Source organism: Cydia amplana, chromosome 3, assembly GCF_948474715.1.
Source record: "Cydia amplana chromosome 3, ilCydAmpl1.1, whole genome shotgun sequence".
In the NCBI taxonomy this organism is placed as follows: Eukaryota; Metazoa; Arthropoda; class Insecta; order Lepidoptera; family Tortricidae; genus Cydia; species Cydia amplana.
Genome location: NC_086071.1, coordinates 5,571,180 through 6,147,895, shown reverse-complemented (window position 1 = coordinate 6,147,895; position 576,716 = coordinate 5,571,180). Strand labels below are relative to the sequence as shown.

The 576,716-nt window shown below is 37.1% G+C and overlaps 19 protein-coding genes and 2 long non-coding RNA genes across 26 annotated transcripts in view; 12 read left to right on the top strand and 9 right to left on the bottom strand.

The window, feature by feature from the left end:
* Nucleotides 1–3,086, top strand: part of LOC134662442 (transaldolase) — a 7,236-nt gene extending 4,150 nt beyond the window's left edge. Inside the window, exons 6-8 of the mRNA XM_063518668.1 lie at nucleotides 546–651; nucleotides 1,765–1,884; nucleotides 2,859–3,086. Of these exons, the coding sequence (XP_063374738.1) occupies nucleotides 546–651; nucleotides 1,765–1,884; nucleotides 2,859–3,044 (412 nt within the window). The 3' untranslated portion in view covers nucleotides 3,045–3,086. The remainder of the gene's footprint in view (nucleotides 1–545; nucleotides 652–1,764; nucleotides 1,885–2,858) is intronic.
* A 64,915-nt stretch (nucleotides 3,087–68,001) lies between these two features.
* On the top strand, nucleotides 68,002–91,668 carry LOC134662601 (sodium- and chloride-dependent glycine transporter 1-like). Its single transcript, XM_063518873.1, has 13 exons — nucleotides 68,002–68,079; nucleotides 74,366–74,525; nucleotides 76,705–76,992; nucleotides 77,578–77,731; nucleotides 83,529–83,661; nucleotides 85,389–85,523; nucleotides 86,621–86,724; nucleotides 88,718–88,955; nucleotides 89,042–89,170; nucleotides 89,381–89,590; nucleotides 90,400–90,573; nucleotides 90,940–91,122; nucleotides 91,528–91,668. The coding sequence occupies exons 1-12, from the start codon at nucleotides 68,002–68,004 to the stop codon at nucleotides 91,084–91,086; spliced, it is 1,950 nt and encodes a 649-aa protein (XP_063374943.1). The 3' UTR covers nucleotides 91,087–91,122; nucleotides 91,528–91,668.
* Nucleotides 91,669–102,797: 11,129 nt separating this feature from the next.
* LOC134662427 (uncharacterized) lies at nucleotides 102,798–172,483 on the top strand. Of its 3 annotated transcripts, XR_010098070.1 has the most exons (14): nucleotides 102,798–103,027; nucleotides 121,018–121,234; nucleotides 131,043–131,151; nucleotides 134,296–134,320; nucleotides 134,507–134,662; nucleotides 135,707–135,851; nucleotides 140,150–140,373; nucleotides 141,090–141,582; nucleotides 141,827–142,024; nucleotides 170,446–170,517; nucleotides 170,578–170,823; nucleotides 171,279–171,800; nucleotides 171,887–172,116; nucleotides 172,410–172,483. XR_010098070.1 is itself a non-coding variant. In XM_063518646.1 (13 exons), the coding sequence occupies exons 2-13, from the start codon at nucleotides 121,025–121,027 to the stop codon at nucleotides 172,037–172,039; spliced, it is 2,553 nt and encodes an 850-aa protein (XP_063374716.1). In that variant the 5' UTR covers nucleotides 102,798–103,027; nucleotides 121,018–121,024; the 3' UTR covers nucleotides 172,040–172,298. The 3 variants fall into 3 exon arrangements, 2 of the variants coding, with proteins under 2 accessions (XP_063374716.1, XP_063374717.1); XM_063518646.1 differs by lacking the exon at nucleotides 172,410–172,483 and having other exon boundaries at nucleotides 171,887–172,298; XM_063518647.1 differs by lacking the exon at nucleotides 171,887–172,116 and having other exon boundaries at nucleotides 102,799–103,027.
* A 4,423-nt stretch (nucleotides 172,484–176,906) lies between these two features.
* Nucleotides 176,907–178,832, top strand: LOC134662447 (uncharacterized). Of its 2 annotated transcripts, none has more exons than XM_063518675.1 (3): nucleotides 176,907–177,102; nucleotides 177,925–178,154; nucleotides 178,445–178,832. In XM_063518675.1, the coding sequence occupies exons 1-3, from the start codon at nucleotides 176,982–176,984 to the stop codon at nucleotides 178,823–178,825; spliced, it is 732 nt and encodes a 243-aa protein (XP_063374745.1). In that variant the 5' UTR covers nucleotides 176,907–176,981; the 3' UTR covers nucleotides 178,826–178,832. The 2 variants fall into 2 exon arrangements, with proteins under 2 accessions (XP_063374745.1, XP_063374744.1); XM_063518674.1 differs by having other exon boundaries at nucleotides 178,433–178,832.
* Nucleotides 178,833–180,755: 1,923 nt separating this feature from the next.
* LOC134662417 (uncharacterized) lies at nucleotides 180,756–183,571 on the top strand. Its single transcript, XM_063518632.1, has 3 exons — nucleotides 180,756–182,470; nucleotides 183,113–183,333; nucleotides 183,469–183,571. Exons 1-3 carry the CDS (start codon nucleotides 180,856–180,858, stop codon nucleotides 183,562–183,564), a joined length of 1,932 nt encoding a protein of 643 aa, XP_063374702.1. The 5' UTR covers nucleotides 180,756–180,855; the 3' UTR covers nucleotides 183,565–183,571.
* Nucleotides 183,572–186,086: 2,515 nt separating this feature from the next.
* On the top strand, nucleotides 186,087–210,749 carry LOC134662449 (chromatin-remodeling complex ATPase chain Iswi). The gene is made up of 17 exons (XM_063518678.1): nucleotides 186,087–186,277; nucleotides 186,385–186,608; nucleotides 186,768–187,025; nucleotides 187,215–187,338; nucleotides 187,590–187,877; nucleotides 188,394–188,607; nucleotides 189,195–189,466; nucleotides 191,121–191,348; nucleotides 192,537–192,782; nucleotides 193,359–193,464; nucleotides 195,795–195,940; nucleotides 200,954–201,060; nucleotides 201,996–202,129; nucleotides 202,512–202,627; nucleotides 203,526–203,746; nucleotides 206,323–206,463; nucleotides 210,506–210,749. The coding sequence occupies exons 1-17, from the start codon at nucleotides 186,227–186,229 to the stop codon at nucleotides 210,696–210,698; spliced, it is 3,069 nt and encodes a 1,022-aa protein (XP_063374748.1). The 5' UTR covers nucleotides 186,087–186,226; the 3' UTR covers nucleotides 210,699–210,749.
* A 2,977-nt stretch (nucleotides 210,750–213,726) lies between these two features.
* LOC134662437 (uncharacterized) lies at nucleotides 213,727–547,019 on the bottom strand. The gene is made up of 2 exons (XM_063518662.1): nucleotides 545,721–547,019; nucleotides 213,727–213,864 (listed from the first exon to the last, which is right to left on the bottom strand). Exons 1-2 carry the CDS (start codon nucleotides 546,972–546,974, stop codon nucleotides 213,856–213,858), a joined length of 1,263 nt encoding a protein of 420 aa, XP_063374732.1. The 5' UTR covers nucleotides 546,975–547,019; the 3' UTR covers nucleotides 213,727–213,855.
* On the bottom strand, nucleotides 214,076–222,579 carry LOC134662446 (CCR4-NOT transcription complex subunit 7-like). Its single transcript, XM_063518673.1, has 7 exons — nucleotides 222,039–222,579; nucleotides 221,452–221,561; nucleotides 217,654–217,767; nucleotides 216,798–216,916; nucleotides 216,144–216,301; nucleotides 215,012–215,152; nucleotides 214,076–214,215 (listed from the first exon to the last, which is right to left on the bottom strand). The coding sequence occupies exons 1-7, from the start codon at nucleotides 222,156–222,158 to the stop codon at nucleotides 214,120–214,122; spliced, it is 858 nt and encodes a 285-aa protein (XP_063374743.1). The 5' UTR covers nucleotides 222,159–222,579; the 3' UTR covers nucleotides 214,076–214,119.
* On the bottom strand, nucleotides 225,617–226,687 carry LOC134662905 (uncharacterized). The gene is made up of 2 exons (XM_063519210.1): nucleotides 226,510–226,687; nucleotides 225,617–226,180 (listed from the first exon to the last, which is right to left on the bottom strand). The coding sequence occupies exons 1-2, from the start codon at nucleotides 226,543–226,545 to the stop codon at nucleotides 225,647–225,649; spliced, it is 570 nt and encodes a 189-aa protein (XP_063375280.1). The 5' UTR covers nucleotides 226,546–226,687; the 3' UTR covers nucleotides 225,617–225,646.
* Nucleotides 237,964–238,848, top strand: LOC134662904 (uncharacterized). The gene is made up of 2 exons (XM_063519208.1): nucleotides 237,964–238,034; nucleotides 238,235–238,848. The coding sequence occupies exons 1-2, from the start codon at nucleotides 238,002–238,004 to the stop codon at nucleotides 238,814–238,816; spliced, it is 615 nt and encodes a 204-aa protein (XP_063375278.1). The 5' UTR covers nucleotides 237,964–238,001; the 3' UTR covers nucleotides 238,817–238,848.
* On the top strand, nucleotides 240,066–240,888 carry LOC134662416 (uncharacterized). Its single transcript, XM_063518630.1, has 2 exons — nucleotides 240,066–240,113; nucleotides 240,262–240,888. Exons 1-2 carry the CDS (start codon nucleotides 240,081–240,083, stop codon nucleotides 240,865–240,867), a joined length of 639 nt encoding a protein of 212 aa, XP_063374700.1. The 5' UTR covers nucleotides 240,066–240,080; the 3' UTR covers nucleotides 240,868–240,888.
* Nucleotides 261,056–289,852, top strand: LOC134662426 (uncharacterized). Of its 2 annotated transcripts, none has more exons than XM_063518644.1 (4): nucleotides 261,056–261,533; nucleotides 285,166–288,211; nucleotides 288,388–288,473; nucleotides 289,651–289,852. In XM_063518644.1, the coding sequence occupies exons 1-4, from the start codon at nucleotides 261,519–261,521 to the stop codon at nucleotides 289,735–289,737; spliced, it is 3,234 nt and encodes a 1,077-aa protein (XP_063374714.1). In that variant the 5' UTR covers nucleotides 261,056–261,518; the 3' UTR covers nucleotides 289,738–289,852. The 2 variants fall into 2 exon arrangements, with proteins under 2 accessions (XP_063374714.1, XP_063374715.1); XM_063518645.1 differs by having other exon boundaries at nucleotides 288,388–288,441; nucleotides 289,651–289,836.
* On the bottom strand, nucleotides 290,478–297,413 carry LOC134662415 (monocarboxylate transporter 9-like). The gene is made up of 6 exons (XM_063518629.1): nucleotides 297,200–297,413; nucleotides 295,496–295,766; nucleotides 294,436–294,759; nucleotides 293,738–294,346; nucleotides 291,751–291,942; nucleotides 290,478–290,663 (listed from the first exon to the last, which is right to left on the bottom strand). Exons 1-6 carry the CDS (start codon nucleotides 297,278–297,280, stop codon nucleotides 290,512–290,514), a joined length of 1,629 nt encoding a protein of 542 aa, XP_063374699.1. The 5' UTR covers nucleotides 297,281–297,413; the 3' UTR covers nucleotides 290,478–290,511.
* LOC134662428 (uncharacterized) lies at nucleotides 303,564–328,588 on the bottom strand. The gene is made up of 6 exons (XM_063518648.1): nucleotides 328,349–328,588; nucleotides 315,114–315,240; nucleotides 313,172–313,315; nucleotides 307,046–308,539; nucleotides 306,030–306,221; nucleotides 303,564–303,732 (listed from the first exon to the last, which is right to left on the bottom strand). Exons 1-6 carry the CDS (start codon nucleotides 328,454–328,456, stop codon nucleotides 303,581–303,583), a joined length of 2,217 nt encoding a protein of 738 aa, XP_063374718.1. The 5' UTR covers nucleotides 328,457–328,588; the 3' UTR covers nucleotides 303,564–303,580.
* LOC134662451 (uncharacterized) lies at nucleotides 338,885–371,403 on the top strand. The gene is made up of 9 exons (XM_063518680.1): nucleotides 338,885–339,189; nucleotides 354,627–354,767; nucleotides 355,985–356,255; nucleotides 359,684–359,967; nucleotides 361,342–361,553; nucleotides 363,534–363,678; nucleotides 365,854–366,223; nucleotides 367,959–368,150; nucleotides 371,244–371,403. Exons 2-9 carry the CDS (start codon nucleotides 354,651–354,653, stop codon nucleotides 371,378–371,380), a joined length of 1,728 nt encoding a protein of 575 aa, XP_063374750.1. The 5' UTR covers nucleotides 338,885–339,189; nucleotides 354,627–354,650; the 3' UTR covers nucleotides 371,381–371,403.
* On the bottom strand, nucleotides 345,371–512,933 carry LOC134662453 (uncharacterized). Of its 2 annotated transcripts, none has more exons than XR_010098072.1 (3): nucleotides 512,892–512,933; nucleotides 504,384–504,546; nucleotides 345,371–345,730 (listed from the first exon to the last, which is right to left on the bottom strand). It is a non-coding gene; the product is annotated as an uncharacterized LOC134662453 (long non-coding RNA). The 2 variants fall into 2 exon arrangements; XR_010098071.1 differs by lacking the exon at nucleotides 345,371–345,730 and adding an exon at nucleotides 365,257–365,502.
* Nucleotides 383,232–403,436, top strand: LOC134662903 (monocarboxylate transporter 9-like). Its single transcript, XM_063519207.1, has 9 exons — nucleotides 383,232–383,621; nucleotides 391,649–391,772; nucleotides 394,986–395,129; nucleotides 396,193–396,465; nucleotides 397,026–397,170; nucleotides 397,897–398,044; nucleotides 398,835–398,979; nucleotides 400,256–400,447; nucleotides 403,247–403,436. The coding sequence occupies exons 1-9, from the start codon at nucleotides 383,505–383,507 to the stop codon at nucleotides 403,366–403,368; spliced, it is 1,410 nt and encodes a 469-aa protein (XP_063375277.1). The 5' UTR covers nucleotides 383,232–383,504; the 3' UTR covers nucleotides 403,369–403,436.
* Nucleotides 407,198–413,375, bottom strand: LOC134662431 (cytochrome P450 4g15-like). The gene is made up of 10 exons (XM_063518652.1): nucleotides 413,139–413,375; nucleotides 411,405–411,602; nucleotides 410,610–410,792; nucleotides 410,128–410,197; nucleotides 409,683–409,809; nucleotides 409,408–409,597; nucleotides 409,101–409,213; nucleotides 408,780–409,017; nucleotides 407,951–408,136; nucleotides 407,198–407,383 (listed from the first exon to the last, which is right to left on the bottom strand). The coding sequence occupies exons 1-10, from the start codon at nucleotides 413,344–413,346 to the stop codon at nucleotides 407,205–407,207; spliced, it is 1,692 nt and encodes a 563-aa protein (XP_063374722.1). The 5' UTR covers nucleotides 413,347–413,375; the 3' UTR covers nucleotides 407,198–407,204.
* On the bottom strand, nucleotides 414,227–420,115 carry LOC134662902 (uncharacterized). Its single transcript, XR_010098105.1, has 2 exons — nucleotides 420,068–420,115; nucleotides 414,227–414,538 (listed from the first exon to the last, which is right to left on the bottom strand). It is a non-coding gene; the product is annotated as an uncharacterized LOC134662902 (long non-coding RNA).
* LOC134662414 (facilitated trehalose transporter Tret1-like) lies at nucleotides 420,538–431,876 on the top strand. The gene is made up of 3 exons (XM_063518628.1): nucleotides 420,538–420,717; nucleotides 428,909–429,050; nucleotides 430,572–431,876. Exons 1-3 carry the CDS (start codon nucleotides 420,598–420,600, stop codon nucleotides 431,825–431,827), a joined length of 1,518 nt encoding a protein of 505 aa, XP_063374698.1. The 5' UTR covers nucleotides 420,538–420,597; the 3' UTR covers nucleotides 431,828–431,876.
* Nucleotides 451,053–452,297, bottom strand: LOC134662900 (achaete-scute complex protein T8-like). The gene has a single exon (XM_063519206.1). The coding sequence runs from the start codon at nucleotides 452,256–452,258 to the stop codon at nucleotides 451,056–451,058; it is 1,203 nt and encodes a 400-aa protein (XP_063375276.1). The 5' UTR covers nucleotides 452,259–452,297; the 3' UTR covers nucleotides 451,053–451,055.
* Nucleotides 547,020–576,716: the final 29,697 nt, after the last annotated feature.

Sequence of the window (576,716 nt, the reverse complement as noted above, 5' to 3'; positions counted from 1 at the left end):
AAGACGGCCGTCTTTTGCGGCCGCTATATGATGGCCGCTATATGACGGCACCGCTTTCGGAGAAATCCAAAGCTTTACCAACCTGTACCATGACTATATTTTTACCGTTTCAGCGCCATCTATTGAACGGAAGTTTGAGTTATTTTGACCAGATATCAGCATGTAACAGAATGGATGGAACTGAAAACTGCTTTAAAATAACCCAATGTCGTTTCAATAGATGGCGTTGAATATTTAAAAGAAGTTTATTTACTTCAATCATCTCAGGGAAATGTATAATAACTTTTTCCATTATAAATTATATACTTAAGAAAACCAGCGTCAAAGTAGCCAGTTTCAAAATCGATTTTCTATAAATCGCACGATTCCTCGAATCTTAACAAAAGAGGTATAAGTTTGAATAATTTTACGGTTTAGACTCACTTGTTTTAAGTCACTCGCGCGACACTTAAAACAAGTGAGTCTAAACCGTAAAATTATTCAATGTTAGTATGTCTCACAACAGTTTAAATTCGAGGTATAAGTTGATTTTCTTGCCTGCTCAGGCACGTGGAGCATACAAAGAAAACGTACGAGGCCAAGGAGGACCCCGGCGTGCTGTCCGTCACCCGCATCTTCAACTACTACAAGAAGTTCGGCTACAACACACAGGTAACATTTTTTTTTTTTTTGCATTGCATTTTAACTGTTTCAAACTTAACCGGACTAAAGGCTTCGTCACACAGGCGCGTTTTCCGGGCGGCGCATGAGCGGGGCGCGCCGCTTTTACATATAAAACGCTCACGCCCCGCTCACGCACCGCCCGGAATACGCGCCTGTGCGACGAAGCCTAAGAAAGAAGAAAGCTGGTTGGAGTAAAAAAAAAATTGAATTGTCAAATGTCAATAGGGTTGGCAACTGTTTATAAATGGCGCCAGCGTAGATTTCCTTTAACTACGGTCATGCGGGTCATAAAATAAAAATAAATAACGAGAAATTGTTACTATAGGTAGGATCAAAAGACCTAGTACATATTGCTATTGGTGCAATCTTTAAAAACCTTCCACCGGTCAACCGCATTATTGCCGGTTCGATTATAAAAAAAACAAGTTATATCCACCAAAAAATGTAATAATTATTTATAGTCTGTCAAACAACTTTGTCAGTAGAAAAAGGCGCGAAATTAAAATTTTCTATAGTTCGTTTTTTTAGCATTAGAATAAAGGTAAACAATCTTGATGTGTCTTTTAATTGAAAAACATGTTTTAAAAATAAGTCACGGCAAATATGTAACAATTATGAATATAATACGATCATTTATATTCTTCTGCTTTCATAAGTATAAGTTACTAATTTTTAAAAAGCGTTTTTCAATTAAAAGACATGTCAAGATCGCTTACCTTCTTTCTAATGCTAAAAAAAACGAACTATATCCTTCGCACTGACATTTTTTTAATTCGCTGCTTTTTTCTGCTGACGGAAATGGCTTAACAACCTATAATCATCTATTCTATTTCTCATTTGGCTTGTCAATCAATCAATCATTTATTGCACCATGGTTACAACAAGAGATGTTACAACATTTATACAAGTAAGTACCTCATGGACCCTAAAAGAGTATGACAAACATTTCCTTAAGCACATATGTCATGCAATAAAGAACAAAAAGTAGCATCGTATTAAATTATATAAATATAACTAATAAATTACATATAAAAGCTATCTGCGAAGAAATCATTAATAGAATAATACACTTTTGTTGTTTTATGTTAACCGTGTAATCAGGTGATGGGCGCGTCGTTCCGCAACACGGGCGAGATCCGCGAGCTGGCGGGCTGCGACCTGCTCACCATCAGCCCCAAGCTGCTGCAGGAGCTCGCCGCCAGCGACCGGCCGCTGCCAAAGGTATGCCACTGCTGTGCCACGTCGTACATTGTCACAGAATAAATAATAGTACCAAGTACAGAAGGAGTGTATATCATAGTTTCGGACACGTACTCTCGGAGTATCCTGCTGTCGAATGTTCGTTGATTCGACTGTCGCTGGATCGAATGTTCGCTGGGTCGAAAAGCGTAGAAATAATCAATTGTAGAATGGAATTTGAGGTTTCGATTGTCATCCCATAGAAGATCTCGGATCATCCTTTTCTGACAAAAAATAAGCTGTCAAACACATGTTGGGCCATGCCAGACGAGACGATGAGCTTTACAACAATACATACATACAATTCTAGATTACGATTTTTCTATTATGCATAATTCGGCCACAAGTATTTCGACCCAGCGAACATTCGATCCAGCAACATTCGAATCAACGAACATTCGACAGCAGGATACTCCGAGAGTACGTGTCCGAAACTATGATATACACTCGTACAGAAGACTCACTCTCTAACAAACGCGTCTGTTACGATCAACACAGATATGGCCGCTAGGTGGCGACAGCGCCACGCGCGGCTTATGGCTTTCCCCAAAATTGGGGCCGAACGGATGTACTTTTAGCTACCTGTAGCAAAGCGAAGAAATCGCGGAGTGAGACACGCCTGACATTGTTAGTATGACAAGTGGCATTGATATTAACTTCTTTGACTGTACATATGTATTGTCTCATATTATTAGTTGCTTGTATCGACCAGTTTCTGCAATTTTTTAGTTTTACGTAGGTAAAGGTGAACTTTGATTTTGTAGGCATCATGTGTATAAATAATATTCGGCATAAGGTATATGCATATCACGCGTATGTATATTCAGGTATACGTAATCGTATGTATGAATATAATTATGTCTTGGCCGATTAAGTTGCGGTTTTCTGCTCGCCAGATGGCGCTGTTATAATTTTGGGTTACACTTTACCTCTACTAACTTTTAACTTTTTTACAGGTGCTTGACTCAAAAACGGCGGCAAAGAGCGATATAGAGAAGGTATCGCTAACGGAGGCCCAGTTCCGCTGGCAGATGAACGAGGACCAGATGGCCACGGACAAGCTCTCGGACGGGATCAGGAAGTTCGCCGCCGACACAAGGAAACTAGAGACCCTCATCCGGAGTCTGCTAGCCAAGAAGTGAAACACCACTAGGCAGTGAATATGTAATAAGTATCATTTTCGTTACAAGGGTGAATCAACTTTTTCTTGTCACTCGTCGCCATGGTTGTGTTCTCCTGGGTCACTCTTTAAAACCTGATTTTTAGGCATTTAAATCCACCAAACACGCTTTTTTGGTGATACTTGTAAACCCCTTCCATTGAGGGTCGTCTACCAAACGTGTCAGAAGGTGGTGTACAATGTCTTCTAACACTATGCTACTATTGTCTCTTGACTGACCGGACAGAATAACAACAATAAATAGTTGATCCACCCATAAGGACTCTAAGGGGTGCCTTCTACAATCACTGTTTTTTTTTTGCAGCTATAATCAGTGAATTTGACGCAAGGCTCAAAGTTGGGTTGTATTAGTATATATTTTATAAACTAGCAAGGCGGTCTCAGTGTCTTCCTTTGTTAATTATAATTATCTAAGAGGTCTTCTATTTTCTTTTAATTACGAAACAATACGAACGGATGCTTACTTATTATTTTATTCACTCCATTAAAACTACTCGTTGTTTAAAATCGATATTGATAAATATATAGTGAAGGAATATTATTATCAATGTTTTTTTGAAAATTGTTTAAATATTTTGGATTAATTTTATATGTTTGTTGATTTACCTAAGCGTAAATGTCTATTTAGAGTTTAATTGTGAAATGACTATTAAACAAAGTGCAAAATCGGGACCATACATCTACAAAAACGGTACATTCCTATATTTTACATAATTGTTGTAACAAAATAAATCAGGTGATTTGTAACTATTTTTATCTTTTATTTTTCACATACCTATTTAACAACTTACAATACATTATAATGAAATGATTAATGATCAGAATGAAGTAGGTATACAACATATGACATTTTTTTTCTACGAATGTGTTTCATGAGTGTTGATACAAGGATCTCTAATCTTGTTGAGATATCGACTCGAGTGATAGTCATCATCAGGTTTACTTTACCAAATTGGTGATTTTTGAAAGAAAACGGCTTACAAAATGTGTTCAAAGTTCAAAACTCATAAAACAGTATAAAGCTTTGGATTCCTCCGAAAACGGTGCCGTCATATGACGGCCGTCTTATAGCGGCCGCAAAAGACGGCCGTCTTTACGGTGGCGACATGTGGAAAGTACCACGGCGTCATAACACGCCGTCATCCACCAAGGTCAAAGCGGCAAATTTGAAAAACGTAGGCGCGATGGGATAACGTCCAGGGTTGGGCAAAATACTGGCTTCCACGTATTTGAAATACAAATTACAAAATACATTTTTAAAAGTATTTGAAATACAAAATACAAACTACTTTGGTGACGGGTATTTGAAATACAAAATACAAATTACAGTGTTTAAAATAATGTATTTCAATTACAAAATATACCTTTATTTATTTTTTTTGTTTAGCATTTAGTTTTAACGTTAACGAATATCCTTTCATATAAACTTATAGGGTCATTGCGCTAGTTTTCGTCCAGCTCTAGTTTACGTCCACTTGACGAAATTTGAATATATACCTACATTCCTGCACAAATTTGGACTGATTTCAATCCTTATGTCTAAGGCGTCTAAGCAATATATCTGTCTACATATAACAATGATATTTGGCAAAAAGGAAGCGCTGGTGGCCTAGCGGTAAGAGCGTGCGACTTGCAATCCGGAGGTCGCGAGTTCGAACCCCGGCTCGAACCAATGAGTTTTTCGGAACTATGTACGAAATATCATTTGATATTTACCAGTCGCTTTTCGGTTAAGGAAAACATCGTGAGGAAACCGGACTAATTCCAATTACGGCCCTAGTTTACCCTCTGGGTTGGAAGGTCAGATGGCAGTCGCTATCGTAAAAACTAGTGCCAACGCCAATTACTGGGATTAGTTTCCAAGCGGACCCCAGGCTCCCATGAGCCGTGGCAAAATGCCGGGACAACGCGAGGAAGATGAAGATTTCGCAAAAAGTAGTAAATTAAAAATGAAATATATATTTGATAATCCGTCAAGTCGTCGAAAACTAGTGCATGGACGGAAACTACTGCAATGACCCTATCCCCTAGATTTAAACGAAAAGTTCCACGCAGAAGTTGACCTAATATAGATCCAGTATCCAGCCAATGAAAATTGTATCTCGGCTGGATCGGAGGTTCGCGGTCGGCTCACAGCTTGTGCGAGAGATTAGACATTTTAGGATTATAGAATTTAATAAAATGTATTTATAGAAATGTATTTTGAAGCTTGAAGTATTTGAAATACAAAATACTAAATACATGTGAGTGCAGTATTTGAAATACCAAATACAAAATACTTTTGAGGTAGTATTTGAAATACAAATACAAAATACTAATTTGTATTTCAAATACGTATTTCAAATACATGTAATTGAAATACTGCCCAACCCTGAATTAACGTCCCATAGAAAATTTGAATTTCGCGCCTTTTCCTACTGACAAGATTTGCTTGATCATCTATAATTTACTTGGATGATGAAATATCATCAGAAGAGGAAAATAATCGTAGTACGGAATCATTTATTCAAATCTCGTGTTATTTATTCAAAATGGCGTCACCGCTATCTAATAAAACGTTCACGAAACTATCGACAAGGTCATGACGGCCGTCATCTTACGTTACGTTGACAATCAACGTAACGTAACGCCGTCTAGGAAACCGCGCCATCTTGTTTACATAGACAACGTTCTAGTGACGTCAGTCAACGCTATATAGCGGCCGTAATATGACGGCACCGTTTTCGGAGGAATCCAAAGCTTTACGTTACGTTGACAGTCAACGTAACGTAACGCTGTCTAGGAAACCGCGCCATCTTGTTTACATAGACAACGTTCTAGTGACGTCATTCAACGCTATATAGCGGCCGTCATATTACGGCACCGTTTTCGGAGGAATCCAAAGCTTAAGTAGAATAAATATAGAGTACAGTCGCCATCAGATATATCGGAGCGGCCAAGGTGCTCACAAATATCTGAGCACCCCTCTTATTGTTAAGGCGTTAGAGTGCTTGTTCAGATATATTGTGAACACCTTGGTCAACTTGGTCAATTTCAGTCAACGAGATATTAATCAAACGTTAATTTCCCGTTGACTAATTTAGTTTTTGCACTTGTAACGGTAAAACTGTTTTAATTTTAATTTTAATCACTTTTAGGCGCTACGCCAATGTGTTTACGTAGCACTGTGCTACAAATGACTTAACTAGTAGTTCGCCCCGAACTGAGAACTCGCGGTTCGCCAAAATGTTAGATCATTATTTTAAAATTGTACATTTAAAAACTATATAATAAATGTGTAAGCCGAGCACTTTCGTTTGATACCAAACTCGACCATACTTTCTTGCTAAAAAATGACCAGAATAGCAAGACCCCCTCACAAATAGCTTTTAGCCTTCTAAGCTCTTCTAGCTCAATAACCCCTTGATCGAGCCTGCTCATAATTTAATGACTAAAATACAATACCCTCAACTACACGTTTACCCAATTTCATTTAAATTAGAACCAATTTACTTAAGTTATTGTGTATCAAACTATCCTCTGATAGTTCAGCTTCAAAACATCGAAATGCCAGGACGTGCCCCTAGCCAGCCGTGTGCTCCAAGTTGAATGTAAAAACTTCACTTCGCTTCGCTCGCTCGTTCGACTAGCCAGCCGTGTGCTCCAAGTTGAATGTAAAAACTTCACTTCGCTTCGCTCGCTCGTTCGATTACCTACCTAGTTAAGGTATTAAGTTTGTTTTTGTACTATTATATTCGTCGTTTATTCTTTAATTTAGATAACAGTCGTGTATCTAAGCGGTATTGAAAGATTTATGTTGCGATAGCCATGCTATTGCTGAGATACAGGGGGCCGACTTTTGAAATTCGACCGTTCGATTTCGTGTATTTCGTTCAGTAATATCTCCACTACTAGGCATGTAAATTCTACTAATAAAATTCAAAACAAGTAGTCAATACCACTAGATTCACGATTTCTATCGCTCGAAAAAATCAGCATTTCGCCGTTTTCCACCGATTTTCGAGTGACAAAATCGAGCGATTGAAATTAAAAAATCGGCCCCCAGGGCTTTTCAGTAGTTGAATAATTGAGTAAACGCATCCACTGCTAGCAACCCGCTAGGCGTGCTCTCTGCTCGTGGTAGCTTTTCGCTACATACGGTTTTTCCCATGTCATCGGCTACCTACGCTCGTAGCGCGTAGCGCGTAGCTTGCGCTGGCGTTGAATGTGTTCAATAATCTTTCATAGAAATTATAAATATATATACCCACATACAAACATGAACCCTGAAAACCATACTCTTTTTTGGGCAGTCGTGTAAAAACCAACTTAAAAAACCAGTTTGCGTAGGTATGTAAGGTGTATTCGGGTATATCCGAATGAACAAAAGTGGCGGATAATTCCGAAAGCTGACTCTTACTAGAACGGAATATGAGTGATTTTACAATGATTTTCGGGATTACCCGATTTCCGGAATTACCCGAATAAACATCAAGGTTGATCGAGTTTGTCGGGCGTTCTCACAGCTGAGGGGATATGGGACACTTTTTCTGTTGGGGTGGAAAAGCGAGCTCGTGATTCAGTGTAGAAAAAACAAAAAGATAAAATCACAGAATATTTCTCATTTCAGAATGTAGCATTTTTTTTCAACAGAAATGGTCAAATTAGTTGTTTATGTGACCGCTACATAATGAATGGCATTAGAATACGATTGTGTGAATTTGTTAAACGAGCTGAAAGCGAGTTACATATAAAATCAACACAAGGGTGTACGTTTTAATGCCTAATTATGTACAGTTACATAATACACTGCTTAATTGTGTAGTGTACACACATAAGTACCTACTTATTATAAGCTCTCTATGATGTGTCCAAGAATCGCATGTTACATTCTGAAAGGGGATAGGCACATACACAAGTTACCTACATACCTATGAGGTAAGTAAATAATACATTTTACATGTAAAGTTTAGAAGGAAATTACAACTAGGCAACAACAGGCGATCTACCTTTTACCTTCCTATTATAAAATATTTTAAAGAAGAAATAGTCCTTCTCATCCACTACGAGTACCTACTTACCTAGTATCCTCGCAATCGGAAATCTACACGTCAAATACAGTCCCGCCGCCAGCAGCATGGTTTCCAACGAATTGAAAACTTATTTTCCGATGAAAAGGTTAACATGGCATGCAAGGTATTCTGGTATATTTCTCAAATATATAATTTTGTTAACACGTAGATATGTTTATTAGTTAGGTACCTACTTTGCACAGCTTGAGCGAGTGCGGTTTTATTTTCTTCCAAATGTTAAGTAGGTACCGTCAACCGGGGTGAATAGGAACAAAACTTATTTGTGATTTACCCGACAATGTCTTAAAAAGTACCTACTCAAATAATATCATTCGATTGAAAATAATAGTAGATTTTGTATGATAAAATTTGTTTGGGTAGTTATTAATCACATTTTAAGTTTTGTCCCTATTCACCCCGGTTGACGGTAGGTATATAATTTTCCGATAGTCAATTTACTACATTGTAACTAACTTATATATGAAGGAGGCCCTATACGACTACGTGTCTAACCGCGGTACTCGGAAAACAAGATCCGTTCTAGACTAGAGAACGATACGATATGTACTAGATACATTGTAGTTTACATTTCAACTAGTTCTCTTTTGCAGCTCAATTCGGGCAAAAATGTCACTTTTACGTTAAAATAAAGTCCGTCAACCAAATCTTGTCAGTAGTAAAAGGCGGCAAATTTGAAAAATCGCGGGTTAGCAACACTGTGTTCAAATAATTCCAAAACGCGTGTTATCTGTGTTTTATCTGTGAAATGTGGATCGTGAATGACAGCCGTCACCTTATTTGTTTTCATTTGGTTTTCATTCTGAATCGTTTCTGTTTCAAGAGATATTTCTGCTGTCACCATTAAATACCAATACATTAAATAAGAATAAGCAAAGCTAAGGGGCCTACAATGTACAATCATGCTCGTTGATGGTAAACATTACTAAAAATTGAGGTTATGACAAGTACTGGAAGAACTCTTTCGAACTTTTAAGATTATGTTCAGTTTTTTTGTTTTAGGGTTAAAAGGCATAAATAAAATGAAAACGTATGCCTAAATCTATCCAACAAGACCATAAATTGTGTCCTGGAAACCGTCCATAGGCCCACATGTCTAATATTTTCAGCAATCAGTTGTGACTATTTACAAAGGTAAACCTTTTAAACAGTATTAAGAGCCTTGATTATATCGCCGTTCTTTCGCAATATCTACCTAATCCATACATGGTTGTTGCAGGATTAAATCTTGCCCAATATAAGGCGTTCGTAGTAGAAAGTATCTCTTCAGACAATACTTACCTATGGCGGTTTATATACGTGTACAACGCAACCAAGTCGAAAAGTGTCCCTTATCTTATTTACCTTTAAATTAAATAAACACCCAAATATCAGTTGTTTTATTTTTAATATGTATATTGTACAATATATACCAATCCAAAAAATTACACAGGTATGTCATATTCATCCAGAACAGTACACTAATTTACATTAACAAGTGGCATATTATATTGTAAATAACAAATATATGCACTATCTAATTATCTGCATTTTGATATGATTTTATTTTAGTAAACTTAGAAGACATAGGGAACAAAGAGAATATAAGCACTACGATAGGGAGTTGTTTTTGATATCTTCAAATTTGTTCATCATTTTGATTAACATTGTTTTAACATCGCTTTTAAATTGTCCGTCCATGTTTCAATTTTTTTCAATAAACCGCGAGTGACAATTTGAATTGACGTACGCAGGGCGCGCTCAGCGGAAAAAAAAATCTTATGGTTCGATGTACATTGCTGCCTTTCTTAGCGCAATACTGATCTTTGAGTGTTGCCCTACTTTAGTTTGCTTTACATTGCTACTGACAAGATTTGGTTGACGGACTATATCATAATAATATCTTGTGGAAATCGTTCAAGAGTATCTTCAGAATCGCGGAAATGTCAAATTTGACAGGCTAGATCTTAAAATTTTCGTTATCGTATCTTGGTGATGTCTAATAGATGTCTAGTTCAAAATCCGAATCGGGCCCATAGGATAGGTAATTACCTATGTTAACACTAGCTGTTGCCCGCGACTTCGTACGCGTGGATTTGTATATTGGTGGTTATAAATTCTACATTAGCTTAGAACATTATATAGCAAAAGATAGCAGTAGGGACGGTTAATCATTTGTTAATTATTATACAACGCATGAGATTTGTCTTTCACAACCTGGCTACGAAGTTTCAAGCCCCTAACTGAATAAAATTGTTCTCGATAATCTCGATATAATCTCTCTCAACCCCCAGAAGATTTTCAAGTCCACTATTTAATAAAACCTACTACCTAACTACCTATTTACGAAGTTTGAAGTTCCTAGCTTTAAATAAAATTTGAACCCTCTACCAACTCTCAACCCCTGTTTAAACTTTTAGGGGATGAATTTTTAATAACGCTGAAATTACTTTTCTTGTATTGTAATAATATGCCTTTATACAACGATTCAAGTCCCCCACTCTGGTAAATATTTGGGTTCCATACAAATTTTCGACCCCCTTCACCACCTTGGGGGATGAATTATCAAAAACTCTGAAATTAGTTTTCTTTTCTCTTAATAAAATACCTTTTTACGAAGCTTCAAGTTCCTAGCTTTAAATAAAATTATAACTTATACAATCTTTCAACCCCTTTTTAACCCTGTTATGGGATGAATTTTTAAAAACGCTGAAATAAGTTTTTTTGTGTTCTAATACTATGGCTTTATACAAAGATTTAAGTCTCGCACTCTCAAAAATATTTGATCTCCATACAAACTTTCAACCCCTTTTTCACCTCCTCGGGGAATGAATTTTTAAAAACGCTGAATAGGTTTTTTGTTTTTTAATAAAATACCTTTTTACGAAGTTTCAAGTTTCTAGCTTTAAATAAAATTTGAACCCTTTACAAACTTTCAACCCCTTTTTCACCAACTCGGGGGATGAATTTTTAAAAACACTGAAATTTGTTTTGTTGTTTTTTAATTTAATACCTTTTTGCGAAGTTTCAAGGTCTTAGCTTAAAATAAAATTTGCACCCGAAGACAAAGTTTCATCCCTTTTTTTACCCCCTTAGGGGTTGAATTTCCTAAAACGTCGCAATTCCTTTTTTTTTGCAATCGGCTATTATGCCTTTCTAAAAAGTTTCAAATCATTTGTAATGGATTCAAACTTTCAACCACTTTTTAACCCTGTTAGGGGATGAATTTTTAAAAACGCTGAAATTACTTTTCCTGTCTTATAATAATATACTCATATACAAAGTTTAAAGTCACACACTCACAAAAATATTTGATCTCCATACAAACTTTCAACCCCTTTTTCACCACCTTGGGGGATGAATTTTCGAAAACGCTGAAATTAGTTTTCTTATTTTTTAATATAATACATTTTTACAGAGTTTCAAATTCCTAGCTTAAAATAAATCTTGAACCCCATACAACTTTTCATCCCCTTTTTAACCCTTTTAAGGGATGAATTTTTAAAAACGCTGAAATTACTTTTCTTGTGTTTTAATAATATTGCTTTATACAAAGACTCAAGTCCCGCACTCAATAATATTTGATCTCCGTGCAAACTTTCAACCCCTTTTTCACCACCCCGGGGGATGAATTTTTAAAAACGCTGAAATTAGTTTTGTTGTTTTTTAATTTAATACCTTTTTGCAAAGTTTCAAGGTCCTAGCTTAAAATAAAATTTGCACCCCAAGACAAAGTTTCATACCCTTTTTTACCCCCTGAGGGGTTGAATTTTCTAAAACGTCGCAATTACTTTTTTTTGTAATCGGCTATTATGCCTTTCTAAGAAGTTTCAAAGAATTTGTAATGGATTCAAACTTTCAACCCCTTTTTAGGGTTCCGTAGCCAAATGGCAAAAAACGGAACCCTTATAGATTCGTCATGTCTGTCTGTCTGTCTGTCCGTCTGTCCGTCTGTCTGTCCGTCCGTATGTCACAGCCACTTTTCTCCGAAACTATAAGAACTATACTGTTGAAACTTGGTAAGTAGATGTATTCTGTGAACCGCATTAAGATTTTCACACAAAAATAGAAAACAAACAATACATTTTTGGGGTTCCCCATACTTCGAACTGAAACTCAAAAATTTTTTTTTCATCAAACCCATACGTGTGGGGTATCTATGGATAGGTCTTCAAAAATGATATTGAGGTTTCTAATATCATTTTTTTCTAAACTGGATAGTTTGCGCGAGAGACACTTCCAAAGTGGTAAAATGTGTGTCCCCCCCCCTGTAACTTCTAAAATAAGAGAATGATAAAACTAAAAAAAATATATGATGTACATTACCATGTAAACTTCCACCGAAAATTGGTTTGAACGAGATCTAGTAAGTAGTTTTTTTTTATACGTCATAAATCGCCTAAATACGGAACCCTTCATGGGCGAGTCCGACTCGCACTTGGCCGCTTTTTAACCCTGTTAGGGGATGAATTTTCAAAAACGCTGCAATTTATTTTCCTGTCTTATAATAATATACCCATATACAAAGTTTATAGTCACACGCTCACAAAAATATTTGATCTCCATACAAACTTTCAACCCCTTTTTCACCACCTTGGGGGATGAATTTTCGACAACGCTGAAATTAGTTTTCTTGTTTTTTAATAAAATACATTTTCACAAAGTTTCAAATTTCTAGCTTAAACTAAAACTTGAACCCCATACAACCTTTCACCCCCTTTTTAACCCTTTTAAGGTGTGAATTTTTAAAAACGCTGAAATCACTTTTCTTGAGTTTTAATAATATGGCTTTATACAAAGACTCAAGTCCCGTACTCTCAATAATATTTGATCTCCGTACAAACTTTCAACCCCTTTTTCACCACCTCGGGGGATGAATTTTTAAAAACGCTGAAATTAGTTTTCTTGTTTTTTAATTTAATACCTTTTTGCAAAGTTTCAAGGTCCTAGCTTAAAATAAAATTTGCACCCCAAGACAAAGTTTCATCCCCTTTTTTACCCCCTTAGGGGTTGAATTTCCTAAAACGTCGCAATTACTTTTTTTGCAATCGGCTATTATGCCTTTCTAAGAAGTTTCAAAGCATTTGTAATGGATTCAAACTTTCAACCCCTTTTTAACCCTGTTAGGGGATGAATTTTCAAAAACGCTGAAATTACTTTTCCTGTCTTATAATAATATACCCATATACAAAGTTTAAAGTTACACACTCACAAAAATATTTGATCTCCATACAAACTTTCAACCCCTTTTTCACCACCTTGGGGGATGAATTTTCGAAAACGCTGAAATTAGTTTTCTTGTTTTTTAATAAAATATATTTTCACAAAGTTTCAAATTTCTAGCTTAAACTAAAACTTGAACCCCATACAACCTTTCATCCCCTTTTTAACCCCCTTAGGGGTTGAATTTTTCAAAATCGCTTCTTATCTCTTGTACACTTTACAAATGCAACCTAGTGTGCAAATTTCAACTTTCTAGCTTTTGTAGTTTCGGCTCTGCGTTGATGAATCAGTCAGTCAGTCAGTCAGTCAGGACACTTGCGTTTATATATATAGATAATGGGTAGAGTCAGCATACAAAGTAGGGGATGAAATTGAAACAACGAGCCAAACGTAAAATATACTAGCGACCCGCCCCAGCTTCGCACGGGTTAACAAATTATACATAAACCTTCCTCTTCAATCACTCTATCTATTAAAAAAACCGCATTCAAATCCGTTGCGTAGGTAGTTTTAAAGATCTAAGCATACATACAGACAGACAGCGGGAAGCGACTTTGTTTTATACTATGTAGTGATAACTACAATTGCGTTAAAATGTAGCAGTTACAGCCTAATTGTAGTAATTGTGCTATATTTTAATAGAGACATATTTTTTTGTCAAGCTGTTAGAAAATACTTTTGACACCGCGGGCTCAGCACGGTTCCATTTTTATCGACTATCACTATGCCCGTCACTTTCGCACTTACATACTTGTTAGAACGTGACAGGCATGGTGATAAACGATAAAAATGCTACCGTGCTAATAGGGCTGATCCACTACTTTTGATGCTGTTAAACGAAATTAATTTGTATTGCATCAACAAGGAATATATATTTATGTTTTTTAAAGCTTATTAAAGTACCTACATACGAGGGGTGTTCAAAATATTCTCGGTATGAGAATGAAAACAAACAAGTACGAAAAGTTTGATATTTTTATTTTTCAATATACTCCCCCCCTATGTTCATACACTTAAAAGATCGATCAATTATTTTTTTTAATCCCTCGTAAAAATATTTTTTATCTTTCGTGTAAAAATGCTCCTCCACTGCCGCCTTCAATGCTTCATCGTCAGAAAATTTATTTCCACGCAGATCCTTTTTAAGATTGGGGAGCAAAAAGAAGTCGCTGAGGGCTAAGTCCGGACTATACGGTGGGTGAGTAACAGTTTTAAACCCACATTCAACAATAGCTGCCTTGGCAATATGAGCAGTATGGACGGGGGCGTTGTCATGCAGAAGCAGAATACCTTTGGTTAACTTTCCTCGCCTCTTTTCTTTAATTACATCCTTTAATTGACGTAGAATGTTAGCGTAGTACTGTCCTGTGATATTTACACCTTTTTCTTTATAATCGATTAGTAATACTCCTTCACAATCCCAAAATATCGTGGCCATGACCTTGCCAGCTGAAGGGATGACCTTGAACTTCTTGGGATGAGCTGAACCCTTAATGTGCCACTGCATGGACTCTTGTTTACTCTCTGGGTCATAATGATGAACCCAGGTTTCATCTCCAGTAACTATTCTTTGCAGCACCTCATCAGGATTTTCACCGCACAGGTCAATAAAATCGGAACAACAAGCTACACGCATGTCTTTTTGAAGCCGAGTCAGCATTCGCGGAACCCATCTTGCACTTACTTTTGACATATTAAGATGGTCATGTATAATATCATGTACGGTACCAATAGAGAGATTGGTTACTTGTGCTATAGATTTTACCTTCACTCGACCATCTTCCAATATAAGTTTTTCCACTTTATCAATATTTTCTTGTGAAGTAGCTACTACAGGCCGGCCAGGTCTAGGGTCATCTTCAATACTCTCCCTTCCGCGTTTAAACTCGCTTGACCACTTTTGACTGGTAGTCAATAGTCAATAGTCAAAATATACTTTATTCATGTAGGCCTAGCAACAAGCACTTATGAATCGTAACATACTTATAAATTATCTTAAGCTAATTATCAGAGCAATTTATTGATGTTATTATTCCATAAGAATATTGGATTATTATACAAATCAAATTAAATTAAAGGTAGATAAAGAAGGAGCAGACTCACGGTAAACACAATCCATTTCCTCTTTTATGGTTTTTTGATTTTTACCCTGTTTTGTCAAGAATTTTATCACGCATCGATGTTCTAATTTAGTTAACATTGTCAATTCGCACATGATGTTCATGTTTGTTCAGCAATTGCAGAAAAACAAAAGACCATCTCGGTTCGAATTATACTTTTTTTTAATGTCAATGAATAAACCTTAGCGGCCAGTAACGAAAGAAATTTTAGAAGAGGTCGTAAGATATCAATACCGAGAATATTTTGAACGCCCCTCGTACATAGGTATTATGTATTTCGGCGTACTCCAATACGCCAATAGGTACGAGTATACCGCGCACAAGCTTTCAAGCAACCGATTAACGTAGAAAAGGCATATGAAACAGGTAATACTCACTCATATCATGACGTTTTTAGGTCAGCAAATACGGATCTTGGATCTCCCGCAGCTCCCACACAACACAGCTACGTGTAGGAAGTAAGTACCTACTGCAGGGATGTTGCGGATGCCGATTTTTTGACATCCGCGGATGCGGATGCGGATTTTTAGAGGCTCACATCCGCGGATGCGGATGCGGATGTCAAGATAGTACCATAAAAAACGTCAAATATTACATTTTAGTAATTTTTATTTAAAAAAACCGGCCAAGGGCGAGTCGGACTCGCGTTCCAAGGGTTCCGTACATTAAGTCCCACTCACGCTTGACTGCTCATTTCTAATAGTTTTTTTGGTTAATGACTAAATTACCTAGCCGTAGCATCGGCGTAAGTGCTAGACTTACGCCGATGCTAAGACGTTCCTGTACCGACCTGTTCCACATCCGCATCCGCATTAAATCCGCATCGATTTGATGCGGATGCGGATGCGGATGTTGAAAATAATGCGAAAGTTCCGCGGTTGCGGATGCGGATACGGATATTCGCAACATCCCTGGTACCTAGTTATAGTTTGGTAGTTGCATTCTACGAATGTACATTGTTTGACGTCTGACATAGATTATTTTTTAAAGATTCCGCATGATATACAGTTCTACAAACGTAGGCGCTCTTATTGTTAAAAGTACTTATAAAGTAAATGATTTTAAATCCGGTTGTGTGCTGTAGGTACCTACCTACTTCTCGTACTCAGACAGCCTGGATTCTTGTTCAACTCATTCACTTAATTCGTCTGTGGAATGCTCTTCCTCTGCCTATCAGACAAGGAGGCGTATTCTGATTGTAATAACAGGTTACGAATTTGATCTGGATTTTTTATGGATATGATCTGTCTAAAATGTTAAAAGTGAAGTTTCATATCCGTAACAAATCCCGATCAAATTCGTAACCTGTTATTACAATCAGAATACGCCTCCTTGTCTGATAGGCAGAGGAAGAGCATTCCACAGACGAATCGCCTGGCAAGTGAATGAGTTAACAAGAATCCAGGCTGTCAGTACGAGAAGCTGTTATGTTATAACCAGGGATGTTACGAACATCCGCATCCGCATCCGCAACCGCGGAACTTCCGCATTATTTTCAACATCCGCATCTGCATCCGCATCCGCATAAAATCGATGCGGAGCTTGTGCGGATGCGGATGTCGAACAAGTCGGTACAGGAACGTCTTAGCGGCGGCGTAAGTGCTAGGTAATTTCGTCATTACCTATAACGAAATCGTCTAGATCCAGAAAAGTCGGCCAAGTTACTGTTTACTAAATATAACTCAGCCTCCTTGCGGATCATCCGTGGTCCAAAAGGAGCCGGTCACAAGCCCGGATAAATGAGGAGTGCACTGGTCGCGTTGTCATCTTGGGGGAAACTCCATCATGGCAACGCGCCCCAAAACCCCCAGGGTCAAGGTGGGAGGACGTGCCGAGGGCCCTCACAGCCGGCTGTGGGCAGCGGGGGGTTGGTGCTGATTGGGCTCGCAAGCGGAGGAGGGGAGGGGAGGCAGGGTCTGTGGTGTGTCTGGTGGAAGGGGAGGGGTGACTGTCGGGGAACCTCGGGGTGTCCTTGCGATGCCCTTGGGGTGAACCACTTTTGCTCTGAAGCGGAAACTGGAGTGGTGGGAGATATGCACAAGTGTTAGCCCCGGGAGGTCAAGAGAGATCTCCTTGGGGTAAACCGCGTGCATTCCCATCACAAATAAGCAACACAGGAGCTGTCTTCCCATGCCTGCGAGCTCACTCAGCACAATCGCTGTCGTTAGCGACTATGCGTAGGGGAGTGGCGTCACTACGTAGGGGTAAATGTTGCTGGGTATAGGCAAGGGAGCACTGCCGACCACCCTAATTTTAGTTCTTCCCATAAAATTAAATAGTGTATGGAGACTTCAAAAGATAAAAAAACAAAAACCAACACCGCGCAAGCGGCGAAGCGACCCGTCAGGGTATTAGCATGTAAGGGAGGGAGATCAGCTAGTGAACCCCCGACCGAAGCACGGGAGGGGGGGAAACCAGAGGATGGACCCCCGAACATTAAAGAGAGTGGAACTCTGAGCTCCGACGAGGAGACCGGAGGAGCACGACAAGGAGCAAGGCAGGGTACTCCGGATGTCCTACAACTGGGGGGCCTCACGCTGAATGAAGAAGAGCTGCTGCGTTCGCCAAAGGCGAGGGAAACCGAAAGGGAAGCTACACCGGTGGTGAACGAGCCGTTCCATAAGTATGAGTCCAAGGCGCAGAAGAGGAAAGCCAAGGAACTAAGGAGAAAGGCTGCGATTGCTGGGGAAAGGGGTGGCGTTCCAGGGGGTAATACCGGGGGGGATGCCAAACCTGGCACGAGCAAACGTGGCCTAAAGATAAAAAGGCAGAGTACTGATGAGGGTCGCTCGGAGCGTCCTCCGGCGAAGCGCCAGAACCAGGGCAAGGCGGCTGCAGAGGGACCACGGAACGTCGCGAAGGCGAACCGAGGTCTGGCTGTAGCAGTGTGTCGTGAGGATGGCGTTTCGGTGGACGAGGCTCTGGCGAAGCTCATCAGGAAGAAGCTTACGCAGCTGATCGAGGTGGTCGTCCTTAAGGTAGTAAGGGGGGAGCCTGGTTTAGTAGCACCCAGATTCGCTACGTCGGGGTTGGTGTCGGAAGGATTCTTCCTTGTGACACCAAAATCGACGGAGTCGAGGGAGTGGCTGCTAAGTCAGGACTTCGGTGTGCTGGACGGGCACAAGATCAGCGTGCGTAAGCTGGAGCAGACCAGGGTGCAGGTCTGGGTTCCGGGCGATGCGGATACTGAGTACGTAAAGGAGTTCCTTTACGCTCAGAATCCTGATCGACCGGAACTCAAAATCCTGGACTGGAAAGCAGCAGGGAGAGAGGCTCTGGAGTTAGGAACCCGACTGACCTATATGGTTCCAGACGGGGTCGAGGAGAGCTGGGGGCAAGAGAAGACCAAGATACTGGACTTCTCGGCCACCAGCGTAAGAGTCCGGATTCTGAGGGCAAATCCAAATCCACAACCCTCAGAATCCAAACAAGAGGGACCGGAAGGAGCACCCGAGCTGATGCAGGAGAGTGCTGAACCCGTCGATGTCCATACGGGAGGAGAGGAGAGTATGGATGTCGTCGGCAGTGAACTCTCCGGGTAGCAGCTCGGGGACAACAACACTACACACAAGAAATGAAAAGAAAGGGAGACACACAGGGAACACTACACAAACACACACACACCAACACACACACGAACATATGTCAAGTAAACCTCCAACATTGCAAGGATGCAATGTCCGAGCTGGGACAATATGTTGGGAGGGCAGAAGTTGATATAGCACTGCTGCAAGAACCTTATGCATGGAAGAATCGGGTGGCAGGCCTGGGACATCTGGGGGGAGCTCTCTATTATGAAGGGAATGGTGAGCTGTCTCCTAGAGCATGCATCTATGTGAGCAATAAAATAAGAAATATGGGTTGTGTCATGACCTTATGTTACAGAGACCTCGTTGTGGTGGAGACTCACTTCATGAAGGAGGAGGGGAAGAGATACAAGGTGGCGCTAGCGTCCTGCTACTTGCCGGGCGATGGAGTGGCACCTACGAAGGAATTAGAAGAAATGGTACTGTGGTACAGAGGTAAGGGGATTCCCCTGATTATTGGCTGCGATGCTAACGCACACCACGAGGTGTGGGGTAGCACCGACACTAATGAAAGGGGCGAATCATTGATAGAATTCATAATTAGCAACGACCTAGAAATTATGAACACAGGTAACACACCAACGTTTGTAACAAGGGCCAGGAAAGAAGTACTTGACATTACCATGGCAACGAAGGAGGTGAGCGACAAGGTAAAGAGCTGGAGGGTGGATGTGGAGGACAGCATGTCTGACCACCGCAGACTACTCTACAGTATCGATGGTCGCGTAGAGAAGATGAAGGTAAGAAATCCACGTAAAACCGACTGGACAAAGTACGAAGAGGAGCTAGGGGAACTGGCTGTCTCGGGAGCCAGGTATGAGAATGTGAACGACCTAGAAAATGGGGCTCGCAGACTGAAAGAAATCATAATAGGAGCATACCACAAGGCGTGCCCGGAGAAGCTGCTACAATCAGGCAAAGGGCAGCCATGGTGGAACAGAGAACTACAAAAGGTAAGAAAGAAGGTGCGCAGGGCAATGAGAGTGGCGACAAAGAGGGACGACTCTCAGAGCTGGGACGCGTACAGAGAGGTCAGGAATAAATACACCAGACTTAGAGAGAAGGCTAGACTAGAGGGCTGGAGGAGGTTCACAGGAGATTTAAACAGCTATTCAGAGGGGGCACGAGTGGTGAAACTGCTTGCAGGGGATCGATCGTGCCAACTGGGTAGTCTGAGAGTAAATGGAGACTTAGTCACGGAACCAGAGGAGGTACTAAGCGTCATGCTGAAATCACACTTTCCGGACTGCAAAGAGGTGACAGAAATGGAGGAACAGGATGGTCGGGAGGAGTCTGACTGGGCGGCGGCATTGGAGGTGGTTGAGGAGAAGAAGGTAGAATGGGCGATCAGCTCCTTTGCGCCCTTCAAGGCCGCGGGCCCTGACGGAGTCCTGCCGGCACTACTGCAGAAAGGATATAGATACATAAAAGAGGACTTAGTGGAACTATATAGGGCAAGTATTGCACTAAGATACATTCCAAGGGTATGGAGAGAGGTGAGGGCGGTTTTCCTGCCGAAACCGGGTAAGAAATCATACCAAGAAGCGAAGTCATTCAGGAGCATAAGTCTGTCGTCTTTCGTACTGAAGACTTTAGAAAAAGTGATAGATAAACATATAAGAGAAAAAGTGGAAAGCAGCGGAGACCCGCTACACGGGAATCAGCATGCTTACATGGCAGGAAAGTCAACGGAGACAGCTCTACACAACCTAACGGTAAGGGTGGAAAGGGCACTAGAAACGAAACAGTATGCATTAGGCTGCTTCTTCGACGTGGAGGGGGCTTTTGACAAAGCAACCTTCGAGGCCGTAGAGGAAAGTCTGAAGAGAGAGGGCATCCGACCGACAATAGCGGAATGGATAGGGAGAATGTTAAAGGGCAGATCCATTACGGCGGAGCTGGGAGGAGTAACAAAGTCGATTAGTCCAAGAAGAGGGTTCCCACAAGGGGGATGTCTGTCCCCCCTGATGTGGTGCCTACTTCTAGACTCAATGGTAAAAGAGCTCAACAGAGGAGGTATGTACATGCAGGCTTACTCTGATGACGGAGTGCTGCTAGTGAGAGGAATGGTTCTTACCGTGATGAGAGACATAATGATAAGAGGCCTCAGACAGGTATTGGGGTGGTGTAGAGAGAGAGGGTTGGATCTCAATCCATCAAAAACAAAGCTAGTGTTATTCACTAACAGAAGAGTAAAAGAGATGAAACCTATAAAGGTACAAGGTATAGAACTAGACATGGTAGATGAGTTGAAATATCTGGGCGTTATTTTAGACAGTACGCTTAGGTACAAAACTCACATCAAGGAGCAGACGGCAAAAGCTATAAGAACACTGTTCCAATGCAAAAGGGCAGTCGGTAAGAACTGGGGACTGAAGCCAGGAATGATTCACTGGATCTACAAGGCGATAATACTACCCAGGGTGCTATATGGAGCTGTAACATGGTGGCATAGAGCACATATTAAAGAAAACCAAAGAGACCTAACCAAAGTCCAGAGACTAGCGTGCCTCATGATGACGGGGGCTATGAGAACGACCCCGACACACGCAATGGAGGTAATGCTAGGTTTGAAGCCACTCTGGATTGAGGTTGAGAAAAGAGCCACAGAACAGTGGTACAGAATGAAAGCATGCAAGGAATGGAGAGGAAGCTGCGTGGACAAGAGACATGCGCGGATACAAAGAGAGGCACTATCAAAACTTGAGATGTTGATGGCCAATAATGACCTTATAAAGAGGCAGGAGATATTTGACAAGAAATATAGAATACACATAGGAGACAGAGACAACTGGAAGGTGGAAGTCGGTCACCCGACGACCATTTGCTTCACGGATGGCTCAAGAAGAAGCTCGACTAAACTGGCAGGAGCGGGCATAGTGATCCCCAAACTAGGGGAGAAAATATCAGTACCACTGGGCAGATATGCTAGCGTGTTCCAAGCAGAGGTATGTGCAATAGCGCGCTGCGCAAGCATAATCAAGAAGAGTGTAAAGCAAGAGGGCGCTGTCGTAATATACACAGACAGCCAGGCAGCACTAAAGGCACTAAAGAAAATATCAGTCACCTCCTCTCTCGTGAGAGAATGTCGAGAGGAGCTCAACTTGATAGGCAAGCAAAGAAGTGTCACGGTGGCATGGGTGCCAGGACACCAGGGAGTAATGGGAAATGAGAAAGCAGACGAGCTGGCGAGGATAGGGGCGGAGACGGAATATATAGGTCCGGAACCGGCTCTGCCTATGTCAGCGGATGTCACGAAGGGAGTAATAAAGAAGGTAAAAGAGATGGAAGCACAGAGAGAATGGGAAGAAGAGACTGGGTGTAGACAGTCGAAGATGATGATCAAAGGGTTAGACCACAGGAGAACCAGGTATCTTTTGAAACTAGGTAAGAGCAGTCTGAGACTACTGACAGGTATCATTACGGGTCACAATACTCTCAACAGACACCTTAAGATAATGGAAATTAATAGAGACGCCTCCTGCCCACACTGTGGTAAGGAGGAGACTAGCTTACATTTACTAGCAGAATGTACTATGTACGCGGCACCGATACATTCGGTAGAGACACACTGAAAGAACACGAACTAAAGGACGTCGAACTCAAAGATGTCCTTCTGTTCTGCAGGAAAACAAGAAGATTCGAGGAGAATAGTGTGGGAATGCCGCCGGGACAGTAACCTGCAGCTCCAACTCCAGGGAACAGGGCTGAATGAACGCGACACGCGATCGACAGCCCGCCTGCATCCGGCCGGGCGTCCCTACACTACATCTACATCTACATCTACAAATATAACGCACCTATATTCTTGCTCAAATACTAAACTTTTCGTTTTTTTTAATAAAAAAATACTAAAAATGTAATATTTGACGTTTTCTAAGTACCTAATCTTGACATCCGCATCCGCATCCGCATCCGCGGATGTGAGCCTTTAAATATCCGCATCCGCATCCGCATCCGCGGATGTCAAAAAATCTGCATCCGCAACATCCCTGGTTATAACCATCAGAATACGCCTCAAGCTCACGGCAAACCTTCGTTGAAAACATTCGCGATTGAATGTCTGCGTGTGATATATGTTTCATCTCACACTAAGTACGATTTATTATATACCTAATATTAATTTGTAGTATGGAAATCTATATTACTTATTATAAGTAATAGTCTTAACTTGTGTCCACAGTGTCTAGACACTCTACAATCCTGTACCAAATTGTGTCGTGGTAGAGAATCCCTTAGAATAGAATAGAATATCTTTATTTGCATAAAATAAGTACATATTTTGTGTCCACAGGTGTAATTTTGCCAATTTAAGGCTTTAAGTCTGCCATTTGTCCTCTAATTTATCAAATTCTGTAATAAAGTTTAAATAAATAATTAATAAATAATTACTGGAAGGTATTTTAAACTGTTTCGTAAAATCGGTTTCAGATCATGATGAACACTGCTGTATAGGCATCAGGTATCAATTTGCTCGTTATGCCAGTTGTAACATGCCAGAATCTATCTATCATGTTATCATTATATGTAAACATAGTATTATTCTATTTTTAAATCGGCTAAATTTAATTCTTGTTTCTCACGGTAATTGGAGCAGCTATTTTTCGTCTCATATCTTAAATAAGCCGAAGTGACTGAAATTCTAGATAAAGTTTTGAAGGGCCTGGTGATTTATAGTAAACCAATTTATTAAGATACTTGTTTATAAAATAATTTGAACTTTATTTCAATGTCATAAAGCTTTTGCATTATAAAACATTGCCTAAAAATTAGATTGGTTCTCTTAGCTCAAGTACTAGGTTCAAATTTCGACTAACACTTCGCACGTCATCATAAAAATGAATGAGATATGTTTGTTTTGGTTAAAATATTCTATGCAAAACTGAACCATATTATAAAGAATTAAGAAAGGGCGGAGCTCTACAATAAATGGCTCATATAGAAAAACAAAGACGATTAGAATAGAACGGCCATATGCGGGTCGGGTTTGCGTTCCGGGGTTCCGTACATTGCGCGGTTTTTGGCAATCTATTTTTTATATTAAACGTGAGTGAAATATCTAAGCTATTTATCCTAAAATTATAAAAAAAGGAATATATTTAAGATTCTTGCAATGAACTCTTTTGTTTGATATGCAATGCGATATAGTTTGAAGATATTTAATTTGAAATTTTCTTATTTACTCCCCAAAAACGGCATCTATATTTGGAATTCATTTGTTTACAATACATGTTTGACTTTGAGTCACAAACTTACATATGTGAGCCAAATTTGAACTTAAATAATCCAGTAGTTTCTGAGAAGGTAGATTTTGACGGACGGATAGACGGACGCACGGGTGGTCCTATGGGGTTTCCGTTTTTGCCTTACTCAGTACGGAACTCTAAAACAAACTGAGGTGTCAACCCACAGCCGTCAAAATAATATTTTAAACCACACCCATTAAGTAGGTCAAGTTGGACCTTATTTTAATTAGTAAATAAGGTATAATTTGTATGCGATTATGAAGTTCAGCATTGGTTTGAGGTATACCAATGAGGGCAAAGGAACTGGGAATAGCGGGGAAGCGTCGTGGCATGGTAGGGATGTTTATAAGGAATTGCACAAGCATTTTCGAGGCCTTCAGCAGTCCGTTGGAACTGGTTCAATAGTGTAGGTCGTTAGGTTAATCTAGGTTACCTATGTTGTGTCCTGGCCTGGACTTTGCTAGAATCTTATGATGCTGGTAGAGTTTGGGTTGGAGCATAATATAACGTAACTTGTTGTGGGGTTTTATTTGATAGTTTTAGAAAAATTCATTTAATTGTGTTAATTGTGAGGGTTTTATTGTTTATTGGTTTGTGGATTAGACAAGCGCTAGTATTTAAATTGTACTAAGTGAAGTCTAAACTATTGATCAATAGACTTATTAAGATTGTAAAGTTTGTTTTGTTCATAGTGCCATTCATAGTGAATTTAAATTATTTTATTTGTTTATTGATTTGTGCTCAGACAAGCGCTAATGTATGTGAATATATTGGTGAAGTTTAGGTTACAAATCAATAGTATTAACGTTTTTAAAGTCTTGTTTAGTTTTCAGTGTAATTTATTAATTTGTGATTTAATTGTGTTTAATATATTTAGTGTTTTAATTTGGATTATTTTAGTGATATTTAACACTGAAATGATCTTGGTTGGAGGACTTTATATATTAATCTAAAGTAGTTTTGTGACATATTTCATAGCTTTCTTATATAAATTATGGGGTAGACAGAACAAGTTCCAATTCAGCACAGTGCTGGGTGGTTAGAGAGATAGGGCGGGTAACCAAACGGTGTCAACTACAGCCCTAGTTCACTAATTGCGGATTTTTGATAAATACCAGGTGGGACCTGGCAGTTCCTGCGTTTATTAAGACAGGTTTTACCCCTGGAATCTGGACGATTTGGGTTGTCAACTAGACTTCTTAAAAAAGCCAGGTTCTAGTCCAAATATCCCGTATCTATGTATTTATATATTCACTTTTATATTACCCTTTTCCGGCTATATATCCGCTGTCCCAACCCCCTGTGTGGATATATTGGCCAGCACACGAGGAATAGGATCTAGACTAAATCGAGCTTCCTCACTCGTCTTAGTTAGCTGTAGACTAGAGATTACTCATTGCACATCGAGTAATTACGCGAGTAAATTAAATGTGTATCCCGGGATACTAGTTTGCAAATATATCGGTAGATTAGTTGGTTAGTTTAGCTGTTAGGGCTAGGTTTTATATTTGTTTGGCTTATGGAATGTAGGATTAATCTAGGTTTATAATTTTAATTTAACAAAGCCATTAGATATTCTCAGTAGATAGCTAGGTTCCCTTTCGATTCGATACATATGGCTATTTTTATTGTATATTACGATGATAATTATGGGTTTATGGGTTAATTTCAAAAATAGCTATAGCTAGGATGTAGTGTGGGGTTAGGGAATATTAGGATTTATTACATATACTTATTTATGACTTGTTGACAAACTTGACATATTTACTTATGACTTTAAATATATCTTGGTCCTTTGCAACGCTACTGGTAGAAATATATTGTGGGAAAAACTAAAGTTAATAACCACAATATACTGTAGTATTGTAGAGTCACTTTGCTTATGAAAGAAATATTTATTTTGCCTGTTCCTTGGCAGTCTGTATGACGATTTCATTCTGTTTTCTACAGATCTGTAATTTTCACACTTGGCCTTAAAAATACAAGGTCATATTATTATTGAAATATATCAATGAGTGGTTTGTCTGGGCTAGGTCGAGGCAGATGCAAGACCGTAGTTTATTTTGGTCCGAAAGTGTGATTCAGAATGACTACAACAACGGTCTGGATAATATCATTTCATTGAATATTAAAATACCTATACTACAAAATTACAGTATTCTGGGGATTTAGAGTGGATCAAATATAGCTGCTCTACTACCAGTATTTTGTTATGTTAAATTGTCCCTTTGATGTCCTCTCAATGTTGACGAAAAATGTCACAAAATAATGACTTGGTCAAATGGTGAAGTAGGCCAGTCATTATAAAAGATGTCCCTTCTGGACCACAAAATAGTTCCTTCCGAACTGGGGCGGGGATTCTGACCTGCAACTGGATGATGATCACGGGTGTCGCGGAGGCGGAGCGACATCTATACCCCAAAAACAAAAATGTTTGTAATTGTGACATTTATTAGAATTCATTCTGACATTGACCAACTGACTATTACATTTAACAGACTTTACTTACTTTGACATATTTTACTGACAATTAACAATGACATTTTACAGACTTACTTAATTACGACATTTTACTATTGACATATTGATTACTTCTGATTACAGACATAGTCTAAGTCAAACATTACTATGACTTGCAATGATCTTTCTTATATCTCGGACATGTTTTACTTTGATATAGTTCACGGGTTAATCATTATTTGACATTATTAGGATTCATAACTCTTTCCTTATATGCGAAAAGGATTTCGGTTACTATTAGCGGTTACGACGAAGGGTACTACATAAACACTAGACGATCATTTGGCCAATTTACTGATCCAATTCAAGATATTAACTTATTTAATTAGCTTTTTAGGTTATTTACATTACTTTTATATTTATTAATAAAGGTATTTACGAATTGCGGTATTTTAAAGGTTTTTTAGAATTTTAGATTTTCTTATTGGAATTTTTAGTATTTTAGGCTAGTCTAGGTCTAGCTAGGTAGGGTAAAGTAGGGTTAGTTGAGGAGAGAGGTGGGAGAGTGTTACAGTTTCACGAACAAATGTTTTTCAATGTCGTGCGTGGTCTGGCGAGTCATTCATTTAGTGTATGTAAGTGATCTGTAAGCGTGCATCAAGTGCATTTTAGAGGTAAAACGGCGCAGCCTACCCTACAGAATCAATACGCTGTTCCACTTTCAACGGCCTTCCTTCGCACTGGAGGGCCGGGGCCATTTCTAGACCACATTTTACAAGGTGTCGGACCGACTGTCAGTATATGAAGGAGTATGGCCCATTCGCATAAGACTGGTCACAGAAGGCCAATGACAAGCAAAACTGTCTGATTCTGGAGGAGGCCTTCACCCGAAGGGCGCCTGTACACGGCGGCACCATGTACACGCGCCCGAAGAGGGGTCTCTACAAAATATTAGTATTTTTTTAATTTTTTATGTTATATTGTAGAGAATAAATAAAGGCTTTTTTTATTTATTTTATTTATTTATTTAATGGTCCATTAACTGATTTTAAACCATACATTTCGACATGCGATGATAACCTACGGGCCTAGGAGGCCGCGTGTTCGTAGGTAACAATGATTTTTGCGGAACTTGTGTAAATGTGTAGGTACACGAACCCGCGTAAAAGTACCTACTTTAACTACGAAACATCATTTCGGTGAAGCAAGACATCGCGAGGAAACCGAAAAAATACTAATGAGGCTTATTATTATTATTGGGGTGCTTTGGGCCTTTGGAGTGCCACTTCAACCAAGTAGTGATCTATTGTTTCGGCCCTTTAAATTTCACTACTAATGCCCGTTGAATCCAGGAAGTTCCAGATTCTTTGGGCCGTAATGCTTCTTTTTTTATTATTAGTGGTCCACAGGAGCAGAGAATGTGCATAGCAGTCTCCTCAGACTCCTGCATGGCAGAACCTGCATGTCGCATCTTGTTTCTTACCGATTTGAAACATGTGTTTGTTCAACTTACAGTGTCCAGTCAATATTCTAGTCACTGCGCAGGTTTTGTGTCTTTTGAGCCCTAGAAGCTCCTTAGCAGTTCTAATGAGGGTTAGTTACCCCTGGAGGCTAAAGTAAGCCGTGGCAAAATGCCGGGATAACAACGCTAGGAGGATTATACATGATGCCTGATTTATGTCTAATCCATGAAGAAAATCCTAAGCTTGAGATATAGGTATGTATATTATACCTACGGCCAGATGTGTCTCTTGCGGACAAATCGAGGCTGGAATTATGTAGGTACTGATAAGTATACAAACCCCATAATCAATGTTGCAATGCATTGAAAACAAGGGTTGGCAAAACTATCTACCTTTTGTTTGGAAACCTAACTTCACCGTTTGTATGGCGGCGGTGACGCGAGGCAGGGACAAAATACACCCTTATTTTCAATAAACTACAACATTGTAGTAAATGTATAGTACCTAGTACTTACACATACCTAATTAATGTCATTAACGGGTCTAACACGATTAAATTAGCTAGTGCAACCTGGCTGAAACGTCGGAAAAAGGTAAAATAATGAAATATAATCACGTTCGACCCGTTATTAATGATATTAATTATGTGTACATGCAAAATGCGAGAGTTAAGGGCGCTGACACACTGGCGCCTTGCTAGCGAGTTGAAAGCGAGGCGAGCGCGCAACGATATCGCCGCGAGCACGCAACTAGTTCGCTCCCATCCCAGTATGACAGTACGCAGCGAAATCGCTACGTTCTAGCGGCGATATGGTTGCGCATTCGCGGCGAACTCGCTCGCAAATCGCCAGTGTGCCAGCGCCCTAAAGTGTTATATTGTGTAGCAGTAGTAAAACTTTATTGTACAAAAACACATATTAAAAGTACATCAAACATCAAACATCAACATTTATTCAGCAAATAGGCCACAAGGGCACTTTTACACGTCAACATGGAATTTACATACAGCAAAAAAAAAACACATCTACAATTATAAAGTACAACTTTCTAAGCCGCAAATATAAAATCAAACTAAGGTATTACATAGAGATGTATAAAGTCTCTAAATGTCGAATTACAAAAAAAAAAACGCTATAACAATAGTATTGAAAAAAAAGAACACAAAGATACAAAACTATAATCTAAAATTATTTAGAGATGTAAATGTCTCTAAGTGTCATCATAACTAAAAGATTACAAATATATAGTAGTTAATCAAATTATCCTTAGAGATGTATAGGGTCTCCAAGAGTCAAAATCCTGTATACCTAATTAAAACATTCATTAAGTAAGAAAATGACAATAAAAATAAAATAGCATACGAGAACCGAATGATGTGTGTCTGTGTCCATGTAATTATCCTCAAAAATAGAGTAACTAAATATAATAGCTCGTGTTAGCTTAAATAGACCAGTCTCCACAAACAGCACCCGTTCACGAATATGACGCGTATCTCAGCCATCGCCTCTCTCAACCTTCATTCGGGAAAGTGGCGACCCGATCAACAACGCCACCGTAAGCAAAGACTTTTAAGCGAGCATGACATATTCAAGCTGCCGGGCCATGGCCAGGGTACCTAACTCTTCTCGGGGCAGAGGTGTACAGAGGTCATAGACTAGGAATCCTCTAGACTGAGCATAGTAACGCTACCCCCTCTGCCACTTATACGGTAGTTTTACTCCATCTTCGAGTCAATCCCGTGCCGTGATTGGTCCGTGTCTTTGAACGGACCAGTCACGGCACGGGATTCGCTCACCTCGTCCCCCCGCACCCCCGTATTTTTGGCAGCATCGGTTTCATGAAATAATTGCTCTAAACTCAGTCTAGATGATTCCTAGTCTATGACAGAGGTGTAGGGTTGGAGCCGGTCTACCTAGCTTTAATTGACGTTCATAAGCGCATTGTAATTATGCCTACTTGAATAAACTATCTTTTATCTTTATCTTTAAAATACAATACAATGAGGAAAGTAAGAACAACGGTGAATGAACTTGTGGCGCCACTGTGCCAGCGCCGCACTTGTTAGTTTTTATCTCATTTATTTATCTTGTTTCAAGTCATCACCTAATTGTACCCATTCTTTACGCAATTTGTTCTTATCTGTGCAAACTTCGATTCGCGGGACCAATCAGGGCCTGGCTTCCTACAGAAGCCACCCCTGATCGGCCGCGCGATCCACTACTACCAACTTAGACACCATTTTCTCCAATTTTGTAACTGAACTGCTCTTCCTTCTGCTCCTGTCGCTCCTGACCACCGTCACGAAAACACGGTGACATTATTTGTAAGACCGACTCTTTGTGTCCTCGAAGAAAATAAATATCTTCACCACTGCATCAGCGTTTCCGTCGATAGCCCTCACCAATACCCCACGGGCAGGGTCTTACAAACTTATCCCTTTAAGGGATCTCTTCCAGTTAACATTTGAGTAGATGAGAGGAGGAAGTTAGAAGAGGGTGAGGAGAAAGATATAAATACATTGATAATGAGGTTTGCTAAATAAAATAGATACTTACTTACACACTGGCTCGCAGATATCACTATGAAATTGTCAGTCAGTCAAAGGTCAATTTGACAATTGAATTTCTTATCAAATTGGTAATAGAGTTCTGTCGTTCTCGAGAACGTTTTAGTTTTATTATGGAAACTATTCACAAGCGAGAACGTTCCCCATACAAAACGGAGAACGTTCTCGAGAACGGCACAGCACAACTCTAATTCGAAATATCTGGACGCCCACTTACCTACAGGCACCGATCGAGCTCCTAATCCGATATTTGATGAAACTCCTGAACTTAATAGGAAGATTTCAAAATCTTCATCTTGATTGATGGGCGTTTTCTAAAATAAATATTGAAAACCCGTTTCTCCCAGATCCTGGTGTTTTTGGGTTCTTTCAACTCAGAATCACTAGCATATTCAATCCGGGTGATAAAAAAGTTGTCCCAAAATTTTGTATGAAAATTGTACATTCCACTACGTCACGTTACATACAAGTGTAAATTTTTCTCATACTAAAAACGTGACGTAATGGAATGAACATTTTGGGACATCTTTAATGGTCATCTTTAATTTTTAATGGTAGGATGGAGAGTGCTGTCGATTCTGTGTAGATTGAGCCCAAGAATGTCCAGATTTGAAAGAATCGGGTTTTCGATATTTATTTTAGAAAAAGCCCTGATACAGTTTATTTACATCGTTCCCGAGGAATTATTATTCCTTTCCTGAGAACTATTGGGTAGGTACCTATACTCATTGCAGTAATTTAAAGTAGGTACCTACCTTATTAAATTGTACAACGGGACTTAATCGCGTATCTAAGTTTTAAGATTTACCTCCGACGTTTCGAGGACGGCGTTGTCCCCGTGGTCTCGGAGAAGACTGGCTAAAGTTGACATCAGCATCTTCTAACCGCACGAGTTTTTCGAACTACGCGCACTTGTCTTGTTTATCAGCTTGAACGCCTACCTATCGGCTGAAATAAAAATACGTGTCTACTGTAATAAACGGGCGATATCAATTTTAGCGATAAAATTCCCGTGAGGCTGGAAAATATTAAAATATCATAAACAAGTTACTGACGTTATTTTAATAGGATTACCGCCCGACGATATTTCGACTAAAATTACGCGAGTAATCTGTTTATATAATATTTAATTTGAGCATGGTTGATTTAAATGATTGCAGGTGAAGGTTACGAGTAACGGGATTATAGAATATTAAATGAATATATATTCATTATTATTACCTATTCTTATACATAGGTTTAAAAATATACCTCAAAACTTAATGACACTTTCAATAGTGGTGGGACATTCTAACCTTATTTGTAAATGTAACAAAACGGCCAGGTGCGGTGCGCGTGAAGCTGACGCACAATAGAGGGCTCTCTACCTTCATCCGATATACTTAAGTAAACAACCATACTAGCAAAAAGGGCGCGGTACTTACGTCATTTTAATATGAAGAGAAGCTTTCTGGAATAAACTCATTAATGTTTCAGTAAATCATGTTCAAATAATTTTCTTGGAAAGTATTTGTTAAGGTTACCTATTTTTTGTACGTCTGGTACAAATTTAGAGGGGTCAAATTATTTCAGACTTTCGAAGCGATTATTTTCAAAAATATTTGCTTAGTCAAAAACTTTATTAAAAACCGTAATAGTAGATTGTTAATCAAGGGATGAAAGGCACTCATTTCTACCGAGGTAAAACACTCTACTTTTCATTTCGAATATGAGGAAAGTAAAATGCATGCGTTTTATTAAAAACATGACTACCTAAGTATAATTTTTTTTATAGTAAATCGAGAGGGTACTTTCAATTAACAATTTAGACAAAAGTATCGTTATTTATAAAATGAGGAGATCAGAATGGACATTATATAACAAATCCATTTAAATCCAAATTTCAGTTGCTTATCGTAAAAAACTTCATAAAATTGTACTTGGAGCGTACGATTAAATTGCTCTAGTGTAGAAACGTATAATGATCTGCACATCTTTTAGAACAACAATGATCCTCTTTCAGAGCATGAGAAATGAAAAATTACTTTTAAAGACCTACAGAATGACGTACCATAACGATGTTCATTAAAATCAATAAAATAATCATGATGAATAGGTACTATTACCTATAACCGATAATATGTCAAAATTTGTGCAGAGTACGTACTCTACACTACGTACAATACAATTAAAAATTCAGATAGTATTACAAAAAATTTAATAGGGTCTCTATTGTTTCCCAAATAGTTTTAAGCCATAATAATGTATTGTTTGCCCGAATTTTCGTTAGTCATAATTCATTTGGTTAAGAAACGCGTCACTTTTCAGGACTCCCATAAAACAAACCTAACCTAACCTATCGAGGATTTTCGTTAGGATAACCTACAAGAACACAAGAACGTGGCTCCTCAGCGCCCCCGCCAGCCCTCATCTGCCCAGGTGGCTCCCCGCGCCATCCAGCCTGACCCCCCCAGCCAGCTCGACCGCGCCACTACATGCCCACAGGGCTCGCAACCGTCTGGAGACACCCTCAGGAGCCTCAGCACCCTTAAAACTTCAGTACGGGTACTTCGTCACATACCCCGGGGAGCGAGAAACCTAGCCGCCGAAAAACTATGCAACGTTATTAGTAAGTGCATTGAGACCAATGAAACTGCCGATTGGTGTGCGCTACTTACTTTTGCATATACGGCGCTAAGAGCACCTGACGTTGAGGCCCCGGGAAATCTCACATCTAAAGTGAAGTACAACATAATTGACGCCGGATATTTGTCTACTTCGCTTGAAAATGTAAGTGCCGCAGAAGTTTCCTCCCGTATGCCCTCTATACTAAAAATAATAGAATATAAAGTCTTCGAAGGTGATGTAAGGGGCGCCGCTCGCGTTTTAATGTCAGACGACTCTATAGCACCTCCGGGCCCTGAGACTCTTGCCTACCTACAGACAAAACACCCGCCTCCGTCCCGCCCTTTAGTTTTCCCCCGGGAACCAGATAGGACTACTCAAGCCTTGACCGTTAACCTAGAGGAAGTGGTTCAAGCGCTAGGGACTTTTCATAATGGGTCAGCCGCGGGCTTGGACGGAATCCGACCAGCTCATTTAAAAGAGTTGACGTCGACCTCGGCTGGCGATAATGGGCAACGGTTGCTCGAGTGTCTTGTTAAACTCTGTAATTTTTTACTCAGCGGACAATTAAACCTCGAAGTTTGCCCGTATTTGTATGGAGCCTCTCTGTGTGCTTTAACTAAAAAGGAGGGGGGCGTACGGCCAATTGCCGTGGGAAGCACCTTTAGGCGTTTAGTAGCAAAACTTGGGTGTCGTGCGGTAAGGGAACGGATGGCTAGGTATCTCCAGCCACATCAGTTAGGCTTTGGCACACAAAGAGGATGTGAAGCCGCTATCCATGCCACTCGCACATTTGTAGCAAACCCAGCAAACACAGACTGCGTTGTCGTCAAGTTAGACGTTAAAAATGCGTTCAATTCCGTGGAGAGAGACGTTCTCTTGAGCGAAATAGAACAACTTTCACCGTCTCTATATCCTTTTCTGTACCAAGTTTATCATTCCCCGTCTAACCTATTCTACAACGACTCTTTGATCCTTTCCCAGGTGGGTGCGCAACAGGGAGATCCACTCGGACCGCTCACCTTCAGCCTCGCCATACATAAAATAATACCGCTTTTAAAATCACCTCTTAACACATGGTATTTGGACGACGGGACCTTGGGAGGGAGACCTGATACCGTAAAGCAAGACTTGGATTTTCTTCTTCCCCGTCTTAAGGAAATGGGTCTGGAGGTGAACGCGACAAAATGTGAATTTTTCTGCTGCAGCCCAACTTCTTCTTCTTCCTTGTATTCTTTTCAGACTCTGCTTCCTGGTCTCAAAGAACTTTCACGTACCACGTTTTACCTTCTGGGCTGTCCAATATTCCCAGACGCCATCCCGGATGCAATAGAGACCAGGAGACGGCTCCTTCTGCGCGCCCGAGAGCGCCTCAATAATATAGGTACCCACGTCGCCCTTGTTCTGCTTAGAATGTGTTTTGCGGTTCCAAAAATAACGTACCTTTTAAGAACCACCCCGACGTGGTTGTGTCCTGATGAGGTGTCTTCTTTTGACGACACCTTAAAGGATACAACAGAAACCATTTTAAATGTGTCCCTTTCTGATGACCAGTGGACCCAAGCTTCTCTGCCTGTACGTCATGGTGGCCTGGGATTACGGCGCGCGGGGGACGTAGGCCTGCCAGCCTTCCTAGCGTCAGCGCATGGGGTCGTTGACCTTGTCTCTAAAATGTTACATTCCCATGGAGACAGGGCTACAATTCCCTTTGTTAGCGATGCGCTGGCAATATGGTCAGTTCGTTACCCAACTGCGACTGTGCCTGAGGCTCCGCAAGTGCAGAGAGCCTGGGATGACACGGGAGCCAGAAACACACTTGCCCGTCTCTTGAGTGCTGCTACGGGTGTGGATTTGGCAAGACTCCGGTCGGTGTCAAAGGTAGAAGCGGGAGCGTGGTTACAGGCATTGCCTTCCCCTCATCTGGGAACACTCCTTGACAGTGATTCAATGCGTGTGGCTGTAGCTCTCCGCCTGGGCTGCGATGTTTGTATACCTCACCAATGCATCTGCGGCGCCACGGTGGAAGCTAATGGCCATCACGCTTTGAGCTGCTGTCGCTGTTCAGGGAGATTTCCCAGACACCACGCGCTTAACGACATCGTCCGGAGGGCCCTTATATCCGCGAATATACCGTGCGTTCTGGAACCACCTGGCCTCTGTCGCACCGATGGCAAACGGCCGGACGGCTTAACTTTGGTGCCGTGGCAGAAGGGAAAGTGCCTACTGTGGGACGCGACGTGCGTCAGCACTTTCGCCGCCTCACACCTTAACCGGACGGTGCAGACAGCAGGCGCTGCGGCAAAGCTGGCAGCGTTAAGAAAGAGGATAAAATATTCCGACCTTGAGGCGAATTATTATTTTGTACCACTCGCCTTCGAGGTAACGGGGTGTTGGGGGTCTGACGCCATAACTTTTATAAGGGAGGTGGGACGTAGAATTAGGGAGAGGACCTCTGATGCTCGCGCGGGTTCGTACCTGGTGCAAAGGCTGGCCATCGCTATCCAACGTGGCAACGCGGCAAGTGTCATGGGCACCTTTGCACCCGGTACAACTCGCGGAGGTCTTTTTGATTAAAATATTTTAATATAGTCCGTCAACCAAATCTTGTCAGTAGCAATGTAAAGCAAACTAAAGTAGGGCAACACTCAAAGAGCAGTATTGCGCTAAGAATAGCAGCAATGTACATCGAACCAAAAGATTTTTTTTTTCCGCTGAGCGCGCCCTGCGTACGTTAATTCAAATTGTCACTCGCGGTTTATTGAAAAAATTTGAAACATGGACGGACAATTTAAAAGCGATGTTAAAACAATGTTAATCAAAATGATGAACAAATTTGAAGATATCAAAAACAACTGCCTATCGTAGTGCTTATATTCTCTTTGTTCCCTATCTATGTCTTCTATGTTTACTAAAATAAAATCATAACAAAATGCAGATAATTAGATAGTGCATATATTTGTTATTTACAATATAATATGCCACTTGTTAATGTAAATTAGTGTACTCTTCTGGATGAATATGACATACCTGTGTAATTTTTTTGATTGGTATATATTGTACAATAGGATTACATATTAAAAATAAAACAACTGATATTTGGGTGTTTATTTAATTTAAAGGTAAGTAAATAAGATAAGGGTCACTTTAGCTTACACTATAATTCAGGTCATTAATTGAAAAAATATAATGAAGTTAGCAATGTTACCGGGTCACTTCAACCAAGCATAATACTCTGTAGTATTATTGCATCTTTGTAAATAGTCACAACTGATTGCTGAAAATATTAGACATGTGGGCCTATGGACGGTTTCCAGGACACAATTTATGGTCTTGTTGGATAGATTTAGGCATACGTTTTAATTTTATTTATGCCTTTTAACCCTAAAACAAAAAAACTGAACATAATCTTAAAAGTTCGAAAGAGTTCTTCCAGTATGTACTTGTCATAACCTCATTTTTTAGTAATGTTTACCATCAACGAGCAAGATTGTACATTGTAGGCCCCTTAGCTTTGCTTATTCTTATTTAATGTATTGGTATTTAATGGTGACAGCAGAAATATCTCTTGAAACAGAAACGATTCAGAATGAAAACCAAATGAAAACAAATAAGGTGACGGCTGTCGTTCACGATCCACATTCCACAGATAAAACACAGATGACACGCATTTTGGAATTATTCGAACACAGTGTTGCTAACCCGCGATTTTTCAAATTTGCCGCCTTTTACTACTGACAAGATTTGGTTGACGGACTTTATTTAGATTTATTTAAGTTATTTTTGTATGATTTTTTATATACCATTAACCTTTTGTATAATACAATAAAGACTTTATCTCTATTTCACAATCAGCAGTACACAAATAAGTGAATTTGGTCATAATTAGTAGGTAAACAACAAACAAACAATATGCTGCGGGAATTTTATTATTGGATGAAGACCTATGAATAGAAGCGTTTCTAATGAATAGTACTTATTTTACATTACAATCATAAAACTGGAAATGTAAAATGAATGAAAGATCCATCATACCTTAGTCCTCAAGGCAGGGTATTAGGTTGCAGGTATAATTTTATTACGCTCGAGTCTGCAGGTCTGCAGCCTTTATATGCTTTCCTATTCATGGAAATTTATTTACTGGGCCGGTTTATGCTTATTGGTTTTGGCATTGCGTTACTAGGTATTTTTCACTCTGCTCGTGACCTTTTCAGCACGTTTCAAACTAATTGGACTTGATATCCTGCAAATGGGTATTTTGACTCTGCTTTTGTGTAGGTACGCTATGGGAATTTCCCGTTTAATTAAATGAAGCTGATCAACTTTGGCAGTTGCTGTTACTGGACTGTAGCCACTGTAGGCAGGCATTTACCGTATTTTCCTTCATGGAAAATACGTATTTATTTGCCGTGTGCACATTTAGTTTAAAAACCTTACATGGTAACACATATAAGAATGGCTACCAAATGACTTTTAAGCCATAATTCATTTGACTAATCAGTCGCACCCGTTATTAACTGAGATATCTGCAAGTTTATAATTTATAAGTGTATGTGTGTAAATAGTGTAATTACTATAACCATGCGTATTACAAAAAGTGTGGGTATATACTTAGTACTTATAGTTTGTAGCTTTCTAGTAGAGCCCGACGGCTAATCCTTGTCTATTGTTAAGTAAAACCGCACGTGCTACTTACCCGCAAAAAAGGGTCTTAATTATTATATTTGGCACCAGAGCGCGGGCTAGTCCAACGCTCAAAAAACCAGTGTAGGTGCGCTCTCCGATAACGCGCCTTTATTCTTCTTCTTCTTCTTCTTTTATTTGATGGCGGTCTGGCCAAACAAGTTGGCAGAAATTTGCCAATGTCAAGTATAAAATACTGCGATCTGCACCTGAGAACAGACGACAACACAAACATACACCAACGCCCACACAGAACATGAAAGCACTACACGTTTTGTTATAACTAAGTAAAACAAAGGTGAGTGATTAGTTCAGATGCAGACGACACACAAATTATATAGTTATTACGAGGGGTGTTCAAAATATTCTCGGTATGAGAATGAAAACAAACAAGTACGAAAAGTTTGATATTTTTATTTTTCAATATACTCCCCCCCTATGTTCATACACTTAAAAGATCGATCAATTATTTTTTTTAATCCTGCATAAAAATATTTTTTATCTTTGGTGTAAAAATGCTCCTCCACTGCCGCCTTCAATGCTTCATCATCGGAAAATTTATTTCCACGCAGATCCTTTTTAAGATTGGGGAACAAAAAGAAGTCGCTGGGGGCTAAGTCCGGACTATACGGTGGGTGAGTAACAGTTTCAAACCCACATTCAACAATAGCTGCCTTGGCAATATGAGCAGTATGGACGGGGGCGTTGTCATGCAGAAGCATAACACCTTTGGTTAACTTTCCTCGCCTCTTTTCTTTGATTGCATCCTTTAATTGACGTAGAATGTTAGCGTAGTACTGTCCTGTGATATTTACACCTTTTTCTTTATAATCGATCAGTAATACTCCTTCACAATCCCAAAATATCGTGGCCATGACCTTGCCAGCTGAAGGGATGACCTTGAACTTCTTGGGATGAGCTGAACCCTTAATGTGCCACTGCATGGACTCTTGTTTACTCTCTGGGTCATAATGATGAACCCAGGTTTCATCTCCAGTAACTATTCTTTGCAGCACCTCATCAGGATTTTCACCGCACAGGTCAATAAAATCGGAACAACAAGCTACACGCATGTCTTTTTGAAGCCGAGTCAGCATTCGCGGAACCCATCTTGCACTTACTTTTGACATATTAAGATGGTCATGGATAATATCATGTACGGTACCAATAGAGAGATTGGTTACTTGTGCTATAGATTTTACCTTCACTCGACCATCTTCCAATATAAGTTTTTCCACTTTATCAATATTTTCTTGTGAAGTCGCTACTACAGGCCGGCCAGGTCTAGGGTCGTCTTCAACACTCTCCCTTCCACGTTTAAACTCGCTTGACCACTTTTGAATGGTAGATAAAGAAGGAGCAGACTCACGGTAAACACAATCCATTTCTTCTTTTATGGTTTTTTGATTTTTACCCTGTTTTGTCAAGAATTTTATCATGCATCGATGTTCTAATTTAGTTAACATTGTCAATTCCCACATGATGTTCATGTTTGTTCAGCAATTGCAGAAAAACAAAAGAACATCTCGGTTCGAATTATACTTTTTTTTAATGTCAATGAATAAACCTTAGCGGCCAGTAACGAAAGAAATTTTAGAAGAGGTTGTAAGATATCAATACCGAGAATATTTTGAACGCCCCTCGTAGTTATACTATACTACACGGTTACTATAGTACGATGTTATTTTTACGCGCCTTTGTTACGCATCTCGATGACACATTTTAGACTGGTTCTGTAGCGTTCGACTTGCCGGCACTCAGTATTTCGGTTACTAATTGAACGGACCACACATATCCTAACAAAATATTTATCCATTAGTCCATTTTGAATCTTATTGCAATTTCCATAGGAGTTGTAATACAATTACCTGGGTAAAGTGAACGAACGATTTTTTATGCAGGTTGTTGTGGCACGTGGCAGGAGTGGTTTTACTTAACAATAGACAATACGATTATCCGTCGGGCTCTACTAGAAAGCTACAAACTATACCTACATAAGCGGATAGAAAAGATATACGTTTCCAGTATAAATAGGTACCTGGTAAACTTGTTTTAGTCTTGACTTATTAAATTGCAATTATTATTTTGACAGTTTGGCCGTGAATATTAAAGGTACCACTTATTATCATATATGTAATATAAAAGTACCCATCCATATTTATTTAGTACCTAGATGTCTTTGTCTCCCAATCTTAACTAATTTTAACCGCAAGTAAGTAAAGTCCCATCAGGTAGTACGCATGAAACCTGGCGCGAGGCAAGCTTTTACGAATACAACAAAAAATAAAAGTAGGTATGTATTATACATAGGGTAAAGGCACCAGTAGTCAGCCTTATAACGACTTTTTTAAGTTTGAACGTTCGGCATTTCTACAGGATTAGTCGGATAATTAAACAAATGACATGGTTAGATCAATTGTTTATCATAGTTTTAAAACAAAATATTTAAAAAATTACAATCCTCTTTATAATATCTCTAATTAATTTTAAACAAAAAGTGGCAGTTTTCTCCAGTAGTCAGCCTCCAAAATCCAGTAAGCAGCCTCTGTGTACCCAGTACTCAGCCTATACAGTTTATATAAACTATTCATAATAATTAGATCAAAATCACTAATATTTATATAAAAATCAACGATATTATAATATTAATTTATTCTTTATAATTTTTGTTATCGTTATTGTAGTTAGTTGTAGTTTTTAATTTTAGTTTATATTTTTTTTGCATATATGTATCACTTACCTACTTGTTTACTTATTTAATAAAAAAAAATTCTTATGACACAAAACTTGTTGGCCATAGGTACTATTATATAATTAACGAACACTATTCTTGCAAAAAAAGAATCGCAATATTTATTTTCTAATAATTAATCCGTCAAAAATTAATGAGGTAAATCAGGTAATATATAATTATGTTCCTAGTAGGTATTCGGTAAAAAATAATTAATCGAGTATATGCAGATCTAATTATCATTCATAAACAAAGTCATATAACGACCAGGAAAAAGCAAAATGATAGTTATGTATAGTTAACGTCAAAAATATGCATACACTTTTGAACCTTATTTCAATGAGATAGGGTTTTAAAATGTGGACATATTTTTGGCGGCGACGTACCAAGCAAGGTCAATGGCCGAGTACTGGATCTGCGAAACCCAGTGCTCAGCCGCATTAAAACGTTATTTCAAATGCGGCTGACTACTGGGTTTTACTTTAAATTGACTAGGGCATTCCTAACTAAATTTGAAAATGTAAATTTAACGGTCCTAACGGTCACATTGGCTCGAAAATAATAAAATGAACGAATAACCCAAAGGTCAGCCGTGGGGGGCTGGGCACTGGATTCTTTGGAAAAAAGTGTTATCCAGTGGCCAGCCCCCTCAATTTATAAGTGAAATATTGATATTTTCATTCAAATATAATGCAACTTAATAGATAAACTAATAAATAAGCCAATCATTAACAAAAACAATAACTTTTAACATTAAAACATAGTTTTTCTTGCCTGTTAAGAGAACACCACGTGCAGTAAAAAATATGGCGAACATGACACTATTGCACTCGTCAACAAACAGCACCTGTATGAACGAGTATATTTCTTCCTCCCGTTCCCTCAACGCACCGGTCGTGTGACGTATTAACCAATAAGGAATCAAAGCTCCTATTTGAGTACTCGCGATTTGTTTAAACGAATATACCAGATATTTATGACCAATAAACGACTCAAAAGGCTGACCACTGGTACCTGGCTGGCCACTGGTGCTGTTACCCTATGTAGGTAAAAACAAGTCACGTTTTCCCTCCCGTGGATATGTTTTCTCTCCTCTCCTACTTTTGTGCGCTGCTGCAAATTTTAAATATTTTTCTATGAGTTTGTTATAGTTATTTGAGTAAACTGCGAGAAACTCTTGAATTACGGTACTTTATTCCAATTATCAAGTATCTGTCTACATGCCATTTAGATCAGCCGTGAAAATTCATGGCGAAAGAAGAAAGAAAAAAAATCTCACAAAGTGCTTGTCGGATTCGCGCTTCAAGGGTTCCGTGTACCTACATCACACAATTTTTAACATTTTTTTTTTATTATGTTACTCACGCTGGGCTCGTACCTAATCTAATAGATTTTTCTGTCATCTACATATAGATAGGCTAAGAATTATTCTGTACCTTTTTTTTTCAAAATTGTAGACCCAGTAGTTTTCGAGATATTAACGGGGACTGGTATGATTATATTTTTTAAATAAAGTCCGTCAACCAAATCTTGTCAGTAGTAAAAGGCGGCAAATTTGAAAAATCGCGGGTTAGCAACACTGTGTTCGAATAATTCCAAAATGCGTGTCATCTGTGTTTTATCTGTGGAATGCGGATCGTGATGGGATCGTGAATGACAGCCGTCACCTTATTTGTTTTCATTTGGTTTTCATTCTGAATCGTTTCTGTTTCAAGAGATATTTCTGCTGTCACCATTAAATACCAATACATTAAATAAGAATAAGCAAAGCTAAGGGGCCTACAATGTACAATCATGCTCGTTGATGGTAAACATTACTAAAAATTGAGGTTATGACAAGTACATACTGGAAGAACTCTTTCGAACTTTTAAGATTATGTTCAGTTTTTTTGTTTTAGGGTTAAAAGGCATAAATAAAATTAAAACGTATGCCTAAATCTATCCAACAAGACCATAAATTGTGTCCTGGAAACCGTCCATAGGCCCACATGTCTAATATTTTCAGCAATCAGCTGTGACTACAAAGATGCAATAGAATACTACAGAGTATTATGCTTGGTTGAAGTGACCCGGTAACATTGGTAACTTCATTATATTTTTTCAATTAATGACCTGAATTATAGTGTAAGCTAAAGTGACCCTTATCTTATTTACCTTTAAATTAAATAAACACCCAAATATCAGTTGTTTTCTTTTTAATATGTAATCCTATTGTACAATATAGCTGGTCAACCAAATCTTGTCAGTAAAAAAAGGCGCGAAATTCAAATTTTCTATGGGATGATACCCTTCGCGCCTACATTTTTCAAATTTGCCGCCTTTTTCTACTGTCAAGATCTGGTTGACCAAGTATATATACCAACCAAAAAAATTACACAGGTAAGTATGTCATATTCATCCAGAAGAGTACACTAATTTACATTAACAAGTGGCATATTATATTGTAAATAACAAATGATGATTAACATTGTTTTAACATCGCTTTTAAATTGTCCGTCCATGTTTCAAATTTTTTCAATAAACCGCGAGTGACAATTTGAATTGACGTACGCAGGGCGCGCTCAGCGGAAAAAAAAATCTTTTGGTTCGATGTACATTGCTGCTTTTCTTAGCGCAATACTGCTCTTTGAGTGTTGCCCTACTTTAGTTTGCTTTACATTGCTACTGACAAGATTTGGTTGACGGACTATAACTTCTAAACTATTATCATAAATTAGGAACTGAAATAGATGTTATATATTAAAGAAAAAGTGACGAAGCCCTTCAGTGGTGAAGGCCGGATTCGAACGCCCGGCGTCTTTAGCAATCCGGGCTTGCCACCCCTTGGCCACCCCGCCACGCGGTATTAAAAAATAATTTGATTTGTTCCCAAAGTTGTCTATTAACATAATAAAAAAAAATTGAGCCCTTTTGTTTGATAGATATAGCTGGTCAACCAAATCTTGTCAGTAAAAAAAAGGCGCGAAATTCAAATTTTCTATGGGACGATATCCCTTCGCGCCTACATTTTTCAAAATTGCCGCCTTTTTCTACTGTCAAGATCTGGTTGACCAAGTATAGTTAACACGATATATTATTATGTAGTTTGCAAAACTTTTTTTTCATTTCGTGTTTTACCTCCCAAACTTAGCGCCTATGTATAAAATTCATTATTCACGTTACATGACCGTCTTTTTCGGAGCAAATTTCGGTTCCGTTTTTTCCTTTTCAGGTACGGATCCCTAAAAAACTCACACTATTTTAAGCGCGATGACAGCAGCAGGATGTCGTTGGTGCTGTTATGTCACTAATTGGCGTGTTAGTCCCTGGCGCACACGACAAAAAAGTGCGATTTACGGCAAATGATGATGATGGAATTTCCTTTTGCAGAGTTGCTCCTTTTGATTCACAGATTGATTTAGGAAGGGGAGCCAATCGAATTTTTGATGCAAAATTTTGACTTCAAGGGGGGTGCCCCCCGAAATTTGTAAAAAATAAAGTTTTACTATTTGGTCAAGTTTGGTATCATTTTCGTGTAACTTAAGGACGCTAAATTCATTTCTGATATTTAATTTATATGGTTTTATATAAATAATACGAAATAAATTAAAAATAAAATTTTGCTATTTGATTTTTTCCGAATAAATGCACATATTTTTCTTATTTTAATATATACACAAAAAATAAAAATTTCATGAAATAGCCCTACTATTCCTCGTTATAAAAAGTATACACATGGCATATTTATTTCTAAAAAAATGTGAAGAAAAAAAATAAAATGTAGACCTACTTTCGACCACAAGCTCACCGAATAGTATACAACGATGTGTGTTACAGCTATTAGAATTACGGCGTTTGATGATGATGAGATACCTTTTAGCATAATGAGTCCTTAGAACCCTTAGATCATTTTAGGAAGGAGAGCCACCTTGATTTTTGGTGCGGTATGGATGAAAGGGTGGGGTGTGATTTGTCCCATACAATCATAAAGTTATGAAAGCACCTGTTTAGGTTTCTGCATTAAGTTTGGTGTCATTATCGAGAAAATTAAAAGAAAAAAAGGGAAATGGACTAATAATTACATTATTTCGTATTCTAAAGATTTTACTACCTATATATTTGTTTACACTCTTTAACATTGCTTATGCTCGGTGCACAACCTAATCCGATTGAAGGGACGTAGCTATACGGAGGAAATAATGTAAATATTAGTCAATATTTACATTATTTTGTATTTAGAAGATTTAATCACCTAAATGATTTCTTCCTTTTGATTTACTCAAGAATGTCACCAAACTTATTGCAGAAACCTAAACAGGTGCTTGCATAAATTTATGATTGTATGGGACAAATCACCCAATCCTTTTCATCCCGACCGTACCAAAAATCAAGGTGGCTCTCCTTCCTAAAATGATTTAAGGCTTCTAAGGACTCATTATGCTAAAAGGTATCTCATCATCATCAAACGCCGTAATTATAATAGCTGTAACATACATCGTTGTATACTTGTGGTCGAAAGTAGGTCTACATTTTATTATTTTTCTTCACATTTTTTAGAAATAAATATTCCATGTGTATACTTTTTATAACGAGGAATAGTAGGGCTATTTCATGAATTTTTTATTTTTTGTGTATATATTAAAATAAGGAAAATTTTGGCATTCTTTCCGAAAAAAATAAAATAGCAAATTATTATTTTTCATTTTTTTCAAATTATTTATATAAAACCATATAAATTAAATATCAGAAATTAATTGAGCATCCTTGAGTTACACGAAAATGATACCAAACTTGACCAAATAGCAGGACTTTATTTTTTACAAATTTCGGGGGGCACCCCCCCTGAAGACAAAATTTTGCAACAAAAATTCGATTGGCTCCCCTTCCTAAATAAATCTGTGAGTCAAAAGGAGCAACTCTGCAAAAGGAAATTCCATCATCATCATTTGCCGTATAATTAAGTCTGCACCAGGGACTATGTGCACATCTTTCCTTACCACAGTGTGATCGTCAAGGTTGCTTCGTAACAAGGTAAAGCCTTAACAAAGTTTAATTTGTATCTTAAGTTTAGAAACGAGCTGATACTAAGCATCTAATGATGAAGCCTGATGATGATGATGAAGGTGGTCAAGGATACCAATCAACCATGTAGTAACATGATTAGGCTCGTTTGATTCGTCTCAACAAGATCTTTGGCACTAGGTGACACTCAGGGTCTGATAATGGAGCTGGAAGGTGGCCACTGGTACCAGTCAACTATGCAATTAAACCACTTCGTGTTTGAGCTCGTTTGATTCGTCTCAACAAGATCTTTGGCACTAGGTGATACTCAGGGTCTGATGATGGAGCTGGAAGGTGGTCACCGGTACCATTCAACCATGCAACTAAACCACTTCGTGTTTGGGCTCGTTTGATTCATTTCAACAAGATCTTTGACACAAGATATGACTCAGGGTCTGATGATGGAGCTGGAAGGTGGTCACCGGTACCAGTCAACCATGCAACTAAATTACTTCGTGTTTGAGCTCGTTTGATTCGTCTCAACAAGATCTTGGACACTAGGTGATATTCAGGGTCTGATGATGGAGCTGGAAGGTGGTCACCGATACCAGTAAACCATGCAACTAAACCACTTCATGTTTGGGCTCGTTTTATTCATTTCAACAAGATCTTTGACACAAGATAGGACTCAGGGTCTGATGATGAAGCTGGTAGGTGGTCACCGGTACCAGTCAACCATGCAACTAAACCACTTCGTGTTTGAGCTCGTTTGATTCGTGTCAACAAGATCTTTGACACTAGGTGATACTCAGGGTCTGATGATGGAACTGGAAGGTGGTCACCGGTACCAGTCAACCATGCAACTAAACCACTTCGTGTTTGTGCTCGTTTGATTCGTCTCAACAAGATCTTGGACACTAGGTGATACTCAGGGTCTGATGATGGAGCTGAATGGTGGTCACCGGTACCAGTCAACCATGCAACTAAACCACTTCGTGTCTGGGATGACAACCTTCCAGCTGCACATCAGACCCTGTGAGTACTATGTTGTGTCAAAGATCTTGTTGAGACAAATCAAACGAGCCCAAACACGAAGTGGTTTAGTTGCATGATTGACTGGTACCAGTGACCACCTTCCAGCTCCATCATCAGACCCTCAGTACTATCTTGTGTCAAAGATCTCGTTGAGAGGAATCAAACGAGCCCAAACACGAAGTGGTTTAGTTGCATGGTTGACTGGTACTGGTGACCACCGTCCAGCTCCATCATCAGATCCTAAGTACTATCTTGTGTCAAAGATCTTGTTGAGACGAATCAAACGAGCCCAAACACAAAGTGGTTTAGGTGCATGGTTGACTGGTACCGTTGACCACGTTCCAGCTTCATCGTCAGACCCTGAGTTCTATCTTGTGTCAAAGATCTCGTTGAGAGGAATAAAACGAGCCCAAACACGAAGTGGTTCAGTTGCGTGGTTGACTGGTACCGGTGACCACCTTCCAGCTCCATCATCAGACCCTCAGTACTATCTTGTGTCAAAGATCTTGTTGAGACGAATCAAACGAGCCGAAACACGAAGTGGTTTAGTTGCATGGTTGACTGGTACCGTTGACCACCTTCCAGCTTCATCATCAGATCCTGAGTTCTATCTTGTGTCAAAGATCTCGTTGAGAGGAATCAAACGAGCCCAAACACGAAGTGGTTTAGTTGCGTGGTTGACTGGTGCCGGTGACCACCTTCCAGCTCCATCATCAGACCCTGAGTCCTATCTTGTGTCAAAGATCTTGTTGAGACGAATCAAACGAGCCGAAACACGAAGTGGTTTAGTTGCATGGTTGACTGGTACCGTTGACCACCTTCCAGCCCCATCATCAGACCCTGAGTTCTATCTTGTGTCAAAGATCTCGTTGAGAGGAATCAAACGAGCCCAAACACGAAGTGGTTTAGTTGCATGGTTGACTGGTACTGGTGACCACCGTCCAGCTCCATCATCAGACCCTCAGTACTATCTTGTGTCAAAGATCTTGTTGAGACGAATCAAACGAGCCCAAACACGAAGTGGTTTAGGTGCATGGTTGACTGGTACCGTTGACCACGTTCCAGCTTCATCGTCAAACCCCGAGTTCTATCTTGTGTCAAAGATCTCGTTGAGAGGAATAAAACGAGCCCAAACACGAAGTGGTTTAGTTGCGTGGTTGACTGGTACCGGTGCCAACCTTCCAGCTCCATGATCAGACCCTCAGTACTATCTTGTGTCAAAGATCTTGTTGAGACGAATCAAACGAGTCGAAACACGAAGTGGTTTAGTTGCATGGTTGACTGGTACCGTTGACCACCTTCCAGCTTCATCATCAGACCCTGAGTTCTATCTTGTGTCAAAGATCTCGTTGAGAGGAATCAAACGAGCCCAAACACGAAGTGGTTTAGTTGCGTGGTTGACTGGTACCGGTGACCACCTTCCAGCTCCATCATCAGACCCTGAGTCCTATCTTGTGTCAAAGATCTTGTTGAGACGAATCAAACGACCCGAAACACGAAGTGGTTTAGTTGCATGGTTGACTGGTACCGTTGACCACCTTCCAGCTCCATCATCAGACCCTGAGTTCTATCTTGTGTCAAAGATCTCGTTGAGAGGAATCAAACGAGCCCAAACACGAAGTGGTTTAGTTGCGTGGTTGACTGGTACCGATGACCACCTTCCAGCTCCATCATCAGACCCTCAGTACTATCTTGTGTCAAATATCTTGTTGAGACAAATCAAACGAGCCCAAACACGAAGTGGTTTAGTTGCATGGTTGACTGGTACTGGTGACCACCTTCCAACTCCATCATCAGACCCTCAGTACTATCTTGTGTCAAAGATCTCGTTGAGAGGAATCAAACGATCCCAAACACGAAGTGGTTTAGTTGCATGGTTGACTGGTACTGGTGACCACCTTCCAGCTTCATCATCAGACCCTGAGTTCTATCTTGTGTCAAAGATCTCGTTGAGAGGAATCAAACGAGCCCCAACACGAAGTGGTTTAGTTGCATGGTTGACTGGTACTGGTGACCACCTTCCAGCTCCATCATCAGACCCTCAGTACTATCTTGTGTCAAAGATCTCGTTGAGAGGAATAAAACGAGCCCAAACACGAAGTGGTTTAGTTGCGTGGTTGACTGGTACCGGTGCCAACCTTCCAGCTCCATCATCAGACCCTCAGTACTATCTTGTGTCAAAGATCTTGTTGAGACGAATCAAACGAGTCGAAACACGAAGTGGTTTAGTTGCATGGTTGACTGGTACCGTTGACCACCTTCCAGCTTCATCATCAGACCCTGAGTTCTATCTTGTGTCAAAGATCTCGTTGAGAGGAATCAAACGAGCCCAAACACGAAGTGGTTTAGTGGCGTGGTTGACTGGTACCGGTGACCACCTTCCAGCTCCATCATCAGACCCTGAGTCCTATCTTGTGTCAAAGATCTTGTTGAGACGAATCAAACGAGCCCAAACACGAAGTGGTTTAGTTGCGTGGTTGACTGGTACCGGTGACCACCTTCCAGCTTCATCATCAGACCCTGAGTCCTATCTTGTGTCAAAGATCTTGTTGAGACGAATCAAACGAGCCGAAACACGAAGTGGTTTAGTTGCATGGTTGATTGGTACCGGTGACCACCTCCCAGCTCCATCATCAGACCTATATATTCTGATTCTGACATGTCATCAAAAGCATTTTTATTCAGCCATTTTTTAATTTAGTACCTATAAAATATCAGATCATTTCAAATATCGTTTTTCTACTCCAGCACTTAAATGTGTCAATTAAATGACTGACAGTGATATCTAAAGCAATGTCATTTGAATGCTTTGTCTATAGGCTCATAAGATGACTGCTAGCAGTCATCTTATGAGTATAATACAACTGCTTTATTTTTTTTAAAGATACAAGTTCCGATCATCTTGATTGAAAGAGGTATGTTTTCATTTACAATAATAACTCTTTTTTTTTTTTAAATAATAACTTTTTTTTTTTAAATAATAACTCAATTTTTTTTAAATATAACTCTTTTTTTAATAATAACTCTTTTTTTTTAATAATAACTCTTTTTTTTAATAATAACTTTTTTTTTTTTTTTTTTTTTTTTTTTTTTTTTTTTTTTTTTTTTTTTTTTTTTGCTGCAGCTGTCATAGAAAAAGTAATGTATGCAACAGCTCATAATTGGTTCTTAAAATTCTCGGGTCTTTTTTTACAAAACTCGACTACGTCTCGTTTTGTAACTTCGACCCTTGAATTTTAAGAACCCTTATTATATCACTGTTGCATAAACTACTATAATGCTGTCCGGTAGTTACTATAAAACCAAATACACAGTACTAGGATCAAAGTTTCTCAGTCGCCGTTTACACGCACTGTCACGCACACAGTATAGCATTTTACACGGCGCCTGCCGCACACAATGATAAAAAACCTCGTCGTCACCGTTGAAAACGTGCGGAGCCGACCGACACACGTTCTACCTCTACAAGCTCTGCCGCGGCACTGAGCTCACGACCGCGCGTCATCGGTAATATTAGAGTCGTTTTCAAAAAATTGCCAAAAAATTATAGTAGAATTTCATAAACACTAATGTATACCATCAGTATAAGCAAACGCTGCAGATTGCTTGAGTATGAAAATGACTTCGATATTAAGTAGAATTTCGTAGGAATTGACACTTGTTTCGGAGAGAAAATTGAGTTTGTTTTTCTTCGATTTTCTCTTTCTCAAAGGTATTTAGGAAAAATGTCAAAAGTAATTCCTAATGTACAGGGTATTAGTAATACAAAATAGCCAGCTTTACCAGAGTAAACTTCTCAACATTTACAAATACGAGCTCACAATTTAGTGCTTCACGTGGTTTTTCGGAAACAACCATCAGAAAAAAAATCATTACTAATTTAATAAGCCCTTTTTCCAATATTTAAAAAGTAATTCCTAAAGATAAGAAGACGCTTTTACCGTAACAAGTACTCATTGTTTCTAATAATGACCCTAAAGTACTGAATGTTATCGAGGAATATCATCAATTTTGCATTATTTTGACTTTTCTTGTTGGAGCGCTCTTAAGTAAATTTTCTTTTGTAGGTAGTTTTAATAGATTGAAATAAATATTATGACCAATACCATAATGCATTATCATGAAGGTGGCAGTTTATTCGCAATAGGTACATTAACAATAGGTAACTATAGCGTGTCAAAGGACTGTCTTATTTCAAACATAGACAGAGAGAGTCATACTATCTTTGTCTTACACTAGTACTAGCACCCAAAAGAAAAGGATGAGTATATATATGTAGTTTTTTTTGTTCCTATTTACTGACAAATTGGTTTGACCACTTGTTTGACATATGTGGTCAATGACACTGTACATATGTACATCCCCTCTCCCCTTTACAAGTTTACACCTACATAAGACAACTGATAGTACCCCTCCCACTTCCGCGTAAATATTACCGTGTCTAGGTTGTATGAAATTAGGACACTACCTACGAAGTTACTGCGATTGCGTCTGGATTGTCATGCAGTCGGTACTGCGTAATTTTAATAGGTCGCTTTGCACTTGCAGCGATGACAGTGAGAGTTAGGCAGCCGCCCGGTGTGCACACACTCGGAGGCACTGGGAAGTTTTCACGTGAAATTTGTCGGAGAGCGCTTTCCCCGAAGGGTCCCGCAGGGGCGCGGGGCGGGAGATGGCTTGATATTGACCTAGATGTTCATTCAGTGTTCGGTCGATCAAAGAGAATATAATCACTACGTTTTAAGAGACGGAACTTCATACATTTGTGCGAAAAAATGAATAGTACGAGATTTATTTCGTAATGCTACCAACATAAGGAAATTGAGTGTTACCATCACTAAACGTCACTGACACATGACAGGTGTCAACGACAGTGATGTGAAAATTCGATAATAGTGATGTCCATAACTTAAAATGCTTGTAATCGATATCGATGAAATTATTGCACCGCCGCGTAGCCTTCGTTAATTCAGGATTTCAGGTTTTAGGAGTTCGATAACTAAGTGAGAGCTGAGAAATACCTTATCTGTTGACTTCGTATATGAGTGACATGTCATTACATTATATTGTACCCAATAAATAAAAAATTATACAAGTCATTAAAACAGACACGATTACATGTACCTTGAGCTCTCGCTTATTTATCCACATTTATGAAATAATAGAACACTTTTTCTTTAATACTTTCATCTTTAATCGTTTACATTGATTATTTTTTCCAAAAATAATAGTTATAGGGGTAAAAAAACATTCAATTCGAAAATTAGCCGGATACAAATAAAAAGGGGTGAATATAACAATTTAAACTAATGCAAAACTCTGCTCAGTTTCCTCATGCTCAAAAGGACGTTTATAAATGAAAAATATTCAACAACTGTATGTCTTCCACTTTTAAATACACCTTTTTATGATTATACTTCAGCGGAATTTGTTTTTGAGTTTATAAAACATTATATTCTATTATAAAATTGCTAGGTACATTACATATTTAAAATTGCTACATTCCAACTTGCATTAAATATGGAGCGGTTTGTTTTAATGTGACAAAATGCTTTTGTCAAAGCCCTGAAGTGAAAAACCATGCATGTTGCTTATGTAGACAAGAAAAAAATCGAAGTGGAAACAATTTGTCAATGGGCATTTCCATTCTTTCAGCTTGTGTTCAATTTCGCTATTAGATTTTCATTGTTATTAGTAAAACAGTTGATGTTACAACAAAAATGCCAATACACATAACTTAAAAACTTTAAGTCCTAACAACATACTTTGTAAAAATGTTTTGTTTACTGGTAAGTAGGTAGTTTTGTTGTTTTTTCTATCGTTTTTATAAAAACATCGAAAAACTACAAAATGGTGAACAAAACTGGAATAGGGAGGGTAACACCCACTTGACAAGATGTTTCCACTTTTTTTCTCTACATAAGCTACATGCATACCCAGTTTCATGTTTTGAAATTTATAAAAGAAATGAACCGAACCATTACAAAATGCAAATTGCACCCAAACAGTTGATTGCACATACACGTGGAGTCTCAATTAAAGACAGCTGAGTATTTTTATCATATTTAACACGTTATTTTTCTAATTCAAGCTTCCTAGCAGTTCTGACCCTAGCTAGCACGACTTGATGCTCGATTTTTTAGCTTAGTGGGCTGCTAGGTGATTGGTAATATTGGCTGTTAGTAATAAAGTTACGTTATGTAGGTAGTTGAGTTTTGGAATAAAAAATCCATAAAAAAATATTATAAATCCTTAATCACTGCCTGTCTGTCTGTTAATAGCTGAACCGATTTAGAAGAAATGTTTATGAATAGTTTAAGTCAAGGGAAATCATCATTGAAGCTCTTCAATGAATTTCCGCTGTAGTGCAATTTACTATGGAATGGTATATTGAAATACTAATTCTACGCAAACGAAGTCGCGGAGCGAAGCTAGAACTTTATATACCGGGTGCTTCCTGTAACAGGAGCAATAAATTAAACTAAAGAAACATTTGTTCAGCAACTTTTAAAATGTATGAATCCTTTAGACTTCCTCTTTTTCATACAAAATAAATATTGCCTTCAATGTACGCTGACATCAGTGTGTTTGACGTTGCTTGTCACGCTTTAAACATTACAAACTTTGCAATACATTGCGTCTTAGAATAAACTTTAAAGAAGCACTCTGTATAACATCTTTAATTACTTATACAAATTACAAATTATTCTGTAACATCTTACCAACCACCTCAGTTAAACGGCAGACCAATAAATCTACATATGTTTATATACATAAAATTGCATCTACTTAGCAATGCCTTGTTGCTGTGCCATTTTAACTTTGTCTGCAATTTCTTCTTCTTGTGCTGATATTTTTTGGTTTATTCTTTGACATTGCCTACGTACTAAAAGGACAGCCAGGCGGGAGGACATATCTTGAATCATTTTGTTGCGATGCAATTCGCATTTTATGAATGTCGAGTCCGTAGTTGCCATATATATGGTTATTATTGATTGTGTAATATTATCGCGGTGAAGCACAGGCATGATGTCTTTTTCAAAAATATTTACACACTTTTGGACGAAGTTGCACAGTGAAATACTGGGATAGGTCAGTGAGGTCTTGTCTGCCCACCATTCTCGTAATTTTATGTAACAAAATACATCGTTATTTTCTGGATTTTCTTCTATTAAATTCTTCTTACACTCATTACATGCTTGTAATTTTGACTTCAATACCCGCATAGCCAACCACCCACTAATGTAAACAATGGGTTGACCTTCAATGTTTACAAGGTTCGTTTCCACTTCGTCTGCCTCATCTTCGGGTATACTCAGCATCACACCGACCTCAGCATCCAAATTTTCATTGTTTTTATTTTCAACGGATTCTTTTTCGTTTTCGCTTGCTTCCGTTTCCTCCTCTTGACCAAAAACAAATTTTTGGAGGTCCGTGAGTAGCACGCCGGTATCCTGTTCACAGTTGAACCCTCTGCTGTGTGGAGCGCTCATTCCCGTTATTATCGTCGACTTCACGGCAGCCATAAAAGATGAAACGGTGGGGTTTCTGTTGGTTGGGCTATGCTGCCGTATGACCCCGAAGAAGTTTTCCAAGGCGTCTTGGTTAAGTTGCCTCAGGTTTAAATAGTTAAACCCGAGGCGTTTCATCTCCTCCCATAAATCCCTAAGGGAGCAAAGGGTAGTGAGGAATCCCTGAACACACCTTACATTTTTCGCGCGCGTGCCGTTTGGTTTGAAAAATGTAAGTGTTTCAATTTTTTTTCTGTACTCGGTCCACACTTTTAAGTGCTCTGTTTTCAGGGATACATTTTCCCTCTGACCTTTTATTATGTCCTTAGGTCCAGAAGGGCCATTCGTGAAATCAAAGAGGCGATCCAGATCGTGGATGACCTCTCCATTCTCAGTCAGCTGTTGTTGTTGTTCTTTCGTGTATTCCAAACACCGCCCCATGAGCTTGAGTACAGACGAAACTGTGTTGCTTAAGGCCTGAGCAGCATATTTTACTTTCATTTTTGCTCTATATTTCGGTTGGACATGATTCTCAGTCACTCTGCTCAGATACACCAAGCTCTTGTTGTGTTGGTGTACCTGCATTAAGTGTTCCCATTTAGCCCTTTTTTCGCCGAAACAAATGATCCCATTATTAAGGAAATTATTCCTGATGGACTTAAATAAATGTGGGACATCAAATAATATAAATATTTTTCGTCCGTCTACGACAAAATCGTTTTTTATTTGGGAGCCGTGTTCGGTAGGCGATGCGTCTTTTAATATTTTCAGAGCGCCCACATTTGTTGGACCCTGATCACAAACCGTAGCAATCACTTTGAACCCTGTTTTATTTACAGCTGTGATAATTTCTTTTATGATTGTTGCCAATTTGGCAGAAGAAACGGTACCCTTTACAAAATAAAAAGCCAACGGCTGTTTAAATTTTTTTCTTATGCCTTGCAGCATAAAAACTAGGGCATGATTTGCCAACTCGGGTGTTCTTTGATTAGTGCCCATGTCAACATATCCCTCTACTTGATCACTGCCGACACTGTAATTTAATCTGGGCTTTATTGCCATCTCGTCGAACAGTAGACAGCAATATCTGTCGCCGCCGTATGATGGTGCTATTTTCTTCAAATGATGTAACACTTTTTGATTGATTCCGGTGTCCATGGGAACCTTTCTCAAAATATTTTGCAGAGTTTTAACACTCGGTAGCGGCACCAAGTGCCGCAAATAACCGTAGGCCTTGGGTGATCTCTTTAATATCGATAGACACGCTATCTTGTATTTCTTCGTCCAGCGACGACCTTTGGGTTTACGTTTTTTAATTTTTTAACGCCAATTCCACAATTTCCTTGACCATTGGCGATTCGAGGCGGTCTATAAGGTTTGCACTGCGTTTCAGAGACCTAACGGTAGATTTAACTTTTTGCAGTTGTCGAATCAATTTTTCTTTAGACTTATCCCAATCTGCAACAAAGAAAAATATCATATTTATAAAACGGAACGAAGTTATAATAAGATATAGCTGAACTAGTCCAGTACGGATATCATGGTCGCATTTTTATCACCTGTCATGTCATGCGTCACTTTCGCACTTTCATACTTGTTAGAACGTTACAGGCATGGTGGCACTGGCAGATGATAGCCCTACTGGGACGGAAAACTTTTCATAATTGCAGTTTTGCATATTGCAGTATTAAGGTTGCAAAACCGTTTCATCTAAAAACCTTATCGTGATGCTGATGATTCATTAAACTGAAAATTCCACGTTAATGTTAATTAGGTATCCTGACCCTTCCCATATTAAGAGGAAATGGGACGGCCGCTTCTTCATACAAACGTAGTCCTCATTTTCCTCTCTGGATATTCATATTATGGAAAATACTTATATCATTTGAACCATAGCTATGCCCTTACGTTTGACTTTTTAGATTTTTTGATTATTGTATAAATGAGGTGCGACAAAGAGATTTCATACAATTTTTTAAGACGCGCAAAGACTGAAGGCCGAGCTACGCGTAGAGCTGAAAGCTCGGAGAGTCCGACGGATTCGCGCTTCCCATAACTTCCGCAAGTGTTTTAAAAGCGAAGGTCGAAAAGAGATAATACCTATAGTGCTTAAACACGTAACAATAGTACAAGTACCTAATCAATCAATAGTACAAGTTTTTGTCTTCAGACCGACTCACGCTTGAACCTAAAGGCACGCCCTTCGGGACGCTTCGGGCCTTCGGCTTTATGCGGATATCGGCCTAGGGCCTTCGCAATAGCTGTTTACACAACGTTTCACTTAAACCAGCGGTCGGCAACCTTTTAGCAGCCAAGGGCCACATAGTAGTTAACGAAGTAGTCGCGGGACGCACTTTGTTAATATTTATGACTTTATCAGACATTGACGTTTGTCAATATTGCATACAAACAAAATAGCCAGGGAGGCTCACGGGCCGCGAGTGAGAGGTTCGCGCCGCATGTTGCCGACCGCTGACTTAAACCACAGATTATATAATAGTGCCGCTCCCCGCACCGCGCGCACCGGCACTACGCTAGGGTTACTGACGCTTAGAAATGAATGATAAATAAATACCTTCTTAAACAGCGGAGTGAAATAAAAGGAAATCTAAATATTGAATTATACCTAATAATCCGTTTATGCGTCAGTGTTTGCGAAATACTCATTTTAAAAGGTCATATGTCTCTGAAGTAAACGCAGTGTTTACGCCGTTTTATAAACCGCACAACAATCCCAGCAATAATTAGTTTTAAAACTTCGTCTAATTTAAAACCACATTAATGTTATACAATTAAGAAAAATAATAGAGAACCCATGAATACAGGTAAAAGGTGAATTATAAGTTAACCAGAACAAAGTTAACTTACGGTCGTTTAAATAAACATTTACCAAAATAAATTAAAAAATTGCTACCTATTTCAAATAGATATCTAACTATACATTTGTCGTAATAAACACTACATGTTTAATTAAAGAAATTCAATAGTACCTATGTAGCTTGTAACTATCGTAAAAATTGACAGTGCGGCGCGCGGTGACGTGCGTGCGTAAGCTCGTGTGGCAACCAACTGGTTTGCTTTTCTACCGTGAAAGGTAACAGATTCGTAGGTATCCCAGCTCGTGCGGAGAGTTCCATAGGCCTGCCATTGCGGCTATTCAATTAATTAATTCAATGTTCTATGTCCCGAAAAAAGCCTTCCAGCATTTTTGTTCTTAAATCCGACTCACGCTTGACTGTAGATTTCTAATAGGTTTTCCTGTCATCTTTCGGTAAAGAACTATTTTGTGTATTTTTTCAAAATTTTAATCCCAGTAGTTTTGGAGATAGAGGGGGGGGGGGGGATGGTCATTATTTGACAATTTTCTTGAATACTTCTAAATTGTTTATCCTAAAATTAAAAAAAAAAATTGATATTCTCAAATATATTTCCCTCTCAGTTTCGTTTGATATATAGCACGACATAGTTTGCAAAACATTGTTTTTTTTTCTCATTTACCCCCCAAAAATAGCCCCACTGTTTCAAGTTTATTTGTTGACGTTACATTACCTTACGTTACGTCTTTGGGTCACAGACTTACATATGTGTAGCAAATTTCAACTTAATTGCTCCAGTAGTTTTGGAGCATTTGCTGCGACAGTCGGACAGACGGATAGACAGACAGACGCACCAGTGATCCTATAAGGGTTCCGTTTTTTCCTTTTGAGTTACGGAACCCTAACAAACGTCGGGACGTACAAACGTATTTTTAGTATTTGCCACCTTTTTAGGGATCCAATAGCGAGTATTACTGCAATGTTCTGCCGCCAGAGTGCAGCACTAATTTGTTTAGTAAACCATAGATAGAGTAGGTAACTTATACACACTAGGCCTTATAGTCTGACAAAAAAGAGTAGAAATTAAAGAGTGGCAATATTACTCTAGTGTAGTCCCTTTCAAATCAATCTAAGGAAACGGGACGACACTACAGTATTGCCACTTTTTAATTTCTACTCTTTTTTGTCAGACTATAAACAGTTTTTTGAAAAGTTTTCACTTTGGTTTTCACTATGACATTGATGCACCAAGGCGGTTTGTTTACAGGTGGTCTACCGCGAAACGCGAAAATCTAAATTTCTTTATCTGCCTCTCTATCGATCGAATAAGCAAGAGTGATAGAGAGGCAGAAATCGAACTTTCGATTGTCATGTTTCACGGTACGCCATGTAATTGACCTAGTGACGCATGACGTGTCATTGATAATGTCAAGTTTACTGTATGTGCTAATGGTGCCACCTACTCAAGAGCTTTGCCTAAGATTCCCTATTAAGTTGAAATTTGGTACATATATGTAAATTCGTGACTCACAGACGGACGTCTTACGTAAACAAATGAATTTTAAACATGGAGGCCACTTTTGGGGGTAAATGAGATAGTTAAAATAATGTTTTTTAAACTATATCGTGTTACATATCAAATGAAAGAGCTCATTTTGAGAATCTCAATTTTTTTTTTGTAATTTTAAAATAAATAGTTTAGAAGTTATTTAAGAAAATAGCTAAATAATGACCATGGGCCCCCTTTATCTCCGAAACTACTGGGTCTAAAATTTGGAAAAAAATATACAAAATATTTAATTCCCTATAGATGACAGGAAAACCTATTAGAAAATGCAATCAAGCGTGAGTCGGACTAATTACTTAGTTTTTAATCCAACCTCTACGGGTTTTTTAAAGGTAATTCACTCGCGATTCACATATAAAAAATACATTGTTAAAATTGGGTAATGTACAGAACCCTTAGAATCTGAACGCGAGTCCGACTCGCACTTGGCCGGTTTTTCTACTTGGCTTTAGTAGAGTAGGTATAGTTCTTACCCATTATTGTTTGCGTGGTGGTTGACGCAGAATCTGACGCAGACACATGGGTCTGTTGCTTTGGCTGGCTGTTTCTTCATCGGATTGGGCGACGGAGCTGAAATTGAGAAATTACAGTATAATAATTAATTATAATTTGGTTTAGTTTGAAAGGAAAGAGAATGAGGAGAATACTACAAATAATGTAAGCATGAACCTTTAGTAAATGTTTTTGGCAAAAAAATCTCTATTGGTACAAGCTTTTATTGGTGTTTGTACCACAGAATAAGTAATAGTACTACAGTAATACAGAAAATTCACTCCTTCACAAAAGTCAGATTTAGGTATAAAATTATACCTATACTCGCCGCCTGCAAGCAAAATTGAAACTTATATATACCTACGTAACCGCGCACGAATCGTGAATCTTCTTTGCGCGCCGCAGTTTTATGACCGAGCTGTGAGTGTCGGCACGGGGTTGTCACTTGACAAGTTTTTGTATCTACTGATTTATTATTTTTAAGATAAATATGTAGGAAACACAAACGTTGATTCTGTAAACATTTTTTTTTTCCGGAGATAGTATGTCTGATTCTCACGGAAGTAGATATGCCACAGCCGTATTCCTTTGAAAATATCGGCGCGATTCGGGAAATGAATTAGAGATTCACTAGATATGAAATATCTATCATCATGTCTAGTGAATCTCTAATTCATTTCCCGAATCACGCCGTATGTCGGTCAGTTCCTAATATTGTTTCTGGGCAACCAATACTCTCAATAAGATTTGTTAGCTGTACGTCCAATACGCAGTTCGTCCAAATGATATTTCAATTCGCATTTCGTCCAACACGTATTTGGTCCAACATGCATTTCGTCCAACGCGTATTACGTCAACACGTATTTCGGCCAACATGTATTGTTTCAGAATCAAGTCTTAGGACTCACAGGCTTCTTAGGATATCGAACCGGAGATCGTATATAAGGCAAAATTACTTACATATTATAATTTTCAGATACGTAGGTATCTGTAGGTCGTATTTCATGCACATGAATTGATACACTTTTGCAGGTTGAGTTTAGTATGATGTGGTATACTTACTTATGACAATCTCAATTTTCTCATCTTTTTACGAGCTTTTATTGATTTAACTTGCCCTGTTAGTATGTATGTTAGTTATTGTGGGTCAAATCTAGGAAGCTAAGTTCAGCTCAATCAGTAATGGGAAAGTTGGTCAAACTTTCCCATTACTGATTGAGCTGAAATTTTGCATAGATATATTATGTAAAATTAATGGAATGACATGGAGCTGATTTGATAATGGAGAGGAGACAGGAGGTGGCCATGGGAATTCTGTGATAAAACAACGCTAACTAATTGGCTTTGAGGTTGTTAAAATTGTCTTGGTGAGTATTAGTTGCTCGTGGAAAGAAAAGTACAGACAGAGGGGTGTCACTACGCAGTTTAGGTACATTTGGCCGGTGTGCCTCCCGGGTAGGCGCATGGCAGTAGACTGCCACTCGGATAAAATGCGTGTTGGACTAAATCCATGTTGGACGACATGCTGTTGGCCGAAATACGTGTTGACGTAATACGCGTTGGACGAAATGCTGTTGGACGAAATGCATGTTGGACCAAATACGTGTTGGACGAAATGCGAATTGAAATATCATTTGGACGGACTGCGTATTGGACGTACAGCTAACAAATCATCTAAATAAGCCCTATTTTCATTGTGAAAGGTCGATAACAGAAGCTTTCGTTAAAATTCGTGCCTGCGCCAATTTTTGGAATTAAAATGCATTTGTAATGTAACACACTAAGATGATGAAGATTAGTAGTCTAGTATAGGTAAACAAGACACATCTTCTTGAAAAAAATGCAAATACTTACCAATTACATTTTGCTTTGTGGATGTCGCAAGAGGCGTTTTGCTACCTGAAGGTAGTACTGGCGCCACTTCCTCTATGCGGCTTGGCGCTGAAGCTGAAATACATCAAAACAAGCATTTAATAAATATATAATTACTCGAAGTACATACTCAGATATTTGTTCTCGAGTTATGGATATTTTTCTAGATTTACATACTTATCTATCGATATATGATGTTATACCTACTAGCGACCTCCCCCGGCTTTGCACGGGTAATTTTAGGGTAGTAGTAAAGTGTATTTTTTATATGCCTATTTTTTTTCATTAGCATAAAGCCGGAACCCTACTGCTGGGCGCAGTGGAAATACGCATGTGGCGTGGGTACAAAAACGCTTCTTACCAAAAAGTAGGTAGGTAAATACTTCCATAGCAGAGCACGCGTGGCCTGTTCCGAAGTGCCGCCCACCCACGCACACGCTAGCGCGCGTGGCACTGGCAGGCGAAGCCCCACTGCGGCGCACGCAGAGCACGCCACGGACAAATGCCGTACATGGTGGGGGAGCGGGGGACATGAGAGCTGTGCGCCTTGTTTGTAGTTATTAAAATTATGGTGGCTGCTTGCTTACCATTAGGCGGGCCGTATGCTTGTTTGCCAGATTGCCACCGACGTGGTATTAAAAATCATAGGCTACGGTGACTGCTTTCCATCACGCGGGCCGCATACTTGTTTGCCACCGATGTGGTATAAAAAAACCGGCCAAGTGCGAGTCGGACTCGCGCACGGAGGGTTCCGCACCATCAACAAAAAATAGAGCAAAACAAAGCAAAAAACGGTCACCATCCAAGTACTGACCCCGCCCGACGTTGCTTAACTTCGGTCAAAAATCACGTTTGTTGTATGGGAGCCCCACTTAAATCTTTATTTTATTATGTTTTTAGTATTTGTTGTTATAGCAGCAACAGAAATACATCATCTGTGAAAATTTCAACTGTCTAGCTATCACGGTTCGTGAGATACAGCCTGGTGACAGACGGACGGACGGACGGACGGACGGACGGACAGCGGAGTCTTAGTAATAGGGTCCCGTTTTTACCCTTTGGGTACGGAACCCTAAAAAACAGGCTACGGCGACTGCTTATCATCTGGCGGGCGTATGCTTGTTTGCCACCGACTTGGTATAAAAAAACATAGGCTACGGTGACTTCTTATTAACAGGCAGGCCATATGCTTGTTTGCCACCGACGTGATATTAAAAAATATTGGCTACGGTGACTGATTACCAACAGGCGGATCGTATGCTTATTTGCCACCGACGTGGTATTTGTAAAAGTACACTATTTATTTATTTTGCAATTTTTGCATATACCCATTATCAATATGTATAAAATTTTAATTCTGATTTTAATGTTTGTGTTGTTAGTTAGATACTTTTCTCTTGTTTATTTTTATACTAGCTGATCTCGCGTGGGATATGATCCGTGCCGTTTTCTCAGTTATCTACTTATCTGTCTCGTTAAATACGTTCCAACATACTGATACCTAAATGAGTGCCGAATTTGGTAGATAATTAAAATGTGCATGCACATATGTATCCTTTCCCTTCCGAACTATTGGGCGAATTTTTCAAAAAAATGGGTGTAACGGTAACCGTGAAAACGTAATACACAGAAGGATAGAGGTACTTTCGCAAGTTTCGCTTTAGCTAGTATGGGTAAAATGTATACAAGTAGTAGCTCATTTTGAGCAATATTCTATCAAGTAATTACCTTCGACATCGACTATTGCCAGCGGCGTTGTGCTACACGCAGGTAGCACAGGTGCAGCAGGGACCTCTTCTTCCATGGGAATTGGGTCTGAAGCTGAATGATTATAAAAACATGAAATACGGTACACTTTATAGTTCAAGCAAAGACAATTTTTATTTTGGATATTGAACGTCATTGCAGAAAAATACTGGCCTATTTATTATTCTTGCATTTGTAATGCAAGAATAATAAATAGGCCAGTATTTTGATAAAATCTATGTACTTTTTTTCATATTTTATATTGCTTACAAGCTTTACAAACTAGATGTATGTACTTAAGACTTCTATGAGTTGTATGGAGTCCTACTTTGAAATGAAGATTATCATGTCATAAGTAAACAATGAAAACCATTACAAACTTCCACTACTTCTGAAATATTGATAATAAATAGTGCCAGCGCTAGGCAAAATATGTCCTTCTTTCGTCTCCATCTGGCAGCATTTAAAAAAACCGGACAAACTAATTTTTACAGATCTATAGCTTTTAGATTTTTCCCTGTACTTGTAGTAAAAGACGATGTTCTAATAGTTCTAGATCAGCGGTCGGCAACAAGCGGCCCGCGAACCTCTCACTTGCGGCCCGGGAGCCCCCTGGCTATTTTGTATGTAATAATGTCAAACAACAATGTCTGATAAAGTCACTCATATTAACAAAAGTGCGGCCCGCGTCATCTTCCTTAACTACTATGTGGCCCTTGGCTGCTAAAAGGTTGCCGACCGCTGTTCTAGACCAACGGAGAGTACCCTTTAAATTTTGAATCCCTTGAGCGTGACGAAATATTAATTGCCACACAAACAAATGTGGCATAAACAGCCATACCTTTTTTGTACGTTAACTTAGAAGTTTGATTTTTTTCATAGCTTTAAGGGACTGTAGACCTGAGTATATGGTTTTTACTTCAACTAAAGGGTCTTGACAGACAGACAGATGAACAGACGGACGACCTGTTGCCTCCTATATATGGGTGATCCTAAGGGTTCCGTTTTTTCCATTTGAGGTACGGAACCCTAAAAATGTGAGGCCACCAGAGGCACAAGACCGTAAGTAGGTGCTAATGTCTACCTCAATATATTTATTTCAAAATGATCAACTTACTCATTATATTTTGGGTTGTGGCCGCCATATTCTGCATTTTGGATGATGATGCAATTGCAGCTGTTGCAATTCTGTCATCCATGGGTGTAGGAGCCAAAGCTGAAATATTTATAAAAAGATTACAATGAATACTTTCAATAAATTCATTTAAGAAAAAACAGGCACAAAAAGTAAAAGTTAAAACAAGCTTTTGCTCTCTAATCAAGGTTAGATTTAAAAGGATGATTAGTTAAATTCTTACACCTTTAAATGAGCAATTCTTGTATATTTATTTATTTATTTCGGGGATCTCGGAAATGGCTCTAACGATTTTGATGAAATTTGCTATATGGGGGATTTCGGGGGCGAAAAATCGATCTAGCTAGGTCTTATCTCTGGGAAAACGCGCATTTTTGTAGTTTTTGTATGGCTCCCAGATATTATTTATTCATTATAAAAAAAGTTTTTTTAACTGATTGATTAGTGATTACACATACCTTTGCTTGCAACATGTTGAGGAAAATCTTTTAGTTGATGGTCACTCAATGGTTGTGCAGAGAGGTGCAGCTTAGGGTAAGCCCTTTTTTTCAGGCGATTGCCTTTTTTGTTGAAGTCTTTTGCTTTGAAGTGATCTCCACAAACAAAACGTACTTGGTGAAGCTTTTCAATTGGTATATGCACTAGATCTTCTTTACCAACAATTTGAACCCAAGTTCTACACCTGCAAAAGTCACAATTCTAATTATTATATCAAGTCAAGCCCTAAATTGTTACAAAGTTAATGGTCTCTAAAGACTATGATTTCAAACTGAATTAGATAGATAATAGGGGCATTTCACGTCAAGCGGACAAGGAAAAAAAAGTGAGGTCTTGGATTTTGTTTATATTTCGGTCAATTATAGTTCTAGTAAGCATAAGATAAGATAAAAGATAGTTTATTCAAGTAGGCATAATTACAATGCGCTTATGAACGTCAAATAAAGCTAGGTAGACCGGCTCCAACCCTACACCTCTGCCCCGAGAAGATTTCAACCCCCCCTCAATTGGAGGAGGGTATCCCAATATGGGACCGGCAACAAACTCGGCGGGACACATCTTTAAAAAAAAAAAAAGTAATTCTTAAGAGCTGGAAAGGGTAATCTTAAAGCATCCTCAGGTAACTTGTTATAAAAATGAATGCATTGCCCAACGAATGACTTTTGTACTTTACGGACACGAATCTTTCTGATAGCAAGCTTATTTTTATTTCTAGTGTTAAAGTTATGGACATCAGAATTCTTAGTGAAGGAGTCTAGATTCTTAATAACATAAATAATACTATCATATATGTATTGGGAAGCTACAGTTAAAATATTAATTTCTTTGAAAAGTTCTCTTAATGATTCACGCGCTCTTAAGTTATATATAGAACGAATGGCTCTCTTTTGTAAGACAAATATAGTCTGTATGTCAGCTGCTTTGCATAAATATGTACACACATTTTTTTCTCCTGTCACTCTTTATTGCCTAGTTATGGGCTATTGAAGAATTCATCATGTTTGAGGAAAGACCTTTTTTAACGTTTTACTGAGAATCTGTGGTATTTTTATAAAATACAAATGACATTGTTTCAAATAGAAAAAAGGATGTTTTTTTAATGATTTGAAAATAAAAATGTTTTTTATTTTTTGTCGTAGAAAACCGGAAGTAAAGTTTTTTTAATATATTAACTTCAAATTAAAGCCTTAAGTTTATTAATAATGCACAAAAAAAAATACAACGTGATCACAACAGGTTTAGAAGTTACATCAAGTAGAGTAGTCGACGATCGAGTAGAATACTAGAATTTTTACAAGTTTAGCGTAAATCGACCGCCCTGAAAAGCGTTCCGTGCGACGCCCCGGTAATCTATACCCACAAAATGACCAGATGTTAAAACGTTAGCTTTCCTATCAAATGGTCCAAATATTTATATTTATGAGAAAGATGGCACTGCTACCAATTAAACTATGAAACAAATATTAATTTTTTTACTACATTTATTATTGAGCTCGGGAACAAATAACTGTACAATGTACTTGGCTTGGAAATCTATCTGTAATTAACAAAATGAAAAATATGATACTATTTTATTGCCAATTTGCTAACGTTGCCTTAACCCTAAAAGCTTTTAAAACTATGGGAATTCCTGAAATACGGGAAATATGACATCTGGACATTTTGACACCATGACTATTTAACATAAGGGAAATATGACGTGGACTTTTTTACATTTTGGATATTGTGACACCTAGACATTCTGACATTAGGGTATTATAACATCCGGACTTATAGATAAATGGGTATTTTACATCTGGACTTTCCGTCATCAGGCCATTATTACATTCGCACTAATTGACGATGGACATTACAACACCTAGCCTTTCTGACACTTGAACATATATGCCCCTAAACGATTTGAATAGATCAATCAATTTGTGAATACATACTTGTGGAAATAATCAATCTAAAAGTGAAGAACTTTTGAACAGGGGGAAATGAATTGAGGAATATAAATATGTAAAATCAATATGATAAAAGTAGATACATAATTTAACAAAAAATATTCACAATCAGTTGAGCCGTTTTTGTGTTTTCAATAAAAATAATATTTTCTTGTGGTTATTACAGATGGCAGACTAGAGCAAGCCAGGCGCAGAGGGCCCTAGCCCACTCAACTAGAGTTAGACCAAAGCTAACTTCACTGTGATTTTTATAGCCATGACGGTGCACATTTATTTAAATGTCAATCTCATAAAAGTTTTATGTTTAAAATAACATTTTCACCGCCTGGGCTATCACAATCACTACCAATTTAGCCTGGGCTAACTCTATCAGTACACTCCTGAGATAGCTCAGTTATATGAGATAGATACTTTCCAACAGTGCACCAATTAAGTGCAAGCAAGCAACTGATACTTGTGAAATTTGGTGAATAGATTAAAAAATTACAAAGTTTTTTTTATTATTGTCATCGGCCGTCTACAGCTCATATTTTATTTATTATTAGGTACTTGTAAAGCAGGCAGACAATTCCAATAAGTGATAAATGTATGATACTCAGAGTCGAATTTAATTTTACTTATATTCTTTTATATCCTGTGGAGTATATGTGCTTCTAGTGATTTACGCATGCATGATAGATGACGCATCGTCATAAATGCCATGAACGAAGATTAGGAAAATGAAAAACAAATTTTAGATAAGAATATTACAGACAAACTATGACTGAAAGTCAAACCCGAGAACTCAATATATTTAATAAGATCTGTAAATCTTATAATGACAAACGTACCTTTGTTCATCAATCGGGAAATTGGCAAAGAATCCTGGCCTGTGTCGTTCTCTAACGCCACAAATTTCACAAATTCTGCTCTTTCCACCCATAATGAGTCTCTATCTCAGTAATCTTACTCAAAAACAGCGGACGGAGGAGCACTGCCTCGACGTCTTTTGTTTGTGAATAGGAAAATATCACACAACTGAAACACTACGGAGGAACTTAATTGCTCAACTCAACGCACTGCACTGTTCAGATGGAGAAAACCGAATGAATAATAGAAAACAAGTAAAACACCACGGAATCACAATATTTTCTTTTCATCACGGTTTAGTTTTGAAAGTTGACGTACATATTTGACAATTCTGCCTTCGTGTTGCCAGTTTATTATTTATCTTGTTAGGTTGGCTGAACTGAAACGAGATCCCCATACATTATTTCTTTATATAGGAGTTTCCTAAGACTGCGGTCGATGGGAACTTGACATCGGCGCGATCCTTCGCTATGTGTTTCCCAATCTAATGTATATTTAAATGTTTTTCTAATTTTTTTTCCTGAGTAATTGTCAGGAATCGCTCGCTGACTTTACTAAATTATGCCAATTTTTTTGGAACTTTTTAAAGAAGCCAGTTTAACTGTTGGACTTGATAGTGATTTTTAAAAGTGAGTAGATGTTATGAGTCGCGAGATGCTTGGAGCCCGAGAGACCAGACCTGCGATGTCTTCGAGCACCTTGCTGCAGCTGGCACTCAAATAGCGTACGTCAGACGACAGCGCGATGGCGAATGCCTCCAATCCATCTCTACCAGATGCGAACAAAACATTAGCAGTCATGGATGTTGTTCCATATTCCGACGTGAGTACTTCTTCTCTTTTATAAGTTTCAGTGTTTTTCAATACAACTATATCGCCTGCAAGCCCAACCAGAAAACACAAATTACTTAGATACTGTGTTAGAACCGCATTTAAAATATTTTCGTAACTTAAAACACCCGGATTTTGAACCTGAAACTCTAGTGAGACTCCTGTTTATTTACTTACTTAAAACTCTAATTATAATTCATTCGATTACTAATAATAATGGCTTAAACACGTTCCAGAAACTTTTTTTTTATCACGTAAATAACTCTCGTAACCCAAGTCCAAGTGTTTTATACAAGTTGATTTTACTACCTACTATCGTTTCGGGAACTCTTCGCTTACGTAACACCGTCATTTAATTTGTATTAAGTGAGTGAGTGAACATGGCGTTTTCCATGATGATGGCATGGCTTCGTAACTTTTCACATGCACTTAGCAAGAAGGTATGAAGATTAGCGCTGCAAAACATGTTGTCTTAGTCGTCTTAGGAAGATACCAGTGTAAATTGTATGTACCTAGTAATTACGAGTTAGAACTGCATCACGACAACATGGTAAGTAAATCATGACAAGGTTTGAGGTCCAACTAAAATAATTATAAAATTAAGTATACGTAAATAGGTATCTACAGAGATACCTGTAACATGCTCATAATAGAGTGTGACATAGTTTTGTAGTTTAGTTTTTCTCATAATTGATAACAAATAAGGTATTGGTGTATCATATTGAATTAATTTAATGTGATCGGGAAAACCAGCGTCGTTTAGAAATTGTGTTTTTAACATGTATGTAATTGGCCTAAGACAGAATTGTTAGAACTCATATATCGAAATTGGCTAAATCTTGCGACGCTGCATGGACTTCGTAAGTTTTGTAACAACTGCGGTGCAGCAATGTAGAGAGATCTGTACCTGAAATTAAAGATTAATGAGGGTTAATATTAAGTAATAATTAATAGTCCTAGAAACCTAGAAATTGTTTTTAGAGATTCCGTTAATTCATAACATACATTCTGTCCCGCTTTTTTATACCTAAGTTGCTATTTTATATTATATTGTTAGGAGTTACATCTAGGTCTGTGCATCTACGTCTACCGTTACCAATAGTTGCCGTTGAAATGCTGATCGTTTTTTAATTTGTTACTTAATTTGGCTAATAATAAAAAAAAATCACGATTTCAGCAAGATGCAAGCAAACAAGGCAGGTAAACTTCGTAAGAAATTTGAAGTGCATCGGCGGAAAGATTACATCAGATCTTACGATTACAATTTCTGACCTTAGGCCCTCAACTCACCTGACCAATAATTTCATGCGATTTGCGTTACATTTCAACATTTGATCGATCGATTGAATACGTTGCATCTACTTAGCCGCCAATCATCTAAAATCGTTTGCAATAATCTTAAAAGTTTGGGGATATTGTAATAAAAGCCTCGCAACGGGGACGAATTTAAAAGCAAAAAATTGCGCAGTTTGCAAACCGATTTGTTTGATTGGTTAAACTAAAAGCTTGGAACATGCATTTATTGATATACATGTATAGGTATGCTGTATAGGTGTATGTTATTGATCCGATTGATTGGGTGCCTAAGTGCTCGAATAAACAAAGGCTTTGATTCTCCATTTTCCTATGAACAAGCTTTTATGAATATTGCATGAGTTAAAGCTTTTAAAGTGCATTTATTTTTGTGAAGTTTACAAGTACTTACTTACGTACAATATTGTAGTGCACTTAGGCGAAATGAAGCAGAAAAGTGAGTTAATAGCAGTCAAGGACTTTATTAAAATAAGCTAAATTACAAAATACAGGGTGCCATTTGACTCGTGATCAGTAATATGTTTTCTACCTCCATAAACAACGAGCAATTAGCTAAGGCTAAAGTAACAATTAGCGTTGTATTTATTACTTAATCAAGCCATCGAAAAAAATATTCTTAATATACCGCAGACTTAATTCAGTCGGCCATAAGTGGCGTTCCATGCCTGAAGGGCCCTTTTATGCACCCTTCTCTAATGGAAAGCCATATAACATAATCTAGCGCGGTCTGGGCACGAATAAGCAAAGATCAGTTGATTTGATGTGTAAAGTCTAAGACAAATTCGTGATTCCGGTTAACTAATGTTCAACAATTCAGTCAGGTATCGCGAAACCCATGGCGCTGTACAGTGCCATGCTGTCGAATTTAAAGGCACGACTTTTATTAGTTTTAAGTAAGTACTTATTAGACTTTGGGACGAACACGCGGAGATGAGACCGGAGTGGCGTCGTAACCTGCGGGAAGGCATGGCAAAGCACGACGAGCTCTGGTTGGACTACCTTAAGCAGAAACGAATTCGCAGAGCTGCTGGACCACCCCAGGAGTCGAGACACATCTGTGATCGCTGCGGCAAGAAATGCCGATCGGCCATTAAATACTTATAGTCATAGCAGTCGATGTAGGCTCTATACTACCTCTCAAAATACCTCTTTAGTAGCTGCAACTATCATCTGCAAAGATGCTGTGGCTAATGATGATTAGAATTCACATGTCTTACAAAAACAATGAATCTCTTATGGTTATTTCTTCGTTCCGTTTGCATTCCTATGTTCTACAATACTGACAATAAATAGCAATGTCATTATTTAGAAGTAGGTAAATAATGCTGGGAGAAATTAGTCTGCATTTTTTTTAAATTATATTTATATAATAGTTTAAAGTTGATGTTCTTTGCAATCTACCAAAACTCTCAGTTCAGGGCAGGGTACCTAGCTAACTCTGCACAGAATTTGCAGTGACTAAGAGAGATTCCTGTAAAAATATAACGTTTATAATTTATAATAGTGGCTACACAATTTTTCACTGCAAAGTCGATGCCGGACTTTGATGGTCTGTTATTGGCAGACTTGAAATTGCTCGCTTGACGAGTTCCGACAGAATGCCTGTAGCCCTGCGTGTGCTGCTTTTTGAGGTAAAAAATGTTTTCAAACCTAAATCGAAATCAAAATACTTACATACATTACATATACAGTGTGTGGCCTGTAACACGGGCGAAAAATTAAAACGTAGATTCTACTCCTCAAACTAGACAATGTTTGTTCAGCGACTTTTAAAAATAACTTGTGGTTTGGATTTTAAAACACTTTAAAATTTATTCGAACACGCAATGTATTACGAAATTGATTATGCCTGTACGGTGACAAGGCTGACAGGTAATGTCTATTAGACGGAATTTAAAGTACATTGAAAATATTATTTAGTTTGTTTGAAAAAGGGACAATCTTAAGACTACATAATTTCAAAAAGTTGTTGAACAAAAGTTTTATTGTTTGAGGAGTAGAATCTACGTTTTAATTATTCGCCCGTGTTACAGGCCACACACTGTATAGATCACAAAAAATATAGGTTAATTTTTTTATTTTGTTAGATAATGATAGAGCATCGATTACTAAATTAATTTAATGAAATTCGTGTTCGAACGGAACGATATTTGATTCTATAAATTGTTAAGATGGAAGAATAGCTACTGACAATAGGCAAATTTTTCATACAATTTCCATTTCGGGAGAAAACTGTTTTCACTAACTAAATCTTAACAAATCACTTTGATTTTGATGTCAATCGTTTCAGCATAATATATATTCTAGGTTTATAGCTTTTCGTTCATAGCGTTTCGGTTTAATTTTTTTTATTTTTGTATTGCAAATATTGAAATAAGGAAAACCTATAGACCTAGTTTTTCATTGTGACAAATAACATAGGTACTAAAAAATGTTTAGTTAAGTGGAAAAAGTTTTCTCTTTTTGTATGGATGAGTACAAGCTATATTTCCCTCCTAAGGATTTGAACTTGTAATGCGACCTTGATTGTTGATCACGCTAATGTACGCCTAGCACATGATTGGCGCGACAGTATCTGGCCGCGAGACGAGATAGACTACCCGTCTTTTTCTAACTGTATTAATTAAAGAGGGACGGGAGTCTATCCCGCGGCGAAATACTGTCGCGCCAATCATGTGCTAGCCTGGCTGATTGTTGATTTGTTGCGCGCGTGATGCACAGGAAATCGGGTCAAGGTCGTCCTACAACGCTCTCTCGTTGCATAATTATGTTATCCTGATATATTAATTAGGTTTTACTATTCGATTAGCGTTTGTCGATAAACTATATTGTCTCTCACTACGGCCCTAAGAAATACCTATGTAGGTACCTACGCTCCTGAATTACGTTAGACATTTTAACGGTTAACCGAAAGGAGGAGCTTATAAATTTCATACAAATTAAAACCGGTTTACATTCCCTAGTAGGTAATAGGTAGGTATGTAGGTACTTAAGGGGTCAAGAGACCATTCATTTTTCAGGACACTTTCTGTGGATTTGGGTACATTTTACTAGAGCTTTAATCGTACATCTTTAAAGAAATAGAATGTTTGTTGCCTACAGATTTATATTATACCTAAGGATTCGGTAAAAAAATTAACCATTCAATGCCGTTTATTTAATGACTAGCGACCCGCCCTGGCTTCGCACGGGTTAACAAATTATACATAAACTTTCCTCTGGAATCACTCTATCTATTTAAATAAAACTGCATCAAAATCCGTTACGTAGTTTTAGAGATACAGACAGACAGACAGCGGGAAGCGACTTTGTTTTATACTATGTAGTGATAAGTATTATTTATCCGCAGGAAAAACGCATAAACTTAACTCACTAAATTTTTTGACTTAGGTATTTCTTCTCTTAAAAATGACAATGAATAACATAATTATGACTGTATGGAATCAGAACAATGTCCTTTGCCGAATATCGAACTGTCCTGTCGTATAATAGGAATGATGACACATGTTGAATCTTATAACAAAATCTTGTAAACTAGATAGCAAACGAGCAATTTATCACAATAATGTGGATATTAAAATAAAATATGGAAATGTTACAAAAATACAGGACCTGAAAGTTTCAAAATTTAAGTTTTTTTTTAACTTACAAAAATTATAAAAGTAAGGGTACCATTCGATTCCTTACATTTAATCCAAAAAAATATTGTACAGCAACTATATACATAAACGCAATATATCACCGACAAAAACGCAATTTTCTTGTTTTGTCCATACTACAAGAAGTACAAGATGGACACCTAGAGACCTTGACGTCACGTTCCCTTGTCGTTTTGTATAGGGCGTTTCGCGAGCGAAGTGCGACTGTCGGCCTTTGACTACAATTTCTGACTTTTGTGTTACTTTAATGCAATGAGTCCCATATAGACATTTGATCCTAAAAACAAACCCGATCGATTGATACCATAAATGAAAATTAGTCATGTAGCCTATTTATTATTATGTAGGTAATATGTACCTATAGCTCGTTTTTTTAGCATTAGAAAGAACTTGCAAGAAGGTAAGCGATCTTGACATGTCTTTTAATTCAAGAACGCTTTTTAAAAATCAAAAACTATTACTTATGAAAGCAGAAGAATATAAATGCTCGTATTAGATTCATAATTGTTACATATTTGCCGTAACTTATTTTTAAAATGTGTTTTTCAATTAAAAGACACATCAAGATTGTTTACCTTTTTATAATGCTAAAAAAAACGAACTATAGAAGCGCTGGTGGCCTAATAGCGGTAAGTGCGTGCGACTTGCAATAGTTGCAATCCGGAGGTCGTGGGCTCAAACCTCGGCTCGTACCAATGGGTTTTTCGGAACTTATGTACCTACCTACCAGTCGTTTTTCGGTGAAGGAAAACATCGTGAGGAAACGGGATTAATCCCAATAAAACCTAGTTTACCCTCTGGGTTGGAAGGTCAGATGGCAGTCGCTTTCGTAAAAACTAGTGTCCACGCCAATTCTGGGATTAGTTGCCAAGCGGACCCCAGGCTAATGAGCTGTGGCAAGATGCCGGGATAACGCGAGGGAGATGAAGATGATGTAGGTGTGATGTAGGTAATACAGGGCTTTTTCTAAAATAAATATCGAAAACCCGATTCTTTCAAATCTGGACGTTCTTGGGCTCATTCTACTTAGAATCGACAGCACTCTCCATCCTACCATTAAAAAAAGATGTCCCAAAATTACTACGTCACGTTACATACAAGTTTTTCTCATACTAAAAACGTGACGTAATGGAATGGACATTTTGGGACATTTTTTTTAATGGTATGATGGAGAGTGCTGTCGATTCTGAGTAGAATGAGCCCAAGAACGTCCAGATTTGAAAGAATCGGGCTTTCGATATTTATTTTAGAAAAAGCCCACCTACTGTCGTTCAATTTACCGTAACCAATTTGTTTTGTGCGCAGAGTAAAGAAGAGTCGGATGTGGAGGCTCCGGCGGAGGACGCGGAGCCCGAGCGGGGGAACTGGACGGGCCGGTTCGACTTCCTGCTGTCGCTGCTGGGCTACAGCGTCGGGCTCGGCAACGTTTGGCGCTTCCCTTATCTGTGCTACAACAACGGGGGAGGTGAGTTCGAGGGGCCTGCCGCGTCTGCCTTTATATCTAACACTCTTGCATATAATTCAGAAGAAAATAAATGAACTAACGTCTTCTTATTGTCATTGCTGAGCTACCTAGAGTCGGTCTCTGCATTCGTTTGGCGCGTCTGTTTTTTTAACTTTGTTTCTTAATGCGTTAATATCTGGGAGACCGAGCTTTGCTCGGAATACATATAAAATCTCAAAAATTAGCGTTTTCTCAAAGATCAGACCTAGCTAGATCGAAATTTCGCCCCCGAAAACCCCCCATATACCAAATTTCATCGAAATCGTTAGAGCCGTTTCCGAGATCCCCGAAATATATATATAAATAAATAAATAAATAGATAAATAAATATACAAGAATTGCTCGTTTAAAGGTATTAGATTAGATAGATAAATTAATGCTTTAATCCATGTAAAGTCTTAAAACCACTGACGGGTTTTTTTTAAATCGATTATGAACGTTAGATAAACGTCATAACGATGATGGCAACCACATTCGCACCTCACTGCATGCGAAGTAGGTTTAATTACGAGTTACAATTCTTGCAATTCTTTCAAAATAAAATGTTTACCTACTTAATTTAAGGAGCTATTTAATCATCCTTTAAATGTGACATTAGGAAATTATATACCTAGTTCAAATATATGTATGCCGATGTAAGTAAGTTTGTGTACAATCTAATTATTTAATTAGTACACCTTTGATCATAAACGCCTTGTCATTAAATGTCAGCACAAGGCAATAGGGTAAACCCACCCTCAACGCCGTGTTTAGATTAGACCGCTTAGCAAGACTTGCGGTCAGTTATCGCATTCACTGCCAGGGGGCGTGGCCTAGGAACAAACATGTGCGTCGGTGGCAGTGAATGTGTTGAGTAAGTATCAAGCAAGTTGCATACCATAAATTTAGGGTTTTGTTTCGAAGCCAAATAACAAAAACGGAACCCTTGTACATACATATGATGGTGTTTTTAGGGTTCCGTAGCCAAATGGCAAAAAACGGAACCCTTATAGATTCGTCATGTCTGTCTGTCTGTCCGTCTGTCTGTCCGTCTGTCTGTCCGTCCGTATGTCACAGCCACTTTTCTCCGAAACTATAAGAACTATACTGTTGAAACTTGGTAAGTAGATGTATTCTGTGAACCGCATTAAGATTTTCACACAAAAATAGAAAAAAAACAATAAATTTTTGGGGTTCCCCATACTTCGAACTGAAACTCAAAAATTTTTTTTTCATCAAACCCATACGTGTGGGGTATCTATGGATAGGTCTTCAAAAATGATATTGAGGTTTCTAATATCATTTTTTTCTAAACTGAATAGTTTGCGCGAGAGACACTTCCAAAGTGGTAAAATGTGTGTCCCCCCCCCCGTAACTTCTAAAATAACAGAATGATAAAACTAAAAAAAATATATGATGTACATTACCATGTAAACTTCCACCGAAAATTGGTTTGAACGAGATCTAGTAAGTAGTTTTTTTTTTATACGTCATAAATCGCCCAAATACGGAACCCTTCATGGGCGAGTCCGACTCGCACTTGGCCGCTTTTTACACATCCACAAACGGTTAATGTTCGATTTATTTTAGACAGGAAAGGGGGTCAAGACGAGAGGGGGGAAAATTACTACCTGTAGAGGAGAACATTCGGACATACGAAAGCATTTTTGGCCAAGTTGAAATGGACACCTCGCAAACGCTCGGTCAATTAGGTACAAAATCTTACATTGAAGTCCGATAATTATTCTGTCAAATGGTCATTCCATTCGTTGTGAAATCAAAGAATAATTAAATTTAGGCTTTCTCAGTTAGTTTACACGCTTTAGCTAGGCCTTCTCCCTCTCCTACGCGATCTCGCCCGCGCGTCTTTTATCATTGGATTACGAGTAAAACATACTTTTATCCGATCCGCAATGGATCCGCACAATTATATGTGTACATATTTTTTCATTTATCATTTTGACATCAAAATGTACATAAGTTTGACTTGGCCTCAAAGTAGTAACTAAGTAATATAAGTACGTTGTGTATGTGAATATTTTTATTTTTTCTAAAGATTTACATAAGTATAGGGGTCGATCGTGATTTAATTTTGGAAAATTGTTTATTTTAGTATCGGCCAGGCCCTTCTTTGCAAATTAACATTGACTTTTATTTTCAGGTGCATTCCTTATCCCGTTCACCGTGATGCTCATTATAGCGGGTCTCCCGCTCATGTTCATGGAGCTCTCTTTTGGACAATTCGCCGCCCTAGGCCCCATGGCTGTATACAACCAATTTTGTCCGCTCTTCCGTGGGCTTGGATACGGCATGGTCATCGTATCCTCCATTGTTATGCTGTATTACAACCTTATAATAGCCTGGACTATACACTACATGGCTGTCTCAATCACCAGCATCTTTTATGAACTACCGTGGCAGAATTGTGACCCCGAGTGGAGTACTGAACGTAAGTAGAGTCATTTTATAAGTTTCAGTATACCAAGTCAAGGAATGATGCATAAGCACGCCTCTCTCTTATTTTCTTCACCGGTCACGACATTGTCTTAACGAGTTATTTACTAAAATACTCCACTATTGTACCGTGACGTCCGTGACGTGTAGGACACGTGAAGGACTTAGAAAACTCTGCACAATCTTAGATATATTTCTGATAAATACCGTTATATGTATATACAAACTGTTTATGAGTAATCTTAAAACCTTGATTATTGAACTACCGATTGATTAGGCACATAGTAAATAAAAAAGAAATGTTAAGTGTTGTAAAACATTAGGTATATTAGGAGGTACCTAATTACCTGTTAAGAAAATAAAATTTCTGATGTCTTGTTTAAGTATGTATGTACCTTGATTAAAATGATTAACCATGGTACAGTTGGCGGGCTTGCCAGCCGCTTAGGCCGCAACGTGACATTAGTCCGCCATGGAAAAAACAACCGAAAGTGCTAATTGTTTCTTTGTAATTATTGTAACGGCACTTGTAGAAAAAATGGTACCTATAATTTATATAATGATACCTTCCTTATTTTAGATTGTTATTCATATGTGGAAGCGGACTTATGTGAAGCACAGAATGGAACGTATTATCTAAGAAATTGCTTCAACCAGACTTACACCATTGCGCATAATATCAGTGCATTAGCAGACTCGGCCCTGAGGCGACCACCAGCGGAGGAGTACTTTACGTAAGTTACCAGGAAACCCAAAAACCGCAGGCAAGGTTTAAGTTACGTTAAGTTTAGTTTAAGTTACCTACATCAAGTTCAAAGGCAAAGGAAGCTATTATAGTGCTTATACCTAATACTAGCCCTATTCCAGATATTTTGAATTGTCTGAAATGACTGCGTACAATATAGCTACTTAAGAGGCAACAGGAGTGGTCATTTCTCCATACAAACATACTCGACTGTTTCCTCCCTAGGTTTTGAAGCTAGAGCAATGATTGTTTCAACACAGATTAATATTGTCAATATCTGTGTCGGACCGTTTTGCTTTTTTTGATATGTTTGTTTTTTAAGGCGCTAGAGCCCTTTAAAAATGGCCAAAATGGCCTAATTGACTATGCCGCAATGAGAGGCGTGGTATGAAGGTTCAGGCGGAGTATGTCACTTTCTTAGGACGTCACATTCTGAGTTCGTCACTTTCTGACTTTGTCACTTTCTGAGATCGTCACATTCTGAGTTCGTCACTTTCTGATTTTGTCACTTTCTGAGATCGTCACATTCTGAGTACGACACTTTCTGAGGACGTCACTTTCTGAGAACGCCACTTTCTGAGGACGTCACTTTCTGAGTTCGTCACTTTCTGAGTTCGTCACTTTTTTAGCATAGGTACGATTTAACAGTATAATATACCTGCACGAAAGATGTATACTGCCAGCAACCAGATTAATAGCTGTTTGACATACGGTCGCTTTTATATCCTACATACCAATACCAATCTCTGTTTGCCTTACGCCTGACTCGTAGAGAATTCCATTTGGCAAAACGTCCTATGTTTCGTGCAATAAAGTGAAAATAGAGAAATAAATAATAATAATAAAACAATCTAATTATGTTTCAATCAGAGTATTTAATTCAGAATAAGTACTTAGAAACTACAAGCACCAAAACATTTAGCCACAGATTGGAGTTAGGCCGGCAACAGCTTCGATTCAATACACATGTTTCGCACAGTAGGAACCATGATTTTATCATTCGCCGCTGTGATTAGCTCGTGAAGGTATCACGGCAAGCTCGCTGACACCAGTAGAAGGTCATTCCAACATATTTACATTTAAACGGACTGCCGCTCCTTTCGTGACAACATATTCTTCAGCATCTTCTGTCATGTCTCCATAAACTCAAACGTATTTTTTTCTGATGGTAGTGTAAATTTTGGATACCTATCTGCGTATAAAATCAGCATTGCAGTTTTGTTTCAGACAATATTTCTTCTCGTGTCATCTGTGGAGAATAGGCGTCAATGGATTTTTTCTTCAAAGCGTTGTCGAATTTCAGAATATATGTTCAGCCTCAGCCATCAATCACTTCTGCGTATGGAGTGATCCATACTCTCATAGTTCTCATGTTCTTTATTTGTTTGTTTTCTTCCTATATGTGTAGGTTACACGATTAATTTTTAAATTATTATTACATTATACTTTTAGCCTGACAATAAAAATCTAGCATGTCGCCGATTTGACATCGCTGATTTTTTTTCTATTTAAAATGCGAAACTACAAAAAGGTTATATATAAGTAGTTTGTCAAAGAACTCTCTCATTTCAAACATAGACAGAGATAATCATACTATCTTTGTCTTACTCTAGTACTAGCACCCAAAAGAAAAGGATGAGTACAGTTTGTATTGTTCTTATTTAATGACAAATTGGTTTGACCAACTATACTTACAGTCCGTTAACTCTCAGAATGAAATTCGTTTTTCGGGTAAAATCGGACGTAATCGCGTAATAGATAATAGAAAATATCTTTTTTAATGTTGATCCTAGCGAAAAAAAGTAGCATTTATTTTATAAGAAATCTCAAATAGATTATTTACGTAAAAGATAATTTTTTGCTGTGGGCTACCGTTTACGAGTTATTTACGAAAAACTAAAAATAACAACCTTAGAATAAATTATACGTGACTTTCCCACTTTAATATATTTTTAAACATTGATCCTAGCGAAAAAGTGTACTGAATTTTTTTTGTAGGAAATTTTATATGGATTACATATGTAGTAGAATATTTTTTGCTACGGGCCACCGTTCAAGAGTTATTTACGAAAAACTCTAAAAAGGGACCTTAACACCATAATAACATCATAATTGGACAGAGTCGCCGGTCAAAGGAACCGAGGTGGAAAGTTCCCAAATTAGTAATATGATAGCCCACGTAGTGAAGAATCTAAAAAACATTTTTGGACATCGAGGTTTGTACCACCTTGTATAGAGTAGTTAATACCACCATAACTAGTAGGTAAGTAAATATTTAAATTCATATTAAAATATGTGACTTTTAAGTACTTACTGTATATTTATAAATTAAATTTAAAATTATTGTTTTAATTTATTCTTTTATTTTAAAGTAAATTTGAATTAAAACTAGAGATAAAATAAAAAACACAAACTATAAAATATACTTACTTACCTACAAAAAAAATGTGACTGTTATTACCACTCTATATAATTTCAGCCAGAAGTAGTAAATGACGGTGTGACGTTCTGCTTTCAAATTCTGATTCTATTTTATATAGAATATGACAAAAAGTCAAATAGCAATATAGTCATCAACCAAATATTAAGCATAACGTCATTAAATTAGGGCTTATTTTACATTGAGACAATAGGTATCCCTAACTTTTTGCGGTAAGTTTAAAACTTTTTGTGAGTGAGTAAGAAAGCAGAATAGCAGTATCACCTTCGCGTGTTACCGCCGATACCCGATGTAAGTATCTTTCTAAAATCCGAAGGTCATTAGAGTTAACGGACTGTAGATAATATGTTGCGCTAGCTTCGACCCGCGACTTCATCTGCGTGGAAATATAATGATGATGATGATGATTTATAAACAATAATTAGGTCCTTCGCGTCGTAGCGCAAAAACAATCAAATTTTCGTTCCCCTTTGAAACCCCTAAGTAATATTTAAAAAACACGAAAAAAAAAGAAAGAAAAATGTTTATAGGGTTGTATCTTCTAAACCGAGCGCAAAAATATTAAAATGTTCATTCCTCTGTACAAAACCCCTAATTAATATTTAAAAATAAAACACAAAAAAAAACGAAATAAAAACTTTATAATGCTGTATCTCCTAAACCGTGCGTCGTAGCGCAAAAATAATAACATTTTCGTTCCCCTTTGAAACCCCTAAGTGATGTTTAAAAAACACGAAAAGCAAAAAAAAAAAGAAAGAAAAAGGTTTATGGGTTGTATCTCCTAAACCGTGCGTCGTAGCGCAAAAATAATAAAATGTTCATTCCTCTGTAAGAAACCCCTAATTAATATATAAAAAAAGGAATTAAAAAAAAACAAAAAAAAACTTTATAATGCTGTATCTCCTAAACCGTACGTCGTAGCGCAAAAATAATCAAATTTTCGTTCCCCAATATTTGAGGCACGGGGAAGGACATATACTTGGTCAACCAGATCTTGACAGTAGAAAAAGGCGGCAAATTTTAAAAATGTAGGCGCGAAGAGATATCGTTCCATAGAAAATTTGAATTTCGCGCCTTTTTTTACTGACAAGATTTGGTTGACCAGCTATAATTATTATCATCATATTTCCACGCAGATGAAGTCGCGGGTCGAAGCTAGCGCACCATATTATCTAATTATAGTTGGTTAAACCAATTTGTCATTAAATAAGAACAATACAAACTGTACTCATCCTTTTCTTTTGGGTGCTAGTACTAGAGTAAGACAAAGATAGTATGATTATCTCTGTCTATGTTTGAAATGAGACAGTCCTCAAACTATATATGTATAACCTTTTTGTAGTTTCTCATTTTAAATAGAAAAAAAATCAGCGTTGTCAAATCGGCGACATGCTAGATTTCTATTGTCAGGCTAAAAGTATAATGTAATAATAATTTAAAAATTCATCGTGTAACCTATATAGGAAGAAAACAAACAAATAAAGAACATGAGAACTATGAGAGTATGGATCACTCCATACGCAGAAGTGATTGATGGCTGGACATATATTCTGAAATTCGGCAACGCTTTGAAGAAAAAATCCATTGACGCCTATTCTCCACAGATGACATGAGAAGAAATATTGTCTGAAACAAAACTGCAATGCTGATTTTATACGCAGATAGGTATCCAAAATTTACACTATCATCAGAAAAAAAGACGTTTGAGTTTATGGAGACATGACAGAAGACGCGGTATGCTGAAGAAAATGTTGTCACGAAAGGAGCGGCAGTCCGTTTAAATGTAAATATGTTGGAATTATAACCTTCTACTGGTGTCAGCGAGCTTGCCGTGATACCTTCACGAGGTAATCACAGCGGAGAATGATAAAATCATGGTTCCTACTGTGCGATACATTTATGTGTATTGAATCGAAGCTGTTGCCGGCCTAACTCCAATTTGTGGTTAAATGTTTTGGTGCTTGTAGTTTCTAAGTACTTATTCTGAATTAAATACTCTGATTGAAACATAATTAAATTGTTTTTTATTATTATTTATTTCTCTATTTTCACTTTATTGCACGACACATAGGACGTTTTGCCAAATGGAATTCTCTACGAGTCAGGCGTAAGGCAAACAGAGATTGGTATTGGTATGTAGGATATAAAAGCGACCGTATGTCAAACAGCTATTAATCTGGTTGCTGGCAGTATACATCTTTCGTGCAGGTATATTATACTGTTAAATCGTACCTATGCTAAAAAAGTGACGAACTCAGAAAGTGACGAACTCAGAAAGTGACGTCCTCAGAAAGTGGCGTTCTCAGAAAGTGACGTCCTCAGAAAGTGTCGTACTCAGAATGTGACGATCTCAGAAAGTGACAAAATCAGAAAGTGACGAACTCAGAATGTGACGATCTCAGAAAGTGACAAAATCAGAAAGTGACGAACTCAGAATGTGACGTCCTAAGAAAGTGACATACTCCGCCTGAACCTTCAAAACTGATATCAATTAGCCAAAAAATCGAAACGGTCCGATACAGATAATTTCATAATAATTTAGATTTCTAAATTTGGTTACGATTGGTTAAGTTTTGGAGGAGGAAACAGTCGAGTACGAAACCTCGATTTCTGAGATTTTTACGCAAGATTTTTCGCCTTGTCCTTATCGCACTAGTTTTAGGAGCCGCTTCCGTTAGCGAGACGGGTATATTTACCTAAAATATTTAAATCTCAGCTCCTGTTTCGTCTTAATAGTTAATTGTCAACCAAAGGATGAAAGTCACAAATGGGTGCTTTCATCCCAGTTAAACACTCTACTTTTTATTTCGAATACGAGGAAAGTAAAACACATGTGTATTGTGTATTTTACAAAACCTGACTAAGTACCTATCTACTTATTTATTATGGGATCGGGCGTTAACTATTAGAATGGAAATTACAAGACAAATCCTTTATGAATACAATTGACTTTGAAAACCTTAAAAAATAAAAATATTTGGAAACTACAACGTAAGTTACGTACCACATTCACTTTATTAGATAAACAATAAGTGACGTTCAGAGTATGAGATATGAAAATAATTCTAACTTGACGGTCCAGTCACAGGATCTCAGTTCACATTCAGGCTAACTTGTGTGGGATATTTTTAAAGCATTAACTGCATTTTGGTTTCTACGTTACTTTTATTTTCACGGCGTACTACGGCTTCAATATACATAATAATATGTTTAATTGTAACTAAATTAGTCAGCTTATATTTCAAAGCAACAATATGACAATAATTTGACACGGAGCGGGGACAGCACGAGCACGATGTAGCATGAGTTTCTGATTAAGCAAGTTATATAATTACCTTTATTGCAGTAACAAGGTGCTCGGGCTTTCATCAGGCATAGAAGAGATAGGCCACATAAGATTGGGCATGGCGGCGTGCTTGTTTGCTGCTTGGCTTATTGTTTTCCTTTGCTTGTGCAAAGGGGTGCAGTCATCTGGAAAGGTATCAGAAAAAAAATCTGTTGTAGACTAGGGGGTTAGACAAAGTTACTTCGATATGTTTCGAATTAACTAATATATTACAGTGAAACCTGGTTAAGTGGGACCTGGATAAGTGACAAACCTCTATAGCTGGGACTCATGGTGCGGTCCCGACACTTTAGCACTGAATTACCTCTGTTAGTGAGATAAAACGAACCTCTATAACTGGGATTAGCTGTTGTGATTTGATAGTCACATTTACCTCTATAAGTCAGACAGAGAGTGTATTTTACCTCTTTTACTGAGACTATATTTATAAGATTACATTTTCCTAATTGTTTTTTTAGAATTGTGTAGGAATTGACCTCTGTATCTGAGATAACGTCAATCTATGACCTCTCTAACTTGGACTTTATTGATCAATTTCCGTATTCTTACTAACTCTTAGTCTATGCACAAATTCCGCATTTGCTTAATTGTGTCTAAACGACTTCAAGTTTCATTTAGTTACTTTATGTAGTTAAAACTATCGAAACGAAAGCTGAAATTTTGATAAGTAACACGAATAAACAGATTTTCATTTAATACATTTCTAAGACGCCATAAAGTCCGTATCAAATTTAATTGAAAAAAATCTCTCCTTTGGAGAATCATTCAAAATAAATTCAAAGAAATATTTAAACAGACTTAAAACATATTTAGGGACAAGGATTATTTTACCTTATTTATTTTTAAAGATAATTACAAAATACCTTATTAACTACCTCTATAACTGAAATATATCCTCTATTCTCACCTCTATTAATGGGACCCTCTGTAAATGAGACAGACATTTATTTGTACCTGGCTAACTGAGAGCCTGGGTAAGTGAAATACCTCTTTAAGAGACAAATCTGCTCGTCCCTTGAAGTCTCACTTATCCAGGTTTCACTGTAATTAGTTATTTGTTTTATAAGGGGGTAAAGTTTTCAGTAAAAAGAAGCTCGTTGATGTCTTTTGTTCTATCGTTTGGTTTTGTCCTCGTGATTGCTCAAATTCAGTATAGTTCACTAAAGCGTTTCGTAATGAAGTCATTATATTTGAAAGAGTACCGTAAAATGGGGTGAGTAGGGTTCGCGGGAAGAGTTGGGTTATGAATGGGGAGAGAAGGGAAGAAAGAGGGGGTGAGACGGAATTTTAAGGCTACTGCTACAAAAATAATGTATTCCAATTTAAAATGAAGCTATAGTAATACTCATAATAATAAAAAATCGATCCAACAATCTTCCAAAATCACCTTTGTATGAAATCCCATCTCACCCCAATTACGAGGGACTACGGGGTGAGGTGGGATTTCCTGTTTATCGTCAAAGTTATGAAATGGAAGTACCCAAAATAAAATAAAAACTAAAATACAAACGTCCGGAACACTTATTATATATGTCACCGTAAAATTGTAAACACTCGTCATATTATAATCTCACTAGTTACATTATAAACTGACGCTAGGGAGATTATAATCTAACCTAACCTACGTTAGATTATAAACTAACGGGTTCACAATCTTACGTTGTCATATACACCATTCAGTATGCATATGTAAAAATAAAATGTTATCGAGGTTTGAATGTCAGTTTTGACCCTACTCACCCCATTTTACGGTACGCGATTATAGTTTGGTCTTAATTCATGCATTAAAGTCGACGAGTAGAATAAAAATCCTGAAGTCTTTCAAATTTCAAGAATGCTGTAATGTTGATAAATTTGCAGGTCGTTTATTTCACTGCACTGTTTCCCTACGTAGTGCTGGTGATTTTGTTCTTCCGTGGAGTGACATTGCCAGGCGCTTGGACCGGCATCCAGTTTTACCTCACACCGGATTTTAGTCGACTAGCAAACGCTCAAGTATGTAATAGTTATTTGTACAACAAGAGATCAAAGTTTGATATTTCTTCGAGTGCTTATTTTGAGTCCCGTGCAAGCGAAAGATTCTATACTAATCTAATTTAGAATCTTGAGCGTAGTAAGGGACTCAAAAGCGCACGAGATGTAAATAACTTTGATCTCGTGTAGTTCACAAAACTTTTCACCTCAGCAGTGAGAACATATTAGAGAACCCGAAAAATGTATTCCTTCTTCATCACTTACCTATTCACCCATGTTTTCTTAAGATATACCAACAATTAAGTTGTCACCTCAGCAGCTCGAACAAGGCTGCTGAGGTGAAAAGTTAATTTAAGTGTCGAAGTATAAGTCAATCTGTGTAAGAATGTCCTATAATATTTATTCATATTTATTTTATAAGTATTTTTTTGCTAAGTACCTACAAATACAATGTGCCCGTGAGGAACTTTAAATATGGTCAGGAACAAGCTGTTAAAATATTTCGCATTCCTCGCGGCCACGATGTATTGCCTAAGTAGGTACATATATTATCTACACACGTATCATAGATCCTCTATGATGCGTTCAAAAACCGCAAATTACGACCAGCATAAAAATTAACTGTTTTATTACAACTTACAACAAATTTCTTATCTGTGAAAAATTGAAAATGTTTTTTTACAACATAATCAATTTTCTAATTCCATTAACCTTTTCAACGCTAAGAGCCACTAAAGTGGTCGAGTGCTGTCGTGCCCATGACGCCAACAGCCACTAAAAAGGCTATGACGGACGCTGTCAAAGCAATTTTCCTGCTGACAGATAAGGTTTATTTTCGCTCTTCATATTGCAACCATTTGGCGTATAAGCCACATTTTAGCATGGGACGAAAAGCGTTGAAAAAGTTAAAATTTCGGCATTTTTTGTTTTGTTTTAGTTTTATTTTAATTCAATTTTATTAACAGTGCACGTCACTTATTCATTTGGGGTCATTCCAATATAACTATCATCAATGCTATGAGTGCTACGACTCTTTTTATTTCTTGAACTGAGCCGTTTCTAATTTTAATAAAAATGGTGAGAACATTCTATAAGTAATGAATACGGCGATATTTCAGGTCTGGGGTGACGCTGCCGTGCAAATATTTTTCGCCCTTAGTCCGGCATGGGGTGGACTAATCACTTTATCGTCTTACAATAAATTTTCAAACAACTGCTACAAGTAAGTGAAATCAATACAAATTTTTTTACGCCCAGTTTTTTCGCATTTCCTAAGATATTAATTACCTATTAGGTACTTACACGTAGTAGAACAAATTAAATTATTTTCAGATAATAATTTAATTTGTTTTTATTTCAAGTATATAAATTATAACTATTTATAATTTAACTAATTATAACTAATTATAATTAAACTACTATATAAATGATAAACTGAAATAAATGTCATATATGTACTAAGAAAGAGTGACCCAGCCCTCCAGTGCTGGAATCGAACCAGCGTCGTTTCTTACTTTTCTTAGCATATGACATTTATTTCAACATATTATTTATGTATTTACTTATTTCATTTATGTAAAGGGAGATAATTTGTATAAGCAGGTACTATTTATCGGAGACATTCGTGGTGAACCAGTTCAGATTTTTTTTGCCACGATCCTTACGAGCGAGTTAAACTATGCAGTTTATTAGTTGTTGTTTTTTAGGCTGAACTTCGCCTCAGCAGAAAGATAACCAATCCGTCACAAAAGACTGTAATAAACTTTACCTGAGCTAACCTTTTTTTTTACACCCACATTTTTAAGTGGCATAGCGCCATAGTGCCATTGGTCATTACTTTTTTGTTATTATATCGCCTGACCGCCTGCAAGACGTTTAGAAGATTTTCGCTCTTGAGGTGGTTCACCGCGAATGTCCCCGATTGTACAGGAGTTTACACGTTCAACGAAATCGGCTAAGTCCTTTGAGTATATAGCCTAAGGAGATGTGATACACGGGCGACCCCCTCCGGCAAAGTACATTGGTCAACTGTTCAAACACGTTATATAAAACTACTTGAAGTCGCTTCACCGCCATTTTGCATCGTTCCGTGTCGCGAGACGTTTCTCTTAAAAAATGGTGACTTGTTCAGTATTATCGTGTAAAAGGTGATCTGATAGCTTAAATTCGCAACAAGATTGCGTTTCCTATCATAAATAAGTATTTATACTAACTATTAAATGTATATTGAAGTACAATCTCCATTTAAAGAAAAAACCGTTGCGATACATAAACGACAGAAAAATGTAAACATGAATACAGTGGTACGGGGACGAATCGGTCTTAAGGGATGTGACAAAGTCAAAAAAGCGACTCAACATTTGAATGATTGAATGAATCATTCATTCATTCAATCACTGCAGTTTGTTTAATATAGCTGATCAAGCAAATAATGTCAGTAAAAAAAAGGCGCGAAATTCAAATCTATATATATAAACGTGAAAGACCTGACTGACTGACTTAAATCAACGCCCAGCCCAAACCGCTGGGACTAGAAAGTCCAAATTTGGCAAGTAGGTTCCTTATAAGGTCTAGGGGTCCACTAAGAAAGGATTTTTCAAAATTCATCCTCTAAAGGGGTGAAATGGGGGTCCAAAATTTAAAAAAAACTCTCCTGCGCGTGCGAAGCCGCGGGCAAAAGCTAGTTTTCTATAAACCCGGAAAACCCGCGGGCGACAGTTCATTCCACAGTTTAGCTGTGCGTGCGGGCTAAGACACAAAGACACATAAATACAGACAACCATACATACAAACAATCATTTTATTGGCTACCTAATATCTTCAATGTACAGAATTTTCACTTTTACAATTTTATAATAAATAGTATAAGACAATTCAGTTCATTCATCAAACTGATTTGACTCATTCTTCAGATGTGACCCATCACTATTATGTTCGTATGTATGCTGCATAGTTATGTGAAAACTCTGTCTGTGTGCGTGTAATTTTTGATGTGTTGAATTTTATTGTAGTGTGCGTTTGTCGCAACAGCAAAATCTGTGTCTGTTGAGTTACTTATCTTTTGGTGGTGTGCTGTAGGTGTTTACCTTGCCCCCCGCTAAAAGTGGTGAAAAAATTTGTTCGAAGAGTTTACGTTATCACATCTCCTTAGGCTATATACTCAAAGGCTAAGTCACGATGTCAATATTTTTTTTTAAATCCTTTTTTCTTCACAGAGACTCGTTGATAGTAGCGGCCTCCAACATATTGACGTCATTTTTCGCCGGACTGGTAATTTTCTCAGTGATTGGATTCCTGGCCCATGAACTGGACGTGGAAGTGGACAAAGTTGTTGACCAAGGAGCTGGTCTGGCATTCATTGTGTATCCTGAAGTAGTGACGAGGCTGCCTGCCGCGCCACTTTGGTCAATCCTCTTCTTCTTAATGCTGCTGACCCTTGGACTCGATTCTCAGGTACTTTGCCGACATTTAGCTATCTATTTTTTATATGTACAGGGAGTAAAAATATATATTTTAAATGTATTTATTTCCTTTTCAAGTTTGCTCTTATGGAGACCGTAACAACTGCTATCATGGATAGATTTCCTAACTTGAGACAGAAGAAAGTGTGGGTTGTACTGGCAGTTGCTGTCTTCGGCTATTTAGGCGGACTTATCTTCACTACTAACGTAAGTTATCTATCTCTATCGGACTGCTCAAATATTGGCTCAAATATTACACACACATTCACGTTTGTATATTTGTATGTTTGTATATTTACAATGTTTGTTACTGATCCCACATAATGCATATGCCGAGGTATCGTTAATTTTTTTTAGCTTTAGAGTCAGAAAACGGGACTTCACAACACTTTCGCCTAATAATAACAATAATTGCAGAGTGGGATGTACTGGCTACAATTAATGGATAAATACGCGGCCAATTGGTCGGTGTTGATCATCGCAATCAGCGAATGCATTCTAATCGCCTGGATCTACGGCGCCCAGAAGTTCTGTCGCGACATCCAGTGCATGATCGGCGAGCAGACCTTGATGTGGGTCATCTTCTGGTGCTCCATGTGGACATGTATCACTCCTTCTACTTTGGTGGTTTGTAGCCCTTACAAATTGATTACCTAATCATAGTCTTAATTCTAGGTATAGTATGTAATATCTGGGGGCACGGCCGCCAAGTCGAGCAAAACAAAGAGGCACGGCCGTACCATCCTTTTCTCGAAGCGGTTCAGGCCATTTTCGACGTCCTGTAATTTTGTGCTGGCTGAAGCTAGAACCCTGAATTTTCAGTGACATATAGGGCTAACGTGCTTTAGATATATTGTCAAAAACATTAAATCTGAACTTGTAGTTTAAGAGTTACTGTACGTCAAAGTTCCTTAGTTTCGACACTGACACACTTACTCACTCACTCACCTACGATCATCATAATTCTAAGGTACTAGCATTCAACAAGCTTCAAATTTTAAACATAAGTAGTTTTCAGCTTAAAATCAACCCATAGAAAACCTAAAAATATTGCAATATCAGTCACGTTTTAAAGATCTAAGAACTGCATAAGTAAGTTTGTAATCCCATATAAATATATGCTATTACAAAGTTACTGTTGCAGTTACTTTAAATAGTAGGTAAAGTAAAATGCACACTACGATGTACGATGTGAGTATGAATGAAGGTGTGTTTAGTTATGATATGTGTATACATAGAAAAGAAGGACTGCCTACAAAAAGAGATGAGATCTCATCAAAAACATTACATTTTTGTAGTAGAACTTTTTTGTAGTAGAAGCGTTGCGAGACTTGCATCTTTTTTTTGATGAGAGAATACTTACCTATATATGTAAGAATTATCCATTTTAGATTTCCTGCTAATAACAGTGACATGTTTCCATGTTTTGACTGCAGTTCATTCTCGTGTTCAACTGGATCGAGTACAAGCCGGCGTCGTATGGCCGCTACGTTTACCCGAGGTGGGCGGACGGCGCTGGCTTGATGCTGGGCGTGATGCCCGTGTTCGTCGTCGTGATCATGGCCATCGAACAAATCTGCAGCGGCACTGACGACCTAACTATCATGGAGGTTTATAGCTTTTTCCATAGTTAATTAATTCGTATTTACTTAAAAAATAATGGGTAATAGCAAAGCATAACAACGCCAAGGAACCATGATGGCTAATCAAGACTAATTTTAAAGATAAATAAAACTGTTAAAAAACAAGATATTGGATCTATATAGATTTTTTTTTTGTCTCGCAATATATTTGAGTTTAAGCACGGAATGAGAAGACAGTGATCATATATACCTATATATCCATCTTTGTAAAAACTTAAGCCACCTGGCTTAAGTTTTTTCACAAGTATCTATTTTTAGACTACCTACTTAAGGTACAGGTCGCCAAATAAACTGTGTCTGTGGATATAAATAAAGCTCTATTGATATTTACAGAAAGCTCGAGTACTATCTCGCCCGACTGACGGATGGGGCCCGCCGGTCAAACCAGCGGTGTGCGCAATTGCGCAGCGCTCCGAGCCCGAGGTGCCGCAAGTTCTGCTGCTGCACGGCCGCCCTGTACTGCGCGAGCGCGGTGCTTGACCCCCACATGCACACCCTCTGATCGCCATGCGCAAGGTATCATATACAATAACACACTAACATTTTGGTCGCAAAATGGGCCAGTAATGGTTGACTGAGCAACACTTTTGACAAATGTTGATACGTAAAAATGACACACACACACGGGTGTGTTTGTCATGAACCAATGAAACATTTCATTTACCTATCATCGCTCAGCGCGGCTCTAGTGGAAACAGCTCAGTGGAGCGAGGTTTTTGTACATACAAAACTAGGGAAGGATGTGTGCGAGGAATGTGATGTGAGGGATGTTTGTCCCGCCTCACCGCATCTCGCTCGCTTATTTGAAAAGAGTCCGCTACACACCCTCGCATCACTCAGCTACCTCGCACATCTCTGGTGGAATCTAACTACTACTAGCAGTTAGGTTTAATACCTACGCCAAATATGTTTTTGTTACAGTTGTCTCAGGATGGCAGCGACAACACATCCATTACGAGCAGCATTGATAATGAAATCAAGAAGTCTGGTCCAGGTATTTTAAAATCCACTAAAAACTCTAATAGGAAAAAAGTGCAGAAGCAGTTCAGCAATGAAAGTGACGACACCGTAAATGAACCCTTGCTACATAAGAGTAAAGAGAAAAGTGAAATTGAAAAACAAAGTGCCAAAATGTTATTGTCAAAGACTGATTTTGCAAGTGCGAAAGACAAAAATAACTTACTAGCAGATGATAAAAAGCCTTCAGTTACTGATTTAACAGAAATAACTGCTGCTTATATTGGTGATGGCATAAAGGATCTTAAACAAGCCAAGGGTCAATCTGTATCGGCTGCGTCTGTTCATAATCATATGAATACGAATGTGCTTAATACCTCAGATGGAACAAAAAATACAACCACAGCTAAAACTCAAATACTAGTGGAGGTGGATACAAGTAAACCCTCAGGATATAGTCAGAGTCCGGTGATTTTTACTACAGCTAAAATACACACTGACAGCAAAATAAAGCAAATGGAACCGGTGCAAGTTACCCCAGTTCCTATTTTGTCAACCATCGAAGGTGGGATTGTGAAATCAGGCACAGACGAAGTAATATCTCCGGTGTCGCGAGTAACTCCAGTTTCTAACATATCTGAAACACTTGATAAAAAACTCAACGTATCGTTAAATGACATCGATACGGCTAATGTATCATTAAAATGTTCACGAAACAAAGACAATGACAATAAAATTAAAGTAAGTACACCATTCGGTACAACAACAGCACAAATACCAAACACTAGTAAAAATACTACAACAATAAATGCTCTCCCAACTGAACCAATTAAAAAAGATAAGTTGGCAGAATTTCCAATAAAAACACAAGCATCACGACGAGTATCTAACTTAAGTGAAGATATAACCAAAAACGTCCAGCCAGAACCTAAAAACGTTTCTAAAAAAACATCGGAAGACAAAGAAGCTGAGCAGAAACTCATGCCACAACCATCCAGCAATATTTCTAGTTTGAAAGACTCTAGCTCTAGTTCTAAACAAGTGAAAACGACCACGTATTTTGTAAAAAAAATAAAGGACACCAAGTCGGGTAATAGTCAAGACGGTAAAATTACGACATCTAAGGTTAAGTCACCTGTCAAAGAACCAGAAAAAATATCTTCTAACATATCTTCAACAACTGCAGGCCATGTTGGTTTAAAACCCAAATCCAATAATGTGGCAACAGTAGTGTCATCGATTTCTAAAACGAAAAATACACCATCTGATACCAAATCATCACCGAGTTCCTCAACTATCATGATGAAATCAATTCCAACTACAACACATTTAACATCTCCTTCAACAGTTAAGACAGTATCATCAGTACAGTCAGCTAAATCCGCAGTTGTTAGTAGTGTGCCTCGTGATGAGAAAAGTACCAAGGGGATCTCGGCTCCAGTAACTAAACCATCGTCATCAATAAGCAAATCTAGTACAACAACAAAGGAACCAATGGCAGCTAAAGGAACCACTAGTAAGGTTGTAGTGGCTCGTAGTTCTCATGCTACAGCAACTACTTCGGTGAAGTCTGCCACAGAATCTTCGTTGAAAAGTGAAGTCAAACATCGTGAAGATACTAAGAATAGCAGTAAAAATTCAAAAACAATAAACAAAAACTAAAATATTAAAATAATATAAATACTCAGTGAATTTACTGCTCATCGCTCAAAGCCAAGTGGTTATTATATGAAATATTTTACGTTCATTCATTACATAAATAAGAGCTGAACAACTGATTTGTAAAATGAAATTTATACTCAATTTTTCTGGGTGTTAGTGTCTCAACTTGGTAATGCCACCACATATAAGTAAACTAGTTTGAATTCTTGTAGTCAGATCACACACTTAATATATGTCAATTTATGATAAATAAGTAAGTAAGTAGGTTATTACAGAATGTTGTGCCAGATTGGCTTCTGGACAAAATGTCTTGAAAACAAACATCTATATCAAAATATGTGTATATAATACCTATAAAAGAAAAAAAGAAAAAAAATATTTGTTCTATCTGCATCTGTTTACTTGAGTTGTATATTTAGTGAAATAGACAACCAAGTACTGTGAAAAGCACTAATAAAATCCTAGAACTATAATACTAGTATAGTACCTATACACGAAGGGATGGTGTTGTGGGTACCTAATTATAATAACTAGGGTCGGTGAATTGTTTTGCTCATAAGTCTTATAGCTAAACAAATGAATTCAAAAGGAAATTGAATAATTTGTAAAAGGCTGCCAAGGACGTAACGCTCGCATTAGATACTCGTAAATAGTAGGTGAGTCAAAATTCTAGTCGTTGTCTAATTTTTAAAATAAGGTCTACAGCGCATAATAATATCTACAGCGAGAAAGACCTACAATGGCACATTTATTTTGTATAGTAAAACATAAGATACAATTAAAACCGTAAAGGCGGGATTCCACTAGTGTGCGGCCCTCTGCGGCCGCACAAGCATTGTTGTACTGAATAATTACTTGTGCCGATGCCGTACTGTGGCGCTCACTAGTGGAATGGAATACAGAGTGAGAAACGAAAACAATTTTGACTCAGGTGATACAAAATGGTTTCACAAAATATTACTTATCATGGGGAATGCTATTGGGTGTATATGCTAATGAGCTTTAAGGTGTGTACTGTGGTAGATAAAAAACATTATATATTATTACGTTTGTAATTAATCGTTCCGTAGAACGTATTATACGCCTCCCCTTTTGAACTGTCTACTTTTTTTATGTTCGGGTTCCGGCGCAATTAATCCCTGGAGTAGAAAGAGGCTGACTCCAGCAGCGGTAGCACGGGCGCATTCTTATCGCTTGTCACTATGTCTGTCACGTTCTAACAAGTACGAAAGTGACGGACAGGCAATAAAAATGGAACCATGCTGCGCCCGCAGGATCCGGCGCTCTGTCGTTAGCGCTACCATAGCGTAACCGCTTAAAACAATTGCAGCCTAACGGGAAATGCCTTCTTCCTTTAGTTTGCATCTCTAGTCGATCAGCATCCCTTAATTAATTTAATCTCAACATGCAAGAGGAACGTAGGTTGCCTACTTAAATCTTTTGTACTGTATCTTCTTGAAACAAATAAATAAGTAGATACATGGATACCTACTTGGTAGGTATACATTATATTATGTGTTACTTTGTAGGTTAGTGGTGCTATAAAAGAAGTAAATATTTTGTGTCGACAATATTGTAAAATTACATTTTTTGAAACCGTTTAGAGAAACCATTTCGGTTCATCTCATAGTGTCAATTTAACAAAAATGTTTTTATATAATGTTGATATAATACTTCCTGTTGGGCTTTGATTTATTCACCGATTAACAATTTAATCGATCAGACTTTGTAATATTTCGATTGACGCATTGTAGCAATTTTGTAGCGCACCAAACAAAGTAAGTAGGTACATAATTGATTTGATACACTATATATATGTAGGGTTAGTTGTTGATCAATGAAACACTAAAAGTTCAAGCCTTCCTATCTCTGGTGTTTTTAAAGTTATGAGTGTGATATTTCGTATGAAGATAAACAATTTATTTGGCTATCATATGGCGTTCTTGGTTTCTACTTATTTTTAACAGTTTCTGTATTATAAAGCTTTTTTGAAAAATGAGTTTTGTTTCATTGTGTATTTGTGCATGTTTTCAATGAAACACTCTAATTTTTACAGTGAAACAGATGTAATATATATAGTCTACCATGAAACATCCTTAATAAACATTGAAACGTTGTAATAAATAAGTTACATTAATACATACATTCTTTCAATCAATTAATGAGAAAGGAAAGGAGAACATAGTGGTAGGCTGAAATTTGTTGAATGTTGTTGTTTTGAAAAGGTTTCCGAAATATGGAATCGTTATAAAATTGCTGAAATATCTAAAAGCGAAAGACTTGTTTCATTGTACACACACCTAAGTTTCATTGTGAATCGAAAATCTGGTCGGCACTTACGGCATGCTGCGAGAAAGGCGCCTTTTATGACCACGGAGCATGATTGCCAACTAGGTGGACGCGGGAGGGTTTTAAGCATCTCCATGCTTGATATCATACACTTTCTTGCAACATAGTGTTTATAAACGACTGTTTCAATGTTAGACATGTGACCTTAACCTTGCCATCAATGAAACATTCAACATATAAACTATCCTATCTCAGCCATTTCTAAAGTTAAGTATCTTATATTTTGTCATATGATAGACAAATTATTATTAATTTTGATGGTATTTTAGTTTCACAAATTTAGGACATAGTCCTAAAAAATAAAAAAAATAATGAGTTTGTTTCCTTGTGTACTAATACTGGTGTTCAGTGATCATCATGTTTCATTGTTTACTAGGTACATAAAAATGTTTCATTGTGAGACTAGCCCTAGTAGCACGGTCGCATTTTTATCATTTATCACCATGCCTGTCACGTTCTAACAAGTATGTAAGTGCGAAAGTGACGGGCTTAGTGATAGTGGATAAAAATGGATCCGTGCTGAGCCCGTAGGGGGTGTTTTTTGAATCAATTAAAAAAAACTGCACCAAAGAGTGAAAGAAATTTAAAAATATTTAGCTCCAAAGTAACTTTAATACACATAGAACACAACAAAAAATTGAATAACGCCAAACTAGACTCTATATCTTGGTAAAAAATTGCGAAACATAAATGAAAAATATTACTTTTGTCGCACGAATTCACAATAACGCTCGTAGCAACGTGCTCCTTCTCCGAGGCGCGCTCGCATATTGGGGAAGTGCTGGGGGTCCCTGAGCCTGCCCTTGCTTGACAGACGGCACTAGCTGATAACACCTAGTTTCCGAGATATCGCAAAGTTTCACTGTGTACGATTGTTTCAATGTCCGACAAGTGACCCTATATATATCTGGTATTATATTATTATATATGCGTTATAAATAAAACTTATAAAGGCGTATAATACCAGAAAAGAAAGAAAACTAATGTATTGAAATGCGTAAGTAACTCAATAATATTTACAAAATATTTTGTAGAAAATACCTATATTTAATAAAAGAAAGACGCCATGTTAATGTAGATGAATTAAAATATAAATTGTAGAACCTAAATTTATTTTCTTTAAAACGAGAGAATCACATGTAATGTGACACTTGTAACAGGGTAGCAAAAGTAATCCACTTAATTAGTGAAGTTTTCATGTAAGTACGAAACTTAAAATATATTTTTATGAAATATAATAAAATTCAAATTTCTATTTACGAATATTGCATTAAAAATTAAAGTGAGAATTGAGTGTCTCTCATATCACATTGCTTGTATGTAAATTCAATGTTGACGTGTAAAAGTGCCCTTGTGGCCTATTTGCTGAATACATGTTGAAAATTAAAATTCAAGATCAAACAACAAGCTGTTTTGTACCTCACTGTATAACTTTGAGTTTAAGTTCCCTTCCCTTTTTAAAATGTTTTCTCGTCTTGTTTTCCTTGAATTAACTGCTGATCTAGCTCTATCTCGATCTAGCTAGCGTGAAAATGCGAGTAGTAGGTATTTGAACTTGCAAAAAGTAATTCACGATCCGTTTAAAACTAAAATTAAGTACCTACATTAAAATATTCGTTAACGCGTTTAATTCCGACGAGTATAATATTTAAAAAGCGGCCAAGTGCGAGTCGGACTCGCCCATGAAGGGTTCCGTATTTAGGCGATTTATGACGTATAAAAAAAAACTACTTACTAGATCTCGTTCAAAACAATTTTCGGTGGAAGTTTACATGGTAATGTACATCATATATTTTTTTTAGTTTTATCATTCTCTTATTTTAGAAGTTACAGGGGGGGGGGGGGACACACATTTTACCACTTTGGAAGTGTCTCTCGCGCAAACTATTCAGTTTAGAAAAAAATGATATTAGAAACCTCAATATCATTTTTGAAGACCTATCCATAGATACCCCACACGTATGGGTTTGATGAAAAAAAAATTTTTGAGTTTCAGTTCGAAGTATGGGGAACCCCAAAAATTTATTGTTTTTTTTCTATTTTTGTGTGAAAATCTTAATGCGGTTCACAGAATACATCTACTTACCAAGTTTCAACAGTATAGTTCTTATAGTTTCGGAGAAAAGTGGCTGTGACATACGGACGGACAGACAGACGGACAGACGGACAGACGGACAGACAGACAGACAGACAGACATGACGAATCTATAAGGGTTCCGTTTTTTGCCATTTGGCTACGGAACCCTAAAAAGCGGCCAAGTGCGAGTCGGACTCGCCCATGAAGGGTTCCGTAGCAGCAAGTAGGTAATTGAATGAAAGGTAAATTGCGGTTTACGATTTATGACGTATGAAAAAAAAAAAACTACTTACTAGATCTTATTCAAACCAATTTTCGGTGGAAGTTTCCATGGTAATGTACATCATATATTTTTTTTAGTTTTATCATTCTCTTATTTTAGAAGTTACAGGGGGGGGGGGGGACACACATTATACCACTTTGGAAGATTCTCTCGCGCAAACTATTCAGTTTAGGAAAAAATCATATTAGAAACCTCAATATCATTTTTGAAGACCTATCCATAGATTACCCAGTACCCACACGTATGGGTTTGATGAAAATATATTTTTTGAGTTTCAGTTCTAAGTATGGGGGAAAAAAACTACTTACTAGATCTCGTTCAAACCAATTTTCGGTGGAAGTTTGCATAGTAATGTACATCATATATTTTTTTTAGTTTTATCATTCTCTTATTTTAGAAGTTACAGGGGGGGGGGGGGGACACTTTTTACCACTTTGGAAGTGTCTCTCGCGCAAACTATTCAGTTTAGAAAAAAATGATATAAGAAACCTCAACATCATTTTTGAAGACCTATCCATAGATATCCCACACGTATGGGTTCGAGGAAATTTTTTTTTTTGAGTTTCAGTTCTAAGTATGGGGAACCCCAAAAATTTATTGTTTTTTTTTTCTATTTTTGTGTGAAATTCACAGAATACATCTACTTACCAAGTTTCAACAGTATAGTTCTTATAGTTTCGGAAAAAAGTGGCTGTGACATACGGACGGACAGACAGACAGACATGACGAATCCATAAGGGTTCCGTTTTTTGCCATTTGGCTACGGAACCCTAAAAAGGGCATATAATATATCTTTGCAGCCGCCATGGTTTTACGCCCTTTTAATAAATCACACAATGCACTGTGCTAAACTTTGTCGAAACTATTATCAAGTGTTATGATAAAAGCTAGATAGGGATTTATGATACATTTCAAAGACAAATTAGACATAAATAACTTGATGGTTTTATGGGGCGAAGTCATTTTTGCCGTCCATCAGTGAGCGCGAATGACATTCTACCCTACCGGCTTTTTAGGGTTCCGTACCCAAAGGGTAAAAACGGGACCCTATTACTAAGACTCCGCTGCCCGTCCGTCCGTCCGTCCGTCCGTCTGTCACCAGGCTGTATCTCACGAACCGTGATAGCTAGACAGTTGAAATTTTCACAGATGATGTATTTCTGTTGCCGCTATAACAACAAATACTAAAAACAGAATAAAATAAAGATTTAAGTGGGGCTCCCATACAACAAACGTGATTTTTGACCGAAGTTAAGCAACGTCGGGCGGGGTCAGTACTTGGATGGGTGACCGTGTTTTTGCTTGTTTTTTACTTGTTTTGCTCTATTTTTTGTTGATGGTGCGGAACCCTCCGTGCGCGAGTCCGACTCGCACTTGGCCGGTTTTTGCACCTTCTATAAGATGCGCGACGTGTGACGTGTAGTGTAGGTAAAATACCCGAGGTCGCGCGGAGAGTTCAATAGGCCGGCTAAGCCTACTGATTTGCTTGAATGTGTTTCTTGGATCAATTCATCACTTTTAATGCCAAAACTGATACTAGTGATATTTATGTACCAAGATAATTTTATTGACTTTAAAATATATTGGTAAATGTTTGCACTGTGGAGCACAATATACACGAATGTCTGGTTAGTAGTTACAATAAAGTTTAAGTAAATCAATTGATCACGTTTCCTATAGTTCTGGAAGTTCTGGACGTCCACTATTCATATAGATCCTAATCCGTCTATTTATAATACTATTTAAGTTGGATCCTTGCTCAATTGTACCTAATATCCTATAAGTAACATATTTTATCTACTCTTTAGTATTTACTTAAGGACATGTAAAAACCTGTAAACTTACAATACTTATTCTGAGATTTCTTGGTTTTACCTACATGCGCATGTATTTATACATATTATAGGCAGCAACAAAAGTAGCGGATCAGACTATATATGCGTCAAAATAATCAAAAGAGATATGTCTCTATACATAGGACAGACAATTAAATAGTTAGGCTGTAACGCATACTATCGAATGCAGATTACCTCTATTTGAAAAAGATATCAAGGGTGGCAGATAGTTTTGGCGCGTTGTTTCATGCGCTACATTTAACGGTGACGGTACTTACTGGTTATAAAACTTATAAAGTTTATGAAGCTCACATAAGGCCAAGCAGGAGTTGAAAGAGTATTTGATCCAAGTATAAAGTTAGGTACCTATCAACAATAGTTGATTAGGTATAGTCTTATAATATATGTCAGAACTTCTTAGAACTTAAAATAATTACATATTAATCTACCGTTCCCAAGGATACTGGATTGCAATGGCCGTATCCAACCTACAAATCCCAAGTGTTTAATCATAAATTAGCCATGTTATTATAATAAGATTAGCAATTAGAATTGACGTTTAGATATTTCACTTAAATTGTATGTTAATATATAGAAATAAGAACTTTGATGTTACTGTTTGGATTAGTTCTTTGTTTCGATAAGTTTATTTTGATAATCGTGTTTAATCAGTTTAAATTTTTAGAACTGATCTTGCCTAGTAGGTAACTTTTTACAACTTTTGGAAATTTATTGTTTATTTGACATTAGGAAAACAGTTAAGAATATAAGTAACACGAAATTTTCCGAAAATTACCTAGTGACTTAAATAGTTGGATGTGAGTAATGTTGATAAAAAGTTTGAGAGTAGGTGCCTAGACACAGCACACATCATGTCAGAAACAATGGTAACATAATAGAATAACTGCGAGAGGTGTAGTCCGATCCGGTCGGTTCGAGTCGCGAGCAACACACGTCAACGCGGCGATTACAGGGCAATAACAATGACGGATAATGATGAGGGTATTTGAGTTATTCATTATCAAAGTGGCAACTAAATCGTCTAATTAAATGGCTATAATGTTGTTGAAATCGATGTATTTTAGATGATTATTGATTAAATCGATGTTACATAGATGTTTACTATACCTAAATGATTTACTGGAAAGCAAAGAATATATTGAGATGTTTTAGAGCGTTTCGTATTATATAGAGGACTGTATTTTTGGTATTGACTGTATTTGAGGACGAGAAAAGGAAGCCACTACTATATCTAAAGTAAAATGTATCCTCACATGCACCCGAGCACAGGATTTATAAGGGATGAAGAACATAGAAAGCTGGTAATGATGTGATAAATTAACTTAATAGAATTAGTGTTGTTGTGCTATTAATAAAATATGTTTTTATGTGGTTTTTGATTGTTTTATTTCCCTGTATTCTTCATTAACTCACAAGTACCTAAACAAATAGGACAACCTAAACATTGGACGCAAAATGTATGAACACTGAGGTACATATATGTACATTAGGTAGGTAACATAATACAAGATCAGTGGCTGTGCAAAAATATGAAATACCCCGCGTTACTAACTATTATGGAGACAGAACATTAAGAAAAAGGTTGCCGTATTTTTTAAATAGTCTGCCTGAAAATATCAGGCTCGAGCCCAATAAAATTAAATTTAAAAAAGCACTAATGATGCACTTACTGAAAACACTTGGGTGACAATTGTATGCCTGTGCTTGCAAATGTCACTCAAGTGAAGTTAGTTATAGCTACGATGTTAGTTCTAATTTTTAATATGTTAATTACGTTGATTATGTAAGTACTTACAACAGAGACTCGCGCCTGCAGTCAAACTGTGCAAACAGTTTTGCAGGGAACTGTATTAGATTATAAGTATTCATGTATTAATAATAACAAATAAATAAATAAATAAAATAAATTATATATGAGATAAATATTAGGTAATAATAGTCCGCCAAACTAATTTCAACAGTAACGGTAAAATAAAAAAAACTATACTCATCTCTTTTTTTCGGGTACGTATAATATTATCATAGGAAAAAAGACAAAATATAATAGACAAAATTGTACCTATTTGTAATACCACGTTGTTTAAAAACAGTAAGGATAAATACAATTAAAAAATAAAATCAATCCCTTTAACATGATTGTAAACTTTCTTTACCTCCTAATTTCGTTACCCCTTGACCATTTCTGCCCATCTTAGAACTTAAAAGATATAATTATCTGAAATATAATCTTACCAAGTTTCATAAAGATCAGAGAAACTTTACTAAAGTTATCGCGGAACAAACTAACAAAAAATTCAAAATGCACCCGTCCGGTGAGGTGAGATGTGAGATCCAAGTTTTGTTGACGTGTAAAAGTGCCCTTGTAGCCTATTGCCATAGAGAAAAAAATACATAGAGTGCTCACTCCATACAACAGCTGTTTTAGTACCAAAAAGACTATTAGCATCTAGCATCGAGTAGCGGAACTATCAGTACTGCTACTTGACAATAGATGTAGCACCGACCGGAAAGTCTTATGCTGTTGAGATGAGACTTTCCGGTCGGTGCTACATCTATTGTCAAATAGCAGTACTGATAGTTCCGCTACTCGATGCTAGATGTAGACACTGAAATTAATAGTCTGAACTGATGTATGGAGTGAGCACTCTTGTCTTACTATATTTCTCTATGCTATTGCTGAATAAATGTTGAAGTTGAACTTCGGTTCGCTTGCTCATTTGAAAATATTATTTTACTTTTTATTTAAAAATATGTTTAAATTACAATTGAATACTGTTCCTGATAAGTGCTTTTATTTATGCTCCCAAACTATCCAACAATAATCCGTACTGCTCAATAACTTTTTAACTCGATCACAGAAGAACTAGTCACACGTCACACGTCCGTCATGCGTACACGCGTGACACTGGCTAGCTTTGAATTAAACCAGCCTGGGGTTCTATAGCCGTGCTGTGACGTACTACTTTCTTCGACTGTTTTTATTTTTCCATTCGCGTCGGGTGCCCGCGCAGAGCGCACGCACGCCCTGTTACTGCCAGTTCGAATCGTGCTTAAATTCTATAACTTTGTGTAAACTAATCCTGGCATGTCACCCTTTGAACATTTCCAAGTTTTAAGTGAATCGAGTGGTTGGTGAAAACTTTGGTGGAATGAAATGTTGATAAACAGATTTTATTGGCTTGTACAACTTATGATGGACACCATTGGAACAATTTATTAATTGTGGTTTTCTAAAAGGTACGTAGGTAGGGTAATTTACATAATATAAGTACGGTATGTATGTAACAATATATCTAGTTTAATCCTTGAGTTACGTTTCTCTAATTAGGTACTATAATTGACGTATATAGTTTCAACTCGTTTCTACATTTTGGACCTCCACCTCCATGCGTTGATGTCTTTTTCTTGTGATACTGTGATAGTGATATCTACCGTAAAATAAAAGGCGTTTCGAAATTGACGTAACGAGGTATCAATACATTACATTACTATACTTTTCACACGTTTTATAAAACGGTCTGGGGGCAGATTTTTGAAATTCGACCGCTCGATTTCGGGTATTTCGTTCAGTAATATCTCCACTACTATGCATGTAAATTCTACTAATAGAATTGAAAACGAATGGGCAATACCACTAGATTCCCAATTTCTATCGCTCGTATTTCAAAAATTAGCATTACGCCGTTTTCCACCGATTTTCGAGTGACGAAATCGAGCGATCGAAATTCAAAAATCGGCCCCCAGGTGTTGTCAAACCGGTGGTAGGTCAAACCAATTTGTCAGTCGGTAAGAACCAGGAAAACTATACTCATCTTTTTCTTTTGGGTGCTAGTACTAGTGTAAGACAAATATACTTATATGTATGCGAAGTGTACATTCCAAGTAGGGCTAAGCAGGCAGGTACAAATTCTCAAAATCATGTCAATATCCGGGAAAATAATTAATAATAAATATACAAGGAATTACAAAATGTAACTTACCTACATCTTTAATAAGATAAATTTGAAATAACATTACCTACTTTTTTTAAAGAGATTTGTATGGGGTGGTCAGGTGGTGAATGCACTAAGTATAGGTACTTACTCGTAAATTAGGTTTTGATGTGTGAACCGGCACCGCACTATTATTTAGAATTAGTACAGTATTGGTCATGCCAAAAATAATTGATAGACCGGTAGGTACTGAATAATTTAAACGCATTAATGAAACTGACCGTTTGTTTCTTGATTCACAATAAAAAAAAATGTTTATTCTCTAATTTGTATCTATCTTTTACTGTGAAAACCACAGAACATATTAAAGAGGTTAGAACGGCTATCGCGCGCAGTTAGTATCGGAATCGGTGTCGCCGCTCGTTCCTCTCCACATTTCCACATTTCTCGCGCAACGGTAGTAAAAATTTGTGTGCCTGGTGAATGGATACGCCTCCTTTAGACAGATTTGATGTCTGGCTTCGCGCTAGACGCTGTTTTTGGCCGAAAACTCTAACATTCTAGAGTCTATATCTTCTTAACGGTTCAACAAAAAAATATGAAAAAAAAATATATGATTTTACGTTTTATGTACAACATTTCTAACGTTTGACTTGTTCCCTATGACTTATAGTTTTTCCAAAAAAGGAACATTACGACAGGCCGTTTTGCGACTAACTTTGCCTATTTCTAGTAAACGGTTTATTCGATTAAAGTTATTTTTAGACTAGAATAATTGTTTTAACAGATACTACAAATGCAACGTAGAATAATGTTAATAAATATTTTTTTTTTAAGAAATCGAATATTTTTCAACATTTTGTGCGTATGTAGCTCGAAAAAGGCGTGGCCGGCAGTCGTGTGCTAGCTTTGAGACGAGGAGGCTGTGTCGCTCGTCGCTCCGTGCCGTCCTTGTATTCTGCATGCTTGTTCTGAGCCGAGGTGCTATAAAATTGGAGTTATTGTGGCCAAAGATTAAATAACTGCAGAATGTTGATTTGGTTGTGACGCGCTTTAGCGCGCGCAACACGGTGTTTCGCAGCCTATTATTACGAACGTAATGACAATATTTCCACTTATGTTTCAGAAAGCTTCATTTGAAATATATAAAAAATGTTTTCGAACATGCACCGACATATTGCCATTAAAATTCAACGTTTTTAATAAAGTTCAATTTCTAAAAAAATTGATCAACATTGGCAATTTATGTTGTAGGTATATACTATATAGTTTGATTCAGAAACCATTACATTTTTAGGATTGTTACCCATTAAAATGATGTTAGTTTATTAAGTAAATCTGGGGGCACTGCCCCCGCCAAATCGAGCAAAAAAAGAGGCACGGCCGTACCATCCTTTTCTCGAAGCGATTCAGGCCATTTTCGACGTCCTGTAATTTTGTGCTGGCTGAAGCTAAAATCCTGAATTTTCAGTAATATATAGGGCTAAACATGCTTAAGATATATTCTCAAAAACATTCAATTTGAACTAGTAGTTTAAGAATTATTGTACGTCAAAGTTCCTTATTTTCGACACTGACACACTCACTCACTCACTCACTCACTCACCTACGATCATCATAATTCTAAGGTACTTCTAGTATATCCACAAGCTTCAAATTTTAAACATAAGTAGTTTTCAGCTTATCAAGCCATAGAAAACCTAAAAATATTGCAATATCAGTCACGTTTTAAAGATCTAAGAACTGCATAAGTAAGTTTGTAATCCCATATAAATATTTGCTATTACAAAGTTACTGTTGCAGTTCCTACAAATAGTAGGTAGTAAAGTAAAGGTACACTACGATGTACGATGATGAAGACGTGTTTCTTTATGATATATGTATACATAGTATGAGTACCCGAAAAGAAGGACTGCCTACAAAAAGAGATGAGATCCCATCAAAAACATTACATGTAAAAAGGTGCAAGTTTCGCAACGCTTCTACTACAAAAAAGTTTTGAGATGTAATGTGAAACCAAGTCGGTTATTTTAATCAGTGCCAGGGGGTGTTAAAACTGTATCAAATATATATCTTTAATTTGTAATACATATAATGACTTGGCAATCGCACATAATGCTTTACTCGTACCGTACTCGTAAATATGTGTAATGCTCGAACTGCAATTAGCGCTAGCGTTATGTTCAATTAAAAATATTTTTAATAGGTGACGATGATCCTTATGTCATTATGCAGCCGTGCGATGGCCAAGTCATTATACGTATTACAAATTAAAGATATATATTTGATACAGTTCTAACACCCCCTGGCACTGATTAAAATAACCGACTTGGTTTCACATTACATCTCAAAACTTTTTTGTAGTAGAAGCGTTGCGAGACTTGCACCTTTTTACATGTAATGTTTTTGATGGGATTAAGTTTTCTCAAACATGCGTGGAAATTTCTCAAACATGCGTTGAAATATTACCATAATGTCCCGTCCTTATTTGAACTTTTATAGGTATATATATCCTCGCATTTTTTGAGAGAAGTAAGTACCTATACATACCTACATATTATTTCAATCGCGATAACATTTACCGGCCCTACGTTCATAAATAGTACATTACTGCAGAGGCCGTGAAGTAAGGGATTGTAGAACGAGATTGCGGTAGACGGCCGAGTCGTAGACGAGGCCGGATAAAGCGAGTCTTGCAATCCCTGTTCCGGCCAAGCATTGTATAGTGCTTTTCTCAAACAATGTAAGAAAATAAAAATGTAAATTGCCGCCTTTTTTTATTTTTTTAACTTGACATTAGAAAAAGCTATTCGAGCACCATGTCTAACCGCTTATAAATATAGTACCATAGATTTGTTTTCTTTTTTTTTTTAATTTTAATGTCGCAAGTATGCCCCAACAAATCTGTAATATGCACCTACTAGACACATCACATATAGCCCGTATTTCTAGGGAGGACCGATTGACTCACCAAATGATACATAATAATAATAATAAAATATATGTCGCAAGTATGCTTACAGCTTACAGATAGTGGTCGTTGGCTGTATGTAATATTTCCTTTGTCAGTCTAATCTTAGTGAGCAAATTTAAAAGATATTTTAAATATTAGACAAAACAAAAAACCTAAGGTAGGTAATAAACACATTAAAAAATGTTGGCTGACGGCGTATTGCATAAAGTATCATTCTATGGAACTAACTATGTCAACAAAAGTCACTAGTAAATTCATTCATCAATTTTGATTACTTACATAGTTAGCAAGTTCCATCGAATGACACTACCAATTCAATACGACGGTTATGTCAATTACACAAACGTGCAGCATGGTGCGTAACGGGATGGGTAAGTAATATATAATAATAATATAATTTTATACGGCGTTTTAAACAGGACGCGAGTCGTATTAACCGTGAAATGTAATTTACGACCTCCACTAAATGCATTATCTACTCATACTCAAACAACAAAATATCTGCAAACAAAAGGTATACGAGTATAGCGCCAACTGCACGCCTCTGGGCTGTATCTTATTCTTTGAACCTCGTGGCGGTGCAGCGATACAAAATTCACGTACGATCGCAGCGAGCGGGGTAAGCGGGTGGTGCGGGTACAGAGCGCTTAGCTCCGCCCTGACGCTCAAGGGCATTGGGCCTTCCAATCGTCTTAATCTGAACGTTATTGTGGCGCAAAAGGCATGTTTACGTTTTTCGATCAGCGCGGGCGAGTACTAGCATGCGAGCGTTTGCTCATAACCGGCGGCGACACGTACCCTGCTCGCATCGCCATTCTACTTGTTCTGTGGTGAAAACATTATACATTTTTCCATCCGCTTAAACCATTTGGAAAATACCGACGACCACTCTTCTTTAGACACCTCCTAAATTTCACTTTCTATTACCCTGTTTCGAATGCCATGGAAATTAACACAAGGGGAATAGAAAATTGTATGTTTCTTCTCAACTGCACTAAAACTGTTATGATTAAGTACAATAATGACAATTAAATCAACCAATGCGAGCATTCATGTAGTTTTCTATTGGCTAAACTGTATGTACGTATATAGTGCAAAACAAAGTTTTAAACAAAATTCAGGGTAATGAAAACCGTATTTATCGCGGTGTCCTCACCCAGCGCTACTGAAGCTTGTTAGGTGGGGCGGGTGCAATTTGCCAAAAGACCCTGATATAAAGCTTAATTAAATATGTTAATGAAAATAAAAATAGTTTTCCCCACACCGACTCTTAAAGGCTCTCTTGATTGTTCAAAAACTGATAGCAATGTTGCATTTTATTCACATGTGAGCAAAAATAATCAAATGCAAATTTTGAGTTGTTTTCTTATGTTTGCTGGTAGGATTGACTTTTAAATGATGATTTTGAATGATAAATATTTAATCACATTCATTTGGATTTGATTTTGTTTGATATCTTACAGTTACTTAATATTTTCTTCGGGTTGGTGCGGTGAACAATTTTGTGTTTCACTCGGGGGCAAATTTTGTTTAAACCTCGTGCTTTGAAACCCTCGCAACGCTCAAGATTCCATTTTGGAATCTAACGCTTGCTCGGGCTCGGGTATCAATATTACACGGGTACATCGGGTAACAGCCCCCTTGTAAAACAAATAACTATTGTAGGAAGGTATACGACCCATCGCTGGTGTATCACATATAGTGATGGGTAGGATATCAATTTAAAATGAGTTTGTATGAGTACCTCATTTTCTAAAATGAGGTGTTACAATGTCTTACTTCAAATGAGGTGAGGTACTAGCATATTTTCAGCGTCGACTATTCCATTAATTCCAACGGCGATAAAAATATTTAATGTATATACATATTTATGTATTCATAACTTCCTTTATAAATAAATAAATAGTAACATTTAATTGGAGTGCAATTCTGGAGGTTAAGAATAGAACTTTTAGGAGAAAGATAATTTTAGAATCAAATAAAATGAATAGAGGAGTGAAGTAAGACATTTTTGCGGTACGAAGTACTGCGACAAATTAACAAAATGAGTGGTACAAATGAGGTGCCTCACGAGTGAGCGACTCGACACTAATCACATAGTTAATCTTTACCTACAGAACCCACCCTAAATGTATAGATGCATACTGCACACGACGCCTTCCTTTCCGTGGTTTGTTCCTGGTTCGTGGTATTCCTGTTTCGTGGTATTCCTGTTTCGTCGGATTCCTGATTCGTCGTATTCTTGTTTCGTGGGAATTATATATACATATAATTAGATTTGTCGTGCAGTAAACCAGTATTTACTACCTAAATATGAAGATTTAATGTAACAGGGATCGGATACCGGTATTTTTTGTATGGGAACGGAAACGGTATTTTTTCGTTCTTTGCTAATTACTTCATTTCTAATTTGGCAATCTAATAATACGAAGTCGTAACCTAAAAACACAACTGAGTCCTACATTTCGAGTATAAAATAATTCGAAAAATATGGTTACTTCTAAGTTTTTGCTAAAAACCGGTTCCGATCCCTGTAATGTAATCACCAGTGATCGTACTTTTTCTAGCATTTTTAGCACATTTCGACGAATCAGGAATCCGACGAAACAGGAATACGACGAACCAGGAACAAACCCTTTTCTGGCAAGGGAAATGGACTGTCATCGTCTTCTCCGAATCGACATTCGAATTTCGATATTTATTTCCGAAATAAATAAGAACTGGCAATCGAATCCGCTTCGCAGTTCACGTTTCGTATCATGACTATATGAGAGTGTAGTAGTGTACATCGATATGGTAAATAAATACTCTTTGATTCTCTCCTCTCATCTACTCAAAGGTTAACTGGCATATATCCCTCAAAGGGATAAGTTCGCCTTTGTACTTCTTATATGTTATTCTTAATATGTATTTTTGTACAATAAAGAGTTTTCTACTACTACTACTACTAAATCATTAAATTATATTAATATTTTTATTTATTAAATTAATACGTACATAAAAATTATAATTATTAGATACGCGCTCATATTTATGTGTATTGTATATCAATGTGTTGGAATGTCATCATAAATGTCTTTCGTACGTAAACGTCATATACTCATAAATTTATAGAACAAAGTGTGGGGACACTTCGTTGTATTAAAATCGGTGCAGAGATTGCTAAGACGACCTCTAGCTCTAAAAGCATTCAGAGGGCAACGATTGCTCAGCTAGTATTTAATTACTGCAATCAGATGCTTCCCTTCCCCCGCTACAGGATAATGACAGTTAGGCAGTACGTAGAAACGAGACTGTCAAGAAAACCAGTCTCGTATCCTGCCAGTGCCAGCCCGACGCTCACCTTCAAAGTACGGTGTTTATCTCTGGTTACTGCATTTATTCACCGGATACATTTTCTTAATTGAATCTCTCTCCCGTGATTGATGTTTAATTTATAAAATTGGCCAATTTATCCCAGCAGCCTCGTATCGTATCTCAAAGAGCAGTTTATACTATTAAATGGGTGAATCTTTTGTCACTTGTTGCCATGGTTACATTCTCATGAATCATGCAGTAGTAGGGTAGTGTCATCAATAAATGAACAATTATAAGACTACCCTAACTTTAGTTTTTTTGTTTGTATATTTATGTTAGGACGCGATTCCAGTAACTTTTTTGTTTTATATGACGCAACAAATAATGGTTTGGATTAAACTACTCCGAACCCTGTTATTATTATTCTGTATTTTTTATAAAATATTATAAGCGCCGGAATGGGTCAATTTGCCAAGAAGACAAACAATGTGTACTAATTTTGAATAATTTATTTTAGTCCTATAGTTGAAACAGTATGAATTATAGTCTCCAGTATAAATGTAAATAATGAATACTATAAAACGGTCTTATAGTATTCGAAAAACAGCTTTTCATAGAAACGAATGATTTAAATTGCCTAAATCAAGCAATAAACCACAAACATGACCCAATAAAAACTTCTTAGTTCAAGTTTTGGTCTCAAGGATGATGAAATAAATTAATTTAAGGCATCAACACTGTATCTGCCCTTTTCCGGAGAGTTTAAAAAAGGAGAAAACTAGGCCTTGCCTAAAAGTTGAACGTCGTTCATCTAGTGATACGCTCATCTAGGATTCTTTATCTTAATAATTAAACGTACGTGGCGAGCGCTTACGAACGCATACGTGAATTGTTTTAGAACTGAAATGTAAGCCTCGGTTCCAGTTTTAAGCAAAAAATACTCCTAAGGGTAAAGTATACCCGTCAGGATGTAATTATTTCTACATTAAAGCCAAACGTTCAACTAGTAGGGCTTGTTCATCCTTAGGGGCCATTACCCTATATAGGATTTTAAAACAGAGCTTAGGCAGTATAGTGCAGTAATTTGTAGCGATTAATTAAATAGTCAATGTATTAAGAAAAATCAGTAGTGGGTATGGGAGCGTGTGAACGACTCGAGAAACTACTGCAACAACCATCTTGCTCTCGACTAATCAGCTCACTTTCCATCCATTCATGGAGTTTCCAGCTTTTTTCTATCGATTTCTTTTGGGGCCTTTCTATGCTTTACGACGCACCTGTTTAATTATACTATAGCTCACCCGATCTTACTACATACAAGTAAGTAATACGTATTCAATACTTTCTCAGTGAAGATAAAGCTATAAGTGAGTATGGTGTATTGATTGATCTTCATTAAACTCTGTGACCGTTTTGTGGAGAAAGTTTCACGTTTGCGGAAATTTATTTTAGTGTTTATATAAAACGTTTTAAAGTAGGCATATTTGGTTGCTTCATTATGGGTCTCAGTCGTGCACAGACACGTTCCCCACATGTTAAAAGTGTGAATAGAGTTTGAACCGCGTATAGGTTCTTATTGCGTTCTGAAACAGCCATTGACGTATACTTCTTATTGCCCGTAAGGCCAGTTCTAAGATATACGTCAATGGAAACAGCTATGGCGTCGCCCGCGGCCCGCAGGTGCAAGATGTGTGCGATTGTGCAAGAGATGCGGTCTCCGCTTCGTTTTCTATTACAAAAGCTTGATTTCTGCCTTGTAGCACAGATTATATAATAGGTAGTTCTTACTTGTAGCTGGGAACCGCACTGGGATAAACGGTGCATTGTTATCCCATGGTATTGCTTGTGTTGATAAGTCATTATGTGTGCAATTTTGTCAAGCCTGATAAGAAAACTAGCACACTGACGTAGCAGTCAGCGTTGGAAAAAAGTGTAGGTACACTCTGCATCTTATGGCGAAAAATGGTCATACTATTTAACTCATTCCGTAAGTGATCCTGATCTTCGGCAGAACCGTACGAGTAAATATCTAAAGGGGTTATAGCTGATATTAATCCACAGGAAGTAATGGAATTTCCAGTCGCAAAATCGCATTTGCTCAGTTTTCTAACATTCCAAAAGAAACACTCATGAAGAGGAAATACATATATCTAAACTAAGTACATAATATATAAAACAGTTGATTGATATAAATAAGCAAACGCATAGCATACCTAAACCATTACCCCTTTAACCAATATTTTTTTCAAATAAATAATTTAGAACAATTGCCTAAAGAAAGAAACTACAATTACATACCTGCAAATGCTATGAATCATGGTCTACTACTGTGTTTATATGAATATTGGTAACGTGCATCTGCATAGTACTATTTTATTATCCGAAACGGGTTAAGTATCTAATCTAGGTAGTTGTTCAAATTGGCTATTACTATTCTAGGCTACTGAAATTTAACTTGATTTTAAGATAATAAATGACACAAGTTAACTGACACAACAAAGTAATTATGTAGAAGTAAAGTTACTAGTTGGGCCACAAAGCCGGACCAGGTGTCTCTGGTCAGCATTCTAGGATAACTTGGTATCTATGAATAGTATCGGACACGGGCAGGTATACGGCAGGGCCGAGTCCAACCAAAGAGGCTCTAAAATTTAAATATTTTCTCACTAGCTGTAGCCCGCACTTGTACGCGTGGATTTATATATCGGATGTGGATATTATGGCGTTTTCAACCAAACGGATAGTTATTGTCGGTTGACAATAACAAGCGCATTTTTGAGTTTTTACTATGTTTTCAGAGCAAAGCCAAGATATTAAAAGTTAATTGGCTATTACTTTCCTACTAGTCAAATCAGCTTCTTTTTTAGAACTGTCAAAACTATTTGCTAATATGGAATTTATATGAAAACGTGTGTAGTGACGTCACAGTCAACTCACCATACTTTTTATACTTCCACCCGATTTATTAAATAGAAATTGTGTTTAAAAATAACTGCTATCTATGTTTTTCTAATAATTATCTGGTGCTTTATTTCGTGAACGGTGTGAAATAATTTATTTTAAGTATAGGAAAGTACCCAATTGTATTTTAAAAGTAAATTGCTTAATTATTTAGATATCTAAGGACCGTTAAATGAATGAGGTATTATAGTCGCTTTAATCTGGCTATTTCAAATATCGCCTGGTAGTTTTCGTAGCATGAAGTGTGAGTGCAGGTATGTTTTATGGCTCCTCTACACGATGGGCCAACGCCGGCCACTCCAAGGGACGCATTTATGCGTTAAAGGGAGCAAGTGATATTGCTATCTCATTCTACCGCATGGCTGCGTCCCTTGGAGTGGCCGGCGTTGGCCCATCGTGTAGAGGAGCCATTAGATCTCTTTTCATCGGGGTAGGGGTAGGTGGCGGTTAATTGGCGGCTCGATCGGCCGGTTTGTCCGCCATCATTATTTTACGGCATACATTTGTTCGCTCGTACCTACTTCTACAATCTGCCGAGTAATCAAGCGGAGAAAATTACAAATAATACCTATAGCTTTACTGACCTCAAGAGGAACATGTTAAGTAGGTAATAGCCGTAATAGGTATACATTTTATTATATATAGGTACTAGGTGTATTTAACCCCTTCCCTTACTGCATGTAATAAAAATTATTTGTTTAAATTTGAACTTTAATAGTTGTCAATAGAGTTTGAATATTATATCCGCCATATATGTACAGTGGAAACTGGATAAGTGGAATCGCAAGGGACCGGCTGTTTAGTTCCGCTTATCCAGGTTTTCCATTTATCCAGTTTTCCACTTAACCAGGTTCAAATAAAACGTTTTCTCACTTACAGAGGCTCTCGCTAACAGAGGTTGTGGATGCTAGTAATGTCGCTTATAGAGGGCACGTCACGTATTATGGTCAAATAAAAGATCAAGACTTAAATAAACATCTTTTATTAAATATGTATGTATGTACCTATTAACAAAAAATAGGTATGAAATCCTGACTTTAAAAAAAGCAATACTGTAAATAATCCACAGTACTCATATACAATTATCAAAATTTCAAAAACAAAATCACTCCTAATATTTATTTATGCAAGAGAAACCAGTATGGTTAAATAAATCAATGTACCGATTGTACTTTAATGAAAAAAATCCGTCATTTTGGTTTGTTGACCTGAGTTACATTCTACCACACGGCTAAAAGAACCAAACTGAACGATGTCTGATCTCATACAAAATACGTAGTTAAAACACGAACCATAATGTTAACGAAACAAACTACCCTCCTTGTGACGGTTTATTAAAAATACAAATTTTATAACGCCGAGCTATTCCACTCATAGAGGTTTCGGAGACGGCTGCTTCCAGTTACAGAGGTAAAAATAAGAAATTTTCGAAAAAATTGATTCCGCTTATCGAGGTCCCAAAATTCCACTTAAAGAGAACTTGGGTCCACTTAAAGAGGTTTTCCACTAACCCAGGTTCCACTTATCCAGTTTCCACTGTATATGGCTTCGTATGCGGTAAACGGTTAAGGCGAATTTTAACAGTAAAATTAACTAATTCAAAAAATTGTCTACTAAATTTAAAGAAAAACGTCGAATTGCCATAAATAAGTAGTTACTAAAACATATACGAGTATGAGTATAGAGTACGAGTATACATTAAGAAGATCCGTCTGTAATTAAGTAATTAATTTTCTCTCTTTGCCTTTGCCGCATTAAACAGCTAAGTTCTTGCACCGCAGTTCAATCTAACAGGTACAGTCAGTCAGCCTAGTTTCGACATTTTAGGCTTTACTCTGACGCAGTAACGAAACAGTGTGGTAGTTGGACCGTGTCAAAGTGTAACGTACCTACCAAAATGAACTGTAATTTTTTGGTTGACCGCATACTAAGTACACATGTCCCTTAACTGCATGAAATTCCCAAGGACAAAATTTAAAGGTACCGACTATGAAGTATGAAAGACAACTCTGCGTACAGTTTTAAGAAATGATTGGATCGATAGTATCAGGTTTACTGGTTTTTATAGTTTTATTGGCTTCAGTAGGGGAATGTTGTAACCGAATCCCTTATATACCTCCTTAAGGTAGGAACCTTGGGTATACCTACGTGCATGGTACTCGGCTTCCCGGTTTTAAGCGGAAATGAATCCCCTATTTCCCTCAACCCAACAAACAGGCGCCCTCGTCGTTTTGGTTTCCGTTTCCTAGCAATATGTATTGATCCATCACGTCGACATTGTGATGAAGTAATATCCTAAATGCATTGTGTTTAATTGCATCCTTGCTATATTCCAAGCTAAGTAAAAACGCTTTACGTTTACATCCTAGTCCTACCTACGTTACGTTCCTTATCTCCGAGCAATACCTACGTACCGGCAAACTAGAATGTTTCCTCGAAACTCAGAACAGGTCTTTTTATTGCTATCGCCGCGATGAACAAGACTAGAACGATTGTCAAAAAGAGTGATTTTCGCATTTTAAGCTGTTTGAGTGAGGCCATTGCTCTCGACTAGACCGAGAAAAAAAACAGGGGAACAGTTGTTAGTTGGGGCCGCGGGATTCACGGTCGAGCGCCCGCGCCACCTGCGCCGGCGCCGCGCTGGAGCTACGCCACCCGCCCGATAGGTATCGCACACTACCTGTCCCAATTGCTACAGTTTCTACCTAAGTATTTAATTTGATTCCGTTGTGGAACTTTTTTAATCAATAGGTACAGGCACTTCCCGCTGACTAGCTAAACATCATGCTATCAAAAATATTTTTTTACATCCTTGAACATGTGTTCAGTTTGGTTTGCACATACGTAGTTACATCAATCATATCAAGTTGATCTCATAGATTCCGGCAACTATGACCTCAGAAACTGTGACACCTCTAGGTTGCCAAAAACACAAAGAACAATGGCGACGTTCATCTGTTTTAAAATCTAGTTCAATGCAGCCGTTTTCCATTAGTTATGCAAACTTGCGAACTAATCTACCTCTTAGATTCCTCAGTCAAGATTTGAAGCAACCGTTCTCGTGTCACGTTTCAGGAATAGTTAGGGAATAACAACTTACGTATTGTACTTGGCGTTGCGTAACAAAGTTTGTATTAGAAGGCTACTTTTAACCAACAAGTTTATTACTTTCACTTCCACTCCGTATATACGTACGTACTCCAAATTATGCATATTTATATATGCGTCTTTGTAATATGGTAAAATTACAGTTCATTCAATTATTGAATTAATAGCATTGCGGTATCTTTTGAGGCTAACCGGTATTTATGTAACAGAAGATTGGGTAGAAAGGTTTAGTCGGTCGTTTGTGCTTAATCTTGCGCGTGTTGTCGGAGGCGAGCGAGGTAATAGCTAATGTCGTTGTTTAGCGACGTGTCAATGAGCGTGGTGTACGGAACGGTATGCATTGGTAGCGGCGAGTTGCCGGGAGGCTGTGCACCGAGGTCGTTGCACCGGCGAGGAGGCTGCACTACAGCCCTGCCCCCTCCCCGGCCCGACCTGACATCCTTGCACCTTTGACAAACGACGAACAAAACAGCATAAATAGTTACACTGGATTTGCTAGTCTGCATTCGTTGTTCTTGTTGCTTCGTGCACAATAGGTACTTCAATAGTGTCAATACTTCGAAATTATTATTTTATCTCGCAATTTTCATTACAAATATACTATCACATTTACTCAGCTTTAATTGAATACTCCGCTCTAAGTTATTTTTAACAACTTTAAACTTATTCATTACGGGAACCGGCTTAGAACAGAAATGTACCTTAGCATTTAAAACGACCTTTGCTTTGCACACCGCCTTCTTGTAATACTATTGGAGTACCTAGGTATAATGTCAAGGAAAATAACGAATAGCTTCTTCAAGATTTGCTTCGCTAGATTCTTAGTAAAGGCTCGTCACACGAGGCGGGTTCTTGTTACGCTTTTATCTTTGCATTTTGCATGCTTTCATTTCACTACCACATCAACGATATTTTATTTAGCGTATTATACTCTAATTAGGGTGTAGGGTAGGGTAGGTAAGTTGGTAAGGAGGATAACGTTCAAATCTGTTATTTCAAACGTAATAAAAATAGTAGTCGTTTTATGTAGAGATACAGCGAGCTGCAAAAGTAGATACCCACTTTATTAATGGAATCTATATAATGTGGGTATTGTACGGTAATGCCTATTATAATAGGTTTTCGAATTTCGATAACAATAACTGTCGGAAATAAAACAGTATAGGTATAGCTAGCACGGTTCCATTTTTATCGACTATCACTATGCCCGTCACTTTCGCACTTACATACTTGTTAGAACGTGACAGGCATGGTGACAAATGATAAAAATGCGACCGTGCTACTAGGGCAGGCGTCCGGTTTTATATCCCATAATAGTCCATAATTTTCACCCACAAGTACTACTCGTAGGCTATTACGAGTAGTACTTACATTTAAGACTCCATCAACTGTCAACAGTCCAGGATACACCCTGGCGGGTGCTGCTTTACGAGTGTCTCATTCTCATGAGTCGTGACACGAGCAAGGGCAGTGTCAAAAGGGTCTCTTCGTATTGGCTTCGCTTCCGCGCATGCCTCCCAAATGTCTGGGAACTCAGGGACACCATTATTCTGTGATGGATAAAGTAATTGGCACTGAATCATGTCTCAAAATGTAACGGTATTAGTGAAAACACTGCAGATTTTGCTTTTGCATTTATTGTTGGTCCGACCAGGAAACCACAAACGATTTACCTACAGCTGTACGCCGCGGTGCTTAGTATTTTGTCAATGGCATTAAGCGGCACGTGAGCAATTTCACAGTCGGCCATTTCCACGGCTTCTTGTTTTAGGTTAATCCGGATAAATACCTCTTTATCTACGATACGATACAGCGTTAATAGGAAAATGGACGACCGCGTCTTCATAGAAACGTATTCCTCTTTTTAGGGTTCCGTAGTTAACTAGGAACCCTTATAGTTTCGCCATGTCCGTCTGTCTGATGTCTGGCTGTCTGTCTATCCGAGGCTTTGCTCCGTGAGTCTTAGTGGTAGAAAGCTGCAATTTAGCATGGATATATTATTTAATAAATCCGATAAAGTCGTACAATAAATAAAAAAAAAAAAAAATTAGGGTAAGGGTACCTGTGCCCTACACGTAAAGTGGGGTGTAATTTTTTTTCGCTTTAACCCTACAGTATGGGGTATCGTTGCATAGGGCTTTCAAAATGGGGCTAGGTATATGGATAAGGGTTAAATAAGAAAATTAACAGGAAAAACGTGAACATAGTTTTGTGTTTGACTCAACCACATCGAGTTTGAGCTTATTAGAAAAGTTTCGAGTAGGAATCTATACCTAAGACGAAATAGCAAAAGTTCTTCAACGCTGCCGCCGTCAATATTTTATTGAAAAACTGCAGTTTGCCGATCATGGACATATTGGCCTCATAAGTAGTAAAAGCCTCACGGTAAGTACTAGACGTGCAAAGGGCAATGAGCGATAACTTTTTAACTTTTATGATAGGCACTCGGTACACCCTTATGGCCCTTTGATGTCTGATTTAGTTCTATTGGTGTACTTATGTATCAATGTTTTTATTTTATTTGTATCTCCTTTTTTGGGATCACGGGTCTATAAATCCCGGTCTTTTGATAGGCTTGCGTGGGGATATAGATCCAACACGTAGAGGCCCTTTGGAGAGCTTTATTTTATTTATTATTAGGGTTCCGTAGCCAAATGGCAAAAAACGGAACCCTTATAGATTCGTCATGTCTGTCTGTCTGTCTGTCCGTCTGTCCGTCTGTCCGTCTGTCTGTCCGTCCGTATGTCACAGCCACTTTTCCCCGAAACTATAAGAACTATACTGTTGAAACTTGGTAAGTGGATGTATTCTGTGAACCGCATTAAGATTTTCACACAAAAATAGAAAAAAAACAATAAATTTTTGGGGTTCCCCATACTTCGAACTGAAACTCAAAAAAAAATTTTTCATCAAACCCATACGTGTGGGGTATCTATGGATAGGTCTTCAAAAATGATATTGAGGTTTCTAATACCATTTTTTTCTAAACTGAATAGTTTGCGCGAGAGACACTTCCAAAGTGGTAAAATGTGTGTCCCCCCCCCCTGTAACTTCTAAAATAAGAGAATGATAAAACTAAAAAAAATATATGTATGATGTACATTACCATGTAAACTTCCACCAAAAATTGGTTTGAACGAGATCTAGTAAGTAGTTTTTTTTTATACGTCATAAAATCGCCTAAATACGGAACCCTTCATGGGCGAGTCTGACTCGCACTTGGCCGCTTTTTTTTTATATAATTTTGATCCATGCTCTTTCACTGATATGTGTTAAAATTGTTAAGAGCCCATCAACGTGCACACACTGCACACTAATAGCGCCACTGCTAAATAATCGTGATTATTTCAATTTAACGAAAGATATTTAAAAAAGGGGGGCCGCTACGTACTGTATCTTGTATTAAAGTACCTTTTGAATAGGTACCTACATCAAACTAGTTTCTATGTTGCTGGATTCGTCAATCTAAAACTCGAAAAACAAAAACGGCCGTTTTAACTTTGGACGCATTGATTGACGAATCCAGCAACATAAAAATTAGTTTGATGTATTCAAAAGGTACTTTAACGCAAGATACAGTAAGTAGCGGCCCGCTTTTTAAATATATTTAGTTAAATTTAAATAATTACGATTATTTAGCAGTGGCGCTAGTGTGCATGTGCACGTTGATGGGCTTTTAAATATCAAACGGTGTTGTCAACGCCATCTAGCCGAGTATAGGCCAAAGGTGTGGCGCCATCTATTCGAGAATAACTTTTTAGGGTTCCGTACCCAAAGGGTAAAAAACGGGACCCTATTACTAAGACTTCACTGTCCGTCCGTCCGTCCGTCCGTCTGTCACCAGGCTGTATCTCATGAACCGCGATAGCTAAAGTCTATTTTTTTATTCGGTAGACTGAAATGACAGTTAATAGTATGAAATGACATTTCATGTTCATACTATTAACTGTCATTTCAGTCTACCGAATAAAAAAATAGACAGTTGAAATTTTCACAAATGATGTATCTCTGTTGCATACAACAAACACGATTTTTTTGCTCTATTTTTTGTTGATGGTGCGGAACCCTCCGTGCGCGAGTCCGACTCGCACTTGGTCGGTTTTTTCTTACCAAAGCACGTTTTTTCCTTAGACTACCAATCTTATAAATCTTTGGTGTACGGATTCTATCATACGGGGTAAAGCCTAATATTAGAAAATCTTCCGCTTATAAAATCCACCAGCCACTGCGATGCTTCCTTGAACATTCATCTCAAGGCAAAGTAGTATAGCCAATGCTGAATTTGTTATCAATAGATAGCTATGGATATACAACGTAATGATTCAGTTTTATCATTTGATCTTTTCTTACTTTATCTCAATGTCGAACCAAAATTAAGTGTACCTACTTGAACGATGGATGTATTGTTGCAATGAAACGTAATATCGAGTAAATAAATACGCTTATCTCAATTTCTTAATTTCAATGAAACTGTGAATATATTTCTAACATTATGTTTCCGTTTTTTCCTGGAAACTTCACTGGTATACTAACTGGCAAATGGAAACTAATATTTTCAATGTCGAGGGACTCCAATCGGTAAGTCGATTATAAGATTCTCAAGACGGGTAAATCTAACTACTAGAACAAAACATTTATAATAAACAACAAATAATGTACCTACAGTAAAATGTGCCTACTCCGACCTAAAGTATACCATTACTACCATCAAGTTGTAAACACTGAGGTACCTAAATGAAGTTTTGAAAGGTCTAAAAACTGTTGGAGCACATGGGGTGCACAATTACCCAGTGGGGAGCAAAGTAAGCATATAATTGTTGTGTCTAACTTTGCACATCCATCTATTAACCTGTTTGTCCTTCAAGCCGTTGTTATCATGGAGTTTAGATAGTTGTTTGACGCTCTTGTCGTGCAATCCACTATTGCTCACGTCAATTCCTGGAAATCTCTTCCAGATCCAACATGTACGGGACGTCAACGGCGTCGACGACGTCGGGCTCCCGCGGGGCGAGCGTGGCCGTGGACCGGCGCGTGCGCGTGGTGCGCCTGATGCGCGCGCGCCGCGCCGCGCCCGCCTTTGGTTTCTCGCTGCGCGGGGGCCGGGAATACGCCACGGGCTTCTTCGTCTCGAAAGTGGAATTCAACTCCGAAGCTCATCTGCAAGGACTCAAGGTATTCTTTATTTATTTATTTATTATTCGGAGAACCAACAGCTATCAATTGTACAATAGTTAGGTATATATGTAAATAACAGAAAGCCAATTATAGGTTCCCATCCCACCAATAGTAACAGGTTAACAAACAAATGGTGGTTAGCACTAAATTTTATACATTGATTCTATTCCATTGATTTCAATGAATTATAAACAATACAATCCTTTTTTGGGTAGACGTGTAATTAAAACAACGAATACCTACATTTCATTCATTCATGAATGAATAATAAATGTATCGCTTGAGTAGGTAAATTACCTATAGTCTATTTTTTTATTGGGTAGACTAAAATGACATTTCATAGTATGAAATTACATTTTATGTTCATACTATGAAATGTGATTTTAGTCTACCGAATTAAAAAAAATAGACTTTACACATCTCTACAGTAAAATTATTTGTAGGTACCTACCTACTATGATGTTGTGCAAAAGCAGTTTTACTCGTACCTACAAATCCACGGACGATTATCCCGAGATCTGCTTCATTAAATAGCCAGCTCATGAACCTATAGCCAGCTGTCTTTATTGCGTCACTGCATCCACACACTCATTAAATGTTCAATTGTTGTAATAAATTCTTTAGTTTCGTTTTCCCATTATAGACAGTCACTTTTGTCATATTGTCTTACAAAGTTCTTGGTGTGGTTTTTGTACGGACTTTGGGCAATGTAGCATTATGTCATTGTTTGATTTCTGTGTTTGTTATGTCCATTCACATCGCTAAAGGGAGAGATTAAGTCTGTTGACACTTTTTGTCGTCTCAACTGATTCCCACGAGCCAGGTTTCACGGATACTCGTACAGACGTCTGCGAACACCTTGCACAGCACTTTGTCTCACTACCCAGCAACGTTGGGTAAACTCGGGTTATTTCGAGAGAGTAACAGTTTCTAAAGAAAGCTTTTATTTAATTAAACAACCTCCCTAGCGCAGGCGGTAGTGTAGTGACCCTGCCTACGAAGCAGGAGGTCCCGGGTTCGAATCCTGGTAAGGGTATCTTTTTGTGTGTTCATCACTGTTATTTGTTCCTGAGTTATGCATGTTTTCTACGTATTTAACTTATTTAAGTATCTTATCTATTATATATACATATATCGTCGTTTAGTACCCACAACACAACCCTTATTGCTCCATAGCTTACTGTAGGGTAGGGGTAGATAACCACAATATTTATTTATTATGTTTTTGATTTTTCTTTATCAATCTAGTCGCGTTATTAATAGTTGCCTCCCAAAAGGAATTGACGAAATTTCACACATATGCGATAACTTATTTAAATTCATTAGCCCTTAATGCTTTAACACACGCAAATATTAAAATAGGAAAATATATACTCAGTCAACATTAATCTGTCACATAACTATCACAGAACCTAGAATTTGCAAAACTTGCCGACGGAAATGTTCTAATAATCCAATATTATTATGGAATAATAACATCAATAAATTGCTCTGATAATTAGCTTAAGATAATATGTATGTTACGATTCATAAGTGCTTGTTGCTAGGCCTACATGAATAAAGTATATTTTGACTTTGACTTTGAATTTGTTCAAATGTTGCAAAATTTTCCTCATAGATATAAATTTCGGAGTCATCGGAGTCATCTCAAATATTTGTACACAGTACGAAACGTTCCTTTTTCACAATTGAAACTTCCTTTAATTAAAGTGTAATTTTCTACAACTTTTCGTGAACTTTTGCAACTTGCACATAGGTACCTATTATTCTATAGGTAATAAATTACATATTTTACAACAAGAGTCACAGGCTTCCCCTGTTTACTCTGCAAACTGTACCACCATACAAGTTACCCACATCCGAATTGCTTGTCGCAAGACGCATTCCATTCTTTCCGCGCTCACGTAACTAGCGCAGTTTCCTTTAGCAGCACTCAATCTACAACGAAATGAGTACCTGCTTGAGCAGCGTTGTCATCATCTAGGTCAAATACTTCATTAGTCATTGTGAAGTGCCAAGTTGCGAGCCGTTGGTGAACTGGTGATTTATTAGGTAACCCATTGTATCACGGGTGTTGTTTGTACTTTAGTGATTATTAGTTAATGAAACCTCACGTTAAAATATGGTTGAATGTTAATGGTAACAAGGTCAATAGTTGGTAGCTAGCTCTTATTTAATTATGATTATTATATGTAGTGACTTCAATATATATTTTTTTAATTTATTTATCACAAAATCTTAAATGATATTTACATAATTATATTCCGCCAGACTGAACTGATATTAGCATGTTAAGATTTTACATACTTACATATAAATAATGTAAGGTTTATTCGGGTAATTCCGGAAATCGGGTAGGCAATCCCGAAAATCATTTTGGATTTTGAACGAAGCATCCAGGGTAGGTATATCTATCTATCTACCTATTTAATACCTTTACACGAGCAATTCTTGTTTATTTATTTATATGTATATATTTATTTATAAGTATATGTATATATTTCGGGGATCTCGGAAACGGCTCAAACGATTTCGATGAAATTTGCTTTCGGGGCTGTTTTCGGGGGCGATAAATCGATATAGCTAGGTCTTATCACTGGGAAAACGCGCATATTTGAGTTTATATATGTTTTCCGAGCAAAGCTCGGTCTCCCAGATATTTAGTACCTACTAAAACTTTCATAGTGAAATTGTGAACCAAAAGACTTACGAGTGATTGTTTAAATTAATGGTCACAGCTATATATGCGTAATTAGATAATTTTTAAACAAAATTCTTAGTCTGAATTGAATTTCACACGATTACTTCCTCAACAAAGAAGTTACGAAAAATTCACGAGTACATCCGCCGTTGTTTCAACTTAACAATGGGGTGTTTTGAGACAATTGTCGAGAATCCTGGGAAATACCTATGTGTAGGTACAGTTCGGGCAAACTGTATGCCTAGTCCTAGTGTATCGTCGAACTATCGTCAACACTTCATATATCTTAATCACTACTTAATTCAACGTTGAATCCAAATTGGACAGTTGATGATTACGAGTATAAAAAACTACAAACTACTAATGCCTTAACTAATACGTCTTACAATTTGGCTTGGCCTTCAAATCGAACGCCTTAACATAGGTAATTATGTGTGTAGTTTGCAAAGAAAAGATGACTTACCTTGGGCTCAATGCCTAGCCAGACAGACAGAGGAAACTTATAAATAGATACCTACCCTAATTTACCCTTATCTTCATTCAAGTCTCGGAACCCGCTCACTCGCTGAAAGCTATTAATCAATCAATCATGGCAGCTATGCTAACTGCAAAAATACCAAGTACCCATGTTAAAATACCTATACGCATAAGTATGATAATTAGAAATAGAAGTAGCCCATGTTCCCGTGCAGCGGACCCATATGTCGCAGTCGGATTGTATAATCCGCCGTATTACATTACGGCTAGCCGTTTTACAAAACAGGGGCGTTTTGAAATGCGGCGGTTCGACGATTAGCCGGATTGTCATTGCGATACGTTCTTCAATAAGGCGGCCTACGTTTAGCCGTATCGTATCTACTATTTAGATTGTAGAGTGACCAGTTCTTTCGGTCGCCTACGTAACAGGAGTTTGACAATGTTTGCAATTTAATTTATTTTTACCATGGTCCCACCGCACTACATGTGTTTATTTTCCAAAAACAGGGGGCAGCGAGCTTCGCGGGGCTCCTATTTCTGGGCGGTTTGCCCTTCGGGCATCTGAAGCTACCTAACGAACCTAACCTACTTACCTACCTACGCTTTTTTCCCCAAAGTGTAATGTTTTCACGGACGTCTCACTAAATCAATAGGTAGGTAGGTTAGGTTCGTTAGGTAGCTTCAGATGCCCGAAGGGCAAACCGCTCAGAAATAGGAGCCCCGCAAAGCGGGGCTCCGTCTAGTTAAGTTGCGAAGGAAATGTTTTTTGAAAAGAAACAGTCCGACGAACTCCAGATTTGATGGACACCCCAGCGTTTTTCATAGTTTGTTGTTGTTATGACAGGCAGCGCCACGAGTGTTAAAAATGGGAACTAAAAACTGTCAAAGCGGCGGCTAATGACTCGCTGTATTACATTACGGCTAGCCGTGTTGAAGAACGTATGGCGCCGAATACATTCCGGCGGATTTTCATTTAGCCGCATTCAATCCGGCTAATCGTCGAACCGCCGCATTTCAAAACGCCCCTGTTTTGTAAAACGGCTAGCCGTAATGTAATACGGCGGATTATACAATCCGACTGCGACACATACACATCCGCGTGTGTGCGTGAGTCATTTTAATTGCAACCCACTCTCTTTCTACTATTTAGGGCCTTTCAATAATGTAAGTAATTTAATATTTATACTGATAATAGTATGGTTGCTTTAACGATTTCACTATTGGAGAAGATAAGAGGATACAAAGGCAAATACCGAACTCCTCTTTTCTACTCGGTTACTTTCTACAAGTGCGCCTGCGTGCGAGTCTTTCAGTTCATCTAAGTAACACTTACGACTATTGTGTAACATTCGCTAAAATAGAAAAGCGTTAAATGCTGTCCTTCGTTTAGTCAACAAGCTAAAACTTTTGTTCAATCAGATGAGAAGAAGGTTACGTAAGCAATCATTACTTAATGTGATTGTACTAGTATGTTTTTAGGCAGAGTTTTATCAGAGATATTAATTGAATTTTGTACTTGTAACACCGATGTTATCAAATCGCTCCTGCTATAAAAGGAGTTCCGAAATAAGTATTCAATTTGGAAAGCGTGCTATCTACCTAGCAGAAACAATTTTGGCTAAGTTGTATGATCGAATTGTACCTAGAAATATAAATTTCACGTTATAGATGATACACACAGAAGATAATGATTAATGACTGTAAGTACTTAAAAAAATACATACCTAGTCTTAATTTCAATTTATAATAAGTATACAATATTAAGTATTAAAGTCGGTCTTTCAGTAAATACTACAATTATTACAGTAGGTACCTATACTGTGTACTCGTGAACGAGCCGAGCAATGAGTCACCTAGTTTCAGCAATTGACGAAGAGAACGAATGCAATAAACTACGGTTTTAACAAAACCTTATTATCGCAGCGTGAGTCACTCGCATCGGCAGGTGATTGTTACCTGCATGGAACAATAAAACTGTTACACGAGTATACACAGCTGTCACAGCCATAGATGAAACTTACGCAAGTCATGTACAATCCTTCAGCAACTGATGAAAACAAACTTAATAACAAGATATTTCACGCCCATTATTTAATCCGTTAAATCGACCTTTCGGACACGGTCATTTCGGTACATTAACTTGTTCATTATTTTGAGTAGGTATGCGTGAAAATTCGCTTCTATAGGTATATGATATAAAGTACCACACAAGATGTTATAATGAAAGTAAATTTCGAGGGCCCGGCGACGACGAGTCTGGTGGTCCTCGAGTGTCTCGCAAAAAAGGCAAATTTTAACGAAAGTCTGATCGAAAGTTGTCCGATATGTGGGCCACGAGGCGACCTGTCCGGCTTCTTTTACCGCGACCGAGACGAACGTGAAGAAAGTGCTATTCGTCACAACGCAGGCGCGAGCCGAGAAGCGTGTGCAACATGCGTGCACAGTGACGTCACTTTCAATAACTGCTTAACCAATCCCATTAATAAATGCCACAACAAAAACTCTTTCAACAAAAACTATTTAGAGGCGATAACAGATCGATTTGAAGGTAAATATCAACCTTCAACGGTAACAGTTTCGCAAGCCGCTAGAAGTAAGCACTGGACTGGAGTGAAACCAACCGGTCTGTGGAATGAAATTAATGACCGGTACCTTACTATAATCCCTTTGAGAAAACTGCGACTTGTCGATCACTGACGATCGAGGAAAGTAGGCCACGCTATGCATGTTTTCCAAAGCCGTGACGTGCAAAAACTACGCGTGACAATATAGTGACGTGGTTTGTAACGGGTATTGAAAGGCCATTTCATCAGTTTTAACAGATATGAGTTGAGTTGTAGGTTGTCCATCGCGGTTCAGCGTGGCAACGCGGCGAGCGTGATGGGCTCCTTTGCATCTGGAGGGATTCGCGAATTTTATGAATAGTTTTTGCTCTGTTAGTTGCTAGTTTAGGTTAAGACATTAGTAATTTTTAGATTTGTATTGTAGTTGATCACATTTAATTTATTTTGTACTTGCTTCTGTCGCGACGTAGTCTGCATAGAAGCTATCGTAGTTTTTCCCTGAAACTCAAAATACTTATCTCTATATAATACTGAATTTAAGAGGTAACAGACGTACAAACAGAGTTACATTTATAATATTAGTACTTTACTACTAATTTAGTAGGAATAGATAGGTACTTAATTAGGACGTTGTAATAGTTATTTGTTTCAGTTTGATTGTAAGTAAACTTATTCACTAATGCTAACCTACCATCTGCCTACCTATAGGTACTATTAGGCAAATCTTAAAGTGCTCTGAAATATAAAAAAGCGGCCAAGTGCGAGTCGGACTCGCCCATGAAGGGTTCCGTAAATAGGCGATTTATGACGTATTAAAAAAAAACTACTTGCTAGATCTCGTTCAAACCAATTTTCGGTGGAAGTTTACATGGTAATGTACATCATATATTTTTTTTAGTTTTATCATTCTCTTATTTTAGAAGTTAGGGGGGGGGGGGGGGGACACACATTTTACCACTTTGGAAGTGTCTCTCGCGCAAACTATTCAGTTTAGAAAAAAATGATATTAGGAACCTCAATATCATTTTTGAAGACCTACCCATAGATACCCCACACGTATGGGTTTGATGAAAAAAAAAATTTTGAGTTTCAGTTCGAAGTATGGGGAACCCCAAAAATTAATTGTTTTTTTTTCTATTTTTGTGTGAAAATCTTAATGCGGTTCACAGAATACATCTACTTACCAAGTTTCAACAGTATAGTTCTTATAGTTTCGGAGAAAAGTGGCTGTGACATACGGACGGACAGACAGACGGACAGACAGACGGACAGACAGACAGACATGACGAATCTATAAGGGTTCCGTTTTTTGCCATTTGGCTACGGAACCCTAAAAATCGGCGGGATTGATTTGCGGTGTGTTGGCTTGTAGCAAGCGAAGTGCGAACTGCCTCTGTGTTGCAACTGTGGCCCAACTAATAACTTTATGCTCCATTGTTATTTCGACATCTGAGAAATACATTATTTATATTATTCTGGTACAACCTTTGAGCATTCGCGTTTCCGACTGGCTTGATTTATTTATTAGTGCCGCAGGAATGCGGATTTGATAGTTAATCGTGCTGATTAATTACAATTCGATACATCTATGATTTGAAGTTTTAGCGTTCATGAAGAAAAAACCGGCCAAGTGTGAGTCGTTCCCAGGGATTCTGTATTTTTAGTGATCCGTAGCCAAAACAGAAAAAAGGAACCCTTATAGTCTGTCCGACCGTCCATCAACTATCATCATTATCATCATCATCATGGCCGTATGTCACAGATATTTTACTGAAACCTGTGTACTCGTACCTATACCTTCAAATTTGTATGCCTATCGGCAAAACATATTAGCGTTCTCAAATACTTTTTGTACCTATCCAGCACTGTTACCTATGTTTACAATAGTACATTATTGTCGAGGTTCGGAAGTAGCTACTTGCAGGCTGAGGATTCGTTTTAAACGGACGACCTTGGGAGTCCGTTTAATTGAATCCGAAGCCAGCAAGTAGCCTTCCAGCCGAGTCATATATAGTGCTTTTCTCAAAAATGGTGCAAGAAATAGAAATATTTTACAGAACTTACAGAAGCAACGTTCTAATTATCACAGAAAAAAATACAACTATTAAAAAAATTTGCTTGCCGCCTTAAAAAAAAAAGAAGTGTATTTTTCTGCTGAAAATACGCTAACCTATTTGAGACACCTAAATAGTCGCGGTACCAACATTAAGCCTGTAACAGACTATCGCACCGCACCGCGACCTTGGAGCGTCGCACCCATAAGTGAGAGCGAGAAAGAGATATCTGTTTCTCGCTCTCACTTATGGGTGCGACGCTCCAAGGTCGCGGTGCGGTGCGATAGTCTGTTATAGGCTTTATAATAATAAGTGCTGATCATCTGTTTGGCTGTTTAAGGGACCTATGCCTTCATTTGATACGGCCATTTAAAGTTTTAAAAAGTTTGGAACTCGTTAAATAATGGAATTTGTATGCGACATTGCAGTCCCGAAATCGAGACTGCAATGTTTTTAACTTTTTAATTTTTTGAATGACCATAAACTACGCACTTCGCGACCTATTTTTTAACCGGCAACGTCGACTTTGCCGTCCATTTTTGAGAAAATAAATATGTAATTTGTCTTGTCTTGTCAAAAACTATAAGCTAGGTATATTTTAATAAAATTTGTAACATAGGTGTATATAGGTGTATTTTGTGAGCCTTTACTTAGTTAAAAAAAAAGGATTTTGGAGGACACTCCATACATGTAACTGAGAGTGAAAAAAAAGTGTTAAAATCAACGTGTGACACAAACTGTAAGATGCAGGGGGGCTACCGCGAAAACCGATTTTCGCAAATTGCGGGGATCTTTCTCTTTTACTCTCATTAAGACGTAATTAGAGTGACAGAGAAAAATGCCCGCAATTGACGAATTTCGATTTTCGCGGTTATAGCCCTGCATAGGAGCCCCCTGTTTATTGGCTCGAAGTATAAATGTGACGTTCCACGGCAAAAGGTACCTTATGGCACTTGGCGCTTACGTCGCATAGCGCCGCAATAATAATAGCGCGCGGCGGCGGAGCGGCGTTAATAACAGCGTAAGCGCCAAAGGCCATAAGGTACCTTTATCCGTGGGACGTCACAAATATCAAATTTAAGCTTCCAATGTAGCCCACAAGATGGCAGAACCTACAATGCATGAGAAAACGTACGTAAACTGTTGTTGGCGTGAAGTGTCTATTTACAGTTTATGTTTCCGATTCAGGCGACAAGATGGCAGATCCTCCAACGCGCACGGCCTCCTCGACATTTCAAAATACCTAAATACTGTTTACTTGGAGGATACAACTAAACGGAGTAGCCATTAACAGGCTTTCCCCTCTGTCGAAAATAGGCGGCCAACGGTCATACACAATGTATGGACTGACGTTTATCTGACATGGCTATTTTTACGTTACGCATACATTTGACGTTCCCCTCCCCCGCAAAAATCGGCAGACTGTTTTGTACAGAAAATTACAGACATGGCGTCTCCGTTTGATTATATCCTCCAAGACTGTTTACGCTTGTAAAGTCCAAAATAATGACCCTTAATAATTTGATCCTTTCAGTATGAGTTCGATAAATCAATTATTAATTACTATTTAAAAATATATAAATAAACTTGTAGTTTTCTCTCCTAGTACCACTTCAACGTATGTCAAAATGCCAGTTCTTACGTCAACGTCACCGTCACTGCGTACACCTTGGAGGATATAATCAAACGGAGACGCCATGTCTGTAATTTTCTGTACAAAACAGTCTGCCGATTTTTGCGGGGGAGGGGAACGTCAAATGTATGCGTAACGTAAAAATAGCCATGTCAGATAAACGTCAGTCCATACATTGTGTATGACCGTTGGCCGCGCCTATTTTCGACAGAGGGGAAAGCCTGTTAATGGCTACTCCGTTTAGTTGTATCCTCCAAGGCGTACACTAAACGCCGCACAAAGTTCCATGATTATAACATTTATAACGTAATAATCGCAGCTGACATCGAAATCGGCAAGTTACAATATTGAACTTGTGTCTATTCTGTGTCCACAGGTGGGCGACCAACTGGTGAGCGTGAACGGCTACCGAGTGGACGACGCGGTGCACGGCGAGCTGGTTCACTACCTCGCGTCACAGTCACGCCTCAAGATCAAAGTCAGACGTGAGTCCCTTCACTACTTTCCCTTCGGACCCACCGCGGATTACTGTGATGCAATCAATGATGATGTCCATTCTTTAAAACGTAATCGAGCTATGAACTGTTTGCTACAGCCGTATTATACTTATACTCTGACTCCGCTTAGTATGAAGTGGCGTTTGTTTGCCACCGTGGTGTAAGAAAAAACATAAAAACCGGCCAAGTGCGAGTCGGACTCGCGTTCCAAGGGTTCCGTACATTACACAATTTTAACAATATGTTTTTTTTACTGAAAAGTGAGTAAAATATCTTTAAAAAAACCATCAAAAACTGCACATTTCTAATAGGTTTTCCTGTCATCTTTAGATAAAGAACTATTTAGTGTATTTTTTTCAAAATTTTAGACTCAGGTAGTTTCAGAGATAAAAGGGGGGGGGGGGGGATGATCATTTTTTTGCTTATTTTCTTGAATAACTGCTAAACTATTTATCTTAAAATTATAAAAAATATATATTTGAGATTCTCAAAATGAGCTCTTTCATTTGATATGTAACACGATATAGTTTGAAATGCTAATGTTAATTTGCTCTTTTACCCCCCAAAAGTGGCCTCGATATTTAAAATTCATTTTTTTACGTTACATGTATTTTTACATGTATTTGTAAAGTGTGTAAAATGTCTTAGAAAACCCATAGGAGTCGGATCAAAAACTAAGTACTTAAGTCCGATTCACGCTTGACTGCACATTTCTAATAGGTTTTCCTGTCATCTATAGGTAAAGAACTATTTGAAGGGTGCACGGAAAGAACATGCTTGTCACTTCAGTAACATTTTGAGTAATCGCGCTTTTAAAATTTAGAACAATGTCAAAACGTATGGTAATTCCGTGACCAGGTATTATTTAACTAAAAAAAATTTGTGTCACATTTATTATACAGTGGTAGCAAAAGATATAACCAATAGTTCATTAAGAGCTCTTCATTTAGAGATAATAATCTCGTTTTCCAAAAAAAGGGACTAGACATGTTCTTTCCGTGTACCCTTCATTTAGTGTATTTTTTCAAAATTTTAGACCCAGTAGTTTCAGAGATAAAGGGGGGAATGGTAATTTTTTGCCTATTTTCTTGAATAACTGCTAAACTATTTATCATAAAATTATAAATAAAATATATTTGAGATTCTCAAAATGAGCTCTTTCGTTTGATATGTTAGATATGTAACACGATATAGGTAGTTTGAACAACTTTATTTTTTAATTTGCTCTTTTACCTAAAAAACTCTTTTAAAAATACCTAGTTAAAATGAGAGGGCAGTGCACCGAAATCACTTAATTACGGTCTTGTCTATTATGTACCTAACCATTAAAAATGAATTTGTAAGCAATTTAAAAATCTTTTTACGTTAAGATTAGTAGTTAAGTTTAGTATGTAATACAATGTCTTTTTACTGAAATAAACAGTTTAATTTTTTTTTACCCCCAAAAAGTGGCCACCATATTTAAAATTAAATTTTTTACGTTACATGTATTTTTAACAATATGTTTTTTTTTTATGAAAAGTGAGTTAAATGTCTTTAAACAACCCGTAGGGGTCGGATCAAAAACTAAGTACTTAAGTCCGACTCACGCTTGACTGCACATTTCTAATAGGTTTTCCTGTCATCTATAGGTAAAGAACTATTATGTGTATTTTCTTCAAAATTTTAGACCCAGTAGTTTCAGAGATAAAGGGGGAGGAATGGTCATTTTTTGCCTATTTTCTGGAATAACTGCTAAACTATTTATCTTAAAATTATAAATAAAATATATTTGAGATTCTCAAAATGAGCTCTTTCATTTGATATGCAACACGATATAGTTTGAAAAACTTTATTTTTTAATTTGCTCTTTTACTCCCCAAAAGTGGCCTCCATATTTAAAATTCATTTGTTTACGTTACATTTCCATCTTTGGGTCACAAACTTACATATGTGTGCCAAATTTCAACTTAATTGGTCCAGTAGTTTCGGAGGAAATAGGCTGTGACAGACGGACGGACGGACAGACAGACAGACGCACGAGTGATCCTATAAGGGTTCCGTTTTTTCCTTTTGAGGTACGGAACCCTAAAAAGTAAATTATACTTATGTAATCCTCATTGATTTATGTATCTCAATGGATACGTTACACGTGCGATAATGGAATGAATATCATTCACTTTGTAACTCATCAATAATCAGTTAACGCTCGAACGACACACGGCTTTTTGCAGGCGCTATATCTGTTGATCAAACATTGTTAGCGATAATGATACATGTATCTCGCTAAACGGCATTAATTGTTATGCAACTGACACCCGACTCTATTATTTTTAGGGTTCCGTACCCAAAGGGTAAAAACGGGACCCTATTACTAAGACTCCGCTGTCCGTCCGTCCGTCCGTCCGTCCGTCTGTCACCAGAGGGCCTACCGCGAACCACGTTCGACGTGTTGCCTCCCTGTCACACTTACGTACGAACTTACAAGTGCGACAGAGAGGCAACACGTCGAACGTGTTTCGCGGTAAGCCCTCTGGCTGTATCTCACCAACCGTGATAGCTAGACAGTTGAAATTTTCACAGATGATGTATTTCTGTTGCCGCTATAACAACAAATACTAAAAACAGAATAAAATAAAGATTTAAGTGGGGCTCCCATACATACAACAAACGTGATTTTTGACCGAAGTTAAGCAACGTCGGGCGGGGTCAGTACTTGGATGGGTGACCGTTTTTTTTGTTGTTTTGCTCTATTTTTTGTTGATGGTGCGGAACCCTCCGTGCGCGAGTCCGACTCGCACTTGGCCGGTTTTTTTACTAACAATGAAGGTACAAATACCAATATGCTAATTAATCAAATTTCACAGCCGTTACGCCGTCTCGGAGGTGGGTGTGATTCTGGCACAGATTTTTGTTTGTAAATTAATCGTGAAAGTGCGTGGGCAAATTCAGCTTCCAAACCGCTTGTTCGATTACGCAAATTTCCAGTCGTTTAAAATCTAGACGTAGACCACATTCCAACCATTTTTTATCAGATATACCCTACTTATGTACAGTCATTATCTTTGCAAACACTACACCCGTGCTTGTTTTGTTATATCCATGTTTTATCTGTTTAAGTGGTCTTGATAAATGGCCTTGTTGTTGTTACAGATGTGGGAATGCTACCAATAAAAGAGTAAGTGTCTCCTGATATTATTATTAATTTATTACATATTTCGCACTCGATTGCGAAAGTCTAATCGGTGACATTTTTTTTCCTGTTACTCAATGTACCTAAACCACTTTTGTATTTGCAAATAATTTGAATAATTATAAAACATATCCGATTTGACAAGGTTAACACGGTTTAAATATGTCCCAGCAAAGCCCACGAGTCGCTGTCGTGGCAATACGTGTCAGACCGCGCGTCGCTGGGGTCCGACGTGTCGTCGTCGCCGACGCTGTGCCACGACACGGAGCGGATGGCCGACCTGCGACTGTCCATCCTGGTTCCGCCCAGGGCCAAACTAGGTTGCGGGTGAGACACGCTACGTAATCTACTTATTTTATCTCCGGGAGAACAAATAGAAAAGTTTTGATTGGCGTTTTCTATCATCGATTGTCATCTTGGCTACGGCCCCTGGTAATACCCACGACACGAGTCGCTGTCGCGGTAGTATATGTCAGGCCGTGCGTTGCTTGGCTCCGCAGCGGCAGGCTACGAGTCGTCGTAGTGGACGCTGTGCTGTGCCACGACACAGAGCACATGTCCGACCTGCGACTGTCCATCCTGGTCAGTCCAGGGCCAGACGGGGCTGCGGGTAAGGCAATCACTACGTACTATAATATTATCTGACCCAGCAATACCTGGCATGGCAGTAGGTACACGTCAGAACGCTTAATTGTAACGGAGCTCCATACATACAATTGCTTATTCATTTTACCTACAACGTATGGTACATGCAGTCAACATAGTTATCATTATCAACGATCAGTGGCGGGAGCATTCATGATTTCATGCCAAATATGAAACAATTAAGCACCCTTACCCTACAGACTTCGAAAAAGCATACAGGCGAGTACGAAGAAAATGCGCCGGGCGTGCCCCTCCATAATTTACTCGCCTGTTAAATGTCGCATAAGTACAGTTTAGAAGTATAAACTTTGTTAACTTTAAAATACAATATCTGGGAGACCGAGCTTTGGTCGGAAAACATATAAAAACTCATCAAGGCACGTTTTCCCAGAGATAAGACCTAGCTAGATCGATTTCTCGGCCCCGAAAACTCCCATATAGCAAGTTTTATCGAAATCGTTAGAGCCGTTTCCGTGATCCCCGAAATGTACTAAGAGTAAATATATATACAAGAATTGCTCGTTTAAAGGTGTTAGATAATTTAAAATACATAGATATCATTGAAAAATTTATTATTTCTCTCTACCTGTGATACAGTAAGGTGTTACTACCTAGGTTAATTCAAATGACCTACTGATATTTGTATAATACATGTTCTCCTATCCTATTTTAGACTTTTAATCTTTTTTATCCAAATCGATTGTAAACATTCTTAATGATGTGCAGGATCTGCAAGGGGCCCGAGTGGAAGCCTGGCATCTTCGTGCAGTTCGTGCGCGAGAACGGGATCGCGCGAGAGGCGGGCTTGAGGCCGGGGGACCAGATACTAGCGTGCAACGGACAGGATTTTGCCAACGTTTCTTTTAATGATGTAAGTTGCAATTATAAAGGTATTAAGGTACCTACCAGTGGCGGCGCGTCCATAAAAGTCGACTCCCACCGGCTTCCCTGTTTTTGGACGTTTGAGCAGGAGTTTTAAAGGAAATAATTATGTAAGCCAAATTAGCCCCGGCTTGCCTATGCAAATGCATATGTTTGACGCGCCGCCACTGGTACCTACCTATATTAGTTAATAAATAAATAGTAGCAGCATTATTTAAATAGGTATGTAGTATTTGAATTCCGGTTAATAGTAGGTACCTACACTTTGAACCCGACTAATGGGTTCAAGTATGATTTCTGAGTTAAAACATTTACATAATCCGTCTACGGGTAGGGTTATGCTGAGGTTAAAATTTCAGCTACCTATGTATGTATGTTTGTGTGATCGTATCATAATTACGAATGGATTTTGATGAATGAGGAGTCAATGGGTCAATTTCACCAAACGAGCATTTTTGTCTAATTCCCATGGAATTTTGAAATACTAACATTACACAAAAACAATTATGCTGATAATTTGATAAAAAATATAATAAACATTAATTTTCTTATGGGGTAAAAATATTCATAAAACTATAAAAGTTATTTCAATTTAAAATTTTGGTCAGGGCACGGGAATTAGTGTGTCCATGGGAATTAGATTTTACTAGCACGGAAATTAGAACATGGCACAGGAATTGTTTTCTTAACTTATTTTGGTAGTTAAAACTATTATTTATGTATATTTTAATCTACAATAATGGACTTTAACCATACTGAAGCGGCATCGAACATATTTACCTTCTTTAATTTTAGTTTCGGACGACAAATCTACGAAAGTATGATACACTAAAAACTACGTATTTGACTAATCGTTTCCTTGATTTTAATGGCAACTAATCTCTCTTTCTTAGTAAAATGTACATATTTCAATTTGAAATTTTCAAAACAATACCTACTTACATACATACATACATACAAAACTATTCATTAAATTAAAAAGTGTCATGATGTATCTGCATGTAGATAGGTACAAGGTGTATGATCTGGTATATGGCCGTATAGGAAATGATACTAAGAAATAAGTAAATAGGGGCACAGTGAGAAGAAGTTATTGTGTAAGTTAATCTGAAGAAATCGAATATGCTGCCTTCATAAATTCATAACACAAAAAATTGTTTGACCACATATGAGGCTTGGTAGGGTAAGACTATCACAGACAGACAGACATGACGAATCCATAAGGGTTCCGTTTTTTGCCATTTGGCTACGGAACCCTAATAAGGTATCTAATAGTATTACGATTTTAATACCCCCTGGCACTGACTAAAATAACCGACTTGGTTTCCAATTACATCTCAAAACTTTTTTGTAGTAGAAGAACTGCGTTGCGAGACTTGCATCTTTTTACATGTAATGTTTTTGATAGGATCCCATCTCTTTTTGTAGGCTGTCCTTCTTTTCAGGTAATCATACCCATACCATACTGATACTATGTATACACATCTTTATTCATACTCACATCGTACGTCGTAGTGTACCTTTACTTTCCCTACTAATTGTAAGAACTAAAAGGTAACGTTGTTATCGCATATATTTCTATGGGATTACAAACTTATTTATGCAGTTATTAGATCTTTAGAACGTGACTAATATTGCAGTATTATTAGATTTTTATTGGCTTAAAAAGCTAAAACCAAATTACGTTTCAAATTTGGGTATGCTAGAAGTACCTTAAAATAATGATGATCGTGAGTGATTGTGTCAGTGACAAAACTAAGGGATTGTAAAGTGCATTAAATGTTATTTTGATAGAATGTTATTGAGATTTGATGGTACGGCCGTGCCACTTTGTTTTGCTCGACTTGGCGGCGGCACTGCCGTGCCCCCAAATCCTTTGTCCTTCCCCGGGTCTCAAACTATCTCCATGCCAAATATCATCAAGATGATATTGGTTCAGCGGTTTAAGCGTAACGAGATAACAGACAGACAGACAGAGATACTTTCGCATTTATAATATAGTAAGAATAGGATATATATTTATTTTTTCTTGTATTAGAAAAGCTAATTTATAACAACTAATCTATTAAACGAGCAATTCTTGTATATATTTCGGGGATCTCGGAAACGGCTCTAACGATTTCGAATGAAATTTGATCATATATGAGGGTTTTTTGGGGTGAAAAATCGATCTAGCTAGGTGTTATCTCTGGGAAAACGCGCATTTTTGAGTTTTTAGGTAGGTATATGTTTTCCAAGCAAAGCTCGGTCTCCCAGATATTTAAACTTTATACGGTATACGCTGTCAGCTGTCAAATTTACAAAAAAAAAACATTGCAAATTTGATTCATTTTGTTTCATGTAACCTTAGGTACAGGTATTATAATATGTAATAATTCCAGAAATAGTTTTATGTTTATATAATATTTTAATTTTATAATATGATCAATGAATAAGGTAAGGTGGGGCAAGACTAACAGTACAAGGATTCCATACAAGTGATAGTCTTACCCCGGTGTCGTCTTACCCCACCTTACCTTACGTATTAAAATTGCCCGGGTTATTCGGGTCCACCCTGTATGTACTATAGTACTTATACTAAAAAACCGTTCACAAATTTTTGTGCATTCTTTAAGATTTCCTTAAATGCAAAATAGAAAGATATACGTCATATTATTATTACATATAATATATATTCAATGCCAATATACATAAATGTAATAATAATATGACGTAAACATTGCCAATTAACTTAAAGTGCCCCCAATAAAAGATTTGTTGACAATAAATGTAATACTTTCTAATTCCCGTGCCACTTAATCAGCTATTTTAGGTAAATTTGCTATGGGAATTAGGGCACGGAAATTAGAATTCGTAATAAAAAAATTCGCCAAAAATTTAAATCGTGTTTGACCAAACTGTTATGTTATCGCTTACATAAAGATACATAAAGGGCTCCTAAATATGACAATTGTTATTGAAAAGCTATGTGGAAAATAAAATTTATAAGGGGCATCGAAATTAGAAAAAAATTGTCGCCCACCCGGATTCCGAAATACTTACGCGATTTGCTCAAACACGCCACGGCTTGACGTACATCCGTTTGCTTTGAAAGACAGCCGAATACTGCCAGTACAGGTGAGGCGGGACACGAGGCGGTTCAAATACAGACTTCGGCTGTCAGAGCCCTGTGAGTTTTGCCGACGAAATTGTACTCGCGCGCTCGGACAAAATTTAAATATCGATCACGAGTTATTTACCACAATGAAGTTAATAGTGTATGTGCTCAGTGATACTAAATATCATCTAGTTTAAGTATTTGACACTAAATTAGTGATACTAATGTAGAATTTTTCGTAGGATTTTTCATTATGCTCAAAAGTAGATTCCGGACAGGGCACGGGAGCAGTAATTTGAGCCTTTAGGTATTTTTAAGTGTACTCTAAAAACCAATTAATCAGTGAATTCATATGGAACTCGGTGTGAAAGTGTGACTTCTTTATGTAAAAAAAAAAATGGTAAGTATTATCTGATGCTAACCCGCGATTTTCATCACGGACAGAAAAAAAATCGTGTTCAGAAATTGACCCCAATAGACATTTTGATGGCCTGGTTTATAAGATAAGGACAAGGACATAAGCAAAACAATAAGCTTGTCATACCCAATAAATGAGTAAAATATCCAGGCTGCGTTCCCAACAGAGATGTGCGAGGGATGTGTTTAAGAACCAATAGAATATATTGTCTCCTAGAGCGTTAGAGACCGACAAATCACAAACATAAAAGTAGAGGTCACACAATCGACGGTCTTATTGCTAAAGAGCGATCTCTTCCACACAACTATTGGGTAACCCAATATACATCCATGCCAGGGATGTTGCGAATATCCGCATCCGCAACCGCGGAACTTCAGCATGATTTTCAACATCGCATCCGCATAAAATCGATGCGGATTTAATGCGGATGCGGATTTGGAACAGGTCGGTACAGGAACGTCTTAGCATTGGCTTAAGTGCTAGACTGCTAGGTAATTTAGTCATTAACCAAAAAAACCTATTAGAAATGAGCAGTCAAGCGTGAGTGGGACTTAATGTACGGAACCCTTGGAACGCGAGTCCGACTCGCACTTGGCCGGTTTTTTGAAATAAAAATTACTAAAATGTAATATTTGACGTTTTTTATGGTACTATCTTGACATCCGCATCCGCGGATGTGAGCCTTTAAAAATCGGCATCCGCATCCGCATCCGCGGATGTCAAAAAATCGGCATCCGCAACATCCCTGATCCATGCATCTCACATTTTTCAGGCTATATCAGCCATGAAGGCATCGGGCCGCCTGGAGCTGCTTATCCGCGAAGGAGCCGGCACTGAGCTGGTGTCCCCGGAGAGTTCCGGCTACAACAGTTCGGCGTCATCGGCCGCAGGGGAGCGGAGCCCCGCGCCGGTCGCCCACGTCCCGCTGGCCCCGCCGGCGGCGCTGAGGAGGCGGCTCGCCAGTGTGGCGGAGGAGGCTGCTGATCGTGCTGATAGGTTAGTATACATTACAAATATGTATACACGGCGAAGAATCCTATACATTAACGTATTTAATGCGTATTTTGGCACATTGTCCGTCTCGATTTTCAAAACCTTGACTGTACTAACCAGCAGGGCCGGATCTAGGGTAGAGCGAGTGGAGCGGCCGCTCTCGGCGCCGGATTGCAAGGGGGGCGCCAAAACGGCATATGAGAAAAAAAAAAGACGCGAGTGTGGCGAGGGGGGCGGGGGGTGGAAAATACCCTTGACAACTTCAACGAAGGGCGCCAAAATCCGATTTCGCTCTACCCTGATCAAGGGCTCGGGCCGGCACTGCTAACCAGTAGGTACTAACTCAGCACAGGATGTGCCCCCGTCATTACAAACGACCCTTGTAATAGGTACCTTGGTACCTATTGCTAGTGTTTTGAAGGACGCTACGGATCATGCAAAAATGGCGGTATACATTTGAGGAGGAAACCGCTGAAGCAGATAGGCCAGAAAATAATTATAGAAATACCCAATCAGACTGTATTAGTGAGCTGACCAGCGCATTATTCATACAATATTTGAACCCCCTTGCTGGCTGTGCACGTCTCAGTTCCCTTATTGTACGATAAATATGTATAATAAGTATACAGAAATAAAGTAGTGAAAATATGAGTTGCCATAAAGTAAATATTTTAAACTTAAAAGATACCTAACAATTATAAAACGTATCTTTGTTACAGACTGAATATGAATCGACTGAAGCGTCGGACATGGGATAGTTTAGATTTCGACTGGAAGAATATGGACATTCACAACTTCGACGCACCATCAGATATAGAACCTGATTACGATTGCCCTAGTATACCAAATAACCCCCACACCTACGAAAATAAAAGTAATATTAGGAAAAATAATATTAATAAGAAAGAAATAATTAGCAGCCCATCAAATAGAACTATAATTAATTTAACTGAAGACGGTGCCACGATACAATGTAGTTACGACAATCAATCTTCTAGGAAAAGTACATTTTCTGCTAATCAGTCGAATAGGGACAATGACAAAAAAACCATAGTGGTCGAGGTGCATCACACGAGCGCTCCAGCGTGTGGAAAGCCACACTGCAACTACCCGCCTCCAATGAAGAAAGACCTAAGCTCTGACACTACAAGCATTTCTAGTTGCGGGACGCTATCGAGTGCTATCGCCGAAGAGATACAGAAACGAAAATTGGTGAGAATGTTGAAATTACCCAATTCATTCTACGTCTGACTTTAAGGTTATCATAACTTCATAACACATTGTGCTCGGGAGAAACCGCAATTTGAAGTTACTTACTTTGACGAGTATCCGCATATTTATAGTACCTACCTACAAAAAAAATTACATATCAAAGGTATAAACAATCAAACCGTTATTCACACTGAATTCCGATGTTATTTTAAACACCTACCTAATTAGTTTTTCTTTCACCTAGAACAAGAAGAATTCGAATCCAGAGAACAGCCTACCTTTGAGTCTCATAAAGAAGGCGAGCTTACCGATCCCGACCGACGACAAGAAGAAGCAGCACGATGCCCTGATGGACGAGTTCAAGAAGGTCCACCGGAAGATGTTCGCGGGGCAGGATCCCGGCGAAGCCACGAACCCTGAGAACAATGATGTTGACAGTTTGGTAAGTTTTTTCAGAGGGTAGTACTTGAGGAGCCATGGGCAGTTAAATTAGCATACGTACCTATCGGTCTACCACTTATCAATTGACCATTTGACGTCATACTGAGCGCCTCAATTGTACAGTAGACCTATTCTAAGTCTCAGACACGGGTGAGATAATTGCATGTACCCTCATCTTCTAGATGTATTTGATACTAACGTTACCCATTGCACCCTCTTATATTGGGATACGAGATCGCTCTTATACGAGATAGAGTACACCATCTGTCCGTTTCCAGGTTGTACATTGTAAGTGAGTTATCGAAATCCGTTTAGCCGTTTTTGCGTGAAGGAGGAACAAACGTCCAAAATTACAAACTTTCGCACTTTTAATTAGTAGGATTAGTGTATGTATTCAAAACGCGGTCATAGAATAGTTGATTTATTTATAAGTAGAGACATATTGGATTTCAGTTGGGTACTGTAGGTGTCAGTATCGTTACATTCATTTTCATTAGGTACTCTAAATATCCTTAAAAAACTACCTAAGTAATACGAATATAAGGTTAAGGGCGGTAAACTTTTCTGTGTTTTTAATCTGTCCCGTCATCCGGGGAACACTAGTGGCACAATTTGTTATCAGAAGACATTTCTTCTCCCATATCCCATTCTACGTGAGCGTACTAACATGCGTAGTAGAATAGAAAACCCATTACCGAAATGGCTTACGACTAATGGCTTCAACTTCCATATGCATACCAAATTGGTAAATTTAAAATACCATAAAATACTTATAGGATTATAAGATTCGGATTAAGGATTTCTTCACTTTCTTCAAAAAGTGTATCGTAACTACTTTTAAGTTATTTCGCTTTTACTGTACTGAAGTGTAAACGCGGTGGGCGCGGTAAGTTATGTTAAAGGGCAGAGTTTTATTATAAGTACTTTTACGATACCTTATTAAAATAGGTACCTAAATAATTAAGACTTTCATCGTTATTGTGCTAGTTTAACCTTCAGCTAATTGGAACCTTGATAATGGCGTAATTGCGATTTTCATATAAAGCTAAAAATAATAAATGTTTCGTTTAGATAAGCGTATTTTTATTACAAATCATATTTAATTGGACCTATAAATAGCATTATTCCGTCTACTAAGAATAAAGTTATTTGAAAGTCGGTAAAATTACGGATTTTGGTGTAAAAAATGTTACTCGACGTCATAGACTAGGAATCCTCGACGTACCGTATGTGAATCTTAGTCACCCTAGTGTACATTTTGGGATTTTGAGTTACCAAAACGTCCCGCTTGGCGCGCTGTTCAAAATCCTATACAAAATGAGACTTAACGCAAACGCGTACGTCCGTCGCGTTATCGAATGAAATTTACATTAGGGGTACAGCATTCTCGGTAAAATATTATAATGAGTGAAATTCGTTGCGGAGATGGTTAAAGCGTAGGTTGTTGCCTCGGCTGGTCGCATACTTAACATGTAAATGAGGAGACGCCTAGGCCGACTACCATATAGGTAAACGACTTGATGATGACAAAATAACCATTGAATTAAAACCGACCAAGAGTATGTCGAGCCTTGGTTGAGCCGTGCTCAGTGTAGGGTTGTCCGTACCGTACCGTAGTTGCCCGTCCGTCACAATCTCACAATATGCAAACGATAAAGGGGGCTTTTTGTAGATACCAAAGAGAATAGATAAAAACTAGATAGATTTTAGTTAAAAGCTTTTTTATTTTAGTTAAATATGTACAATTGTACATCCATGTATGGAGTGCCCCCCTAAACCTACGTTCCAGATTTCGATAATAAATAGGTATCTTATAATATAGCTTCCGAGCATTCCGAGTAAAGGGTAAAATGGCTATGACAAACCACAGATAGATGGACGGAGAGGCGGACAGACAAAACTATAAGGGTTCCGTTTTTGCCATTTTGGCCAAGGAACCTTAAAAACCATATAGATGTATATGTGGAGCCATGGTTAACGAGGACGGTCACCATGGTCTTAGTTGTCACTTGTATTTGAGGTAGTTCGCAGGGCTTTGGTCTCAACCAATGTTCCCTGTCTCCTGGAGCCTCCGGGACTGTGCCGTTCTGATGGCAAAAGGCCAGATGGTCTTACATTGGTTCCTTGGCAGAAGGATCGCTGCCTTTTATGGGACGTAACGTGTGTTAGCACCTTTGCTCCGTCCCATCTGAGCCACACCATCAGTGCTGCTGGTGCAGCTGTATACAGCTCTGCCTTGTGCCACTATTACTCTGCCTTGGAACCAATGTATGATCTTATACCATTTGGAGACTGCAGGACCTTGGGGTGCGGCGACTAAAGAGTTTGTGATCCTCGCTCCGGATCGACCCTGGTCTAACAGATATCCTTGGTAATTGAACGGGGCAACGCTGCCAGTGTCATGGGGACGTTTGGGCCGGCTATGGTGCGGGGTGGCACCAGCATAGGCTAGTTTAATATAGTTTGACAAAGCCTGTTGCGCATTACATCATTTGGAAATAGATGACGAAGCCTGTAGCTGATTTGCTTTTGTCTCCACTTGACGAAGACTACGTTGCTGATCACGAACTATATATTTACTGCTTTATATTGCTTACCTTAATAAATTATTTATTTTTTACCTTAAAAATATATTTATATTTAGACAGATTAGACAGCCTATAAAAGTCTTAGTAACTTACGAAATTTTGCTAGCACAGTAATTTACGTAACTAAACAATTAATTATAATAATTACGTACCTACTTGAGATGAAGTAGGCATCGACACGAACACGTTACCTTTGTAGAATAGAAAGGTTATATAATGGGTGATGGTCATGAAAAACAGATTTCATTTATAAAGGGTATAGCCGGGTAAGCATGGCCAAACTGCCCTTAGCGAAAAAAACAATTTCCTTTTACTGGATTATTAACCTATGTATATGTAGTGCTTTCACCAAATATTAAGCCTGAAATGCTTCAGATTAAAAAAAAAATGCAAAAAAAGAAAAATCATTTTTATTTTATTACAGCCAAAGTACTAATCCGATTTCTTTGTAATTTGGGTATGTTGTATATACAATTAAGGTCGCTTTCTGAAAAAAATAATATTGAATTATCTCTTAAAATAATAGTAAAAAATTAAGATGAAATTTTTCAGAAAAATAAAAAAAATACGTGCGAGATAGCGACAGTTACTAAATTTACATATTTTATGTAGAATTTAATAATGTTTAACATATATTTTTTTCAAAAATTAAAATCGGGATTAACAGTGTGAAAAACTCGAATTTGTAACATCCCATAATACTCTCTCTTCATACAAGCAAAGCTAAGTAGTCATAAACGAATGAAGTATATTGTGAACGCAGTCTTTACGAATTTGAATTTAGAATGTGACGTATTTTATTCATCAAAGGAACAGACATTTTTCAATCGTTAACGCTCTGTATAAAATTCGTGCCTATTTTCCTGTTCCCGCGCTTTTTTTAGGGTTCCGTAGCCAAATGACAAAAAACGGAACCCTTATAGATTCGTCATGTCTGTCTGTCTGTCCGTCTGTCTCTCCGTCCGTATGTCACAGCCACTTTTCTCCGAAACTATAAGAACTATACTGTTGAAACTTGGTAAGTAGATGTATTCTGTGAACCGCATTAAGATTTTCACACAAAAATAAAAAAAAAACAATAAATTTTTGGGGTTCCCCATACTTCGAACGGAAACTCAAAAATTTTTTTTTCATCAAACCGTATGGGTTTTGTGTGGGGTATCTATGGATAGGTCTTCAAAAATGATATTGAGGTTTCTAATATCATTTTTTTCTAAACTGAATAGTTTGCGCGAGAGACACTTCCAAAGTGGTAAAATGTGTGTCCCCCCCCCCTGTAACTTCTAAAATAAGAGAATGATAAAACTAAAAAAAATATATGATGTACATTACCATGTAAACTTCCACCGAAAATTGGTTTGAACGAGATATAGTAAGTAGTTTTTTTTTATACGTCATAAATCGCCTAAATACGGAACCCTTCATGGGCGAGTCCGACTCGCACTTGGCCGCTTTTTAAATCTCTGAATGCCGTTCGCCCTAGCCGCATACAGCCACGGAGTTTAAGGTCCGCGCTCAGCGAAATAAGTCGCGTTCTAAATTCAAATTGCGTTGGGAATATAACTTTCTAGTATAACGTACAAGTTATTTTGTATGAAGAGAAGGTATTATGGGATGTTACAAATTCGAGTTTTTAACACTGTTAATCCCGATTTTAATTTTTGAAAAAAATATATGTTAAACAACATTAAATTCTACATGAAATATGTAAATTTGATAACTGTCGCTATCTCGCATGTATTTTTTTTATTTTTCTGAAAATTTTCATCTAAATTTTTTACTATTATTTTAAGAGATAATTCAATATTATTTTTTTCAGAAAGCGACCTTAATTGTATATACAACATACCCAAATTACAAAGAAATCGGATTAGTACTTTGGCTGTAATAAAATAAAAATGATTTTTCTTTTTTTGCATTTTTTTTAAAAATCTGAAGCATTTGAGGCTTAATATTTGGTAAAAGCACTACATATACATAGGTTAATAATCCAGTAAAAGGAAATTGTTTTTTTCGCTAAGGGCAGTTTGGCCATGCTTACCCGGCTATACCCTTTCAAAAACAGTTCAAAATTGATTGAGTTCGGAGGTGTTTGGAGTAATGTCAGTAAAAATTGTTTGGTTGTTTGTTTGACACTTACTTACAGTTTGTACAAAAGCTAACAGTTGGGTTCAAAAAATAAATATCAATACACCGAAATTTAATCAACAGTACCTATTGGCAATTCAGCACTGCATTTGAATTGAATTTATGTTGTAGGCATTCGATTTTGCACTCATAAAGTTTTCCAAACTAAAAACTGTTGCCAGGTTGACACCTTGCCAAATTGTATACCTACCTACTGTTTTTATTGTAAATTGCATCAAACTATGTACAGTCAGCAGCAATAGTTGTTAAGTGGGCGAGGTGTTCAAAATTACCTTGACTTGAAACTACCTTACTCTTATTCTCTTAACAATAAAGTCGCGTCAAGATAATTTTGAACACCTCGCCAGCTTAGCAACTATTGCTGCTGACTGTACACACTGCAGCCGGTTTAGAGACTTTAGAGACCCATTTACAGATCAATAAATAGTAGGTACCTATAGGTGCTTTTAATTGCTCAACTTAATAAAGAAAATAGCACGGAAAAACTTTAAAAAAAGAAAACCGTCTTCTCGTCGACTCAAAATGCTGAGTCGGAACATTTCGTGATGCGCACTTAATGTTCCGTTTATCTGTTTTTGTTGTCTGTACATGTTTGTGGCTGTTACGAATAAATGTCTCTTATCTCTTTTTAGGGTTCCGTAGCCAAATGGCAAAAAACGGAACCCTTATAGATTCGTCATGTCTGTCTGTCTGTCCGTCTGTCCGTCTGTCCGTCTGTCTGTCCGTCCGTATATCACAGCCACTTTTCTCCGAAACTATAAGAACTATACTGTTGAAACTTGGTAAGTAGATGTATTCTGTGAACCGCATTAAGATTTTCACACAAAAATAGAAAAAAAACAATAAATTTTTGGGGTTCCCCATACTTAGAACTGAAACTCAAAATTTTTTTTTTCATCAAACCCATACGTGTGGGGTATCTATGGATAGGTTTTCAAAAATGATATTGAGGTTTCTAATATCATTTTTTTCTAAACTGAATAGTTTGCGCGAGAGACACTTCCAAAGTGGTAAAATGTGTGTCCCCCCCCCTGTAACTTCTAAAATAAGAGAATGATAAAACTAAAAAAAATATATGATGTACATTACCATGTAAACTTCCACCGAAAATTGGTTTGAACGAGATCTAGTAAGTAGTTTTTTTTTATACGTCATAAATCGCCTAAATACGGAACCCTTCATGGGCGAGTCCGACTCGCACTTGGCCGCTTTTTTAAAGCATATAACAGTAATAATCTAATAATACTCCCGACTAATCCCGGAAACCGGACTAATCCCGATAAGGCCTAGTTTACCCTCTGGATTGAAATGAAAGGTCAGATGGCAGTCGCTTATGTAAAAACTAGTGAGTACGCCAATTCTTGGGATTACCTCTATTATTCATATCATTTATTGCATACATGTGTTGATGTTGACAGCGGGCTCAGCACGGTTCCATTTTTATCGACTATCACTATGCCCGTCATTTTCGCACTTACATACTTGTTAGAACGTGATAGTCATGGTGATAAACGATAAAAATGCGACCGTGCTACTAGGGCTGTAGGTCTTATTTATATCTTAGGTTACAACATGCACCCTTAAGAGCATAGCAATATTGTTACTTAAATAATACTTAATCTAAATTATATCTTAACATCTATACATTATTCATCGGCTTAAATTGTATTAAATTATAATTTTCAAGCGGACCCCAGGCTCTTATGAGCCGTGGCAAAAATGCCGGGATAACGCGAGGAAGAAGAAGGAGGATAGTAATTATCCCTCTTATATGCGCTAGCAACGGATATATTTCAGGTTGACTGGCACCAAGCCAAATATTAAAACGTCAACATACTAAGTATCGAACCAAATGCCAACCTGCGGTTCGATAAGAAATGAATAAATTTGCCCATTAGTTGTTTGGGGATATTATTTTCCGGTATTATTTATTTATCTTTGCATTGACATCGAACATATCAGTTGCTAGCACATATAAAACGTCTATTATACTTAATTTTATTTATCATTTTTGAATTGTACAACGGGACTTAATCGCGTATCTAAATTTTTTAAGATTTACCTCCGACGTTTCGAGGACGGCGTTCTTCTCCGAGACCACGGGGACAACGCCGTCCTCAAAACGTCGGAGGTAAATCTTAAAAAAATTTAGATACGCGATTAAGTCCCGTTGTACAATTTAATAATGTGTAAAAATCGTGAAAGTTTAAATCAGTGTTATCATTTTTGAAGTCGATAATTTTTAAGGTTTTAATATGTATTCCATTTTGTTTTTTTTTGCATTCTGCAGGACTCGTTCTTACCTGACCAAACAGTCATGTCAGTGAAAAGTTTCAAGGTCTGGATCTGAAGTTATCAAGATTTGAGGAGTTCCCTCAATTCCCCATGGAACCCAACATCTGATCTGAACTTTGACAAAATGTTCCTTAAAAACCTTACTTGCATAACAAACTTAACGAAAAAGACAAATCGACAAACGTGGAATACGTGTCGTTGAAGAGTTCCGTTCTGGTCTATTAGCTACAATCTGAATGCCATTTCTTGATTTGTTGATGCAAATATAAAAATCGGTATTTGTACCTTGTCTCTATGATTTGAGGAGTCCCACTCTTGACAAAAACCGGCCAAGTGCGAGTCGGACTCGCGTTCCAAGGGTTCCGTACATTAAGTCCGACTCATGCTTGACTGCACATTTCCAATAGGTTTTCCTGTCATCTATAGGTATAGAACTATTTTGTGTATTTTTTTCAAAATTTTAGACCCAGTAGTTTCGGAGATAAGGGGGGGAATGGTCATTTTTTGTCTATTTTCTTGGATAACTGCTAAACTATTTATCCTAAAATCATAAAAAAATATATATTTGAGATTCTTACATTGAGCTCTTTCATTTGATATATAACACGATAATATAGTTTGAAAAACATTATTTTTAAATTTTCTCATTTACCCCTCAAAAATGGCCTCCATATTTAAAATTCATTTATTTTCGTTACGTACGTCCGTCTTTAGGTCACAAACTTACATCATCATCTTCCTCGCGTTGTCCCGGCATTTTGCCACGGCTCATGGGAGCCTGGGGTCCGCTTGGCAACTAATCCCAGTAATTGGCGTGGGCGTAGTTTTACGAAAGCGACTGCCATCTGACCTTCCAACCCAGAGGGTAAACTAGGCCCGTATTGGGATTAGTCCGGTTTCCTCACGATGTTTTCCTTCACCGAAAAGCGACTGGTAAATATCAAATGATATTTCGTACATAAGTTCCGAAAAACTCATTGGTACGAGCCGGGGTTCGAACCCGCGACCTCCGGATTGCAAGTCGCACGCTCTTACCGCTAGGCCACCAGCACTTAAGGTCACAAACTTACATATGTGTGCCAAATTTCAACTTAATTGGTCCAGTAGTTTCGGAGAAAATAAGCTGTGACAGACGGACGGACAGACAGACACACGAGTGATCCTATTAGGGTTCCGTTTTTTCCTTTTGAGGTACGGAACCCTAAAAATTTAAGCAATCTGGAAGTACATGCTTTTAAACAATAAATATTTTTTCAAAGCGGTTCAGAAATGACGGAGTTCTAAAGGTGGGATCAGACGGTTCATTTTTTGTTCATTTTCTAGTTTCATTATTCATCTTTCACTCAAAGTGATACGTCTGAACACAAAATGAACCAAAAGTGAAAAATGAATTCATTAGTGAAACAATCCAACAATGTTGGATATTTTCATTCGGCATCTTTCACTCGCACTCCGAATGAACAAAAAATGAACAGTGTGAACACAGAAATGAACGTTTATTCGGATTATGCATATTTATCTCGAATTCTGTGGGTATACCACAATCTAGCTAGACAAAGACTACAATTTGGAGTTTTATTCGGCTAGGTGTACTGTCTCTCATTAAAGTATTTTCTTTCGCTATTAACGGACCTACTTATAGTAGAAGTTCTTGAAAATTATATTTAGTCATCCGCAAATGATTGCAATACGATTACGGATCTTCATCGGCTATTAGTTCTCTCTGAAATGTTTTCAAGGCTCCAAATAAATTTCTTCTTGCGATCCAAGATAGCACACACCACCGACGACGCTTTCGCACAACTTCATTCGACGCAATAGTAAACGAAAATAAAAAAAATAATAATCATTCAAGCAGTCGTGTGAACGTGAAATGAAAGGAAAATGAAACATTCATTCAATTGAACATTCATCCGAGTGAACCGTAACATACGAATTGATAACCTTCTCCTTGTTTTGAAGTATAGGTTTATAAGATTGCGGACTGGCAACATACAGACCATGTTGTCGGGTGGTTATACTTATGGTAGATTAAACATTTATTTAGTTTAATGTTATAAAAGTTAGGCACTTAGTTGCGTTATTCATTTTTGCAACGTTACAGCCGTTACAGTTAGTTACCGTATGAGTAATTGCCAACTAAATATGTTGACCCCTTATTATGTAATACCAATTGTGCTATTTATTATGTTGTAATCATAATAACGCGGTGGTTATTCACAATTATCTTTTATTGAATTAGGTATTGCTTTACAAATATAGAACGTCACTATACTATGCTATTGACAAATGGCATATTGACATTGACTGTAATGACGTAAAGGGGCGTTTTTTTTTAAGTTGTCCCCTACACTTTTTTTTCAAATTTGGGATTTTTTATGTTATTTCTACTCAGAATCACGAGCTCTTTCTATCCTAATAGGAGAAAAAAGTGTCCTAAGGTTTTTATTTCCATTCCGTCACCATTTTTCATAGACTTTGTATGGCGGTCGCGGAATGGAAAGATCGAAAAATGTATGGAAATTTTGGGACACTTTTTTCTCCTATTAGGATAGAAAGAGCTCGTGATTCTGAGTAGAAATAACATAAAAAATCCCAAATTTGAAAAAAAAAAAGTGTAGGGGACAACTTAAAAAAAAACGCCCAAAGTTGTTTGCAATCATCAATATTTCAATTAGTTGGTAGTTCGCCCCGAACTGAGTAAGATCTCGCGTTTAAAAAGAATAGTAAAATTTTGTTAGCTTAATATCTCTGAATATAGGTACATAAAGCCTAAGTTTAATGCTTGAGTAAGTACCTACATTTTATACTCAGTCACTTCAGTATTGAAAAAATTAAACAATGGTGAAGAAATTATAAATGGCGAGAGAGAATAAATATATGTGACGTTCCACGGCAAAAGGTACCTTATGGCACTTGGCGCTTACGTCGCATAGCGCCGCATTAATAATAGCGCGCGGCGGCGGAGCGGCGTTAATAATAGCGTAAGCGCCAACGGCCATAAGGTACCTTCACCCGTGGGACGTCACATATCCTCTCATCATTATCGTTAAAATCTAAAATCACGGGGCACTGCACTTTTGTTGATATTTAAAACGAAGCAAAACATCACAAAGGATAAGCCAGTTTTAATACTTAGTTTATTTAATTGCGTGCTTAAAAATAAGAATCCCACGTTCCTCCGTAATAGCACCAGTTCACAGCTCGGTATGCCTAATATGCCTTTAATCGGTCCGCGACTACTCTAGCTATGTGAGGTAACCATACAAGGTGCGCTATTAGGCAGCGAATTAGCGGCCTTATTAAATTAATTAATGTTATGTTGGTTTTAATTTCGTCCACGTATATATATTTGAACGACATATAGAAAAGTTGCAGCAAATTCAAAGTGATTTGCAATACAGACGCCTACTGTGAACATAGCTTGCCAAGTTTATTTTAGCGTGGCAGTTTTTAACGGGTTTAGTGAAATAGCAAGGATTTACCTAACGATGTCCTTGTATTTATTTACTTAGTATGTATATACGTATGTGTGTACCTACTAAAATATTAAATTAAATTCTTCCAGAGATTGGCAGACCACACCGCTTAGGTGGTTTGGGGTGATTGCAAAGTATTTTGGCTTAGTTAATTCGACGGGTATATTTTATTGATTTAAAATCTAATCTCTAAGCGCCACTTGCACCATTCCTCTAACCCAGCGTTAACCTGTTAAACCTGGAGTTACCATGGTCACCAGTACAGTTTGACACTGGGTTAATGGTTTAACCGCTTAACCCCGGATCAGTGAGATGGTGCAAGTGGCCCTAACTAATCTAATGTAATCTTTAACTTCTTCGACGTCTTCGAAGACAGCAATTTTGAAGTATATTTGAGTTGTTGAAGCTCACGTGTGAAGGCGTTTGTGCCTGATGCCATTTAAAATTTCAACTGTTGACATAAACATGATATAAGAAAGAAAAAATTAGCATGACTTAATTTTACGGACAAAACAATAATAAAAACGTGTGTTACCCTACTACGGAACTTTCAGACCGCCCTGCGCTTTTTTGTGAGTACGTATGTACGTACATACAATAATTTACATAGATATATGTAGCTCGAAATTGGTTCCATTTTTGTCAAATTCAGTTCTGATAGTGGCATCCATGAGGAATTGAAGAAACTCCTCAAATCTTATAGGCATGCATACTTATAGCGATTTTTGTATTTTCATGAACCACAGATATAGGAAGGAAGGAGATCGGGCATGCCCGGCGATTTGTATTGAATACGCCTGTCGCAAGTTCTCGAACACACACAAAGCACCAGTAATTATAAAGACATCGCACGCACTCACCTAAAGTACGCACACTTGTAGATGGACGCTCCTATTGCACAATACACGCGCATCATTTCAATGTCTGTGTACATGCGAACGACCAGCGAGTCGTGTCATAACGCACGCACACAACGATAATTACGGGAACTGAGCCGGGACACCGTGATATCGATATTTGATCGACTGTCGGAAAAGACTGTGTGTCGATAACTTCATGAACACTATTCAAATATAAATATTCGGAATCATTGTTCTTAATTGCCTATTTATGGAATAAATTTCCTTGTTAAAACAAGACATTTGATTTAAGTAGATATTAGTAGTTTATCAAAAAATAAGGAATGTACAGTTACATAAACTTTACGTAACTGTAAATTATTATGCTTAAATTGCTTAATAATGTACAGTTGCATATATTACTTTATCTACACACATATTAAAAAATGTCATATGATGTGTTCAGAAAAATGCCATTCGAAATTTGATTGCAATAATAACATCGAATTTTTGATTATTAATTTGTTATAGAGCAATAAAAAACAATAATTTTCTTATCTGTGTTTCTTAAATGCACGTATATTACGTTTAATATTTATAGTCAATTACTGCCCAGTAAAATGAACCCGAGACCTCGTGCACAGTAGGCAGACACTGTAGCAATCTGTGGCATCACTCAAGGAGAGGCTTAAAAAATTGTGGCTTTCCGATACATAAGTAATTCGGTTTTCCTCGATTAGTACTTCTTTAGTTTCCTTTACTTTTCTGGTTCGAGCTCATATCTATTTATTTATGATATATATTGAGTATTTATTTATTTTATTTAGGTTATATTTATATATACTTATACGCTTTATTTTATTTATTTAAGTATTTCTATTTATGTTTATATATATTATTTGTAGCAATGTGTATTCAAAACTTGCATTTCATTAATTTTAGTGATTGTACACTATTGTTTTTGTTTGTCATTCATCGTTACTTTTGTTTATTCGTTTCCTCAAAGGTTAACTGGAAGAGACCCCATACAGGGATAAGTTCGCCTTTGTTGTATTTAATTTACTCTGTAACTATGTTTCTCGTTTTTATTTCCATGTGCAATAAAGTATATACATACATACATACATACATACCATTAGGTAACCAATTACACAAAATTTATACTAAATAATATTATAATAATATATTATATTAAAGACAGTAACCTTGTAAAAGTAATATTGAAATTTTTAAATTATTTTTAGCGTCAACTAACCCTGGGCTGGTTTTATCGATACGTGTTATAGGTGCCGCACAGCACTATCCAAGCGGAGCACATCGCTGCTGCACTATGAGAAAATTTCTCATTGAGTGAATCGTTTTGTACCCAGTTCATTGCGGCGTAAACACTGTACTTTGCAATCATGTTACTTGTACAGCAGCAATGTATAATGAAACATATTAAATGACAAGCAAGTGTAAGCTTACATGGATACAAGTCGGAATATTACGTTGAATTCGTGGTTTTATTTGAAATAAGTAGTGAAACCTGTGAAAAGTGATCCCATTGGTCTGGAAATTAATCAAATCACTGCGATGTTTACAAGTAATTATTGCACAACTCGGCATTTTGGTAAAAAACAGAAGTTTTTCGGTGAACAGCGCGCGTGCATACTCGGTAACAACGGACGGCGAACTGGCGGCACTGTATGCTCAATGAGCTAACAACTGCGACACGGCCGCCGGCGGCTTGTCCGCTCTCTAGTATTATATGCTCTGAGTCATGAACAAACCAAGCATAACATTTGCATTCAAAAAAGTGCCATTTGATGTAGTAGAACTAGGCGATTTGTCTTCTTAGTTCAGTTTGTTAAGCAAATAAGATTTTTAAGGAACTTTTACGTCAAGGTCCAGTCCTGATGATCGGTTCCATGAGGAATTGAGGGATCTATATTTTTGCTAGTTAATTTTCTTGTTTTCTGTATTTAGTTATTTATGTTATTATACTGTACGTACATTGAGATTTCACGTCGTGTTCACTAAGCTTCGTGGCAACAAGCAAATAGGTAGGTAGGTACGTCAGTTACAAAAGCATCCGAAATCTTGATAAAAATGACAATAGCTTTTGTACTGTTGGATCTCAAGCGGCGGAGACTTTTCTAATTACCTGCGCCGCGTAAGCCGGGATTGATAAAGAATTTTAATTACAATAACGAAACAGTTAGATCACTCTGCTATTCGTGGTTTAGATCGCAATCGCTGCAACAATATGCTATATCCCGACATAACTTCCGCAAGTTCGTATGACGCTCGACGTGTATGCTTGAAATCTCGACCTAAATAACATGAATACAAGACAGATTTAAGATAGGCCGGTTACTAAACTTTAAATTGTTCGAGAGCATCACATTATATCCTACAGTATATTTGTGTTTGGAATATAATTGATGATCAAACGAACTTCTTGAAGTGAAGTTCGATCGAAATTATATGAGTCACTTCATTTGAAGATATAATTATATATTAACCATGTAGTTTCCCTATTGTACAGGTAGCATCGCACACATTTAAGAGTAACTGTTTTGATTAAAACTGTCAAAACAACTTCCGCCCACATCCGGTTACCGCTCACAGGCGTGCAGCGGCCGGCGCTCTTCATTATTTTTAGAGAAGGCAGAAACCAAAACTTATATCAGGGTTCTAGGGCGGGAGGGACCTTATATTATATCTTCAAATGAAGTGACTCATATAATTTCGATCGAACTTCACTTCAAGAAGTTCGTTTGATCATCAATTATATTTCGTCACTTCATTTTTCAGATATAATTATATATTAACCATGTAGATGTTTAGAGATATAAGTTTTGGTTGAAAAAAGATAAAAGTGTTGGTTGTCTTTTTCTTTTTTTTTTTTTTTTTTTTTTTTAAGTTAGGAGATTCCTCCTGACTCCTGGGCGCCGGGGCGTCCCGAATGAATTTGTTTTTTCCTCAGTTTATATTCCACTGAACGCAGTATTTTTATTTAAACACAGTACACACAGTACACAGTACACAGTAGTAGTAGTAGTTTTACAGTATTTACTGTACGTATTAACGCACTGGCATTAGAAATATATTATTAAAAGTATAGTGAAACAGGTCCTAGGTTTATTTTATTAATAACAGAGGTTATTTATTTATTTATTATTTATATTATTATTTATTATAACGAGTCATTCAGGTGGAATTTATTTGTTAACCGTGGTGCTAAACCGGAACGCCAATTCTTATTTGGCCCAAGTGTACGCAATATATTAGGTTGCTACTCATAAATAGTGTCATTGGTATGAGATAATTTATACCTATTATATTTCAAAACATTCGTTTGTAAATTAATCGCCGTACGTGTAGAACAATGACTTTTTTTTTTTTTATATTGTTGTATCTATTTTGGATGTTATGTTTTTAACATAGTGTCCCAAATACTATACCACATGTGCCACCAAGTAAGTTATATGATTTAAAACCGTACTTATTTTAGTAGTCGTTTAACTTTAAGTTGAAATAATACGATCTGATGATCCTTTTTTATGAAAACCCATGATACTACTTTTTCTGATTTATTTACTGCTATCCTGAAGGAATCCAGAAGCATGAGAAACTAAACTAAACCAAAATTAAATCAATGCTTTAGCAAACAACTGTGTTAACGGGTTGTGTTCTTAACTTTTTAGGCAATCAAGTACCCAAGTTATTATCTAAATATTTATCTATTACTATAATATCGAACGCTGTGTATTGCACACCAAGCTCAGGACATAATATGTGTACATTATACACAAGTTTACTGTGCAAATTGAGTCATAAAGCGTTGTTAAAAAGCACAAAGGAAGTTTAGTGACGCAGGTTCAACAAAGGTCCATATTAGGTATAGCTAGGTTTTTTTTTTTTTTTTTACCACATTACGATGTTAGAACAAATCCTAATAATCCCGTTTCAATTAGTTGATAAAACATAGGTAGGTAATTGATAAGAATTCTACTTATACAATTTGTGGTCAACTTTACATTTAATTTTATTTTATTTGAAAAAGTGTTATAAACTCTTAAAATGTCCTTTTGTGAAAAAAGGTTTTAAAGTTCACTAGCGGTCCTCGTCCGCGATGTGGAATTAGAGGCTCCGAGCGGTACTACTTGATATGAAAATACAGGCTCGTCTAAGAGTCATAACGTAATTTAGGCTAACGATACAACCCAGCGTTACCTCATCCCATACAGGGCGGGATACGCTGTGGCTGTGATATCGTTCCCCGCGTCGACCGTGTGATGTCTTATAGCAGCTCCTGCTGAACAAATTGTGACACAACGGACATCCTAAAGACTCGCGCGGCCTAGCGCGTTTCAAGACTCAACTTCAACTATTAAGTCTGTTTTTTTTTTTTTTTTTGCGTATATAACGTGTCTAATATCGTTAGGTCCTCTGGATCTATCCAAGAAGATATATATTTTGATTTTAACAAAATTTCAATATCCATCATGTTCGCGAACTATAACAAATACCTATATGAAAGTGCATAATTATGCTTTCTGTTCAATCATGCGCTATAACATGTGTAGCATTACCAAAAGTATATTAAACAAAAATCATTTATAAGACTACTGCTACTCAACTTTCGTAGTAATCTTCTAAATAATTTGCTCAAACTCGAATGGTTATTATTGCACTCATATTACATACCTACATATAAAAGATGATCCAAGGGCCAAGGTCGATTAATGGCACCAGAATAAGTATATTTCTGATTCAATTTTATAAACCTAATTTATACTATTCGAGCTACTGAATGTGCAATTGTGCATAGTACCTAATAACCAGTTAAAACCCGAGTAGGTAAAGTCAGCGTACAACAAACACCATTTGTAATTAGCTTACTGTACATTTGTACATAACTCCATGTGACGAGTCTTTACATTTGAATAAAGATATAGGATAAAGGGGATGAACCTCTGTTTATCATGTTATAATATTATTGACAACAAGGAATGAATGGCCATCTTTGCATAGATATCGGTGTTGCAGCTTCTATTCCCGCAGCGCGAACTAGACACCTATTTACAGCAATCAACCACGATAGCAATCCGTAGAATTTACCTGAAATTCTAAGCGACAAAACTCAAACTTATGCTTTCTATTTTTATCCAAATATTCGCTCTGTCGGGAACGTCACTGTTACTGTTAGACGTAATGTTTTTTCTTATTTTTTTTTTTTTATAAAATAAAATATTCTTGGCTTTAAAAATATTGTATTTGCTTTATTGCTACTGTGGTTGTATTGTGAGTTTAGAAAACAAATATTATGTTTAGTGATTTCATCTTGATGTCATGACATATGCTGTATTAATAACATATAGTGGTATGGTTAGATAGCAAAAGAAGTATAAGTGGTGTATGGATCCCACCAACTACGGATAATACATTTATGATATGTAGGTAGGTACCTACATACATTTTAAACTTGGCAATAGCGTATTGCATAGTAGGTACCATCGTATTGTCAACATGGTATTGACAATGGCTGAAGGGGTACCGCGACCGACACATGTAACTTGAACCATACCATACATTCATTTATTTATGTTTTACGGTTTCTATTATAATTTTAAGGGCATAATCTGAGGGTAATCCTTTAAAAGATAATCGTTTTGATGTTTTGATAAAATTGAATATATATATGAATAGGTATTTACCTAGTTAACCCATTATTTAAAACAATAAATATCTGTGACATATGTGAAGAAATATCTTCATAAGTGCAAGTCGCCAGAATGTACAGAAAACCGCTTTTATTATTATTCTCAGATGGATGGTACTCCAAATGATGCTTGACACTTTGTCAGCTTCGACATGAACTGATGTACCAATGATGAAAAAGGCGTAAAAAATGTTTTGTATTCAGTACTCACAAATTGTTTAAGTGGGTTTATTAGATAAATTATGATGAATAAACTCATGTGCCTCTAATTCAATTGAATTAGGTGTACTCCTTATAGTTGGATGAATCAAATGAATAAATCATTTTCTTTCACTCTAAAACAATATCTCAATCAGACAATAAGTAATACTTATTTACTGACTTCGCCTAATAAGCGATCTTGATATTATAAATATATATTTATGTAAGTACTCATTTGGTTGACTCTTTTTTATGAAGTTTAATATAAGAGTAAACCGAAGTTGTTAAAGTTTCATCGTCACCAAAATGTATGCACCACTGTCAGGGCACCACTTCGTTTATTTTATTTCATTTGTTTAATTGCAAATTGTATGTCAGAAAAAAAACAACTTTAAAGTAATAATGTGACGTGATGTAGGTACACCTAGCAATTCCCACTTTTAGAGACAAGTTATAACTACCCCTGTATTAATATTATTTATGTGGGTAGTATAAAAGCAATGTACTATTCTGTTAATTATAGAATATGTGAGATAGTCTCTATTGTTGATTCACATTAGATCTCTGGTTTTTTAAATACCGTTCTATGGGTTAGGTGTGAGTAAAATTTATTATGTCAAACATAATTGGATATTAGAAATTCAAGTATATTTTTATATGTTGGGCCATCTAAACCCAAGTAAAAAGAAAGCCTCCCTCGGCTCTATAACAAAACATTTTACACATAATATAATTCGTAATTCTTTATTGCAACCATGGTACCCTGGGTACCTACTAAGAAAAATGTGGCAATATGAATATCTAGACCCTCTGTTTCGTTGTGCGATCTTATGCCTTCGTGTTGGTTCACGACCAACCCCCAGGCGAAATCGGTGTTCGAAATACGAACAGACTTTCCTTCGTGTTGGTTCACGATTCACGACCAACCCCCAGGCGAAATTTGTGTTCGAAATACGAACAGACTTTCCTTCGTGTTGGTTCACGACCAACCCCCAGGCGAAATTTGTGTTCGAAATACGAACAGACTTTCCTTCGTGTTGGTTCACGACCAACCCCCAGGCGAAATTTGTGTTCGAAATACGAACAGACTTTCCTTCGTGTTGGTTCACGACCAACCCCCAGGATGATTTATTCCTTCGTGTTAGTTCTCGACTAACTCCCAGGATTTATGTATGTCCTTCAAGTTGAAGAATTGCCCATTGATTTTAATAACAAATAGATATTTTTTATATTGCACAACGAATAAAATGTAATCTCACAGCTAACACCATAGTACAAAACGAAGATCGTTATTAAAAAAGCAATGTGGTCTTGTGCCGAATATTTCGGCAACTAGACCGACGTGTGGACGCTACCACGCACAAATAAAGAATGAAGAGCGCCGGCCGCTGCACGCCTGTGAGCGGTAACCGGATGTGGGCGGAAGTTGTTTTGACAGTTTTAATCAAAACAGTTACTCTTAAATGTGTGCGATGCTACCTGTAAAATAGGGAAACTACATGGTTAATATATAATTATATCTGAAAAATGAAGTGACGAAATATAATAGAACACTATTTTGTGAATGTATGTGTAAAGTTATCTCTAAAAAATATATTGAGATTTTTGGAAAAAAAAATTTAAAAATTTAGTTTTTAAAAAGATGTAAACATCAAATTCTACAGTAGCGATTTTTTGTTCAAAAGGCATAACTAAATATTTTACACTGTAAGTAAAATATGCACCACTTTTTTAGTGGTGCATACGTCACGAGCAATAAAAATGTTTGAAATAAATAATTACAATACAACATTAATTAAACACTTGGTGATTTTCCACTATATTGTTACGCCAATTATTCTACTCAATCTAATAAAATAAAAAACCAGGGGATTTAATTTTTACTATTTTTTAAACAATTATAACGTATTTTACCCCACGCGCATTAATTCTACAGTATATTTTTATAATGCACCATACAGCCTGTAATTAATGTTATCACAACGTCAAAGAATCTCCTATTAATACAATGAGCTTTTGTCACAATTGTAAAATTGGCTATCGTTAAATTATTTAAATGATCGGCGCGGGGCGGGAGGGGAAGCGATGGCGATACCTCGAGGCCGCACGGCCGCAAAGCAACGGATTGGATAGGATGAAGGTATCTTAGGGCGGTTACAAAGTAGCGTTTTATACGAGCGTACGCGTACAGTCACCAGCAATTAAATGTCTGCTAGTGCACGAAAATACTAACGACCTTTTTTCCTACGTCCAGTTCACCTAAGTTTAAAATGTATAAATTGCGAAACTTGTAACGACATGTGTCCCACGTTTAGCTGACCTAAGTTTAAAAAGTCTACCGTACCGCGAAGAAATTCAAAGGTGTTTGCCCAATCCGCATTGGGCTAGCGTGGGGACTACCGTACGAAACTGATAATTTTATTTAACATCACGATTTTTGGTCGTTCATGAACTGTCAAAAGTGACGTTTCTTCAAATAAAAACGTCACTTTTGACACTTGTATGGATGGGATATGTCAGTGTCAAACAAGTGACTAAAGTGACGTTTTTGAAGAAACGTCACTCTTGACACTTGTATGGATGGGATATGTCAGGGTAAAACAAGTGAGAAAAGTGACGTTTGTTTTTAAGAAACGTCACTTTTGACACTTGTATGGATGGGATATGTCGGTGTCAAACAAGTGACAAAAGTGTGTTTTTTTAAAGAAACGTCACTTTTGACATGTAAGGATGGGATATGTCAGTGTCAAACAAGTGACAAAAGTGACTGTTTTATTTAAAGAAACGTCACTTTTGACATGTATGGATGGGCTATGTCAGTGTTAAACAAGTGACAAAAGTGACGTTTTTGAAGAAACGTCACTCTTGACACTTGTATGGATGGGATATGTCAGGGTCAAACAAGTGAGAAAAGTGACGTTTGTTTTTAAGAAACGTCACTTTTGACATTTGTATGGATGGGATATGTCGGTGTCAAACAAGTGACAAAAGTGACGTTTTTTATGAAACGCCACTATTGACACTTGTATGGCTGGGATATATCAGTGTCAAACAAGTGACAAAAGTGACTTTTTTTTAAAGAAACGTTTACTTTTGACTTGTATGGATGGGCTATGTCAGTATCAAACAAATAACAAAAGTGACGTTTTTTAAGAAACGTCACTCTTGACACTTGTATGGATCGGATATGTCGGTGTCAAACAAGTGACAAAAGTGACGTTTTTTATGAAACGTCACTGGGATATGTCAGGTCAGGGTCAATAAAGTGACAAAAGTGACGTTTTTGAAGAAACGTCACTTGACACTTGTATGGATGGGATATGTCAGGGTCAAACAAGTGAGAAAAGTGACGTTTTTTAAGAAACGTCACTTTTGACACTTGTATGGATGGGATATGTCGGTGTCAAACAAGTGACAAAATTGACGTTTTTTATGAAACGTCACTATTGAGACTTGTATGGATGGGATATGTCAGGGTCAAACAAGTGACAAAAGTGACGTTTTTTATGAAACGTCACTATTGACACTTGTATGGATGGGATATGTCAGTGTCAAACAAGTGACTAAAGTGACGTTTTTTTTAGAAACGTTACTCTTGACACTTGTATGGATGGGCTATGTCAGTGTCAAACAAGTGACAAAAGTGACGTTTTTGTAGGAACGTCACTCTTGGCACTTGTATGGATGGGATATGTCAGTGACAAAAGTGACTTTTTTTTAAAGAAACGTCACTTTTGATATATATGGATGGGCTATGTCAGTGTCAAACAAGTGACAAGAGTGACGTTTTTGAAGAAACGTCTCTCTTGACACTTGTATGGATGGGATATGTCAGGGTCAAACAAGTGAGAAAGGTGACGTTTTTTTTATAAATATTGACTTTCAAAGTATTGTCATTAGGCTTTTTGAACGTAGCTATTTTGAGCGTAGCAATTTTAAAAGTATTGGTCTCAAATTATTTGTTATTTATTTTGATTTCTCGCAAAGCACTTGTTATTATTCCAATATTTTTTTGATAACACGTGTTAAATAAACAGATAATTGTAGAAATATAAAATTTTCGAGTGTAGGATGAATAAACATATTTTTTAAGCATAAAATAAAAAATAAAAAATCATAATAAATAGATCTCACGGTATCCGAGTGGTGCAAATTTCCATATCAATTGAGATTAATATTATGATCTAATCATCAAATTTTCGAATTGTGTAGGAATTTTTAAGTTACATTTATATCGATTATTTAAAAAAAAACTATAGATTGAGCTTACTGTACACAGCTCACAGGAAACTCTCGGGATTTCTTTGTTATTAATCATGAACTAACTTAAGATATATAATTGATACATTATCCCGACTGTATGACTTAGTCTGTATAGTGTTCTAGATATTGACCCTAGGGTCATTAATTTCATGAAGAGCTCAATTACGGTACTGGAGATAATCGTATCGTGGGTATCTGTAAACCCTAAATATTGATTAGAAAAAGCTTTCGAAACTGTACGAATTAATGCAAGCAAAATTTTTTCTTCCCCCGCCTAAGAGTGAATTATGTAGTAAGATACCAGTTTGTGGTCGGCTAATCGTCGATATTCATCTGATGACTTTACCTGTAACGGCGGTTTTCCTGCTTATTCTAAGTGGGTAACCCAACTGGTTAAGTGTCATTCTAGTGCCTTGCTGTACAGAATGCAATGGCGCCGAGGGTGCAGCAATTCTTGACCTTAAAGAAAACGAGTACTTCTCTACTTGTAGAAATTGATAATAAATAATAACGGTCACTGGTGTAGGTTAGGTTAGGTTAGTAGTAGGTTAGTTATGGTAGTAGGAACAGTAGGTATTATATACATAGAAATAGAAAAAATAAAGATTTTGGTTTAAAACTATTAAATGTAAAGAAATTGGCACCACCGTTATAGTTTGTATTTAGAATAATACAAACTTTACGGTGGCACAGATTAATAAATAGTTACTACGTAACAGATGCATCATTCCCATACAAAAGCGAAAATACCTACGCTATAATAGCCTACAAAATCTTAATAATAATACCTGCTGCTCAGGACGAGAAGAAATGTACCATAAGTACGCGCACAATGAGTCGAGACTGTGTTGCCCGCCGTGCGAGTCACGTGCCAACGCGTCATCGTAAGAATGCGCTAGGGTTGTAGGTACCTATTGTACCTAATACGATGATTATTGTAATAAAACGAATGTTGCGAATCAACCATATTTTTTATTAGTCAGTGAAATATGTTTTACTTTTATATAATGATTTATAATATTTTTCCTTCTCGGAATTCTCTGTTATTAAATTTTATAGTTGAAAATATCCTAAATCGCGTAAATAATTTTAATAAATACTCATACGGAAAACAGGAGCAAAGCGAAGTTTTTTAAAAGTTGTAATACGGTGCTACCAGGCCGATTCATTATGACGTTGCCAAAATTATTTAAAAATTACGTGGTTTGGTGGTGGTGGTTTACAATAATTACGTGTTTTCGGCATTTCGAAGCGTAAGCGCGGGAAACGTGCGGCTCAATGCGGCGCGAGCGCTCAGGCGGGCGTTCGCCGGCCCTCTGTCGGTTGTATCGTCGACGATACGCCGAGCGGTAGGCATATAGCGCGTGGCCGTGAGCGAGTGACGGGGGCCTGACGGTGCGGTGGTGCCAATTTCTTCAAACCGCGGCTTGCGAGCCGCATGCACTCTTTGAAGGTTCCATAGCGGCTCTTTGAGCTACATATTATTGGTATTTTTTGCTGTATTTGGCTCTTTTTTTCTAAAAAGTTTCCCGACCTCTGAGCTGGAGTTAGACCAAGCTAAGTTGGCAGCGATTTTGATAGCCCAGACGGCGCAACGCAAGTAGTACCTATTTTAAACGTCAAACTTAGATACTCGCGGCTCCTTCTAAAAATATTAGAAATTGTTTTATCTTGAGCATTTTGAACAATCTTGATTCTGTTTCAAACGTGTTTGACTGTTAAATTTCACAGGCGACATGTTCAATGTATGTAGTTATACTCATACTTAGTCATCATCATAAAGCCAGATCGTAGACGTTATAATCTGTCACATTAAATGAAGATGGATAATTATCAACGATTTATCGGTTCGTAACATCGAGCGCCGAGATTTCGCATTGATTCCGCCTTGCACTGATAACAACAAGACCGAGACCGAAGCGCCCACAGCCAGAGGCGTGCTGTGTACCTACTTCACGGCAGTCGCTCGCGCTCACCGCACACCGCCGCCCGCACTTCGCACAAATCACAACTCGCGAAAAACAATCGGAAAACTACTTCGACCTTCACGCAATCATACAATTTTATTTACCGTTTTTAACCATAGCAAACGGATTAGTTCGAACGCATTCCGAGTTACTTAATGCGTACCGCGTAAAGTGCATCGTTTGAAATTCGATCGTTCCATGAACTATTTGCCATGGTCTGACTTCATAGTAAACATTGGAAGTGTTGGTTTCAACATGAAAAATAATAAACCTAAGCCGCTCTTCGTCATTCAATGCTATGAAGTAAGTTCAGATACTTAGTGCTCCTATTGTAGGTAACTAGAGCGAAACAATACCTGATTAGTGTTATTAGACTAACATGGAGAGTACGAGTATCGTGACAAGTGCACACCATTATCTAGACAAAATCACTAGGTAGCCATAAAAATTGTCCAACATATGATTTGGTCGATGATACATCGCCGTGCCTAACCCATTATCAGTATAAATTAGATCGTATCTAATCAAAATCGATATTATCTGTACGGAGAAATATTTTTGCGAAAGCGTAAATAAATCTGTAGGCTGTAAAACCTACCTGTAGCAGTGAATAACTAAGTACCAAAGTACGAGTATATAGTAAATAAGTTTGATTATTGTTTTCGTTATGTAACTTATTGTATATATGCATGTTTATGTCAACATTTTTCCAATGCCCGGCGTACCGCACTGATAGCTACTACAATACAGCAAACTTCAAACAAAAATCTCAAAACAATTTTTTTATCAGCGATGGTTTGGACATTTGATAATAACAACTTAGTTTAATGGAAATGTTGACATAAACCGATACATATTTGATACCTTTAAACTATTTTCCAAATAGAGATGTGACGTTCCACAAGTAACATTTTAGTCCTATAATTTTAGTTTTTATCGCTAAAAGCTTGTATAGACGTCGTATTAAGGTTTCAGAGGTGACCACCTGTTGTATAAAAGCGTTTGACAACACTTTTTTGCTCTATAGGCTTATACAGCTAATATATTTTATAAGAAATTGATGTAAAGGTTTACTTCACCATTTTATAGAGCCGTTATAGGCGTGTACTATAGTAGGTTCAAATATAGCCACTATAGAGCAATATTACTGTATAATAGTATTTGGAATCACTTTTATGCAACTATTCTATAAGCAACTGATGTAAAGGTTTACATCATCATTTTATAGAGCCGTTATAGGCATGTACTATAGTAGGTTCAAATATAGCTACTATAGAGCAATATTACTGTATAGTGGTACTTAGAATCACTTTTATGCAACTAATTTGCGCTATTAAGGTTCCCTGCAAGCCGCTATAATTTTGTGTTTTAACAGTGACAAAAAACCCAACTATACAACAATTTTAGGATATAGTGGCTTTAGAGATCACTGCTATAGTACATAATACTTTAGTAGTGATACGAACACTATTATAGAACTGTTTTGCTCTATAGTAGCGTTTTTGGGACATATTTATAGCGTTAAAAAGCGCTATAGTAGTTTTTAAATCCCTATTATATCTCATCGCTATAAACGTCACAATGACTCTTTTATATCACAAAACCGTTGTATAGTGGTTTTGGTTTTTCTTTTAAAAGATAACAGCGTTATAGCTGAGTTTTTATGTCTTTTATAAACCCATTTAGATACATAAAGGTAGAAAACGACTACTTTTAAATGATAAACTTGACCTGTAATGGCTACTTATATCTTGCTTATATCAGTTCAGGCCTAAGCCACATAATGTGGTTCCGTACAAAATATTTTTTATATAAATGAATTGATAAAAAAGTTCCCAGTGATATTAGTCATTATAGTTTAGATTTATCAAGCAATGACAAATCACAAATACAACAATACAACAACACAAAACGACGATACAAGCAGAAAATCGTGACAGTTTAGATATTTATCGACATCCACTATTAGCACATTTTTTTACCAATGACACTGAAAAAGAAAACAACAGTAATGACTACATCTAAATTAAATAAATATCCTATGTCTTTCTAAAGAATTTGTAGGTGTAGCTGGGTCACGGCAAAATTCTTTTGGAACCCTAATTTTATTCATGATGGCGGTGAATACTTCGTCGTAAGTTCTATAGTTAGCGTATAAGAGTGTATGTTTTACTTATTGGCTCCATAATTGTAACTATGGTGCCATTCATTTTATTTTATTGAATTATATTTAATTATTTTATTAAAAACATATATAAATCCAGGGCGCATTTAAAATACTTCATTAATCTAATACTATTCTAACGGTAAAACTTCCGTCCCATACACATTTTTGCAGTAAAGATGAATTTAATCGACATCTAAATAATGCATATTATAAACTCTTTACTTACCACTTATTATACAATTCCAAGTTTCCTTGTGTTGAACCGTTTTTGTTTATCTTTACTGACGAATTGCTGCGTTGTAAAGGAACTATAAATTCTATTATAGCATAAAAAGGTGATATAATGGAATCACAAATGCTACTATAGTATAAATTAACACTATAATGGCGTTACTGACAACAAATTAGCACAAGAGTCATTATTACATCACTTTTATAGACCTAAAACGTCACGACTGACACTGCTACAGGTCTGCTATGTCACTGAATGGCACATAAGATGCGCCATTTCGGCTTTATAGGGCCTTCTTAGGTCTTTTATAGGGCCAGTAGGTGGTATTGAAAACGTTCTCTTGACTACTATAGTACCACAAATTGTTACTTGGTACCCGACCGAAAAATACATGAAAGTTACTTGTAATTATACCTACACATTATACAGATTATACAGAGTTGGATATTATACTACATAATTCTGTAAATATAATTTCCACTCGATGACGCGATCGTGTAAACAACCAAAGTTCAATGTCGGCGACGTCGTTTTTTGCACGACTACGTTGACTACGACTGCCCAAAAATAAGGAGTGTAATTTCTTTTTGTTTGTATGTATGTAAATACATATTATATGTTTCTTTATTCTAACTCCTAACTTACCTATTCGTAACTCTGATCTCGTTAGCATCCTTACGTCATCCCTAGTGACATAGGCTATGTGACATCGATCATAATTTTGAGTTCGTTTGTTAAGTCAGTATGTACTTATATACTTACCGACTTTTACAGGAGAAAGTGACGTGTCATTATAAATGTCGTATTTTCATTGCTATTTCACATTTATTTTTACATATATTTCAAATTTGACATTTATTACTTTATTGGTTATGACATTTCCACACTTTTTTGTTGTAAAGTCTGTGCTGTGTTAGCTTGAGCCAACTTTATTCGCGTTCTAGGGATTCTCTTACTTCATAATAAATATGATGTTAATCAGAAACTCCTACAAGTATGCCATCAAATATGCCGTAGACATTGGCACGCTAAGTTTAATAAATAAGGAGTCAGTCATGATCTTGACGCGGCTTTATTGTTAAGAGAATAAGAGCGCGTCAAAGTAATTTTGAACACCTCGCCCGCTTAGCAACTTCTGCTGCTGACTCTATGTAGATATACTTAGGTATGTATAGGTACTGTAATAATGCCCGCATCTCCACCCTCGAGGAAATCGGTCTATGTCATTTCCCATCTCTTCCTTATAATATATCCTATGTAATACAATTTTACGGTGGCCTAAGGAATTGGCCGACGACGGTACAGCTTCATTCATACGTAACAGATGAAGAGCTAAGCTGGCACGAGACTTACCCTCAACTGTAAACATTTTTATTTCATTCACATTCGGCGTCAGCATTGTGACTCAATGATCTACTAGCTCTTTGATTTTACCCTACCATATGCCTTTCACGCTTGGTTTGGAACCCTAATAATTTCCAAGGAGCTTGTAACGTTTTGTGGGTTTTTATACACGGCTCGATGTATGTTGATGAATTCCCCCAAGGTTAGAAAGAATGCATTTTTTTCCTCTTTAATGCGATAGGTACCTACGTAGATGTTTATGTGGATGTGAATCGCGTAAACAAACAATCATAGTGATTTGTTTTACAAGGCCGCAAAGATGTTGTTTAAAAACTTCCTCGTGCTAACATTGATACCCGAGCAAGCGAAAGATTTCAAGATTCTAAAGGCACGAAAAGTGGAATCTTGAGCATTGCGCGGGTTCAAGACACGACGGTTAAACGCACGTTGCTACCAAACGAAATACAATTTTTTTACCACTACAATTATTTTAAATGCTTTTGGAATTTTAGACGATTTAATTTAATCACTTGCCTATTTGTCGAACCTATAAATCTCAAAACTAAAATAGATCCGAAAATTGTTAGTTAAGTCATGTTCGTAGTTAAATTATTTAATGGTGGGTTTAGGAGCCTTAAATTTTCAGACAAAAAAGCACCCAAGTACTTATTTTTAACTAAAATGTAATAAAATGCAGTGAATACATATTGAACAGATATACCTAAGTATGTTTGTATTTTTGATCTCTGCTCGGATATGTATGATTGATTTCAAAAGAGAGACTTTCGTTTTTGTTGACTAGTTTAACTAAGTATAATAGAGGTTTTCTCCGTGCTGCAATATTCTCATTAGAATTACTTTTTATTACTTAGCTGGTTGCATGAATGCGAATACTGAAACCTAGGTACCTACAGCCGAGGTTATGTACCATAAGGTCCATAAGTATAATGTAGTTAGTTATCTAAGCAATCGCAAACAAAATGAAATTTACAATTGCAACTAATACTTTTTTTGAATACCGTATGCATAAATACCTATAATAAAAACTGCAAGTCTAGTTTAAGATTTTATTCTATTGTAATTGGAAATATAGTTCTCCTCCCCCTTTCTATTTGCACGTTAATGCAAACTCACTAACATATACTTGTTTATATAAACACATTTATACTCAATTCGCATTTATATTTAGGATCGCCAGCAAACGCTACCGCTGAGGAAGATAGAAGCTCAGTCGGAAATCTTTACCAACGGGCACCAGCAGGCGAAACGAGAAGTGACCAACGGAGCTCAGTCGGAAATCTTTACCAACGGGCACCAGCAGGCGAAACGAGAAGTGACCAACGGACATACGCAGCAAATACGCGAAACTTACAACGGGCATGTTGAACAAAAACGCGATGCAGCGAACGGGCATGTAAGCCAAGCTTTGAACGGGCACATTCTACAAAAACGTGACGACTTGAATGGGTTTCAGCAAAAGCGAGAAGTGGCGAATGGACAACCGCATTCTAATGGGCATCTGCAGCAAAAACGAGAAGCCGCGGACAACCCTCCTCCACCACCGCCGGTAAGAATTTTCTGGATAATTTTAGTAGGTACCTTTACAAATGCCATAATATTTGTAAGTTCAAGAGTCAGCGAATTTGCTATGCGTGTCTCACCGGACATTGACGAATTTTTCGATTCGATAATGTAGCATCCTTAAGAGTAGCGGATATGTTACAAGTGGAAATTAAATAGGTATATACATAACTGTTTCACAATTGAGGAAATTTATGAAATGTTTCAGAAATTAACCATCGCTAATCGAGAGTTATTTTACCATCCACCTCATTAAAATGTAGGATTTGTTCATTCATTGCTGGAATGTGTTGTTGAACAGCAATTAGGCATTTCATTGGCAGAGCAAATCGCTAAGAATTTTTAACTTTGCATCATAATTTACTTTTGGTTAATTGGCCAATTGATAAATCGGTTGAGAAATCTGGCCTTGATAACTAAGCTGTATTAACTTCCTTTCAGATGCCAGCGGTGAATGGTCAACAGAACGGAGAACATAAAAAACTAGACATATCGAAATCGATTCCAAAAACACTTAACACAGATCTGGTTAACTCTTTGAACCAAAGAAATGGTTCGTTGGCACGAACGCCGACGCCCGACTACAATAGCAAGACAGATTTTAAGACACAATTTAAATTGAAGAGCGTGAAAGATGACAAGGCCGAACTGGACTCGCTAGAGTCGTATACATTAAAAAATCCCGCTAACGTGCACCCAAAGCCGCCATCGAATTATTTTGTAAAAGCGCCGAACGGTACAGCTACGATGAAGAAACACCTGAGACCGGTGTCTGTCACGATAGGGGAGTACGCCGGGGGCGGGAACAGCCGGCGCGAACCTTCCAAGCTGGAGTTCCTCAATGGTGACAAACCTGACGGGCCTATGCCGGCAGACGAGGATGAACATATTTCCAATAGACTTCAGTCCGAGTTAGCGCTCACACTTTCTAGGTCCAATTTACGCAAAAAGACTGACGCATTGGTAAGTACAAAAAAATAATCGTAGCCGAGGCGTTCCCAGTAAAATGTAAATGTAATAAAGTAATATCTACATTGATTCTCTTTCAGGGTTATCAGATAGGTCCAGATATCCGGAGAGTAGATAACAACGAAGATAGTGATTGGTCTATTGACAAAAATTTTCACGCCAGATATGGAAACAATCTATTGCCTCTACCACCGAGTATAACAATACCCAAAGTATCAAAAGTAAACCATTGAGAGGCGTTACAAATATCTTCAAATTTTGTTATTGCGTCATTATCCATTGTCTTTTACACAATGATGATTTATTATATGTAAGAATGACTCAATCTTATACCTAACAAAACAACTAAGTCCTATTTAACACAAGTCTTCATCTACCAATACCTATCAATATCACGAGCACAATCAATTTCGATATGCACGAGTGAAATTAAAAAAGAAACACTAGAGTGGTGTGAAATTTCTAATCGAAGTAAGTAGGGAAGGGATAGAGGTACTATAAGGTGGTGGTGCTGAGGTTAATAGAGGAATGTTAGTTTTCAAGATAATTAAAAGTTAGTCTTCACAGAACCTAACTTAATTTATTATTTATATTTTGTTTCAGGCCGACGCAGGTCGATGATTTGAAGATCACTGTGATTTGTGATTACAATTAGTTTAATTAGTGTGTTTTATGTCGCGTATCACATATTTTTAATGAAGAAAAGTATGTATAAATCTTAGTATATCTGTAGATAAAATAACATGCGTTTTAATACTAAATTAATAATTCAAAATCTCCGAAGAAGAAATTGCCATTAACGGTTTTCAAAACGCGTTTTTAATAAATCAAATAAATTTAATTTATTGCTGCTTTAGAACATGCATAAGCACTGAACAGTGCATTGCCAAAGTTATTCTCATAATTAGAGTCAAGTTAAAACTATATTATGGATACAGACTAGGTTCAGTCAATGTTATATAGTTATTGGTTTTACAATGGGCAAAGTTGTTTTGTAACCGCTCGTGCTAATATTGATACCCGAGCAAGCGAAATATTCCAAAATTGAACCACGAGCGTGTAGTTCCAAAGGGGGATTTTGAGTATTGCGAGATTTGCGAGGGTTTCGAGGCAAGAGGGTTAGTTAACAAATTTTGGCATCGAATGAAACACAACATTTTTCACCGCACCAACGAAAAGAAAATACTGAGTGTAATACATCAAACAAAATCAAATTCAAATTAACGTTATTAAATATTTAAATCATTCAAAATTATCATTTAATAGTCAATTCCATCAGCCAACATAAGGACATAACTCAAAATGTGCATCAAATTACTTTGCCACTCTTGTGGATAAAATACAACATCAGTTTTAGAACAATCAAAAGAGCCTTTACTAGCTGGTGTGGTGAAAAATATGTTGTCGCCTTACATCAGCGGTCGGCAACCTTTTAGCAGCCAAGGGCCACATAGTAGTTAACGAAGTTGACGCGGGCCGTACTTTGTTAATATTTATGACTTTATCAGACATTGTCGTTTGTCAATTATTACACAGGTTCACGGGCCGCATCGTGGGCCGCAGGTTGCCGACCGCTGCCTTACATCAATACAATAAGTAGTTAAGAGGTGTATTCGGGTATTTCCGAATGAAGAATAGTGGCGGATAATTCCGAAAGCTGACTCTTACTACAACGGAATATGAGTGATTTTACAATGATTTTCGGGATTACCCGATTTCCGGAATTACCCGAATAAACCTTATGTAACATTCAATTCGACGAGACACCTACGAGAACGTGTTACTATATATCTATGTTTTAAATAACCTGCCTTCTTCCGAATTTCATGTCGAGTTTTAAGTAGGCACCTAGGTACATCACCTACTAACTTTAGGTTCCTACGAGTATTTTCACTAAGAATTTTCATTTCAATTGATAATAATAATTGCTCATGTATGTAAAATGCCTACTTACAAGAACTTTATTTTATACGTCAGTCTTTGGTACCTATAATAAGTATGAAATAGGGCCACGTTCATTTTTATTGTGAAATGTTTAGTTAAATAAAACACATGTCCAGCTTAGTTTACGTGTACCTAACCTACCTAAGTAATGTGTGTCTAGTTTAAATATGTACTCGTAGTTGTCAAATGTTTTAGTGCGAATTACTGTCTAATTATACGAATTACCTAAGTCATAATTGTAGATAATAATAAACAATTGAATATTTATGGACTTGGAGCGTTTTTTTTACCATAACTAGTAATGATCTATATATGATGAATCCTCATGTAGCTATAGCTCATAACACGCTTACCTACCTATAAAAGGTAAAGGTACTATGGTCTACGTTAGGTAAGAACCAAAGGTAAGAACGCAGCATAATTATGAAGTTTCGTAGAACGATATCGGGTTAAAGAATTTTTTATTTTCTCAAAAAGACATTTACATTTCACTTATATGAGAAACATTTTTTCATAACATTTGATGAATAGGTACATAAAATTTTATATTATTTATAAATTGCGTAGATAAAGATTTTAAATTTTACAATATTTAATGTTTGCTTCGACAAACATGCATTATTATAATACGATAATTGAAAACAATAATTATTATAATTCTATTTCTAAGTACTAATACTATTTCTAAGCATGCAGTATCACTAGAATTACATGTTTTGTAATTCACGGAATTATCATACATAGGTAACTATAAGATCAAGAGATGCAGAAATTATGTAACATTAAAAACCGGCCAAGTGCGAGTAGGACTCGCGCACGGAGGGTTCCGCACCATCAACAAAAAATAGAGCAAAACAAGCAAAAAAAACGGTCACCCATCCAAGTACTGACCCCGCCCGACGTTGCTTAACTTCGGTCAAAAATCACGTTTGTTTTGTTATATGGGAGCCCCACTTAAATCTTTATTTTATTCTGTTTTTAGTATTTGTTGTTATAGCGGCAACAGAAATACATCATCTGTGAAAATTTCAACTGTCTAGCTATCACGGTTCGTGAGATACAGCCTGGTGACAGACGGACGGACGGACGGACAGCGGAGTCTTAGTAATAGGGTCCCGTTTTTACCCTTTACCAAGTTGCACAAACAAGGTGTACATAGTGGAACAGTAAGACAGTAGGTCAGTTATTAATCAGAAGGCTTTCGTCATTTAGGATATGGTGTTTTAAGTTATTAATCTACAATAGAGTTAGACCAAGCTATAAGTTGGCAGCTATTTTGACAGCCCAGACTGTGCAAGTGGTACTTGAAACGTCAAACTTCTATAAAATTATGACGTTTAAATAACACTTGCAGTGTGTGTTATGAAAATCGCTGCCAACTTAACTTGGTCTCACTCTACTTCACTAATCTTTAGAAACATTAGAAATGATTACTGTGACTTTACAAAATGGGTTAATAGGTACTTTCCTTACAATGTAAACATCTTTATTAACTAGTGTGGCTACCTTCCTGAGGGCCTATCAGTGGCGGCGCGTCCATAAAAGCCGATTACCACCGGCTTGCCTGTGTTTGGACATTTGAGCAGAGTTATAAAGGAAATACATATGTTGTATTTGACGACTGGTCTGGCCTAGTGGGTAGTGACCCTGCCTGTTAAGCCGCGCTCCTGGGTTCGAATCCTGGTAAGGGCATTTATTTGCTTGATTAACGCAGATATGTACTTGTTCCTGAGTCTTGGGTGTTTTCTATGTATTTATGTATTTGTATATTATATAATATCGCTGTCTGAGTACCCACAACACAAGCCTTCTTGAGCTTACTGTGGGACTTAATCAATCTGTGTAAGAATGTCCTATAATATTTATTTATTTATATGTAAGTAAGCCAAATTAGCGGCTTGCCTATGGATATGTTTGACGCGCCGCCACTGGTGCACATAAACGCTAATCCGTGCCAGACGGGTGGACAGCCGAACAGCAAGTGAGATCATTACGTAACCATGCATAATTACCTTCTTATCTACGGCGTTGGTTCATGCATTGAACGTGTTGAAGTAAGTATTATTAGGTACTTAGAATAATAACTCAGTGGTTCCATATGAGTTATTGGCGTTATTGCAATGGTAAGTGTTGGTACTTACCACAAAGTTGGAATATTAATGTCATCGTTGTTTCCGTTCATAGACTAGGAATCCTCTAGACGGAGTTTAGAGCAATTATTTCATGAAACCGATGCTGCTAAAAATACGAGGGTGCGGGGGGACGAGGTGAGCGAATCCCGTGCCGTGATTGGCCCGTTCAAAGACACGGACCAATCACAGCACGGGATTGACTCGAAGATGGAGTAAAACTACCGTATAAGTGGCAGAGGGGGTAGCGTTACTATGCTCAGTCTAGAGGATGTCTTGTCTGTGTTTCCGTTGATCGCAGGCAGGAGGTCCACTTGAAGAGGTAGAACAAGGGGAAAACAGAATATTTTCACTAATTCTAATATGTAGGTAGAACAATAGGTACATAATATTATTATATTTATTACTCTTTTATGTAGAATAAAATAACGTTGAATTGATATGGAATTGATAGACAATGTCTTAAGGTAAAAAAGGTGAATAATATTTTATCGATCCATATTTTTCTATGGTTTTCATATGACTGCATAGGTTGATAGTATTTGACATAGAGAAATAAGTTATTAAGCTTACCTTTTCTCTATGCAATAAGTCAATAATGACATGATAGAGACGTTTCATCATAATTTGCCATAGAAGGTAGCATCCTATAGAAGTGGTCTACGCGTGCCTCCGTGAGGGACAAAACATATAAATTCGACCAATCATAGCGTCGCATTATGGTGGGCAACAAATGAATTCGACCAATCACGGTGGTCAATTTACGGTGGGGAATAAAACAAGATGTGAGACTGTGACAAGGACAAACAATAATAGCGCTTTCTCTGCTACTCCTACTGAAAGATACATAAGACTATCCCGTTCTGTCAGTTATCCCCACCACTCATGCCCAATCCAGTTATACTAGATTCATGTAATTTGCTATTCTGCTATCATAAGAAATGAAAACATAGATTAGAATATGTATTATATTACCTATTAATTAAATCGCTAAAAGCTTAGATACGTTTTTGGCCCTTCAATAATTAAGTATTTATGTAACTAAACAGTATATAACTCATCTGGGATTTGTTTATTTCATGGTTTTTTGGTTCTTTGCGAAATGTACGGAATGATCAAATTATTGCTCAAAAAGGAGTGCAATGTTGAAGACACAGTGTTAATAGAAAGCCCCTTTAAGGAAGAAACGCGTTTGGGAGTTTATTGTGATAAAGTGATACTAGGTAGAGTATGTGTTCATGTGACGATATTAATAAATAAATAATAATAAATAAATAAATATTAATGGACATTTTTACACAAATTGACTAAGCCCCACGGTAAGTTCAAGAAGGCTTGTGTTGTGGGTACTCAGACAACGATATATATATAATATAATATACAAATACTTATATACATAGAAAACAACCATGACTCAGGAACAAATATCTGTGCTCATCACACAAATAAATGCCCTTACTGGGATTCGAACCCAGGACCGCGGCTTCACAGGCAGGGTCACTACCCACTAGGCCAGACCGGTCGTCGAAATAGGTAGGTACCTATTAATATCGTCACATGAACACATACTCTACCTACCTAGGTAGGTGTAAGTTGGGATATCAGGTAGGTAGGTAAAGTCAGCAGCAGCAGGTGTTCAAAATGATCTTGACGCGACTTTATATTGTTATAAAGAATAAAGCATGTCAAGGTAGGTAATTTTGACCACCTCGCCCGCTTAGCACCTTTCTGCTGCTGACTGTAGGTACCTATAAAAATGTGTGCGAACTCATGAAAATAATTTCTCTTGTTTTTTTTTTAATTACTGCTCTATTCAAATCAAAATTGATCGAAGTTCCTGTACCCAACAGTCACGTGCACAAAATTCGTATGTCGCTCACAGAGGGGCTTCCACCAAAACCGAAATTCGCAAATTGCGGGGATCTTTCTCTTTTACTACAATGAGGGCGTAATTAGAGTGACAGAGAAAAATGCCCGCAATTTGAGAACTTCGACTTTCGCGGTTATATTAAGTAGCTCTGATTACTCATATACTTATTTTCTAGCCATAACTCCAAATAAATTTGTGATTGCTGCTGAGAAAAACGCCGAATGCAAAAAGGAACGGTTTACAGAAAACGACCCAAACATCGAAAATGTCTCACTCGTCTCCATTTATCCTTTGACTTCCATACAAATAGCTGTATTCAAGCGCACACATAGACAGTCGTTGAAGGTGGTTTTCAATGGATTGATTACTAGATACTTTGAACTGGGAAGGTTTGACAGAAGAAAAGTAAGTTTATTTCGTGTTTTGTGTTTTTTATAGTATCGATAATGTGTGCAATTGGCCATGTGCGTAAGTTGTACAGCCTAGTGTGACAGACACTTTAAGGTAGGTATAAGGTATTAATAAAACTCTGCTCGAATTCACCTTTGACGCACAAAGTGGTAGAAATTTTACTTGTATCAGTTAAATATTAAAAATACCTAGTTACTCCAAAGTTTCACTTAAATGTCTCATGATTGGTGCCGTTACCATACTAAAATAAATCTTAATTACTTAACCGACAGATATTTTGGCAGCTTTGGTGTCATCATGTTAAGGAGATAAGAAGGAATTCACCGAGATGGCCTTACGAAATGACCAAGTCTGCCATAGCACGGGCCCAGAATACTCAAAGATGGACCGACAAAGATTTATATCTGGGATCAAAAAGGCAAATTGAAGATCAGGATCGGCCAATCCCAATCCCAGGGATAGGCCGCACAGAAGACAAACTGTATTACTTGAAACCGCAATGTTGTGGATGCTGTGATAGTTATAGTACCGAGCATTGGGCACAATGTAGTGAAGAAGTACACACGACGCGTGACTACGAAAACTTTGCGTATACCGATGATCCGAATTCTAACATAACTTACACCTCCTTAATGACAACAGTTGGTATAATAGGCCAATTTTAAAAGGGTAAGAGATTTAAAAGGATGATAACGATAATATTTCCCACTGTTAAATTAAAGTTTCGTCGTAACTATGCGAACACCTGCAAAAACGTTTCTTTTCATGTCGTAGTTATAGTTACCTACGTATACCTACAAATATATTGATGTTAGACGAAAGAAAGACCCGCGGGAAATCGCCTTTTCATACAAACGTAGGTAATACTTAGTCCTCATTTTCATCTCTGGATATTAACATTATTGAAAATATTTTGATACAATTTGTTGTAAATATATCGACTAAAGCCCTGCGTTTGATATTTTCGAATTTTTTATCATTTTAAGAGTTAAAATCTGTTTTTCGCTCCTCATTTTTAGGCTATGGTTAACATACTTACCTACATCAGATTATGGAATAGTTATTTGTTTTACAAGGGGGCAAAGTTGTTGTTTAACCGCTCGTGCTAATATTGATACCCGAGCAAGCGAAAGATTCCGGAATTGAACTACGAGCGTAGCGAGTGGTTCGAATAATGGAATCTTGAGCGTTGCGAGAGTTTCAAAGCACGAGGGTTAAACAAAATTTGCCCCCGAGTGAAACACAAAATTTTTCACCACACCAACCCGAAGCAAATATTAAAATGTAAAATATCAAACCAAATCAATTCCAAATTAATGTTATTAAATATTTATCATCCAAAATCATCATTTAAAAGTCAATTCTACCAGCAAACATAAGAAAACCACTTAAAATTTGCATTTGATTACTTTGCCTCACATGTGAATAAAATGCAACTTTGCTATCGGTTTTTGAAGTGCAAAGTAAGCCTTTCCGAGCTGGTGTGGTGAAAAAATATTTTTCATAATGTCAATATCCAGAGAGGAAAATGGGGACTACGTTTGTATGGAGAAATGGCTGTCCCCTTTCCTTTTATAGTTGGTCAAACCAATTTATCAGTCAGTAAGGCCCCATTTGCACGGCAGCTTTTTCAACGCGCGTTAAAAACATTTTAAAAAAGCGTTTGAATGACACAAATGGATACAGTCATGTGTATTTATTCACACGACAGCGGTGGCGCTTTTTATCAAGCGTTGTTGGATTTTCTTCTTTAAGCCTTGGTCGTTAAATCGAATTTAGAGTCTGGACAGATTCAAGCGCTTTTTTAACGCGTGTTGAAAAAGCTGCCGTGCGAATGGGGGCTAAGAACCATGAAAACTATACTCATCCTTTTCTTTTGGGTGCTAGTACTAGTGTAAGACAAAGATATTATGATTCTCTCTGTCTATGTTTGTATGTTTGAAATGAGATAGTCCTTTGACAAACTATACGTAAAATATTAACGAAAATAACAAAAGTTTATGATCTTCATGAGAAAACCGTTTGCCACTTTGCACTTTGCTGCCTGGGCTAAAACCGCGAAAAATCTAATTTCGCAAATTGCGGTCATTTTTTTCTGCCACTATAATTACGCCTGCATTGGAGTAAAAGAGAAAGATCCCCGCAATTTGCGAATTTCGGTTTTCGCGGTAGCCTCTCTGAGAACATCAAATATTATTGTACCTATGTACCTATAGTCAGCTGCAGACAAAAGGTACCAGCCCTGCATAGAAGTTTGTTTGTATGCAGGGGTGGTGCCTTTTCTCTGCAGCGGACTGTACCATGTTCAGGGTAAATAGGACTTATTGTAAATAGCCTTTATTGACGGACGTACCGGACCGTGACCTTGGTCCTCTTTCTCGCTCTCACGTATAGCTGCTTCCTACGGACGTACGGTGCGGCGGGCCACATACTAATGTATTGCAAATTGTATGCGATTATCGATGATGTTTGTAGAGGCCATTCGCTTTAAGCAGTCGTTTTATTAAATATCTCAAACATGGTGAGATATGTCATGGATATGTCATATGAGTGACACTGACAATAGTGACAATCTATTTTACTCACGCGGATGGGAAATATATTTTATGTGGAATTTATAGAATGTTGTCTGTACTTTTCTGCTAAACAGACATAAAAAGATATTTGACTAGAAGTTTATGGTAAAAAAATCACAATGAATTCAGTATGTAAACTTGCACGAACCTTAAAGTACATACAATGTCTGAATCCGGTGTCACGATCACTTAAAAATAGTTTAAGAAATGATAGCAAACAGGTGCACACTTCTAAAATAATGGGAATTAAAATGTTTATGGAGCACGAAAATCTATATGCGTATAGCGTAATGGAAAGCAATGGATACGCAGCAAAATTAAAATGGGAAGTTCAAACGGTCCCAGTGGCAAAAGACCAATTTAACCATTTGATTCAGCAAGATTGGTGTAAAAAGTCTCCCCAGGAACTTTTCGCTCTCTTGCCCTCTCTGGCAACATATTGCTCGGAACATGGTTTATGCATATCCAATAAAATATTTGATAGTTACATAGATAACCTAACTGACAATATTAAGCATGCAACTGACGAGGAATTGAAAGGATTATTTCATTCACTAGCAAAATGGCCAGAAACGGAATCTATCAGAACTAGAAACTACATAGAAGTATGGGCAGCACTTGACGATGAGTGTTTGAAGAGGCATAGAGATTGGTCTGTTGATCAAATGATTTCTTTTTTGTCTTTATTTTATTTATTAAATGTGACAAGAGCTAGTGACTATTGTACTAAAAGTTTACAAAGGATTACAAATAAGGTGCAGCAGTTAACCCCACAACAGCTGGTGCAAGCTATGTTCTATATAAGTGCAAATCGTAAATCACCTCATGATATGCACAACTTAGAAGTATATTTGGAAAACAACTTTTCCAAGTTCTCAATAGATGAACTGGCCATTATGTCAATGGGGTTTTTCAAAAGTAAAACCCCTATAAGAACTATGGCACTGATAGAAAGAATAATAGACAAAATTATAGAACAATCTTCTGATGTGCATGAAGTGTCACTAGCAGCGCTTCTGAAGGTGATTCGTTATTCAATGAAATCTGACGAAAACAACAAAATTTATGAGTTGCTGGAAGCTCTGCAGCATGAAACTCCCAGACTCTCCGTCATGTGCAAAGTGCACATAGCCTTAGTTGGTACAGCAACACTCACACTACACAAACAATGTTTATCAAAAATTGCAGAATTAGTTATTAATTCTATGTCAGAAGCCAGGATAAAGGATTTAGAAAGACTGGTTTTCACTTTTGGTACATTTAACCACAGGCCTGACACAAAGGAGTGCTTTTTTAAAAAGGTTATGGATGAATTGAGAAAAGTGGAGCGTGGGGCGGAGGTAAACAGATTTGGCAGATCATTTGCTTGTACTATTTCATTCCTAGGAATGTTCAACATTTACCCTGTTGACCTCATGGATAAAGTGTTAAGTCCAGAATTTCTATTAAATACCTATGGAAAGTATTGTCACAATTATGGCAAAGAAATTTTAACAATCCAGAATGCAAGGGACATTCATTGTACAAATGAAACACAAATGAATTCTCTATCTACAAAACAAATAACAATTTTGGCAAAAAAATACACGGATTACTGTCCAAGTGAAAATTTTCCTAAACAATACAATGTCTCCGAAAAGCTGTTCTTGGATGTCATGAGGATATTAAAAGAGACAAGAGGTGGTGATGATTATGTGATTGGCGATCATGTCTTGACCCATCATCAAAGAGGAGGTAAGGGGGATAACTTAATAGGGTCATTGCGCTAGTTTAATTCCGTCCATGCTCTAGTTTTCGTCCACTTGACAGATTAGCGAATAATACATTTGATTTTTAATTTGCTACTGGCCAAATATCATTTTTATGTAGATAGGTATATTATTTAGACCAGCCATTCCGCAAGAATTTAGAATAATTTAGAATAATAAAATAAGCATAATTATTATGCTTATGAATAAAAAAATATACTTCTAAAAACGATTGTTTTATTGTAGGGTTCCATCAAGTATTTCGCTTTCCAAAAGGGTTCCGTCAAAAAAAAGATTGAGAACCGCTGATTTAGACATTATTAAGGATTGTAATATAGGTGCAGCAATATAGGTTTATATTCAAATTTCGTCAAGTGGACGAAAACTAGAGCTGGACGAAAACTAACGCACCTACCCTATGTATACTAAATATACATCATCATACAAGATACCACATTATGCAATTATCATCAAAGGTATTACTGTTAATTAGAAAACAGTACTTATTATGGAAATAAAACTTGTGGTACCTTTTCCCACAAAACATAATTAAACAGATTCTGAACTTAGAATTAAACAAATGGCTATTTCAGTTGTGTATAAAATATTTCTGTTTTTAATCTTTCAGATATAATAATTTGCGATAGTCATGATGGCACACCATTGCCAATTGCAAATGCTTTCAGCACTGCAAGCTTTGGCATTTTGCGGAAACTCCCAGATAACAATAGATGGACAGTTATTGTAATTACTGGAAGAAATGGTGAAATAAAAAATACCGGATCACCGACTGGGCCATTTCTTTCTAAACTCAGAGATCTTCATGCCCTTGGATATTATGCTGCATTGGTAATTCTAATTTGTTATTTTAATCTGATTTTGATGCCTCTTATTTAATCTTTAGTCTAAATTTTGTTGGATTTGGTTTGCCTGTCATATCATGCTTATGTGCATATTAAGCTTAATTTTCTATTTTATTTACAGGTGTCGTGGAAAAAATATTCAAAACTACAGTCAGCTAGAGAAAAGTGTGATTATTTACATGAATTAATCCATAATGCTTTAAATAATAAAGTTTAAGACTAAATTATATCCATATTATGTATAGTCTGGCCATCCATTTCATTTGTATAGTATGAAACCTGAATAAGAGATCACCGCTAGTAATTTGTTATTTTCCTCTCAGCAGAAAGTGTCAGGCAACCGGAAAAATGTAATATATAAATCACTAATAGGGAGCGTGCATGAACTGTAGGGGGCAACGCAGGAGCCGCTTGTTTATTGGCCAGATGAGTTTAAGTTTCTGATTTAGACCTCAAGGTAGCAGAACCTATAACGCGCAAGGGAGGGAGCAGCATCTACTTTGGCTTGTAAAGACATCAAGTTTAAGTTTCCGGTTTAGGCCCCAAGATGGAGGGTCTAACATTTTATAAACTCCCAAGGCCCATAACTCACTACCGCACCGCACCGCGACCATGGTGCGTCGGACCCATAATTGAGAGCGAGAAACCTCTCGCTCTCACTTATCGATGCGGCTAGCTACATATTAATAATCTGTGCGGCGCACCTTGACCTTGGTACGGTGCGATAGTGTGTAATAGCTATAAAAGACAGATGTTCGATCGTGTGATGCCAATGACGTATAAAAGAGTGGACTCGGCATATTGTTCTATACATGCAATCAGTTATATAAATACCAAGCATTTCGATGCAGAATAAGTAAAAATTATGTTGTCACTTTCTAACCAATATATTTTCTCTTATGTGGAAAAGGATAACAATACTTCAGTGCGTTCTGCTATGGCAACATTTTTCATTTGATGGTCACGTGACATGCCTACTGTGGCCGGTCCGCCATATTCAGTTCACGTTTTCCATGGTACATGAAGCGTCAAAGTGTTCTGTTATTAAAATAAAATATTGGATATTCGGAAATTTTGCGAATATTTCTGTTTAATAATGTGGTGTAGTGGTTAAGGACAAGAAAGGACATAATCCCTAAGTGCAGTTTTGTTGGATGTGGCTCAAGAAAAAAGGAAAACCGGAAAAGTTTGTCGTTGCACCGGTATGTTTACATTTTAACTGAAATATTTGTTATTTCATAGATGACTGCCTTCTTGTGGTGTGTATTTAGTTAATAACTAGCCAATAAATACTATTTGCGATATATTGGAATAAATTAAGGATTTATTTTCGATATTTTCGTACTATAGAAATTAGTACATTTGACAGCTAGTGATGTGCTTTTATATCGAATTTAAGAAAAGTTTGGGGAAGAATCTTAACATGTATTTGAAAGATTTTGTATGTAAATTTATATTTTCAATTAATTAGCAAAAATTGGACCAATCTCATTTTACGACGGACGATATCCCTTCGCGCCTACATTTTTCAAATTTGCCGCCTTTTTCTACTGAAAAGATCTGTTTGACCAAGTATATATGTATATACTTAAAACCTGTATCCTGAAAGCGGTTGTACTGAGGGAAAGTAAGTAATCATATATTATATAATATTTTTGTTTTTTCAGGTTACCGAAATCTGAACTGAATGTACGAGAAAAAATGGTTAGAAACCATTGGAACAGAAAATATAAGGCAAAACACAAACTCTTGCTGATGAAAAGTGTAAGTAATACAAACTTACCTTGATGTACGTTTCCAATATTATAGAAAAAACAAACGGAAAAAGAATCTTTCTGGAACTACCTGAACAAAGTTGTATTATTCCGAATCAGAAATGAATAAAGAATATTTTTGTGTATGAATGTTGTTTTATTCTACATAGGAAGAATAATCTTCTTATGTTATATTTAACTAATAACGGTACCCTAGTTCACAATACCGCTAATTATAAATGGTCAAGCAGATCTCGTCAGTAAAAAAAGGCGGCAAATTTCAAAAATGTAGGCGCGAAGGGATATCGTCCCATAGAAAATTTGAATTTTGCGCCTTTTTCTACCGACAAGACTTGCCTGACCATCTATGCATTTATATTAATAATTAAATTGCAACTTTGTGATATCTGCACTATCGTCTTAATTAATCGTAATTAGTACGATTATGAACTAGAGTAGGTATCGATAATGCAAACGGCCGTCATAAAGACTCCTAAGCCAACAAATAGCGTTCTCTCAATTATATGTTATCTTAAGTTACAGGCCAACATCAACATTTTTTCTGCTTTGCCTTAAGGCAGGCTTAGGGCTTAAGGTGGACTGGTAGAGAATGTCATAAGACGTATAAACTCCGCCTTTTGTACACTATGTTTTTCTTCTCTTTAAGTGGATCTAATAGGTTTATGTGTTTAAAATGATGACAACTTAGTTTATCGATATCCTTGTCAAATATCAACTTGTCTTCGCAGCACTACAGACCGCCATGTTCAGTTCTCGGCAATATGGCGTCGGCCACACTTTTTTTGTAGGTATGTCGCTTCCATATTATTCTTTTTTCATTGTGTGATGCGCTTTGAAAGTCATAGACAAGAAACAGCAGTGAGTTTGTTTCTTTTCGACGACCAATGACAATGACATTACCCTTCCCCGCTTTTTCGCGGCATTGCAGTGCGGTTGTGGTTTATGGTGTGCTCTTGTCTTGTCTCCATCCATAGCTTGTCTGTGACTGTGACCGGCGCAGGTCCAACGACGTTTGTATCGTGAACATAATGCTAATTATTTTCTCGAATTAAGTGTGGAATAATTCGTGATTTTGTACTTATTTAACCATTCAATTTGGGCACCATGTCACAAACCGAAGAACCCATGGAAGTAGCAGATGTTGGGGAGAATTCCGTAAGCATTTTTTTTAATTTACGCTTTGCTTTTGTGCTGACATCAATACTATTTTTCATTATTTCGTGTGAGTATTATTAAGTTTTGTAAATGAATTCTTATTGTAGAATGGCTCTTCAAGCGACACCACTTCGTCGAGAGGTAAAGAAGGCGACTTCGAAAGTAAGATTGAAACTGACCGTTCAAAGCGATTCGACTTTTTGTTGAAACAAACTGAAATTTTCTCGCATTTTATGACAAACACACCAAAATCTGGAAGCAGTCCTCCAAAAGCGAAAGCAGGAAGACCAAAGAAAAACAAAGATCTTGATACGTCTGGGTCTGCGGGCGAGTAAGTGAACACCAAATTATAGATTAACATTTATAAACAATACCATTAGTTAATAAAATCTGCAAGACAATAAACGTGATGATCACAAATCACAGTAGTTGTAAAATAAGTTTGTACAATTATTATAAGCACAGTACATTCAATATAAGTTTCTTTCAGTCATCGCCACCGCAAAACAGAACAAGAGGAAGATGAGGAGCTGCTTGCAGAGACTAACACAAAGGTTAAGAGCATCTTTAGATTTGAGTCCTCTCCGCCATACATTAAGAATGGAGAGATGCGAGATTACCAAGTTCGTGGCCTCAATTGGATGATATCACTTTATGAAAACGGAATTAATGGGATTCTTGCTGATGAGATGGGCCTTGGAAAAACTTTACAGACAATATCACTGCTTGGTTATATGAAAAGTTTTAAGTAAGTTTTCTTATATAATTCATCAATATTTCAAGCAAAAATTATTGTTAAGTTGCCAAGATGCTTTATGTAGGGTAATATGTGCTAAATGTGCGTCTAGGAAATTTAATAGACAATAAGCCCTAAAGTAATACCGGTCAGGGCAAAAATGAGAGAAAAATACGGTATAGATTTTCTTTTGTATTTTAGAAACATTCCTGGACCACATATTGTGATTGTGCCAAAATCAACACTTACAAATTGGATGAATGAGTTCAAGAAATGGTGTCCTTCCTTGAAAGCTGTATGTTTAATTGGAGACCAAGATACAAGGGTAAGGTTTGCACATGTTTACTGTTATATTGATCGATTTACGAACCGAGGCTGCCTCGCCATGGCAAATGTGGTGCGGCAAATATCTGAGGCTGGCTCAGTATGCGGCTTTTGGTCAACAAAAAAATTTTTTTTTATAATGACAATACATGTCTTACAAGAAGTGACCAAGACTACTTATAATAATACAAATCAAAATATTCTCATTTGTTTCCTAGTTGGAAGTCTAATTGTGATACAATTATTTTATAGAACACATTCATCCGCGAAACCCTAATGCCAGGCAACTGGGATGTCTGTATCACATCATATGAAATGATCATCAGAGAACGCTCAGTATTCAAAAAGTTCACATGGCGCTACATGGTGATTGACGAAGCCCACAGAATCAAGAACGAGAAGTCCAAGCTGTCGGAGTTGCTCCGGGAGTTTAAGAGTATGAACAGACTGCTGTTAACTGGTACTCCGCTACAGAACAATCTTCACGAACTGTGGGCTCTGCTCAACTTCTTGTTGCCTGATGTCTTTAATAGTTCTGATGTAAGTTTTTCTTTTATAACTCATTATTTGGCACTCATCTTTTTTACATTCATAATCATAATCATAATATTTATTGATAATATAAATTACATGTCACATTTTATACAGTGTATAAAGATTATATTTTAAGTATGAATTTTCACTACATAATGTAGGTTGTATTTAACATAGTACATCTACCTAAGTTCCTAAATTTTAAAGAACTCTTTATGGTCGTAGAACGCTTGCATTAGTAATTTCCTAGTTTCTAGTAACTTACACTGGCTTTATTTTCCTAGTAATACCTACTAGACACAAGTTGTTTTGTAATAAATTGGCAGCTTAGCGGTAAGGTGTGCAACTTCCAAACCGATTTGTGAGTCATTCAAATGAGGTATTTGCTTACAATTTATATAATGGGAATATGGATATATTATTTGATAGTTTTGGGACTATGTGTATAGATGGATGTTCCAGAAATGTAGTATTATCCTAGTATCAATATGAAATGTTGCATAATAATAATTAATTCCATAGGACTTTGACTCGTGGTTCAACACAAACGCAGCACTCGGTGACAATCAGCTAGTGTCTCGGCTGCATGCTGTGCTGAGGCCGTTCTTGCTCAGACGTCTTAAAGCGGAAGTGGAGAAGAAACTGAAACCTAAGAAGGAGCTGAAAGTATACGTGGGTCTGAGCAAAATGCAGAGAGATTGGTACACAAAGGTTCTAATGAAGGATATTGATGTTGGTGAGTTTGTTTTGTAGTAGGTAATTAAATAAATTTCGCGATGTCTATAATTGTGAGTTAATGTTTGTAGTAGAAGTTAGCCAAGTCGAATTTAAACTAGTAAGTCATACTAACATTAAACTAATTATACTGTTTAACTCACATGTTTTTAGTCACTAGCACAACATGTTTCTTGTTTAAAGTTAGTCAAGGATTTTTTTATAATGGACCTAACAACAGTGAGAAATTAAGAGAGGAGCAGTGGCCTGTTGCATAAATATTTACAACTTGTGTAGCAAGCATCCTTTTGTATTTTGAAATTCAATGCTGTTAATTACACTGTAGATCTTTAAGCCTGGCTTCTTCTCCTCGAATCTCCATTTCTTGAATTTTACAAGCCTACATTATTTTTGTGTTAAGTTCATCTGCCTGCACCCCTAGTACATGATTGGCGCGACAGTATCTCGAGGCGAGATAGACCACCCGTCTTTTTGTAAAAGAGGGACGGGTAGTCTATCCCGCCGCGAGATACTGTCGCGCCAATCATGTGATAGCTCGGCTGCCTATGTAAAAGACTCGCCTTTTAACTTGCATTTAAATATTTCAAGTGAACGGTGCCGGTAAGGTGGAGAAGATGCGACTGCAGAACATTCTAATGCAGCTCCGCAAGTGCTGCAACCACCCGTACCTGTTCGACGGCGCGGAGCCCGGCCCGCCCTACACCACGGACGAGCACCTCGTGTACAACTGCGGCAAGCTCGCCATCCTCGACAAGCTGCTGCCCAAAATGCAGGAGCAGGGCTCCAGGGTGCTCATCTTCTCGCAGATGACCAGGATGCTGGATATACTGGAGGATTATTGCCATTGGAGACAGTATAAGGTAAGGTTTTTTTGGACCTAGCTAATTCGGCGGCTCCAGATGCTCTTCTCTATATTTGATAGAATCACGACCCTGCGCCCCAAACAAACATCTAAACATTAAAAATGCGAGATGCCTTGGATGCGATTTGATGTCCTTGGGGACAATACCTGTTCAGTAAATCGCCATTCATATCTTCTAGTGCAGGCGGACTTGGGACTTGGCAAGTCCTGATTATCTACTAGAATAGGTATATTGATGTTTGGGTAAAAATACTAAAAATAAGCGACGTAAAAACAGTTCGATCTAGAACTGTGACTGATATTAATAAAATTAGGGCGTTTTTCTAGCTTGGAAGGGGCGGATATTTTTTTTCAGCCTTAAATCATTACAGTTTTTTGTAATATCCGAAATGCCAAGAAGGAAATAAAAATATAAGGTGTATTCGGGTAAAATTTGAGAATATCGGGTAGTTCCAAAAACGGATCCTAATGTGATGGAGTTACCGGTGATGTTCGAAATTAGCGGACATTTTGAAAGAGTCTGATGTGTTCCGCCAGGCAACGTTCAATCTCCTGTCATTTTCAGTTCAAGGGTCAGTCCTCTTATTTGTTGTCGGTGCAGCTGGACGTAGCGGAAATCATAAGCCCTCACAATAACCAGACGGCTAACATAGACATATACATTTTCTCAAAAATGGACGGCAAAGTCGACGTTGCCGGTTAAAAAATAGGTCGCGAAGTGCGTAGTTTATGGTCATTCAAAAAATTAAAAAGTTAAAAACATTGCAGTCTCGATTTCGGGACTGCAATGTCCTTGGAGGATACAACTAAACGGAGTAGCCATTAACAGGCTTTCCCCTCTGTCGAAAATAGGCGGCCAACGGTCATACACAATGTATGGACTGACGTTTATCTGACATGGCTATTTTTACGTTACGCATACATTTGACGTTCCCCTCCCCCGCAAAAATCGGCAGACTGTTTTGTACAGAAAATTACAGACATGGCGTCTCCGTTTGATTATATCCTCCAAGGCAATGTCGCATACAAATTCCATTATTTAACGAGTTCCAAACTTTTTAAAACTTTAAATGGCCATATCAAATGAAGGCATAGGTCCCTTAAACAGCCAAACAGATGATCAGCACTTATTATTATAAAGCCTATAACAGACTATGGCACCGCACCGCGACCTTGGAGCGTCGCACCCATAAGTGAGAGCGAGAAACAGATATCTCTTTCTCCCTCTCACTTATGGGTGAAACAGATATCTCTTTCTCGCTCTCACTTATGGGTGCGACGCTCCAAAGTCGCGGTGCGGTGCGATAGTCTGTTACAGGCTTAATGTTGGTACCGCGACTATTTAGGTGTCTCAAATAGGTTGGCGTATTTTCAGCAGAAAAATACACTTCTTTTTTTTTTAAAGGCGGCAAGCAAATTTTTTTAATGGTTGTATTTTTTTCTGTGAAAATTAGAACGTTGCTTCTGTAAGTTCTGTAAAATATTTCTATTTCTTGCACCATTTTTGAGAAAAGCACTATATATGACTCGGCTGGAAGGCTACTTGCTGGCTTCGGATTCAATTAAACGGACTCCCAAGGTCGTCCGTTTAAAACGAATCCTCAGCCTGCAAGTAGCTACTTCCGAACCTCGACAATAATGTACTATTCCAGTACTGCAGGCTGGACGGGCAGACGCCGCACGAGGATCGCAACCGGCAGATCGAGGAGTACAACGCGGAAGGCAGCGACAAGTTCGTGTTCATGCTGTCCACGCGCGCGGGCGGGCTCGGCATCAACCTCACCTCCGCGGATGTCGTCATCATCTACGACTCCGACTGGAACCCGCAGATGGACCTGCAGGCCATGGACCGAGCGCACAGGATTGGACAGAAGAAGCAGGTAAGGTTTTGTCACGAATTAATTGCAGGTTTATTGAAGGGTGGGTTTCTGTGGCATCAACCTCACCTCCGCGGATGTCGTCATCATCTACGACTCCGACTGGAACCCGCAGATGGACCTGCAGGCCATGGACCGAGCGCACAGGATTGGACAGAAGAAGCAGGTAAGGCTTTGTCACTAATTAATTACAGGTTTATTGAAGGGTGGGTTTCTGTGGCATCAACCTCACCTCCGCGGATGTCGTCATCATCTACGACTCCGACTGGAACCCGCAGATGGACCTGCAGGCCATGGACCGAGCGCACAGGATTGGACAGAAGAAGCAGGTAAGGTTTTGTCACTTTAATTAATTACAGGTTTATTGGAGGGTGGGTTTCTGTGGTATCAACCTCACCTCCGCGGATGTCGTCATCATCTACGACTCCGACTGGAACCCGCAGATGGACATGCAGGCCATGGACCGAGCGCACAGGATTGGACAGAAGAAGCAGGTAAGGTTTTGTCACTTCAATTAATGGCAGGTTTATTGAAGGGTACGATTTTCAACGGGTTCGAAGTCTTCGAAGGGTTCAAAATACTTTATTATTAAGGATTTTGAAAAAAGTTCAAGACACAGTCATTTGTTTTTAATTAGTAAAGGAGGCATACTTCTTACTTGGCTGGCACGATGACCCAAAATGAGTCTTGGCCACCAACACAAGAGCACGCCACTTTGCTCGGTCCAGAGCGGTATCACGCCAGCTTTCGCCTACGCCGAGCTCATAAAAGTAAAGGAGGCATACAATGTGTTTTACGTCACCCTAGGCCAAGGTAAGCCAGGAAGTGAGAGGAGATAATCTCACTTCCTGGCCAAGGCAAGACGTAAAACTAGACAAACCCCGGGCGGTAATTCGTAAAACCCCAGATCGCGATCTGGAGCATTCACGAATTCACCTCCCTAGGTATGTAATGTACTATTCTGTCACTATTTAAAATGTCAAAATTATATTATTTCACTGTTTTAGAAAAAAAAAATATATGCAGTTGTACATATGTACATAATTACTATAATTAGGGCTAAACACGACTGCCTTAATACGAGCTAAGCAAGTTTCATAATCGGATTACACAAGAGTGAGAGATTCAATGATTTAGGTCAAGAGGAGTCTGTCAATACCCAAGTAACGTCACATTGCCTTAAATGTCCAGGTGCGAGTGTTCCGTCTCATCACGGAGAATACAGTCGAGGAGAAAATCGTGGAGCGCGCCGAAGTGAAGCTACGGCTCGACAAGTTGGTCATCCAGTCCGGCCGCCTGGTCGACCAGAAGAACCAGCTCAACAAGGACGAGATGCTGAACATGATCCGCCACGGCGCCAACCATGTCTTCTCCTCCAAGGACTCGGAGATCACTGATGAGGATATCGACTCCATTCTGGCTAAAGGGGAAACTAAGGTGAGTTTTAAATTGACAGTTATAAATTAACTTTACAGTCAGAAACGCTATATTTTAACGCCATCCCTATACACATTTGTATGCCTATGCGTGCTAAGCTTGCAAGCACAAAATTAAAATATACCTTAGTATAACCATAGAGAAAAAAATACATAGAGTGCTCACTCCATACATCAGTTCAGACTATTAATTTCAGTGTCTACATCTAGCATCGAATAGCGGAACTATCAGTACTGTTACTTGACAATAGATGTAGCACCGACCGGAAAGTCTTATCTCAACAGCATAAGACTTTCCGGTCAGTGCTACATCTATTGTCAAGTAGCAGTACTGATAGTTCCGCTACTCGATGCTAGATGCTAATAGTCTTTTTGGTACTAAAACTGATGTATGGAGTGAGCACTCTATGTATTTTTTTCTCTATGGTATAACCTACCTTAGTAGTAGGTAGCTTTAAATTTCACTTCTATTCTGTCCTTACGTCATGTTTTGGTATCGCCGGAAGTATTAAAATAATTATACCAAGTATGTATTTCACAGTGACAATTCGCGACTTCTGAGTAAATTTATTTTCAGACCGAAGAGTTGAAGCAAAAGTTGGAGAGCCTCGGCGAGTCTTCACTAAGGGCTTTCTCCATGGACACTCCGGGCGCCACGACAGATTCTGTTTATCAGTTTGAAGGTGTTGTATAAAATCTTCAGCTTTCCAGCAAAAAGTGCTGGTGGCCTAGCGGTAAGAGCGTGCGACTTGCAATCCGGAGGTCGCGGGTTCGAACCCCGGCTCGTACCAATGAGTTTTTCGGAACTTATGTACGATATATCATTTGATATTTACCAGTCGCTTTTCGGTGAAGGAAAGCATAGTGAGGAAACCGGACTAATCCCAATACGGGCCTAGTTTACCCTCTGGGTTGGAAGGTCAGATGGCAATCGTTTTCGTAAAAACTAGTGCCCACGCCAATTACTGGGATTAGTTGCCAAGCGGACCCCAGGCTCCCATGAGCCGTGGCAAAATGCCCATAGAATTAAATTTTGATTCTCTTCGCTAACTCGATGTCCGTCTCCAATCGTTTAGCGTCTGTCGCACCGAACCGTTCGCTAAATTGTATCGTACGGGAAATCTCAATTCACTGCCGATCGTCGTCGATCGAATCGAATTACGCTCTCATTTTATAACGACATGCTGGAATGACACGAAACTTGGCATAAACATTGAAGTAACATATATCTACGCCTGAAATTAGTTTTCTTTGTTAGAATTGTTAGAAATCGCAACACACAAATAATAAAATATAATTAATCATTAATTATCTTCAATGTTTATGTTATTTTAGCATGTCGTTATAAAACAAGAGTGTAACTACGTTTATGTGGCGGCGGTTCTGTACGGGCGACTATTAACCTGTCCGATCCCAAGGGCCCAAATATGTGGGCGTAAATAAAATTTCCAGATCTCCCGGGACCTTGAAAACGGCTCAAATGTATTCCCGCGATTTCGTACACCTATATTTCGAATGGCTGAAATTTGTGCCGGAATATCTTATTCCGTTTGAAACCTTATTTGTGAAAATACAGTGAAACCTGGTTAATTGACACCTGGATAAATGCAAAACCTTAATAATTGCAACCAAAGATCCGGTCCCGGTCCCTTGAGACCAAAAGGCCTCTATAATTGAAATTTTGGAACCTCTATAATTGCAATTTAGATTTAATTGCCTTTCGGAATTTTGCCTCTGTAATTGACCACATTGCAACTAAGACCTCTATAATTGACACTGTGCTAAAAAAAATATTTTAGCTCTTCTCATTACCTCTATTATTGAAACAAGTCTTACTTATTACCTCTATAATTGAAAGAATGTAGACTTGTAGAGAGCAGAAACAATATTTTAATAGCAATGATAATTTTATTTTAAATCTTCATCCGGAAGTCAATTTATTTATTGGCTATCTATCACAGAGTAGTAGGTGAAATAGTTTTGATTAAATCAAAAACATAGTATGCTTTTTACATATCAAGGGATTAAAAAAAAACCCAAATGACTATAAGAAATTAAAGTAGTAATTAATGTAGTGTAAAAGTGCAAGTTACATAATATATAGACCAGAAACCCATAACGTAAGCTTGTAAATCTTCTTTCAATTGTTATTTGCACCTCCATAACAGCAATTTGTCAGAACGCAACCTCTATTAATGAGAACCTCTATAATTGACACAACGATTTTTTGAACCTCGTTAATTGGCACGACCTGCTTAATTGAAAAACCTGGTTAATTGACAAAAAATTGCCGGTCCCTTGAGATTGCAATTATCCAGGTTTCGCTGTATACTAATTTACATTCGATTTCTAATAAAGTTCCTTGCAGAATGATACCAATCATTCTATCACTCACAACAGGAACAGAACACGTTACGACCAGTCAAAGTTGAAAGTGTTTAACCTGCCCGATCCCGCGACCCGAAAACTAATTTTTCACCTCAGCAGCTCGAACAAATCGCATTTTGCTCACTGAGTGGGACAAAATGAGCAAAATGCGATTTTGCTCACTGTTTTTAAGTAGCAAAGTACCCTTGTTCGAGCTGCTAAGGTGAAAATTTAAAATTTTAAAAATCTTAAGAAAACATGAGTGAATAGAGGTAAGTGATGAAGAAGGAATACATTTTTCGGGTTCTCTAATATGTTCTCACTGCTGAGGTGAAAAATGTTGTGTACTACACGAGATCAAAGTTATTTACATCTCGTGCGCTTTTGAGTCCCTTACTACGCTCAAGATTCTATTATAGAATCTTTCGCTTGCACGGGACTCAAAATAAGCACTCGAAGAAATATCAAACTTTGATCTCTTGTTGTACAAATAACTATTGTTGTTGTCTCCCAGTATGGCTCCCATTTGAGCCACTGGGAGTTGAAGTGGGAGGTTTTGAAAATCGTGGGAAATCTGGAAAATTTATTTACGGCTCATATTTGAGCTATGGGGATATGACAGGTTAATTTGTGTGTGTGTCGGCAGGCGAGGACTACCGCGAGAAGCAGAAGGTGCTGCCGATGGGCAGCTGGATCGAGCCGCCCAAGCGCGAGCGCAAGGCCAACTACGCCGTGGACGCGTACTTCCGCGAGGCGCTGCGCGTCTCCGAGCCCAAGGCGCCCAAGGTGCAGGTGAGGACGCATCCTTCTATATACATATCCACAGAATAAGTAATAGTATTATCATACAGAACGGACACGCACCGCCCCGCCCCGATTCGGATTACCTCGCCCGCGACATGAATGTGTGCGTAAGTCGCTCTACTGAGAGCACATACAGAACGGACACGCACCGCCCCGCCCCGATTCGGATTACCTCGCCCGCGACATGAATGTGTGCGTAAGTCGCTCTACTGAGAGCATGTCAGGATTCCGTCAGAAACTCAATGACGCGTCGCCCAAGCGCGAGCGCAAGGCCAACTACGCCGTGGACGCGTACTTCCGCGAGGCGCTGCGCGTCTCCGAGCCTAAGGCGCCCAAGGTGCAGGTATGGACGCCGTCTTCTTGTATACATATCCACAGAATAAGTAATAGTATTATCATACAGAACGGACACGCACCGCCCCGCCCCGATTCGGATTACCTCGCCCGCGACATGAATGTGTGCGTAAGTCGCTCTACTGAGAGCACATACAGAACGGACATGCACCGCCCCGCCCCGATTCGGATTACCTCGCCCGCGACATGAATGTGTGCGTAAGTCGCTCTACTGAGAGCACATACAGAACGGACATGCACCGCCCCGCCCCGATTCGGATTACGTCGCCCGCGACATGAATGTGTGCGTAAGTCGCTCTACTGAGAGCATGTCAGGATTCCGTCAGAAACTCAATGACGCGTCGCCCAAGCGCGAGCGCAAGGCCAACTACGCCGTGGACGCGTACTTCCGCGAGGCGCTGCGCGTCTCCGAGCCAAAGGCGCCCAAGGTGCAGGTGAGGACGCATCCTTCTATATACATATCCACAGAATAAGTAATAGGGTGGATCAACTTTTTCTTGTTATTCTGTCCGGTCAGCCAAGAGACAATAGTAGCTTAGTTTGTTAGAAGACATTGTACACCACCTTCTTCTGACACGCTTGGTATGAACCTCAATGGAAAGGGTTTATATAAGTAGCACAAAAAAGCGTGTTTGGTGAGTTGAAATGCCTAAAAATCAGGTTTTTAAGGGTGACCCAGGAGAACGTAACCATGGCAGTGACAAGAAAAAGTTGATTCACCCAATAGTATTAGCATACAGACACGCACCGCCCCGCCCCGATTCGGATTACCTCGCCCGGGACAGGCCGCGACATGAATGTGTGCGTAAGTCGCTCTACTGAGAGCATGTCAGGATTCCGTCAGAACCTTAATGACGCGTGTGCAGACGTGCCGCGCACACATAAACGCAAATCATTTTTGATGTATGGCGTGTCCTCCCTGTGACATATCGTTCTTACTGTACTCGGCTGAACTAGGCCATGCTCAGTGTAGGGTTCCGTAGTCACCCGTCCGTCACAAATAGACCTTGAACGGGTGCTATTAGTAATCATGTAAATACATAACCAGCCAAAGGTAGTGTGCCCCCCTCTTTATCACACGACGGTCTTCTATGTACATATGACATATCGTTCTTACTGTACTCGGCTGAACCGATTTATCAGTATTAACACATTTAGTGCCGAAAACCCGACTATCGGGTATTTTATGATTTCATTCCCAGGCCGGACGACCCGATAGTCGGGATCGTGGTACTACTCTTTTATATGAAGAAATGTTTGTGACCTGGCGCGGATGTCTTGTTTGGCTGGATGGCAATAAATCGGCCGAGAGCATGTCGGGCCATGCTAAGTGTAGGCTTCCGTAGTCACCCGTCCGTCAAAAATAGACCTTGAACGGGTGCTATTAGCACAGAACATATTAAAGAGGTTAGAACGGCTATCGCGCGCAGTTAGTATCGGAACCGGTGTCGCCGCTCGTTCCTCTCCACATTTCCACATTTCTCGCGCAACGGTAGTAAAAACTTGTGTGCCTGGTGAATGGATACGCCTCCTTTAGACAGATTTGATGTCTGGCTTCTTAATCTGAACGTGAAGACAACATGGAATATTATAAATAGGGAAGCTGGTAAATGTAAATCACGCGATTGTCAAGTCAACATTGTCTCGGATAAACAACTTACCATGTCAAACAACGATGTTGCCTCGGCATTCGAAGATTATTTTTCTAAAATAGCTATTAATACCACGAAATGTCTACATTCATCTTCGTCTCGAGCTCATTCCTTACTTTGCGCTAATGTTAAGAAATGTAATATTAACTTTGAGTTTAGTCAAGTAGATTCAGCAAATATTGTTAAAACATTCAAGTCACTCAATTTAAAGAAAACGGAAGATTTATGGGGAACATCAGTTCGAGTCATTAGTCATGTCATAGACGTAATAGCGCCTTACTTAGCCGTAATTTATAATATTTCAATTTCACAAGGCGTCTTTCCAGATCTTATGAAATATAGTAAAGTCATTCCTCTTTTTAAATCTGGTGACTCGAGTAATATGGCTAATTTCCGACCAATATCAATACTTCCTGTACTAAGTAAAGTTTTTGAAAAATTAATGTTAAATGATCTACTGGGTCACTTCAACAGACATACTTTACTTACAAGCAATCAGTTTGGTTTCACAAAGGGCCGTTCCACGACCGATGCTGCTTCGGTACATATTTATAATATTTGGGAAAATTCTTGTGATGCAATTGGCATATTTTGTGATCTTTCTAAAGCATTTGATTGTGTGGATCATGGAACGCTCATTTTGAAATTAGAACACTATGGTCTGTCAGAAAATGCCCTAAACTTTATGTCTTCTTACCTTAGCAATAGAACACAAACAGTTGTTGTAAACAAAACCCAGTCTAGCGGAGCTGTAGTCCAATTAGGAGTGCCGCAAGGTTCTATTTTGGGTCCATTCCTGTTTTTGGTTTATATAAATGATTTGCCATGTATAGTAGAAAATCTTTGTGAAATAGTTCTTTTTGCTGATGACACATCATTACTTTTTAAGGTTGATCGGAAATCTACCGATTATAGTGTAATTAACAGCACACTCGTTAATGTACTTAACTGGTTTACTATGAACAATTTGCTTCTTAATGCTAAGAAAACCAAATGTATTAGATTTTCTTTGCCGAATGTTAAACCAGTCGATACTAAAATACTTTTGAATAATGAATGCTTAGAGATGGTAGATAAAGCTCTGTTTCTTGGTTTAACATTGGACAAAAATCTACAATGGAGTCCTCATATCGGAACACTAGCTAACAAATTAAGTTCGGCCGCTTACGCCGTGAGGAGAATTAGACAACTGACTAATGTTGAAACAGCTCGCCTTGTTTATTATAGTTATTTTCATAGTGTAATGTCATATGGTATTCTGGTTTGGGGCAAAGCAGCTGACATACAGACTATATTTGTCTTACAAAAGAGAGCCATTCGTTCTATATATAACTTAAGAGCGCGTGAATCATTAAGAGAACTTTTCAAAGAAATTAATATTTTAACTGTAGCTTCCCAATACATATATGATAGTATTATTTATGTTATTAAGAATCTAGACTCCTTCACTAAGAATTCTGATGTCCATAACTTTAACACTAGAAATAGAAATAAGCTTGCTATCAGAAAGTTTCGTGTCCGTAAAGTACAAAAGTCATTCGTTGGGCAATGCATTCATTTTTATAACAAGTTACCTGAGGATGCTTTAAGATTACCCTTTCCAGCTCTTAAGAATTACTTAAAAAAGTCATTGATGTTAAAAGCTTATTACAGAGTCGAGGACTACTTGACAGACAAACATGCATGGTCCAAACCAGAAACTAACTAATAAAAAGTAGTAGCAATTAAAAACATTGTATTATGTATAGAGTTATAGGTGACACAGCTCAGGTAAGCAGGAAAGCACATCAAATATTATATGTTGGTAATTAATAATAATCAATCAGATTTATATAATATGTTTTCCCATTTCTTTTAATAACTTTATTTTCTTTTCCTTTTGTAAGAATTTGATATGTTTTCTGAAAGAGCTACGATTTTGTATGATTCCATGTACATATGTATATTTTCTAAATCAAATTTCTATTACACCTTATGTGTATAATTGCATGAATTCTATAGTAATTTAAATTGTATTTTTTCCCTTATTTTCTCGTAATGCATGTTAATTATAAGATGTAATTATTTTTGAAAAGATGTGTCCCGCCGAGTTTGTTGCCGGTCCCATATTGGGATACCCTCCTCCAATTGAGGGGGGATTTAAATCTTCTCGGGGCAGAGGTGTAGGGTTGGAGCCGGTCTACCTAGCTTTATTTGACGTTCATAAGCGCATTGTAATTATGCCTACTTGAATAAACTATCTTTTATCTTTATCTTATCTTTAACGTTATTGTGGCGCAAAAGGCATGTTTACGTTTTTCGGTCAGCGCGGGCGAGTACTAGCATGCGAGCGTTTGCTCATAACCGGCGGCGACACGTACCCTGCTCGCATCGCCATTCTACTTGTTCTGTGGCTATTAGTAATCATGTACATACATAACTTTCACAGCGCTATACCTACGTATTTTTTACAATGAAGGGAAGAATTTTTGCTATAACTCAAAAACGGCGTAAAGGTCGTCCAGAAATAATGTGATCAGACTTTTGAAAAGTCCTAAATGCCAGTTAATACGGCCGATGGGCCTTCACCCCCTTGGCGACTATCTTGCTAGCGGCTGTAAACTGTCTGTGGTATAGTTTGTAGCTTTCTAATAGACCCCGAAGGCTAATCCTATTGTCTATTGTTAAGAAAAACCGCTCGTGCCACGTGCCACAACCACCTGCATAAAAATCGGTACTTCGGTTACTGAGTGCCGGCGAGTCGAACGCTACAGAACCAGTCTAAAATGTGTCATCGAGATGCGTAACAAAGGCGCGTTATCGGAGAGCGCACCTACACTGGTTTTTTGAGCGTTGGACTAGCCCGCGCTCAGGTGCCAAATAGAATAATTAGGACCCTTTTTTGCAGGTAAGTAGCACGTGCGGTTTTACTGAACAATAGACAATAGCATTAGCCTTCGGGGTCTATTAGAAAGCTACAAACTATATATATATCGGTTTGTGTGTATGTGTGCAGGCGCCGCGGCCGCCGAAGCAGCCCATCGTGCAGGACTTCCAGTTCTTCCCGCCCAGGCTGTTCGAGCTACTCGACCAGGAGATCTACCACTACAGGAAGACGTTGGGGTAAGTTCCTACGATATTACTAGACTAGAAATGGAAGAAAATGTAGAACCACCTATTGAATTAACCTTGAAGCGTTTCAAGATTCATCTGTATAATTTCATCAATTTCTGAATGACGCATTTAATATTGAATCATAAAGCTCTCCATACAAAATAATACATGTATACGTGTTACATTTAAGGCGTGTGTGTAATAATACGTGTTACATTGTAGTATACAGATCCTTATGAGAGACGGCACACCGCTTGCGTGACGTGTGCGTGTGCGGCTCCAACATTTTAGCGCACGCGCACGTGCACATCACGCACACGCAAGCCGGTGTGCACAGGCCTTTATTTTTATAATAAGCAAAATTTTCAAAAACTTTAACCCGACTACGGTTGTTTTCGTAAAATAGACCCTCCCCCTCGCGCTAGACCGTTTGCGTAATTAAATATGTGTACAAAACGCGAAATATGTAGACCCTCCCCCGTTTTTTGACGAGCGACAGCGAAGGTCTCCATTTCAGCTTGGGCAAAAATGCTTACGTTGCCACAACCCTTACCGTAATCGGGTAAAAATAAGAAATGTTGTTTTCACACACTCGCAGAAAGCAATCCAATAATTGTTATCATTTGTTTGGAGGTAAGCCCAAAATTACCCCATGGTTCCCCCCATTTCCACTCGGCATAGACTAGGAATCCTCTTGACGGAGTTTAGAGCAATTATTTCATGAAACCGATGCTGCCAAAAATACTGGGGTTCGGGGGACGAGGTGAGCGAGTCCCGTGCCGTGATTGGTCCGTTCAAAGACACGGACGTCACACAAAGACACTTTGATTCGAAGATGGAGTAAAACTACTTACCGTATATTTGTGGCAGAGGGGGTAGCGCTACTATGCTCAGTCTAGAGGATGGCTTGTCTGCGCCACTCTGTGAGGCACATGTTGTTCTAGCTACAAAGTGCCTCGCAACCCGGAGCTGGGTCCGGACGCGGCCAAGATCCAGCGCGAGGAGCAACGCAAGATCGACGACGCGGAGGCGCTCTCTGAAGAGGAGGTCCAGGAAAAAGAACAACTACTCACACAAGGTACCCACACTCACTTTGCCCCGTGTGGCTACCACCAGTCTGGCACTGACGTAAACGCTATCGATAACGTATCTTACTTTCTATGTTTCTCGCTCGTACTCGCATATTAGTGCGAGGTATAATCAATGAATCTGCGTTTTTTTTTTAATAGGTTTGCATATGTGTACGGACACAACAGGTCATGTAATGACAGCATATTATTTTTTCGTCTTGATAGCAAGTTCAACCGCAAACTAATACAAGATTGACTGTAAGTTTGTTGCCTAAATCGTTGTGGTCTGCATCGAAAACTTAAACTTTACTCTCACTTCGCGCCCTTACACAGAGGACCCTTATGCTACCCCTTACCTACAGTTAATGTTTTTTAATTTCTGATACCTAGGTTTCACTACTTGGACCAAACGGGATTTCAATCAATTCATTAAGGCTAATGAAAAATATGGCAGAGACGACATCGATAACATCGCTAAAGATGTCGAAGGCAAGACTCCTGAGGAGGTATGTTTATTTTGATATGTATTCTTTAATTTTTAACTAATTTTTACACAAAAAACGACCTGACGACTGAGTAGAGACTTAAGGGGTTGCCTTTTGACGCACTGTCAGCGTGAGTACGCGCTACGAGCGTAGCCGATAATACAGGAAAAACCATATGTAGCGAAAAACGCCTATGAACAGAGACAGACGCCTGGCGGGTCGCTGGCAGTGATAAAATCACTCTTTGGGCGATTATGTACGTGTAGGTACAAAACGTCAGAATATTGTGGTTAAATAATCATACAGAATTGAGTCCCGTTTCTTTAAAATACTGTATGAACACAGTCACAATTGACTTAAAACCCAATGACGGCTTCAAGCAATCCACTTAATAGGACATCTATATTCATACACCTTTTGTTTAAAATAAAACAAAATATAGTGCGTCAAGCAAATCTTGTCAGTAGCAATGTACTGCAAATTAAAGTAGGGTAACACCATGTAACACTCAAAGAGCAGAATTGCGCTAAGAAAAGCAGCAATGTACATCGAACCAAAACGTGTTTATTTTTCCGCCCTTCATACGTCAGTTCGAGTGAATTATCATAACCTCAAATTTTAGTAATGTTTACCGTCAACGAGCATGATTGTACATTGTAGGCACCTTAGCTTTGCTTGAGGTCATGCTTAATCTTGGTATTTAATGGTGACAGCAGAAATTTCTCTTGAAATAGAACCGATTCAGAATGTAAACAATAAGATGATGGCTGTCATTCACGATCCACATTCCACAGATAACACACAGATGACACGCGATTTTGGAATTATTCGAACACAGTGTTGCTAACCCGTGATTTTTCAAATTTGCCGCCTTTTACTACTGACAAGATTTGGTTGATCCAGTATAATCTTTATTTAGGTTATGGAGTACTCGGCAGTATTCTGGGAGAGATGCCATGAGCTGCAAGACATTGACCGTATAATGGGACAGATAGAGAGGGGAGAAGCGAAGATACAACGAAGGGCCTCCATCAAGAAAGCACTGGACGCCAAAATGGCTCGCTACAGAGCTCCCTTCCACCAGCTCAGGATTTCGTACGGCACGAACAAAGGCAAAAACTATGTTGAAGAAGAGGACAGGTAATTCATGTTTACATTATATTTTAGTGCCGTATAAGTATGCTTCGCCTCATTAGGGTTCCGTACATCAAAAGAAAAAAACCGGCCAAGTGCGAGTCGGACTCGCGCACGGAGGGTTCCGTACCATCAACAAAAAATAGAGCAAAACAAGCAAAAAAAACGGTCACCCATCCAAGTACTGACCCCGCCCGACGTTGCTTAACTTCGGTCAAAAATCGCGTTTGTTGTATGGGAGCCCCACTTAAATCTTTATCTTATTCTGTTTTTAGTATTTGTTGTTATAGCGGCAACAGAAATACATCATCTGTGAAAATTTCAACTGTCTAGGTATCACGGTTCGTGAGATACAGCCTGGTGACGGACGGACGGACGGACGGACGGACAGCGGAGTATTAGTAATAGGCTCCCGTTTTTACCCTTTGGGTACGGAACCCTAAAAACGGAACCCTAATAGGATCACTCGTGCGTCTGTCTGTCTGTCCGTCCGTCTGTCACAGCCTATTTTCTCCGAAACTACTGGGCCAATTAAGTTGAAATTTGGCACACATATGTAAGTTTATGGCCCAAAGATGGACGTGTAACGTAAATAAATGGAGGCCATTTTTGGGGGGTAAATGAGAAAATTAAAAAATAAAGTATTTCAGACTATATCGTGTTACATATCAAATGAAAGAGCTCATTGTAAGAATCTCAAATATATTTTTTTTTATAATTTTAGGATTAATAGTTTAGCAGTTATTCAAGAAAATAGGCAAAAAATGACCATTTCCCCCCCCTTATCTCTGAAACTACTGGGTCTAAAATTTTGAAAAAAATACACAAAATAGGTCTTTACCTATAGATGAGAGGAAAACCTATTAGAAATGTGCAGTCAAGCGTGAGCCGGGCTTAATGTACGGAACCCTTGGAACGCGAGTCCGACTCGCACTTGGCCGGTTTTTTATGATATCATGTTACTCTTTCCGAGGACGTTTTGTACAAAGTCAAAGAATCTAATTTCTGTACCATTTCGTACAGTCATTTGTCACAGTGACAATCAATATGAAAGTCGCTAGGGACCTCATGCTAACAACACTGTGCCATGACAAGGTACGAAATGGCATTTAAATTAATTTTCATGACCATACACTACAAATAAATCAGAAATAGGTAATAAAAACAGAGAGAAACGTAGAACTAGAAACTACTATTATATATGTGCACTGTGCAGAACAGTGGCGCCGGCCTAACGGCCGTTTTACATTAGTTATTTAACGAACCATGTCACATGGTAAAAACTAGAACTACTTTTGTACGCTCCTCTTGTCGAAAGTGTATGCATTTAGAGTCAGGGTAGCCATTTCATTCAGACAAACACTGTAAATTACAAATATGAAGAATGAAGCTTTTGGGCATTTAGAGTCAGGGTAGCCATTTCATTCAGACACAAACACTGTAAATTACAAATATGAAGAATGAAGCTTTTGGGCATTTAGAGTCAGGGTAGCCATTTCATTCAGACACAAACACTGTAAATTACAAATATGAAGAATGAAGCTTTTGGGCATTTAGAGTCAGGGTAGCCATTTCATTCAGACACAAACACTGTAAATTACAAATATGAAGAATGAAGCTTTTGGGCTGTTATAGTGTAAAATTGTGTAGTATTACAACTTAGTTGTGCTGCTCAAATCGTAGCATTTTACATGTAAAATTGCACCTATCATTGATGAACCCGTACTCTTTGTAAACGCTTCATAATGCGGTATCTGTGTGTGTAGTGTATGGTGTGGTGTGCTAGGTGTGGTTTGATGTGTTGCAGGCATGAACCTAGTATTTTAACTGGACCAGGCATGAGGGGTGGGGGGAAATGACCGAACGGGATAGTCTTATGTATCTTTCAGTAGGAGTAGCAGCGAAAGCGCTCTTATTGTTTGTCCTTGTCTCACATTATTTTTATTCCCCACCATAAATTAGTATGGATTATGGTGGGCAACAAATAAATTCGTCCAATCATAGTGTCGCATTGCGTATGTTTTGTCTAGAGATGCACCGGATATCCGGTTACTATCCGGTATCCGGCCTATCCGGCCGTTATTTTAGTATCCGGCCGGATACCGGATAGTGACCTACTATACGGCCGGATACCGGATAGTAAAATTAACACATTTTGGGGTAAAAAATGCAATCTAAAAAAAGTTACGGTCATAATGCTAACGACACAGTAGATAGAAATGAATACGTAACCAATGTCACACAATACACTTGTTTCCACAAAAATACGCGCGCGCACTTGTAACTATAAACGAACATACTACGTAATGACATGATAAAACTCGTTACTATCCTAGAAATGTGTCCGCGCGAACGTTCACTACGAAACAGGTCGAAACCTGCCGACGCGCACCTGCAAAACTCAAAATATAGGTATAGTTCCGCCGGCCGAATATCCGGCAGCCGGATACCGGATATTCGGCCAGTGTCCAGGCCGGATATCCGGTATCCGGCCAAACAACTATCCGTTGCATCTCTAGTTTTGTCCCTCACGGAGGCACGCGTATACCACCTGTACCGGATCCTACCTTGTATGGTTGCAGGTTCCTGGTGTGCATGCTGCACAAGCTGGGCTTCGACAAGGAGAACGTGTACGAGGAGCTGCGCGCGGCCGTGCACGCGGCGCCGCAGTTCCGCTTCGACTGGTTCCTCAAGTCGCGCACCGCCGTCGAGCTGCAGCGCAGGTGCGTCTACTCAGCGGCTTAAGCCGGCCACACACACTAGGTTATAACCGATGGTTATGCCTGCACCTCAGATCATAGAAGTAAGGAGATTTATAACGAAGCATAATTTCAACGAGACTCGGTGTCTCCAACTGTGCCCCACCACATCACTAAGGGCGTGGCCAGACAACCAACTCACGCGCTGTGATTGGCCGAACCGCGTGGGGTAAAGGACAAGAGCGGCGACGCTAGAGAGTAGGACAAGTCGATAAATTTACAACAGCTATCGATATTTTGTATTATGTTCTAAACATGACTTTATTGTTTTGGCATTAAAATGTTTTAAGTAAGTAATAATTGCCATTGACTTAATTTATATACCTACCTTTAAACATTTGACCTTATTTGCGAGCTAAGATTTTTAAGGTACGATTAAGGTAAGTACCTATATTATTCAATCCATAAAGTTCTGTCACAAAGGTTTCTACTGTAAGGTAAAAAAATAGCAATGATTCGAAAGATTGTTATATATTTATCAAAACGTACCTAACGTAATTGGTATAAAATTTAGTGACGATTTTATTTACTGTTTGTTTATATTGTTTACTTTGGGATTGTCGTTAGACGCGAGTAGGATTTTCACGACGGATCCGATATGTATGAGAAGATCCGCGGATCCGGATAATTTCATACTTACATTTCGGATCCGGATTGCAAACCCTACTTATAGGTATAAACTACAATGTAATAAATAATATTTAAAACAGTTTTTTTCTTTGACGTACCTACCTACTGAATTTTTATTAACAATTAATAGGTATACTACTACAAAATAATAGTAAAATTTTAATTGAAAAATAATTACTTCCATACACACTATATCCAGATATTTTTATCGATAACGCTTAAACCTCAATTATGCACGAGCGCCACTCTAGTTCCTTGCGGAAAGAAGGGAACCGGCTAGCGGCCGTACTAAGAAACAATAATGCCGTTGTGGATATCGTTAGCGGCTTAATGCATTGCGCAGTTACCTAGCACACTACAAATAGTTTTCCATGCTAAGCCGTCAATGTAGAATGCATATTCAAATTGCCACGCGTTTGTTTGGCAAAATGGTCCGACTGAGTAAAATCATACGTCACTGGATTTATTTGTTAAAATGTGTTGTTTTATTGACTAATACGTAAAAAAAAATGTACTCACATGTGGTATGTAACTCCATGATCCCTATAGTTTTTGCTAGCACTCCTATTTCTACACGAAACAACGCTACAAACCGGCATTTTACGTAAATTGACGAGCACATTTTTCTACGACAGCTAAATTGCGACTGTCTTACCGGTCTTACGGCGGAAAGAAAAATGGTCAGCCTGACCATGTTGCGGCGACACGCGCCACGCCTCCGTCAGATATCTAGTACCTTCTATGATCTGAGGCCTGCACAGTTTACTTGTGCAGGCATAACTGAACGTGTGTATGACATGACTCCTTGCCTGCGCAAGCAAACTCCTTGCCTGAGAAAGCAAACTCCTTGCCTGCGCAAGCAAAATTGAAAATATCAAAATTTATATTTTTTGCCTGTCGGTTGTGCTTGCGCACTTCGCTTGCGCAGGCATAACTGAACGTGTGTGGCTGGCAGGCTTGATAGGCTTCAGTTATCCAGTGATTGCCGAGGGGATAGGTCGCAAGTCACTGTGCAACAATGTCGTCTCGCAAACGAAATGCAATTGTAGAGGATTTTTAGGGTTCCGTAACCAAAGGGTAAAACGGGACCCTATTACTAAGACTCCACTGTCCGTCCGTCCGTCTGTCACTAGGCTGTATCTCATGAACTATGCTAGTTAGACTGTTGAAATGTTCACAGATGATCTATTTCTGTTGCCTCTAGTACAACAAATACTACCGGCCAAGTGCGAGTCGGAGTGGGGCTCCCATGATTTTTTTTCCGTTTTTATAGATAATGCTACGGTACCCTTCGTGCGCGAGTCCCACTCGCACTTGGCCAGTTTTATTATTTTTTAAGGCCCACTTGCATCATTCCACTAACCCGGGGTTACCCGGTTAAACCTGGAGTAACCATGGTTACCAATATAATTTGACACTAGGTTAACGGTTTAACCACTTAACCCCGGGTTAGAGGAATGGTGCAAGTGGGCCTAAGTGTGGAGTGGATTCATGGTTTGTATGCGTGTATGGCTGACGAAATATAAACTTAATAGCGCTATTGCGTCGACGTCAACCACCGCTACCGGTGCCATGATGGTTTGAACTGAGAGTTTGTGCAGGTTTGTCGTTACGTGTGTGTGCCCAATGGAACTCGGTCGTGCCTGTTAGTTTTGCTTGCACAAGCAAAACCGACACGCAAAACCTAGTGTGTGTGGCCAGCTTTAAGCTTTGGATTCCTCCGAAAACGGTGCCGTCATATTACGGCCGCTATATAGCGTTGACTGACGTCACTAGAACGTTGTCTATGTAAACAAGATGGCGCGGTTTCCTAGACGGCGTTACGTTACGTTGATTGTCAACGTAACGTAAGATGACGGCCGTCATGACCTTGTCGATAGTTTCGTGAACGTTTTATTAGATAGCGGTGACGCCATTTTGAATAAATGACACGAGATTTGAATAAATGATTCCGTACTACGATTATTTTCCTCTTCTGATGATATTTCATCCTCCAAGTAAATTATAGATGATCAAGCAAATCTTGTCAGTAGGAAAAGGCGCGAAATTCAAATTTTCTATGGGACGTTCGTTATCCCATCGCGCCTACATTTTTCAAATTTGCCGCTTTGACCTTGGTGGATGACGGTGTGTTATGACGCCGTGGTACTTTCCACATGTCGCCACCGTAAAGACGGCCGTCTTTTGCTGCCGCTATATGACGGCCGTCATATGACGGCACCGTTTTCGGAGGAATCCAAAGCTTTAAGGGCTTTATAGTTTGTAGCTTTCTAGTAGAGCCCGAAGGCTTATCCTATTGTCTATTGTTCAGTAAAACCGCACGTGCTACTTACCTGCAAAAAAGGGTCCTAATTATTCTATTTGGCACCTGAGCGCGGGCTAGTCCAACGCTCAAAAAACCAGTGTAGGTGCGCTCTCCGATAACGCGCCTTTGTTACGCATCTCGATGACACATTTTAGACTGGTTCTGTAGCGTTCGACTCGCCGGCACTCAGTAACCGAAGTACCGATTTTTTATGCAGGTGGTTGTGGCACGTGGCACGAGCGGTTTTACTTAACAATATACAATAGGATTAGCCTTCGGGCTCTATTAGAAAGCTACAAACTATACACACATTTATTAGTGTTTAGTGCTAGATTATACGAAAAAAAACCAACGGGTTGCACTCCGGGAGTGCCGACAGAAGTGAAAACTCAATGACTAGTCCAAAATGTCTGCAGCACTATAGCTGGTCAACCAAATCATGTCAGTAAAAAAAGGCGCGAAATTCAAATTTTCTATGGGACGATATCCTTTCGCGCCTACAGTTTTCAAATTTGCCGCCTTTTTCTACTGTCAAGATCTGGTTGACCAAGTATATGTATAATTGACCCATCCTCCTTTCTATTGAAAAACTTAAGTTCCGAAATTGCTGGTCAGTGAGCTTGTTTAAAATTCGAAATTCAAATTTGTAGCGTTAATTGTTTAAAATTCGAATAGAAATTGTAAAGTTACCTTGCAGACCTCGCATCTAAATATATTTGGTCATGCTATTTTGTGTTTTATTCACCAGTACTAGAGTTCACTTTTATTAGAGATTTCATCAAGATGTAGCTTTATTGAATTATATTTGAGTGATATAAAGTTAGAATGTAACTGTGAGATCCTCGTATTTCAGCCCGTACAAGATTAGAACCTTTTTCATGTAATGTCATTGAGTTTTTCTTTATTGATCTAAATGCCATCTAAATGAGTGGCCATCTAAATCCTACGGTCACGTGATCGCCTTACGCCGTCTCGAGTTTATCATTTTTTCCCCGCCTCAAAAAGTGCCCAGCGCCGCTAAAGTATTCACTTCAAAAAAACTCACAATAGTTATTTGCATTTTTTTTTCAGATGTAATACGCTAATCACGCTAATCGAAAGAGAAAACCAAGAGCTAGAGGAGAAGGAACGGGCGGAAAAGAAGAAAAAGGGCGGTCCCGCCAACCAGAACACCCCCAGCGGAACCTCCAAGGGCGCCGCCAATAAGCGCAAGGCCGACAACACGCCCGACAACGCGCAGAAACACAAGAAGAAGAGGAAATGAGCCGCGGCCGGCCGACTCCGAGCCGGACACGCCCACACACGGTCTACCTTACATTAACTTCCTTATGACACTTTACAAGACTCAATGGGTTATTCCCACTAGTTACCACCAAGTTGTTACCAGTGGTAACTACTGGGACTTTTTTCCCACCTTTTACCACTGGTAACTACTGGGAAAAATTATTCCCAGTAGTTACCACCATCTCGGTTTAGTGGTAACTACTGGGAATTTTTATTCCCAGTAGTTACCACCAAAATTTTGTTAGAGTTAAATACTAATAAAAACAGTATAAAAATAGTCTAGTATAAATATATAGTGATTTTGAATTACCTAATAAAATCACTTGAAAAATAATCTAAATGGATTATTAAATTTATCTTACATATTTTATAGTTTTTGTACTAGTACCGGTTAAACTGTTCAATCGTCATCGGTCAATATTCTTGGTCACGTTTGTCACGTCAAGGCAGTTTACTAAAACTCACAGACAAGACATCCTCTAGACTGAGCATAGTAACGCTACCCCCTCTGCCACTTATACGGTAGTTTTACTCCATCTTCGAGTCAATCCCGTGCCGTGATTGGTCCGTGTCTTTGAACGGACCAATCACGGCACAGGATTCGCTCACCTCGTCCCCCCGCACCCCCGTATTTTTGGCAGCATCGGTTTCATGAAATAATTGCTCTAAACTCCGTCTAGAGGATTCCTAGTCTATGCTAAAACTAATCGACTTATAATTGTTTATTAAATCACTCTATATTTATACTATACTATTTTATACTGTTTTTATTAGTATTTAACTCTAACAACATTTTGGTGGTAACTGCTGGGAATAATTTTTCCCAGTAGTGGTAAAAGGTGGGGAAAAAAATCCCAGTAGTTACCACTGGTAACAACTTGGTGGTAACTAGTGGGAATAACCCGTGGTTCATTTATGTTTTATCCCTTTCTTACAAATACATAAGTCGAAATGACAGATTAAGACAAACGATTAATTAATGGGTAATTGAGGCTTGTAGTGCGTTTATGAATAACACACCGCGTCTCAAAGTACGAACACCGTACTGGCGCTGCGAAGTAGCAATACGCAGTACAGTCGCCATCAGATATATGGGAACGGCCAAGGTGCTCACTAATATCTGAACAAGCCTCTATTGTTAAGGCGTTAGAGTGCGTGCTCTGATATTTATGAGCACCTCACCTTGGTCGCTCCGATATATCTGATGGCGACATGCTGTACGAATAATAAATGTTAGTCCCGACGTTTAAATTTACTTTTTATTTTTTACGTCTCTTTGTTCCACATCTGGTTTGTGACGGCAGTTATAGTTAAGAATTTTCTTCTTATCGAGATAGTGTGTGTGTTGAATGAGTATTGTAATAAATTGTGTGTGATTTCGATTCCTATCGATGTAGCTTTGAATTCCAGTATTTTGTAAGCCCCTAATTTATTTTCTGTCAGTTCTGCATGTTTTAAATTGAATAAAAGCTGAGCCTGAAATATTATATATATCAATCTGATGCTGTCAATATCAGGAAGGGTGTTAATGTTAATATTAATTTTGATCAGATTATACATGACCATGAAATCTAATTGCCTCAATGCAAATAAGGCGTGAAAAACAGTACAATAATTTTATTATAAAGATTACTTGACATATTCAAATTTTTTAAATAATGGTCATTTGTGATACCCTTCCTACCCTCTACTATCCAGTGAGATTACCCAAAATGACGAGCGTGTGATATAAAGATATTTGTGAAACAATTAGTATCAAGTGATATTTTTACCTATAAAGCGTTAATAACAGGTCATGAGATTTTACATTTATTACAATAAAGTGATACTCAATCCGTTCCATTTGTTTTATTTTTACTCATTAATAACAAGCTCAATAATAATAATACATTTGGTTGTTGATTATAAATTATACTCAGATTTTTATTACTTGTAGTAAATACATAAATAGGAGAATGGCAATTTGAATAATTATTGGTTCTAGTTTGCCGTTGCCCATTTCAGGAACACTCATTGGCGTTCGCTAAACCGTCCAGACAGGACCAACGAAGGCGTTTCGTTCGCGTTCGTTGGCTTGGTGTGTACGCGGCGTATTGCCAGCGAAAGTATCTTTACCCCACTATGGCAAATCAAAAGGAGGGTAATGATTAATTTTAATAAATATATTAGAGACTGCTAGGTGCATTACAAGAGCGACATTAGAACTTTAGTAAAACGACAGCTTACTCGCAACTAATAAAAAATCTGAGTGGCAAAAATTGTAGTGGCATCGCAAAAACCATGATATCTGCTTGGACTGTTCAGCTAGCGCTTAAAACTATTTCAGTTTATATATTTTAATTTGATATATTTTTGAATTCCCAACATCAAGAACGTTATTCGTTTCTTGACAGCCACCATGTCACACTGACTCGCAGTTATTAACAAAAACTCTTATTTTGTAAAATTACATAATTATTATATGATAATTTTGCAGATCAACCTTCGACCACAGAGTAAAAGCTAGGTACATAAAATGGCGCCTGCTGGTGATTCGTGTGGACATGATGGTTGTCATATCAAAGTTGAATAACGCTCCAGGCTCATTCGTTGCTACCATTTTTATCTCATGAGCACTTTGTATGATCTTAACACGAGGTCATTAGTTTATTCATATTGTGAATTAGGCTCACTTCAGTTCGACGCGAATACCAGGTCAGTGAAACATATGAACTACATAGGTATATTATGGAGACTGCACATCGCATTAAATAAATGTAGCTAAACGCGATGTATACGCTTCATTTTATTTTATACTCTCCGTTGCGGATATCGGAGTCGGACTGAATTAAACCTAAGCATAGAGAACAATAAGTAAGCATCGAGTGCTCACTCCATTCATGGCTAAAAAAACATATAAAACTAAAAATAATGAGTTTTAAGTCAGCTTTCTTAAAACTTATTATTAATAATATATGATATGAGCTTCAATTTCATAATATCATATCTCCCGTAGAACCGACTATTAATTAACTTTTTCGACGCCGTGTCAAACACAAAAGCTGTCACGCTGTCGCCACGTCACCGAAGTGTCAAAACTGAAATTGAACTTTATGCATATACACGTAGGTCTATGTTGCTCTGTGGTCTGTGACCGATTAATCGGTCTTTGGCGTTGAACCTACGGTGCGGATATATCGGTCATTGGCGTCCAAAAGGTTAATAATATCATATCTCCCGTACAAACTAGCAAACTACTATTAATGGTTAGTAAGAGATGTCTTGAATGGGGCGATCAGTATGCTCACTTATTTCTCTATGGTCCCTAAGGCATATATTCATTGAATTATTAATATTCTAGACTAAATAGGATATTACACATGATAACGATAAGTATATTGCAAACGTCCATGGGTTCAGGTTCACGGCGAGGAGCCTGCGTCGTCAGTGGAGCCCGCCGGCGCGCCCAGCCCGTACAGGTGTCCGCTAGTGCTTTCGATATTGCCGTCGAAGAATATCTGACCAACATACTACACATTACAGCTTATGTCGGTATACATAATATTTTGTCAAATCTAACAAACCTAACATTTGTTTACGTTACATGTCCGTCTTTTGGTCTCAAATTTACATATGTGTGCCAAATTTCAACTTAACCCTTAACCCTCCATTCATCCCTCATTTTTTGAAACTGTATGACAGCGTTGTCCGTTTTTTAGGACACCCTTGGGAGCAATCAATATCAATCTATAAGGTTCATGGCAATGTCCGTTTTAACGGACATCCTAAAAACCCTACTTTCAGAATTTTGTAATTTTTTTTTCGCAAATTTTAGTACTTTTTAACTCATTACTATCCCTAAAAACATTCCATGAGATAGGTGGATACATTATTTCATGTCTTGTCGTGTTAAGGGTTAACTGGTCCAGTAGTTTTAAGTTTTTTTCCTTTTGAGGTAAGGAAACGCTAAAAATGACAGATTCTAACAAAATCTGTGATATTTTTTGTTGTCACTGCTGTAAGCAGTGTTAAAACGTGTTTTAAATATGTTTAAATTTCATAGACAACGACCTCACGTGGTCGCGACCCTCAGTCATGAGGAATCGAGGAAGAAGAAATTTCATAGAATTGCATATGCTGCCCTCACAAGCGCACGCATATATATGGCATGCTTAGGGTTTGCACGACGGATCCTAAATGTATGGGAATATCCGCGGATCCGGATCCAGATCCGGATAATTCCATACATTTCGGATCCGGATTGCAAACCCTAGGCATGCTTTTAGGTTTAGTCTGTGGTTTTAGCGTAGGTACCTCTTTGATCTTGAAGAAGGCCATGCCGGTGAGGTGCGAGTCGGAGCCGGCCTGGTGCTGCGGGCCCACGCGCCGGAGCTCCAGCTGATCTGCCACCTCTTGGAGCCCCCCTTTCAGGTTCTTGCATAATTTCATTAAGTACTGAAATATAAATAGGTACTATGAGAAATTACTCCATTTAAGTCATAGCAAGCAGCATAGACAAACCAATATCGATTGATTTTAGGGTTCCGTACCCAAAGGGTAAAAACGGGACCCTATTACTAAGACCGCTGTCCGTCCGTCCGTCTGTCACCAGGCTGTATCTCACGAACCGTGATAGCTAGACCGTTGAAATTTTCACAGATGATGTATTTCTGTTGCCGCTATAACAACAAATACTAAAAACAGAATAAAATAAAGATTTAAGTGGGGGCTCCCATACAACAAACGTGATTTTTGACCGAAGTTAGCAACGTCGAGCGGGGTCAGTACTTGGATGGGTGACCGTTTTTTGCTTGTTTTGCTCTATTTTTTGTTGATGGTGCGGAACCCTCCGTGCGCGAGTCCGACTCGCATTTGGCCGGTTTTTTTTCTCAAACCGATAAGTTCACTGGTGCCCAAACCGATAAGTTCACGTCACGTGATATTTAGCTCTACGAATTTAATATTTGCTATCACTTTTATTATTTCATCGAGATGAAAACTGTTAGCATTTGACCCACTCATGTAATTTTACAAATATTAGCCTATATGTATAGGTATTAAATTAATGCGGGTAAGTGAGGTGTATTCAGGTAATTCGACTATGTACTTCAAAATGTCGGCTAACTGAGAAAATCACCCTTAATACCATAATATTAGAGTCCATTTTTGGAAATACCCATAAAAGTGATAGCAAATATTTGTGGAGCTAAATATCACGTGAACTTGTTCGGAATTACCAAATACACTTTACAAATGTATGGTACCAATAATTTTACTGAGGTGACAGACGCCATTGTAGAAGCCCAAAACAAATATTATTATTCATACAACAGTAACACACACTAAACTGTAAATGTTGAAGAAATATTAGTCTTCAAAATAGTAGTTTCACTAGATGGCGTTGCATGCTACTAGTAAGTATAAAAAGAAAAAGAAAACAACTTACTTTGACATCATAAACAGTTGGAAAATACAACCGTAGACTTTCAAAGAAATCATTCTCTTCCTGAGGCAAATTTTGATCTGTCAGCAGTTTTAGTAGGTATCCGAAATCGTAGCCTGAGTGAAAGCTCAACCAGTTAATGTTGTCCATTAATACTATGCCTGAAATGATGAAATATATCTATTAAAAAAATCATTATACACTTGGTCAACCAGATCTTGTCAGTAGAAAAAGGCGGCAAATTTGAAAAATGTAGGCGCGAAGGGATATCGTCCCATAGAAAATTTGAATTTCGCGCCTTTTTCTACTGACAAGATTTGGTTGACCATCTATATCTATACCATCGATGACTCTGCAAAATGAACATTCGTGATCATTAGTACAACATAAGGTCAAAGTGGGGGATTCTGGCCCACGCAACTTTATAGCGATGACTTATAATACAAACCACATTAATGTTTGAAGTTAGAACAAAATATTTGTAAATTGTAGAATTGTACATGTGACATATGTAAAATTATTGTGGTACGTATTTCTGTTTACAATTTAACAATATTGTCGAATTGTACACTTGTAAAGTTTCGTGGTATAGGCCCCAGGGGTTCCCAATCTTTTTCAGTTATATTCTATCAGTTAGTGTCAAAGGAAACAACTAACCTGAAGACATGAGCAGTTCTGCAAACTCCAATGGTTCAATGCCATGTTCCTCGTGCTCTCTAAACTGAAGCCCAGAGTTCTGCAGTAAATCAATGGAGTCCTGTGCATACATATCCTCCCTACAAAAAGTAAATATAAACGCTAAGTAATATCAAAAACCTTTTTACTATGCAGGTGTTTTTACGAATTCCCGATATTTAGGCACAGAACGAAAAATTTATACTTAAAGTTTTTGGCAAAAAATTCATTTTTGGTACAAGCTTTTATTGCTGACTGTACTTTTCTTACGACAGACAACTAATACTCATCGAGACAATTCTAAAAACCCCTAACACAATTAGGTTGCATTGTTTCATCACAGAGTTCCTATGGCCACCTCCTGTCTCCATCATCAGATCAGCTCGATGGTACCATAATATTGCATTGTCACCCGACTTACATGTGTATGCAAAGTTTCAGATCAATCGGAAACCGGGAAGTGGATTAAATTTAACTTGCAAGATTCCATTACATAGTTACATACAGGTCAACCTAATAAAAGCTTGTTAAAAATACAATTAGATTTCTTAAAGACAACAATTTTTTATTGAGAACTGAACTTTTTTTTTGCTACTTATTAAGGCGATTCTAACAAGCCCAAAATCAGAATCTTGTGAGAAGTGTCTTTAAATCCTATTTAAATATAACTATCTCGAAGTTCTCGAACATAATATATGAAATGGAACATCTGGACACCCACTAAGGATTGTTTTGTAAGGAGAAAAATACATCAAAGCAAATTTTGTCGCTTGAATATAAATTAATATTTTTTATCTCTAATCTTATCTCCAATAAGATAAAGAAATGAAGGTCTTACTGCAAATTGAACTTGAAGTTGAACTGCCATGTGGTGCAGCCCGGAGGCGTCTTTCCATTCTCATCCATGAATGTTAGCCCCAGCTGAATTATCCGAAGCAGATCTACATTACACCTAGAATACAAAATAGAATGAATGACTTACCTATTTTAAATATTCGCTTTTTAGGGTTCCGTACCCAAAGGGTAAAAACGGGACCCTATTACTAAGACTCCGCTATCCGTCCGTCCGTCTGTCACCAGGCTGTATCTCACGAACCGTGATAGCTAGACAGTTGAAATTTTCACAGATGATGTATTTCTGTTGCCGCTATAACAACAAATACTAAAAACCGGCCAAGTGCGAGTCGGACTTGTTGTTATAGCCAGGGTTGGGCAGTATTTCAATTACATGTATTTGAAATACGTATTTGAAATACAAATTAGTATTTAGTATTTGTATTTCAAATACTACCTCAAAAGTATTTTGTATTTGGTATTTCAAATACTGCACTCACATGTATTTAGTATTTTGTATTTCAAATACTTCAAGCTTCAAAATACATTTCTATAAATACATTTTATTAAATTCTATAATCCTAAAATGTCTAATCTCTCGCACAAGCTGTGAGCCGACCGCGAACCTCCGATCCAGCCGAGATACAATTTTCATTAGCTGGATACTGGATCTATATTAGGTCAACTTCTGCGTGGAACTTTTCGTTTAAATCTAGGGGATAGGGTCATTGCAGTAGTTTCCGTCCATGCACTAGTTTTCGACGACTTGACGGATTATCAAATATATATTTTATTTTTAATTTACTACTTTTTGCGAAATCTTCATCTTTCTCGCGTTGTCCCGGCATTTTGCCACGGCTCATGGGAGCCTGGGGTCCGCTTGGAAACTAATCCCAGTAATTGGCGTTGGCACTAGTTTTTACGATAGCGACTGCCATCTGACCTTCCAACCCAGAGGGTAAACGAGGGCCGTAATTGGAATTAGTCCGGTTTCCTCACGATGTTTTCCTTCACCGAAAAGCGACTGGTAAATATCAAATGATATTTCGTACATAGTTCCGAAAAACTCATTGGTTCGAGCCGGGGTTCGAACTCGCGACCTCCGGATTGCAAGTCGCACGCTCTTACCGCTAGGCCACCAGCGCTTCCTTTTTGCGAAATATCATTGTTATATGTAGACAGATATATTGCTTAGACGCCTTAGACATAAGGATTGAAATCAGTCCAAATTTGTGCAGGAATGTAGGTATACTATATTCAAATTTCGTCAAGTGGACGTAAACTAGAGCTGGACGAAAACTAGCGCAATGACCCTATAAGTTTATATGAAAGGATATTCGTTAACGTTAAAACTAAATGCTAAACAAAAAAATAAATAAAGGTATATTTTGTAATTGAAATACATTATTTTAAACACTGTAATTTGTATTTTGTATTTCAAATACCCATCACCAAAGTAGTTTGTATTTTGTATTTCAAATACTTTTAAAAATGTATTTTGTAATTTGTATTTCAAATACGTGGAAGCCAGTATTTTGCCCAACCCTGGTTATAGCGGCAACAGAAATACATCATCTGTGAAAATTTCAACTGTCTAGCTATCACGGTTCGTGAGATACAGCCTGGTGACAGACGGACGGACGGACAGACGGACGGAGAGCGGAGTCTTAGTAATAGGGTCCCGTTTTTACCCTTTGGGTACGGAACCCTAAAAACAGAATAAAATAAAGATTTAAGTGGGGCTCCCATACAACAAACGTGACTTTTGACCGAAGTTAAGCAACGGCGGGCGGGGTCAGTACTTGGATGGGTGACTTGCTTGTTTTGCTCTATTTTTTGTTGATGGTGCGGAACCCTCCGTGCGCGAGTCCGACTCGCACTTGGCCGGTTTTTTTATTTTCCATATCTTTTATAATCCGTTTTATAACTGTTGATGTTACAAATACCCTTTATTATTCAATAAATGTGGCCATGCTGTACTGTACCCTGAATAAACCCGACTTAGTTATTTATGTATAATAAAATATTTGAAATAAGGAATATTTCACCTCCTGACACTGTGCTAACGTCACTATAATTGCCCCTTAAGCTTTGGATTCCTCCGAAAGCGGTGCCGTCATATAGCGGCCGTCATATAGCGTCCGCAAAAGACGGCCGTCTTTACGGTGACGACATGTGGAAAGTACCACGGTGTCATAACACACCGTCACCGTTAGCCACCAAGGTCAAAGCGGCATATTTGAAAAATGTAGTCGCGAAGGGATAACGTGCCATAGAAAATTTGAATTTCGCGCCTTTTTCTACTGACAAGATTTTCTTGACCATCTATAATTTACTTGGAGGATGAAATATCATCAGAAGAGGAAAATAATCGTAGTACGGAATCATTTATTCAAATCTCGTGTCATTTATTCAAAATGGCGTCACCGCTATCTAATAAAACGTTCACGAAACTATCGACACCGTCATGACGGCCGTCTTCCAAATGACGGCACCGCTTTTTTACGTTACGTTGACAATCAACGCCGTCTAGGAAACCGCGCCATCTTGTTTACATAGACAACGTTCTAGTGACGTCATTCAACGCTATATAGCGGCCGTCATATTACGGCACCGTTTTCGGAGGAATCCAAAGCTTTAGGCACACCATAGATCTAACAATGAAAAAATCAATATGGTGGAAATATGAGGCATTATCTATGAAAAGGGGCCTTATTGTCGATGGCGCTTACGCCGCACAGTGTCGCGCGGCATTGTATTTATATTGGAGCATCGTTAATAATGGCATAACCGCATCGACAATAAGGTCCCTTTTCATAGATAACGTCACATATTTGCTGTAGGCAGGTAAGTCTCTGTATCTTAGTTGCTACAGCAGTAGACTGGTATACTTGAGACAATGCATATCGATTTGTGGCTTTGTGACCCTTCTCTGATGGAAAGCCAAATTTGTTTTAAAATTATAAATAAATATTTTTTGTAAATATACTATTCTATTTTATATAAGTCAAAGTCAAAAATATCTTTATTCATGTAGGCCTAGCAACAAGCACTTATGAATCGTAACATACTTATAAATTATCTTAAGCTAATTATCAGAGCAATTTATTGATGTTATTATTCCATAATAATATTGGATTATTATACAAATCAAATTTAACACAAATTTAAGAATTTCACAAAAGGATCGTCAAACATGATAAAAAAATTGTATAAAAAATACTAGTCTAGAATGTTTCTAGAATAAAATCTAAATGTCAAATAAATAAATAAAAAACACAATATTTCAATGGCATTGCACAAAATAGAAATACTATATTATACATACTAAAATTACTTAATGCATAATTACATTTTATACCAGCCAGCTCAATTCAACCAGCTATAAGGAACAAACAGACACAATACAAATGGTGCAATGTAAAAAGTGTATATTAATGTAATACACAGAATATGCAAAGGTCATCCTAATTTCCATTGTTGTTGTAAACAAAAAATCATAGACTAGGAATCCTCTAGACGGAGTTTAGAGCAATTATTTCATGAAACTGATGCTGCCAGAAATACTGGGGTGCGGGGGATGAGGTGAGTGAATCCCGTGCCGTGACTGGTCCGTTCAAAGACACGGACCAATCATGGCATGGGATTCTGACACTTTGACTGCAAGATGGAGTAAAAGTATCGTATATTTGTGGCTACCCGTTACTATGCTCAGTCTAGAGGATGTCTTGTCTGTGTAAAAAATGCACTTTACAAGCTTATAATAAAATTAGTTACATAAGTAAATTAATATAATAGTCACCTGAGTAGTTGGTACTGATAATCTGCTGTGGATCTGAATTCACCAATAGGCCTCGCTACCACTCCTGGGAACTCTGTGTCCATTGCCACCCAGTGATACTTTTGCACAATCTGAAGAACACCCATTTTTTTAATATATCACAATGAAACTGTGCTTACAAATGCTCCTCAACCTCCTAAACCCAAACCGGGGGTTGTAAAACCACAGCTTGTGAACTGCATGTGGCTATTTAGACATATTGGTATTATTCTTTCAATATACCAAAAAAATTATAGGTACTTAGAGTATTTACCACCAATCAAATATACATGTGTACCTTTTGAGATTATGAAAGGGCTGATGATAAACCCAAAGCAAATATTTCTATTAGTATCTGAGTAATTGTTTATAGAGTCTGTTCGGAAATAGAAGAGTCGTGGAATGTATTGGGCCCCACAACTCTTCTCTTTCCACACAGACTACCAAAGAATGTTTTTTTTTTTATGTATGCATGTTTTATATGTCCAATATTTTTTACACACCACTGGTGATGATTTACAACTATAGTATATCACAAGGATTTATTCGTAATAAAAAAAAATGTTTACCTTTCGAATAACATGAAATTCCTGATGGAGATTGTGGTTCCAAACATTTTTGATTGAACAGTCATCTTTCATTGAATTCATATTTACGCCGAAACTAGCGGTTGGCATCTGTAGAATCATAGCTTTTGGCACGTTAGCGTAATAGCGGATATAAGCACAATATTGCGATGAGTAAAGTTGAAAATGAATGAATTTCACTATGTTCCTTTGTATAAATAGTCCTCGGAAGGGCAAAACTGCAGTTTTCCTTTTTGAAAATTTTGACTGCAATTAAATTAGCCAAGGGCACCTGCGCAGATTTATTAAAATCAATAAATAAGCCGGGAATAAAAGCGTTTGATTATTTATGTTTACGAGGCTATGCCGACCTTATTTGAGGCAAAAGTACTTTGTTTCTTAATATATTTCTTTTTTAAATTTCAACACTGTTACTGTATATGTATATTACACAATAAACTAGCGTTATTTGAGATTTAAATATCTTAATTCACATTTGCCATTGCAGTTGCATTCTTACTTTCTCACTGCTATGTTGACGTTAGTTTGACAGTGACAGATAGGAGAATACATTTTTTAAGGGGTCTATACATGTAATGGGCTCTACAATCCCCACTGAATGATTAAATTGTGTAGGTACGTGTGGACGCTAGATGAGATTGGCGCCAATTATTTTCCTGATCAAATCGGTCGATTTGCCTAACTCGTCTGGATACGGCTTTTAACGAACTCGCACTTGACCGTTTTTAACCGCCTTCAAAAAAAAAAGGAGGTTCTCAGTTTGACCCGTATGTATGTATGTATGTATGTATGTATATTTGTTCGCGATTATCTCGCGGTTGGCTGAACCGATTTTGATGCGGTTTTCAGAAAAGTGTTTCTTACATTTTGGAGAAGGTTTTAGTATACATAGATCTGAGCTGATGCTGAACCCTGGCTGTACCTAGTGGAACTCAGGTTTGGTGCAACATAGGCTCACGCTGTTTTGGTCATCCGACACGCCTTGATGAGCACTTGGGAGAGCAGTACCCAAGATAGAGCTGATGCCGAACCCTGGATGTACCTAGTGGAACTCGGGATGTACCTAGTGGAACTCAGGTTTGGTGCAACATAGGCCCACGCTATTTTGGTCATCCGTCTCATCTTGATGAGCACTTGGGAGAGCAGTACCCAAGATAGAGCTGATGCTGAACCCTGGCTGTACCTAGTGGAACTCAGGTTTGGTGCAACATAGGCCAACGCTATTTTGGCCATCCGTCACATCTTGATGAGCACTTGGGAGAGCAGTACCCAAGATAGAGCTGATGCACCAAACCACCCTGGCTGGCAGGGTTCACTCTGGCTGTACCTAGTGGAACTCAGGTTTGGTGCAACATAGGCCCACGCTATTTTGATCATCCGTCACATCTTGATGAGCACTTGGGAGAGCAGTACCCAAGATAGAGCTGATGCTGAACCCTGGCTGTACTTAGTGGAACTCAGGTTTGGTGCAACATAGGCCCACGCTATTTTGATCATCCATCACATCATGATCAGCACTTGGGAGAGCAGTACCCAAGATTGAGCTGATGCTGAACCCTGGCTATACCTAGTGGAACTCAGGTTTGGTGCAACATAGGCCAACGCTATTTTGGCCATCCGTCACATCTTGATGAGCACTTGGGAGAGCAGTACCCAAGATAGAGCTGATGCTGAACCCTTGCTGTACCTAGTGGAACTTAGGTTTGGGACAACATAGGCACACTTTGTTTTGTTTAACCGACTTGTCGTCGTGTGCCTATGTTGCAGAGTTCCACTAGGTGGGTCGATGAACTTTTTTCTGCCTTTAAAAAAAGGACGTTCGCAGTTTGACCCGTATGTATGTATGTACGTATGTATGTGTGTATGTTTATTCGTGATTATCTCGCGTTTGGCTGAACCGATTTTGATGCGGTTTTCAGAAAAGTGTTTGTTACATTCTGGAGAAGGTTTTAGTGTACAGTACATGGATGGTTTGAAAAACCAATTGGACCCGGTAGGTGGCCATGCTATCGGTATACCTACCAACAAATTTATGTTGCTGAAACCGATTTAGATAAAATAGTGGGATTGGGAGTCGGACTCGGACTGGGAATGGGAGTGGGAGTGGGAGTGGGAGCAATATACATACAAATCGTTTAGCACCAAAACGTCATATTATGTTGTGTCGCGATATCTTATCATCGAGTTAGGCCATCACCAACATTAGTAGGTAGTTGCTAGCCCAAAACCTAAAATAAATGAAGTACCTACCTATCACTAAAAAGTAAAAAATAAAATAAATAAAAAATAATTAAAAAATTAAAAATAAACAAAAATAAAACCAAAATAAAATAACTTAATATAATATCTTTTTTTAAAAAAGGGAACCGCCTTCAAAAAACTAACCCACTGAAAAGTACAAAATAATTTTTATATGGCACCCCTTTACGTGTCCAGTCCCTATCCCGTCGTAAAGCAAATTTTTGCCAAAAAGTAATTAATACCTAATAATAAGAAAATTAATAATCATCCGGGTAATTACTTAGTTTTTGAAGGCGGTGCCAGACCAACAAAAACAGTCTTTACTACCAATCAGAAAAAAATACGAGTACGTAGTACCTACAAGATCTAAATTAATGAGTAAACTAAGTATGTCTTTATAATTCAAATAAGTGCAGCGTTATTCGTTGTCTAAAATATTGGTTCTCAAAATTTTTGGTTTGGCACCGACTTTAAAACTAAGTCATTACCCGGATGATTATTAATTTTCTTATTATTAGGTATTAATTACTTTTTGGCAAAAATTTGCTTTACGACGGGATAGGGACTGGACACGTAAAGGGGTGCCATATAAAAATTATTTTGTACTTTTCAGTGGGTTAGCTTTTTGAAGGTGGTTCCCTTTTTTTAAAAAAGATATTATATAGATGGTCAAGCAGATCTTGTCAGTAGAAAAAGGCGGCAAATTTGAAAAATGTAGGCGCGAAGGGACATGGTCCCATAGAAAATTTGAATTGCGCGCCTTTTTCTACTGACAAGATCTGCTTGACCAGCTTTATTAAGTTATTTTATTTTAGTTTTATTTTTAATTTTTTAATTTTTTTTTTATTTTGTTGTCGTTTTTTTATTTTTCTCAGATTTTGGTAAATTTTGGTGGATAGATAGAGTTCCTTATTCTGTACAACATAAGCGCAATTTCACTGTACCTATGTCCTACAAAACCTTCCATTGAGTTACGGAAAACGTATGGAATTTTCCGTAAGTCAATGGGAATATTCATACATTTTTTTGGCCCGAATTTGGATTTCGTGTTTATTTCGATCAGAATAAGAAGGTTTTCAACCCTGCTAATTTTTATCAAAATCTGACAAAAAAATAAAAGGTACAAAAATAAAAAATAGCCCAGTTATAATGGTAATAGGACGACTCAAATAAGTAAGATGCATAAAGGCCTTACATTAAGATCATAAGGCCTTAATTTATTGGTATAATATTATAACTTCTTTAATACCCCTACTAAAGTAAAATGTTTTGGTGTTAAGTATTCGTTTTTGAAGGAGGTGAACGTACAACAAAAACAATTATTATATGAAGACTCAAATATAATTTATTCATACAGCTAGAGCTAGACCAACCATCAAATAAACAAGTAAAGCATACTTATAGCACAGATTAACTGCGTTATTTGTAGAGGTATTACTGGATTCCTGACTCGGCATAGCATCAAGAACGTTCGGTTTTCCATCGTTTTCAATGTCACAGGTAAACACCGTGCTGTTGACACAAGCACCTTCTACAGGACTATACAGAGTGTCTGCGGGGCATTGTATTAGTCTGGCGGTAGCGAGTTGGTTGAGCCCTTGCACGCAAGCAACGTACATGGTGCAATTTTTGTCTTTGCTTCCCTCAAAGTTACCTACGCTAATGCAATTGTACTCCGGATAGCACTGGTAGCTGGTCACGTTCGTACACTGGTGGTCTACGTGGCTGTAGACAAAGTTATCTGGACAGCTGAGGTCTATCTGCGTGTAAACGCCTGGAGCGCCTTGAAGACACATAGTGTATCCTTGGCAGTTGGGCACGTTCTCGTTAGGAAAGCGTCCGCGGGCCGAGCAGCCGGCTTCACTGACGTCGCTGAATAAGCCCTGCAATCGAAACGTTAATCCTTTATCTGCTCAACAGTTTAGGTAATTGGCCCATAAGTCTAGGTACACGTACCGTAAAACGATCTAAATCATTTGATTACAAGAAAGAAAACAACGTAGGTACTTAAATGTTCTTGACGTGTTAAACACATACGACTCATCGATAGGTACCTAATATAATAATACTATAGGCTAGGCTAAACCATCAGCACTAAAATAAACGCAATGAAAAACGAAATCTAAAAACTGTCAATGTTTTCTTAAATTTAATAATAATTATTAATTTATATTGAGATTTTAAGATTTTACTATAAGAACAAAAGACTTACTATCATAAACACTGTAAAAATCCAAACTCGTGTCATTTTGAAAATAAAAGACTTAAATTTATCCCAAACCCGTACTGAACCTTGGAAGACAATACTTAGTTTAACGGCAGCTTAACTTTTTAAAATAAAGTAATTAACGAGTAACACTTCCATTTATCTCGTATGAGATAAAACAAGTAGGTACCTACACTACCTACTGAGAGAGCCTCTTTAGTACTGTCTCAGCCTTTTAACTTTGTTACTTTTGGTGAATTTGTTATCGATACATTTGTATTCAGAAATAGGAGGCTTACATTTTGAAATAAGTATTTAACATAGATTTCAAAGTAAGTAATATCCGGATCATTTGTTTTTGTAAAAAATGAGAAAAAAAGTGTTCTTTGTATTTGAGTTTAGTCGCATACCTACTTAAGTATTCAGCGGCTGACCCAGCACCAGCAGCCCTAAGCGTGAGGCTAAGGTGGGACGGTCCAAATGTGTCCAAGTGACACACGTGGCGTCCCATAAGCATACACCGACCCTTTTGCGATGGAAGCAGTGTGAGTCCGTTCGGCCTTTTGCCATCAGTGCAAGACAATCCTGGAGGCTCTAAAACACGACCGCATCATTGATTGTAGGTATGATGCCTTGAAAAACGGCCTGCGCAAATAAAATTAATTAATGTTAGTGACATAGTTACACATAACACATTATTTGTATACGAAACTTAGCTAAACCCTTAATTTGGCGCAAAACGTGGAAGGTCGGGAGTTCAAGCATCTTCGAAACTCAATAGTGCTAAGGTTTTTTTTGCAAAGCAAATATGTAAAAAAACCGTCAAAGGTAGTGTCCCTCCTAGGCTCCGTGGCCAATTTAAGAGGAAGAGAGGACTTCAAAGTTACACGCACGTTAAACACGTCAAGACTTGAGTGAGGGGCTCGAATAAACTAAAATTAAGAATTGATAGGACTAATTTAACTATTATTTTAAACAGGAGAATGAGAACATCGACCATTGCACAACACTATGTTAGTACTAGCGAGATAGCAGATACAGATGTTGAGATACAACTAAGCTTCGCCTAGATTCCATACAACAATAAACTAAAATAATAAGATAAGATACGTATACGCGGTATACGTAAATTACTTATATCTGAACTGCTCATGAAGCCTCTGCGTCACGAATGTGTGCTCTTCAGATTAAAAATCGACATATACCACTAAGTTCACTCAAGGAAAATAAGGTAAACGTACCAATGGTTAACACTTTTAGACGGAAGATCAAGGTTTCATTATAAAAATACCAAATTATCAATATTTACGTACCTATATGCGAAAGTGAATTTACCTACCTAAATATATGAAACGATTTAATCCGAATCGTGTCCTAAAAATTATAATTATAACATTAGAATGATTTTTAAGGTATATTAACTTTTACCGCATCTCTTAACTTTAACCCAATGTACGAGGATGACCTACTTTTTTTTCCTTATATCCTATATGTAGGTACCTATTCGAATACGATAATGCGAGGCCACGCAGGCTATTACGTTCAAAAACACCTATAGTTAGATATCTTCTGGCTGAAAAAAAAGCCACTCAGGTAGTCACTTTTTACTCTGGTCCTTTAAATGTGATCAAAATAATTTTATAGAAAAGCTATCTAGTTTACACAGTAGGTAACCTGTCTAAACTCTAAATGTCGAATGTAGATAACATAAATGGTATATTATATATATATATACAGGGTGGTCCAAACCTTGACGTCCAAAAATTTTTTTTAGATTCCTCTAGTCGTGGGCTATCAGAATATACCCCATGTATATTAGCCGATTTTTTGTAGTTTTCGAGTTATGAATTTTTGAAGTTTTTTTTGGTGAAAATTTTAGGGGTGAAGTAATTTACTCATTAAAAAAAACTATTAGATTTTTTTAAAATGTTTCTTCTTGTAACATACTCCTTAATAAATGACGTAATTATTAAAAAAAAAAATCAGCGACCTCACGTTGATACAAGTTGTAAAAAAACATGACAGAAATAATTTTTTTACGCTCAGGCATGTCAAGCTTAGATTTTGCGCTTAAATAAAAAAAAATACAAGCTGTTACAAGGACTTCTGCTGATTTTAAAAACTGATAGACCCTAAGTGTTTTACAAAAAGGTAAAAAAAAGTGACACTTAATAGTCGAAATTTGACAGAATCGGCACTCAAAGGAGCTGAGGTCGAAAGTTCCCAAATTAGTGAATCACAAAAAAATACGGTTTTATTATTCCTAACTTTAATAAAACACAGAAATTACCACGATGAGTCAATGTTGTGACATGCGATAAGCGAATCATCATTTGGGTAAGCTTAATCATTATCTTAACTGGACCCGTGTCGCGGCGGGTTGTTATCTACAAAGGGTTCATTTTTACCTGCTCCCACCCCGCCGACTACTGTCTCCATACACACTATTGTTTAATAAGTTCACCTCTTTACACACCCACACACACACACACACACACACACACACACACACACACCCACACACAGACACACACACACACACGCACACACACACACACACGCACACACACACACACACACACGTGCACGCATTAAAGTGTGTGTGTGTGTGTGTGTGTGCACGTGCGTGCGTGCGTGTGTGCGAGCGTGCGTGTGTGCGTGCGTGCGGGTGTGTGTGTGTGTGTGTGTGTGTGTGTGTGTGTGTGTGTGTGGGTGTGTGTGTGGGTGTGGGTGTGGGTGTGGGTGTGTGTGGGTGTGTAAAGATGTGAACTTATTAAACAATAGTGTGTATGGAGACAGTAGTCGGCGGGGTGGGAGTAGGTAAAAATGAACCCTTTGTAGTGTAAGGATACTGTGTGGTTTATATAGATTTTTAGTACTTATAAAACATTTTTCTAGATTAAATAAGCTAAGTGACTTTTAAAAGTATTTGTAATGATCGATCACGTGAATGGTCACGTGATCGATCCCTCCATCTTGAATATTGAACGATCATTCGTGGGGTGACGTTCGAACGATAAGGTCGATCAATATTAAAAATGGTAGAAGGTATTTGAATTGTGAGCAGGTCAGTTCGTTTTGTTTTGTGAGAACCCGAGATAATAATTATAGTATGTGTCTAAGTGTATACCTACTGTCGCGTGCGTGTGGTTAATCAGGCTCAAAGAGATTATATTCATTGTGCCAAATAAATGTATTTTTATCACACATACCGTTGTTTTAATAAAATGATTAGACCTCTTATATCTCAGAAGTGAGGATAGGCGAGTATTTTTACAAATCACTCGTTTATCCCGCCTGCAAAAGTTAATTAATCGGCCCTGGCACAATGAATACAATAATGACACATAACAATTAAATGATATTGTTTTTGTTGACCACTTATTTTGACTAAATATTTTTTTAGTGTGAGGTTCGTGCTCACACTTAAATAATGATAGCTTAATACAACTAGGAAAGTAAACGAAATAATAAAATAATGTAATGTAATAACAATTTGAGTCGTTTTGATTTCGTGATCTCAAATTTGTTTACGTGATAAATATATTATGAAATGAGTGCATGCATACGTTAAAACGTATTGTCCTGTTCTGAGCTGTTTTGACAAAAAACAACAGTTACAAGTTTTACACTACAAAGATAATTATAATTTCCAATACCTAAGGTTGGGTGTTGCATTCTATTAAATACCTATTTACTTTATTACCTATACAATGTATTTCAATTGCGACGGTCAGATTTAATAATGTTTTGATTGGTTCGCAATTAAGTGTTTATTCTTATCTTAGTGTAGGTACTTGTAAATATAATTATATTTTCAAGTTTTGCCTAAAACTAGATGCGTGATGATATGCTAATAAGGCAATGCAATATAACTTCCCATTCTCTTTCCCATTTCGTTTTTCTTTTATTCTTCGAATTACATTGAGTTTGAGTATGCACGTGTTACATTCATGTGAACAAGTCTATATTTATAATAGTTGTTTATTCAAATAATGACCAGATTATAAGTATAAAGAAACTAAACGATATGGTAAATGAAGAAATAAATCCTTATAATAGATTCATGCTTAAATACTTCGTAAATGGTACGGATAATTAAATTTTAATGTAACCATGATGAGGAGAATTTAAAATCATTTTTATAAAATAAATAATGAACCCGTTTCGACGCGCCCTGCGACGCGACGTTGCTTCAGGCTGCTGAAAAACACTGATAATTGATGAAAATTTAGAATTTTTGATACAGTGAAGATAATTATTAGAATCGGCCTGAAATATGTCTGGTTGATGAAAATAACTGAAATTTGTAAAAGTTTCAATTCTACATTAATGTAGAGCCTCATTCAAAACGGCCTGAAACGATATTTCAGCCTGCTGAAAGTGACTGAACTTGTGAATATTTCAAATGTTTTGATATTGTGTAGAGCTTCATTAGAAACGACCTGAAACGATATTTCAGGCTTCTGAAAGCAGCTGAAACTTGTTATAACTACAAATCAATCAATCAATCAATCATTTATTTATTGCACCATGGTTACAACAAGAGATGTTACAACATTTATACAAGTAAGTACCTCATGGACCCTAAAAGGGTATGACAAACATTTCCTTAAACTAAGATTTATAATATTTACATATGTCATGCAATAAAGCACAAAAAGTAGCATCGTATTAAATTATATAAATAGAACTAATAAATTACATATTAAAGCTATCTGCGAAGAAATCATTAATAGAATAATACACTTTTCTCGCAAGGAACCATTTCAATCTTTTTGCGTATGTTGTATCCCTTTCCTCTGCCTTTATAAAGTCTGGAATATGATTGTAGCATTTAGCTGCTACATAAAGAGGGCTTTTTCCTATATATTTGTAATTTAGGCGCGGGTAGCTCAAGTTTGTATTTTAGCCTTCGATTTGGCAGCTGTTTGAACAAGTGTATGTTTTTTTTGACATAAATACATAATTCTAAAATATAAAGACATGGCAGCGTAAGTATGCCATGCTCAAAAAATGTGGCTTGCAGCTATCGGGTTCTTGGATACCCACCAATGCACGAACGCATTTCTTTTGATATTGTGTAGAACTTCATTAGAAACAACCTGTAAAGATCTTTCAGGCCCCTGAAAACTCCCTGAACTTAGTGAAAATTTAATAAATTGGCAGGGATGATAATATTTCGGGTTGTTAGAACCTGTTGGAAATGCTGATATTACGGGTTTAAATCGTGTTAGACATCAAGGTACTTAACTGACATCAAGGTACTTTGTCAGCTGATAGAGCTCTTTTAAAAAAACAACGTGTACTATTCTAATCATATTTTTAACCATATAGTGCAAGATGACGCTACAACACTCGTAATGTTTGTAAGGACGGTTAAAAATTGGAAGGAGCGGCGATAATTAACCGTACAAATATAAGTTTGGCTTATTATTAACGGGGCAACTGAAATATTAAACAGGAACTTTCATTGGGCATACAATAATATTATTTGGCTGTGCATTAATAGTTTAGAGCCAATAAGTTTATATTAGTCTCAAATATAAGCATGATAATTATTAAAAAAAAAAACTGGCAGCAAAATCAAGCCACCAAAAAAAACATATAGGGAACTTGAAGTGATAGGTTGGCGTCTAAAATAATAACTAAAATATTGCAAAGCGATATACTTATAGTCGAAATCCCTAATCATGAAACACCTAATGGCCATTGTACCATTAGGTTTTTAAATTTTTAATTACTTATTTCAATAGTTACCACTGTATTCTGCCAGAGTAGGTGCGACGACGAGCGAGGCGAGGAGGAGCATGTTAGGTTGACTGTGTAGTCAGTGTAAAGGTAGTAACCAAACAAAATATTTTAAAAGAACTTCATTTTTGAATTAATAGATAGCCATTTTCTTTTTAAAATGTGCTTCATAAAATGGTCTCCAGATGCCAAATAAATAATTGGTACCTGTCTAAAAGTAAACAAAAAGCTGTAACAGTAATAAAATACAACTCGTATTGATATATTTTAAGGCTCCCTTTTTGTTGCCAATCTATTAATTTAGTACCCATTTCTATTTTTTAAACTACCCAAATTTGATTAATTAGATGACCGGTTAAATACGTGCCCATAAGTTTCAGTGATGGACGTAATCATAATCATAATCGTTTATTGCAGCCATGGTATTAAAAAAATGTTCTTATTTAGTCAGTACGTACATGGACAGTAAATGACGATAAGGTCAGCGATGGTGGGTGCAGAGAGATCTTCTTCTTCTGTTGTCATGCCCTAGCGGGCGTCGGTGGCCACCTTTGCAAAGTCGTTTCTATTCTTGGCCAGTCTTGTTAGCGTGGCCGCGTCTTTGATGTTTGTCCATTTTTTAATGGCAGGCATAAAGATGCGAAGTTCAGATCTTAATGTCACAGAAGTGGACGTTAACGAATGTGAGATTCGGGAACGTCCGACGCGTAAGTCATCTGGCATGCCAAGTGAGGGAGCGGAAGGGAGCCTAAAAGGTAGGCAAAGCCGCAAACACTTGCTGCATGCGATGCCAAGTGAGGGAGCGGAAGGGAGCCTGAAAGGAAGGCAAAGCCGCAAACACTTGCTGCATATGATCGCGATTTACGGCTTGAGAGAGATTCATGTTCGCGAACACGAAATTTGGGCGGCTACAATGGTAGTGCCTCTTGGCGCCGCCGCTCGCGCGGGGAATCTGTTAGAGATTGCCACGGTGGACCGTCAAGCCACATTCCGCGCAGTAGAAGCACGTCACCATATGTGGACGCACGAGCCCGACGGAAATTGCGGAGGTCGCGGAATTCCTCTTATGAAGACAACGAGGATAATTATATATAAGCACCCACGACATCATGTGAGTCCCAAGACGGTATGGACGCATGGAGAGAAATAGGCAATATATTTATAATAACAGTTCTGATGATGACTATCGCATAACCTCTGGACATAAAAGGTTATATATACTCTCACTCTCCGAGCGTCGATCGGTTCAAAAAATTCCCAAACATAGTCTTAATTAACGGCGTGATCGCTAGTGTTGAGTCGCTCACTCGTGAGGCACCTCATTTGTACCACTCATTTTGTTAATTTGTCGCAGTACTTCGTACCGCAAAAATGTCTTACTTCACTCCTCTATTCATTTTACTTGATTCTAAAATTATCTTTCTCCTAAAAGTTCTATTCTTAACCTTCAGAATTGCACTTCAATTAAATGTTACTATTTATTTATTTATAAAGGAAGTGATGAATACATAAATATGTATATACATTAAATATTTTTGTCGCCGTTGGAATTAATGGAATAGTCGACGCTGAAAATATGCTAGTACCTCACCTCATTTGAAGTAAGACATTGTAACACCTCATTTTAGAAAATGAGGTACTCATACAAACTCATTTTAAATTGATGTCCTACCCATCACTAGTGATAGCGTAAGTAAACTACCCGAATTTGGTGAAAATGTTATAAGTAAATTTTTGAACACCATAAAAGATATGAAAGGCAGTTTATCTTCTAAATTGTCGTTAAATAATGTTCACGAGTCCGATCCAATGTAGAAAGATTAAACCATTCTTACATGGCTTACAAAGTAGAGGAGTGCTGAGATTTACGGGTGGACAGAGAAAGAGATTATACATTTTACGCTTCCGAAACTTACAGGCCCTGCTAAATCTTTGTACCAGGATCCCAGCACTGTCCTCTACACGTGGTCGGAGTAGAAAAAGAAACTTGTAGAATCTTTCCCATGTTGTGATGATTACGCGGAACTTTTAACAACTATGCTCTCCAAGAAAGCTAAATATGGAGATTCACTTGAGCACTATTATATGACAAAGTTATATTTATTAAACAGATTTTGTATTAAGGGTTGGAAAGCTGTTGTTGACTGCTTGTTAGATGGTATAGAGGACCGTGCTTTTGTGAACCTGAAGAGGGTCTTAAGTATTTAGAAACAGTTAAGGTGGGGCTTAACAGAGAAATAGGTCAAAAATTTGATAAGCAGGGACAAGATAGGAAATAGTTAGATAACCCTACTATAAAACAATCGGATTAACCCTCTAATGAAATTGTTTGTCATAATTGTAACGAGGAAGAACACAAAAGTTTCCTGGGTAAAAGAGACAGCGGACCTGTGGGAAGCTAGGTCATCTTCCAGTGTTCTGTAGGTAGTAGTAGAGAAACAATTCCAAATATAACTATTATCGATATCCTGATAAAAAAAAATACATACAAATCTTTTGTGTTTTGTCAATATGGGTATTGGGTAGTGCGTTAACTCTAAATAGAAAACCGACGGGAATAAATTGAATTAAATTTTGACACTAGCAACCTGCCTGTAACGGTAGGTGTAGCTGGCCGCGTAAAGCGATAATTAGGTAAGACAAAAGCTAACGTGACCGTACAGGAATAAAAAAAAAAAGTTGATGTTATGATTACCTATATTATTATATATTTTATTAATCAAGCAACATGGCTCAAAAGGCTGGGAAACATAAAAAAAAATTAAAATTACAACTTAAATTAAAAATACAGAATAGATTAAATTAAGATGTTACCTACTAAAATACGTAAGATTTAGATTTAAGGGAAACATGTCATAAAAATAAAATAATAAAAATAATAACAATTAAGATATATGGGGAAGAGGATCTTTATTGAACAAAATTATAATTATAAATACAGAGGTTACACTAAAAATTAAGATTGAATACAAGGAAATTATGGCTACTTATGAAAGATTATAATATATTGTACAAGTCAATATAACGATAGGTGGATTGACTCTAAAGCTATTTATAGGCTTGGCAAGCTTCTTTAGCAGGTTTGTACGTGACTTAGCTGTGATACGCAGACCACTGACAGACATGCTGAAGAAAGGCAATGAATGGAAGTGACCAGAATCAGTGACCAGGATGATGCATTCAACTCATTAAAGGGAAAACTAATATCTAGATCTATTCCCAATATTTATGACCCGAAACGTAAGACTCAGTTGCTTTTCCAAAAAAAAAAGTGACGAAGGCCCTTTTAAGCCAGTCTCGTACTTTAGCCGGAAAACTAAACCAGATAAGCAACGTTCGCATTCATTTGAACTAGAGACCCTCACGGTGATTACCTCCTTGTTATAAATGACAGCTTTTCTAAATTCATTAACATCTAGCCTGTTCGAAATACAAAGACCTCAACAACGGTGAAGGTCTTCCGCGACTACATTGAGCTATTTTGGAACACCCGTTAGATTAATCACGGACCTAGTGAGCGTTAGGAGAGAAGTGCCGAGTGGTGGTAAATCAAAATTGGGTAGCAAATACCAGGGACCGTATAGGATTATTAGATGCCTTCCTAACGACCGCTAAGTAGTCGAAGATACACCACTAACACGGAAAAGGGCAACCATCGTTATGAAAACATAAGTGTGATAAATAAATTAAAATCTTGGTTGTGTTTGATAACAAGCATGGTAAAGTAAGTAAGTAGTTCCGAATTTGGCAGTGACGACACCGAAGTCCAAATGGGTCTGAGTAATCATCATGGCTAATTTGCATGGCTGTTAGTCTAGGATCTAGGACATAGGTAATTTAGATAAATTGATAATTTTTTAATTAATATTGCACTATTGTAAGTTCGAATTTTCAATTGTATCTGTATCTGTAATTAGGTAGAGGTGTGTGTGTACTAATAGAAATCCTAAAATATAATAACATTATGTTGTTTGATTATTATGTGTTATATAAGTGCTATTGATTAGGCTTTCTTGACGTTGTTCAATGAGTTCATTAAAAATAATTAAATGAATGCTAATAAATAAAGTGATCATATAAATTCGTATAACTTAGTTAAAATATACTTTATTTTGTAATATACTGTTATAAAACCAGTATATCTAACATTTAATCGAATGGTAATTGTAGATGAGCAAAGGGACTTGCTCTAGCAGGATGGCCGAGCTGTAAGGATACTGTGTGGTTTATATAGATTTTTAGTACTTATAAAACATTTTTCTAGATTAAATAAGCTAAGTGACTTTTAAAAGTATTTGTAATGATCGATCACGTGAATGGTCACGTGATCGATCCCTCCATCTTGAATATTGAACGATCATTCGTGGGGTGACGTTCGAACGATAAGGTCGATCAATATTAAAAATGGTAGAAGGTATTTGAATTGTGAGCAGGTCAGTTCGTTTTGTTTTGTGAGAACCCGAGATAATAATTATAGTATGTGTCTAAGTGTATACCTACTGTCGCGTGCGTGTGGTTAATCAGGCTCAAAGAGATTATATTCATTGTGCCAAATAAATGTATTTTTATCACACATACCGTTGTTTTAATAAAATGATTAGACCTCTTATAGTAGATAACAACCCGCCGCGACACGGGTCCAGTTAAGATAATGATTAAGCTTACCCAAATGATGATTCGCTTATCGCATGTCACAACATTGACTCATGGTGGTCATTTCTGTGTTTTATTAAAGTTAGGAATAATAAAACCGTATTTTTTTGTGATTCACTAATTTGGGAACTTTCGACCTCAGCTCCTTTGAGTGCCGATTCTGACAAATTTCGACTATTAAGTGTCACTTTTTTTTACCTTTTTGTAAAACACTTAGGGTCTATCAGTTTTTAAAATCAGCAGAAGTCCTTGTAACAGCTTGTATTTTTTTTTATTTAAGCGCAAAATCTAAGCTTGACATGCCTGAGCGTAAAAAAATTATTTCTGTCATGTTTTTTTACAACTTGTATCAACGTGAGGACGCTGATTTTTTTTTTAATAATTACGTCATTTATTAAGGAGTATGCTACAAGAAGAAACATTTAAAAAAAATCTAATAGTTTTTTTTTATGAGTAAATTACTTCACCCCCAAAATTTTCACCAAAAAAAACTTCAAAAATTCATAACTCGAAAACTACAAAAAATCGGCTAATATACATGGGGTATATTCTGATAGCCCACGACTAGAGGAATCTAAAAAAAATTTTTGGACGTCAAGGTTTGGACCACCCTGTATATACATTTTTGCAATAAGCCGTAGAAAAGTTGGCTTTTCTACGCTGTCCCAAATGTCCCAATGTTTGGACTTTTGGACATTGGGACATTTGGGACAGCGACGAAGGCTGGTACATCTACCTACTTACTATAGTCAAAAAGTAATTAGACCTCAATAGGTATGAACAAATACGAGCGAAATGCACGAGATGATAACAAAATTACATCATTTCGATGTATCGTTTCGACTTCAAAAAGTTGGAATTGGTCACAGTGTGTCACAGCTAAACTGATTGATATACCAATCCTCTTCACGCCGCACATGTAGGTACCTATTAGGTGACAATGTTTGGTGAAGGATTTGTATTAGAATTGATTATCTCAATGGATCGTTATTAACAATAGCCTTTTATTAGCTTGTAGTATTTGCACTTTCTTGGATACGTACAAATAAAGTATAAATGCACCGTTACTTCTAAGATTATTGAATAACGACAACATGGGCGGCAGGATACTAGTTGCAGTCGTTTTTGTAAGTTCTATTTGATTCCAATACCGTGTTTAAAGATGTACAACTTCGTACGCTTTCCCGTTATAATTATAATAATACTAATAGCTTGTGCCCGCGACTTTGTCTGCGTGGAAATAATTCCATGTTATCATCTGATTATTAGTGAATTTGGAAAAATGGAAATGCAACAACTCAGGAAGATTTTTATAATGCGGTTTCAGGTGTTATGCGGCGCGTGGCAAGTGCAGGCGGCAGTAGCCAACTGTACAGCTACAGGCCGCTTCGCTGACACCAGCGACCCCACCTGTCAGAACTTCACCCTCTGCGTTTACAACCCCCTACGCGGCAACTACCTCGCCTACTACAACCGTTGCCCGACAACCTCTCTATTCAATCCCAATACGCAAAGATGCACTACCAACTACGTATGCAACAATACTTCGAGCAACACGCCTGCATCATGTATAGATGAGGGTTTCTTCGAAGATGAAAACTCGACAGACTGTACATCTTTTATTGCTTGCGTAACGCTTGGCGGGAGCTTCATAGAAACAAAATACACTTGTCCGACAGGGTCGTACTTTGACCCGATTTTGGAGGATTGCTCGTTCAACTATCTGTGTCCTACCGTGTGTACCGCAGCGGGAAGGTTCGCCAACACGGCCGACAAAACATGTGCAACTTTCTACAATTGTGTTGCTGCGCCCGGTGGTAGCTTCGTGCTGGCTCAATATACATGCCCCTCGCCGTCTTTGTTTAATCCTAAAACTAAGCTATGCTCTACTAGGTACAAGTGTATATAAAAAACAAAGAATACACCAATGGAATACTTTTTCGCACGCGTACATATGTATAAGCCCTGAGAAACTTAAGGTAAGTATAAGCCAGGATTCCAAGTTCCAACCCACAACCGCTTCCTTGCTAGCGCTCACATAATTTGGTTTTTCCATCATATTAAGTTAGATAGCCACCGATTTTGAAATATACCTATTTCATTAACTTGGAATTGAACGATGTAATAGAGGTACTTACACACTTTTTTTTAGGTATATCCAAACCTTTATAACCAGCATAAAGGTACTGTTACACATGCTCTAAAATAGCATGCTAAAAAGCGTGCTATTGAGTATGCTCAATACGAGCATGCTTATGAGCAGTTTACATTTGCTAGCAATACGCATGCTAGTTTTAAGTATGCTCCTGAATAAGCATACTCAAAGCAAACACTCCAAATACACATGCTATTTTATAGCGTGCTCTCTCGCTCTCTGTCAGTTCAAACAAAGCTATGGACAATCAAACAGCTATCCGTATGGAGCTGAATAAGATCATCCTTTTGCTGGCGATGCAATGCATCCAGAAACTTATATCAGCTCGGCAAAAAAAGAAAAGAAAGAGAAAGATTTGGGTCCGACTGATCGATACTAGCATGCTCAATAAGCAAACCTGTTCACACACGCTAAAAGCACGCCCCCCTCCACCCGCGCTGCAGGTAGCATGCCCAAAAATCGCACGACCGTTGATTTTTGAGCAAACTCAAAACGAGCATGCTCATTATTAGCAATGTTTCGACACACATGCTACTAAGTAGCAATTGCTCAATAGTGGCATGCTTTCGTGCTAGAAATCAGCATGTGTAACAGTAGCTTAACCCACCTGCGTTATCTAGTCATACCGAATCGAATTAATTAATATAAATACAAATGGTATAATTATAAATTAGGTACTATTTAACTACCATAAAACTTGCTTACTCGTACCATCATTGATATTCTCTTTGCCATAACAATAAGTATATTTGGCCTAATACAATAGATATATATCTAATACTTAAGTTATGGTATCTACTTAATTACCTACTAAATTATTAGCGTCAGAACAAACAAAAAATGCCTTTATGGCATAATTATGTCCACGGCGATTTACCGCGTAATTGCTGAAGGATTACAAACATTGCTATCATTCTGAGGAGAGATTTTGGCAATCGTCTAATTGACCCGTATTAAGTTTACAATCAGCGATGCTATATAATGCGGCGTTTTGTAGGACTTTATTGACAACAGCGAAATGGACAGCAGGTTCGGAGTTGCAGTATTCCTCGTAAGTGTTTTCTTGAATATATGATCCAGTGAAATTTATCTCCAAGGATATTTTTCTATTTCTATAACATCAAACAAACTTTAATATAGGTATTAGTTATATTCGGTATACATAATAAGCTGTTATTAATGTTACATTGATATCCTAGGTGCTTTGCTGCGTGTGGCAAGCCCACGCCGCGGTCAACTGCACGTCGGCCGGTCGGTTCGCGGACCCCGACGACACGACCTGCCAGAACTACACCCTCTGCGTCTACGACAGCTCCACCGGCACCTACCTCTCCTACAACTACGTCTGCCCCACCACCTCCGTCTTCAACCCGAACACGGCTCAGTGCACGGCTTCCACCAACTACGTCTGCAACGTAACAACAACTAACACGACCACATCAGTGTGCACAGAAGATGGCTACATAGCCGATCCTGATTCGACAAACTGCACTACTTACATACAATGCGTCGAGATCAACGGTACCTTCGTGGAAACAACGTACACCTGTCCGGATGACACGTATTACAACCCGAACACTACATTGTGTGAATCCGACTACAACTGTACCACCACCTCCACGTTCACCTGCACGGCAGCAGGAAGGTACGCGAACACTACGGACACTACGTGCCAAACTTATATTTATTGCGTATTGGCGTCCGATGGTACTTACCTCGAATATGACTATACTTGCCCTTCCACGTCCGTATTTAATCCCAACACTGCACAATGTACCACAAGCTACACTTGCACAACTTCTTAACAAATTCTGATCCCATGCGAAATAATGTGGAACACCTATTTATGAAAATTAATTAGTGGGTTGTAACGAGTTTATAGTAAATAATAATAATATTTTATTACCTTAATTTGTTTAAAATTATTATTTTGTTATTATTGGTTAATTATATTGTAGCCATGATAGTTACGTTGTTTATTTTTATTTAGACACGACACCCATCACCCTGTGGCATTGCAAATTTAACATGTGATAATGATAACGTAACTTAAAAGAAAGTAAACAGAAAATAGTATAACAATGGTTTACTGCGCAGATCCCTTGACTTACTGTAAACAAGTTCTTAACAATGTCTGTGTTTATATCTAGATACGCGTCGTCCAAATTTTCTGACTCCTCGTTTCTTTTGCATTTTGATACCAATGTCCTCTTCTTTATGCCTGGTGTTGATGTTCTCCGATATCAATAAAGAGACGAGCCTTTTAACAGTTTCCTGGTTCTGTTTGAAGCTAGTTTCGTCTGACTCAACTCTGGTAGGAAATTCCGTAATTAAATTTTCATTTTTCTTTGGTAATAGAATCGAGTTATTGGTTTTTGTTGTAGTTTCGTAAAAATGTTTGAAATACATTGCTCTTGCCCTTTTTATATATGATGATGGTATTCTTGCTTTTTTCTTCTTTTCGCTAATACTTACAGTGGTTGGTCTGTTATGTTCCTTAGATATATAATATTTTTTGGTGAGATGAAGAGTGTTTTCAGCTTCTTTAGGGTATATATAATTTCTGTATATGTTGTAGTTGACGTCGGGAACATTAGTCACTAAGAAAGTAGACTTATTGATGCGTCGCACTTGATATGTATCAATACAAATAGCAAATTTGTTCAAACTGAAAATTGTATACTTTATCATTATAAAATAAATGTTTACTAAATTTACTTTCATGGACATTAAACACGACGTAAAGTTTCTTGAAATGTATTTATTACATCATTATCAAAGAGCATATCACTAATCATTATTATATGCCATTTTGTCTCTGGCATAGACTTGGCTTAGCTTTTCGTTTTTATAGGTACCCTGTAAAAGTTTGAATGCGTTGGAATACCAAAATATAATACGATAGATTTAAAGTACCGAACTAGTTACAACAGCATTACTGCTGCAGTATTGCAGTGCGACATTACTGCCGACTGCATTGCTGCCGCAAATGTCAAAGGTACATTGATTTTGACATTTGCGGCAGTAAATGCAGTCGGCAGTAATGTTGCGGTGGAATTCCTACTGCTGCAGTCGAGTCTTAAGATACTAGCCTGATAACCTGCCGAGTAGTTAACTATACCTAGAGTCTGTGCGGAAAGAGATGAGTCGTGGAATGTATGGGGCCCAATACATTCCACGACTCTTCTCTTTCCGAACAGACTCTTCTTGAGGTTTGATCTAACGCCCATCAGTGGCAAAACCTTTCTTCTTGAAGCTAGACGACCTTCCCGCGTTGCTCTAAACTTTCTAAAAAAGTATGAATTTTCCTCGAATTTTCTATGGTTTACCTTATGTTTGATTGGTTTGATTAGACATGGATTAGACAAATCTGACAACTGCAGTCAAATTCTGACCGCGGTATGCGAGGGCATGGCATGAGTGGTGGGGATAACTGACAGAACGGGATAGTCTTATGTATCTTTCACTAGGAGTAGCAGAGAAAGCGCTATTATTGTTTGTCTTTGTCACAGTCTCATATTTTTTTATTCCCCACCGTAGTTTATGGTGGGATACAAACAATGCGTAAACGTCAAATTGGTGTGAAACATATGAACAGTGCAAAGATTATCAGGAAAAATATTGAAATCAGTGTTTCGTGTGCATGTGGTAGTACTTAACAATTCAACAAATATGGTGAATTGCTCAGTTTTGCGCTGTACAAGTGACTGCCGGCAAAAACAGGACAACGTAACATTTCACAGGTAAATACAGTATTTTATACTTCGGTCACATTATCATGCTTAGTAGCAGCATCCTACAATCTATATAAATTAAAATCGGAGTAGAAAAAGCATTTACAGTAAATAATAACTCGGGTAAAAAAATTAACCTATAAATATTTCCTGATAAATTAACCGACCAAATTACGTACGCATATTGACAGTAAGCCGTCACCCTTTTAATAACGTGTATTCAATTTAGTCGCATTGCTATTAATCGAGGGATACCAGCCCGTGATGCATACAATTACCCCAAAATTCGGGTATTTTGTATTTTAATAACATTTTTATAAATAATTTTGCTGTAGAACTTGACATATACGAACAATAAAATTGAACTGTGTTTAAATTAGAATGTAAATTATATAATTATATTATGTAATTATATTATGTATTTAAGCATTACGGATTCTTTCTAACGTTATAGGGGGTTTTGCCACGACTCATAGTCTGGCGTTAAATTAAACACAAGTCGTCTCCTTCACGATTTTCGTAGACATCTCTTCTAAATACCTAAAACTGGTATGGATGTGTTCCTCGTGGTCTCTAGAATATGAATTGACCGGTTTTAGTTTATGGAGAGGGGGACGTGTCGATAAAAAGGGGGGGAATGTGGGCGGCCGACCAGCATTGATATTTGTTCACATCTTGAGTCCTATGGGACCGATCGGTTCGTTTCAGGTGTCGTTTGAAAGAGTATTAAACGTGCTATTATTGCTTCATAATAACTGTAGTCATAACTGTAGTCGTTTAGAAAATATTTTAAAATATATGATTTTTTACCGTGCATGGATGGCATAAGTACTGACAAAACATGCGTCTAACTCAATAAATTATAACTTTACCGCAATTAATGTTATTACAAAATATACGAGAAATTTCATTAGCTTTCTAAAAACATAAGGTTTATTGGTGTATTGTATTATATAACCATGTAATGATGAATTTTGTTCAGCATGGGTCACTACGCACCGTCACGTAAATGGCGGGCGACCGACCACAACTGTTCATTGTTTCTCGGGTTCTATTTTACTGATCAATTGGTGATGGATACCATTAGAAAGAATGTTAAATGTACAATAATTGGTTTCTAATAACCGTAGTCATAACTGTAGTCATTTACAAAATAATTGAAAATATATGATTTTTACCGTGCATGGACATAAGTACTGGTAAAACATGCTTCTAACTCAATAGATTATAACATTACCGCAATAAATATTTTCAAAATATACGGGAAATTTTATGAGCTATCCAAAAATATAAGTTTTATTGCTTTATAATGTTGTATAACTAAGTAATCATGAATTTTGTTCAGCATGGGTACTGTGCACCGTCACGTAAATGGAGCCCGGCCATCGTTGAGTTTTCATTATATTTCAGGTTCTATTTTTCTGATACATGGTGGATACCATTTGCAAGCATATTAAATTTTCTGTGAATACTCGATTGTTTGAAATCTGAGGCCCAAAATAACCATTTTAAAAATATTAAAGAAAATGTTTAATTTTTACCTTAGAGGTTTGCTTAGTGACTGAAATAATTTGAGAAAGAGATAATGTAGTAAATATAGCGTGAAATTTTTAGAGTAAAATCAGCAAACTATTTATTAACTTTCCAAAAATATTGTTTAGTTACCGTACAACTATAAACATATATGTAGGTATGCCAGGACCAATTTCGCCAAGCAAGCAAACACACGGCGCGGCGAGCGCCTGGTAGACCAGCAGCATTCTATTATTGTTTGACAGTACATTTTATAATGTAGGTATCCAAAATGATAAAATATCGATATAAATGATGGTTTGTTTGTTTTGTTTTTTTATCACAGGAAACTTAAGTATAGTTTGACTCTTTTGACAAAAGCCCAGTTCTAGGTTCATAACATCGTTAAGTTCGTAGCTTTCATGATTGCAAAACCACTGCATATGAAGTACTTAATATCTGTGTTGTTATTTGACTCACGCGTCTACACGTAAAACGTTTTCAACCCCACTCCGTAGTTAATAATTTAAAATCACCTTTTTAGTGAGATCTGAGGCTTGTGGCGTTAAAGAGATATTTGTCGCCGCACGCTCCAGGATGCAAAATAAGTGACTACTATTTGAGTAGCAGCGTATGTCCACATAATAACTATCCGTGAAGTCCGGTTTTAAGTATAGTAATAGTAAGATAAGGTCAATATTGAGTAAACTATCTATATTATATTTATTTACTATTTTATTTTACGGTCTAATTTATAGTTTTTGCTTACCTATTGATTCATTGGCGTTTGGCATTGTAGTTTTAGCTTGTAAGTATGACTCTATTGACAGTTATAAGATGTACTACGGTATTTAAATAACGCTCGTCTGTAACTACATGATCTTAGATCTATAATAGCGACTCATAACTTCTCTGTTCGACTGTAAGTCATACAAGAGAGTTAAGTAGCGATTGCGATATAAAAAGCTATAAGTAGAAGGCTTTATCACACGTTTAGAACCTTAAGTGCAAATTGCAGATTATTACTCATATAGATGTTAAGGTTGTTCAATTCACTTTGAGCTATAAGCTATAATACTAGCAGCTTAACATGCAATATAGCCAAAACAGCTACTGTAGATCTTAAATCTTTAGATGAACCTTTTAAACACTTTTATCTCACCAGAGCCTGTAAACTCTAAACAAAGACTATAGATGTAGCTATTCTAGAGCCAGGCTGTCTTTAGGTAAGAAAATAGGTGCTAAGTGTCGCCTAATTGTTTGTTGGGATTTATATGACGGTGCGCAGTGACCCATGCTGAACAAAATTCATTATTACTTGGTTATATAATATCTTACACCAATAAATCTTATGTTTTTGGAAAGCTAATGAAATGTCTCGTATATTTTGTAAATACATTAATTTCGATAAAGTTATAATTTATTAAGTTAGAACCATGTTTTAGCAGTACTTATGTGCATGCACGGTAAAAAATCATGTTTTCAATTATTTTGAAAATGACTAAAGTTATGACTACAGTTATTGAAAACCAATTATAGTACGTTTAATATTCTTTCAAATGGTATCTATCACGAACTGATCAATAAAATAAAACCCGAGAAATAATGAAAAGTTGACGCCGATCGCCTGCCATTTACGTGACGGCGCTTAGTGACCCATGCTGAACAAAATTCGTAATTACTTGGTTATATAATATCATACACCAATAAAACTTATATTTTTGGAAAGCTAATGAAATTTCAAGTACATTTTGTAAGAATATTATTGGAGTAAAGTTATAATTTATTGAGTTAGACGCATATTTTATCAGTACTTATGCCATCCATGCACGGTAAAAAAATCAAATATTTTAAAATATTTTGTAAATTACTAAAGTTATGACTACGGCTATTAGAAACCATTTATTGTACGTTTAATAACCTTTCAAATGGTACCTATCAGCAATTGATCAATAAAATAGAACCCGAGAAATAATGAAAAGTTTACGTCGGTCGCCCGCCATTTACGTAACGGTGCGTAGTGACCCATGCTGAACAAAATTCGTTATTAATTGGTTATATAATATCATACGCCAATAAAACTTATGTTTTTGGTAAGCTAATGAAATGTCTCGTATATTTTGTAATAAAATAATTGCGGTATTGTTGTAATTTATTGAGTTAGGCGCATATTTAATCAGTACTTATGCCATCCATGCACGGTATAAAATCAAATATTTTAAAATATTTTGTAAACGACTACAGTTATGACTACGGTTATTATGAAACAATAATAGCACGTTTAATACTCTTTCAAACGACACCTCACACGAACCGATCGGTCCCATAGGACTCAAGATGTGAACAAATATCAATGATGGTCGGCCGCCATCTTTGCCCCCCTTTTTTTCGACCCGTCCCCCACTCCATAAACTAAAACCGGTCATTTCGTATTCTAGAGATCACGAGGAACACATCCATACCAGTTTTAGGTATTTAGAAGAGATGTCGACGACTTTTCTCGAAACAGGCCGATTTCCACCTGTCTATCAGAGAATCTAATTGATATGCTGCAGGCACTAATTCTTAATTTTGCAATAAGAGTGACAGATTACAAAATGAATATTTCGTTTATTACCTCCAGATTTCCACAAGATGCAGGCACGCGTGCTAAATGGATTTTAGCAACCGGAAGGAGAAACTGGGCACCGACGCAAAACTGCCGGATATGCTCAAAGCATATTTACGAAAACCTACCTTTTCTATTTCTTCCTGTGGCACACAGTATGCTAAAAATTCTTTCTTTAGGCGTACTTGTAATATGTATAATGAATCGCTTAATGATATAGACATTTTTGTTCATAGTTTGTCCGTTTTCAAGAACAAAGTTCGGCATATTTTGTTTACTAGTAATTGAAAAATTGTTTCAAGTAAATATTTTGCATTGTTTTCTTACTTTATTTGCGTGTTGTACTCACAACTATTGAACTATACCTACGGGTAATTTAAGTAACCTATTTACTTTTCATTGTAATAGTCAACTTAGTAACGTATGAAACTTTAGGCCTATTTTTAGTCATTTCTGTAAGACTTATTTGTAAAAGGCTGTTTGTTTTCTAAATAAAAAAATTGGCCCATTGATATTTTATTTATCGCTGCGTCTTACGTAGGCGAACAACTCGCGAACGTGATTAAAATTACCCCAATATTTGATAATATTGGGGTAATTTTTAATTATATGGTATCCCCGGGTTTGTGACGTCATCTATGTCTATCCCTTACGGGGGCACGCGGTAGGCCACATCTATAGAAATACTACCATCTATGGCGGTATGGCACTGAATTGTTAAGGTGCATGTGAGGTGCATCAATATGTATAAATATTAGTGTGTCAAGACGTGTGTTTCATTCTTAAACACTGTGACCTAAAAATATAGGTATATAGGTGACTTAGTGTGTGAAGTGATATAATTATGTCTCTATGGCAAATTCAAAAGCATTTATTGTGAACATGTTATTTACATAGGGTGCATACATAAGACATAACATATTACGTACATACATAACATAACATGTGTGGTCCCCAGTGAAATATTTTTAAGCTAGAAGTAGGCAAGGAAAGGTAATTAATTCACTCCTTGGAAACGAAATAGTTGTTTGTAATACAAGGGGGCAAAGTTGTTGTTTATCTTCTCGTGCTGAAATTGATACCCGAGCAAGCGAACGGTTCCAAAATTTTACCACGGGCAAGTAGTTCGAAAAGTGTAATCTTGAGCCTGGCCAGGGTTTCTGTGCCATCGTATCAGCGAAATGTACTCAGAGAAATTTAGGGCACCTTTATTTAAAACTAGCTTTTGCCCGCGACTTCGTCTGCGAAGAATCAGCAATATTGGCAAGAGTAAGTATAGCGCCCGGATAAAATGTAATAGCAATCATTAAATTTGAGCATTGCTTACATCACTTAACAGGCAATTCATTAATTTTATCATTTCCACCCCCCTTTTCACCTTGTTTAGGGATGACTTCCGACGTAAAAACTATCATATGTCCTTCCCCGGGACTCAAACTATCTCTATGCCTTTAAACTAAATCCGTTCAGTGGTTTAAGCGTGAAGAGACAGACAGACAGAAAGACAGACAGACAGACACACTTTCGCATTTATAATATTAGTATGGTCAGTATGGATCGGAATCATGAGTTTATGAAGAATAAAGAGAGCCTAATTTACGAGCTGGTGATGTGGTGAAAAATCATTTGTGCTTCAAAATTCAACTTTTGACAAATCGAACAACGGTGCCAGTGCTATGGAGTGTTATTTTGATGGATATTAATTTTAATGGTATTAAGTACATGGCGGTCTTTAGCTTGTAGAAAAAAACTACTGTGTAATTTGACGAAAATGCAAACGTCAAAAATGTATAAGGAGGTAAGTGTTAATATTTCCCAGGTCTGGCCCTGGCAAGCCAACTTTGTTAGTAGTAAGAGGCGCGAAATTCAAATTTTTCGATCTCTCTCACCTACATTTCTTAAAATTTGGCGTTTTTTGCTACTGACAAAGCTGGCATGCCAGAGTATAGACCACCTAAGATGCCGCTTCTCCATACAAACCTAGTTCCCATTTTTCTCTCTGGATATTGACATTATGGAAATATTTTTTACATAATTTGATGTATATTAACCATAGCTACGAGTATGCCCCTACGTTTGACTTTTTTCGTTTTTTTTAATTATCGTAAAAAATAGGAGCGAAAAACAGATTTCGTACAATTTTTTAAATGGTTCTAACTCTTATAATCATTAAAAAATCGAAAAAAATCAAACGTAGGGGCATAGCTGTGGTGTATAAACGACAAATTGCGTCAAAACATTTTCAATAATGTTAATATCCAGAGAGGAAAATGAGGACTATTTACGTTTGTATGAAATTTCGCGCGGGTTCTCCACTTTCGTCTTAAAGCAATAGAGTAACAGTTTATGTGAAATATAACCGAACGAAAACGTCACCGTCACGCAATTACCTACATACATCCATCCTACATTGATTTGAGTAAGTACCTACGCCAAAAATCCTTTTCACCACACCAGCTCGGAAAGGCTTACTTTGCACTTCAAAAACGGATAGCAAAGTTGTACTTTGCTATCAGTAATTCACATGTAATCAAATGCAAATTTTGAGTTGTTTTCTTATGTTTGCTGGTAGAATTGACTTTTAAATGATGATTTTGGATGATAAATAGTATTTAATAACATTCATTTGAATTTGATTTGGTTTGATTTTGTTTGATATTTTACGTTTAATATTTGCTTCGGGTTGGTGTGGTGAAAAATTTTGTGTTTCACTCGGGGGCAAATCGTCGCTATATACCTACTTACTCAATCTCGTATCTGCAACACTCATTTGATGACAAAAACACCCGTATTCCGAATGAAAGAAAAGCGACATTGAGTAAGTATAGCGACGAAATTTTGTTTAACCCTCGTGCTTTGAAACCCTCGCAACATTCAAGATTCCAAGTTTCGGATTCCAATTTTAGAATCTTTCGCTTGCTCGGGTATATCAATATTAGCACGAGCGGTTGAACAACAACTTTGCCCCCTTGTAAAACAAATAACTATTATCGGAAGGAGTAGGTATATCATTTTACTACATTTCACGTTGTTATATTCATTCACTATGACGATAGTATCGCGCACCTTTGAAAAAAGTGAATGAAGACCATACAATGAATCTCGAGAGTCAGCGCGGAATCAGGGTCAAATTTGTCTAGCAAATCATCCAAATACACTAAGGAGATTCCACAGAAGTATACAAAGGAAAATAGACCTTATTAAATGGATAGAAGGGGTAGTGTGGCAGATAAATATAGAAGGTACTTACGTCGCTGTGAGGAAAGAGCCTGAGAGTGTTCCCGGTGTCGGTATTGTTTTCAATGCCACTGAGAACACGCTTCTTAATTGCTACTTCCGTTACTGAACATATGAAGGCATAGAGCGGTATTCCAAATTATTTGTAAAATTTTGAGAGTCTGGCCCTTGTCGGTAGATTTATTGCCATATCAATGGAACTTCACTAACATCATGAATTTATTAATTCTGATTGCGCGAGAATTGCTGAAAACGTGTAGTTTAGGTACCGATAGATAGACCTATTCAGATCATGGAATATTCTTTCGTATCTAAGCAAATAAGACGCGGGCGCCGGCTACAGGGTGAACTCTCTTGTTCACTTGCACCCCTCAATTTGTGACATTCTATAGGATAAGTTGGCACTTTTTGTAAATTCAGAAGCCTCGAACCTCCCTGAAAGTTTTTAATCCTGGCGGCGCCACTAGAGTAAGACGAAGAAAAGCATGAAGTCATACCTATATCCTTCCTCCCTAATGGCCTTGCAAAGTGCAACTTATTATTTAGTTACCTACCTATGTTTAAGTTATCCAGTAAAGGCAATAAATTAAATTTAATAGCTAGTACCTAAGATATGAGCGCCGATAGGCATTTAGCCGGCGGCGGCGCGCCGGTCAAAATTGGTCGGCGGCGGCGGCGAATCGGCGGCGTGGCCTTGAAACACCTTCGATTAATGAAAAAAACCGGCCAAGTGCGAGTCGGACTCGCGCACGGAGGGTTCCGCACCATCAACAAAAAATAGAGCAAAACAAGCAAAAAAACGGTCACCCATCCAAGTACTGACCCCGCCCGACGTTGCTTAACTTCGGTCAAAAATCACGTTTAATGTATGGGAGCCCCACTTAAATCTTTATTTTATTCAGCTTTTAGTATTTGTTGTTATAGCGGCAATAGAAATACAACATCTGTGAAAATTTCAACTGTCTAGCTATCACGGTTCGTGAGATACAGCCTGGTGACAGACGGACGGACGGACGGACGGACGGACGGACGGACGGACGGACGGACGGACGGACAGCGGAGTCTTAGTAATAGGGTCCCGTTTTTACCCTTTGGGTACGGAACCCTAAAAAGGATTCAAACCAAAATTATACCGAAAAAAACATGTTTTTGCTGTAATAAAGTTATAAAATAAATGCTTTTTTTTCTTTTTACAAGGATAATTTATTGAATAATGGTACGAAAAGTTTTATATCGTATAAACTGAATAAGCGTATCGCGCTGCATCAGAGGCGGTCTTAATCTTGGCGAGGTTCTGGCTGGAAGATCTTAGCGAGGCCCTTATCTTTTGTGATAAGTTAAAAATAGCGGATATATTTACTGTATCAGGGAAACGTTTTGTCGACAGTCCAAAGAAAATCGAGCTCCGTCATTAACCAATATCGACCCAACAAAACCGATTTATGTCAAAAAGTGAGGCCCCAAGCCCAAGGCCGAGCTCCATGTAACACCAAAGACTTGATTTCGACGCCTCCCAATGCGAGGCCAGAGGATGAGCTGCAGGTAAGCATACAGCTAAGAATCGAACGCCAAGTGTGAGCTTGGCTGTCGGCCGAACGCCTGGAGCGCTGATTGCGGCGCGCTTCTGTGCGAGGCCGAGCTACAAGAGAGCAGAGCCAGGGCAAAGGCCGATAAAGACCGAAGCCATAGTGTTAAAGATCTGGAACTTTCCTGCGGGCGCATTCGTGCGACGCCAAAGGCCGAGCTTCAATGGAGCTAAGATCAGACAAGGATCAATGCTCAAGCGTTTTAAAAGAGGCCGAAAGTTGAGCTCCAGACAGGGCCAAAAACTTGCAGGTTCAGATAGCGGCTTACTTCCATGCAAGCGATGCAAGGCCAAAGATTGAGCTGCGAGAGAGCAAAGCTTGAAACTTGAACAGTGGCTAAGTTTAAATAAGACCCGATTCCGACGTCCTTCCTTGCGAAACCAACGGCCGGATATTTGGACGTGAAAACCATTAATACCTCAAAATTAACCCCTTTTTATACCTTTTAAAGACGTTTAATCATGCTTGCAATGGTTATATTTTCGGTAAATGACGGATGTAACCATCCGCTACATCCGTCAGGACTAATTTTGCCGCTAGCTAGCAAAATTAGTTATGCATTGGGTCGATAATCCAAAGATGTGTGTTCGAGTCTCACGTTAGCCAGAGTTGATCACAGGTAATTTTTTAATTGTGATTTAAATGTCTAGTGTATATACAATCTATAAATTGTAATGTAGAACGTTCCACAATAAAAATGGAAGGAAATCAGTATGTTTATTACGAGCATATTGATGTTTAAATTGATATTAAATAATTTCGTTTCCCCAAGACTAGTAGCACGGTTACTAGACAGATAAATTTGCATTTACCTTCGATATTTTTGAATTATATGGGCCTAAAATACCTTTTGAATGCCTATAAACTATTCGAAGTGGCGCCGTTAAAGATCTAAACTCGATTGAATATATATTATCTGGTTCTGAAACCTCTGAAAGTAGTAGTAACTACCAAGGTCACGCCGATGCCACGCCGATAGGGCAGCGTCGGCGGCGGCGGCGCGAAAATTTCGTCGGCGGCGGCGGCGCGCCGGCGCGGCGCTCATATCTAGTACCTAATGCACCTATTATGCAAAGGTTACCTACTTTACTCGAACAGCTGAAAATGAATACCTACACACATTTCATTAACAAGCTTTTAATATGCTATGGCTTCTAGAACAGTAAGTTTTTAATCATAATTCATATGAAATAAGTACTTATGAAAAAATAATATCTACTCCACGGCATTTGCTTTAGCACTTTATGCTAGCAGTTCGTCGTGCGATATACCATATACGCTTTCATTCGCGTGTCTTGGGTAACCCCGATCGATTTTAAATCCAACACAGAACAGATAAACAAGTATTCATTAATAATAAATTCAGGCGGTGTAAATCATTAGATAAAATATTATGCTTACTTATAGGGGAAAAAATAAAAGATCCATATTCGTTGTGGAATAGCAATAAAAGATTGCGTTGTGATATGTATACATATGTACCTAGTGATTTAAAATAATATAAAAAAAAATGTAGATCTCCACAAATAATCTATAAAAAATAAGGTGAATTATCAAATATTTCACAACAAATATTTAATTAATTAAGTTAAATTTAAAAGTAAATTTACATATAAAAAAAGCGGCCAAGTGCGAGTCGGACTCGCCCATGAAGGGTTCCGTATTTAGGAGATTTATGACGTATAAAAAAAACTACTTACTAGATCTCGTTCAAACCAATTTTTGGTGGAAGTTTACATGGTAATGTACATCATATATTTTTTTTAGTTTTATCATTCTCTTATTTTAGAAGTTACAGGGGGCGGGGACACACATTTTACCACTTTGGAAGTGTCTCTCGCGCAAACTATTCAGTTTAGAAAAAAATGATATTAGAAACCTCAATATCATTTTTGAAGACCTATCCATAGATACCCCACACGTATGGGTTTGATGAAAAAAAAATTTTGAGTTTCAGTTCGAAGTATGGGGAACCCCAAAAATTTATTGTTTTTTTTTTCTATTTTTGTGTGAAAATCTTAATGCGGTTTACAGAATACATCTACTTACCAAGTTTCAACAGTATAGTTCTTATAGTTTCGGAGAAAAGTGGCTGTGACATACGGACGGACAGACAGACGGACAGACGGACAGACAGACAGACAGACATGACGAATCTATAAGGGTTCCGTTTTTTGCCATTTGGCTACGGAACCCTAAAAACGATTTTTTTTTAATAGGGCTTCCTAATATTTCTGATAAGTATCTTAAACAAAACTATTTTTTTAGGTGATGTCCGTCTGTGTGACTGTCTGTCCGTCCATGGCTTACCTCACTGACCTATATTCCTGGAAAACTGCAATTTGGCATGGGTATATAAATCAATCAGACCGAAAAACGGTAAAATAAAAAGGCATCTCTCATCTCTCCTACAAATACAGGGATGTTTTTTTTTTGCTTTATACCCTGTAGTGTGGGATGTCATTTGATAGGTCTTTCAAAATAAATAGGGCTCTTCATAATTAATAATGGCACGTAACCGGTCAACTAATTAATCGAATTTGGGTAGTTTAACAAAATAGAAATGGATACTAAAACTAATAGTTTGGCAACAAAAACGGAGCCTTAAAATATATCAATATGATTTGTATTTTAATGCCGTTACAGCTTTTGATTATTTTTAAGCAGGTACCAAGTATTTATTTGGCAACTGAATTATTATATTGGAGACTATTTATGAAGCACATTTTAAAAAGAAAACGGCTATCTATTAATTCAAAAATGAAGTTCTTTTAAAATATTTTGTTTGGTCACTACACGGTCAACCTAACACGCTCGTCCTCGCTTCGCTCGTCGTCGCACCTATCTTTTGACTCTGGCAGAACACAGTGGTAACTATTGAAAATGGTAATTAAAAATTGAAAGATCTAATGGTATAATGGGCAATGGCCATTAGGTGTTACATGATTAGGAATTTCGACTATAAGTATACCTTTGCACACTGGTAAATTATTTTGAGGTGTTTTGTGTAAAAAGTGACCAATAGACATTAAATTTAACTGCTTTTGTATTAAAATACATACTACCTGAAACGATATGCTCAAGATGATTAGGTACTTATGTACGTATGAGCAACTAGATGACAACCAAATTTTATGATCGCTTTACAAAATTAGTTGCCAACTTATTATTTTAGACGCCAACTTATACTTCAAGTTCCCTATAATTTTTTTAGGTGGCTTGATTTTGCTGCCAGATTTTTTAATAATATGATGCTTATATTTGAGGCTAATATAAATTTATTGGCGCTAAAATATTAATGCACAGCCAAATCAGATTATTGTATGCCCAATGAAAGTTCCTGTTTAATATTTTAGTTGGCCGGTTAATAATAAGCCATTAATAATATAGGTATAGGGTACACTATTTATCCATTGTAGCTTAATAAACAGTTAATTTCAAAGTGTTTTTGTCGCAGGGAAATGATCAAAACAGAGATTTGAACAAATCTCTAAGGGATATGATCAAATCACGCAGGATGTTAAAATGGCGAATCCATATCATCATTTCCCTAGAAAAATTCAGTCATTTGACCAAATCACTGACTCTGTTTAGTGAAAAGACAAAATCGGCCAATAAACGCGAAACGCTTTTTCATTTCACTAGATTTGTTTAGGAATTTGACAAAATCCCTAACCACGACAGTAAGTTGACGAAACGAAGTCAACTAGTTTTATCATTTCGCTAAACAGGTTTAGTGAAATGATAAAGTCTCAACTGGAAGATGGTATATATGGTGATTTGATTAAATCTCTGAAAGGTTTAGTGAAATGACGAAAGCAAGTAGAGAATACAACAGTTTACTCTACAGTTAAGCGATTTGATCAAATCTCTGATTATTAAGTGAAAATTTTTGAAATTATGATGCCGACAGATGTACCGATTTGGTACAGATAATTTTTAATACCTATTTAAAACAATCCCCGGTACATTACTTCCATCTAATGGACCTCTGTCTACCTTAGGGACGTCCACCAACACGCTTGATTTGATTAGCAACTCTTTAAATTTGTGCAGAGAAGTCTCTTTTATTTTTTCAGCCGATATTTTCAAAAATTTTCACTTAATCTAGAGATTTGATCAAATCGCTTAACTGTAGAGTAAACTGTTGTATTCTGTACTTGCTTTCGTCATTTCACTAAACCGTTCAGAAATTTAATCAAATCACCATATACCATCTTCCAGTTGAGACTTTATCATTTCACTAAACCTGTTTAGCGAAATGATAAAACTAGTTGACTTTTTAAGTTCGTTTCGTCAACTTACTGTCGTGGTTAGGGATTTTGTCAAATTCCTAAACAAATCTAGTGAAATGAAAAAGCGTTTCGCGTTTATTGGCCGATTTTGTCTTTTCACTAAACAGAGTCAGTGATTTGGTCAAATGACTGAATTTTTCTAGGGAAATGATGATATGGATTCGCCATTTTAACATCCTGCGTGATTTGATCATATCCCTTAGAGATTTGTTCAAATCTCTGTTTTGATCATTTCCCTGCGACATTTTCATCGCTTAGTGTTTGTAGAGATTGCGGAGCTTTCCGCTACTCTATTAATAAACATGCCATGTCTCAAAAGTTGAAAACCATTTTCATCATGACCACTGCACCTGGCGATTGCATAGACTACAGAGCAAAGTGGACTTCTACGTGATGTAGGCTGCATTAATAATGAGATGTAGACTTATTGTTCTCACGTAGCCGATAACTTCCGTGTAGGTTGTAATTTAAAAACAACGTTATTAAAATTACAGTGTGAAGTTTCTCGCGCCTTTCTCATGAGGTCGATAAAGTTGAGGGGGGAAAATGTTGATTGGTAAAAGAGTAAAAGTTTAATCCTCTCATCGGCCATGATTCCCGTGTAGCGAGTATTTTTAATAATTCTAACCAAATGCGCATGGTCAAAACTAACCAGATCGGTGGAGTAAGCTGGAGGTTCTAGATTCGAATCTCGATAAGGAGATTTCATTGTGTAGGTAATAAAACTATTTATCCCTTAGTACCTATGTTTTTTTTGTACCTACAAAGTATGTATACCGTTCCTACTTATAGAACTCACTCCCCAAATACGTAAGTTACAATATTTGTAATATTTTGGCGTTACGTCGATCGTATAACATCGTTTCCAAATACATCATTGTTTTTTTTTATGTCGTTAATTTGCCAAAACGCTGACCACTAGTTTACATTATTTAGATTTTTTTCAATGGTTAACTCAAATACATAATTTTATAAAAATTTTAGCTAGAAACTAGTATTTACCCACATCAAATACCTACTCTAGTTTGCCTAGTGAAAGATACGCGCAAATCGCACGTAGTTGCGAAAGCAGACTGTTTAGTAAGACGCATGCGCCCCATTCGAAATTTAACAATTTCTCTGAATAACAGACAGGACAGGCCATGGAATACTAACCGATGAGTTTCACAACTGGGTGATGCAATGTCTCTTGAAATAAGTACCTACGAATTGCTAAATAAGGATATTCAAAAACTATTTACTTGGTAATGTTGGTTTTCTCTGTAAATTGTCAGTGCACAAGTGTGTACCTAGGTAGTTACCTTATCCACTTATGTAATGGTAATGTACTCGTAGTATTGCTATTAATTAAGTTAATAGTTGGCACCAAGTGTTTGAGGAATACGTGGAATAAATTAGGTACCATATACATATATATATATTCAATATTCATAATATATAATTGCTGCGTATTGATTTTGCGACACTTTTTATGACTTACAGTTAATTAATCTTATTGTCATGGATTAACTCTATAATTTTGGAAATAGTGTTTATTATATAGAGGTATAGGTAATCGGAAATTTGTTTGCTTATTATTTAATTTTATAGGCGGAAACTAGGTAGGTTTCTAGGTAGGTAGGTATGTTTGGTTAGTAAGTCACGAAACTTTAAATTCAGGTCATATTAAAGCCCAAAAGCACAGGAGTCTCTGTAAGGTGGAAATTCTATCTTACTCTGTGTAGATATGTAGTGTTGTCTCCTTGACGTTGAGTAAGGTTCCCAGAGCACCCAAGGATGTATGTACACCTCTGAGGCAGGCCTCACGATACCTAATCTACTTAAAGGGTGTGAAACTGACACCATTGGTGTTCTAAAAAAAATATCTTTATCTAAGCGTATAAAGGGTGTTTTAACCGTGGTACCACAGCTTTTGTACCACAGGGGGACCACGGGTAATTTTTTCCCCGTAGACCCACTGCTCCAGTTTTAAGTTATCTTTTTGAATACGAAACTTTCCGTGGGCCCACGGGTCATTCCTCAGATAATTTATTTCCCCATAGACCCACTTCAATTTAAGCGTAGGTAGGTAGGTACGAGTCGGTAGGTTAGGTTCGTTAGGTAGCTTCAGAAGCCCGAAGGGCAAACCGCTCAGAAATAGGAGCCCTGCGAAGCGGGGCTCCGTCTAGTTACGTTGTGAAGCAAATGTTTTTGGAGAAGAAACACTAAATTTGCAATTTGCTTTCGGCAATTTACTTAACGTTTCCCGTTTCTAAAATGACGACGCCGTTTGTAATAATTAAATGTAAGAAAATGTAATAATTAATCCTACCTATATAACCTTCCAAATATGACAACGGTGGTCCATGGGTAAAAGACAGTTATTTTCAATTACCCGTAGTCCCATTTTGGTGCAGTGAGTCTACGGGGAAAAGAAATTACCCGTGGTCCCCTGTGGTACAAAAGCCGTGGTACCACGGTTAAAACACGGTATAAAGGGGCCCACTGATTAACAGTCCGCCGGACGATATCGGCCTGTCAGTTGTTCGGAACTGTCAACTTTTCTAACTGACAGGCCGATATCGTCCGGCGCACTGTTAATCAGTGGGCCCCTTAAGATATTATGCTGCTATACGTACTCGTACCTACATCAGACTTGCCACGTGTTTGCCAGCAACGTCGAATAAAAAATATGACGACAGCATGCAATAACGTATCGCATGAAAACAAAAAGAGTTAATATGCCCGAGCAGTTAGCGTGTTAGTAACGCTTCCGCGATGTACGGAAGCAACACCGTACATAGTTGAAATGAGACATTGCATTTCATTATGACGAATGGTAATGTCTGATATTTACACTTAATGGGCTGCAATAATGCACCATGACGGAATTATGATTGATATCATCGAGGTAATTATCAATTAGATTCAGTTTGGGCTGTAATGTTATCTCCTTATCTTTTATAGTGTTTGTTGTTTTTAACCGACTTCAATATAGGTACAGTAAAATAAACTCTACTCATTATTAAAAATAGCCATGAATCGAGCCATGTTAGGCATCTTCCGTAGGTACGTGTTATTGATCGTATCCCAAACAGTAAAATCCAACGCCTTACGCAAGTATCGGATGTTGGCAAAATAATAACAAAGATAAAGAGGCGGGCAGGAATCTTGGCGAGGAGGAACATCGACAGGTTACCGAATGGTAGCTATGGTGACCACCTACCTACCAAAGATCAGCGTTTAGAATATCGACTCAGAGTTTGATTTTGTTTGATAGATTTGGTGGTACTGACTGTACTGTACTTTACATAGGCTTCATTCAATGATTCTAAGAAGTAGATCTAATAGGTAGTTGTTTCAAACACCGTGTTTGTAATTTACCTAAATGTTGACCTAAAACAAATTGAATAAGATACATACCTACCCTAAAAAGATTGTTTTGAGTGCACTCAGTCCATTCAAACTTCGTTGAAACTTTAAAAAAATCGTACCTAAGGCTTATGTTTCGGGTTTCCCCGGATCAAGGATAATAGCCTTGATACGATACGGCATGCATGGTGTTACAAAAAATCGAGTTATAAACAGGTGCCAATGCCATTCTGATCGCTTGTCCAGTGTAGGCTGATTTCCTCCTCAGACGAACCAACATAAAAGCTCTCAAGAAAGCGCTTCGGCGGCGCCAGCTCATCCGCCTTAGTCATTCAGACTAAATTATTTGGTTTATGCCATTGATCCATAAACGGTTAGTGCAAATAAAATAATGACAATAATAATAAAACAAGCCATAACTAATATTGCTTAATTCTATGGGGGCCCATTTTGCAGAGCGCCCTCTTCTCTGCCACCTGGAAAATATAAAGTCGAATATAGTTTTTAAGGTACAAGTCAGGTTTTTCTACCATTAGCCTAGTACTTTAGCCTAAATACTTTAGTCCATATGTTTCACCCATTAACGAAAAATTACTAGATTCAATTAATTCTAAAGTTTGTACATCCTGGCGGGTGCTGGTTCTCCGTGCAATGTGACAAGGCTGACATTTCATTAAGTGGTCGAAAGGACCTCCATAGTGTTTTTGGCTACGCGCACGTCTCCAAAATGGAATTTAATTTAATTTCATAGGCCTGTTGCAGTGGCCACAGAGGGGCATGCATTGGGTGCGTAGCCAACGTGCCAATCGTTGATGCACCGTAGCGAACAAAAAGCAACTGGCTCTGTCACACTAATATGGAGGAGTGATAGAGAGAGATGACTCCGCTACGCCACGGAGCGTTAACGATTGGCACGTTGGCTAGGCACCCAGGAGTTCGATTCGCCCGCGCTCGCGCCAGCGATGAGAACCACACAGACTGCAGTTTTGTTGCATTCTTAGACCATGAGAGGACCCGTCGCATCTAAATAACAACCGATGACAAAAAAAATAGAAGAAAAGCTTTAATAGTCATTTCGGGGAAAGGATAACATTTATTAAGGTCTTATTATAAGGAAGAATAAAAATAAAAATAGGGAAGATGAGGACGTAGACTACGTAGAGTAGGTACTTATAGCTATAATATACTCTATACTTATATGTATTATAAACACTTAGATATACACTTATATTATAAGTGTATACTTTATTTACGTTACATACATATACACGTTAATATACGTTATATAGGTATTGTAAGTAGGTATTTATAATTTTATATAATGTCTTACACAATGGAACGCGCAAATATATCTGGAACAATCTTATTTATATGTACATAGAACCTTAATAGGGTGTATCACATGCGTAAATATATGTTCGCGCAAAATATTAATAGATATTAAATTATACTATTTCAGGTGCTATAGGTACCCACAATAAATTGCGAGACATGACAACCATCTAGAACCAAGTTTATTAATGTAAAAGTCAACCCTTTAGGCCATCATCTGATCAAATCTACAGCCACTAAGTACAGCAAGTTATTGTATTACTCATAGTTTCAAAATACAATATTTAAACAAATAGTTCGTCCGTGTTCTTATGATTGTATCAGAATTACTTGACAAAATCGGACGTAGCCACTGCGATTCCGACTGTTAAGCCAATACCGAATGAGGATCGTCGGGGATCAATGGGCTTAGAATTCCAATTATCGGTGGTGGAAGCAGTTGAAATGGGTCAGCAGGTATCGGGCGCCCCCGCCCCATCGCCGCGCGCGCTTCGCGCCACACTCATTCTGTTTTTGCTCACCTTTCGACTCGCGCGCAGCCTCTGTCATTGTACGTGAACGAGCATTTCTTTCACGTGAGAACGATTGACTCTTTTGTGCTTTACTTTACCCGCTATTCCCCGGCCGCTATAGGACCGACCGCACGTAATGAGATGACTTTATAAGTGTAATTGTGATCAGGATAAACTGTTTTGTGAAAATATGGCCAAGTTGAGGTGATGCCGGGTTTCCTAGTGAAAGTTGAGTGATGATAGAACAAACAGAGTGATCGGGATCCTTCCTGTTAGATAAGCGGATACCATGGCGGTCGCACCGGTGAGTTAACGTTTCCTGCGGTCTCAGCATGGTTCCATTTTTATCGACTATCACTATGCCCGTCACTTTCGCACTTACATACTTGTTAGAACGTGACAGGCATGGTGACAAATGATAAAAATGCGACCGTGCTACTAGGGCTGTACACTTTATAACTTTTTGACAATTTTAACGAGACCTATATCACTGAGCCCCGTGATGATACCAAGTAATTGATTTGAAGCCGGTTCATACTAAATTGCTTTATAATGCAGATGAGTATGGAAATGAAGCTTTGAATTATTTTATTACAACAGATTGAGCCTTGATGCTCGAGGGAGTTAATGAACTTATTAACTGCATTTTTTGAAGCAATAAAACGGTTTAAGTGCAGTGTTGTTATGGTGCTTTACAATGTTTTTATAGAATCTTTGAACATTTTATTTCTCATGGGAATAAATAATTGAATGACGTTAGTTTATTTCGATTAAATGCCTAGGTATATGTATTATATTAGAATATTGTATTGTATCACAATTAGTTATGTACTTAATTATTAGATGTAGTTATGGATATATATTAAGAACTCCATTTGTTAAAAGTTGTAATTTTCGGTGTAGGCATCTAAACCGGCAACATCGATGCCATTGACACTATTTGGCCAAATAATTGTCGACCTTTTGACTGCATTGATCTACGACGAACACTACGAAGTGGGCCACACAGTGTGTTCACTCGGCATTATATGAAAGGGCATATGGGGTTAAAGTTATTCAGATCCTTAATTTCTATGTTCACAGAATATCGGATTTTATTCCATGACCAATGTGACCATAGAGTTTCCGGCTCCGAATTTCTACAAAAAATCAGCTCATGTGTAATGTGCCTATACTTGTAAAATTGTAACTTGTAGCCAGTACAAAACCAGTGCCCTGTTTATCAAAAGCCGTCAAAAAGGGACTTCCACTTGTATTACAAGTTACAAGCTTTTGATAAACAGGGCACAAGTCCAGTCCAGGTATCACACATACGTCATTATTATCAATTAAGACCTTCAAGCTACTTTGTACACATTGACTTCGACGGCAGCTGACAGAAGTTTACAGTTGGTTTATCGCAGCTTTTATGGTGTGGTCTGTGGTCTCAATAACGAAATAGAATTTGATATTTTGTGATCGCATTTAATTGTTGGACATTTTCTAAACAATTAATTGATATGAATAAAAATCTAATTCAACATTTAGTAAACGAATTGATTTATTTCAATTAAATTTAAATTATACCTACCTCATAGTAGTCACAATCAAGAGCTTTTATCAATAGAAAGGTAGTACAGTCAGCGTCAAATACGAATACCGTATAAAGATTTATTATTGTATTGATTCGTTTAACAATTACCTATTTGCTAGTTATGTTCCTTCCCTTTAAATTGAGTCACTCAAAAAGTTCCCAAAAAGTTTTTGTAAGAAAATAAATAACAGGAGACCGAGGCGTAAAAAGCGATAATGCATTTTTGTAAACGAGTGTTCACTGCTCTTCTAACGAGCCACTTCCTAATGTAAACATTTTCAACCCTTTTTTGTTGACAACGAGGTTTCTAAAAGCCTGATAAAAAACTACCTTAAATTTAGGTGACAGTTGTCGGAAACGTAACTTTAAATGGTATATGTACCTAATAAAACATTAGTGCTACTCACGTTCGATCCGTAAACTCGTTAAAAGTTTGGTAACAGTTAGGGTTATCGGTAGGATTGATTCGAAGCTTTGAATATGACTGTATTAACATATCGCTGGGTGAGAATACGTTTGTGCCATACGCCACTTACATTGGTTAGAGCGAAAAGAAGCAAAAAAAAAAATTCTCGAAAAGTTTTTTACATTTAGGAAATATTTAACTGATTTATCATTTAGGCGCATATGTTTACTATTTATAGTACTAATTAAATATTGTGAATATAGTGGTAATCATGAAATAAAAGCACTTTTATTATTGCCATATCCGTTTTTGATGAGCCAATGTTAAACCTACAATGTATGATATGACACAAAAGTTTTGGATATGTCACATTTTTGTGATAATTTTCTGTTAACAGAGTGTAATTATCCTATAGTAAAATGCAGATTAGCACAACATTTTTGAAAAATATGTTTTTTCAAAAACCGATTAGTGTCAATTATAGCATATTTTTTGTAATTTTAGAAATCATTAAAAAACGATTTTGTTCAAAAATGGATATGGCACAAACGTATTCTCAGCCGGCGATATAAGTATGTAAATTAATTCGTTAGATTTTATCCTGTCTAGAATCTAGGCTTTTAACACTAAAAAACATTAAATCGAGGAATCGTAAAGTAATCGTCATGTAATCATACGAGTGAAACTTAAGAAAAACGTTTGTCGTGGATGACTATTTCACGACCGGCTCGTGAGTATCGTCGAGTACACTCTCGAAGAAAGTGTTAAGATAATACAGTGTCAAGTCAAAATGCTGCATCATTGGTAAACATTATGCTGTAACCAAAAACCAATACTCACCAGATTCATGTGCAGAACTGCAGAATCAATATCGACGTTCTGAATGCAGCAATGCTGCTCAGCAACGCGGATGCAGTTATGCTGGTGCAGTGTAAATCCGAACGTAACCTGCCCCAATGATATTATATAACCATAGATAGGTTATACTCATACTTGAGGAGCACAAAAAATACTTCCATATTTATTTCTGTGCCTACGAAGAAATCTGTTATTTTTGATTAATTTTCTCATTCCATCCAACTTAGTCACACTCGTTGTTAAACATAAGGTCGTCTCTTTCTCTTTCGGTGTGCGGGAGCTCGTTAGCACGTGCACATTACTCGCTTGTCCAGCCGCGTCTAAAGGCAACTTGTCCAATTTGTCACAAATTACATATGTCAATTAAAATAGCAAAAAACCGGCCAAGTGCGAGTCGGACTCGCGCACGGAGGGTTCCGCACCATTAACAAAAAATAGAGCAAAACAAGCAAAAAAACGGTCACCCATCCAAGTACTGACCCCGCCCGACGTTGCTTAACTTCGGTCAAAAATCACGTTTGTTGTATGGGAGCTCCACTTAAATCTTTATTTTATTCTGTTTTTAGTATTTGTTGTTATAGCGGCAACAGAAATACATCATCTGTGAAAATTTCAACTGTCTAGCTATCACGGTTCGTGAGATACAGCCTGGTGACAGACAGACGGACGGACGGACTGACGGACAGCGGAGTCTTAGTAATAGGGTCCCGTTTTTACCCTTTGGGTACGGAACCCTAAAAAAGGCAGGCAAGAAATGTTGGTAAGAGTAAACATTCCTATCTGCTCTCCGCCGCGACTGTCCACTCGAGCAAACAACTGATGGGGCAAACGTGCTAGGCTTTGTGATTTGTAAGCTCAAATTATTTATAAAGCACACGACTCGATATGTGATATGAAGGTTTAAAAAATAAATCAGTACTGATCAAGTTACCAACGACAAAACCAAATTGAATGTGTAAACAAACATTCTTTCAGGACCGTTGTGTTTAATCAATTAAAATAGCAAAAAAATTTGTGAAGGTTAATCGGTGTGCTGATTTTAGCTCGTAAAAGTTCTCTTTACTCTTCAAAAATTTATGAGAAAGTTGCATTTTGTCCACAAATGTGGCAAAGTTTGAGTTGTTTTCTCATGTTAGAAGGTGGAATTGACTTTTACTATTAAATATTTAGGTAATCATTCTTTTGGATTTGAATATGTTTTACAGTTAGTATTTTTCTCCCGTTGGTGTGGTGAAGAATATTGTGATTCACTTGTTAGCAAAGTTTTTAGAACCCTCGTGCCTCTAAACCCTCGCAATGCTCAAGACTCCACTTTTTGTACAAATTAATAACGGTCGTGGTTCAATTCGCTCGCTTAGGTATCAATATTAGCACGAGAAGTTAAACAATAACTTTGCCCTCTGTAAAACAAGTAACTATTGAAGTCGCCCGATGACATTCCAAAAAAACTTTAACTTATATTGGCGAGAATTATCCGTTTTCTAACAAATTTACCTTTTCCGTCATTAAAAAACATAAATAGACATACGTACTTTATCATTATCATATTCTTTCTGTATTTATGTAGGTACATATTTAAATGAAAGGCGTAACGCACTGGATCATTTCTATCTGCTACGTGAATGCTTACACTATACTTTACTAGGTATACGCACTTTCCATTTCGGTGCGCCCAGCGTTTACCCGCTCTATCACGTTACGATGCATTTTTTCAAGGGTTCCGGTCTTTTGGCAGACAAGTGTTGCACAAACACTTTGTTGTTTATTAGTTTATGCATATGAGGATTACGTCCACACGCCACAGTAAATAATATTATGCAAATTTCCACTGCATTTCCGAATTTCGGTTAACTACCTATAGTTTCCGAAATGAAATGAGCTGAGACGAAATGGAAATTACATACGCAATAAGGAAGTGTAAGTACTAGTAAGCAGTACCGTAAACCGGGGTGACTTTCAAATGCAGGGGCGACTTCGATATTTCAGTTTTTCAGCCGTTACATATTTTTATTCAGATTTTTTAGTAGTAGGTAAACAAGTATGTATAATAATCTAACTTGTTACACGAACAGTTCGAGAAAATAATGAATAATGATAATTTAGTGGCAGTTTTAAAACTATCAAAGTATCCCCAAAATTTCCTAAAGTCACCTCGTTTTACGGTAATGTGTTACGGGGCCCACTGATTACCAGTCCGCCGGACGATATCGGCCTGTCAGTTGTTCGGATTCGGAACTGTCAACTTTTTGTTCTAACTGACAGGCCGATATCGTCCGGCGGACTGTCAATCAGTGGGCCCATTTATACGCTAGTATATGAGTAGTTTTTCGCATGTTATTAGAGCTCTATACAAATTATGTCATAAAAATGATTTTTGATAAAAGTCAGTTGGAAATTGCAAAAATAGACAACAATCATAATGCTGATAATAGTCGAGAGTGGAAGCCCTAAACGACGGCGTTGCATGAACAAGAGATTTCCTTTGGCATGCAGGATTAGTCCTTAGGACCCAAGGAACAGAGTAAATAATAGTACTAAGTAACAGAAGACTCACTCTCTAACAAAACGCGTCTGTTACGATCGCACAGATATGGCCGCTAGGTGGCGACAGCGACACGCGCGGCTAATGGCTTTCCCCAAAATTGGGGCCGAACGGATGTACTTTTAGCTACCTGTAGCAAAGCGACGAAATCTCGGAGTGAGACAAGCCTGCCCAAGGATGAATTTAAGAAGTGGAGCCACCGAGATTTTTGATGTAAATTTTTAGGGAGGAGCTCTCAACTTTATCTTGATATCTACATCATTTTAGTTACTAGGACAAGTTTGGTATCGTTTTCGTATATATCGGGGATCCGAATTCATTTATGACATCATAATGACACCATGCCGAAGTAAAAAAACATAAAATACGAAAAAAATTTTTTTTTATTCCTCTTCACGCTTAAACTGCTGAACCAATTTAGTTGAAATTTGGTATATAGACGGTTTGAGTCCCAGGGAAGAACATAGGATACTTTTAATCTCAAAAATAATCCCTTAAGGGTGTGAAAAGGGAGGTGGAAATTTGTATGGGAATTCAATAACCGCTAAACCGATTTTGATAAAATTTGGTATAGAGATAGTTTGAGTCCCGGGGAAGAATATAGGATAGTTTTTATTCAAAAAAAATCCCCTAAAAATTAAAGGTAAGGTGTAGGTTTGTATGGGGAATCAATATATAAACGCTGAACCGATTTGGATGAAATCTATGTCTAATGTTTGATTAGGTTGAAAATGATACTAAACTTGACTTAGAATCTAAACTTAAAGAATTATTAACCGCAGACGTCGCAGCCCCACAAAAACCCCCCCACCCCCCACCTGCATCAAAAATCTGGGTGGCTCCACTTCTTAAATCCATCCTTGGGTCCTAAGGACCAATCCTGCCAAAGGAAATCCCTTGTTCATGCAACGCCGTCGTTGACTTTTTTGGTCTCTGAGCACACTCGACTATAAAAGTTTATAAGTGTAAAAAACAATATGATTTTATTGACTGAAATTATTGATGTATAAAATTGTATAAGTATGTTGTTGTAAGGTTTAGTATTCTTTATTACAGAACCCAAACAAAATTATACGGTTGCAATTCGCACTTCACGAATGTGCCAAAAACAGCATGAAACACAATGGACGGAAATAATAACATTAAAAACATGTGCTCGGAACGGAACACACTTTTATAGCAATTGTATTTATAAAAGGGAAATATACTATGATTTTTTATAGGTAGGTAAAAATATATAGTAAGAATATCTATGTATCTAAGTATATAAATAAATAAAAAAAAAACTATATTTACTTAATGTTACTAAAATTAGTGCATGTCCATAAGTAGATATGTACAATGTAAATCAACAGACTTAGTTTTATAGTTTTTTACATGTTACGTTTACGATAGTACAGTTTTTAGATACCGATTAAAACGAGTGTTATTCCATTTCATTGACGAATTTTGGTTCAGGGGGCCGATTTTTGAATTTCGACCACTCGATTTCGTGTATTTCGTTAATTAATATCTCCACTACTAGGCATTTAAATTCTACTAATAGAATTGAAATCGAGTGGTCAATACCAATAGATTCCAAATTTCGATCGCTCGTATTTCAAAAATTAGCATTTCGCCGTTTTCCACCGATTTTCGAGTGACGAAATCGAGCGATCGAAATTCAAAAATCGGCCCCCTGGACACTTTATCGAACAGTTATCTACCGACGGTAAATCACGTCCACTCTGCTCTGTATCATGGCTAAGTAACGACACTAACGACTATGCATAAATTAATTTCAAAGCGAATTGCAATGTCACAGTCAATCACCGGGCTAAGATGCAATCTCCATGGCTAAATAATGCAATGGGCAAATTATCCATATCTCGCGTCACATTCCGTTAAGGTCAGCCAAGTGCTCGGAGCATTGTTCGTCATCGTGGCTGGGAACCCGGCTCATCGCGAACCTCGTGAAAGCGCATTTTCCCAACCAGTAATATCGTAGTAGAGAACTACTTAATGCTAAACTGTTTAAAAAATATAGCATTCCCACGAACAACATGCGTCTCTCGATTGTTGTAAAAACGTTAGGTCATACTTTGCAATGGCTATAATTACCTAAAGTAATTATTACTGCATGTTTATGTGCGTGAATAATAAGTCATTTAGATTCTTAAACGATGGAAATCGCGAGTGTTAAGTGGTTGTTTATCTATCTAATACCTTTAAACGAGCAATTCTTGTTTATTTATTTATTTATTTATTTATATATATATATATATATTTCGGGGATCTCGGAAACGGCTCTAACGATTTCGATGAAATTTGCTATACGGGGGTTTTCGGGGGCGAAAAATCGATCTAGCTAGGTCTTATCTCTGGGAAAACGCGCATTTTCGGGTTTTTATATGTTTTCCGAGCGAAGCTCGGTCATCCAGATATTAATATTTATAAGGGCTCATTTATTAGACGGCCCGCGAACTCGCATGCGAGTTTAGTAGGATTTTAGTTACATTGCGGACCATTGAGGTTACAACAATTCAGCCGACCGATCAAAATAAACGCAATGTTCATTACGAGTTCTCGCACCGTCTAAATGAGCCCTAAATTACCGCGTTACTTTCAACAAAAAGTCACAGGACATAAGTCCGTCTATCGAATTGCTTCTTCGATTACAGCGCTGTCGTAACTCAATGTAATATGGAACTTAAAAACAAAGTGCGGAAACGCGCGTTCATCTGTGGCACGCGCATGCGCGGGCGAGCAACAACCGTCTAATCGTTATACAATTAGCGAACTGCAACGTCCGTGACATACCTGCCTCATTTCTTTCAAACAGTTTGTATGGAGTTACCTATAATCGATAACATGATTATAACTATTATTTATAAGCATGATATTATATATATATATTTTATTATTTAATCACGGACAAAGGCCACACGCACAACAACAGTTGTGTAAGTACCTATTCAAACTTTTTTTTTGTGTAAAAAAATACTATAGGTACGTCAATTAATCCACTAATACCTACGTCTTATTAGAATTACTTACAGAAAAACTAAACTGATGTCCAATATAGTCTTTTATATAAGTAATGGAGAGCCTTGCAGTCGCGTACCGTGTTTAGGCCATTAAGCTTTCTGAGTGGCCTAAGAAGGTACGAGATTGAAAAGCGATTACATCACTATTAATCGTAACAACACTTTTTCCACTATTAACGTAAATAATTAAACAGATGTAGGTATCTCATTAGATAAAAGGATAGAACAAAAGACATCAACTATAGCTTCTTTTTCATTAAAAAGAAGCTAGTTGATATATTTTGTGTTATTCTTTGGTACTGTCCTCTTAATCGAGGCGAGACGTGATTGGTCAAATTCATCACTAAAGCATTTGTCATCAGTAATTAAGTCATTATAGTTGAGTTGTGTAGGGAGACTGGGAGCCCATAGTGAAAAGTATATTAAAGTCAACGGGTAGAAATATTTGAACTATTAAAGTACCTAAGTTTAAAATAGGTTCCTGTGGCATATACCGAAGATGCTGGCAGCATTAATTACCCGGCTGCGGTATGGTGAGATATGCTTTGAACGATGAAAATTACAAAACATCATCATAATCATTCATCAATTACAAATTCATTCATTAAAATTAGAATACATATTTCATCTCTATACTTTTGCTCGTATGTACCTACTTAATCATAATTTGCTTCTCCCTTAATTTCAAATCTATACCTAATTGTTATTGTTGTTGAACTGGTTTCTTTAAAACAAGCAACAACGGTTGCACTCCGGGAGTGCCGATAGAAGTGAAAACTCACGTCACTATGTTACCGACGCCCGGTAACACGATACATACGTTTAGCGGAGGTATTCTATTTATTTATTATATATTATTATCATTCTCAAATAAGATCACACTTTTTCATTGACATGTTTATTTACATACTGCCATGACAACGTCAAATTATTTGGACATATATAGGTAAAGAGTCTTGAAAAGGAGTCCGCAACATAAATGTCAAATAACATTGAGTTTTTCTTTATTGATTTAAATGCCATTTAAATTATGAGTGGCCACCTTACGCCTTACGGTGACATGATCGCCTTACGCCCTTTACGGTCACGTGATCTTTCGCCTTACGCTGTCTCGAGTTTATCGTTTTTTCCCCACCTCAAAACGTGCTCAGCGCCGCTAAAGAAGTTTTCACTTCAAAAACTGATGCGATTGCAATTAGCGATGACTTTTATCGGTATAATGTTTAACGCAGCTTTCAAATACAGACTTAAATGGCTTGATTTGAAAACTGCTTAAAAAGTAGTCCCATATTAATCCTTTATTTTAATAATTACGCATGATTGCACAATATGCGAATGTTAATAGTTGTTCATTAATATTGTCTTTTAACTTTCCGTTTCATTAAGGCGTGAATGAATTACCGTAATACTCGGAATATTTGTAACTCTCGTAATTCGTGACGTTACGGACTACGAAATATTAGTCGCTGTCATGGACCTTTCACCCTGACATAATTCGAAAATCACCCATTCATGTGGCGTTAATGTGTTCCCATTTACTTTAGACGCCATGAACATGAATACATAAGTTTGCCCATCAACATGGCTTGTCATTTGGGAAATCGACTAATTTATCGAGTTATACGAAGTTCACGAGGACCTGCGGATTGCGACTGCAGTGCAGTCACTGTCACATAAGATGGTACTCACAATTTCCTTGATAAAATGCGTTGCAGTCTCGATAAGAACAGAATGTTCAACCCTTCAGTCCGTGACTCATTTGATCTAGGAGTGATATCGCCCGTTTCCCGCTGCGGCAATGCTGCAGCAGCTAAGCTATTGCAGTTGCAAACAGAATGTAACCTTATAAAAAAAATTATAGGAAAGTTGAAAAAAATCCGTTGTACTTAACCTACCTAATTTAAAAAAAAAAACCGTTTGATCGAAATTTAACCTACAATTACACATATTAATATTAACCACGCCTTTGCGTCTTCACTTACTTTTATTCATTTAGATTATTTTTTTAAATTCAATGCTAGCTAACCGAATCGGCATCAATACCTATCAAAGGTCAGATAGACATGCCCGCCCGACTTGTTGATCAGAAAAAAGAACAGGTTTTTATTTTACATATCAACGCAACGTTCAGTTCCAGTAAGGGACACCCACTGCGAGACACAAGAGTGGAATTCACTTTCAATCTCATGGGAATGACTTCACAACACTGTAATCAACTTTTGATATATTGTATCGCCATTATCTCAAGTGTAGAGTCAAAACTGGTCAAGTGTAAACTTTGTTTTTATTTTGTGACTACATATTTTTTAACGACCTTGTCTTTATAGCTAGCTACGAGGTCTAACTTGTCCCATTACGGTTGAACAATGCATTTTTTCAGATAGATAAAAGTTAGATAATTTTTTCTCTCAAGTTAACTTTCATCGTCTTCCTGGCGTTGCCCCGGATTTGTGCCACGGCTCAATGGGAGCCTGGGGTCCGCTTCGTAACTAATCCCAAGAATTGGTGTAGCGTAGCGTGTAGTATTTTTGTAAGCGACTGCCATCTTAACTTCCACCCCATCGGAGATACTAGGCCTTACTGAAATTAGTCCGGTTTCCTCACGATAACCAGCCGGCCTAGCCAAGCTGACAATCGCTATCGCTTCGACAACGAAACGCTTTGTGTCTCTCTATCACTCTTCCATGTTAGTGCGACAGTGACAGTTACGTTTCGATCGCTACGGAGCGTGAGCGATTGGCACGTTGGCTACGCGGCCAGTATCGATACCACGATAATCCAGAAAATGTAATCTTTTTCTTCGTTCTCTCGTTAATAATATCCAAAATTAAATGAAAAACCATAAACCTAACCGACCCCTAAAACCGATTGCGTTCTCAAAGGTGCTCCGAATCCGACCTAATGACGTACGAGCACATGCACGTACATAATAGTATCTGGAAACACGGTAGTGTATCCAGCCAAGTTATTTATAAGAACAACAAACAATAACAGATGCGGTCAAACTTTCTCACCCGTGCATTTTTTTAGTCAGAGTAAACTGAGTAAGTACCTAATACTGCTCATTAACCTTTTCGACGCCGTGTCAAGCACAAAAGCTGTCACGCTGACGCCACGTCACCGAAGTGTCAAAACTGAAATTGAACTTTATGCATATGCACGTAGGTCTGTAATGCTCTGTGGCCTGTGACTGATTATTCGGTCTTTGTTTTTTTTTTTTTTTTATTAAAAATGGGCTTACTCATGGCCACAGACTAGCCGAGGCGAAGACGTGGCCTACGATGGAGCGAGTCTGCCCAGAAAGTGCCTGTTCACCCTTGATTTAAAGGTTGCCGGGTTATATGAGCTCGGAAATATAGACGCCGGCAAGGAATTCCATTCCTTGGCAGTGCGCATAAGGAAAGAGGAAGCAAAGCGCTTCGTGCGGATTCGTGGAATATCTACCAAGTAAGGATGGAAACCGGCCGTGCGTCTAAAAGTCCGATGGCAGAATGGGGACGGTGGAATAAGCTCGTGTAGCTCTTGAGCACACTCCCCGAAGTGCAATCTGTAGAACACCGATAGACTGGCGACTTTCCGCCGATGGGCCAAAGACTGAAGCTTACCCGTTAGCTTCTTGTCACCAATCATCCTCCTGGCTCTGCGCTCCACTGAGTCTAAAGCGGCGAGTTGATATTTAGCTGAGCCGTCCCACAGGTGGCTGCAATACTCCATACACGATCGGACTTGAGCTTTATAAAGTGTTAGAAGCTGTCCAGGTGAGAAGTATCGCTTCACCTTATTTAGGACGCCCAGCTTTCTGGCCGCAGTCTGTGCTTTAGATTCAATGAAGGTGCCGAAGTTGAGGACTGAACTCAACTCCACGCCGAGGAGTTCCAAGCTGTCAGTAATAGGTACAGATGCACCTCGGAAAGAAGGAGTCAGTTCGAATGGACTCCGTTTTGCGGAAAACAGACACGCCTGCGTTTTGGAGGAATTGAACGCGACCAGATTGTCGTCTCCCCACTGGGAAACGAGACTAAGGGTCAGGTTCATTCGCTCAACCATGGCCTCTCTCTGTGACCGTATCTCGTCCCTGCTGTCCCCTGAACTAGCCAAATATCTCTCAACAACCGTACTGTCGTCTGCATAACCTACAATGCTGGGTTGCAGCATGTCGTTAATGTGGAGCAGGAAAAGGGTTGCGGAGAGAACAGACCCCTGAGGAACACCGGCGTCAATGGCCATGAGGTCAGAAGAGCAGCCATCAATGACTACTCTGATCGACCGTTCACTCAAGAAGTCAGATAGCCAGCTACAAAAGTCAGCAGGGATGCCATATGCAGGAAGCTTGCTAAGGAGACTTGCGTGCCAAACCCTGTCAAAGGCCTTCGAGATGTCCAGTGAAACAGCAAGCGCTTCACCGTTTCTCTCGATGGCCTCGCCGCAGCAGTGTGTGACATACGCTAAAAGATCCCCAGTAGACCGACCCCGGCGAAAGCCATATTGACGGTCACTGAGCAGATCTTTTTCTTCGAGGTATGTCAGCAACTTGCCATTAAGTACCCTTTCCATGACTTTACAGAGCATGGAGGTAATGGCGATTGGTCGGTAATTGCAAGGATCAGCACGACTACCCTTCTTGGGTACTGGCTGCACGTTTGCAAGCTTCCAGGATTTCGGCACTGTTTTAGTTTGGAGAGAGAGGCGGTACAGGCGTGTCAGTACAGGGGACAACTCAGGCGCACACTGCTTTAGTACACGTGCAGGTATACCGTCTGGTCCATTAGCCTTATTCACGTCAAGATTCTGCAAAGTTCGGCGTACCTCTTTTTGATGTATAGCAATTCCTTGCATAGAGGAACTGCATTGAGGTAGCGTAGGTGGAAGTTTTAAGCCTGCGTCTAGACGTGAATTGCTCGCAAACAGAGAAGCAAACAAGTTTGCTTTCTCCGTCGCGGAGTGGGCCAACGTACCATCAGGTTTCTGCAGAGGTGGCAGTGTGGGTCGGCAGAAGTTGGATTCGACCGCTTTCGACAGGGACCAGAACCGCTTACTACCAGGAGGGTAGGAGGCGAGTTTGGCCCCTATACGACTGACGTGGTCGAATCGAGCCTTTCGAAGCACCCGTTTGCAGGACTTGGCAGCTGAGTTAAAGGCTTTCTTCTTCGCGCGAACCTCCCGTGCTCCAGCTTTAGTCCCGCGGGCCAGTGCCCAAGCCTGGTATGCAGACTGCTTACGGGCCTCGGCCCGAGCACATTCTGAATCGTACCATGCCTGGGCCCTGTGACCGAGTGATAGGTCGGAGAACGGAATAAAATATTCCATTCCCCGCCGAATCACATCCGCAACAGCCTCAGCAGAACACGAGGGGTCACCCGAAGAAAAACAGACCTGCTGCCAGGGGAAAGACGCAAAGAAATGCCGCATCTCATCCCAGTCCGCTGACTCGTATCGCCATACTCTCCTCGTGCCCCTAGGGCAGAGATCGGGAGGAGAGTGGATCGACACGGATTTCACCAGACAGTGGTCAGATGATCCCAGCGGAGCTGCGACTGCGTTGAACCTATGGTGCGGATAATATCGGTCATTGACGTCCAAAAGGTTAAAAAGGTATAATTATAATCATAGGTATTTGTTAGACACTGATTTAAACTTTCACGATTTTAACACATTATTAAATTGTACACGGGACTTAATCGCGTATCTAAATTTTAAGATTTACCTCCGACGTTTCGAGGACGACGTTGTCCCCGTGGTCTCGGAGAAGACTCAATAAATCACCCTAAATCTTAAAATTTAGATACGCGATTAAGTCCCGTTGTACAATTGAATAATGGTATTTGTTAGAGTTAGGCCAAGATAAGTCTGCAACGTTTTTGATAGCACATACGCATTGAAAGTGTTATTTATACCTCATAATTGTATAGAAGTTTGACGTTTAAAATAACACTTGCGTGTGCTATCAAAATCGTTGCAGATTTGTCTTGCTCTGACTCTAGCAACATTTGTAAATCCAAGGAAATAATAAATATTTATAATATAATATATATTTTGCAACAAACTATGGCATTCAACTATTAGGTAATATCTCTCCTGTCGATTTGTAACAGCTTTGTGAAGTATGTATTGTATGAATGAGGTATTGAAAATGACTAGAAATACGGCAATCAAATAACACTTAGGTCATGTGTAATAACCATAGATGTAAGTAAAAAAGGTCATTGGTAATAACAGTAGGTGTGTCATAATGTTTGGTGTCATTAACAAATAAGATAGGTACTTACCTAAAGTATACCTAAATTATATTACACCTCAAATTACTATAAGTCGTTCAAAACTGTTCGAAAATAGGTTTCGCTATTAGTGCCTAGATATTCTAAAAGCAATTCAAAATCTTTAAGATTAGGTAGGTATATTAATGTTTATTATCCCAATCTTAAATCTTGTATGTTGATCATGTTAGTGTTGAAGTTTAAAATCCTGTTCTCTTTCCAATATTTTGGTGGCAAGTGAGAACTTGGCTTATTTTTACATTGATGGGATACTGTACAAGTACATGTTTTTTTAATTAATTTCAAGAATGAGAAATAGACCTATTAATTACTTACATAGATAATGTATTTATTTGATTACCAATTAATTCACAAGCCAAATAAATTAATGTTAGATATATGCACCTATATCGATCAAATCAGTAATCTTATCATTCGGATCTTTTACAATCATAAATAATCATAATAGGTACCTATTTCGTTCGTTGCATGTTCATTCGCATGTCGGACATCATATTATTTTTCACTAGGTGAATATGTACTGACATACCATAATAAATACAAACTGTACCTAAAATAAACAACTTAGGTCGGCATGAAACGCCTAATGTATGCAAACTTTTCTAAACACATGGTTAGAAATTACTGGGCAAATAGAAAATAGATTATATATTCGGACACTTGTATAAATACATAATTTTTACTTTTAGACGCGTATATATTGTTAAACTACGAAATTTTAAGTAAATAAAACACAATGGTGTTTAATGTACAATGGTACATTCGATTTGGCGTAACAAGTTTGTTGTGTAGGTACTACCTATTTTTAAAGTTGCTCTTAACTTGAGTGTAGGTAGGTACTGCGAATGAGTATTTGGTAGGTAAATACGTTGTACAGTACCTACTAATACCTAGATACTATGATATGTTATCCACATATTTACTTAAATATTCCTAATCTTGGTGGGGATTGAGACTCCATCAGAATAACGCTGTAAGTAACTGCAACTGTATACCGGCACATCTTACAGCAGTACGTATAAGTACATTTAGGTAATGTCATTGGACATAACCTTGTGTAAGCAATAAATAAACATTATAGTTATAGCATTCAGAATTCCTTCTTATTGCCCTCAGATAGTCTAGATATGAGCGCCTATGGCCTATAGGCATATAGCCGGCGGCGGCGCGCCGGTCAAAATTGGTCGGCGGCGGCGGCGAATCGGCGGCGTGGCCTTGAAACACCTTCGATTAATGAAAAAAGAATTCAAATCAAAATTTTACCGAAAAAACATGTTTTTTCTGTAAGAAAGTTATGAAATAAATGAATTTTTTATTTTCAAGGATAATTTATTGAATAATGGTACGAAAAAAATTGATATCGTATAAACTGTGGATAAGCGGTATTGCGCGGCATCAGAGGCGGTCTTAATTATGGCGAGGCTTTGGCCGGAAGATCTTAGCGAGGCCCTTATCTTTTGTGCTAAGTTAAAAATTGCGGATTGACTGTATCAGGGAAACGTCTTGTCGACAGTCCAAAAAAAACGAGCTCCGTCATTAACCAATATCGACCCAACAAAACCGATTTATGTCAAAAAGTGAAGCCCAACGCCGAGCTCCATGTAACACCGAAGACTTGATTTCGACGCCTCCCAAAGCGAGGCCAGAGGATGAGCTGCAGGTAAGCATACAGCTAAGAGTCGAACGCCAAATGTAAGCTTGGCTGACGGCTGAACGCCTGGAGCCACGATTGCGGCGCGCTTCTGTGCGAGGCCGAGCTGCAAGAGAGCAGAGCGAGGGTGCAGGCCGATAAAGACTGAAGCCATAGTGTTAAAGATCTGGAGCTTTCCTGCGGGCGCATTCGTGCGACGCCAAAGGCCGAGCCGAAATGGAGCTAAGATCGGATAAGGACCAATGCTCAAGCGTTTTAAAACAGGCCGAAAGTTGAGCTCCAAACAGGGCCAAAAACTTGCAGGTTCAGATAGCGGCTTAATTCCATGCGAGCGATGCAAGGCCAAAGATTGAGCTGCGAGAGAGCAAAGCTTGAAATTTCAACAGTGGCCAAGTTGAGACCCGATTCCGACGCCCTTCCGTGCGAAGCCAACGGCCGGACATTTGGACGTGGAAACAGACAAAGATCTGATTTGGTTTTTACAGCACATTTATAACTTCCGTAACTATGCCAGCCTTACTCTGCGTGGTACAATTACTGTCGGTGGCGACACGAGCACGCTCGATCAAAAATTGCTGGCGGTTAAAAGGTTAATATCTCAAAATTAACCCCATTTTAATACTTTTTAAAGACGTTTAACCATGCTTGCAATGGTTAAATTCGCGGTAAATGACGGCTGGTTAGCTGGCAAAATTAGTTATGCATTGGATCGGTAATCCAAAGATGTGGGTTCGAGTCTCACGTTAGCCAGAGTATCAACTCACAGTAAATTTTTTCATTGTGATTGACATGTCTAGTGTATATATACAATCTATAAATTGTAATGTGGAACGTTCCACAATAAACATGGAAGGAAATCAGTATGTTTATTACAAGCATATTGATGTTAAAGATATTAAATAATTTCGTTTCCCCAAGACTAGTAGCGCGGTTACTAGACAGATAAGTATGCATTTGCCTTCGATATTTTTGAATTATATGGGCCTAAAATACTTTTTGAATGCCTATAAACTATTCGAAGTGGCGCCGTTAATGATCTAAACTCGATTAAAAATATATTATCTGATTCTGAAAGTAGTAGTAACTACCAAGGTCACGCCGATGCCCAGGGCCGGATTAAGCATGTCGGGGCCCATAGGCAGTGCAATGCTCGGGGCCCCCTTACAGTTAATTCTGCATACATAAATTAAGTTCAGTTGTTCAGTACAGGGAAGTAAGTTTGCGGTTGCGTAATGAGAACTTCAGGTGTCGGTTGAGCCGATCCGAACATGCCGAACGATGTCTTTTTCGCTCTTGCGTGGACATAAAGGTTTTTTATATTAGTTTTTGCCGATTCCTCCTTGCGTCCAGTGTGGGGAGAGCTCTTTTTTTCTCAATAAGTAGTTAAATATTTTGCGAGGCTGAACAGCGATTGTCCGACCATACGAGCCACATGATTAAAATTAACCTAATAATAAATATTTTACATGTGTTTAAATGATTATTCATTAACCAGTCAAAGTAGCATGTAAGTACAGGGTAAATCGGAAAAGCAATAAAAATCGCGAGCGCTGCGAGCGCGAAATTTTTTCTGAAAAAATTGTGAAAGCGTGTTAAAAAAGCCTAAAAATACCCAGTGAGGCGAGCTTTCATGCGAGGTCAAAGCCGTGCTTCAGGATAAGCTCAGCTAGATAACAGCGTCAACCAATGTCCATTATTGTCCATTGTATTAAAAAGCGAGACCGCAGCCGAGCTTGGCGCAGCGAGGCCAAAGGCTAAGCTGAAGAAGAGATTTGGTAGAGAAACCAAAAATTGAGGTAAAAAGTGAGGCTGAAGGTCGAGCTCAGCAATCTCCACATACTTAACAAGCCCGAAGCGTACTTATAACCAGCGAGGTGAGCTTTCATGAGAGGCAAAAGGCTAAGCTTCTGAAATCAATGTTTATATTTGTTAAAAAGCTACGCCGAAGGTCGAACTGTAAGAAAGCAGCGCTCTGATACGAACCAGTCGTCAAATGTTACTCAACAATAATATATGTGTCATACAAGAGTTACTCGGAGGGCCGAAGTTTCATTAATGAGTTTTTAGGTCCTCGGGAGCCTGAAATTCGAGCTCGATTTACAGACTTTAAAAGCTATAAAATAACATAATTTACATAATCATTTGATGATTGTGTGTCTGAGAAACTGATATTGGACATTAGGTATAAGTAGGTACTATAAAAAAATATTTATGAATTTTGGCCATATGAAACATTTTTTTTTGGCGCGCGCTGGGCCGCCGGGGCCCCTAGCCGAGGCGGGGCCCATAGGCAGTTGCCTACTCTGCCTTAGGGTTAATCCGGCCCTGCCGATGCCACGCCGATAGCGCAGCGTCGGCGGCGGCGGCGCGAATATTTTGTCGGCGGCGGCGGCGCGCCGGCGCGGCGCTCATATCTAAGATAGACTAATAACTTAACATGAGTCATATTTCATAGGTCCTAAATGTCTAGTGAAAATACATCGGTAGGATAATAAATTTACTGATGTCCTTATTTACCTTTTCTGTAGTTTAGTGTCCTTGCTACATCGTCGTTTCAATAGCATATGAATTTAAAGCCCTTCTTAGGTGTTTGTATTCTGTGTGATTCTGTGTGTAGCGCGATTTTACTTTCTAGATACAAATTTTAATAGATATGTATGTATAGTGAATAGTTAACTGGCTTATCAAAATAGTTTTGGTTCGTATTGAACGTATCGAAGCTAGCAGTTAATTTGCAAAATAACCAGTGTTGCTGTTTATTATCTGTTTTAAATTAAGCGCGTCTATTCATACTTTGTTAACCTTTTAACCGCCAGCAATTTTTGATCGAGCGTGCTCGTGTCGCCACCGACAGTAATTGTACCACGAAGAGTAAGGTTGGCATAGTTGTTGGCATAGTTACGGGAGTTATAAATGTGCTGTAAAAACCAAATCAGATCTTTGTCTTATTTATCAGACTGTGGCGAAATGAGCTGGATATGTAATGTCTTATATATCAGACTCTGGCGGTTAAAGGGTTAATGTTAGCTGATCAAAATCGACGGCGATTCATCTGGATAGATATATTCCAATTTATCTCCCGGTTTCGTAACTTTAAACTAACTTATTTACAGGATCGTACACAATCGTACAGGAAAGGTAGTTTCTTTCATGATGGAACTAAAAATCTCAAATGCTATTAAATACGTACCTACATTAATATGCACTCTTAGAAAGATTAATAGGCGGGATATTTTCGTCTGAGCTTGCTGTTTCAGTCACGAAGAGGCTTTCTCCGGACGTTCCCACCCCATTTGTCGTCGACTAAAGCGATGAGCCTCCATTGTTTACTAACACTTCAATATCGCCCACTAAAGGACGTAATAGCTTGTCAGTCATGAGCCCGATTGTTTTCTTTATCAGCCTTTGTCAAATTTCCGTATCGTGATGGGACGTTTGCGTAAGATAGATCGAGTTTAATATTTATTTCGTTTTAAGTATTACCACAGAATAAATAATAGTACTAAGTACAGAAGACTCACTCTCTAATAAAACGCGTCTATTACGATCAGCACAGATATGGCCGCTAGGTGGCGACAGCGCCACGCGCGGCTTATGGCTTTCCCCAAAATTGGGGCCGGAACGTCTGTACTTTTAGCTACCTGTAGCAAAGCGACGAAATCGCGGAGTGAGCCACGCCTGGTATTATCATCGTAGTCAGCATTTTTATTTGGTGGGATAGGCGCTTAAATTCAGCGAATTTTAAAGTTATACACTTTTTTAGTTAAAAATATTTATGCGTAGTTGAATTTTTAGCATTTTATTGACCCAGGGTTAGTGAAGGTGTCTGTTTTAGTTAGGGCAAAAATGTTTTCGTATGTCCGGATATTCTCCTCTACAGGCACAGAATAATAATAGTAAGTACTAAGTACAGAAGACTCACTCTCTAACAAAACGCGTCTATTACGATCAGCACAGATATGGCCGCTAGGTGGCAACAGCGCCACGCGCGGCTTATGGCTTTCCCCAAAATTGGGGCCGGAACGGATGTACTTTTAGCTACCTGTAGCAAAGCGACGAAATCGCGGAGTGAGCCACGCCTGGTATTATCATCGTAGTCAGCATTTTTATTTGGTGGGATAGGCGCTTAAATTCGCGAATTTTAAAGTTATACATTTTTTTAGTTAAATTTATTTATGTGTAGTTGAATTTTTAGCATTTTATTGACCCAGGGTTAGCGAAGGTCTCTGTTTGGTCGCAATTCTCAACCGATTCTTGCGAAATGTTGTTGTGAGTTCGATGAATACTTAAGTGTATTTTTTTTGTCGATTCAGTTTTTGGAAATTTTCCAAAATGGTGGAACCATGGGTGGAACCATACATTATTCAGTTTTATGTTATGTTCGCGAGTTTCAGTGACGTTTTGAACAGTCTGCTGTTACTAGAGTTCCCTTTGGTATTCCGCTTCACTTCGTAAGCATAGCATATAGTATGTGTGTGTGTGTGTATGTGTGTAATATGGATACGCTGTCCGAAATAAACGCATTTTAATTTTTTTTATAGCTTTATAGGTTTTGTAACCAACTACAAATCTCCGTCAATGCAAAACATACGTTTTCAGATTGTAACTTTAACTACAGTTACCTATAAGCCTATAATATACATTATAAACTTAGTATTTTATTAATCGTAATGCTGGATTCCGTTGACTTAACAACACTTGTAGGTATAGTTAGGTACAGTACAAGCTTGATCTCTGCCCCTTTCTAGACATTAGACAACTATCCTACCATCTCTCGTCGTTTTATGGTGCCACTGACCTTTACATCTAGCGAAGGAATAGAATAGAGATGCTGTTTGTTGATGAATGCCATTCGTAATGTAGGTTTTTTGGTGTTCATTATTATTTTACTTAGACGAAACATACATACATTAAATTTAAACAAAAAAAAAAAATATATATAATACTAGCGATCCGCCCTGGCTTCGCACAGGTAAACCTTAATAAATTATACACTTGAACCTTCCTCGAGAATCACTCTATTGATAGGTGAAAACCGCATGAAAATCCGTTCAGTAGTTTTTGAGTTTATCGCGAACAGACAAACAGACAAAGGCGGCGGGGGACTGTGTTTTATAAGGTGTAAGGTCATGTGGGGTAAGAGAAACATAGTCTATTTTCCTCAGAGCAGGAGGAACAGTATGCCGTCATTCCCTACAAGTGTCTCTTTTACATAACAAAGATAATTGAACAACTATACATAACAAAGATATGAGGGGGGCTAAATGGTAATCACAATCATAGCATGTAGCGTGTAGTATTGCAGACGCCACGAGTAATAGCGAGGTAAATTCAATGATCAAATTTCCGTACTTTCACTTCGCAAATGACCAACGAATCGCTTAACATTTCCAAGGTTCATTCAGGGTTAATCAACGTAGGTGATCATCTGATCGCTTATTGAATATGACCATTGTTTGTTTCTCAATAGGAACGTTTTCTATGAGAATAGAATACTTTTTCTATTGACTATTGCAAAATCCGTAGCCACTGTACAGTCACCTTCAATAATGTTATACAACGAAGGCCGCAAAAATATCTGACACGATCCTATTTGTAGAGCCATAAGAGCGTGTCATACATGTTTTTGCGGCCTTCGAAGAGTAACATATTATTGCAGGTATTCAGAAATGTAAGTAGGTACATACTTCTAAGCATATTGGCAAGTTATAAACAAAAGAAGCTAGTAAATAAACGTCAATAGATTTGTAAAGTTCACGATTGTCAAGATTTAAGTCACGATATGATGATGGTACGAAACACGAAGTCATTTGACTTGATTGTTATTCTCCAATACCTAAACAACGACCAGGTACAATAGTTCAGTTCAGTTGTTGGCTGTGTATGGAAGTAGGTACCTATTCGAAGTTCAGTATTATGAGACAATCTTACTCAAATTGACCTAGTCCCACTCAAGAAAATTTTAATAAGGTATGTGTTTGTGCTTTACAAGTAGCAGGTAGCTATTTCAAAATGCACGAAGCATATTATGTCACGACACAATATGTTTTATAGAAAGCTAATATTGGTGTGTTGATTACGGTCTACCTGTCTATATTTTTATTTTGGAACGTTTTAGAACTTCTTATTATAGGTACATACATTTAACAGCACACGCATTTCCAAACAAAACATTATTATCCTGCACGTGCAGACGCGGTTAATAGCGGATTCTTCAGCAATCTTATCAATCCTTTTCTCATTCAGAATCAGTGCTAAGCTTAACCCAGTTTTCACTTTCGTGTTTTCGTCATGAGAGAAGGCGCCTTATGTTATGAGAGCATTGCGTTTTGTCAGGCAATTAAGTAAAAGTTCTCTATTTTAAGATCGTGTGAACTGTGGAAGGCTAATGTTCTGCGTAGTCGGATGACCTTTAGCTAAGAACGCTTACTCAGAATTGCTGTAATAATTTATTTTGATAACTTTTTTCAAACATTGCTACTGTTGGAGCATGACCTAACGTCAATCTGAATCGATGTTATCTGACCGGAGGTGTAATTATGGAAATTGTTCTTCCGCGATACTGTGTGACCAATAGAATTAGCAAACAATTTCACTTTTCTTCACGTATTTATTTAAATGATGCACCCAGATGTAGTACCTACGTGGACAGACAGCAGTTTCGAAATTCGGGCGCGGACGAGGCTTGAATGGGTCATAGCTGTTTGTCTCGCTGCCAAATCATGTGCATGTTCGTGCTGCAGGTTTTAATGGGTGTTTTTGTTTCAATCCAATTCGATACATTTCGTAATCAAGTGTTGAATTTACATGATGTATCTAGAACCAATGGACACTGCGAATTTTATTATATTTTATTTAATTTGCAGAGTTTAGAGCGGCAGTTAGAACATTTACAAAATATATTTTCTTTTTTGAAAATCAAAGTGATTCAGATATTTTTCGGCAGGTTTTTTTCGTCTGTTTTCATTGGGAACGAATGGTAACAGAAGAGAAAAAAAACCAGTCTGTTGATAACCAGATATTTTACAACTCGTTCATAGCTCTCGGATAAAATAGAGCACGTGCATTTGATATAGGAAAGCATCATGTATTAAAGTCAAACTGATTAAAACCATAGAATGATGGCACTTTAACTGTTTAGCGATGTCATCGGTTTTTTTTTGTTCAAAGTTATAATAGTTGACGAACTTTTGTAGCGATTCAGAACCATCGGTGCACGAGTATTACTCGCAATTAATGATTTAATTTAAGGGTAACTTTTGTATTTAGCAGATTATAAGGAAATAAAATGTACTTATGACTATATTAGATTACTTACACATTTTCCTCTGTAAATAAATCTAGTTTATAATTGAATTCAAAAACGTAGAGTCTTAATTCTGATTGCATCCATTGGCGGCATATTATGAGAAAAGAGAAAAGTGCAAAGAATGGCAGCTCGTGGGACCGACTCCACAATGCCTCTGATATGTCACGCCTAGTGTTTCACTGTATTTTCTAAAAGTTGTTCATGTCAATCGATGATGATAAAGAGGATGATATGTAACATTGATAACTTCATCATTGAATATCGAACTTAACGACAATATTTTTTTTCTTTTCCAGATACTCCCGTTCATCCTACTATCTCTGGTCTCAAGAAGTATATGCGAATCCTCGACTGGATACAATTACAACAGCGGGAACGGGGGGACATTTGGGGAGTTATTAAAGCCACCACCGCCACCACTGTCCCAAATCAAACCGGTGCCGTTTCACGGAGGCGCCAGCAGATCGCAACGGCAGAATGTTGACCCGGGGTATCATTACCAACCTCCACCGCCGCCTCCACCTCAGGCGCTATCATCTGACTTCAAATTCCCGGCTCCTTTTTACAAACAATACAATTTTAATTTTGTACCTCCTCCTCAACCTTTCACAACTCCGTCTTCTTCGCTATTCCAAAAAGTCTCCGGTTGGTTATTCCCTTCTCAAGAAACAGAAGCAGTATCTGCGTATAACAACAATAACAATATAGCGCCTATAAAAAAAGATTGCAATCCCTGCAATCTAGTGCCATGGATTCCAGTAATAAGATACGATTTGGGAGGTAAAAGTTTGCAGCAAAGTTTGATACCGACTTATGGACCTCCGAGTCCCACCGCACAAAACGTGGTCCAATTTAGACCACGGCCGTTTTATTCACAAAATCAGGAAGTACCACACATATCAACTGGGATACCGCATGCAAATTATGGTCCACCTTCTCTAGATAACAACAACGGCTTCTTAAGCTCCACATATGGGCCACCGAGTCCAACTCATACTGTAGCAAATCCGACTAGCTCTACGTTTATACCAAGTTCATCATTTGGATCCAGTTCATCTTATAACTCCGTCAGTAATTCGTACGATGCTCAAAGTTCGACTTACGGACAACCCAGTTCGTTATACAATATTCCGAGTTCTACATATGGGGCACCTAGTTCATCGTATGGATTGCCAAGTTCAACTTATGGTCCCTCTATTTCTACTTACTCTACACCTACGCCATTATATGATTCACCGAGGCCTTTAACATCGACTTACTTACCTGTGACTCCCAGTTATGAGCCAGGAGTAATAAATAATGACCTCCCTCAAGATAATCAAATAGATATTATACAGAACACTCTTCCTTCAGAAGACTTACAATTACCAAAAGTTTCCGCTCCTTTAGGGTTTAAAAATTCATACGGGGAGCCAATTCCAAGCACCTATGGAGTGGATATACCTATCCCAGTATCGGCTACTGCAGCAGAGTCATCTAAAATAAGGACTGAAGTTTTACCTCTTGACGGGACTAAAGGATTAAATCCCAATCATTCATTAGCTCTGGCAAAACCAGCCCCATTTACTTTGAATAGAGGACGAAACATACATACGTTACAACCAGTTGCTTTACCGAACTTGAGCGTATCTCCATTACCACCAATATTTAATGCTCGACCATTCCGGCCGCTACCTAACTTGCCCTTAAATCATGCCCTCGGAATAAAACAAGTGCAACCGCCTTCAAATAATGTTAATATACAACAAAGCTTGCCAATTGCAGAATACACTCATTCTATAGATTATCCTATATCTATAGTGCAATCTCCAGTTATCGACATCGATGTAGGAAAAATATCAAATCAATCGAAGGCTTACAGAAATATTCCTAATGGATTTATAGTAGATAGTTTTAGGGATATTTCTTCCCAAGCATCTGAAGATCACATTGAAGCTACAAAATCAAATCAAGATTCTAGTTTTGAAAGTACTGGAGTTGAGGTTGGCAATGATTTATATGAGCCGAATATACCTTCTGATTTAAAATATAAATCTGGTAATCACCCTTCTAACCACAAGAACTTTGCTGATTTAAGAGGAGTTAAGGACGAAGATGTTGATAAATATCGTACAGAGAGTAATTTACAGAATATAGATTCACCATTATTGTATCTAAAACCTGGAGCTCCGCATAAAGAGTATACTAACTTCGTGTTTTCTACAAGTGGTCCATTAAATGTAGACGATTATGAAATTTACGATGATATTTCTACAACAGTGGCACCAAAGCAATCGACTTTTTCTAGTAGCGCTTGGGATGAAAGTAGAACCGATTATAGTGATGCGTTTTCACAACCAACAGCAGCTCAGGAAGATTCAAATAAACCTAAAATTGTTCAAATTATCATACCATACACAACTGGGCAACAGAATAAGCAAACAAATGAATACGAACAGAGCCAAGAGGAATGGATATCGACTCCTGAAGATGACTACCTAGCTAGGAAAGTGCCAACGAATACAGAAAATTATTACACTGTTGATTCTAGTACGGATAGTTACACTACGCCTAGTACAACAACAGAGGAGCCAACTCCCACAGAAAATGATAATTACGAATCGGAGAGATTGAATACCCATTCTATACTAAACGACTTGTATGATGTAAAAGAACCTCCCTTTGATATTATAAAACTTCAACAAAATATCGATGATTGGACCGAACAAGAGTTTTCTAAACGTTTTAAAACTCAATCTCAACGAAATCGTAATAACGGTAAATATGCTAAACAAATTCCAGACGAATATTTTACTACAATTAGTCCGGTTACTAATTCTGTGACGCCTAGCATTTATAATTATGATTTTTATGATCACGAAGGATCAAGTAGTTTACGACATTCTGTAACTGAGGATGAAAGTTTAAATACAAAATCACACAAAGATAATAATAATATAGATAGTACCAGGTCTAAACTGAAAGATAAAAATAAAGAAAATTATGAAGATTTGCAAAAGCTTCACATCTATACCGCAGCGTCATCATTCCGATCTTCTACCACTACTCCTGCTCCATGGGAGACTATTCAAACATCAATATCTCCACTCACAAAAGAAAAGGTGTACGTGGTTACAGCAAAGCCATGGACTGAATCTCAGAATACGACCATAAATGATTATGAACACATAGCATCTTTTGAGTCTAAGAAGACGAATTTAGATAACGAGGCATCTGCCTCGGATAATCTCCCTTTTCAATCTCCCAGATTCTCCAATAGACCCAGCTTCACAACTGGCGAGAACATAGAATCCGTTAAATCCGATTCTTCGTATGGATTCTCTAGAAATTGGCATCAAAGAAGTAAGTTGTAAACTAAGTTTTCCATTAAGTTTACTCAGCACCAACTAAGAAAGCTAATTATAATTAGTTTCATTTTTATTATGTTTATTTTTTGACTTTCATATTTGTCTACTATAGGCATATATCTGTTGTACAAAACTGTTTTTTTCTTAACACACTTATTTTATTTTTTTCAGTAAATGACTTGGAGAATGAGAAGAAGAATAACAATAGTACATCGTTTCCAGAAGGTTCTCAGAATATATCCACTAACAATAAAGAGGTTCTATTCTTACTAATTTACTAATTTTCAATCTAGGTGTATTTAATTCCCAATTTACAGTACTTACAGTATTTCAAAGTCAAAGATCGGTTCTTACTTAATTTAATTACTTTAATAAAGATCAATAATCTAACCAAACATGCTACGATACTACTACTACTCAATAGTTTACTTTAGTGTTAGGTGTATTGCACTGAAAATTTTGTAACTTATAAGTAGTCAATTAACAATAATATTGTACTAGTTTTTAAAATAACAATTCGTACAATAAAATTCCCTTGTACATATTGATATACAATCCTGGCACATTTGTGAGTTTAGCACTGACTAATCATAACATAGTATACATTTAGAGTCATAGAAACTACTGCACCAGGCAGGTTAAGGATAAAAAAAAACTCACTAAGTGGGAGTTGGACCAAGCATAATTCTTATAGCATCAATATAGATGGTCAAGCAGATCTTGTCAGTAGAAAAAGGCGGCAAATTTGAAAAATGTAGGCGCGAAGAGATATCGTCCCATAGAAAATTTGAGTTTCGCGCCTTTTTCTACTGACAAGATTTGCTTGACCATCTATAGCATATCAAGCGTATTATAGAGGGTTCCATACTTTCTCGCGATACGAAAAACGCAACATACTATAAAAAACCACAAAGGCAAAAGGGCGTGTGATCGTGGCACGTACATACTACGTTTTTTTAATATGAAGAGTCCAAAATAATTTTGGTGGAAAGTATTTATTAAGTTATTCTTTCTACTTCCTACTTAAATATAATATAAATATCTGGGAGACCGAGCTTTGCTCGGAAAACATAAAATCTCAAAAATTAGCGTTTTCCCAGAGATAAGACCTAGCTAGATCGATTTTTCGCCCCCATATACCAAATTTCATCGAAATCGTTAGAGCCGTTTCCGAGATCCCCGAAATATATATATATATATATATATATATAAATAAATAAATATGCAAGAATTGCTCGTTTAAAGGTATTAGATATATGATACAAATTGTATTCAAATATCAGTGCGACCTATTCGGTGTATTGTAGATTAATACATTTGTAGCCTGCTGCTACTGAAGGACTGAACAATGCTACTGTTTATTAAATTACTATCGTAAGAAAGAATAATGCATTCATACGAGTATAGTATTATTTTTTTTATTTTGGCTTTCAGGATACACACCCCACTACAGTGACTGCAGAACCTCCTGAAAACGTCAGTAGTGAGAAAAGTGTAACAAATAAATCGAACGATCAGTGATTGTGTTGTAACGCAAATAGTGTTAATTACCAAAACAAAATGAATTAAAACGTGAACAATTAGATATATAGTGAAAGTGTTCGAGTGTGCGTGCGTAACGCTCAATGCGAATGAAATGAAGACAATAAACTACAAAGTATAGCGAATTCATAGATTAGATACATATTTTATATTAACAAATTAAGAAGAATACAGAACGATAATCGTATTCTTTTTTATTTGTCATTAAATGGTTATATGTATATTGTAAACTGTGTTATTATGTAGGTAACCATATTTTGTAATGCTTACCTACTAAAATTATTTCTTTCAACAATTAGGTGATAGTCCCCTATCAATTTATACTTTGTTCGAAAGAAACCTGTTTTATTAACTGGATAATTCATGTTCCCTAGTATTATATTTTACTTTAGTGTATGACTTTGTAAATACTTTCTATGACTGAAAATATATATGTGTAAATAATAATAAAAAACAATCATATGTTTTGTCTTATTAATTAAAGAAAAGTTTATAACGAATGCCTGTCCTACAGCCATATTCGAATTTTAACATAGGTACCTACGTCAAATATTAGATATCTATTAGACATCACCAATATATGTCAGTGTCAAACAAGTGTCTAAAGTGACGTTTCTTCAAACAACAACGTCACTTTTAACACTTGTTTGACACTGACATATCTTGATGATGTCTAGATATGTAGTTAAAAATCCGAATCGGGCCCCTAAGCATTCCTTAAATTAATTATTCCTGACGGTTAAGTTTCAGCCTTCAACCGGTCGCTTCTTTTGCCTCTTCATTAGACTTGTTCTTGAACTTGAAGTAGAGAAACTCGGCACCCCACATGATTACAGTGACCATCGTGACACAGTTCAAGATAACGATCGGTATTCTGTAGTTTCCGGATAGCTCGCGGACTTTTCCTGAAACATAAAAAAAATTGTGTCCGTATATCTTTAATTATATTAATGTTTTGAAAATAAGATTACTACGGAGAACTGTGGCTTCTAGGTAAGTGTACACATTGATTAGTGTCTGGGTGTCTGTTTACACATTGATTAGTGTTTAGCGCGAGGTCGCAAACGCAAGTAGCAAATGAATGAATTCCCAATGAACACTAATTAATGTGTAAACATGCCCCAATCCGAACACCCACCCACACTTACCCCACAGTTAACCGTATTGATCTTACCTTCCATTTTTTTTTCTTATGAGATAAGAAATCGAAACCAGTAAAATATTTACATATAAAAAAACCTCCGGCCGTGTGGCCCAACAGCCTCGTCCAACATGGCCATCGAACAACGAGGGATTTTTCCACCTAGTTCAATCACGAGGAATTCTAAAATTCCACTTAGTCCGATCATCGAACCACGAGAAACTCTAAAATTTCACCGACTGTCGACCCACAAGGAAATATATATTTAATCTTTTAGTTGTAGAGAATTTAGTGAACAAATAATCTTTATTAAATTCTCTACACCATTTGTCTTTGAAGAGTTTGGAGTATGTTACTAGGAGTTATAGTTTTAAAATTATGCGAGGATTATGCGAACCGCAAATTTTTACGAGCGATTATTTGTGCCATATGAACACAATATGATCTCTTTAAGAAATATCAACCAACCAAGGAAGGCTTATGACTATAGTCCGAGTGGTCGGACAGCGAGGAACTAAAATTCTGTTTTACGACTTGTAGGACAAGGCTGTCAGATCACGCGGCCGGAGGAAAAAAAACATGTGTCAAATCCTGGAAGGACCCTTTAACGTTTTATAGTTAGTTTTTTTTTCCAAAATACACAAATTAAATTCAAATGACCACTATCACATTTTATACCATTCAAAATCCAAAGTAAGTAAATTCCACACAACAAAACTACTCAAAATTTGCATCAAATGACTTTGCCACTCTTGTAAATAAAATGCAACTTTCTCATCAGTTTTTTAAGAATAAAGAGAGCCTTTACGAGCTGGTGTGGTAAAAAATATGCTTAAATAAATTATGCTTACCTAGCACGGTACCTAGTGTGATAATAATGATACCATTGAAGAACATCTGAATTCCAGAGGCGAAAGGCAGTCGTTCTAAAGGCACGTAGTTCGGTATCACAATATTCATGTAGACCGTCCGCACCCCTTTCGTTATCCCCATTGCTAGGGCTACGAATATCATTCCAATGAACGAAGTTGTAAATAACATTACTGAAAAAAGAAGTTTATTTTTATTTTTTTTAATCATATTTTTAAAACTCTTGAGTTGGCTGGAGCATAATAATATATTATAAGATCTTGTAATGGGCACTTTAGCGCGCTTTTGTTTGTTTATTATGAATTTTAATTACCGTAAAAAAAATCTAATAGAAGCGCGGGAAGAGAATAGCCGTGTAATATAGGGAACCCATACATGTTTTGTCTTTCCGCACAGACTTAAGTACCTACATTGCGTACGAGCAGTGAGCCTAAGTGTTGGTAGGAGAATTGAGGTATATGATTGAGTACACTCATAGCTACATAGAGCATTAATACAGGGTGGATTTTCTTTTTGGGTCAGTGAGGGCAGCTACCAGATCCCGTGTTGCTACGAGAAAACGGTCTAAGAAGACCTTCCCTCGATTTCAAATTAATGAAAATTGGCTTTTACAGATTTTGGAAAAAACACACAGGGTGCGAGAAAAAGGTCATTTTTGACAAACTTTTTTTTTATGCCAATCGATCCCATTCCTATTAAGGATCAAAAGCTTGTATGGAACCAAAAAAAAATTTCCGGCTAGAAAAGCCACAAATCGAGGAAAACTTTTCCCATACAATTTGTATGAAAATTAAAACTTTTATTTTTAACAGGCTGTTTTTGTATGCCAATCGATTCCATTCCTATCCAGTATCAATAGTTTCTTTGGGGTCAACTTACGGTAATGTACTAAAAAGCCAGAAATTAATAAAAACTTTTTGCATACATTTACTATGGGGAAAATGTGAAATGTTATTCTCAATTTTCTATCTCGCCCATCAGTCCTACAGCAATGTCTTCATACAGTATTATGGTCCTTAAATGTAACAGGACTGATTGGCCAGATAGAAAAACGTGAATTAAATTTCACGTTTTCTCCATAGTAAATGTATGGAAAATGTTTTCTTTAATTTGTGGCTTTTTAGTGCATTACCGTAAGTTGACCCCAAAGAAACTATTGATACTGGATAGGAATGGAATCGATTGGCATACAAAAATAGCATGTGAAAAATGAAAGTTTTCATTTTCATACAAATTGTATGGGAAAAGCTTTCCTCGATTTGTGGCTTTTCTAGCCGGAAAATTTTTTTTGGTTCCATACAAGCTTTTGATCCTTAATAGGAATGGGATCGCTTGGCATCAAAAAAAAAGTTTGTCAAAAATGACCTTTTTCTCGCACCCTGTATGTTTTTTCCAAAATCTGTAAACGCCAATCTTCATTAATTTAAAATCGAGGGAAGGTCTTCTTAGACCGTTTTCTTGTAGCAGCACGGGATCTGGTAGCTGCCCTCACTGACCCAAAAAGAAAATCCACCCTGTATAATATAGAGTGGTTGTGCACTTAAATAAACAAAATAGGTAAATCTTGCATTTTCCTGTTGATCTTGCTACCGGCATGAAAAGCCTGCTATCATTAGGTAGGTATCAGTTATACATGACGTGTTGTTGTGTACGTAGCCTCAATTTCAAGTGCCGACAGGTATAGTATTTACAAAAGACTAATAGTCCTTTCCTAATTAACCAATCATAAAACTTTTAAGAGAAAATTTGAAGTATTTTTGATATAGATAATATTTTAAAGAGTAGAATTTCTACCGCTTTGCGCGTTAATAGTTGCATGTCATATTTGCCTTTTATGTTGCGGCGTGTTTAATGAAATGTACTACAATTGGTCACGTAATATCTCTTTATAAGTCAATGGGAAATCAGCTAGAATTCTGAAATTTTTGCACGAAAATACCGTTAATAACTGAATAAGTTTGTACTTACTTGACCTTATAAAGATGACCATAGCTAAGCTGACTATGTACATGACTCTGGGCGACTTATTGCACCACTCTCCTATAAATGGAGACACTAGTCGAAACAAAGTGTCGGAAAATCCGATCACAGCCATTAAGTTTGCTATTTGCGAAGTCTCAAATCTTAACATATCCTTAAGAATTATAGGAAATAATAAGGAAAAATTTGTCTCTACACATCCTGCCATTGATAATCCAAACATTATGTTCAAGAATATTGGATCTCTCAATAGAGTCAGATCGAAAAAATCAACAAATTTTTGAGCAAGCGTTTTGTTTGATTCAATTTCTAGTGTTTTTTCAATGAAAGCCTCTTTTTCTGGTCCAGGCTTTTTGTGAAGCTCGTTCTCACGAAATATATTTATCGAACTACCCAAATTGATTTCTTGAGATTCCCACCATTTATACTCTAAAACCGATGTTGGCTCTTGAGACTTTTTATACACATCGGGATGTGAAATGGCATTTCTGGTTTCTAAACTTAAACCGTTGGATAGTGATCTCATTGACAGGCTTTTGACAGACACCGATCCATTTTCTTTCGACTCTTCAAGTTGTGGTAGCGATGGTACAGTGCCTGAAATGATTTTAAAAGCTAACTTGAGAAAACTCTCGTTTTTAATGATATATAAGTAATAGGTACAAGCGATCTATTTACTATCTTACCATTCTGTGGAAGTCCTCCATTAATAAGTTCTACTTGTTCATCTTTGTTCAGCGGAACCATTTCCTGGGGAGGTGTTACCATGTACCATTTTACTGGCCTAAGTAAGAAAGCTCCTACCAAAGAGTGTAGGCAAATTGCTCCCAGAGTGAGCACAGCGTACCTCCACCCGTAGGCATATATGAGTGCACTCATGAGTAGAGGCATGTAGATGGTTCCGAGCCCTGTAATGGACATTCCGACACCAACAGCTCTGCTCCTTTTCTCTTTAAAATATGAATTAATGGCTAGGGAGAAGGCCGCCATGACTGATGCTACTCCCATTGCTGAAACATATCGAATCAAAATTACATTTTCGCCTTGTATGATTGGTGTATTATTTTTGGTAGGTAGGTATAATAGGTAAAGAAAAAAACGAAATCAATTATTGTGGTTAAATATACAGGGTGATTCAGGAGACGTGAGCAGGATCAAGCCTACGCATACAGTAAGTTATATACAACTGTTTCCTACCAGTATTTGTGAGATTAACTTTAATTTATTCTATGTTTAAAAAAAAAGATTAAATTTATTTTCGAAATTTATGGTCACCCTCTTTTTTATCCATAACAAGTGCCAAATTGTATGTCATCGGAGTCTGGTTACTTTAGAAATATCGTATCTCACTCAAGTCTGACATTTTATTTTCATCATACTCAAAGTGCTGTCATAACGGTTAAAAAGGTTTTATCTCTGTTAATTAAATGATGTAGGGTATCCATGATTGCAGATAATGAAATTTGTCCTTACCAAAAAGTAAAACAACAGAAAAAAAGCGTGATCGTTTTACTTAAATATTGTGGTGAACGATTCTTTTACATTTACTGATTGTGTAGGCTTAGTCCTGCTCACGTCTCATGAATCACCCTGTAGATACATGGTGATCTTGTTATGTCTAACCATACTCTGAGAAGTGAATACGAGTATGTAGGTTATACTAAACAACTTACTAGGTAGCTGTTTTGTTGTCTGAGAGGTCTCAGAAATAAGAAGAACAGAAATAAGTAGGTACCAAGAACTCACAATTTAAAATGCTATAAGAAAACAGGAAGAGCCAGAAACTGGACGCAAAGGCCGTGAGCATGAGCCCCGCTGAGATGAGTATGGCTCCCGTGACGGCCACCTTCCTGTACCCGAAGCGCCGCAGCACCGGCCCGCCGAAGAACGAGAGCAGCATCCCGAACCCATGGTTCAGGGTAATGATCAGGGTGCCCTGCGTCGCTGACAAGCCCACGTCGTGGAACGCTTCTTGAAAGACTAGGCCGAAACCGGCTATGAGCGGCAGTACCACGACCTAGGACAAAAAACCGGTTATTGACTAACTAGTTATTGACTATAATAACCTATTTTTAATTTTTAACAAGCAGTCGATGCTATTAAGCTGAAAATAAATTAAATTTAAAAGTGGAAAAATTACTGTCTTGGGTGAGACTTGAATCCAGAGGCCGTGAGTTCAAGTCTCACCCAAGACAGTAATTTTTCCACTTTTAAATTTATTCTCAGTATAATAACCTAGTCTTGTGTTTTTGTTTGTGTTTTAACCTAGTCTTGTGTCTTGTGTTTTAGTGCACTAGTTAGGCACTGGACCTCCCAACATCTTAGTTTAGGTACTAAACATAGTAGGTACCTAATTTAAGTCTATTTGTAAGTTTGTAACTAACACTATATGGCTTCAATCGTCCGAAATAAATGATTTATTTATTTTTTTATTTATTAATACATACTCGTATTATTAAAGTGATTAAACAGTTACTCAACTTACAGAAAATCACAAGTGTTAAAACAAATTTCCTACTCTACATACTGTAGAGCCTATGAGTGACTTTAGCAATAATGATTTAAATATATTCCATGTAATTGGATACGATAATGTATCCATCTACATACAAATAGATACGATGTCAATGACCTCATGAGGCCCAGTGTATAATTATAATAGTTATTTTCGATACAAGTGGGAAAAAGAGGAAATTCGAAACGAGTGGCGATAAATTAAAACACGACCGAAGGGAGTGTTTTAAATCGACACGAGTTGCGAATTACCTACTCGCACGTGTATCGAACAACGTTTTACAGTAGGTACATATGGCACTTTAAAGTTTCGACATACGCACGAAAAGTGCTATTTTACGCACTAGTACGGAAAAGTAGCCCCATATGTACTGTAATAACTATTTTTGGTTAAGAGAGCACTAATGATAGATTTTAAACATATCGTAAATTTTAGGTATCTAACAGAGTAAGTACTTTACATATATATAGCTGGTCAACCAAATCTTGTCAGTAAAAAAAGAGCGCGAAATTCTAATTTTCTATGGGACGATATCCCTTCGCGCCTACATTTTTCAAATTTGCCGCCTTTTTCTACTGTCAAGATCTGGTTGACCAAGTATATTTTTTTGATTATGTTCATCAAGTAATTGGGTTTTTATTAATCTCGATATTTGTTTAAAAAAAACAAACGCAGGTAATAAACAAGTAAAATAATAATCATTGTGAAACCTAGCTATTCTTACAGGCCTATTTGAATGTATATTTAGACAGCAGAATGATTATTTAAATCTAAATGATGCCATTTAGTTATCGTGCGTCTCGCTCGCGCCAATGCAATGTACAAGTTAGAACGAAATGCAGGATAACTAAAATGATAACATTTAGATATCATTCTGATATCAGTGTACATTCGAATTGGCCTGTTAATTTAATAACAAAAGAACAAATACTTACATTGTTTAAAGCATAAGCAAATGTGACGACCCAGCCGTATCCTCCGTCAGGCGGTACTTTAGTTACTTTTGGTCTAGACATTGTAATGTAACTTAGTCCCCACTATCACATCTCACAATGTTCACAAATACTCCAATCACTAAATGCTCTTCCCAAATTAAAGTCAAAACACTTATATATTACAAAACGTTCTCATTGCACTACTTATTGTCCTTATTGACTAGTGGATTTTCTAGCACTATCTCCCTGCATGGTTATTTTCACTGGTATAGCGTCGACTCTGCTTTCGACTCAGTGTTATTAAATGACATGATACCCGTAGACACTCGTTATCGGGTTGACTTCAGTCCCTGTTATCACGAACGAGGTTTTGTGTATTTACTCATAGCTGCGATAATATCTAGGTACCTAATTTAAATAAACTACTTTTATTAATTTCACGACAATAGATTGAGAGATTGTACTGTTAGGTAGATAAGGTCTAAAAGAAATCTCGAATCAAAGATGCCAAAGTACCTACCAGGTGCATCAACAATAGTTTGGATTCGTATCGTGCATATCAGTATCGTGTTCATTTTCAACGGCAGGTCGTCTAAGCCAACCCTCCATACCAAGCGCAACCATATTTCGCGTCAAACGCCTAAAATTTATTTTTTTATAATTACTGAACACGATATCGAATATGCCCTTAAACGGATCCCCACTATTTTTGTTAAGTACACCTTGTATAACAGGCGTAACACCCATTGAAAATCATTGTAAGATTTTAACGTTTGGTGTGAATATTTTCGTACTAGAGTAAATTAGCTATTACTGGTTAAATAAATGTCTGCGTAAAAAAACGTTTTTAATAGAGACAAAAATGAAAGTCGTTGCTTAAAAAGACCTAAACGTTATTTATACAGTTTAACCCTGATTTGAATTGAATACACACGTATACGTGTTTCAGATAACACGCTTAGTTACTGATTATTTAGACGTGAATATGTGTCTTAATCTTAATTACCTAATTGGTAGGTTTTATCTGATCATAATCAGCTGCAATTGGCAAGTGATAAATGCTTGCATATGACCTTTACAAAAAATGATAAAAGAATTATCAACTCTAACTACAAAATCGGACGAGAATATCAAAAAAGTATCAACGGCACGCGATCTAGGTATCGTATATTGATGATAAACTAGACTTTCAATTACACATAGAGCGTATTATTTCATTATTTCAAAAGCGTATCAAATGCTAGGATTCGTTCTGAGAACAGCAAAAGTCTTTCAAGAATCTTCAAGTTATCTTCTGCTGTATAAATCACTGGTTAGACCCCGCTTAGGGCCACCCCACATCTAGCGTCTTTCGAGCGTCGGCGTCTGGTCAGCGCTATGGAAAATGACGTCGCTGCGCAGTTGCGTCGACGTTGCGTCGAGCAGCGGCCATAGAGTTGTAGACGCCGACGCTCGAAAGACGCTAGATGTGGGGTGGCCCTTAGAATGTGGCTCAGTAATCTGGAATCCACTGTATAAAAAATATGCAAATGCAATAGAAATGGTTCAAAAAAAGTTCTTGCGGGCATTACACAGACGACTGACAGGGAAACATCTATCTTACGCTGATCTGTTGCAGTCTTTAGAGACCAGACGCAAATGCTGTGACGCAATTACTCTCTATAATGTCTGCAAAGGGCATTTTAACAGTATGGAACTGCTGGAGCGGATACTGTTCAGAGGGCCTGCCGCGAACCACGTTCGACGTGTTGCCTCTCTGTCGCACTTGTAAATTCGTACGTAAGTGTGACAGGGAGGCAACACGTCGAACGTGGTTCGCGGTAGGCCCTCTGAGTTCAGAGTCCCAGCTCGATGCAGCTCGCGGTCTTTATGGTTTGTTCTCAGTTCCTACCGCCTCTAGTAACGCCGGTTTGCGAGCCCCCTTGCGTCGTATTTGTAACACTTACAATAGTTACAATAAAGAATTTACTTCCATCGATATATTCAATGTCACTAGGCCCAAATGTCGTAACCAAATCCATATCCATACTAATACTAGCTTTCGCCCGCGACTTCGTCTGCGTGGAGTTAGTAATTTGGGTAGCTTATTTTTACCCAATCTGCTTTTTAACGATTACCCATAGGTACAAACTTCTAACCCCTTTTCACCCCCAGGGAGATTTTTGGGATAAAACTACCTTATGTTACCAATTCCTTGCCACATTCTGAAAGCAATATAGTGGTCATATTAAATTCCCACGAAATTATAACAAGGTCTAAATTCCTCTCAAATTCAGAATTCGGAAGGATCTTGGGAAGCGTAGAAGGTAATGTCTTTCAGAATGCACTGCGATTAATTTCTTGCGGTGTTAGTTAGGATCGTACAGCATGCTTCATAAACAAGCGCACGCACTTGCAAGGCTGAAACCGCATGAAATTAGACTGAAACCGGAAGAAATTATTCGTAGTGCGTTCTAAGCTTTAGTGTAAGGCCTGAGTGGACGCTCGAAGCGGAGCGTTCGGCGGGGCGTGCAGCGTGGCGTCGAGCTCCCATCAAGTGATTTGAGCAGCGTGCACTAAGGCCGCTCCTATACGCTCGAGCGTCCACTCAGGCCTTACACTTAGAGTTATTTACTTGTACCCAGCGAACCCCTACTGTTTTAAAGGATAAGGATTTGAAAATTTCTTCTCGTTTAGCACAGTTTCGTTTCATTAAAATTACAAAACTACATTTAAGTAACTGCTCGCTTTCCATCATTGAATGGTAATTTACTAGATACAGAGTAGGTAAGGTAAGTACATATATTGGTACAATTATATGTATATGTACTAAAGTATCGTGTTCTACTGATAATAAGTCTGGTTGCAACAAACTAGAGTCCTTGAGTGTACTGTATGATATCTGTAAACAAATATTTAGTTTATAATCGAAGCGTTGCGCTCAATAAAAGGGCAATAACATCTATGCATTGACACTTTTTTTAGGAAAGTATGATATAAAATATAAATTGGATCCTAACTAGAAATTTTAATAACAAAACTTCAATGAAACACAGACACATTAATTAAATATACGAGATACATTAAATAAACATTAAAACGAAGGAGTTCATGATGAAGCCCCTCGTTATGGAGCGAAACATGTCGAGCAATCTTCGACTAAAAAAAAAAGGCTTTTTCATACATTTAATGGCAAGATAACAAGATGGCAAGATCTAACGTAACTTTTGATATAACCTACCGCTAGAACAGGATCTCTAGAAGAGTGTCGTATGCATAATTGTTAGACCGCAGTTTGACTTCTGTTTCTTGTAGAGGTGCTCCTAGGCTACAAGGAACTCGATGTTGCCGGGATGAAAAGTGGTGCCGTTTCTACCACCATCCCCTTGAATTTCCCCTTACAATTTTGAAGCCTGGGAGCACCTCTACAAGGATCAGAAGTCAAACTGCGGTCTAACAATTATGCATACGACACTCTTCTAGAGATCCTGGTCTATGCGGGTCCCGCTCTTTATCCTTTACTAAAGAAAGTGCCTTGGGAAAAGGTTGATGTATTTATATTATATAATATTTAACCTCTTAAGCGGATCCGTTTATAGAGCCTTATTACGTATTGATAACATGTTTGAGATTATGATAAAGTAGTCACGTTCGAATTATCTTCTAATTACTTAATTGCGGATTAATTACAAATTCATATGTAAAATGGTAAAATAATTATCTGAATCGCTGTCAAACTTCGGTTTTGTAGGAAATTTCTTTTCTGTACCTACTTACCTACTATAGCTGGTCAAGCAAATCTTGTCAGTAAAAAAGGCGCTAAATTCAAATTTTCTATGGGATGACATTCCTTCGCGCCTACATTTTTCAAATTTGCCGCCTTTTTCTACTGACAAGATCTTCTTGACCAAGTATAATTATTAATATTTTGTGCCTATAGTAGTTTCGTTAAATGGCGGTATTAAGTGGGGTCCAGACGAAACAATTTAATTTTTCGCTAATCTCATGAAATTGTCCCATCGAATCACGCCTATTTGATTCCCCAATCAAATCAGCAGGCGCGGACGCAAAAATGCCAATTTTCGAAGTTAGTATCTATGGAATGCAAATTGGTTATTAAATTGTGTACGTGTGGACGCTAGATGATATTGGCGCCAATTATTTTCCTGATCAAATCGGTCGATTTGCCCAGCTCGTCTGGATACGGCTTTAACATAACACACGATTTGCTATGTCACGAACTGTCAGAAACTTTGAGAATTATAATTTTACCAACAGTATTACTATTGACCTGTGTTCAGTTGTTACCTATTTAAATTTAAAAAAACGCGCCTGTTAAGAAACGTTCATATGTACTTTGATGGCATTTGGCCACTCTCTACAATACAGGCGCTGCTATTATTGCCTAATAGCCCTTTAAATAGTTAAGTCATTTGTTATCGCTTTTTACACAACTCTTGGAAATAATGTTATCGTTATGTCCCAATATAACGTTTAGATTTTTTTAATAACATAAAATTGATAATTGCATTTGCGGATCTTGGGCACCTTTTAATTTTTTTTAAAATAAATATTAATCTGATTAGGTAGGTTAAACGTGAAGAAACGGACTCTTATCGTTTTATATCAAACAAATTTTCAGATCAAAGTCTACAAAAACTTTCCAACACATTTAGGAAACTTTCGAAACTTAAGCCTACACAAACTTACACTACACTTGTAACAAACACTATTTAGAAACAAAAACACTTCACTAAGTCGCTGATAGAAGAGGCAGCACTGTTTTACGATGACACACGCGTAGTGTGAAATGCTTGCGCGTGCGCACTCGGATGACCCCTAGCACTGCGCCTGCGGCGGCGACTAATCGACTTCATTGATTAAGAGTGCCGGTTTACTCGACGAGCGCTCGTGTAGTGTACACCGTAATCGTGGTACAAAGGTGGCGTGTCACTGACTTCACAAAATTTCGACAAGCCATATGTTTTCAGCTTGAAAATAATAATTGTTCGTGTAGGTAGCTGATTGTTACACAATAGTTTTTCCATTATAATCTAAATTAATGTATTATCAGGCGTGGCTCACTCCGCGATTTCGTCGCGTCGCGACAAGTACATGCGGCCCACACCAATTTTGGTGTCTAGCCATAGTAAAGGAACGGACGCCTGTTCGCGCTTGCGCCACCTAGCGGTCATATCTGTCGTAATATATGCGTTGTTAGAAATTGAATCTTCTGTACCTAGTACTATTATTTATTCTGTGGTATTACATAAATATTTACGGCCCAATTCGAACAATGCTTATAATATGTCACAGCCATACAATACCTATCTGTCAGTGTCAAAAGTGATAGTTCATTAACCGAAAACGTCAAAGAACGTAAGTAAACAACAGAGCGATTCGTATGATACTTTTGACACTGGCTGTTCGGTATTTTATCACTGTGACACATTATAAGCATTGTTCGAATTGGGCCGTTACTTTTTAATGTAATCAGTAATAGCTAGGACATCAAAAAACACATAAATATTGTATGTGACACCGATTCTGCTCTGGGTGTCGTGATACTCGTGATGCAAACATGGATACATAAGTAGGTACGGCCGTTTGTGAAAGTGACGTTTAAGGTTGAAGAAATGTCACTTTTGACAATGACAGATCGGTATCGTATCGCTGTGACATCTTATAAGCATTGTTCGAATACGGCCAGTAGAGTCGGATCAAGCTAACTTTGCATTGCATTTGCAATGACAAATTGTGGCTATATCATCATTAATGTAAAAAATCTTTTTAAGAATATGATGTTAATAATGACATTGACACTACCTATCTTTGTTCTGTTGGTCAGTGCAAAGTTAACTTAGACAGACTCTACCTACTTACCTACCTGCTTATTTTATACTGCGTATTTCTCTAATTAAATTGCCATTAACTAAAGACAAAGGTAACTTTCTTTGCTATAGTTACAAAAGTAAATCATTTACGCAATCACATCATTTTTCAATTCAATACTTGCAATGACACTTGACATCATTCCGGTTTTGGTCCGATCCGAATTTTAAGAGCCCTTAATATGGACTTGTTGCACAAAACATTACTTTTGCACGGTTATGGTTTTACTATTCTCGACTTCGTCTCGTTTTGTAACTTCGGCCCTTGAGTTTTAAGAACCCTTATTATGTACCTGTTACATAAAATACTATTATGTTCTCCATATGTTGCTTTACAGAGACAGGTAAATAAAACTTGTCATTACTTAAGTATCTACAATTATTTTATTCAAATATTTAATAATAGAATAACACACGGCCGCTGCGTCGCCATCAGTTCTCTTCTTTTGAACTTGGCTTTGACACGCTGCCGCGTGTCTAGATTAGTGTTTCCTATTTTATGATTACTTAATTATGTTTTAATAATGTCTTCTTTGGTTACAGTTACGGGCTGTTGCTTCGATCTGATGTATTTTTCAAGGCCCCACGAGAGAGCTGTGAGCCACGTGAATATGTTTAAACAATGTAATGTGACAGCTGTCGAGGCATTGTCTTTTATCCAACCTGAAAATTAAAGTATTTCATCTGAATAATCATGATTTCAAATGGTAAGTATTATAGTGAATGTACACGACGCTGCAAAAGTGCATACCGAGTTTATGAATGATTCCATTTATATATGCACTTTTGCAGTTCGTACATTACCGGCAAATGATTCTTCTGTGATGAACCTAACGTACCTAAGAGTAGGTACATAATTGTTCCTCGACAAAATTCCTGGTCTAATTAAACAAAATACAGTCAAATTGATAATATTTTAGTCTTGGTTTACTTTAGATTTAATATACCACACGCAACTAATTAAAACATTGATGGTACGAGTACTCCTCAATCTATAAAACGTTTGTTTAAAAACTTTTCAACATTACTTATGAAAATTTTTAGATATTTTTTTCATACAAATTCAATGTACGTTGTGCATCGAAAATATACATACAACGTGTATTTTTGTTATGACCCTATCTAAGGATTGTTAGTTAAGGCCCTAAACGAGGAAAGTAAAATGCATGTGTTTTTTTTAAATATGACTAAGTACAACATTTTATAGTAAATCTTGAGGGTACTTTCAATTAACAATTTAGGCAAAAGTATCGTTATTTATTTATGGAATGGTGAGTTAAATATCAGAATGGAAATTGTATAACAAATCCATTTAAAACCAAATTTCAGCTGCTTATCGTTAAAAAAAAAACATGAAATCGTACTTGGAACCTAAAATGCTCTAGTGCAGAAACGTATCATTTTCTGCACACCTTTTAGAACAACAATGACCCTCTTTCAGAGCATGAGAAATGAAGTCATTTAAACTGTCACAAAAGAAGATTATGAACGCAATAGGTACATTACCGCCCGAAGTAATATCAAAAATTGATTAATTACTCTGGTAGTTAAGAGGACATTAAAATCATCTTTATAAATCTTTTTATAGCACTAAAACCTATTTGTCGCTTAATTTGAGGTTATATCAAAAATACACGCTGTATGATGTAAATGTGTAAAATAAGATGCGACATGCAGGTTCTGCCAGGAGTCAGAGGAGACTGTTATGCACATTCTCCGCTCCTGTGGACCACTAATGTCAAAAAGAAGTACCTATCTAGGGCAACACGTATTGCAACCCTATGAGGTACAAAGCATTACGGCCCAAAGAATCTGTAACTTTCTGGATTCAACGGGTATTAGCAGTGAAATTTAAAGGGCCGTCACAATAGATCATTACTTGGTCGTAGTGGCACTTCAAAGGCCCAAAACACCCCAATAATAATAATAATAAGTCCAGTAAGTACCTAGACTTGGCTCACGAGATAACCGCCATGTGGGATGTTGATTCGACGTAGCGATGGGCGAGTCGAGTTATCTGATTCGAATAATTCGAATCAGCCTACAGATGAGTTAATTCGAATCAAGACTATTGGCAATTCGAATCAACTCGACCACTAGCTAACTCGGCGAATGAATCGCCAATTCGTCAACTCGCCGAGCCGAGTCAACGCTATCACACTGCTACTAAGGCCATTCAAAAATAAACCTTAATACCGTAGCCCGAAGGCTCTTTTTACAACAATTGCCGCTCGATTCGCCGTCTCAACTCGAGTTGGTACTATGCCCATTCAAAAATAAACCTTAATTCCGTGACCCGAAGATTCTTTTTACAACAACTGCCGCTTGAGTCGCCATCCCAAGTATCCCAACTCGAGTTCAGTGCTAGTATGCCCATTCAAAAATAAACCTTAATTCCGTGCCCTGAAGGTTCTTTTTACAACAACTGCCGCGTAACTCGCCGCCTCAACTCGCTCCGCGCCTGTGCCTGTGACCTTGTCGCGAACCACGCGAATCGTCGAGTCGAGTCAACTCGATTTTGAATTCGAATCAGAGGCCGAATCAATTCGAATGATTCGAATTGAAAAAAAGTGGACTCGTCACATCGCTAATTCGACGATCATTGTCCCGATAGTTGTTTCAGCGAACGGTCTAATAGCGAAGAATCTCGACCAACACCTAGAGAGACTCTCGCTGGGTGGTTGGATCAAGGGTCAGATGCAGAAGGCGGTAATTTTGGACACGGCGCGTATAGTACGTCGGTTCCTCACTCTGCGGCCCTGACCACCGGCAGCTTGGGCCCTGCCCCGCTGCCGGCGGCACCCTAGGTTAGGTTTTTTATAATGTGTTTATATATTTTTTGTAATGTTTTGTAAGTGTTTTTATGTTTTACTTTTATACTCGCATTGTAAAACCCTAACCTAAGACCTTAATTGAATAATGGAAATAATAATAATAGGTAAATGTGTTAATAACCATACCAACAATAGGTCCCAACACCAGATACGCGATGCCGGCCGTGAGCAGTTGGATGCCGGTAGCCCCGGGCAGCTTGTGGAGCGGCACGTGGGTGGGGATCACCAGCGCCATGAACACCGTCCGCAGGCCCTTGCCGAAGCCGATCATTACCGCCACCAAGAGCACTACGGAGTACGTCTGGTAGTAGGCGAGAACTGCAACAGAAGAGCATATTACTTTAGTGTCGAAGGGAATAGTATTTTATGCAACCGTTGTTTAAGAGAGGTCAAAAAAGGCGAGCGGAAAATTGTTTTAATAAAGGCGCCACGAGTATTTTTTGACTCAGTTAAACAACATTGCATACAATACTTTTTCTACGACCAAGCACTTACTCGTACTTTGAAATAAAATTGTAAATTTAACAAATATTTTTCATTCAAGAAGTAGCAAAAATGGAGGGTACGGGCGGAAAAAGAATGAACGAAATTAAAAAAACATGTCTATGGTTCACTTATTTGTCAGAGATGACATTTAAAATAAGGTTGGATACTTGGCAACAATGTAATTCATTCAATATTTTTTAAGTGGTCATTACACGAAGTATCGAAAAAGTGCCAAAAAGATTTTGTTTGATGAGTGCTTTTTTGGGGAATAGACTTGTCTTGACAACTATAAGGTAGTGTTTTAAAGGTGTGTGCACGACCCTTTAAATTATGTACAAATAAAAGTACGGGAGTAGAAAAACTAAGTTACTATAAGACTTATAGGACTGATTTGGTTTCAGAATCAGTCAGACACTGTACAGCGGTGGATACTATTACGAAGCCTGACAGTTTTTCATAAACCTTAATTAATGAATACAACTCTTAATACTTTCTATGTACTGTGTATATTGAAATTTTTTTAAGCAAATTATTGTCTTTCTTGACTTTTGCGAACACATTTTGGATTAATCATCCTAGGATGCTCCAAATAAAATAGGATTTGAAAATACAATTTTGGAAAAAAAAATACGTGTTCATACATTTTAGTGACTTACCCACTCTACCCATTGCCATTGATAAGACACCAAAGAGGAAAAACGAATTGTTGTCCCATCCTATTTTCCCAGCAACGAAAGGGATGCAGAATCTGACGCAAATGTCCACTCCCGCTAGCAACGACATAAAGAAAGCCACTTCAGATTTACTCATACCGTAATCACCTAGTAGAAATGGCGTTAGGATAGAGAAATTTAGTTCATTAAAGTTAGCTAACGTGATTCCGAGCATTAAGTTAATGAAAGTAAAGTCTTTCAGCAAATCTAAATCGAAGAATATTGCCACTTTTTGACAAAACGTAAGCTCTACTTCATCATCATCTTCAACATCCTTGTTTTCTGTTTTTTCTTCAAACACATCATCATCTAACTGGCCATTAATTAACAATTTGAACTTATCAGGGTCTTCGTTATCTTTTACATATTGTTCTAATTTCAAAGAAGCTTGTTTTAACACTTCACTTTCGTAATTAAAATTATTCGATTTACGTCTATATCTAGTACGGTATGATTGGTTGCTGGCATTATCTCTTAAATATTTTCGTTCATCAACATCGTCTTGATTTTTAAACGATATATTGCTATGATTGTCTTTGTTATATGTCTCGCCATACTGACCTTCCATTTTGAATGATTTTAGACTTTTACTGCCAGCTAAATGTTTTTCAGCCTTATCTGCAATAACTTTAGCTTTTTCTGGATCTATATTTTCAACAACTACCTTTTCATCAGCTTTAAGATCTTGAGGAGCTTTAAGTGTCGGGCAGTCTTCTATTTCCGATTCTGGAATCTGCGTTTGGGTGATCGAAGTTTTTCTTTTCGGTTTATAATTGTCTCTTTCTTGAGCCATGGCTCCTAAATTTACAGCAGAGTTTTTTTTAGATTCGTTAAGGTATAACGTAGAAGATTTGCGAGATCGATTTTCAGTTAGATTTGACAATGAAGGTTTTTTTGAATTCATGCGGGAAGTTTTAGCTGAGCCATCCCTTGAAGATATCCTGCTTCTCGATTGTCTTGATTGACTGAAATAGCCGTCGTTGGCACGCAACATCATGGGCACTCCTGGGTCCGTGATTTCATATCCTGTATTAACTGGATCATCCTCATTATAAATATACTGACTGGAAAAAGCACTGATATTCTTAAATTTTGACATATTGCTGAAATAACCACTTTCTTTATCCTTTTTGTCAGATTGTTCAGAGCCCAATAATTTTTCTTCGTCACCATTTTCTTGATTAGTAGATTTGCAGTGCCATTCCACTGGTTGAAGTAGTAATGCGCAAGCGATGGCATGTAAGGAAAACCCACTTATAAGAAGAATGCATCCATCTTCGCCAAAGAGATAGATCAGACCGGTAATAATGTGTGGCCATAACATAGGCCCAAGCCCTGTGGTAGTCCATGAGAGGCCGGTCGCTAGACGTCTTCTATTCTTCCAGTAAGTGTTTAAAGCAAGTGCATTAGCTGAGCTGCTTATTCCGTATCCAGCACCTGAAATCATAAAATTAAATTTAGGGGCACTCTAACTTCATATTTGAATTAATTTCTGACAATTAACTAATCAAATTTTAACCATACAGAACCTATCATCACACTTAGGCCCACTTGCGCGATCCCACTAACCCGGGTTTAAGCGATTAAACCGTTAACCCAATGTCAAATTGTACTGGGAACCATGGTAACTCCAGGTTTAATCGGTGAACCCCGGGTTTGTGGAATGGTGCTAGTGGCGCTTAATGAGCTAATTGTTTTTTATCCGCTTGTGAGTTACCTTAGTCTGTTTTTTAATAGTTTATTATAGTACGTACTTACATATGCTAACAATAATGAGATAAAAAACCAGTCACCCACTCATCATGTCCAATAGCAAAGAGAAATGGAGTGTATAGAGAGAGAGAGAGTTGCTGTTATGTGTGTGTTAAGGTTATGGCGCCATCGCTCGAAAATATTGCACATACCTTTGCTTGGTCTACTGTCGAGTAGATGGCGTTAATTTCAAAATTTAACAAATTAACACATATCAGTGAAAGAATAAAGATCAAAGTCAAATGGCGTTCTAATTAACAGTTTTAATTTTCTGTCGAAAGATGGTAGTAAGTTTAAAGTATCATTCTATGGAACTTGCTAACTATGTAAACCAATATCGAAATTGACAAAAAATATGAATTTACTAGTGACTTTTGTTTACATAGTTAGCAAGTTTACTGTAAAAAAAAATACTTTGACTATCCGCCTCTTTTCAAATTTTCTTTGCCAATAAATTAAATAAATAGGTAAAAACTTGACCTTTGTCTGACTGTTTAGCTGATCGTTGTAATAAACGTGCAGTAAGTAATTTCTAGATTTTACTCCCCGCTACGCGAGGAGATAATCTCACTTCCTGGCCAAGGCAAGACGTAAAACTGTAGACAAACCACAGGCGGTAATTCGTAAAGCCCCAGATCGCATATTTATGGCCCTCGCACCTTCGGTTCGGGCCACAATCACCTGCGATCTGGAGCATTCACGAATTCACCTCCCTAATAGGTATGTAATGTAATACATTTTAATACAGTTAAGTGGCATTTATAACAATATCTTTCGGTATGCCATATAAACAAATAAATATTATGGGACAATCTTACACAAATCGACCTAGTCCCACGGTAAGCTCAATAAGGCTTGTGTAACTTGTGTTGTGGGTACTAGACGAAGATATATATAAGATATATATACATATAAGTACTTAAATACATAGAAAACATCCATAACTAAAGAACAAATATTTGTGATGAACACACAAATAAATGCCCTTACCGGGATTCGAACCCGGGACCTCCAGCTTCGTAGGCAGGGTCACTACCGACTAGGCTACGGAGGCCGTTAAATATAGAGAGGGACAAACGACGATCAGCAGCTGATTAACTTAGCAGACGTTTATGAATAAGGCCAAGCGTTTAACTGTAGGGGAAACTGGGGAGGGTTGATCACCCCTTTTGTTTTTAGCATACATTTTCTTAACTATTTGTAGTATTGAAAAACTTTATAGACCATACGATTCAGAATTTATCTCTTCATTAATAGTTTGAATTAGAACAGATTTGTGCAATAAATTAGACCATTATTTAATGAAAACCCATACTGTTGACTTTTACCATGTGTCCCCTATGTAAGGGAGACTTGTTTACCCCTGGTCGGGAGCCTTGATCCTAGGGGGATCAAGTGACCCTGGTTCTTGGGACACATGGTAAACAGATTTTTACCATGTCTCCCCGTACCAGATTCGCACTGATTATATAACTCGGATCGCTATTAGCAATGCATCTATAATTTGTAAAATACACAGCAAACATATATATATTGCATCTTCCATGCTTTGAAGTTGTATTTCCGGTAATCAGATGTCTAAGCCGAAGGGATCAAGTCTTCCAGATTTGGGGACACTTGGTAAAAAGATTTTAAGCGGCAATGTCATATTTCGAGGGTAGTATCTACATTAATTTATTCACTTTATCTACAGAAAATTAATATATGATGATATCAAACACAAATTAATCCATAATCTTATACTTTTAAAAAACAATGTAATCGTATTATCCATAAAACAACATAAAATAGGGAATCAATTTTTGAACCCAAAAAAAGTTAAAATAAAACAAAAATCTAAGTTATTAACATAAAATTTCTTGTAACAAGCTAAATTTTTTAAAGTTATTATGAAGGTATTTTTAGCGTCAGATACCTACAGCAATTTTAAATTTTTTACCCATCTCTGGTCGTTATTGTTTACTATATTAAATAACTTTAGAAATTTACTGCTCACGTTCGAGGGCGGTGTTTGAGCTGCATAATCCTAAAATCCTTTCTATGGACCGTCGGTTCTATAGTACATAAGGTCGGAAAGCCATTGAAATAGCATTTCATCCATAAAAACAAATATCGCCGGTTGAAAACCAAATATCGTTATAAGTGTTGTTTGTCGACCGAGTAATATCCCCTGTGTGCAAAACGTTTAACTTGATAAACAAGACCAAGTGCGGGTAGTTCGTAAAATGTTGATGTCAACTTTAGTTAGTCTGTTCAAAGGCCACGGGGATAATTCCGTTTTCGGAGTTCGGAGTCGGTTGTATAATTAAAAACTGAATTACACGCCATTAAATCCCGTTTTAATAAACAATGAGTCAAAAACCTTGAAAGTTTAAATCAGTGTTTCTCTGGTCGTAATTTTGCGGCATGATTTACTAAAAAAAAGAAAATATTTATGATAGCTCTATGAATCATTTTGTAAGTAAATTTATTACAATCGCTTTGGGGGTGACATGATCCCGGAAACATATCTCCCCTGAAGAAAAAGACAAAGTCTCCCCATACATAGTAAGATTATAAAACGTGCCGTACTCGAAACGTGTGTTCGCGTATATCAATGTAATCCAAGTTAATCATCACTTCAATAAACAACAAATAAAATAAGCACACTCACTAACATCATGTCCATCTCATATTATAAAATAAATCCAGTTAAAGCTTACCGAAAATTGAATATAGTACGCAGAAAATCTTTCACCATCCGCCATTTTTGAACCACTGACTTTTCCGATACAGTGCCATGACAGAACGTGAAGTTAGGAACGAATGAATGAGTGTTAACAGTGCAAAAAAATGTATCTCGTTTGGTTTGATTAAAAATGAAGTTTACCAAGTGTCCCCTAGGGATCGACCCTCCCCACCCTCACCTATTCACCCTTCGATTAAATGATTGCACGATGAGCTAGTGGTTATCAGATAAATTTGTTATGGCTTACGGAATGATGACGCTTGCGAGGCGTGGTCACAATGTATTGATATTATTCGAATTGGGATTGTTATTGGCAGTTGCTTAATCTCCACACAAATTAATGATGATTAAGGTGTATTCGGGTATTTCCGAATGACGAATAGTGGCGTATAATTCCGAAAGCTGACTCTTACTACAACGGAATATGAGTGATTTTACAATGATTTTCGGGATTACCCGATTTCCGGAATTACCCGAATAAACCTTATACTGCATACATTATTTGTAAGTACTGGTACTATTGTTGTTTATAGTGATTATTGGTACCAAAGACAATAGAGTGTATAGAGGGTTATTGTCATAGTAAATTTTGTAGTCACAGTAAATTTATTGCGATCTTTGGGCACAGGATTAAAACTTAAAATGAAAATAAATAAAAATATAAACGTAGGTATAGTGCTCGTCACGGTCCCAGTACCTACAAGTCATCTTTAAACTTAAGTCATTGTCAATAGAGGTGTAAGCAGGGTATCGTTGTCGTATATTGGGCATTAGCATGTCGACCAAAATAACCAAAACACCAAAATATATATATATATATAGGCCAAAGCTATGGCGATATCTATTCGAAGATATTTTTTTCTTGATTTTCCGAGGCAGGTTTTTTTCCTTCGACTCATCTTATACGGAGTTACTAGGGTTTGCAATCCGGATCCGAAATGTATGAAATTATCCGGATCTGGATCCGGATCCGCGGATATTCCCATACATTTCGAATCCGTCGTGCAAACCCTAGGAGTTACTTATATCTTTGTTGGTACTTTAAATGGATTAATTTCCTTATTCATCCACTCATTCAACTTGGTCCCACTAGCTTTGTTCAATTCTAAGTACCCCGAAGCAAAATAAACAATTATTATCTTTCTCGGTATAGCATAACATCCAGATGACTATGCTGGGGTCCCGTTGTTTCCCATTAAGTTTTAAGTCATAATGTATTGTTTGTCATATTATCACTAGTCATAAAAATTAAACCGTTAACATTTCAGGATTTTCGTTAGGTTATCCTATAGACACATACATATATATATATATATATATATATATATAAATAAATAAATAATATATAGGTTAGGTTAGGTTTGTTTTATGGCAATCCTGAAAAGTGACGCGTTTCTGAACCAAATGAATTATGACTAACGAAAATGCGGGCAAACAATACATTATGTCTTAAAACTACATATTTGGGAAACAATAGAGACCCGAATATGCCGTTTATGTGAACACAAGATGTCTCTTAAATTAATTGGTCAGAAAAAAATCTCGTGTTAACCAAAATAAAATAAAATAATGTATAAATATTCACTTACCATAGAGTATAGAAAACGATACGAGGTAGGTGACGAAGTTGTACGAAAATGTGCACAGAACTAATGAAACGAAGACCACGCACGCTCCAGCCAGCGACACCTGGCGGTATGTGAATGTTTTAAATACTGGCCCGTTGGCTAAACCTGTGAAATTAAAAAAAATGTTAGTTGGATGTCGGTAATAGAAATGTTGACTGATATTATATGTATTTAATTAGTTTAATAGCATAATTTAATTAATGTAGGTAGGTACATATAAGAATTTGGACATTGAAATTATTTATTGCAATAACAATAGTTATGTATATTTGGAAAGTTATATATACATTATTATAACCAAATAGCCTACCTAGCTACCTACACAAGTCTCTTTGCAGTCTTTGCTGGGCATGGCATGCATAGGTTTCTTTTCTATTACTGATGCATGAGAGGAATTAGGATAAATATATATAGGGTACTTGTTATTTTTGTTTTGCTGACCGTACAAGTGTACATAAAGCGTGTACCTATCTCTAGTCACAACAAAGCTGTTTTTAATTCATTCATTTTCAGAGTTTGGCTTCAAATTTCTTCTTCCTCGACTCCTCATGACTGAGGGTCGCAACCACATGAGGTCGTTGTTTTGCGCACCAAAGCTCTCCATTCTGCACGATTTTACGCCTTCCTAATACGTAATAGGCGCCTGTGTAGATCCCTGGCAGGCCTTCTTTACAGTGTCCACCATGTGATGTAATATGTTAAGGACATTTAATACTAAAAAGTTATATGTATAAAGATAGTCATTTCCATTTCTCTTGAGTGAAGAGTAATACATTTTTTATCGTGTATTTATGACGAAATACCCAAATCTACTTTAATAAATGTCTAATCTGATAAGTCGCATTTCAAGGTCTATTGTTTTGAATGGATTAAATTAAATTTATGTGACCTACCTACGTAACGAATTAATGGCATTATTCATAAACGTCTGCTAAGTTAATCAGCTGATGATCATCGTTTGTCCCTCTCTATGGCATAACGACAGATAGGGACAAACGTCGATCATCAACTGATTAAGTTATAAGCCGTTTATGAATAACGCCAACATTTTTAATTAAAAGTGTCAAAACAACCGTAAGTGCGGTTGGTAAGAAGTTATTATTAATAGTCAGCGATGGCTTAAAGAAGACTACTTAAATGTAAATATTTTAAAAATTGCTTCCTTAGGGTTGATATTCATATATATCAAATATCCTCATGGATATTAGGTATAATTTGAGGTATATTTTACAAAAAAATATTAACAGTAGGGTAACGGTAAAAAACCGGCCAAGTGCGAGTCGGACTCGCGCACGGAGGGTTCCGCACCATCAACAAAAAATAGAGCAAGAAAATCGTGTTTGTTGTATGGGAGCCCCCCTTAAATATTTATTTTATTTTATTTTTAGTATTTGTTGTCATAGCGGCAACAGAGATACATCATTTGTGAAAATTTCAACTGTCTAGTTACAGCCTAAACCCTAAAAAACGAACGGTATCGTATCTGGAGCAGTCCAAACTTGATGTTTTGAAAATTATTGTTATTCGAATTAAAAAAAAATTACTGAAATGTGATGATATGATATATTTTTAGAATCGGCTCTTTTGCCTTACATTGAATGTCACACGATAGGTTTCTAAACAATTTTTTTCCCATACAAAAAAAGATGACGCCATAATTCCTCTCCTTTTTTGGTGCTACGGGTCAAATTGATTTTTATACTTTTTAACACAATTTGCAGTGTTTGTTTTTGCTTACCACTAGCACTAAACATATTAGGAAATACATTGTCTGAGGAACAAACAACTGAATTATTTAAAATAAATATGTTTAAAAAGCTTTGAAAAGTAAATATTTAGCGCAGGGTATAAAAAATGGAATACTCAATGTGCCATGGTAGTGACCACGAGGCGCGTCACGCACCGACGCAAGAGGTCAGCGCCGAGTTCATGTTAATGATGGTGGTGGTCTCCGAGCTGGTGATGCCGAGGCTGGAGAACCTGTCGCGGAACAACAGCCCGAACTGCTGCAGCATCGGCAGAGCCGACAGCTGAAATGGAGGGCAATAAAAACAAGTTTTATCATTTTTCTTTTACGTATTAGAAATTATTTTCAGAAAATATTTTAATTTGTTTTTATTTTAAGTAGAAAGTTAGAAACACTATTATATAAATTACTAGCGACCCGCCCCGGCTTCGCACGGGTTAACAAATTGTACATAAACCTCTTCCTCTTGAATCACTCTATTTATTAAAAAAACCGCATCAAAATCCGTTGCGTAGTTTTGAAGATCTTAAGCATACATACCTACAGACAGACAGACAGGGAAGCGACTTTTTTAATACTATGTAGTGATGATAAACTAAAATAAATGTCATATATGTACTAAGAAAAAGTGCCCCAGGCTAGAAGCAGGCAGGCTGGGTTTTTCTTAGTATATATGACATTTATTTCAGTTTATAATTTTTCTTTTCATTATAAAAATAGGGATGTTGACATGAATCGCGAATATATAATATGTTATGTTTTTACCATAGCAGGGAATATTAGAACGCAGAAAATCATATTTTGCAAGTGTAAATATGCGTAATAAATTAATTAAAAATAATCAAAAGTATTTAAAATAATGCCCAGTATCACGTGACTGCAAACGCCAATCGGAGCGCGTGACGTAATCACAGTGGATTCACCAAAGACAAGTTATAAAACCTGCCTAAGTGTCTACAGATTATCGTACCGAAACGCGATCTTGGTGCGGTGCGGCGCACGAATCGATAGTGTGTAAGGTGGTGCGTTAAGGACGCAGCTATAAGTTAGAGCGAGAAAGAAGGTCGCTGTCCGATGCGGTAGTGTGTTAAAGCTTTAAAAAAAATTGTCAGTTGCCATATAAAGAATTTAAAAAAATTACTGACAGCAGTTTGTTTAAAACGCCGTTACGTCATCAAGGTCACGTGACAGTTTGGAGCGTTTAGGCGCGAAATTTAAACACGAAACTTATTATACATGTTTTTTTATTCAAAATTAATGAATATATTTTTTTAATATTTTTTTCTGTAATTATTACGTGTCTATCTACAAAATGAAACCAGTTCCAAAAAATTGTCAACATCCCTATTGGTGGTATCGCTCGCCGCAGACGTTTCTGCTTGATCAAAATATATACCTATTTTTAGTTAATTTTATAAAGTTATACGAATATACGTACAAAAATTTAAGTTGGTAAATAAACAAACGAGGGTCAGATATTTTGGAGGTTGAATTTGAAGGCCTTTGGCCATAGTAAATAGTTTTTACTAGAGACCAAATAAATTCAAAGAAACTGATTCATTTTAATGGTGCTCATTTGCCTTCTGTTTAAGTCCGAGCTAGGTAATAACGTAATGGCTTTCTACCTAAATCTTTAGCAACCTCTAAAGGCTGAAAACCTAGAATTAAAAGGTAGAGCCTGCGATACGTACACGGCAAGAATCTCGAGGCGGTAACATTGCCGCTTAAACGAATTGTAAATTAATCACGCTGTTATCACGGATTTTGCGTTTTAAATTGAGACGCTTGGCACCTTATGATGAATTTCATACATAAAGTAGCTAGGCGTCTACTTCTGCAGCCAGGTGTTGCTATGTTTTTCTCACAAAAAAGTATGCATTATAACTCACAATATACCAATTCCCAAAAAAAATACAATACTTATATCATCACTACAAATCTGAGGAGTTTACAATTTCCCCAGGCCCTATTAATAATTACGTAATATCCCTAAAGATGGAATAATTGAAGTCGGTTAAAAACAAAAAAAAAATAACCGAATTAAGAACCTTTCCCTCGTAGAATTTTGAAGTCGGCTAAAAATGAAAAAGAAACCCTTACGTACAGGAGAGTGGTCAATTGGTCATGATCCTCGCTCCGAGTCGTTCCTGCCGGCCTAGCCAAGGTAACAATCGCTATCGCTTCGCCATCGAATCGCTTTGTGTCTCTTTATCGCTCTTCCATATTAGTGTGACAGTGACAGTTGCGTTTCGTTCGCTACGGAGCGTTAGCGATTGGCATGTTGGCTACGCGGCCTGATGCCGTGATTGTCCATAGCTGGCCAACGTGGCGTTCTACGTGGTGAGCGTAATGGGCACCATTGGGTCGTTCTCGCATTTCGTGCAAATCGGTGTTTTCGGAAATTTACCAAAAATGTGGTGGCGTTTTCAAATATCTGTTAATGCAAGGTTGTAACATAGGGCCTAAAGTATATGTCTCTCCAATGAACAATTCTAAAAAGATATGTATTTTCTTTATATGTACAATTAACACCCAATTTTTTCATTCATCTCTACATGTAACGCGTGAAGATATAACTTTGACCTACATTTTAACCTTAAGATACTACAAATAGAAAATTCGTTGTTTGTTCAATAAATGACTTATTTAGTTATGTTTTAAATCGTATAATATTAGAAGCTAGAAATAAATAATAAAAACTATACAGCCTTATAAGTGTATGGTTCAAGTAATTTCTTCATTACCGACGCGAGAAATAGATTAGCTATATTTTGCTATATAGCGAGGGTATATAGCGCCTACCGCCGATGCAACACATTGTTCGTCAGTCAGTTGGCCGCGTGATCTCGTAGCGGACGCCCGTGTGCCGCTGTTAGCGAAAATATATACGATCTCTCGGGTCGGGAAGGAGTGTGGTTCTCGTTAGTCTTCATCGCCATCGCGTGATTTATACAGTAAGTAGCAAGTGTACATTATTATAATTATACGTAATGAAGTGTTTTAGTGTCCCCTTTCAGATGGTTTATTCTGCAAAATTAAGGTCTGATGCCAACTGATGTAGGCGACAAAAACTTCCAAAACTTCATTCATATCGGTTTCATTCACTTCTTTTCCTTCTAATTTTACTGGGAAAGGTAATGAATGACTTAAGAAGGTAATGATAATATATTCGAGTCAGTGCATTTAATGGAAAGAGGCTTAGTTATTATAAATATTACGTTGTTATAAACATTTAAAACTGTATATGATAATAGGGGAGCCCAACCGGGGAGCCTTTGTAGTCTAAGATGGTCGACCTTCACCGATATGTCTGACGGATGAAACTTACATATTATGAAAGAAAATATATTCCTGAACATAAATAAATAGGGTTGCTTAAAGAAATATGGTCAAAACTATGTTTAATTATTTTTTGAAAAAAAAATTTTGTTGGGTAAATTGACTAGCATAGACCGTGGGGACTGACCTGGAATCTGGTATGCTGTTTCCTTAGGGGCCCCTGGTCTGGTTCCTTCGATGATGAAATGTAGAAATCTCATAGGCTGGCGTCGGCAGACGACTTCTATTTGTGCTGGACACTTGTAGGATTGATTTTGGGTTTAAAAGCTCAAGCTTTTGACGGAGCGAGCAGATACGGCGCGTTTTCGATTTCGAGATCGTTGAGAAGAGTATGGCAACACTCAAGCTTTCAGTGTTGCGCGCTTTTTAAAAAGCGTTCCGTTTTAGGCTTATCCCGTTTGGAATATGCTAGTCGATTAAGTATTAATCGATTTGAAAATAATGAACGAAAATACGTAGTATTTGTGCGTACATATACAAAAGTACCGAACATGCCGCCGGCCATAAAATAATGCTTATTTTATCTAAGAACTATCATACAGAATGCTATACTAACTTAGGACTAAAACATGTAGGTAATGCTATACCTAAGGGGTGCCTATTCAACAGGCAGGGGGCAGACCTTAACTACAGGTCGCTTAGTAATAGTATTACCGATGCGTACAGTTACGACTCTGGTAATACCGTCGGCGCCGGGATGCAGTTGATGCACGCGCGCGAGACGCCATTGCAGTGGTGGCAGTGTGTTGTCGATCAACACTACTACAGAACCCTCCCGAAGGGGTGTGTTAGTATTGTCGTGGAACCATTTACCTCTTGGTTGTAGCTGGTGTAAATATTCTACACTCCAGCGTTTCCAAAAATGTTGAACAGCTTGAATAACCTGCCATCTAGCGAAGCGGTTTGGATTGTCGTTAGACAAGTCAAATTCAGGTAAAGACGTTAATGGTTCCCCGATGAGGAAATGTCCAGGAGTAAGGGGTAATGGATCAGTAGGATCATTACTAAGTAGACAGAGAGGTCTTGAATTACAGACCGCTTCAATTTGACATATCAAAGTGTTAAATTCGTCCTGAGTTAGTTTTAGTGTACCTATGACACGATGTAAGTGTCGTTTCAGACTACCTACGGCTCGTTCGACGAGACCGGCAAAATGCGAAGCATATGGAGGATTAAACTGCCAGGTGATTTGCATGTTTGTCAGCTGGTTGTTTATAGCAGTCTGATTTGACTCGTTTCGCAGAAACGTGTAAAGTTCGGAAAGATACCTGTCACAACCTACGAAATTCCGTCCGCAGTCAGAACGGATCGTTTTGCAATACCCGCGTCGGGATATGAACCTACGCAATGCGTTTAGAAAAGATTCGGTTGAAAGATCGGGAACTAATTCCAAATGGATTGCTTTCGTTGATTGGCAAACGAATACGCATACGTATGATTTATAAACTTTCGCGTTACGAAGTTTACTTGTTTTGAGAAAGAAGTGTCCCGCAAAGTCAACGGAAGTATTTAAGAAGGGACGAAGTGATCGAACCCTAGTAGTAGGTAATTGAGCCATTGATGGCTGTGGTGCGACAGGTCGTGCACGAACACAAGATACGCAGCGTCGTGTGCGCATTACGCACAGCATCGCGAGCACACAGGATCCAGTAGGTCTGTGCGAGGGCAAACTGCAAAGTTTGAGGTCCCACATGTAAATGTGTTTTATGATAGTAATCAATGAGAAGATTCGTGAAATGGTGTTTCTTGGGTAACAGAATTTGATGCTTGGCATCATACGGTACGTTGGCCCGATTTATTCTGCCGCCGACCCTGAGGAGTCCGGCATCGTCCAAGAAAGGTTTCAGTTTCTGAAGATGTTTTGTACATCTATCGTCGTCCTTGAGACGCGAGATGTCTTCAGAAAAGCATTCACTTTGGACAAGTGATATAATTCGACTGAGAGCTTGTTTTGTCTCAGCAACTGTGACATGTTTAGTCGTAGGACTATTGGCTTTACGACATTTGTTTATGAATCGTAACATATACGAAATGACGCGTAGCATCCTTGGAAGCGATGAGAATCGCTCAATGAACTCTAAGCTTTTAGGTTCATTGGTTTGTGTGAGAAGAACATGCTTGCGACGTTCTTCGTCGGTGTGACATACGACGTTAGTCTTAGGCCACTCTGACTCATCTTTACTGAGCCAAGCAGGTCCCTTGAACCACAGTTGATGGTTCAACTGTGATGGGAGAACACCACGAGACGCGGGGTCTGCGGGGTTATCTGCGGATTGAACGTGATGCCACTGCGAGGCAGGCACGTTGCTTGTTGTCTCCGCTATGCGGTTAGACACATATGTCCGCCACTTGTCTGGAGACGAACGTAACCAGGCAAGAGTTATAGTGGAATCGGACCAAGCGTAGACTTGGTCGAAAGACAATCTACTGCTGTAAGCAGTGAGGACCTTTTTTATCAATTTTGACAGAAGATGAGCACCGCATAGCTCCAATCGAGGGATAGTAAGCCGTTTCAAAGGCGCAACTTTTGTTTTCCCTATGAGAAGGTGGGTGCTAATGGCACCGTTCGAGTCAACGACACGAATGTAGACGCAGGCGGCGTACGCCTTTTCAGATGCGTCTGAAAAACCATGAAGTGACACTTGATGTGTGCTAGGGAGCACATGACGAGGTAACGCAATATCTTGTAGCAACGGCAGTTCGTCGATGAACCGAAACCACAAGTCACAGATACCCTGTGGAGGGGCAGCATCCCAACCTGAGCCTGATACCCATAAAAGTTGGATTAAATGCTTCACGAATACAGTCACTGGACTTAGAAATCCGAGGGGATCGTAAATCTTAGCGATTTCTGCTAACATTATACGTTTTGTACATTTGCGTGAGTTAGCTACTCCATCCGTTTGATAGGAAAAAACGTCAGATTTAGGGTTCCACTTGAGCCCTAAGACTTTGACGGAAGTGTCAGTGTCAAGTGCTGACAGAATAAGAGCGTCATCATGACTGGAAGCATCATCGTTTAAATGCGATAAAAACTCGGAACTATTACTGGTCCATTTGCGGAGTTCAAAGGTTCCTGCCTTGCAAATGGAAGTTAGCTGATGCTGAAGAGTGATAGCATCTTCAACCGTATCAACTCCAGTAACGACATCATCAACAAATACTTCGTTAAGAAGTACTTGCGAGGCAAGTGGGAAGTTGGCAGCTTCATCAATTGCTAATTGACGAAGTGTTCGCAAAGCGAGAAAAGGCGCGGAAGCGACGCCGAATGTGACAGAGCACATACGATATTCCTTTACGGGATCATGGGGAGAGAATCTCCAAAGAATCCGATGGAAGTCACGGTGTTCTTTACAAAGACCGATGTAGCGATACATCATTTTGAGATCAGCCGTAAAGACGATTTTATGAAGTCTGTACTTCAGTAAAATTTCAGAAATGTCTTGGTGCAATTTCTGACCAGTGAGAAGATTATCGTTAAGAGAACGACCAGATGTAGTCTTGCATGAAGCGTCATACACAATACGATGCTTCGTAGTAATCGTAGTGGATGTGGAACTCTTCACCACAATGTGGTGGGGTAGATAGTAGGGGGGAGTGCCAGGACTCGCTGAGTCAGTGACCGGCTCCATATGTCCCAAGTCTAAGTATTCTTGGATACCTTTGTTATAGTTCTCACGTAAGGCAGGGTCGCGAGACAGGCGTGCCTCTAGTTTAGTTAAACGCGAGAGAGCTATAGCACGAGAATCGCCCAAGGGCGGAGCGTTCTCCTTGAAGGGCAGAGAAACTGTATATTTCCCATTTGCATCTCGTGTGTGAGTATCGACGAAGATCGACTCACAGCGTAATTCATCTTTTGTAAGATGTGGATGTTCTGGTAGGGATTCCAACTCCCAGAACCTTTGAAGTTTCATGTCAAGTTGGCAAGTGCTCAAGTTGACACTCAGTCGTTTCATACTTTCATATGAAATTCTACCACCTATCAAATAGCCAAAAATGCTATTGATGGCCACGGGTGTGCCCGGTGGGCCCTTGATATTATCCAGTAGCAGTATGCTATCCAGATAATCAGACCCCAGTAGTAGTTCAACAGGCCGCGTTGAGCGCAGCTCTGGGTCCGCTAGATCAAGATTTTGAAGGTGTTGAAACTTCCGAATATTCCCAATTGATTGGGGAATATAATTAATGTAGCTTGTCAAGTCAGACAAGATATAAGCTTCGATGTGAAGCTTCGGCTCGGGTTTGTTGTGAGGTGTGACCTCGCACAACACGTAACCACGTGGTTGGACTTCGCCACCAATGCCGGTGAGAGTGGTGCCCGGCGGCGCGGAGTACCGCGGCAGGCCGAGACGTTGGACGCACGACTCAGAAATGAGCGTGGTCTGCGCACCTTGATCCACAAGGGTGCGAACGGACCGCGGCGTGTAAGGCCCTTGGTTCCAGGGTCGTAAGTTTACAAGCGCAGTCGTGAGTAAGACCGTACAGTTCTTACTAGAAGGATGCCCCGTAGCTCCATGTAATGGAGTGGGCGTGAAGGTTTCCGCTACTGAGCGCAACTCAGGGGAAGAAGAATACTCCGTAGTCAGTAAGACGTTTGGAGGCGGCGCATCTTCATGTAATGAAGAATGATGCCTTTTAGTGCAGACGCGGCAAGCATGGCGCGACTTGCAGTCTTTAGATTCGTGACCACTAAATAAACAATTGGTACAAAGTTTATTTTGTTCCACGAAATGTTTTCGTTCCTTTAAAGTGAGCGTATTAAACTTCTCACATTTATATAAAGGATGTGAATTGTCCTTACAATACACGCATTTAAATTTATTTAAATAATCCACCGCAGTTGTAGCATGTACACTCATAGTATGCGAGTTACGCGCAAACGAAGAGTTATTATTGCGCGGTGCATTATATTGCACGTCAGAGTGCGCGCGAGTAAGAGACATCGCACGCTTTCCCGCCAAAGCATGGCGCGATGACGTCACCGCAGCTGACCGGGCCGGGCCGGCCGCTCCGCCAGCAGCAGCGAGCGCGGGCGCCGCGCGCTGCGCAGGCCCCGCGGATGTACTTGAAGTACGTGCGGACGCGGTCATCACTTCGGATGCCGCTAGTTCCTTATCGAGGAAATCGAGTAATTTGGTCACGTCAGGAATTTCACATGAAGTTTTTAATGATAATTCAAAACGCCTACGAATATGAGGTGTAATTTTGCGTAGCAAAATATTTAAAAGTACGAAACTCCAGTCGTCAACTGGTAAACCTAATGATTTTAAAGCAGTAATATTCTCGTGATAACAATTCATCAAGTTACGTAAACTTGATTCAACATTTTTCTCGTTAACTGACTCACAGTCAAAAATGTTGTCAAAGTGTTTTGTTGATATAATTCGTTTGTTTTCATAACGCGAAATTAATACCTGTAAGGCATTTTCGTAATTAGAATCCGTAACAGGAATCGATTTGATAAGATTATACGGTTCATCTTTTAAAAACAATAACAAATACCGGAAGCGTTCGACATTTGTTAAAGTGACGTTGTCATGTACAAGTGATTTAAATAAATCATAGAAAGCATTCCATTCAGTTAGAACGCCTGTGAATGTTTGTAGCGATAAGCGCGGTAAACGAATATGCGATTGATTTGATTGCTGAGCGCAGCAATTTGCATGTGACACCCCATTAAGTCCGCCGCAGGCAGACGTAAATGACGCAATACTTTGTTTACGCTCCTCCTTAAGCGTATCTAAGGCAACTTGGACCTTAAAGTACAAAGAATCGAATTGGTTTCTCACAGCTAAATTATCATCGCGGTTGAATGACTCATTCTTTGCCGATAACTTTTCAATTTTCGCTTGAACTTGGAAAAATGATTTTTTGATTGAGGCTAATTCTTTAACTCGAACTCGAAATTCGGCTACATTATTCGAACAGTCTACAATTTTTTGAATATTATTAATCGCTAAATCACGTTCGAATGTCAATGGTTCAATCTCCATAGCTGTCATTTTGTAAGAAATTGAGTTATTTTACTGTGTAGAATAATAACGTTATCACGAGATAAGAGATGATTGAACTTGTTAATCTGTATAGTAGGTATATACGTTATGTTAAGTTATAAGATCTCTAAAAATGGCTAGGTACTAGCAAATAGTTAGTTTGTTAATAAAATAGGTATATAATTTGTCGCAAATTAAAAGTAAGTTGTAATTTAACATGCAATGTCAAATACAAAGATAATATTTCCCGTCGGTAGAACCCGAGCTAAAGAAATTTGAACTCTGTGCCGTACGCAATACGAGCGACAGTTTACTCGATACTGTAATTATGACAGTAAGCGATAACTTGGTTTTCCGGTATGTAATACCTGAACCTTAAAAATACACTTAAGTACGTAAATACTAAATGTAATGTAATGTACGTTGTACAAAATAAAGAAATTGGTTGCGACAAACTATATTTAGACCTAGGTATTAGTACTAGGCAATGACTCCACGCGCGCCGCTGTAGGTATCTACCGCCCGGTTCTCGGAAATTATAGACGAATGTAATTTCGCAAAAAATGCTCAAAACCCTATAAAACTATATATAATTAGAATGATCTCGTTGAGATCTAACTGTACGTATCAGTATTTTTGAGAAATATTGCACGACGTTCTCGGAAACTCGATATTTATAATTGTAAGCGGAGGTAGGTTCTCGCTAACTTACGAACAAAGGAATAGGAATTTACTTGAAATTACTTTGGTACAGCACAAATAATACGCATATAAACCGATACCAGATAGTAATATCCGGTTCGAACACAATTATGTTGGGTAAATTGACTAGCATAGACCGTGGGGACTGACCTGGAATCTGGTATGCTGTTTCCTTAGGGGCCCCTGGTCTGGTTCCTTCGATGATGAAATGTAGAAATCTCATAGGCTGGCGTCGGTAGACGACTTCTATTTGTGCTGGACACTTGTGGATGATTTTGGGTTTAAAAGCTCAAGCTTTCGACGGAGCGAGCAGATCCGGCGCGTTTCGATTTTGAGATCGTTGAGAAGAGTATGGCAACACTCAAGCTTTCAGTGTTGCGCGCTTTTTAAAAAGCGTTCCGTTTTAGGCTTATCCCGTTTGGAATATGCTAGTCGATTAAGTATTAATCGATTTGAAAATAATGAACGAAAATACGTAGTATTTGTGCGTACATATACAAAAGTACCGAACAAATTTTTTTTCTTCAAATTTCACCGATCTGTCTGACAAACGAAATAAGTTCCAATGGAAAGTATACAACTTGTACAATATAAATCAACTAGGTTGCCTATCTTTTTCCGGTCACTATTATGTGGTTATAGGGTTGCTTGCGAAAATCCGGTCACAAATAAGGTTTGCCAGGCTTTTAAATAAAATAAGAAGGGAAGACTTTTAGCGATAACTCATAAACGGCTTAACTTATCAAGTTCGCTTTAATTTTGTTTGAATGAGTTTATTAAGCACTATTTTTATGATTTTTTTCCATATTTTTTGGATCGATTTTTCAAAAGTTAGAAGGAATAACCGTTTTTTATTCTTTCTAAATTATTATTTCCGAATTGATTGACTTTATCAAAAAATATTTATTTTTAAAGACCTATCCGACGACACCCCACACTATAGGGTTAAAACGATAAAAAAAAATTACATAGGTACAAAACGCGAATGATTTAAATATATTTTGTCTATGCTAATTTTTGAAAATTTGAAAACTATGTTTTATGTGATATGGTGCGCAGATGATCAAACCGACTTAACAAACACTTGGGGTTAACAATCTCGACTTATAATGATGATAAGTAAATGGTGAATGTACCATCTAGCTTGAACATTATAAGTTGAGATTGTCAACTCCAAGTGTATGTCAAGTCGGTTTAATCATCTCCGCAGTGCTTAAGACACATGTTTTTAATATTGTTGATTTTAATTGGTGTTAATTTTCTTGAAATACAGTTTTTTATATAAATAATAAATAAATAAATAAATAAATATTGGGGGACATCTTACACAGATCAACCTAGCCCCAAACTAAGCAAAGCTTGTACTATGGGTGCTAGGCGACGATATACATACGTATATAGATAAATACATATTTATATACATAGAATATGTTCGATTTCATAAGTTTGTTTCATTACCGTCCACTGATAAAATTACCATCTCGGCCGAATTCATTACCAGCGCGTAGTTCATTACCAGTAGCCTTATTAAATGAAAAGTAATAACGTTACAAAGGTGCCTTTAGCAGAAAAATGTTAATAAATGAATCCACAAATTGACGAAACTCAAAAGTTTACCATTTAAAACAAAAATTACAAATCGAGAGAATCTCACCGATTTGCACGAAATGAGAGAATGACCCCATTGCGCCTCGAGGAATGCCGAAGTGATTGTAAAATTTTTAAGTTAGTTAGGTTAAGTTTAATTTGTAAATCAAACTTAAGATTCTTAATAATGTGATTAGTACTAATCATTATTATTCTTAATTATTCTTATCTAATGTGACTATGTGACTATATTTTTGGCCACATGAAACCCCAAATATAAAAACATAAAAATAAAAACAGAAGACGTCAGTTTATTATTCGTAAAAAATAATGAGCAGTTTTGTCATACCTAACCTAATATGACTTGAGTATTAGGTATATTTTTATGAAAACATACTCGATCTTTCGAACCGGATACAGACTAATAAAAAAGGTTCCAAGAGTCGAGTAAACATCTCGAAACAACTGCTGCAATTCATCTAAATACAGACAACAACTCTGTTACAAAACTTCCTTTATATGTATAATGCACGGTCTCGTTTTAAACATGAATATTTTCCTATTCCTATGACTCTTACGAGTAAAGTTCTCAAGTGAAGGTAGGTATCTTATGTGCAATACCTAGTTATGTAACTACCTCAATCTATTGCTAAAGCGCCATTCTAAACCTAAACAGTGTCTATAATAGTACTTACGTGACACAATAAAAAATGGTACATTGTGAAATAGGGCGATAATTGTAACAAGAGTCACAAATAGAAGAAGCCCTAAGGGGCGGTTTTTATTTTACGACTCGAGTTTACAATTTGTCGATAACCTGGTACAATACATCTTAAAGGAAATACGAAGAAAACGCATAACAACCGTAAGTCACACAAGAAACTAGTTTGAACTTAGACTTCATTGCTCTAGCATATATCAAATAATTTAAAGTTATTGAATGTCACTTATTTTTATCTATGCCATGCCCGGTGCGGTAGAATATGGGAGATATTTAAGCAAAATTTTACTATAGGTACATAAGCTGTTTTCTACAATTTAAGAATTCCTCATTCATGTAAATTAACAATAGATTGTCATAAAAATATTATTTTTTGGATAGTAGCAGTCTGTCAAACTGATTATCCCAACGTTAACTCAAACAAAGCAATAAACATGAATTTAACTTACTGTAACTCTACTAGAGTTGAAAACGCCCATAGGCTTCGGTGGCTGCTTAACATCAGGCGGGGGCGGGCCGCAAGCTTGTGATGCATAAAAATATTTTTTTACCTTTTTGGATTGTAATCCTCACCTCAAGAAGGAAACGTTGATGTTTTCCTTACTATATTATTAACTTAGAACACTGTTTTTGTACGTTCTGCTAATTGCCGAAGGAATGAAACCTCTGTACAAACTTACCTAGGTATTGTAATTTCGCCTTCACAGAAATTGCAGTTATACTGCAATTAAAATTAAAAAAAAAGGGAACCGTCTGAAAATCAGCGCTGGGTATATACCTAGACATATATCTGGCAAAAGCTGAGATTGGTACCCATTGACTATACCGATATAAAATTCTTGTGCATGTTTTTGTATAATTGTGATTTTGATTTTGTATAAATGAAGTGTATATTGTTTTCTCTCGTGTATTTTTTTTGTGGTACTTGTGGCAATAAAACATTTTTTATTTATTTTATTTATTTATTTATTTAACACTGCACTTTGCTATTCCGATTATTAACCACACATTTTATAAGAAACAAAGATTTAAGGGGTATTTAAACTCACGTTAGAAAATCCAGCGGCAATAATAATCATCCACCCCCAGCCTCCGTCCGGGGGGATGAATTCACCTTCCATTTTCACTTTAGATTTCATCTCCTTTGATTTCGCCATCCTTTTTATCCACTAACATTTATAATTTAATAAATTATATATAAATGAGGACGGGACAGTGCAGTCTTTGATACGTTACGGACAAAACTGATAACTTTTTATTGCGTTAGCCTCACATATGATGTATGTAGGCACGAGTATGTGACAGACACACCTATATGCGTACAATGGGTTACTAATAACTCGAAGCTACATATATGGTTTTATTATGAATGGGATACATCATCTCAATCGATGTTAATAATTAGATATTTATTAACTGCATACTACATTTACATGTACAGTAAAATTTCCTGCAAAGGTCCATAAGACCCACTGTAATCTAGTTTCGGTCCAAAAGTAAAATAGTAAATGTTACCATAAGTATTTTATTTGTTTTTGTATAAGTTTTTTCTAACTTGATACGTAATGAAAATATCTTTTGAAATACGAGTACCTACTGTTAATAGGTTTTCGATAAGTAGGTATTTTGTTTTAATAATTTTATGTTTATGTTGTAACATAGGAATAATCTCACTAATTTCCTAGGGTCCTGGTTAAATACCTACATTAAGTCCTATTCTGGTTAAAACCACTTGCCGCATTTCAGCTGAACCGCCTTTGTTTACAAAACATTATCGATAAATTCTGACAAAGGTTATCAATTGTATCTAATTATCTAAAGGCCAACACGATGTGTTTGAGTGTTCGGTGTGATCAAATTTAATATGGGAATAAATGATGCTCTATAACTTGATATTACCTAAGTGCAGATCCGCAAATGTAGGTAGAGTTAGACAAAGCAGGTACCGCTAGATAGACGAAGTGCAGAAAGACCAAAGACCTTAGCGAATTCGGCGCCTGTGACTGGACAGAAACGGCTTTGGACAGAGTAGCATGGCGGTCTTTGGTGTCGGAGACCAAGATCCACTTCGGCTCGTTGCGCCACAGCAGTACCTAAGTCAGTAAGTTGGCAGCGATTTTGATAGTCCAGACTGCGCAAGTGTTATTTTAAACGTCAAACTTCTATGAAATTATGGTGTATTTGGGTGAATCAACTTTTAGAACACTTAATTTCGTGTCCCTAGACTCCTAGACCAAAGAAAAATTGATTTTTCAAAAACCATGGCGATATTTTTACTTTTTTGTTTACACGGGCGTTATTAGATCCATAAGTATTTAAGAACACATTAAAATTAACGACTTGATCAGATAAAGGTTACATTTTGTGCGGTAACGCAGGAGAAAAATAGTTATCTCCCATACAAAAATCAGGGACACACCATTTTTGCCTTTTTCTACTGCGTTACCGTACAAAATGTAACTTTTTAACCGACTTCCAAATCTAAAAGGAGGAGGTTATCAATTCGGTTGTATGTTTTTTTTTTTTTTTTTATGTTTGTTACTCCATATCTCCGTCATTACTGGACCGATTTTGAAAAATCTTTTTTTGATTGTATGTATATTCATACAGATTGGTCCCGTTTTTGTCAAAACCCAGTTCTGATGATGGGATCCATGAGGAATCGAGGGAACTCCTCAAATCTTAAAGGCATACATATAGTGATTTTTGTGTTTTTATCAACAAATCAAGCATATACATTCAGAAACGTGACATTTGATGAAGTGGAACTGCTGATGATGATCAGAACAGAACTCTTCAACGACGCATAGTTCACGTTTGGCGATTTGTCCTCTTCGTTATGTTTGTTAAGCAAGTTAAGTTTTTAAGCCACATTTTTGTCAAGCTCGAGTTCTGATGATGGGATCCATGAGGAATCGAGGGAACTCCTCAAATCTTAAAGGTGTGCGTATAGAGATTTTTGTATTTTCATCAGAAAATCAAGCATTTTTATTAAAAACTGTCGCATTTGATGAAGTGGAACTGCTGATGATGATCAGAACAGAACTCTTCAACGACCCATAGTTCACGTTTGGCGATTTGTCCTCTTCGTTATGTTTGTTAAGCAAGTTTAGTTTTTAAGCCACATTTCTGTCAAGGTCAAGTTCTGATGATGAGATCCATAAGGAATCGAGGGAACTCCTCAAATCTTAAAGGCATACATATAGTGATTGTTGTGTTTTAATCAACAAATCAAGCATATACATTTAAAAAGTAACATTTGAGGAAGTGTAACTGCTGATGATGACCAGAACGAAACTCTTTAACGACGCATAGCTCGCGTTTGGCGATTTTTTCTTTTCGTTATGTTTGTTAAGCAAGTTAGGTTTTTAAGCCATATTTATGTCAAGCTCAAGTTCTGAACATGGGATCCATGAGAAATCGGGGGAACTCCTCAAATCTTAAAGGCACACGTATGGAATTTTCTGTATTTTCATCATAAAATAAAGCATTAACATTAAAAACTGTCGCATTTGATGAACTGGAACTGCTGATGATGATCAGAACAGAACTCTTCAACGACGCATAGTACATGTTTGGTGATTTCAAATTTCGACTTTGACTTGGACTGGGACCCGGTCTCGGATTCAGATCCGGACTCGTACCCGGATCCGGTTCGGACCCGGACCCGGACCTGGACTCGGATTCGGACTCGGACCTGGACTAGACCCAGACTCGGACCCGGACTCGGACACAGACCCGGACCTTGACCTGGAAAACCACCATGATACCTAAACTAAATAAACCACTATGATTAATTGATTACCTACCATAAAATGTAGGTATAAAGTATGATGAGGCCAAACCCGTCCCGCTCAAACCCCCGTACACCGCACCGCATGCGCCGTTAAGTGGGTTAGGTTAGGTTTGAACTGCTATCCTCACAGAACCGAACAAAAGTGGGTTAGGTTAGGTTAGAACTGCGAGCCTTACAGAAACGAAATGCTTCCTTTTCTACATAGCGCACCATCTACAATAATCTTTCACCGGGCCGCATGGAAGTCGGTTTTTTTTTCTTAAAAATTATATCTCATCAAGTTGTTAATTTATTGTGTTAATTAAATATTTACGTATCTTATAATGCCCGCGAAAACAAAACAGTAAAAAATCAACATGGTTTTTGAAAAATCGTTTTTTTTTTTGCTAGAAAGTCTAGGGACACGAAATCAGTGTTCTAAAAGTTGATTCACCTATTTACACTTGCGCAGTCTGTGCTATCAAAATCGCCGTCAACTTAACTTAGACCAAGCTACCTCGCTTTAATTTTAACTCAAAGTAGGTTGCGGAAGAATACTTCGGCGTTCCTGAGACCTCGCCGTGTAGCAGTGAGGCGGCAACAGAGGGGTTTTAGTGGGTAAACCATGGGCCCCATTAGCCTGTATGGGAGTCCCACATAACCATCCCAGGCCGCCCCCGCGCCTGTGTGGTATGCGTAATGATTCCCCCTCTATAACAAATAAAAAAAAACCGGCCAAGTGCGAGTCAGACTCGCGCATGATGGAGGGTTCCGCACCATCAACAAAAAATAGAGCAAAACAAGCAAAAAAACGGTCACCCATCCAAATACTGACCCCGGCCGACGTTGCTTAACTTCGGTCAAAAATCACGTTTGTTGTATGGGAGCCCCACTTAAATCTTTATTTTACTCTGTTTTTAGTATTTGTTGTTATAGCGGCAACAGAAATACATCATCTGTGAAAATTTCAACTGTCTAGCTATCAGGGTTCGTGAGATACAGCCTGGTGACAGACGGACGGACGGACAGCGGAGTCTTAGTAATTAGGGTCCCGTTTTTACCCTTTGGGTACGGAACCCTAAAAAGGTAAGCATATATGTCATATTAGCTGTAGCTGTAGGTAGCTACTCACATTATGCGACATGCGCTTGCATATAATATGAATAATATGATCGTCGCGCGTCTATCAATTTTATCAATACTTATCATCACATAACAATATCTACGTGCCTATACGGTCGGTCTATTATTATGTACCCTGTACGTGGAGTCAGGGACATTACATGTTAAACAATTTAGGATTTATTTTACCTTGGACATTATATTGAACAACCAACTTAGCTCGAACCTTAATAAGATAGTGCTTAAGGACAAACGCCCATCATATATCATCAGCCGGCGACGTGATGTCTAATCACAGTCGACATGTAATAATTGTTAGTAAGTATTAAGGTCGAGTGACGCTCCGACGCCCTACATACTCGTAACATCACTACATAGTATAAAACAAAGTCACTTCCCGATGTCTGTCTGTCCCTATGTATGCTATCTTTACAACTACGCAACGGATTTTGATACGGTTTTTTTAATAGATAGAGTGATAGAAAGGTTTATGTATATATAATTTGTTGCGAAGCCGGGGTGGGTTGCTAGTTCCACATAAGTACAGTTAGCAGCAGAGATAACTGCATATACCTACATTTGTTCGCAGGGAGAGACAACTAACTCTGCAGCTGACTGTGTATGTATACATTGTCATATAAAGAAGCTATACAGTGAAATGAAAATAAATAAAAATAATAGGTAGCACTTTAAAACTTAGGTACATGCCAATTCGACGCACTAACATTAAACCGATATTAGAATGATATTGGAATCATATCAGTTAGCTGTCATTCTAGTCATGACGGTGTTTATTTTAGACAACTTTTTTCGCGATTTCGGTTTGCTCCCATTCCCATAGTAAAAGTTGCTTCGTATTATGACCTATTTATATTATACTTATTCACCCGTAAATTATTGCAGGTAACTAAATAAACATCCTGTATATCAGTGGCCTTGTAGGATCGTTACGGTTGAAACAGAGGGTTGGGATGTAGGTAGCAGTCTAACTGCATCTGACTTAGGGTTGTGATCTTTCTTTTATTGACCGCAGCGTAGCGAAGGTCTACGTTTTGACTCGGGCATTTTGCTTTTGTATGTCCGGATGTTCTCCTCTACAGGTCGCAATTCTTAACCGATTTTCGTGAAATTTTGTGACCGAATTCTATGACTAAATAAATTTTTTTTGTCAATCCGGTTTTTGGAATTTTTTCAAAATGGCGGAGTCGTGATAGCTCCCGCCTAAACAAATAGTCGTATCGGTATCATAAGAAGTTTTTCTTTTTGAGACATATTTACATAGTAAATGGCAAAAAATGCAGAAAAATTGTATTGCTGGTTTAGGCGGTATTTAGATATTTAGTTTATACTCGAGAATGAGTAGCCGAATTTCGTCAGCTTAGCTAAGAACTATCATGGCGCATTTTGTAAACAATCGCTTTTTTTGTTTGCACACAGAAAGTCTGGGTTCGATCCCCAGTAAGACATAGCTTTTTTGTATTTTTTTTTCACTTAAACTTCGTATTTTTTTTAACAAATTAAAATCTTTGTATTGTTGATTGATCAAACCGCTGTGTGGCGCTGTCATCGTGCACGGTCCCAATAAGCTATGCTCGCGAGGTCTACAGCTCGCAGAGCCACTAGTTCTTTGTTTGATTATACTATATCCTAGTTATTGCGCTCGTATACTTATTCTGCTATTAATCCGATTGTGCGAAAAATTGTCCCTTCTGGACAGTGCTTACCTAATACAACAAATTACCGATAGGTAATATCTAACATCTAACTGTGTATGATTAGAAACATATAGGTACATATAGCTAACTTCTTACCATAATATACCTACGGTCCAAAGTTTTGGCAGGCGCGGCGCCATGTCACCGGCTATGATTATCATTTTGCCGACGCGTGTTTCTATGTCTAATATTTATCACGTTAATATTTTTATTACATGTAAGAGTTACGTTAGTCATTATCTAAACAAATAAAAAAACTATGATGTACCTAGGTACAATACAATAACACAATAGGCACACGACCAGCCGGCGTGTTTCCGTTAGGAGTCATAACTTCATGACCGACTTAAATGTTTGTACCTAATATAATATATAAATAATTATGTTTTTCATTGTGGATAAATCAGATAATAAACTGGTTTAACAGATTATTTGATAGGTAAGTTGGTAATGTTGAGTTAATCTGATATTAAATTTGTGCTTGCACACTATATAAAAAAGTCAAATACGGCGTTCTTTGAATAAAAGATTTCCTTTGGCACAATTAATCTTAGTGTTCCGACTTAAGATGTACCTATTTAAGAAGTGGAGCCACCCAGATTATCAAGGAAATTGACGGTGAGCTAGTGACAGCGGCCGCATCAACGCAGCGGCAGTTATTTACGCACCAACATTATAGCCGTTTAGACTCGCGGCTCGGCTCGCGGCGCGTCTCGTGGCTCGCCTCGACACACTCGCGTTCGGCTTGTCATTCGGTTATAAACCTTATGCCGTGCCGTTAGTGTTTAAATTATATGACCACATAAAAAATATTGAATGAAATCATAGATATCGACTACCGTAGGCTCAAAGGGCGTAAGGGACAAAATGACGAAAATTAGTTATGAATGCAGTTATACTCAGTATTTTTTTCTCTATCGATTGGTATATTTAACGTCTCCATAACTTGAAAAAAATGTCCGTTAAGCCCTATGAAAAATCAATGCGTGAACACAATTTTTCAACGCATTTTGCCGTATCTGCCAATTCAAATAAATGTTGTGAGACATTTTGGCGTAACTACCAACTTTTTGTACGATACGCCTTTTTGCATCGGAAATTTTATTAAATTTGTGCTAATTTATTGACAGTTACGCCTATTTGCAGTAGATTTTTGAGTGCTAAATGTACGTTACGCCCACAACTAGTGGATATTTATACGAGTGTTAGAGAATTCAATGTAAGAGATACGCCAACATACTATGTACAATTCCGAGTTTATTAAGTGGGATGACCTAGTACTTTCCTTGTCATTTTTTTATTAAGTAGGTACTTGCAGTACCTGCTCATGTGCTCATTAATGCTTTATTTATAGGGTTACTAAAATTTGACAATTTAAACTGTACTAGTGGGTACTTTTTTCATCAGTTTTATGAAAATAATAAAACACGACTAGGTATATATATTCAAATGATAATTATGGCGATTGATTAAGATTAGACTAATAACTTTTAGTTTTGTATGTGACTGGGCCATTTGCAATTTTGATTAATTTATAGGATTAACCTTATGAAAGTTACTGTCTATAAACGTTTGCATAGAAGTAGGTACGTAGGCCTGGCCATTTGTCTTTTTTGCTACCTACTCTGTTATATCATAAATAATCACATATTCATTAAGTTTTACTGAACAGACATCAAAGAACAGATGTCAAAACTACTATTGTACCTAATAGTATTATGGTATGTAAAAGTAAAATTTATGATAAAATTAAGATTACAAACAGAAATAACGCATACATACTTTCCATAGTAAAAGTAATTGTTATAAATTGTTTTGATATACATAAATAGATACAGATGGTAGGACAGAAGTGATTCTGTTGAAGTAATACCTATATAAACAAATAAAAAAGAAAACATTGGTTTTGTGACTAAAAAAACTACCTTTTCCACGTTTAAGTATCCAAAATAACAAAAATGGGGAAAAAACTTAACAATGAATACATCTCTATGGGAAAAAACTTAACAATGAATACATCTCTATAAGTTTTTGAAAAAAAAAATTGTAAATGATAGTACTTAGAAGTATAGTGTTCCTTAAATGCAAGTTGCTATATTGTAACGAAATTGTTGGATTTACGCCATATGGTACTATATATAGTAATTTTTTTTGTACATTACGCCCTTTTTTGAATAAGATAATCCATAAAAAAGAGGCGTAAGAGACGCCCTTCTTATAAACAGTCGTGTTTTTTGGCGTAACGGACATGCTATTTTCGTAACTAAGCATTGTATCATAAGTTTAAGCAATCAGTTTAAAAGAGCTCAAAAAGTTAAGAATAAGCCACATACAGGCATCAGTTTATTGAAACAAACAAAAAAGTTATGATTTTTTTTCTCAAAAAAAAATGTTTTTTGGCTCTCCTGAAAAATCGCGTTTTGTCCGTTAAGCCAAACATAGTGATTATATTCTCTTTGGTTAAGCCCTTTGAGCCTACAGTAGTCGACAAAGAGAATATAACCACGTAGTCGATATAATGAAATACATTGTTGTCAACCTTATTTTAAATGTCATCTCTGACAAATAAGTGAACCATAGACATGTTTTTAGGGTTCCGTACCTAAAAAGGAAAAAACGGAACCGTAATAGGATCACTCGTCTGTCCGTCCGTCCGTCTGTCACAGCCTATTTTCTCCGAAACTACTGGACCAATTAAGTTGAAATTTGGCACACATATGTATGTAAGTTTGTGACCCAAAGATGGACGTGCAACGTAAATAAATTAATTTTTATCATGGAGGCCATTTTTGGGGGTTAATGTGAAAATTAAAAAACAAAGTTTTTCAAACTATAGCTGGTCAACCAAATCTTGTCAGTAAAAAAAGGCGCGAAATTCAATTTTTTTTGGGACGATATCTCTTCGCGCCTACATTTTTCAAATTTGCCGCCTTTTTCTACTGTCAAGATCTGGTTGACCAAGTATATATCGTGTTACATAGGTATCAAATGAAAGAGCTCATTGTAAGAATCTCAATTTTTTTTTATAATCTTAGGATAAATAGTTTATATAGCAGTTCTCCTCCTTCTTCATCCTCGCGTTATCCCGGCATTTTTGCCACGGCTCATGGGAGCCTGGGGTCCGCTTGACAACTAATCCCATGATTTGACGTAGGCACTAGTTTTTACGAAAGCGACTGCCATCTGACCTTCCAACCCAGAGGGGAAACTAGGCCTTATTGGGATTAGTCCGGTTTCCTCACGATGTTTTTCCTTCACCGAAAAGCAACTGGTAAATATCAAATATTTCGTACATAAGTTCCGAAAAACTCATTGGTACGAGCCGGGGTTTGAACCCGCGACCTCCGGATTGAAAGTCGCACGCTCTTACCGCTAGGCCACCAGCGCTTTTAGTTTATATAGCAGTTATTCAAGAAAATAGGCAAAAAATTACCATTCCCCCCTTATCTCCGAAACTACTGGGTCTACAATTTTGAAAAAATACACAAAATAGTTCTTTACCTTGAACAAATTAGAAATGTGCAGTCAAGCGCGAGTCGGACTTAATGTACGGAACCCTTGGAACGCGAGTCCGACTCGCACTTGGCCGGTTTTTTTTAATTTCATTCGTTCTTTTTCCGCTTGTACCCTCCATTATTGCTACTTCTTGAATGAAAAATATTAGTTAAATTTACTTACAATTTTATTTCAAAGTAAGTGCTTGGTCGTATAAAAAGTATTGGCAACGTTGTTTAACTGAGTCAAAAAATACTCGTGGCTTCGCCTCAAATTGTTACTCACGCCACTCGCCTTTTTTGACCTCTGTTGATCAACGGTTGCATATAATTCGAGACAAGAATTTTTACATGATTTTTATTTCGTGAAACGGAAAACGATCCTTCCAAGAGTCATCAATTCATCATCGGCATCGGGCCGATGAGCCGTGGCAAAATGCCGAGACAACGCGAGAAAGAAGAAGAAGTTCTTCTGATAGGGCTAGGTTAAACCTCCTCCACACTTACGTAAGAATTTACAAAGGCGACAGAGAGGCAACACGTCGAACGTGGTTCGCGGTAGACCCTCGGATTAGTAGCTGTAAAGGCCCCTGTACACAATGGGCCATCGCCGGCCAGTCCAAGGGACGCAGCCATGCGGTAGAATGAGATAGCAATATCACTTGCTCCCTCTAACGCATAAATGCGTCCCCCAGAATGGCCCATTGTGTACAGGGGCCTTAACACGGTATAATATTCTATGTTTGATAGCTTTACACTTTTACTTTTTTTACATTTCAAATATAGCTGGTCAACCAAATCTTGTCAGTAAAAAAAGGCGCGAAATTCAAATTTTCTATGGGACGATATCCCTTCGCGCCTACATTTTTCAAATTTGCCGCCTTTTTCTACTCAAGATCTGGTTGACCAAGTATAGGTATTTTTAACGATGTGTTCTTGGAGGATACAACTAAACGGAGTAGCCATTAACAGGCTTTCCCCTCTGTCGAAAATAGGCGGCCAACGGTCATACACAATGTATGGACTGACGTTTATCTGACATGGCTATTTTTACGTTACGCATATATTTGACGTTCCCCTCCCTCGCAAAAATCGGCAGACTGTTTTGTACAGAAAATTACAGACATGGCGTCTCCGTTTGATTATATCCTCCAAGGATGTGTTCCCCCCCACACTCGTGCGCGAATGTGGAGGGGCTTTGCATCGGGCTCGACATCTCGTCCGTTGGCAAGTGTGGTTCAAAACTAATACACTACCGCGCCGCACCGCCACGTTGGTGCGCCGCACCCATAACTGAGAGCGAGAAAGAGATATCTCACTATTGGGTGCGGCCTAGCGGCGAACCGTGACCTTGGTGCGGTACGGTAGTGTGATGTGGCTTTAAAAACCTATAGTGACCCCAGCTGAATTTTTACATCTGTAAACCCCTTTTGACCCGCTTGATGACATTTACATTTGTCTATATAGTCTGTGGGACAATCCGTCCGCCAGCGGTTGTTGCCTTTCTTTATTATTAGTTTACTTAAGTTTGATTATAAAGTTGAAATAGACAATTTAACCGTAGGTTTTAAGTAATTTACCTTCATCTGTTTCAAATATTGTGTATTGATTTGAAGAAAGTTGTTTATTTGTTCAGTGAAAAATTAAAGAGCTATTTAAATTATTCATTCTTTGTCTGATAGTTTGCAGTCGTTAACAATAGAAAGTGAGGAAGAATTAAGCAAAAATAAAGGATTAAATGGCATGCTAATTGACAACGCTGTTTGGAATTACACATCAGAACGGTATGTATTTATTTGGCACAAATATGAAACTTCACAGCTCTAAATTTTTAACTTTAACTATAGTTAATAACAATTTAGGTCGAAGTTTTTGTTTCAGTGGAACAAACAGTTGTTGAACACTTACAAAATAAATAAATAACTGTCATCGAACTTTACAATGTCACTATTTTTGTGCACATTCAACTTTTTCAGCAACCTAAGTTTCTGTTATTCAATTATTTAAGTACCTCTTATTATAATTTATTTGCTGTGTGAATAAGTACTTAAATTAAGTGTTAAATATCTCAAGCTCTTAATTACTGATTACAACAAAAATCAAATAGTTACTTATACCTCATATAAAACCTTTTTTTTTAAGTATATTTTTCCTCTTCCTTTCATAAGATCCTGCCTCGCCTGTTAGAATGAATGTATAGCTCATCCTACCATATATTTATAATCTGTCCGTTGTATTACTATGGTTATTTTTTTACTTTATTGAATACCTTATTATCTAAGAAGATTTTAAATTAGGTATAAATTTAATTGAATCATAAAGACTAGCCATTGGATTTGTATATTATGTATACAAATCTTAAGCAGTGTTGTTATGGCCTGCTGCTTATGCTTAACTGTGGATTTTGATGCTTTTAATTAAATAAATATCATTTTTTAACTAAACACCTTAAAAAAAATCGGCAAGACAGTTTGTCTATTGCGTCGACTGTTGGTTTGAAATAAAATGTCAAACAGTGCGATCAAATGCAGCAACATGCAGTTCCTGAACACATAAAGATCTTATATGTTACTTTTCTAGCAAAAGGTACCACATTGTTGTTTACCATAAGGATGAAATTTGCTTGTATCTTTATACAAATAAACCGTCAGAGCATACTTATGACAAGCGACCATGTAATACCTTTTGCTTTCTTCTGTTTTTTGCCACGCATAAACACTATTCTATTCTCTAAAACAACAAATATGTGTGTAGATAGAGCAGTGTACATAAGTGTTCATAATTCATTCGAAAACTTGTATTTTAATGCCTTTAATTATGTAGCAGTCACATAAACTACTATTGTAGCATGGGTATATCGAAACCCTTAGTATGTAATATAAAAATGTTCAATTTTTTTATATAATGTTATGTTCTATGGTTAGTTAAACTTGATATGTTTTTATTTGATGCATTATTTAAGTAAGTACTATCTGCAAGATAACATGTGAAACTTTTAAGCTGACCACTTTAAACTGATTGTGAATTGGCTTTGAATTGGTTCAAAAAATTAAAATTGACTGTGTTAGTGTAAACATTAAACAATCATTATCAAGCTTTGAGGCTGTCTATACTGTCTTTAGGTATTCAAAATATTAAACAAGAAACTTGCTTCATTTACAAAGTTATTATCATTTTATTATATTATAATAATTACGAGTAAGTAGTAATGACAAATTTATTGCACCAAATATTTGATAGGGCCAGTAATGAGGATGCTGTTTATAACATTTTATATAGTAAACAACATGTGTCATTTTAGTCATGAGTCATGACTCATCATAACACTGATGTCCTGATGCACTGATGCCATATTAAGCCCCAACATGCATTAAAATGTTTTCAACTCCTTTCCGCATTTCACCTTCATAATAATAATAATAATTACCCCGCGGCGGCAGCTTGTGGCGAGCTGACGGTGAGTGGCGACACCGCGGACCCCAATTCCAGAGGCCAGCCTCTGTGCTTGCCCTGTTGTCGCACAGTGCATGCAGCCATTGCGGGGCCCACTAAATGCGTTGGCGAGTCACCACCTGTCTTAGACAATTTTGAGACTGATTGTCACGGCAGGTGTCCGCTAGTCTCTCCCATAGCCCATTATCCAGTCCATCCAACATTCACATCTATAGCCCATAGCCCACCTTAGTTCCCATCGATCGCAGCACAAAAATGCTGCACTGCAATATAATAGTCTTTGCACCTGGCGGGGACCATCTCCGGATGTATCACATTGTGCGTTCGGGGATGGTATCCGCCACGTGTATCCCTTGCTTTTAGATTAAAGTGTCTTAAAGGGCCTCTGCGCTGTTGGCTTCGGCCCCACATACGCCTCCCAAAGGTCCGGGACCCCATGGTCCCGTGATATGGAAAGGATATACAAATAATAATTATATCAGAACACATCCTTATTTATGGTAACAAAAGTATGTTACGATATATTTCGACTACTTTGACCGTCACTATCTGTTTGATGCTGACTGTACAAAAAAACCGGCCAAGTGCGAGTCGGACTCGCGCACGGAGGGTTCCGCACCATCAACAAAAAATAGAGCAAAAAAATCGTGTTTGTTGTATGGGAGCCCCCCTTAAATATTTATTTTATTTTATTTTTAGTATTTGTTGTTATAGCGGCAACAGAGAAACATCATTTGTGAAAATTTCAACTGTCTAGCTATCGCGGTTCATGAGATACAGCCTGGTGACAGACGGACGGACGGACAGCGAAGTCTTAGTAATAGGGTCCCGTTTTTTACCCTTTGGGTACGGAACCCTAAAAAGGTACCTAGCATAATATTGCTTCATAATATTTTCAAATTAAATAAATTAAACTTAATTTACAACACAATTTAAGGTATAGTGGTGGTATGTACATATATGGAATGAAATGGGAAAATAAGTACTTACCTAACGATTTATCGTTTTTGACTGCTCTCTCCAGCCCCACTGCAAAAGTTTTAACCTAATTTACCACACAATTTAAGGTAGGTACTTATTGTGGTGATATGTACATATACATATATGGAATGAACTGGGACAATATGTTAGTAGGTACCTACAGATTTTTCGTTTTTTATTAACTGCTCTCTCCAGCCCCACAGCAAATGTTTTAACCTTTAACCTTACCAACTATTTTGTTTGTGGCAGGGCTCGGAAACCGTTTTATTTTTCAAACCGGTTTCGTTCACTCACCCGGGAACGAAAAGGATTTCGTTTCCGTTTGCGTTTACCGGTTAAAAAACTGTTCTATTGAGATAATGATTCATACGAAATTCGTTCGCCTTCCGTTTTCGTGGAACGAAATTAACCGGTTAAATTGAATATATCGAAGCGAGATAGAACGAGTAAGTATAGCTATCTCTTTCACGTATGACAACGAGTTTAACCGAGAGTCTCCGAAAGCCATGAGTAACCGGTATTTTATCGTTCCCTGCGAACCATAAAATTCCGTTACCTCTTCTTACCTTAGGTTAGGAGAGAGAACGTAATTTTTTAGTTCGCGTCCCATCAATTAACCGGTCTTTTAATGAATGAAATAATATAACGGTTTAAGAACGATATTAACAGGTCAATACCGGTTCCGAGCCCTGGTTTGTGGGCGTTAATTTATGAGATTACTTTATAAATATTAAACATTTTTAAAGATGGTTAAAGGTCAGAGCACACCGGCGGCGTGTGCGTAGACGTGCACGTGCGCTAAAAAGTTGGAGCCGTGTACGCACACGTCACGCAAGTGGTGTGCCGTGTCTCATAAAGGTCTGTAAAGGGTCTGTATATTACAACGCGCACGTCCGCAAACGCATCCGGTGTGCACATGCTCTTAAAAACTCGTCCTCAACCTTTGACAGATCCGCAAAACTGCCCCGGTGTGAACGAGATGTACGTAGGTACTTCCCGCTCGCAATCGCAATCCGGACTCCGGAACCGCGTGCGGATTCGCATCCAATTTAAAAAAGCGGCCAAGTGCGAGTCGGACTCGCCCATGAAGGGTTCCGTATTTAGGCGATTTATGACGTATTAAAAAAAAAACTACTTGCTAGATCTCGTTCAAACCAATTTTCGGTGGAAGTTTACATGGTAATGTACATCATATATTTTTTTTAGTTTTATCATTCTCTTATTTTAGAAGTTAGGGGGGGGGGACACACATTTTACCACTTTGGAAGTGTCTCTCGCGCAAACTATTCAGTTTAGAAAAAAATGATATTAGAAACCTCAATATCATTTTTGAAGACCTATCCCCACACGTATGGGTTTGATGAAAAAAAAATTTTTGAGTTTCAGTTCGAAGTATGGGGAACCCCAAAAATTTATTGTTTTTTTTCTATTTTTGTGTGAAAATCTTAATGCGGTTCACAGAATACATCTACTTACCAAGTTTCAACAGTATAGTTCTTATAGTTTCGGAGAAAAGTGGCTGTGACATACGGACGGACAGACAGACGGACAGACAGACGGACAGACAGACGGACAGACAGACAGACATGACGAATCTATAAGGGTTCCGTTTTTTGCCATTTGGCTACGGAACCCTAAAAACACTACCTATACCTAGTTTTAGTTCTAGCACATGTTGTTTGTTGTTATTATCTCGATTATAGTTAAAAAGGAAGTTCGTTACGCTGATTAGTTCTCATTAATTGTTTCTATTGTTGGACTTTGCAAGCAGTAGCTAGGTTACACTATCGCGATGACCACACTCCACATGTAATACTCATTACTTCTACTACTACTATGTTTACTTACTAATAAGTACCATTTAGTTACGAATAGTTCAATAATTAGGGCCAAACTTACGAATTTGTATAGGTACACCTAGAGTAAGCTTAATGACTTTGATGAGTTTGATGAGGCTTGTGTGGGTGCCTTCTGCAACTACTTCGTTTTTATTTAGTATTAGAAAGAACTCTGCAGAAGTTAGCATGAGAGTTGTATCCAGTAGTACTTTATGTACAGTCCGCAATACTATTCGCTTAGCACCGTTGAATACAAACTTCTATGCAGGGAGGGATACATTTTCTCTGCAGCTGAATGTACTATGTTTAGTATGTAAAATAATGATATGATCTACTTAAATTTTCCATGATTAATACTCTTTATTTCGGTACTTCAATTCAGGTACAGATAGTTCCTGATGTAGAGTTAGCAGGAAACAGGCAGGCAGCAGGTAGGCTGCCTATATTTTAAACAGTTAGGAATTTATAAAAAAGATACCCGGCCTGTTATGTATTCCCGCGCATCGAATTAGGTTAACCCTAATTATATTTATAAATACCACCAAACGGAGCTAAGCGCCCATTTCAATCTGAAAACGTGATTACTTCAGAGCAAGCTGATGGCATGGCATAACCCAAATACGACTAATAAAAATATGCTAGGTATTCCTCGGCAGCGGTCGGAAACCTTTTAGCAGCCAAGGGCCCCATAGTTGTTAACGAAGTTGACGCGGGCCGCACTTTGCTAATATTTATGACTTTATCAGACATTGTCGTTAGTCAATATTACATACAAAATAGCCAGGGAGGCTCGCGGGCCGCAAGTGACAGGTTCACGGGCCGCGCGGGCCGCTAGTTGCCGACCGCTGCTATAAGGTGTCGCGTTTAGTACGAAACAAACGAGGCCCATGAATCCCATCATAGAGGACCTTAAGAGCTACCGGTTTCACCCATGTATCTTCAGCGAAATGTAATAGTTTCGGAGTAATATGCAGGTTTATAACGTACATACATGCTTTTTTAATTATAGACGGCTACCGCGGATATACAATTAAATGCACATTCCAAGTATGTCTAATGTGTAATTAGAGTACCCTGGCTCGGTCAGAGTAAAATGGAATGGACTTTGAAATTAGTATTATTGATGCACTATTGATGCAATAACACATCCGACTGGATTGAGACAGACAACGCCATTTAATTCCAATTTCTAATCTACTTAAAGTGTTTTTCTCTCTCTGCGCCAATGACCCTATGGTTGACTGGTAGAGAATGCCATTGGCATTAAGTCCGCCATTTGTACATTGTTGTACATATTTTTTGCAATAAAGTTTAAATAAATAATTAAATAAAGCAGCTTTAAAATTGAATGTCTTTATGTTGTTATATTTTTATAAATAGCTATAGAGAACAAAAACTATACTTGTATCCATTTTCTAAGTTAGTTTACGGATTTGTTGAACGCCTGTCGGTGTCGATGCTTAACAGTTTTGCCGTCATATAAATTCCGTCCTAGCTTTCTGCAAGATTTTGCGGATCGGCCGGCCATTTTTAGGGTTCCGTAGCCAAATGGCAAAAAACGGAACCCTTATAGATTCGTCATGTCTGTCTGTCTGTCTGTCCGTCTGTCTGTCCGTCCGTATGTCACAGCCACTTTTCTCCGAAACTATAAGAACTATACTGTTGAAACTTGGTAAGTAGATGTATTCTGTGAACCGCATTAAGATTTTCACACAAAAATAGAAAAAAAAAACAATAAATTTTTGGGGTTCCCCATACTTCGAACTGAAACTCAAAATTTTTTTTTTCATCAAACCCATACGTGTGGGGTATCTATGGATAGGTCTTCAAAAATGATATTGAGGTTTCTAATATCATTTTTTTTCTAAACTGAATAGTTTGCGCGAGAGACACTTCCAAAGTGGTAAAATGTGTCCCCCCCCCTGTAACTTCTAAAATAAGAGAATGATAAAACTAAAAAAATATATGATGTACATTACCATGTAAACTTCCACCGAAAATTGGTTTGAACGAGATCTAGTAAGTAGTATTTTTTTTATACGTCATAAATCGCCTAAATACGGAACCCTTCATGGGCGAGTCCGACTCGCACTTGGCCGTTTTTTTTCTTTAATCGAGCTCTCTCAGTAAACTAGCTAAAGTTGGAATCTTTCCCTGAACCGGGCTTTCTGAGAGTAGTTTTTCTCAAGGAAAAGGACGAAAAAATATTATATAAAGAGCTTCGGCCTCCACCCATTTGCACAAAATGTTGCACATTATCATCGGTTTCCGCCATCGGGAATTAGTAAGGTATTGTAGAAATTACATAAAAAGCGCTGGTGGCCTAGCGGTAAGAGCGTGCGACTTGCAATCCGGAGGTCGCGGGATATTTACTAGTCGCTTTTCGGTGAAGGAAAACATCGTGAGGAAACCGGACTAATCCCAATACGGGCCTAGTTTACCCTCTGGGTTGGAAGGTCAGATGGCAGTCGCTTTTGTAAAAACTAGTGCCCACGCCAATTACTGGGATTAGTTGCCAAGCGGACCCCAGGCTCCCATGAGCCGTGCCAAAATGCCGGGACAACGCGAGGAAGATAATGTAGAAATTACATAGTTTCGCAGCGTCGATCTTCTCGATTTACCATAATTTCAAGAGAAAGAATCCAATACTCATGAAACTTACCAGACTGATTGACAGATATGTAAGTAGACGTTAAATTTACAAAATAACAATAGGGTATTATTTCGGTCTCGATGCTTTTTTTTAATTGTACATATTCAAAACTTGTCCAATATTTATTCCGCATACCTTAGCATGTGGGCAGGCGTGGCTCACTCTGCGACGTCGCGTCGCTACAAGTACATGCGGCCCACACCAATTTTGGTGTCTAGCCATAGTAGTTGCCGCGCACCGCTACCCGCTCGCTTGCGCCACCTAGCGGTCATATCTGACGTTATAAACGCGTTTTGTTAGAGAGTAAACCATCTGTACCTAGTACTATTATTTATTCTGTGGCATGGGTTGGTATGGGTATGAGATTGACAATTATTGACGTGAACATTTAGTAATCAATTAACCTGGTTCACTTTTCATCACGTTTTCACAAACATTACGGTTAGTATACAATATACATGTTATAATTATTCTGTTACTACATATTATAATTATTCTGTGATTGGAGCGAGGGTTTTCTAGATATAGTTTGATCATTATAACAATTTTTTAAAAACATGATAATCTTTATTCATTTTAGTAGTAGGTCCGTTACAAACAGTCCGATTAGAAAGAGTATTAGAAAAGGAGTGGGCTCCGTTAAGCTTCCATTCCACCGGCTGCAGATGATGGAAACATCTATACTTCCACCTCATCATTCGGTCGCGAATGGGTGATTCTTATTCTTACATGTTTTTTGTGTTCCCTGTAAGAATAGCGTATGTTTTTAAGAAAACAAGTAAATTCTATATCAATATACTTAGCAGCTTACCTATAGTTTTAGTTTTATGTCAACCTATATAAATGTATTCCTAAGAGTATTAAAATATACCTACTCGACAATATGCATCAACTCTACGTACAATGGCACTTTAAATGGATTGCCCAGGCCGAATTCCGACTGTACATGTAATCATACCTCGTCAAAATGTGTGGAGTACACTCAAGCACCTTCGCTACTATAGTTGCCTACTTGAAATGTTGGCCAACCACCTTAAGAGCCAACAGGAGCTGAGATTTAAATATTTTAGGTAAATATACCCGTCTCGCTAACGGAAGCGGCTCCTAAAACTAGTGCGATAAGGACAAGGTGAAAAATCCTGCGTAAAAATCTCAAATATCGAGGTTTCGTACTCGACTGTTTCCTCCTCCAAAACTTAACCAATCGTAACCAAATTTGGAAATCTAAATGATTATGAAATTATCTGTGTCGGACCGTTTTGCTTTTTTGGCTAATTTTTATCAGTTTTGAATACCACGCCTCTCATTGCGGCATAGTCAATTAGGCCATTTTGGCCATTTTTGAAGGGCTCTAGCGCCTTAAAAAACAAAAATATCAATAAAAGCAAAACGGTCCGACACAGATATTGACAATATTAATCTGTGTTAAAAAAATAATTGCTCTAGCTTCAAAACCCACGGAGGAAACAGTCGAGTACGTTTGTATGGAGAAATGACCACTCCTGTTGGCTCTTAAAAATCTTTTTAGTCTTCCAAGTTTGGCAGTGCCATTGTGGTCAGCTGTTAGTTATGTTTTATTTAATTTCTGTCCTTTTTCTTGGACTGTAGACTAGACTTTTACTACAACTAGAGTTGAGAAACGAGCTTTCCCGGCTACAGTGAGAAGCTACAAAATTTCGGTTATTTTTCTGGCTTCTCCCTCATTTGTTATTCATGCAAATCTTCTCCAACTTACGCCGTCGTCAGCACGTAGACCAGTCTCTGCGACGTCACTGTATTTATAAGGTATCGTGGTACCGTGAAGTCGCGTATGTGGAGGAATTTTGACAAACGGCAATAATTATAAGATGCCCATTGCCCAATATTGACAAGACATGACACTAATATAAAATTTGAAGATAGGGACCCAAGTATAAGATACGCATACGCATGTGCGTACGTACTTCAAATCAAATACGCACGTAGGCTCCTACGTGACGATCAAGATGTCTTGAAAGTCACCTAGAATGGAGTGCTAGTTAATTGCTTGTAAACGGATGTAGTGCGGACGATGCTAATAACGCGCTCCTCTATATATTTTAGTTTTTTTTTTACTTATGCATGAAACCCTATTAGAGATAAAACTTATAAACCAAATGTATACTGCCCTAGTAGCACGGTCGCATTTTTATCGTTTATCACCATGCCTGTCACGTTCTAACAAGTATGTAAGTGCGAAAGTGACGGGCATAGTGATAATCGATAAAAATGGAACCGTGCTGAGCCCGCTGGTTAGTATATATATATATATATATATATGGTTATATGATAACATTGATAACCAATTAGAATCAATAGCAATCCGTATCATTTGTCTATAGTCTGTCGTATCATAATATGAGCGTCACTTCACGTGACATTGTGCAATTATAGTTCTTCCCAGTGACCGACTTTTCTAATGTGATAAGTTTAATCGTTATTCTTTAAGATAAGTATTAAGTATCTATCTACTTGATTTGAAGTACCTTCTGCTTGTGTGTTTTTTTATGTTTACATATCTAGATAATGATAACCTGAAAATGATTTTTTTTTCGCTTCAACCCTATAATGTGGAGATGGCCATGCGATGGTTATAGCTCCTCTGCACGATCGCCCAGCGCTGGACTAAAATTGCCATGCGATGGTTGAGAGCACGCACTATGGACTATGGAATGGGCCACTTGTAGATGCGTACGCAACATTGCGGACGAAAAATCAACATCCCATTGCCATCCCGCCGCGCCATAAGACACCAGTACCCTCTCTACACGCTGACCCATCTTAGTGGGCCAGTATGATAGCCAATCGTGTAGAGGAGCCATCAAAACGAATATGAGTCTGCAGGAAATTCTACACACGTCCATAGTTTTTTTCAATCGTGAATTACAGACTATTATGTTAGTGTCTTCGCAATCACATGCTTCGCAAAATGACACACCCTCCAGTTACCTCGGCCGAATAATTCGTAGCTCTCGTACAATGAACATTGCAGCTTCAAATACTGAGTTAATGTTAAATGTGTCAACATTCCTATAGGCACGTGATTTCGATTACATCGGTCTGACGAGATCGCGATCCTTATACTTACATGCAAAACCACACGTACTAAGTTTTTGTAGTGTCTGACATCAGCCTGGGTCAATGCCCCTTACTGTGCCGTTTTTTCGTCTGAATTCAAAAACTTTCAAGTCATATTTTTTCTTTTCTTTGTTTATGCACTCTCCCATTTAGTTCTACATTTACGAATTTTGCAAGGCTTTAAAACCTTTACTTATATTAGTTTAAGCTTATGCAACAAATGTTCAGTCTTAAACTTACATCAGGACGGTAACCTAGGTTCATGGATGGGGTAGGAAGGATTTTAAATGGAAAAATTATACTTCTAATAACTAACCAACACTAACAACACTGTACCAGTCGCCATCAGATATATCGGAGCGCCCAAGGTGTTCACAATCGCCTTCGTTCGCCTGTATTGTTAGGGCGTTAGAGTGCGTGTTCAGATATGTGTGATGGCGACGCGACGTACAATGATTTGGTATGTACCTATACTATGTATGCATATCTGTATTATTATACAAACGATGGGTATGTCAAAGTATAAGAAATACTAAATAAAGCACGACGACATAATTTGCGTGCGCGCCGAATATTAAATGCTGATCTTGATGTAGCCCCAAATACTCGTGAGTCCAAATTCCAAATGCACGTCAGTCCGCGCCTTCTTTACGCTTTGTGTTATTGTATTTGTGTAGGCACGTATAATGAATAGTATAGTATAGTTTATATGTATGTGCTCTATACTTACAATGTACTATAACATTGTACTATTCGCTTAGCACCTTTGCATACAGACTTCTATGCTGGCGGGGTAGCTTTTCTCTGCAGCTGACTGCATTTTAGTCTGCATCAAATAGTTAAATAGTTAAGTCGGCCAAAGTGGTCAAACATACAAACGCAACACGCCTTTCTACCTTATAGGATTAAGGATTGCGGATTAGGGATATACTCTACACAGAACTAGTTAGTGGGAATATATTTGGCCACTTTGGTAATTGACCGACCTGGGCCTTTTTATCACCTTATAGTCCCACTTAATTGTAAAATGTACATGTAAAAAACTTAAAATAAAAACCATATTTATTGCAGTTTTCGTTTCAGTTATGTAAATATTTCCCTTTCCCTATTAATTTTAGTTATCCATAGGTTTGTTTTCAACATTCTGTTTATAATTATAGCCACATAATTAAATCTCGTTGGATGACGTGGTTACAACAAAGTTGAGCCTTATAGTTTCCGATAATCAAATAAGTCATGTGAACGGATAATTACTATACTCATTACATGAAATGTCCTATTGTCTACGGAACATAGGTTGTTTTCTTCGTATTATGTCGCGAGAGAATATTGGCTAGAAACTGGAATTGAACTGTACGCGACGCGCGGGATATGCCGACATGCGACACCGTGCGGCGCAAGGTTACCAGTAGATTGAAGGCTATTTTAGGACGTCCCAGCACTCCGGCTAGGTTAATCTGTGTTATTTGTACACCATACGATTTTTATCCGAGCTGATAACCCGACCCCTGTTGTTTTTGTCCGGGCACAAGTCTATTATTATGGAATCGCGTGTAACTGTGACTGTAAACGTGTGCTCTAAATCTTCATCTTTTCAGTTGAGTCTTTTAACTGATACAGTACAAAACGTCGTAAATTGTAATGTCGATATATAGTACTGCAAGCACTATAACAGAGTGCGATCGTACGAATTTTGCTCAGGCGTCAAGGACACGGTTTTCGCGTCCGACGTTTGGCGGTCGGTGGGTTAAAAATTCGTTTCTCTTTACGGAAACCACGAAAAGCACGCTGTTCTCCACCAGCGTTCCTCTCATACGCCAGCTTTATCTAAATATGTAATTGTTTTTTTCGTAGCTTCAGCAGGACAAACATGTTTTTAGGGTTCCGTAGCTCAAAAGGAAAAAACTGAAACCTTATAAGATCATTTTGTTGCCCTTCCGTCCGCCGCCCACGTCCGTCTGTCTATCTGTCAAGACACTTTATCTCTGGAACGCGTGGAGGCATCGAGTTGAAATTGAAACCATATACACAGGTCCGTAGTCCCTTAAAGCTGTGAAAAAATCAAACTTCTATGTTTATGTTTACGGCCGTTTATGCCGCAAAAAACGTATATTTCGACACTCAAGGGAGTCAAAATTTATAGGGTACCTACTTCCTGTTGAACTAGAACTACGAAATTTGGCAAGTAATATCACCTTACACTACAAGTACTTACAGCCAAAAATCTGGAAACTAAGTTTGTAAAAAAAATGTACGGAACCCTCGGTGGGCGAGAACCACTCGCACTTGTCCGGTTTTTTGCATTAACCTCTTAGATATAGCTAATATTTCAAGTTGATGATAATGATAACCGGTTTGGTTACCAAGACAGATGTGTGTAGAGTGTAGACTTCATTATTTGATTTTAGCGTAGGGATGCGTAACCCTACTTTAGTATCGTCAGAGAGCCGATCCGATCTTGCAAATTTAGTCATATCAATAACAGATTTGAAATGTTCAAATTCAGGTGTCATCGTAAGGTACCTACATATTATATGTATTTACTACAAAATACGTTAGCTTATGACGATCTAGAATGGCTACAATAGGTTTTCCTAACGCCCCAGCCCTTAAAATTTATACGAATGTAACCATGAAATACGTGTTTTTTTAAAGAAATTATGTTTATTTATGTTTATGTTTATTTTTTGATGGTTATTAGTGAAGTTTTATTGAAGGTTGTTTGTGCATTAATAGTTTAGTAGTGCTATAGCACCGGATGTGTTAAAAACGCACATTGAGATTTGGTTCTTCTAAATCTAAATCGTTGGTTTAACTTTATTTAAGTAGTAATTTTTTTGTGACTGCATTTTTCATTAAACTTATAGTTACGAAATGGTAACAACATGTTACTTCTATCAAGTCAATAGTACATATTGAGAGTAAGATATAAGTCGTTATATTATTGTCATTAAATGAATCCGTTCTCATTTCGCTTACGGTGTCGAGCATGGATCGAGACAGCGCATGGAAACGGCATTATTAATATTATAACACGTACCTCTTGTATAATATATCATCCAATCACGTATTCGTAAAGGCCAGAGCCTTAATAAATGGATATTGCTCGGGATCGCCTCTCGCCTTCGAGTCATCGTTGTTATGTATGAGTTATGTTAATTCTTGTTGTACAATCTTTAATGATTGCATATTGAATGTTAAATAGGTAACCTAATTTCGGTAACTCTGAAATAACATGTTTGTTTACCTGTTCTTGATTATGTTTATTTAGTATCGTCAAATAATGGTATCGAATTTGTCTAGAATTTTTGTTAAATAAGCAACTCTAGTTTAAATATGCAAATCTTTATAAAATGTTTACATGTTATGTTTGCGTATTATGTTATCTCCTCTCATTATTACCAAATAGTAACCATATACGATTATATTCTGGCACGCACGCTGCCCCGTACCGTATCTCCAGGGGCTATTACTCCCAATTTACCAAGCGCGTATCGCCTCAGTTGAACTGGTATAAGAATTATAGAAAGAACCGAAACGGTTATGCGCCATCGGAGATCACACTTATACTGGAAAAATGACTCGTTGCGCTCTACGGTGAAACTAACCGCAGAACTCTGTTTCACGTACCAGTCGCGTGGCTTAGTTTTTTATACACTCGCAGTTGGTTTGTTGTCGATGCGCTCCGCCGGCCGGCGTTCAAAACACGCTCCACGATACCTACTGATAACTCTGCCTTTGCCGGCGCACGCAGATCTGATATTTACTGATAAATACGAGTACCTATTTGTTGCCGACTGTGATTTACGGTCATTTATACCCATCAGTGCTGTGATGTTTGACATGCGAGTAGTGCGATTTTCATCATTTTTACGGCCGTAAGTATCTTGCGTACAAAGTACGAACATTACATAGGATAGGTTCAATAATTATAGTTGAGTTGAGCTAAATCAGGTGGACTTTTCTTTCGGCCTAGACTGGTAGATAGATGATGGTTGGGTGGTTGGGTTGGATGGATGGCTGGGATGGTAGAGTTAAAAAAGTTTGCCTGATGTGAGCTCGACTATACATCCAACGAGATTTTACGTATTTTTTGTTCTTAATTACTGCCTTTTGGCCATCTTTGCATCGTTTTATGGCCAGTTGAATCAATGTATAGAAAACTATTACCTATTAAAATAAATAAAAAATCCAGTTTTTTAAAGCCGTATACGGTAACGAATGTAGTTGGTAAAGTCATATAATAAATAAATAAATTGTATCGTAGGTATATTAAGACAATATATGGCCACCAAGGGTACAGTGGCCACAAACAGTGCCACTGTCCTAGCACAGAGAATTACCTACTTAAAAGAACAAGTATCACCATAAAAAATATGATGCTGTTTTTACAGTAAACAGTGGAGTTTTTCTATGTATATAAGTATGTATTTATCTATTAAAGTATGTATATCGTCGCCTAGTACCCACAGTACAAGCCTTGTTTAGGGCAAGGTCGTTCTGTGTAAGATTGTCCACAAATATTTATTTACTTATATGATGCGCAGTTAGGGCGGTGTCAGGGAGCCAATCGCATGCCCCCTCCGGCCAAGTCTCCCCCTTGGTGAAAACATAATGACTTGGTGAACTGTATTTTTATTTATTTATTTATTTATTTTATAATCAACTATACAATACCACTTTACAGAGTAATCCAATACGTGACATGTATTACATAAAGGAAGACAAAAAATTTACAGATAACAACACACTTAAATATATTACAGTAAAAAACAGACTAACTAAATATTTGGCAGATAACATAATTGCCGGCTTGTTATCTTTGTGAATTCACTCAGAGTGCAGTTAAATATATCTATTTTGGCGGAGACTTCATTCAATATTACTATTTCCCTGACAATGGGCGCTTTGGCAAGTAAATTAGTGCGCGCAGTCGGGCGCGCCAACAGTCGCGGCGCACGCCGTCGAGGCCCTCGAGGCACCAACAGTCCCAGCGAACCCAGTACTTCCGGGTTGTGAAGTATCCCCCTTAATACTTTAAAAAGATATGTGACCAGTGCTAAATTTCTTCTAGGATTAAATTTCTTCTAACTTGATGTACCCAACCATACCAAGGACAAAAAGTGTTGGGTACATCAACGGGTAAAATGGATTATTGGTGATAATTGGTGATAATACAGTGAGTTTTTATCTGTTGCAGGCTCAAAGGTGACGAAGGCTCAACATGACGGTGGAGAAGAGCAAAGGTGCTCAGACTAAGATGATCCCGCCCGCGACGCGGAAGGTCGCCCCCGACGGCGGCTGGGCGTGGATGGTCTGTTTAGGTGTCAGTTTAGTTAATGTAAGTCATTTACTAAGTTCCTGACATCACTTTAAAGAGTTGAACCAGCTTAGAAATAATTTATCATTCTTGGCGTAAAGTGTCAACGTAAAAATAAATTTACATTGATTGTTCACAAAAATTACGTTTCTACAAAAATAACTTCGTTCCGTTGCATTATTGTAGGTCAGCAAATGCACAGAGTTTGGTGGTACTAATAATCCATGTAGTCATTTAATAACATTAACAGTCGTCGTATAATGTCTGTAATTTAGCTTAATTGTTTAAAACATAGAATGATAAAGTTCATTCAACCTATACAACCGTTTGTTGTAATATGAAGAACGAGACTGCAGCATACAAAAACAACAGGGCACTTGTTCATAATTTATCATTGCTTAATCGGACCTTTTGTGCTCACGTGCTAATTGACACAATTACTTTTAAGTGCATTGCGCGACATTCTTTGTCATTAAATTGATCTAAAGGACTCTAGTTTCCGTTTAATCGGGAGAAATTTAAAACGCTTTCAATTATGTTAACGAGCGATTCGGCCTGTTTATTTACCCATATGCCGTGGTATTATGTATATATTTAACGTTAAGATATTATTTTGAAATATTAATGTTATACGAAAAATGGTTTAACATGTTTCATATCAACATGCACTTGTCAAAAAAACCCTAATTAGGTAGGTATCTAATTGGTTTTTTTGGTAGGGGAGGTCCCCTAATACCTTTTCAGAATCGGATTCTAGTCTTCAATAAGATGATATCCACAGAACTAGTACCAGTATGTTCTGTGATGATATCCCAGTGCTGTTGATATTCGTATCAATTAGTAAATTAGTGCCATCTTTCGTTTACCAATTTTTTTACTAAAGCATCAGCATTAAAGTGACCTATATCAATTGATACGTATATTGTTAATATGTGATATGATATGATAGTAAAGTTGTTCATATACTCAGATATCTGTAGTCGGGTATTGCCAAAATGATTAATGACGGCATTATGCTTTTATGCAGTGCCTACGTGCAAAAGCGCGTGACTCCGTAAATGAGGTTATCTTGATTTGTATATTATTGATCCTTGGATACTTCGGCACTAAGCATTATTACCTTATTTACTACTGTTATCTTAATAGGTTTATTGTGATAATGTTTGTTACTAATAGATATCTTTGCGATTTATCTAAGATTTGTGCATAATTCTAATTCGGCACATTTAAATTTTCAGTTTTCAACGCGTTCACTGGAGCCGTCATTCGGTCTCCTGTTTAAAGATCTGCTGGACGAGCTAGGCGTCCGGACGACGGGCGCGTCCGTCATCGCGAGCACGCTCGACTCTGTCGTCAACTTCTCCGGGTTCTTCGTGGGACCTGTCATAAAGACCTTCTCCTACAGAAAAGTCTGCTTTGTCGGCTCGACAATATGCGCCCTGGGTCTATTGTTCACCGCCCCGGCGAACAGCATGGCCCATATCTTAGCCACGTACAGCATTCTAGGGGGTAAGTTAAATCACATTGGCCGCACGTGGAGTTGACGACAGCTCTTATCGGCATGTTTACGACAAGGTGTAATTACCGATCAGCTTTTGTTACAAAAGCCGATATTTGAGAGCTAAGCAAACTCAACATACCTAACGGTCGTCCGCAAACTAAATGGACTGTGTTTTCTAGGAGATTTCGTTTCACTTAGCTTTCACCGTAGAGGTATTGGTTTAAAGTGTAGTAAACTGCCGCGATTTGCCTTTAAAACCGTTATCGTATTTACATTTGACTTACATACTTTTTGGTAAAAATCAAATGCGTAACACTCAAGCAACTATTTTACTTTACAGGCGACATTAGTGCTTAAAAATCTTCAGATATAATGATACACTTATATATAGTACACTAATGCTTGAAACTGTCAATCATTTGGAATAAGCACATAATAAGGATAAACCTGAGGCTATTTATTATATATTTGTATATTTATTTATACAAATATCTTATTGTTTGTTAATTTTATGATTCACAGTCGGTACTTCTGAGCATTAATATCATTTTATGCCTTGTAAAACAATTTTATGAGTCGTTAAAACGAACCTTGTTATGCCTCTCGTTTGGCGTCACTTCCAAATGTAGTTATAACTAAAGTTTACTTTATTTGTTTTGTTGCCTAGTAGGCACAGTTAGGTACGTAGTACATAAAAGTATTGTCAAATATATTTGGCGTGGTTTATATTAGAACTTATAGAACAGCTTACAGAAAAACGGAAAGCCGTATTCATTACAGTACAAAATATTTTATGGCTGTTACGTATCATATTGACCGTGCTTCGTACGTAAAAGGTGCTTCCTGTGTCTCACACTGGAAATTTTATCAACCCGCACATATACTGAGACTCTAAATATGGAAGGTGTTACCCACGCATTTAAAATTATGTAGACTTGTTTCAATGATTTACATCCATAGTTTACACCAAATACTCAGTAGGTATAAGAGGTAGGTATACTTCATATTATACATTACGATTAAACTTATTTACAAAGAGGCAGCTGACCCTGTAGTCTTCGTCCAATTAAAATAACCGCTGGTAATAAACACGTACGATTTGTGCTAATTTTTTAAATTGGTGCCTCCGTAAATAATTCGTTTTCAGTCAGTCTGTTTACACAATCTCTATGTTTAACGTTTATTTTTAGTAGGTAGGCCAGGCCAGTAATGCGAATTGCACTAGGAACAACATAATAAATACGAGTAAGAAACCATAAATTTAGTAGTAGTTTGTGTTACAAGGGATCAAAATTATATATTTCCGTCAAGGGCGTACATTGAATCCTGAGCGTAATGAGGGATTCAAGTGTTAAAACGCCCAAGACGAAATAATTTTGATACCGTGTGACACATACTGCTTTTCACATCAACTATGAGGAAAATAAAAAAAATCTTAGTGTTGACACAATCTGATGCTTAAACAGATTATTTAAGCTAAAAAAATAATGTGCAAAAAAATGTAAAAATAGTGTGCTTGAACAGAACAGAGAACAGAACTTTGATCCCTCCTAGCAGGGAGGAAAAATGCCACTTTAATCCCTCCTGGCAGGGAATAAATAGTTATTTGTACAACAAGAGATCAAAGTTTGATATTTCTTCGAGTGCTTATTTTGAGTCCCGTGCAAGCGAAAGATTCAATAATAGATTCACGAGCGTAGCGAGTGAATCTAATTTAGAATCTTGAGCGGAGTAAGGGACTCAAAAGCACACGAGATGTAAATAACTTTGATCTCGTGTAGTTCACAAAACTTTTCACCTCAGCAGTGAGAACATATTAGAGAACCCGAAAAATGTAGGTATTCCTTCTTCATCACTTACGAGGGGTGTTCAAAATATTCTCCGTATGAGAATGAAAACAAACAAGTACGAAAAGTTTGATATTTTTATTTTTCAATATACTCCCCCCCTATGTTCATACACTTAAAAGATCGATCAATTATTTTTTTTAATCCTGCATAAAAATATTTTTTATCTTTGGTGTAAAAATGCTCCTCCACTGCCGCCTTCAATGCTTCATCATCGGAAAATTTATTTCCACGCAGATCCTTTTTAAGATTGGGGAACAAAAAGAAGTCGCTGGGGGCTAAGACCGGACTATACGGTGGGTGAGTAACAGTTTCAAACCCACATTCAACAATAGCTGCCTTGGCAATATGAGCAGTATGGACGGGGGCGTTGTCATGCAGAAGCATAACACCTTTGGTTAACTTTCCTCGCCTCTTTTCTTTGATTGCATCCTTTAATTGACGTAGAATGTTAGCGTAGTACTGTCCTGTGATATTTACACCTTTTTCTTTATAATCGATCAGTAATACTCCTTCACAATCCCAAAATATCGTGGCCATGACCTTGCCAGCTGAAGGGATGACCTTGAACTTCTTGGGATGAGCTGAACCCTTAATGTGCCACTGCATGGACTCTTGTTTACTCTCTGGGTCATAATGATGAACCCAGGTTTCATCTCCAGTAACTATTCTTTGCAGCACCTCATCAGGATTTTCACCGCACAGGTCAATAAAATCGGAACAACAAGCTACACGCATGTCTTTTTGAAGCCGAGTCAGCATTCGCGGAACCCATCTTGCACTTACTTTTGACATATTAAGATGGTCATGGATAATATCATGTACGGTACCAATAGAGAGATTGGTTACTTGTGCTATAGATTTTACCTTCACTCGACCATCTTCCAATATAAGTTTTCCACTTTATCAATATTTTCTTGTGAAGTAGCTACTACAGGCCGGCCAGGTCTAGGGTCGTCTTCAACACTCTCCCTTCCACGTTTAAACTCGCTTGACCACTTTTGAATGGTAGATAAAGAAGGAGCAGACTCACGGTAAACACAATCCATTTCCTCTTTTATGGTTTTTTGATTTTTACCCTGTTTTGTCAAGAATTTTATCACGCATCGATGTTCTAATTTAGTTAACATTGTCAATTCCCACATGATGTTCATGTTTGTTCAGCAATTGCAGAAAAACAAAAGAACATCTCGGTTCGAATTATACTTTTTTTTAATGTCAATGAATAAACCTTAGCGGCCAGTAACGAAAGAAATTTTAGAAGAGGTTGTAAGATATCAATACCGAGAATATTTTGAACGCCCCTCGTACCTATTCACTCATGTTTTCTTAAGATATACCAACAATTAAGTTTTCACCTCAGCAGCTCGAACAAGGGTACTTTGATACTTAAAAACAGTGAGCAAAATCGCATTTTTCTCATTTTGTCTCACTCAGTGAGCAAAATGCGATTTTGCTCACTGTTTTTAAGTAGCAAAGTACCCTTGTTCGAGCTGCTGAGGTGAAAAAGCTCTTTTCCGAATAGGAGGTGCGAAAACCAAATCCATCCATCAGTTTCAAATAACTGTACCTACTTATATGAATTCCAGGATTCGGCGTGGGGCTTGCGTCATCGTCGTCCTTCGTGTCCCTGAATCACTACTTCACCAAGAAGCGAGGCCAGGCCGTCGGCCTCTCCATGGCCGGCACCGGCTTCGGCCTCATGGTGATGCCGCAACTAGTCAAGATACTGCTCGAGGAGTACGGGTTCCGGTGGACGGTGGTGATACTAGGCGGCCTCGCCTTCCACGCCGTGCTGGGCTCCTGCCTTCTGCAGCCCGTAAAGCGACATCTCTTGGAGGAACCGGTCGACTGCGAAATGCAGACTGTCAAGGTTGGTATTACATATTACCATAGAGAAAAAAATACATAGAGTGCTCACTCCATACATCAGTTTTAGTACCAAAAAGACTATTAGCATCTAGCATCGAGTAGCGGAACTATCAGTACTACTACTTGATAATAGATGTAGCACCGACCGGAAAGTCTTATGCTGTTGAGATAAGACTTTCCGGTCGGTGCTGCATCTATTGTCAAGTAGCAGTACTGATAGTTCCGCTACTCGATGCTAGATGTAGACACTGAAATTAATAGTCTGAACTGATGTATGGAGTGAGCACTCTTGTCTTTATTTCTCTATGATATTACTTATATACTATTCGTTGTAAAGCCTACATTATAAATAAAGGCTTCGTCACACAGGCGCGTTTTTCGAACGGGGCGTGAGCGGGGCGCGCCGCTTTTACATATAAAACGCTCACGCCCCGCCCGGAAAACGCGCCTGTGTGACCGAACCTTAACTGCTTTGTAGACCAATTATTAAACTAGCTTGATAAGTTGTTAAAATATTATGCAAGTAATACATATGTATACTATTGGGCGTTTTTTTTTTGTTGTCCCCTACACTTTTTTTTCAAATTTGGTATTTTTTATGTTATTTCTACTCAGAATCACGAGCTCTTTCTATCCTAATAGGAGAAAACAAGTGTCCCAAGGTTTTTATTTCCATTACGTCACCATTTTTCATAGACTTTGTATGGCGGTCGCGGAATGGAAAAATCGAAAAATGTATGGAAATTTTGGGACAGTTTTTTTCTCCTATTAGGATAGAAAGAGCTCGTGATTCTGAGTAGAAATAACATAAAAAATCCCAAATTTAAAAAAAAAAAGTGTAGGGGACAACAAAAAAAAAAAACGCCCTATTATCCCAAAGAGATCGGTCGAGATGCGACTAGACAGGAAAACTAAACTATCCATGCCTCGTCTTTTACACCTCACTGGGTACATAATGTTTAGTTTTTAGGGTTCCGTACCCAAAGGGTAAAAACGGGACCCTATTACTAAGACTCCGCTGTCCGTCCGTCCGTCCGTCCGTCCGTCCGTTCGTCCGTCCGTCCGTCTGTCACCAGGCTGTATCTCACGAACCGTGATAGCTAGACAGTTGAAATTTTCACAGATGATGTATTTCTGTTGCCGCTATAACAACAAATACTAAAAACAGAATAAAATAAAGATTTAAGTGGGGCTCCCATACAACAAACGTGATTTTTGACCGAAGTTAAGCAACGTCGGGCGGGGTCAGTACTTGGATGGGTGACCGTTTTTTTGCTTGTCTTGCTCTATTTTTTGTTGATGGTGCGGAACCCTCCGTGCGCGAGTTCGACTCGCACTTGGCCGGTTTTTTTACCCGATATACCTGTCGTTTCAGGAGATGGAGTGTATATTGGAGAGCGAGGAGGAGGTGGACAAGTTCGAGATCAACCCGCTGGTGTCGCACCCGGTGATGCCGAAGCTGACGCCGCAGCGCTCGCACGGGAACATGAACGCCAACCACCCCTCCGTGCGCACCGTCGGCATGCCGCGCGCCGCCACGGCCGACAAGCCGCTCCAGGACTTCGAAAAGGACAAACTCGGTTTAAGGTATAGTTCGAGATCAACCCGCTGGTGTCGCACCCGGTGATGCCGAAGCTGACGCCGCAGCGCTCGCACGGGAACATGAACGCCAACCACCCCTCCGTGCGCACCGTCGGCATGCCGCGCGCCGCCACGGCCGACAAGCCGCTCCAGGACTTCGACAAGGACAAACTCGGTTTAAGGTAATTTTCAACAATAATCGTGCAAATTTCAAACGTAAAGTAAACTAGTGTCCGGCCGAAGATTCGGTTTCGGTTTCGGCCAGTTTCGGCCATAAAATCATGTTTCGGCCGTAGTTTCGGTTTCGGCCAAAAAACGGCCGAACCTTTCGGCCAGGCCGAAACATACGAAATAGTACTTCGTACTATGAAACTAAACTACCTATGTGACAAAGACCAAAAGTTGGGGAGCAAGTAGGGCAACAATATTTATTATGTGTACCTACAGAAATTAATTGGTTTATTAGAAAACACAATACTCCTAATGATGGCGCCACTAGACAGTCGACGCGTCTTGAATATGTGTATAAAAGCGGTTTAATGATAATTTTTCAACGATTTTAATAAATCTGCAAAGTTTCGGTTTCGGTTTCGGCCGAAACTACAGTCGAAGCCGAACCTTCGGTTTCGGTTTCGGTTTCGGCAAAAAAACGTGTTTCGGTCGGACACTAAAGTAAACTTACTGTTTATGTACTTCCTCTAACTTTCATCAAACTTTGCTTCATATTAACTAGGAAGTTTTGGCCCAATATAAGCTTAGTCCTATATTTACCATAAGTGTAATTATCTATAGTTCCTCATTTCGCTTCTCCAATGTTATGTGATTGAATCTTGTCAGTACTGTAATTACTATTATTATCATCAATGTACCAATATTAGTTTAGTATCTATTATACCACACAATTTATACCTCAATCCGAAGACAATGCCACTTAAATATTCTTAGTTTATAAATCTCAGTGGGAATTGTCCCAGGATGTAGGTTGCACCTATTAATGTATAAACCTATGTCCTATTTTTGTATTATCTGCCTATGTCTGTTTTTTTCCCCAATAAAGAAAATAAAAATAAAATAAAAGGTACGCCATATAGACCGTGCGCATTGGGGGGTTTGCCATCTTGTGGCCTAAATCGGAAACAATTGCCAAAAGCAAGTGCTACCATCTACCGTTGTCGTAAGTTTTCTTGTGCATAGTATGTTCTGCCATCTTGTGGGCTACATCGGAAACATAAACTTCACATTTACGCCCCGCGCCAAAAATCTGACGGCTCCTATGCTGCTCCCTATAGTTCATGCACGCTATCTATATTACGGATATTGTTTCAGTATCTATGTCGGCGGCCGATCGTCAGATCAGGCATATCGTGAAATTCCTAGGCATATCGTGAAACGTGAAAATCTTTGACCCGTTCCCTGAGTCGACGATTCCTGGGCAGTTTGCCCTTCGGGCATCTAAAGCAACCTAACGAACCTATCCTACCTATATATTGGTTTAATGTCACTATCGTCAAAATATTACACAGGAACATTACGATCTGCCTGATCTTACGATCGGCCGCCGACATCTATAAGCTATACTTAAGCATTGATGTGTGTTTAAGCTCCATAAGGCAGTCGGTTGAACATATTTTGACGTAACAGTGGCAATGTGGTACAAGAAAAAGCTATTTATAACAATAGCTTTTTCTTGTACCACATTGCCACTTTACTTGAAATTGACAAACGCCCGTACTTGGCACACTACATATTACATACACTTGCGTTGCGTTGCTAACCGAATTGATTCAAAGATTAAATAATCTTTCAGTCTAGTGCCGCGTACCACCCGCCCCGAATGGAAATGATACCTAAACACAAATAAATGAATTTACCAGGATTCAAACCCGTGACCCTGGGGGCTTCGTAAGCGGGTCACCACCGACTAGGCTAGGAGACCGTGAAAAGTTACCTACTATATTTAATTAATAAATTTTTGTTATCGTACAGCTTGAACACATCGCTGTCTGTGGCGGCCATGCCGCGCGTGACGTCGGCGGCCAACATGAGCGAGGTGCGCCGGCGCAAGGTGTCCGTCATCTCCAACATCTCCAACATGGACTTCACTGGCAGCTACCTGCAGCTCTATCTCGATGTAGGTCATGATCTTTTCTCACTATCATAACTACCAAACATTCATCTTATTAAGCCCCGTCTCCATATCGCGCGGCAAACCATCGAGATTGGCTCGCGCGGCAGCCGCGCGCAATGGATACCGGGCTGCCGCGCGAGCCAACTCGATGCGTCCGGTATCCATTGCCCGCGGCTGCCGCGCGAGCCAATGTTCGATGGTTTGCCGCGCGATATGGAGACGGGGCTTTACACGTCTTAAGTACGAGACAAATTAGTGCTCTAAATACATTACATTGTGCGGTCACTGGTTTTTTACAATTTTATAAGTATTGCGCCCTCTAGTTTGACCGCAAACTCGTTGGCACGAATGGCACGACGATATCTTCCATAATGAATAACACTTTACTACAAAATGTATTTTGTCAGCCGGCCGTGCTAGTCGAAAAATGCGGGTTAAAAAATTATTGAAAATTACAAAATTTGTAAATATTATAACGTACAGTTTATTTTGCTTGGGACAAGAGAAACAGAACCTATGAGGATTCCCTACAAGTGTCTCTCTTTCCCCAGTGTTACTCTTACCGTACCGGGGTAAATCATTTGATAAGAGAGTGTAATATAACTTGTTGTAGAGGTAGAGTGTTGTTGCATTCTGGATCGCCTTTCAAATGTACTATCACGATTGGTTGGCTACAATACAATACAATACAATACAAATACTCTTTATTGCACACCTCATTACAGAAAACAATACGGATAATACAGGAAGAAGAGGTAAAAAATTAAAAAAAAAAATCTAAATGGCTAAATTATAATCTGTATTTAAGAGGCCGGTATCGATTTTAGTCGCAAAAATGTAAAATTGATAGATTTAGGCGATGAAATTGTGCACCTTTTGTTACGTAATAGAAATAACAAGTATCCTGGTATCTATTAGCACGTCTTCTTATCTTGCATTTGTACAGATAATTTTTTTGAAAACTGCCTCACTAAATTAGTAATGTTTTTTTTTCTGATGGACATTTAGGTAAACGCGCGTAAAGCACTGATTTAGTCGATCTTATTTGTAAATTTCGTAAAGTTTGGATTGCTAAAAATGGCAATTTTGTATTACACATATCCTGTACTCCAACTTGCATAGACTATATTTTTGTTATATGATATTGAACAAGAGTAAATGAAAGTTAGACGAAATCAATTTTCATCAGAAATTACTTCAAAACAAGTGAATATTTTTCGTGAAAATCGACTTAATTTCAACGTAATTTTGATACTTAAACAATCTACAACATTTCCTGAAACTGTTCTTATACATCATTTTTAGGGTTCCGTAGCCAAATGGCAAAAAACGGAACCCTTATAGATTCGTCATGTCTGTCTGTCTGTCTGTCCGTCTGTCTGTCCGTCCGTATGTCACAGCCACTTTTCTCCGAAACTATAAGAACTATACTGTTGAAACTTGGTAAGTAGATGTATTCTGTGAACCGCATTAAGATTTTCACACAAAAATAGAAAAAAAAACAATAAATTTTTGGGGTTCCCCATACTTCGAACTGAAACTCAAAAATTTTTTTTTCATCAAACCCATACGTGTGGGGTATCTATGGATAGGTCTTCAAAAATGATATTGAGGTTTCTAATATCATTTTTTTCTAAACTGAATAGTTTGCGCGAGAGACACTTCCAAACTGGTAAAATGTGTGTCCCCCCCCCCCTGTAACTTCTAAAATAAGAGAATGATAAAACTAAAAAAAATATATGATGTACATTACCATGTAAACTTCCACTGAAAATTGGTTTGAACGAGATCTAGTAAGTAGTTTTTTTTTAATACGTCATAAATCGCCTAAATACGGAACCCTTCATGGGCGAGTCCGACTCGCACTTGGCCGCTTTTTATAATTTATAACTATAAGTTTTTGATGAATTTTTAAAAACTGCCCCTTCTCGTCATATATTGCCGGTGACGCACGCTCGGGACCTTATTATTAAAAGGCAAGATGAGAAGACGTGTTAATAGAAACCAATACTTGTTATTTAGATATTATGTAACAAAAGGAGTACAATTTCAACGACTAAATCTATCAATTTTACATTTTGGCTCTAAAATCGTTAACGGAGCCTTAACCCATGCTGAACATTAGTATCATACGCGCGATACCACGAACTAGCTTATAAAGTTTTTGTCTCATTTCAGACAGCTGACGAAGATGCCTTACAAATGAGAACTTTTAAAAAGTCGGAACCAGAAGAGGAGAAAAAGAGAGGCTTCTTCAGAAAGTTCATAGATTTAATGGACTTAGATTTACTGAAAGACTGGTCGTTTTTGAACCTTTTACTCGGTCTCTCGCTGTTTTGGAGCGGGGAGCTGCAATTTAGAATGTTGACGCCATTCTTTATCAGAGACCTAGGCTACAATATGGAGGATACTGCCTTTTGCCTGTCCATGACCGCCATCACGGATATTTTGGTGCGATTAATATTGCCCCCTATTTTTGACAGGACAACTATATCCAAGAAAATGATATTTTTCATATCGGCTTTCTTTTTGGCGGCTACGAGATCAGGTTAGTAATATGATTCATTATGTCATGGCACACATCCCGTTGTGTTACCATAGAGAAAAAAATACATAGAGTGCTCACTCCATACATCAGTTTTAGTACCAAAAAGACTATTAGCATCGAGTAGCGGAACTATCAGTACTGCTACTTGACAATAGATGTAGCACCGACCGGAAAGTCTTATGCTGTTGAGATAAGACTCTCCGGTCGGTGCTATAGTTCGTTTTTTTTAGCATTAGATAAAACTTGAAAGAAGGTAAGCGATTTTGACATGTCTTTTAATTGAAAAACACTTTTTAAAAATCAATAACTATTACTTATGAAAGCAGAAGACTATAAAAGATCGTATTAGATTCATAAGTGTTACATATTTACCGTAACTTATTTTTAAAATGTGTTTTTCAATTAAAAGACACATCAAGATTGTTTACCTTATTTCTAATGCTAAAAATCTATTGTCAAGTAGCAGTACTGATAGTTCCGCTACTCGATGCTAATAGTCTTTTTGGTACTAAAACTGATGTATGGAGTGAGCACTCTTGTCTTACTATATTTCTCTATGGTGTTACTTTGTTTACATCATTTCATTATATGTAATGGGAAAAAGTGCGAGAAAGATCCTACTGCGACGTTATGTCCAGACTCGGTAAATTCCACGGCTTTAATGGCTTCGGATAAGGGATGGTACATTCTGTGTATCTATTTTGCTTGACTTGGCGAGGGCACTACCGTGTCCCCAGATACTGCCAGTGAAAACGAAAACTAACATGACTTTCTTCCTTAGTTATACTTGATTATACTTAAATGAATCCTCAGCCCTTCGGTACCCACTGACGTGATATCGCGGCAGCAAAGAGAAGAAATATTTTCTAAATTTAAAACTTCCATGTCATTTTTGGTTGACCAATCAAAATCGCCTGAGATTTGAAAGGTTAGGGCTCTCATAGACGGCGCGCGAACTCGTATACGGTTTTAGTTACATTGCGGACCATTGAGGTGACATCAATTCAGCGGACCGATCAAATGACGCAATGTAATGAAACTCGCATGCGAGCTCTCGCAACGTCTAAATGAGCCCTTAAAGTAATAAAAAAAAAACGCTGGCGAAGTCTTAGGCCCTCGAGTTGTCGAGTTGTTTATTACAATGTCGAGTCCCAGGTTAATAACTACTGGTGTATAAAATTTCGTGTGCGATATCACATCTGTGGGACTTGACTCGACGGATTAAAAGAGAAAAATACTTAAGAGCCAACAGGAGCTGAGATTTAAATATTTTAGGTAAATATACCCGTCTCGCTAACGGAAGCGGCTCCTAAAACTAGTGTGATAAGGATAAGGCGAAAAATCCTGCGTAAAAATCTCAAAAATCAAGGTTTCGTACTCGACTGTTTCCTCCTCCAAAACTTAACCAATCGTAACCAAATTTGGAAATCTAAATGATTATGACATTATCTGTGTCGGACCGTTTTGCTTTTTTGGCTAATTGATATAAGTTTTGAATAGCGCGCCTCTCATTGCGGCATAGTCAATTAGGCCATTTCTGAAGGGCTCTAGCGCCTTAAAAAACAAAAATATCAAAAAAAGCAAAACGGTCCGACACAGATATTGACAATATTAATCTGTGTTGAAAAAATCATTGCTCTAGCTTCAAAACCCACGGAGGAAACAGTCGAGTACGTTTGTATGGAGAAATGACCACTCCTGTTGGCTCTTAAGGGATGTTTTTCCACAACAACAGTACTCGCGGAGCAAACGGAATGGGTGCCGCTGATGATCTGGCTGTCCATCTGCGGGTTCTTCCGCGGCATGTGCCTCAGCAACTTCACGCTCACCATCTCCGAGTACTGCCCGCTCGAGAAATTGCCGGCCGCGTTTGGCCTGCACATGGTCGGCAAGGGCGTCTTCGTCGTCATCATTGGACCTATCATTGGTGAGTCATGTTGGAGATTATTGGCGTTATATTCACGGAAATTATTATTTTTCGCTCATTGATTGAAAAGTAAGGACGCTGAGCACGACGAATTCCGAAAAATTATAAATCTTTCCCTATCTCTATCGCACGTGCGTAAATATATTGCGTTTCCGCCCATGAAATGATGGCGGAGGTCAATGCCATTGTGCAAGCGGGACAGAAATATAATTATGCGCGTGCGTTAGAGACAGGAACAGGTCTTCGTCTTCATCATTGGACCTATCATTGGTGAGTCATGTTGGAGATTATTGGCGTTATATTCTCGGAAATTATTATTTTTTGCTTATTGATTGAAAAGTAAGGACGCTGAGCACGACGAATTCCGAAAAATGACAAATCTTTCCCTATCTCTATCGCACGTGCGTAAATATATTGCGTTTCCGCCCATGAAATGATGGCGGAGGTCAATGCCATTGTGCAAGCGGGACAGAAATATAATTATGCGCGTGCGTTAGAGACAGGAACAGGTCTTCGTCTTCATCATTGGACCTATCATTGGTGAGTCATGTTGGAGATTATTGGCGTTATATTCACGGAAATTATTATTTTTCGCTCATTGATTGAAAAGTAAGGACGCTGAGCACGACGAATTCCGAAAAATTATAAATCTTTCCCTATCTCTATCGCACGTGCGTAAATATATTGCGTTTCCGCCCATGAAATGATGGCGGAGGTCAATGCCATTGTGCAAGCGGGACAGAAATATAATTATGCGCGTGCGTTAGAGACAGGAACAGGTCTTCGTCTTCATCATTGGACCTATCATTGGTGAGTCATGTTGGAGATTATTGGCGTTATATTCTCGGAAATTATTATTTTTTGCTTATTGATTGAAAAGTAAGGACGCTGAGCACGACGAATTCCGAAAAATGACAAATCTTTCCCTATCTCTATCGCACGCGCGTAATTATATTGCTTTTCCGCCCATGAAATGATGGCGGCGGTCAATGCGATTGTGCAAGCGGGACAAAAATATAATTATGCGCATGCGTTAGAGACAGGAACAGGTAGGTCAATATACGAAATGATACGTGCTTAGCGTCCGTACTTTAATAGAGAGTTAAAGTCTAATGGCGTTAGCTATTAATCGTTTGTCTTAGTCTGTCATTTTGACTTATGTATCAGTAAAAAAGGGATAAAACATAATTTAACTCATTGAGACTTGTAAACTTTTATGAATAAGGGTAAGAAAGAAACCTGCTCCCTAGTAATACCCGAATCAGATGGCGCTGTACCTACTGCTGTATGTTTTGTGGTCACTGAATTGTCAAACGTCAACTTCTGACAACGCATGATGTACGAGACTGTACAGCGCCATTTACACCAGCTGTCAAATTTTAGGCACGAATTTGTCTTAGACTTGACACATTTTACACAGTTAATTGATCTTTGGTAAAGCTGATATCAGGTGAACTTTTCGGCCTGGTCCAGTGGAGTGGAAAAAATTACTCATATTAGCTCAACTTTAGGCGGTATACTCGTAGATACTATAATCGCAGGCGCTGAAGATATAGGCAGTACAAGTATTAAGCCATAAAATGCTAGCCAATTTAGTTGGGACCTTGGGACCTAATCACAATACTACATGAATGGCTTCTCAAGATAACACACTAATCATGTGAATATACTCGTCGCTATCTCACAAGGAGTTGCGTCCTTTCCCCTTTTTCAATAAATAGACACGTCAAGATTTCTAACGCTAAAAGAAACGAAGTACCTATACTTATAGGGCTGTACAATAAAATTGAACCTTAATCGTCTATTCTATGATATGATTGATTCTTTGTGTAACGAATAGACATACATTTTTATGGATACCTTTCGTTATAGCTATGAAACTACATATTTAAATTGAGGACGAATTGAATTCCTCACACGTTTGCATTTTTTAATATTCATCCTAATTATAAATGTAATTGTCTATGTGACTGAGCCGATAAAAAGTTTGGACCATTGTTATTATGATTTAAGTTGTTTTTTTCCTTATCTTATAGTTTTGATGGATTCATTGTTTAGTCATATAATACGGTGTTGTAAAGTAATCCAAACATTTTCTTTTACCTACATTGTATTGTTTATTTCTCGGTTTGCCACAATCCATACTAATATTATAAATGCGAAAGTGTGTCTGTCTGTCTGTCTGTTACCTCTTCACGCTTAAACCGCTGAACCGATTTAGTTGAAATTTGGTATGAAGATAGTTTGAGTCCCGGGGAAGGACATAGGATTTTATCCCGAAAATCTCCCTTTAAGGGGGTGAAAAGCGGGGTGGAAGTTTGTATGGGGAATCGTTAAAAAGCAGATTGGGTAAAAATAAGCTACCCAAATTACTAACTCCACGCAGACGAAGTCGCGGGCAAAAGCTAATCTTAAATAAATTGACCAATTAAATAATCCAATTACCAATTTAAAGGAATTGCAATATTTTCCTGGCTTGTGGTACAATAGCAAATTATTGGCAATTTCCTTTTCCTCTTAGCTCAGTTGAGTGATTATGACATAATTGTAAGACGGTTTTCTTTTTGCGAGAAGTCCTACCATTATTTATAGCTAGCGTGACTAGTCTCAGTATGGTCTTGTAACGGAGACCCACAATTATCGATTTGCAAACTGGACAGTAAAGGGAAATAAGTCAATAAGCGGAAGACGCTCGGAAACTAGGGATGTTGCCTGTATTTACAATAAATAACATATTTCACACCGTGCACAAAATAAGCACCAGTAAAATGTTATAGAAACCTAGACCGCAGTTATTTTCAGGCATCATTTATATTTTATACAATCCGAAAGAACTATAAAGAGTACGTAACTTGACCGCGACGTCATTGTTCTGCATGTTTTTCATATAGATTCCATACTGGCTAATCGTTTTGACAGTACTGAAAAATAAACTGATTTGACTAGTGGTCAAATTCTATTCTATTCACCCTATTCTACTCAATAACAAGAAATCTTCAAATAAGGTTATCGTTTTTCGATTGTCTTATTTTTTATGACATAAGGTAGGTATTTGTCTGTAAATGAGTAACGGTTGTTTCATTTCTTGTGCAGGTTTCGTCCGCGACTACTCGGGCAGCTTCGCGTTGTGTATCCACGTGCAGAACGCGCTGATCATGTCGTGCGTGCTGGTGTGGGGCGTGGAGTACGCGCTGGCCTTCACGCGCCGCCGCAAGGTCGTGCAGATCTAGTGAGTGTCCTGTGTTGTGTGTCTGCCGTCTGTCTTACTCGCCCGAGGGGCGTGGTCGCACGCACTGAGCGTGCGCCGCGCCGTCTGTCGTGCACCGTGCACCGGGCGCCGTGCACCGTGCACGCTGAAGCCGACCGCCGTACATTGGTCAAAAATTGTTTTCGCGGCGTGGTTATTATGGGTGAATTGTAAGAAATACTTAAGCTTTGGATTCCTCCGAAAACGGTGCCGTCATATTACGGCCGCTATATAGCGTTGACTGACGTCACTAGAACGTTGTCTATGTAAACAAGATGGCGCGGTTTCCTAGACGGCGTTACGTTACGTTGATTGTCAACGTAACGTAAGATGACGGCCGTCATGACCTTGTCGATAGTTTCGTGAACGTTTTATTAGATAGCGGTGACGCCATTTTGAATAAATGACACGAGATTTGAATAAATGATTCCGTACTACGATTATTTTCCTCTTCTGATGATATTTCATCCTCCAAGTAAATTATAGATGATCAAGCAAATCTTGTCGGTAGGAAAAGGCGCGAAATTCAAATTTTCTATGGGACGTTATCCCATCGCGCCTACATTTTTCAAATTTGCCGCTTTGACCTTGGTGGATGACGGTGTGTTATGACGCCGTGGTACTTTCCACATGTCGCCACCGTAAAGACGGCCGTCTTTTGCTGCCGCTATATGACGGCCGTCATATGACGGCACCGTTTTCGGAGGAATCCAAAGCTTTAAGGACCGTAATTAGTCTTATGTGAATTGATCCCGTTGTTTTACGAAAATTAAGCAGTTTTTATTTAAGTTACATGCGTGTGTGTTGGTGGCGTATGCCGTAAAGTTTACATGTGTATAAAATAAGTAGAAGAATATAAGTATGATATTTGATTTGATATAGACTTATTTTCTTTTTCACAATGGATTCAATTAACTTTAGACTAATAACGATCCTTAACTGCTTAATTTTTTTTTAATTTTCCCATATGCGGTCGTTATGAATTGAATATTATACTGTACTTTTCTACAAATGTATGGGCGGCGCGGACATATTTTTAATCTAATTTAAGCGAATGAAGTTTCATTTATGCCAATCATGACTTTCCAATATTTTGATATTATTTTCTTGCCTAGTTCAACTTTTAGACGTTCCACCGCGACCACAGTACGTTTCGGTCGGAGACAATTTTATAATCGAAGATAATATATTTATGTTTTGACGATTTATTAATTATATCAAATTGTGCTACTCGTATCGTAGCGTCTCTAGTAGAATGACAAAGCGATTTACTGTTTTAGCGTTATGATTTTTTGTTATGACGATACTTTGTATGTAATTTAATTTTTAAGTGTTGTTTACGGGGCTTGATTTCAGACAAATACCTACTATAATTTTCTCCTTCAGAGATAGGTAAATATTGATACATACTTAGTATTTGTTGGGGACCATACAGTCGTATATTATACCGGCTGCGATCGGAATGAGGATAGGATAAAATATACTTACCATAAGATTTATTTTACCATAAATTTAAATTACGATAAAAAAAAATTGAAGATCTTATTGGCCCTAGAAAATCATTGTATGGTATTGGTATCAGTTCGGGGGTAAATTATAGGTTGGTACAGTCGACGTCAAAGGTAGTAAGGTGCAAAAGTGTAAACATATCTTTGACGTCGACTGTACTTGTTTAGAATGTGCTCAAGTGTTTTACTTTAAAAGGGTATGGACATGGTTGTTTTAATAGATCGGTGTTTTTTTTTAATAGAACTTATCCAGCTAAATGGAAACAATACTATAAAACCATAGTGGTTATTTAGCACTTCTGGGATCCAAACACTTAATAATTATTTGGCGAACATAAAAACTCTAATAATTTTTATTCTCATTGTGATCGCTGCGCCTAGTACTGTAACTGTAATTATATTGACTTGATTTGTATGTAATATTTATAACTTTTGCGTTTTGAACACATATTAACTCACATTTATAGATTATCGCGAAATGTATTTACCATGTGGTGTCGAAACGTCGGTAAATCAAGGTAATAAAATAAATTTCGCGATAGACCCGTCTATAAATGTGAGTTAATATGTCGATTTGTATGTGTCTGAAAACTAGTTCCTGCCTTATTATTCTATTACTTTCCAGTGAATAGAAGCTAACTTATTTTAAAACTGACGCGTGATCGTGTGTAGAGTGCTACTGTTGGCTATTACCAGGCAATACAAACATTGTAACATAAAAGGATTCGGGACTTTGACATATTTTTATGTCACGTTTTCATATTATAAGACATATACTGGATCAACCAAATCTTGTCAGTAGTAAAAGGCGGCAAATTTGAAAAATCACGGGTTAGCAACACTGTGTTCGAATAATTCCAAAATCGCGTGTCATCTGTGTGTTATCTGTGGAATGTGGATCGTGAATGACAGCCATCATCTTATTGTTTACATTCTGAATCGTTTCTATTTCAAGAGAAATTTCTGCTGTCACCATTAAATACCAAGATTATGCATGACCTCAAGCAAAGCTAAGGTGCCAACAATGTACAATCATGCTCGTTGACGGTAAACATTACTAAAATTTGAGGTTATGATAATTCACTCGAACTGACGTATGAAGGGCGGAAAAATAAACACGTTTTGGTTCGATTTACATTGCTGCTTTTCTTAGCGCAATTCTGCTCTTTGAGTGTTACATGGTGTTACCCTACTTTAATTTGCAGTACATTGCTACTGACAAGATTTGCTTGACGCACTATACTTACATTTTCGGTTGTCAGTAAGGTCAGTTCCAATGTTCATATCAATATTTTTGCAAAACGTTACATGTGAAATGGTTCTAACTTATGTTACATTTTTGTGACTGTTTGGTCGATCCATCAAGCTTTTCTGTAGCCCCATTTAGGAGAATCAAGAACTTGCATGTGATTTTCGTTACATTGCGGTATTTTGTCGATCGACTAAATTCACTGTACGCTGTATCGAATATTGAATGCAAGTTCTTGATCCGTCTAAATGGGGCTTTAGCTTCGAAGCCGATTTCTGTCAGAGTCCGGTTATGACTTAAGTATAATATAGATAGACATAGATCTCTTTTACATCAATGGTCGCAAATTTAATGACAAATCCAGTGAACTTATCATGACATTCATGAACAAGGAACGGAACTTTGGTACGGAGGACATAGTCTTTTATAGTTTAATATAATAGCAATATTTTACGTTATTAGTTTACTTTAGTGATGACTCTTAATTCGGGACAAAATACATAAAAAATTAAATTTAAAATGTATTTAAATGAAGACTAAGATCTCTCTTTGGTCCATTTTTTATTTTATACAATATACCTACGTCAATTATGTAACTCGTACCAAACTTTCGCTCCGTTTTAACGCGATATCTTTCATAAGCAACACGTTGTATTGTAAGTAATGCGGTGGGCTTATAATTGATATCGGAGCCAATTTCTAAACTTTAGTATTAAACTTCGTTTAGGTAAGTTTAGGGAGGATTACACTGTAGAGAGTGAAGGGCTAGCCAAACGTACCGTTATGTTGTTACTATGTTGACAGCGTAAGGGTAACACTCCATTTCTGACCGCAGCTGCACTACTGGTACTGAACGCGTCACTGTTACTGTCAATTTCCATAGTAAAATGAACAGTAGTGCAGCTGCGGTTGGAAATCGCCGCTATACTTACTCAACCTCGTATCAGCAACATTCATTTGATGACAAAAACACCCGTATTCCGAATGAAAGAAAAGCGACATTTCCATCAAATTATTGTTGCAGATATGAGGTTGAGTAAGTATAGCGACGAAATGGACTTTCACCTTAACTCACACTAAATAAATAAAGATGTTTTACAACATGGTGTCATGTGTTCGTTTGTGTGCTAGCCATTCATGCGTTAAGTACATGAATTTAAACCTCTTTAGATATTTTTGTAATAATCATATTTTTAGATGGCTGTTTGTAGTTTTGAAGGGTTTTTTTAGGTGTTTAAAGTCAGAAAACATTATGTAGTTTATTGAATAGTGAGACTTGATATCAAAGACGCTATTAAATTATTAGCAGTAGCGCATTTATTATATCGTTTTATGGAACCTGAATTTATTATATTGCAGCAGATAATATACTTCTGAGAGCAGTGAAATTTACTCTCACCTATTAAAATATGTACTACTTAAATAAAACTTGTGGTGGGTCAGGCCGTCATCTTTGCCCTCAAACCCCATTTAAAATATTTTTAAGCGAGCTTTGCGAAAACTTATTTGTCATAAGATTGAAGGTTATTAAGTTTTAAGGGAGTTTTAAACTTATAAATAATACCTTACAACTTAATATTTATTAAGTAAGGAAACTGATGACAAAAATTGTGCTCTAGTACGATTATTTTTTTATCTTAGACTTTTTTGTCTTTTTTATGTAGATAACGCGTGTGTCGTAAATGTATATATATTCAATTAAAATACCTTACTACTAAGCCGAAACTGACCGAGTATAACGAAATAGTATCAACGGAAGTTTTGATTTACGTAAAACATACGAAAAAGTAATGAGGAAAAATATTGAATTTGGACATAGTTTCCTTTTTATAACTATTTAATGAAAGATGTCGTTACAAGGGATTACTGACTACTTGACTTCATACATATAGAAAATGATGCGAAAAGGAACACAGATAAAACGTAGCATTAACGACGGTCTAACTTTTGTATGTACAGCGGTACTTAAATAAATCCGTTGCTGTATGTTTAAGTAATGTTTTGTTAACTTTTACATACTCATGTAACAGAGGTAATTGAGCTTGTCTTCCAAATTTCCTTAAACACTGTCTGTGTATATATTTTTAATGTAAGCGTTTACTGTGTAATATATATCGTGAATATACAGTTCTTACTCCAAATGTACTTAATGCGTTAGTAAAAATAAATATCTAAAATCTTTTTTCTATGTACTTACAAGAACTTGACAAATCAGTCTTGTACGAAATATCATGATATTTTTATTATATAAAATCAAATCGAATAAAGTACTTATGTACCTGTGTATTTCATAAATATCATAAATACCGGATATATTTTGCTTAGAATGGTATTCCACCTATCCAATTTCTTTGTCCAATGTGCATTGCGTCTCACTCTCTTATTAGGCAAAAATGTGAGATGCAACATACACATTGGACAGGTGAAATACCACCCTTAGCAACACGGTGTAATTCTAATAGAAATAAGTACTTAAAGCAAATTATAATAAGAAGTGCCATTGTGAAATTTAAACGTACTACATCTTTATATTGAAAATATATGTGCCAAATTTAATGGGACGCCTTTAGTCCAGTCATTATATCCAAAAAACCGACTCTACCCGTGAATAATCAGTTCTTGGATTTTTTTTCGTAGGTCCCTCGGGGGGTCAATAAAATTTTGAATTTGTCGCTTTTTTCAAATTTAATTTCCAAAATATCGATTCTAGAAGAAAAATTGTGAGGACCAAACTTGTAGAGAATCAAATTTCCTACAATTTTTGTCCTCACAGTAAAAACTGTAAAATCAAAAATGGCCGAGTCATCCAAAAAAAACTGTTTTTCGAATATATACAGGAGCCTGATTCAGTCTACTTTTTGAATTTACACTCCCAGTGACCCCCCCGAGGGACCTACGAAAAAAAAAATCCAAGAACTGATTATTCACAGGTCAAAATCTATAATTACTGAACTACTTTACATGATAGTGTTTCATGTTGTGTATGTGTGCGCAACTCTGTTACCTATATTTTATTAAATTGTACAACGGGACTTAATCGCGTATTCGCGTTCCGCGTATCGCGGAAGTTTAAATCAGTGCTCTGTTATGTTTTGATAAATTGGTCATTTCTTGATTACCTATCCACTGATAAGGTATGTATGATACATATCTGACCATGATCAATGCTGATATATTGATTAGGGGAATCGGTAGATTGTTTGATTGGAAGGATATTTGTACTGATGTTATGGTAGAGCTAAATGTGATTCCGCATGATTTTTTACGGCAATTCCAAATTTGAGATAACTCGATGATAAAACTTGATAGGTACCTACCTAATATAACAAAGGTATCAATTTAGAAAAAGAAATTCCACATTATACTAATGTATTCACCCAGTACTGGCGATGACGTAAGAACACATGCACAACATCAAATTAAAATGTGTCGTTTTCAAACAAAAGGCACCACTTTGTCGCTTGCTATAAGGACGCTTTGAGAGGTTATTCGTATTAAGATACGAGCAAAATAATTTTAAGCGACCAAGTGGCACTTTTTGGTTGATAACGACACAATTATATAAGTTTAAGGTTTTTGACATACCTAGTGGTCGCATGTATGTATTTTCACATTTTTATTTGTTAAAATCCAGATTGTTTGCGAGCTAACCTCCCAAGGTCTTTAAGCCATGAGGCCATGACATGAAAAAGTAATAACATTTTATATTATATAGAGCGATCCCGCAACTCCGGAACGGTATCCGAGAACGAAACAGGGATAAACGCTAAGATATTATTACAATTGCCATCTTTCTACACAAGTAGGTGGGCAATTGTACCTAGGGTCCGTTGCGTTGTGCCGGATCATTTCTACAGTTTGGTCACCCTCCTATCGCCGGTGACCTTTCATTCCATTCCATTCATTACATGTACCGTTCTGGATATGTCGCATTCGGCGCTACGTTACGTGTAATGTAACCTTTAAGCCGGGTCCAGACGGGTGTAACGTGTAATGTAATCCATCGTGTAATGTAACAGGAATAGGGATGATGACACATGTTGAATTTTATAACAAAATCTAGTAAAATACATAGCAAACGAGCAATTTATCACAATAATGTGGATATTAAAATAAAATAAAACAAAAATACAGGACCTGAAAGTTTTTACTTCCAAAAACGATAAAAGTAAGGGTACCATTCGATTCCTTACATTTCATCCAAAAAAATATTGTATAACAACTATATACCTACATAAACGCAATATTTCACCGGCAAAAACGCAATTTTCTTGTTTTGTCCATTCTATAACATGGGCTCCCAGAGACCTTGACGTCACGTTCCCTTGCCGTTTTGTATAGGGCGTTTCGCGAGTGAAGTGCGTCTGTCGGCCTTTTGACTACAATTTCTGACTTTTGTGTTACTTTAATGCAATGGGTCCCATATAGACATTTGATCCTAAAAACAAACCCAATCGATTGATACCATAAATGAAAATTAGTCATGTAGCCTATTCTGCGTGTGCATCATAATGCGCGTGCCGGATCCATCGGCTGTCGATTTTTAGCGCGAACAAAACGCGCTCGCAGTGCCGTCCACACGTTGAGTTGACGCTAAATCCACTTATAAAAGTAAAATAAATTAGAAAAAATAAACAAAAAATTAAAAAAATCTTGTCTGATTTTAGTAAGAGTAGGGGCATTAAATTGCTCGTTTTTTATGGAGTTAGAAAAACATATTACTGATCACGACTCAAATGGAACCCTGTAGTACGCGTAATTTTACATTACACTTACACGGATCCGGATTTACAGATGGTAAAATTGCTTTGACTATGAATGTTTGTTTAATCGTTATTGGAACAATAACCTTTGTTATGTGATGTGATGTTTTTAACAATGACGTTAAATAAATTATATAATTTAAACGGTGATTTTCTCTCCAAAGGAAAGGGGCAATATGCAAACAACACAGCTACTCTTAATGCGTTTTTTTCCTTTGAGCGGCAATTCATTTTATATTGTATGACTTGTACAGTGCAAGATTGTTAGTTAATTTTTAGTTTTCATCTGTAACATGAAAATTTGTAGCAAATATTTTATAGGTAAAAATATACAAAAAGACAACGGAATAAAATTATATCAGGTTACCCAAATATTTTGTTTTATTTTTGTATCGATATTGTACCGTTAGTGGTAAGTACTAGACCGACTAAAATAAACATGGTATCTGTTGAAAGTTGGACTTGAGGCAAAGAGAGTACTACAGGGTGACTTTAGCCATTGGACAAACTCTGAAATCCCACACAGGGTTACTTCTCAGAAATGATCTAACGTTATTCTAATACCTTTAAACGAGCAATTCTTGCATATTTATTTATTTATTTATTTATATGTATATATATTTCGGGGATCTCGGAAACGGCTCTAACGATTTCGATGAAATTTGCTATATGGGGGTTTTCGGGGGCGAAAAATCGATCTAGCTATGTTTTATCTCTGGGAAAACGCGCATTTTTGAGTTTTTATGTTTTCCGAGCAAAGCTCGGTCTCCCAGATATTATTTTTTAATTTGAAAAAAAGATAAAAAAATACATTTTCAATAATAGTAGTTTGTGTTACAAGGAATCAAAATGATAATATTTCTTTTTCGCCTTGTTACAATGGTATATTGTGAGAAAGTGTTAACATATGTGTTTATCGTTGACTGTACTTTACATGCTGGAAGAAATTATGTGAGCTGACTTTGAGTGCACGTCAACGTATATTTAACTTATATCCTTAGGTAACTTACGTGTTGCACAGAAAATCAAAAATATTTTCTAGTATCAAAACTATAATTCCTACTACACAAAGTGTGACCAGCCCAAGATTTTTTGAATTTCCTGCCAAACATTTGTCTAATAATTCAGTAGCCAGACTCTATAGTCAGCGATATAGTAAGTAGGTACCTACGCTGCTTTCGTATTTAAATTACTTTCTGACTAGTCATGTTATTCTTTATATACTTAGTCAACCAGATCTTGACAGTAGAAAAAGGCGGCAAATTTGAAAAATGTAGGCGCGAAGGGATATCGTCCCATAGAAAATTTTAATTTCGCGCCTTTTTTTACTGACAAGATTTGGTTGACCAGCTATATTTATCAATCGTAGCAAGTAAAATGTATCTGACGCTAATTATTCTTGATAACTTTTTTAAAAATTAGGTAGGTACGTGAAAATATAAAAAAAAACCGGCCAAGTGCGAGTCGGACTCGCGTTCTAAAGGTTTTCCGTACATTAAGTCCGACTTACGCTTGACTGCACATTGATAGTAGGTTTGCCTGTTATCTAGGTAAATAACTATTTTGTGTATTTTTTTCAATATTTTACACCCAGAATGGTCAGACAGACAGACAGACGCACAAGTGATCCTGTGTGGGTTCAGTTTATTCCTTTTGAGGTACGGAACCCTAAAAACACCGCAATATTGTCCTACCTACTTATAAGGTAGGTAGGTACTAGCGACCCGTCCCGGCTTCGCACGGGTTAACAAATTATACATAAACCTTCCTCTTAAATCACTCTATCTATAAATATAAACCGCATCAAAATCTGTTGCGTAGTTTTAAATATCTAAGCATACAGACAGACAGACAGCGGGAAGCGACTTTGTTTTATACTATGTAGTGATAGTGAAGGACTTAAAAAGTAGGTTTGTCTCCACCGACTTGTTTGTAACGTCATTCATACGTTGCTCTATCATGATATGTTCAAGTTTATATTCCCAATTTTACTTTCTTCCGTATTTCATTCGGGGACCTTAAAAATTACCAGAAGTAGGTACCTAAGTAGGTACTTACTGCTTATTATTGGAGCGAAACTAAGACCTAATTAATATATGTACCTACCTACTTACTTTCTAAGGCTACTGTCCCCGCGCGATATTATATTTCAAACGGCAGCGTGGAAAGTGAGGAAGTAGCGATGCGATATAGGAACGGATTAAGTAGCTTTATTTTATTGGTTTCCCACTCGTCTACGGTTCATGGTTTTAGCTAACTATATAATTTCTGGTAACTTGACACTTACAAACTATCAAATGGGATAACTGGGATTGAGGAGTAAAATTATAGGTAGGTACAGCCAATTTTCACCGTGAATGTGGCTAGTTGAAAGATTAACATTGTTAGGTCGGTAGATACTATTGAACGATTTAATTTTACTAACGTAAGTATAGAACCGGCACAGAGAACCAGTATTTTACGCCCGTAATCAATGTATCTTAAACTAAGGTTAGGTACCTAATTCAGTCAGTGTCTTTACTTAGAAGAACGAAATTTTGTACCTGCACATTCTAACTCGCAGCACTGGAACATCGGCTTACCACTCTACAACTAAAGGGCGGGCCATGGATTAACAGTCCGCCGGACGATATCGGCCTGTCAGTTAGAACAAAAAGTTGACAGCTCCGAACAACTGACAGGCCGATACCGTCCGGACTGTTAATCAGTGGGCCCCTTAATAATAAATAAATAAATATAATATTCGAGTAACTATCAGACTCATATTTTATGGTTAGTATGTACTTATAGCTAAGTTAGAATGTACACTTCATAGAAATAAATAATTAATAATGTTTCTAGAAGTAGGTACCTACCTAAATAGTTAGTAAAGTCTATTTTTTTATTCCGTAGACTGAAATGACAGTTAATTGTATGAACATGAAATGTCATTTCATACTATTAACTGTCATTTCAGTCTACCGAATAAAAAAATAGACTTTAGTTAGATAATAGGTATTTCTAGAGACATGCAAATTATCACAAAGCCGGGCAGCAGGGCGATTTTTGAATTACGGTCGCTCGATTTCATCACTAGAAAATCGGTGAAAAATGGCAAAATGATACCTAATTTTTGAAATACGAGCGAAAGAAATCGCGAATCTACGGGTATTGACCAATCATTACAATCCTATTAGTAGAATGTAAATGCCTAGTAGTGGAGATATTATTGAACGAAATACGTACACGAAATCGAGCGGTCGAAATTCAAAAATCGCCCCCCAGTCAAACCGCTCGGCTATCGAACGCAGAATGTGGTTGGGAACTAAGCTACCTAGTGTATTTTTGGTAAAAGTTAGTGCCTGTACAGATTCTTGGGATAAGGTAGTTAAACACGTAGGCGGAATGCAATTAGGTAACACTGAATGCAATTTATCTGGCCCCGGACAGGATAAAGCAGAAAAACGGCGTCATAGAAGAGGAGCTGAAGGCAGAATTTTACTAACAAACCGAGATAAAAGATCACGCGATTTAATGGTATACTATACTAAATGTTACATAATATTTGTTTACGGAATTAAGTATCCTGTCGAAGTATTTCCTCATTGATTATACTCACAATAAGTAAAACTACTCAAAACTGCCTCAGTGTCATCGATACAGGCGTAAACAACCTGCCAATGAACTTCTGTCTACATATTGTTAAGGTTACCTTCTTTATTGCTCCACATTCCGATAAAAACCGTAACATAAAGCACAATTAATTATAAAATAAACACAAGCGGATTAACTCATTAATTGTATATTAATGACGAAGCACTTACCTACTACATATTACCTACCAATATAACCTGATAACGAACTTTCTTTTAGTGTAAGTACCTACCTAGATATAAGGTAGGTAGGGGTCCTTTTGTTTCCCATAAAGTTTTAAGTCATAGTGAATTGTTTGTCATATTATCATTAGTCATAAAACTGTTTTTCAGGATTTTCGTAAGGTTATCCTATAGGTAGGTTAGGTTTGTTTTATGGCAATCCTGGAAAGTGACGCGTTTCTGAACCAAATAAAAAATGAATTTATGACTAACGAAAATGCGGGCAAACATTACATTATAATTTGAAACAATAGGGACCCGTTAAGTATTACCTTTTAATGGTAAAATGTTACGTCTCCGTGAACTGTGTTTGCAATTATACCTAGCTTGTAAACAAACAAACCATAATATTTACAAAACACTTAATGCCCCCGAAGAGTCTGCATAAGATTAATTAAACGAGCCTTAATCCATTACTACGTATAATTAAAGTATTAACGTTAAGACCGTATTATATCTGAGACAATGCTTTCAGACAATTTGAACGAAATCTAAATCTCTATGTAATTAGTCCCATTCACGACACCAGTGCCTTCGAAATTAGTTAATGTGGTGGCAGTGACAGCGAAGCGAGGACGTGCGTGTGCTTGGCTCATCGTAAAATGCTGCCTCGGAAAAATCGAATAGTCCGCTGATAATGTTTAAGTACAGCTAAAACGCGAAGTATTCGAAACTCGCACAATTAACTTAGATCGGCACAAACTTATCGAACGCGTTCACGTGTTACATAAAGATGGATGAGGCTTTCGCGCATATCGAGGGGAATGGGAAGAAATACTGCAAGAGGGATATGGTTCCCCCGGATGGTGGTTGGGGCTACGTCGTGTGTCTCGGAGTAGGATTTACTTTTGTAAGTATTTGCAAACCGAATTTATTTAGGTAGGTACTCGCGGAAATTAGTATAAACATAAACATAAAATGACCCACTTCATTTTACTGTAAATTAAGAAAGCATTAATGATTTCAGTCAGGAAATATACTCAGGTACAGGAACTTTACAGCTTCTTGTATTCTGTTTTTTCTGTCAAATATCTTTTTTAGGGTTCCGTAGCCAAATGGCAAAAAACGGAACCCTTATAGATTCGTCATGTCTGTCTGTCTGTCCGTCTGTCCGTCTGTCTGTCCGTCCGTATGTCACAGCCACTTTTCTCCGAAACTATAACAACTATACTGTTGAAACTTGGTAAGTAGATGTATTCTGTGAACCGCATTAAGATTTTCACACAAAAATAGAAAAAAAAAACAATAAATTTATGGGGTTCCCCATACTTCGAACTGAAACTCAAAAATTTTTTTTTCATCAAACCCGTACGTGTGGGGTATCTATGGATAGGTCTTCAAAAATGATATTGAGGTTTCTAATATCATTTTTTTCTAAACTGAATAGTTTGCGCGAGAGACACTTCCAAAGTGGTAAAATGTGTGTCCCCCCCCCCCTGTAACTTCTAAAATAAGAGAATGATAAAACTAGAAAAAATATATGATGTACAATTACCATGTAAACTTCCACCGAAAATTGGTTTGAACGAGATCTAGTAAGTAGTTTTTTTTTATACGTCATAAATCGCCTAAATACGGAACCCTTCATGGGCGAGTCCGACTCGCACTTGGCCGCTTTTTTTTTAAGAAAAATTACTAAAAATGTAATATTATACGTAAGTACCTAATCTTGACATCCGCATCCGCATCCGCATCCGCGGATGTGAGCCTTTAAATATCCGCATCCGCATCCGCATCCGCGGATGTCAAAAAATCTGCATCCGCAACATCCCTGCTCTGAGGTCCTACCGCGAACTACGTTCGACGTGTTGCCTCTCTGTCGCACTTGTGAATTCATACGTAAGTGTGACAGGGAGGCAACACGTCGAACGTGTTCGCAGTAGGCCCTCTGATTATCTAAAGTTTACCGTCAGGCGTCAACTTCTTCAGCTGTCAAATTTGGGGAACGATTTAATCTTAGACATTATACAGTTTACATAATAATAGAAAAAACTGACTTCAAAACACAGTTTGAAATGCCATTAATATTACCTATGTAAAAGCATTTATAATTAGCCACAAGACTTAAAATACTTCTCGAATTCTGGTCTTCATGAGCGGTTCCATTTCACCAATTAACACCGTTCAAATGTTTTTCGATGAAAAAAAAAACTGTATATCTATATATATAAATGCACGTGTCCTGACTGATTGACTGACTGACTGACTGACTGACTGACTGACTCATCAACGCAGAGCCGAAACTACAAATGCTAGAAAGTTGAAATTTGGACACTAGGTTGCATTTATAAAATGTATAAGAGCTAAGAAGCGATTTTGAGAAATTCAACCCCTAAGGGGGTTAAAAAGGGGATGAAAGTTTGTATGGGGTTCAAGTTTTATTTTGAGCTAGGAAATTGAAACTTCGTAAAAAGATATATTATTAAAATACACGAAAACTAATTTCAGCGTTTTTGAAAATTCATCCCCTAAGGTGGTGAAAAAGGGGTTGAAAGTTTGTATGGAGATCAAACATTTTTTTGAGCGCGGGACTTGAATCTTTGTACAAAGGCATATTATTAGAAAATAAGAAAAGTAATTTCAGCGTTTATAAAAAGTCATCCCCTAACAGGGTTAAAAAGGGGTTGAAAGATGGAATCCATTACAAATTCTTTGAAACTTCTTATAAAGGCATAACATAAGATAGCAAAATAACATTATTTAAACGTTATTAAAATTTCAACCCCTTGGGGGGGGTGAAAAACGGGATAAAAGTTTGTCTTGGGGTACACATTTTATTTTAAGCCAGGACCTTGAAACTTTGCGAAAAGGTATTAAATTATAAAACAAGAAAAATAATTTCAGCATTTTTAAAAATTGACCCTCAAGGTGGTGAAAAAGGGGTTGAAAGTTTGTATGGAGATCAAATATTTTTGAGAGTGCGGGACTTGAATCTTTGTATAAAGCCATATTATTAGAACTCAAGAAAAATAATTTCAGCGTTTTTAAAAATTCACCCCCCAAGGTGGTGAAAAAGGGGTTAAAAGTTTGTATGGAGATCAAATATTTTTGAGAGTGCGGCACTTGAATCTTTGTATAAAGCCGTATTATTAGAACTCAAGAAAAATAATTTCAGCGTTTTTAAAAATTCACCCCCCACGGTGGTGAAAAAGGGGTTGAAAGTTTGTATGGAGATCAAATATTTTTGAGCGTGCGGGACTTGAATCTTTGTATAAAGCCGTATTATTAGAACTCAAGAAAAATAATTTCAGCGTTTTTAAAAATTCATCCCCTAAGGTGGTTAAAAAGGGATTGAAAGTTTGTATGGAGATCAAATATTTTTAAAAGTGCGGGACTTGAATCTTTGTATAAAGCCGTATTATTAGAACTCAAGAAAAATAATTTCAGCGTTTTTAAAAATTCATCCCCTAAGGTGGTTAAAAAGGGGTTGAAAGTTTGTATGGAGATCAAATATTTTTAAAAGTGCGGGACTTGAATCTTTGTATAAAGCCATATTATTAGAACTCAAGAAAAATAATTTCAGCGTTTTTAAAAATTCATCCCCCAAGGTGGTGAAAAAGGGGATGAAAGTTTGTATAGAGATCAAATATTTTTGAGAGTGAGGGACTTGAATCTTTGTATAAAGTCGTATTATTAGAACTCAAGAAAAATAATTTCAGCGTTTTTAAAAATTCACCCCCCAAGGTGGTGAAAAAGGGGTTGAAAGTTTGTATGGAGATCAAATATTTTTGAGCGTGCGGGACTTGAATCTTTGTATAAAGCCGTATTATTAGAACTCAAGCAAAATAATTTCAGCGTTTTTAAAAATTCATCCTTCAAGGTGGTGAAAAAGGGGTTGAAAGTTTGTATGGAGATCAAATGTTTTTAAGCGTGCGGGACTTGAATCTTTGTATAAAGTCTTATTATTAGAATTCAAGAAAAATAATTACAGCATTTTTAAAAATTCATCCCCCAAGGTGGTGAAAAAGGGGTTGAAAGTTTGTATGCAGATCAAATATTTTTGAGAGTGCGGGACTTGAATCTTTGTATAAAGCCATATTATTAGAACTTAAGAAAAGTAATTTCAGCGTTTTTTTAAAATTCGTCCCTTTAAGGGTTAAAGTTAAAAAGGGGTTGAAAGATTGTTTAAATTTTATTTTAAGCTAGGAACTTCAAGCTTCGTAAATAGGTAGTTACGTAGTAGGTTTTATTAAATAGTGGACTTGAAAATCTTCTGGGGGTTGAGAGGGATTACTTATTATCGAGGACAATTTTATTCAGTTTGGGGCTTGAAACTTCGTAGCCAGGTTGTGAAAGACAAATCTAATAATTAAGTTGTATAATACTTAACAAATGATTAACCGTCCCTACTGCTATCTTTTGCTGCATAATGTTCTAAGCTAATGTAGAATATATAACCACCAATATACAAATCCACGCGTACGAAGTCGCGGGCAACAGCTAGTATATATATATATGCTTAGGTACTTATAAGATTGGAGCAGGGCCCCTATTCGACATGTACAACTGTCAGATTTCACGTCCACTTCAATTCAACAATTGAATGAATCGCATGTTCATCAAGTGCGGATACATTTGCATTTGGTACAACCAATAATTCAACAAATATCAACTTTGTTTTATTACTACTTTAAGGTTTATAATAGTTTGGTTTGGTTGTCACCTAAGTGTGGATTGCTAATGTCAAATTTTGACACAGGATTGTTCAGATTCAACGGGAGTTCAACACGATACGTCAAACGTCGCTTGTCGAATAAGGCCCCATTTCCCACCCAGCCAGCCTATTATGGATAGCTTTATCCATCTTTATCCACGTGATAAAATAACTGTCACTGTTTAACACCGTGGGAAAGAAAGTGACGGACACCGTTTTATCACGCTGTCACGTAGACAAGAACGACCATCATATCCGTACAGAACTCGATCTCGATAAAAGTGTTGCTTAAAAACATTTCATTTCGAATACGAGGAAAGTAAAATACATGTGTTTTTTTTTAAACATGACTAAGTATAAAATTTTATAGTAAATCTTGAGGGCACTTTCAATTAACAATTTAGGCAAAAGTATCGTTATTTATGGAATTAGGAGTTAATTATCAGAATGGAAATTGTATAACAAATCCATTATACCCAAATTTCAGTTGCTTTTATCGTAAAAAAATGATAAAATCGTACTTGGAACATAAAATGCTCTAATGCAGAAACGTATCATTTTCTGCACACCTTTTAGATTTTTTAGAACAAGAATGACCCACTTTCAGAGCATGAGAAATGAAAAAAACATATCTTGTTGAACAAACATAAGAAGAAAGACATGTCGATAAACGTGAAATATGTGTCGTTGAGGTGTTCCGTTCAGGGGGCCGATTTTTGAAATTCGACCGCTCGATTTCGTCACTCGAAAATCGGTAGAAAACGGCGAAATGCAAATTTTTGAAATACGAGCGATAGAAATTGGGAATCTAGTGGTATTAGCCACTCGTTTTCAATTCTATTAGTACAATTTAAATGCCTAGTAGTGGAGATATTATTGAACGAAATACACGAAATCAAGCGGTCGAAACTCAAAAATCGGCCTCCTGGTCTCCAGAAGGAGTTCTTCTTCATCAAATTTCACTTTTCTGAATCTAAGCTTGATTTGTTGATAAAAATACAAAAATAATTATACCTATGTATTCCTATAAGATTTGAGAAGTTGCCTCGGTTCTTCATGGATCCCGTCATTAGAACTAAATTTTTATTTTGACAAAAATCCGACCAATCTAACTTAAATGATAAAATATCTAAATCAGTTAAGTAATGACGGAGTTCTGACAAGCATCAAAAGATAAATATATCAATGGTCAAGCGTGTCGCTTAAAAAATAAACTCTGACTCTGACTTGGTCGATTTTTGCGTATCAACCTTGGTAGATATGCAAGTAGGTATGTAACGTCACATTGACGTCACGAGAGGAATTTAATGATGACAAATTAGTTTAAATTTAAATGTTGAAATATCATAATAATTGCTTTAGTATTAAGTTTTAGTTAAGTACATTGCTATACAGAGTGCCCAGTAATAAATGGATAGCCTTCTAACCACCGAGTTCTAAGGTGCCCAACTTGGGCTGGTCCAGAAAATACACTTATAGGTCTAGTAAAAGTTTTACGGTTTTCGAGATAATCGAACTTTTCTGACTTTTATAATAGCTGGCCAAGTCCTTATACGTACTAAAAATGAAAGATATCTAATACTGATACGGTTTTAAAACCCCTTGGCACTGACTAAAATAATATTGGTTTCATATTACATCTCAAAACTTTTTTGTAGTTGAAGAATTGCGTTGCGAGACTTACATCTTAATTCCATAATAGTAAATCGTTTTGACGGGTCTAAAAAAGAAGCTGATTTGTCTAGTAGGAAAGTAGCCAATTTTACGAGTATATATAGTCGACGACCGCTTCTCTACACAAATTTAGTCCCCATTTTCGGCTCTGGATATTAAAATTATCGAAAATATTTTCACACTACAAATTTGATGCATAGTAACCATAGCTATGCCCTTTCGTTTGACTTTTTAACCGACTTCAAGATTTCAAAAGGAGGAGATTCTCAATTGGGTTGTATGTTTTTTTTTTAATGTTATTAGCAAAAAGACAACCATGCAAATTATGGAAGCTTCTAACTTTTGTAATACTCGTACGAATAAAAATAAAAAATCTAATGAAAGCCCCGAGTGTGGCCGCACATTCGATGCATAAATTTGCTACGACAGTCATCTGAGAGCGCACCAGCGATGCTATCATCTCAACGGTAAAACTCATTGTCCGTAGTTAAGTTATGACACAAAATAGCTAGATAATGATGATTAGACACTTAACTACCATATGATGAGACTAAGAAAAAAAAAACTATCATTAATTGGACTACTACACTTTAAGTAGAAATTAATAAAAAAAAACCGGCCAAGTGCGAGTCGGACTCGCGTTCCAAGGGTTCCGTACATTAAGTCCCACTCACGCTTGACTGCACATTTCTTATAGGTTTTCCTGTCATCTATAGGTAAAGAACTATTTTGTGTATTTTTTTCAAAATTTTAGACTCAGTAGTTTCGAAGATAAGGGGGCAATGATCATTTTTTGCCTATTTTCTTGAATAACTGCTAAACTATTTATCCTAAAATTATAAAAAAAAATATTTGAGATTCTTACAATGAGCTCTTTCATTTGATATGTAACACGATATAGTTTGAAAAACTTAATTTTTTAATTTTGTCATTTACCCCCCAAAAATGGCCTCCATATTTAAAATTCATTTATTTACGTTACATGTCCATCTTTGGGTTACAAAATTACATATGTGTGCCAAATTTCAACTTAATTGGTCCAGTAGTTTCGGAGAAAATAGGCTGTGACAGACGGACGGACGGACAAACATACGAGTGATCCTATTAGGGTTCCATTTTTTCCTTTTGAGGTACGGAACCCTAAAAATAGTAGATAAACCTCTGTTCGGAAAGAGAAGAGTCGTGAAGACTATCATATAAAGTGCTAAATATCACGTAATTCTGCAAACTAAATTGGCAGTTTCAGTAGCGTATCAAATCTAATCAAATTGAATATTTGTCATTTATTTTCATACATCTAATTAAATAGATGCATATCACTCTAAAGGCGGGATTCCCCAGTGTGCGGCACATGTATCGGGACTTAATCACCAAGCCACATATTTTAAGAGCCAACAGGAGCTAAGATTTAAATATTTTAGGTAAATATACCCGTCTCGCTAACGGAAGCGGCTCCTAAAACTAGTGCGATAAGGACAAGGCGAAAAATTCTACGTAAAAATATCAAAAATCGAGGTTTCGTACTCGACTGTTTCCTCCAAAACTTAACCAATCGTAACCAAATTTGGAAATCTAAATGATTATGACATTATCTGTGTCGGACCGTTTTGCTTTTTTGACTAATTGATGTCAGTTTTGAATAGCACGCCTCTCATTGCGGCATAGTCAATTAGGCCATTTTGGCCATTTTTGAAGGGCTCTAGCGCCTTAAAAAACAAAAATATCAAAAAAAGCAAAACGGTCCGACATAGATATTGACAATATTAATCTGTGTTGAAAAAATCATTGCTCTAGCTTCAAAACCCACGGAGGAAACAGTCGAGTACGTTTGTATGGAGAAATGACCACTCCTGTTGGCTCTTAACTAGATTTGATAGCTGTTGGTCCAACATGAGATTCGTCCAACACGAGTTTGTAGAATTACGGCGTGTCGAAGCGAGTTAGAAGCTTGGCTCTACATGAAATCTGATAACTTTTTGACAGTGCGACCCATATGGTCCTCGCCTTGGCAACATCACACGACATTTTACATGAAAATGTTTTTGGTGGCATAATATTGTCCTTTCTTTTATCCTCACGAAAATGTACCTACAGAAAATGGTCAGGTGTAAATTGTCAGCGTGGTGAAATGGGCGTCTGGACATATTAATCGATTATATGTAACCTAATAATCGATTTGCTATCAGTATTGTTTTGTCAATCAGCAGACTCCTTGCGAAAAATATTTTTAGTGGCTTGTATTGGATTTGCAATTTTTTTCTCTGAATTGTGACGATTTCACTTATTCATTGCCTATTTATTTATTTTATGTTATTACGGATGCAATAAAAACCAACACAGTATCCATATGAGTACATGTATCTCTTTAATATATTGTATAATAATACGAACAAAATATAGGTACAGGTATAGCAATGTAACTAAGTTAAAGTATGCAATAAAGATGATATTTACTGAGTCATTGATTAATTGATAATGTAATCTGTGTCTGCTTTTAACTATAGGAATTACGAGTAGTTTCGTAATCAATAACAATCGTTTCGTTTCAGATGTTAGGTTTTGGATCATCGAACGCGTTTGGTATTTTATTCCACAATTTTTTTATCGAGCAAGGCAGTGCAAGTGGCCTTCCTCTAGTCATTGGGGTGTATAATGGAGCTCTGTCGATATCAGGTATTATATATTTTTTAACTCTTGAATGTTACAGGCGTATTCTAATTTTAATAACAGGATATAAATTAGATCTGATTAGATATGGATCTAATCTAATTCATAACCTGTTATTCTTAGAATAGGCCTATTACTGTTGAAATTAATCACTTAATATTATAGTAAAAAGGCAAGTTAATTGAAAAATATATGTATTTATACCCGATCAGCGAACTTGCCTAGTCATTATGCAAAGTGCAACTCAATTCAACTCAACTCAAAATATACTTTATTCATGTAGGCCTAGGAACAAGCACTTATGCATTTTTAGGTTGCGGACACTGCAAAATAGGTTGATGCGATCCGCTTTACGGTTGGCCGAACCGGTCATGCTGTTCGTAAAAATTTAATAGCCGGTTTAGACTCTCGGTTCGCGGCGCGTCTCGTGGCTCGCCTCGAGCGCGTAAGCCCGTCGAGCTACTGATTACACTCTCGCCTCGTGGCTCGGCTTGTGGCTCCTTCCGTGGCTCGTAAGCTCGTCGAGCTAATATATTTTAAACACTAACAGCACGGCATAAGGTTTATAACCGAATGACAAGCCGAACGCGAGTGTGAACGCAAGCGCGCGTCCCGCGCGAGCCCATTTGGCTCGTGCCTAAATAAAAAACCGCTCCTCCACGCGAGCCAGGCGAGCGCGAGCCGAGCCGCGAGACGACCCACGAGCCCAGCGCTTACACTCTCGTCTCGTGACTCGGCTCGCGGCTCGTCTTGTGGCTCGCGCGAGAGTCTAAACCGCTTTTAAGGGGGTTTTGTTATATGTACTTTGAACACAAGCAAGTTAGTTATAATGACAGATATTTTCCTAAGTTTCCAAAAGCGTCAAAGTGGCGGCAAAAGCTTAAAGGAGTGCTTGAATGAACGTTTTGCTCACTACTCAATACTTGTTTGCATTCATTGTTGGGAATCTAATTAATATTTTGATTTATATATTGCTTAATTTGTGAATGTGCCTAAATGATATAATATCAAAAACAGTTCATTTGATTCAGACGTATACAGTAATTTATTTCTGAGAAATATTAGCCCACCCGCTAGTCCCGCTACACGAGATCAAAAATAATTGCAACTTATGTCTTTCGAGGCTCTCGTTACGCGTAAGATTTAAATCTGAAACACTAGCTACACTCGTGATTTGATTACATAATATTTTGTTTGCTAGGGATAAGTACAAATTCAGCACTGAGTTTACTCTATTTATGCACAAATAACTTTTTAACCTAACTGATTTGATAAGCGATTAATCATAATAAGGAAAACGAAGCGCTGGAAGCTCCGGCTCGGTCCCGGCCCGATCTAGCGTGAGTCATCCTTTAATCGCTTATCAAATTAAATTATCAATATTATCTTCGTGTTGCATTTTTTAAATTCATAAACATAGCGTTTGTCGAATTTTATAAACACGTGTCTCTGCCTATATTTTAAATGATTTCGATACGTATTGAATAATTTGACGGCACAGCAACTATGCTAAACCGGATTCCAACGTTCATACTTCACTTGTAGAACATTACCTACTTGTTTTTCGTCCGATGGTGAAAAGAACCGTAAAACGGTCTTACTCAGGTAAACGAAAATTAATACCTATATTTGTATTTTGAATTGCTATTCATTTTCGTAATCCCTCCTCTTCCTATTGAAGGGGGAATTTGCGAAAATATTGAAAATTTCCTTAATTTGGAGCAAGTATTGAAGCAACGTTTATTGATATGACGCTTGCATGTTTGAATAAATTGATTGGAATTGAACAATTTCATTCGGCCGCCTTTTGACCCGCAATTAATTAACGAAATTTCTTTCGGCTGCACTTTCTTGGCCTAATCTTGACTAGCTCGAATGTCTAGGATCAAGTTACTGACCTCAATTACTGTGAACGACCTATTCAGTACAAATCGGTTGATCGGCGCTGATGGGGCAAAAGGACCGATGCTGCAAGATTTAATAGATCTCTATTCTCATGTCGATGCGCGTGAGACATTTTCATTCATTGACCGTGTGTATGATTTATTGATTCGTATCAATTTATTACAATGAGTGACAATGGGAAAGGAAGAGGTAATCAATTCAGTAAATTTTTGCTATCCGCGGGCAGTTTTCCTTTTTTAGTATTTTCTTTTTTTTAGTATTTAGTTTTTAGTCGTTGTTCCTTTTCCTTTCTATTTAGATACTCTAAACGTAAATTATTTATTTAGGCTCACTGTTTCTATGTTATAACCTAACTTGTTACTCTAGCTGTAATTTTTCCAAACAAATAAAAAAAAAAAATTTTTTACTGGTTGTGGTTATCAGTAAGTACTTTTTAATGAACTATTACCAAGCCTGAGGTTTGTATGATTAACCGTTATAAGGTTATTAACAAACATGAAAAAGTCACTTTACTTGTTTATTTGGTTTCCCTTTTAATTATTTATTTATATAATAATAGTAACTTATATGAAAAATTTAACATTTATGGTTCTTTAAATATAGCTCGTTGACAGACAGCCAGACAGACAGTGGAGGAACACATGCCTAATCTTTTCTGATAACAAGACGCATTATGGTGCAAGGCTATTTTCAGGTTACTGTGAATGTATCTTAGGTACCTACGCGTACTTTAAATTGTAACGCGACAAAATATGTACTAAACTAACCTAATTCTTTCATTAAACAATCGCATCGATGACATTTTTTTGAGTATTATAATGTTCATATAAGTAGGATATATAGGTACAATTAAGTATTAATATTTGTTCCGGAGTCATGGATGCACTGACAATCCAACCTCTAGACTGAGCTTAGGCCAATTCTTTCATGAAACCGATGCTGCCAAAAATACGGGGGTGCGGGGGGACGAGGTGAGCGAATCCCGTGCCGTGATTGGTCCGCTCAAAAACACGGACCAATCACGGCACGGGATTGACTCGAAGATGGAGTAACGTTACCGTATGTGTGGCAGAGGGGGTAGCGCGACTATGCTATGTCTAGAGGTTGGATTGTCTGTGCATGGATGTTTTCTATGTATATAAGTATGTATTTATCTATATAAGTATGTATATCGTCGCCTAGTACCCATAGTACAAGCTTTGCTTAGTTTGGGGCTAGGTTGATCTGTGTAAGATGTCCCCCAATATTTATTTATTTATTTTATTTTATTTATTAAGTAAATGAAGGAGTAAAGTACCTAATGGTTATTTTCAGGATTCCTGAGTGGCATAGCTCTAAAGAGGTATTCGTTCAGACAAGTGGGCTTAATTGGAGCTGGGCTCTTCGTTTTGGGAGATGTCTTGACTATTTTCGTACAGCGCACCTATCAGCTTGTTTTCACGTTCGGGGTCATTAGAGGTAATAATTATACATCTTATAATTAATATGTCACTAATATGTTACAGATATGATATTCGCAGACAAGTGGCCGTCCTTACAACATAGTATCAGGATGTTTTTAAACTCAACCTATGTAAATTAGTATAGTGTCAGGATTTACAAAGTAGTTTTTTTTAACTCTACGAGTACCTATGTAAATTAGTATAGTTTCAGGCCTTTTTTTAATCTCTACATATGTAAAGATAAATAAAGATCCTAGAGATCGTTATGACTATGTATTAACAGTATAAGTGTTTTGGCATATCTAGAGCTGTAAACTTATACCTGTATTTATTTAAAGAATAAAGAATATCATTCCATAACAAATTAATAACAAGAAATCACTATCTGAATATGCCTACGTATCTTTGGCTTTTTACTTTGCTGTATAATGCACACATTTAACTAGTGATGTACCGACTATGGTTTTAGCCGACTAGCCGACTAATCGACGCTCGGATGGCCGATTAGTCGGTCGTCTAGTCGGCTAGTCGGCCAAGTTCATAATCGTTACTTCCTGATAAAGATTATATTCGTATAGCAACTGTAGTAGCTTTATACAAGTTCGAATGCGTTAAAAAAAACTTTTTCTTTTCTCCTTGCCTCGTCGCGCTTTCAATATCAACTGAAAGATTTTCCGTGCTACTACGACGATACACCCACATAATTACCTATACATGAGTTTAATATGAACAGTAGCTCATTTTGTATCCTAAATACGTATTTGAGTAAAATGGGCATGTAACATTTGATTAATATTGGGATTTTATTTTATTTATCTCATACTTTCTGTAATTAACAATACGCCGACTAATCGGCCTTTTTTGCCGAATAATCGCCGACTACAAATGTGGCCGGATAGTCGGCTTTCCCGACTAGTCGGTACATCCCTACATTTAACGTAGATACGACTTATTCGTATACGATGACCACAGTAATGTTATTGCAAATTAATGGTAAGGATTGTAATGAAAACATTTTGAATTCAAGAAAGTTAGATAACGTCTGTTTATTTATGTATAAAGTTTGTTAACATTTTCAGGAGCCGGATTCGGCATGATGATACCCGTAAGCTTCACAGCATTCAACTGTTATTTCACTAAAAGACGGACTGCCATGATGAGCGCCAACCAGACCATGAGCAGCATAGCTTCCATCACGTTCCCCATGCTGGTCACGTACCTGCTGGCGGAGTACGGGCTCCGGTGGACCCTGGCGCTCATCACGGCCCTGGATTTGCATCTAGTCTTCGCCATGCTGGTTATGCACCCAGTTCAGTGGCACATGATTAAAAACCCAGAGGTTAGCATAACAGGTATGTTCCGTATTGAAGGTGCCTTATAGCTCGATAAATTTGGTATTATGTAGAATAATTTATGTTAGGTACTATAATCATTTACAAATGTAGGTGCGAATTTATCAGTACATACTTATATGTACCTACTTATATTCAAGCTCTTGCTCATATAAATCGTCTTTACCTTACTATCTAATAATGCTAAAACTTGTAATAGATAAGTTATACACATATGTAATTGTAGGAGTATAAGAATTGCTAAATATTTTGTTGATTTAACAAATTGAAAATCAATTAGACAACATATAGTTATTCTTTAAAATATTCATGTCTGCGGTTTGTTTAATTACTATACCTATGAATATAGCGATAACTATCATGATATTACTAACACATCTTAATTGTATGTGTGTCTGTTATTTCGTAACACTGCCTTCATTTTTACAGTCTAAATTATTCATTTTGTCCAAGTCCTACCTAACTTGTAACTTTAGACTAACATATCAAACCTATTGTGTTACTGTTACGTTAATAACTATCATTTAACCATCATTTGTGATGTCATTTAACACTTTCAGAGCTTAAGTCAATGTGCGAAGTCATTAATGTTTCCAAAATAAAGTATAAAAATGACGAGGCGATCGTAAAAATGTTGCCAGCAGATGACAGTGAAGAAAAGGAGAAGCTACCAAAGCATCATGAGTCGATACAGAAAAGTATAATGTGAGTATTAATTATTATTCTATTGAATTTTATTAAGAGGCAACCTGATTGCTAGTCCGCCGGACGATATCAGCCTGTCAGTTAATCGCAAAACCACAAACTAAAGGGGCCCACTGATTAACAGTCCGCCGGACGATATCGGTCAGTTAGAACAAAAAGTTGACAGTCCTGAACAACTGACAGACTAGATATCGTCCGGCGGACTGGTAATCAGTGGGCCCCTTAACTCTCGTTCAGATTTCGGCCTGACGGCTAACACGAACCGATAGTGTGTGGCCGCTTGACGATTCTGAGGGCCTACCGCGAACCACGTTCCTCTGATCTTTCAGTGTCAACATTAACATTTCTTCAACCAATAACGTCACTTTGATTTGACACTGACAGATCAGTAGGTATCGTATCGGAATCAGATCGCATAATTAAAACTCGAATTGGCCCGTTAACTTCTATACATATTGAGACTTGAAATCCCTTAGCTGTTACATAACAGCATTATAATACATTTTACATAACTCGGGGGACTCTTAGACCAGCAAGCTCGACCGAATTTCACCTTCCCATACAAACGGAGTTTCCTTCTCATTTTACAACTACGTGTTGGATTATTGTAATGAAACTTTGTACATACAATGACTTGAGGTATATCTAATCCTGTAATTAGTATATATAGCTCTTCTTGATTGTTTATATAAGTACCTACAGTAAAATCTTCTTGATTGCTTACAGTAAAATGATCTGCGAAAACGTCGAAATAGATTTATTAAAAGATCCTCGTTTCGTGAGTACGTTATTGGGCCTCGGATTCGCATTCGTCTCGGATATCACTTACCTGGCCATGGAACCTATGCTACTCTTTTCTTATGGATTCAGCAAGGTACGTTTTTTATTTTAGCCATAGACTAGGAATCCTCTAGACGGAGTTTAGAGCAATTATTTCATGAAACCGATGCTGCCAAAAATACGGGGGTGCGGGGGGCAAGGTGAGCGAATCCCGTGCCGTGATTGGGCCGTTCAAAGACACGGACTCGAAGATGGAGTAAAACTACCGTATATAGTGGCAGAGGGGGTAGCGTTACTATGCTCAGTCTAGAGGATGTCTTGTCTGTGATTTTAGCGAATAAAATTATATCATTATTGATCCGGTACTCTGCTTCTTTATCTTCAAATGATATCAGAATATTTTTTCTGTAATAATTTTAAGATATTCTAACTATGGACTCAAACTAAGCTCAAACCTATCAAATATCATCTAAAGCCGTTCAACGGCTTAAGCGTGAAGAGGAAACAGATCATGAATCTAGTATTAAACTGGATTGGGCATGAGTGGTGGGGATAACTGACAGAACGGGATAGTCTTATATATCTTTCAGTAGGAGTAGCAGCGAAAGCGCTATTATTGTTTGTCCTTGTCACAGTCTCACATTTTTTTTATTCCCCACCATAAATTAGTATGGATTATGGTGGGCAACAAATAAATTCGACCAATCATAGCGTCGCATTGCGTATGTTTTGTCCCTCACGGAGGCACGCGTAGACCACTTCTATAGGATGCTACCTTCTATGAAACAGACAGACATACTTTCGCATATACATAAAATTAGTGGGAATATATATAAACACTAGTACGGTACTAATTTATAATACTTATATTATATTTATTCCAGATGGAAGTAGCAACATGCGTGATGGCGGGCGCCATAGCTGATTTACTAGCAAGGGTCCTTCTTGCCGTAATAACGTTCTTCGTTGCTGTAGACAGCAGAAAGTTGTTTTTTGGTGGCACTTGTATAACAATATTACTGCGAATAGGTAAGTTGAGTCCCCAATGCTTTTTCATAATCCTTGTTTTTTATAATCCCAGATACAAAAATTACAGTTCGATTTGGTTACTTAAAAACGAAATGAATTTAAACCAACGCTATTAACCTTTTAGACGCCGTGTCAAACATAAAAGCTGTCACTCAGACGCCACGTCATTGAAGTGTCAAAACTGAAGTTGAACTTTATGTCTATGCACGTAGGTCGATGTTACTCTGTGGTCTGTGACCGATTAATCCGTCTTTGGCGTTGGACCTGCGGTGCCAATATATAAGTCTTTGGCGTGGAAAAGGTTAAAAATCTCTGTATCTAAATATACGTCTGCGCATTGAATGGTACAACACTCCAAAGTCATTGGATGATTAATAGGTTTCAATTAATAGAATATTTAGGTCTAGGATGCCGAAACTAGCACAATCTCAATTCATCAGCCCTAAAACCGATGCTAAAGTCTATTATTGAATGAAAGATTTAATTTGCCGTGTTGAACCTGAACTTGTATTGCCTTACTTAACTAGCTAACTACGTAAATTGTTTGTCAAAGAAAATTTTCACAATTATAATAGACCATTCTTACAATGAAAACGCAAGAATTTAAACTGGTCGTTATCCAATTACTTCGATAAAAACCTCGTCTATTGTTTAATCAAGTAAGTTAACTGAGGAAAAATATACTGATATTACACCTAATAAATTACTCTGTCTTTAGAAGGAAAATTGAATCCAATTAACAGATTTAGTGCATAATACTTTACCATCGTACATCTGTACCTACCCATTTTATTTTGTGGCAATAACAAAACTTTACCATGTATAAGTACTTGTAAATACCTAAGTTTAACATTCCAGTTGGGTCCCGGAATCTACACTTAACGTTTTTCGGAAATTTCGCGCTCAACCCTGTATGATTTGTATATCCATTCAAATTATCTATTTCCTCCCAAATATACCGAATAAATATACTTATAGACATAATTATATGTATATGTGTAATCTAATCTATCTAATACCTTTAAACGAGCAATTGTTGCATATTTATTTATTTATTTATTTATATGTATATATATTTCGGGGATCTCGGGAACGGCTCTAACGATCTCGATGAAATTTGTTATATGGGGGTTTTCGAGGGCGAAAAATCGATCTAGCTAGGTTTCATCTCTGGAAAAACGCGCATTTTTGAGATTTTATATGTTTTCCGAGCAAAGCTCGGTCTCCCAGATATTGTGTAATAATCGGTTATATTTGAAGTTTATATTGGTTCTAGCGTTGGTGAGCGGTGACGTCCTGTGGTGGGTGTTCAGCGTGACGGTGGCGTCGGGCGTGGTGCGCTGCTCTGTGCAGGTTCTGTTCCCGCTGGTGCTGGCCACCGCCGCGCCCCCGGACCGCTTCCCCGCCGCACTTGGCCTGCACATCATCTTTTCCGGCGTGCTGATGCTTATGGCGGATCCTTTAATCGGTAAATAAACCTCCCCAAAAGATATGAAAAATACAAGGGGAAGTAAGTGCAAGAAATGTATGGAGCAGTATGCAATTTTCTCTCAGGCGACGCCTCTTGGGTTGATTGTACTTTGAGTCATTCATATTAAGCTGATCTAACGCCCTAGCCACGAGATTAACTCTTGGCTGCCCACCAAAAATGACCTAACTATGTAGTTTAATTTCCTACTTTTCAGAATAAAGATAACATGGGCTAAATAGTCCATTATTTGATTAGTGCGAATCGCCACACTGTGATTCTGAAGGCCAAAATAATGTGAAAAAACCATGAACCTATAATATTACGGACAGAGTTTCGCTTACAACACAACTGTGATTCCAACATCCACCAGTTTCATAGTATTTACGCGTGACACACACACATTGACAGCCCACATCCACCAGTTTGCCGTCAGACGAATCGAAACGTCATTGAAGTAAACATGTCGAAGAAAAATATAAAATATCGCAGCATGCGTAGTTAAATCCTGCTAGAATTGTACCGATCGAAAGAAAAAAAGTCACGGAATAACTTTTCATACTTAAGTTTATCAATTAGTACGTAAAATCACGATAATTTGTTGTTTATAAATTATCAAACTGCAAAACAGGAGTGTGACCAGGAACATGAATAGGGTAATTTCCCGAAAGTAGGGTAATTGATACCCTTCTTATTAAATCATTATGTATTAAGAGATCATTTAGGTAAATGGTTAAATTATTGATTGTGCATTTCAAACTAGGTTGGTATGGTAATTTCCCGATACTAAGGAGATTAGACGCTTACATGCATGTTTGATAGTTAACGTTTGTTTGTTATGTATTATATTTCTTTTGTTGAAAACCATATATGTTTCAAGTTAAATGTATAAATTAAAAAAACATGACGAACTGATTTCATTACGATGCTAACTGTCATTATTCATTAGGTATTGAACATAATGTTTGCACAAAGTAATTGTGCAATATTGCGCATTTTCAAGACCTATAAAATCAGATACGTACACACCTTTTTTATTGTCTAACGTAAAACTGTCCTAATTTTTTTATTTGAAAACAAGGACGATATTAAAAATAATTGTTTCACCATTAGGGGAGAATTTGTGTTACATGGTAACACTCGTCTACACGCACACATTCAAACCGTCCGCCATTGCAGTGTCACAGTTTGTCTTAGGTGACAGTCCGTCCGTAATATTCTAGGTCCATGGAAAAAACGTTTGTTGTATGAATAATACAGTAATTTAAAAACTAGTATTTTAGAAGAAAGCCGAAATTTTCGCGATTTTTCGATTTTTGACAAAGTTGCGTTCGGCGCTCGAGGTCACAAACTTGGATTATTCATTGGGCCAACATCATAAACAAGTCTGCAAAAAATCAGAACTACCGGATTGAGGCAAAAGAGCCAGGTTACAAAATTCGACAAAGTTACTGGATTAAAAAAGGTAAAACGAGTATTTCCTAGGTAATTTATCCGAAAATGATTTCAAACTTGATCTGAGTGATAATACAGGAAGGTAGAAACAGAGCGAAAACGGGACTGCCGAAGCCTTTCCCGTCACTTTTTGGGGGTAGCCAAGAGTTAATCTCGTGGCTAGTATATACTTACATTAGATCAGGTTAGTATGATCCAAGGAACGATCATGCCAAGCGGCATCTGAGATAAAAGTGTAGGTCCCTACCTATGTTTATCTACTGCATTTACATCCCCTACTACTTAATACAAACGATTGCGAGCATTTTTCTAGTAACTTTGTAAGTAACTATATTTACAACACGTTCTAAAAGAATGTTGTATCTAAACACCCAATGAATGCAAATTAATATGTGTATCATTAGAACAAGATGTAAGGTCAAAATTAGGTTACGCAGAAGAAGGTCGTGACGACAGGTTTGTTTTACTGTAGTAATTAATTAAACATTTTTATTTTGTTTCCGTGTCGGCTGATCAGGTCTGTGAATCATAGACTAGGAATCCTCTAGACGGAGTTTAGAGCAATTATTTCATGAAACCGATGCTGCCAAAAATACTGGGGCGTGGGGGACGAGGTCAGCGAATCCCGTGCCGTGATTCTGACACTTGACTCGAAAATGGAGTAAAACTACCGTATATTTGTGGCAGAGGGGGTAGCGTGACTATGCTGTCTAGAGGATGTCTTGTCTGTGCTGTGAATGAAATATAACAGTGACGTTACCTACAGTCTAGTTCATAAATATGTACTTAGGTTTACATTTCTTCACATTCATTTATTGCAATGAGGTTCATATTTCTGAACTCGACAGTTAGAGAACGAAATGATATTATGAACGGCATTATACATGTAAAATCTCATATCATTTCGTCCTCTAAATAACAGCAAATGAATATATAATGACAACGTAACAATATTATGGTTAGTCCTTGTTTTATTGTTTTCTTTGTTACACACTCTAAAAGGGCCAATTTTTTATATGTTGTCTAATTAATTTTTTCGTCTGATTTTGATAAAATTTTGTCGATAGGTAAAGTTCCCTATTCTGTACAATATACCTTCAGTGGAAATTTACATACCATTTTATGGCGAACATAGATATAGGTATAGCTTCGATTAAAATAATGGGTAAGATACTAAATTGTAATAATTACAATTAGGCATTTTCTGCTTTTATATTGCGATTTTAAGTATATTACTGTACCTATGTTATATGAGTTATATCCCTCTGCAGCACTAGAGTATTCTCTAAAGTATAGGTACTTGCATTGGCATTTCCTTAAAAATAAAAGGTGTTTCTTTTTCAGGTGTAATCTATGAAGCAACGGGCAGCTACAGCTACTGTTTCTTCGCAATGAGTTTCTGTTGCTTGATCTGCGTTGTGCTGTGGTCCATTGAATATCTCATTTATCGCAAGGATAAACGATGATAAATGTTAAGAGTGCCTTAAAATTCGACTGAGAGAGATAATTTATAGCTATAATATTTATAGAAGACTAAAAAATTAAGATAAGTTCGTAACTTAAGCAGTAGTTACTTATACTTCGTTTTTTTTTAGCATTAGAAAAAAGGTAAACAATCTTGATGTGTCTTTTAATTGAAAAACATGTTTCAAAAATAAGTCACGGCAAATATGTAACAATTATGAATCTAATACGATCATTTATATTCTTCTGCTTTCATAAGTTTAAGTTACAGATTTTTAAAAAGCGTTTTTCAATTAAAAGACTCATCAAGATTGTTTACCTTTTTTCTAATGCTAAAAAAACGAACTATAGTCTTAGTAAGAAACTAATCTTTATAATACCTATGTAAGTAATTTATTGGAAGGTCTACCACCTTTATTGTTCTTGAACTATTGGAGTGACAGAGACGGAGATACACGAATTATGATTATATAAAGGTTTGCGGTAGGTCAGAATCTGACCTACCGCAAACGATCTCTGCAAACATACTCGACATCAGATCAGAAACAGACTCTCACAGCACAGACTATAAAGGAATTAATGTAGTTTTTAAGTGGACGATCACATGTATGTAATACATATATACAAAAGTACTATAAAATTATAAGAGTTATGTAACAGTTCAAAAATTAGATATTCATACTTCCTGAGTAGATAACGTGATTTGAATTATTACTATACTGTATTTGTTTGATTTATTACCCACGCTATGTATTTATTACGAAAATGTTATTATTACAGGAATGTACCAGAAGGTACCTACAGTACTACTAGAAATACTAATGTAATTACAAGGACTTTCAATTTCAAGTTACCAATGTAGATGCATATCTCAAAACGATTATATCAGTAATTTAAGTTCTTCTCCTGTATGAAAAGTGGTAAACTAGGAAAAGTGATATAAGCAACTAGATATAGGTAGGTAAATGATGAATAGCTATACAAGCTGATCAGCTTAACTACGTAATTTAATCATTTGGTATTAATAATATTTTTTTAATATAATATTTGTGATTTCTTATTTCTTAATATGACACATATTTATTTTAAGGGTGTTGAAACTTTACTATCGATTGGTACCTACCTCATGATTATCATAAAAAACCTCGGAGGACCCAAAATCACCACAGAAAAAGGGCTTCGAGAATGAATGAGCATTGTTCATTTTCCAATACTAATGATTTTTTTACATATATGTATTATCATAAGAAAGAGTTAACGCACGCATTAATTTATAATAAAGAGTGAGGGCCTCAATACTACACTTTTCTCTATACTAAAAACTTTCAGATGCCCCTAATATACAGGGTGGATTTTCTTTTTGGGTCAGTGAGGGCAGCTACCAGATCCCGTGCTGCGACGCGAAAACGGTCTTAGAAGACCTTCCCTCGATATCAAATTAATGAAGATTGGCTTTTAAAGATTTTGGAAAAAACATACAGGGTGCGAGAAAAAGGTAATTTTTGACAAACTTTTTTTTGTATGCCAATCGATCCCATTTCTGTTGAGAACCAAAAGCTTGTATGGAACCAAAAAATAATTTCCGGCTAGAAAAGCCACAAATCGAGGAAAACTTTTCCCATACAATTTGTATGAAAATGAAAACTTTTATTTTTCACATGCTATTTTTGTATGCCACTCGATTCCATTCCTATCTAGTATCAATAGTTTCTTTGGGGTCAACTTACGGTAATGTTCTAAAAAGCCACAAATTAATAAAAACTTTTTCCATACATTTACTATGGAGTGTGAAATTGACATACGAGTACAAATTGTATGGGAAAAGATTTCCTCTATTTGTGGTTTTCCTTTTTTTTGGTTCCATACAAGCTTTTGATCCTCAATAGGAATGCGAATCGATTGGCATCAAAAAAAGTTTGTCAAAAATTACCTTTATCTCGCACCCTGTAGTTATGTTTTTTCCAAAATCTGTAAAAGCCAATCTTCATTAATTTGAAATCGAGGGAAGGTCTCCTAAGACCGTTTTCTCGTAGCAGCACGGGATCTGGTAGCTGCCCTCACTGACCCAAAAAGAAAATCCACCCTGTATACATAATTATAATTCTATCATCATGATTGATCATGCTAGGGTATTCGCAATTTCGCAGTTCTTGAATATTTACTACTTAAGTGTTAAGTTATTACTAATTAATAATTATCAAAGAGTATCAAGTCAAAGCGGAGGAATACAATATAAGAAAAAGAAAGAATTTGTGTGATATTTATTATTTAATTGATTAGAATGTCTGTGCCTATAGATTATATGACTTAGGTATTTATTCAAGATATTGGCAAAATATTATCTAGTTAAGTTATGATCCCTTCACATGATTAGAAGAAGATTCAGGAAAATAAACAATATTTAGCAAGCTATGCGTTTGTCATCAATACGTTCTTAAGCGAGTTTTTCTAAGTATACAAACAGGCATCGGAGTGTATGGTTATGTTTAGCTGTATTGTAAATACACACGCGGTTTACATACTTTATAATAATTAGCGTGTGAGGGTGTACATTTTATACGACACTGTAAGTACATTTTTATTAAGCACGAATTAATTAAAATAAAATACATATTAAACATTTGACTTAGGAACAAGGAGTATATATGTTTATTAAATGAAAATTAATAAAATTAACTCACATTTATAGACGGGTCTAACGCGAAATTTATTCAATTACCTTTATTTACCGACGTTTCGACACAGGTTTCACTGGTCATGGTGGCGGCTAAATGTGGATAAATGCGAGTTAATATGTGTTCAAAACGCGAAGGTTTTAAATAACTAATAAAATGTTTATTCAGAAAATGATGGTATTGTATTGAAAATATAATATTTAAGGATACCTTAAACAATTAACACATAACCAAGTCTTATCAAGCGCACCAAGTTACAAAGCAAGTTCTAGTAATACATTATAATATAAGTATACCTACTTAAATCGAAATAGGTATAATACACCCAATATTAATTAAATAGTCATCTCATGAACATAATAAATTACATTTGAAAATCACAAATGAACTCACCTACAGAAGGTATTCTTGTAATACGTGTATTTTGATTTTTCATTGATTTAGGTGGGCATTTTCACTAAACTGTGTACCATTAACCGCCGGTTAGCAATCGTCACAAAACTGACGGTCAATGTCAAATCCCATACATTTTGTTAGGAATGTGACTGTTAGACGTTACTGAAACACGACTCAAGTCGCGCTTTATAGTACAAGTTTAAATGAAAATGCGCAGTTAAGTGCATATAACTATTATGGTAGGTAATTAGATATGAAATTACAAGTGGCAACGTTAATCCTAGAAACACATTGAAACACCTTCTGAGTAGTCAATGTGTAATAAATATGTATTTAGGATACTGTTCCTTTTAACTAACGAAACATTATTGAAATGATTTAGCAATCAATCATATTATGGTATATTATTTTAAGAAACAGTAAACAGACTGTCAAGCGCCGCAAATACGCGTTCTTGACGAAGGAGTATGAGTTTGCGGCGCTTGCGATGGAAACGTTGGGCCCGTGGTCGTCTGACACCAGGGTTTTTGTCAGAGAAGTGTCGGTTCGGCTAGTAGGCATCTCAGGCGATCATAGGGCTGGCGCTTTCTTTGCCCAGAGGCTAAACCTGGCGGTGCAGAGGGGCAACGCCGCTAGCGTTCTTGCGACCATGCCGGAAGGGAGTGATTTGGGGGAAGTTTTTTATATTTAGTTTTTAGTTTTAGTTTTAGTTTTGTGTTAGCATAGGTTTAATTTACTTTCTTTTTTGTTTGTGACAGTAAAATTATTCACACACTTGTTGGAACTTTTCTCCTGGGTTCAATCCTGACCCTGAATCCATCTGATCGCTTTAAAATAATGTCGGCTTTTAACATAAACTGGTCTTCAGGAATATCTGAGACCATCTTGAAGTTCCTCAGTACCGTAGCGAGTAACACTTTTAACTTCAGAATGGCGTATTTACGACCTGTAATTGAAATATACCATTGTGTTTTATATTACACTTATAAATTGCTTTGTCAAGTCATGTTTATTAACAGTTAGGTAGGAATTTGTGATTTATCGAGTCCAATTCACCGAAAACCGTATCGGAATGACACAATACACTTCACTCTTTCACTCATCACCATAGAAAAGCAACATTTACGATTTTAGAAAATGACATATTATAAAATATGTAAATGTATTTGAAATATTTTGAATGAAGCCAAACGCATAAAGCAATAAAATTATACAATTGGCGTAAATTCTGTTGTTTGTACTTGGGCGTTTTTTTTTTGTTGTCCCCTACACTTTTTTTTCAAATTTCCTAGAAAAAAAATGTCCTAAGGTTTTTATTTCCATTATGTCACCATTTTTCATAGACTTTGTATGGCGGTCGCGCAATGGAAAGATCGAAAAATGTATGGACATTTTGGGACACTTTTTTTCTCCTATTAGGATAGAAAGAGCTCATGATTCTGAGTAGAAATAACATAAAAAATCCCAAATTTGAAAACAAAGTGTAGGGGACAAAAAAAAAACGCCCACTTACCAACACAGCTCCTAGGCCCGGCGCTGAATGGGATGTAGCTGTAGTAATGTCGGTCTTGGGTGTTTTCAGACAAGAAGTTGTCTGGATTAAACACATCTGGGTCCTTGTAGTATTTGGGATTGCGGTGAACCTTCAATGTTCCGATAACTATGGTTGAGCCCGCTGGCAGTACATAGTTGTTAGTGGCTACGAAAAAAAAACATTGATCTAATGAAAGAGCTATAGTAAATAATAGTAATAGGCAAAATGTTGAAACCATTAATAACAATAACAATATTTTTATTGGCAATAAATGTTTAACAGGCAAGTTACAGTGAACCCCGCACTAGGCATGGCCTGTATCGCGGGGGTCATGATCATCACGAGTTACCAGTATTAAAATTTATAATTATATTAAACATAAGAATAGGAATTAGGAAAGAAAGAGGAGTGTGTGTGTGTATGTGTGTAAGCTTGTAGTGAGGAGGGAGTGAAAAGTGAATTAATTAAGGAATACTTGGGCGTTTTTTTTTTAAGTTGTCCCCTACACTTTTTTTCAAATTTGGGATTTTTATGTTATTCCTACTCAGAATCACGAGCTCTTTCTATCCTAATAGGAGAAAAAAAAGTGTCCTAAGGTTTTTATTTCCATTCCGTCACCATTTTTCATAGACTTTGTAAGTTTGTATGGCGGTCGTGGAATGGAAAGATCGATTAATGTATGGAAATTTTGGGACACTTTTTTTCTCCTATTAGGATAGAAAGAGCTCGTGATTCTGAGTAGAAATAACATAATTTTTTTTTTTTTTTAAAAGTGTAGGGGACAACTTAAAAAAAAACGCCCACTTACCAATCTTTACGTCGCGTTTCAGTTTCCTTGCAATAATTGGTACTGGTGGATACATCCTAAGGGACTCAAAAATAACTCTCTCCAAGTATTTCATGCGTAAAGTGTCTGAAAACGTGACCGGTCTGTCGGAGTCCCCGAAAATTTCATACAACTCATCATATACTCTAGCTTGAATATCCTGGTGAACTCCGAGGAGGCAGAGTACGAAGCTAGAACCAGCGGCCGTAGTGTCGTGGCCCTGAAGAATTTATATAATGGGAATTGAAATCTTATTTATCTTTTATTTTCAAATATACAGGTAGGGTAATATTCAAATCGTACCTCAAACATGATAGTGTCAACTTCTTCCTTAATTTCGTGGTCACTTATTTTATTTGCACCACTTTGAGCCGATTCTATCATAAGATCCAAGAACGCAAGTCGTTTCTTTTCTCCTGAAAACATACATAGTTTTGAAGTCGAGTTCCTAATTAAGTAGTGGCACTGAAAATGACCTGTCGCTGGCGCCTATAAGTTTTTGATAGAAAGTCGAAAGACAGTGGTGAAGTTGCCAACCTTTGGTTGGGAGTAGATATTAGTGTAGTTTACCTCATACCCAAGTGTCCAATTAATGTAACGAAATTCTTACCAACATCGTTTTCATCATTAAAGTCCAAATCATCCCGATATCCTTTAAAAACAGAATCAGCTAAGGTTTTCACGTTATTCGCTAATCCAGTTTCGTCGTTTTCTTTGGAACGTGTCAATTCTTCAATCGATGCTGGTATTATACCCTTAGCTTTGTTTTCTAAGTATGTATCCTTTTTGCTTTTGATTACCTATAAATGTAATAACACTCTTAATTATCATGGAGCAAGATAAAATCAAACTTGAAGATAATTATGTTTATTTTATGTCTATTACCTTATTCGTTAGTCCATGTATAATATTGAGAAGATTAATTTGTTGTTTGAAAAATGAAGTTACTTTGAAAATAGCGTCAAATCGCAACCAGAATTTGTAATGCCTCTGGTGGATGATATCGCACATTCTGCAATAAAAAAAACAGCAATGATCAATAGCTTAGACTCTGAAAACTGGGGGCCGATTTTTGAATTTCGGTCGCTCGATTTCGTCACTAGAAAATAGGTGGAAAACGGCGAAATGCTGATTTTTGAAATACGAGCAATATAAATTGGGAATCTAGTGATATTGACCACTCGTTTTCAATTCTATTAGTAGAATTTACATGCCTAGTAGTGGAGATATTACTGAAAGAAATACGCGAAATCGAGCGGTCGAATTTCAAAAATCGGCCCCCTGGTGTTTGAAATTAAAGCCGTATTATACAGATCTTAATGTTACTTACTTCATGACTGCCATGGCATAATCAAATCCAGACTCGTCTTGAGTTTTTCTCGTGATCCCCATTGCAGTTTCTGCAAGGTGAAAATTTGAACTACTTATATTAATTGCAACTGCGTCAATCTGTTAATGTCGCTTCGAAATTATATTAATTTATGCAACAAAAGGTCTTACATTTGCACAAAATAAACATTATTACGGAAATAAAATGCATTGTCTGCACTTAATTAAGTCAATATCAGGTAGGTATAATGTAAGTAATGAGGCTAGAGTTGTTTGTTACTTTAATATTCATTACTTCAAGGATGACCGTAAAATTATTAATCAATGAATATTGTATCACATAATTGCTAACGTGACGCATTGCATAATTAGATGTTTTCATTTAAAACTCTCAAACCCATGAGCTCATGCTGTCCTGTCAGAGGTGCAGATTTGCTTGCTTATCAACCATATTGGCAACCATAAATTGTGGAGAATCCTTACCAAGTAATATATCTACTGTAACTCCACTCATATAATCGTGGACATCAAAGGTTTTATTCATTTCGGCCTTCATCTTGTTAACCACGTTCCTGCTGTTCTGGTTGAACACACTCATAAACGATTTCAGAATGTTGATATGAAATGTTGGAGCAATCATTTTGCGATGAGAACGCCATTTTTCGCCTGAAATTAGTTACGTAATTTAAGGGAAGCTTCTAGTTTGTTATGATTAGGAACATTTAAAACAGGCCACTAGATTGATTTAGATAACACGCATTAAAATTTACAACTTTATTATACATATATCACTTAGTCAACTTCTATTAAATCACTGTTAATTGTTATCGTGGAAGTCTCGCCAATTTAAGTCTCTACATTTGGAAAAAAAAATCTATGGGCCCGATTCGGATTTTGTAATAGACATCTATTAGATATCTTTTAGACATCGCCAAGATACGATAACGATATGTTTAAGATCTAACCTGTCGAATTTGACATTTCCGCGATTCTGGAGATACTCTTGAACGATTTCCACAAGATATTACTTAGAGATCTAATTCACATCTAATAGATATCTAACACGATCTATCGTAAAAGTGATATTGGTTGCCCGAATTGCGCTGCAAAAGAGAACTAGTTGAAATCTAAACTATAACGTATTCTAGTACGTGTCGTCTCTTGTGAATATCTTGAAATTCGAATACGGCAGTATAAGTAGGTTCGTGTTACTTCTTAACCGCTGATATTGACGATGACTGTTCAACAATCAACGAAGTTATGTAATTAGTTAGATACCTGAGCTGATAAGTAAGCCTTCTCCTAGCCACGGCTTGAAGAACCTGTATTCGGAAGCCTTGTCAATGTGCACGTGGCTGTTCAGGATGACCTCGATGTCGTCAGCGTCCGTGAGGAAGATGATCAGCTTCGAGCCGAGCCACCCGCGGATCACGCTGCCGTATTTCTCCCCATACTGAAGGCCGATATTTACCAGATCTGAAAAAAATTGATAACAATTTTAATTTTTTTTTTTTATAAAAAAACAACTTATAATATTCGAGCTGTTGCGGACCACAAATTCAATAATCATAATCATAACCCCCGCGATACAGGCCATGCCTAGTGCGGGGCTCACTGTAACGTTCCTGCTAAACTTTTATTATGAATAAAAATATTGTTATTGTTATCTGTATTACAAGAGATGTAGTGTTATAAATGTGCGTTGGCTATTATCATTATCAGAGATTAGTTAATAACAGAAGACCTAACTACAATTAAATTACTAGGTATATGTCATACGAGTACAGTCAGCACCAAAAGTCAAACTACGCGTCAAAAGTGTCTACCATTCTCAAATAGCTTATCAAAAAGAGATCTCTCGTACATTTCTCTATGTAGAACAGCTAGGCGAGATTTAGCACTATTTGGAAAAGTTATCCAGGGTGGCGAATACTATTAAATATGTAGGACTTAACAATAATTCTACTATGGCAGCGAAAAAAATAGCCAAGAGCCTTTTAGCTTAGGTATAACAACAAGACCATTAAGTGGACTTAAAGTACAGTCGCCATGGCCATCAGATATATCCGAGACGCCAAAGTGTTCACAAATATCTGAATAAAAACCTCTATTATCAAGACGTTAAACTGAATGTTCAGATACTTTTGAGCGCCTTTGCTGTTCCGATATATTTGATCCCACCAAAACATTTTCATGTAAAATCTTGCCAAGACGAGACCATAATTATGGCTCGCACTGTCAAAACTAGATCTCATGTAGAGCCAAGCTTCTAATTCTACACGCCCAACTTCACAAAGTCTACACCTTAGTCAAAATACGTGGCTTGGCCGTTTCGCTACCGTCACATGGGCGTAAGGTGAAAAATGTATTTACTCTTCATTACTTTTCTGTTATACTTTTCTTTTAGGTAACTCACTGAAGATTATTCATTTGTTAATTCCTTTTAATTTAATACATTATCAGGATGGTGTGCAGCACTGCAGTTGTAATTATTTAAATGTAAATTCAGTTTAATTTTATGGAACTATGTTAAGTACAAATGATTGCAATAATTTACATTGTGTTACCTTGTCTAACAAACCAATAAATACTTTTAATATTTATTGAACGTACCTACGTGATACTTTGCTATATCGTAAATGGTAGGCGCGAATAATAATAAACACGGTACGTATACGTACGAATGACCTGGGTGCGTAGCCAACGTTACAATCGCTTACGCTCCGTAGCGAAAGAAACAAAATTGTCTCCGTCGCACTAATATGGAAGAGTGATAGAGATAGTTGACTACGCTACGCCACGGAGCGTTGACGATTTGCACGTTGGCTACGCAACCTGACCAATGACCATTCTGACAATTATTTTATCAAGCAGGTAAGTCTGGGAACGATGCTACAAATTTTATATAAGCAATAATGCCACTTTAAATCAATTATTTTCTTTTCTAACCTTATATTTTTAAAAACAAACCAATAAAATAAAACGCCAAACATTATCAGTTGACAAACTTACCATCGGGCCTTTTCCCAAGCGCTAACAAAGCGTTGCCAAATATCGGCACGGCCATGGGCCCCGGTAGTTTATTGCCCATCTTGTACAGCCGCGAGCTCTGCTGCCACCGGTACAGGAGCCATAGGCCGGAGGCCAGCACCAGCAGCGGGTAGAACATCGCTCTCGTGCTGTTTGGGATCTCTGGCAACGGTTCCACTGTTGTCGACATTTTTCTATAGGTACAAGAAAAAGAAAATTTTAATACCTACTTAACTGTTTCGTCGTTTACCTCCGTGAGTAGGTATAAAATTAAATTTGGTTCAACCCGATAGGAGTTGATAGGGAGAAGAAGATTGCCATTAGAAAAAATTGTCAGAGGATAGAGTAGGTAGTGAAGGAGTAAATTAGAAGATAATGAAGATATAGATTTGCACGAGATTGCGGTTTGCGGTTGATTTTAAAATTTATTTTTTTGGTTCTTATGATTTGAGTTGAATGATTGATTTTTTTAACCCGCATAAATGTCAATGTGGTTCAGTGAAGGGGACGGACTGAAAATCAGCGCTGCGCAGGCAATTTGTAATGAAATGACTGACGCAGCGTATGCTGAGCCCGTTCCTTTTGCCGCACAATTATTCTTATTTTTTCAATCCTTATGTTTTGTAACCTGTATGCTTTTTGTGTTGCAATAAATGGTTTCTTATTCTTATTCTTATGATTTTGAAAATACAATCGCTCACAGGTAAGTAATTTAATTAATTGTTCACCACACCAGCTCGTAAAGACTCTTTTTCTTTAAACACTGATGACAAACTTGCATTTTATTCACAGCAGCGGCAAAGTAATTTAATGCAAATTTTGAATTTTATTATTTTCTAATTTTGACTGGTGGAATTGAATTTCAAGTAAAGATATTTAACGATAACTATTTAATAGAGTTCATTTGGGTTTGAGTTGCAATGTTTTACAGTTAGTATCTACGTTATTCGCGTTGGTGTAAAGAAAAAAGTCGCGTTTCACTCGGTGGCAAACTTTGTTTAGCACTCAAACCTTGAAACCAGCGCAATGGTCAAAAATCTACTTTACAATTTTGGAATCTTCGCTTGTCCGCAAAATAATAATAATAATTCAGCCTTTATACGTCCCACTGCTGGGCACAGGCCTCCTCTCATGCGCGAGAGGGCTTGGGCTATAGTCCCCACGCTAGCCCAATGCGGATTGGGGACTTCACATACACCTTTGAATTTCTTCGCAGATGTATGCAGGTTTCCTCACGATGTTTTCCTTCACCGAAAAGCTAGTGGTAAATATCAAATGATATTTCGTACATAAGTTCCGAAAAACTCATTAGTACGAGCCAGGATTTGAACCCGCGACCTCCGGATTGAAAGTCGGGCGGCATATCCACTCGGCCACCACCGCTTCATATAATTCAATACAACCTTATTTAATTAGATGTTCGCCAAAGTTTTTCAACGAGACGTTTTTGTTTATGCACACGGGCGAAACTTGTAACAAAAAAGGAGTGTTTTCTGTTTTCCAAGATACGTTATATATTTATGTAAGTATAATTACTTTCCTACAGTATTATAACACACTTTTTTGCAACTAACCCCATCTCATTAGCTAATTACCTAAGTCAGTAATCCCTTATTTCCCTCAGATTGAAAACCCTATCTATTAATTTATTTCCCTCATTGTTGTTTACTAGTAGGTACTTACCTGTAATTACACTATAAATGCACGGTAAAAATACCACGACACACACGGGCCTTCAAACGTCCAGTTGCAAAGTGATTCCCATTTTTTGCATAGCAGCGTTTTATATGATGACACTTTGACATTACACGTCAATGGACAATGAAGTAAGGCCACGCTCGTGCAGGTGCGGTAAGTGAACGTTTATTAGGTTAACCCAATACATATTTTTGGCGTTCGCAACCCAATTCATAATCACTACTAACATTATAAATGCGAAAGCAACTCTGTCTGTCTGTTACCTCTTCACCGAACCGACTGCGACGCGACGCCGAAAAGATGTTAGATAAATGTTCCCATAGGTATCTACACCTACCAAATAAACCAATCGACTTGGTAAAATCTACATTGCATATTGTAATTTACTTATTTTTAGCAACACTTAAGCATAATTTATACTAAAACCGGACTTTATGCCGTGCACTCGTCTTACTTTTATTACCTAATTGTCCTGACGTTTCGAACGTGACATTACGTCGTTGGTCTCAGGCAGACTGTGAAGGAATTGTATCAAAATCTTCTAGCTGTACAGGTTTTTCAGCAGACGAAATTATAGGTAGACACGCATTATTATAATACCTACACACGCAAGTAGTGCACCGAGTGCACGCGATAAAGTTTCAGTTTACATAATAAGTAAGTAGATCGTGTTAGTTTCAATCAACGTAACACTTTTTAAGCAGTTTTGGGACTTTAGCAATTTCTATCGCTCGTATTTCAAAAATAGCGTTTCATTGCTTTTCACAGATTTTGAAGTGAAATTGTGAAATAATTGAAACCAGAAAGTTTTAATTGTCATTATCACATGCTACACTTTCAGTTGACAACTAATCTATCTAATAAGTAGATACGTGTTCAATTACAAATATTAATCCAACGTGCGGGGTAGAATACTAATTCGAAATACTACGCTGGTGTGGTCGCAATCCGAATCACAGATCAAATCACCGAAATCCCATCAAAAACATTACATGTAAAAAGGTGCAAGTCTCGCAACACTTTTACTACAAAAAAGTTTTGAGATGTAATGTGAAACCAAGTCGGTTATTTTAATCAGTGCCAGGGGGTGTTAAAACCGTATCAATAAGATATCTTTAATTTGTAATACGTATAATGACTTGGCCATCGCACGGCTGCATAATGACAAAAAAGGATCATCGTCACCTATTAAAAATAATTCTAATTGAACATAACGCTAGCGCTAATTGCAGTTTGAGCATTACACATATTTACGAGTACGGTACGAGTAAAGCATTATGTGCGATTGCCAAGTCATTATATGTATTACAAATTAAAGATATCTTATTGATACGGTTTTAACACCCCCTGGCACTGATTAAAATAACCGACTTAGTTTCACATTACATCTCAAAACTTTTTTGTAGTAAAAGTGTTGCGAGACTTGCACCTTTTTACATGTAATGTTTTTGATGGGATCTCATCTCTTTTTGTAGGCAGTCCTTCTTTTCGGGTACTCATACCCATACTATGTATACACATATCATAACTAAACATATCTTCATTAATACTCACATCGTACATCGTAGTGTACCTTTACTTTACCTACTATTTGTAGGAACTGCAACAGTAAATTTGTAATATCATATATTTATATGGGATTACAAACTTACTTATGCAGTTCTTAGATCTTTAAAACGTGACTGATATTGCAATATTTTTAGGTTTTCCCTTTATGTGGCCATTAAACCCTAACTCTGTACCAAATTTCAGCTCTCTGAGTTTATGGGAAGTACTAGTTCTATTCTGATGATCATGAGTGAGTGAGTGAGTGTCATAAATGCGAAACTTTGCTTTCGCTTAACTTCGGATCTAAATGACCTACAGACTTGAAATTTTGGATTTTAAGTAAGAGATTATAGCTTACTGGATGACGAAAATTTCTGCGTTCTGGTCTTATCCAGAGGTTCTGAAATAGGGGCCTGAAAATGCGGCGAAATGGTTCCAGTAAAGGATGGTACGGCAGTGTTTGCTTCGCGCTCGACTTGGCGGGGGCACTGCCGTGCCCCCAGATACGCAGTGCTTGATCTGCAGCGGCGACGTAGCGTCGAGCCGCTCGACGCTCCGCTCGGAGCGTACGTTCTAAGCCTTCGGGTAATGCTGCAGGGCACTCTTAAGGGCACACATTACATCGAAAAATTTAAATACGTTATCGGATCCTCTGTCAATCTTGCAATAAAGCAATAAATCATATAATAGCAAAGGACATTTGGTCAAATTGATTACGTGGATGTCAACTGCGACGAAGGGATGCACTGTCGCCGCAAAAGCTACTTACGTCCGTTGGGCGGTAAAACTGTCAGATTGCAGTTCTACTTATTAGGTATATTTTAATATTATACTTAGACAACTAGTTAAAATTACATTCTTCATTCTTTTCATTTATTGCTTTTCGGGATTTGAAATTAATTAATTATTTTTAAAACCAGCTCCTTATTTATGTGATTTCGCAATCTCGAAATGATCTTTTCATTCATTCCCTTGATTTTGTTTAGGACCTTTCTACGAGTATGCTTTGACTAGCTGCCTAGCCTTTTTCATAGAAGAGACACACCATAGCCCATTATTTCGTTCATCACTTTCACCTAGCCTAGGACAAGTTAAATTCCATTTACTCTCAATACTCAACACTCTGACACGAGCCCCATATGACACGAGCAGGGGTGAACGGGCAGCTTCCGTTCAATGAAGAACTTTATTAAAATGTCGAAACGGGATCTACGTATATATTTGCTTCGGCTCCAGGCACGTGTCTCAAATGTCAGAAACACCATAGTTCCGTTTTGCGTACGGGAAAGACAAAAAAAACCTAATAAACACGTTAGCGTTGTAGCGCCTGTAGGAATGTAATAGTTATGTGGCATAAAGTAAGAGCATTCCATAAACTGCATAAACATCATATTACGTATTATATTATTTGCATTCAAAGAATTATTGATTGTGGAATAGATCTAAAGTCTAAAGTTGACGTTCGGATGTCAACTGCAGCTGTTTATTAACCTTTTGGACGCCAATGACCGATATATTCGCACCGTAGGTTTAACGCCAAAGACCGATTAATCGGTCATAGACCACAGAGCAACATAGACTTACGTGCATATGCTTAAAGTTCAATTTCAGTTTTGGCACTTCGGTGACGTGGCGTCAGCGGGACAATTTTTGTGTTTGAGACGGCGTCGAAAAGGTTAAGGAAATTGACAGATAAATAATAATAACCAAATATTATATACACCGTGTATAGATATATAAAATAGTAGTTTATGCAACAGTGATATAATAAGGGTTCTTAAAATTCAAGGGTCGAAGTTACAAAACGAGACGTAGTCGAGTTTTGTAAAAAAAGACCCGAGAATTTTAAGAACCAATTATGAGCTGTTGCATACATTACTTTTTCTATGACAGCTGCAAAAAAAAAAAAAAAAGTTATTATTAAAAAAAAAAGAGTTATTATTTAAAAAAAATTGAGTTATTATTTAAAAAAAATTGAGTTATTATTTAAAAAAAAGAGTTATTATTTAAAAAAAAAGAGTTATTATTGTAAATGAAAACATACCTCTTTCAATCAAGATGATCGGAACTTGTATCTTTAAAAAAAATAAAGCAGTTGTATTATACTCATAAGATGACTGCTAGCAGTCATCTTATGAGCCTATAGACAAAGCATTCAAATGACATTGCTTTAGATATCACTGTCAGTCATTTAATTGACACATTTAAGTGCTGGAGTAGAAAAATACTTATATAGGTACTATATAGAAAACATCCATAACTTAGGAACAAAAATTCTGTGATAAACACACAAATAAATGGCCATAATGATAGGTACCTACCAAGATTCAAAACCCGTACCTAATTAGTAATTAAAAATAATATAAATAACAGAGGGTTTCAAATTATGTAGGTATCTTCATATCATAAATAAATAAATCAAAGAAATAAAATTACGCAGCTGTATATTCATACTATGCAGTAAATTTTGAGATTAGTACGATCTGAATATCTACTAAAACTTTTTCATTTGTTATTAATAAATTTACCATATAGGTACATAATATACATAAGTAAAATAACGGGCATTTTAAAAATAAATAAGAAATTATACAAATCATGGAAGAGAGTAAGTTTCGAGTTTAACATAAGTTTAACATAGAGTGACAGCTGGTCGACAGTCATTCCCTAGCATCATCTAGCATTAGCATTAGTTAAATTCCTTCTCGGTTCCTCAATTTTATTGTTATTACATCCATTCTAACAAATTCGGTTCCTTAAATAATTATATTTTATATTATAAATAAGTTGGAAATAACTACATATATGCTATGGATATTGATATGGATTCTCCTTATATGATATGGATTTACCTAATAATGCTTATGTCAAATGGTGATATTAGTGACATTACGGTATAACTAAAAGGACGATGTTTAGCCTCGTCCCATCGTCTGCTGGTCCGTCAATAAGCGTCCTTGTCTCAACATGATTATACATAAATAAGTTAAATAATGCAAAATTGACGTTGTTCAACTTACCTCTGTTTTAACTCACCTCGGTCTCCCCTATTAAACTATTATAGTATAGGACACTTAAAGGACTTATGTGTGTTTGCGTAACAAGCGATTATAATATGAATAATCTGTACTTAAGTAAATCTCAGAATATAATGACATTAAGCCATTTTAGCTGTCGAATTTACATATTTTTAATGTTTCTAGGTTCTTGACAGATTTATGTTTTATTTTACAATTTCTTAATATTCACGTTATAATATTTTGTGATACGGGTATCACCATCCTAGTCTAAAAATTATAATAATTCGTTTGAAATATATAATTATATTCATACCTACGTTCGATATCATGGTTGGGCAATCCGCTTAACAAAATCGGTGATCGAAATTGATGTTAGGTAGGTGCGCAAAAGTCAGACTTTTGTAAAATATTGTTTATACTTTTTTACAATGAAAACTAAATCAGTTAAATAAATATATTTAACTGACTTATTTAATAATACATTCCTAAAGCGGTCTAGATAACTTCAGTACCTAATGTTAGTGTTAACTATTCTATTACCTATACGTTTTAGTACCTTATTAGGTATTATAGGAAATTATTACTTAAATTGACTGAGTCCCACCGTAAGCTCAATAAGGCTTGTGTTGTGGGTACTTAGACAACATATATAGGTACATATAACATATAAATATTTATAAATACATAGAAAACACCCATGACTCAGGAATAAATATCTGTGCTCATCATATTTTTTATTAAATATGTTTATTTCAAATAATAATACGAGTAGAATTACAATTTCCTAGTTACAATCTTTAATATTTAAGATTTTATTAACTAGGTAGAGCATATAAATAATTGCCCTTACCAGGATTTGAACCCGGGACCATCGGCTTCATAGGCCGGTGACCCCACTACCCACCAGCAGACAGGTCGTAAAATCATTCGCATAATAAATTGCAGTAAATACCTAACGTGTTTGTTTATAAATCAAATGATTACTGACTTAAGCGACAGTTAATGACATACACTCCTATTTATATAATTACTGAAGTGTTCTTTCTTACTAATATTTGATCGCGTTCGAGTATGCTTCGCTCATTGTGATAAGATAATATCGTATCTATTAAGAGATCCGCAAGAACATAAAATTGTTTCGGGCTGGTGGCACAGTGCTGACCGGTTGTCTCGCCATGGCGCACGAAAACAAAGTAATTTCTGCGGAATTGGAGAAAATTCACAAGCAAAGTTTAGAAAAAGACACTGAAGTCAAAGATGTGTATTACAATACGAAAACGCCGTATCGTAGACAGGTGTGTGTTACATTACAATATTGAAATAAGTGTGGTTAGTGTAAAAAAGCGCGAAAATTTCGTCTACGTAAGGTAAACATACATAAAGTTACATTGTTAAAAAAATATGGTAATTTAAGGTCACTTTTCGGTTTCTGACTACTGACCAGCAAGTCCAGCAACGGTGCCGAAGTTACCTACCTAGCTCACCTATTTACATACCTACTAAATATAACCTATTTACATACTTAAATACATATTAATTAATTAATATTCCCTTTATTATTTTTTGTCTTAAGTTACGGTTTTTTACAATATGGATATAAAATTAAAATATAAAAACACTTACAAAAACAATTTAAAAAATATTATAAACACATTATATAAAAACCTAACCTAGGGTGCCGTCAGCAGCGGGGCAAGGCCCAAGCTGCCGGTGCCGGTGGTCAGGGCCGCAGACAGAGGAACCGGCGGACTATCCGCGCCGTGTCCAAGATCACCGCCTTCTGCGTCTGGCCCTTGATCCAACCACCTATAGCGAGAGTATTACTAGCAAAAAGCAGAGCTTTGTAAGGGCTCGCGGAGTTTTTCTACCTAAACGTACCGGACTGCGACTTTGATCCAATCCGAGGCTTGTTTCATGTTCGATCGAGTGGGTACGTAATAAGTCCGTTAAGAACGCAGGCAACGCAGCTATAAGTGAGAGCAAGAAAGAAATATACTAACCGGACCCCGGTTGCTGTCCGGTACGCCTGTCTGTCACAGCTTTTACTTTGTCCATTAATAACGTGTTCAGACGACAAAATCAAATTGCCAATATCATCCACACGTAATATACAATTTCATAAGCGCTTATTAGGTATATCCTACACGGTCGCCCAGTACTTTTTCTAAGGAAGCCAACTGGCTTTCCTACATAACGTTGGGTCAGCGAGCCAATGTCTGTGAATTTAATTTTTGCGTCCACACCACACGATTGAGCGAAAAACTATTCCGTCTGGATACCTACTGGCGATAATCACGCTGCTCCGCACATAAACACACACACACACACACAGTTCCACTAGGTACAGCCTGGGTTAGCATCAGCTCTATCATGGGTACATCATCATTAAGTCATTTTGCGTAACCCTCTGCTTCCATTTAACTTACTTGCCTCCATTTCATTCATAGGTAACATTCTTCTTTAATTGTATTATTTAAATACTTAGTATAAGTTTGCATGCACTACCTATATGTATCGGATTCTTCAAGCCGCTGTTACTTACTTGGTTAATTTACGCATGTAGCTGACTTTCACGATACAGGCTTAGCCTAGTGTGGAAGTCGTTGATAAACTGCATACTGTACTTAAACAATTCTTCATGGTTAATAAATAATTTTTACTTTTTTACTTTTTTACTTTTTTTACTTTCATACCATCATATCATGGGTCATGGGTATCATGGGACTTCTAAGTGCTTATCAAGACGTGTCAGATGACCAAAACAGCGTATGCTTACGTTGTACCAAACCTGAGGTCCACTAGGTACAGCCAGGGTTCGGCATCAGCTCTATCTTAGGTACTAATGTCCTAAGTGCTCATCAAGACGAGTCGGATGACCAAAACAGCGTGTGCCTACGTTACACCAAACCTGAGTTCCAATAAGCACAGCCAGGGTTCAGCATCAGTTTTATCTTGGGTACTACTCTCCTAAGTGCTCATCGAGACAAGTCTGATGACCAAAACAGCGTTTGCCTATGTTGCAACAAACCTGAGTTCCACTAGGTATTGCCAGGGTTCAGCATCAGCTCTTCCGAAACGTCGGTATATAAAGGTAATTGAATAAATTTCGCGTTAGACCCGTCTATAAATGTGAGTTAATATGTGTTCAAAACGCGAAGGTTTTAAATATTATACATATTAGATTTCGTTCAAACCAATTTTCGGTGGAAGTTTGCATGGTAATGTACATCATATATTTTTTTTAGTTTTATCATTCTTTTATTTTAGAAGTTACAGGGAGGGGGGACACATTTTACCATTTTGGAAGTGGTAATCGCGCAAACTATTCAGTTTAGAAAACAAATATATTAGAAACCTCAATATCATTTTTGAAGACCTCATAGATACCCCACACGTATGAGTTTGATGAAAAAAAAAAATTTGAGTTTCAGTTCTAAGTATGGGGAACCCACAAAATTTATTGTTTTTTTTTTCAATTTTTTTGTGAAAATCTTAATGCGGTTCTCAGAATACATCTACTTATTTAATTACACAAACGGGTCTACCGCGATATAATTTCATTGTTTCAGCTGAGTTGCACCAGCTGTGGTCACGGAAAGACTGACGTCCCACAGCCACCAACACACACCACAGCTGACCACAGCTCCGTGACCACAGCTGGTGCAACTCAGCTGAAACGTCGGAATTAAAGGTAAAAACAATGAAATTATATCGCGGTAGACCCGTTTGTCTAATTAAATATGTGTACAAAACGCGAGAGTTTAAAGTGTTAAAAAGTGGCTGTGACATACGGACGGACAGACAGACAGACATGACGAATCCATAAGGGTTCCGTTTTTTGCCATTTGGCTACGGAACCCTAAAAAATGAGCAGGTACACGTTTGGTTTGTTTTAGTGTTTATTTTTCAAACAAATATTTTTATGAATGTTTATTTGTACGTACGTTTGTAGTTTTGTACAGGACAAAGGTACTTGAGCTCGTTTAAGCTAATTCTGCACCGTGTTTGATAGCATAGAGTGTAGAAGTATTATTATTATTTTAAACGTCATAAGTTCATAGAAATTAAAAAATATCGCATCTTTGTGATCTTACTTACGTAAGAACTATGAAAACCCCCTCCCACCAAGTAAGAAAAAAAATGAAAAAATAAGATATGTTCGACCCCCCCTTCACCTCAAAATCGTCTTACGTAATAAATGAATGGCGCCAAAACTGTTTCTCAAACTGAAAATACCCGATTTAAGTTTGCTAATTAACACAACATGACTGACCAGTTCATCAGCGTCACAAAACGTTATATTACGAGTGAATTGACCTGCGCAGCATATACAGCAAGATTGATTATTCTAGTAGGTATTCACAGAAACTTAATTGCTAAATTGGGATTCAAACCAAGCGAAGCGAGTTGGGTCTGAATCCAAAATGTTAACCCACTTTTGTATTCATCGTTGTTAATGGCGTAGGCGCCATCGACATTATTGAAATTGAAAACACCACATAGGTATCGTTGTTTGAGTACCTACCCACAACACAAACCTTCTTGAGCTTTTCTGGGGCTTAGTCAATTTGTATAAGAATGTCCAATATTTATTTATTTACTACTAACGCCATCTATTAGAGAAATAAATAATTAACATTAGCACGAATGTTAATTCATTATTTTGCGAACAGATGGCGCTAGTAGTAATACAAAGTGTTATTACATTATTTTATTTTTTTAGGTTTATAAAATGATATTTTTATGTTTGATAACACATCTAGACATGAATTTAAATTACTATGTTAAATCTCAAACCTAAAGGTGCAGTAGTTTTTCCGTAAAGTGTACCACAAGAATGCATAGTTTATCGAATAGTGATAGGGCTCGCTTCGCTCGCCCTAATTATTGTCATATGTGAAAAAACTTCAACCTAAGTACACAAAATTAACACATAAAATTAAGCCTTACAACAATAAAAAACGCCTACAAAAAGTATAGCGAATCAAAATTGAGATAATCGCATTAGAGTTGAGCAAATAAGATTAAAATGTTTTAGGTAATAAAACCTTTGGGAATATGAATTTCTAAAATGATCCGCGACTTTAAATGACTCAGTTTGTCATTAAATATGTAAATTAATCATAAAAATATAGATAATATGTGATTTTTTTTAACTTCTATAATGTATGTATGTAGGTACCTACTTTAATGAACACACACATTAACATTCTTTAAATTTTACGGCATAATATATTATGCGTAACTAAAGAACCTAAGCAGCTATACCTACACAGGTATGAATAATAAATATTAAATTAGAATAAATTTCGCTATTATGGGTACATAATTATTCAGATTCCTATTTTACAGTATTCATGTTTCAAAAATGAACGGAAACTAACATACCTACCTTGGAGTCATTTACTTTACATAAAGCCCTTGAACTAGTTTGGATGCATGTATTAACCTAAACTACCTAGTCTGTAATAGGTATTGAATTATGATTAGACAATGACCGACCGGACTTCCTTGGCATTCCTTGTTTGCATTGTAATTAGGAAATACGTATGCCTTACTATACTTGTAAATTGAACTGTGACCAGCTGTAAACGTTTTAGCGACAGAATCGCGGTACTAAAAAAATATTGTTAGTAGTTATTAAAATAGTGTACATAAAAATAACAAGTGTTTATAAAGATAAGATAAGATAAAAGATAGTTTATTCAAGTAGACATAATTACAATGCGCTTATGAACGTCAAGTCGTCAAATAAAGCTAGGTAGACTGGCTCCAACCCTACACCTCTGCCCCGAGAAGATTTAAGTCCCCCCTCAATTGGAGAAGGGTATCCCAATATGAGACCGGCAACAAACACGGCGGGACACGTCTTTTCAAAAAAAAAAAATACATCTTATAATTAACATGCATTACGAGAAAATAAGTAAAGAAAAAATACAATTTAAATTACTATAGAATTCATGCAATTATTCACATAAGGTGTAATACAATTTGTATGGAATCATACAAATACGTAATAAATAAAATGTACAAGTTTTTGTACACACTAAAGTTCCTTAGGATAAATACAGTCAAGAAATTATAACAATCCTAAGTTCAGCGAACTTGAGATAATGAAAATGCAGCTTTACTTGGTAAATCATTAATGATATGATTTACACGTGCTGCCCTTGTTTAATAGGTACTCGTACAATGTATGGCAGTTGATATAACAATATTATTTAAATATGTACATAATATATATACATATAACTAATTCCGAGACTTTAACCACGGTTAAGTATAAGTTTTGTATAAATTGAAGAGTACATCGTTTTTAACATTATTATTATTTTATATTTAAATATATATTAAATATAACATTAAAAATATATATTAACATTATTCAAATAAATTAACATTACCTAGGTACTTATAAATAAGTGTCATATCTACACATGCAAATAAACAAAATTCCCGAATGTTAAGTTTCACTTGGTAATGGAACCTAATTTCTGGTTCCTATTTTTTATTTTAAAATGAAATTAGAAGCTATATCTGTGTATTTGTCGTACCCATTTATTGAAATCGCAGATACTTAATTATAATCATTAAAACCGACTTTTGTCTTTGCCAAATATGATAAAGTATCATGAACATTGATACATTCTTATCAGATTTGCAGAAGAAATTGTATCGATCTTTGTTGGATTCGATGGTGCGAGTTTTTCCAAGTGCAGCACAAGGATTCGATTTAAAAAAGGCCAAGCTTCCTACTAAAACGAAATACGATTGAATATGCATTCTATAGGGTGTCTCAATAGGAGTGCACTATTAAATTTTGTGTATGAAATATAACTGATTATATCGCGTATCATTAATTAACTATCGCGGTAACCGAAGTATTAATAATTGTGTATTTTATTCTTGTAGGTATGTACGTGGCAGCTCTGAAATTTGACAGCTGTCACAATATGATTGTTGCTATTAATAAAAAAAACGGTCAAGTGCGATTTCGTTTAAAAACTCACCCACCGAGGGTTCCGTACAAACTTTTTTTTTTATGACGAAAGACTTTTGCCCAAAAGTATACTAAGCGTAATTGTGTGCAGCGCCATCTATCGGCAAACTGGCTCACTAATTTGCGCGACCTGTATTGTACGTTGGGCAACCCCCCTTTATATTGGGCATTTTCCATGATTAATAAAAATAAAATAAAGAAATTACACTACCAATGTGGTTGAGTTAGCGTTGTTCATAACCATAGACTAGGAATCCTCTAGACAGCGTTTAGAGCAATTATTTCATAAAACCGATGCTGCCAAAAATACTGGGGTGCGGGGGACGAGGTGAGCGAGTCCCGTGCCGTGATTGGTCCGTTCAAAGACACGGACGTCACACAAAGACACTGACTCGAAGATGGAGTAAAACTACCGTATATTTGTGGCAGAGGGGGTAGCGTTACTATGCTCAGTCTAGAGGATGTCTTGTCTGTGTTCATAACTATTTCTAATTTTTATCTATAGCTTCAGTAGTCCTCGAGATATTTAGCAATGTGACAGATAGACAGACAGACGGACGGACGGACACAGTCGCACCATCCTTATGGATCCCTTGATCCTTTTGTACCTTGGTACGGAACCCTAAAAATGGAGTGTTACACAAAAATAGAACGTGTTGTCATTGTGAAAACGCCCATGAAACAATCGATTTATTGCAGCAATGATTTCCAGACTGATACGGTTTAGTATAATTTTATTGAACATATGGAAAATTAAGCTTAGAATAAATGTAAAAGTGGAAAAATTACTGTCTTGGGTGAGACTTGAACTCACGGCTCTGAATCGATACTCCAGCGCTCTGCCATCTGAGCCACCAAGCCCTCTCATCCATAGCCAGCAAATATTTCCACCATATGGGTCAAGGGGACCCGAGCGACATCTACCGTAAGATTAAAAATTTGGAAAATTATTTTTGGAATAAAACATTTTCCTTTCATTTAATTTTATTCGTTTGGTCCCACGAAATTTAGATGTCATGGCCACCAAGATCATGGGATTTAACGCCATGCGATTTCTTTCTTTGGGGTTTTGTGAAATCTATGAGAATAAACCAGAAACAATTCCTGAGATCAAAGCCGCGATTCAACGCGTTATCTATGATATGAGAGCCACCTCTTTGTTAAAAATCATCGAAAATTTTATGAAAAGAGTAGCTAATGACCTGTAATCAGAGCCATGGGGGGCATTTGCTGGATATTTTATCCCATACATAGTAATCGGAACATAACTCACACTTCCTCAAAAAATAAGCGTTTCTATTTTTAAACGAAATAGTGCTATCTTAATGTATATGTACATATGCACTGACCATAAAATGTCTCTATCTATACGCCCTTAATTTGGTAACTTTAGATTCTAATTTATAAGCGGTTGTATCAAATGAGGTTCAATTGACCCTAGCCTACCGTAAGTACTTACAAGATCGATTTACAATAGCTGGCGCCAAACGTTTATGTAAATATTTACGGTTCATGTTGGTTGAAGAGTATTTATTAAGAACAAATTGTTGGTACCTATCTTTGATCCTAAGTATCCACAATAATATAGGTAGAGTCTGGGCGGAAAGAGAAGAGTCGTGGAATGTATAGTGCCCAATACATTCCACGACTCTTCTCTTTCCGAACGTCTGTTCTAAATAAATCTGATTCCTATACCGTACCAATTTGCCACTGCGATTTAATTGTTAATTACCCTATCCGTAATCTCTGTAATCAGGTTATATATTATGTAATGGAATGAATATAAATATGAAATGTTCATTTAGTGATTCATCTCATGTTGTGTTGTACAGAAAGGAGACAATTCATATTTCGGAATATTTATCGAAATATGAACAATAGTATAATAGCCACGTGGTTCAATTGACCCTGTTCTACACTAGTTACAGATTCTGTAGTAAAATCATTTTGTTCTAAGCAAAAACTTGTGCAAACGATACCATGATGTTTAGAAATAGAGTCTGTTCGGAAAGAGAAGAGTCGTGGAATGTATTGGGCCCCATCATACATTCCACGATTCTTCTCTTTCCGCACAGACTCTACCACGATGCCTGGCCCGAAATAGTGTTGTTCACTTTTCCTTTGGTTTCAAAAATTCTGTACTGATGAAAATTTGAAATATACTCCTACTTATAAATAAAGATTCGATTAAAAAACCCGTTACTTAGTTGTTAGAAAGGTACTTAACCTTTTTTTTTTTTTCGATGTGGCGCGCGCACAGCTCTTGTGAGCAAGAACCCCGCTAAGGATACGGGCGAGCCTTGCTCATATGCATATCTGTCGCCAGTTTTCCCTTAGTCGCCTTATACGACACCCACGGGACGAGATGGGGTGGTGCTATTCTTTTCTGATGCCGGCACCACACGGCACAACCTAACCAAGTTAGCTTGAGTAAAATTTGTTAAAATGTAGTAGTGTCCATATTTAATTTGACATGTTGATTGCAGGCATTGACAGCGCTTGGCACAGTGATGCTCAACTGTGGAGTTGGAGCCACGGCCGGCTTCTCCGCGGTACTCATACCTCAGCTGAAGCACGGAAGGAACAAGCTCGACCACAAGCTCAACACTGAAATGGAGTCTTGGGTAGGTACGTGTATCTGCTTTTAAAGTTATGTAACAACCACTTAACAACGGTTAATAGTCAATCAACGAAAGAATGCCCGCTGTGGCGCGTACAGGGTTGCGCAAATTGTTTAAAAAATAAATAAATAAATAAAACGTTTATTCAGAGATCTTGCTTACAACTAATTACATATATTCTTCTGCCAAACCACAGAGTGGTTTGTTGGCAGACGAGGCTCCTTTATGTATATGCAAGCTAGGTAGTTGATAGGTAACTTAAACTTAGGTATCTACTTAACCCTTTACCGCATGCGCAGCCCTATATAGCAACTATTAAAGTTCATTCTTAAACAAATACTTTTTATTTATGACATGAGGTAAGGGGTTAACTCTATATTCTTAGCGTACAGTAAAAGAAAATCAAAATAAAATAAAAATGTAACGTATTATTGACTTTGTATTTTGTTTAATAAAAAATTGCTTAGTTTCTTTTTAAATGTTTGTTTTGTCATCCTTGTGGTCTTTAAATCCGACGGTAACTCATTATAGATCTTAGATGATGGTGAGGTACCCGTACGATTGTTCAGGTAGGTATTTATGAATGACGTGCAGGATAATAATATTAATAAAGCGTTTGTTAATAACAATAAATTATATTAATATGAGACAGATTTAGACCAAGATAAGTCTGCAACGATTTTGATAGCACACACAGTGCAAGTATGTATTATTTATACTTACGTCATAATTTCATAGAAGTTTGACGTTTAAAATAACACTTCCGCTGCGGGTGCTACCAGAATCGTTGCAGACTTATCTTCGTCTTCCTCTATTGATTGACCGACGGTACCGGGTACAAAAAAGTTCATGAGAATTTGCGTGGCATACCTGATGCGCTTCTTACGTAGGTACACTCTCTTTACTTTGAGGTGCGTATTAATATGTAGGTATCTAATACCTAAGAATATCTTTTTTCTCAAAAATGGACGGTAAAGTCGACGTTCCCGGTTAAAAAGTAGGTCTCGAAGTGCGTAGTTTATGATCAGTCAAAAATTAAAAAGTTAAAAACATTGCAGTCTCGATTTCGGGACTGCAATGTTGCATACAAATTCCATTATTTGTCGAGTTCCAAACTTTTTTAAAGTTGAAATGGCCACATCAAATGAAGGCATAGGTCCATTAAACAGCCAAACAGATGATCAGTACTTATTATTATAATGTTGGTACCGCGGCTATTTAGGTGTCTCAAATAGGTTGGCGTATTTTCAGCAGAAAAATACACTTCTTTTTTTTTTAAAGGCGGCAAAGCGAATATTTTTAATGGTTTTACTTTTTTCTGTGAAAATTAGAACGTTGATTCTGTAAAATATTTCTATTTCTTGCACCATTTTTGAGAAAAGCAATTATATATGACTCGGCTGGAAGGCTAATTCCTGGCTTCGGATTCAATTAAACGGACTCCCAAGGTCGTCCGTTTAAAACGAATCCTCAGCCGGCAAGTAGTTACTTCCGAGCCCCTACAATAATGTACTATTAATTTTTTCAGCTGCTGCCGCCTCGTTTGCGCTTATATTTGGCAACCTGATATCGGGGTACTTAATGGAGAGGTACGGCCGAAGAAGTTCTCAGATTATGTTATCCTTTCCTTATATGGCCGGATGGGCCATCATTGGCTTCGCAGATAATATTTATTTAGTTCTACTTGGAAGATTTATCACTGGATTTTGCCAAGGCTGGCTGGGTCCTTTGGGCTCGGTGTTTGTTGGAGAAGTCAGCAGCCCTCTAAATAGATCTGTATTTTTAGCCGGTTTGTCACTGGCAATAGCTTTCGGAGTGTTCATGTCGCATCTTTTTGGAACACTAATGCACTGGAAGTACGCAGCTTTACTTTGTGGATTATTTCCACTAACCGGATGCATTTTGACTTACTGTGTCAAGGAGTCTCCTACCTGGCTAGCTTCAAAAAACCGAATCGATGATTGCATAGAATCATTCCAGTGGTACCGCGGAACAAGTCCTGAGATGAAAAATGAACTTGATAAAATTATATTTGAGCAATCTCAAAGAGATCAGTCGAAGAGTAAACTAAAAACCTTACTGGCAAATATAAGAAAGCCTGAATTTTGGAAGCCACTCTGCATAATGATCGTGTTCTTTGTTTTAACGCAGCTAACTGGAGTTAATGTTATTTGCGCGTATACTACTGAGATGATGAAAGAACTCATCGGGAACCATGCTAACAGAAGTACATCGAGTGTAGCTATGTTGAGTGTAGATATTCTAAGATGCGTATCCTTAGTTGTTGCGTGTTTCCTACTTCGTAAACTTGGCCGTCGACCGATGGCTTTATTCAGTGGAGCGTCTACATGTCTTACTCTAATATCACTATCTGGTTACTTATATCTCGTCAACAACCGTGTCATAAGACATATATCACCATTTGTTTCCTTAAGTCTGATAGCTATTTATATTATTGTTTCTAATTTTGGTGTGGTGCCTTTGCCCTGGAACATGGTAGGCGAGCTGTTTGCCACGGAGACAAGGGGTTTAGGCTCAGGCTTTAGTGTCATGACTACCTCGGTAGCTTACTTTGGGACGATAAAAACTGCACCTGCCATGTTTGAAAGCATAGGACACCACGGAACGTACCTATTTTATGGATTATCAACTATGCTAGGAACTATATTTTTATTCTTCTGCTTACCTGAAACGAGAGGTAAAACTTTAATAGAAATCGAAGAGCACTTTAGAAACAGTAAACAAACAAAAACGAAACCTGTTCCAGATGACGGAACTGTATAATCATTTTTACTTTAAATATAATACATCTACTTTTGAGGATCTCTTTACTGTAAATGTCTATTTTAACAGATAACTAATTTTTCATCACACTTGCTCAAAAAAATCTTATTTCATGCAAGTGTACTGAAGGACAAAGGCCCATATTGTTCCCGTGGGAGTTATGGACTGTGAAAAAAAAGGTTATAGCTTACTAGGGAGTTATAGCTTTTTTTATTATGTTAGTAATCTTTTAAAATATTATAGTTTAGTATTTTTGTTTATGTTTCAAAATATTTAATTTGACTGATTTTATATATGTTTAAAATATTTTTTACACAATTTTCAGTTGTGGCTGAATTCCGGATAGAACTGTGCCTTTTTCAAAACATGACAATATGCGCATATATTATGTATAATATATTATGGCGGACGAATGTTAGAAATGCCACCGTATTTAAGAATTATTTCGCTTAAAATTTTGTTTTTTACTCACAAGTGTGATGAAAAACATTGTGTGTGACTCCGAGGGTAAGAATATTGGAAACCAATTCAAGGGATGTTTACAAAAACAACATAACTGACTACACTGGTTGACACCTGAAACGATTAACAATGTTCTTAAAAAAGTGTCAACCGCTCTAAGCAGTTATGTTGTTTTTGTAAACATCCCTTCAATTAATGTTTCACTTACCCCCCTCGTTGCAAAATGTACTACATATAACATTAATAAAATTATACAAGTTGTTAGGTAAATAGGTAGTAATTAGTTAGACTATTTATAATTAGCAATAATCACAAAGAAATTATGTATATTTTTCGGTAATTACGTGCCTACAGCAATATGCAAAATTGCATAAAGTAGATATGCAGTTCAGCGACTGGGTGTACCTGTACCATTATTGTTAATTTAATTATTTATTGAATTTAAAGTCTGATGAAACCAATAACTAGATAGCGATATATGTCAGTGATAAATAAATGTGCCACTATCACGCAGATAGCTGTTCTTTGTACAACCTTAGGATTTTTTGATTAACTATGATTAGGAAAAACAAGTCTAACAATGTATTTACTCGTGCTATTTGTTAAAGATTACTTGGGACATGTAAAGTCTCTTTAATGTTTACCTACTGTCGAAATGATGCATATCCACTCACATGATTCCGATTTTAACAAAAGGTGCCCTGAACTGCTCTGCCATTTCGCAGATACGACGGCACAGTGTCATGATATTTTCAAAAATCGATAACTTTACTTCTGCTAAAGCATTTGCAACGATTATTTTGGTTTTTTAATGATAAAGAAACAAAGAATTTATTTTACTACTATAGCATTGTGCTGTTATAATAAAAATAATTATTAAAAATTCACAAAGTTGACCCAATGAAATAATGTCCGCGTTATAGTAGAAAACTATTTTTAATTAAAAATCTAAATCGATAACGTATCTTTTTTTTGTATTCAATTTAAAGAAGACTTAATAAGCTTTTAATTGGTACTAAACATCTTGATAGCTCACCTATGAAATTGCCGAGTAAAACTAATTCAAATTCCGATAAGAAACTTTCGAATTGCTCAATCTGCTGTGAAACTATATATTATGTTCATGATTTTTTTGTGGCTAATTTAGACACTGAAGTACTAAAATATAGTAAAAAACAGTTTAAGACACTAATAATCTTGAAATAAAATGCATAACTTATGCAATTATAACGATGATAGTAGCTATATAACTTAAAATAACAAAAGAGTATCTACGTACCTACTAAATTTTGGTGTTTTTATAATTGCCGATCACCAACAACCGAACTAACTTATAACTACACTAATACGTTTAATACATCCACCATAACACACACTTCACAACATATTAAGCACAATAAACCAATAATAACTATTAACACATAAAATTATACTGATTACAAACGTAAATAAGCCGGTAAACTGACTTCTTCCATCTCAAAAATAAAGATGGCTACCCATTTAGGGTGGAGACACAACAGCGCGCGGTGCAGATGTTCAACAGAAATAGGAACTTTAAAATTGTAATACCTAATTAATTATTTATTTAATCGTATAATTATTTAGTTTATTCAATGTAAATAGCAAAGAAATATTAGTAAATACAAATTATAAGTAAGTAGTAAAAAAAATCCCAAAACGCGTATGCAACGCGTCTAGTACACCACATGCCTTACGATATGCAGAAATGCTTTAAGCAACCACAGTTGCCGGGTTTGTACTTACAATTTACCGTCACATGTTTTGATCGCTAATCCTGTGTAATACACAGTGATTTAATACATTCTATGGTTTATTAATGTAACTTAATAATCGAACTATTTAATGTCTATTGGTTGCTCAAGATATATTTAGTAATCTTAGAAATGTAGGGCATTCAAATAAGAAACACGTCAAGAATCTACAGAACTATTGTTTTGAAGTGATATTATTTGGTCATCAATATTAAGTAGGTCTAAAATATAGTTTTAAACTAATAGACCAATAAACGCGGAGTAGTTTAATATACATTACTAATAGAAATATCTAAATTTGTATACTTGAGGCATTTTAAAACACGCAGCAACTTTTTACACATCGCACTTCCTGAACAACTTGCAAAGTAAAATAGATAAGAAATACTGTGGTTGTGTCTATATGGTTGAAACATTTTTTAAATATTGTCACGTTGGTAGTCTGTGTTTTAAAAATTGTTTATACCGTATCTGTGCAGCCCTTCACAGATAATAAATAAAAAACCGCATACACTCCTTTTGCAACTCGAGTTGCGACGATCATTTTAGAGGTGCGCAATCTTGAAACTCTAGTTGCTGGAATCATGTGAGTGGTTATTTTATGTAAGTACTACTACTACTTACTCTAAATACTAGTAGGTGCATCTTAAGTTATATTATGTAGGTTTAAAAATATTTAAAAATATTCTGTTATCGTAGCTAGCTAAACCCGACCAGTCAAATTAAGGTTAACAAATAGGACAAGCATTAATTTGACACAAATATGTGACTTTTATGTGTGAGTAACGAAAGACTTGCTTGTAATCAATTAGTTTGTAATAGATATGTGACATTATAAAATGCTTTTTAAAATATAAATCATATGCATTTAAATATACATTTTGTACCTTTTTTATTCCATTAATATTAAGTCTGTAGGCACCTTTATTGTACAGCATGGCATTAAAGCCTCCTATTCCATCATAAAGCTATTGATAAAGTAAGTGGTCCAATTAAGGGCTCATTTAGACGGTGCGAGAACTCGCATGCGAGTTTCATTACATTACGTCATTTGATCGGTTGGCTGAATTGATGTAACCTCAATGGTCTGCAATGTAACTAAAATCGTATATGAGTTCGCGCGCCGTCTAAATGAGTCTTAGAGTCTGTGCGGAAAGAGAAGAGTCGTGGAATGTATGGGGCGCATGCGAGTTTCATTACATTACGTCATTTGATCGGTTGGCTGAATTGATGTAACCTCAATGGTCTGCAATGTAACTAAAATCGTATATGAGTTCGCGCGCCGTCTAAATGAGTCTTAGAGTCTGTGCGGAAAGAGAAGAGTCGTGGAATGTATGGGGCCCAATACATTCCACGACTCTTCTCTTTGCGCACAGACTCTAAGCTAAATGACGATAACAGTTGTTTACGTAATATGTACCAAAAAGATAGGTTACTATGAGTATACATAGTGGTTTTCAGTGGATACACTATACATAGTGGTTTCACCACTTTAAGTCCCGGCACAGAGTGCTCAGGTCCGTGCAGCCCGGAAACCTCGCAAGTGTTGTGAGTTGTGACACGTGGACGTCTCATCCCACCACCATCTGGGCCATGCACCGATTCTCACGTTCGTGGTACGCGACGAGTTTTTGTCGGCGCACGACAAAAAGCCACCAGGATAACATCTGGAGAATGCATTCGGCTATTTTTGGAGTGGCCTCGGTGAGTGTTTGTGAAGTAAAGTGTGCGGATGTTATTAATTAATGCTTCAATGTGACATAGGCACTTAAATTTAAGGGGTCGATAGAAAATATGTATAAAGTCAATCAATCACAGTTCTGTTACTTCTCCTTCCTTAATGTACTGCCAGAAAAATCAGAAAATCACTCAGTGAAAGCGGACGTACAATCTTCACAACAAATAATATTAGAATGGACCTGGTTACTGCATTTTAACCTGGTACCGCATTCGGGACTGAGGGGCAGAGAATCGGTTGAGAATGGCGACCTCACAATTCCCACATCGCAGACGTTTCTGCTTGTTAAAAATATTTAGTACGGGTAACACATCGTAACTGGTGAATTTCCAATATGACACGGAACTCCTGTAGCCGTTTACGAAGTGTAGTGTAACGCTCTTATGGTCTTAATTGTGACCTGTAAAGGAGAACATTCGGACATACGAAAGCATTTTTTCCCAAGCTGAAACGAAGACCTTCGCTCGCTCGTTCAATAACCTATACGTAGATAGGGTCAAGTTGCCTACAAGTTATGGCAAAATTAATCAAAACTCATGAGATGAGTACTAGGGTGTTTTGACAGCCGTATTAATTTTGCCGAAACTTGCAGGCAGCTTGAGACAATGTTGTGAATTATTGATTAAACATAATATTATGAAATTTAGGAATTATCCATATATTTAGTACTTAATTATTGTTACTCATCACAACTTAACGTCGGTGACTAACATTTTAGCCAACATAATATCCACACGGGCAATGACATTGGTGAAAGATAAGAACAAAGTTGCGACAAAGTAATTAAGTACATAGTAGGTACTTACACATCTCAGATATTAGTCATAAGTGCATGTTTAATGACACGTGAGAGTTCTACATATGCATTATTACTAAACGACTTTATAAGTACTTTCAATTTAGGTACCTACTTCCAAAAATTTTCATTGATTTTAACTTGAAAGTACGAGTATCTATCTATATGTAGGTAAGTACTTACCTTGTCTCAATGACAATCTGACAATCAATGTGAAAGACTGACTAGCCTTTCCATGACTGCCTTAGCAGTGTCAAACCGACATATTCGCTAACGTCTGCGTAACTTACTTTCTATCTATACCTATATCTCGCTCGCACTAATATGCCAGTACGAGCGAGATAAATAGAAAGTAAGTTACGCTGACGAATTGACGATATAGCGAATATGTCAGTACGGCTACCATCAAACTGGTGGTCTTGGAGGATACAACTAAACGGAGTAGCCATTGACAGGCTTTCCCCTCTGTCGAAAATAGGCGGCCAACGGTCATACACAATGTATGGACTGACGTTTATCTGACATGGCTATTTTTACGTTACGCATACATTTGACGTTCCCCTCCCCCGCAAAAATCGGCAGACTGTTTTGTACAGAAAATTACAGACATGGCGTCTCCGTTTGATTATATCCTCCAAGCTGGTGGTAGCCGTACTTGTACAAAGTGGCACATAATTCCTTGGCCGTAGATACCGCTCCGGCTTTACACATATCGTACGAAAAGACAATCTTTATATATTCAGCCGTTTTCGATTACATTGACAAAATAAAAATACGTCAATAGAACTGTAAGTAGGTAATTTACAATGTACCTAGTAGGTACTTATCTACTTATTGTTTTTTAATGGGTAATGTTTATACAAAATAAAAACGAACTTCAAATGTTGTGAAACCACAATTACATTATAAGGTACGAGTATATGGGACAAATCAATAACAGAACAATGTCACGCCGGCGTCACACAGATCTTGATTGCCCATTATCATTAGATTTATTAGTATAACAGACGTTGACGGAGGCCATAGACAATGATAAAAAATTCAGATTGCCTTTATTTTCCAGTCAACCCGTGTTTTACCCTCTCGTGCTTATATGATATCAATTGATAGTGCGCAGTGGCCAGGAACGAGCGGAACGAATATTTTAATATTTGAATGCGCTTGCGCCACGTGGCTGAACGGAAACACTGCACGTGCTACCAATTAGATATAGAAAAGGTAAAAAAAAAAATAACTTGACTAGATCGCTCCGAGCGCGCCCCAGTGGGAGTCGCATATCAATGATAGAAAGCGAATAACTAACCCTTTTATGGAATTCTTATCCTTAGGGGTTGATATTACTTTCGGTTTTTAATTTGTTGAAGGGCGTAGTTTTATTTCAGAATATAAATTTTCTCTTCGCTGCTTTTAAGTAAGTATTAAATTTTAATAGTCATACGAGTAGATACCATTATGGAAGTAAATAAAGATATGTTGAGCCAGAAATTTTGTCATGTTTCATACGAATAATTGAATCTGCGTGGTAATAAATACCAACCTTATACCTACGAGTATTTACTGACTAGTACTATTAGTTATTCTGTGCTTCATCGCTAAAGCTATAGTACAGATGATGGAGCTGTAGTAAGAGTGTACGGATTGGTCATATTAATTTAATTTCGTCGCCGAGCTCATCACCAACATTTAATTTGTCAATTTGCTGTCAATTTAGGCGTTCCCATTCAAGACTATACAAAAATAAATATTGCATGAAGGCATTAAAGGCTTAATACCTAGTTAACTTCAGATCAGAGAAGTTAAAATAATAAAAGTTGGTTAGGCATAATTTACGAGTATATACGTACCAAATGAAGTGCTGCCCATAATTTACGACGTGAATACAATAGTTAACCCTTTTTTTATGCCAGAAAGAGCTTTAATCTTGAATACTGGTGATACTGGTTGGTGCTAATGGTTTATATTTAATAAAAGCTTGATTGATAACTGTTTTTTTTCTTTACGCTGCTTATAGAGTTTAGAATTCCGCAGTATTTCAATGTATCTATTTGCAAATTGTGAGCTTAATTTAACACTGAAAAATTTAATTAGCAAGATTTGATTACATAAGGAGAAAGGTCATAAGAAAGTAAATAAAACTAAGTATGTAAAAATTAGGTACCTATCCAATTTTTCAATCTTCTTTATTTTAACTGCCATGCCCTAACGCACGTCGGCGACCACCTTTGCCATCTCTCTCCTGCTTTTAGCCATTCTGGCCAGTATACCAATTTATCAATGTACATTTAAATTCGTGTACCTATATTCATAGGTTTTGAATAATTAATCTATACGCTACGTTTGGCTGGAGGCCTGGAGGAAGCAGGGTTGAATTGGACGCGATCTGCGGAACTGGCATATGCTCAAACATTATGGTATGCATCCGGCTTTAAGTTAGGGGGGATGAAACTAATAAAATAACTCAACTATTTGCTGCAATATTCATTATTACGAGTAAATTCATACATTTTCAAAAGCTTGTGATAGTTTTTTATTAATTCTTATTTTGGTCTGACGCAGACTGCAGACTAGTGCAGACACTTTGTAAACTTGTTTGTATCTTTTGATCTCGCTGATTATTTTTTACTACTTAACAAGTACCAAGTATTTGCACATGATTTAGTAATGATATTTTTGTAAATTGATTCTCTAAACTAGCTTAAGTATATTTTCTATTTATTTTACAATTTAAGTGTTGTTGACAAGCACGAATCATTCCTGTATAAGCTTCTAGGTTTAATTCTGGTAGAAATACTTCTTCCCGATGTGAGTATTTAATCTAATGTCGTACGTATTGCTAAAACATACTGGGCGATTACGTCGCACAAGAAAAGGTATGGAAACATAAATATATGTATAATTTAGCCATCAATGGTCTCACGGGATTTGTTTTTAGGGTTCCGTACCCAAAGGGTAAAAAACGAGACCCTATTACTAAGACTCCGCTGTCCGTCCGTCCGTCCGTCCGTCCGTCCGTCCGTCTGTCACCAGGCTGTATCTCACGAACCGTGATAGCTAGACAGTTGAAATTTTCACAGACGATGTATTTCTGTTGCCGCTATAACAACAAATACTAAAAACAGAATAGAATAAAGATTTAAGTGGGGCTCCCATACAACAAACGTGATTTTTGACCGAAGTTAAGTAACGTCGGGCGGGGTCAGTACTTGGATGGGTGACCGTTTTTTTGCTCGTTTTGCTCTATTTTTTGTTGATGGTGCGGAACCCTCTGTGCGCGAGTCCGACTCGCACTTGGCCGGTTTTTTCAGTATGAGTATCTTAATAATCGCTTTTTTGATTCCCGATCAAGATCCCGTTATCACTCTGTGTAACTATGCATGTCCGTAACAAACAGTTTGTATGAGAAACCTTTAACATGTAGTCATAGTTATTATTTAGTTCATCAGACATACATGAGTTAGAACTGGATATTTCCAGTGTTTTGTTGACATTGTCTAATCATAAAGATATAATGGAATTGGAGCATATGATTCTCATGCAAGTGTGTGGATAGCATTGAGTCATCTTATTATCAAAGTAATCCTCTTTCCTTGTTTGTTTTAATAATCAGAGCAACTTTATGATATATTTTATGAAGGCTTTGCAAATATTTTTTCTTGGAAAAGTAGGGACCTATCATGCCAAGAAAATATTAGATGCAATGAAAAAGACAATGTAATTCCAACCATACATAGGACACTAGAGGTTTTGGGTTCAAATTCAGGTGACGACGAGTAGCTTAGTATTTAGAATGAATATTTATTGACTTTTTATTATACATATAGAACCAATAAGTTTATTTTAAACAGATTGACTTAGTTAGTCCCAGAGTAAGCTCAATACGTAGGTTGCCCTGAAAGTTTCGGGAATTGGAAAAAATACGCGTTTAAATGAAATAAAAGTACTTTTATTGTTTTTCAAAGTATTCTCCTTTGTGTTTAATGCACTTTTTCATTCTCTGAAACCAGTTTTCAAAACAGTTATTGAACTCTGAACTGGGGGTTGACGAAATGGCCATTTTATAAGCGTGGACTGCTTCTTCCGCGGTCTGAAAACGCTGACCACGCAACCGATTCTTTATTTTCGGGAAAGTAAAAAAATCGTTGGGACTTAGGTCGGGGCTGTACGGAGGATGGTCCAGTAATTCGACTTTTTCGCCCTTCAGATAGTCGTTTGTTTTCTGAGCAGTATGAGGGCTGGCATTATCATGGTGTAGTATAATACGGCGGTTAGGGTTATTTTTTCGCAGTTCAGCAAAAACAATCGGTAAACAAACGCCTATATACCAATCGGCATTGACAGTTCTTCGATCTTCAAGAGCAATAGTCGCCACGTGACCCGATTTGGAGACAAACGTGGCTACCATTTTTTTGATCGTGCTGCGAGAACGAACAACTTTTGTTGGCTTCGGCTCGTCTTCGTAAACCCATACTCGAGATTGGTTTTTGGATTCAGGCTCATATGCGTAAATCCATGACTCGTCACCTGACACAATACTAAAAACGGCAGTTGAGCTTCCTCCATTAAATCTTTTTAGGGTTTTGTGGCACCAATTGACACGGACCGTTTTCTGCTCGTCAGATAACAAGTGAGGAATCCACCGGGAAAACAACTTCCGCACGCCCAACTCTTGCTGTAAAATAACTTGTACCTGACTCATTCCAATGCCTAAAGTCTCCTGAATTTCCCGATATGTAACATGCCTATCTTCTTTTATCAGTTGGCGAACAACATCGATGTTTTGATCGGTAACGGCAGTTTTCGGTCGACCCTCACGTACGTCATCCGCAAGAGACACACGGCCACGTTGAAATTCCGAATACCACCTGTATATTGTCGTCTTCGAAGGTGCTTCACTACTAAAAGCAATAGTCAATCGGTCTCCACATTGTTGTTGTGTTAATCCACTTTTAAAGTCATAATAAATCATTGCTCTAAAACTTTCGCGGGACAGCTCCATTTTCACCAGCGACTCAACGACTTTAAAAAACAATTGAAAATAGAACATTGTTTTTTTTTTCTAAGTGGCCAGTGTTTTCGAATAATGAGACTATGCTTGTAACAAAGAGGTATAACACATGTCAAATATACGTTCCTAAGTATGCAATTCCCGAAACTTTCAGGGCAACCTACGTACGGATTGTGATATACCAGTCAAGACTACATGAATGATGAAACAACGTGGGATTAATTGTAATTCGACATGATTAATTATTTATTAGGTATATTTATATTTGATTAATGATTAGCAAATGGATATTCCGATGTACTTTTTTTGTTATGTTTTTTGACATTTAGATATTATTCTAGAAACATTCTAGACTGGTATTTTTTATTTAATAAAAAAGGTTTGACGATCTTTTTGTGAAATTCTTAGTATTAAATTTTATCTGTAAGTATATTAATCCAATATTATTATGGAATAATATAACATCAATAAATTGCTCTGATAATTAGCATAAGATATATAATAATATATGTAATACCTACTTACTATTCATAAGTGCTTGTTGCTAGGCCTAAATGAATAAAGTATATTTTGAACCTTAAATCTTGTTGTTGTTTTACAGTCACCAGCATAAAATATATGACTGTGGGCAGCCGTGCAAAAATATCTGATGCTCCATTGGAGCCATAAGTATATGACGATACTACCTCGGTAAAAATATGTGATGCTTTGTGGCCAGCAAAAATATCGTTAGTCTGTACCCGCATTTTCAAAAAATGTTCTTTTAATTATAAAAAAAAACAGCGGATTGTACACATGCACGTTCAAAAGGCATTTGCTAGATTTAAGAGTGTTATTTTACCGCGTAAGGTAATACGCCATATGACACACTTCCCGCAACTATTCTATTTTGGTTTTATAATTGGGTCTTGCATGCATGAGGGGTTCGGCACCGGCTGCCTGACAAGTTGGAAACTTGTTCCCGATTATCTCTGTGGTACATTTGTTCGTATAAAATCTTTTATAGATATGTAAGTAATAAGTTGCCCATAAACGTTTAAAACTTATCAACTGGTGATAAGTAAGTACCTTCTAAATTAGGTACCTACGTCATATTTATTATTCCTAAAGATAATTGAAGATTTAGTAGCATAATAATGACAATAATCAGGACATCGGTTGGCTTAGAAGTCATTTAACGATGATATCTTATGATGGTCGCGTTTTTCATATGTTTTGCACTTATTAGAAAGAATGATAAACGGTCGACAATATTAGACCCACGGGAACTGAACTAACCCGTTGTAATATGTTTCAGTATCATGCCTTACTTGTAAATTTGACTAACTAGTGTAAATAAAATACATTAACGAATATTATTTTATATGCAAAAATAACAGCATTTCTAAATTTGACCTAGTCGCCTCATATCACTCACGTTATTGTCCTAATTATGAATCATTGTTGGCTCTTATTCATCAGTAGGTACCTAGTTCTAGTGTGTACATTGTACTAGTCATTATTAAATACTAAATCACAGAATCTGTCATTACTAAAACAAAGTTAATTTGTTTAAATGATGAAAATGTTACCCACTGTTTAATGTGTTAATTATTATGGCGTTATTATTATTTTTAAAGCACTCGTTATCATTTTTAGGGTTCCGTACCCAAAGGGTAAAAACGGGACCCTATTACTAAGACTCCGCTGTCCGTCCGTCCGTCCGTCTGTCACCAGGCTGTATCTCACGAACCGTGATAGCTAGACAGTTGAAATTTTCACAGATGATGTATTTCTGTTGCCGCTATAACAAGAAACACTAAAAACTGAATAAAATAAAGATTTAAGTGGGGCTCCCATACAACAAACGTGATTTTTGACCGAAGTTAAGCAAAGTCGGGCGGGGTCAGTACTTGGATGGGTGACCGTTTTTTTGCTTGTTTTGCTCTATTTTTTGTTGATGGTGCGGAACCCTCCGTGCGCGAGTCCGACTCGCACTTGGCCGGTTTTTGAGACTTACACAGCAGCGTTGGTTGGTTGTTAATTGTTTGAATTCACAGTCAATAACATATCAAAATATTGCACCTGTTCAAGACAGACAAGATATACTTATTATAGATAGGCTATGGCAATATTAGTTTTACACATGTTAAATTAAAGTTAGCGGGTATGATTGAGAAATAAACTAAAGTTGCTTCATGCTACATTAACATATATGTAAGACCTAATTTTGATTTTATTAGACCCTCCAGCTAGAGTACTGATAACGCAATTGATAACCCAGTGTGCCAATTAACACAAAATCACCTATTAGCTTGAACTACAGTTATAATTATTTTAATTGCATCATTTGGTTTTAATTAATTAATCATGTTATTCATTAAAAATAAATTGTAATTTAATGATTTAAGAGTAAATCTATCTTGTAATATAATGTCGATCAGCCCATGTGTAATGCGCCTGCGGCACATTTGAATAGGCAACGATGCATGTTGGCGTTACTGCACTAATTCGATTCGTAATTAAATTAATTTCGAATGTAGGCATATGTCGCCGTGACTTTTCAACTTTTGCCGTGTTGTTTAGCCCGTTTTGATTTATGTGTATGTTCTGTAGAGAATCTGGCGCGGCCAGATGTCCTGCTCGCTTGCCGTATGGTGGGAGCAGACTTCGTCGGGATTCGGTGCAATTTCACTGTCTACTATCTCGAGCAATCTGTCTCGGATGTTGAGAAGTCTAAAAACACGTTTCCAGTTGTTTTGCAGATGTTCGGGTTATATATTCCAGAGCAAAATATCATACAGTCATCTTCCTCGCGTTGTCCCGGCATTTTGCCACGGCTCATGGGAGCCTGGGGCCCGCTTGGCAACTAATCCCAGTAATTGGCGTGGGCGCTAGTTTTCACGAAAGCGACTGCATCTGACCTTCCAACCCAGAGGGTAAACTAGGCCCGTATTGGGATTAGTCCGGTTTCCTCACGATGTTTTCCTTCACCGAAAAGCGACTGGTAAATATCAAATGATATTTCGTACATAAGTTCCGAAAAACTCATTGGTACGAGCCGGGGTCCGAACCCGCGACCTCCGGATTGCAAGTCGCACACTCTTACCGCTAGGCCACCAGCGCTTCTAAAAAATATCATACAGTGACCCTCAATAATAAAATTGTGTGTAAAGATCAACTTTGTTGATACGACCACTACGTTTATTATTTTACTTACGTCTTTCGTTTTCTTACGTCTTTTCTAATGAAGGAATACTTAAGGTTATATTGAATGTTTAGTTAGTTTAGTTAATTTCTCTACACTCATATTTCATTTCGCTTATTTTGAATTTTGACAAAGTAAATAATATTTTACTCGCACCTATACGCACACTTACGAGTGTTATGTGAATTACTTATGTCACTGAGTTCAAATTTCTTGATAATTTTAGACCTAGAAACATACATCATTTGTTTGTTACATTTATTTAATGTCATCAAACTCATCAAATCTCAGGACCCTAAACTAACAGCCAAAGGCTTTGCATGAGATGTGGAGATTATAAACAAAAATTTTAATCTTCGAACACGTGGTTCGTACGTTTTATGCGAGCGATAGGTTGAAAAAGTGCTTATTCAGTTTTGTTCGCTGTTCCCTAAAGGCAACGCGGTTTTTTGCCCGTTCCCATGAACCCTGGACAAAGGAGCGACCTCGCTGAAAGACCGACGAGATCCACGCAAGAATAAATATTGTACAACAATAGGGTAGCTTCTTTGACTTTACCTTGCTTTTGTTGGTGGAATACAATTTCTTGATACTTGTTTACTGATGGCAAAAGAAACCGTCTATTTCTTAACGTACTAAAATTATATATAGGTAAATTTATTTGGATTTTTTATTATGTTATCGAAACAAACACTTCTGATATATTTGTATTAATAAATATAAATATCTGAACAGCTGGACCGAGAGTCCGATAGTCATGATTTTATAAATTTGTTTTGTAAGGTTTTATATACCTAATATTTAAACTTGTTTAAGTTGTTTAACTTATTTTGTTACCATTTGACTATAGTTTATGTTATTACGCCGATAGTTTGTGCTGTGATGATGATAGTTTTCTAAGAAAAACGTCGTTAGTTTTGACTATAAATGTTCCATAAGGCAAGCATGCCGGGGTCAACCACGTCACTTGGTTTAGGTATATGCGTCTATTAATGATATCTTCTAAACGGAACATTTAGAACTATTGCGACCCTCTACGTTCAAACTTTTAATGTAGACAGACTAGACAGCTATAAAATATTTTAAAAAGTTGCCCGTACCAATACAAATATTACTAACTAACATAACAAAACACGCCGCAAGTAGCATGTCATGAATAACGTCACCTAAACTAAGCGTACTAAGAAAACGAACGTACGCTCGCATCAAGTATCAAGGGTACTTAACCGCCGTACACAAGTCAACAAAAGCCGTATCGTGCCGTAACGGACTTTTTCGGTTCGATCAGGAGCTCTTCCTCATAGTATCGGGAATCTTTGTCATGCTAAAGTGAGTCTTTTCCCACGCATCTCATGTACCTATTAAAGTTTATATTCAAATTTAATTAAATAACAAAATCCCTGGCATCTTCATCAATGCAAATATATCGATAGGTACTTAATTAAACTAACCATTTAAGGATTATGTCGTTCACAATTTAGGCTTACTATAAATGGCCGTCCGCGGCTTAGCTTAATGACCATTGTACTCACTTATTATACATAGAAAGCTGTAAAATGGCAAAGGTTTACCTAATACATACTCGTACCTATCAATCATATTAAAGGCAGCAGTTTACATAAAATTGCAATTTGGAAACAAACTATTGTTCTAATTACTAAAGATTGTAAGTTGTAAAAAGGTATACACCAAGGAAAATATTAAGAAAAATATAAAAGTTCAATCTCAGGACTAAATAGATTTACATTGTAAAATAATGTCGTAGAAATATATGTATTTTCATCTGACATCAGATAAAAGGTAAGGGAAAAGTGCTGTACTTACCAAATTATCGACGAGCGATAGTAAAAGCAGCAGCAGTATGCCTAATCCTTAAAGATAAGGAGACTGGAGAGGACACTTGTTGTAATTTCGAAGGATAATAACCACTTGCTACTGAGTGTCGCCTTGTTCTTTATGTGAGACCTTAACTGATTTACTCGTACCTACTACTTACCATCCATTAGCAACGAAAAAGTGAACAGCATTTTTGAAGTTTTAATGGGCCTTTTCTAAAATAAATATCGAAAACCTGATTCTCACAGATCCTGGTGTTTTTGGGTTCTTTCAACTCAGAATCACTCTAGCATATTAAATTCTGATGATAAAATAGAATATCCCAAAAATTTGTATGAAAATTGTACGTTCCACTACGTCACGCGTCACGCACATACAAGTGAAAAAAATGTTCATACTAAAACGTGACGTAATGGAATGGATATTTTGGGACATCTTTTTTTAATGGCGGGATGGAGAATGCTGTCGATTCTGAGTAGAATGAGCCCAAGAACGTCCAGATTTGAAAGAATCAGGTTTTCAATATTTATTTTAGAAAACGCCCCAATACGTACATATAAAAAAATAGAAACCAGTATCATACTATAAGTACATACAGAGGAAAAAAATCGTGAAATCGCTTAATGTACCTACTGTACAAGTTCAGTATTAATTGGACGGCTTATTAACTTCATAAACATGATTGATTACTTTTACTGTGATTAATAAAAATATCTGGGTGACCGAGCTTCGCTCGGAAAACATATAATAACTCGGAAATGCGCGTTTTCCCAGAGATAAGACCTAGCTAGATCGATTTTAATAGCCCGATAGCCCCCGAAAACCCCTATATACCAAATTTCATCGAAATCGTTAGAGCCGTTTCCGAGATCCCCGAAATATATATATATATATATATATATAAATAAATAAATAAACAAGAATTGCTCGTTTAAAGGTATTAGATGTTCGCTGTAAGGTGTATTATATGAAACATCCGTATTATATTATTAATATTATAAATACGATTATAACAACGTTTGTCTGTCTGTCTGTTACCTCTTCACGCTTAAACCGCTGAACCGATTAAGATAAAATTTGTTATGAAGATAGTTTAAAGCCCGGAGAACATACTAGGATAGTTTTTATCCATCATCATAATTCCACGCATACAAAGTCGCGGACAGAAGCTAGTTTGTTAATGAACAAGAAATCTATTAATATTTTTCATAATGTTTTTGGTCGAATTTAAACTGTTGTGAGACATGCTAACATTGAATAATTTTACGGTGAGTGACTTAAAACAAGTGAGTCTAAACCGTAAAATTATTCAATGTTTTTGGTATTATACTACTACTTCTAGAGATTAAACGTTTAATGTTGTTTGTTTATTTTTAAGCGTAATCAAATACATAAGTGACTGATTATGCACCCATTTTTCAGATTTACTGCCTTCACCACTGCAGCCTACCGGGGGTAAACGGGGAGAGATGCCAGCCTAACGGCTCGTCCACGACATTGAGCGACTCGCGACGGCGGCAGCGATAACCATAGGTTGGAACGACACACAGCGATCGGACCTTTCGTTCCCACCTATGGTTGTCGCTGCCGCCGTCGCAAGTCGCTCAATGTCGTAGCCGAGCCGTTAAATGCATGTTGTGTTGAAATTTTATTCCAATCGTGCGCTCACGTGTATCAAAATCTATAATCACCAAAAACAGCCCCTGACGAATGAACCGGAAAATATTTAAATGGAAGCCAAAATAGCGTGCAAGGCGTTTACTCCGTAAAATATGGCGATATTTCGATAGAAAAAAATTAGAAGAAATTAACATTCTTGAGCCCGGAAACAATTTAAAGAGCGTGCGGAACGAAGCAAGAAATAACCGCTATGTTCTTGTTTGAAAACTATGAAATTGTTTGCGTTCCTATTATAAATAAACATTCGCAGCCCTACAAGAAAAACGTCTTGTATTCCGCTATTTTACAATCTTACAAGACTTTATGCTGTCGAAGATATGATACTTTGTTAACTGTTTATTAAAGAATGATGGCGCAAAATTTAATGTTTGTTTAAGGAAATTGGAAATGTCTATTGACAAATTATACTGGGTAGTATCGAAGTTTATCGTAGGGCTATTCACATTGTATAATTCAGTTTAATAATTTTAAATTACAGTATAATTTCTGGTTAGATTATAAATATGTACATAATATAATTAAACTAATTTCTGTGTAAAATTTAGAAGCAAGTATCTGTAAAACACCATTTATTTGTGGATGCATAATAATTATAAATTAAACTGATAAAAATAATTATACACTAAGCGAAATTTGCTGATTACGTACTACTCGTTCCCAATAAGTACCTTTCGTTGTTTCTAATTCTCGTACTTATATTGTTATTTTCTAATATTAATTATAAATGTTATAATTCTATGATTTGTACGTCACTTACCTAAATAAAAACTGAAAAATATTGATCTCTGATTCAAAATAAATACCTAACTTAATCTGAATTAATTAAATGTGCGTTTAAAAATATATATCTACTGTCAGTTTATAATTTTCGAACTTACCTAAACTACCAAGGACCAGTCAAATGTATTGTCGGGTAACCGTTCTTCATTAGCCAAGGAACCCTACGTGCATCCCGAATTCGAATCTCACACGAAGTTTTTTGGGGTAGCGGCGGCGCATTACAATCACAATGGCGCTATCGGCTTACCGTTAACGGTCTTCGGCCCGGACAAACACGAACTTAACCGGGACTCAAGTCTACTAACTAAAGTTTAACAGGCTATTCGAATATACCTATAAGTTAAGATAACACAATCGTTAGTTCTCAGGGCTGCTTGAGTGTCATGTTTTCCAACATGGTTTTTACTTAATAATCAAGAAAGTAATGATAAAAAAGGGCTAATCACTACTCACAATATGTTTAATATTGTAATGGAGTACTAGGAATCGGTAGATTTCGATTTACCTAAATATCAAGTAGGCATATTTATGTATATAATGCGTATATGAACAAAATTAAAAGATAGTAGCTATGAATCAAAGTATGTATCATTAATGTTAGGTACCTAAATTAAATAGTTATATCTTTAAGTTTTGTACAGTTAGCTTCAGAAGTAGCGGATCAGACTACATGTCAAAACTACCACTCTCTAACAGCTTAACAAAAAAGATTTGTCTTTATATATTGGACAATTAGTCGGTTTTAACGGATACTTTTTTCTACTTGGAAAAGTATACTTTTGGCGCGTTGTTTTATCCGCTACTTTTGATGCTGGCTGTACTACCGGCCCTTGCGGCATTCATCCATCGCCAAAGCGGCAAAGTGGGTCATTTAATGTCAAAAAATGGCTGAATTAGCATAAGGGATGCTGCCAGTAATGGGGTGAGACTTGAAAGAATGGGACTCTATTGGCTTAATAAAGTAACGACATATTAAAATGGATTTATTGTTATAAATAGTTACTTACGACTAACATCACATTATTATCTCGAAGGCACTAAAATAAGTGTTTTATGTATAACAATTTGTATTAATGATTAGGTGCCCTTGTAAACAATATTTACAGATAAAATCAAAGGTAAGACTAAAACATATATAATAGGTTTTTATCATTTGAACGGCGATCTTGAAATAGTTCCGTCAAATGACGATAAATTGATGTCAATGAGTAATAAATAAGTACTGTTTTTTTCGTTATCTGATTTTGAAGGCTCAAATGAACATTAAAAACAAATATTTATTTCGTTTTTTTTTTAAATATGGTCAAATAAGGAAATATTTACAAATTACCTAGTAAAAATAAGTGAATGTAATGAAATGCAAATGGGGTCAGAAAGGTTTCGGAAAACGGAGGTATTTGGGTACAATTTATTAATGCTTTCATCAAACAGATTTAGAAAGTTTAATGCCTAATACGGCATTAAAGTCTTTATCGTATGACGTCCACAGGAAAGACGCATAATGCTAAGTCATAGTAAAAAAGGGTATTTTTCAAGTAAGAACATAGTGTTATAGTCTCTACAGTGTGTTTGGAAGAAGACAAAAATGTAGATATTTATATCAATATAAATATAATAATATTAAGCATGACAACCAACTATGCCAATATGTTATCTTCAGGTAAAAGCATTCACTTAGTCTAACACTTATACTAATCGGACATGAAAGGTGGTTATCGATTCAACACGTGTTAACTCTTTGTTTAACTAACTTGAGCAAACGTTTTTCTTGGCTATTAACACTAACATTAAGATAAAGAAACGCAGGCGTGTGCTGGCTTCATTAAACTAACTGACCGTTACCGCGCACCTTGCGCCGGCAGCGACTTTGGCACCGACAGCTGTATGTTAACCACTACTGCATATACATACATCATAATAAATATCTATTACTCTACTCGGACTATCAACTCAATGAGCTATTCTTTTCTAGTCAATTCTTATTGTTTGGCCGTGCTTGTCTTGTTTTCTCCTGCCACCATTTCAAAGTCTCCTCAAACTGCTCCCTGTCTTCAGGCGTCACGTGAATGTCCGGAAGTTCTTTCTTCAGCTCTATATCACTGTACGGTGTATTTTCCAAAAATGACTCTTCTTTGAACTTATACTGCTCATGTGCCATAATCAGATCGGGATTAATTGCTTCGAGAGGCAGGTCTGTTTCTTCACCCAAACTTCTCTGCATGTGGTGTTGGACAGACTCCGCATATTTTAACTCGAAATCACTATCGTTCAATGGCACATTGGTGTCGCTACAATAGTTTTGTTCCGGGATCACTGTGAATTGCTCAGCCGAGTTTGGAAATGGAAAATGTTCATCAAGTAGATGTGGATTGACATCTTCTTGAGCTATTAAATCAGATGACGGGGTCAAAGGTTGCCCGACACCGTCCTCTTCTTCATACAAATGCGGAGTAGAAACTAACTGAAAGTTTTCGGTAGCTGGTAATTCTATATACTGGTGCTGAGGTAACTGCTGCAGAGTTCCGTCTAATTCGTCTTCCTCAAGACCATCATCATCAAGAGCGGGGGAGTTGAGGGCGAAATAACTTCTTTCTTGACTATTGTCACGTGGCGATGAAGACGCCGGCGAGGGAAAAGATTCCATTGACATACACGATCCGTTTTCTTTGTCAGCATGGCCTATATTAAGGAGACTCTCTAAGTTTCTTATATATTCTACAGCCATACGCAATGTTTCTACTTTACTCAGCTTCTTGTTCGGTCCTCTGTTTGAGTTGGCGTTTTCAAACTCCGCAGCCACTTCTTCGGGTATGTGTCTACGTAGAGCGGCAAAGCCATCGTTGACTTGTCTCACTCTGTTCCGTTCCCGGGCGTTACGCCGTGCCACCGCAAGTGGTGTCGGCGACCGAGCTATATCTTCAGGAACACTTTCACGAACTCGCGGTCTTTTCGCCGCTACACTTGCAACGGAAGGATCAGAAGCACGCACTAAAGAAGTCACTGACACCGTGGGCGGAGACTGGATCTTCTGTTTCTTCCTCACTATAATGATTTCTCTTCTGACACCTTGGTTGGTGTTATTGTTTATATTGACGGCGTTGCTGACGGAGTCCTGGAGAACTTGGGCTTTGCCGAGGGGCGAGTTGCGGAAGACTACGACACCGATTGAACTCATGATGGGCGAGTCACATTCCGAGTATCCTTCGGAATGGTTCCGGGTTCCGGGTAAGGGGAATGGTTCCGGGGATGCAGCAGGCAGTTGGTTTAGATGGCGTCAGGGCGCCGGCCGCGGCGGGAATGGCGCGTGCCGCGCGGGCGCACCTGGACCGGCGGGGGGATCAACAGAACAGGGGTACTTACGTTTACTAGTTGCACACATGCCTTTTCAAAGGGCGGAATGGGGTAGCGTTACCGATTATAATATTTTTTACTACTTATAGATACTTTATATAAATATATTTACCGTTACTTCCAAATATATAAATAAACAAATTAAATTTATTGGTCGGAGTTTTTATTTTTAATATTTCAAGGATATAATCGATGTGACCTAATAAAAATAAATTATAATTACTTTGATGTCGTCAATAGGTTACTAGGGGCACAACGTAAGTACTAACGTATATTATTGAAGTCGGTACATTTAACATAGCTTCACAAATTGTTGAACGGTAACGCTACCCAAAACGCGAGTAGCACCGTGGACAATAATTTCGAGGGGTGTCCCACCCAGCAGTCCATGTGTGAGTGTTATAACGCACACATGCACATAATAAAGCGTGTATGTACAGCTTTATTACACTCATACGAAGAGCTAAAACCGTTCGCGTGCTTCAATGGCATTTTGAACAAACGAATGCGCCAGCGCAGGGGGTTGTACCGGAGCTATGCGCGGGATTTTGAAATGCTAATTTATATAAATATGTATAAGTGAATTAATAATCAGAGTTAGGCAAAGCTAATAATCATTAATTATTGATATTGATATTTATTGAAATAAAATTTTACAGCTAACGGCAATGCGCTGTAAAATTAAGTAAGTAATATTAAAGCTATAGGTAATAAAATTATAAATCATTCGTTAACATTTTCAAATAATAAATCAATTATTCTTTATTTTATTCGAATATTTACGAATGATATTTGAGACACGCTCAGATAGCAAATCTACACAAATAAATAAATTAGGGACAAGAAATTTATCACATCGCAGGATTCGCAGGTAGCCAGCTTTAAAGATACATATAGGTACACAAACGAAAGAGCGAGAAAACCACGTAACTCAACTTTCTTATCAGTTTTGTGCAAACTAGAGATGTTCAGTATTATTTGTTTGTAATTATTTACATATTACGATAAATTGGATAGACCTAGGTAGGACAGACAAGATAAACCGATAGAAAACATTTTTTTTTATTATTAGGATACAAAACAGCTAAATAGTTATTTTGTTAACTATTCGACCAATATTAATCGCGAATAATTGCTACGTTATCGCGAATGTTCACGATTAATTTATTCCTGGGAAAAAATATTTGCGAAAAATTTATCCACAGTTATAGTTAAATACCATCAGATAGGTACCTAACCATCGGTAGGACACTTAATCGATTTAAATTCCTACGATGCCCTTAAATTAATATTCGATTGCAATCAGTTCTAATATTTTGAAATTTACACACTGAGTAACATCAGTTAATGTAAAATTTATATGTTTATTCAATCTATTCACCAACTGAAAGTTAACAAATTTTGAGTGATTCTAACGAAAATAAAGTTTTCTGCGGAAATACACTGTTTTGATTTTCATGAGAATTTGATCGTACGTATCTGTCTAATATTACCCTTACACTATTATCAAGATATACTTAAGATACTTAAGATAATGCCTAGCATAAAAAGAGCAGACTTATGCGAAACAACGAGCCAGCGCACTCGGCGCAGAACTCCAACTGCAGAAATGGCGCGAATTGCAACGGTACCGATATTTGGGATTATAAAAAAAATGGATTGTCTAAGAACCTTACAAATTAAATAGTAGATTGAAACTTTCGTGACAAACACTACTTCTTTTATCTGTAAAGGAATTTTAAAAATAATTTATTAATTAAACAACAAAATGTAACCATTTTTATTTGTCGACGTATAGACAAAGGCCCCACTTTGTCGCTTACCATAATGACGAGATTTGCTTGTATCTTTATACGAATAACCTGTCAAAGCGTCCTTATGGCAAGCTAGAAAGTGGGACTATTGTATACCACGCCGCGTAGCGTGCAGCAAGGGCGCGGACCGCCTGATATTAAGCAGCCACCGCAGCCTATGGGCGCTTGCAACTCTAGTGGAGTTGGACACCACAAATGGATATATAAATACATATCTATGGAGCATGCCAATGCTCAAATTTGCTATATGTATTATCTTTATTTGATAATAAATAATAAGAGACCAATCAATACATAATTACATAGGTACTATTGTAAAACAAAGTCCCCTGCCGCGTCTGTCTGTCTGTAACACGTCTGTAATGCTCGCGATAAACTCAAAAACAACTGAACGGATTTTCATGCGGTTTTCACCTATCAATCTATATTCTTGAGGAAGGTTTAAGTGCATTTTGTAAAGGTTTATGTAAATTGATTGAACAATCCGTGCTAAGCCGGGACGGCGGGTCGCTAGTTATCTATATAGCACCGATTGCACACAAAATAATAGATTAGTATATCAAAGTTGACTGTACCAATCAAAACAATTGTTGTTTACTGCGTATTTCTAACGCTGTCTTCAGCAATAACAATACGGCAGATCTATGATCTCTAGAATGTATTTGTTATCGCTGTATTTACCGTAGCTATAGGGTTCAGTATTGAATGATCCAACTGTAATAGAATAGTTTGTTTTGCAGCCGCCCACGCCAGCTGCCGCGTAGCTTTTGTGTCCTGGCACGTGCCCTGGGTGACCCATTCCACACTGATCCTAAACTTGATAAAATGAACTGGTTAACTTAGTTACGTTAGTAATCATACTAAAATTTTCTTCGGAATAAGATTAATTTTATTAGTTCATTAATTGCTGAAAGTAAAAAAAAATGAATGGTCAAGCGAAAACCAATTTTTTTAATGCTTTCGCTTGACCGCCAATATTAAACTAGAGCGACAGTTTGGTATACAAAAAAAAGAACTGGGGCGTGACTTACTACAGACAGACTGTAACATATAAAATAAGCGGAAGTCCCATTCGTAAATATTGAAATGAAAAAAAGTTTTTCGCTACTATAGTTTGTCAAAGGACTGTCTCATTTCAAACATAGACAGACTGCCGTATTCAAACTTCAAGATATTCACAAGAGACGACACGTACTAGATCCATTCTAGATACGTTACAGTTTAGATTTCAACTAGTTCTCTTTTGCAGCGAAATTCGGGCAACCAATGTCACTTTTACGTTAGATAGCGTTAGATATCTATTAGATGCGAATTGGATCTCTAAGTCATATCTTGTGGAAATCGTTCAAGAGTATCTCCAGAATCGCGCAAATGTCAAATTTGACAGGTAATAAGCTTAAACATATCGTTATCGTATCTTGGTGAAGTCTAAAAGATATCTAATAGATGTCTATTTCAAAATCCGAATCGGGCCCAGAGAGAATCATACTATCTTTGTCTTACACTATTACTAGTACCCAAACAAAAAAGGATGAGTACCTACAGTTTTTGTTTGTTCTGATTTACTGACAAATTGGTTTGACCAACTATACGTATTACTTACCTGCTTTCGTCAAACGGGCTCCTAGTAAAAGTACCTACTTAGCTGATCGATCCCACTATTACAAGAATTTTTTGTAGTATTTCTGTAAAGTAATTGTACATGTAATACGTATATACCTACTTGCTATGTTCTTTGGACGATAACATACATTAAATATGTTAAATATGACATGCGCCATCAAAGCAACCCGGGTACTTGGAGTAATATTTTATTTTATCCTTCTTGAAGTCGGTTTTCTTTTTATTTGTAAAAGTTTTTATTTTTCCATTTTTTTAGTTATGCTTGGTCATACGTTACAATCGGTGAGTGAAAAATCAATCGTCCCCTATTTTCCTTAAGGTTGGATTTTTTTTTCAAATTTATATGGGACCAACTTCGAGGTATACCCTTTCCAATAAAAAAAATATCAAAAACGAACTCCTCTGTAAAAAGTTATGCGTGGTCATACATAAAAAAAAAAAATAAAAAAAAAATACGCTGCGACTTGAGAACCTCCTCCGTTTTTTTCGTTGGTTAAAAAGGGGGTTTAATAATAAATAACGTGTAATCATACATTCGTATACGGTGTAAATTTAAATCCTCTAGCTTTCACAGCTCTTTAGATAGAGCCCGCTCAAAATTAAGTTATATGTATGGAGCCCCCAATTATTAATTTAATTTTAATTTTGATATCTAAGGCTCAATTTAACGTTTTCCACTTATGGCAATATGGAAATAATATTTATTGTAGTAACTTAAATATAAATACAAACTAAATAAGGCTCATATATGAATAGTTATACGTTTTTTCGTATGTATGGTAAATATCTTATTTATGTATTGAGCTTGGGACTGCAATAGGTACCTTACCTATTCTTGCATTTTGGTAGGTAAATGCTCCTCAACTTAGGGAACTGCACTCGTTTCAAATTAAAACCAGTTGCACTTTGAGGTTTATAGTTATTAAGTTGGGTTTGCATAAAACATTCATCAGTCCTGTGATCCTGCCTGTATCAGATGAATCAAATAGTAGACAACGCCTAACATGAATTGGTAGCAATACTGGCCATTTCATCTTAAGACAGAGCCTTCTTAAGGCGTCTCTTTCGCAGCATATGGGCAGGATGAATACTAATGTTTTTTCATATTAGTCATTGTATTTTTATTATTAATATTAACAATACAAAGGTTGTTTTGAAAATATTTTTTTTAGATAAAATTTGGTGCCAGTTAATTAAACACTGAAGTAACCTACTTACAAGTACCCAGAAATGGAAAAAATAGCTCATGAAAAGTAATTTAAGTACAAAATACAAATACTTCCTTGATTAAGGTACTATTTCAAATGCAAAATACAAGATAGTTTTTAAATTTGTATATATATTACTTACTAAATACAAGCGCCTGCCATCTGACCTTCCGACCCAGTCCCTACCCCATAAGGACACTAGGCCTTATTTTGATTAGTCCAGATTCCTTAGGTACATATCGTACATAATCGCCGAAGAACTCATTATACGAGCCGGGGTTTGAACCCGCGATTAAAAGTCGCTCGCTCTTACGGCTACGCTTCCATCAGAATTTATGAAAATGTTAACTTATTAATAAGTCGACGTCAATTTTATTGGGCGTAAGTAATTTAAAATTGTTACTTTATAAAAGAAGTAGGTTAAATCTTTTGTAAGTTCACGATTAAGAGGAACCGAATACTGCACAGGGATTAGGCTTGGAGCCATCTTTAGCTCTTAACTGGCCACTTATAAACAGAATAACAGCGTACGGAGCACATAAGGCTTTTCACAAAAGACTGACGATTTTGTTCCTAACTTTATACTTTATCCTGTAATTTAAGAAGTATTTTTTCCCGCCAATCCGCTCAAAGCGACATCTTGAGACCATGTGGGACCGTATGTGACATAATGCGCTCAAGTTATGAGCTAAATTTAGATAAACCATTAACCTAATGGCGTTCGAGTAACAAAATCTGGAGATTTTAGTTTACCCCATTGCATTATGATGATCCTGCATGAGATAGGTAAAGGAATAATGTGGTATATATTATAGAACTCTAGGTACATTTAGGCGGCAAACGAATAAATATGGATAAAAAGATAAGGATATAATTTTAAACATAGCACATCTAAAGTTTCCCTAAAATCGGTCACATCATATATTTATGTTTTAGTCGTACAAAAACGCCCGTCAAAACTTCGTAGGTACATAAATGAAAGCGTCATGCAGGATATTATACCCTTAGAATTCCTCTTTGTAATGGAATGAATGCCTCATACCTAGTCGTCTAGATGCAGTCTAAGCCCTGCCGCCCGCGGGCTTTGTGTTTGACCTTAACTTACATCAAGTTAAAGGCTCCCTTTTGTGCGGCATCTAATAAGAAATAATGCCGTCTGGGGAAGCCCTGAATAGCTGAGCTATTTCAAGGCAACCTGCATTGAGATAGGTTATAGCATTTGAAGGTAACTCGGCCGCCTATTCATTCATGAACACAGCTGTGTCGGCTATCGCAGGTTAGTCCGTCACGTTCTTTTGTTTAGTTTCAGTCTAGACTGGGCATTAGTAAGACAAATACCCGTTATTTTCGGTACTGTTAAGTAATCAGTAGATCTATGCTTACGATAATATTATATAACTGTGTTGTAAGTACCAGACAGTCGGTCAGCACTCGGGTTATGATATGTAAGTATATTTTATACATATGTCGGTGGCAACTGTTACTAACCACCAAATATGTATAATCTAACAACTGTTGAAATCATTTGTAAATAAAAGTTAAATAATGTCAACTACCTATTCCCTAGCAAAATATGGGACTGTCACTAACTTTTTATTTAATCAGGTTAAATAGGCGGGTACTGGGTAGGTATACTTATTTTAGCAAAATACATTATCGACATTTTGCAGGCTGCACCGTGTAGCGTTAGTCAATTTTTTTTACATGCATTCTATAAAATATTAATGCTAGTATGTGTACATTAGTCGTAAATTGTTTGTTTCTTAACTTGGTAAGCATTTTTAACTACTTGACACACAGTAATTCATTTTAATAAAGCATACTGATCTACAGAAAAACCAGACGTAACCGTCTTCTTTTTAAACTCAACACTTAATAATAAAACTGATCCAGACCTCACTTTGTGGTCTTCGTACAATACGCTTTTCATTCATTGTTTCACTCCAGACGCAAACCTGCCCCTTCTTTTGGGACCTCTGAGCTGCATTCGTTTTCAATAAACTCTTGGCTAAGTTGAACATACTGATATACCCGTGCAGTCCTTAAAACCCAATGGAACATAATCTTAGCCTTGCTATATTGCAATAAGGAGTTGTTAATAATTGTTTAACGGTAAACTTAAATTTGTAAAGGTGTAAGATCAAGTCGTTTTGGTGGTAGTTATTCCGTTCAATTATTTAGTCTCATAGGCATTCAGGGTATTGAAGTTACAGCTGAATGGCACGCTACATGTGAATTTGAGCATTCATTGTGCATAGTTGATTCAATGCTCAATCCAGATTTAAATTATGTACCACTGCATAAAACATATTGTGAAGAACCGTTACTTTTTCAATTTATTTGCTACCTATTCAATAAAGTTTGGATAAAGTGAAGTAGAAAGTTTGTAATATTTTAATCTTGTGTTTTGTAATACATTGTGTTAAAATGTAATATCATGAAGCAAATAACCAAAGAAGCGCATCTCTGGATAATCAATAGGTACACATAATATTCATGTTTACTCGTGTTTTGTGCGGAATTAAAGTGCCTAATTGTAACTTGATTTGAAGTTAGATTGGTATTATTATTCGGCCTAAAGGCAACAACAGACGAAAAAAATAACCTGGCAGATGTTTGAGCCCGCGCCTTCACTCACACCAGGCCAAGTAGCCATTTCGTTCTAGCATTACTTTCTTTAAGTTAAACGGAAAGAGATGCATGATGATCGAATAGGGGTTGCACCGAGGGATTTGCCACGTGACGTCCCTGCGCCTACGCACACAGACAACCGATGGAGTATCAATCAACTTCATCGATCTTTGGAAATAATCATTAGCTCAGTGCATTAGATGAGTATTAAATTGGGTTCACAAGTTATTTTTTTTTTTGTTATTATGTACTCAATAAAACCTAAGTATCTTGAATTAAGATCATTTTTTTATCATTATAAAAATTATGTTGCTTTTGATATTACAATATCCAGTAGATTAGGTGGTTTCATATCAGGTTGTCTTTTTATTAGCCATCGTACATTTCGTAGTAATTTAAGTGCAGTCTGCAGCGTTGTTGCGTTAAGTTAAAAGGAGCTGGAATCAATTGGTGAATAGATGCAGCATCTATGTATAACTTACTTATACCTTAACTGAGAGCTTTGCAATTGTTTTAAGAATTACCTTATTTGTTACAGGCATTTGTCTGTTCAAATGTTGTTAAGTAGGTTAGGTATGATAAATATGCACTAAAGTAATAGTATCAGTTGCGGGATTGCAATAACAATGTAATGTTTGACAGAATATCATTGAGCACTTTAGTGGTTTTCAGTGTTATAGAGTTAGTGAGCAGAAAATTCATACACAGACAGATTAGTCACAGGCACTACTAATATAAGGGTTAAATTTGTTGCACAAATTTAAGATCCTCTCATTAAACGTTGGAGCAAAAACTAACGTTACTTTTAAGTGGCTATAAAGGTTTGCTTCCGTAAACAAAGGCCGCCGACAAAATCTCATATATTTAGAGGGGTATTCAGCAAAATAATGTCATCAACTCATTGGCTTCCGACAATTTGAAGAGCGTAAAGAAAAACAAACTCCTGGACTTGTATCAAGTTACGCTACTTAAACTGTCGTCAGTCCGCCACCCACGCTCCTTTTACGTTTTTTACAAATCTTTTTAGTTTTTACAGTCACGTAAATAGGTTTCCTGTTAGAAAAACAAACAGAGACGTTTATTGACTCGGAAATACCGGTTTTTATTGTCTAGTTGCGAATGAATGATGGATTTGGAATGACTTTCGAACTCACGCAGGAGCTTCCGACTTTGATGGGCCGAAATTATACTATCATCGAATACCAGACATAAACGAAATAGCTATAATAAACATTTAGATAAGTACCTAGTATATGGTTAATGATAACAGGTAAAGAATGTGGTAGAAGACTATTCAATTTTAGAAAATTTAGAATACACCTCGTCTTAATATAAGTTTAACGAATAATTTTATTAATTCGGCTGAATACTTTGCAAATGAATATTTAAATGTTCCATTTGATCTTTTTACATAACCATCGTTTGGGTAGTTCATAGTACATATTTTTATAGTGACAAGTTATCATCAATTAATGTGATAATTAAAATATCTCCAATCCAAAACATCCATCGGTTTCTGAACAAAAAGTCTCATAGACAACAAAGAGTAGAATTTAAGGAATCCCGCTAATAAAACTAGTGAAGTTTAAGTTTCGGTTATCAGTAGATCAGTAGCGTTTGTGGTAAATATATCAGGTTCTGAACCCGAGAAGCGGAAGATCGGGCTGACGGGGCATGAGCAGCCGTCCTAATCGATCGAGCTGCTCCAACTGTTTTCACGACTCGCTGGTGACGGTATTATTAGCCTAAAGAACCCTTTACAACTATTGAGCGCTAATAAATCTATTTAGGTGAGTGTTAATAAAGATTAAGCTACGTAAGACACTTACCTGATGTCAATTCTGATTTAAAAAAAAAAACAAAGGTAGCTACCACTCGACTACCGTGGACACCACTTTGATTTACGACAAATAAAAATTTAGGCTCGTTTTAGCGGCGCAATTAAAATATTTAACGAACCTCCCTCAGTGGGTGGTGGGCGACAGTTCTCACGAGGCCATTAAAATATAATTTTTAAGCATTTTTTACAGTTTCCTTGTTTTTTACTTGTATAATTTATAGGTCGGACGTTAGATGTCCTTGGCTTGTTGCGGAAATTTCTGCGCTTCTGAGGTCGACCTGTTGTGTTTATGATGACAAACAATCCTAATCTTGGAACGGTTATCTAAGTTTTATCCAAGCAAATGTCTTTAACATGTTTAATTAAGCTAGACCATGATACACGATGTTTGGCTTTTCTGATTAAAGCCGCTAATACACTTTGATACTTTACTGTCTTAGATATATAGACACCTAATATATTATGAGGACTCATAATATGTAGGTATTATAAACGGTGTTTAATAATTATATTTAATAATATAACCTTTATACATATATTAAGATCAATATATCAATACCTTAGAGCTTCTGCTTCTGCTTGCTTTAGCTGTGAACGATTCCCAATGTTATTTCGGGAATATTTAAAAAAAGTTCTTCATACACTGATTTAATTTGGCAGTGACTACTATTTGTTAAAATATATTCGGAATAAATTGTCTTCTTTAGTTTTAAGATGTACCACAATCCCCAAAACCCTAAATCCATTAGATTCCTTATCGCAAGCAGTTGAAATAAAAGTATCATGCCGATTAATTGCCTTTTATTCATAGAATCAACCCTTCAACCCGATTGTTCGTCCATAACCGCACGATACTATCAGCATGCGCATATTATTTTCATTATAAACGACTTATGATATGCGTTGTCAGCATGACGCGAGGCTTGCTAAGTGAAATCATTCTTTTTTTATATTTGGGCATAATAGTTTGTCCTCTGGACAATATTGTGATGAAATGTCTTAAAGGTTTCCCAGCATGTGGTAGCTCACTGCTTGGAAGCCACCGCCCGTCCCTTAAGGTTTGGAAATTGAAATATTAACAATCATAACCAACCCCTTTGTCCTATGGAAATCTGACAGTTGTTGACATTATGATCTAAAAGATATTCATGTTCCTACTGTTTTTTTAGTTCATAAAGAAAGGATCTTTATAGATAGATAGAGTCTGTTCGGAAAGAGAAGAGTCGTGGAATGTATGGGGCCCAGTATATATTCCCCGACTCTTCTCTTTCCGAACAGACTCTATTATGGTAGTAAGAATTAGGTAGGTAAGTACATGAAAACGTTGTATATTTCAGGCGGCACATACATAATTTTAATACTTCTTATAATAATTATTAATAACAATAACAACTGAATTATGTAGTCGCGACTATCTAGACTTTCATTTAATGTATGAAAAGGTAGTAAAACACGAACAAAGGAGGTAAAGAGTTATTTAATACAACGGTGTCATTTTAATAATTCTGTTGATGCACAATACTTAGCTCCGCTGATGCTGCTGCCGCTTTTTTAGATCACAATTTAATTAGCAATCTTAAGGATTTTATTTAGTGACTTCATCGATTCGAATACTGATTTTTTGACTTTCGCTCGATAGAAAAAAATCACGAACATACTCGTAGGTACTTTACACATACTTAAAAAAAAAAAAGTTAGGCATGTAAGCTAAAAATATGAAAATTGCTTCTAAAAATGCGCAATTTTCTTTTCCAGGGAAATCGTCGACTAGTTTGCTAAACTTCCAACAAATTTAAATTTAAAGACATGATATCCGCGGTCCTGAGCACGCCCAATAACGCACATCCATCTCGCTCACGTTTACGCTCAGTGAGAGTGATAGAGGAACACGAACCTACATACGGGACCTTAAACCAAAACTTTATACTGTGGCCTTTGGAGTCACCCTTTACCTCGTTCATTGTGCCTTCACATTTTACGCTTTGCTATACGGCCTACATTATCAAGCTGTCGATGAGCCGTAACCTCCGAACAGATTAACTTCGCCTATAAAATGAACTGCATGTCGCTTTTAAACCCCGCTACAGTTACTTACACGAGGGGTATTATGTTATCTATTAAAGCCGGGCGAGTAAATCGCGCCGCCCGCGCCGCAATAACTCCCGAGGCGTTAAAAGATCCTGGCGCGAAACGAGAACAATTTAATTGAATAAAATTAGCCAATAAAGTGCGTTCGAAACCTGCCACAATGGCATACCGCTCTCTCGTCGTGGTGCTCGTAAAGACACTTTATTTACGGGTGACTTTGAGAATCCACATTAAGTGGCCAATATACTTTGGTGCACTAACGTGTGCTCAATGCAGGCTTTAATTTAGCATTGTTCGGTCCTCCTAAAACCCCGATTACCGAAGGTAAAACGTTTATACGGGGTATCGATCTAAGTTGACCTTAATGAAGCTTGCTGAATGCTGCAATCTGTCATGATTATACCGCCGTACGTATCGTATGTCTTATATAGGAATAAGGAGCGAAAAAAAAAATTGTTTATAATTTTCTTTGTAATAACTCCTAACACTTCTAATACCTAAATAAAAAAGAAACAAATATCTCTGGCATTGTTTTTGCTAATCAAATTATGTAAAAGATTTTCTTTAAAGTAAATATCCAGAGATGAAAATGAAGACTACGTCTGTAGGGTATGAAAAATCTGCGGGACGGTTGTCCATTTTTTCCACGATGGCAGACTTTTTTCGCGCGGTTTAACGAATTAAATGTTATTAGAGTAATTTCAGTTAAAATAACAATGGATACTGGCGCTAAAATGTATGTTAAAAGACACAATTAAAAATAAACGTCTCCATGTGTTTTTTTAAATTGTTTAATTCATTTCTCTGATGCCTAAACTTATTATTTCTGACCCTGCATTTTTCCTGAGTTTGCATTAAGTGTAAGCGACTTTAATGACAAATTTAAACAATTTGGTACGACGAGCGGGTAATTACGCACACGCGTCGCCCGCGGCCCAAACGAGCAATACGTTAAACACAGGCCGGCATTATTACGAGACGCCAGCTAATGAATGAATCAAGTTCATTGAGATGTTTACTGAAGATGACGTTTCGCGGAAACATAATGATGTGAGTTATTGTACGGTAGGACTTCGTACAAATTCCTGCTGCGAAAATACTATTTCATAATAACAGCAAAGGATTCACTCATTTCAATCAAGTTTTCAGACAAAAGTTGTAAAGCGTTTTGTTTAGGTTTGCGTATTCGAAGAAACCGAAAGTTTGTATACTAGTGCAACAACTTCTAATTACGTAAGTTTTAATACGCCCCACGCGCAGAACTAATTTACCTACTATGATTTAGTCCACCTTTAGTTACTCATGCGGTAATAATATTTGAGATAATGTGAACGATATTTTGAGCAACATTGCGTGCCGTAAAGTAAAATTACAGGTGGCAATTTGCGCACGTTTAATAATACCAATACAGGAATGGGCCGCTGTAAACGTCACCAGTCTTCAGAAAGAATACTCCCTTTGGATCTGTGCTTGTTTGCAAGTAGTAAATGTTTAAAAAAATTATACTCGGTTACAAGAAATGTATTAAAATGTTGTTAATTGCAGATTAAATAATAATTGGAAACCTCACATAAACATTGATTTTCACGTAAATATTATATCCATCTAAACATTTATTTTCGCTACAAGGTAACTTTTTCCGGAAACACAAAAAGGTAGGTACCTACTTGTGATTCAGTGACACATTTATAAATTAGCTCACGTATCAAAGGTGAATGCGACTTAATATGTATGAGTAGGTAAAATTACTTCAAAACAGGTCTCTAATTCATTCAACTCAGTCAGTAAGTAATTACAGAATAAATTATAATGGTTTTCCATTTATTTTCCGATTGACGATCAAGGGGCAATGATTTTAGAGTAATATGTGTGGTATGTTTATTTTCTTTGGGATTCGCTGCCCTATAAACGATATCATAATGACATTGTTAGTGGGTATGATAATGACATGTGGCGTTATTTATAAACGCACTACAAACCTCATTAGTAATTTTGACTCATGTATTTGCAAGAAAGGCATAAAACATAAATTATTTAAATGATTGTAAACTTTTATGAATAAGGGGAATAGATTAAAGTCTCTTACTTGGTCAAGAATCCCGGACCCCCCCAACTTATTTTATGAACGTCTAGTCACATTTTGCGAGAACGTATGTACTTAAGTAAGTATATGTATACCGAACACCGTGCGACGACACTGACATCACAAAAAAGATTCACACCACAGTGTATGGGTAAACGTTTAAATATTTAATGCAGTCATGCGCCTAATGTAGGTTATGTAGGATAGGGTATGTATGTAACGCAGGGTCGCAAGAGGAATCCCTGGTATAATGAGCACGGAAGCACATCGCTTGGTGGTGTCGGAGAGCATGCTTACAGAATTTTAAGCAATAGTCGGCTTATAGCACAGTGTTGTGGCAAAATACCTGTTATTGATATTTCTTTCGGGACAGGAGGTTTTAATGATGAAATTATTTCATTTTAGTATATCGTAATTCATTTATGGGAATTTTCATAAAAAAAGTCCCATTTACTTTGTTTCGAAAGACATTGATGACATACTTACCTACTCTATAGCCTTTTTGTTAGATGGATTTTAATTATCTGCAAGCCGTTACCACGATTTGCTCCTAATTTATGTAGTATAAATAGTACTTTAAGGCTTCCTCTTGTATACTCGTATATTACGTTTATTTCTCATCCGATTCGTTTTCGCCGTACATCCATTTTAACACTATAATCCTCACATACTTTCTGGGCCCAACTCATCATTTTCAGGGCCCAAAACTTCGATCAATAGATACAAGCAATTACTGATAAAGCTTACGCCGACATCAAAATTATACACAACAGCACACAAACACGATGAAAGTACCGATTTTTGTTTGATTTCTTCTTAATCCCACAGTGATTAATTTGATTATATTTACTACATAATACATAACTATTCCAGATATATTATGGTATGAATTCGGTTATGTCCGCGGTGGCCTATGGAGTTTAAAAAATTAGTTATGATACCTGGTAACTACCTAAGTATTTCTTGCTTGTACATCCTTATTCAAGATTCGATTGATAGACGTTTCAACTTAATAAGAGAATTCTTGACACTACTTTGTACTGGGAAGCGGCAGGCGGCGGGGAAACCGCGCGTTTTTTACCATCTTTGATTGACTGTTATTGTCACCTGACATCGATTTTTTAACCGTTTGCTCGTTACAAGACATTCTGTTGTTTTTGTTACGTTTTGGGAATACGGTAAAGCTCTTATTATATTTTCGTGTAAGCCTGGTTTATTAAAAACACTCATAATTATCTTTTTTGATATACTATTAATTAAAAGTTTCGTAGACACATTTAAGAACATCGGAGGGTATAGGGAGGGAAATAAACACTTATAGATTGAACACGCCCGTGCTCTCGGAGATAGACTATAAGTATAAGTACTACATGTTATATTTTACCGAAGTAAACGGTCGCCACTTAAGTTTTTAATTTATTGAACATAATTGAGTACTTTTAGCACTTGTACTGGTATAACTAACTAACTATAGTGTGGCAAAGTCGGAAAAATGCGAGAAACAAGTTGACCAAAACCGCGTCGAATGAAGGTAAGTAATGGGGGTCCCCATTGCCCCCATTCGATGAATTTGCCATGGGCCTCAGAAAGAGAGAAAGAAAGAAAATACATTTATTTATGACAAACAAATCACAAAAACTTGTTGACAAATATACAATGTATATATAACATTAAGAGCATTTTGCCATAAAAGGGTCACAACTCAGCATGTAGCTGGCAAAGCCAGCGCTGTTCTTCCGTTGTGACCCAGGCGTACGCCGTTCGACGACGAGGCGGCTATGCTTTAATTAACTAAACTAATTAGAACTAGAAATATAACTATACCTAAAACATAAAAATCAGGGCATTGGGATGCCACAGAAGCCCTAATTTTTATAACAATAAGTAATAAGAACCCTTTTTATTAATCATGAAACATTTTACTGCGGATTACCAGCGTATAACACATCAAAACGTCTATCTCCTAATTATAAGAGCACGAGAGAGTAATCGTCTCAAATAAGTTTAATTGATAAATAATTTAGCTATTTGCAACTGTTCAGGTGACAAATGTCTTTCGCTTTGTCGGCATCGTAATGAGACGGGCAAGGATGAGACAAATTTGTCTCATAAATATTTCGCGTTGATTCAGTCCAGTCGGTATTGCAGTCTAATTCATTGATGTCTTTATTGCGTAATTTGTCACATTTTAATAAGTAATTATTTTATTTACAAAAAATATTCCGTACAATCTATACTGATGGACGTTCTGATCAAGGAATTGACGGCGCCTCGAAGTATCATTCTACAAAAATAGCCGTGTTTAAAATATTGGACTTGTTTTACCTTACAAAGAAGAACTATAAGTATAACCTATTTCAAGGACTGCTACTGTAGAATTAATGTTTACACTATTTAACTGTGTCATTGACAGTTCATGTTTACGGTGAAGAAATAGGTGAAATTCGACTACCTATGTTGTATAATTTTAAGACAAGTATACTTGATAATAAGATAAAATCATAATATTAAGCCTATAAGCCATCACGAGCCCATACTGTTATAAAATCAACTCAGCAATTACAGTGACGGGGTCCGGCATTATCGTTGCAATTGAAATCCCGTCGTAGCTTGCGGCTATATCGTCCAGAAACGCTGTAACACTGTACAAACTCAATAAACTCTTACTACTTTCTTCCATTATGCCACAGTGTGGTACTCGGTCTTAACGATGCTCCTGAAACGCTGACATCCACAGAAGCTGCCCACACAAGCGGTAACCGGCAATCCTCTATGCAAATAACAATGATGTTTTACCTCCTATTAATATAGCGATCAAGCAATCAAAATTAGTTATGATACCTGGTAACTACCTAAGTATTTCTTGCTTGTACATCCTTATTCAAGATTCGATTGATAGACGTTTCAACTTAATAAGAGAATTCTTGACACTACTTTGTACTGGGAAGCGGCAGGCGGCGGGGAAACCGCGCGTTTTTTACCATCTTTGATTGACTGTTATTGTCACCTGACATCGATTTTTTAACCGTTTGCTCGTTACAAGACATTCTGTTGTTTTTGTTACGTTTTGGGAATACGGTAAAGCTCTTATTATATTTTCGTGTAAGCCTGGTTTATTAAAAACACTCATAATTATCTTTTTTGATATACTATTAATTAAAAGTTTCGTAGACACATTTAAGAACATCGGAGGGTATAGGGAGGGAAATAAACACTTATAGATTGAACACGCCCGTGCTCTCGGAGATAGACTATAAGTATAAGTACTACATGTTATATTTTACCGAAGTAAACGGTCGCCACTTAAGTTTTTAATTTATTGAACATAATTGAGTACTTTTAGCACTTGTACTGGTATAACTAACTAACTATAGTGTGGCAAAGTCGGAAAAATGCGAGAAACAAGTTGACCAAAACCGCGTCGAATGAAGGTAAGTAATGGGGGTCCCCATTGCCCCCATTCGATGAATTTGCCATGGGCCTCAGAAAGAGAGAAAGAAAGAAAATACATTTATTTATGACAAACAAATCACAAAAACTTGTTGACAAATATACAATGTATATATAACATTAAGAGCATTTTGCCATAAAAGGGTCACAACTCAGCATGTAGCTGGCAAAGCCAGCGCTGTTCTTCCGTTGTGACCCAGGCGTACGCCGTTCGACGACGAGGCGGCTATGCTTTAATTAACTAAACTAATTAGAACTAGAAATATAACTATACCTAAAACATAAAAATCAGGGCATTGGGATGCCACAGAAGCCCTAATTTTTATAACAATAAGTAATAAGAACCCTTTTTATTAATCATGAAACATTTTACTGCGGATTACCAGCGTATAACACATCAAAACGTCTATCTCCTAATTATAAGAGCACGAGAGAGTAATCGTCTCAAATAAGTTTAATTGATAAATAATTTAGCTATTTGCAACTGTTCAGGTGACAAATGTCTTTCGCTTTGTCGGCATCGTAATGAGACGGGCAAGGATGAGACAAATTTGTCTCATAAATATTTCGCGTTGATTCAGTCCAGTCGGTATTGCAGTCTAATTCATTGATGTCTTTATTGCGTAATTTGTCACATTTTAATAAGTAATTATTTTATTTACAAAAAATATTCCGTACAATCTATACTGATGGACGTTCTGATCAAGGAATTGACGGCGCCTCGAAGTATCATTCTACAAAAATAGCCGTGTTTAAAATATTGGACTTGTTTTACCTTACAAAGAAGAACTATAAGTATAACCTATTTCAAGGACTGCTACTGTAGAATTAATGTTTACACTATTTAACTGTGTCATTGACAGTTCATGTTTACGGTGAAGAAATAGGTGAAATTCGACTACCTATGTTGTATAATTTTAAGACAAGTATACTTGATAATAAGATAAAATCATAATATTAAGCCTATAAGCCATCACGAGCCCATACTGTTATAAAATCAACTCAGCAATTACAGTGACGGGGTCCGGCATTATCGTTGCAATTGAAATCCCGTCGTAGCTTGCGGCTATATCGTCCAGAAACGCTGTAACACTGTACAAACTCAATAAACTCTTACTACTTTCTTCCATTATGCCACAGTGTGGTACTCGGTCTTAACGATGCTCCTGAAACGCTGACATCCACAGAAGCTGCCCACACAAGCGGTAACCGGCAATCCTCTATGCAAATAACAATGATGTTTTACCTCCTATTAATATAGCGATCAAGCGGCAGGTAGGCGGGGCTTGCCCAGCGCGGTAGGGTTTTGCTGAATGTAGATACAATAAAAAGTATAAAAATATATTGACAGTAATGGCACGACATACAAGATACGGTGAAATTGCAAAATGTGTGGCTAGATAGTTCTTGTCGCGCTGGACTCTATTCACGCAGCTACTACTAAATAAAAGCTGTTTTTAGGAGATGTTTATATACTAGTATACGAGTAAATATATTTATCTATGCTATTACAGACGGTTGATACAAGCCTAGTATTGAAATGAGATAAACGTTATAAACTGTGCAGATTAGGTAATTGTTCAAAAACAAGTGCGCTTGGGATAAGGCAAAACGGGAATTGTATGAGTTGGAACCGTATTATTTTGTATAGGTAGTTACATTAATTTTGCATCACTACCTTTTTAACATGAAATCGGGACCTCCGTACTATAAAATGTTATAAAATCAAAACCGAACTGGTCGACTTGTTAACTATTTAATATCTTCGTTAACATTTAACGTGCCAGAAAGTTAGCGACTTGTTAACAAACAACAACCGCTCATTATTTGCTAAACAAACCGATAACACGACTAAACAAGCTCTACTTTGCGACATCGAAAAAAAGTCGGCATTTTTTATCATTCACCTGTTTTTGCGTGGCTATCGCACGAGTTTCTACCACCCATATTATAATAAACACTTATCAGTTCACCATCTTAAGGAGCGAAGAATTATGGTATATTTAAATAATTTATTGCCACCGCAAAACAAGGAAAACTTTGATAAGCCCCTGGTAGATAGATAAGGCTCTTTAGTAGAGTATTTGCCGAAACTGAGTTTTTGATCGCATCTCTAACTTATTAGGACAACCTGCCTTGCCGATGACTTGAAATGTAGCTTGACTCGTTTTGAAAATCAAATACATTTTTGTGATAGTTTTTGCGAATAGTCTCAACTCTCAATCCTAAAGAATGACATTGAGTAACGCGTAGATAGCACTAGTACTAGTGCTGTGTAGCTAATAATAGTTTTAGAGTAAGTATATGCATTTAGAATTATCGATATATCTAAATAAAAAAAAAATCCTAAATAACTCAATTTGGATAAAAGTATTGAAATACCCATGCAAAAAGGTATTGACATAATATATAAAACCATGGGTGTTGACAGGCGTTTTGGTATTTTGAATATTTAATGAGATCTAATGAGTATCATTTCACAACTAATCGATGATAATGACATTAGCTGCATACGTATTGTCAATTAACGTGATTGTTTCAATTCCAAGATAAGCTTCTTTTTCTTTTGTTCTGATTGGACCCGATTTATATAACATATAGGTATGTATGGTATTTCCTGCACTGCAAATTGGGGTAGGATATGCAAAAAAATGTATTTAAAGTACATATGGGGCTACTTTTCCGCACTAGTGCATAAAATAGCACTTTTCGTGCGTTTTCGAAACTTTAAAGTGCCATATGTACTGTAAAACTTTGTTCGATACACGTGCGAATAGGTAATTCGCAACTCGTGTCGATTTAAAACACTCCCTTCGGTCGTATTTTAATGTATCGCCACTCGTTTCGAATTTCCTCTTTTTCGCACTTGTTTCGAAAATAACTATTATATTATTATTTATTATAAATAAAATCTTCAATGAAATCTAAGTAAATAAGAGTTACTTATGTACGAAATATCATTTGATATTTACCAGTCGCTTTTCGGTGAAGGAAAACATCGTGAGGAAACCGGACTAATCCCAATACGGGCCTAGTTTACCCTCGGGGTTGGAAGGTCAGATGGCAGTTGCTTTCGTAAAAACTAGTGCCCACGCCAATTACTGGGATTACTTGCCAAGCGGACCCAGGCTCCCATGAGCCGTGGCAAAATGCCGGGACAACGCGAGGAAGATGATAAATAAGCAGAAAATCTAACAATGTCTCTCTGTAGGCCAATTCGAATTTTCAAAGTCGTATTTCAAACCAAGTTTTTGCACGAGCCATTTGATGGAGTGGAACTGCTAATGAAGGAATGGTGAGGGACTCCGGGACGCCAATTACTTCATAATGTATTTGTGACTATAATTTCGCCATCAGGTTACTTTAAGTGTACTTACTGATATTTTAAACTTATATTTACTCAAACACGTATGCGGCGCTTTTCGTAATTTTTTAAGTTCACGGATTTTTTTTTATTGGAGCATGTAGGTACGTTCCCTTAATTTCGAACAAGATATCAGTTTTCATAGTGAAACTCAATATTATTTGCTAACCATATCGCGCTTTGACGTCTCAATCGAATCTACTTAATTAGTTATTAGATTACTAATTAGCTGTAAGATTATAAATTAGTTATTCGATTATATACTGACTCGTTGTAACTTAAAATATTGGTATTATTGACATCGTCACATTAACATTCGACTAATTATGGAAGGTCGCACGTTAATATCAATCATTAGCAACTAAATGTAGCAATGAAACAAGGTTGCCTTTATTTTGAATGTGTTAATTATCTGAGGAGCATTACAAATCGAATACAACCAAAAAATACAACGTTATAATTATGAATACCTATTACAACATTACATTATATACGATTTATTTCAAGCAGAATAAAATGTTAGTTGATAAGAATTTAAAATATGTAAAGTAGTAGTAGTAGCACTGTATTTATAAGTACATATACTAGAGTAACTTTAAAGAATGTCTAAAATAATTTATAGACGGTCATCATAAGATCACATCACCAGAGCCTCTAGCAAACACACACACACACACACACACACACACACACACAAATAGAAGTTTCCTTTCCTGGGTGAGTTGGGTGTAGATGTAAAGCTTCGATTGAAAATAATGGGCAAGATAATTAATTGAAATAATTGTACCTATATGTTTCATTGGGTTCTCCATTTTTGTAAGAAATTCCGCTAGGAAGTAAATAAGTCGGGTTTCGTGATACATATTTCAGATTTAATTCCAATATTATGTTAGTAAAATTTACTATTAATTTTGAATGAATGTTAACTACTTAATGCAGAAGAACGTTAAACAGACTTTAAATATAATTGATCTAAAGTTATGGTTTTGATTTAATTTTAATTGTTTTCATTGATTGTGCTACTATATATTTCATACAACTAGTAGTATTTATTTATATAACAAATGTTAAAATGTAATATACTTATATATAATTAACTAAACAGTCATTTACAAACTTAACAACTAAATCTAAAAATTTAGGACAAGTACAGTAGTACACGGCATGATACATGGTCGACAGGTACCCGGGTAAATGTGCCTAGCCTAGCACGCTGCTGGCGTTGCCTCTTTGAACCGCCAAGATTACAGCATTTTGAAAATATCTATTAATTTGCTACAAATAGTCAATACCTATGTTTATTTTACTAGTAATTGTTAAAAATTGAATGACCCTAAATAGGCTGTAGTAAATACATACCTTGTTGTGTTTTTTTACCTAATATTAAAGTGCATCCTAAGAATCGGTCTACCTCTCTTGCATGTTTCTTATAAGAATCAAAGTAGGTATTGGTTACTTTCGTGTAATCAGAACATTACTAAATTATAGTCAATCTATTTCATCCATTGTTAATAAATAATAATCTAAGATTTTGACAATGCTTACTGCTTAGGCAAAGACCAGACAGTCTGCCAACAGGGCGAGATGGTGGGAGATCGTGCGAAGAGCAGGGGGCCGATTTTTGAAATTCGACCGCTCGATTTCGTGTATTTCGTACTATCTCCACTACTGGGCATGAAAATTCTACTAATAGAATTGAAAACGAGTGGTCAATACCACTAGATTCCCAATTTCTATCGCTCGTATTTCAAAAATCAGCATTTCGCAGTTTTTCACCGATTTTCGAGTGACGAAATCGAGTGATCGAAATTCAAAAATCGGCCTCCTGTGTCCGCCTCTACTATCGATGCGGACGCCTCAACGCGACCACGACCGCTCTGTCAAGAGCGATACGACAGAAAAGAAGAAAAAAGTTATGGTAAGTATAATACTTACCGTAAAACGTATGGCAAGAAAATCATTTAATTTGACCCATTATAAATAATGACGTCGAATTTTTAAAAGTATCGTGTTAGTGGTAGAAATTTATAAAAATCATTGCGTGAAATTGCTCCCCTAGTTCCAAAACTATGCATACCGTAAATCACGTAACCAATCCCAGTATTTTTTCTTCTAGTAACAGTTATATTACACTTTATCAGGCATAACAGTCATATAACTAGACGTTTATAGTGATTTCCGAGGTTCATTTAGCGGCAAATGGGTATTTTTTAACCAAATGAAAAGAAATTTTATCGAAATGACCAGCGCCCGACGTCTTCACCTCTTTAAAGCTATTATTAATACATATCTTTTTTCTAACTGGCTCATTATCTAACGCGAGAACCCTTTCAATCTATCCATCCTATTGTTTTTAGAGCACTTTTTTATATTGATATCAATATTTTTTCGATGGGAGTAACGATAAAACAGTGATTTGTTCCGAACACATATCGATTGAACGAGATGCCTTTGGGCTCTTGCGATGCGTATATCATTCGGGGGCTTTTGTTTTGTAAATTCTCCATTGTTAAAAAACGATCGTGCGAGAGGGAAATTTACGAGTTTTTGGTATACACATTTTATAGGCCTTGTTTTAAAAGTTTATGATATGAGTGTGACTATTTGAATTAACACCTAAATTAGTTAATCACTCAAACACTGCATTTACGTATCTTTGAGATTTCTCACAACTGTTGCCATGCGCCATATATTTTAATAATTACTTTTTAACATTACTAGTTAAGTGTATATTTGTTTACCTATCGATATTTAAGAAACATTAGTAACAATAATACCTAACTGTATATTATTATAAAAATTAACAACACGGTATAATACGATACGAGAGTACGATAATAAATACTAACTTATAACAGGCATTACAAATTACCAGAGATTTACTGATCCCCGTGGTAAAAAGGTAATTCTGTAATAGAAAGTCGATTCATCGAACTTATGGCCAGTAAGTCGACATTAAACTTCTTAATGGACCGTTTACGCAGATTGGCGACTTATTTAAGGCATTATTACTTTGCATATGACATCGTGGCCGCAGTTGCAACAATATGGGATTTTGTGCTAAGTAGCATTTAAAATATATCATCGGTTTTTACGAGCGCAGCTTTAACCGCGTCAGGTTTAGACCAGGCAAGTCACTTATACTTAGGTCAGTAAGGACATGAGTGTTTTCGTGTAAATATATCTAACAGTGAATAAATACTATTGTTTTGTAACATCATCAACAGAAGATACCAACATCAAGACAACAAAAAGCGGCCAAGTGCGAGTCGGACTCGCCCATGAAGGGTTCCGTATTTAGGCGATTTATGACGTATTAAAAAAAAACTACTTGCTAGATCTCGTTCAAACCAATTTTCGGTGGAAGTTTACATGGTAATGTACATCATATATTTTTTTTAGTTTTATCATTCTCTTATTTTAGAAGTTAGGGGGGGGGGGACACACATTTTACCACTTTGGAAGTGTCTCTCGCGCAAACTATTCAGTTTAGAAAAAAATGATATTAGGAACCTCAATATCATTTTGAAGACCTATCCATAGATACCCCACACGTATGGGTTTGATGAAAAAAAAATTTTGAGTTTCAGTTCGAAGTATGGGGAACCCCAAAAATTAATTGTTTTTTTTCTATTTTTGTGTGAAAATCTTAATGCGGTTCACAGAATACATCTACTTACCAAGTTTCAACAGTATAGTTCTTATAGTTTCGGAGAAAAGTGGCTGTGACATACGGACGGACAGACAGACAGACATGACGAATCTATAAGGGTTCCGTTTTTTGCCATTTGGCTACGGAACCCTAAAAAGGTGACAAAAAATAATTCAAATATTAGAATTAGGTATAGCCAAATGTTTATCGACAGTAATATGATCAAGTGGCGATGCGCATTTAATATAAATCCAGGTATTTAACAGTAAACTTGAATCTTTATCCTCTTAATAACTTAAAACATGGTTGTTTCATTCTTATTGAAAAATAATAAGAAGTCAAGAATAATATTCTAATAAGAATGTTTTTTTTTTCACGGCACCTGCTCGTAAAGGCTCTCTTCATTGTTCAATAACAGGGGGCCTAGCCAAGTTGCCAATCGTTTGCGCCGTTGCGAACGAAATGGTATTTTCTCTATCACTCTTCCATAATAAGTATTAGTGCGACAGTTAAAATCATAAAAACGTTTTGTTTTGTAGCGCCAAATGTTAATAAATACGAATATATCTAACACTAAAGAAAATATACATCCTAGTATTTATTTCTGATTCAGTAGGATAGTTCCATGCATAGATCGCCTTGCTCACAGATATAGGAAGGAATAGTATTATATGCTCTGAGGCCTTGCTATATTGTTAGGCGTTATAAGTAAAATTTAACATGTTAAAACATATAGTAATAGCGGCTCCCGAACGGCCTACGAAGCTTGAGGTCCTGGGTATAAATTAAATTGTAATATAATAATTTTCTCATGAGCCGTAGTTTAAAGCCGGGACAATGCTATGAAAAAAAAAATATCCCCTACGATATGCCAAATAACAAATAACACAATCTTTTTGTTTTATTTCAAATTTCGGTCGAATTTATCGAAATTCGTTTGTAAAATCAAATAAAAACGAAAACTCTTAGGCTTTACTGTTAGCTTCGCCAGTTTAGTCCACTCCCCTAGTCATATAGGTTTAGCAAGAGGAAATACAACAAGTGTCCTAACCTAATGTATTAATTAGGTACCTATACTGACCTACCTTAAACCACAAGGAAGTAGGTACATAATTTTTTTTTATTGTTCAGAATTACACACAGTCATACATAAAAATATAGATATAACGTAGGTACAAAAATATAAGAAAAAAGATCGTCTGGAGGTTCATAATGTAAACATCAAAAGATACGAAAGTGTGTGAGATTAATTTACATCATAATAACATTTTGTATCTATGTATCCTAGCTGTAAATAAACTATTGCCAGGGTTTTGGAGCCACACTTGTTCCTACCAACGAGTGACGATGTGGACTTAAGTGGTCGTGAGTGATAATTATAATTATGAGGTGCGCGCACTTAAAGTTTTAGAGGCTATAAAATGAAAATAAGCAGTACTTAAAACAAAATTCAAAGTTTATTGGTTTTATTATTCCTTATTAATTGCATATTATTTTTCATGGATAATGGAACATTACTGAAAAATGTGCATTACACACGTACTCTCTGGTCATGTTAGGCTATGCAACGAGCCGGGTTAGGTATGTAGATAAAAAAAAGCGGCCCTGTGCGAGTCGGACTCGCCCATGAAGGGTTCCGTATTTAGGGTATTTATGACGTATTAAAAAAAAAACTACTTACTAGATCTCGTTCAAACCAATTTTCGGTGGAAGTTTGCATGGTAATGTACATCATATATTTTTTTTAGTTTTATCATTCTCTTATTTTAGAAGTTACAGGGGGGGAGACAGACAGACAGACAGACAGACAGACAGACATGACGAATCTATAAGGGTTCCGTCTTTTTCCATTTGGCTACGGAACCCTAAAAATGGCATCTAAATTAATATCCATGTCATTTTATATGCTGGCACTGCTCGGCATGATTATCGTTTTCATTACACATCACCGCCACCCTTTACCGGGTTAGGCATAATAAAACATTAAAATAAGTAAGATTAAATACTCTTCTAAAAATCGATATTTTTATATTAAACCCTTATTTGAATAATCGTCTAAATCGATTATTTTCGATGATTGATACGAGTGTTTGTATAATATTAGTGTAGCATCCTTAAAGGGTTCGAAGGGAATTAATAGAGTTGTTTTAGTCCGTCGCCGCGGGCGCCTACGTATTCGGCCATGTAATGAGGTGTCGGATTTAGTGCTTCATTTCTTATAAAGGAGCCGGCACTCTGGCCGTAATCCTTAAACTCGGTTAGCGCCAATTCCAGGTCGTCATGAGTTAGTGGTAGTACACATTTTTATCTGCGAAAGGAGTTTTGGCGCCTAAAAACTGCTTGCAATAAAAACGTGACTAGTGGGAAGGTAAGTAGGCACATTAAACTGAACGTGTCAAGAAAGTTATTAGGCTAACAACGCGCTGCTGATAACGTTAAATGTACCTATTTATTAAAGAAAAAGCGGCCAAGTGCGAGTCGGACTCGCCCATGAAGGGTTCCGTATTTAGGCGATTTATGACGTATAAAAAAAAACTACTTACTAGATCTCGTTCAAACCAATTTTCGGTGGAAGTTTACATGGTAATGTACATCATATATTTTTTTTTAGTTTTATCATTCTCTTATTTTAGAAGTTACGGGGGGGGGGGGGGACACACATTTTACCACTTTGGAAGTGTCTCTCGCGCAAACTATTCAGTTTAGAAAAAAATGATATTAGAAACCTCAATATCATTTTTGAAGACCTATCCATAGATACCCCACACGTATGGGTTTGATGAAAAAAAAATTTTTGAGTTTCAGTTCGAAGTATGGGGAACCCCAAAAATTTATTGTTTTTTTTCTATTTTTGTGTGAAAATCTTAATGCGGTTCACAGAATACATCTACTTACCAAGTTTCAACAGTATAGTTCTTATAGTTTCGGAGAAAAGTGGCTGTGACATACGGACGGACAGACAGACGGACAGACGGACAGACAGACAGACATGACGAATCTATAAGGGTTCCGTTTTTTGCCATTTGGCTACGGAACCCTAATAAAATGAAGGTAAGAAAATAACAATGCATAGGTACAATTTTTTTTTATACCACATCGGTGGCAAACAAGCATACGGGCCGCCTGATGGTAAGCAGTCACCGTAGCCTATGGACGCCTGCAACTCCAGAGGTGTTACATGCGCGTTGCCGACCTTTTTAAAAACCTGTACACTCCTTTTTTGAAGAACCCCATACTGTAGACCAATGTATATGAATAGCTAACAATACTTTTTAACGATTACAGTAGTTAACAATGCATTTGTTATTGTGAAAACATTATTTAAAGATGCTGACATTATTTTATATCGGCTTTAGACAAGTCATGGATCATCAAAAGACTAGGTACATCTTGTGGGGTAGTGATTAATGGGGTAGAGTCGGTCCAAGCTAAGTTAGCAGCGTGTATATCAGCACAGACTGTGGAAGTGTTATTTTAAACGTCATCATTTCAAAGTTACCTATTTGACGTTTATGATAACACTTGCACGCTCTCTGCTATCAAATTCGCTGCAGAAATCGCTTAGTCTACCTTTATTCATGTATTCTATTGATATATATAGCTCTTCATACAATTGAACAGCCACACACTATAGCTAGTATATGTGACAAAATAAACAAATAATTTACATCGATTTCTCGAGCAACTTATATGAACAATCATTGCAAATTACATTTTTTCAGCCGCACACTGTTTGTGTCGGTAACTAATTAAGTAACCAATTTAAAAGTTAGTTACGAGTAGGCTTAAAAGAAATTTAGATAAATTTACAATCAGAATTAAAGTTAAGCATAAGCTATTGTACAGTACCTTTAATGGTTTACGCTTCTGGATTTGGTACCCGATCTACTGTCGATAAATAAATATTTATGTTCCGTTAATGACAAACAGTGTATTTGACTAAGATTTAATAGATAACACAGTCCGCGTTAGCGCCCGTGGCGCACTTTAATATTACCTATCTAATGATTTATATATTAATGAACAGGTTGCGCCCTCTGTGTTCTGCTTTGATCGTCTCCTTACTTTTATTTTTAATTTGGAATAACGTAATGGACCCTATAATGGACGTGGAACCGGTAATGGGACATAAAACCACAAATCCTCTAAAATAAGTATGTAAAAGTAGTTTATAAACACTGGCAATATTTAACCATAAATAAGAGTCATATTAGAGCTGTTTAAGTTTGACTTTTTATTAATTTCGGTTACTTTTTAAGAAATTGGCGCCAACCCAAAAGTTGCCGTGTCACTGAAAAAATTACCAGTAAGAATTCTTAACAACTTCGCTAAGAGAGGTGAGTTCATATTTTAAATTGTAATTAAATATTTCTTGCTGTAAACTAGAATGTGTTTTGTTAATTGCATTTACCATGAGATAAGGTATACAACACACTATGTTGTGACTCTAGATATGTATAAAAAATAGTGGTATTTTGCCCAATCCCATTATAGGAGCTGTAAAACTGCATACCTCCTATGATGGGACAATTTACATAATGATGCTTGCCATGGCGTAATTTCATGTTTAAACAATACAGAAGTATAATGTAGTTACGAACTATGTCAGGAGATCTCCTCGGACCAGATCTTATGATGGAGACAGGAGGTGGCCATAGGAACTCTGTGATAAACGCAACCTAATTGTGTTTGTGTTTGTTAGAATTGTCTCGATGAGTATTAGTTGGCTGTCGAAAGAAAAATACATTCTTACATAAAAGCTTAAAATACCAAAAATGACTAATAACTAGTTTTTTGCCAAAAACTTATTCCCTTTTCCAATATCATATACTGATCGGGTATGTCCATTATGGGGGGCCCATTACTGGAGCTTTGCTGTCCATGACTGGAGAAAAAAAACATACTTTTAATTTATTAATTATGTGGAAACTAATTGCAGTATCTTTGATACAACACGCCTTAAACATGAAAGAAGGATAGGATATTCATCTTTTAACAAGCTAAGCGGTAGTACTTTTACATGTATCAGGGAAATATCACAAATACTCCAGATTTCCTCTTAAATGTCCCATGACTGGTGCCGTTACTATAGTTGAATTTACACTTCTTTTATAGCGTAGCTTCACATTATAAAGCCTTTAAAATTTTATAACCACTCAAGGTTTTTTATGTAGAATATCACGCAAAAGAGAACATTAATTTTATTGCCCGTGCGTTTATTTACTGTAGTAAAATTACTAATATACCACGATTTTTTACTAACGCCTTATTATAAAACGGGCTAGAAAGACTGGAGTAAGTTAGCGTTGGTTATTATTTAAGAGGAATTTCCTCCCGCGGACGTTCCGCCTGTTGAATGAGCTCCCTGCCGATGTTTTCCCCCTGGACTACCGCCTGATGGTAATTTGTCACCTTAGCCTATGGACGCCTGCAACACTGGGCAATTAATTGTGCGTGGCCGACCTTTTAAAAACCTGTGCATTTCATTTTTAAAGAACCCCATACTGTAACAGTACCTATGGGCTATTCATAAATATCTAAATCTTGTGTTTTTCTCTTCAACTTTGAACACAGTAAAGTTTTCCCCTTAAGGGTATTATTTTTGTTGGTTCCTCACTCTGCAGTCCTGATCACCGCCAGCTTGGGCCTTGCTCCGCTGCCGGCGGTACCCTAGGTTAGGTTTTTTATGTGTTTATACATTTTTATATTGTTTTGTAAGTGTTTTTATATTTTAATTTTGTACGCATATTGTAAAAATCCTAACCTAATAATAAAAATGAATAAAGGACCTTAAATTATATTTTTATAGGTACCTACTTACTGTAAACCTTTTATTTCCCACATTCTTTACACAAGTTCATTGATCCTTCGGAATTCGTAATTATACATGCATTGACATAAATCGATAATAGCGTCTCGATTACTCGTACTGACGCTGAACAATTATTCGAATGACCACGTGTGATGGCCTTGACTGGTTCGTTAATCAGTAATTATATATTGTCATGCTTGGTGATGTGCCGCGAGAGAATTACCACTCCCCAGAATATTGAACATAGGAATATGAATATTCCCTTAATATCTAAACAGAATACGATAAAATTCCGTACCGGTTTTTTTTCACGTAACACTTGGGCGTTTTTTTTGTCCCCTACACTTTTTTTTCAAATTTGGGATTTTTTATGTTATTTCTACTCAGAATCACGAGCTCTTTCTATCCTAATAGGAGAAAAAAAGTGTCCTAAGGTTTTTATTTCCATTACGTCACCATTTTTCATAGACTTTGTATGGCGGTCGCGGAATGGAAAGATCGAAAAATTTATGGAAAATTTGGGACACTTTTTTTCTCCTATTAGGATAGAAAGAGCTCATGATTCTGCGTAGAAATAACATAAAAAATCCCAAATTTGAAAAAAAAAGTGTAGGGGACAACAAAAAAACTAACGCCCACTTATTTAATCTTAATTAGGTACCTATATTAACTTAACTTCTGCCATAGAAATTTTATACGACGTTTTATTTTTAAAATTTGTTAGGTATCTAATCTATGTATACTTAACTATAAACGAAAAAGAAATGACTGACTGGCGTAATGACAACAAAACCGTTGGACGAAGACAGCTGAATTTATCACAATAGGCTGTTTATATGCGTGTATAAGTTACCATTAAGAAGCGATTTTGAAAAATTCAACGCCTAAGTAGTTTAAATGGGGATGAAAGTTTATTTGGTTGGTACAAGTTTTTTTTAAATCCTTTTTATTAATCAATAAACGGTCCTTGGTCATACAATCAAAGTAGGTAATCTTTTTCTTCTTGGTATAGTAGAGCTTCTAAAGCACACTGCTAATTATTTTAGCAAAAAAAAACACGTTTGTGATAGTCACGAGATGAGCCAGTACCTAATATACGAGGCTTTTTAAAAACCCCTTTATATTCTATTAAAATACGATGCAATTCTTCTAACTATAAATTAATCTGAAAGCTCCACTCCGAAAGCTATCTCGCATGCATCACCGCGATCTGCTAAAACCCTTAGCTGCCATGGAAAAAAAACTGTAATAATTCCAATTAACCCTAATAACAGGCTCTGTGCACAGTGGAGAGGCAGCGCGATTAAAAAGACAAATTCCTTAACCACTAGACTACAATAGCAGGTTGCGAGCATTCCCGAGTTCGAAGCCCGCTTTTATTAATAGACCGGTAGCTCCACGGTCGCCTTACTGAGCGAAAGATATGATTAACACAAAGGCGATACATAATAAGCGATATTGGGACCAGTTCGGGGAGCTATGGACATAATGCGACTATGTGACCACAGCAGGTTTCCGATCACATCCATTACAGGCTAATGCTTGAAGTGTAGTAACGCGCGCGTTTGCGTTCCCGTTTCGTAGGATTTTGGTCTTGGACGGATAGAAAACGTAAACGTCTCGGTTGTTGGTGTGCCGATGCCGTTAAGTTATGGGGCATGCCGCTCGCAGGCTATGAGGCTTAATTAACGACGGCACAGTGCAGCGCTGCCGGCTAGCACGTGACGACCATAGGGAATGCATTTACGGATTTTTTGCTTAATTTATAGCTCACATTGTATTATCCTGTGTTTGCTATTTGTATCATTACAGTATTTTAAGCTTTTATTCACATAACTGACATGCTTTCGTCGTAAGGATTATAAATAAGCCAGTTTCAGCAATTTGTGTCCGTGCAACTATTGTGTTCGGCATAGTAAACTTTGAGAAAAAATATATTTAAAGTTCGACGTGGTTATTGATAATTAGGTACTACAATTTAACAACAACGCATTCTCCTTGCCGTCCTTCGATTCTATTTAAAATTTAACTTGTCTGTTGAATAAACACGACTGTAAATAACTTTGTAATGACAGGAGAAGTAATTGGTTATGTTTTGACATCGATCAGACGAGACTCGCAGCAGAAAGAACGGTGCCCAGTAAAAAGCACAAGCTTGCGTGAAGCAAAAACCAATCGAGCCAGATAGAAGCCCCCTGAACGGAGATAAGACACTGTCGCATTACGTTTTTGACAGACATCTAATAAGTATTAAGTTTCATTATGACATTTAGATGGCGAAGACCGATTGGAAACTTAAATAGAATATTGCACGCTATAAAGAAAGTTAAGAGATTCTGTAGAATCTCCTGTAGGAGGTGCAATATATTTTATTGCTCAACTAAATAAATGAAAAACAAATAACATACAGTAACCAAAACCCGGAAAACCCCTCCAACTTGGAGACTCCTGTCACTGCTTGTTGTATGTACCTACTCGCTTACTCGTAGTACCCTACTATGAACAATCAGCTTCAATAGTGACGGATGAGACTACGCGTCGAACGTTCTAACTGTCCTATTACGGTGTGGTACTATCGAGCGCTAACTGTTTAGATATATATGTTTTATTGAAAAAAAAATAAAAATAGAGGATGACGGATAAGTTGTACAGTCGACGTCAAAGAGAAATTTACAGCCAAAGTAACAAAAAAATGTTTACACGACCTAAATGCTATGACAATAAAGTCGTGTAAATAATTTTTTGTAACGTTAGTCGTAAAGATCTCTTTGACGTCGACTGTACTGTTAGTTACTATTTATGCTGACTGGAGGTATATATGTAGTTTTGCATTTAACATTTCTGGTCGGTATACGTAGATTTCCTGAGAATGTAGATGGGAACTGATGAAGTTGTGTTGATCGAGGGCCTATATTTGTCCCTTAAGCTGTCAATACTATAATACAACGAATTTTAAATCTTAATGAAAATTCAAAAGTGCATTATAATAACAGTCACGAAGAATATCTGATTAAAATAAGCTGCACATTTAATGATCAATAGCCTATGCTGTCCTTGAACGTTATTCTTAGATTTACTACGTGCTCCAATAAGCAAATAGGTGATCGTCATCTTAAAAAAGTCTAACAGCACAAAGCCACATCGCACATACCTAATGACGAGTATCCGCCAATTAAGCCTCGTGTAGGACGGCCGGCGCATGCGCTCGCAAAAACTCGTCCGAGTGCGTTGCAGAGGCGCTACCGAACTTAATTGGCAGTGGTTATTGACTGGTGCTTATTGTCCGGCAATGGCGATCGGCAAATAGGTAATCGAAGGTCGCCCCGGGCTGGATTCTTCAAGCCTAGGCTTCTGCACATTCATCTGATCGAGTGACAGCAAAAAGTGCCGTGAAATTGCCAACACCGGAGGGCAAAAAGAGGCCAACTCTAAAAATGGATTTTGAAATTTTAATAGGTCCGGTAGTTAGGGGGTAATTGTGACCGTCGAGGGAAGGTGATAGTTACTTGGTGTAGGCATTCAACAGAACTGAATCAGCGTACGAAGAAACAATAAACGGTAACAAGCTAACTGTGCTTCAGTTGGGTACGGCTACGTACAAACTGTACAAAGTAAAACTCAGAAAGTGGTTTCCATTTTCTTATAAGCAGCTTAAAAGGTCTAATGAGGCCAAAAAGAAAAAAATAAATTCTCAATTTAATAATACAACTGACGTTTAAATTTAAAAATGGTAATTTCTATTTAATAAACAGCCCCTAGACAGCAGGCAGCAAGATTGCCTAATGCAAAATATGAATTGTATGTGTGTATTAGGTAATCTTGCCTTTAAAATTATGCCTATAAAATATTTTTAAATAAATAATATAAAAATAATTTTGTTGGAGAATCTAACATAAATCTACCTAGTTCCAAAGTAAGCTCAAGAAGCCTATGCTAATAGACGAATTTAGGTGCATAACAGATAGAAACAATTTATAACCAAGGACCAAAATTAAAATGAAAAATCTACATACCAAAATATTTTTAATAATATTTGCATTTTTGGTGTCCTCTCGCGTGATATCGTTCAACAATTATTTCAAGTTACCTAACAACAAGCGAGCGCCGTAATATTACGCTTGGGACGGTTTATGACAAAAGTGACAACTCTCACTGTAACTTAATATTAACTATATAATAACATACATAAATCTACAATTTGTGATAGATATGTGAAAGATATGAATATAATTACAATGGTTAAGTTGCAGGGGAAATTTATCTTACAAATTGCATTAAAAATGATAAGTCAGTATAATGGCAAAAAGCTCAATATAGGCAGGTTCACAACACGTTCTAAGTCTTTTTCATATTTGCATAGTCATCGATCAATTGTATATAGGTAGGCGCCAGCAGTTATATATTGGCTATATTTGAGTGTCCAACGCTATTACGTCAGCGCGGGTGGCGCGTGGCAAGCAGAAACTGGTCGTGTGACTCTGCGTTGTTCAAACAAAAGTAATTAATACACCACACTTTTTTTTTTCTATCTAAAAATACGAAGCTCTAGCTAGTAAACTTACGAATGTCTATAACATAAATTATGTAGGTTATTGAAAATAAAGTTAGTTTTTACTTGTTGTATTCATTAACATTGGGTACATTCGAATCATAAATTTGTTTTAAAAAAATACTTTTAAATTTATGTATACTTATTATAAAACATTTAGTAACATACGTAGCTCAAGAGCTTACTTTTGAAATAAGTAAAAGAACTTACATAATACCTGCTTTTAGAACTTTGGTCTAAGTGAACCATCTATCTTTCGGCTCGGCTATTCAATTAAGAACTGCGCCTGCGCGTATCTGCATATATATTTGTGTTTTAATCACGAAAATTTATAGAAGCAATTTTACACCAGCAAATACATTTAGCTTTAATAGAGATTTAAAGGCTATTTCTTATGTGACAAACGGTAATTAAGCGGTTGCAACAGTTATTAAGGGTTTGTGCTTTGTGAGCTCGGGCAGTTTTAATTTGAATCGGTTATACCTGTTCTTATGTTTTAAATATTAAATTTCATGTTTATTGTAATGCTCTTGGGTTATAAGACTCATCGGGTACGTTGAGTGGGTGACAGCTATGCAAGTAAGTGTAGCATTCTTCATTGTCTAAAATGTTGGTTTTGGAATCGCCTTCAAAAACTAAGTAATTACATATATATATGTCGAAGAGGGAGAGGGGCTAATTGTGTGGGGCTATTGATAGCGGGTGGTGGGCATGGTACCTCGATGTATTACTTCACAGCCAAAATAGTAGGTATGCTACCAACGCATGAAATAAACATTCAGACTCGTTAACCATACTAGTGCCTACTATATTTCAGTACTAAGTAATCAACACGACCAATCACTAATTGGATCCAAAATTATTTGATTTAAAATAAAAAAAAGATCACATGAAATCGTTCAAATCTTTATTTTACAAAAGTAAGCTTCTAATGGCACACAAGAAATCAAATAACACTTGGAATAAAACACTTAGCTAAACGGTTAAAGGACGTGAGAATCTATAAGCTTTCAGAATAATCCTTCAGGTATAAGCCTTCACGGAACGTAGCGAATTAGGCACGAGCTTGGCTAACGTCCGATCTCTAGCGCGGTCCGATCAAGAAGAAAGAAGCCAGTCCCAGCGGCGGAGCCAACTGCTCCCGCCTCCAAATCAAGTTGGTAAACCTGCCTGACCAGTCTACCAACATAACGACAAAAATGCCCACTCGTGCCTACGTTCACTCAAGATACATCTCTTGACGTTCCAAAGCCTTCTACCTGTCATTTTAGTTCAACAATACGCCAGTAGATGGTGGCGTTATTCACTACGCAACTTTATTGTTCCGTTACAAGCAAATAATACGTAGCCAAACATTGCTAATCGACTTTATACAGGCGTTTAAAGCTATGAACTGTAACACTGCAATACGTCCTTCTGGTGTCTCGCTCCGACATATATATATATTTTCTCTCTCTGCACCAATTGAAGGTATCTCTGTTTGGCCCTATGGTATGGTTGACTGGTAGAGAATGCCATTTGGCATTAAGTCCGCCATTTGTACATTGTTGTATATATTTTGTGCAATAAAGTTTAAATAAATAAATAAATAAATAATTACTCGGATGGTTATTAAATGCTTATTATTAGGTATTAATTATTTTTTGGCAGTAATTTGCTTTACAACGGGATAGGGACTAGACCGGGATAGGGGTGGGGTATATAAAAATTATTTTGTGCTTTTCAGTGGGTTGGTTTGGAAGTCGATCGAAATTTTGAAGTCGGTTAAAACAACATCGCTGGGAGCAGTCCAATTCCACTATATCATTACTTCCACGAATACCAGTATTGGTGGAGCTAATAAGGAACAATAATATTACCCAGTTAAGTAGTTAAATAGATAAGAAACTTCATGTACTTATAGATAATTGCAATTCTGTAATTTCATTTCGTTTATTTCATCGATACTAAATGTCAAAATAAAATAAATGAGACACGCGATTCCAATTTTAAAACCTATCAATGTCGACAATTAACGTCTCCACAAACTGTAGCACCCATTAAAGGTGTCAGCCATGAAGTAGTCCCACCGACGAGACAAGTCCGATGTCCGCTCCGTCATTACGGAGTAAACTGTAACAAAAGTGTATTTCATCGAGCTGTAATTATTAGCTTGAAGAAGGTTCTTTTGATGACTTGTTTATGTTTATCGAGTATTGGAGATAAGTAAAAAGAGGAATCCCGTGTTCCCGCAGAGACGTACATTCAAGAATTTGTTGACAAGCAATTAAGGGTAGCCAGAGAGTAAGACCGTGCCGATGCCGGTGGCGGGCGAAATTTACTTAAGTCAATGAACCATTCTATCACTTAAGAACTACAGAACGAAAACTTTTTAAAGGGTAGGTATACCGTGAGCGACGATTTTGAAATGAAACAGGAGCAAAAACACTCAGATATCACAGATTTAAACTAAGATTCTAATCTTGGTTATTATTGTATTTATTGTAGGTAACATAATTACTGTTAAATTAAAAAAAATATGTGTAGTTTTGCCAAAAAGCCGAGGACGGACAGACAGAGATGGATATGGCGAAATTATAAGAGTTCTTAAGTAACAAGTAATGTCTAGTAAAAAGCCACACACGTGGCGTTGTATTTTCCAATGCATTGCAAGTCTTGCCCAATTATTTTATCCCGGTAAGTAATTGCCAATTACTGAATGAAGATTCTAAAAAATAAATCGATTCTTAACATAACAAATCTATGCGGAAACTATAAAAATTCCGAGAGGATTTTCGCATGCTTTTCATTTAATTGACGACACAATTATCTATACAGCTACTTTAATGTGCAGTGGATTCAGCCAGCTATTTTTGAAAAATCGTAGCACTTTTTTTACATATAAAGTCACAACGGATTCTTTTTTAATTTTACATTTTAGATCATTAAAATATTTGGTAGCAAAAAATAAAACCAAAATAAAATAACTTAATATAATATCTTTTAAAAAAAAAAGGGAACCGCCTTCAAAAAACCAACCCACTGAAAAGTACAAAATAATTTTTATATAGCACCCCTTTACGTGTCCAGTCCCTATCCCGTCGTAAAGCAAATTTTTGCCAAAAAGTAATTAATACCTAATAATGAGAAAATTAATAATCATCCGGGTAATTACTTAGTTTTTGAAGTCGGTGCCAAACCAAAATTTTTGAGAACCGATATTTTAGACAACGAAAAACGCTGCACTTACTTGCATTATAAAGACATACTTAGTTTGCTCATTAATTTAGTTCTTGTAGGTACTACGTACTCGTATTTTTTTTCTGATTGGTAGTAAAGACTGTTTTTGTTGGTTTGGCACCGCCTTCAAAAACTAAGTAATTACCCGGATGATTATTAATTTTCTCATTATTAGGTATTGATTACTTTTTGGCAAAAATTTGCTTTACGACGGGATAGGGACTGGACACGTAAAGGGGTGCTATATAAAAATTATTTTGTACTTTTCACTGGGTTGGTTTTTTGAAGGCGGTTCCCTTTTTTTTAAAAAAGATATTATATTAAGTTATTTTATTTTGGTTTTATTTTTGTTTATTTTTAATTTTTTAATTATTTTTTATTTATTTTATTTTATTTTTTCCTTTTTAGTGATAGGTAGGTTGTTAGGAACAGAATAAGGATAGAATGAAATGGGCGCGAAGATTAAAAGGGATTTAGAAAACAGTACCTGGTCAGTGAGAGAAAATTACTTGGCAATCCCGCGGAGAGCGGGCCCGCTGAACTTCTATGATCTTCTTGTCTTCTTTCTCACAAATTAAGTCTGTCACTGTCTAGTTATAAAAGAAATAGGATGCAGAAGGCAGAAAATGCACAAGGACTGATATTTTACTTTAATCGAAATTAACACTAAGTGGACGCGGTGTCGGCCATATTACCGCCATTGTCGAAGTGATTTTTTTTTTTAAATCTAAAATGACTGAATGTAGTTTCGAATGACGGATATCCGGTAAAATGAAAGAATGTAAATTTGAAGTACAATGTTGCTAGAAGAAATAATATATTCCTAAACATAGGTACTTCATTTATTTTAGGTTTTGGGCTAAAATACTAGTTTGTTAGGCTCTCCATTTAATTCTGGGCTAGTAACTACCTACTAATGTTGGTGTTGGCCTAACTCGATGATAATCGCGGCACAACATATGAACATAATATGACGTTTTGGTGCTAAACGATTTGTATGTATATTGCTCCCACTTCCACTCCCATTCCCAGTCCCATTCCGAGTCCGACTCCCACTACCACTATTTTATCTAAATCGGTTTCAGCAACATAAATTTGTTGGTAGGTATACCGATAGCATGGCCACCTACCGGGTCCAATTGGTTTTTCAAACCATCCATGTACTGTACACTAAAACCTTCTCCAGAATGTAACAAACACTTTTCTGAAAACCGCATCAAAATCGGTTCAGCCAAACGCGACATAATCACGAACAAATATACACACATACATACGTACATACATACATACGGGTCAAACTGAGAACGTCCTTTTTTTAAAGGCAGTTAGAAAAAAGTTCATCGACACACCTAGTGGAACTCTGCAACATAGGCACACGACGACAAGTCGGTTAACCAAAACAAAGTGTGCCTATGTTGCACCAAACCTAAGTTCCACTAGGTACAGCAAGGGTTCAGCATCAGCTCTATCTTGGGTACTGCTCTCCCAAGTGCTCATCAAGATGTGACAGATTACCAAAATAGCGTGGGCCTATGTTGCACCAAACCTGAGTTCCACTAGGTACAGCTAGGGTTCAGCATCAGTTCTATCTTGGGTACTGCTCTCCCAAGTGCTCATCAAGATGTGACGGATGACCAAAATAGCGTGGGCCTATGTTGCACCAAACCTGAGTTCCACTAGGTACAGCCAGGGTTCAGCATCAGCTCTATCTTGGGTACTGCTCTCCCAACTGCTCATCAAGATGTGACGGATGGCCAAAATAGCGTTGGCCTATGTTGCACCAAACCTGAGTTCCACTAGGTACAGCCAGGGTTCAGCATCAGCTCAATCTTGGGTACTGCTCTCCCAAGTGCTCATCAAGATGTTACGGATGACCAAAATAGCGTGGGCCTATGTTGCACCAAACCTGAGTTCCACTAGGTACAGCCAGGGTGAACCCTGCCAGCCAGGGTGATTTGGTGCATCAGCTCTATCTTGGGTACTACTCTCCCAAGTGCTCATCAAGATGTGACGGATGGCTAAAATAGCGTTGGGCTATGTTGCACCAAACCTGAGTTCCACTAGGTACAGCCAGGGTTCAGCATCAGCTCTATCTTGGGTACTGCTCTCCCAAGTGCTCATCAAGATGAGACGGATGACCGAAATAGCGTGGGCCTATGTTGCACCAAACCTGAGTTCCACTAGGTACATCCCGAGTTCCACTAGGTACATCCACGGTTCAGCATCAGCTCTATCTTGGGTACTGCTCTCCCAAGTGCTCATCAAGGCGTGTCGGATGACCAAAACAGCGTGAGCCTATGTTGCACCAAACCTGAGTTCCACTAGGTACAGCCAGGGTTCAGCATCAGCTCAGATCTATGTATACTAAAACCTTCTCCAGAATGTAAAAAACACTTTTCTGAAAACCGCATCAAAATCGGTTCAGCCAAACGCGAGATAATCGCGAACAAATATACATACATACATACATACATACATACATACATACGGGTCAAACTGAGAACCTCCTTTTTTTTTTGAAGGCGGTTAAAAAAAAACTACTATGCAAAGTATGGCCGGTGTAGGGTTTGCAAGATCCGTCAATTTTTCGGATCCGGATATTTCGGATATTAAAATTTGACGGATCCGGATATCCGGATAATTCGGATAATACGGATCTGTATCAAGAAAGGTGACGAAATTTACAACTTACATACAAGGAACAGCTAGTAAAATGTAAAATGTTCATATTTTAGTTAATTACAATTATTAATAATTATTATTATTATCTCAAAACGATATAAATATGTATAATAAGATATTTAGTGTAGTCTTAATTAGGTATTCCTATTAATAATATTATGCATTTTTTTTAGGAGGCCGTAGTCGATTTGTAACCGAAAACGCCAAAAATTAAGTAATTAAAGCAAATTTATTGCTATATATCTGCTCAGAAGAATAAATTCTAAAGGTGCCTAAAAACACCGCCTTAACTTCGGCGTTTTTTCTTAAATTTGCCGTTATAAGCTCACAAAATAGAAAATGGAGAAAAAGTTACATTTATTATTTTATACCGGTGTGGTGTGATATAATTTATACTATTAAAAAACGTACTTCCTTTACCTTGGTAAAATAGCTATACCTTCAGTCGTTCGACTGAGAAAAATGGCTTAGAAAAAGTATCTAACTCATTTATTCAGTCCCCATTACAACAATCTTCCATTATAGGTATATATGTATAAATCCAGTTAATCACTGCAAAATAATGTAAAATTACTACAAAAGTTTCGGGAAATTAAGAAATTTGGGCTACAGCTTCTTAATAACGAGAAAAAAATATCAATATTAGTTACTCAGCAGCACATCAAGCACATGTTATTTATGTTAACAGAAGACTGGGAACCGACACGATAACAAAAAAAAGTCACTGATAACAACACGCACAAGCACTAATGATGTTCCAGGTAGACGACCCAAAGGCGACTGAGCGAAAATCTGATAACAATTACTTTAAAACATACAAATATTTACCCTTATTCCAGTCAGGAGGCATGCAGGTAGGTCGTTTTAATACTGTTACTGTTACTACTGTTTAGTTTAAGCAATATTTGTATTTATTTTATGACGTTATCGCGTACCAATAACGCGACCAATGCAATATTTAACGGATCCGTGAGATCCGAAATATCCGGATCCTATGAGACGTTGGATCCGGATCTTAGATTTGACGGATATCCGGATATTTCGGATATCCGGATATCCGGATCTCAAACCCTAGGCCGGTGGTTAAAATTTTACCCTATAATTGGACAATGGACAGTGTTATGGAATAGCGAACTAAGCGCTAGCGAACTAACTGTCGCTTGATCGCTTATAACGCTTATTTCATAACACTGTCCAATTATATGTGTAATGTGATTGAGAAAATTTTCTTATATTTTTCTTTAGTTTAGCTTAGTTTATTTATTTCATAATGATAAATTATAGTATAAATTTACATTATGGTCGTCAATAATTTAGCATGCAAACGTATAATTATAAAATGTCAACAATGATAATCAAAAAACAATACAAACTATTAACACTAACAATTTATAAGTTAGTTTAGTAATTATTTTTAAAATAAATATTTATTTCCTCGTGTATATAAAAAGCTATTTAGCGATTCCCCGAATCGGGTGAGTGATGCGATTATTTATTTAGTTATAGGTAAAGCAAACCGTTACAGTTTACGTGATATTGTAAACATAATCCGAATACACACGGAGTTCCTGGTAATTTTAGAAGATGAACATTAAAATTGTAACTAATTATTACCGTAATGTATGGCCCCGATATTAAGGGCAATTAAATTATTCAGAGTTTCCTTGTAAAAAGTAATTTTCGTGCAATAAATCGTAAGCAAGCTGTTAAATACAGAAATTACTACAAAATGGCAGTAGCTTGGTCTGGCTAAATATAATCTACGACTACCAATACATTTGTCTACAGCTCACACAAAGGTTCAAACCTTCAGAAGTACCTAAATTATGTCGTAAAGGATTATTTTCTACTTTTAGTTAAAGCGTTAGCAAATTAGGTACGTAGAATATCTAAAATGCTCTGTTAAGTTATAATAATAGTGTAGCGAGTAGCGAGATAAAATCTCGTAGAAATAGAAATTGTTTGTTCGAGGTAAGAAACAGATAAAAAGAGAAACAAGAAAAAAAAGATTAGGGATTACTTTTGCAAAAAATATCTGCTAAGCAGGTTGTTTTTGTTCATACAGAAAATGAGGAGTTATGCATGTTAAAATGAAATCAAATATTTTGACGTCTAACTATTTATGTATAAAAATGTTTACACATAGATTGAGCATATCCCTCTAAATGAGAGCTTTCCGTTAGACTAGAGTAGTTTGGAGACGCCTGCATTAGACAATAGTAAAACAATATAAAATTTACATTGTTTGCTATGCTTAATGATGATGACTCAACAGTTTAATTAAACTAAAACGAAAAGGTTTTGAAATTAGAACTATAAGGTACCTACATGGAAAGCTTCTTATCAGTAACATCATTTTTGATATTTTTAAATACTTTACATACGCCACCTGTATGTTTAAAAGTATAATTTTATTTGACAATTTTAAACGAGTTGATGGTTTATAAATACGTATGTAAAAGTAAGTAATTACAACTAGAACATAATTACTAAGGCCTTGGAAGCACCTTAAATCTGCCATTTCAATAGAGGATTATCCCACGAAGACGTTCGACATCGTTTGATTTGCAAATGATTTATTACGCCCTCGTAAAGCCGTAGATAATTATTGGTTTAACAAACGTACGCGGCAGCTTTTAAAATTAATGGATATGTGAATTAAAGTTGCGAGAGCGGTAATGAAGATAACGCGCAGTGGACGCGGCCCGATAACGCCCTGACGGCTCTTACTCGCAGATAACTTTAATTACAAAGATAAAAAGCTCCTACGTACTATTATTGGGCTTTATTATATTGGCTAATATTCTAGGCGGATAGGTGCTCGTCACTATTTGCGGTGTCTAAATGACTTTAGCCAGCAAAACTGAAAAAGTACAACATAAAAATTACCGATATAAAATATACCTATCTTTGTACTGCCACCGAATTAAAAGTCTATCTTGGAATTAGCTCTAGTTTTAAATAAAATGGTGGTATTAAAAATAATATTGTATTATCATGTTATGTCCTAACAAATCAATAACGAATAGGAGGGTGCATTACATTTTTTATAATTACTTTTTATATATTATAGTTTGATATATCGTTATTTCGAATAACGTAATGAATGGCATACTACCGTAATACCTAATTAACGTTACACATAATGTTATTATTGGTATAATGGTCATAAGGTATATTTACACTTCGTCTATATATATATACATTGCCATAATTATTACATACTCTAAAGCATATTTAGAGTATGTAATAATTATGGCAATTTTTAATCTACATAAATAATATACACGAGTTGCTGTTTTTAATCTACATAAATAATATACACGAAATAGGCCTTAAAGGTCATGTATCATTATATGCAGACGACACATGTTTATTCTACTTTGGCTCCTCGATAGAAGATTTAATAGCAAACGCTCAAACCGATTTAAATAAATTACACTCATGGTTTCAATACAATCTCCTCACAATAAACATATTCAAAACTAGTTACGTAATCTTTAAAGCAAAAAATAAATCTATCCCACCCCACAGCCCACTGACGATAAATAATGTAGCTATTACTAATAAAAAACATGAGAAATACCTTGGTCTCCGAATGGATAGCTGTCTTACGTGGAATACTCAAATTGAACATATAAGGTCAAAATTATCATCAATCACTGGTTCTTTACGACGCATATCACGCTGTATTCCACATAAGCTACGCTATACTATATATAATTATCTAATCAAACCGCATTTACTCTACTTGATTGAGCTGTGGGGCAGCGCAGCCAAAACCAAACTAACTTCCCTACAAATACTCCAAAATAAGATAATCAAAATTCTTTTTAACTATCACCGCCGTCTAACACCTACCACATGTATATATGCAGAAACTGGCCTAATGAATATTAAACAATTGTATATGTATAGTACCAACATTCTAGTCAGAAAAATATTAAACAGTGCACTCCATACTAACTTAGCCTTTATGACGAAGAAGCAAATATCCAAACGAACTACTCGTCGTGCGAGTTTCATTGTATTACCAAAGATAAGAACACAATTAGGTAAAAAAATGTTTACGTATGAAGGTGCACAGCTTTATAATAAATTACCGTCTGATCTGAGAGGGGCAGGCTCATTCAATGAGTTTAAAGCATGGTCTAATAAAACATGGTCTTCTCTTCCCAGAGTGTCACTTGCCTACGTCACAATAACATTGCCACTTTATTTCAACATAACATGTTACATGGGTACATTATATCTATGGTTAATAAGTTAAAATATTTCTTTATAATTTTATAATTTCCATTTATATGTATTTTATCTTAAATTATACAATAACACGTCATTTTTAATTATTCGTTAGCAATATCTTCCGATTCACGAAAGAAATTTCAGACGTTCGGGTAATTCTGTTTACACTACTGGCAACACAGGATAGCGCTGTCACATTTGACAATCCGCCATGTTGTCCCTGACCGTCATCCTTGTCGAACGCGTGTTAATTGTTATTTCCTTCTCGCTCAGTGTCAGCAGTCGCAGTGTTTTCCAAACTTTTCACGTCGTAAGCTTGGTAATTAATGTTTTGTTACGAAAATGGTTGGCTGTTCTATTCGGAACTGTAAGAGTAGGAGTGAAAAGGGCAGTATAGATTTGTTTTATTTTACTATGTTTCTACATGAATAACTTAAAATTAATGCCGTTAAAATAATTTTCACCGTTGGTTAAAATTCTTCCACATTTTAAAGTTTGAGAACCTGTAAACAGCATGATGACGTAGGCAAGTGACAGTTAGGTCATTCGCGAATCTCGGAAGAGAGTACCAGGCGGAGTATATTATTATACCATGGTTTAAAGCTAAATTATCGCAGTACATTTTAAACCACTACCCACCTTAAAAAAAATAGTTGCGTGAGCGTGTACCTCTCGTCTCGAGCGACTTTGTATGCTACCGTAGATATAATTACTTTTACTTTATAACTCTGTTCTCGTGTAAGTGACTTGTATGTCTTTTATGAGAATAAATATCTTTAAACCTATATTATTTGTTATAACAAGTGATATCGCATAATTATTTGTGTGGCATAATAGTTGCATGACATAAATGGGTTAGGTTAGGTTGGAACTGCAACTCCACACACACGAATAACTACCTAGCAAAAGGAGGGTTAGGTTAGGTTAGAACTTTGACCCTCCGTAGAATGAAATACCTAGCAAAAAAGTGGTTTAGGTTAGGTTTGAACTGCGGCCCCCGCAGAATCGAAAACCATGAAAAAAATTGGTTAGGTTAGGTTAGAACTGCGACCCCCCCTAGAATAAAATATGTAGCAAAAGAAGTAGGTTAGCATATAAGACGTAACTATAAATTCAATATATTTTTATTAAAAAAATATGCAGATATGAAAAATATGTAATTTTTTACTTTATTATTAAATGAAATATGACAAAAAATGTTATACAATATATGTAATTATACTTGATAAAATTGTATAAAGTATTACGTTATACAAAAATATAATATAACAAATGACATTATAGCACATGTGTATATATTATTTAAAAATTATATTACAATAGGCATTATATCAATGACAGTTTAGATGAAATCACAATATAACAAAGGAAATGTATAATAAAAATTACATTATAACATATAATAATATATCAAATGGCGTTATAACAAATGTATGATAGTTTTTTTATAATTATATTAAGCATTACACACCCCGAATAGGAATAAAAATACCGTCGTTTAAATTCCATTAATTAAATCAACTTTTAATTACTTTAACAGGTGACGATATCGTTCTTCACCAAGCAATTAGGGTCTAAGCTCATCAATCTAGTTCATTAAGCTTCCTAAGAAGGTGTTTCTCCTTGTAGTTCGCGATGGCTCCGCCTCCTTTTCGCGCAAACGAAATGTGTTTATAACGACACACGCGCACACCCACGACACCTAGGGTACGTTCTTCAGTTAATTTTTAGGGTTCCGTACCCAGAGGGTAAAAACGGGACCCTATTACTAAGACTCCGCTGTCCGTCCGTCCGTCCGTCTGTCCGTCCGTCCGTCTGTCCGTCCGTCCGTCTGTCACCAGGCTGTATCTCACGAACCGTGATAGCTAGATAGTTGAAATTTTCACAGATGATGTATTTCTGTTGCCGCTATAACAACAAATACTAAAAACAGAATAAAATAAAGATTTAAGTGGGGCTCCCATACAACAAACGTGATTTTTGACCGAAGTTAAGCAACGTCGGGCGGGGTCAGTACTTGGATGGGTGGGTTTTGCTTGTTTTGCTCTATTTTTTGTTGATGGTGCGGAACCCTCCGTGCGCGAGTCCGACTCGCACTTGGCCGGGTTTTTTTAGCTAATAGATGAAATGATTGATGAATCCGAATGACCACTGCAAATTTCGCAGCTATTTTTAGTTATGCAACTCATCAATCTTTGGCGTGTTAAGAAATAAAACGTTAAATAGTTTAGAATTGGAACTTAATGTTCTGAGTAATATGTGTGAGTATTAAGACACTTAATGAGTAGTAGGAATAACGTAGATGGTATTTTTGTATTTTTTTTATCGGTAATTTGCTGATTTATTCAACTTAATTATAAAGAGGTTTCACTTTCAGATGTTTTAGTTAACGGTGATATTAAAGTGTCCTTGTTCATGAATACAATGATACGTCTAGAAAATCGTTGCGATATCTTAGATTAGACGAGTAACTTGAGGCATGTGCAAGTGCCTTAAGTTACTCGTCCGTAAGATTTTCCGAATGGGCAAGTGTACACATTCGGAAAATCCTTATCAGATCTTATTATTGATTATTTACAAAAAAGACTAAATTATAATACCTGTGTCTTTGAAAATTAATTTAATTTGCCCTTGAAATTAACGGAGTTAATAAAAACACGGTGTACCTACCTATGCTCAATAAAGAATAACCTATTTAAAAGTAAATATGACTACGAGTCGAGTCGATTAAATTGCATTGTGCGCAATTCGGGCGGAAATGGCAAATAAAAGCAGTTGGATCTCGATCGCACTTCCGCTATCAATCTTGCGTTCGCAGAAAACAATACCCCGCTCCCACGGGTCCGAGTGGTCGGCCGCCAATCCTATACATTAAACGGATATTAATGTAACCTTCTCTTGTCAGCACCGAGAGTAACTGTAAGATAGACTTATATGTTGAGACTAGATCAGTCTATATTGTGATAATTATATCCCATCAAAAACATTACATGTAAAAAGGTGCAAGTCTCGCAACGCTTTTACTACAAAAAAGTTTTGAGATGTAATGTGAAACCAAGCCGGTTATTTTAATCAGTGCCAGGGGGTGTTAAAACCGTGTCAATAAGATATCTTTAATTTGTAATACGTATAATGACTTGGCAATCGCACATAACGGTAAGGCCGTGCCCCTTTATTTTGCTCGACTTGGCGGGGGCACTGCCGTGCCCCTAGATTAAGTCACGGGATACTACTTAAAGTTAAATGCCAATGTATTATTCTAAAATCATACTAATTCGCGTAACTCGTTATCTAGGAGTTGGTTAGGGGGTTCAAAAATATACGGTTGAAAAATCTTCGGTTAGGTTAGTAACTTGAGATGTAATTATTTTTGAAAAGATGTGTCCCGCTGAGTTTGTTGCCGGGCCCAGATTGGGATACCCTCCTCCAATTGAGGAGGGATTTAAATCTTCTCGGGGCAGAGGTGTAGGGTTGGAGCCGGTCTACCTAGCTTTATTTGACGTTCACAAGCGCATTGTAATTATGCCTACTTGAATAAACTATCTTTTATCTTTATCTTATCTTATCTTGTACTCTTGAAGGAACCCGCAATACATTGCCAAGCCAAGCCATTGCCAAGATATCTGTTTATCCAAGTTTAGTGCCTTATATATAGTAACCAGCTGATCAACGCACATGTTTGTACCTATAAGTCGTTGTCATATCATATACATATTGAAGCATTTTGTGATTCTTGATAACGTTACTTTTATTAACTTTCTTGGTAACCGCCGGGTGCATTCACAAGATACTCTAACCAAAGAAGAATCTTTGGCCGTAAAATTGAAGGGATGTTTACAAAAACAACATAACTGTTTAGAGCGGTTGACACTTTTTTAAGAACATTGTTAATCGTTTCAGGTGTCAACCAGTGTAGTCAGTTATGTTGTTTTTGTAAACATCCCTTCAATTGTTCTCCCATATCACGAATTCAGTAGCAAAGCAATTACAATTATTAATAGATATATTATGCGATTCATTCAACAACAAAAAAAGTGTGGATAACTTAAACACTTATTTCACTTTTTATCAAGTACTTACAAATTAATTGGAGGAAGGAATTGTTGTACACCTCAAGCCCTTCGTAGATTGGGGTAGCCGCTCAAATTAATGTCCCTTTACAGAGGCTTACATGACGTATTATTATTGATCATAATAAATTTTAACTTGATAACTTAATTTTCTCTGATGGAGTTGTCGAGCAAGCCACGCGCTCAGTAAACACGCAAATTGTTCGCAACGCGTACAGTCAGCAATACATTTCATGCATTTAGAAGAAAAATGAACAAAGTTCTCAAGACGACAGTCTGATTTTAAATCTTTGTACCCTGAATTTAGGTTTGACAATCTAGAAATTTATGATTTGTGTAGATGTCATTGTTTGGCGTAATGTTTACCTAAATTAAGGTAAACATTACGCCAAACAATAACATCTAATGCTTTTAAAAGTAGAGTCGTAACTCAAAGAAATCATATACATTATTATACATTCAGTACAGTGTAGTCTTTAATGTGAGTTAATATGTGTTCAAAACGCGAAAGTTTTAAATATTAAATCGCAGCGCTTTTCATAGAGCTAATGCCTACGCTTGCCAAAAATGTCATAAGTAATCTTAAGGCCTTTCTCTAGTATCTTCATCGATTCGAAATCTGATTTCTAGACTTTTGCTCGATAGAAATAAAATCACGCACCTAGTAACAATTTTTGTACAAAAGTCTAGGAAATACCTACTTGCTTTGTTTTGAGTAGGTACTTAAATAGTATTCGAACTATTCGACCACTACGAACAGCATTTACCAAAACCTGTGGATTTCTTTTGCATATGGCAGCCTCGTAGGGAACATACTTAGCGAGATGGGAGTTATAAAGTTACATGTCAAAAGTTACATTTCTGCTTGAAGAAAATACTAATAACTTGTTATTATCAGAATAAGCTCGCAGATTAAGTTGCAACGAAATATTCTCATCGAAAAGTTTTAATACGAATCGCCGTTTCGTATGAACTTCCCCTTAAGTAAGTAAGTAAGTAAGTAAGTAAGTAAGTAATATTTATTTGTGAAACACAGGTTATATACAGATGACAGTGAGTTGATACAGTACTCTGTGATCTACCATATAGGTGTACAAATATTTAGTCTTCTTATATCTAACTTATTATCTAGATAGCTTAGAACTTGTTACATATTTACATCATAGCAAATTAATTGAAACATTCGGTTACTTACATTGAAATTATGTCAAATAAAATAAATTAATAGAAAGGACAATATTGGTCACGGGCGAAGTTTTTGTCAGATAAAAATTGATTGATGGTATAGTAGGTTCCTTTGATGAGCTCTGTCTTTAATTTGTTTTTAAACTTTTGTATCTCTAATTCTTTAAGGCTTTCAGGTAGTGAATTGTATATTATGGACGACATGCCTAATATACTTTTCCTTAATAAAGCAGTTTTGCCACTTCTCGTTTGTATTGCATGTCTATATCTAGTATTTCTCACGTTTGGATTCGATCTCAGTGGAAACAGTTCCGGATTAGATTTAACAAAAACTTTAAGACGTGTAATTACTTTTACATTTCAACTAATAAAAGCAATTAATAAATACCGGCCATATACCATCAGTGGTATATTATATGTACCTACACATCGGTAACTCGTGGCATTTAGGTAGCACTTAAAAGATTAGTGATGAGCACACATCGGTAACTCGTGGCACTTAGGTAGCACTTGACAGTTTCTAACAGACTATAGTGATGTGACAATGTTCTTCCTATACAAGTCGAGAAAAAGAAACCACTAAAAAAAGGAATTAATTAAACTAATCTTTTAAGTGCTACCTAAATGCCACGATTTACCGATGTGTAATTAGTTACTTATATGTTAAAAACATTTTACAGTTTACAGTTTCAACTGATATGTCCTATATTTACAAAGGTGACCTAAAAATAAAACTAGCAGTTATAAGGGCTAACTATTTTGGCATTTAAATATTACCTATTATAAAACATTCCCATAAACACAAAAAGGTACATAAGTCTTATAGGAACTCATCGTGACCGATAGAAATATGTTCATGATTAAGAATATGAATCCGCCCAAGTCTATCAATAAATATATTCAATGGTTTAAATACGACTTTCTTATTTCAAAGTGCATATATTTTTTCAATTTCATATTCGAATGAGAAATTATAAAGTGCTAAATACATCATAATTACCTACTAAAAAACACGATAGTTAAACTTGGTTTTTATATTTTTAAATAAATAATTAATTGGATAGTATAAAAATGCACTTCATGTTTACTTTTTTTTATAATTCAGAGGCTTTTTACGTATGCAGCTTTTTAGGGTTCCGTCATTATAGCCAACTTTGCCACAAGAGGAAACTTTGCCCAAAATTACAATTTTAAACAAATTCGTTAATGTAGAAATATTTAAAATACTTATGGCCACCCTGCTATTTTTAGTAGAAAATAGATTATATTTGTGACAAATCTATATACCAAACATGTGCACAACTTGACTTGGGAATTTTCAGCGAGTTGTCAAATATAGGGTATATTTCGGCGGGCCAAAAATTGTTGAAAAATGAATACAAGTAGAAAAAAATTGAGAACCCTTAGACAAATATTTCCGGGTTTCAGTTATAAAGCATGAAGCATAGATTATGTCTATTGAGGTTTAATCTAAAAAGGCCTAAAGACACTAAAGTTATGGCGGTGGGCAATGTAATCCGGTAATTTACAGACCCATTGATGCCAACATTGCCCACCACCAAAAACGGCTTAGGGTTGTCACTTTTGACAAATTTACCCAACTTCGCAAGTAAAAGAAGGTTATGTTTGTACACTAAAGTAAGTTTATAAATATATACTGTACCTATTTAATTGGTCTTATTATCCCTTATTTAGTTGTATTATCTCTTTAACGCGTGAAATATACAGCAAAACTCATGTTTTTGGCCATTAAACTATTGTGACAGATTTTCTCTAAAGTGCCAACCCTAGCAATTGTAAAATGCTTAGGTGAGTCTTGTATGGAAATGGCCAAAAACGGGTAGGCAACATTGCCCACCCAATTTATTTAAAAGTTCTTACACTTATCGCTAAGTTATTAACTGGGAATGGTAGGATTGCCCACAACCTTTCAGTGATCCTTAGACATCATCATCATACGAGCTGTATTTGAACACCAAATAGACGTGGGCAATGTTGTCCCAAACCCCGGATATCTTTGCCCGCCCTCTAAAACGCCAAAAAAGTGAATAAAAACACGATTTAAAACATTTTTCTTCAATGAAACTGGTGCGTTTGATCACTATACACGTGCTGAGCAAAACAAAGTCATATGATGTGATATAATTTTTTTGAGAAATTCGTGTTTTTTCAAAAAAAGCAGGCAAAGTTGGCTATAATGACGGTTCCGTAGCCAAATGGCAAAAAACGGAACCCTTATGGATTCGTCATGTCTGTCTGTCTGTCTGTCTGTCTGTCCGTCTGTCCGTCCGTATGTCACAGCCACTTTTTTCCGAAACTATAAGAACTATACTGTTGAAACTTTGTAAGTAGATGTATTCTGTGAACCGCATTAAGATTCTCATACAAAAATAGAAAAAAAACAATAAATTTTGGGGGTTCCCATACTTAGAACTGAAACTCAAAATTTATTTTATCAAACCCATACGTGTGGGGTATCTATGGATAGGTCTTCAAAAATGATATTAAGGTTTCTAATATCATTTTTTTCTAAACTGAATAGTTTGCGCGAGAGACACTTCCAAAGTGGTAAAATGTGTGTCTCCCCCCCCCTGTAACTTCTAAAATAAGAGAATGATAAAACTAAAAAATATATATAATGTAAATTACCATGCAAACTTCCACCGAAAATTGGTTTGAACGAGATCTAGTAAGTAGTTTTTTTTTAATACGTCAAAATCCCCTAAATACGGAACCCTTCATGGGCGAGTCCGACTCGCACTTGGCCGCTTTTAATTTATATTTGACGGTTTATAGCAAAGTATTAGTTGTAGGTTTATAGGGTTTGTTTATGGGATATAATTCCACGTTGTCTCGCCTTGGCGCCGTGCTGCAAGTAGTGAACGTGTGTCGGCAACATTATAACCTAACAATCTTAAAATTTATAATATACATACTCATAGCTCCTTGTCGTTTAAAAGCTTTTGTCCCCTAGTTAAAAACGAATAACAGGAATTATAACAGATTAATAAATATTTAACCTGTGTACTGCCCAATAAAATACAGAAAGAAGAAAAATAAGTTAATTACAAGTTGGGGCGTTAAATTAAAAATAAAATATACTCTTGACTTAACCTTACCTACCGCTGCCAGATCTGAAAACAAAAACGGTTATAAATTATTTTAAGGAACAGAAGGAAATAATTGAACAGTCGACATAAGTCCAATACAATAATATAGGTTTTTTATTACATATATTTATAACGCTTGCAGTTGTATGCTTAATATTATAACAACTGTTGCAATAATGGTCTTCACACTTTAGTCTATATATTACATAAACAGACTGAGTGACTGCAGTCAGTCACTCATCAACGCAGGCATTTAAAGTATGTACAAATTGTACAAGACATAAGAAGCGATTTAGAAAAATTTAACCCCTAGGGGGGTAAAATAGGGGATGAAAGTTTGTGTGGTACAAGTTTTAACTATTTTAAGCTACGAACCTAAAACTTGGTAAAAATGTTTTCTTTTTTTTATTTAAATACAAGAAAACTAATTTAAATGTTTTAGAAAATTCATCCCCTGAGGTGGTAAAAATGGGTTAAAAGTTTGTATTGAGATGGAACATTTTTATGAGTGGGGCACTTAAAACTTTGTGAAAAGTCATGTGCATGTGTGCATTAAAGAACAAAACAATCATATAGAGTACCTACCTCTAGCTAGGATGCAAATTCCATAATCATTCATATTCCTAATACTACCTATATACCACTTTGTTCAATCATAAACTGAATATAAACATTTGTCACTCCAACGCCTGTACGTCTTAGTGGCAGTATAGCTCACTTGGTTCAGAAGTCCCTTATTCCACCCACGACGAGAGCCCGCGGCGGCAGGCTAATTTTACAGTTAATATATCTGCACTGATTGCCGGGACAAGGCCGCACGTATTTATTTACTACCCCGGCATTTAAAATCTGACATGACAAGTTTACTTTTAATGGTAATATGAATATCTTTTTCATTTGTTGTGGGAGCTTACTAGTAAAGGCGTGTTTACTTAAAATCGATGTGTATTCCAATTAAATTTACCAGTAGGTAAGTTTAATAGGGATGTTGACTGTATTTAAAATAAATTATTTTATACCATGCATGAAATAAAGAGAGAAACGTAGACGTTCTATTTTATAAATCGTATAGATTTATAAAGAGTAGGTAACTTGGCAGTACGAAAAAGAAACTGATGTGACTAACGAGTAGTCGAATATCCTATTCAATTATCATCTTAAATGTCAGTGAAGCGCAAAGGCTTTTATAGGGTTAGGTGACAGAGCAGCCCCCGGGTTGTTTTAGGATGTAACATAACGAGCACTCGGTAAAGTACGTTAGTTAAGTAGGTACCTGAACATCATTAAATATTTTGTCCATGCTTCATGCTGTTATTACTAAATCGCGATTAGAAAGGGATTGAGATAGCTGTCAATCCATATTGATTTTGACGTAAGTGTATGGAAATCTGTTATTTCTAATCCCTTTCTGATCGCGGCATGATAATAATGTGACTCATTGTTTACCTAAGCGGGTTGAAAGTGATACAATGTATATATCGGCCTTAGGGAGTTTTACTTTCCAACATTTTATTAAAGATTAACAATGTTAATTTGGTTAAAAATGGATTTTACGTATAATTTTCATTCGACTTAGTTTCGTTGGGAACTGTAATGTTGTATTTTCATTATAAATAATATTGTAAGTACATTTTGTTTCAGATACATACAAAATGTGTAAATAAGAATATGGTAGGTATAAATGCACCTTCACTAGCATACAACACAGCCTTCGCCCGAGGTGTTCCGGTGGCGGATGCCCGAGCGGCTTTTTGTTCTGTCTGTAGACATACGGACATATTTTGGCTAATGAGCGGATAGAAAGGACGTTATTCCAGCCGGCCTTAAGGCGTTGCGACATTTAAACTTCGTTATTAATACAATGTTGTCAGCTAAATAAGAACAAATCAAATAAGAAATACATAATCATTTATTTACAAACAAGATATATACAGTGTTATTACTAAAAGAAATTAAAAACTAGCTTAAATCTAAAATAGGCCCCTGAGGCATTGTACCAAGCATGCTGGCGTCATTTCCTCGCTGTATCGCAATGCTGATACGTTGTGCGAGGTAGCCGCCAGCTCTTCGGTCACCAGTTACGTCAACTAATAGTTTAATAAATTAATAGTTTTCAGTTGGTACATTTTTGGTCACTGAACCTTCATCATCAGAATCCAGACCTTCATCATCAGATGGTAGGTTTTGTACAATAAAGAGTTTATACATACATACATACATCGGTGAAGGAGAATATTGCAATTGGCATTGCTCGCTTGAATAATTTAAGGTACCTAATGCCTATTTGTGGTCATAATGTACAAGGAGAAAAAGTGAAAGAACTCATAGAAGCGCGCTCTGCGCTGGAACTGGGCGCTGGAAGTCGCCAGCAACATGCTGGGGTGAGACCATTTCGCGGCACTTTATCCTTTTATGTTTCTCTGTTATATATAATTTTCTATTTTATGTTTATGCTCATGAATAAAATTATTTCTATTCTATTCTATTCACAGGTAAAGAAATCGAGTGGTAGGTACGTACAACTATTAGCAAAATGTAATAAACTCTGTAATAATTTTAACATGTTTTTTAACATTAAGGTAAAGGGCCCCTGTTTCGGCAGGTTAAGGCTCTTGAGAGTTTGTATATTACTAAGCAATTTTTTAAAATATTACTAAGCATATCAATACCTTGCAAGCTTTTGAGTAAGTTATATTAGTTCTTTGTTAATAATTTAATGTATAAACTATAGGGTTTTAGTTGAAACTTTTTTTTATATGAATTTTTTCGTGAACCTCTTATTTGGCTCCCATTTCGTGATACAAATTTAGCTCAGCTCCTAAGTTCGTAAATTCGTGTCCCCTGTTTCGGAATAAAGTTTTCTTAGAGTAATTGGTGATAATTTGCTGATAATCATTTGAAATATTTAACGGTCTTAACTACTTACGAGTAATTGTAAGGTCAAATTAATAATAATATTTAAAAAAAAAAGTTAAATTGAGAGCTATAAAGTTTTTTGTACTCGTCGTCTTTAATGGTTGAATTAAGACTTCGTAAACCATATGGGTACTTTAATACTTGATTAAAAGCCAAACTATATAACTAAAAAAACAAAAAAAATATAAAAAATAAAAAAAAATTATAAAAAAAAATTAACTATCTTATACGTTAAATATAAACATACTTACACAAAAATATATCAAATAAATTGAATTATAAATAAATTTGTGCTAGTAGTTAATATCAGATTATACGTGGAATATACCTTAAAAATTTAAACTCGGGTCACATTCAAACTCGTTTTATGAGAATTCTAGTGAAAAAAACATATACCGAATTTAGCCCATACGAAACTTCATGAAATACATTAATTATTTTCTAATTTATTTTTTTAATTATCTTCGTTGTTCTATTTAAAAACAAGCACTCAAAATGTATTTAGAAAATCCTTGATTCGTTAGTGGCACGAAATAGGAGACACACGAAAAATAAAATGACCGCTATTTCGTGAGTCGATTTATTGCAATTTTAAGGTATTTCTATGCATATATTCAATATTTTTTCTTATCAAATCAATTACTAAGGAACCCACAGAAACACTCCCAAAAACTTTTATTCGAATGGGTTTAGCTTTTCCTTCCTATAAGCTTAACAAGTGAGAGCGCGCACCTTACGCCTACAAAAAGTGCACGCATACAACACAGCTGTTCGCGGCCGTCTGACAGTTTCGACCGTCGTATTACTCTCAGTTTAATCACTAAAATATTGGTTATTATTTTATTGAAGAGATTAAATAATACAGATTTTTTTCATATGTATAATTTAAATAAAAAATACTTGAATTGCTTATTTTATCCGCCAGAAACAAAACTAACGAAATAACGTACTAACACGAACTTGGGGCCCTTTACCTTATATATAAAATCAAAATCAGGTTTGGTGGACTTTATAGTTAGAAACTTCTTGATTGATTAAAACAAAAAGACGTGGATTGCTCTTGATGTTTTAAAAATAAAATTGTATAGATCCCAGTATAGCAATGTCTATAAAATAATAATATACTTTCAAGGTTATTCACCAATACTCACTATGCAAATACCCAATGTAACATGTCCTGTACAGCCCTCTCCCTACTTGATCGAACAACCATGGTCAAAAATAATTATCATGTATTGTCAGGCCCCCCTTTTACGAATGGCAAATTTTAAATTCAAAATAGCGTTAGAATCGCAGGCGCGTGGCGGACAGGTGTGCGCACGCGCTGGTCCGCACGATGTAGGGAGAGGGTCGGAGGGCCGGCGCCGGGAGGGCGTAGGGTTCAGAATAAGCACTTTGACCGCATTATCGATCACGTGTTTATCGATATCGTTATTTAAAAAATAGTTTAAAATTGTCGTTTACTAAATACAATTCTTTGTCGACTGGTCTGGCCTGGTGGGTAGTGACCCTGCCTGTGAAGCGGCGGTCCTGGGTTCGAATCCCGGTAAGGGCATTTATTTGTGTGATGAACACATATATTTGTTTCTGAGTCTTGGGTGTTTTCTATGTATATGTATATTATATAATATCGTTTTCTGAGTATCCACAACACAAGCCTTCTTGAGCTTACTGTGGGACTTAGTCAATCTGTGTAAGAATGTCCTATAATATTCATTTATTTATTTAATTCTAAGAGACCCGGTGACTAGGGCTGTCAACTACTGCGTTCTTGTCATAGGTACCTACTTTAGTTGATTAATCGTTATGCAAGAACTGACTAATTTATGTAAAGATTCATGCTCCATATTCATTTTGGTATTAAATTTCCCACCTACACGCTGGGCAAATAAATAAATAAACAACGTATAAAAGATCGAGACAGACTGTTGTTTGTTTAGTTTCACCGTGAAAAAACGTAAAACCTCCATATGAATCAATATTTTCTTATACACTTGCGTCTTACAAATTTATAATAAAGTTATAAATAATGTCTACTAAAAAGAAAAATCAAAGCAATTTACAAGCAGTCAGCTTCTGGAGTAAAAATAGTGGTGGCATTTCAGATCCCAGTGCACAATAGGCAATTCGTCATCGTCACTATTAAACAAAGGATATGTAGTGATAATTCTATGTATACTCGTACATGTTCGTGCGTGGTTCACTTAAGTTTTGCTTTGTGTTGGAAATATATAAGTTGTTTGTTTAGTTATATATGTATGAAATAAACAGTCGAACCTTAATTCGAAAAATCGCAAAGGAAACGTCATAAAATTATTGTTAGGTAACTAATTCTATTCCCGTAGAGGATATGGCTTGGAGAGGTTTGTATAGGGTCTTGTTCATCTTGCAAAGGTTTCGGTTCGTTGTAAATAATTTCGCATTAGAGAAGGTCGCATTCCCTATAGGGAAGTACGTGTATCACGGGTATTATGGTTATTTTTGACATACAGAGGTTTTTTTTACGAGTAGTAAATAACTTCGAAGTATAGAGGTAAGAAAACAAAATTTTATATTGATTGTATATCGACACTTCATACCCGGGTACACAACTAAAATTATTGACCAGGAGTGGACTCCTCCTGTATTAAATCCTGGAGGATAAAGTGATTATTCCAAGCAATCGAATCGATTATTATTACTTTATGCTAGCTAACGTATTACGAACAACATGTAATAATAAAACACCCCTGCAAACACCCCTGGCATTGCACCATATCCATAACAATGCACATTGCTATACATGTTCAGATTTAAGAGCATGCTTTAAGGCACCCTAAACTAGTAACTAGCCAGTTTCCAAGGACCCTCGTGGCTGCTATGTGTGGAATAATTTCCATGACGCTCGGAGGTCTGGTTACACTGGCGGTGGAGCTGGTGCAACTTGCGCGAGAGTCGCGTGTCGCGAGGGTGCGGGACAGGTGTGTCGCACCCCTTATTTGACGGAATTTCGGGGCATAAGGCATTTCTATAGTTATTCCACGTAAATGTGGGGTGACCAGGATAACCAGTGATTTAGATAACGGAGGGTGCAATTAAATGTGCTGTTTTGTAAGTGATTTTGGACCTCCAGAATTTAGTATAAGCGGTAATAATAACTCTTGCTTTTATGGTAAAAAAATCTACAAAAATTTACGATGTGAATACTTAATACATATATTACATATATATTTAGGTCATATCTACTGAGACCAACGCCGAAATCAAAAATCATGTCATGCATTTTGACTGTTCTGACTTTTTTGATGGGAAAGTCAATTTTTTTTCCGCGCTTTTGGGGTTGGCCCCAAAATAAAAGTTGCTCAGTATGACCTTATATATTTACATCGTAAATTATTTCAGGTGACTAAAAACATTCTGTATTTGTTACCTAAAGCGTATATTAGGCAACCCACAAAAAATTAAAAATACACGTTTTATACATATATTATTAAAACATCCTAAAATATACTTAGTAAAAAGATGAAAAAAGAAATTAGGAAAAAGTTACATAATTATCGGTTTTTTGATATGTAAAAATGTAAGCATTATTTGTTTTAAGATTGTAATTATAACATAAGAAAATCAACTTTTGGCGAGTATAAAATAATTCATACAAGTTCTTGTTAGCTGTAAATGCAATAGAATATAAGTTAAAAAAGTTACAGTCAATAAGCAAGTAATTACCATAAGTAATGATGCTTGTATAAGTCTTAGTGTGACGGAGTTTATGAGCGCGGGCTTTTCTTAATATACAACTGGCTAAATCATACCATTTGCATACTTGAACACTGGTGTATGTTTCCACCTACGACATCTGGTGTATGAACTACGTGTTCATGTTTGCGTATCCTATCCTAATCCAATAGATAGTCAACTACCAAAACATTCCATGAAATTAGATTGTACCTACCTGATGTAAAGTCGGGATATTCAGCTAATTGCGTAAACAATTAAAATATAAGATAATATGTTTATCGACGTTTGATTTTTTGTGTTAACAACCAAATTAACTTAAAAGTAATAAAAACAATTGGAAGGTTTTCGAGTGTACATATATTCAGACCGTTGTTGCAATGAATCGGTCGAAGATAGTAAAAGCGTTATACCCGTATGCAAATAAACGTGTTGCCAGTGAATAGGTACTACTGACCCTTGTTGATGTCGGTTTACGGGTACTAACTAGTAACTGGTATTAGAGAATTACAATTTTAACGAACTTTACACCATCACTTTTCGGTTAACCTATGGCAGTTATAGTAATAAAATATATTTTTTATTAAGGTATCAACCCATTAAATTGAAATTACATTCCAGATATTAAATTAAATTAAAATACTCTAAACTAAACATATTACGTACGTGTAATTAATATGTTTGTACGTGTTATACGTACTTACAAACATATTAATTTCTATTTTTTGGACACAGACAACCATGCACTATAAAAAATATATAATTTACATTTAATTATTTTTTTGTAAGTATTGCCATTGCGTATACCGTAGTATAAAAATGAAGATAAGTTTATTCAATAACTTGACAATAAGCTTACAGCAGAGCCAAGACGGTTAAGGATGAGATAATAATACATTGACATATATTATCATTACATATGTATATATGTAATGATAATATATGTCAATGTATTATCTGTATAGATAGGTTATTTGGTGCCACTTCGACGGTACACTATACAAAAAAATACAAAAAGATACAAAAAAATTATTTCGTTACCAGGCATATAATAAGTACAGCGTGTATTTTTGATACGACCACATATTCCGCGGGTAGTTAGTATAGGCCCTTATGAATTGACTTATACATAAGTTTAAAAAAGCGGCCAAGTGCGAGCCGGACTCGCCCATGAAGGGTTCCGTATTTAGGCGATTTATGACGTATAAAAAAAAAACTACTTACTAGATCTCGTTCAAACCAATTTTCTGTGGAAGTTTACATGGTAATGTACATTATATATATTTTTTTAGTTTTATCATTCTCTTATTTTAGAAGTTACACGGGGGGGGGGGGGGACACACATTTTACCACTTTGGAAGTGTCTCTCGCGCAAACTATTCAGTTTAGAAAAAAATGATATTAGAACCCTCAATATCATTTTTGAAGACCTATCCATAGATACCCCACACGTATGGGTTTGATGAAAAAAAATTTTTTGAGTTTCAGTTCGAAGTATGGGGAACCCCAAAAATTTATTGTTTTTTTTCTATTTTTGTGTGAAAATCTTAATGCGGTTCACAGAATACATCTACTTACCAAGTTTCAACAGTATAGTTCTTATAGTTTCGGAGAAAAGTGGCTGTGACATACGGACGGACAGACAGACGGACAGACAGACAGACATGACGAATCTATAAGGGTTCCGTCTTTTGCCATTTGGCTACGGAACCCTAACAAGCAACAACGGTTGTACTCCGGGAGTGCCGATAGAAGTGAAAACTCACCTCACTATGTTACCGACGCCCGGTAAGACGATACATACGTTTAGCGGAGGCATTCTATTTATTTATTATATATTATTATCATTCTCAAATAAGATCACACTTTTTCATTGACATGTTTATTTACATATTACTGCCATGCCATGACAACGTCAAATTATTTGAACATAGAGTCTTGAAAAGGAGTCCGCAACATAAATGTCAAATAACATTAAGTTTTTCTTTATTGATTTAAATGCCTTCTAAATTATGAGTGGCCATCTAAACCTTACGCCCCTTACGACCACGTGATCGCCTTACGCTGTCTCGAGTTTATCATTTTTTCCCCACCTCAAAAAGTGCCCAGCGCCGCTAAAGAAGTTTTCACTTCAAAAATACGGATTTTGGTCTCTCTTACAAAAAAATAACACGCAATACTACTCAAATTGAAGTTTCATTTTGCAGTACTCGCTGTATAGCACCAACCAGTTCTATCACCTATCATATCCGTTCATATTCCCGACGCTTGTTAAATATACTACACTCGGATTAGTTATACCAGATTTCATTGGTCTGTGAATTATGTTTATATTAAGATTTTTTTGGTTTATGATTTGGAAAAGGTGTATCTTAATCTAATGTAACAAAGGGGTGTTAACAATCTCAGCGATACCGATGGTCAGGCGTAAATGGTAGTTTGTGTTACAAGGGATCAAAATGATATATTTCCGTCAAGGGCGTACTTAAATTTAATCCTGAATGAAGCGATACGTTACTCACTACGTTCGGGATTCTAAGTAGAATCCTGAGCGTAATGAGGGATTCAAGTGTTAACGCCCAAGACGAAATAATTTTGATACCGTGTGACACATACTGCTTTTCACATCAACTATGAGGAAAATAAAAAAATCTTAGTGTTGACACAATCTGAAGCTTAAACAGATTATCTAAGCTAAAAAAATAATGTGCAAAAAAATGTAAAAATAGTGTGCTTGAACAGAAAAGTGTTACTTAGTTCCCTCCTAGCAGGGAGGTAAAGTGCCACTTTGATCCCTCCTAGCAGGGAAGAAAAAGCTCTTTTCCGAATAGGAGGTGTAAAAACTAAATTGATGCGAGACTGTTTATCTTGCCGTTGTTTGGACATTGCAACGTCAGCCTTGCGACAAAAGTGGTCATCAAGTAATTAGCCAAAAATTAGAGGCGTGTGTATATTTATTAGGAAAAAAGTTATATTGATCGAAAATTAACATAATTCTGATGTGTCTTACTCATCTCTTTTAAGTAAAGATCGATAGTCTGCTGCGGGGCAAAACAAATTCAAAACTCAATAAATTCAAAGAAAGGACACAATTCTTAAATCTACTTTTCTCAGTTTTCTTATAAATCCTAATATTTTGACACCTCCGATCGTTATCACGAAACCTTGTAGCCACAAGGGATCGCCCATGTTTGGCTGTTATGACCACAAGTTCAATATCGCAATTTTTAATCGTCAAGTCTTTTCACTAGCCTTGACCGATAATATCACCGGCATATGTACTGAACTCTTAACATTGAAAGTGAGAGTCTTCATCTCTGTTATAAAGACTGATCTTAGATATGATTCAATGTTTCAACGCTTTTGTACGCGGCGCTTTGAAACTTTGATCGGGGTCGGTCTATTCATTGAAACTATTGAGAATTGATGGATTTCCCATTGAGTTCCACTGTTGTCACTAAATCTTTAATGGCTTTAACGTTCTTTTATTCCTATGATTTGATCGTACGATCCGTTAAAAAACTACCTGTACTTTTTTTGCACACACAATTTAAGTACTGAAGACTGTGTTTTATCCTTAATTGTAACAACTTGTTTAATTATTCAATACTCAATTCGTTGTTCCTTTTGGTTAAAAAAACTCGCGAAATTTAATCAGACGATGGTGATAACGGATTTCACTTATCTTCACACAAGATAGAGCTGCACTGCATGAATCATAGACAGTTGTATTTTTGCAGTGTAATTGACACAAGGCGGCTCCACGGCCGATTATAAACTTATGGTGTAGTTAAAACGATTAATCTGCCGCGGTTGGTGGTAAAATCCCGACGCGAATAATGAGACGAACTCTTACGAGGGACTCTATACTTGCGTGCCAATTATTGACGTAATTATTTTGAAAATATGGCCACGCTTTTGTGATATTTAATACTAAAGTGGCTATCGTTTTTTATCACCCGTCGCGCACCCATTTATGCAGTCGCCAGTTCGCCACGCCGGCGAGATTGTCAATTGAGTATTTATCGACCACTTGCCGTTAATCAAGTTAAAAGTCATCCATGAAATATAGATATCAATACCAAAGCTTTCCTGTGGTCTAGCGCAGAATACTGAGTTACTCACAATTGAAATACTTACCTAAAGTCAATTTTTTTATTCGGTAGACTGAAATGACAGTTAATAGTATGAAATGACATTTCATGTTCATACTATTAACTGTCATTTCTGTCTACGGAATAAAAAAATAGACTTTAAGTATATTCTTATAACCTATAAGACTAGCAGAGTTTGAGAGTATGAAAGGTTCTCCAAGGAGAATAATAATTTAATATTACCCTACTCGTATGCAATTAATGATAAGGTTTATGATACACCTCAAATTAAAAAAAGAGGCTCGACCGACGTATTAACGAGAGGGTGGGAAAATTAAAATGTATTCCTGTAAGTATTACTTGAGTATTAAGCGCCCAGTAGGCCCGTCGGTAATGAGATTGCACGTAATCTCTGGTTTTGTTAGCGAGCAGGTTCTCCAGCCTCGGTCGGTATTATCGTCACCCTCGACAACTGAGAAGTGGTTACTGATTATGCACCGTTCACACCGAGCCGCTATTAGCCGCGCCAAGAGGAACCCATTTATTTCAATTATCAATTAGTCCTTAACACCTAGACGCGCGATAAGCCACCATCATTCAACTCAAACGAATACGCTTAATTAAGAGCATATTAAAGTGAAAAATCAGCTCGTTACGGGTAGTAATGAAGTGGAAAAATATACCCTAGTAGGATGTGCCGGCGATTTTTCTATTTCAAGAATTTGCCACCTGTGACCAGTATGTTGGGAATACGCGGATTTTACGGCGCGCGCGTCGCATTAACCTGTCCCATGCGTAATGGATTGGGAATTTCATGCTCCAAAGGTCGATTTAAATTAATTTAAACATTAAAGAGATAAGTGGAGCGGTGGCGCGAGACAAGAAGTAAATAGTGATAATCCGATCAGCAGTACCGGCGCCGCTCCAAGGACTCCATTATTGGGAGCACGTATTACCTGTAGGGCTAAGATGGCCGGCTCTTTATCATTTGTCACCATGGCTGTCACGTTCTAACAAATATGTAAGTGCGAAAGTGACGCATGGCATGACAAGTGATAAAAATGCGACCATGATAGCTGGTCTGGTCATTCACAAGTTCTTTCTGAATCAACCAATGGCTGTTTAAATTACGATACTGAACAGATTTAGGCAATTAATTTCGACAATGATGCAGTACATAGTTAAGAGTAAAGGTGATATTTCGATGGCAACTGCAGGTGCACTTACTGCACTTATGGTAGCGCCTAGCCTTTCAAAGATAGCATACATCAGATAATTTGGGACGGGTATCGCCTTGGCCGGGTGGCCTAGTAGTAGTCAGGACGTTAGCCGCGTAAGCTGAAGACGCGGATTCGATGCCCGCCTAAGCCACCGGTGTACTTGGTCACTTTTTCTTTAGTGTATGATATTTCATTCAGTTTATAATATATATACAAGAATTGCTCGTTGAAAGGTATAAGATACATACTTGCTAAATAATAGGTATAATTAAGGAAAAAAACAAAATACGTATACTGTACCACAATATTTTTCTTTTAAGTACCTATATCCATACCTATTATAGAAAAAAAATCAACTTTTAGGAATTGCGAAGTACAGTCGACGTCAAAGATATGTTTATATGTTTCGCCATATTACAAAGGATTACGTAAAGACTGTACATAAAGATTTAATTTAACTTAAGTAGGTACATTTTCCATGTAGACGGCTTCGGCCTATGAATTGACAGTTAAGTACATTTGCAATAGCGCTGTGGGAACCCATCTCTCATATCGTGACTTAACTGAATCAAATGGACGTCGGAATGAAGGGGATAAATAAGCAGAACCACTAGCATGAAATCAATTTAATACTGCAAAACCAGGCTTAAGTCACCGGATTATACATAAACAGAGAAAGCCATGCGAAACCCTTGCTTATTGATTGACGGGGGGATATTTAAGATGTTTACAGACAAAACAAGAAATAAACCAAATATCGAACGGAAGCCATAGTGGATATTGACCCTCTGAGACCCTTGCCCAAACACAATGAAGGACCAACAAAAATAGTAAGAACGCACCGACACATCTGCCGGCCACTATCGAATAAATCTACTAAAATAATATTTTTATTTTGATTACGCATGCACGGGGTAGGCAGATGTTAAACACTTCACACATCGACTTCTATAGCAGCAAGTCATTTTTGTGTGGCACTTTAGCCAGTCACTTTATTATAATTATGTAATTGGTTGATATACAATTTTTATTTACCTAATTTAAATAAATCTGTGATTTAGACAAATGCTGGTCGCTAAAAACAGTTTTAGGTATTGAAAAAAGTCTTGATATTTATTATGAGCATTCGAGTCATTATTGTATTAATTCTTACCGAAAGTATCTTAGTCATGTCGTCTTGAATAACATTTTTACTTACATAAAATATCCAGCACCTTCCCTGTTTGTTGTTCACTCTGCCCGACCGTGTGTCATGAATCTAAGGGCGGTTCCAAGTCGCCAGTCACTGACCAAACCGATATGGGCTTTAATAGGGAACGGGCATTATCGACTTATTGACCCAGTACAAGGTGTTAAAAAGTTTAAAACAGGGGTGTCTATTACATCACCCAAGTCGCACTTAACAAGCCATTGTAAGATAGCAGTTGGTGGTCGTTATAACCGTTGTGTAAGCGACTAACAAAGATTATTAGGCACGCGTTTGTATGTACATTTACTCCATACTTAGATTTAAATATGTACATAAATAGTTAGATTTTCGTAAATCCAGTTCTGCTGTCTGATGTCCTCCAAATAATTTTTGTCAGAAATTTCACACCCGCGATGGTTTTCTGGTGTTTTCTTCTATATTTTTCCTAGATCACTTGTTCAATTGAGCTAAATATCTATTACATAGTGCTATTACCTTTCGAATTTCTAAACCACCAGAGTTTTGCAGGACGGTTCATTAGCACATCGGGGACAACCTCAAAGAAGTAAACAAATCGATTTGACACACCGCAGCACAAAAGCGCACCGCCCACGCACAGACACTTACTATTCCGCAATTTGACGTGTAATAAAAAGATGCTAATAAATAAAATTAGTACCGTACATTCTCCTGGTGACAATAACGGCAGTAAAAGATACCGCTGGGACTCTGGGCGGGACTCACGCAGACAATACGCTGTTCAATAAAAAGTCTTATGTGCAATGGAAATCTAAACATACTTACAACTTTACAAAACGACTTCTTATTCCGACAGACACTAAAGAGTAAAAGTGAATGTGATTTTAGGATTTCTCCTTGTGTGTTATCGAGCGTGTGATTATATTTTTACGACTTCTTTGCTGATCAATTCACTGGAATTTATTGGATTTGCTAATAGAAATATAGCAGAAGCGTATCTACAATGATTCCTTTAAAGCAGAAGATGCTTACAGCGTATAGGTATGTAGATAGTTACTGAATTAACAATTGCCAGCATCAGTATGGAAGCTTTTCTATTTTAAGTGGTTTTATTACCCACCATAAATTACTTTCTTACTTGTTGATTAGACACATTAGGCAACGCTCCCGCTTCCATAATATGAGATAACAACTAATAAAGGTTTTTTTCAATGACTTAAATACACAAAATAAAAGCAACGTCTAAAAACATACATTAGTACCTAAATATAATACAAAACACGCCATTTGTTTAAATGGATAATTGGATGCCTAAAGATTTTGATATAAATCTTTAACGCTTCGGCACATCTCGACCGCATGTCAGAATATGATCGTTATAAAATAAAAAATACGTATTGTAGTGTTCAGTCGGCTTTTCAATGGATGACCGTCTAACTTATAAATTTTTGTGTGAACAAAGGCGCCTTATTGACAATGTCGCGGACAAACGGACGGCCGGACGGTGATATAATAACATATCGGCCGTGAGATCGAAGTAAATCAATATCAGTGATGGCCTCATATCTGAGACTTCGCGCAATAACTTACGGCGCAGACGCTATCAATATTTAACAACCATGAATATACGGTGAATTCTTCCTATTTAAAAATCCCTTTCAAAATCGCAAAAAGACGGCTCCATTTCCCTCAGACGTCGAATGTTTACGTTTGGAAAGGATTTTAAAAATGCAACAATTTTTTGTACGACGTACGCCCCGACCGGATTACTGTATGCAAAACTTGCCCACGTTTTGTTAGGATATGTTTAAACGCAAACGTTTAAGTCTGTCACGGTTCGTCAGAATTTAGAATTCTATTCAAGCTGCATGCAAAATTATTACAACAAACAACAATTAAAATGCAACCGAGAATTACGTAGGTAAACCTGATGGGTAAGTCCAAGTCATATTTATATTCATCAGTGTTATTTTTTACATCATTGAAATGAAACATCAATCCTCTACGCCAACATACTGTTTATTTATGTAGGTAACTACTTAAAGCTTACTTTTCGGCGATCTAGCTAATACGACTCAGTTCCATATATTATTATATTTTTTAATGAAAGTATGTACTTGCATTGCATAACGCACTTATTGTTTCTTATGGTATCTTTCGATATCGTCCAACTCAGGATTAGAGTATGTTCGGAAAGAGAAGAGTCGTGGAATGTATTGGGCCCCATACATTCCACGACTCTTCCCTTTCCGAACATACTCTATTAGTCTCGATCTCAGACTGGCACTCGTAAGTTTGTGTTCACTGCAATCTGCATGGGCTTCGGCGATACAAAGGGTAGGTACTATTTGATTGCTTCATTATGCGGAATCGGCTCAATCGGCCCGGGTTCATTGTATATCATTTCGCATGTTATATCCGTTTGTACCCTAATTTAATCATCCTGAAGATTGGACCACCGGGGAAAGCGATGTAACGGGGGGCCTGACCGATTGTGTGATTGAGCTTTTAGGACAGTTTAGAGAGTGATTGATTTTTGCTGGATTAAAACCTACATGGGGTTTACTCTTACATAACTTCATAAAACACAAACTTTTTACATAAATAGCATATAACCGGAGTCACACGGTCTATCGGAGTCGGCCGGTCGGAGTCTATTACATGAGTCATACTCGTATCATACACATACCTAAACCTACCGATTATCATACGTTCATACATTATGTACAAATGTCGGATTTGATGTGAAGGAATATTATACAATTTTATATCTAGGTATTAACAATGACGTTGAAAAAGAAGAAATGAGATATATCTTATAATCTTTTATGTACCTTTTATGTGATTGTAATCACAAATCTAAGCTGCTAAACACAAATGTAACATCACCCTGTGTGTTTGCGCTGGACTCCGCATATCGAACACAGGCGCAGCATCGCATTATTTATTTGAAACGCGCAAACGTTCGTTCTAATGCCGTCACGAGCTTTCGCTCTGATTCGGTTCAATTTGCCTGACGTCTTATTTGCAACCTGGTGGTCCGATCAGACTCTTATGAATTGAAAAATATATATAATGAGAAATGTTCTGAATACGTACTATAATACGTCTATGAGATATATTTAGAGTTAGACTTATTTCTATGACCTGAGGTATCACGGCTGTAAGTTTTCCATGTCGGCTCAGGTATACGTAGGTATAGGTAGGTATACGTGATGATAACTAAGCGATAGCGAGTCAAAGTCGTTATTCCTTATTAAAACTCATTAACGCTCCTCTCTCGTACCTCATTGATACTACAATTTTGGCCTTACATTTTTTGTTGGTGATGATGATAAATACCGTAAATTATGCAGTGCTTAGTATCAGCCAAACTAGTTAATTTAAGCCAACAAGGCATAGCATGCAGATATCTCCTAAACTGCCTACCTATTAATTCCTTAAATTGCAGCAGAAAATAGAGTGAAGTGAGAATTTGATTATACCATTCGTTATAGCATTTAATAACACATTTGGCTCGGTACACTGCATTGAGTAATGCTTGTTAAGTAAGCAACTTCTGGTAGGATGGAACTCCTAGCTGGAAATATGCCTCAGGCACTAAGGTCCTTAAGCGATAGCACTGTGAGAGTCGTTGCTCGTTGATTGATAAAACCTATCATGGTACGAATAGTATAACAAGAACTGGAAAGTAAGTAAAATGACTTAGAGAGTGCGTGTTGAGAGCTATTAAAACAATGAGAACACATGCAAAACTTGATATGTAATAACGAATCTGTAATATTATACAATGTAGTTATCATTGAACCAAAAAAAACATGTTGGCGTCTACAGTTGTAAGTAGGTAACCATAATATGTAATTCTATCTGGATACTATGCAACGTAAATGAAAACTATTATAAGGTATATCTTGTTTTAATGTTTTATTAATTAATAACAAACTATGTGGAGCTATGTGGAATTTTAAAACGTAGGTACAAACCGATGAATAATGGTATTAAAAACACCACACCTCAATATTGTACTAATAATTATTTAATAATTAGTCTAAGTGCGTTTCATCGACTCGTAAATTGTCCTCCTATGTAAATAAAAAGACCACATAAAATTCCGAGATTCTCGCGAAAATATATGGCTTATGTGAAAGTCAGATTGCCTCGTGAAATATTCGGAAAGAATGAGACAAACTATCTGTTTAGGATTTAAGTCACACAGTTGCCTTGTACAAAAAATTTAAATAAAAACTACAATTATGCAGGAGCCCCTTAAGAGCCAACAGGAGCTAAGATTAAAATATTTTAAGTAAATATACCCGTCTCGCTAACGGAAGCGGCTCCTAAAACTAGTGCGATAAGGACAAGGCGAAAAATCCTGCGTAAAAATATCAAAAATCGAGGTTTCGTACTCGACTGTTTCCTCCTCCAACACTTAACCAATAGTAACCAAATTTGGAAATCTAAATGATTATGACATTATCTGTGTCGGACCGTTTTGATTTTTTGACTAATTGATATCAGTTTTGAATAGCACGCCTCTCATTGCGGCATAGTCAATTAGGCCATTTTGGCCATTTTTGAAGGGCTCTAGCGCCTTAAAAAACAAAAATATCAAAAAAAGCAAAACGGTCCGACACAGATATTGAAAATATTAATCTGTGTTGAAAAAATCATTGCTCTAGCTTCAAAACCCACGGAGGAAACAGTCGAGTACGTTTGTATGGAGAAATGACCAGTCCTGTTGGCTCTTAAGGTCAATTCACTGTGCTAACACCGAGATTACTTATTGCCCTAGTTGCCCCAATTTTGAATGCAAAACGCCAATTGAGACCAAAAAATGCATTACAATGAAAACAAGACCAAACATACCGTGGCAGTGTAACAGTAGATTGTAAAATCCGTAACAATGGGGTATCGGTTCCTCGAAGACGTGCAAAGCCGCCGACGCGTCTGCTTTTCACGTCTCAAGTTAAATTTAGCGTTAGTGATCCCATCAACATGCAGCAACATACTTTTCGTGCAAAACCATACTCGTATAGCGTTTGTTAAATGTATTTCGGCGTTGAAATACCGTATTTTGAATACTGTCATTGACCATCATCTTACCAATTATTGTTTATTCCAATAAAAGTACTTCAAATACGCGAAATATTACAATGTCAAAGGAGGTATAGTAAAGTCGATGCCGCCTTCAGACTTCAGACTTCTTCAGCCCGTTTACACGTTGAATAGTGTTTATTGCCATTTCATACATTCAGCAAATAGAAAATATATTAACTCGCAATAACACTTATTAGGCAGGTTTTTATGTATAGCCCTCCTTATCCTTATAGTTTTAGTTTTCATAGAATTAATTGGTGTGGTAACTAGAAGAATAAGACAATGTTTTGCATAAAGTTCGTATATGTCGCATCTAAACAAACACTACTTTCAAATAATATATTTATTTTTAATAAAAATATGTTTAAACTTTCATGTTCTTGTAAAATAAGGGAACAATTTTATACCCAAGTAAACCAGTGGTTTTGATACAAGGTTGCTCTTTGATTGGAGTACATATATTCTTATTTAATTTTACACACGTTCGTAACATCTTGCAAAAAACCTGAAAAGTTTATAAATGCGCAATCAATATATTTAATTAAGTATTTATCAAGCATAATTCGCCAAACAATTTTTAAGGGCGACTGAAAAACGGTACCGTTGCGCGTATGAAAAAGATATCATTCACACTGGCTGGTGGTTGATAAAAATGTTGTAGTACAGCGTTATCTGTTATTGTCCCGGTACTTTATGGGAGTAATATCTGCGGTATTTACATTTTATGATGGAGCGGTATGCGCGGGAGTCCGCGGGATGCCATCGCTCGTCGACCAGGAACAAATTCTTATTGCTGTAAAAAAGGGAGGTACAGTACCTACACATTCATTACAGATTGTGCTTGAATAATGAAACTGTGTGTGAGAACGACCCAGAAATGACATACGGTTAACTACGAATTAAAAAAAATTACAAGATTTTTTACATTCATCTGTTTTTTTTTTAATAACTCGTATACTATTTTTAACATTGGGTACTTCATGCTTGTGTTAGAATTTTTGTAACTACGAGTATCCGTCTTTCAGACACAGATCAACTAAACATTTTTTCTATATACATACCTCCAATACAGACACTGAAGCTTCACTTATAAGAACATCTGTTTTTGATATGGTATGGTATATACTATTTCGGTAAATAGGTATGTACTTATGGCTGAAAAATAAAAATTATATTGTAATAATAAGTTCGTCCATTCTATATTTTCTGATTCTACATTTCATTGCAGAAAGCAATCATATTACGTCATAAAAATGACAAATAGGCATGTAAGCTCGCTTGTGGCTTACACGATCGCATCGCAGTGACGGCAAAAACTTCCGCCATGCCAGCGCAGGCGCAACTTCCATCAGATAGTAGTCTCACGCAACGTTTCATTCATCTCAAGCATTTATCGGCGCGAAACGGATGCTGTCCCCTGTTCTTGAATTGAATTGCTATAAAACTTAGGCTAGGCTAGATCGACATGTTTGAACAAACGGTAAGTAGTTACGTCACACTAAAGTAATCGTATAATTTGAACGACTAAGTCATTAGTTATTTGTTAACTGCATGAAGGATAGAGTCACTTTTGACTAAACATAAATGAATATACATCAATATCCCACATTTTTCTGTTACAAACCGACCTGTTAGTCGCAATTAGTCCCTATTTTTTGGATTTATTAAATTAATAAACCAATGAGCTCCATAAATAACTCATAGAACTTAGCAAACCACTGTTAGATTTATTTTGATCATAAATCTTAAAATATCAGATGGAGACAACGATTATCAACACATTGTTCTATTTGACACATGTAGGTATATGAATATTATGATTAACACCCCCTCTCTACGCAAGCATACGCAAGATCGGCGCCAGTATAGTCGAGTTGCGGAAACCTCTCCGTATGTCTCGAGGTCTATATTTAGCTTATTTTATATTAAATCGCGTTAATATTTCGAAGTAAATTTCGTTCGATAATTCATTAAAAAAATAATGCTAAACTTAAGAAATAATTTTATTTCTACATCTTAATTAGACACGAAACTTGTACAAGCCGGCCATGGCCGACGAGGAGGCCCGACTAATCAACGCGATCGTGTCTCCAAAGATAGTTTATCTCTTTACAAGCTTTCTAGGAGATAAAAGTCAAATTTGATATTATAAAGTAATATGTAAGTTATAAAAACGTGATTTTATTATGCCATCAATCTTGTAGGTCGGCTCGTTGTCATGCCTTGTGGGTTTCTACCGAATGGATCGTGTGAGTTCTATTTTATACGCTTTTTATCGTGATATTAAAGTACTTACAAGCTAAAGATGACTGGAAAAAAGAAATCAAATTACTAAATATTTAGCGTGCAAGATAAAATTTAAAACTTTATTATAAATTAATAATTTTTATTAGATTGTGATATGATTTATCATATCGAAACTACAAATAGGTACTAAATCGCATTTACTGATTTACCATATTTATATGGTACTTCTTGATATGTATTATCATTATTTATACAAGGGAAGTACCGGCTATCCGGCCTTGTTTATAGTCGGCGATTAGTCGGCCACAAGTTGGCAAATAAGTTATAGAGAAACAACACATAAACAAAATAAATAGCAAATATTCATCATATTTTATACTTGTTTTACTCAAGTAGGTACCTATTTTGGGTGCATTAGAACTGTCTTTCATAATATGATCATATTAAATTCATGAGTAGGTAAATAGTAATGTATGTCGTCGCTTCAGTATAATAGAATGTATTTGGTTACAATTACAATCGTAATATTACAATAGATATTAGGTAGTTATTAAATAAGCTGTAGCCTGTAGCGACTAAAATGACAGACCTTACAAAACACGGGTCTCTAAAGAAAAGTTAATAACCTTGTGCTTGGAGTTTGCCAGCGAGAATGAATGGATCTATATCTGAATCCCTAAAGTCTTTTCTCCTATCTTTGCATTCCCTAATATTGTTTGTCATAATGATCAGTTGTCCTAACACTCGTATACCCTAATTTTGGTTTCCCTATTATCGAATGGCCGATTTTTTTTTGTCCTAATATGTTTTTCCCTAATGGCACTTTCCATATTGAGTATTTATCCTAATGTTATGTAGCATAATTCTTTTTTTGCCTAATTAATGTTAGGCCTAAAAATTATATATCCTAACCACCATGTTACCTAATTTTACTTAGCCTATCGTTGCTTGACCTAACACTCGTATGCCCTAATTTTGATTTCCCTATTATCGAAAATCCGATTTTTTTTGTCCTAATATATTTTTCCGTAATGGCACTTTCCATATTGAGTATTTATCCTAATGTTATTGAGCATAATTCTTATCTGGCCTAATTATTTTTAGGCCTAAAGGTCATACGTCCTAACCTAACCCACTTTTCTTGGAACAGTTCTTTTTCATGAGGGTCGCAGTTCTAACCTAACCTAACCCACTTTTCTGGAAACAGTTTTCTATCGGACTCCGCATCTGCTCCGGCGCTATGGGCAAAGCAGCCCCTTCGCCCTTGCGTATCAAAGCGCAGGCACTAATGCTCGCCTTCGCAGCTTCGGCTTACACATTGTGCTGTGCGCTTTGCTACGGCGGACGAGGGCTGCTTCCCCTCCGCGCCTCCGGCTTTTTACATACACTCTAGGGGTAGGACAGACAAGACCACGTGGATAGTGGGGTGCTCCGATTCGGATTTTGTGTGCTAAATGAAGGCATCAGTGTGTTTGACGTTGCTTGTCACGGTTTAAACATAACAAAATTTGCAATGAAAAATAATTTTTATGTCAATTGATCATTAGAGCAATACCCATTAGATCAAACCAGTTAGGGCATGATGTGTTAGGCCAAACATTGATAGAAATTTCGAGGAATATGGTAAAAAACATTAAGGATATTGATAATTATGGTAGAAATGCTTAGGACATATGAGCTTTAGGCTAAACATCCATTATGGAAAGTAATTGTTATGATAATTGATCAATAGGAAAAGTAACTCTTATGACAATTGATCATTAGGGCAATAGCCATTAGGTCAAAGCAGTTAGAGCATGTTATTTTATGTCAAACATTGTTAGGGATTTCGAAGAATATTGTAAAAAACATTAGGGATCTTGATAGTTATGGTACAAATGCTTAGGACAAATGAGTCTTAGGCTAACCATTACATTATGGAAAATAATCGTTGTGACAATTGATCGTTAGGGCATCTGCCCATTAGGACAAACCAGTTAGGGCAAGTGACTTTAGGACAAACGTTGTTAGGGATTCAGAATGACACCCAGAATGAATTGAGAACGTGAATGATTAGTCGTTAAGGTTTGACGACCGGTCTGGCCTAGTGGGTAGTGACCCTGCCTGTGAAGCCGCGGTCCTGGGTTCGAATCCCAGTAAGGGCATTTATTTGTGTGATGAGCACAGATATTTGTTCCTGAGTCATGGTTGTTTTCTATGTATTTAAGTATTTGTATATTATATATATCGTTGTCTGAGTACCCACAACACAAGCTTTCTTGAGCTTACCGTGGGGCTTAGTCAATTTGTGTAATAATGTCCTATAATATTCATTTATTTATTATTTATTATTTATTTATTTATATTTAAAGGGAATCTCTTTCGGTTAAAATATGATAAATAGCTATAGTTGCGCCGTTCTCGAGAACGTTCTCCATTTACTATTTATGGGGCATGTTCCCTCTCTATTGTAACGCTATTTATTGTTTTTCGAATCCAAACCTTTAGGAATAGTTAAGTATGTAACGATTAGGGATTTGGTCGACTAGCCAACTAGTCGGCTACTTAGTTTTCGCAAAGTGCCTTGGTGCCATTACTAGCCTATGATTTGAGGTGTTGAAACAGTAATATGTTTTATAACATTAACACGAAATACACGTCACAGATATAGGTGCCTAACCAGAATATAAAAAAATAACTCAAGCACTACGACCTCTCACGACCTCTAATATAATAAATATGTATAAATATTTTGACAGGCATGTCGTCTATCTATCGATATTTTTATCTTTCCCTATCGTATATGGGATGTTACTTACCCGTCCTAAACCTGTAGCGCTGATCATTATACGAGTATTTTATCTTAGTATATTCTATCTTGTATCTTCATATCTTTGGTTAAGTTGTTGTACATTTTTATTATATCTGATATGTTTTACACGAGAAATGTTTTTTTTTTGTGTAATTTGTTAATTTTTTTTTATAGAACACCCATCGTTTCGTTATGTATACTTAGGCTCGAAATAGTTATTAAAATGTAATGACTATTATCTTTATCTGCCTATACGACGTGTCAATGTGGTTAACACGGTTCACTTCCTCAGAAATAGTTAACATACTGAGGTACCATATCGCTTCAAAAACTAGCACCGACTATTACGGCCTGTCTGCAAGCCTACTTAAATTAATAGCAATACCAACTGCGACTACGATCTCGTGCATTTGTAACGCTAGTATTCGCGAAGGGCCTTACCCCTCTGCCCTTAAGAAGGTAAAAATTAGTCCGCTGTATAAGGGTAAAGGAAACCGATCTGAAGCTAAATCGTACCGACCGATTTCCCTTGTACCAGCAATCAGTAAAATATTAGAGGTAGGGTTAAATAAAAGATTGCTGAATTACATACTGGATATAAATGTTTTATCGGACCGTCAATTTGCCTACCGGACGGGACGCGCGACCACTGACCTGGTCCGAGAAGTGGTGTGGCGTGTGCTGAGCGCGCGCGAGGCGGGCCTGCGCGTGGCGCTGCTGTGATGCGACCTCTCGCGCGCGTTTGACACCGCCGACCATGCCCTCATCGTCGACAAGCTCCAGTTCCACGGGATTCGGGGCCCAGTTCTCTCCTTGCTCTCCTCATTTATGTCCAATAGGATCCAAGTGGTGGTGGGTGAGGGGGGACGCGTCACCTCCGCGGAGCTGGAGAATGTCCTCGGGGTCCCCCAGGGGTCGTGTCTGTCCAATACGCTCTTCAGCCTCTTACTGAACGACCTTCCCGCGGCCATTGGAGGCGCCGAAATTTATATGTACGCAGATGATGTGGCCGCGGTAATTGAAGCCCCCTCGGACGCAATACTTGAATCTAAAGTTAACCAAGTAGTCCATAAGCTCGAGGAGTGGTTTGCGTCGAACGGCCTGGCTCTGAATAGAGACAAGACCTGCTTCCTGACATTCGATTTGAACGGTAAAGCTCAGAAGTCTCTCAATGTGAAAGCTGGGAACACGGTATTACAACAAGTACGGTCGACAAAGCTGCTGGGCTTCCTAATCGATTCCTCTCTCACCTGGGACGGACACATTGATGAGTTAAGTTTGAAGCTTGGGCGGGCGTGTTTCGCGCCGGGTAGGCTGGCCAACACCGCGTCACTGAACGTTGTGCGCTCCTGCTATTTTGCGACGGTGCATAGTTTACTCACATACGGTACCGAGGTGTGGGCCCGCGCGGCTGACTCACTGCGTGTATTTCGAATGCAAAAGAAAGCATTACGCGCCTGTGTGAAAGCACCAAGCGACACCTCATGCAGGAGCCTCTTCAAGGACCTAGGGGTCCTGACACTGACAGGCGAACTAGTATATCAAGTGGCGCTATTCACTCACTCAAACTTACACTTGTTCAAGGAACGCGGTACGAACGAGAGTCATGCGCTCCGTAGCAATAAATACAGCTACCGTCTTATCACTCCTAAGCACAAGCTTTTGAAGTCAGAGCGTTCTCCATACATTATGGGCCCGTCCGTTTATAACAGACTGCCCGCAGCGGTCAGAGATGCAGCTTCCACTGATATATTTAAATATATACTGCGAAAGTGGCTACTAACCTTATCTTTGTATAACGTCGAGGAGTTTTTCAAACTACCGTATACATAGGCAACATAGGTTATATAATAGTTATAATGTAATAATGGCTTTTTTATACAAATTATGAATGAATAATTAATATGAATCAGATCTACAAAATATTACTCTGTGACATTGAGATATTTGGTTTAAGTACTACTGTACCTATTATTGAAACATTTTGACCTGTAACTTTGGTGTTATTAATAAAGTTTTGTATTTGTATTTGTATTTGTTTGTACGTAGTAAACACTTAAATACTGACTATATATTAGGTCACCGAAGGTCACTGTAGGGAACACCGGGTTATTAAACCCTAACAAATAAGGTACTTACGCTCGATGAAAGTAAAATGTTGGAGTTTGTTTAGATTGAATATTTGTCTTTCTCTGGGTTACATTAACATACCGGCATGTAATTCTAGAATCGTTTTCCGTGGCTTGTGTTGTGTCAAAGGGTCGAAGTCAGGTCTATATTGACATTTTGACATCCGTTGAAACTTGTACCTACAGACTACCGGAATCTCCAGCCCTTAGGCTGGCAATAATAATAAGGGTAGTAGGGAATAGTGGTAACATAATATATATGCATATTAAATTGTATTTTTCTTGTTTCTTCCAGTAAACTAGCTACATGTTTGAGACCTTTTTTAATGAAATATAAAAATTGCGTTTATCTTACGCAGACTAGTGTACTTAGTGTACTTACATTAAAATATATATATATATATAGGTAGAGGAATAATTGCACATTAAGGGCAATGTGGCTAATCTTCCGTCTACTAGCGTTTTTCTCGAACAACGCATAAAATTGATAATTTCATCCACAGCAATCGATGCTGCTTTTAGTTTCCTGTCATATTTACAAGAAAATACAGTTTTGATGTGTCAACAAGTTTTTCTATAGTTGATACCTAACTGTTATAATATAATACCTACCTTTCGAGATTAGTACATTAGCTCCAGCGCCATAGCCGACCGTGTGAATATATTCATGGTATTACATCCTTACTTATATGAAATATACGACCTACCTGCTAGAGTTGGAGGCTGCATTCCTTCGCCTTTGCCACGCGACTAAGGGCCTTCCACAAAAACTCAAATGTCATTGCGCAAGCTCATAATAAGGCGCATTCAGAAAACACCCTAGTCGATATTTTTTCACTGTCAAGACGGGACAGGCATGCAATTTTATAGAAAAAACGGCAAAATCAATAATGGCTGCGTGCACGTGTTGGCGACGGATTATAGATTGTGTTTTCGAAGATTTTCCCAGCGCTCGGCTAAGGCAGGTACGCGCACAGCGAACGCCTTGGAAACAGACTATTTTTGTAAACTACCAGTACCAATTTTCAATGTTTTTTTTAAACTGTTTATACGACAACGGTTTCACTCACTTGAATTTTAGTCGCTATTGGTGACATGTTTCGGGCCCTTCAGGGGTCCATCCTCAGGCTCGAGTGCTCGAAACATGTCGCCAATAGCGACTAAAAATTCAAGTGAGTGTAACCGTTGTCGTATAAACAGTTTAAAATATGTCTCACGAAAGTTTAATATCGATGTTTTTTTTTATATATATAATGTGTATGTATGTTTAATTACGTTCCCAATTTGGAACCATATGGTACGGTAAAGGGTTAACAAGATAAATAAATGAACATTTATTTAATAATAAACATTAGATTTGTAAGTTTATGTTGTTAAGTAAAATACAGTAATTAACCTAACATTAGTATGGCTTAGTTAATCGCTTACGTCTTTTTAAACTATGTTTAATTACCTATTTCTTTGATTAATTCATACTCATAAATTACTTGCATGAACCTACTCATGCTCATATTCAATTATTAATATTTACGTATTAAATTAGATAAATTAAGTTTCAATTATTACATTCATATTACAGTTTAGGTTGATACACCTAAACCGTATATAAAATTAAAAACCAAAATATGTATTTTATAACTATTCTTGCAACTCTATCTCTTTTTCTGTTTTATTCGCAAACAACAACAAAGGAGTACCTACTATATAATTATAACGGTCGAAATTGTAACTGTCTCTTACAAACTTACGTGATCCTTGTGATACAAAAGCAGGTAAAGTTATTGAGAGTAGGGAGTTTTATAGAAGGATAAAAAACTGCAGTTAAGATGCGTCTCAGAGATCAATAGTGCAGATATCCACTAAAGTCCCCTAATAAATAGGTCAGCAGAGTAATGTATCAAATGACTGTTATTTTATTTTCAGCAAAAGGTACTTAAGCAAGATTTATTGGTATTTAACTATTAAACATTATCATTCCAATTTTAAGTGACTCGCATCGGTCGGATTGCTTTGTGATTGCTATATTTAACCTCTATTTTGAAACTAAAAGTGCCTCAAGTAATTTTAATAGGTAAAAAGTAAACTTTTTCGAACGAGCGAGCGAAGCGAAGTGAAGTTCTTATCGAACGAGCGAGCGAAGCGAAGTGAAGTTCTTACATTCAACTTGGAACACACGGCTAGTGGCACATCCCGGCATTTCGATGTTTTTAAGCTGAACTATCACAGGAATAACTTAAGCAAATTTGGTCTAATTTAAATGAAATTCGCCAAACGTGTAGATGAAGGCATTATATTTTGGTCATTAAATTATGAGCAGGCTCGATCAAGGGTTTATGGAGCTAGAAGGGCCTAGAAGGCCAAAAAGCTATTTGTGGGGGGTCTTGCTATTCTGGTCAACTTATTTGCAAGAAACATGGTCGATCTTGGTATCAAATTAAAGTGCTCGGTTTACACATTTAAAATAGATTTAAGTAGAATAGATTTTTTAATTTACGATATTCTAATAATTGGCTAGATTTATAATAAAAACAAAATAAAATAAATATCATCATATGGGTAGGCATTAGATATTTGACAAGAAAGATTACGGCTTACCTACCACAGATACTGTTTTAAAATCTATGGTGACTTAAATCTATCAGTTAAGGGCTCCACAGACCTTGCAATAAATCGCAAGCGGTTTTCGATCCTTTGCTTACTAGATTCAATTGATCTAACTTTTTGGCGAACCGCGAGTTCTCAGATAAAGATAAAAGATAAGATAAGATAAAAGATAGTTTATTCAAGTAGGCATAATTACAATGCGCTTATGAACGTCAAATAAAGCTAGGTAGACCGGCTCCAACCCTACACCTCTGCCCCGAGAAGATTTAAATCCCCCCTCAATTGGAGGAGGGTATCCCAATATGGGACCGGCAACAAACTCGGCGGGACACATCTTTTCAAAAATAATTACATCTTATAATTAACATGCATTACGAGAAAATAAGGGAAAAAATACAATTTAAATTACTATAGAATTCATGCAATTATACACATAAGGTGTAATAGAAATTTGATTTAGAAAATATACATATGTACATGGAATCATACAAAATCGTAGCTCTTTCAGAAAACATATCAAATTCTTACAAAAGGAAAAGAAAATAAAGTTATTAAAAGAAATGAGAAAACATATTATATAAATCTGATTGATTATTATTAATTACCAACATATAATATTTGATGTGCTTTCCTGCTTACCTGAGCTGTGTCACCTATAACTCTATACATAATACAATGTTTTTAATTGCTACTACTTTTTATTAGTTAGTTTCTGGTTTGGACCATGCATGTTTGTCTGTCAAGTAGTCCTCGACTCTGTAATAAGCTTTTAACATCAATGACTTTTTTAAGTAATTCTTAAGAGCTGGAAAGGGTAATCTTAAAGCATTCTCAGGTAACTTGTTATAAAAATGAATGCATTGCCCAACGAATGACTTTTGTACTTTACGGACACGAAACTTTCTGATAGCAAGCTTATTTCTATTTCTAGTGTTAAAGTTATGGACATCAGAATTCTTAGTGAAGGAGTCTAGATTCTTAATAACATAAATAATACTATCATATATGTATTGGGAAGCTACAGTTAAAATATTAATTTCTTTGAAAAGTTCTCTTAATGATTCACGCGCTCTTAAGTTATATATAGAACGAATGGCTCTCTTTTGTAAGACAAATATAGTCTGTATGTCAGCTGCTTTGCCCCAAACCAGAATACCATATGACATTACACTATGAAAATAACTATAATAAACAAGGCGAGCTGTTTCAACATTAGTCAGTTGTCTAATTCTCCTCACGGCGTAAGCGGCCGAACTTAATTTGTTAGCTAGTGTTCCGATATGAGGACTCCATTGTAGATTTTTGTCCAATGTTAAACCAAGAAACAGAGCTTTATCTACCATCTCTAAGCATTCATTATTCAAAAGTATTTTAGTATCGACTGGTTTAACATTCGGCAAAGAAAATCTAATACATTTGGTTTTCTTAGCATTAAGAAGCAAATTGTTCATAGTAAACCAGTTAAGTACATTAACGAGTGTGCTGTTAATTACACTATAATCGGTAGATTTCCGATCAACCTTAAAAAGTAATGATGTGTCATCAGCAAAAAGAACTATTTCACAAAGATTTTCTACTATACATGGCAAATCATTTATATAAACCAAAAACAGGAATGGACCCAAAATAGAACCTTGCGGCACTCCTAATTGGACTACAGCTCCGCTAGACTGGGTTTTGTTTACAACAACTGTTTGTGTTCTATTGCTAAGGTAAGAAGACATAAAGTTTAGGGCATTTTCTGACAGACCATAGTGTTCTAATTTCAAAATGAGCGTTCCATGATCAGTTCGAGGCGAACTACTAGTTTTATGAATTTTCTTGCTTGCTTGCTTGCTTGCTTGACTGGTAGTTTATGTAGGATTTAAACATGCGTAGGGCTATTTTTTAATAGTTTATAAATCGAATAGTCCTAAATAACTAAGTAAATATAAATTATAGTTAAATTTTCATTTATATCAAGTTCTTGAGGTATATATTCTAAAACTTCAGATTAATAAAGCAGCTTCTTTATTGATGGGTTAACTTATTTTATTAACTTCCCAATTGCCAATCGATAAAGATAATATTATTAAACCTTATTTTACCCGGATGGCAAGTAAAAGTACTTAATTTTGCGAAAATACTTCAAAATTCATTACGTCTTGTAATGACGAGGAGGAAATATTGTTTTTCTCGAAGGCGGCAATATTGCCGGCACCACGCGGAAGCCTATACTTACCTCAAGATATGAGCTTTTAACAAGCTTCTTCCTTCCACTTCAAAAAGTACCTTCTTAGGTTACTGCTCGTACTCTGCCATCTAAGTGAAATAAATTATAATTATTTGATTTTCTGTGAATCAACTCCCTAACTCAAACTGATCTAATGACCAAAACGGTTTAATTAAGTGAAAAATAATTTTCGTAGAAAGAAGACAATACAAAAACATTGGCATCACGGTTACGAATAATGAATAATGATTTATTTTTATTCTAAAATTCTATTGTAGGTAAGTTCAGGGCTTAAATTGAAAAAGAGTATAAAAACCAGTAATACGTCTAGTGGACTGTTATTAAACCATTATTTTTTCCTACCTTCCACAGCGTTCAATCGTTTATCATTTTAATTTTGCAAATATATTATATTATTTTTAATTCGTATTGATGAGCCGGGCTGCTGTAATCGTTAAGTGCGGACAGGTATTCACACAGAACATATTAAAGAGGTTAGAACGGCTATCGCGCGCAGTTAGTATCGGAACCGGTGTCGCCGCTCGTTCCTCTCCACATTTCCACATTTCTCGCGCAACGGTAGTAAAAACTTGTGTGCCTGGTGAATGGATACGCCTCCTTTAGACAAATTTGATGTCTGGCTTCTTAATCTGAACGTTATTGTGGCGCAAAAGGCATGTTTACGTTTTTCGATCAGCGCGGGCGAGTACTAGCATGCGAGCGTTTGCTCATAACCGGCGGCGACACGTACCCTGCTCGCATCGCCATTCTACTTGTTCTGTGGGTATTCAGTTAAAGATTGCCGGTAGGATGGTGTTATATATCGGTCTCAATTATCCGCAATGGTCACAATTAAAAGGGTTCGTTTACAGTTACAGTAATTACGGGAAATATCATAAACATCTTTTAACCATGCCCAAGGATACTGTTTTACATTCCTCGACAACTGTTTGTAAATGCCACTGATTGACGTTTTCCCGTCAGTTTTTTGCTGACCTACTTCTTAATAAGTTTTGAAACTATGATGGAAATGCTTTTTGCTTGAATGCGCATAATTGTAATTCTGTAGGAGCTTTTGTAATTCACGTTGTTATAAAAAATAAGTTAAATAGACACAATTACCCCATAGTTGCATTTAACCCGGTCGACCTTACTTGAATTGGGTCGCACGAAAACTTAAGTAACTACTTACGTAGAGGTAAATAATAGGATTAAAAAGACGTATCAACACGCTAATAGGTAGGCACAGTTAATATCATTCAAATTATCTGTAGAAAATATTTGCAATACTTATACCTAAATAGAAATATTTATAAGTTATGATTTACTTTACAATAATGTAATACTGTAATTACCCCGCTAAAATGCCTGTCAGGCAAAACTGGTTGGCAAATTGGGGATCGTCGAATTCGCGAGGTGAGCGGTCGCAGCGGAATAATCGTGAATGAATTGTAATGGCGGCTTAATTGATGCTGCGCGTGAGTCGACCGGCTTGACTGCAAGAGATGGGAAACAAAAATACCGATGTCGATGATAAGAATCAGTGTACGATGTAATTGTGTTGATTTCACTGAGCACTCAGCTAAATATATACTATATCACAATTGATGATAAACTTTTTACTGGTTTTTAACGTATTACCCTATTATTATATACCTATGCATTTTTTTATGTGGTATGCATGGGCATTTGATAATTGGTTATTTCACTCACGACAAAACGGGTCAACGGATTTGTATGGAATTGCTTACTCGTATAACCTGAAAAGGGTTACATTAAGGCTAAGAGGGAAAATATTACACAACTTTTTGATTTTAATAATTCATTCGAACATAACTTGACGACTGGTCTGGCCTAGTAGGTAGTGACCCTGCCTGTTAAGCCGCGGTCCTGGGTTCGAATCCTGGTAAGGGCATTTATTTGCGTGATTAACACAGATATTTGTTCCTGAGTCTTGGGTGTTTTCTATGTACTTATATATTATATATATCGTTGTCTGAGTACCCACAACACAAGCCTTCTTGAGCTTACTGCGGGACTTAGTCAATCTGTGTAAGATTGTCCTATAATATTTATTTATTTTTTATAATAACCTTACAAATACAAAAGAGAACGCACTGTGTTTTAAAAAGAAACACAGTGATCCGTGTCTTACAGCTGTCAAATTTCGGTGTTAATAAAAAAACAGAGCATTCTATTCTGTGCTAAAGTAAGTTCTCAAGTAAATTAAGATACCTTCAATCATTTTAAAATCTTAGTAAATAACAATAAATAATATTTATCAAACATAGTTTTATGTATCGATGTTATTGTCGCGTTACATTACATCACTAGAGCTTTTGTAAGTTCACCCATTCACTGAAATACATACAGAGCTTACATATTTATTTATTTGCTGCCGCAAATGTCAAAAATGTACCTAAGCAGCAAATGTTATTTAGACATTTCCAGCAGCAATACAGTCAGCATAAATGATTAAATTAATTAATTGTGAGGCCGTCGTTAAGTTATATCGGACAATAAAAGCTACACGGATTGACAATGCATTCTTAGTGTAAGGCCTGAGTGGACGCTCATGTTGGGCGTGCAGCGGGGCGGGGCGTGCGGCGTGTATGTCAAACAAATGCAAACGTATAGTAGCGGCCTTAGTGCACGCTGCTCAAATCCCTTGGGAGCTCGACGCCACGCTGCACGCCCCGCCGAACGCTCCGCTTCGACCGTCCACTCAGGCCTCACACTTAGTCAAAAAATTCATACACATCTTACTAATGGCTGTTATTGTATGTTACCATAATGATGTATAGATTGTGGGTTCAGTAGCAATGTGATTCAGTAAAACAACCCAACCCATATTATTTGCACAATATTTGGAATATATTTATGGTATTATACTTATGGTTTATTTTATTGAGGTGTGCAATAAAGAGTTATTGCACACCTCAATAAAATAAACCATAAGTATAAATCACGATCTTAAAAGTACAGGTAACACAATCGGCGGTCTTGTCGCTATAGAGCGATCTATTCCAAATAACCTTTGTCTAAAAACGTATGGATCTATTTTCTTAATTTTAAAATTTAGGTAAGGTCAATCGAGGTAAATGCGTCTCTTGTGGTAAATGCGTCATTTGAAGATATCTTCGAAACGCAACATATTATAACTATTATAGCCGTCTGCATTAAAAGTTCAGTGACCACACTTCAAACAGAGAGGGTTGCAATAGTTCTAAAATTATCCGTTTAGAAGAAATCTTTAAAAGACGCATTTACCTCAAGTGACGCAATTACCTCGGTTGACCTTAATGTAGAAATTGTCTGACATTGTTATGATCTTGTCTTAGCATGTGTAATATTATATTTTGCGACGAAAAAATTAATTAAGTTTACACACTGACCAACTTTCTATGGATACACATTAGTCAGCTTCCTGATTGACTGAAGTAGGTAGCCAATTGCATCTTGGTTCAATTGTATTGACACTGGAACAATTATCCTTGACACCCAATCGGAAGTCGCATATATGGCTTGCGTAAGCGGCTATAAGGCCGAACTACACCAGATGCGTGTTCAGCAAGGCTGGCTCTCTGCAAAAACGTGCATTGTGCATTTGCAACCTGTTGGTGCCAGATATTAAAATGATAGTTTGATTGCACGTTATACTCGCACTACTAATCTATCTGGCGGTCTAGCATGAGTTGCGTTCTCGCGCGCGAGAACGCAACTCATACTAGAACACCTGGTTTGGTACTAAAACATTAATTTGGTTGGCAGATAATCTGTGTTATTTTAAAGTATCTGAATATACTATTTCAACATTTTTATACGCATAATTGAGTAAGAGACATTTATATTTACCACCCCAACTTAAAAGAAAAAAGCGCTCTTAAATTATTTGCAAAGATGTAGATCAAGAAATAAGAGCCCATAAAATATTAATAACGCTGAGTTGTTTAAAAAAAAATAAGGCCCAGGCAGCCAGACATGGCAAAATGCATTTTATGATATTTTTCTTATAAATATTAAACTCCGTCGTGATATTAATCTTAACGCCTCTAAAATGAATATCATGAAATTCATATAAAATTACCATCTTTCATAACTTCTTCCCGTACTAAAAACTGGGTATCGGCAATTGCATCACCGAATGCCGAGTCATCGGCCGGCCACTTACCGAGCGGATGTTGTTAACCGAGCCTTGATTAGTCGAGACGATGTCAAACGGCAGCAGCAAGTTCAAACAATTAACTGTATAGAAGTGTCCGACTCTAATGAATGATACAGACTTGCTCCTTTCCATTACACGAACACCGTGACGAGTCCTACAAATTGAGATTAATCTTCAGGACTTACTGTTATCACTCGTTCGTTCAACATTTATTAGGGTTCCGTAGCCAAATGGCAAAAAACGGAACCCTTAAGGATTCGTCATGTCTGTCTGTCCGTCTGTCCGTCTGTCTGTCCGTCCGTATGTCACAGTCACTTTTTTCCGAAACTAAAGTAGATGTATTCTGTGAACTGCATTAAGATTTTCACACAAAAATAGTCCAAAGTGGTAAAATGTGTCCCCCCCCCCTGTATCTTCTAAAATAAGAGAATGATAAAACAAAAAAAATACCTATATGATGTACATTACCATGCAAACTTCCACCGAAAATTGGTTTGAACGAGATCTAGTAAGTAGTTTTTTTTAATACGTCATAAATCCCCTAAATGCGGAACCCTTCAAGGGCGAGTCCGACTCGCGCTTTTATAATTATTGCGGTCGTTTGTTCTGCAGCCAATTTGAATCATAGGGCATCTAAACTAGGATCTGTTTTAAATAGATTAATGCTGGTCCGTTGCAAAACAATGTTCAGTATAGAAAATGTGTACATAGATCGATACTCGAATAAAATTTATAACAATATTAGTACGAGGGGTGTTCAAAATATTCTCGGTATGAGAATGAAAACAAACAAGTACGAAAAGTTTGATATTTTTATTTTTCAATATACTCCCCCCCTATGTTCATACACTTAAAAGATCGATCAATTATTTTTTTTAATCCTGCATAAAAATATTTTTTATCTTTGGTGTAAAAATGCTCCTCCACTGCCGCCTTCAATGCTTCATCATCGGAAAATTTATTTCCACGCAGATCCTTTTTAAGATTGGGGAACAAAAAGAAGTCGCTGGGGGCTAAGTCCGGACTATACGGTGGGTGAGTAACAGTTTCAAACCCACATTCAACAATAGCTGCCTTGGCAATATGAGCAGTATGGACGGGGGCGTTGTCATGCAGAAGCATAACACCTTTGGTTAACTTTCCTCGCCTCTTTTCTTTGATTGCATCCTTTAATTGACGTAGAATGTTAGCGTAGTACTGTCCTGTGATATTTACACCTTTTTCTTTATAATCGATCAGTAATACTCCTTCACAATCCCAAAATATCGTGGCCATGACCTTGCCAGCTGAAGGGATGACCTTGAACTTCTTGGGATGAGCTGAACCCTTAATGTGCCACTGCATGGACTCTTGTTTACTCTCTGGGTCATAATGATGAACCCAGGTTTCATCTCCAGTAACTATTATTTGCAGCACCTCATCAGGATTTTCACCGCACAGGTCAATAAAATCGGAACAACAAGCTACACGCATGTCTTTTTGAAGCCGAGTCAGCATTCGCGGAACCCATCTTGCACTTACTTTTGACATATTAAGATGGTCATGGATAATATCATGTACGGTACCAATAGAGAGATTGGTTACTTGTGCTATAGATTTTACCTTCACTCGACCATCTTCCAATATAAGTTTTTCCACTTTATCAATATTTTCTTGTGAAGTAGCTATGTTCTTTACGGGATAAGGTTCAATTTCGATTGCAGGTGAATCTCAAAGCAAACGCGTCTGGCTTCTAAACATTATTTATTGCAACTAATGAGGGGCTATACAGCTAGGTAGGTATAGGTATAGTACGGGGACGGAAATCGACAGAACATACCGCCCACCAAAAACAACAGTTTTTAACTTAACTAAGCGAGATACATAACCTAAAACTTACGTACATAGTTGCTCGAACTGATGCATCCAAAATACATAAGTACCACAAGCACTAATATCACCGTATGTTTTAAGTTCAACACTAATAAACACAATACATGATTTCGATGCATTTTCACTTGCATAACAACAAATAACTAACTACAATTCGAGCGACGCTGGCGGGAGCCAAAGCAAGATGATACTGATAAATAATATTCGATTTCTACAAGTAAACAACTAACTGCCTGCGTCGCGTAGGTAATAATTGCGTTCCCGCGTAGGGTATCTTTAACATAAATTACATAGAACAAAGTATCGGCGCTTTGAATAAGTAATACAACAATGGTATTTTTATCAAAATAGCTTGTGTCGCAAATCTTTGTGCTTATGTATTGAGTAGGTATTACAAATTACAACTACAGTCGGCCAGAATTATTAGTACCTAAAATTTATTAAATACGAAATAAATTTAACCGCCCACCATAGCTCATTATTTTTCATTACAGACGTAAACTTTCTATTAATCTGCAGTCTTAGGTAACAATATTAATTTAGACAACGGTCTTTTAAGAATGTGATTGCCCTTACACTGGACCTTTACAACGCGTACTAAGTTATCAGGCCCTGCGTGCAGTGCCGTGATCTTGCCTAGCAGCCACTTGGCTGGTGGTAAGTCCTGCTCCTTCATAATGACAACATCTCCTATACAGGGTGATTTTACCACATCGTACCACTTCTGTTTTTGCTGGAGTGTGTTTAAGTAATCTGATTGCCATTTTTTCCAGAAGTCTTGCGTTTGTTTCTGTACGAGTTGCCAGCGTGTCAACAAATGCAATTTATTGTTTTCATAATTTCTATCAGGAATGTTTATCAAGGCCTCACCTACAAGAAAGTGTCCTGGCGTGAGGGAGTTAAGCGTGTCCAGAGTATCATCCAGCTGACAGAGTGGCCTTGAATTTAAACACGCTTCAACCTGGCTTAGCTGAGTTGAAAATTCCTCATATGTCAACGTCGTAGTTCCATTGACTCTCAACAGATGGCGCTTTGCCGAACGGACTCCACTTTCCCACAGGCCTCCGAAGTTTGGTGACTTTGGCGGCACAAAGTGCCAAGTCGTACCATCATTAGCAAGAAGTTCAGCTATCTCTTTAGGTACGTTGTTAGTGCTCTTGGACCACATATCTCTTAGTTCCTTGTCACCACCAATAAAATTGGTCCCATTGTCACTCCATAATTGTGCGCAGTGTCCTCTACGTGCGACGAACCTCCTGAACGCCGCGATGAATGCTTGAGCTGTAAGATCAGTCACTGCTTCTAAGTGGATTGCCTTGGTGCACATGCAGACAAATAAGCAGATGTAGCCTTTTGCAGATATACGACCTCGACCCTTTGACGTTCTCAGATACACCGGCCCAGCAAAATCAACTCCACTGTGGTAAAAGGCGCGGTTCTGAGTGACTCTTGAGGTGGGTAACTGACCCATTAGCTGCTGTCTTGTAAGTGCGTTGTTTTTTATGCACACGATGCACTTACGAGTAAAGTCTCTAACTGCAGATTTGAGACCTATGACCCAGTACTTACTTCTAACGTAGGTCATGGTTTGCATGATTGTGCCATGTAAAGTTTTGGCGTGCGCATCCGCTATTATTAACCTTGCAACATGTTGCTTGCTTGGTACGATAATCGGGTGCTTGGCGTCTTCTGGCAGATCCGCTTTACTCAACCGTCCTCCAACTCGCAGTAAATCGTGTTCATCTACATACGGGGTAAGTTTAATTAACGAACTTTTGTTTCTAACCTTTCCTTTCTTTTTCAGGTCTTCGAATTCTTGGCTATATACTAGTTTCTGATAATACCTTACGCAGCAGGTTTCAACTTCATCCAATTCAGCTGCACTCAAGATATCATTTCTTTTGTTTTTGTAATCTAGAAATCTCTTACATTGAGCTACCACTCTTTTCATCTTGATCATCGAAGAAAATCTCTCCCAAATAGGTGCGTCTTGTACTGAAGTGTGGAATGATTTCTTGCTTTCTAGATCTGTTGTTGGAATGGTAGTGGCCCTTAACACCTCAGTGTTTGTCTCCTTTAACCATACGGGTCCACTCCACCAAAGTTCATTGTTTGTTAGTACACTTGCCTTAATACCTCTTGAGGCAAGATCAGCTGGGTTGTCTTCCGATGAAACGTGTCTCCACCTATCATTATCTATATGCTGAATGATCTCCGAAACTCTGTTGCCTACAAATACTTGCCAGCGGCTGGGTGGGGACTGCAACCATGCAAGAACCACCATTGAGTCTGTCCAGGCGTAGATTCTGTGCATAGGTATGTCTAATAATCCTGAAATTTCATGCAGCAGCTTTGCTAATAACACCGCAGCACAAAGTTCAAGCTTCGGAACCGTCAATTGTTTCAGGGGAGCTACTTTTGTTTTTGAAGCTAACATCGTGACATGAACAACGTCGTGCTCGTCGACAACCCTTGCATATACAACAGCCGCATATGCAAGTGTTGAGGCATCAGAGAACCCGTGCAGATCCACTTCTTTGCAGCGAGATGACATCTTGATCCATCTTGGAATCTCTATAGTTTGCAGCTCGTGTAATTCGTCTCTGAAGCTCATCCATTCGTCAACCACCTCTGAAGATAACTCGTCATCCCAACCACAATGACAAAGCCATAACTTTTGGATCATGATTTTGGCTGTTATTACAACAGGTGAGAGCCATCCAAAAGGATCAAATAGGCTAGCAACATCAGATAAAATCACTCTCTTTGTTACAGGTATCCTGCTTGCTGGTAAGTTTACTGAAACGTGAAATGTATCATCCTTTCTATCCCAGGTAAGTCCCAGTATTTTTATTATTTTATCTAATTTAATCTCTTTCTTATCTTTTACAGGTTCCCGAGTCTTCGTGTCATCAACCAAGTCCTTCAGGAGTTCTTCAGAGTTACTAGACCACTTTTGCATCTCGAAACCACCTGCCTTTAATAATGAATTGATTTCTTTACAGGTAGTTTTCATTTCGTCGAGATCTTCATGACCTGTCATAAGGTCATCCATATAAAAGGAGTTTCTCACTACCGCCGCTCCTCGAGGGTAGTTGTCTTGTTCATCATCAGCCAAACGTTGAAGCGTACGGACAGCCAGATGGGGTGCAGCTGCTGTCCCAAATGTCACCGTAAGTAGCTTGTAACTATCTATCTTCTCAGATGTATTATCCCGCCATACTATGCGTTGTAAATCTGTGTGTTTGTCATCCATTCTTACCTGACGATACATCTTTATAATATCGCCAACAACACAGATTTTGTGAGTTCTCCATCTAAACACCAGACTACGTAGATCTGGCTGTATTGTAGGTCCTATCATCATGCTGTTGTTTAAGGAACATCCGTTAGGGCCCTTTGCTGACGCGTCAAAGACTACGCGTAGCTTTGATGTTTCTTTATCTTCTCTTATTACAGCACAATGCGCAAGATATACTGCCTTACCTTCATCTTCTGCGTCGACCTTCTTCATATGGCCTAACTGTAAGTACTCGTGTATAACCTTGGTGTATTCTGCTTTCAGGTGCTCGTTTCGGGCGAACTTCCTTTCCAGCTGCTCTAATCTGCATACTGCCTGATGCTTTGTATCTCCACACGACCTTACAGTCTCTTCAAAATTTGTCTTTAAAGGAAGCTGTACTACATACCTCCCTGTCTCGTCCCTCGTTGTTGTTTGTTGATATATTTCCTCGCACTTTTCTTCCTCTTTCGTCCACATGCTCTTCTTCGTGTATAGTTCAGACTCTACCTCCCAAAACCTTTTCAGGAGGTTGTTATCTTCTTCAATTTGCCTTGTAACATGAAGACTTGTAATGTGCTGTGAAACATTAAATGACGCATTAGTATTATTATCACCCCCTGACAAAATCCATCCCAGGTGTGTTTTTTGAGCAAGAAAATTTCCTGGACCTTTCATTAAACCTGCTTCTAGGATTTTGCTGTAAACTCTCGCACCAAGAAGAATGTCAATCCTCCTTGGTGAGCCATAGGTGGGATCAGCTAAATCTAATTCGTTAACTTGTGGCCAATTAAGCCTTCTTATTTCCCTAGATGGTAGCTGACGGCTAATAGACTTCAATACATAAGCATCTACATTTATACAATAGGAAATATCGTACCTTGATTGAATGCGTAACGTTACCATATGTTTGAAAGTTGTCTCACACTCCTCAACACCAGAGATCACTCCGCTGATTTTAGTTTTCTTCAAACCCAGCAACTCGACTGCCCTTGCAGTCGCGAAGGACTCCTCTGAACCCTGGTCAACGAGAGCCCGAAGCACGTGTGACTGCCCCGACTCCGCTGTGACATGCACCAGTGCTGTCGTCAGCAAGGTGCCTGGACCAGGTTGTATAGCTTGTGATGTGCTCGACGCGTGCGCCACGACGACGGTTTGTATCGTTTCTGTATTGTTGTTATTTGTTTCTCCAGACGTATGCGATTCTCCACTTGCTTGTTTCTCTCGGTGCAATAACGAATGATGCTTTCTTTTGCAAATCTGGCAAGTTGTCTTTTGTTTACACTTAAATACACTGTGGTTTGGTATCAGGCAATTAAAACAGAGATTATTTTTCTGCACGAAACTGTATCTGTCTTCTACTGTTTGCTTAGAAAACTGTTTACATTGATAAATGTAATGATCTTCGTTACAGAATGTGCACTTCACTTCACTCGTTGCAGTTACATGAAACATCTTTGTTTTCACAGGTTTGTATACTTTACTTGCAGGCTCAACCATCTCCAGAGTACGGAACCTATTTTCCAGGAACGATTTTAATTTATCAAAACTAGGTAAGTCGTTCGTCTCATCTCTGCTTATTAACTCTTCCCATTCCTTGTGAGTGCTCGAATCTAATTTTGACACTATGGAATAGTTAATAATTGCGTCCCAATTATTCGTAGGTAAGCCCAGATGTTTCAGTGCACTCATACATTCCACCGAAGTATCCAGCAGTTGTCTTAAAGCTGTAGCCGATTCGTGTGTTAACGTCTTTTGTGTAAAGAATTTCTTAAAAACACAGTTTGCTATGTATCTCTTATTAGCATAACGTTTCTTCAGTACTGACCAAGCTTCTTTGTAATTTTCAGCGGTTATTGAAAATTGTCGTAATAATGCCTCCGCTTCTCCAGCTAAACTGCTCTTTAGGTAATGTAGCTTTTGAACATCTTGCAAAGATTCATTGTTGTGTACTAATGCCATAAATAAGTCATGGAAAGACTGCCATTCAGTATAATTGCCATTAAACGAAGGAAGCGAAATTCTTGGCAATTTTACTTCACTATTATTCGATGTATTCGATGTACTAGGTGTAAGTGTTTGTTTAGACTCACTTTTTGTCGGAACCATACTATCTAACATAGACATCATTTCGCCTTTGTATGTGTAATATGCTTCTTCAAATGCCTCGAACGTGTTGTCGGCGAAATAATTTGTAGCTTGACGCTGTTCCATAGGAACCGACAAAATTAACTTTTCATGTACGACTTGAAACTCTTTCCAGTACAATTCCAGTGTATCTATTCTTCCCTTCACATAACCAGCCGTTAATCTCTCCTTAGGAGATTTCTTGTAGTTAACGTACGCCTTTTTCACCTTTTCTAGCGTATCGGCTTGAATAACTATATGTTTTTCAATTTTATCCATTGTAGTATAAGTCTATCACAACTAATAAATCAATAGTCTATCACATATAGTCAATACACAGCAATAAAAGTACGTAACCACTGTAGGAAAGTTCCACACCTTTGTTAACTTTTTATGTGTAGGGTAAGCGAGCGCCGCAAGAAATTGTCCAACAAATTTACTTAAATCACGGCGACTCACTATTGTAATACACGGCACAGTACTGTCTTATTTGTAGTTAAGCAACACAAAACGTTATATCCACGATAACACCTTGTCCTTTGTCCGATTATCACACGTAATTAATTTGCAAAACTATTTTTGTAAAAACACCGAATTGTCTGAATCTTTACAGTTCTTTTGGCTTAATTCACTTTTGTTACATATTTGTCCAACTAATTAACCACATTTTGATATGTATTTAACGTTATTTCACCGAAATTACACCAATTTTCTATTGAACCATTAATTTTTACGTGTCACTGTTCAAGCATCCTGGTTCGTATGGACCATGTTCTTTACGGGATAAGGTTCAATTTCGATTGCAGGTGAATCTCAAAGCAAACGCGTCTGGCTTCTAAACATTATTTATTGCAACTAATGAGGGGCTATACAGCTAGGTAGGTATAGGTATAGTACGGGGACGGAAATCGACAGAACAAGCTACTACAGGCCGGCCAGGTCTAGGGTCGTCTTCAACACTCTCCCTTCCACGTTTAAACTCGCTTGACCACTTTTGAATGGTAGATAAAGAAGGAGCAGACTCACGGTAAACACAATCCATTTCCTCTTTTATGGTTTTTTGATTTTTACCCTGTTTTGTCAAGAATTTTATCACGCATCGATGTTCTAATTTAGTTAACATTGTCAATTCCCACATGATGTTCATGTTTGTTCAGCAATTGCAGAAAAACAAAAGAACATCTCGGTTCGAATTATACTTTTTTTTAATGTCAATGAATAAACCTTAGCGGCCAGTAACGAAAGAAATTTTAGAAGAGGTTGTAAGATATCAATACCGAGAATATTTTGAACGCCCCTCGTAATTCAGGCCCCGTAGACAACATGCCAATCGCTAACGCTTTGTAGCGAACGAAACGCAACTGTCACTGTCACACTAATATGGAAGAGTGATAGAGAGACACAAAGCGATTCGATAGCAAAGCGATAGCGATTGTCACCTTGGCTAGGCCGCCTGTATTCCATTGTTCAATTTAAATTGTTAATTGTCAGCTTAATGTCAGTTTGTTGAAACATGTGCTTATTTTTATTCTAGTTTTTGGTTCATGTTTCTACAGTTGTATGTTTTTTTAACCTTAACTGGTTTTATTTACATTGTAGAGGACATTTACTCCCGTTCTTTGAAAAGGTTTGCCGAGATGTGTTTGATCCTGCCGGAGGCAATTTAGATTTTGTTACATTGTTAGTTTTAATTATTATTGCGACATGTCTTAAGCATGTTTACCAATGAATTTATGTGAACTTTTGACTTCTTCGCAATTTTACTCAAAGTTATGTTGTACATAGGTAGTAGGTACTAGTTGTTTTTGGCATAGAATATTATACTTTAGATAAATTAATATCATGAAGAGGATATAATGGTAATTCTAAATTTGGATCTTAGAAAAATAATACTCTCCTGTCCTTAGATTGCAATCCTGGCAAAATGTTTGCATTAAAATGTGAATACATGGTAAAAAGTATTTATTTATGTATTTAGTATTTAAAGATTTGTATTTAGTGTGGGGGTTCTTAAAAGTGTTTTCATAATACACCTCAATTTGAAGTCAACGTGGGTAGAGGAATAACTATCCGCTCCATGTTATGAGACTTCGTTACCATCTCTCGGAAGCCGCACGACAAGTGTTGGCCGCTCAATAGAGTCGTTTTAACGTTTTGCTGTAGATTAATGATGGTGAATCGAGCCCTTGATATTGATTGCTTTAAATCGACACTTACACCCACGCTCGGTCAATATTTACACTAGATACAAGTACGGGCACCGCGACGACTAAGGAAGCATTACTCGGAAATTTGTACAGATAACAGTTCTTTACATTGGAGTATGCCATAGATAAATGTTCAATTGATATAGTGCGTCAATGCCGTTCATGGTATTTCACTACAATAGAGTTTTACTTTCCTACTAAGCTTTTCATTGCTAAAAACATTTTTCATGTATAAATGAAGCATTGAATGTATTTGCTTAAGATTTTATTATTTACGACCAAATTGACTTTGATTACTTTTTCAATTGTTTTGTGGAAACCTACTCTTATATTTCAGAACATAATATTGAAGTAAAATACTATAATATAGTTACTATTATTTATATTACTATCTAATACATATGGAGCCTTTTAGGCGAAAGTAAACGTTTTTGTAACACATACAGACAAAAGATACTTGGTATAATATAAACCAGTTGAAAATGAAAACTGCAACTGCAAAAAAACAATAAGTATTTTATTTTTCTACTTTTTTCGTGCTCTGTGTTTCACGGTCATGAGTCGTAAATCAAAAAGCTACCAACAAAGTAGCATTTATTTAATTTTAAAATCTTTGATTGTTTCCAGCCGACAGCGCAATTGGAGGAGGTTTCTTAAAATAAATTCCACGACTTTCCGCGTGCACCAGACATTTGTAATTTAAACCTTCAATTGTGACACTCATTTGAAATTGTAAATCTTAGATCAGCTATTCATCACGCGTAGGCTCTCGATGGCAGATGCTGTGGCCTTGAGAATCAATTTAGTTGAGCGCCATCCAGAGCCACCTAGAGAAAGAAGCTAGATAGTTCATAAATTAAATTTTATAGTAGGTATACCTATGTAGGTAAGATATGTATCTTTAGTACTTATTGTGAATTAAATTTAAGAGTAAAATCTACATATTCTTCATTAGAGACATCACCTTTGCAAACAATATTATGAAGGCATATCTAATCAGTTATACTAATTATATTGAAATTTTTATAACAGTATAGTATACAAATACAAATACAAATAACTATATTACCCCTTTATTATTTATTAACTTTATTATTTTATATGTTTATTTTTTTCAATATCAAAACGAAATTTTCCTAAATCAATAAATATATAGCTCTGATCATATCTAGTGTACGCTTATGGTATGCATTAACATGCAGGTGTATTAAAAATCAAGGTTTTATAATTTTTATTACAAAGGATTAATTTAATGTAGGTACGGTCGAAGATTTTAATTTATGATCCATTTCGTACCTTATCACAGTGACAATCAATATGAAAGTCGCTAGATATGCTATTGTCACTGTTACAAAATGGATCCGAAATTCAAATCATTGACTGTACCTACTTGTAAATTAAAATATTTATCGAATATTGTAATTGTATTCTGCAACCAAATAGTAAAGTATTTATATGAACTAGGTATATACAGGTAAATACATGTAATATGAAAGAAAAATTATAAACTAAAATTAAAAACTACATAAAGCTACAACTAAAACATAAACTAAAATTATAAATAAAAAAGTGGCTCCAGCTCTGTGCCTTTGGGCAGGGTGCCAAGAAGGCTGGCGGCATTGCCGCGCTGGACGGCAATTCCAATGCGTTGCGCAAGGTAGGAGCCAGCCCTCTTGTCACCCGTCGCCTCCACGAGGCTCTTCGTCAGCTCGGTGAATATGCCGTGGGCGCCAGGTCCCCATGGCCCAAGGGTTTCCACCCCAAACGGCTCAAACATGCAGCCAGGATCAATGGCTGCATATTTGCGCCGCTTGAGGTGTTCAGCCGCGTTGGCGGCCGCAACAGCTCTGATTGATGTTCCTGGAAGATGGGACGGCGCAAGTGTGTCCACGCATGTGGTATCCCAAACTAAAGGCCGTCCAATCTTCCAGGGAACGAGGGTCATGCCGTCTGGTCTTTTGCCATCATCGTGGGCCAAACCAGACGGTTCCGGAACCGCCGGCACTCCAGCAGTGTCAAGAGCTCGGCGGAGGATGTCATTTAGGCTCGCGTGTCGTGAGAGACGGCCGACACTCCTCGCACAGGATAGGCCGTGGAAACCAAAACGCGTCACGTTTGCACCGCACTGGCACAGATGAGGAGTCACACAAGCCACCCCCAAGTGCAAACACAAAGAAATCATTTAAAAAAAATTAAAATTGAATCTGTTTATTTTCAATCAAGAGGTTAGTTGTACAATCAATCTCAGTTACAATCTCTATATTTGGAGATTATTTAAACTAAGCTTAGCCTTAATTATATGTAAACTTATATTGTTTTGTTACAGTTAGTTACTGCTTACATGTTAATACACTTATATCTTACATTAATTCATGTTAATCAGTGCTTTCTTAAGTGTACTCTTTGCTTTATCAGGATATTTTTCTAAAGTTTCTACTACTTGTTTGGGTAAGCTGTTCAGGATATTAGGTAGGTATATTGACCAGAGCCTTTTCCCATATTCATTGGTGCTATTAGGTATTTTAAAGTATGGTTCATTGGTTAGGGTCCGGAGGTGGGAGGGTCTTTTATACCTGTCCAGCAGCCCCAATAAGTGTTTATATTCTAATATCACAGCAAGTTTTGCTTTATCATATACACTAACTATTCTACAGTATTTAAAGAATTTATGATAATTATTTTTATATTGAAGGTATCCTAAAGGTGTTCGTAGAGAGAAGTGTGCCCAGGTTCTTTGATCGCAGGGCCTCCAACCATGAGCCGGATTCCCATCTCGTCGCAGCAAGGAGACGAGCGCGCTCTGTGGTGCTGGTAGACGTTTCGTACAGATTATCACGTACCAGCAGACAGACCGGCTCGTCCCATTGGTGTTGCGAATGGCGAGTAATGAGCAAGTTCGTGTTAGGGCAGGCCGTTTTCCAGCTGTCGATAGCCTCCGGCAGGAAAGGGACGTCCAAATTGATAAGGGGGTCAGTTTTAAGGATTTTTCGGAACAGTTTTTCAATGTTATGCGCTGAAGAAAGAAAAGCCGGAAGAGCAACAGCAGAAGTTTGTCGTATCCCAATACCACCGTGCCTAATGGGCAGGGAGGCTTGGGACCACTGAGATTTGTCAAAAGTAATGTTAAAAATGGACGATACTGTAAATTTTATTTCTTGGTCTAGTATTTCCAAAAGGTTGGGATATTTCCAAAAATGACTACAACGCAGGACATAAGTAAATCCTCTTAAAAATACATGTAAATACATATATTAAAATCTTTAATTAGCAAATCATTCTCTTTTATCTATAAGTATATAAACTACGTTCCAATATATAGGTACTAACATTAATTCACTGGTTGTTGAGGTTTCCCAATTTATTTGTAAGTTTATTACGCCGGTTGTTAAGCTCATTAATTAAACCCTAAACTGGAACAATTTGCATCGGCGCAATTTGTTAAGTCCAAAACTTATCGCATCTCTCGACTCAAAGTAATTGTTTTAACCAAAACACTTAATTGCGGATAATTGTTACAGGCTAATTTTATATCCTGGAAAATTAAATTTCTTCTAATTTGCTTTACTTGGGTACATACTAAATCTTTTAAAGAGTACGTGAGCAATGTATCTTTTAAACTTTTTAAAGGCAAATTACATTAACTATAACTTATAAAAAGAAACAGATGTTTGCTAGCAATGTACCGCTTTATTGGCACGAACTATTCGAAAAAATATGACTTGGTACGAGCAAAAACTTAGTATTCTTTTATAATAAGTGCTCCACTTGTCACGCGACAAAACCAATTCATTCACAATTTACGTACTTGACACAATCAGACGATACGGGATTTCATGCTTTCCGACAAGGAGAGTCAGTTCAAAATAGCAAAATGATTACATTTCACATTACAATAAAGCGGTATCAAAGCAAACATAACGCCTTCGTAAATTGTCCACCCCGTACAGCGAAACAATAATGGAGAATAAATGGCCAACTTCTCGCCACAATGCTGGGGAAAGATAAAGGAAAGAATTACACGGAAATTTCGGGGCTCGTGCATTGTCAGCTGAAGGTCCTTCACTAGATAACAATTTGCACGTCGAGTGTGTCGCTCATTGTGTTTAAGACATTATAAATAAACATTACAAAAAGGCTACCAGATGTGTGAAGTGGCTTTGAAGCAAAGGCGCAAGCCTTTGAGAAGCAATTATAATGGAGGGATATAGGTAGAACTCGTTTAACAGCCGCTACATAGAAGCTGGTCAGTTAAATTGAATTACCACCATTATAATGATACATACGTTACGGATCTTCTACCGGCGCCCCTATATGATTAAAATTATTTTTATCTCAATTTAGATGGTTATTTTTCTTTCAATATTTTGATCATTATTCAGTCTTACATAAATAATCAAGCGAAGACTGTATATGTATAAAATCTTGACCATGAAAAAAGTAAATATTGACGAATATTCGCTTTCCGTTTTGCTTTGTTTAGTTACTTCTATGTCGCTTGTCAATAGCATAATTCACTGTTTTCTTATTAATATCACCGTACACACTTGTCTTAACATGCTTACCTTTTCCTTTGATAACCCCTTCTCATTTACACAAAGGATTGTGTTCTGATTGTTTTTGTATGTTCAAATCAGGATTTGATGATAGGATCCCGGAAAAAACGAGGGAACTCTTCTTCTAATATTATAGGCCTATAGTGATTTCTTTGCTGGTCGAAATGAAACACTTAAGGTTAGTACTACACTTGACATTTTAATTATCGTTTCGTTAAAACACTTTCTGATGGTGCATGACTATGTAATGTCAATAAAAAAATGACCGCAAATTACGAGATCTTCAATGCTTTTGCAACAAACTGAGTAACAAATTCCTTCCGGCTTGCATTCAAGAGGAGCGACCAAAGAAGCGCCGAAGAATATAAAGGCAGTTTGAGGCTTGTAAAATATTTATGGTATACTAAGCTCAAGTTTACAAAATTGGAAGCATCATAATACAATACATTTTTATTGCTATAACAAAATGTTTTACAATTTATGTTGTAACCAGTAAATAAGTCTCCGAAGTGATTTGATATGATTATATGACAGGAATATTAATTCTTAAATGTATAAAATTATTTCAATAAAAATAAAAGTTAAAGCCTTAATAATAACATGGACTGCAAAGATAGAGACTTCATTAAACTAAATCCAATCATTGTGCTCCACAACCTTGTTGTTATTAATTTATAGAAAGTCATCGTGCCCCCATTAGCGCGAGATAACCATATTGATCATGAGATATCTTCATCCGTGCCCGAGACTGCTTCTTACTATTGTATATGATTGCCCTAATGATCACATGCTACTCGTTAGCGATGAACAGACGCCGCACAACTGATAATAAGGGCGTATGTACCTTTTATTCTAAACAGCACTTACAGCTTTTGCCGTCGTCATGGAACTAGTCTCACAAGCTTTTGGCTGTAATACATTTTAATATTTTATGATACTTTCGACCTATCGGTTTTGTATTAGGTAGCGTTATTATGACGATTGATTTTGTTCTGCAGCCACCGATCGTTACAAGATTTATAGCTTTCACAAGTTCTAATAGTACAATTACATCCACAATTTGATACCATTCATCGTGCTATGCATAAAATATAGAAAAATAATACGTTATTAATCATAGATAACTCGATTCTCAATTAAAACTATAACTCGAGTAAGCTGAATTAAATAGACTTTAATATACTTAACACATAAGGCATCCTGTGTTGTGACCGTCACGACATTATCGTGAGAATCTTTTTTTATCTTAACAGGCATCTCAAGAATTAATCTCCTAACACCTCATTAGTGTCGGATGAGATTTCATTTACAAACGAAATGCAAATTTAGTGGAGCTGTGGCCGAGCTTTCTGATCCGAGTCGCTTTGCTGGACCCAATCTTCATCTCTAACGTCCTGTTTTACCTCATCTTCGATTGATTTAGGCCCAAATTAAAGTTAAGGGAAATTGTAAAGCCGCCTGTTAAATCGGCCGCTTTGACGGAGGGGTGAACACGCCGTATATTTTAGTTGCTGCCCCGACAGAATCACTTTTTTATTCAGACAAACGTCTTAATTAAGGTTGAATGGATGGAAGCATAAAATATTGCATCGTATAGTGAGCACCATGGGTTCAAACATTGTTTTTTTTTCTGCACTATGTATTTTTTAATTATCAAATAAAGCGAAAATAAGCGTTATTTCCAGAACTAAGACCGAAACGAAAAATATTATTAAATTTTTTACGAGCCCTAATACTATCATCTGTCACAAAAATTTACAGTAGAAAATGATGCTCTTCGATCTCGAATTCGATCATGATGAACCATGCAAATGACACACACAGGTGTGTTGAATGATCTCTTTTGCTATTTGCAAACGCGTACCCAACATTACATGTAAAATATTCAAGCAAGAAAACCCCTATTACAAAAAAAGTTTTGAGATGTAGTGTAAAACTAAGTCGACTACCGTACGAGTATGATTCACTACCGTCCTATATACCGGTCCATAAAATTCAACCACATATCATAAATTGTCACCCAGTAATGATTGTTTATTATACCTAGTGACCGCATCAAAATTATAGATTAAATAAATAAAATATATATTTTTATTATTTCTACCTACCTATATTACTTTAAAGTAAATTCTTTGAAGACAATTTATTCGAGATAAATAATTAAAGTAGCGAGTGTATTCAAGTGAGATTAAATATTAAAAGTTTCCAATTAAAGTAGTCCGGATTATAAGTATTACATAATTTATGGATGGGCTATTAGTTACCAAAAGAAACTAACATTAAAAGGCATGGAAGTTACATATGTAGAGTATTGTTTCCTTCGAATTGACATTGCCTCATTGAATCGCAGTGCCATACGCGTGTGCGCATGTCGCGAGGAAACCTTAGAAATACTGAACACCTATACTATAAAACAACAACGACGCCACCTCGACTAGCAGCTCGTATATTCAAACATGTGGCTATAGATGTTCAAATCAACTTACATTATATCTTTCTTTCTCTTAAAACATGGAATACTATATCTACCATATTGTAATCTTGTCTGTAATAAATGTTATTGGCCTGTAAGTATCTGTATTTTTTTCCGAATAAATAAAATAAAATACCTAGCTTCAGCTTATGTGAGTTGCCTGAACTGAAAAAAGCAAATTTAAAAAATAAGTTAGTCTTTGTGCATCCATGCTGCTTAAATCTTAAACACTAATTTCAGCAATAATGGTCCAATAATTTAGTGGTGAAGGCTTAATAAAACGTTTTTAAAGCAAGTACTTATAATTTGACCGTTATTTGTTCTGATAATTACCTGTTTTACTTAAGTCATTAAATACACTCACATCTTGTTCGCTATTTTCATATGTTTTTAATAGCATGGCCTGAAAATTGTTACAATTATTGCGCCATAAAATATCATGTTCAAGGGAAGTAGCATAATTACAGAAAATTTAAGGGCTAATAGACATCGTAAGGTTTTAAGGCACTTTACTTATTGTAAGTGTTATTTAAAAAGTTCATTAGGTAAAGTACAATTAATTATATGCTGAACACAATTTATTGCACTAGAAATAAATACACACACGAGTATTGAAATATTAAAAACTTGTAAGTTTAAAAGTAAATTCGTTCCTAATCGGCTTTTGCCGTCCCCATCAACCCGATATCTACCCAAGTGTGAGGAGCTTGGCTCATCATCATCAGCCTAATGCTTTTTAATTTGAAAACTATCCGATGTAAAACACAACCGAACTAAATTTAATCACATCAAGAGCACAGTGTTTTATCTTGTAGGTCCATATTAGTATACATTACTATTCACGGCATAGTCCTACGGGTTTCTGGTTTAATGATGATAGACATAATGACCTTTAATAGGGCTAATGGGTTGATTGGTGTCATAAAATCCTAAGGGCAGCGCGGGGTTTAAAACGATCGACACAGCCCAGGGCTCAATACGAAGTAATTGAATCTGTTTAATAGAAGCCTAACTGGTTGGGAAGATGACCACAAGATAAGGAAATTTATAGAATAGATTATAATAGAATACATTTATTCATAAGCACACAAACGAGACAATACATAATATAAAAGAAAACATATAATAAGATTGAATTGCCACGAAATGGCCTCATCTTAGCATGTTGCTGGTGGCTTCCAGCGCTGATCTTCCGATGAGACCATCAAGTGAGCAGAATCACGGAGGGTAACAGACAAGAAGAAAAAGACATCAAAATAATAACATACAGTGAACAAATAGTTAAATAAGAAAAAGTTACACAGCAAGAAGATACAACACAGCGACAACACACAGACCGAACCAATATCGAGCGTTAATGAAATCAAATTTATAAGATTAGTTTCACAGGAACAAGACAGCATCACAGGAAGACGAATACTAACATAATAACACTCAGCTAAGTATGGCGTATCAGAAATGATGAACTCATGCCAGGCAGAAGGAACAATTTACATTTGAATAATCAATATCACCTAGTGTAGTTAGTGTCTACTGTCTTCTGCATTTCAAAGCTTAGCTTAATAGGTCGTAAAATGTATCATTTCTTATTAATTTAGGTAGATTGCTATTTAAGCCGGTGGAAAAAAAAATGTTATAAAAGTACCAAAAATTATGTACTATCTAAAACTTGACTTTTATTTCCCATAAAATGCTGTATCGAACAGGTCTATTGCTTCGAATTAAACATTTTGCGGATATCCCAAAATCCAAACCACCTTTGTTAATCTTTATAGGTTTTGATACGGTTTCGGCGGAGATCAAAGCCGGCACCTGTATCTCCCTTGCTGTTAAACAAATAAGAAAAAATAATTGGGCCTTAAACTGCAACTATAAATATTAATAACACGATTTAATACGATAAATGGGTATGAAGGGTGACCATGAGTGATATTCTTGAACTAAAAACTATTGGCGGTAAAAAAATAGCACCTAGCAAATTTTTACGTTTAGAATTTATTTTGTGATTTAAAACCTATTTACTTGTCTGCATTGTTTAAAAAAAAGTTAGTAATTTTATTATCATATATCACCATTTATCTGTAGAAATGCCTTTCATTAACATACCTAGTTGTAACATAACCATTACCAAAAATACATACAAGGCTGCGTTATAGAGCAAATAGAATGCTTCATATAGTTAAGTCAACTAATGTGTTTCACTATATCAATCGTGAGGACTAAAAATTCCTACGAATAACACTATCATAGTCACCCTAAGAAACGCAATATACCCGCGTAAATTTTGACAAGGCACTACGCCAATTTGGCCGCGACCGGCGCGGGCATCCTCGCCCATAGAATTAATCAGCCCGCCCTTTTTTCGTACCTGTTTGTTTTTAATCATCGTATTTGCTTTTCTATCCTTTTAGCCACCGCTGATTAAGATTTTATTCATAGGCATACCTTTTTGGCAAATCGATTTTCACTGAATAGTTTTTTTTCCGATTAAACTGTTTTTTATTTAAACTAAGGAATGTTAAATAACTGTTAAGTACTAAAATCTCACCTGCGATCCGATCTGATTGGCAAATGGCATCTTATAAACAACGGACCGAAACATGGCGCTTATAGGGCAGCTGTATCTGACCGCAAGGACAAAATGCATCCAGATACTATCAGGTCAAATTACATTCGGCCAATGCCAAGGACCTTCATAAAGGTAAGGCAGCAAAAAAAAGCCACTGCCGCGTGTTTAAGGAAGTCAATGAATTTACGAGACAATGTTTGTGCTGAGTCTAGCTAGTGTAAACTTGTTTGATTATAGGATTTTGGTACAATAAGGCCGCCATTTGACATAGACCGACATCTAAAATATATTTAAAAATAGTCTGTCCGTGTAAGGCACATTTACATGGATTTAGTTTTGCAATATTTTCAACTTAAAGATGTTATTTATTATTATAAGTATTTAGAATATTCCATTCCTTGCACTCATATTTCACGTTTTTTTAAATTTAATTTAGTGATAGGTACTTTTACGCGGCATTAAGTAGGTACATCAAATATGGATGACTTCAAAATTATGTATGTAATTCATAGGAACAAGACTTCATGTGTTAGTGCTCAAATTCGTTCATTGGACAGCGTAACTAAATTAGATCGATTTGATTTTTAACGCATTTTCAGTAGCCTGTCGCGAGCTCTACACTATAATACGAATCTAATTTCGCCACCGCATTCGACCCCCTAACAATACGCGTTTCTCTACGGCTTTTAAACTTCAATAGGATGGTATTTAGATGAAGGTTTTGCGAGGTACTGTTCTCTTATTTGCCTTTTGTGAGGTTGTGGGCGCGACAAAGCCGCAAACAGGCCCCGCTGAGCGACCGACAGATTTTTTGTAAAAATTTCGTATTTTATTTCGTTTATTGACCCTGTGCGCTATACCTATGCTTGGAAAAAAAGGTAATAGAAGATGCATCATGATAATATATGGTCGCGCAGCTATTATTCTGAGGTAGCTTTGTGGTGGATTCTATTGAAATCTGGTCTTATGGTCAGTATCAAAATCGCTAAATGTCCATACTAAATACATATGTAGGTAACAATGGTAGCACATATGACAGGTAAGACATTCCTAAATAATATAATTTTGGTCATTCTTGCGAATGCGCAAATTTTATATTTTGTTACAAATATATTATCTGATTTATTTGTAGCAATTTTATATCGCTATAGGTATATTAAGAAATAAATACAATTCTATAGGTACATAGTACATACCTATGACATGTAAAAGGTCAAAAACAAAATCTTAAAATAACATTTGTATTTGATTTATAAACAGCGCTAACAGTTTCAAGCAGTCATAATGACAACATTGCCTATAGTCTATTTTTTTTAAACTATAAATTACTAGTTTCTATAATTCCGTGCGGTCAAAATAATATCTAAGGCATTTGCAATCACTCTACCATAGATTCTTGTGCTCTTTACAATCATCTAAATAAGTAAACTGTACATTTGTCCCGTTGGCAAGGCAACTGAAAACGGGCATGACGTCAAAGTGGAGGCTTTGCGGCCCCGTCGGCTGGCAACAGAACGTTCCGGAACACGTGCAAGTTCGCACAATGCCAGTTTGCATTTCCGCCCGCCATGCACTTCCTCTACTCAGATTTTACTTTTTATTGCGCTTTTATTACGCTCTGGTCGCTTTTGTCGAGTCGCATTGTGAACAGGACATTCAGCCACATAACGCATCGTAGGTTTCGATTTCGTTAATGATATCGATTTTTATCGCGGTAGAAATCGAATGGCTAAGAGCAGGAGAGAGATGGCAAAGGTGGTCGCCGACGTACGTTAGGGCATGGCAAATAAAGAAGAAGAGAAATCGAAAGGGAAGGAAAAAATGAGCCAAGAAAAAGTGGTGTGGTACGGACAAAAGTGTATGTGTATTGTCCGTTGCGTAATTGAAAGTTCATATAATGGGTGACGTCAAAAAGTGCGTATGTCACAGCCATTTTACTCGAATAGTCGCTTCAAAAGTAAAAAAAATTAATAAAAATCGCTTCGAAACCCTTCATTATGCGTGACCCGACACACACATGACCGGTTTAATTTGAATATGTTTAAATTATAATAGCACAAAAAATAATTGGATACCGGTTTCATAACTTGTAATTGTCACTCGTAATTTTTATTGATGTTCCAGAGACGATCTCTATATTTATACCACAAAACAAGCGTCGATAACAGATTATGGCATCATGCGATTTTATAGGCGTGCATGCATATTCTTGGCCGTTTTGTGTTTCATATTTTATATTATAGTGAAAGGGCTCGCTGATTAATAGAAAAAATGCAGTTCATTATTCATCTGACAAATTCAGTATAAGGGGCATTTCACGAGAATGTCGCTTACGTAACGACATTATTCTAATACTTCTGAAAATGCTGAGTAAGTTATATTAGGTCTGTTAATATTTCACGACTTGGCTAAGAAATTGGCAGTATAATCTAGAACTTTAGGGATTTGATTAAGGTAGCTGCCATACAAGGCGAAAGCGTTACGTAAGCGACATTCTCGTGGAATGCCCCATCAGCGGTATTCAGTAATCAACAACGGTAGGCCACTTCGAATGCGACATAATATTTATTTCAGCTTGTCCTGTATTTTTGGGTTACTACTACTCGTATAAAATCTGAAACGTATAAAAAAGTATAATTTAACACCTCTAATCTTTAGTGACCACCATCACATGTCAAGATAAAGATGCGAAACGAGCCTCCGATAGCAACTTTTTCCACTGTCTACTCGTAATATTCGTATATATTTGCCAGAGGATTTGGGGTTTAAAACAAAAAGTCAAACACCATTATTCACCCACAAGGAACAATGTGGGCAAAAAAAGTAAGTAGATCAGATAGTACAAAAGGTTCGGTCAGGGATGATAAACATTTTTTTTCTCAAACAGAAAGTTGCAAAATGTTAAGAAGGTGCCAAAGGAATTTGAGAGTAATCGAGAAGCAAATAAGGACATATTTAGATTGTAAGCTTGGTGAGTTCGACTAAAATGAATCGAATTCTGACTATTGTGGTCAAGCTTTGATTATTTTTATATTTTCATTATCTGTAATGGCGTCAAAACTTATGTCCGGTGCGCTGCGTGATACAGGAAGGCCCCGTTGCCCGCCCAAGGTGACATCTTATTTTCTGCAAATAAGGGTTGATCAATTGACAAATTGAGACGTTTCTAGTAAATATTGAATGTGTATGCGGGAGGTCTGCAATCACTCAAAGATTTATTGGCATTTTACTATAATCGAGAAAAAATACGATAATAATATAGATAGCCCCAAGCTTTGTCGTGTAGGTAAATTGATATTCGTGATCGGAAGCAATCTTACTATCTTACTCAAATGGGCCTGTGGTTACAGAGGTGTGACAATTATTTTTTTCATTTTTTTCATATATTTTCTTTCATATATTTATTGAAAAAAAAAAAATCTGATGTCAAACGAAATTATGAATTACTGATAGATCATTTGAACTGAGGTCATAAAAATGTATCTTGGCTGGTAGTCTTATTTGTATGTCTTAAATAAGCACCGATTTTGTATGGCAGTGTGAGCTTTTGCTGGCAAGTCGATTTGTTCCCTTATGGCAGATTAAATAAATCTTTTAATAGGCCTCTTTAGCCGTGGTTGTGAAAAATGGCGGGTATTTTTCACGCTGTACAATTACGCTAATTAATTGAGGGCACCCCGGGCAAGTCCTCAGTCAATGTTTGGCTAGCCCGCCGTAAGCACCGACTATTAATATACTGTCCCTATATCGATACAAGTACCTAACCTTTACTTATAGTTGTCAACGTTTGTCTTAATAACTGTTTTTATATCCATACTATATAATATTATAAATGCGAAAGTGTGTCTGTCTATCTGTCTGTCTGTTATCTCTTCACGCTTAAACCGCTGAACCGATTTAGTTGAAATTTGGTATGGAGGTAATTTGAGTCCCGGGGAAGGACATAGGGTAGTTTTTATCCCAAAAAAAAGGGGGGTGGAAGTTTGTACGGGGAATCGACAAAAAGCAGATTGGATCAAAAATAAGCTACCCAAATTACTAACTCCACGCCGACGAAGTAGCGGGCAAAAGCTAGTTTTAAATAGGTAAATGAATCGGTACAAGTTGCTAATTGCATCTGCTAAATATCACAAAGGTGCCACGAAATATTTATAGGAGAACTTCCCCTGCCTATAAATAAACACTCACTAACTTACACATTTCCTATTCATTGGTGAATGATATCTAGTAAAAATAATGTTCTGTGTTATTCCAGGGATATAAATTATCTGTGTGCTAAAGTTTACCTGAACCCGTTTCTCAGTTTTGCGTGATTGAGCATACATACTCACTTACTCATTTTATATAGAAGGATATAGAATATATAGGTATAGAAGGATTCATTGCATTGACATGTTGAAGTAAAATTACAATTCCTGACAAACCCATCAAGAACGCAATACTACAAAATACTTTTTCTACTCCAGCACTTAAATGTGTCAATTAAATGACTGACAGTGATATCTAAAGCAATGTCATTTGAATGATTTGTCTATCATCTTATGAGTATAATACAACTGCTTTATTTTTTTTAAAGATACAAGTTCCGATCATCTTGATTGAAAGAGGTATGTTTTCATTTACAATAATAACTCTTTTTTTTTTTAAATAATAACTCAATTTTTTTTAAATAATAACTCTTTTTTTTTTAAATAACTCTTTTTTTTTATAAACTCTCTTTTTTTTTTTTTTTTTGCTGCAGCTGTCATAGAAAAAGTAATGTATGCAACAGCTCATAATTGGTTCTTAAAATTCTCGGGTCTTTTTTTACAAAACTCGACTACGTCTCGTTTTGTAACTTCGACCCTTGAATTTTAAGAACCCTTATTATATCACTGTTGCATAAACTACTATTGTAAAATTAATTTTAATTTCTTTCGTAATCATAATCTAACGTGGTACCTAAGTCAGAATTTATAAAATTTGAGTAAGTATAATATGCTAAATGCTGTAATGGGCAATCTAGATTTTTCATCAAAGTTATAGAATATATATTTATATAAATATCCAACCATACTTTCTGCTCTATCTTAAAGGAAAACATAGTCGTAAGAAAACCTGCATACGATTACATATTTAAGAAAGTTTATTTTAAGAACTCGTTCGCCATACACCCAACTCTTCGTAAACGCCAATACAGTAAGTAATCACACTTACTCAGGTAATTGTCTTGTCTCATACATTCTTAAAACCACATCGCATTTTCATACACGTCCTATAAAGATAAATTTCAATGCAATATTACGTTTACAAGTAACAAAAATACTACAGTTATTAATATTTTAAGTAACCTATGGCACTTCGTTAAGAATTGAGAGTCGGCTATTCTATGTTATAGTACTTACATTTACAGGATTGTATAATAAGTACCTACTTAACTAAAGATAATATGTAGATGCAGTTTAGAGAACGCAGGAACGCCGATCTGTATGCCGATTTACGTAATATCAAGGCATTATTAAAATAGTAGATTTAGTGTACCTATAAATACTTATTTAATATTGACTTTACTTGCAGTGCATCTCGATCGTACATTATTGTAGAAGCGAGCAAAAATGTATTGCCACTTCTGCTCATATGGATACATAAAATCAACAATTAGCCAAGCAAATCTTATAAAATATTATATATGGTACTTATCGTCAAAATTATTTTACAACAGTATATGTTGACAGGCTTTCCTTTAATATTTTCGATTGTAAAGTGATCTCTTGTCTTCATCTACATTTAAACCACGTGCTTATGTACCTATGTAAGATTTCCTATGTTCTTGATTAGGTTATTTTTTTTTTAATTTGCAACAAAAAATATACCTACCTATAATAATCACAGTATAAGTATGACTAAAAGTAATAAATAGGTATACCACACGCTGAACTTCTTGGAAGAAACCAGGCTCATGATGACTGTCCATGTTATTCCAACTAGTGAGTAGAGTCGCGTAATTCTGATACTGAGAAATATAGTAAAGGATGTAAACGATACGGCCGATACGTCTTATTTCGCTAAGCGGATGGGGAAATAACTATTTCTAATCGGCGGAGCGATCTAATTCATCGATCTTGTTAGTAAGTATTAATTAGACCGATCAATATTGTGAATAGGTACTGGTTGTATCTGGTATTACCATACGTTTATTATAATAATTATATATTTTTAGGGTTCCAAAGGAAAATAACGGAATCCTTATAGGATCACTCGTGTGTCTGGCTGTCCGTCTGTCACAGCCAATTTTTTTCTATTAATCAATTCCTAAATTAAACCAACGTTTTTGACCTGTACCACTGACTGAATGTAATTTTTCAATGACTTTTTTTTTCAGGGACAGTCTTCCTCTTTTAGTCGTATTCCTAATTGTTAAGGATTGTCATTTGTGAACTCCACAAATTACTTTTTAAATAAGTGCTATGCACTTGCTTTTTCTTTTATTTTCCTTAAAGTAAATTTACTATACTTATACCTAGTAAGCGCTTTTGAAGTGAAAACTTCTTTAACGGCGCTGGGCACTTTTTGAGGTGGGGAAAAAATGATAAACTCGAGACCGTAAGGGGCGTAAGGTGCGTAAGGTGGCCACTCATAATTTAGATGGCATTTAAATCAATAAAGAAAAACTCAATGTTATTTGACATTTATGTTGCGGACTCCTTTTCAAGACTCTTACTTGAACATAGGTATATGTTCAAATAATTTGACGTTGTCATGGCAGTATGTAAATAAACACGTCAATGAAAAAGTGTGATCTTATTTGAGAATGATAATAATTTAATAATATATAATAAATAAATAGAATACCTCCGCTAAACGTATGTATCGTGTTACCGGGCGTCGGTAACATAGTGAGGTGAGTTTTCACTTCTATCGGCACGCCCGGAGTGCAACCGTTGTTGCTTTTTTATTTATCTTTTTTCTCTTCTCCGTTTTCATGTACTTACCTAAAGTCTATTTTTTTATTCGGTAGACTGAAATGAATTCATACTATTAACTGTCATTTCAGTCTACCGAATAAAAAAATAGACTTTAGAGTAAATTTTGCCGCAATCGTATACTTCACTTCTAGTCAACCTACTTATCATGCTTTTGTGTTAGTGACAGTACAATATATGTAGGTATGTCGCAGGCTTCACTAACGGCGTCGTTCATTTACAAACGTGAATTCTCACCTTTTAATGATTTCATACGAGTAAATTGAAAACCTAGAACCACACAATATTTAAGATATTATGTTATTTATTACACTAACCTACATTACTTGGGTAAAGGTAAAGTCATGATACTACTCGAAACTAGAGAACTACAAATTCGTCTCAACAGTGTAGGCATTAAAGGCTAACATAAAGTGCATGTCGACTTTATAAGTACGTAATGCGTGTAATCAGTCCCTGATTGGTTTGAATTAGTCGTGCGCATGCGTGACTACCGCCACTCAAGTCATTGTTCATGGCCTACGAGAATCACTCTGGAATTGTTTATTCGAAACGTTTTGCTATCCTTTTTACTCATTCCTTAAGACTGGATCAAGTAAAAAGGACTGCACGATTATATCTTCGATTTCAAACTTCATGATACCCATGAGAAGTTGTCCGGGAGCCCGGACTGAATTAAAAGTAATGATGTAATTAAACCTCGTACTACTCGCGTTCAAATTAATAAATATAAAAGCTGAATTATGCTACCTTTATACAGAATATCTCGTCATTATTAGAGCCATAAAACTTCAATATTGCCAGTTGCTTCAAAATTCTGTGTAATCAAAATCTAAACGCCACTTAATGGAGGTAGTAAATTCAGGCTTTTCTACGTGTAGCTATAAATCCATTAAAATTAATAGGTGTGGGCGGCAGAAGCTAGGATTCGTCACCGTCATTAGATTGATCTCGGCGGCCACTCAGCAGCACCCAGCACAGACCACCGGAATGCTTTCATCTAATGTTTCAATCGCACTCTTTTATCACCGGGTAATTTACAAAGTAGGTACGTAGCTTATATTTAATATATAATATTTGCCTCACTGTGCAGAGGGGGAACGCGGCCAGTGTCCTGGGAACAATGTCTCAGGCTAATTTAGGGCTAGATTTATGATTTATTTATTTTGTTATTTAATCTCTGTTATATTAATAAAAAAAAGTTATATCACTCAAATGAAGTCATGATCGTAATTTGGTCAGACGTGAGCAAAGAATTTAATCCAAAGCCCTGTATTTGATTGTCAACGTGTGACCCTGTGGTAGCCGTGAGACTGTTTCAAAGTCAGTCAAAAATTGCCGAGTCGGTACGGCAGACCTAGTCACTTTTAAAACAAAATAGAGACGTCACAAAATCCACCCAATATTTTAAGGGCTCTGTAGCCGCCGTGCAGGTCAGGAGCTCGACGACTCAAATAAAAAGCTTCAATTCTTAGTGAACTGATATAATTCTCCAAAGTACTGGTTTACAAGGGTTCTTGCCAAAACGGTTAAATGTAGAAGTGGTGGTGATTGTATGAAGGCTGATGAGAGAGTGATTTGCAATATTTGATCAGTACAAAAGGTGGTTTAAATTTAGGTACCTCTAATTGGCCGCGATACAAAGTATGTGGAGCGCTCCTATTGGTGCTTAAGAAAAAGCTTCCGAATACTAGCCGAGCACGAAGACCGCGTTTAGCTACTGCATTAGGAATATAGGTATTGAGATTTTATACAAATATAAAGGTTGCGTTCGCAACAGGCTCCCAGTCCCCAAAAATACATGTAGGTATTAAAAGTGATAGATTTCGCTTAAAGTGGTTCAGATCACTATTCTGTATAAACAAACACTTTTTGTATAAACAAAAAAAAAAGTTAGGTAGTTACAACATAACTTCAGGATGATGAGTTACATAATATTAAGTAGATTTTTTTTATCAAGTCATAATCCTGGTGTTTAGTTTATTTAGTAAATTTTTTGATAACTTAAAATGTAGCGGACGTAAAACGTGTTTAATTTAAGCTTACTTACATACAGTATCGGTTGTATTAGGGTAAATGTTGGAAAATCAAGCTTCTGATAAAATTTATCAACAGCATTTCCCTATCGACGAGTTAATCGACCAATCAACTAAATCTTCGAGTAATCTTGATCACGTCAGATCGTATCAACAGGTTGGTCTAAACGCGATCGGTCGCCGACTCGCTGCTGGCTGTGATTGTTCCATTCGTTATGCGACTACTGGCCATTAGCTACCGCTACCGCTCCTGATTACACTACACCTCATTCGCTATGGTCTAAGTCGAGCTGACACTATCGACTTAACGACAATTATAATCATTATCGTTCGTCACGAATCATTTAATAATTAAGATGTTGGAGCTATAAACGATGTTCTTTTTCGTTTTGTCATTTGATTCAGAGATGCCGCAATTTTATGAGTATAATCTCTTTACGAACTTATAATTCCGAAAGAGGCATACTCCTTGTGAATTATTTTACCTCACAACTAGTTTCTTTGCTTCTAATTTCGTAAAAAAGGTCGCGGATTATTAATATGTTTTCTACAAAATTTCAATAAACGCTAACGTGAAATTACAAGTATACTTTTGAATATTGAAGTTGAGCGACATACGAACCGTGTTATTTTAGTACCTACCCAAACCCATAATCTTTGCAACTTCACGAGTTTTGAAGTGTTCAATCGCATCAGTACCGGAACTACGGAGCAGCCCGTTTTGTTTCTAACCCCTAATTACCGTGCCTTACGAAATCTCAAACGTAACTCCGGTGGTCCAGACACGACCAGTCAACCACGTCATCGAAGTGTAGTTTTAATAAAACGGTTCTTCACACAAATTGTTTTCCAGTCTGTAAAGTAAGTCTGCTAGGAATGATACAAGGTATCTATATTAGGTATTCTTATAAGTAGGTACCTAGTAAAGTTACAACTTGAATTTCAAATTCGAATTTAATCCGCAAAGTGCTTTATTAGCAGACGTTATTATAATGAATGAAATCAACCTTTATAACTATGATTACATTTTACCTTTCTGTGTTATGCAAATATGCAGTGTGCCAAGTTGTGGCTAATTTACAAATTTCTATTTAAAAAAAATCTGTTATAGAGTTAGAGTTAAACTGTGATGAACTGATGACTTAGCGCGACTTGCACCATTCTACTAACCCAGGGTTAATCGGTTAAACCTGGAGTTACCATGGTTACCAGTACAATTTGACACTAAGTTAACGGTTTAACCGCTTAACCCCGGGTTAGTGGGTTGGTGCAAGTGGGCCTTACCTACTTAAACTGCGCACTTGAACTTGGTGATGAAATATGATATATTCTTAATTTGTGTTTACGGAGAGGGCAACGAACGCGGTAACGATGATACGACGTCTCACTTGAGTGATGGCGACTCGTGCCGTACTGTAATCTTGATTTATTCAATGAAACGGAAAATTGACGAGAAAATGAATGCGGTTGGGATTATCCTTCTCTGAATTTTTTTAGCAGTTTTAGGAATTCCGGTCAATGATATCGACTAAACTATTACAATGATTATGATTGATGTATAATAGATGCGGTTTTATTCAGGAATCTACATTGAAAACGAACGAGGCTTGAAATTGAAATATCATTTCTTAGAATATGTTATATTATAAAAAACTGAATTAAAACACACAATCCCACGAGAAAGCTTCTAATTACGGATTATAACGATAACATTATCTTTTTCTAAAAAAATAAATAAATGACGGTGCGCCCGAAATATAGATTTACTTACTAAATATTCTTAACGTTATCTGAACAATTATTTAAAAAGCGCGCTTTATCAGATTTAAAGTCCAAAGAGACATTTATAAATTGAAATGAGTTGACCAAGTAGCTATGATGAGGCGCTACCTTTTATAACAAGTTATAACAAATTACTTTGGGACAGATATTTTTGTAATGTTACTTGTTTGTGAATGGTTTTATCTGATGTGATCAATTTATCGGCTCGTTAAAGATGGATAAATGAGTTTCGATTGCTCTATGATTATAAGTATTATAACCCTATTTATCAAGATAGTAGTTTTGATTAGTATTGTACAACTGTCATGTTATATTTCATCATTAAGAACTTTTACACGGGGACGCGATATGGGGCGCTCATTGGTACGCATTACACAGCGTACTTTCATGTGATCAGTTGATTGCGGAAACGCGTCTCGCACAGAGATTACCTCGTATCTGATGTATTCTGCTTTATAATCGAGCGTTTCATCGCGAGAGGCCAGACTTCTGGGCGGTGTTACTCGAATAATGATTGCCCACCGCCACGTTAGTGCACAGCAGGGATGTTGCGAATATCCGCATCCGCATCCGCAACCGCGGAACTTCCGCATTATTTTCAACATCCGCATCCGCATCCGCATCCGCATAAAATCGATGCGATTTAATGCGGATGCGGATGTGGAACAGTTCGGTACAGGAACGTCTTAGCATCGGCGTAAGTGCTAGACTGCTAGGTAATTTAGTCATTAGCCAAAAAACCTATTAGAAATTAGCAGTCAAGAGTGAGTGGGACTTAATGTACTTACGGAACCCTTGGAACGCGAGTCCGACTCGCACTTGGCCGGTTTTTTGAAATAAAAATTACTAAAATGTAATATTTGACGTTTTTTATGTACCTATCTTGACATCCGCATCTGCATCCGCGGATGTGAGGCTTTAAAAATCCGCATCCGCATCCGCATCCGCGGATGTCAAAAAATCGGCATCCGCAACATCCCTGGTGCACAGCGTACATTTAAGTCCCGTAGCCCCGTGAAATTGCGCTCGATAACAGCACCATATTAGCGAACTCCGATTCCAATACGTTAATTTAGCTAATAACCGCGAAGGAGGAAATTAGGGTAAGTCATCGATTACTGGCTGTTAGTCGGAAGCGTGTATGACACGATCGCAAGCCGCCATATTAATTGTGGATTCGATTTAAATTGAGGCTAATCAAAAACCGCAGATGTCTGTAAAGTTATAGTGCCACTGCGTATTGAATATTACCGAATCAACTTCCTGTGAATAATTTTGCATGGCATCTTCTGATACCTCGTTGTTATAGTTGAGGATTTATTACTCAGACATCGCTGGGAAGTAATCCACGACACTATTCGTTGCATAATGACGAGATGTCTCGGTAGTTGTCGAGTGACAGCAACGGACCACCGGCGGCGAGTGTTTTTAGGGGTCCATGATTGGTATATGGAACTCTATTTATGTAAAAGCGAGTGGATTTGAACGGTTTAAACACGAAGATGAAAAATTTAAGCAAGTTTGATTTTCATAAATATGTCCTACAAGTTAATGTCACGTTTACCACTAAATAAGATCAAATACATCACGAAAATAAATGAAAAAATAAAAATAACGCTTTATACGTCAGTAAGGTGGTACAGTTTCGCAGCGGCAGTCGCCACCCGATTGCCTCGATTACTTATAACATTATTATGTTCTAATACTTCTAATTACCTACTTAAAGATTGAAGTTATGTACCCCAAGTTGGCAAAGGGTTAAAGACTAGCACTAGCGGATGGTATAAACAAGCCCTCCTTAACACTTTTGTATATTGCTTAATTCATACGTATGAATTCTATAGGTACCTAATCTAAGCTTATTAACTGATCTCTCAATAACGCGGCTCTGTCGACTTTCATAATAACCAAATCATCTTTCGATATCACTATCGAGCGGTTCGACAGCTGTCCAATTCAAACGCGCCGATAAAGCTAAGCTCCTTGAAGAATATATTGAAGTCAAATATAATCTGGTTCGTATTATGTGAGGTCAGTTCAATATTGTGTCGACTGACAACGACGGTAACGTAATTTCTTCCGTTTATAGATAAGTCATAATATTTACTGTCTCTCGACACCTGGCCAGGTCAGTGCCCCACATTGTATTTCGATCCGAAAAAATACAGTTTCCATTTTTGATCAAGTCCTTTTCGAGAAATCTTCAAAATTGAGAAAGTAAAGAAGAAGTAATCGCGTTGGTTGCATTTTCCGCGCATTCTTCGACAAGCGTGAGATAATTTCAAAACGTGGTTACATTTAAGAGTTGTATAAGGCTTTATTGGAACAAGTATAAATGATGGTAGCTTGCGGAGGCTCGATATATCACTGATGGCGGTGGCGCACGTTTTTGTGGCGAGCGGTGCGACGACGATTTTTATGTGGTTTAATTCGATCGGAGCCAGTGGCGGTATCGGGCCTAATTATTTGAATAGCACGACACGACATCGCTTTGACTGGTGCCGATGTTGCTTGGAATATGGTGTGGATAAGGAATTTCTTGTTTTTGCCCATATTCTTTGATGCATAAACATTAGCAAAATGTTTCCCAACTAATATTAATTAATTAATTTCGTGCTGCGTTTGAGTTTTTTTTTTGTAAATATTTATTTTTCTATCTGACATATTTAACTTTTTGTATCCACTAGTGGAGTTAACCATAATTATTTCAGAGAATGTAGGTATAGGTACTCCATGTGTGGGGGGGGGGGGGATTTACAGAACATAAACCTGTATATTTTGTTTCAGGAGTTGCCGCGGAGCCTCTGTTCAGCAGATTGCAGCCTTAATTCCTGTCGTGATGCTGGTGAAGTATGGTAGGGATTCTGCCTATGAAGCGGGAGGTGCCAGGTTCGGATCAAGGTAGGGTAGTGTAGGGTAGCCTAAGGGTACGACGATTTTAGGAAAATAGGTACAGTTAGACCAAGAAAAGTCTGCAATGATTTTGATAGCACACACAGTGCAAGTGTTATTTTAAACGTCAAACTTCTATTTAATTATGACGTATAACTAACACTTGCACTGCGTGTGCTATCAAAATCGTTGCACACTTTTCTTGGTCTAACTTTAGGTACTTATTAGATCCTATTGTTTTTTTTTAAACAGTATTCTTTTTTAACGACATCAAAGAATTCAGGAAACCGTCGTAGACATCGGTCGTACAATTAAATAAATAGTTTAAAGGGGTGTCCCAAACCCACCGTGTCGTGTATCTTCGCGACGTAATTGTTATTTTGGAGGAATTTCGGTGAAGGAATGCGAGATATTTTAGACGCTACCTGCTACCAAGCTCCAATTCATTATAGGCCATTAATGAGTCTTACTGCGTTGACAATTTATGATATTGCCGAGTGTGCTTGATTAATTCAACAGTGAATGAATAGAGCAACCCGTTTTCTTTGTGGGATGGCCTCATTTCGAACATTTAAAGTGCTCATATAAACTCTTTGTTCTCTAAATAATGAGAACAGTTCCAATCATTAGGTACTCTCATGCGCGCCAGTAGGTAATTTAAAAAATCCCACAATATTTAAAGCCGCACCCGAAGTGAAGTTTTTCCCAACTTGAATATTTTTTTAAATGTATGTTAAATTAGAACCGTATTGCACTTGAACATAATTTGTGTTTCTTTTTAGTTAATAAACTGCCTGGATAGTTAACAGTATTGGATTAATGTAACTTATTTTGAGTATAATAGGCATTCTGTTTCAGTCAACCGTCGGGTACTTACCTACTTAAAACAAAACATGTCTTAAGTAATTTGATACAGTACCACATTTTTTAAATATTAGGTAAAGAAAAATCATGTTTATTAGCACTAATAAAGTTAAAATCTGATGAAATGAGAACCTCCGTTAAAGTCGGTAAGTAAACATCTAGTTTTAACGTATAATCAATATGATGTATTTCCAGACAAACGAAGAAAAAAATAACAAATGTAGTCTAATATAAATGTATTAATATGTATACTTTTACTGTCGTAATTTCAGGCTAAGCTTCAGCTTTACTACAGCCAATGCGGAACGCAGAACTCCAGACCGGTTCCTATTTGTGTGCGCGGGCTCTAACTGCCGTGTTCGAACTTCAAGATATTCACAAGAAACAACACGTACTAGATCCATTCTAGATACGTTACGTATAGTTTAGATTTCAACTAGTTCTCTTTTGCAGCACAATTCGGGCAACCAATGTCACTTTTACGATAGATCGTGTTAGATATCTATTAGATGTGAATTAGATCTCTAAGTAATATCTTGTGGAAATCGTTCAAGAGTATCTCCAGAATCGCGGAAATGTCTGACAGGTTAGATCTTAAACATATCGTTATCGTATCTTGGCGATGTCTAAAAGATACCTAACAGATGTCTATTACAAAATCCGAATCAGGCCCCAAGTTTCCAGCTGCAGTAGGCGCAGGTTGTTGAGTCGGCGCGAGCGCCGCGCGGCGGCGGCCCCGCGAATCGTGCCCGCTCGGCGGCGCTCGTGCGTTTACGGGGCACGCGACCGACGCGCGCTTCAGCTGCCTCTCTACAAGCTTTATTGTTCAGGAAAATCACGCTTTTATCAATACTAATTTAACCATTATTGTTTACTTTTGTGTTTCAGTTACTTCATTCAGTCAAGCCGCAAGTCAAGGACTTCCTATGTGACAGACTAGTTGCAGATTCTTCAAGTTAGATTTTTTTAATTATGCCTAACGTTTGCCGTTTGTGTAGGTATTTAAGCAAGGGCGATTGGGGTACTTATGCTGACAAAGATTATTAAATAAACAAAAATGTGACAAATACTCTTAAATATTTTTTATTTATTTAATCTTTATTGCACAAATGAAAAACAAACGTACAAAAGGCGGACTTAATGCTACAATGCATTCTCTACCAGTAAACCTTCGGGCAAAGCAGATAACTTGTAGGCGGTGCAACATCATGTTGTAATTACAAAACAAAGTAGGTACGTACCTATTTATAACATTATGATAGTCTTCAATAAAATAAAATCCATGACCGTTGCCCTGTTTACGTTTAAACCGAAAAAACTGAATAGTATTAAGTTAATTCATGACTACCACACCACACACTTCGACTCCTGTATCGTATGAAACTCGACCGCCCAATTCAGCTTAACCAAACATTACAGCCCCGAGTCTTGTCCTTGGCCGCGAGTGTAAAGTTGCTGCCAATAAGCGTGTGACCCAAATCCTTGCGCAAGCGCAGTCGATGGTATTTTTGAATATTGAACAAGTTCAAGTGCGTGTAAGCCTGTTTGGGTGCAACGTAATTGCATATAGGTTCCGCCTACGTTCGGCGTAAAATTTTAAGAGCTGTTGTAAGGCCAATAAAGGTATTATTCCAGCCAATAGTAAAAAGGTAAAAGTTTGGGTAAAATTTTAATATCTTTGACTTTGGCCGTAACTGTGTGCTACTGCTACTGCTATCAACGTGAATTTTATATAAATACCTGAGAAATTACGTTACATATTTTTGAAGTGAAAACTTCTTTAGCGGCGCTGGGCAGTTTTTGAGGTGGGGAAAAAATGATAAAGTCGAGACAGCGTAAGGCGATCACGTGACCGTAAGCCCCGTAAGGTGGCCACTCATAATTTAAATGGCATTTAAATCAATAAAGAAAAACTCAATGTTATTTGACATTTATGTTGTGGACTCCTTTTCAAGACTACCTATGTTCAAATAATTTGACGTTGTCATGGCAGTATGTAAATAAACATGTCAATGAAAAAGTGTGATCTTATTTGAGAATGATAATAATAGGTACATATATAATAAATAAATAGAATACCTCCGCTAAACGTATATCGTGTTACCGGGCGTCATTATTATTATAATATATACGTCATTATAATAAATAATAATACCGGGCGTCGGTAAAATAGTGAAGTGAGTTTTCACTTCTATCGGCACTCCCGGAGTGCAACCGTTGTTGCTTGTTTAAGTCAAATTATCCTGTAATAGGTACCCAATTACATCAACTGGGTATACTGCCCTAGTAATATATTTATTAATTCATAAGAATTCATTATTCATCGGCTTGCCGCTGTGACCGTCGGACACAGCCTCATTTTCATGCTATTCCTGGCGATAATGGCGATCATCCTAATCGCATCTAGGTTTTATTACTTACCTAGTTGATAGCAAACAGTAAAACAACAACGCAACCAGTTACAAGTAGCTGTACAGACAACATAATGAGACGCAATTTCGTTGCCAACGGATGCAACGCAAAGTAACCGACAATTAATATAAAGGGAATTAATGACAACGAACGGCCACCGACAAAACGTTTCGCAAATGTCCACAGGTGTGCTGACGTCCTTCCGTCGCGTCTAGTCGGGCTTGTTTCATAGAGCAGCAGCCACTACAAACAATTAATCGACGGAAATATCCACCCATAATGGCACAAGCTTCCCCTCCATTATCAAAAATTACTATTGCAATTTGATTTCCATGGGCGGGCACTGAACGTGATCGCCTTGCTATATGGATTGTCTTTTTCAAATTAAATGTAGCAGCGAGTGTGTTTAGGTCTCCCCATTTTGGAATTCGCGTATGTTATTCTTTCTTTTGCTGAATGTAATTTGAGTTGAGGCACGTGTAGAAAAAGTACCTTTTGTTATTTTAATTTTTCAACCTCCCGTGCTCAATGCTCATGTGATGTGTTTGTGCCTATTTTTGCTGGGTCTGCATGTACCACTTAGGTATACGTTTTAATAAATAGCATATAGGTAGGTAAGTACCTAAGTTTTTATGTATGGATTCATTAGTTCTTAACAAACACACCCCGGTGGAAAGGAAACGCAGCATTATGTTAGTATTGACCAATACTTAGAAGCTGAATTTGACCCACTTCCCAATTGAACTGCAATTTTGCATACATTTGTAGGTAAATCGGATGACAATGCAATATGTGGCTTTTCATCTTCAGAAGGGTCTTTATGCTTCAAGTGCAATAAGGTCCTTTCCATCTGAAATTCCAACAGAAATTCTCACATTGCACATGAAGCTAATGGGTTAGTCTGATGGAAAGCCACCTTATTGACATGGAGCTGATCTGATGATGGAGACATGAGGTGGCCATGGGAACTCTGTGATAAAACAACGCAAACTCATTGTGTTTGGGGTTGTTAGAATGGTCTCGGTGAACTCTTTTCTGAAAAACCTTGTTCTCTGAACCTACGGCATCTTAATGAGTGAAAAGTGTGTTTATACTGTATACGCATCAATGTATGTAAGGTCACTTCTTCTTTGCTGTAAATATGTGTCGAGGTAGTTCTGCCATCTTCTTCTTGGTTCTATATTCTCAATGTTAGTATTACATCGCCCTACATTAGTATTTTCATTGACCAGAAGCTCTTCTAGACATTGTCGGTGGCTGTAGGTACTCGT

Bases quoted from the DNA above. Each gene is read 5' to 3' on its own strand.
- LOC134662601 (XM_063518873.1), top strand. From the start codon at position 68,002: ATGGCGAATGCCTCCAATCCATCTCTACCAGATGCGAACAAAACATTA. The intron at 88,956-89,041 runs GTACTTTGCCGA...TTCCTTTTCAAG, and splicing joins CCCTTGGACTCGATTCTCAG to TTTGCTCTTATGGAGACCGT. The intron at 89,591-90,399 runs GTTTGTAGCCCT...TTTTGACTGCAG, and splicing joins TCACTCCTTCTACTTTGGTG to TTCATTCTCGTGTTCAACTG.
- LOC134662427 (XM_063518646.1), top strand. From the start codon at position 121,025: ATGTACGGGACGTCAACGGCGTCGACGACGTCGGGCTCCCGCGGGGCG. The intron at 121,235-131,042 runs GTATTCTTTATT...CTGTGTCCACAG, and splicing joins CTCATCTGCAAGGACTCAAG to GTGGGCGACCAACTGGTGAG. The intron at 170,824-171,278 runs GTAAGAATTTTC...ACTTCCTTTCAG, and splicing joins ACCCTCCTCCACCACCGCCG to ATGCCAGCGGTGAATGGTCA.
- LOC134662447 (XM_063518674.1), top strand. From the start codon at position 176,982: ATGTACGGAATGATCAAATTATTGCTCAAAAAGGAGTGCAATGTTGAA. The intron at 177,103-177,924 runs GTAGAGTATGTG...CTTATTTTCTAG, and splicing joins TTGTGATAAAGTGATACTAG to CCATAACTCCAAATAAATTT. The intron at 178,155-178,432 runs GTAAGTTTATTT...CTTAACCGACAG, and splicing joins GAAGGTTTGACAGAAGAAAA to ATATTTTGGCAGCTTTGGTG.
- LOC134662417 (XM_063518632.1), top strand. From the start codon at position 180,856: ATGAATTCAGTATGTAAACTTGCACGAACCTTAAAGTACATACAATGT. The intron at 182,471-183,112 runs GTAAGGGGGATA...TTAATCTTTCAG, and splicing joins GACCCATCATCAAAGAGGAG to ATATAATAATTTGCGATAGT. The intron at 183,334-183,468 runs GTAATTCTAATT...TTTTATTTACAG, and splicing joins TTGGATATTATGCTGCATTG to GTGTCGTGGAAAAAATATTC.
- LOC134662449 (XM_063518678.1), top strand. From the start codon at position 186,227: ATGTCACAAACCGAAGAACCCATGGAAGTAGCAGATGTTGGGGAGAAT. The intron at 187,026-187,214 runs GTAAGTTTTCTT...TTTGTATTTTAG, and splicing joins GGTTATATGAAAAGTTTTAA to AAACATTCCTGGACCACATA. The intron at 187,878-188,393 runs GTAAGTTTTTCT...TTAATTCCATAG, and splicing joins ATGTCTTTAATAGTTCTGAT to GACTTTGACTCGTGGTTCAA.
- LOC134662446 (XM_063518673.1), bottom strand. From the start codon at position 222,158: ATGATTCTACAGATGCCAACCGCTAGTTTCGGCGTAAATATGAATTCA. The intron at 216,302-216,797 runs GTTAGTTGTTTC...TCATCATTTCAG, and splicing joins AGAACTGCTCATGTCTTCAG to GCATAGTATTAATGGACAAC. The intron at 214,216-215,011 runs GTACCTACGCTA...TATGTTGGTCAG, and splicing joins CCTTCTTCAAGATCAAAGAG to ATATTCTTCGACGGCAATAT.
- LOC134662905 (XM_063519210.1), bottom strand. From the start codon at position 226,545: ATGACACGAGTTTGGATTTTTACAGTGTTTATGATA. The intron at 226,181-226,509 runs GTAAGTCTTTTG...TTTCGATTGCAG, and splicing joins TTTTTACAGTGTTTATGATA to GGCTTATTCAGCGACGTCAG.
- LOC134662904 (XM_063519208.1), top strand. From the start codon at position 238,002: ATGGGCGGCAGGATACTAGTTGCAGTCGTTTTT. The intron at 238,035-238,234 runs GTAAGTTCTATT...ATGCGGTTTCAG, and splicing joins TACTAGTTGCAGTCGTTTTT to GTGTTATGCGGCGCGTGGCA.
- LOC134662416 (XM_063518630.1), top strand. From the start codon at position 240,081: ATGGACAGCAGGTTCGGAGTTGCAGTATTCCTC. The intron at 240,114-240,261 runs GTAAGTGTTTTC...TTGATATCCTAG, and splicing joins TCGGAGTTGCAGTATTCCTC to GTGCTTTGCTGCGTGTGGCA.
- LOC134662426 (XM_063518644.1), top strand. The intron at 288,212-288,387 runs GTAAGTTGTAAA...TATTTTTTTCAG, and splicing joins TAGAAATTGGCATCAAAGAA to TAAATGACTTGGAGAATGAG. The intron at 288,474-289,650 runs GTTCTATTCTTA...TTTGGCTTTCAG, and splicing joins TATCCACTAACAATAAAGAG to GATACACACCCCACTACAGT.
- LOC134662415 (XM_063518629.1), bottom strand. From the start codon at position 297,280: ATGTCTAGACCAAAAGTAACTAAAGTACCGCCTGACGGAGGATACGGC. The intron at 294,347-294,435 runs GTAAGATAGTAA...AAATCATTTCAG, and splicing joins TGGAGGACTTCCACAGAATG to GCACTGTACCATCGCTACCA. The intron at 291,943-293,737 runs GTAAGTACAAAC...TTCTTTTTTCAG, and splicing joins GGTCATCTTTATAAGGTCAA to TAATGTTATTTACAACTTCG.
- LOC134662428 (XM_063518648.1), bottom strand. From the start codon at position 328,456: ATGGCGAAATCAAAGGAGATGAAATCTAAAGTGAAAATGGAAGGTGAA. The intron at 313,316-315,113 runs GTGCGTGACGCG...TTAATTTCACAG, and splicing joins GGCGCTGACCTCTTGCGTCG to GTTTAGCCAACGGGCCAGTA. The intron at 308,540-313,171 runs GTAAGTGAATAT...TTATGATTTCAG, and splicing joins ATCGTTTTCTATACTCTATG to GTGCTGGATACGGAATAAGC.
- LOC134662451 (XM_063518680.1), top strand. From the start codon at position 354,651: ATGACGGTGGAGAAGAGCAAAGGTGCTCAGACTAAGATGATCCCGCCC. The intron at 366,224-367,958 runs GTTAGTAATATG...CCACAACAACAG, and splicing joins TTTGGCGGCTACGAGATCAG to TACTCGCGGAGCAAACGGAA. The intron at 368,151-371,243 runs GTGAGTCATGTT...TTTCTTGTGCAG, and splicing joins CATCATTGGACCTATCATTG to GTTTCGTCCGCGACTACTCG.
- LOC134662903 (XM_063519207.1), top strand. From the start codon at position 383,505: ATGGATGAGGCTTTCGCGCATATCGAGGGGAATGGGAAGAAATACTGC. The intron at 398,045-398,834 runs GTACGTTTTTTA...TATTTATTCCAG, and splicing joins TTTCTTATGGATTCAGCAAG to ATGGAAGTAGCAACATGCGT. The intron at 400,448-403,246 runs GTAAATAAACCT...TTTCTTTTTCAG, and splicing joins TATGGCGGATCCTTTAATCG to GTGTAATCTATGAAGCAACG.
- LOC134662431 (XM_063518652.1), bottom strand. From the start codon at position 413,346: ATGTCGACAACAGTGGAACCGTTGCCAGAGATCCCAAACAGCACGAGA. The intron at 409,214-409,407 runs GTAAGAATTTCG...GTATGTTTTCAG, and splicing joins TAATGATGAAAACGATGTTG to GAGAAAAGAAACGACTTGCG. The intron at 408,137-408,779 runs GTAAGTGGGCGT...TTTTTTTCGTAG, and splicing joins GAAACGCGACGTAAAGATTG to CCACTAACAACTATGTACTG.
- LOC134662414 (XM_063518628.1), top strand. From the start codon at position 420,598: ATGGCGCACGAAAACAAAGTAATTTCTGCGGAATTGGAGAAAATTCAC. The intron at 420,718-428,908 runs GTGTGTGTTACA...TGTTGATTGCAG, and splicing joins AAACGCCGTATCGTAGACAG to GCATTGACAGCGCTTGGCAC. The intron at 429,051-430,571 runs GTACGTGTATCT...TAATTTTTTCAG, and splicing joins TGAAATGGAGTCTTGGGTAG to CTGCTGCCGCCTCGTTTGCG.
- LOC134662900 (XM_063519206.1), bottom strand. From the start codon at position 452,258: ATGAGTTCAATCGGTGTCGTAGTCTTCCGCAACTCGCCCCTCGGCAAA.
- LOC134662437 (XM_063518662.1), bottom strand. From the start codon at position 546,974: ATGGATAAAATTGAAAAACATATAGTTATTCAAGCCGATACGCTAGAA.